General features: G+C 42.8%; 1 protein-coding gene across 1 annotated transcript; it reads left to right on the top strand.

The window, feature by feature from the left end:
* The first annotated feature begins 147,628 nt into the window (after positions 1-147,628).
* LOC126336458 (uncharacterized) lies at positions 147,629-544,678 on the top strand. The gene is made up of 13 exons (XM_050000166.1): positions 147,629-147,869; positions 149,791-149,836; positions 475,445-475,546; positions 483,731-483,859; positions 498,914-499,064; positions 510,627-510,802; positions 513,455-513,557; positions 518,124-518,312; positions 523,699-523,932; positions 528,466-528,787; positions 531,362-533,213; positions 538,293-538,440; positions 543,524-544,678. The coding sequence occupies exons 1-13, from the start codon at positions 147,816-147,818 to the stop codon at positions 543,621-543,623; spliced, it is 3,606 nt and encodes a 1,201-aa protein (XP_049856123.1). The 5' UTR covers positions 147,629-147,815; the 3' UTR covers positions 543,624-544,678.
* Positions 544,679-576,716: the final 32,038 nt, after the last annotated feature.

Below are 576,716 nucleotides of genomic sequence, written 5' to 3'. Positions count from 1 at the left end.
AACGATTTTGTTCACGAAAACGAAATTTAAAAAATCGCCTTTTCGAGATCGTGTGCGGAGTGGAGCTATAAAATTTCGTTGTAGTTTATAACATGCATCTGATGAATCAAATTGTTTCATATATGGTGGTATAGTCTGAAAATATGGTGGCGGGAGCCTTTAATCTCCGTCTACTGTTGTTAAGGATTCGATCGCAGATAAATACTTGTGACAAGCTAGAGTATAAAGACGATTGCTGCTAGTTTCATTCGCAGTAACGTACGTTGTGCTCTTACATACCTGTCTGACCACATTCTCGGAAATCGCTATGTTTCCCGAAAAAAATGGTGAATTATTTGTGGCAAAAAGTATTATAAATGTCACTGTCAGTTGTTTCACGCTGCTACGTGTAAATTACAACGAATATTTCAGAGAAATGCTTACCTTTGAGGTTTAACGAAAGTCTCAGAATGTGTTGCAAACACGAAGAGAAAAAAAAAAAATACTTTCGCTTCCAGCGGTATACGAACCTACGCCCTATGCTGCGGCAGTTCGTAGCATTATCAACTTCGCTACTACAACTCGCATGCTGTCAGCGCTTCTTTAAGGTAATTCGATTCTAGAGAGGCGCAGGCTTACTCCGTTGCCGAATGATGCGGGCGTAAGTCGTAAATGCATGAAATTTTGAAAGGTTTCCTCTATCAGACTACACAAAATTCCTTTGCATTGTTACTTAAAAGTTTTAAACGCGTTTCGATAATTATAAGTAAACCATTTGTAGAACAGAGTATGTGAAGGCACAGTAATTTCAGCTAACACTCACGTAACATACTTAAGCAGAGCTGATGTCTTGATATTTAATGATTTTTAAACTCTTACTTGCACAAAAATAACAGGTATTTTGAGAGAATATTGACCTAAAACGTTTGTTTTTCATGGATGTTGCAATCATTCACAGTAACAACCTAACCTAACCATATTTCCAACAAAGGAAAATAGTATATTATGAACTCACTTTCCAACCAGACGCATCTGGTGGTGATTCTTTAGTAACACAATCACTAAATCGAAAGCTAAAACCACTAAATATGTTTAAAATAACAAATTACAGGCGTAAATAAACCACAGCTAACTGACAGGGCCATGCCGAAATCCAAAACCTCTCGGTACAGTAGTCGAAAAATCGGTGGAAGGACCGTTCGGTAACAGGTCTCTGAAGCTTACTGAATAGGAAATTCGGATAAAGAACCGAAAATGACGTCACTACCGAGAATAACCTACTGCACCGATCAGTATGAATGATATAGAATACGGCACCAGGACTGCGGGAGATTCACATTCAGATGTTGCAGGACCTATCCCTTGATGGCCAGCACTTTAAGCACTTTTTCCTTCATATGTATAATCGCGTCAGGACAGAAGGCTTGTTTCCCAGACGTTGGCGTGAAGCCACTGTAATCACTATACCAAAGCCAGGTAACGACAGACATCTTCTTCAGCTACCATCTCATCTCCCTCGCCAGCAGTGTCTGCAAGTTGATGGAATGCATGATCAATAATTACAATTGGATGGTACGGTGTCTTGAGTCTCGTAATTTGCTAACAAACGTACAATGTGGATTTTGTAAGTACTGCTGTGCAGTTAATCTCGTCACCCTGTCAACCCATATTATGAATGATTTTCCTCGGATATGGCAGACTCCAGCTACGTTTTTGATTTCGAGAAGGCTTGTGATATCTCCTGGAGGATGGGCATCCTCCACAGAATGCAGACATGGGACTTACGAGGCCACCTGTCCCATTTTATTTGGGCGTTTCAAAAGCCCATGTTTTCAAGGTATGTAGGGGTTTAGCATTGTTGAATACTTTTATTCATGGGAACAGGTGTCTCAGAACTCTGTGCTGAGCGTAGCCCTAAATACCATAGCAATTAATCCCATCATGGACTGCCACCCATCAGGCATCTCAGACTGCCTTTTCGTCCATTTATTGCAGGTCTCAATGGAATTATTTGCTTGAGCAACGACCTCAAGGATGTCTAGACTGTCTATACTCGTGGAGCATCGATAACGTCTTCCACTGAATAAACTGTCTGTTTGAACTCTTGGTGGCATACAGAGTTTCTTCCACCATCCTTACATTTCAGTCCTGTTCTCTTCCGTTTGGCAAAACCACGAAATTCTTGGGGCTCACGCTCTATAGGAAACACTGTAGCTCTTCCTACATGTTTTATCTGGCAGCACATTGCACTCCATCTCTAAATATACTATGTGTTTTAAAGGGTACTTCATGGGGAATGGATCAGGAAATCCTCCTCCGTTTATACTAATCCCTTGTCCGATCTAGTCCCAGGGGCCTTCATCTGGAAGTTCGCAGGTGGCATCTGTGGGACACAAGACTGAGTTTGACATTATTTCCACTTACTTGTGTCAGACCCCTCCTGTTTTCTTTTCTATGGGCCTCCCTTGGCTAACTTTTCTTTTTTAATCCCAACGGTATTACGTTTCGAGATCTGAGGGTGTCTTTCTATTTCCTATCTCTCTCACCCAAGCCCTGCTGGGTTTGATGCTGAACCCTAGCCCTAGGTTGTGGGTAACGTCCCCAAAGGCAGCTGTGGCAGAGAAGGAGGACTTTGGTATGCCGCGTATGCTTTCCAGAAGGGGCAACGGATCTGGAATACTGTAGACGCCAGAAGGGTCAGCCTAATCAAGTCGGAAACTCCTGCAACCCACTCAACTCCACATGCACTGAGCCATCACTCCTGTGGAAACAGTTGTTTAGGTCGAGAGAAAGACATTATTCAATAAGTCCCAGGAGAGCCTGTGTAGAGGACACTCCACCTGCGCCTGCAGAGGCATGGATAACAACACAGGGAGTCGCATTACTGATTTTAAGCCTTACGTTGAGCGACATTTGTGTGGGCGCCAGGAGTTATTTTCGTTGGTGGGATAGTCCACTGCAGCTAACTGACTGGTTATCGCCCGCCTCAAGATGGGTAGCCACCAGTCAGTGAAATACTAGTTCGTCCCCCACCTTGCACTTCTATGGATGTATGGAGGAGCAAGCATGTTGCAGTTCTTGATACAAGGAGTGTTACTGACGCACATAGGAAAAACAATAGCAAAGTAGCTCATATGAACAAGACCAACAATTGAGTAACATGATTTGGCACCTGGACTGTCAGAACTATGTTATCCGGACACTCCTGCAGATGCTGCACCTGTAGACAGAGAATTTCTGCGTCTTCACGTTGATGTGGTTGCATTGCACGAAACTCGTATCGCAGGGTAAGGCAGTCTGTGTAAAGAAAATTACACCTTTTTTTGAAAAAGGAGAGAAATTGGAGAAAGATGTGAGCATGGAGTTGGCTTTACAATACGAAACAGTTTTCTGAGCTGCTGTGAACGATCAAAATCCTTATCTGAACAATTAACAACTTTCAGATTAAGGATAATATAAGGCCCTGTCACAATAATCTAAGCACGTGGTCCCACTATGAAAGCGCCACCTGAAGTCAAATACAAGTTTTAAGGAGATCTGCAGAAATTCTTGGAGGATGTTCTTGGATCAGATAAACTTATGTTACTGGCAGACTACAATACCAGGATTAGGAATACCTGGTGTAACTGGTCTGACTGCATTGGCCCACATGGGACTGGAAATACGAACGTGAATGGTCAGCGACTGCTGGAATTTTGCACCTCTCTTTCTCTCTGCATCACTATCACTTACTTCCGGAACAGAGGCGTGGACGAAATAACATGGGAACAACCACGTTTAGGCCATTGGCATCACTTCGACTTCATCATAACCAGAAGATGTGACTACATCACGACTGTAACACCCATACATATCACAGTGCTGACTGTGATACTGATCAGTCTTTAGTTAAGACAAAATCACAGTTTACACTAAAGAAGATTTACTCATCTGAGAGCGTTTCTCGAAGAGTGAAGACAAACACCATAGCCATCGAAGATGATGCGCTATATAAATTGTTCACTGAAATACAACTGAATCCTGAGCAATTGATAATGGCACAGAGCGCCGAAATTATGTGGCATCTAGCTAAAGAAAATGTTGTGAAAACTGCCATTAGAACATTTCAGAAGCAGGGTACGACTCAGAGAGACTGGTTTTCTGAATGTGAAAGAAACGTAACGCTCATATACAGGTTATGAATAATCTTAAAGACCAACTAGCAATAGCTGATTATAAGGCCTGCAAAGCAGATCTGCATCGAGTTTCTCGCCATTGGGCAAACATATATAGGACCAGCCTTCGCAAACCTTTTCAGATCTGATAAGACAAAGGAAATTACCATGGCATATATCAAGACATCTAAGCGGCCATTGGACCAACAAGCAAGATGTACACTGCAATGAAAGATGCTTATGGCGACCAATCAACGATAAAAGCCAGCAGCTAGATAGATATGCGGCACTATGCTAACTTACACACAGAAGAAGTCAACATTTTTTCAGAAGCTCTGGGTACTTCTCCAACTTACCCCTTTGCGTCTGAGCTTGATGACCCTCCTGGTGTCAAAGAATTAAAACTTGCACTTAAAAGTCTGAAGCTAGGCCCTGATAATGTACCATCTGAAATCATCAAACCTTCGCCGATATATCAAATGCTACTACAGTGCTGGGAAGAAGGAACAATATCTCAAGACAATCAAGATGCAAATATAGTAACAATCAATAAGGGAAAAGGTGACAGGGGAGACTATAACAACTATAGAGGAATATCTCTCTTGAGCATTGCTGGATAGGTGTATGTGAGGATAGTCCTGAACAGACTAGAAACTTTCGCTGCTCGGATCCACCCTGAGTAACAGTGTGGATTTCGAGCTGGCAGGTCCACAAATGGCATGATATTCACCTTGCCCCAGTTACAAGAAAAGTTCCATAAAGAGTGCCATTATACGTGACACTGTCAGTAGGGAGGGACTTTACAGCATACTGGAAAAAATTGGATGTCCACAAACTTTGTTGTCCTCAATAGGATCTCTTCATGACAATATGCATGGCTTTCTAATCTCTGATGGTAGTGTAGCTAAGCTATTCAATATGAGCTGTGATGTAAGACAACGCTGTGTGTTGGCGCCTACACGTTTCGAAATTTTCTTCTCGGCTCTGGTCCAAGTGGGTTTTGAGAATTGCCGTGTCGGGTACATCTGCTCACTAGAGAGGATGGAAGACCTTCCAACGTCAGTTTTCTGAAGATTAAGATAAAGCGCTACAGGACAATCGCTCGTGAATTCCTATATACTGATGACACTGCAGTTATTGTGAACTCTGTAGAAGAGCTGCAAGAGCTAGTAACAAGAAGTAGTCATGCATGCCACGTATTCTCAGTGAGAGTTAACAGCAGTAACACCTTAATTATGGTTAACACACCGTATATCACATTAGATGGAACTACTCAGCAGGTAGTGGGAAACTTCTGCTATCTTGAATCCACTATAGGATCAAACAAGTATGTTAACAAGGAGATTGATGCTCGAATTGGAAGAATTGTGACAACTTTTGGCAAGCTCTCTACAAGTGTTCGGATAAACAACAAACTTCCTTTGAAGACCAAAATTATTGTGTAACAAACTTGCGTCCTCAGCATCGTTAGTAGGCATCGGAAACATGCACTGATTATTCCAAATAAGAATCTTTCCTTAATGCTTTCCATATGCAGTTCCTGAAATCCATCCTCAAAGTAACGTGGAAGGGCCGAGTGACGTACGAAATAGTACTATCAAAAACTAACTGTAGCATCATTTCAGCTATCTTGAAACAGAGACGACTCTGCTGGCTGGGACACGTCTGCCGTATGGATCCTGAGAGATTACCACGTGAGGTGATGCTTGGAGAGAATTCTACAGCCAAGGAACTTCTGTATTGAGGTTCCAGGAGTCCTGTAAACGGGATATGGAGAGCTTTGGTATCAAGTGGGAGGCGCAAGCTAGCTGGAGGCCAGAGTGGTCGTCTGGAATGTTGAAGTACGATGAAGGCTTATTAGACATATTAAGGCAGAAAAAGCTTCCCAATGCTACCACTGCTCCTGCCTCATGAGCTAGATATATTCTACTTGTGATAAATGTGGCAAGAGATGCCGTGCTGCCATTGGCTTGATGAGCCATATGAAAGAATGTAACTCATGACCACATAGGCACTGTAATAGTCATCTACCAAGATGCTGTAGACTATATATGTATATAAATGGGCTATTGCTGTCTCGTTTACTCATCTGCACGATCGTCTGTTTTACACCATCTCAGCACAATCCACCATCGAGGCTTACTTTTGGCCTCTGGAGCTATCTACACTAGCACAGTTAAGGTAGCTACCAAACTACCACTGTCATACTGGCGTGATATTCTCCTCAACAGCGACGTGTGTTGTCTGTCCTATAAGCTATCCACCCTACACATTTAATTTTGATGAATCTCTTGACTGCCAATATGGGTTAAGCGAATATTTTTTGCCTCCCAAAGCTCACTTTTGTATACTGCTTTGGAAACTTATCTTAGACTGCCTGAATGTTCCAATGGGTGAGAAATCTTCACCACCATCCCTTCATGGAGAGGTGCACCATCATCTTGGACTTAATTCGCTTCCTAATGACACTACTCTAGATTCGACTAATCGCTGTAACTTCTTCGAACTCTGAACTTGGAGACAGCACTTTCATCTACACTGATGTCCCTTTCACCTACCATGCCGTTGTATGCACCTTTGTCACTGGTAATAAACATTTTAGATACTGACTTCCAGAATAGTGCTCAATTTTTCTGCAGAGCTTCCCGCCTTCCATCTCGCAACCTAGTGCAACCTGTGGCACAGGCTTCTAAGTTGTGTAATATGTTCTGATTCACTTAGTGCCCTCCAGAGCCTCTGTGTACAACATACATACCACTCTCTGGTACAACAAATCCAAGAATGCTTCCATTCACTCGCTGATGATGGATACAAGGTGATGTTCATATGGGTCCCTGGTCATGTTGGAGTGTCGGGGAAGGAGATGCCTATGCTGCTGCCAAGGCTGCAGTCCAGCTGTCTAGGCCTTTTAGCTGTTCTGTCCCTTTAGTTGTGTATGTTGCAGCACATAAGAACATTTTGTCCCTGTGTCATGAACACTGCTCTTCTCTATATGGGAACAATCTGCAGGAAATTAGACGACTCTCAACGGCTTGGACGACTTTCTGTCACCCCTCTCATCACGATGAAATGCTTATGGCTAAGCTACGTGTTGGGCACTGGTGTTTCACTCACTGTCATTTGTTATGTGGAGACCCCACACCACTGTGTCCTTACTGCAGCCGACCATTGATAGTGCCCCATTTTCTGACCCATGGCGACTGTATAACTGTTTACATTTTAATGTCTGTTCACCATCTGACTTATCAGATATTTTAGCAGTTACAGAATGAGCTGCAGATTGCATTGTACTGTTATGTGTAATAGTAATACGGCAAAGAAAATTTAATTTTCAACTGTTTCATTAATCTTTTCGAAGGGGAACTTCTTAGCTATCCTTCTACTTTAGTCAATTAGGTTTTGAGTATAATCAACTTCAAATTTATTCGGTAACTGGCCACTTTAAGTGAGTATGCAGGCTCTTATGACCTCAGCTGTTTTGCGCCCTATTTCGCCAACGAAACAAAACCGATGGTTCAAGCTGTTTTGAGATACAACACACATGTTGAAAAGTCATTCAGCAGGCCAGTAGAGAAGATGTGAAGGCAAACTTCAAGAAATTGGGCTGTCTTAAGTGCAAAAACATCTTTTCCCTGACGAAGCCTTCAGTTAAAGTTAGCTAAGACAACACTGTTCAAAGTTGTGCATGAAAGATTAAGGAGGGCTGCCTAAAAAGGTCAGGCTAGACCAGAAATAAAACAGCCTGATCGTCCTAAGCATACAAATTCCTCCAGTTTAGCACATAATAAAATTGATAACAATCCAAATTTTTTGAATGAGTACTGTTTTCAGATAAAGCAACATTCTATACAGATGACTGTATTAATCATCACAGCTGCATATAAAGGGTTCAGAACAAACTAACATTAGTAGTACATGTAGGACAAAGAGAATTGCTGAGTGAAATTTCCATAACTCAAACCAAATATATAATTTCCCAGTCCCCCCCCCCTCCAAGCTAAAGATCTCATTTCACACATTTCCAAAAACTTAATTTTACCTAAATACAGTGGAAAAAAAATCACAAAGAAAGTTGGGCTATTTAAAAAAACTTAGAAAATTATAGCAAAGAAAATAGCAACTTAAATAATAGAAAAATATAAAATCTGTAAAATTTATCCAGTTGAACTGGTTGATGCTCATTTACTTTCAGACCTTAATAAAAATAAAAATTTACAGGTTTATCTAATTAATCGTCATCAAAGCTTTAGCATATCAGTCTGGAAAAGTGATTTATATTTTTCATCTAAAAGATATAAATTTTTTTCCAAATTTAATTGGTACAAATTCAGCTTTTTTTAAATGCTTTAAGATTTATATTTCTTAAGCTCTGTTAATTTACTGAACACTTCTGAATAACCATTAGTATAGTTGTTAAGTTCACTTAAGATTGTCAGGGTTACCATTCACAGACATGTTTATTTACAAAGAAAAATATTTAAAGAATGAAAAAAAATTTATATCATATCCAAACACTTCGAAATCGTTTGGAAAGATAATAATTTTTTGATGAACTTAAGTTTTCGATAATATTCTCTCTAGTCTTACGAAAATATTTCAAAAGGAAATGAAAACAAGAAGTTACAATTTACTTAATTTTCTTCTAAATTTCATTTCCTTTATTAACAAAAAATTTTCAGTGAGTATTCAGTAGAATTAAATTCTTTTTACCATATATAATAACATATGCAATAGTATCGTTTGGAATATTTGCATTAAGGGATGCACCTCATTTCATTGTTGTCCTTTGAGTAGTTAAAACATTTATTCTTCTGGTGATATTAATTACAAAATTGGAGAAGTCTGAGTAAAATTGAAATGTCTTTCATTTACATCATTATTTAATTTAGTTATTTTTTTATAATCTCCAAAAGAATTTTTGTAATTCAATATGCTCAAATAAAGAAGAATCAAGTAATTGATTAATGTAGGTTGATTCTTACAAAGAAGAAAACAGCAACCAGCCACTATTAATACTGCTATTTATTTAAGTAAATAGCGCCGTAACCGTTTTCGAACTGAAAAGTTCATCTTCAGATGGCTGTTCACAATATTTATAAGACGCACTTTACATAATTATCAGTTTTTGACATTTACGCTTCTACTGCAGCGAAATATTGTGAACAGCCGACTGAAGATGAACTTTTCAGTTCGAAACCGGTTACGGCGCTATTTACTTAAATAAATACCAGTGTTAATAGTGGCTGGTTGCTGTTTTCTTAATTCTAAGACTCAACCTACATTAATTGTTACAGCCACAGCCTCACCATGTCAGTTTTAGACAAAATAGCTTTACGTAATTGATTATTCTTTCAATTAGTTTGGAGAACAACGAAATAAAGTAAGACATATCAAATTCTGTAGAATTTCAATAATTAGTAATATCAAATACAAAATTTCTTTTTCCCTGTAAACCAGCAAATTCGATAGTTTGAAGTTTGAAGAGAGAAACTGGAATTTTAGGATTTTTAAGTATTTCTTGCTCTAATTGAAGTGGAAGTTTTGGTTCATATTTAATAGCAGGAACACAAATTTGCGTACTTCTAACAACATTTTACCTTCTTTAGGAAGAATACAAGTATCATTATCTCTAGTCATACAAAGAATTAAATCTTCTTGAACTTTTCTAGAACTCCAAGTAAAAATAACAGTTAAATCACCTTCAAACATAATTTCTTATAATCTTGAAAAATATTCACCAATTAATTCTAAAGGATAAAGAATTTCAAACTGCTTATTTTTAATTTATCCATTATTAAGAATGTGTCCTTCCATTTTTACAAAATTCGAAATGGAAGCAATTAAATTCATAAGAGTTGAAGAAGAAACAAAAGAATGTTCAGTTCTAGAAAAAAATGTTATTTCCTTTTCTATAGTAATAATATCAAACAATTTTAAAGCATGATTATCAGTTAGTTCCATATTTGATTCACCATCTTATGCAGAAAAATCAGTTACATGTGTTTTAATACCATCAAAAATCATACAAACTTGCGAAAATAGGATGAACCTAAATATCACAAATATTAATTTCCTTGTTGGGAAATTTTGTATTAATATTTGTTTTTTGATTAACAAGAATAAGTAAAATAGATAACTATCGATTTGGTTTAGTGAGGAACAAATTCTATTATTCTCTACTGTTACATTAGCACCATTATAGTCAATTAAAATATCATACTCATAAGTTATAGTAGTACTGAAAATTGGATTTCTATCAGACAATTTCGTTCATAATTTATTGGACCACCAAATTCATAAATAGGCTTACATGAAGCAGTAGTATCAGTTACTTGATGAAGTTGATCATTATGTTTAACAAACATCAGCCAAATTAAAATTTATATTCATTAGTTTGAAGGTAACAATTTTAGGAATGTCTTTAACAACACTTTTCCATTAGGCTCAATAATTTGATAATAAAATTATAAAAAGTTTGCAATATTATTTCCTTTTATATCTATTATTACTTACAATAACAATGCCAATTAAAATTTTATCTGTATAATATAAATATTTGGATTCTTTGAATGAAAAATTTTTCTAAAATTTTTCAAGCAATTGATTACTCAGTTGAAGTGATGTACTCATTTATATAAGTAAAAATCATGTAAATAAATGACAGATTGGAAATCATCAATAAGAAAGCCAAAAAGATAACTTGAAAACCAAACATGGTTTAATTTTACCAAATTCAATTCGATGTGCAATTATAAGATAGGTGGTGATTGAAACTTTTATTAATTTAAAGAATAATGTAGTTAATATTGGAATTAAGGTAAGTTTGGTTTTATGACAATAGATATAACAAGAGAAAATCATAAAGATAAATTACAAGAAACGATTAAGAACTTTTTAAATCTAGGAATTAAACATTGAAGATGAAAACGAATGGGGATATTTTTAGTTTCCCAATTTGTATCATCTTGCTATTAATGTATGACAACATTAAACATAAATCATAAACATAAACATAAAACATAACAATTGAAAGAAAATGCAAAATATAAAGTGTTGAATGTAAATGTAAAACAAAACAAGGTGAACATACAAGTAAAACATTAAATGTCGAATATTAATGATAAACTAAATTTTAACCATAAAGTGAAAAACGATTATCAGTAATTTATTCTTAATAACTGTCAACAAAACAAGATCCAGAAATTGTTAAAAAGTCCACACAAAATTAAAAATCAAGATAATGACTAAAAAGAGAGTTTGAGAATGGGAAAACGACCAAGAACAGCAAATGAAAAATGTAAGGAAGAAGATCAACTAGTTATCGATTTACTTGACAATATATACCAAGAAATGGAAGGATAACGTGAAAAAGTTTTTAATGCAATAGTAGAAATTAGAGAAGTAGAGTAACAAATGGTTCCTTATATTTGACATTATTGAGAAGAATTTAAAAATACTACCACAATTAAAGGTTATGAAATTAACAATTGAGATTATTATTAAGTGAATCAGTAAAATAAATTATGAAATTAAAAGACACAGCTGTTAAAAGTGAATATAAATGAAAGAATTTTAGAATTTGACAGTAACAGCGAACATCCCTTTTCTGTGATTAGGAATATCTCAATTAAAACATAAACTGGAATAAATTTGGGACTTTTATAATTAAGAGTGCTATAATCATATGTTGCTCCTCAATATTTAATGTTAAACAATAATGATCTCTTACTTTCTTTTTCTCCAAATTCAAATTGGTTTTCACAAATATGACAAAATTTTGTATTTTCAAAATTGATTATATCTTATTTAGTCAAGTTCATTGCAACATGTTGCTAATACATTCTAATATTTTCTTTTGAGTCTTTTTTTAACACTTCAATGAATTTTCGTGCTGCATATTTACCTGTATAAGTAACAGCATTTTCATATTCACCATTAAAACAGTTAACATAATAACTGAGTGAAATTGGTGAATCTGTTATTTGTTAATATAAGAATTTTCAGAATTTGGATGACAGGTTTGAATATTTTTAATAAACATTCGAAATTTGCATATATTACAAAAGGAAATCATAATGAAAGATTATATATTTCGATTCACTTTTTGGCCTTTATGTGGCGAATCTATGTTTACTTCTGTATGTTCTTTAAAGTCGTTTTCGTGAACATAACACTTTATTCTGAATAAAAGTGTCTTGAAAATCAAACACAAAGGCAAATTTGAAGTTCATGTTTAGTTGTTTGTTACTAATGAATCTAGATAAATCTTTTATCATATAGTAGTATGAATTATTTAGCTTCTGAATTAAAATAATATTCACATGTTGTTTATTTTATGTATGACACAGGGGATATATAACTTTACCTTCCTGATTAAACATTAATTGTAATATTTGATTTCTTTTCAAATTGAAACTGTAAGACTAATTTTGTGTATTTCAAAGGTTTCATTTAATTATAATCCAACAGTTTAATAATTATTATGTCCTTGTAAATGAACATTAGTTTGATGTAAGGCTGACTTTATTGCCCAAAGAAAACATTTTTGATATGCACTTTCTACATTAATAACTGCTGTTTTACCTTTAGAAAGCTTTGGTAAATCGATATGAGAAGAACCAGTACTTGGATTGAGTCTGTTTACCTTCACTCTAAATTATGTATATAAAATAATGACCAACCAGATTTTTCCTTTGCATTCCTTTCATTTCAGTCAACAGTCTATTTGTGATTTTGATAATAATCGTATAAATATATAGTTCTTAATAAACCTGATGAGTTGTTTTAAAATTAAAATCTTGTTTTTCATCTTCTCTTTTAAAATTACAATAAAATTACATGTTAACTTTAATTGTTATTCTTTGAATTACAATATTCTTTAATTTGGTGACTATTTCTTTCTTAATTTGAATAAAAATTCTTGTTGTTCTACAAGATTATCAGTATTATTAATTGCATATGTTATTATTTTTCATGTGAGAGCTGAAGACATTTCGTATATTCTCTTTGTTTTCTCTGAAAAAATCTATATCGTCTAAAAAATTGAACCCCGACTAATTTTTATGAAATTTTTTAAATTAATTTCGTGATATTTATCAACTACAAGTTTTGAAAAGAATCCCCATTATCGTTGTTACTAATTTTTACCTCATATCTAAATATAAGATCGACTAATTATAACTTCTTAAGATTAGAATAGTTTTTTATAATTATTATTTTACAGGTATGATGAAGTTCTCATAAAGATTTTTTACACATATCGTTATCATTATTAATTTTAACTTTAGCTACTTTGAGTAGATCAATTAATTGACTATTTCTGAATTTAGAATAATTTTTATTTTGTGATTAGCAGAATTGATAAGGTTCTTTCAAAGCCTATTTATTCAATTCATTATCATTATCATTGTTATTAGTATTGTCAACAGGGTCCATAATAAGATCCATTAATTGGCAATTTTGAAGTACATGAATATTATTCAATTTTTCTATTTTAGCATTTGATGATTTTTTTTTAGATTTAGATTTGAATTCAGTCTCCTTTATTTCTGTATTCATTTCTTTCTTATTAAAATAAACAAGACCACAAAAAATGTCTTGTCTAGTAACATTTGAGTAATTATTTTCTTTAGAATAATTTTCTAAATCTTATAAACTCAATCCATATTTTCCCTTACAATAATTTTCTAAGCCCTTAAAGAGCTGAGCTTCCTTCATCATTTTTTTCCAAATTTTTTATAGAGAAGGCAATTTAATTTTTTATTTAAAGATTTTGAGTTAAATGTACATTTGAGATTTTAGGTTTGGATGTTCTCATTTATAAAGAATAAAATTTATTAGGTTTGAAGGTTTTTAAAATAGATGAGAAAGAGATTTTTTCAGTATAGACAAATGAGTCGATAGTTCATATTTGTAATGAATAAAATTAATTAGATTTTTAAATTAGAAAGTGGCAATTTGGCTTTTTGATATAGGCAAGAGATTTTTTAAAAATCTTGTATTTCATTTTATATATTTTAAGATTACTTTTGCTATTATTTCTATTTTGTAAATAGCTCAGCTTTCTTCTTCATTTCTTTTCCCATCATATTTAATTTTTCAATATGAGGAAAATTATACTTTTTTACTTGAGGAACTGGGAAATTATATCTTCGGTTGGCGTTCTCGAAATTTGACACAGAAATGCTGTTTGTCCTATAATTGGCATAGACATACTACTAACATTGTACACAATCATGTCTGTGATTCTCCAAAAGTATATGTGTGGTGTAGATTACGTATCACCAAGTTACCGGACCTTTCTTTTTATGCTGAAAGAATATTTATGGACAGAACTTATCTTCATATGCTTCAGCTCTTCATGTTTACTGAAATCACAGATGCTGGACAACAAACTGCTCAATGTGTCATTTTCATGTAATATTAGGCTCTGCCTCATTGCTCTCTTAAAATACACATCACACTGAACTACCAATTTCCAAATGGTTGGCTAGGCAAGGATGTGCCCGTTCCCTGGCTTTCCAGGACTGTACATAAAAAACACTGTCCATGGAAAAAAGGCGTCTGTGGAAGAGAATTTCAACAGCCATCACTACTGCAGTACCAGAAATGCTACAAAACAAATACCATAAACTCGAGTACCATTTGATATCTGCAGAGAAGTAAGTGGACCTCACATCGAAAGTTACTAAGGTGTGAAAAACTTCGTTCTTCTCTATTCAGTTTGACATTTCAATAGTTTCATTATCTTCAACAGTTTTGCTGTAGCATTTGTCCAGAGTCCTAGCACTCTTTTTGTAACACCCTGTATAGGGACAGCAGCAAGAAGAAAATACAACACTCAACACTTAACAATGCCCAAGGAGCGCTTGGTCGAAAGTTTGTGAGTTATCACACACTTCATGCCAATGGAAGCTTGAGAGAATTTATCAGTATATGTCACCACAAATCTAATTATTCACACATTTAGAATAATCAGAGAAAAAGGGGAGAAACATTAGAAAAATTTATTTGAGATCCAAAAAATGTGATATACGATTTGCATTGATAATCACTCTACGAAATTTATACACTCCTGGAAACTGAAATAAGAACACCGTGAATTCATTGTCCCAGGAAGGGGAAACTTTATTGACACATTCCTGGGGTCAGATACATCACATGATCACACTGACAGAACCACAGGCACATAGACACAGGCAACAGAGCATGCACGATGTTGGCACTAGTACAGTGTATATCCACCTTTCGCAGCAATGCAGGCTGCTATTCTCCCATGGGGACGATCGTAGAGACGCTGGATGTAGTCCTGTGGAACGGCTTGCCATGCCATTTCCACCTGGCGCCTCAGCTGGACCAGCGTTCGTGCTGGACGTGCTGACCGCGTGAGACGATGCTTCATCCAGTCCCAAACATGCTCAATGGGGGACAGATCCGGAGATCTTGCTGGCCAGGGTAGTTGACTTACACCTACTAGAGCACGTTGGGTGGCACGGGATACATGCGGACGTGCATTGTCCTGTTGGAACAGCAAGTTCACTTGCCGGTCCAGGAATGGTAGAACGATGGGTTCGATGACGGTTTGGATGTACCGTGCACTATTCAGTGTCCCCTCGGCGATCACCAGAGGTGTACGGCCAGTGTAGGAGATCGCTCCCCACACCATGATGCCGGGTGTTGGCCTTGTGTGCCTCAGTCGTATGCAGTCCTGATTGTGGCGCTCACCTGCACGGCGCCAAACACGCATACGACCATCATTGGCACCAAGGCAGAAACGACTCTCATCGCTGAAGACGACACGTCTCCATTCGTCCCTCCATTCACGCCTGTCGCGACACCACTGGAGGCGGGCTGCACGATGTTGGGGCGTGAGCGGAAGACGGCCTAACGGTGTGTGGGACCGTAGCCCAGCTTCATGGAGACGGTTGCGAATGGTCCTCGCCGATACCCCAGGAGCAACAGTGTCCCTAATTTGCTGGGAAGTGGCGGTGCGGTCCTCTATGGCACTGCGTAGGATCCTACGGTCTTGGCGTGCATCCGTGCGTCGCTGCGGTCCGGTCCCAGGTCGACGGGCACGTGCACCTTCCGCCAACCACTGGCGACAACATCGATGTACTGTGGAGATCTCACGCCCCACGTGTTTAGCAATTCGGCGGTACGTCCACCCAGCCTCCCGCATGCCCACTATATGCCCACGCTCAAAGTCCGTCAACTGCACATACGGTTCACGTCTACGCTGTCGCGGCATGCTGCCAGTGTTAAAGACTGCGATGGAGCTCCGTATGCCACGGCAAACTGGCTGCCACTGACGGCGGCGGTGCACAAATGCTGCGCAGCTAGCGCCATTCGACGGCCAACACCGCGGTTCCTGGTGTGTCCGCTGTGCCGTGCGTGTGATCATTGCTTGTACAGCCCTCTCGCAGTGTCCGGAGCAAGTATGGTGGGTCTGACACACCGGTGTCAATGTGTTCTTTTTTCCATTTCCAGGAGTGTATGACTGAAGTTCTGTCCATTTTCTGAACGCCATTAGTAACTTATTGTTGTAGGTTTTGCAGAGTGCTGTACCAATATGCAATTCGAAATATAAAATCATGCAATGACAAGTCAGACACAAATCAAAATAAAATGAAAATTATAAAAACTTTGAAAATGCATGTGCAATTAGCTCTCATGACAGTAATTTATAGTGAAATGAAATAATAATGGTACAAACTACTCTATAAGATAACTGTATAGGAACTTTATGGTAATTAACTGTTCTTTTACTGGCGAAAGACACTAAAAAGACCAGCCTTGTTACTCACTCTCTGTTCTAGTCTCAGAGCTAAGGCACACTAAGGAGGCCATCTCGCATTGTAATCCCCGAATTTTGAATAACATATGTTAATTTATGCTGATTGTGCATTTTTGTTTCATATGCATAGTGACCTTCATGCAGAAGTAAATATATTATTTGTAAGGTTTACAGCACACAGGATAAACAACGAGAACAGTCGAACAATCGACCATTCTTGGCAAACATTTTCCGTAAGAATAATTTCATTATGATTTCATTGCATTCCATCATCAATAGACACTTTGAAAGACTCAGACCATAATTATTAAGGAAAAGAAAGAGAATATATTAACTTATGAAACATTAAGGTAAGAATTAAGAACATTCAGTTCAATTCTGACATTTGTTGCCTCTCAGCAAAACATAGAATATTACATTTAAAAAAGGGAAATAATCTCTTTAGTTCAAAGGTTTCTTTTAATTAAATTTCGCTACATAAAGATATCCTGCAGCAATGTTTTAATACGGGAACACGAAATACAATCCCTGAGATTATGTTTAAGTTTTTTGTCACTATAAAAGCTCCATGTGACATCAGTTTTAACAACATGTAAAAGCGCTTTGCGAAATCCTAAACCAAAAAGGTAGTGGGCTATGTGCTATTTAATAATTAAAGCTCAGAGATATGTTTTATGAAAGGATAGATTCCAGTCTGCCATTTTATCATGATTCTTCCTTGTCTCCAATCCACCAAATAAGTGCTCTGTTCATGCACTAGCTCAGTACAGTTAGGCGGTAAGATCTTCTTACTCTCTTTTCATCACATTCTTTCTTTACCCCATAAGTATACTTGAGACTGCGTACGGTACAGTGCAATGGTATATGATGTGGGATGTAGACAATTTCCTCTTCCATTTTTATCATGGGATGAGTTAGGGTTCTTGGTCTAGTCTGGCACATGACACACTTCGAATGTCAATGTAAAAAGTCAGAGACTGAAAGATGAAATGGGTCAATTAAGCCCTAAGAAAATTCCAGGAAATTACTCACATGGAAAGACTTGTCCCCAAGTTATTCAACAACACTCATCACTTAATTTCAATCAAAAAGATATATTTATTATAATCATTCAGTTAATTAAAAATTGATTAAAGATTACTTTATGCAATTTATTAACTCTGAAATTGCTTTAGAAATCTCAATACTATATAGTGTGGCCCCAATTAATATATCAAAATAAAGGTACACACGTTGGACAAAGGTCAGAAGAAAACTGTACATTAAATTTTTCTTTCACAAAAAACAAATGAAATTTATGTACCACAGAGAACCAGGCCTTGAAGCACAATTAAATGAGTAAAAAGTTGCACTCTTTCTTCAAAATTAGTCTCAGTCATGTTGGCAATACAAACCCAAAAGAAAAAAAATTACAATATTTGAATCCAGAGTTCAGAAGATCAGCTTCATTCTCCACAGACGTAGCTTTCAAGCACAAATAGAAGGCACCAAAAATCAGTTATGCCCATCAGCCAACTCGCAGCCATAGGGCATGAGCAAAAGGATAGTGAATACTGCATAGTGTACTCAGCCTCCACTGCCTGCTCAGCTATCACCAGTGTGCAGCACACCTAAAAGCGCACACCTCCTAGTGAAGGGTCTCGTCAGGCTCTATGCTTTCGCCTCACTACTACTATGCGAACTGTAGCCTCACTTAGATACATCGGAGCGTCGCCTAGCCTCAAGGCACAGCAGAGAACCAAAGATAAGCAAGTAGCGATGGATCGATTCGAAACAAAGGAGCAACTGCTCAAAAAATTGGAACAGTGGGGCGGCCAAACAATGTTACATGTAGTATTCCTAACAGACAAAAACTAATAAAGAATAAAATCAAAGCTTTGGCGACGTGGTGCCTTAGAAGAATTCTGAAAATTAAGTAGACTGGTAAGGTAAGAAATGAGGAAGTTCTTCACAGAATTGATGAGGAGAAATGAACATATGTGAGACACTGAAAAGAAGGGAGAAAGGAACGACCTATGTTAAGATATCTAGGTTTAACTTCCATGATACTTGAGGGAGTTGTAGACAGTAATAACTGTGGGTAAAACAAAGACTGGAATTTATCCGACAAGTTATGGAAGACTTTGGAATCAGCATCATGGTTTGTTGGTGCATTTGGGGTATAAAGGGACCGAACTACAGAGTCATCAGTCCCTCGGGCATCAAGGTGGCTGAAGGCACTCCTTCGGATATTTCAGCCAAGAATGCTACACGATATTTATTGTTTCAAGAATACATACAAACGGTACAAGCCAGCTCGACTTTTCATTTTTCAAAGATAAACAAGTCTCCCCAAAATTCCAAGTCACTTGTTTACGGAACTTGGCGAAAGGGGTTGGATCTAACAGCGATAGCGAAACTCGTTCTGCAGCTGTCAAAGCCACCATATTGCTGAACCATATGTAAGACTTTTGAAAAATAACTTATAGAAGACGCGCGCATCTAGCGCAAAGAGGGGGAACAAAATCTAACAAATTTTTCTATTTGCATAAGAACGGTGTTTTACATTTTATAGGTAGTTTGACAACACATGAACCTGTGTTTGGTGTATGCCACCTTTAGGTATGAACTGTATGTATTTCGTATAAATTCAGTTAGTTTACTAATAAGCCTGGTTAAATATTGCTCTTATTTTTAGGTTTTAATATAAATTTTCTTTTGTATTGTTATAGAATCTGAAGATGGTCATTGTATGGCCGAAACTGGTTATGACTGTGTCAGAAGAATGTGACTGCGTCTATAAATAAACAAAAAATTCTTACAAATTAAATATCGTTAATTGTAAAAGCTTTCACAAGTTTGCACAAAACTCCCCCAGGCCACACATTATACCACATAACGAACACTCTGATTATAGGGTGATACGGGAAACATCTCAAACAAGAAAACGAGCATACACGTAACAAAAAACAAAATGTTTTCAGAAGCCTTTAACCCAGCCTGAGCTCGGGATTTTACTACACATTGGCAATAAGTACAATAATGAAATATTTTCATAAATAAGAAAACTTTGAAACCGAAATTTTAATGAATTGCACACGTCCTTAGTTAAAGGCGCTGCAGATTTATTCATTGGCAGATACTTTACTTGAGAGAACAGTGCGTGACTGTCCGATAGCAAACAAGCTTCCATCACAGTTCCACAGCCCATTATCTCGTAGTATCGTTAAATGCATTTTACTTCATACAATACGACTTCTTTGTCCTTCTCATCTACTTTATGGCATTGTGAATTGAAAAATTTGGAGTTAAAAAGAAAATCTCTGTCTGTCATGCATTGTTACCATTTCAGTAAAACTTCTGTGCTCGAGAATATGAGTTATCATTCCGTACTATGTGTCTCAATCTACGCATATCTCTACAAAAGCTGTTGTTCTCTTCTAGATAAGATAATGAAATAAACTAAACTCAATCAGAATAGGCTTTGGAAGGCCCAACGGTACCGACCGTCAACCGTGCCACCTTCAGCCCACAGGCGTCACTGGATGCGGCTACTGAGGAGTATGTGATCAGCACGCTGCTCCCCTGGCCGTATGTCAGTTTACCAGACCGGAGCCGCTACTTCTCAAGTAGATCCTCACTTTGCCTCACAAGGACTGAGTGCACCCCTCTATTTCTCTAGATGGGGTTCTGTTATAACTCAATGCAGTTTAAAAGGAATCTTCCCTGCAATTATGACACTACTTTCTCATTTGATACAGATTAGAGTCACACTGAACAACATTTCAACATCCAACTTAAAGAGTGTAAGATAATTCTTATAAAATGCTTGTTTCTAATTACGAACACAGAATGCTATCTCAGGTATGCGAGAATGGCAGGGAAAAAGGGCTTGAGGGCACTTGGAAAGTCAAGGCCAACAGATTCATTCACCCAAGGGAAAAAAAAAAGAAACCCTCAATTACGATTGCTGGGTGCCAGTATGCTTTACAGTCAAGCCTTATCAGTGCGAAATTTGGTTTCTATTTCTCCAAATGAAGACAGCACCTTTCAACAGGTGTAAAGAGAAACGGAAATGTTGCCATTTATTTGCGTGTGCATTTCTACCTGTGTTTGTGTTTTCATGCACTCATACGCTTTGCCTACGGTAAAGAGCACGAATATAAAACCAATATTCCACCCGCTACGCACTCTCAAACGTATGTGTACTGGCTACATCGGTCTCTCTCTCTCTCTCTCTCTCTCTCTCTCTCTCTCTCTCTCTCTCTCACACACACACACACACACTCTTCCTCTCGTTCTCACACACCACACACACACAGTGCGTTTCATTCACATCGCATACTCTCAGCCGGCACGGCTGACAGAAAACAAACAAAGCACAAAAACAAGTGGACGTCAACAACCGCACGACAAACTTGTAACGTGTAACAAGCATGCATTTGGAAGGTTGTGTTTAACAAGTGAATTTCCGAAAGTTTCCCTCCATGCGAATATGTACCGAAAAAAAACCAAAAAAAACCAGTGTATTCTGTCAGAGAACTCGTTATAACCGTACGAAAGTAAGAACTCAACGAAGACTTGAATACCTTCAGAATGTTAATTCGTCATTGTGGACACCACAGACGTAAAATATATCTTAAGAATCAATCACGTACGATTTACAATTTACAAAAAGTGAACTATAGAAACAGAAGGTATCTCGGATAATTTTTATCAGATTCTCTTTACTGCAGATCAAAGCAAAAGTACTTCAGTATTCCAGTTCGTAGTCTCTGTACTAACAAGTAGGATTATTTATATTGCCTACACTCCGAAAACTTTTTATTTACTTTTTATTTTCGAGTTTTCTCATTTTTATCCATTGTATCTTTTAAATAACTTTATTTCTACTTTTCTTGTTTTTTATCTAATTATTAATAAACATGTGTAGTTCTCGATAGTGCATTCTGAGTATGATTCTTTGGTCGGCGTTATATCCTTGCACTTTTTCCCGCCTTATGCGCCCCAACCATTTGCCATTTTCATATGTGAAGCACCTTTTTCTGGATAACTATCATACCGCTAAGTTACATTCACACCACTGAGTTCACGTTTCGTGACGGTAATGTAATCTGTCTTTTTATACAGCTAAATACTCGATAACTGCTTAAAAAGCTACGAAGTAGTAGTCTTCACAAATATAGCTAAAATGGAGAGGTAGCAAGTATGGAAGAATTGCGAGAATGATATAAGTAATCTGAGTTTACGCTGGCACGGCCAGAAGTAAAAACGTATCAAGGCTTTTACAGGATGCATCCCCACGTACTGGTCTGGCTGCATCCTCATTGTGCGAATGGGGTTAAGAAAAGAATTTGGTTCAAATGGCTCTGAGCACTATGGGAAGTAACATCCACGGTCATCAGTCCCCTAGAACTACTTAAACCTAACTAACCTAAAGACAGCACACAATACCCAGTCATCAAGAGGCAGAGAAAATCCCTGACCCCGCCGGGAATCGAGCCCGGGAACCCGGGCGCGGGAAGCGAGAACGCTACCGCACGACCACGAGCTGCGGACAAAAGAATATGGACCAAATCCTTTTGGGCTACTCGAAAACGACGATACGACTCACTTTCTGCAATGTCTGTTCACTATCCGTTGCCGTTTGTCGAGTTATACTGCTATTCTTGAAAGACTTGAGAAAGCGTCACCTTTCGTATACCTTTTAATTAGAAGACCAGATAAACTTGTAATAGGATTTCACTGGTATTTTATGTTGATATTTATGTACGATGTCTTAAATCATATGGAGAGTTTGCTCTATAATATATTAAATCCTTTTATTTAATGATAACTGTTTAATGCCTGCCCAGATGCCGACCAAAAATTGCAAGCTGAAAACAGTTTATTTGCTAATGTATACCCAGCTTCTGTTAGTGTCGATCTACCGACGGTGGCAGTTGCATGAGAAAACCATTTAATGAACAAGTAAGCAGTACTGATTTCACGATGCTTAGAGTCAGTGAGTTGCATTGTACTCCACAACACTCTGCTATGCGGAAACAGCTTATACTTCTGAGGTGTCTGAAATTCAAAAATAGTTCAAATGGCTCTGAGCACTATGGGACTTAACATTTGAGGTCACCAGTCCCCTAGACTTAGAACTAATTAAACCCAGCTAACCTAAGGACATCACACACATCCATGCCCGAGGCCGGATTCGAACCTTCGACTGTAGCAGCAGCGCAGTTCCTGACTGAAGTGCCTAGAGCCCCTCGGCCACAGCGGCCTGCTGTCTGCAATTCGTTAATTAAAAATATAACTGTACATCTTATGCATTTATTCTTTATTTACGAGAAATTGTTTCGTAACTCCCATCAAAATAGACAGAGCACATTAAGCGCACTCTCGACGTGAACAGACTGCAAGAAAAGAGATGACTACCTCAATTTCATCTTTGAGTAATCAATGATTCACAAATGCATTCGCATATTGTAAAATATAATGTGAATCAAAGCTACAGACTGAAGCGTATTGCGTGATGTTCTGCTGAACGAATATCTTGAAACTTGTGAAGTGCCGTACACATCTTGTTTTAGTTTCACTTGAATTCGCTATTATTTGCATTTTATGACAAACTGTCATTAACTTTTGCTCTAGGCGAACGTTGGCGTAGTTGGAGGTGGAAAGAGAAGCTAAGCTCCAGTGAAAAGCAATTTGAAAGATTGCGCAAGGGTACAGGGTGATTCGGTAAAACGTTTACAAGTTGACGTGGCATATTGGGCATACAACAAGTATACGTAACCACGTAGGAATCGGGGTCGCAAACAACACGAGAGGGTGCTACGGTCAAGAGAGGGCGTTGCTGTACAAACACGACCGACGCTATTCACGCCGTGGAAGCGATGGGAGTAACACGGCTAATTACACGTACCACGAAATGCCTGAGGTGCATTTGATATGTGGCGTTGCCAACTGCAGTGGACGAAAAGCCCTACGACCGTACTGTGCAAAGCATCCCTATAGAAGGTTGCCGTGCCACACGTTATTCACCACCCGATTGCACGAAACCGGCTTCTTCCATGTGCACAAGCTGGATGCTGGTCCCCCACATGCGCGTAGCTACCGCAGTATCAGCCGTATCAGTGATACGGGGCACCTGTGTTAATAAAAATTCTGATACAACTGTGTTATTAAAAATTCGTAAAATGTTTTCCACGATCTCACTCAAGGTGAACGCTTAGGTCTTAGGCCGTGCCTTAGACGCTTAATTAACCGGACGTCCAAAAGTTGGCAACATTGAACATCTCAGATTTCCCACGGCGCACGTCAGCACACAACAATAATTGCGGTATTTCTCCTTTCCAGCTCAATGAAAACAACATATACACGTGTATTTCAATCTGTGCACGTGGTTCATGGCGTTCAAACGTCGTAAATCGAGTCATTATTTCATCGTTAACAAGTTTAATTGTGAAAGAAATGAGTGAAAGAAAGAGGGATTACCCGAGTGGAGCCAGGAACAGAAGAGAGAAACAGAAAGGGAGGAAGTTAAACAAATTGTCCTACATTTCTTCATTTTTTCAGCAATGAGATTCTATGAGTGATTTATTTTCAGTGGTAAGTACTAAAAACTTAATCTATCTCCGCGCAAAAAAATAGTTCTTGTTTATAATGTAGGTGGCGTTATGTAGCGTTTTACGCTATGTAACGTGGAACTCATAAGTATCATTACACGTCGTCGCGGAAGTGTACAAGAAACATAATTTTATTTGGAATATGGTAACAAATCATAGGATCAGATTAAGGGTGCGCATGCTATGCGTGTCGCTCGAGAGCATCGGCGTGTTAAAAGTGTCATCTAGGTCTATCGTTTAGTCGAACAAATTGTATTAGGTAAATACATGCGAGCAGCGGTTTCGCTGGATTTGTACACGCGCAGTACGCACCTTTGTAAGGAAATACATTCCATAATTTTATATACACAAGTTCTCCCATATTAGGTGTATGTACATGGACTAATTTTACTCGCTTCGTAAAGAGTGTACTAATTAAATTTTTTATCGTACACACTTAACAAGCTGGTGATACATTACATATGTTTTCAACAGTGAGCTATATCAGGAAGAGATCTCTTGCAGCCCACACATCTGGCATGGAAAGGGCTATGAAAAAAAATAAAGTGAATAATATGAAAAAGAAATGATAGTCGGAAGGACTGACTCAGATTTTATTAAATGCACATTTAATAAAATAAAATTTTAGTCACTATAGTACGTCATTACGATTTAACTATTTAACCTCATTGGCTCGAAATCGTTCAAGGCGAACTCATCGTTAAAGCGAAAAAAAAAAAAATTGTCCGGGCAGTAAATTTGATCGGTTAACGCTAATTCCGGTTAAGGCAAATTAAAAAACTTTTCAGTCCCAAGCTTAATTGAAATTCATTCCAATGTTGCAGTTATTTTTTTCCGAAATGAATGCAAGAAATGTAACTACAGAGCTAACAACCTATTGCTGTCTCGTTTATAACGTATCGTAGGTCGACAGTCGCGATTATCAGCGTGTGCAGTACATATAACCAGAGATTATAAAAGTATATTTTACAGATTTTTGCTCTTCACGCGTAATAAAAACAAAAGAAGAGCTGACACCTCCGGCAGAAAAAAAAAAGGTTCCTTGGTGAGGGAATCGGGTCGATGGATAATTCGTTATAAGTAAGGATGATAATCGACTTTTTCGAGTAAGGTTGATCAATCTGTGAATTATAAGTTAGACGATAACGTCTGAATCAGCGATGTAAATTCTAGGTTGGTATGTTCGATGTGTTGATTTTGCTGGTTACATACTGCCAAAGATCATGAATTTCGTCTTAGAGCTGCTGCTACTTTTTGTTACTTGATGCGCCTTGGAAACCATCATAGGTCAATATGTATACAAAGTACTTATTACAACATTCATTTGCCGCGAATGAAGAATATGAAAAAACAGCTCACCAAAGAAAAGAAAGGCACATTTTATATATAAAAAAGAACAGGAACACTGCAATAGACGTACATTAGTAACACTTTGCAAAAGCGGAACGTGAACGAACATATACACTAAATTCACAGCGGATTACGAATTGGAAGAGCACAAATAACGAGAGATCAGTCAACGCACATTGCAGTTTTGCACCTACTGCAAATTGATATTCGCGTGGAATGTTTTCGCAAACAAATCGCTAGCACTCTTCGCAACACACAGACCAGTCACTGCTACTCTAATCGGTGCCTGTGAAGCGACGAATTTGTTTATATATCGTTTTAAAATAAGTATACTACTTTCAGTCTCAGATGCGGACTTGGTCCACTCGGTTCTAACAAAATCTTCTCTCGGAGGTGCCGAAACGCCGTTTCGGCGTGTTTCGGCCAAAATTAAGTCCTGTACCCCACTATTTTGACGAGCCCTCTATGTTCGGAAGGCATCTCGCCCGTGACGCCTAGAACATTTCATGCTGCTTTGAAACTTCAGCCAATCTGTGCAGTGATCATTTGTGTTGCGCTGCAGTATTAGTTACACCGTGTATGCTGTATTGTTATTATCGCTTTGTTGAGCGCTAAGTTGAATTTTTAATATTACTGGATGGGCGAGGAAAGTTTTCCTGGCACATTATCTATTACTGTTTGAATGCCTCAAAGGCAGGTAACGGCATTGTATAATATATGTAAATTGAAGATGGAGAGAGGAAGAAAGGAAAAGAAAGGCGGCGACGAGTAAAAAAGTGTACCGGGCCGAAATTAGAACCCAATCTACTGCATACTAGGCAGAGGGCTATTAACCCCCTGAGCGAACACACTGAGCTACCGTGCAGACTACGCCATCTAGGACACATACTGCAGCTGCACGGACTGTCTCCTCTCGCCTCATGGCCGCTCCACATTCCCATCGAGCACCGTCTATCCGCAACCTCTCTCCATTTCTTCCATATTCGCTCTTCTGAGATTCCCACAGGAGGCCCGACATAATGGTGCATTCGCACTGAAGAAGGTGGCTTCATTGTCCAGATACGCCTATCAAATTATATGAATGTGTGTGTGTGTGTGGTATCTGTTATTTTGGATCGAGAGAAACCGACAACAATAGTTCAGGTATACAGTACCTGTCGACGTCGCAAGCTGAAGATGAAGAGTTAGAGAAAGTACATGAGGATATTGAAAGGGTAGTGCAGTACATAAAAGGAGATGAAATTCTAATAGTCATGGGGACTGGAGTGCAGTTGTAGGGGAAGGAATGGAAGAAAAGGCTACAGGAGAATGTGGGCTTGGGACAAAATGAGAGAGAAGAAAAATTAATTGAGTTCTGTAATAAATATGAGATAGTAATTGCGTATACTGTGTTAAACATTTACAAGAGGAAGAGGTGTTCTTGGAAAAGACCGGATGATACGGGAAGATTTCAGTTAGACTACATCGTAGCTAGACAGATTCCAAAATCAGATACTGGACTGTAAGGCTCAGATCACAATGTAGTACAGATGAAGAGTAGGCTGAAGTTCGGGAGATTCGTAAGGAAGAATGACTATGCAAAGAGATGGGATACAGAAGTCCTAAAGGTTGACGAACTACTCTTGAAGTTTCCTAAGGCTATATATACAGTAATAAGGAATAGCTCAGTAGGCAGTAAAGTTGAAGAAGAATGAACATCTCTAAAAAGGGCAGTCACTGAACTTGGTACAAAGAAGGTAAACATGAAGAAACCATAGGTAGCATAAGATATAAATCAGGTGACCGATAGAAGAAGGAAATACAGAAACGTTTAAAGAAATTCAGGAATACACGTACACAAGTCGCTGAAGAATGAAATAAATAGGAAATGCAGGAAGGCTAAGACGAAATGCCTGCATGAAAAACGTGAATAAAATGAAAAAGAAGTGATAGTCGGAAGGACTGACTCAGTGTACAGGAAACCAAAAAGAACCTTCGCTGACATTAAAACATTCTGGTAAACATTAAGAGGGGAACTGAATTCCACTGTTAAATGCAGAGGAGGGAGCGGATAGGTGGAAAGAGGACACTGAAGACCTCTAGGAGGGAGAGGATTTGGCTCTGAGCACTATGGAACATCTATGGTCATCAGTCCCCTAGAACTTAGAATTACTTAAACCTAACTAACCTAAGGATAACACACAACACCCAGCCATCACGAGGCGGAGAAAATCCCCGACCCCACCGGGAATCGAACCCGGGAATCCGGGCGGGCGAAGCGAGAACGCTACCGCACGACCACGAGATGCGGGCGGAGAGGACTTGTCAGATTGGATAGAAGAACAAACAGGAATCGATTTACAAGAGGTAGGGGATCCAGTACTAGGACCAGAATTTAAAAGAGCTTTTGAGGACTTAAGATCAAATAAGGCAGAAGGATAGGTAACATTCCATAAAATACAACACTGTGTTGCATATGGCAACAAAACGGCTCATCACGTTGGTGTGTACAGTGTACGAGTCTGGCAACATACCATCTAACTTTCTGAAAAATATCGTCCACACAATTCAAAAGACTGTAAGAGCTGACAAATGCGAGAGTTATTGCACAAGCAGCTTATCAACTCGTGCGTCCGAGATGCTGATAATCAGAATGGCAAAGAAAATTTAGAATGTGCTAGATTACGATCAGTTTGGCTTCAAAAAATGTACGAGAGAGGCAATTCTGACGTTGCGGTTGATAATGCTAGGAAGACTGAAGAAAAATCAAGATACATTCTTAGGGTTTGCCGACCTGGAAAAGTCGTTCGAAAGTGTAGAATGGTGCAAAGTTTTCGGTATTCTAAGAAAAATAGGGGTAGCTATATGGAGAGACGGGTAATATGCAATATGTACAAAAGCCAATAGGGTATAATAAAGAGCGGACGACTAAGAACGAAATTCTCGGATTAAAAGGGTGTAAAACATTGATGTAGTCTTTCGACCCTACTGTTCAGTGTACACATCGAAGAAGCATTGATGAAAATAAAAGAAAGGTTCAAGAGTGGAATGAAAATTTAAGATGAAAGGATATTAATGGTACGATTCTCTGATGACATTGCTATCCTGAGTGAAAGTGAAGAATAAGTACACGATATGTTGATAGGAATGAACAATCTAATGGGTATAGGATATGGATTGAGAACAAATCGAAGAAAGACGAAAGTAATGAGAAGTAGCAGAAATGTGAACAGCGAGAAACTTAATATCAGGATTGATGGTGACGAACTACATGAAGTTAAGGAATTCTGCTACCTAGGCGTCTAGCGGTTCTAGGCGCTCAGTCCGAAACCGCGCGACTGCTACGGTCGCAGGTTCGAATCCTGCCTCGGGCATGGATGTGTGTGATGTCCTTAGGTTAGTTAGGTTGAAGTAGTTCTAGGGGACTGATGACCACAGATGTTAAGTCCCATAGTGCTCAGAGCCATCTGAACCATTTGCTACCTAGGCAGCAAAATAACCAATGACGAATGGAGCAAGGAAGACATCGAAAACAATCACTGGCAGAAAGGGCATTCCTGGCCAAAAGAAGTCTATTAGTGTCACACATAGGCCTTAATTTGGAGAAAAAGTTTCTGAGGATGTACGCCTGCAACACAGTGTTGTATGGTAGTAAAACATGGACTTTGGGAAAACCGGAACAGAAGAGAATCGAGGCATTTGCGATGTGGTGCTACGGGAGAATGTTGAAAATTTGGTGGACTGAGAAGATAAGGAATGAGGAGGTTCGGCGGAGGAAAGGAATATGTGGAAAACACTGACATGAAGAAGGAACAGGATGACAGTGCATCTGTTAAGGAATCAGGAAATGACTTCCATGGTACTAGAGGGAGCTGTAGAGGGCAAAAACGACAAAGGAAGACAGAGATTTTAATATATTCAGCAAATAATTGGGGGCGTAGGTTGCAGGTGCTACTTTGAAATGAAGAGGTTGGCATAAGAGAGGAATTTGACTGATGAGTCCCCCCCGCCACAAAAAAAAAAAAAGGATCTCCCGAAGCGACCTGATGATCACACGTATCTCGTATTCCTGCGAGAAGTTCTGCCTGGCATGCTGAATGATGTTGCCATGCCTGCTCGTAGGTGCAATTGAATTCAGCGCGGTGTAGGCCCCGCACACTTCAGCAAAGTGAACGCACTTCTGCAGGCAAACTTCTCTGGTTGGTGGATTGGTCGAGGCGGGCCAGTCGCTTGGCCGCCCGATCTGTCCCGAACCCTTTTTTTCTGTGTGGGTATCTGAAGGGCCTCGTTTATGAGACACCTGTTACATTATCGATATACATTATCGATATACATTATTGATATACACCATGTATCTTTCAGAGAGGGCGCCGTTCAATGCAGGGTCAATAACAGGCTTGTCACGATGCAGTTGGGCAGATTTTGAGCATCTAATGGCCATCCATTTGTAGCAGGAGACTAAATAATTTAGTAGCCTCGGAGGGCGTTTGCAACCCCCTGGTTTCCATATGATTATTCATCCTTGTTATGTAACCAACATGCCATGGGAGTTCGTAAAACTTTTCTTGAATCATCTTGTACATAGACAATGGTAAACAGCGAGGATGATGCGAACTCTATAGATAACCTTACTGTCCCTAAAAGCCTGCTTTTTGCGAGACAGATGTGGATTGACATACAGCACACAATCCTTTTCAGTTTTAGTTACTGTAAGTCATTAGGTTATTTTTACACGTAAGACGTTTGAATTCAAGAATGCCATTATAATGAAACGATCCTTAATGAAAGAGGAATGTTGACAGGGACGTGGCTGATGTTCTGCGCCTCAAGAACTATAGCGGATTGGAGATAATCCGTGCCATTTTCGGATCAGCAGAGGAAACAACCCCTGAGTAGAAACTGGACTGACATCTAAGGCAACAAAACGAATTTAGGAGTGTGACTAAGGATTTAGTATCAAGAATAGCATTATAATACTACTGTGATATTAAATAGGCAGTGAGAAACACTGAGGTACAAAGAATAAACAGAAAAAAAAACAAAAAAGTCATTATTTCTTCCTTCAATAAGTGCAGCATATTGTCTATAGCAACTACAATTCTAGATCTGTTGGTTCTATTTTTTAATTAGGCTGATAATATTTGTTCCTCCAGCTGTCTGGCTAAAGCGTTTTCATGCTGATAATACTTTCGGCATACTGTCTACGTAATACCATCATTCGTTGTTCCTAAGACCCAGATGTTTTGCTACCATCATACGATCTGTTTCTCATTCATCCAGATCTTTTGTCACGTGAAACTGACTTCAGTAAAAATATTTTTGCAGATGAATTCCGATTTTGTCCTTGAAATTGACTGTTGTATGTTTACATGTGGCCATCGCATCACACCTATTGTCATGAAAATTTCTTCCCTGCACTTCAAAATTATGAACATTATATTTCTTTGCGTACATCACAAGGTCCCTAGGTATAAATAGCTACGCTGCCCTTTATTTAATTATAACTATAGATGAAAACTATGTATCTGCGAGATTAAATGAGTGTGTTTCTTGTATTCGGGTTGTCTATGATGTCATTCTTCTGTTCTGAATGCTGCGTTATAATTATACAGGGATTGTAATAATACACATTTAACGAGTCGAATTGGAATCTGAGCATCACTTAAGTACTTCTATGATTATTGCTTTATCTGATTAGAGATTTTGTCCCGAGACTCAACAGTGTACAAGAGCATGGAAAATTAAGCAAAACTGTAAATTGCTCCATTATAACATACTCTTCTATACTTTAACGGAACACCTCTGCTTTTGGGTATGCAACAGGATAGAAGAAGCACCTCTACCCTTGGTGCAATAACAATTCCACCTGGCATGGACTCGACAAGTTGTTGGAAGTGAAACTTCTTTATTTAAATGAGTGTGTCTGTACTTAGATTGCAGAATGACTGAGAAGATGAAACTTCTACGCCATTTGATTCTGAAGCAGCTGAGTAAAACTGAACGTACTGATCCTACTTTCTCTTTACTTTTTCTTATCATGTCAGCACTGACCCACAATATTCTAGCGCAACGCAATCTGACTGCTCAGAAAAATTGCAACCTGAATTTAAATAATTAATTCAAAAGAATGGCCCTGACTAAAAAGAAATTTTACCAATAACTTATAAATTTAATTAAGCAGTTACCTCACAAAAGTCTTTATTACGTGAACTACAGCAACACAGCGAGCCTCATTACTGCCAGCTAAATAAAAGATTCCAACTATTAAAGCCACTAACTACTTATAGGCATTTAGTTAGCAAAGGAAAGATTTTGTTGCAAACCAAATAATGTATATTTTTACCTTAATAATGTGATATACAGTTCAGACACGACTATAAATCCAGTAAAGGTATATAATCATGAATAACTTTCAATCTCCAAGACGGATACTTCCAGATCGTTGGCCTACGCTAGCACTTCAGACCTCTACCCTCCTTCTCACATCTAACATTCACCACTGCTGGCTGTTCACTTCCAACTGCCCAACAGTACTTCCGTCACTGCTGACGACTAACATCCAACTGCCCAACAACACTGGCGATTAACTTCCAACAACGAGTCAAACCAGTCACAGAGTCTCTTACAAAGAAAGCGCAGTCAGAGCAGAGATTCAATGCAAAGCGTTACACAGCGCTGCCAATGCAGAAGCAGTCCACTTACAGAAGTAAGTGCAGAAACGTGGAGCCAGCTGCCACTAAAGAGATACGTAATAGCGAAAGTGTTACGGTTGCCGGATTTTGCGCAAGAGCTGACCTCTCGATTATGTCTTATAAATGTTCGACGGGAGTCATGTCGGGCGATCTGGGTGGCAAATCATTCGCTCAAATTGTCAGAATGTTCTTCAGACCAAACGCGAACAATTGGGGCCCAGCGACAAGGCGCATTGTCGTCCATAAAAATACCATTGTGGTTTGGTAACATTTAGTCAATGAATGGCTGCAAATGGACTCCAAGCAGCCGTACATAACAATTTCGAGGCAATGATTCGCTTCATTTGGACCAGAGGACCCAGTCCACTCCACATAAATACAGCCTACACGGTTACGGAGTCACCACTATCGCGCACAGTGCCTTGTTAAAACTTGGGTCCATGATTTCGTGTAGTTTGCGCCAGACTCGGATCTTGCCATGAGCTGTTAGCAACTGACATCGGGGATCATGTGGCCAGGCCACTGTTTTCCAACGTCTAGTGTGCAACCGATGTGGTCATGAGACAAGGAGAGGCGCTGCAAGCAACATCGTGCTTTTAGCAACAGCACTCGCGCCATAGACCATTAAGGTCAAATTTCGGGGCACTGTCCCAAGAGATACGTTCATTGTATATCCCTGCTAACTAAATGGTATCTGTTTTCTCGGTCAGAAATAAAGCAGTACGTGTTTCAGTATTTCTTTTTTGGTAATTTAACCCATACTGGGGCAAAGTAGTTTTCCTAAAAAAGTAAATCATTATTAAAGAACTACTGAAGTATTTTTAAAGCTATATCTATGAAAACTGGTATTTGAATTGTCGGTTGGAAATTAAAAAAATGGGTGCTTCAGTATTTTTGAAAATCCAACCCCTAACGGACTGTTGTTTAAGGTATTTCATGATGATAGCATTTTTAAAGCAAAATCTATGAAATTTTAAATCTGGATTCTTGACTGGAAACAAAAAAAGTTTTTTTTATATATTTATGTCCACATATTGCAGCTTCAAACGTGGCAAACTCAATACACACGAGGTATGAATTAAAAACGTCTTCAGTCACAATTTTTCGTGTTTTATTCAGTACACGATGCATTTCGGACCCTGTGGGGCCATCTTAAGGAGTAATTCGTCTTAATACATGATTTATTTGTTCTCTTGAATGAGATGAAATGCATATTCCTGTCACGAAAAGGTTTGATGTCAGGTTACGAACTTCGTAAGTCAGGCGGAAAATGCGTATGAAATAGTGGAAAAGATAAAAAGTGTAAACTTACCAAGTAACCCAAAAAAGCGTTTTAACGTTTTAGTAACAGTGTAAGTTTTTTCCTCCATCGTTTCCAAGCATATCACTTCATCCAAGAGGCACATTCGCAAGCACATGTTTGTAAACATTTTTCAAAGGCTCAACCGCTTTGAAACAACAGTCATTGAACAACATATGTTGGTAATGAAACATGTCATCAACAGTCTGTAAAACAATTTGGTATTATTACATAATGAAGCCAATGGTAGGACCCTAAATCTATTAGAACACCTGGAGATACACCTCCATAAAATCAAGAAACCAGAATCGATGTTAAATGAACAAATAGATTTCGCAAGCCAAAGCTATTTCAGTAATTTTAAAGATCTGTTATTATTTCCTTCATATGTCAATTGTTTCCTGCTTATGTCAATTGTTTGATAATTATATCTTTAGTATTGTGAAAAATTCATCTTTTATCACACAATGTACAAAAACATCTGAAAAATGGTTCAAATGGCTCTGAGCACTATGGGACTTAACAGCTGAGGTGATCAGTCCCCTAGAACTTAGAACTACTTAAACCTAACCAACCTAAGGACTCCACACACATCCACGCCCGAGGCAGGATTCGAACCTGCGACCGTAGCGGTCGCGCGGTTCCAGACTGAAGCGCCTAGAAATGCTCGGCCGCACCGGCCGGCCTCCACGTTTGACTTACGAAGTCACCAAACCTTTTCGTGACAGGAATTTGCATTTCATCTCATTCAAGAGAACAAATAAATCATGTATTAAAACGAATTACATCTGAAGGAGGACACGCAGGGTCCGAAATGAATCGTATACTGAATAAAACACGTAAAACTGTGACTGAAGGCGTTTTTTAATTCTTACCTCGAGTGTAAAGAAAAAATGGTTTCACAATTGTGGAAATGGAACCCCTAAGGGGGTGATGAAAGTTTCTATGGAAATATTTGATTATACAAGCATTTTTGAAGGTAAATGTATGAAAATTTGTATCTGGCTTCTCTGTTATATATATATATATATATATATATATATATATTTAAATACGGATTTCTCTGGCTTTGGATACGCAGCCCCTAAGGTGGTGAAATGTTTTATGAAAATATTTCACTGTGAAAACATTTTAAAGCAATATTTATGACAATTGGTATTTGGCTTCTCAGGTAAGAAATTAAATCATTAAATGGATGAAATATGGCAATACTGATTCACTAACTCATAATCGCTCAGTCCAAATCGCTAAGGAAAGAAATTTGAAATTTGGAGAGGGTGTTTAACTGATACAGTAGGTGTCGAAATTACACTCCCAAGGGGCTGAAACGGAGGATACGAGGTTTTTTTTGAATAATTTATCATTATTAAGGCAATTTTGAAGCTAGAACTCTAAAACTGATATCCAGTTTTTCAGCCAGAAATAAAAGAATTACCTGTTTCAGAATTTTTGGAAATTCAGCCACTAAGGGGATAAAATTTAAAAAAACATTTTGTTACATTAACAAAAAATTTTAAGTTGAATCTTTGAAAATTCGTATTTTATTTCTCAGTTGGATATAGAAAGATACGTGTTAGGGACAATATCACTACAACAACGCAAAAGCATAATTAACAAAAGCTTTTAACTCCATCTACATCAACCGCTTTTTGTCCACAAGTACGTGAGGCAAAGACTATGCTTCTATGACCTCATCTAGCATGAAAAGTTCGAAGGTGATACAGTTTACGAACAACATAAAAATTCGTTTAAAGAAAATGTAGTATACGCGAGCGAAGCTCTGGACGCTAAGCTGGTTTGTCATAAGCGTTTAGGGAAACAATGGAAAATCTCAGCTAGGGTAGACAGACATAGAACCACTGTCTTTCCAAGTGCCGTAATTTCTGCAGCAAAATTGTGGCTGTTACACAAATTCGAATTTTCATAAAACTCGAAGATAGTCACAAGTACGTGGGAACGAAGTGTGCATCATCGGTGTTACTTCCAGCTGCCCCCTTTATTATTGGCTGCAGAGCGTACGTCATCCCCTTCAAGTGCAGCCGGCAGGGTATCGCCGTACAAGCGCCAGCTGGCGTGACAGCTTGTATAGCGAAGAAGTCGAGTGACAAATGAAGCCATTAGGCTTATGAAGTAGCGCAGCGGGCGTTGGATGTTGGCCGTGCAAATATTTGGCGGCGAAAGGAGATTCTCGATCGAGCGTTTTCGTGTGTCGTCGGATGACGTCGGCCCATCCGCGCTAAGAGCGCACACGATCAAGTTGCGCTCTGGAGAGTTAACTCCTGTGTGATGTCAGGCTTCCCTTCTATCACACTTCCCAAATCAGAAATTCAATTTGGAAATTCTAGCCAGCGACCTGTGGATATCTCACTGCACTCGTATTCCCACTGTATCCGTATTCAGATTTAGTAAATATCTGTAACGAAAGGGTGAAATATCAGTAGTGCACAATGAAACTGAACAATATTAACCGCAACCATTAGGTAGATATCTATAATTAATCCCTTCAAATAGTTTTCTACACGCTGCGATTTCACAAAATAATAACCGATTAAGTATTTTAGTCACTTTAATTTTAAACAACATTACGCATTTCAGGGGTCATGCCATCATCAGGTGGATTAAGACATTCATCATTGAGTTTTCCTGTGACAAACAGATGTGTCTTCTATTTAACACACATATATGTGTCTAGAAGGAAGCTTTCATGAAGATTCGGGATACTGCCGTGGCATAATTATTTGCTTCTAAAATCTGTGGTTGGCATATTGTGAGAACAGAGATCGAACAAAACACTGCAAATGACTTTTCTGTTGCTAGATGCTTCATACCGAGACCACGACAGTTAGAGGTAACCATCGTTTTTTAGTAGGTTTGAATGGGAATGAAGATTCGTAAATAGATTTTTCAGATATCTTCAAGATGTCATTGGGTCCGTCATATGGTCAGTTTCCACGCCACTTAAAGTAAATTCTGATACCTGGTATTCCCCAGCTGTATACAAATTTTTACATGTACTGTATTTAAAGTAATTTGTAAGCCTTGTTTGCATATATGCAATGGATGTTTTTTTTAAATCCAAGACCGGTTTATATTCTTCCTTAATGGCAGTCGTCTTCACCAAATACTCCAGTTTGTGTTTTGCTTATACTTTGGCTTCTTCCATTTTCAGTTTTCTTTTGCACGTACATGACACATTAACTGTCCTTAACTGTGTAATTTCTTAGATAGGAAATGGTTTAAGTCTGTTCGATACATGTTCCTCTTTATTCACACTTGGGTAATAAAAAGGAATGTAAAGAATCATAATCTGGAAATGTCTACATTTGACAGTATTGTAGAAAGCAATAGCCTGAATTGAGAAAGATATGTTTCTCTAGCTCTGTATAACACCTATTAATGATACTTACGCCATCCTTGCAGGAGTCTGCATTAATAATTTCCACATACTTTACAGGGAGATAATTAAAAGTATAGGTGGATGTAACGTAATTTAGAATCTTTTCTTGGTTTTGATTGTCAGTAAGATGACTTGTAGACCAGTCAGCTTTCATTTATCTTTATTACCCACCAGTATACAGACTGTAAAACATTGTCAAACACTAAATAGCAACTACTCTATAGTTTACAACACATTCAAGATACTGGAATAAAGTACAGTGGAGCACACTGTAAATACTGTCTGTTGGCATTTAACAGACATAGACACTATTCCATTAGTCAAACACACACTGTATTCTGTAGCTGTAAATTGTAGGTTCCAGATAGGTCACACCATGCTCTTTAGCCAAGGAAGGTGTAGAAGTTTCCCATAGATACACATCATGGCGCTTAATAGAATTCATAAGATGGTTACTGATTTCATTTTATATTGCTGGTACTTTATAGAATTGATAAGATGGTTACTGATGTCTTTTTTATGCCTGGCCTTACAGTTTGACATATAAATTTGATATAAATTTGTTGTATATCTTTATTCTAGAACTGGAGTGGAGTTTCTGCAATAGACCAGTCAGCTCATCCCAGAGAATTTACCATGTAGGTAACGCTGAAAAACACCACGCATTTTGTGCTCTAACAGTACAGACCTAGACTTCTGTAACTGCTCTTGACGATCCACATGTACAACCCTGCCCTCTCCCTGAGAGCAACTGGATACACGTACAGTCCATATCTCCACGTGAAAATTTCAACACGTCAACAATTTTCGACATTTCTAAGATCTGGCTGCCTAAGCACATGTACTTATGTTAGCATAGTCTCCCTGATGTCACCACATGTCGTGAGAAGGGGGAGGGGTGAGGGAACTGCATTCATGTGACGTCATGGAGATTGTACTTAGATGTCTAGCATGTATTAGCAAGATCTTTATATATTTCGATAAATAATAGCGATTATTTTTGGTTTCTTTAAAGTGCTACTCCACTTTTAATTCAAAGACTCAATTTCCATCCACTGTCAGGGATCAAACTTTCTTCTGTATGGATATTGGTCCAAACACATCACCACTTCTAAGACTCACAGTCGTACAGTAAGCCTTTCACTTGCTGGGTGCAATTATTTTCGCTATAATCTGTCCTGAAGAAGATGAGTGACGGTGTCACACGTGGAAATTAGACTTTGGCACCTAATTTGAAGATCCATGTTGCAAAAATGGAACTACGCTCTTTCTTCGGGCATCGAGTGGGGCACAAAGAACAACATGGCCGACACTTTGGTAAATATGAATAGGGTGTTTCATTTAAAATGCTCTGTAAAATACTGGGCTGTTATTGAGAGGTGCAACTGTAAGTGTGTTGGCTTATAAGCTCTCTAATTGAAATGTTTGGTTTGTCACCAAGTGTTTTAACTTGTCGGTGTCTGACCCCTGTAGCTGAGTGGTGCCGGTACGGTAGCTCAGCGTGTTCGGTCAGAGGGTTAGCTGCCCTCTGTAATTAAAAAAAAACTGAGTTAATCGATCAACAACGAACTCGAACGGGTATCTTACGACGTCCGCCCCGAGCAGATAAACGAACGAAAGCGAACGAAATGAGATAAAAAAAACCGTCACGGTAGCTCAGCGTGTTCGGTCAGAGGTTTTAGCTACCCTCCGAACGGATCAACGAACAACTCTAACGGGTTTCATCGGACGTCCGCCACGAACATATTCAACGAACAATATAGAACAACAAAAAAAAGTGGTCTGCGCGACAGAATTTCAATCCTAAGGTCTCAGGTTCGATTCTCGGCTGCGTCCGAGTTTTTCTCCGCTAACGGACTGGATGTTGTTCAGTCCTAATTATTATCATTTCATCCCTATCCCCACGCGCAAGTCGACGAAGTGGCGACAAATAGAAAGACTTGCATCCGGGCCGGCCGCGGTGGTCTCGCGGTTAAGGCGCTCAGTCCGGAGCCGCGCGACTGCTACGGTCGCAGGTTCGAATCCTGCCTCGGGCATGGATGTGTGTGATGTCCTTAGGTTAGTTAGGTTTAAGAAGTTCTAAGTTCTAGGGGACTGATGACCACAGATGTTAAGTCCCATAGTGCTCAGAGCCATTTGAACCATTTGAACTTGCATCCGCGAACAGTCTACCCGACTGGAGCCCCTAGTCATACACGACGCGTCGCTTATAAGGCAGTGTCGATAAACTGAACCATGTGCGATTTTTACTGTTATAGAACAAATATTAACGTATTTTGACAAATAATCCTGACAATTTAACCTGTAAACAACGTTGTGGCATTTAGTTTCAGGGTCCACTCATGAGATGCAAAAATCGAAGAATAGTCGTCATCTAGTGCACCGGTACCTTGGCCGGTGTGTTATGCCAGTAGTGTCAATAAAGTGAACCAAATGTGTCTTGCTCTGCTACAGAAAAATTAATACAGTCACTTTAGATGTGCAAATAATATTGTGGCACTTTTTTGAGAGGATTTTGTGCCTTGCACCAAAGTGGATGCAAAGATCGAACTATGATTGTGCCTGGGCATCAAGTTTGATATAGAGAACTAGACGACCAGCTCTAGCGGGTACATAAAAATTGGCTGTTAGCTGTCTCGTTTTTAATGACTGATAAAATACTACTATAAAACCATCAGAGCAAAATATGTGTGATATTTACAGGGGCGGCTCGAAGTACAGATTTGATAATAACCTATATTTTTGCGAATAAAAAGGCTTGGGTAAGACTAAAACCCACAAGAGCCTAGAGAAGCTTGGGTTTATCGTTAACTTGTCAGTAAGAAGTGACTTAAAGTTTTTTTAAAAAAGAAAAGACGGGAGAAACCTTGCATAAACACTTACTCAGGTGTAAAAAATTGTGCACATACTCCAAGAATATGGTGTCAAAATAGCACATTAGGAAATACTAAATGTCAAGTGTCAGATGAAACAGTAAGTAACAACATAAAAAAAAAGAAATGTTACTAAAGAAGTTACGAAAGGAGATAACTCACAATGAACAAAGTAACGAGGAATATCTTGGCTGAATTCATGTTACGAACTGAATACAAGTTTGTAAATAAGGAAGTCGTGCACATATGCTAGAAGAACAACATTGTTTTAGAAACAGTACAAGTAACTGAGGAAGGATGAGAATTTAGATTACCGACTTATGTTTTTATAGGTTATGAAATGACATATGACAAGCTAAAACTGAAAAAGAGTACTGGAATCTAAAGAAATGGGGCTTCCAGCACAGCTGATTATGGCAGTTCAATAATTATACAAAAATAATAAAATGAGGATTCCTACTGTAAGGAATGCGACAGAAGAAGGCCAGTATCAATCAGGGAGGCAGATGAAATTTCATACTGACCTACACCTCTTTCAGTGTTTGTTCTGACAATATCATCCATAAATGCTTGCTTAAGAAATGATCGAGACGTTGCTGTGGAACCATACAACGTGAATTACAACGTAACGTACGGAAAGAAACACTAATTACGTTTTATAAAGCAGTGGTGTGATCATGGCCTCTCATGAAATGATAGCCGTTTCTAAGAAGCACAGTCAGAAAGTACGCAATGAAGCAAAAAACAGCGAATTTGGTAGCTGCCATTCCAAGGAAGAACGCAAACTAAAAGCCACGGAGTGAGCAAAATGGCTGGAGAAGCAAAAAGTATTATTTAAAAGCAATCAACACTTTAGATGTAAGTTTCATGGTAGGCTATATAACGTTATTAAACGCAACAAGCGTTTTTCGGATGGCGAGTTTATTAAGCAGTGCGTGGTAGACTGTCCAAGCGTACTGTGTGCTGATGTTAGAAGCTCAATAGAGTGGCGGATTAGTCTCAAGTAGTGACGAACTCTCGAAACAGTTGAAGGCTGTGAGCAGATTTTTTGTTTGGCTTTAATGGCAGTTGATGACAGCACAGATAACGAAGACAATGCACAATCATCGTCCTTTATCCCTTACATTACTGAAAATTTCGTCATCAGAATGGAAGTCTTGGCCTAGAATCAAAGAAAGAACTCTTTGAATGTACCGTTAATTGTATTAAGTGGTTTGTCCTGGAACATAGTGCCAAGTGTTATAACAAATGGGAACAGAGCTCACAATGGAAAATTGTAGGTTTTTTAAGTTATTAAAAAAAAGTGTGGCGAACACAATCAGAGCAAAGGCTCTCCGCTATCGACGTCCAAATGTTTCCTTCAGGTTGTGGATGCACAGTAAGACGACGAACTTTATTGTAAGGCTGTTCAGCCTGGGGAAAGTATTAAAAAGAAACAAGGATTTGTAGAGCGAAATCCTACTGTTTCTGCCCACGAAGAAAATATCTCATGATAGTGATACAAAACTAGTATGTGTGGAGTGGAAATATGAGATAATGTTTGCAGCTGATATATTTGAGAAAAAGAATGGGCAAATGAACTAAACGTGACATAGCAGGGGATGGAGTTGTTCACACATCGAAGCGTTTAAAATCGTTTAAAGCAAAACTAGGTCTATTTGCGAGGCAAGCGAGTGAAGGCAAGTTTTGTCATTAGGAAAACTGAGCTTCAGTTCAATTCGCTCTCTTATCCCGTTCCTGCCGGTACCGAGCACCAGAGGATCTGCAGCTCAAACTTATTGGCTACCAGTTAGATCATACTGTGAAGGAAATGTTTAACACTGAGATATTAGTTGACTACCAAAATCTTTGTCTGCTGAAATATTAGCGTTTATGAAGAAATTTGCTGGGAAAGTGTTCGTCGTATTTGGATCTACATATATCTGCGAGCCAAGTTTTTCTTGCCTGAAATTCAGCAAGAGTACATGTAGATGCTCTTCATGAGACATTAAGTTATAGTCCGCCATGAGAATCTCAAGAAGCAATCTAACTTCTAATTACAACAAAAAAATGTAGGAAACCGTGAGAGGGTATATTTGTTTATTTATAGTCATTCTAAAAGGAAATGTGCTTGTAGTTATAGAAGATATGAAATAAACACAATAAAGAAACTGAATAAAAGAGCCAATACTTTATTTCTACATGTACATGTACATGGATACTCTGCAAATCACATTTAAGTGCGTGGTAGAGGGTTCATCGAACCACCTTCACCATTCTCTATTATTCCAATCTCGTGCAGCACGCGGAAAGAATGAACGCCTGTATCTTTCCGTAGGAGCTCTGAGTTCCCTTATTTTATCGTGCTGATCGTTCCCCCCTACGTAGGTCGCGTCAACAAAATATTTTCGCATTCGGAGGAGAAAGTTGATTATTGGAATTTCGGTAAAACGCCTTTCTTTTTATGATTTCCAGCTCAAATCCTGTATCATTTCTGTGACACTCTCTCCCATATTTCGCGATAACACAAAACGTGCTGCCTTTCTTTGAACTTTTTCGATGTACTCCGTCAGTCCTATCTGGTAAGGATCCCACACCGCGCAGCAGTATTCTAAAAGAGGACGGACAAGAGTAGTGTAGGCAATCTCCTTAGTAGGTCTGATACATTTTTATTTTATTTATCTTTGTTGATTTTTATGGTACACTTTATTCCTTTTGTGAGATGCAAAGCTAACTAATGAAAGCAATCATTTTAAAAAGAGCTACCCTCTGCTAACCTCCACTTCCACAACGTGGCCGGGAGCCAAAGCAGTTGCTCACCCCCGTGATGATAACCTTGACTTTGTTGTGTGTGCCAGCAAATGGAGGACTCTAACAACAGATCAGTTACGACAAACTGAATCAACAGAGATTAGGGTATCTAAAGCTGCAGTACTATAAGGGACAGTGAAATGAAAACGAGACACATGGGAAAAAGTAATAAAGTGTTTATTATTTCAAAAGTAATCGCCTTAACTGTTAATACATTTATCTCAGTGCTAGGCAGTGCCTCCATGGAACAATGTTTGCGGCTCCCTACGGAACCATAATTCTATAGAGGCACGCTCCTCCTTAGCGGAAGAAATCGACTGCCACGATTGTCTTCTTTCAGGGCTCCAAAAATATAGAAATCGCATGGGGAGACGTCGGGCTATATGGAAAATACGTTAGGGCTTCCCAGCGAACTTCTGTACTGTAGTCGCAACAAAAGGCACTCCACCTCCGGGAAAGTAGTAGTGACCTTTCTCTATGACTGCAAAGTTCCGCTGCTCATTGACTTTCTGGAACACGGCGCCACAATTAACGTTCTGCGGTACGTTCTTTTACACTGTAATGACCGCCCAAATGTTTCTAGGCTTGTTTCGAGTATGCAGCAGATGTCTCCCTGCTGAGCCCTTACACATCCGCCATGCAGTCCCTATCTCTCCCGATGTGATTTCCATATGTTTGTAGCCCTGAAGATAGACATTCGTGACCGTCGATTTGCTTCGAAGAAGTGCACGCCTGCGTACAACCATGATTCCGTAGGCAACGGCAAACATTTTTCAATGAAGACACTGACCGCTTTGTCTACCATTGGGGTAACGTAGTAACAGTGATCTTGATTATTTTTGAAATACAAGGTGTACAACTTTGCTTCCGCCGTTTGCCGGTAGGTGGCGACAACGGTAAGTAGCGGTCGAAAGAAACGTATCGCAGACGTCAGGCAGTTAGCTTGGACCTCGGTCAACATAACCTCATTAAAACATTAGTCAATTTGTGTCAGCATCATAAAGCTGTTCTTGATTGAAAATGTCAGTTTTCGAGCCTAATTCTCGTCATTTGCGGGAGGTGTTACTGTTTTGTTTCAATATGAAGAAAACAGCAGATGAATCTCATCGAATACTCTTAAGTGAATATGGTAAGGACGCTGTTAGTGAAAGAAAGTGTCGTGAGTGGTTTCAACGCTTCAGAGCGGTGATTTTAACGTCTTAGATCGCCATAGTGGTGGAAGAGTGAATGTTTTCGAAGATGCAAAACTGGAGACATTGCTGAGTGAAGACTAGCGTCAAACTCAAGAAGAGATGGCACGATTAGTCGAGGTAACACAGAAAGCTATTTCAAAACGTCTCAAGGCTAGGGATTCAGAAATAAGGAACTTGGGTCCCGTGTGACCTGAAACCAAGAGACGTTGAAAGGCGTTTGTGTGTTTGTGAACAGTTGGTTCAGAGGCAAAAACGGAAGAAAACGAAGGGATTTATGCATCGCATTGTGGCCGGGGACGAAAAATGGGTTCATTACGATAACCCTAAACGCAAAAAATCATGGGGATATCCCGGTCATGCTTCTACGTCGACGGCCAAAACGAATATTCACGGCTCCAAGATCATGCTCTGCATTTGGTGGCACCAGTACGGCGTCGTGTACTATGAGGTGTTAAAACCGAGTGAAAGAATCACAGGTGCTCGTTATCGAACTTAATTAATGCGTTTGAGCAGAGCATTAAAAGACAAAGGGCCGCAACACAGCGAGAGGCGCGATAAAGTGATTTTGCAGCACGACAACGCTCGACCCCACGTTGCAAAAGAGATCAAAACGTATTTGGAAACGTTAAATGGGAAGTCCTACCACACCCGCCGTATTATCCTGACATTGCTCTCTCTGACTGTAACCTGTTTAGATCAATGGCGCATGGCCCGGCTGACCAACACTTCTGATCTCATGAAGAAGTCACAAGTTGGATCGATTCGTGGATCGCTTCAAAAGGTGAACAATTTTTTCGACTCGGGATTCGTACACTGAGAAAGTAGTGGCCACCAATTTTCATTAAAGTCTCAAGGAAGCAAAGTTGTACACTTTGTAATAAACAGTTTACTGTCTCGTTTTCATTTGACTATCACCTATATATACACTTGTTTAAAAAGGAATATTGAAATTTCGAACGCATATATTTATTAAACTACAAGACACACAACTATGAAACTTGGGAAACATATTTCAGAATGTCTCAAGTTTAGATTACAGATGTTCAATAGTCCTCCACCAGCGATACAAAATATATCAGATCGATACTCGAATTTCTCCCATATGTGGGTAAGCATGTCCATCGTCTTTGATGTTGGGGGAGTAGGGATCCGCTTCTTATACTTTACTATGTTCTATTCTGATGTTGGATGCATAAACGTTGTCTTTACTGAAACCAGACAGGAAGAAGCCACAGGGCGTCATACCTGTTGACCTTGGAGGCCAGCTGGGAAAAGCTTGTGGCCTGCTGTCCGACGGCCAATACAGCGGCTCGTAAGAGTTACATTGCGATATTCAAGCACTCGGTAACTCCATTGAAGGGGTAGTCCGTCTTTTCGAAAAGTGAAGCTGTCTTCGTTCAGCCTTCGAAACAACCAGTTCAGTTACATAGCAAGATACTGCACACCAATAACCGTATGTCCATCAAAAGAAGAAAGAGCCGTAACCAGATACATGGGATACAACACAAAAAAACATCTAATTTGGGTGAATCTTATATTTACATGTTCAGTGTGTGCATGTGGGTTCCGTAGGCCCCAAATTCGAACACTGTATTTGTTTACTTTCCCACTAAGGAGGAAAGTCGCTTCATCACTCAACACGATGCGTTACTCGAAATTACAATTATTGCCAGTAGCCTGTTGAAACTCATCAGGAAATGCTACACGTTTGCGTTTGTCGTCAAGACGTAGAGCCTGTAACAGCTTTAACTTGTACAGTTCCATAGCCCACCAATGTCCCGAAACATGTCAAATTGTTGTTATAGGCAGTTGTAACTCTCGACTGGCAAGACGACATGATTGTTTAGGACTACGTTGGAAAGCTGATTGACTATGTGCGACATTCTCGTCGGAAACACGAAGACTAACAAGACTTTTTTCTTTACATACACATCCTGTCTCTGCAACCCGCCGTTACCATCCACGAATGTCCATTCGTTTAGAGGATCAGTTTGGAAATTCAATTTGCACTTTAATCACCGAATTACACTTCGCGAATTCTAGAACACAAAATTATTTCTTCTGTTGCGTAGCCATTTTGCAACAAGTAACGGTAACCGAGCTGACTGAATACGACCGACATCTAGTGGCAATGAGTGCAGTAGTGGAAATCGGTGTAAAGGCAGGGTTCCTACGAAAGTAATATATAGTGTCTACAAAATTAATGTACAATGTCTGAAGCGTTATTGTATCGAATTTACAATGAAAGTAATAGATACATTATAAAACTTCAACAATCATGGCAAAATCACGCAGTTTCTTCTATAACACGAGTAACTAAATAAGTCGTTCGGATTTCCTAGGTGGAAACTGGTGTAAATGCACTCACTGTCCTGTTGTGTTATTGCTTTGTTAGAACTTTTTACAACTTCCATTCTTCATAATTCTCGTTTCGCTCTTTTCAGTTCACATACTGCGTCAAATAGCCTCCCAGTGCGATAAACAGGCTTCGCAAGTATTTCCCAAAGGTTTTCTATGGGTTCAAATCCAGGCTATGTGCAGGCCACTGCAAGACATCGTTATTTTTATCTTAAAATCATTTTCTGTTGTGCAGAAACCTGCACAATTGCATTATCTTATTGAAACATTAGACTTTCGTCCCCTTGGACTTCATACATTCTAATTAAATTCTGTCTCTAGCATCTGTGTATAAAGTAGAGTTCATTCTAGCGTTCACCCAATCCATGCGAGGCTTACTTTTAGTGCAGCGTTCTGCACAAATCATAACGCATCCACGACTAAAATTTCTGTTCATTCTTACATGTTGTTCTGTTCTCAGATCATGCCAATGATACTGAAATATATTCCGCCCATCTAAATTAAACTTCTTCTCAACATTGAAAATCACCTAATCCGATTCTCAAATCCAAGACATATGTTTCTTCAGCAAACTAAAATCTAGCCAGTTTATGTTTGGATGTTAAAACAGGTTTCTACAGACGTTTCTTTAATGCAATACGTTTCCATTTGACAAAATTTTTCGTATGTGTCTGGCAGTAATTGGAAACTGTAAATCAGCAACAGTTTAGAAACGTAACAATTTGTCGCCCTTGTTTTGCGCTAAAGTAACCGTTTCGGTACCTCAGATAATTTTCTAATTTTCCCATATTTTCCGTTCTGTCCATAATGTACACCGAATCTTACCAGGTTATACATCATGTACTTGAGAGGTTCAACTTCTTGGTGACTTCACGATTAGAGTGTTCCATTTCCTTCTACCTGCCGATTTTTTCATTTTCATTGCATGATAACTGCTTTCCGCGTGGCTGTGTCACAATAATAGTTTATGTAACTATTACACACTGCCACTAATAGTGTCTGTTTGCTACCTGCGGGAAAGGCATGTGCACGTACAGTAACATCGCACAGAGCGACTGGCTTTATACCGAGTTCCACCCTCTACCACCCGAATCGCTGATGTCTGGTTATATAATGTACTACTGAGATCAAATGTGATACCATTTGACTACTTTTGTCAGTATACTGGATCTCCTACTGTTGCATATACAGCGTACGCAACTGGTCCAGACCGAGAGAGGTGGAGAAGTGGTTAGCGCACTGGACTCGCATTCGGGAGAACGGGTCAAACCCGCACTAGGCCACTGTAATACTTCTGGCTTATTCAGCTGAATAAGCCAGGCTCCAGGAAGCTATTCCCAGGGCAGTGGAGATGCAAGAAGCACAGAGATGACGCAATGTGGTACCGATGACAGATGTTAGATTCGGTACCATTCCTGTGAGAAAGACCGGCTGCATGATGCTGCTCCTCTGTGATTGGCTGCTGTGTTCGGCGGTACGGCGTAAAATCGTTAAAATTTAGTTCCTATTATTAATTAAATCTGTCATCCAAATTACTTCATTTTTTTAAATAAACATCTCTCAACAGCTAGCTACCAATCAGTCATTTCAAAATTATTAAAATCAAAGTATTACTAAAACAAAAGACTGACGATATTACTGCCGATGCACTTCGATGACGTTCGGGTCACGCCTTGCTGGCTTGGTGCTCGAAGTGTCTCGGGCAGTCCGGCTCTCCAGTTCTGACCGTTCCAATAAACAGACATGTTGTCTGTTATTGCAGTATTTGTTTCACGCATTTTTATTTACTACATTTCCGACCGTCGCTAGGTACAGACATGTTGTCTGTAATAGTAGTATTTGATTCATGTAATTTTATTCTCCTCTTCTGACGGTTCCAGTAGACAGACATGTTGTCTGTGGCAGGATGTATTTCATGTTATTTTAACCAGATATAATGTGTTCAATATGTTGTGATCAAGAATAGTTTCTCGTGTCTATATCAATAAAAACGCGAGTGGCATCCCAAATGAGTTATAGTTTATTCGTAGCAGCAGTTCCTTGCGCAGTTAATTTCAGCCTCAAGAAATAGAATCCATGACCTGCGTGCTGTTTTCTGCGCTGGGGACATCATCATCATGAAGACAGGAGGTTATTGAAGTGTACAAGAACTTATTTATTTCACACAGGGCAGTGGAAACAACTAGGCACCTCACGTGTGCTGCATGCACAGTACAAATCTGCTCAGTGACACGTCATCTGCAGTAATGCAGAGGAGGTAAAGAAGGATGAAAGTATTAACACTACCTCGCTTCCACACCTTTTTATTTTTTTTTTCCGTGCCATTCTGATTTACGTTCTCCGTGATTTCCCTAAATCGCTTTAGGCAAATGCCCAGATGGTTCCTTCAAAAAGCCACGGCCGACTTTCTTCCGTAATACGAAGGGACCGATGACCTGCTATTTGGTCCCTTCCCCCAAATCAAACATCCAGTCAACCGACAGTGATAATTTTACTACAAATATCCACGTCTTTATACCGATTTTCTCTGCTGTATAAATTAGACAGTGTACTCGTTCCTCCAACAACCGAGCTGTTGCGCATCGATCGACACATCTGACAACGTAATACTTTGTAATTGGTATATTATTTTTGAAACATCCTGTACAACCGAAGAGGAATGAGAAACGTTTTACGTTCCGTAAAGACATGGCATGGGCACTTTTGTAGCGGAACTGGCCACAAGGCCTAATCCTTGCAGATAATGGTGATTATCTCCGAGCAGAAAGACGTAAAGTGAAAAGAATAGATAAAGTACTGAAGGAGAATGTTTGTGCGTGGTCGTGTCGGCGATACGTGATAGCAGTGAGAGGAGACACACACACAGGGCGAAACCGCAGCGACGAAAGCCGGCCTCGCGGAAGAGCGATAGCATCGGGAGCGTCGGGAGACCGAGGCGTAAAAATAACAAGCGCATGCGCAGATAGCGACGCGCCCGTGGATACGGGTCTGTCGAGTCTCTTCCTGGAACGCTGGAAACGCGCAGTGGCTGTAATGCACTCGCTATCCCCTCACCCCCCCTCCCAATCCAACCCCCCCTCCCCCTCCGTCGCCAAACCCAACCAACCGCGCCATCCCGTGGCAGTCCTGACGACTGCTGAAGGAGGGCACATCTCCCAGCTGTATCATCCACTCCGCAAAACTCGCCGGAGCGCCCACAGCTTATATTCCACTTTCGTCTGCCCGCCCTCCGAAAGGAAAATAGGATTCGCACAGATTATTATCCAGCCAAAGGCTTGCGTCTCCACGAGGCCCCCCTCACCGCGCCCTTTCGCTGGATATCCATCCGAGTAACCTCCAAACCGTCATCTCCGGAAGAAATTCCAGAAGCGGAGGCGCTGGCGCGGGAGAGAGAGAAAGCGTGTTAAGTGAAGAGCCACCGTGACAACTGATGCCCGCAGTGTAAGCTATGAGGGTGCGTTGTCACCGCATTCGACCGTACTCGGCAGTACCTTCTTCGTATTTCTGCCCGTTTCCTGAACGTGTTTCCACCTGCTTCTCACTACACCGCTCTTGCCGCGGGACGATCATTTTTACATTTTGTTAAAAGGTTATATTACAAAGGAATGCGCGATATGGGGTACATCTCCATTTAACTATATTCAATAAAACCAGGCTTCAGATAGTAAAGTTTAAAGCCCACATATTTATGCCAACCCACTTTTACTTAGAGTCCACAGCCAAAGTAAACTTAGTGAAGGATAACACAATACTTTTTTCCACCTAGGACTAATACCAGCGGAGAAATGCGTCTATCACAGGACAAAGAGGGCTAATATGCTACTGTTTCAAAGAATCTGAAAAAGGGTGTGTACCGGCTGTATTAATATTAATTCTCACGATCTATAAAAATTTGGCCAAAATTTTGGCATGCGAACATATTCAAGCTCTTTTTTATCACGCAGACGACACCTCACTCCCACGAGCTCGCCTAACCGTTGCACGCTAACAAACATTAGTTGCCCTCTCCTAATTGCTCATTCTCACTCACCCATCTGTCTCTTTGTGTATACGTGACAGTGAGTTCTGTTTCACAGCCACAGCCTCCTTCGTTCTCTCGTACTACTACTTTCTTCTCTAAATGTAACAACTTCATTCGTGCTCTCTCTCTTACTCCTACTATCTCATTCATATCTTACCACTGCTGCTGTCACTTCTGTCGCTATCACTCTCTTTTTCGTTGTGACTGTCATAGCCTCTGTCTCTCATTATCACTGGCTCTGTCGCACTTCCACTTTCTCTGCATGTTTACTCCTCTCCCGCTGGCATTGTCTCCTTCTATCTCTTCCTAGCACTGTTGTACCACTGTCAAGAATGCTCCAATGTCACTAAGTCCCTGTCTTATTCTAACATTGCCATTGTGTCCTGCACTCCTTCTACAGGATGTTTCTGTAAGAGCGTGCAAAAATTTAACAGGGCGTAGAGGATGCTCCACTGAACAATTTGAGGTAGGGAACCTGGGGACGGAGAAGCCATCTCTAGGAGATACCTGGAACAAAATCACACTACTGTGTACTTTTTTAGTTACTTATTTCAGGTCATCAGACTTTTGACTGGTTTGATTCTGGTCCGCCACGAATTTCTCTCCTCTTCATCTCTGAGTAGCAATTGCAACCTGCGTCCTCAGTTATTATCTGGATTTTCAATATTCCAATCCCTGCCTTCCTCTACAGCTTTCGCTCTCTACAACTCCCTCATCTCTTAAAAGACGTCCTACCATCCTTTTCCTTGTCAGTTTTTTCCACATATTCCTCTCCAATCCGATTCTGCACAGCACTTCCTTATTCATTACTTTACCAGTCCACCTCATTTTCTACATTCGCCTGCAGCATCACATCTCAAATGCTTCGATTCTCTTCTGTTCCGGTTTTTCCAGAGGCCAAGTTTCACTACCATACAATGCTGTACTACAGACGCATATGCTCAGAAAATTCTTCTGGAATTAAGATCTATGTTTGATACTAGCAGACTTGTCTTGGCCAGGAATGCCCTCTTTGGCAGTGCTAGTCTGCTTTTGATGTCCTCCTTGCTCCGTCCTTGCCTTGGTGGCAAAATACTTCATCTACTTCGTGACCATTAATCCTGATGCTAAGTTTCTCGCTGTTCTCATTCCTGCTACTTCTCATTACTTTCGTCTTCCTTCGATTTAACTTCAGTCCATATTCTGTACTCGTTAGATTGTTTATTACGTTCAGCAGATCATGCAACACTTCTTCACTTTCACTCAAGATAGCAGTGTTATCAGCGAATCGTATGATTGATATCCTTTCACCTTCAATATTAATTCCACTCCTGAGCTCTTTATTTATTTCCATAATTGTTTCTTCGATGTACAGATTGAACAGTAGGGGAAAAGATAACATTCCTGTCCTACACATTTTTTAAACCGAGCACTTCGTTTTTGGTCTTCCACTCTTATTATTCCTTCTTGGCTTTTGTACATATTATACATTACCCGTCTCTCCCTGTAGCTTAGCCCTATTTTTTCTGAAATATACTTGCTTCACACAGTCGAAGAGAACGATTGTACGTGATGAAATCTCAAAAAGTTGTAAGCGAAAATTCCGAAGAAAATATCAGCAGACGATATTGTCATTTTGACATCCATATATCGATATATCGGGAGAAGGACATCGCCGATAAATATCGTTACCTTTTGTAAAAAATATCTATATACCAATATTTTGTCGACAGCCCTAGTAAATACGAGAAATTAGAAAAAAATGTTCAAATGTGTGTGAAATCTTATGGGACTTAACTGCTAAGGTTATCAGTTCCTTGCTTACACACTACTTAATCTAAAATTATCCTAAGAAGAATCACCCATGCCCGAGGGAGGACTCGAACCTCCTCCGGGACCAGCGGCACAGTCCGCTCAGCTAATCCTGCGCGGAGAAAAATTAGATAGAAGAGTCGCAACATCTGTAACATAGTATCTGTTATCCTAAAACAGGAATTTAATGCATAATAAAAGAAAGTGAACATGTCAGATTTAATTAATGTCCACGAGAAGTAGCACTGTGAGCGAAAGCCGTAGCTGAATTGTTGACGCTATTGAAACAAAGCGAACGCCGACTCTCATCGATCTCCGGAGTAAAAGAGCAGATAGACTTCGCGGGAACAGCAGCTGCGAACTGTTAGACATTTGCAATTGCTACCGTAGTTCCTATTACCAGAGCGGCCTAAGAATACAACGGCAACTATGTTAGCCCATTACGACAAAATTCCGATTTTTATCTTCAATTGTGACTTAGAGAATAAACATCTACATACATACGTCAGAAGTCACTATGCAGTGAATGGTGGTGGTACTGCGTGCAAATGTTGAGACCTCCTCCCTAGTTCCATTGGAATATGCAACGAGAAGACTCTGAAACTTCCTGGCAGATTAAAACTGTTTGCCCGACCGAGACTCGAACTCGGGAGCTTTGCCTTTCGCGGGCAAGTGCTCTACCATCTGAGCTACCGAAGCATGACTCACGCCCGGTACTCACAGATTTACTACTGCCAGTATCTAGTCTCCTACGTTCCAAACTTTACAGAAGCTCTCCTGCGAAACTTGCAGAACTAGCACTCCTGAAAGAAAGGATATTGCGGAGACATGGCTTAGCCACACCCTGGGGGATGTTTCCAGAATGAGATTTTCACTCTGCAGCGGAGTGTGCGCTGATATGAAACTTCCTGGCAGATTAAAACTGTGTGCCCGACCGAGACTCGAACTCGGGAACTTTGCATTTTGCGGGCAAGTGCTCTACCAACTGAGCTACCGAAGTTTTATATCAGCGCACACTCCGCTGCAGAGTGAAAATCTCATTCTGGAAACATCCCCCAGGCTGTGGCTAAGCCATGTCTCCGCAATATCCTTTCTTTCAGGAGTGCTAGTTCTGCAAGTTTCGCAGAAGAGCTTCTGTAAAGTTTGGAAGGTAGGAGACGGATACTGGTAGAAGTAAAGCTGTGAGTAGCGGACGTGAGTCGTGCTTCGGTAGCTCAGTTGGCAGAGCACTTGCCCGCGAAAGGCAAAGGTCCCGAGTTCGAGTCTCGGCCGGGCACACAGTTTTAATCTGCCAGGAAGTTTCATAACAGCGCACACTCCGCTGCAGAGTGAAAATCTCATTCTGGAAACATCCCCCAGGCTACTCTTCTCCACATTTACTCAGTATGGTATCGAGAAAACAACGTTCCTGTCTTCCCGAAGTTTCCAGCTGAGTTCCCCGACCATCTTCATGTAACTTTTATATGGGCTACACCGAAGTGTTAAGAACCTGACAGCGATATTCTGAATTTGTCCGATCTTTGATGTCGTGCCTACTTGCTAAGGACTCCTGGAGAACTGGCTTGCTGCAGGTGATCTCGCTTCGAGATATCGTGTACTCTCTCAGACCCCTCCCCACTAATTGAAGTGTTCCATTTGCTTTTTTTTTCTTTTCTTTTCTTTTACATGTTCGTCCCATTCATATGGCTTCGTACCGAGCGAGGTGTTTATCACACAGGACTCGCATTCGGGAGGACGATTGTTCAAACCCGCGTAAGCCATTAAGATTTAGGTTTTCCGTAATTTCTCTAAATCACTCCAGGCAAACGCGTTGATGGTTCTTTGAAAGGGCATGGTTGATTTCTTTCCCCATCCTTGACACAAATCCACACTTCCCTCTCTTATGACCTCGATGTCGACGGGACGTTAAATCCAATCTTCCCTCCTTCCTTGATATGGCTTTGTAGTACAACCCCTAAAAACGTGAAAGATGTGACGAGGTCCAAATGTTAACCACTAATGATATAATTTTAAATTGTTAGGCTCTTTCATATACGAAGTTTGGACTTTTACAGCTGTAGTAACTTTGTATTTACACAACTACAGGATATAAATGATAACTGTTTACACTATACCGCAGTGATTGAATGGAGTCGAAAGGATAGGAATGGTCTATGAAGGCGGAAACAGCCTCAAATTGGGCTACGAACTGACCTGCCAGTCAAGGAATATTTTAGGGACTTGGTTTAAAAAAATTTTATTTCAAAAGCTCCATGAAATCTTTACTTCTCCCAGAGTATCTTACGCTGAACTTACGTGACACAAGTCGCCTGTCTTGCAATACCGAGACGGTTCTGTCCAGTTAAACCGCTGACAAGAGACGCCCTGAGCCCTCTGCTGAAACAGCTAGCGAATTCAAGCCATTGGTTTTTGCCAATAGCGTGCGTGGGATACAGGTCACGTGCGTGGACGCTGGAGTGTTCTGCGGCGCGGAACACAGTTGCCTCTCTCTCTCGCTCTTGTAATCCAGACCTCGAACAGAACAGAGCCTCTGGCTCTGCTTTTCATTACCGGCCACCAACGTAATTTAACATGAACCGGTTCCCCTTCCGTTGCTCATTTCAGTTCATTGTTCGACCTCCTAGACTGGCCTAAACCTGCTAACTTCCGACCCTAGGCGCACCCGTTATACACCATACATTGAAATATATCCTCTTTATTGTACCTAATTTCCTGTTTTGTCGTTTAAAGGCTGCCCTGGATGCCCACTCTCTAATCCTGACCGCTCGACCTCGTGCACACTGTCGTCAACGAGGCATATGTAACAGCCTTCTCCCTCCTTCCCTGCCCTTGTACATTAATATTGGTGACCAGAAGTGGGGTCACATACATTAACCGTACAGTATACCCTCAAAATTGGAATATTGCATACGTCCCCCCAGTCTAAGCAAACGGAGAAAATCGGTTGGTTCTTTTTGCATTCGATGTGGTCGAGGGTGCACCTTAAGGAGCTCGTGGAGACACCATTTAGTTCATGGGCGTTTCCTTAGGAAGAACGGAAAACATGGTTTTTGGGTACCAAGGCAGAGTCGCGGATTCCAAGACGGCTATGCTTAGAATATGACTGAAATGTTTAAGATACATTCCTAAGAATGCGACCTCCAACAGCCTTGCAAATGTTCTTGATATCTTAACCGTTTCCGCGACACAGAGGTTCAAGATTACCGGATTTGTACACTTGTTCACGGAAAATACGAACTAAAATCCGGTATGATACTAAATCTAAATAATAAATAACCGCAGTAAATTGCTCAAATTTTAACGGTCTAGGCAGTGATCTACAAGTGACATCTTGTTTCCAAAAATCTTTACTCGTTATCGAGAAACACCCCAAAAACATGGTTTTCGTATACCGAAAACGAACCGCGGATTCCAATATGGCTATGCGCAGCAAATGGCTGTAATTTCTACAATATATTCCTAAGACCCCTGTCTCCAGCAGTCTTCAAAACTTTCGTGACATCTTCATACGTTACTGAGATACACAGTTTGAAAAGTAATATACTTGTACTGTAAAATACACAGGTAAAATCCGAGGTGAGGCGAAAACGTAGTTCCTGAAGTGACGTAGCAAGGAAAAATATGCTGTAAAGTGTCTCCATTGGCATCAGGGTGGTTCTGTAAACCCCATGTTTTTGCAGTGCTGAAGCACAAGCGGTTTTTGGGCATGTAAAATACACTTTCAGGTGTAAAATTATATAGTTTTGCGTTTTTTCAATTTTACGTTAGTAGACTATGAAAATCTTACTCATTCATAAAGTTATTTGGATATGAGAGACCTTCTCTGCTGTAGCGGGGAAAAGAAAAGAATCAGTGGGAAAATAAGGAAAATAATCTTATTGGAGCACAAAAAAGGCGAGTATTGTCCTGTTTATTAAGTTATTGACTGGAAAGTGAGGCACCAGCTGTCTTATTCCACTTTCCTCAGTACTTTTAAAAAGCTTTCCAAAACGTTTGGCATGCGGAAATAACTGCTTGTTTTTATGGCGAGAGAGAAGGAGACAGTAGCATTTGGAAAGTGAAGGAAAAGTAATAAATACTCGCAGGTGGTGGAGATCGGTTGTAAAGGGGACAATGGCAATGCGTGAGGAAAAAAGAGAAGTAGAAATTGGAAGTGGGTGAGTGACAATGAGGTAGACAGAGATAATGAGAATAGACAGCAGCGGTGATAAGGAATGAATGAAACTGTAGCAGTAAGATAGACTAACAGGGAAACAGTGACGGTGAGAATAGATTATTAGTAGGACAGGGCGGAGAAGACCTTGGGACAATGATAGTTAGGGAGACACAAAGAGATAACGACATTCACTTGGCGTGAATTAGTGACTGAGAATGAGCAGGTGGGACTGGACGGGTGTGAGCGACTTAAAAACAGAGATGAGTTTGTGGAGTGAGAGGTGAGTGGCATGTTAAAAAGAGTGCGAATAGGTTCGCATGCCAAAATTTTGCAAAAATTTTTAAAAGTGCTGAGGAGGCAGTTGCTACCCCACATTTCAGATGGAGTCTTAAAAAGTGGAGCATATTGGCCTTTATTGTGCTTCGATAGAAGCATTGTCCCGCTGGTTAGTTTTGCACAATTTTTACAAAAATATTCTCTCTTTAATTGCCCTCACGGGAAAGTATACATTAATAAACCTAGTGAAAAATGTGACCAAGTCTGCGGCTTAGGTGAGCGAAAGAATGATGAAAATACCACGTGGTATTCATGCGCTGTAGATTATACCGGGATCAGAATAACAAAGTGATTGACAGCTACGTGTTTACAAAACAGGCAGCAGAACAACAAACAACCAGGAAACTAGCTGGGTGGCGCCTTTTGTTCTGTTCATCGCTGCTGATTCTTTTTTATAATATGCAAAATAATGTCTCCAGCAAGGCAGCTCAATATCGTAGATCAACGGAAAACTTACTGCTTTTGCTGCCTCAGTCTAATTTGGCTGACGTGTAACAGCCAACCACCAACATCGATCCCTTCAGTGTTAGTCACTTTGTTATTCTGATCCAGGTCTAGATGGCTTTTGTAGTCAATTTTAAACCGTTTCCCCGCGTCATATATCAAATTGTTCATCTTGACTTCCCTATTTACGTCGTCAAAAACTATCGTTTACGCCCTCTTTATGTAAAAAAGCGCTAATATCATCTCAGCGAACATTACCAGTATTACTAAGCTGTTACGCGAAATAGAAAGTCACAGCACAAATACAAAAGACAATAAGATTTTTTATTGAGATAATCTATCATCATCCTCTTCCAAGGATTAGGTGTTATAGTCACTTGTTCCACTCTTCATCGTCCATCACTTCTTACGAGGGATACCTAGAATTCTCTTTCCAGTTGAACAATAATTCAAATAATTCAGTATTTTTTGGCACTCTAATTGCTGTCATTCTATCAATAAGACCCTTCCTTTTCATTCTGTTTTCATGTGCCTTACCATGAATTGAAAAGATGTCTCAATCTGATATTGTTTCATTCCTTTCTTTTATCCATTTTATTACAGTTCCTTACATAGCTCGTGAACTTAGTCTCTGCTGCTTTTATAAGTGACTAGCAAACCCGGCAACACTTCATAGCTTCTAAACATGAGAATCAGATGTACGTCCCCCTCTCTCTGTCGATCTGCTCAACCAAGATCATCCTGCAGACACTTATTTAAAGAGCTAGAGACTTTCACTGTAGCCGTGGTCTAGGGACAGCCGGCACGGTGACTCAGCGTGTTCGGTCAGAGAGTCGCTTGGCCTCTGTAATAAAAAAACTGAGTGGAAGGATCGACCACCGAACTTGAACACGATGACTTGCGACGTCCGCAACGACCAAACACAACCATCAATAACGAACAAAATTTAAAAAAAAGGGGGGGTAGCGTCTTTGATTCATAATAAAAACGTCTTCGGTCCTGGGTTCGATCCCCGCCACTGCCTAAATTTTGATAAATAATCAGCATTGGCGGCCGAAGACATCCGGCATAAGAAGTCAGCCTCATTCTGCCAACGGCCTTGTCAAAGAGGGCGGAGGAGCGGATAGAGGTTCAGGGCACTCTCTTGTCCTAGGGGTGGGAAATTGCCCCTAAAGGCGGAAGAATCAGCAGTGATCAACGACATGAGGATGCAGAAGGCAATCGAAACCACTGCATTAAAGACACGTAACGTGTATCCACAGGACATGTGGCCTGCAGTTGAAGAAGTGTCATGATGATCTCTCCATTGGCAAAAGATTCCGGAATAGTCCCCCATTCGGATCTCCGGGAGGGGACTGCCAAGGGAGAGGTTACCATGAGAAAAAGATTGAATAATCAACGAAAGGATAACGTTCTAAGAGTCGGGGCGTGGAATGTCAGAAGCTTAAACGTGGTACGGAAACTAGAAAATCTGAAAAGGGAAATGCAAAGGCTCAATCTAGATATAGTAGCGGTCAGTGAAATGAAGTGGGGGGCAGACAAAGATTTCTGGTCAGATGAGTATCGGGTAATATCAACAGCAGCAGAAAATGGTACAACAGATGTAGGATTCGTTATGAATAGGAAGGTAGGGCAGAGGGTGTGTTACTGTGAACAGTTCAGTGACCGGGTTGTTCTAATCAGAATCGACAGCAGACCAACACCGACAACGATACTTCAGGTATACATGCCGACGTCGCAAGCTGAAGATGAACAGATAGAGAAAGTGTATGAGGATATTGAAAGGGTAATGCAGTATGTAAAGGGGGACGAAAATCTAATAGTCATGGGCGACTGGAATGCAGTTGTAGGGGAAGGAGTAGAAGGAAACGTTACAGGAGAATATGGTCTTGGCACAAGGAATGAAAGAGGAGAAAGACTAATTGAGTTCTGTAACAAGTTTCAGCTAGTAATAGCGAATACCCTGTTCAAGAATCACAAGAGGAGGCGGTATACTTGGAAAAGACCGGGAGATACGGGAAGATTGCAATTAGATAACATCATGGTAAGACAGAGATTCCGAAATCAGATATTGGATTGTAAGGCGTACCCAGGAGCATATATAGACTCAGATCACAATATAGTAGTGATGAAGAGTAGGCTGAAGTTCAAATCGTTAGTCAGGAAGAATCAATACGCAAAGAAGTGGGATACGGAAGTTCTAAGGAATGAAGAGATACGTTTGAAGTTCTCTAACGCTATAGATACAGTAATAAGGAATAGCGCAGTAGGCAGTACAGTTGAAGAGGAATGGACATCTCTAAAAAGGGCCATCACAGAAGTTGGGAAGGAAAACATAGGTACAAAGAAGGTAACTGCGACGAAACCATGGGTAACAGAAGAAATACTTCAGTTAATTGATGAAAGGAGGAAGTACAAACATGTTCCGGGAAAATCAGGAATACAGAAATACAAGTCGCTGAGGAATGAAATAAATAGGAAATGCAGGGAAGCTAAGACAAAACGGCTGCAGGAAAAATGTGAAGACATCGAAAAAGATTTGATTCTCGGAAGGACAGACTCAGCATACAGGAAAGTCAGAACAACCTTTGGTGACATTAAAAGCAACGGTGGTAACATTAAGAGTGCAACGGGAATTCCAATGTTAAATGCAGAGGAGAGAGCAGATAGGTGGAAAGAATACATTGAAAGCCTGTATGAGGGTGAAGATTTGTCTGATGTGATAGAAGAAGAAACAGGAGTCGATTTAGAAGAGATAGGGGATCCAGTATTAGAATCGGAATTTAAAAGAGCTTTGGAGGACTTACGGTCAAATAAGGCAGAAGGGATAGATAACATTTCATCAGAATTTCTAAAATCATTAGGGGAAGAGACAACAAAACGACTATTCACGTTGGTGTGTAGAATATATGAGTCTGGCGACATACCATCTGACTTTCGGAAAAGCATCATCCACACAATTCCGAAGACGACAAGAGCTGACAAGTGCGAGAATTATCGTACAATCAGCTTAACAGCTCAGACATCGAAGCTGCTTACAAGAATAATATACAGAAGAATGGAAAAGAAAATTGAGAATGCGCTAGGTGACGATCAGTTTGGCTTTAGGAAAAGTAAAGGCACGAGAGAGGCAATTCTGACGTTACGGCTAATAATGGAAGCAAGGCTAAAGAAAAATCGAGACACGTTCATAGGATTTGTCGACCTGGAAAAAGCGTTCGACAATATAAAATGGTGCAAGCTGTTCAAGATTCTGAAAAAAAAGTAGGGGTAAGCTGTAGGGAGAGACGGGTCATATACAATATGTACAACAACCAAGAGGGAACAATAAGAGTGGACGATCAAGAACGAAGTGCTCGTATTAAGAAGGATATAAGACAAGGCTGTAGCCTTTCGCCCCTACTCTTCAATCTGTTCATCAAGAAAGCAATGATGGAAATAAAAGAAAGGTTCAGGAGTGGAATTAAAATAGAAGGTGAAAGGATATCAATGATATGATTCGCTGATGACATTGCTATCCTGAGTGAAAGTGAAGAAGAACGGAATGAACAGTCTAATGAGTACACAGTATGGTTTGAGAGTAAATCGGAGAAAGACGACGGTAATGAGAAGTAGTAGAAATGAGAACAGCGAGAAACTTAACATCAGGATTGATGATCACGAAGTCAATGAAGTTAAGGAATTCTGCTACCTAGGCAGTAAAATAACCAATGACGGACGGAGTAAGGAGGACATCAAAAGCAGACTCGCTATGGCAAAAAAGGCATTTCTGGCCAAGAGAAGTCTACTAATATCAAATACCGGCCTTAATTTGAGGAAGAAGTTTCTGAGGATGTACGTATGGAGTACAGCATTGTATGGTAGTGAAACATGGACTGTGGGAAAACCGGAACAGAAGAGAATCATTTGAGATGTCGTGCTATAGACGAATGTTGAAAATTAGGTGGACTGATAAGGTAATGAATGAGGAGGTTCTACGCAGAATCAGAGAGGAAAGGAATCTGTGGAAAACACTGATAAGGAGAAGGGACAGGATGATAGGACATCTGCTAAGAAATGAGGGAATGACTTCCATGGTACTAGAAGGAACTGTAGAGGGTAAAAACTGTAGAGGAAAACAGAGATTGGAATACGTCAAGCAAATAATTGAGGACGTAGGTTGCAAGTGCTACTCTGAGATGAACAGGTTAGCACAGGAAAGGAATTCTTGGCGGGCCGCATCAAACCAGTCAGTAGACTGATGACCAAATATATTAACTTATGAAATTTGTTATTAAGAATCCGAATGAATTCAAAAGCAATAGCAGTGTACATGGCTACAACACTAGAAGAAAGGATGATATTCACCACTCAAGGTTAAATCTAACTTTGGGTCAGAAAGGGGTAATGTACGCTACCACAAAAGTCTTTGGTCACTTACCTAATATCACCAAAAGTGTGACAGCCATATAGCAGGAAATTAAAAGAATTTCTTAATGGCAACTCCTTCTACTCATTAGATGAATTTTTGGGTATAGTGAGTGGGTAATTTCCCCTACCGCACCAAAAAAATTAAAAATATTAGGTGTCATGTAATACTTTGTGTAATGTAATATCTTATATAGACATCTTTTATTAACCTGACACGTTCAACATCATTACGGAGTGTCGTATTCATGATCTATGTAACAAGTACTGATCTAAACTAATCTAAACCTCTTCCCCCTCTCTGGTCATCTTTCCCTCCTTCTCCCCCCTCTCTCCGTCCATATCTTCCTCCCCCTACCTCTCTCGCTATTTCCCCCTCCCATATTCTCCTTCCCCCTCTCTACTCTATAACCGTTTCCTTCCCTCTTCCACCGTCTCTCTAACCTGAAGTATTGTTCATTGTTATTACAAACGAAACCTTCATTGGTAGTTGATGTCTCTTAAAAATGAATGGGAAAATGGTTGGGATCATTGGTATATGGGATATGAGGGACACCTTCCTAGCTATTGGACACTTGAGGATAGCAGCTTCAACAAAAGTATATTACATAGCATGAATCTGCAAAAGAGTAGGACTGCACTGTTCCAGACGATTCGGATTCCATAGCAGCATTCTGATAATAAGCCAATAAACCATATGAACTACTTTCCTATTTTTTGTTAAAACCAACTGTGAGAAAACAGATAAGAAAGGACACTGTGGTGTATAAATTTTTATTTACAATTATGTTCAGTCATAAAGCGTCGACTGCACATCGACCAGCGCAGTGCCGCGAAACGGCATCAACAGGGCATTGACCCAAGGGCAGTGGAAAGAGCGGGCAGCGCCACACCTCCATGAAGACGTGGTTCAGTTCCCCCTATCAATGCTGACTTAACCTACAGCACATGGGCTGTCGCTCCCAGTTCGTTCGCAGACTTCGAGAGCATCAGAACTAAGTAGTAGGAAGATGATACTTAGCCTGCGTTCTGCGAGTAGTAATAGTGTGTAAAAGTAACTGTATGTAGGAGGCACAGGAACCACATCAAACCACCTCACAACTAGAAGTTAAGTAATGTTTCTTTCCTGTTTAAAAATAAAGCTCTTATTAATCTGCAAGTGTTATGTACAGATAATTTTTGGATTCCTGCCGCTGCCCATCTAGACTTGCCACCTTCCTTGTCTGCGTCGGTGCTGACTCCCACAGTATCCGACAGAACAAGTCATATTTAAAGAGGAAGAATGTATAGAGAAACCATGTGTCTCATGATTTAAATACCTTGCTGTCATAGTTAAAACTGACTGTGAACAAGCTAACGAAACCGCACAATTTCACAGGCAGCACAGCATTTTCGTTCTCGATCATGTTTAACAAAAAAAACCTATTTATTGTAGAATGAAGAAATTTCTCCCATATCAGTATGAATTTTTGTTAGAGCATCGTGTAAAAAACTGAATTACATTAGCCAAGCACTGTTATAAATATTTACTAACAATGTAATTTATTGTATATTATATACCGGGCGGTAAAAAGTCAGTATACATTTTAAAATTTAATAAACCACTGATTAATGTAGATACAGAGGTAAAAATTGACACACATGCTTGAAATGACGTGAGGTTTTATTAGAACAAAAAAAAAGTATTGCTAGACGCGTGCAAGATCTCTTGCGCGCGTCGTTTGGTGATGATCGTGTGTTCAGCTGCCACTTTCATCGTCCTTGGACTCCCAGGTCCCCAGACCACAGTCCGTGCGATTATTGGCTTTGGGGTTACCTGAAATCGCAAGTGTATCGTGATCGACCGACATCTCTAGGTATGCTGAAAGACAATATCCGAGGCCAATGCCTCACCATAACTTCGGACATGCTTTACACTGCTGTTCACAACATTGTTCCTCGACTACAGCTATTGTTGAGGAATGATGGTGGACATATTGAGCATTTCCTGTAAAGAACATCATCTTTGCTTTGTCTTACTTTGTTATGATAATTATTGCTATTCTGATCAGATGAAGAGCCATCTGTCGGGACATTTTTTTAACTTTTGTATTTCTTTGGCTCTAATAAAACCTCATGTCATTTCAACCGTGTGTGTCAATTTGTACCTCTCTATCTACATTATTCCGTGATTTATTCAGTTTTCAAATTTATACTGTCTTTTTCATCACCAGCTATATTTATCTGTCACTAGGTCTACAACTTTATTTCCGCCGTTTCTACTCGAAGTTCGAGATTTTATTGTGAAAAACGTACAAAAAATTTACGATTCAAATTATTGGCCATCGTTGGCTACTTTCTCCTAGCTTTAGGGAAGCACACGAATCCCGCAGTGTATAAACTGGGCATCTTTTGAGGGGAGCCATAGCTCGATCCAATTTCGCACTGCGCAGGTGCTAGTCAGCTAGGTCGTGTGTCATAGATCGAGAAAGACGGCAATCAGAGGTAGAAATATCTGGGGAATACAGCGGGTGGAGTAGTACTTCCCATTTCTACGTTTCCAAGTATGTTTTGACGGGATTTTCGACATCGGGTCGTGCACTGTCATGCTGCAAAACCATTTTTTCATGTCTATCGCTGTAGTGTGGCCGCTTGTCTTTCAGTGCTCGGCTCAGACACATCAATTGCTTTCGATAAATATTTCCTGTGATTGTTCCCGTCGGTTTCAGTAGCATCGAAAGCTTTCTCCGTTTCACAGACATGCCAGTCTTCAACGTCAAAATCACCATTCTTGAAGCATGGAAACCATTTTCTGCGAAGTTCTGTCACTAACAGGCGTCTCATCATAGGTGTTACCCAGCTTTCTATGAGCCTCAGACGCAGATTTCTTCATATCAAAGCATAAAATTAAAACCTCCAGCAGGTGATGCAACTGGGTTCACAAGTTGACATATTCAGCCGAGAATAACTCTATGGTGCAATCAAATATCGACTGGTATTTTGATGGCGTTATGTTCTCAAATGCCTAAGCTTACTGTATGACAATTATGACGAACGACTTGCACCACTACTTTCCACTACTGCCATCTATTGCAAAACGTCGGAAGCAAAGTTGTAGACCTAATATATTACATATCGAAAATTATAGAGCTTGTGTCCATCGAAATGTTTATTAAATTACTGTGTAAAAATTTGCAGTAAATCGGTTAAGAACATTTCAATATTTGTGCTACGTTTATCCTTGGGGACTATATATTATATGTATACATATGTTTATAAGTGACATATATTAACAATCATATAGCCTATGTCTGTTCAAATGTTAAGTAGAGTATCAAAATTTGAAATAAATCGATTAAGAGCTTTTCGAGTTATTTTTTAATATCGTTTCCTTTTATACAATATGTATATATTTATATACCATACATATTTAATAAATATGTAGCCTATGTACGTCCGAACGTAGTCGAGAAAAATTTAAACTAAATCAGTCAAGAACTTTACCGAGATTTTTTTGTAAAACGGTCCCACTTTATATTTTCATACATACATTTATACATCAGATATGTTGAAAACATATACAGCTTACAGCTCTCTCATCATTCATTAGAATATCACGTAAATATTTGAAGTAAATCACTCAAGAACTTTCCAAGTTGTTTGCTAACAACGTTTGTTCTTTGTATATTAAGACTATCGTGTAAAAATGTGAGGTAAATTAGTCAAGAAATTTGCGAGACTTTTGGTAACAAAAACAGTGGCTTATCTTACTTGTATGAGGTAGTATATTATACTTTTATTATTTTGTTGTTGTTCATGAGCTGACTCAGTAGACAAGGGTAGGTGTTTCTTTACTTATTTTTCTTTCCAGATTTCTTTAGTTGTTCCGCAGATAGCTAGAAATTTGTTAACCCTTCCTAAATGTCTTTGTCATAGTTAAAACTAATATCACAAACTAGATAACTAAAGTGGGATACTTGTTAAAAATTTTCTCATTTGTTGTTGTTTTCGGCCAGACTGGAATCTTTTCTTTGAAAGTCTTAGGTCGTATTTGAAGATGTGTTTAAAATGTAGTCCAATAGTCTGACTTTACAGAGTTTATTTCCCACTTGTCATGCTTTTATAGGTCGTCACGACAGCTATCGTCGTGTCGTAACCTTCACACAGCGATCACAAGGCAAGACATTCGCGTTGAAACTTGAATAACTTGTGGCGCGGGATTTTCCGCACTAGTGAAAGGACTGCAGGAGGTTAATTTGCATGCTTCCATGTCAGATCGCTTTCCGTTGCTTTTTCTCAAGGGTCTTACTGCACAGCAGTGCTACCCGCACGAACTACGAGAAACATTTTTTCCTAAATTCAGTCTGCTTTAATAATTCTGGATGAACATGTACCAAAGAAACAAATCATTTTTGTAACATAAATGCAGGTTTTTGCATTAATGGTACCAATCCATGTTTTCGTGAGCCGCTTTAGCGCGGTAGTAACTGGATCACCATGACGCTGCAGGTACTGTTTATACTCAGCACACATAAAAAGTTAATTACAGTTTCATGTTTCATGTGTGGTGCGTATTTTTTCTCATTGCTCATTAGTTAAATTGCTGCAGTCTCTTCATCAGTCTGTGATTATGCTGTTGCTACTAGAGAAACACTAACATGTAAAACAAATTTTCCTGTTTTTCTCGAGTAGAAAATGGTATAGTTACGAAGCTAACATACTTATGCTTTTAAACTATCTCCAGAAGCAAAGAGAATGGCAGCACCAATTCAGGAAAAGTTACAAGAAACTCATGCAAATATATTTCAAAATTTTCTTTAACATTAAAAGCAATCATATCTTATATAAAACTCATTTATTACTTCTTCTGTTCTTACTGGTGGAAAATAACACCTTCGCTCTCGCTGGTATTTGCATCAAATTTAAATCTTTAATCCATGACTTACATGCTTGAACGACACAGCCATCTGTAGCTCAAATAAATTACAATTGCAGCAAGTTCCTTATTCCGACTAATTTTGCCAGCTGTAGCCTAAACAAAAATAGCAACAATTCCCTTATTGTGACCAAGATATTCGCTAGGTTTCCCTTGATTACCCAGCAAATAATGGAATGGGTTATCCATTTCCTTTCAGGAGTTGAGGCCTACAATGATCTATTGTTCGACCTAGTTATGAGATTGAAAGTAACAAACAATAAGCCAAATGCACATTTTTGCATCTGGAGTAAGTCCTCTACTCTAAACTTTCACCAGCACTGACGATTACATGGCTCACAATAGCTTGACATATTTTTGGCTGAGAAAGTGTTATCACAGCAACAAATTATGATTGCTTCATTCCCTCCGTTCTAACCAAGGTTTCCGGGAGGTTATACTAGAAACGTAGGAGATGGAAATTCGCTTCACAGGTATTCCAATCTTGCATCGAACCGTACTCCAATACCCTTCGCTGTAACGTACCTGAAAATGTTCGAATTCTCCAATATGCTCTAAAACTGACTCTTGACTCACTTGGGGAGTGGTTGTAAAGACCTGAGATCGTTGCTTTCATCACTCTGTTATCCTTTTCTCTTACAGTCAACTCGTTGCTCAAAACATGCGGCCTTCTACAAAAATTGTAGATGTAGTCTAGTGCAACTTACAGATACAAAACAACAATGTATGTCTCTACCCTAGTCACGCAAAATTATGATGTATATGTCTCGTTCTTATGCTATTCTCGTTCTCTGCAGTTTATATTAAAATTATGATAATCACACTACGTGGTATAACTTGTTAACTAAGGACCTGATGCGAAAAAAATAGCCCTGTTGTGCCTGACAAATGTAATATTGACAACGAGTACAGATTTAAGCCGACGTCGTCATTACTGATAAAATATTGTTCGCACTTCCACTAAAACCTGACCTTGGCATTATTGTAACCTTTCCTTTCTCTTTTATGGAGTGACAGACTAAAATGCATGGAGTGAGTTTCATTTAGAGTATGAATATTTGTTTCATGCAAAAGTATTCTCTTCTAAAGTGCCTATCTGTTAGAATGTTTTTTTTTTAGAATAAACATAACTTACGGCATATTTTCGGCTAATTGTGGATTCATCATTTTCTTAGGAATATTCATGCAATGTATTATTTTACTTGTGTAATGCTATTACTTCGTCAGCAGCTGATATCCTGTCTAAAACGTGCCACAACTATTCTGTGAATGCTAATGACGCGAAGTACACCGCAGTGAATTTCAGCCTTCTGTGCTCAACCCGAGACTGGTAACTAACGAAATCGGTTGTCTATTCCCTATTGCAGTCGAATAATTTCCGTAAGGTCTTGTTAAATATAAAGAAGCAAGATGAAAGATTGTTCTTCCTTGGTTTATAACCTTCTACAGTCACTCAACGATGTCACTTTCCCGTACTCTGCAATTTACATTTAAATTGTGATAATCACACTATGTAGTACTAAACAATGTCACTGTAGTACTAAACTGTGTAACCGAGTTCTATTTACGATGACGCAGTTTTGAAGAGTATTCTTCCTTCATTCCGCATGGCGCAATGGCTTACATAGCACGGATAGACCTTTGCATGTATCTGAATGTTTGACAGTATTGTTCCGGATCTCATTCTTGGTACATGGTACACCAGTGTCTTACAAACCATACTGTCCCAACTGTACTTGATGTTATCTGCAGTTGCATCTGAAGAAGATGTTAACTAGACTTTTATGTAGACTGTATGGTTATTACCATTGTTCCTTTTTTGTAGTTTCCGTTCCTTGAAGTGCTTCTCACTTATTTTATTCCAGTGGCGAAGTAAAGCTATTTGGGTAAAGTAGCGACCGGGAAACTTAACTACATTTATGCTTTGTAGACATTAACGTTCTATTACGCGTTACTGTTACTGAGGCCTCCAGTCCGAAGACTGTTTTCATACAGCAGCTTTCCACATTCTACATCTACAGCTATATACATACTCGGCAAGCCACCGTACGGGGGATGGGACATGGTATCCTGTAACACCGCTAGGCATTTTATTTCCAGTTCCACTTCCAAACAGAGCGAGGGAAAGACTAATCTTGGTGATCCTGAAGTAAAATGTATGTTGGAGATAACAGAATCGATCTAAAATCACCTTCAAATGCCAGCTCCCTAATTTTTTTCATGAATGTTCCTCGAAAAGAATGTCGCCTTCCCTCCAAGGATTCCCAGTTGCGTTGCTGAAGTATTTCCATAGCTTGCTTGTTGTTCGCATTTACCGGTAACAAATCTAGCAACCCGCCTCTGATTTTCCTCGATGTCTAACTTTAATCCGATCCCAAATGCTCGAGAAGTACTGAAGAATAGGTCGTACTAGGGTCCAAGATGCGGTCTCCTTTACAAAAACGGTTCAAATGGCTCTGAGCACTATGGGACTTAACTGCTGTGGTCATCAGTCCCCTATAACTTAGAACTACTTAAACCTAACTAAACTAAGGACATCACACACATCCATGCCCGAGGCAGGATTCGAACCTGCGACAGCAGCGGTTACATGGTTCCAGTCTGTAGTGCCTAGAACCTCACGGCCACAACGGCCGGCGTCTTCTTTACAGATGAATCCCACTTTGCCAGAATTCTTCCAATAAACCGAAATCGACCATTCGCCTTCCCTTCCACAATATACACGTGATCGTTCCATTCCATATCACTTTGCAGTGTTACACCCAGATATTTAAACGATGTGGCTGTGTGAAGCAGGACACTATTAATGCTGTAGTCGAACATTACAGGTTTGTTTTTGCTACTCACCTCAATTAACTTACTTTTTCTACATTTGGAGCTAACTGTCAGTCATCACACCAACTACAAATTTTGTCTAAGTCTTCTTCGGCCTCCTACAGTCACTCAACGATGTCACTTTCCCGTGCAGCAAACCATCATCAGCAACCAATCGCAGAATGCAGCCCACTCTGTCCATCAGATCTTTTATATGTATGGAAGATAACAGCGGTCCTAACAAACCTCCCTAGGCTGCGCTTGACGATACCCTTCTCTCTGATGAACACTCACCATCGGAGACAACGTGCTGCGTACTATTAATTAAGAAGAGCAACTCACGTATCTGAGAACCTATTCCATATGTCATACCTTACTTAACAGTCTTCAGCGGGGCATCGTGTCAGAACCTTTTCGTAAATCTAGAAATATGGTATCGACCTGTTGCTCTTCGTCCATGGTTCGCAGTGTATCATTTGAGAAAAGGACAATCTGAGTTTCTTAGGAGCAATGCTTTCTCAAACCGGACAGGAGCTTCTCCATCTCATACGAAGCGTATTATATTCGACTCAGAACTTGTTCAAGAATTCTGCGCGAAACCTATGTTCAGTATATTGGTCTGCAATTTTGTGGGTCCGTTCTTTTACCTTTTCTACATAAGGACTCACCTGTGCTTTCTGTCAGTCGCTTGGGACTTCGTTCCGGTGCAAAAAATGCAAGCTAAATAAGGTGCCAATACTGTATAGGACTCTTTGTAATACAATACTCGACTCCATTCAGACCTGGCAAGTTATTTGTTTTCAACTCTTGCAGTTATTTTCTACGCCACTGAGACTTATTAGTGCGTTTTCCATGCGGGAGTCTGTGCGATTGTCAAACGACTATTCCTTGTGATTGATTTGCTAAACGCGGAATTTAAAGCTTCGGCATTCCTTTCTATCTTCTGCTGCCACACCGCACTGGTCAACTAACGACTGGGTGGGGGGGCTTAGAACCGCATCAGTCTACACTGTGCATATCTCTCCATCTCTATTGACCTACTGTAAACCAGCGCATATTACACTGAGATGACAAAAGTCATGGAATATCGATAAGTATGTATACAGATGGCGGTTGTTTCGCATACACAAGATATGAAAGGGCAGTGCATTGGCGGAATTGTCATTTGTCGTCAGGTTCCCAACGTGATTATGGCCTCACGAATGGAATTAACAAACTAGGAAACAGGAATGGTGGTCGAAGCTAGACACAGTGGAAATTCCGTTCCTAAAGTTGTTAGGGAATTCAATATTAAGCGAACCCACTGGCAAGAGTGTGCTGAGAACACCGCATTTCAGGCATTACCTCTCGCCGCGGAGAACGATGTGGCTGACTGGCTTCACTTAACGACCCAGAGCAGCGGCATTTGCGCAGAATTGTCAGTACTTACAGACACGCAGTACTGCCTGAAATAACAGCAGAAATCAGTGTGGGACGTACGAAGTACGACGAACCTATGCGCTAGAAAAGTGCGGCGAAATTCGGCATTAAGGGGCTACGGCAGCGAACGACAGCCGTGAGTATCTTTGCTAACTACATGACATCGCCTGTAGTGCCTGGGCTCTTGATCATATTGGTTGGATCCTAGACGTATCGAAAACCATGGCCTGGTCAGATGAGGCCCGATCTCTGTTGGTAAGAACTGATGATAGGGTTCGAGTGCGGCGCAGACCCAATGCAACCATGGACCCAAGTTGTCAACAAGGCAGTGTGCAATCTTGTGGTGGCTCAACAGTTGTACTGGGCTCTGTTTACATGGAATGAACTGGATCCTCTGATCCAAATGACTTGATCATTAACTAGAGGTGGCTATGATCGGTTTCTTACAGACCATTTGCAGCCGTCCATGAATTTCGTGTTCACAAACAAGGATGGAATTTTTATTGACGCCAATGAGCCGAGTCACCAGTCCATAAAGTATTTGCGAATGGTTTGAAGAAGATTCTGTACAGTTCGAGCGAATGATCTGGTCAACCAGATAGCCCTACATGAATCCCAGTGAACATTTATGTGTTATAATATCGAGGCCAATATTTTCGCAATTATGGACAGCTATAGAAGCAATATGGATCAATATTTTTTCAGATGACTTCAAACTACTTGTTGAGCCATGCCACGTCGAGTTGCTACACTATTCCTGGCAAAAGGTGGTCCGACAGGGTATTAGAAGAAATCCCATGAATTTTGTCCACTCATTCTAAATTAATGACAGTATAATAATTTACCAAAATATATAACCTTATACCAAGACTCAGTCTCTAGTTTTATTTTATTTATTACTTGGTTATTTGCTTACACAGGAGCGCTCCAGAGTGGGGCTACAATTACGGAACTAGCAGCGAAGAATGAAATAATTTAAAAAACAATTGTGCGATTGTGGAGCTATAATTTCCAGAAAAACAGCTTCCAAGCAGCATGTTTTGTGGCTCGAATCAGAGAAGGGGCCTCCTACTTGTTGTGGGGCGGCGGCAGTGGCGCACCCTCGGAGGCACAGCCAGGCAGCACGAATCAAGCGGTGGGCTGATTTCCCCTAGGGTAGCCGCCACCAGACGTCCAGGGCGATCCCCGTATCTGTGCAGGAGGCTGCGTGGGGTGCCTCGCAGAGCAGGGGTGGAGATAATTCTGTCTGTGCCAGATACTGAGGCGCCAAGCAGCCCCGGGACACTCGCACAGTGGGTGGGATGAGCGCCCCGCGCATTTAACTGTTACCGCAGATGGGTGGGGACTGCAAGCGGGATGCTGACGACAATTTTGAATCTTTTCTGTTCCTTTAAGAAGGAGAAGGGGATGAACATATTCCATTTATACATCCACAGAAAGGTGGTCGCAAAGAATTTCTCGGCAACGGTTGCTACCACATAATAAGGTTCCCATGCCTTACATTCGCGTATGGAGCACAGGAAGCCTGATTGCTGGCTTAAATGCCTCCACTCGCGCGCTATGAAACGCGTAAAGGTACCTTGTAACATTACTGACGCTGTGTTCATCTGAAACCTCCCTGGTTTCCAATGCAATTAAAAAAAGGACTATGAATGTAGGTTCCCACTGGCTTATATACTGTTCGTGAAAAGCCTCCGGGTTTCCAGCCGAGCAGCAGCGTTAAAATACGGTGACGTTACGACGAGTTCCATGTTCATCACCTTCTGTCGATGTGTCGAATATGCGGATACAGTGATATTTACACTAGTGGAGTGCCCCTTCAAGTGGCTAGGGGCTTCCGTGTACTGTCCAACAGGCCGGCGGGGAGGGAGGCGAAGCTGCAGTGGTGGGGGTAGCGGATGCTCCGTTCGCACCTCTGTGTGGGCATTCCAGCCACGTCTGGTCGAGCAATCGTTGCACTGCCTCTAACCCCGGATTCCATGTCGCACTTAGTTGATATCTTTGGTCTCTGTTGACGGGATTGTTGTGAACGCATGTTTCAATAAATTCCATTATGACGCTGTCACAACAGCAGCTTGCTCGGCAAAGAACCTTGTTGTTTTGGAAGTTAAACGTGTGGTATTCCTTGAGGCTATGCTCTGTTATCACTGAATTTCCTGTGTGTACAAGACGCAAGTGCCTGATGTGCTCCTCTTAGCGCTTCTAAATACAGCGCTGCGTTTGCCGAATGTACTGTTGGGCACCTTCGCAGGCAATGCTGTGTATTCTCGGTACGTTCATTTTTAGTGGATCTTTTGCAGAACCAAGTCACTCTTTAGTCTTCGGCGTGGGTGGGAAGACGGTTTTTATGTTGGATCTTTCTAGTAGCCTCACAATTTTGCCTGAGAGCGGTTCCAGGTATGGAAGATAATGGGTCTTTTTTCTTCTATTTCTTCTTCTTCCACTTCCAGATTTCCACCATCTTGTCTCTTCTTGAATTCCCTACTAAGCTGCGCTTCACTATACCCATTTCTACTTTCCTTCTGTAACTGAATAACAAAGAATCCGCCAGGTCCAGTTGGAATCCCAGTTCAGCACTGGCCTTTTACTGAACGTCCAGGGATTTAGAAAGCACTGCTCGTACCGAACTAAGCTTGCCATTTTCTCACATGATATCCTTTGAACTATGGATGAAAGGCAACAGGAATATTCCATGTTCCTAGATTTCCCGAAAACATTCGAACAGTGCCCCAGTGCAGATTCTATAAGAAGGTCCGAGAAAACGAATACTGTTCCTAGTTATGTGAATAGCTCGAAGACTTGTTACGTAATAGGCCGCAGCACGTTATCCTCGATGGCAAGTGTTCATCACAAACAAGCATATCGTTAGGAATGCTCCAGATAAGTGTGACTGGATCGCTCTTATTCTCTCTGTTTTAATATCTCTACTGGATGGTTCAGAGACGATGTTACAAACTTTCTAGGATGATAGAGGTGAACAAATGTATCAGTTTGAGGTAATGACCCTTGTCTGGAAAGGACCAAGTCGAAAAGTATAAGCGAATATCGTTCTGGCATCCATGATAGTGTACCTCTTCTGCTGCCAGCTCTCTGCCTTTTCGGAGGAGATACCATGGATGAAAGCAAAACAAAAAATATCCAATAAAGTTGGGCTCTCAACTGTATACATTAAGTGCTATGAACACTTGTTCATCTTAGCTGGCCGGCCGGGGTGGCCGAGCGGTTCTAGGCGCTACAGTCTGGAACCGCGCGACCGCTACGGTCGCAGGTTCGAATCCTGCCTAGGCAATGGATGAGTGTGATGTCCTTAGGTTAGTTAGGTTTAAGTAGTTCTAAGTTCTAGGGGACTGATGACCTCAGAAGTTAAGTCCCATAGTGCTCAGAGCCATTTGAACCAATTTGAATCATCATAGATATCTTCAATTGAACAGATACTCATAACTCTTAAGATATTCACTTTAGAGCCCACATTTGCTGGACATTTTTTGGTTTTTCGGCCAATATTTCCTCCTCCCAAAAGATGGAAAGCAATCAAAGAGCTCCACTTTCAGAGGACTTTCGACTCGGTCATTTCCGGACTACGGTTCTTTAACTCACAACTGAAACATTAACCGTTCCCCACCATCTCTGAAAGTTTACGATGTTATCTCCGAATCACCCTGTATACATAAATGTTTTGGCGGAAAGGGTGCGCTGCAATATGGAACGGATTGGGTATGACGCTATGGTGTACGTGTCGTCGTTGATTGACTGTCGGAGGATACAAAATTACTAGAACAAAATTTCATGTGATGAATGGCAGTTTGGTCTAAAAGTAATGCCGATGAGTGGGAAAAACGATCCTGTAATATTCTAATACAGCAATGGTGACGAGATGTTGACACAGCGACTGGAAATGAAACGAGCGCGTAAAGACGGTAGAAGCAAAGACGGATAGTCAGCTTCAGTATATTGGGATAATTTCAGAAAAAATGTAGCTCCTCTATAAAGGGGATCGCATATAAAACACTAGAAAAACGATAGTGCGATCCATTCTTGAGTACTACCAGGATGTTTGAGATCCCTACCTGGTTGGATTAAAGGAAGACTTCGAAGCAGTATGGGAGCGAGCTGCTGTACTTTTTTCCACTTACGTTCTATCAAGAACCGAGTATTACAGAGATGGTTCGTGAACTGAAATGGGAATCACATGAGGGTAGACGACGACGTTTTCTCGAAAGAATATTGAGTTAATTTAATGAATCGGTATTTGAAGCTAACAACAGAACGACAACATCTACTTCGCGTAAGGACCACGAAGGTAAGCCTAGAGAGATTAGGGCTTATACGGAATCATATACACAGTCGTTTATCCCTCGTTCCATTTGCGAGTGGAACAGGAAGGGGAATGACTCGTGGTAATGCAAGGTGTACACGGCCGTTCACCACAGTGTGACCTGCAGAAAATGTACATAGATGTAGTTGTAGATCGCTGTTGAAATATTCGATCCAGGAAGTTACGAATATGTAAACCACAGTATGGTGGTGCTGCATCCTGCTGGAATATCGCATTTATCTGAAGGGGAAGAAGTTGAGGAACAGTACATTGCTCAAGCATATCCAGATAAACTTTTCCTGTTACTAGAATGATATTTTCACTCTGCAGCGGAGTGTGCGCTGATATGAAACTTCCTGGCACATTAAAACTGTGTGCCGGACCGAGACTCTAACGCGGGACCTTTGCCTTTCGCGGGCAAGTGTTGCTGTTACTGTTAGCCCTATGGAGGAAAATGGTTCGGTTATGTTGCCGTTCATCAGCGCACACCACACATTCATTTTTTTATGTCACTGCCATGTTATCGAGAACCGTGGGGAATTTCGGATCCTGCCTAGTAACCTTCCCACGTTTGTGGAAGGTTGTTTCGTCAGATTTCCTAGATAGCTAGTGTTTTTCCTGATCCAGCTCATCATGTCAATTGCAAATTTGTGGGGAAGCTGCTGGTCGTTTCGTTTCAATGTTCGTACAATTTGAACTTTGTAAGTGTGCAAGCGAAATAGTGTATGCAGCACCTTGTGAACTGTTGCGCGTGGGATGTTAAGTTCTTGTGATGCTCGGCGACTGACTTTGATTGGCTTCTTTGGAAGATCTGATCTGCTCTGCCACTTTGTCAGCCGTGTAGCGTCTCCTAGAGCTTGCCTGTCTGTATGCAATGCCAGTGAATAGCAACCTTAATCCTCTTAATGTCTGTTGGATTCCTTTGAAATTGACATCGGAAAGTTATTCGGACAGCAGTGGGTGATTTCGTTTAGGCCGAGCATTGGGCTGTACTGAGTTGTAGTTATTTCTGGTAATTATTTAGCATTTGAAATTAAACAAAAGAAGAAGAAAATTAAAATGAAAGCTTTTTGATTTTCTTTACATGATATCGCAAACCGAATACAACAGTGCCTCACAGTGTTATTTTTTTTTTTTAAACTGCATTTGGAATAAGGCACATTTCATATGAACATCTTATTACTTGGAGTACATGTAGACGCTTTCTGTTGAACCTGCAGCTTGCAAAAGTGAGTATTCTGACATACTTAAAGCAGAACATTTTTATATATGTTTCTTCTAGTCATGAAGACGTTCTGTACCAATGAACAATAATTGAATCGGCATCATCGCATCACAAGAAAGAAGAATAGAAAATGTGCGCTCACTGACTGACAAAAAAAAATATAATCACCCAGAAAACACAGTTTGATATCAATATAAGCGTATGTAAGTGAACCGAACAGTGTCAGATGTCGATTGATCAATGTAAAGAACACGTAAATACCACATCCTCGTGCGACGCAGCTATATCGGCACCTGACAGAGTTTGAAAAGAGCCTCATTTTGGTTCTCCATTTGACATTCTGGTCCAGTCATGCAACACTGACAATTTCTCTGAGAACTGGTTTCTAAATTGTTAACGTTTATAAATATAATTTGTGAGAACATTTATCGTGGAAACCAGCGCTCTGGCAAAAAATAATTTAAAAATTGACACAAATAGTCTCGACCGCAAAAAGCATTGGCAGCGATAGCTCGTCCTGTTTGCGACTTGACGTTTCTGATGGAGTCATCACATCTTCAGTACCTATTGCTCAAACTTTGTAAGTAGGCTGTCGTCGTATAGTTGGCATTTTCTTCATGTATCCCCGGTGTATGTCCACCAGCATTTTCGTGACGATCTACTCTTAACTAAAACAACTCCGTGACTATTCGTGTTGTTATTCTTTGTATACATTCAGTATAAGTTCATTATACAGTTTGATACTATGAACAGTTCAGTGATAGGGTTGTAATCAGGATCGAATACAAATAAACACCGACAAAAATAGGTCAGGTATTTATGCCTACGCCGCAAGCAGAAGATGAATAAATGATCTATATGAGGATATCCAAAGGGTAATTCAGTACGTAAAGGGAGATGAAAGATGTAAGCTATCTCCTTTGTAGAGTGACTACGTACTTCCCCATATCCTACCACTGAAGTCTGCCACAAGCTGCACTTTAGATTGAAAACTAAGCATCTCTTAGATGACGAGCAGTTTGGCTCTCGGAAAGATGAGGGCACTAGAGATGCATTCCTGATGTTGCTCTTAGTAATAGAAGGAGGAGTCAAGACATGTTCATAGGATCTGTCGATATGGAAAAGCGTCCAGCAACGTAAAATGGTGCAAAGTGTTAAAAAGACTGAGAAAAGTGACAGTAAAGTCTAGGGACAGATGGGTAATACACCATCTGTACAAGAACCAAGATGGACGATAACAATGGATGACTAAGAACGAAGTGCTCAGATTGAAAAGTGTGTAAGACAGTGATGTAGTCTTTCGCACCTTCTGTTCAACTATAAACCGAAGAAACAATCATGTAAATAAAAGTTAGGTTCAAGAGTGGAATTAAAATCTAGAGTGAAGTGTCATCAGAGATATGATTAGCCGCTGATGCAGCTATCCTCAGTAAAAGTGGAGAAGATTTACAAGATCTGCTGAATGGAATGAATAGTGTAATGGGTTCAGAATATGTGCTGAGGGTAAATCGAAGGAAGACAAAAGTAATAAGAAGTATGAAAAATGAGAATAGAGAGAAACTTAACATCAAAACTGGCGGTCACGAAGTAGACGAAATTAAATTCTGCTACATTGGTAGCAACATAACAGATGACAAATGAAGCAAGGATGATGTAAGAAGCAAGTTACCACAGGCAAGGAGGCATTCCTGGCCAAGAGAAATTTGCTAGTATGAAACATCGGACCCAGTATTAGGAAGGATGTACGTTTGGAGCACAGCATTGTATGTTAGAGACTCATGGACTGTGGGGAAACTTGAGCAGAAGGGAATCGAAGCGTTGGCGATATGGTGCTTCAGTACGATACTGAAAATTAGGAGTGATAAGATTAAAACTAGGAGGAGCTTCTCAGCTGATTCGGCGAAGTGAGAAGCATATGGGAAACACTATCAGGATGAAGGGACAGGATAATAAGAAATATGATAACACATCAGGGAATAACTTTCAAGGCCCTATATAGACCTGTAGAGCGTAAAACCTATAGGGGAAGACAGAGACTGGAACACATTCTGCAAATAATTGAAGTAGTACGCTGCAAGTGTTAGTGAGTTGAACAGTCTGGCAGAGGAGAGGAATTCGTGACGAGCGGCATCGAACCGAAGACTGATTGGGAAAAAAATAAAAATAAAAAAGAAAGACCCTCATCAGTTATGTAAGGCAGGAACTGAACTTAATAATCAGACGAGATTTAAATCGAAAATTGGTCACTGGATAAATGATAGGCATACGAGAATGTACATGTAAACTGAAATACCTTGGGAAACTAAAATCTTCTTGGAGATTAAGGTCTCTTTGCAGTCTAAAATTTTCTTGAATAGTAAACTGTTGACTAAAGCTACCTGACCACGCCTCTAGGCCTGGATGAAATTGAATTGTCACTGATGACTGCTCTTCACTAAATTAAAATGTCCTCAAGACTGTAAACTCTACAGATTATTTAGACATCAAGCCCATCAGTGTTTTATTCTCGGTGTATTATTATTTTGAAATGATCTCAAGTGTTCAAATGGATGACGTCGCCCAGTGGTGTACAGAATGGCACCATCAACGAACAGTCTAATATTGTTGCTGATCCTGTCTGATAAACCATGTATATGTATTAAGAACATTAGAGGTCCTTGTAGTGATGACTCAGTTGTCGTGTAGCGTCGTGTTGTCATGGTAACGGTGACAGGGGCAAGGGAGATCGTGCAACATGGAAATTTTCAAATTAACTCAAATCATTGCCTCAAAATGCAATGATATAGCTTGAAAACAGAAGCTATGTAGATGGCACATGCAAACAAGACGATTTCGCGTCCTATGCGCCGCTGTCTTTTTAAGCTCCGGTGACGTGTGTGATGGCGAAACTTGTTATCTGTTCAAATCAACTGAAATGTAACGAAGATTGGAATCTCTACAACTCATTGTTCCAATAATGCCATATGATTCTACTTTAATAGAAATAGGCAAGTTTAGCCATTTCCATTGTGAGCATCCTCTGAAGGCGCTCTAAAGAAACGCAAAAGATCAAATGCTAGAACTCCGTAAGATCCCTTCCGGCAACGCAATTTTGCGGCCGATCTGCCCTTTTGGCAGCGAAGGCGCCTCATGTTTCGCATTGCCGGAAGCGGCCGGCCTGTTACATGGTAGCTATCGGTCGCTCCCAAAGTTTCACTCCCGCCTTGAAACGCCGGAGGACATACCGAGGTCAAAGCGCCACGTACCAGTGTAGGACGGGAGGTGAAAGGGCCCGGGCGGAAGAATAAATTCGGGGAGAGACCTGGAAGAGGGGGCCGATAACAATTTATGACTAATAAACGTTGCGGTGATGATTTACTTCACACCTTATGCATTTTTATTACGTCCTCACCGCATTGTTTTTACCGAAGCGGAAAATACGGGTCGCGTCCGGGCCATCCGGTCTCTGGGGTGCTTCTGTTACGGCTGCCAGGCCAGCAGACAAAAACAGAGCGCTGCACCTCACCGACCCTGAGGGAGACCGCTTGTGCTGTTCAAAACAGAAATACAACACATTGGCAGTTTATGTGGAATCTGAGCGGTACAATACCGAAATCTGTGCCACGGAAATACGGTGCTCAGAAATTATTAAACGGTATGTATAGAATCAAGACAAAATAAACGACTCTCCACGAACGAATTACCCGAAAGTGACAGATATCGGTGAATGTGATGTACACTACTGGCCATCAAAATTGCTACACCAAGAAGAAAAGCAGATGATAAACAGGCATTCATTGGACAAATATATTATACGAGAACTGACATGTAATTACATTTGCACGCATATTGGGTGCATAGATCCTGAGAAATCAGTACCCAGAATAATATCGGCCTCGATACGCCTTTGCATTGAGGCAAACAGAGCTTGGATGGTGTGTACAAGTACAGCTACCCATGAAGCTTCAACATGATACCACAGGTCATCAAGAGTAGTGACTGGCGTATTGTGACGAGCTAGTTGCTCGGCCACCATTGACCAGACGTTTTCAGTTGGTGAGAGATCGGGAGAATGTGCTGGCAAGGGCAGCACTCGAACATTTCCTGTATCCAGAAAGGCCCGAACAGGACCTACAACATGCGGTCGTGCATTATCTTGCTGAAATGTAGGGTTTCGCAGGGATCAAATGAGGGGTAGAGACACGGGTCATAACACATCTGAAATGTAACGTCCACTGTTTAAAGTGCCGTCAATGCGAACGAGAGGTGACCGAGACGTGTAACCAATGGCAACCCATACCATCACGCCAGGTGATATGCCAGTATGGTTATGACGAATACACGCTTCCAATGTGCGTTCACTGCGATGTCGCCATACACGGATGCGACCATCATGATGCTGTAAACAGATCCTGGATTCATCGGAAAAAATGACGTTTTGCAATTCGGTCACCCAGGTTCGTCGTTGAGTACACTATCGCAGGCGCTCCTGTCTGTGATGCAGCGTCAAGGGTAACCCCAGCGATGGTCTCCTAGCTGATAGTCCATGCTGCTGCAAACGTCATCGAACTGTTCGTGCAGATCGTTGTTGTCTTGCAAACGTCCCCATCTGTTGACTCAGGGTTCGAGACGTGGCTGCACGATCCGTTACAGTCATGCGGATTAGATGCCTGTCATCTGGTCTGCTACTGATACGAGGCCGTTGGGATCCAGCACGTTGTTTAATACTACCCTCCTGAACCCACCGATTCGATATTCTGCTAACAGTCATTGGATTTCGGCCAACGCGAGCAGCAAAGTCGCGATACGATTAGCCGCAATCGCGATAGGCTACAATCCGACCTTTATCAAAGTCGGAAACGTGATGGTACGCATTTCTCCTCCTTACACGAGGCATCACAACAACGTTTCACCAGGCAACGCCCGTCAACTGCTGTTTGGGTATGAGAAATCGGTTGAAAACTTTCCTGCTGTCTGCACTTTGCAGGTGTCGCCACCGGCGCCAACCTTGTGTGAATGCTCTGAAAAGCTAATCATTTGCATATCACACAATCTTCTTCCTGACCGTTAAATTTCGCGTCTGTACTACGTCATCTTACTGGTGTAGCAATTGTAATGGCCAGTAGTGTATATGTACAGACAAATGATTACATTTTCATAGAAATTGTATTTGTTAAAGAGAACGAGCTTCACAAATTGAGGAAATCAATAAAACGTTGGTCCCCATCTGGTCCTTACTGAAACAGTTATTCGGCTTGGCATAGACTGACATAGTTTTTGTTGGTAGGAGGCCCTGCCCGTAATGCTCCAAACGCTTTCAACTGGGGAGAGATCCAGCCACCTTGCTGGTCAAGGTAGTGTTTCGTAAGAACGAAGAAAGGCAGTAAAAAGTCTTTCCGTGTGCTGGCCGGCTTTATCTTGCTGAAATGTAAGTCCAGGATGCCTTCCCATGAATGTTAATGAAACAAGGTTTAGAATGTCGTCGACTTACTGCTGTACTTTAAGGCTGGCTGGGATGAAAACCAGGGATCCCTGCTATGAAAAGCAATGGCACCCTAGACCATCACCTCTGGTGACAGGTCGGTATCCCACTGCAGTTCGAAGTGTCTTCAGACGCTTCTTCGGCCTAGAATCTCACGGACTGGAGTAGAATTATCTTCAGTGGTGAGTTCAGCTTCGAAATGAGTCTCAAAGACCAGCGTAGTTGTGTTTGGAGACGCCTCAAACAGCAGTGTGATACCAGCATGACTGTCGCCACCCATCTGGCCCTACAACTAGGAGTGACTGAATTGACGTTTCTTTTTATAGCGGTATCCCTTTGCTTGCCATCCACGACACCTTTACAGCGCAGCGGTTTGTCGGTGAAATTCTATGTCCTGTTTTACTTTCCTTCGTGGCAAGCCATCCTAGGCTTACATTTCAGAAAAATAATGCCTGATCTCACAAAGCGGCAGTTTCTACTACTTGTTATCGTGCTCATACACTGGCCATCACGGTCGACTTATCTCTTCCCAGCTGAGGGAGTTTGGAGAATTATGGGCAGGGTCCTCCAGCCAGATTGGAATTTTGACGCTCTAACTGGACAGTTGGACAAAATTTGGCACAATATCCCTCAGGAGGACATCCAAGAACTCTTTCAGTCTATGCCAGGCCGAATAATTGTTTGCCTAATTGTCAGAGGTGGACCAACGCGTTATTGACTTGTTCTGTTTGCGAAGCTATTTTTCCTGCATAAATACTCCAGTTCTTCTGATATTGTACTAACTTGTTTGTCTACACATGTGCACTAGTGACCATTAAAATTGCTACACCAAGAAGAAATTCAGATGATAAACGGGACAAATATGTTATACTAGAACTGACATTTTCACGCAATTTAGGGGCATAGATCCTGAAAATCAGTACCCAGAACAACCATCTCTGGCCGTAATAACGGCCTCGATACGCCTGGGCATTGAGTCAAACAGAGCTTGGATAGCGTATACAGGTAAAGCTGCCCATGCAGCTTCAAAATGATGCCACAGTTCAACAAGAGTAGTGACTGATGTATTGTGACGAGCCAGCATCTTCTTCCTGTCGGTTAAATTTCGCGTCTGTAGCGCGTCATCTTCGTGGTGTAACAATTTTAATGGCCAGTAGTGTGTTTGTAATTTGTATTTCCTGTCTATCACACTGTAAATAAATGTAGCCAACGCCGCATCGTGCACTGAGTAAACGAAGCAAATATCTCGGTAATTTCCTAAAACGAGGTAATATATACTCCTGGAAATGGAAAAAAGAACACATTGACACCGGTGTGTCAGACCCACCATACTTGCTCCGGACACTGCGAGAGGGCTGTACAAGCAATGATCACACACACGGCACAGCGGACACACCAGGAACCGCGGTGTCGGCCGTCGAATGGCGCTAGCTGCGCAGCATTTGTGCACCGCCGCCGTCAGTGTCAGCCAGTTTGCCGTAGGGGACCGCACCGCCACTTCCCAGCAAATTAGGGACACTGTTGCTCCTGGGGTATCGGCGAGGACCATTCGCAACCGTCTCCAAGAAGCTGGGCTACAGTCCCGCACACCGTTAGGCCGTCTTCCGCTCACGCCCCAACATCGTGCAGCCCGCCTCCAGTGGTGTCGCGACAGGCGTGAATGGAGGGACGAATGGAGACGTGTCGTCTTCAGCGATGAGAGTCGCTTCTGCCTTGGTGCCAATGATGGTCGTATGCGTGTTTGGCGCCGTGCAGGTGAGCGCCACAATCAGGACTGCATACGACCGAGGCACACAGGGCCAACACCCGGCATCATGGTGTGGGGAGCGATCTCCTACACTGGCCGTACACCTCTGGTGATCGTCGAGGGGACACTGAATAGTGCACGGTACATCCAAACCGTCATCGAACCCATCTACCATTCCTAGACCGGCAAGGGAATTTGCTGTTCCAACAGGACAATGCACGTCCGCATGTATCCCGTGCCACCCAACGTGCTCTAGAAGGTGTAAGTCACCCACTCTGGCCAGCAAGATCTCCAGATCTGTCCCCCACTGAGCATGTTTGGGACTGGATGAAGCGTCGTCTCACGCGGTCTGCACGTCCAGCACGAACGCTGGTCCAACTGAGGCGCCAGGTGGAAATGGCATGGCAAGCCGTTCCACAGGACTACACCCAGCATCTCTACGATCGTCTCCATGGGAGAATAGCAGCCTGCATTGCTGCGAAAGGTGGATATATACTGTACTAGTGCCGACATTGTGCATGCTCTGTTGCCTGTGTCTATGTGCCTTTGGTTCTGTCAGTGTGATCATGTGATGTATCTGACCCCAGGAATGTGTCAATAAAGTTTCCCCTTCCTGGGACAAAGAATTCACGGTGTTCTTATTTCAATTTCCAGGAGTGTATACGAGGAAACGAAGAATGTGCTTCGTAAACGATGCAGAAGGGTGTGTCGCTGCTCTTCTTATGCTTCACCATCAAGGTACGTCCTCACGTATATTTTATGTTATTCCACCGATAATTTGACATGTTCTTGTCCGCTCAGTCAATGCGTACCTTCTCCTACCTGATGATGATCCAGCTGCGCGGAAGATCGCCTAGGGCACTCCCTAAGTATTAGAAAAATATTGTCCATATTTTGAGTTACGTACAATCTTACAATGACCTTCATATACGTAGTTCCAAATGTCCAGTACATCTTTAGGTCCATCGTGAAATAAGTATTGTATCGTATGCCCACGGACCCAAGTGACTGCGTTGGTTTTGGTGCGCGGGAAATGCTATTAATCTGGAAACAGTAGAAGCCGAGGTGTGATGTGTTCCGGAGTCAGCAGCAGAAAATACGACAAAATTTGTCGCACCAAGCGCCATACGTGTTCTGCCACGCCACATGTGAGACGGTGCTCGTCCGTGTCCGGTACTCCGCGGTCTGCACATAGAGGCGAGTCCGCCATATTTATGTTGTGGAGGCGTGATCGGGCGATTTGGTTACCGTTGACTGTGATGTACCATGCGGATCGCACGTCTGTATCCAATGTAGCTGTGTGTATCGTCCGCCACACCACCTTCCAACTAATCTGAGGTTTTTTGAGCTCCATGATGTTTGGTGGACGCCCCTGCTGTAGGACGCGATGTATATCCAGCGCCGACAATCTTTCCGCGTGGTGGTGCCACAGCTTGATGTGTCAGCTGACAAAAGGGACCACCGCTTTGTCGTGGACATGGACTAGGCCAAGCCTCCCCTTTCTGGAGTAAGGGTCAGAGACTCATAACTGACTTTGAAGAGCATGGCTGTAGTGACGGAGGCTCCAAATACCGCTAATAGACGTCGTGCCATCAGTAACGGTATTGGAAGGACACGCGCTATGTGTGGAAGGCGCGATCTGAGGTACACGAGGTGTGTCCTTTGAAGAATGTCGCGGGTCCGCAGACGAAGATTGGAGATATGGCCCCGAATTTGTTGTGATTAGGGGCCGCAGTCGTCGTAGGTCGTCGTGAATATTCCGAGACACTTGACAGTGTCACTAAGCTGCAGAGGGTCGACACACGCTGGAGTCAACCCGCCTCCTAAGACCATGGTGACTGATTTGGTGACTTTGACAGCTGCCGGAAGCCACACCGTATGTGGTAATCCATTTTTGTGCGCCGGTTACATCGTCGAGATTGCGAAACACGAGAATCAGGTCGTCTGCATATGCTGTGCACCAAAATGTGGCGTCACGTATGGTGAGCCCGTTGAGGCGTTGTGGGAGTCCACAGAGGAGCGGTTCCAGTGCCACATCGTAGAGTAAGGTCGACAGGGGCAGACTTGACGCACTGATCTGAAAAAAGGGAGGGATTGCGTGAGACGCCCGTTAACGAGCACCTTGGAGGGCGCAACTCGAAAGAGGCGCATCACGACGTCTGAGGATTGCTGTGGGTACTGCATTTGTTGGAGAGCGGACGTTAGGTACGTATGATCCACTCGATCGAAAGCTTGGCGAAAATCTAGTGATGCCAACGCTCCCAGGATGCGGCGTGCCCTCGCTAGGGCTATAATGTCACGGTATCGACACAGCGCTGTGTGGATGTTCTTGATACCCCCTGGGGGAGCCTGATCTGATGAGATGACGTGAGGCAGTGTCAGTCGTATACGGTTTGCTAATAGTCTGGTGAATATCTTTATGTCTCAGTTGACGAGTGTTAGCGGGAGGTATTCGAGCCCCGCCTTTAGGTTTGTGAACCAGTATAACCCTCTGCGAAGGCCACAGGGAGCGGCACCGCGGGAGACATGAGCTCCCGACATACGTCTGTCTATTTGGGAGCCAGTAAATACTTGAAAGTTTTATAAAAGTTACAGGGAGCCCGTCGGGGCCAGGAGACTTGTTCGCCGCTCCTTTACCTATCGCGTCGAGAATTTCGTCCTCCGTAATGTCGTTCAATAATTCAGTTTGTAAATTCTGTGGGACAGTGCCGTAAACCAGTCGTGAGACTCCTGTCACCGTCATCGGGTCGGAACATTGAGCAGAATAAATTCGTGCGTAATGGACGAAGAAGGCTGCACCGATGTCGCTTTGTGTGCTATGGTGACGACCGTCCTCAGCGGTGACGGCCTGTATCAGCGCCCGTCTTCGCAGTTTACGATCTCGAATGACGTTGTACACTTTGGGTCGCCCCGCTGCGGGTCTGTCATGTGTTCGCGCTCGGACGATTGTCCCTTAGAGATGTCGACTCATATAGGCTACGATCTGTGTCTTCGCATGCTGTACTGTCATCCGTCGTTCCGACGTGGGTGGCAAGGGGGCACATCCGCCTACAAGAAAAATCGAGGGTCTGCCGCCTCCGAGCAGCGATATCACGACCATACGTAATAAAGATTCTTGGAGCAATTTAACGACCAACTGATGGATGTAGGGTCGGGAGGCGGCAATCCGGACAAGTGAGATGAGCAAGGTTTAATTTCCAGGGATGTCGGCTGCGCCACACCCGTTGGCGACGAAGGGTGATGGCACATTTATAGACCTCATGAAAAGAAAAGTCGACTGGCCACACCTCCATGTCGCTCACTGTTGCTGCGAGAGAACGGGAGACGTAAATCCTATAAATACGAGTAACTCGTGAAATGGGTGTATCCTGGTCGATTTCATCGGACATGTTCCCATGTAAAACTTACTGGCCGATTAAAACTGTGTGCCGGAGCGAGACTCGAACTCGGGATCTTTACCTTTCGCGGGCAAGTGCTCTACCAACCGAGCTACCCAAGCATGACCCGCACCCCGTCCTCAAAGCTTTACTTCTGCCCATACCTCGTCTCCTACCTTCCAAACTTTACAGAAGCTCTCCTGCGAACCTTGCAGGACTGCTAGTTCTGCAAGGTTCGCAGGAGAGCTTCTGTAAAGTTTGGAAGGTAGGAGACGAGGTACTGGCAGAACTAAAGCTGTGAGGACGGGGTGCGAGTCATGCTTGGGTAGCTCAGTTGGTAGAGAACTTGCCCGCGAAAGGCAAAGGTCCCGAGTTCGAGTCTCGCTCCGGCAAACAGTTTTAATCTGCCAGGAAGTTTCATATCAGCGCACACTCCGCTGCAGAGTGAAAATCTCATTCTGGAAACATCCCCCAGGCTGTGGCTAAGCCATGTCTCCGCATATCCTTTCTTTCGTGAGTGCTAGTTCTGCAAGGTTCGCAGGAGAGCTTCTGTAAAGTTTGGAAGGTAGGAGACGAGGTACTGGCAGAAGTAAAGCTGTGAGGACGGGGAGTGAGTCGTGCTTGGGTAGCTCAGTTGGTAGAGCACTTGCCCGCGAAAGGCAAAGGTCCCAAGTTCGAGTCTCGCTCCGGCACACAGTTTTAATCTGCCAGGAAGTTTCATGTCAGCGCAGACTCCGCTGCAGAGTGAAAATCTCATTCTGGAATGTTCCCATGTACTTACCAGCCGGAGATCACTGTTGAGTGTTCCAACTTCGGGGCAAGGTGAATGGCGTGGCAACTGATCTTTAGGTGCTTCGGTGATATCGGAATCGCCCCCTAATACGAAGTCATCGTGCCTGCCCTGAAAAAGCGGTGCTACTCCTTGTGCGAAGAAGAGCGTTCGGTCGCGACGGCAATTCGTTCCGGAAGGGGCATACACATTGATAAACTGGACGTCTAGAACCGTTACGGCTATTCCTCTTGCTTGGGGGAGATATCGTACTTCGTCCGCCTCGGAGTCGTCCCTGAGGAGAACTGCGACTCCACTGTTAGTTGGCGAGGCGTGGGACACATGAGGCGTATAACCAAACATACCCGGGTAATCGGCGACGAAGACTTCTTGGAGAAAGACAATGCTGTATTGAGCATATCTTGGAGAAGCGGTAACTTCGTACGTTCCCCAATGGTGTTAATGTTGATTGTCGCTAAGCGATAGGTCTATAGATAATCTCCTGCAATGTGGGCCGCCGTCAGCGTCGCCGTAAAAGTTGGGGCTTGTAATCTGCTGGCCGCGTCCGCGACGTCATCTGTTGATACTCGGGAGGGACCGAGGTGTGGGAGGAGAGGCCCCTCTCTTCATCCACCACAGTGGGCGTAGAATCGTGTTCAATGTCATCCGCCCAAGGTCCGTAAGTTAACGGTAGCTGCGGTAGAACACTTGTGAGCTGAGTGACCAAGGGTGAGTCCTCAGTTGTTTCTGGTTGTGTACCAGTGGCGGGCGCTGTGCTTGTGATCTGTTTGCCAGAGAGAGCAGAGACCGGTGTGTCGAAATCAGAGAAAGCGATCGGCGAGGCCGATCCTGCTTCATCCATTTTCCTCGTTTCGTTGGCTGTCCGGTGATCAACTGGAGAAGACGTCCGCTGGAGGCAATCATCTAAGGGTGTGCGACGTCGCTTTTGATGTTTACTCGGTGACCTTTGTTTGCGGACGTGGACTTCTGTGTCCGAAAGAGTGTGTGGTTCCCACATCGCATCCCCCTCAGGGAGAAAAGTAGAGATCGGTACAACACTATCGTCCGAATCTCCTTTGGTCGCATTCGGGAGGACAACGGTTCAATCCCGCGTCCGGCCATCCTAAGTTTTCCGTGATTTCCCTAAATCGCTTCAGGCAAATGCCGGGATGGTTCCTTAGAAAGGGCACGGCCAATTTCCTTCCCCATCCTTCCCTAATCCGAACTTGTGCTCCGTCTCTAATAACCTCGTTGTCGACGGGACGTTAAACAGTAATCTCCTCTTCCTCCTCTTCTCCTTCTGGAGTCGATGGGCTGTTTTCTGCAATCTCTGCGGACGCCGTAATGGTGTCAGTCAATGCAAGACTTGCGACGGCTGTGCATTCTGACGCTTCCTGTCTGCGAAGACGGTCGATCTTGTCACCCCTGCGTAATTGAGGGGGAGGGCCGTGAGCGTAGGAGGTAGTGCCGCGTCATCTAGTGGAATATGTGTAACACGACGTTGAATACACGCCGAGATTATATGGCCCTCCTGGCCGCAACCAGAACAAGTACGAGGCTGTCCATCGTATATTACGATTGCGCGACATACATCTATGACTAAGTAGGATTCAATTTGGACTTGTCGGAGGACCTGGTATATCTCGAAGGTGTTCCAGTTTCTAGCCACGTGGCTAATTACCGTCCCATACGATTGGAAAGCCGCTATAACTACGTCCGGCGGCTCTTCGAACGGGAGTTCGAAAACTCATAATGTGCGTAATCCTAGTCCTGCATGGTCAACGGAACCGCCCCGATGTGACCATCGGAGTGTTTGAACGTAAGACTGATCGCATATCTGCTCACAACAGCGTGACATAACTCGCCATCGATCATCTTGATGTAAACGTCGCTACTTGTGATGGCTAGGTGGATACTGATGGTGTGCTGTGGTGGTATCCGAACTTCGTCACTGATGAATCGTTCGATTTCAAAGGCTCGTGGTCTTGCGTGGTCGGGCTGGAAACTGATCTTGATGGTAGCTTTTCTGTACGAATGAGCCATAGCGACTCGATGTCAACGGACGCGAGTACCAGCTGCGTTGATGAAGTAAACAAACTAAACGCGCTCGCTACTCTGCAGACGGGACGTAAACAAGAGTCCTCGCCGCTCAACTGCCGAAAGCGGGCGCTCTTCTAGACTATGGGTTTAAATATTTCAGCGTAAAATTGCAAAGCGATATCAAATGGATTGTGGTAGAGAAGGCGAGTGATCGAGTTCGGCATATTTAAACAATGTTGGGAAAGTGCGGTTCATCTGTAAAGGGGACGGCGTACAGAACACTGGTGCGACCTATTCTTGAGTACTGCTCGAGTGTTTGGGATCCTTACCAGGTCGGACTGAAGGAAGACTTCGAAGCAATTCAGATCCAGGTTGCTATATTTTTTACCGGTGGGTTCGAACAACACGTAAGTGTTACGGACATGTTTCGGGTACACAAACGGGAATTCCTTGAGGGAAGGCGACGTTATCTTCGCGAAACACTATTGAAGAGATTTTAAAGAGCCGTCAATTGAAGCTTACTGCCGAACGAGTCAACTGCCGCCAACATCCTGGTTGACACAGAATAACGGAAATATCTGAAATGAGTAGTGGCAGCCATGAGTAGGTGTTAGCACTGCGGGCTCGTGACAGAGAGTAATCAGTCCGCCGTTTCAGTAATCATGGATCAGTGCAACGGACAACAGTGTGCGTTAGTTATAAAAATGTTTTATAAAAACAATAGTAGTTTGGTAGAGGAAGTTTCGACGTTTCTATGATTTAGGACGTTATTATGTCGCTCCGTCGAAACACGCGATAAAGTGTTAGATTAATAGTTTTGAGAGAAGAAATCAGCAAGACGACCAAGAAGTGTGCTTTCTTCAGCGAACATTGATGTTGTGCACGAGTCTGTCTTAAGGAGCCACGGTGCTCAATTCCGAAGTAAGCAGTAGTGGTTGCAATGTCCCGGGATAGTGTTTGCAGGATTCTTCATCTTGGTTTAAAATTTCATCTGTACAAACTGGAGATGGTGCAACAATTGAAGGACAACGATTACCGGTTACGATTAGGATTCTGTCAACAAATGATAACAAAAATAAACAATGTAGATGAATTTCCAAACAAGTTGTGAATGTCAGATGAGGCAAATTTTCATCTCACACGTTATGTGAATAAACAGAACTGCCGTTAGTGGGCAAACACAAATCCTGACATTCATAAGCGCCCTTTACACACTATAAGTGACAGTGTGGTGTGGTGTTTCGTCACATGCTATTATCGGACCTACATTTTCGCAGATGAACAGGGAAACACAACAACCTTCAATGCCAATAGTTACGTGGAGGTATTACAAACTTTCGTTACACCTGCACTGAACAACTTTGCAAAAAAAATGTTCAATTGTTTGTGAAATCTTATGGGACTTAACTGCTAAGATCATCAGTCCCTGAGCTTACACGCCACTTAACCTAAATTATCCTAAGGACAAACACACACACACCCATTCACAAGGGAGGACTCGAACCTCCCCCAGGGCCAACTGCACAGTCTATGACTGCAGCGCCTTGGACCGCTCGGCTAACCCCGCGCGGAAACAACTTTCCAAACGTTCAGGAAGCCTGGTTTCAACAGGACGGAGCGACATCACACACTGCATGGCAGACAATGGCATATGTGCGAGAATTATTTGGCAACCGTGTGATCTCATGATTCGGTACATTCTCTGGCCCCCTAGATCGCCAGATTTATCCGTTTGTGATTTTTTTCTTGTGGGGCTACCTCAAGAGCAAAATGTACACGACTCAACCAAGAACCCTGAATGAGTTAAAACCTGGAATTAGGATGCAATTCACAGCATCCCAGCTGAGATGTTGCAGCGATCAGTGAGGAATCTCAACAGCAGATTTCACGAATGTATTCGTGCAGGAGGATGCCATCTAAAGGACATAATTTCTAAAAAATGATAAATGCCGTCAATGTTTCGTTAATGGACAAGTTGTAGGGTTGTAGTTACTACGAGTTTAATTTCTTTTCTTTATTAATTCAAGTTTTATTGGACTGTGGAAATGTTCCTGTTTTTATGTGTCACTCCGTATATCGCGCGCAAGGATCATGAAGTTTTCCTCGATCTTTTGCGGGTGGAACAGGAAAGAAAATGACAAGTATTGGTACAGGATACCCTCCGTCACGAACCGTACGGTGGCTTGCGGAGTATTTATGTAGGTGTAGATGTAGAATAGCACGAAGTGGGTCGCCGAGCATAACGTCCCCATCCGATGGACGGGTCGCCATCAACAGCATCGCATGTGCTTTCTTTACGAGATCCTGCGAAGGGGTTTAGTATTTGATGCAGGACACTGGCGCAGACTGTTGATCAGGGACTTCATCCCGCCATCCTTCCTATCCCCTCTGCCGTAAAGCCAAAGGGAAATTGTCAGCAGCACACAGCGTACCCGGATGGCCACTCATCCAAGTACTGGCCACGTCCGCTGGTGTTTAACTTCGACAATGTGACGAGAATGTGTATTCATCACAGCACGCCCGTTGACGGAATGCAGTGTAGCAGAGTAGTTTCTGTGCGCACACTGCAACGATTTTAAGGGTGAAGTACAGCTTTGTAAGTACGTGAAGTTCTGCGTCAGACAAGGGAAAACGAAAACGTACTATGACATGCTTCGCCAAGGATATGGAAATACACTGATAAGCCAAAAATTATGACCACTGTGCACCGCGGCGATGGATGCCCCCCGGTGGCGTTGCAGGCACGTGACGCTGTAAGAAAAGGATGTAAGTGGAGCTGACACGGACGGGGGATTATCCCAGGAAAGATACTGGCTGCAAGTGGCGAAATCCATTGAGATAAGCGACTTTGACAAAGGGCAAATTATTATTACACAGAGCCTGTGAACGAGTATTTCGGAAACGGCGAAGTTGGTCGAATGTTAACGTGCTGCTGTCTTGAGCATCTACGGAAGGAGGTAAAAGGATAGTGAAACCACCAGTAGGCGCCAAATGGCTTGTCTGCTCTATAAAGTGGGGATAGGTGGTAATCTGTGGCATGTATGCCCAAAGAGCTCCATGCTAGTGCATACACCAGTGTTTCAGACCACACCGTTCATCGTACATAGTCGAACATGGAGCTCTGCAGCAGACCACCCCATCGTGTGCACATGTTAACCCAACATCACACACATTTCATTACGATTGCTGTGTGCACAGGACTATCGGGATTCGACCGTCTATCAATGGAAACGTTTCGGCTCTTCGGCTGAATCACGTTTTTGCTACTCCGGATCGATGGTCGTCTCACAAATGCCACCATCGACGTGAACGGTGGCTTGAAATGTGCAGGGCGACATGGACACAGGCTGGTAGACTGGTAGCAGCAGTATTATGCATGTCTTTTGCATAGACATCTAAAGCCACGTACCTCCACAATCTACCAACAAACTGTCGGATCCCTCATACACAGTATCAGAGATGCATTCAGCTCCAAAAACGGGCTAAAAAGCTATTAAGCAGGTGGTCAGAATGGTTTGGTTCATTAGTGTATATCTTAGTGGGAAAACTATGTGTGTGAGTGTCTGTTTGTGTATTTGTGTGTGTGTATAAGTGTCACATATGCTTCCATGATGGTCGGGACATTGTTAAATACGAATTAGGTTGGCCAGTCACGTTGAGTGCTGATGATAGCTTCGAGAAAACTTGACAACTCTTGGCAGTCCGAACGTTTTCACAGAACTCACGAGTGTCGCATGAGAGAGCGTATAAAATTGTAACCTATGTTTACGCTGCACGACCTGCCTTCTGAACAAAAAGTACGCTTTGTATGGATGTGAAAAGACTACGTCTACGTAACAGATAGTGACAGCACCTTTACTTAACGTATCGCCACAAGCGACAGCTCATGGCACCTTGAGTACAACCCAGAATCGAAGAGACTGAACATCATGTCATGTGTCCTAAAGGTCACATAAATTCTAAACAAATAGGCACAAGAAGGTACACATCAAAACACTGCTGGTTACCCCACTGATTCTGGAAATACGGTTCATAAAGAATACCTGCTAGAAGGGATGTGGCATCCGAGTTTCTGATACACTGCATGAACTCATGCAGATGGTTTTGCTCCATAATCCCCCCTACCCACCACATCTTGTCCTTGCCGGTTATTTCCTTTCCTCTTCTTGGAAAAAAACCACTGGAAAGGACAACGGTCCCTAGACTCTAGTAACAGCAAACACAGTGTGAACGCTGAATTCAGCTTGTTGCGATACATTGTGCTCGCTCAAGATATGTTAGGTCTCTACCCACGTTATCAGAAGTGCATCATAATTTATTGATCCCAAGTTGTAAACGTGGAAAATCCTGTGTAATGGTGATGCGTAACTTATCCACAGAACGGGAAAGTGTCAGTGAATCTACTGCTGCATGTATTGATACGTGACCATTTTTACCAAAACTGCGAAGCATCATAATTCAACTCCATTAAGGTGATAAACCCATCCAACCTAAATCAATTTCCATCGAGAAAAGAAAGTAGCAATATTAATACATTTACCGTCTGTGATAGCTATATCTAAAGGTGAAAATTCTAAATTAATGTCATCTTCTGGAGGATTGCTTAAATGAGTAGTTGATAGTCTTATTGAATGCATGATGAGTGAAGCCTAGGGTCAAGACCAGTGGCAGGCCATTATTCGTGAGGGGGTCATGGGTCGTTTTCAAAAAGCATGTGCCGCCACTGCCAGGAGATGCGAGGGGCGAAGTAGGAAACCGCTAAGCCCAATGTAATGCGTGTGAGCAGAGCTCGACAGACTGGCGCCATCTACATTCTCTCAGAGATCATGAGTGTTTGCGTACCAAGTGGCAGGAGGTCATTGAGTACTAACGTGACTAGTCCACCGGTGGCAGCTGCGTGTCGCGACTCTTCCAGAGCAAACTAACAGCGACAGAGCATGCATAATTGTTAAGGACTACAGGTGACCCGTATTCTGGGAAATGCTGGGCAAGGGAGAGTTTAGAGGTAAGATCCATGACGTGGAAAGAGAAGGGGCCATCCCATACTTTTGCGCTTGGGTGTGTAGCATCACCAGCCATCAGGCTGGCCCTAAACTGAGGTTGTCGACTCTTGCTTAGAAACAGTAAGACCCGCTGCAATTGACCAAGTTCTGGAGTGGGGGAACGGAGATCAGTTGTACATGTGTGGTGGAGGTCTGATTGACTGGAACACGAAATAGGACAGATAGCGGGTGGCAGCTGCTGCTTCTGAACTCCAGTGATCGAAATTCTTGCCATTGGTTAACTGTATTAAAATGAGTGTTGGACAGAGACTGCTTCCTTATTATAACGTATCTTACTGGTCACCTCTCGGAAGAGTCGATGTCATAGGTGATCAAGGCACACTCTAGCGCAATGTACAGAACACCTTGGTCACTGGACGTGAGACAGGGACTTCGATTCCTGTCTCTGAGAGAGAGAGAGAGAGAGAGAGAGAGAGAGAGAGAGAGAGAGAGAGAGAGAGCAGCCATCAATGCAGGACAGATAACCTAACAGTGTCGCAGCCTTCACAGCAACTACTCGCTATCACTCGTAACTCTAAGTATGGTGAGCAAAGGCAGCCCTTGGAAACTGAGTTGTAGAAGGCACGCGAAGACTTCAGATTAATGTTAGAACTTTCACTTATAAATTTTATGTATACTTCCTAGCAATCACAGGCTCGACATGCCTTCAATCAAGACAATAGGTGCAAAGTGATTCTTCTGTTGTTCTTCCCTTCCTTCTTTATCAATCACTGTGAAGTTTCCATGAACTTAGTTGCTTCCCCAAATGTTGTACACGTTCTAACTTTTCTTTGCAGATCCATTATCCGACCTTTGCCATGGTCTTGAAACTTTAATTCAGTTGTAACCTATGCTGATATGTTATGAACGTAACTGTTCGCTTTAGTGGTGCAATTTTGTGTTTAACTTGAAGTCTATAAGGACTTGTACTAAACAGGGCTTTATAGAGACCATTGCTTCATTCAGTACTTTGAGGAACTCCCTGTTCTTATCTTGATGTGTGTTGACCCCCCCCCCCCCCCCCATGTTCATATATGTTAAAGCCACCCCTGTAAATTAATTCACGTCATTAACTTATCCATTGCGCGACACGTGTAATTAAATTCACATGATCCTACTGGGGGTCACCTGCTTGTTGGTAAGGTCGCCCTCTGCAGGCCATAATTACATTCACAGGGCTATGTCGGTCACTCAGCCGTAACCTCACCGTATGTGCATCAGTGTAGAGCAACTTTTACTAGAATATACAGACAGTTGTTCCTCTAACTGTGTAGTAAGTTGTGACGTTAACATGCGTTATTTGATTCCCAGATCGGCGTATTCTGCGATAGTTCTCCATGTGAAGAAAACAGTACTGACACATCTCACTTATAAAAGACGCAAATACGTTTATGTTGGGGTTCTCACATATAATCTTAACCTATGGAAACGTGGGAGGTGGAGGATCTTGTAAGGAATAATCGTTCTCTAAAATTACCTATTTTTTATAGATATAACCGATATCAGGGATACTATCAGGTTAAAATTATCTCAGTTGTTTCATTAAAAGATTTGATATTATTTCATATACGATGTATTATATTTCAGGCTAAAATGTATAAAAAAGAAATTAATGTATTACAGTCGATATGTACTAACATAATTTAAAATTCGTATTATTAATTGCAAAATCTAATTACTAAATTTATTTCCACAGTCAGTTATAAAATAATGCTACATCTTGGGGGTGATTCTTCTGTTGCAAAGAAAGTTTGTAAACTCTTTTGCTTTGTAAACTCTTAGGAATAATGTGCATAATGTAAGGAGTGCTGGGCATGCCTCTGATGGAAGTAGATTTTTTTTTAACTTGTCAACAACAATGTAATTTTTGGTGTGATAAAAGTGAAAATTGTAAAGTCGGTGTGATTTAGAAGGATGGGATAAAAATAAAAAGATGTTTATAACAACAGACAAATCTTCATCAGTTATTTTGTGCAACAAGAACCTGCACCGTAAAACCAAAATTTTCTGCAGCAAGAACGCACTCCTAGGCACAAAATGATTTTGAGCCAACAACAACGTCGACAACGAGATAATCAAGATAAGTAAATAAGTTCTTCTTTTGTAGTTTTCAAAATTTGTGCAAGGAATGAGAGGATTAATGGTGATGTGTCGGAGGGTAAGATTACAATGTTTAAATCTAGATATGATCATAAAATTCTCACTGAAATTACATCTCTTTACGACGACATATCCCTTGTAGTAACCCAAGCAATCGGTTCAGCAGAATCTTCCTGACTGCTGATATCGGTCGCTGCCACTGCGTGAACAGGGTTTTGCTGAGTCCACAGGAATTTTTGAAAATATTTGAGAACTGATTTTTCATTTATTCCGGCCCCCGAAAGTGTCATTCTTCTTCATAACAGATGGAATTTTTGTAGGGAAGTTCTTTGCTCCAGATTCGTTCCGACATCTCAGGAGTCACAGAAAATTTAATGTTAGCAGGTATGTAATGGTGCGTATTCCAGATAGATAATTACAATCGTGCGGTCAGATAATTACAGTCTTGCGGCAACTAATTATTTTGGGTTGACGAAATATTCATACTTAAATAAATGTAGGTAATATCGAAACCGGCATACCATACAAGCAGCGCAAAAAATGTTTTGCACTACCTGCCTTTCTGAGAAAGTGTGTGGACTTAGATATAAGGGAAGCCCAGAGAATTGAGGAATATACCTTATCCATTATTTTTGGAAGGATTATTGGAGAAATGAGAGATCATAATATAAAATTTGAAATTAATTTTAAAGGCCCAGATCGCAAGACACGTTTATTAAAAGGTGACTGGTTTCGATCATCAGATGATCATTTTCAGACCTACCACAATGATGGACAATGGCTGTGCATGGACCAGGAACCGCTGAATGGCGAAAATCAATTGCTCGCAGTATCGACATTCAGGGTTCATTCTCCATATAAAGTCACTGTCCATCAATCTGGTAGGTCTGAAGATGATCATATGATGATCGAAACGCCGGCTTGTGTGGCCGAGCGGTTCTAGGCGCTTCAGTCTGGAACCGCGCGACCGCACGGTCGCAGGTTCGAATGTTGCCTCGGGCATGAATATGTGTGATGCCCTTAGTTTAGTTAGGTTTAAGTAGTTCTAAGTTCTAGGGGACTGATGACCTCAGATGTTAAGTTCTATAGTGCTCAGATCAATTTTTGGTGATCGAAACCGGTTACCTTTCACTAAACGCGCCTTGCGATCAAGACTTTTGCAATTAATTTCAAACCTAATGCAACGTAAGATAAGTTTTCTGTTAAACAGAAACGAGAAAAATTAGCAAAGGCAGTCTGTTGAAAAGTTCAGATCAACGAAACCAAAATGTGCTGCTAGATAACACTATTAATTACGTGTTACTGCACCCTGTCGTACACTATCTGACAAAAAATATTCGGACACCCTATGTAATGCGGAATCGACTGCTATATGTCACGTGAGGCCGCACCGCCAATATAAAATAAGGCGCGAAGAGTATTGCGTTGCCCACAGAGCAGCAGTAACAACAGAATCAATGGGTCAGAAGGGCTCAGTGATTTCTAATGTGCGCTTGTTATTGGACGTCACTTAAATCGAAAGACTTGCACCCTTCTGAAGCTGCATAAGTCGACTGTTGGTGCTATAATTATGAAGTGGAAACGGAAAGAAGCAACCACAGGTTAACCAAGATCACGCTGATTTCATATGCAGATGGACAGGGACCATCGGGCATTGCCGATGATGATGAGGTCAAATACTCCGAGGAGCGTAGGGGACGGTGCGGGAGACCCGCACCGCTGTACTAGACAAGGTCCTAGTGGAGGTGGTTTGCCATTGCCTTCCTCCAACCGTATTGGGGATGAATGATGATGGGTCGTGCGGTAGCGTTCTCGCTTCCCGCGTCCGGGTTCCCGGGTTCGATTCCCGGCGGGGTAGGGGATTTTCTCTGCCTCGTGATGACTGGGTGTTGTATGATGTCCTTAGGTTAGTTAGGTTTAAGTAATTATAAGTTCTGGGGAACTGATGACCATAGATGTTAAGTTCCAAAGTGCTCAGAGCCATTTGAACCATTTTGAACCATGAATGATGATGATGAAGACGACACAACAAGACCCAGTCATCACGAGGGGCGAATCGAACCCGGAACTCCGTGCGCGGTAAGCGAGAACGCTACCGCAAGACCACGAATTGCTTCATGTCGACCACCTCCACTAGCACCTTACCTAGTACAGCGGTGCGGGTCTGCCGCATCGGCCACTACGCTCCTTGGAGTGTGGGACCTCATCATCAGAATTGCTGAGGATGCTGTAAAAAAAAATCGCAAGAAATCAGCTGGAGTAATCACGCTCGTGAGCTACAAAGTGCTACTAGGAGTCCAGCTACAGCAATGAGTGTGAAGTAAGTTAAAAGTAATGGAGTAGAATGGTCGAGCAGCTCCTCATATTCCATACATTGCTGTAATCAGTGCTACGCAACACTTGAGGTGGTGAAAAGAGTGACACCACTGGGCATTGGATGACAGAAAATGAGTGGTTTGGGATGATGAATGACGCTGTACTTGGTGGCAATCCGATGAAAGGATTTGGGTATGGCGAATGCTTGGGGAACATTACCTGTCGTCATATGTATTGAAGTACAGAGGATGTTAAGCAGTAGGTGGTTTCCATGGTTAGGATGTGGTCCCATCGCTTAATAAAACACTAACCGGAGACGGATATGAATAATACATAGACTAGCACAGTTCGGAGACGATGATTGCTTGTATCATCATTACAATGCACACTGCCATAAAGCAGCATCTGTGAGGCAATGATTTATAGACTACAAAATTCGTAAAATGGACTGACCTTCCCGAAGTCCCGACCTGAACCCCCTAGAACACCATTGGGATGAGTTGGAATGTTGGCTTCAGGCCTCAGCAATCATCATCATTATCTTTCCTGGTTTCGGTTCTTGAGGAAGAACGGACTACCAGTTCTACGTAGATATTCACACACCTCAATAAAAGTGCCCCGTGAGAGTTCAAGGCATCATAAAGACGAACAGTCGACACAAGATGTTGTCCACAAGATTGAAGAGACGTAGCTTCTCAAGCCTGTCTTCTCTTCGTGTCTTCTATGGCTGCAAGTTTCAACTAGTTACAAGCATCCTCTATCAGGGTCATGTCAGTAGATACCACAGCATTTCCCTTCGGTTGATTCCAGCCTCCTGAGGGAATATTTTCGGGAGAAGGGGAAGATGAGGTTGTGGATTATTGAAAAATGAACCCATCACCAAAATGTTGATCATAGGGCTGGACAATAGAGTGGAGGGGCCATTTCCCATACTGTACAGTCCTCAAATTACTCTCGATTGCAATGGGTCGCACTTCAAAACATCATTTCTTTCACTCGTCAGTCTTCTGGCTGGTTTTATGTCTTTCTCTAGTATCACGAAAGCTGTTATCAACTGTTTTTACATACACCGAAAAACCAAAGAAATGGTACCCCTCCCTAACATCGTTTAGGACCCCCGCGAACACGCAGAAGTGCCGCAACACGACGTGGCATGGACTCGACTAATGTCAGAAGCAGTGCTGGACGGAATTCACACCATGAATCCTGCAGAGCTGTCCTCAAATTGATAAGAGTACGAAGGGCCGGACACCTCTTCTGAACAGCACTTGGCAAAAAATTCCAGATGCTCAGTAATGTTCACGTCTGGGGAGTTCGGTGGCCAGCGTAAGTGTTTAAACTCAGAAGAGTGTTCCTGGAGTCACTCTGAAACAATTCTGGACGTGACGAGTGTCGCATTGCCATACTGGAATATCCCAAGTCTATCGGAATGCACAATGGACATGAATGGATGCAGAAGATCAGGCAGGATGCTTACGTACGTGTCACCTGTCAGGGGTTCCATATCACTCCAAGCGCTCAAGCCCCACACCATGACAGGGCCTCTATCAGCTTGAACAGCCCCTGCTGACATGCAGGGTCCATGGAGTCATGAGGTTGTCTCCATACCCGTACACGTCCGTCCGCTCGATACAATTTGAAACGAGACTCGTCCGATCTGGCAAAATGTTTCGTCATCAGCAGTCCAATGTCGTTGTTGACGGGCCGATGCTAGGCGTCATCTAGGGTACACGGATGGGTCTTCGGCTACTAAAGTCCATATAGATTATGTTTCGTTGAATAGTTCGCACGCTGCCACTTGTTGATGGCCCAGCATTGAATTCTGCAGCAATTTAAGGAAGGGTTCCACTTCTGTCACGTTGATAAATTTTCAGTCCTCGTTGGTCCCGTTGTAGCAGGATCTTTTTCCGGCCCCAGCGATAACGGAGTTTGATGTTTTACCGGATTCCTGATATTTACGGTACACTCGTGTAATGGTCGTCCGAGAAAATACCCACCTCATCGCTACCTCGAAGACGCTGTGTCCCATCGCTCTTGCGCCAACTACAACACCTGGTTCAAACTCAATTTAATCTTAATAACCTGCCACTGTAGCAGCAGTTACCGAACTAACAACTGCCCTAGACACTTTTTGCCTTATATAGGCGTTGCCGACCGCAGCGCCGTATTCTACCTGTTTACATATCTCTATATTTGAATACGCATGCCTATAGCAGTTTCTTTGCGCTCCAGTTTATGTCCTGTCAGCGTGTCCCTTCTTCTTGTCAGTGTTTTCTATGCATTCCTTTCCTCCCCAATTCTCCAGAGAACCTCCTCGTTCCTTACCTTATCAGTGCACCTAATTTTCAACATTCTTCTGTAGCTCAGTACCTTAAATGCTTCGATTCTCTCATGTTCCAAATTTTCCTATAAGCCATGTTTCACTACCATGCATTGCTACGCTCCATTTTCAGAAATTCCTCCCTCAAATTAACGGCTATGTTTGATACCACTAGGCATCTTTTGACTAGGAAGGCCCTTTTTGCCACTACGACTCTGAATTTTATGCCCTCCTTGCTCCGGCAGAGTTCCTTCACGTCGTCTGCTTCGTGATCCCCAATTCTGACGTTCTCTTTTCTGCTGCTTGTCGTTATTTTCCTCTTTTTTCGATTACTCTAAAACCATATTCTGAACACAAAAGCCTGTTCATTTCATTCGACATTTCCTGAAATTCGCCTTCACTTTCACTGGGGATACCAACGTCATCAGCGAATCGCATCATTCATACCCATTCACGATGAATTCTAATTCCACTCCTTAATTTGACTGAACAGTAGGGGCGGAAGACTGCATCACTGTCTTACAGCCTTTTTATCCAGAGCAATTCGTTGTTAGTCTTCTAGTCTTGGTTCTCCTACGTATTGTATATTACCCGTCTTTACCTAAAACTTATTCTTATTTTTCTAACAATTCCGAACATCCTGGACTATTTTACATTGTCGAACTCTTTTTCCAGACCAACAAATGCAAACAATCCCTCTTCTTGATAAGCAAAGACTAAAAAAGGATCTTTGAACCTTAAAGCTGATTACATATATACTGAGCAGCGAAGTAGGCTAACAATAAATCACACAGTTTAAAGGTACTTTATCAAATGACTATCAAAACAGGACAAGGACTATTTACGTTCAAAATCAGGAGCAATAGGATCATAACCCAGGGCCAAACGTTTAACAAATCCTCATTTTATTACAAAGACTAGAGTACAAATAATAATCAAGCGACATTGAAGCATATGACAAAATTAAATTCTGATCCATCTTGATTACAAGAAAACGGGCGCAACCAATACCTTTAACATACTGCCTCAGGCACGCAACATAAAATACATTTTTAGAACCTCTAGTCTTCCAAAACGGAGGAGATAACTTATAACGCCGCGGTACAAACAACTTTCTTTCCAAGCCTGTAATCAAAACCTACCCAAATGTTCATGCTAGCCTCCACTAGAAAGAAATCTTAAAATAATTTTAAATATTTTAAGTAAAATGATGCAAGAAAGATGACAGCAACAACATTCAAAAAAAATACAGAGACGACTGTGCAGTAGAAACCAACTTAAAGACGGCTAGAAAATATTTGGACGTGATATAAGTAGTGAGAATCTGTTTCACCAGACAGGTATTAAAAACGGAAACAAATACATAATAAAATAGTTATTAAAAGGGAATAACTTTTAACCAAAATTAATCATGCTAAACATGACGTAGCATTCTCGTATATTTTTTAAAAGGAAAAAAAAAGCCACAAGAGCAGCCGCTGAAATACTCCTGGAACGGTAAAATGTCGTTCTTTTAGTTCTAGAGGGTCTGTCCTGATAGCTGAGTGGTCAGCGTGACGGATTGCCGTCCTACGGGCGTGGGTTCGATTACCGACTGAGTCGGAGATTTTATCCGCTCAGGGACTGGCTGTAGTGTTGTCTTCATCATCATTTCATCCACATCTGGCGCGCAGGTCTTCTAATGTGGCATCGAATGTAATAAGACCTGCACCAAGGCGGTCGGACCTCCCCGCAAGGGGCTTCCCGGCCAATGACAACGAACGCTCATTTCAGTTCTATAGGACTGCAATGACAGATGCTCGTCATGAATAATCGAGCCACGAAGTATAACTTAAGTGACCCTAGCAAATTTGTTTCCCATCGGTCATGAAGCCATGGTGAAATCAAAAAAGAGGACTAGCCTAACTGCGCAGCATCTGTTCTCAGGCTAACACTGGTACAGAATAGTTAACTCGGCGGAACAGAATGCTTACTTCCGCACAGTGTCACGAGCTCAGACCTAAAGTCTAAGCCGGCAGGATAACAAGCTTCTCACTATGAAGACTACTCGGCAAAAAGTCAACGCAAGTTCACTAGCAGACAGCTAATGTGTTTCAATCACTCATGAACTTGCTCACAGTATCCCTTTGCTATCACTGAGCAGTCTGCCAGCAGAGTTCTATCAGTCTCACTGGCCCTCCTGAGCACAGACTGCCACGAGATGTTCCGTGTCTTTTCTCTCCTAGCCAGCGCTCGCTACACCTGCCATTAACGACGAAGCAGCCCTCGCACGCAAGCAGGAATCTCTCTGCAATCGATACCGACCGTCTCACATCCTATGAACGTATATTTTTCTTCAGTCTTGCTTCCGTTATCAACTGCAGCGTTGTAACTGCCTCTCTGGTGCCTTTACCATTCCAGAAACCAAAATGATCGTAATCTAACAGCTCCTCAGTTTTCTTTTCCAATGTTCGCTATATAATTCTTCTCGGCAGCTTTTATGCATGAGCTGTTAAGCTGATAGTGTGATAAATCCCGCACTTTTAGGCTCACGCAGTCTTCAGTCTTGTGCGGATGATGATTTCCAAAAGTCAGATAGTATGTTGAAAGTCTCGTACAATCTACACACCATCGTGATTAGTCGTTAGGTTCCCACTTCCTCCAATAATTTTAGAAATTCCAATGGAGTTTTATTTATCACTTCTGCCCTTTTTGATCTTAAGTAGTCAAAAGGTCGTTCAGATTCCGATTACAATACTGGATCACCTGTTATCGCTTTTATATCGACTCGTATTTCTTCTTCTCTCACGTCATCATCGCTAAAGAATTCGTAGAGGCCTTCAATGTACTCTTTCCAACTATCTGCTCCCTCCTCTGCGTTTAACAGTGGAATCCCATTGCACTCTTGACGTTACTGCCCTTGTTGTTTTGAGTTGTCTGTATTTTTTGGTTTATTCACGTTTTTCAACCAGCCATTTCGCCTTAGCTTCACTGCACTTCGTATTTATTTCATTTCCAAGTGACATGTATTTCTGTATACCTGAATTTCCCTGCACTTTTTGTACTTCCTTTTTCCGTCGATCAACTGAAATATTTCTTGTGTTACTCATGATTTCTTCGCAGTTACCTTCCTTGTACCTATGATTTCTTTCCAGCTTCTGCGACTGCTCTTTCTAGAGATGTCCGTTCCTCTTTAAATGAGCTGTCTACTGAGCTATACCTTATCACCGTATGTATAGCTTCAGAGAACTTCAAGTGTGTTTGTAAGACTTCCGCATCCCGCTTCTTGCGCACTGGTTTTCCTTGGCTAGTTGTTCAAATGTGAGTGAAATCTTATGGGACTTAACTACTAAGGTCATCAGGCCCTAAACTTAAACACTGCTTAGCCTAAATTATCCTAAGGACAAAGACGCACACCAATGCCCGAGGGAGGACTTGAACCTCCGCCGGGACAAGCCGCACAGTCTCTTACACTTTAGCCTGGTGTTCATCTTTGCTAAATAGTGATTTGCTCCTGAGTACACCTTTATATGCAATACTTGATATCAGAATCTCTGCCTACCGTAATCTAACTGAAGTCTTACGGTATTTCCCTGCCTTTTCCGAGTATATTTCGTCCTGTTTTGTTTCGAGAAGAGAGTATTCGGTATTAGCTGAAATCTACAGCAGAACTCAGTATTTCTCCGCTCTCATTCCTGCTACCCAGCCCACATTCTTCCGTAACTCCTTATTGTATTTATTCCCCCAGAACCGCATTTCAGTTTCCTATGACTACTAGACATTCATCTTCCTTTACTTACTGAATCACCCGTTCAATATCCTCATGTACTTTCTCTACCTCTCCATCTTCTGCTTGTGACGTCGGCATAAATACCTGAACTATCGTTGTCGATATTGGTTTGTTGTCTGTTCTTATGGCAGCAGGAAGACATGATATCGGCCTCAGTAATTGACCCACCTGTCGGCGGAACTCGTGAGACTAGAGGCCTCAGGCATGCATTGTTACGTGGCCTCCTGTATTCGTCAGTGAAGAAATACGGCACCACTGATCTGGATTGCCATTACAGGTGTCTCCCCCTTCTTCGGGCACCAAGGTGCTGGAGTATTGTACTATTCTTCGTAATGGACGCCTAGAAGTCAAACAGAGTGTGTGTAGGCCTTTACGTACTACACTCCTGGAAATTGAAATAAGAACACCGTGAATTCATTGTCCCAGGAAGGGGAAACTTTATTGACACAATCCTGGGGTCAGATACATCACATGATCACACTGACAGAACCACAGGCACATAGACACAGCCAACAGAGCATGCACAATGTCGGCACTAGTACAGTGCATATCCACCTTTCGCAACAATGCAGGCTGCTATTCTCCCATGGAGACGATCGTAGAGATGCTGGATGTAGTCCTGTGGAACGGCTTGCCATGCCATTTCCACCTGGCGCCTCAGTTGGACCAGCGTTCGTGTTGGACGTGCAGACCGCGTGAGACGACGCTTCATGCAGTCCCAAACATGCTCAATGGGGTACAGATCTGGAGATCTTGCTGGCCAGGGTAGTTGGCTTACACCTTCTAGAGCACGTTGGGTGGCACGGGATACATGCGGACGTGCATTGTCCTGTTGGAACAGCAAGTTCCCTTGCCGGTCTAGGAATGGTAGAACGATGGGTTCGATGACGGTTTGGATGTACCGTGCACTATTCAGTGTCCCCTCGACGATCACCAGAGGTGTACGGCCAGTGTAGGAGATCGCTCCCCACACCATGACGCCGGGTGTTGGCCCTGTGTGCCTCGGTCGTATGCAGTCCTGATTGTGGCGCTCACCTGCACGGCAACATACACGCATACGACCATCATTGGCACCAAGGCAGAAGCGACTCTCATCGCTGAAGACGACACGTCTCCATTCGTCCCTCCATTCACGCCTGTCGCTACACCACTGGAGGCGGGCTGCACGGTGTTGGGGCGTGAGCGGAAGACGGCCTAACGGTGTGCGGGACCGTAGCCCAGATTCATGGAGTCGGTTGCGAATGGTCCTCGCCGATACCCCAGGAGCAACAGTGTCCCTTATTTGCTGGGAAGTGGCGGTGCGGTCCCCTACGGCACTGCGTAGGATCCTACGGTCTTGGCGTGCATCCGTGCGTCGCTGCGGTCCGGTTCCAGGTCGACGGGCACGTGCACCTTCCGCCGACCACTGGCGACAACATCGATGTACTGTGGAGACCTCACGCCCCACGTGTTGAGAAATTCGGCGGTACGTCCACCCGACCTCCCGCATGCCCACTATACGCCCTCGCTCAAAGTCCGTCAACTGCACATACGGTTCACGTCCACGCTGTCGCGGCATGCTACCAGTGTTAAAAACTGCGATGGAGCTCCGTATGCCACGGCAAACTGGCTGACACTGACGGCGGCGGTGCACAAATGCTGCGCAGCTAGCGCCATTCGACGGCCAACACCGCGGTTCCTGGTGTGTCGGCTGTGCCGTGCGTGTGATCATTGCTTGTACAGCCCTCTCGCAGTGTCCGGAGCAAGTATGGTGGGTCTGACACACCGGTGTCAATGTGTTCTTTTTTCCATTTCCAGGAGTGTATCTGCTTCGGCACAGTTCTTCTAGTTGCCGCCAAAAATGTAGCACACAGCTCTGTAGCAGTCTCCTCGGGATACCTACAAGTCATAATGAGTAGGCAGCAACCACCTGTTGTTACATACTACGACGTGGATTTTCACTGTTTATCGTCTCACGATGCGAGGTGCCGGGGCTAGCAGTGTATTTAACACTAAATTCTTCTAGAATCTTCGTATATAAATGATGCTCTAATCCCCCCCTTATTCTAACTCCGAGTTCTGCTGTTGCACATGGATTAAAAAGAAACGCGAACTGACTGTAATCGACCCTGCAAGAGGAGTAGAAAAGAGTTTGGCACCTGCAATAATTTAATTTGATAAATAAGTTAAATAAAGGAAAGTTTCATTAATGTAGTGAGAAATGAAAGGTTTGCTCTACCGATTAACAGAATGAAAGTTCTGTAACAATTTGATTTATTATGACTAAACTCAAAATAATAAACAAAACACATGAAACATTTACAACAAATTGGATACTCAAATAAATGCTGTGAAGGTGAAGTTGCCCATAAACTAGATTGTGACATTTATGACGAAGTGGTATGTGGAGCCAATTCCTTGCAACTCACATCTTAAGAGAAACACACAGACAACCCAACATTAATTGCTGCTACAGTAGTGTGAACTAAGACAATGAACTCCCAAGACTGAACAAAGTTAGAAAAGACGAACAGGCGCACTCTGCTGAGCTCTGATTATCACCTAGCAAAGTTCCCTAAGCTGCCGGTGCTGCAGACATACATTACCAAGCTGTCTTCTTAACTGCAAGAACATGATCTGGTGTACTGGAGGCGATGGCTGGTTGCTTCGACGTCCTGTCGTGGTGATGATAATGTTGCGAGTATAGCCTGAAACAAATTATCCTGGTCTGGTTGCTCCAGACTAAAGACTTCCTAGCAATACAAATGCGCCTCTGAGGGAGACGAAGAAGGCTCGCCACACAATCACTGACGGTACAGTGATTGATTTTAACAAGCGAAGTCACACAGTAACTCCAATACAGTCAACTTCAGCCAAAACTGCTCAAGACAGACAACATAGGCCTCTTGTACGCAAAACGCTCAATTGCCAACTGTACTCGGAAAGTTACGTTGAAGTCGGAACTTCGGCAACTTCGTCAAACAGTTACAATTAAATAAAAGTACATTAGACAGCCAATGGATCACAGGCTGTCCAGAGCAGCGAGACCTCAGACTTGTAACCTACTCGGACCGAATGGCGAGAGCCGACTCCCACAAGAGTACCCGTACAAACCGAACACAGAACATTCCCGCCCCCACGACAGTGGCCGTTATTAAAGTTGCAATCAGCAACTCTAAAACCGGCAGAGAATTCCACTCTATTGCCGAAGCACTACCATTCCACCAATGGAGATTCTTGGCGCCAATTTCTGCGCCGATTTTCTACGTCACGGAGCTATTCCCTGAGCAAGCCAATCACAGTTACGATTTTGCAGAATACGCGGGAATTTGCCCGCCCAGACTGCCTGGGAACACAAGTCATTCCCACGCCTCGCTGGTAGCCCGCCAGAAAGTATTTTCGCTAAGTTTCTGCGAAGTAACGGAATCTCTAGCCCAGCCGCTCCTTCAGGCCCCTGTGGGCGTGTCTCCGCCGCTATTATGACAATGTCGGCGTCTGGAAAGTATTCACTCAACTCCCTCACACCCGTCGGCTTAACCCTTTCAAGATCAGCAGAGCCCGCCTGTCACCAGACCACCCGGGTGACGAGAGACGCTGCGTGTGAACACCGCGTGTGAAGGAATATCAACTTTTCACTGCATGCAATTAGAGAGGGAAATCGAATTACTCAGAGTAAGACAGAAATATGAGAGGGGGCTTCTGCCACCTCTCAACAATAGCGTTTGCATATTGTAATGGTGTTGCTATAGTGTTCGTCAATTCGGGGTAACTTTCCTCGCAGACAAATCTTCTTGCGTTACAATGACAATGAGCACACAGTCTAAGCTGGTAATTGTACTTCAAGGAGCAATCTGCATTGTCCCGTACCCGACTGGAGACACAGCTCCTTAGAACTGCTCTGAGAATACAGGATTTTGTCCTCTGCATTGGAATTCCCACTGATATCAAACTTAAGGCAGATTAAAACTGTGTGTTGGACCGGAAGTTGAACCATGGACTACGACCCGTCCTCAGAACTTTTCTTTCGCCAGCACATCTCACTTCTAGGAACTATGATGGAAGTAAAGCTGTGAGGTCGGGTCCTGTGTCGTGCTTGTGTAGCTCAGTCGGTAGACCACTTGTCGTCGAAAGACAAATGTCCGGGGTTCATGTCCAGCACAAAGTTTTAAGCTGTCAGAATTTTAAGGAAGGATTAGTTTTGCGTGCATTACACACGTTTCAGGTTGAATGCACGTTTTTTTTTATGTCAAAAGAGCATTGAGGAAGGGGTTTCCCGTCAAAAATTCTGAAACCGCGCAACGTAAGCATTTTTTCCCATAGGATACAGATCTGGAGATCGTTCAGTGCCGAATGTGGCCGCAAGAAATTATAGAAAGGAGATCAATATGTTGAATAAATTAACTGTTAAGTGCCATCAGTGACAGGTTGTAATCTCTGAAGGACAGTACGTCAACATTTATGTGATAGACTGGGCTACGAAGCACAATGAAAAACATTAGGTTGCGCTAAGTACTAGCACAAAAGGTACATTACTTACTGTCGCGTTTTTCAGCTCTTTTAGAGTTTCAGGTTAACTTCGAAACTACTCCCTTCCCAGTTACGCATTGTCTGCTGCAACTTTGAAAAATAGTTGTGCAAAATAACGTCTCATTCAACATTATAAACTTAACAGTTTATAAGCCATTTCTAGCAAACACAACTGACGTATTTTATACTAGAGGGTAAGGAAAGCGGTAAAAATTTAATTTTAAGTAACTTCAATACTCATCTATTCCCGACTATCTTTGTAGAAAAACAGCTTGATGACCAGAGGTAATTAGGGTTGAAATTTGCGAGAATCGACTCATTATGTTGTTTGTTATTTCCAATTTACTTTCTTTCCTGCCTTTGTTGATTTTAAGATGTATTTTTTCAGAATAGCAATCATTTAAAACAAAGTCAAATTTTTCTACACATCAGAAAAATTTTAAACAATTCACAATCCTTCACCAAACAATGCTGCAAAGTCACTGCAAGGGACAATAGGAACAAAGCTGTAACTGTAGAGGCAAAGAGTTATGTTCCAGCGCACATTTAAGCGACAAAAGACGTACACACAGTGCGATTAACGAACTGTTGTCTACAAACTGCTTACAAAGAAGTAAGAAACTGAGGGCTGTGATATGGCACACATTCTCCAATATTTGTGACTCATGTATTCTCGCTAGAACATTCTGGATACCTCCGCTGTCATTTTAATTTTTTTCGTGACATCAGAGTTTCTTGTTACTGCAAATTCAACATAATATTATGTTTTTTCTGTGTGGAAAAATCGAAGACCAAAAGTAGTTACAAGAGAAATGTTAAATAATTACGAATTAGAGACCGACGTTTCCAGAGTGGGACGCCTACGAGACTTTGTTTACATTTTGCAGTAAACTGATGTTGAGTAAGAACATTTTCGTGAAGCTAACTACATCTGGGTAATTAAAAGGTAATTGTTTAACTAATGAATAATAAATTGTCTGGAGCTACCGAAATAAAATTTTATGATTTTTGTACTTCTCCGTCAATTGAACAAATTAGATGATGAAAAGTGACACTGTTTTCGAGAAATATTTACCTTCGAAGTTATGTCCCTACTCATATCACTGTGTTTTAAAGTAGAAATCGTATGATGAGCAACATCCTGGGATGTTATGCTTACACATTGTAACTGACAATAATATTCTCGTTAATCACAAATGAGTAAGAAAAATGTTACAACCAGAAATGCTTCAATGTATCATGTGCTTCGTCGGTAATACCGAGTCCTTCATTGACAACAAAAATAACATCAAAAACTTGAAAACCAAAATCGGTATCGATAAACTCATTTTATCTAACTTGCCAAAATTCCGGTTTTTTACAACTTCTCTGCTGTGTCAGAATCTAGAGTAAAATTTTGTATAAAATACGAAAGCTACAAAAATAAAACTGAATATGTGTGACACTAACGCACGCTGAAATGATTTCTCGTACATCCTTCTTGAGAAGTGTTTGTGTCTTGACCAACAGATTTTCCGGTTTATTCTGAACTGTGCGACGTCTCTGGTATCTTCCCCGGCAAAAATGTCATTTTAAGAATGGAGATTATGTGAATATCTGCTTTTATTTTCTTGGGACTACAGTGCGAAAGCTTTTCACAGTACAGTAACCAGTTTCACCAGCCAGTGCCCATTTCGGACTTTCAGTGCATTTTGCAAACTGGGACGTAATGCAACTTTACCGTTTCGTCGTCAGTATAAATATCTTATGTGGACGATGCAACGGAAACGGTGCATCACCGTGTGCAGCATGTGTCTTTGAGATGACAAATGGCTAGCCGAAACCAGTTACGGTTTTGTGATATACTTCTGAGACTTTTTCTTTTCCACGAGTCGTCCCCCCCCCCCCCCCCCCCCCCCCTACTGCGCCAACCTTTCCACCTCAGAGTGAATCTTGCACCCATCGTTCTCTTTTTTATGTTGGACGTATTCTAACTTCTGTCTTCCCCTATAGTTACTACCCGTGCAGCTCCCTCAAGTACTATTGAAGTTATTCCTTGATGTTTTAACACATGTCTTAAAACGCAGTCTGTTCTTCTTGTTAATGTTTTCTCTCTCCTCCCTCATCCTGAGGATAACGTCCTCATCTCTCATCAGTCCACCTAATTTTCAACATACACTCCTGGAAATGGAAAAAAGAACACGTTGACACCGGTGTGTCAGACCCACCATACTTGCTCCGGACACTGCGAGAGGGCTGTACAAGCAATGATCACACGCACGGCACAGCGGACACACCAGGAACCGCGGTGTTGGCCGTCGAATGGCGCTAGCTGTGCAGCATTTGTGCACCGACGCCGTCAGTGTCAGCCAGTTTGCCGAGGCATACGGAGCTCCATCGCAGTCTTTAACACTGGTAGCATGCCGCGACAGCATGGACGTGAACCGTATGTGCAGTTGACGGACTTTGAGCGAGGGCGTATAGTGGGCATGCGGGAGGCCGGGTGGACGTACCACCAAATTGCTCAACACGTGGGGCGTGAGGTCTCCACAGTACATCGATGTTGTCGCCAGTGGTCGGCGGAAGGTGCACGTGCCCGTCGACCTGGGACCGGACCGCAGCGACGCACGGATGCACGCCAAGACCGTAGGATCCTACGCAGTGCCGTAGCGGACCGCACCGCCACTTCCCAGCAAATTAGGGACACTGTTGCTCCTGGGGTATCGGCGAGGACCATTCGCAACCGTCTCCATGAAGCTGGGCTACGGTCCCGCACACCGTTAGGCCGTCTTCCGCTCACGCCCCAACATCGTGCAGCCCGCCTCCAGTGGTGTCGCGATAGGCGTGAATGGAGGGACGAATGGAGACGTGTCGTCTTCAGCGATGAGAGTCGCTTCTGCCTTGGTGCCAATGATGGTCGTATGCGTGTTTGGCGCCGTGCAGGTGAGCGCCACAATCAGGACTGCATACGACCGAGGCACACAGGGCCAACACCCGGCATCATGGTGTGGGGAGCGATCTCCTACACTGGCCGTACACCTCTGGTGATCGTCGAGGGGACACTGAATAGTGCACGGTACATCCAAACCGTCATCGAACCCATCGTTCTACCATTCCTAGACCGGCAAGGGAACTTGCTGTTCCAACAGGACAATGCACGTCCGCATGTATCCCGTGCCACCCAACGTGCTCTAGAAGGTGTAAGTCAACTAACCTGGCCAGCAAGATCTCCGGATCTGTCCCGCATTGAGCATGTTTGGGACTGGATGAAGCGTCGTCTCACGCCGTCTGCACGTCCAGCACGAACGCTGGTCCAACTGAGGCGCCAGGTGGAAATGGCATGGCAAGCCGTTCCACAGGACTACATCCAGCATCTCTACGATCGTCTCCATGGGAGAATAGAAGCCTGCATTGCTGCGAAAGGTGGATATACACTGTACTAGTGCCGACGTTGTGCATGCTCTGTTGCCTGTGTCTATGTGCCTGTGGTTCTGTCAGTGTGATCAAGTGATGTATCTGACCCCAGGAATGTGTCAATAAAGTTTCCCCTTCCTGGGACAATGAATTCACGGTGTTCTTATTTCAATTTCCAGGAGTATATTTTATAAAGTAATTCCTTTTCGTAAATTTTAGGTTGAAATATAACATACTGTGTATAGCATTACATGAAAGTTTTCAGAAAAGCAATTGAGATAATATTGATCTGTCCAAAATTCGAAAAATATTTCTGGTATCGACAACTGCTGTTGAGGAAAGGTAATGCTAGAGGAGGCTGTCCCGCTACAGTGGCTACAGTACAGAGTAGTCAGTATCGTCGTGGTGTTAAAAAAATTTTCAAATGTGTGTGAATTCCTAAGGGAGAAAATTGGTGAGTTCATCGGTCCCTACACTTACACACTACTTTAACTTAACGCTAAGGACAACACTAACACCCAATCCCGAGGGAGAACTCGAACCTCCGGCATAAGGGGCCGAAAGATTAGCGACATGGCGCTTCTACCCGCAAGACCATTCCGCGCGGCTCGTCTTAATGCAGACGTACGTTTCTCCACAGAGGATGTAGCTCAGTACTGCCCCCCAGACTTACGTCCATTGTGAACAGATAAAGTTTTTAGCTCTATCAGCGTTTCCCAAGGACTTGTGCTTGGATTTCAACGAAGAAGCATTGTGCAGAATTTGAGTATAATAATAATTATATTCTCAGTGATTGTATTCTCTCAGTTCTTTTGATATCTGTCTAAGATCCCACTCACCGTCCCAAAAGAACGTTGTACTGTTGGCGATGAGGTTTTCTTGGTCATTTCAGTTTCAATCACTTAGTATCCTTCTTCTGAAGGCTATACAGAAAAATATACCACAAATAACGGAAAGTTAGATACGAGTATAAAATTTAAAAACTAAATGTTTATAAACTTTTTTTAAATTTTAAAAATAAAAAAAATTATTCGTATTTATAATTATCGTATTATTTGCGAGTGTCAAAAATAAGATACATGCAGCGTATTGGTGCGGTCTTAAAGAAATAACAAGAACAATAAGTAACACAATATTGTATTCTTTAATATAAAAAGAAAATTGCTTACATATTGTTCATGGTCCCTGTACAATAATGGTATAAGGAAAACAATCAGCAAGTGTAGACATCAAGCGAGATCTGAAGCTAATCAGCTAATGATATGTGTATCTTGAATTGGTCTCAGGGTGGGAGTAAAAGTACGATAAAATAATAAAACAAAACATTACACAACTGTATTTGCCTTAAGTCTTGAACAAAGATGTAAGTACGCATAAACAGCATAATAAGTAATATATAAAAATCTAATGATTAAAAAGTTAATACAACCAACAAGTGACGCTATGAGCAGAAACTTTGAGATCTAATCTCCCAAACAGTTGTACTGAGGTCAGTAGCGTGCTTGCAGGGAACTTGTCGGAGAAAAAGTGCGAAGCGCATCATGGGGCTGGAAACTGAAACTCGAGCAAGTGGAGAGACAATTCTCAATCATTAGCAGATATTAAGTGTCAGAAAGTAACTGTAAAGAGAAAGAGACGTGGGCAAAGTTGTATAGTTCTATTATAGTGAAACAACTAGTAGTGGAATATATGCAGGTCGCACGTACGATTCGTCAAAGAATAGTAACTTGCGGCATTCCTACAAACTTTATGGTTTTAAGTCACACAGCTGAACTGGTGTAGAGATGTCCATGGCGTGGTAGCAGGAAATACCGCAGCGCAAACAGCGCGCGATGTGCACCAACTGACGAGAAGCTATAGTTGGCGTAAATAAAGAAACAGTTCCTAGTCGGTAGCTAAAATAAGGAGTAAAAAATAACTATAGGTCTATCGTTGTATACTTCTGTTACAGTAGAATAACTAGTACAGAGATCTATGCAAAGTCATAAAAACGCTTCGTGAATTAAATATAGCTAGCGACATTCACATTAGTTCTGGCATGGTGTCCGCACTTGTTGTTTTATTTCCGTATACCAGTATCGTACAGTCACTAAGAACCACATGTAAGCATTTCCGAGCTCTCTTTGCATTGAAAAATTCACTATTGTATTATTTTGTTTTGTATTTTTGTAGAACCACAGAAATATGCTGCAAACAACATTTATTTTTGACACTCACAAATAACGGGACAATCATAAAATGTTTATTTGACAACACAAACGGTTGTCAATCCAAGGTCACTAAAACAACAAAATTTTTAAAAGGTTACATAACTAGTTTTGACACAGTGAGTCGTCATTTTCAAATGTAATCACAAACCAGGAAAATTGCATTAATAATTGCAACCACGATTCTTTCAAATATTATGAAAAATACACTAAAACCATTAAACAGAAGCAATGGTACCAGAAACTGGTCACAAGACGCCATGAAAAATTTTGGTTGATCAGTGATTTCACTCCTTAGTGCAGTGTAGGTGAAAACTATATCGGGATGCTCGTGTCTTAACCAATGCACTTTCGCTGGCTCTCTTTGCTTTGTTTTATTACTCGCGTAACAACTAATATATGAGATTAATATATGTTGCTACGAAAAGAGCCCCGAAATACTTTTTTGGGATACTGTGGTGTGACTTTCTTTGGATCATTAATTTTCAACAAAACAAATTATATCACGTTCTTATCGTTCTGGATCTAGGTTTTTATTAAAGGAACATTTGTTCATTACTGTAACTCGTCATTAAGTTCAACATATCTTCCTGACTTTACAGTTATTGAAAAGGTTACTGAAAATTATTTCGTTATCAATACTGACGTTACAGTACGCAATGATTGTTCAACATCAAAATTTTGAAGTTCATTTTGTTAACAGTAAAACACCAATAAGTACCACGACTAACACGAGAATATGAGACTATTATCATAGAAAAAGATGTTTTTACTATAATGTTTGCCAGACCAGAACTACGCACAGCAAGATTTCTTTTATGTTATGAAGGTAAATTGTCCTTTTGCACTGTTAATAATGTATTATCAGCAGCCCGCGTCAACCTGTCCGCTTCTTTGCGGTATGATTGGTTTCATTTAATGCAGTTTGAATGCGCCGCGGCAGCGGCTCGTTCATTCGTAGCGCAGCTCTGCACCACGAATAATATTTGAATAACTGAAAATTTCTTAAAAGGATGGGATAAAGTACCAGGCAAGCTTATTACAAATCATAATGCAAGTTTTCACTAAGTAACTCTATTCAAAACATTTAAACAGATTAAATTATTAAACACCTTTACAAAGCGTACGTAATGGCGGACGTCTCTCAATCTTGACAAAAGAATGCTACACAAGCGTACAATATGACGTCACAGGCTCGTCCTACTCACGTAACTCCAAATAGACGACAGAGACATTAATGTTCGGTCACTACTATTTATACTTGTCACATATTCTCATCTTTGCTTGATGTTTAATAAGTATCGTCTGTGGCGGTTTCAGCACACGCCGACACAGATATTATCTTTAAAAAAAAAAATCAGTACATAATTCTATAGAAGAACAAAAAATGGCCCATAATAGTTGTCCAACAATTACAATCATCCAGTTCAATATTCTTTTCTCCTTTTTTTACCACATATAATATGTGTTTTGCAATGAGACGTTACAGCACCAAAGAGCCCAGTAATACAGTACTACAGAGCAGCAGTATGTAACTTCATTACAAAAAGTCCCTAGCTAAAATATTTTGTCTCTTAATATTTTCTGTATGTAGCATGCACGGAAAACAAGCGATGTGAACCCTTTGTGAAAAGAGAACGAAACCTTTCCGGATAAACGGGAAAAAACATATATTCGTGCACTAAGTTGCACTGCCTCAGGGTTAGGGCCTGATGTGATTAACAGGATCATCAAAATAACGTTTGCATACTCCAGGAACGCAGAGATTGAAGCAGCACGACTCCTGCTGCAGTTGAGTCATCATGCGCCTTGCAAATAAAACCGTCAGCATGAGTCTGGCATTCTTATCGTGCAGAGCTTCAAGTGCCCAGAAGTTGGCGTTCGCCGATGCTGGGAGAACAAATGTCACTTCAGTACATTCACCAGTGCGCGCGGTTCGCCTCGCATGGCACGGCAGAATCTCGGGCCAGCAACATTCGGAAATGCCACTTCATCTGTCATACGCCCTCGACCGCGAACGATGTGGAAGCTGTAGAGCTGCTCTTCAGTTCTTCTTATTTCCGTCGAGGACCACTGTTTCCGGCTCAGTTTCCACAAAAAAGGAAGGAGAGAGGAGACGGGAGCGAGAGAGTTTCATTCCCGCTTTCGCCGTCGAAGGGCGCGTGCGGAAACATCTTTTTTTCTTGCTTGTAGGTCACAGCATTCGTTCACGTAGCGGTCGAGAAGTTGCAACTAGTTTTGTTTTCTACGGTTTTGAAGAAAATCCTGCAAAAAAGTTATAAGAAATTATTTCGGAAAATCTTCGATTTACTTCATTGTAGTTAGACGCAGTAGAAGATACATTTCAGTAAACCCTGAATTCAGGAAATACCTCGTCTTCCCTTTCCCAATTTAGGTCAAAGCTGTTTCGACATCCTTATATTTTACTCTTTGCTTCAAAGCATAAAAATATAATGCGCTGTGTCTCTTGTGCCTCACGTGTTTGCTCTTTACTCCAATAGAAGCTCACAAAATTTCTCATCGACATGAATACAGCTGCAGTTGTATTATGCTACGCATATCACTCGCACCTTACATCCTCATACAAACCACTAATGCGTATCAGCAGCGGTAGTAAAATAGTAATCGAAAGAGTAAATTGTGGTAGTTGCCTAAAATGCAGCGAGAGTTGTGTAATAATTTATAATTATTAGTGTTGTCAATTTTTTAGTTACATAACGCAAACTGTTAACGGACGTAATTGATATGTGGGATTTATTACGAATATAGACTGTTTTTGGGATTATTGCTGTGTTGCTCTTGTCAAACGAAATGCAGCATGTTATACTCGGTGGAGAGAAATCCATAGTCAGAGAAGCAGTTTAAGTTGTGGCCAATGGAAGTGCGATAGGAACTGTGTATAATATCTGTGGGATGTGTTGTAATTAATGGCGTAAACGGATGCAGTTGGAAGTCCACAATACTAGAAACAACTATTCCCATTTAACAAGGGCACTAAAACGCATAGCTTAAGAACTATGAGCATTTGTTATATACCCTTGTCCATCTTAGATACTGTGAAACAAATCTCTTCTACTGTTAGCTCTATGCTTCCCACATAGGAGCAGATAGTATGGACAAAAAAAACTGTAGTAATATTCAGTCATATCTAGATAAAATAACAGTCTGACACAAGGACTGACACCTAACACTTAATTCAGTGAAATGCGATGTTATGATTTGTCATGCATGTGATTAATGATATCACATTATACCCGATTATGGTACGTTTCTGAGCAAAACTGGTTATTTAAAAAAGTTAAAACAGCGGTGTGGAAACCAAGAGTTTTCAAAGGTGTCATGTTGTATAATCACACACACACAAACAAACAAACACACACACACATATATATATGGTGTTACAAAAAGGTACTGCCAAACTTTCAGGAAACATTCCTCACACACAAATAAAGAAATTGTGTTATGTGGACATGTGTCAAGAAACGCTTAATTTACATGTTAGAGCTCATTTTAGTTTCGTGAGTATGTACTGTACTTCCTCGATTTACTGCCAGTTGGCCCAATTGAAGGAAGGTAATGTTGACTTCGGTGCTTGTGTTGACATGCGACTCATTGCTCTACAGTACTAGCATCAATCACATCAGTACGTAGCATCAACAGGTTAGTATTCATCACGAACGTGGTTTTGCTGTCAGTGCAATGTTTACAAATGCTGAGCTGGCAGATGTCCATTTGATGTATGGATTAGCACGGGGCAATAGCCGTGGCGCGCTACGTTTGTATCGAGACAAATTTCCAGAACGAAGGTGTCCCGACAGGAAGACGTTCGAAGCAATTGATCGGCGTCTTAGGGAGCACGGAATATTCCAGCCTATGACTCACCACTGGGGAAGACCTAGAACGACGAGGACACATGCAATGGACGAGGCAATTCTTCGTGCAGTTGACGATAACCCTAATGTCAGCGTCAGAGAAGTTCTGCTGTACAAGGTAACGTTGACCACGTCACTGTATGGAGAGTGTTACGGGAGAACCAGTTGTTTCCGTACCATGTACAGCGTGTGCAGGCGCTATCAGCAGCTGATTGACCTCACGGGTACACTTCTGCGAATGGTTCATCCAACAATGTGTCAATCCTCATTTCAGTGCAAATGTTCTGTTTACGGATGAGGCTTCATTCCAGCGTGATCAAATTGTAAATTTTCACAATCAACATGTGTGGGCTGACGAGAATCCGCACGCAGTTGTGCAATCACGTCATCAGCACAGATTTTCTGTGAGCGTTTGGGCAGGCATTGTTGGTGATGTCTTGATTGGGTCCCATGTTCTTCCACCTACGCTCAATGGAGCACGTTATCATGATTTCATGCGGGATCCTCTACCTGTGCTGCTAGAACATGTGCCTTTACAAGTACGACACAACATGTGGTTCAGGCACGATGGAGCTTCTGCACATTTCAGTCGAAGTGTTCGTACGCTTCTCAACAACAGATTCGGTGACCGATGGATTGGTAAAGGCGGACCAATTCCATGGCCTCCACGCTCTCCTGACCTCAACCACTGACTGCAAAAACACATTCGTGATGAACACTAACCTGTTGATACTACGTACTGATGTGATTGATGCTAGTACTGTAGAGCAATGAGTCGCATATCAACACAAGCACCGAAGTCAACATTACCTTCCTTCAATTGGGCCAACTGGCGGTAAATCGAGGAAGTACAGTACATACTCACGAAACTAAAATGAGCTCTAACATGGAAATTAAGCGTTTCCGGACACATATCGACATAACATATTTTCTTTCTTATTGTGTGAGGAATGTTTCCTGAAAGTTTAGCCGTACCTTTTTGTAATTTTTTTGACTGCACAGTTGATTTCATAACTGAGTCATTTACAGCTCCTGGAATTAACTATGTGATCGATTCACCGTTAAGAATCACTGCTAGATTAAATATGCCTAACAGTCTGAATTAATGGTTTAAGGCCTGCGGCTCTAGTTGCAAAACTTAAGTTTTTAGCCAAAAACGTTAATCACGATAGAGAGTACACTAATCAAAACTATGAGTGATTCTCGCTTTATTCCAAAAGTTTCTAAGCACGAAAAAATGAAGACAAAGTATGACATGATATTATTTGAAGCACAATTAAACCTTGACAAAAGTAAAGTCGAGATAATATAGATAATGGCTTTCAAAGTTAGTTGGTGTATAGGGGGTATGCTAACATCATCTCCCTTTCCTAATGAATTTAACGCAACTTCCTGAGCATCAGTAACGGTGACTATGTTGCTGGAAAGAGAACTGAAGTTATCCATGAACTGTGACAGTATTTTCAAACATGGGAAGGCTGAACCCTAAATGATGTTGTATCTCAGAGTTCCATTTACCCTAACATGCCAGTCCTGCAAGTTGCTCTCACTGTAATCACCGATGCAATGGGAGCAGACCGCTGATGGCACAGCCAGCTGCCATCAAATGCACACTTTGGAGTCTCCCACCAGACACCTGTGACACATCAAATCCGATCAGCTTGTTTTCTACCCCTCTGTTCTCAAACACTAGGCCATACTAATATTACACTACTGCTACCAATCAACGAGGATTTTTAACTGTTCCCGAAGTTTTCTCTGGCTATGGGAAAAGAATTAAGGTGAGAAAAAGAAACAGTTTCGTTGCCTAGTGATAGGCCTGTCCCATTGTATTTTAGGACGGCCACGAGATGTTTATCTCGCAAAATGTTCTTCTTACACATTCCCTATAGCTGCCGTCTGCGTAACCAAATTCTTTATTGCTGCAGACCTAAAGCTTTCAGTGCACCTTTCTCTAACGCGGCACAGGCCATAGAAAGTACCATTCCATAAGTAGACTTCCCTTTTTGTGTGTTTTTCCGCCTCGGCTCATATTTTCTCAGAGTCACTGGCTCGCACCTGTGGGTGCCACTACTCAATGTTCGATTCTCTGCTTTACAATAGACGATGCATACAGCCCCCATCTCCTTTCACCTGGCCAGCCAATCGCTAATTTTCAGAATATTTTCTCCCCTATGTGCGAGGTTCTGTTCATTTGTGTTTCTCTCTAAATGTCCTGTCCCAGCATCGCAAAGCTTGAATGTTGTCCCAAAGAAGTCATCATAACAACATGAACAAGCTCAGTTGTAGGGCCGTAAAGAAACGGCAAAGCATCAATAGCACACTGACCAGCGCAGCGTCGCGAAACGGCAGCAAGAATGCGCTGGCCTGAGCACCAATGGAAAGAGAGAACAGCACCCATCACTGGTCGGCACGAGTTCTCTCGCAGGCTTCGAGAGCATCAGTACTGAGTCTAGAAATACGATAGCCCGCGTTTTGCGACTAGCAATAGGGGCTAAAATACGCAAGCAGGAGGCGCAGGAAGTCACATCATAAAGAGGAGTTGTGTTCCTTTTCTTTCTAGAAATAGAGTGATCTATTAATCTACAACTGTTATGGACAGAAAATTTTGTAATCCAGCAATCGGCCATCGCAACTTCTCACCTTGTTGGTGTCCTTGCTGAGTCCCAAAGCAGCCGACATAACATTCACAATCATTATTAAAACTTTATTCAACAGAAAAAACTGAATTTGCGTGGTCTGCTTAAGTGTAATTACCTATCAAACTGGATAAAACTGACGAACTGAAACAGCTTGACACTTTCTATGGCTACCCTTTCTTTGCCTCTTTCCTGCCCTGCATTTCTCTCGTGTTCAAAACTGACTCCCTCTCTCTTCAGTGGTATGGAGAAGTTCTCGCTAAAAATTTGATCTTTGTGGCTCGGTGTTTCACGACAATGACTCTCTCTGCTTAGGTTCGAAAGTTTGAAATCGCCCTCACACAACTGCCCTGTCTCGTTCAGAGTAACATTACCTATTAGGGATTGATACGACGTTTCCGTTAACATCAGTAAAACCAAACCAGCGCACCCTCTCCTTCTGGGCCTTTTCGTCCTGTGCTGCCATGATGCGTGAATTCTCAACTAACCACACAGTCACCCAACTACAGTCACGCTTGGAGTAATGAATGAAGGAACTTAAATGAAATAAAACACGTAACATGTCCCACTTCCCTTCCAGGAATCCTTAGTGCAAGCTTTCCAAGGCAGGAATTAGCATGGTAGACTTTGTATGGCGCCACCAGCGCGACTCACATGCACTAAAAAAATTTACAGTTTCAGAAAAATTGGATGATTTATTCAAGAGAAAGGGATTCACAAACTGAGCAAGTCAGTAACGTGTTGATTCACCTCTGGTCCTTACCCAAACAGTTATTCGGCTCGGCACTGATTGGTGGAATTGTTGGGTGTCCTCCTGAGGGATATCGTGCCAAACTCTATCCAATTGGCGCAATAGATTACCAAAATCTTGAGCTGGCTGAAGGGCCCAGCCTGTAAGTCTCCAAACGTTCTCAATTTGGGAGAGACCCGACGATCTTGCTGGTCAAAGTAACGTTTTGCAGGCACGAAGACAAGCAGTAGAAACTGTCGCTATGTGCGGGTGGGCATTATCTCGCTAAAATTTAAGCCCAGGACAGCTTATCACGATGGGCAACAAAATGCGGCATAGTATATAGTCGACATAATGCTGTGCTGTAAGGGAGCGCAGATGACACCCAAAGGGTCCTGTTAAGAAAAGAATTGGCACTCCAGACCATTACTCCTGGCTGTCGGGCCATATGGTGGACTACAGTCATGATCTTATCTCACAGCTGTCCAGAGCGTCTCCAGACTCGTCTTCAGCCTGGAATCTCATTCACTGGAGTAGAATTGTCTTTAGTGGTGAGTTCTTCTTTGAACTGAGCCACAATGACCAGCAAAGACGTGTGTGGGAATGCCTTGGACAGTGGTGGGATGTCATCCTGGCTGTCGCCCGCTATATATGCCGGGAGCCACGAGTGATGGTCTAGGCTGCCGTTTCTTTTCAAAGCGTTACATTTCAACAAGGTAATGCCCGACTAAATACAGCGGGAGTTCCTAATGCTTGCCTTCATGCCTGCCCTACCTTGGACAGCAAGGTCCTCTGATCTCTCCCCAACTGAGAACCTTTAGCACATTATGAGTAGGGCTCTCCAACTGTCTTGAGATTTTGGACAGAATTTTGCACGATGTTCGTCAAAAGTGCATCCAACAAGGGTATCAATCAAGCCAAGAAGAATAACTGCTTGTGTAAGGGCCAGAGGCGGACCAATATGACACCGACTTGCTCTATTTGGCCTTTCCACAGGGGTAACACCACTTTCCCTCAGATCACTGAAGCTACGTGCTGTCGGTGTTGGCTAGCAATTGGGTGGGTCACCGTCTCTGACCGTTAAGTGCTGCTGGCAAGTGTGGTGCACTCAGCCCTTGTGAGACCGATTGAGGAGTGGCGGCTGACAACAGCCACGAGAATGGTTTGCTGACCACATGGCCCTCCATACCACATCTTGCGACGCGTAACAACTGAGGATGACACGGCGGTCGGTCGGTACCGCCGGGGCCTCCGAGGCCTGCTCGGACGTATTCAGTTTTAGGCTGTATGATACGTTTCGTCAGTTCGTATGAAACGATATAACAGTTATGTTTCAAAGGGATACTTCGCATCTATATGCAAGCGTTAGCCATTTCACTTCTTTCAGGATCTCCATGTCGCTCTCCAAATGGTCAAACAAACTTGTGACCATTCGTGCTTGGAACGTGGTATTTGCGTCCTGTAATAAGCCAGGAAGGAGGAGGGTCATAATTATCTAACATACACAGCTTGCGTTAAACAATGTTTATTACCTTGCACAAATTAATACAATAAACGAGATGAATTTAAAAACCTCACACGAGCACAATAAAATTTTTCTTAAACCCCTCTTAAAATCTGCATAACAAATGCATAGAACATTAACAAAATTTCTGTTGTTGAAAATGCTTGATAAAATAAAAACTTGCCAAAGTGTGAACCCGAAAGACTATACTGTATAATGTTTTCTCTTTTGCAATGTAAATTCATAGCAAGGTATAACGTTAAAGCATTACAAAAGGAACATAAGTAACAATAAAAGCAACTTCTAAAACTTCAGCGCTCGTAAATGAAGACATCGGGCCCATTAAGTTCTGACTAAAGAATAATCCAGTTGATACCAGTACATGGAGGCACTAGTTAAAATAGCAAACCATTAATAAAAAAACAGCACTTCAGTGTCTAAACATTCCCTGAAAATATTCGCACATGAAACTCTCCTTTATAAAAACTACACATCGCAACCAGCACACAAGGTACCAATATAATAAACAAATGGCTGATAAGGGAATATAGAATGAATAAGGCGGCGCCTCTAGCAATCTTATCAGGCTGTAATTAGAGTGAAATCCAGTTTCACAGGTTTAAATTCATATTTCGGGCGAAAGGTGCATTTGCCAAAGTGCCGGAGGAACGATCTACAAAACTTAGCGACTTGAAAGAGCCAGGAACGAGGAGAACAGCAATACTCAACTTACGGGCGAGATCGAGTCAGAAGGCCAGCTACATGGAGCCCGGTCTAACGAAACACGGTTCCACAGGCAACGGCCAAGTCGTCAGGCCCTGGTGCCAGGCCCCACCGTACCGTACGAAATGCACTGCGCTCCGCACAACTGAAGCATAAATCAATTACAACAGCCCACTTGCTATTTCACATTCATTTTACATAAAAGAACAAAGGATAATACCAAACAGGAAGGCTCGATAAATATTATTTTTAACTCAACACTTAAGAATTCATTTAAACACTACAATATAAAAGTACGTAAGATTTTACCTTGAAACGTGATAGTAACAGCTGGGTATTGTTTTAAACGGGCAAGAGCCCACCAGAACTACACTTTCATGAAATCTGATGTAGTTTTACGAGACAGTATAGTACTTCGCTACGTGTAAACTAAGATGCAAATTTTGGTACTTAAATACTAAGGTTACAACAACCTTAGATATACAAACAATAATGAGCATCTCACCGGTCTTCCGTACATATAGCTGCAAATCCTTCATCTAGTGGTAGGAAAGAAAGATGGAAAGCGCAAGCCCCGTTATCATGCCACGTGCGACGTACCTTTGACATATCAGACTCGTGATTAAATTGACTATGAAGACAACATTAGTTAACCATTAACAAAGATAAATAACACACAACTGAACCTATTTAAATCAAACACACATCATATGCCCAGGCGAACGGTTAAAGCCAAGCGACACCCCGGCAAGCTCTTCTTCTCAAAATGCACTGCGTGGCGAGAAAAGCCAAACACCACGTCTCATGTCGGAAGCCAAACCTTTCCGTCGTCTCCGGCCGCAGCAGTCAAGTAATACCAAGCGCAATGAACATGCACACCAAGTAAGGACCAAACTCCTGACCCCGTTGCAACCGCAACCGACAGAACACACAATGCGTGCTGCTACCTCGACGCTGCAGCCTTACACAGCCGAACCAGAGATGAACAGTCCGCAGCTCGTGGTCTCGCGTTCGCGTTCTCGCTTCCCGTGTATGGGGTCGCTGGTTCGATTCCCGGCGGGGTCAGGGAATTTCGCGTAGAGATGAATGGCTGTCTGTGTTGCCCTCATGATTTCATCATCATTCAGGAAAGGGGCGAGTTTGGACTAAGCAAAGCTTGGGAATTCGTACGGACGCTGATTACCGCGCAGTTGAGCGCCCCACAAACCAAACATCATCATCATGCGAGATGAACAACTGACTCGCTGCCAGCCAAAGCGATATCGATGGTAAAGATGACACTACAAGACAGGAGTTCTGGCGCCAGCCGCGCGGCGTATCGGTACTGTCGTCGAAGTATACGTTCAATATCCATTATTAGACATATTTGGTATGAGTCCAACAAATTTCAACAATATTGTAAGAAGGGCTGCACAAGTCTTAAATGAGCGCATGTAAACTGACTGAATTTTCCTAGTATCAATGAAACAAAGTCTGCCACATACGAGTGAGCCTCTTTGATCGTTCCATTTCATATCACTACCAACTGTTAATCCATGTCTTTACATGAATTAGCCGAATTAAATTGTGGCTCATTGGTACTGTAGTCATAGTACAGGCTACTACACAGAAGCGAAAAAGAAATTGGTATAGGTATGCGTATTCTAATGAAGAGATATTTAAAAAGGCCTTCAGCGTGGCCTATGTAAGATAACAAGTGTGTGACGCAGTTCTTAGATCAGTTACTGCTGCTATAATGGCATTCGTGTACCCCTGATGACTCAACGACATAAAGCATTAAATCTCACCTGAGCCCATCAACACTGTCGTTAGGCTGTTGATGATTGGAAACATATTCCTAATCGGACCAGCCTCGTTTGAAATTGTATCGATCGGCAGGATGTGTACGGTTATGGAGACAACCTCATGAATCCATGGACCCCGCATGTCAACAGGGGTCTGTTCAAGCTGGTGGAGACTCTGTAATAGTGTGGGGAGTGTGCAGTTGGAGTGATGTGGGACCCCTGATACGTCTAGATACTACTCTGACAAGTAACACGTACGTAAGCATCCTGTCTGATCACCTGCATCCATTTATATCCATTGTGCATTCCGACGGACTTGGGCAATTCCAGCAGGACAATACGGCACCCCACACGTCCAGAACTGCTATAGAGTGCCTCCAGGAACACTCTTCTGAGTTTAAACAATTGCGCTGGCCACCAGACTCCCCAGACATGAACGATATTGAGCATATCTGGGACGCCTTGAAACGTGATGTTCAGAAGACATCTCTACCCCCTTGTACTTAAGGATTAGTGGACAGCCCGGCCGGATTCATTGTTTCAATTCTCTCCAGCACTACTTCAGACATTAGTCGAGTCTACGCCATGTCGCGTTGCTCGCACGAGCCCTAAACGATATTAGGCAGGTGTACCAGTTTCTTTGCCTCTTCAGTGTAGTTTATTTTCATTTTGCGAAGCGCTAAATTTTTCATTTATGGACATTTTAAACTAGTTGTGGATCGTTTCGCTACTTTGTAATCTTATCAAGAACTGACTAATTTTGCAGCTTTTTTAGAGACAACGCTGAATTACAGAACACTGTGTCACCTGTGAACAGTCTGGCGTTACTAAAATACTGCCTGCAATGTTATTTATAGGCCACATGCATAGCAACTGTCCCACACGTCAGCATAGGAGACGTCTGAAACAACTTCTTTAGCTGTCGATGACCCTACTTGCTACGTTTTGCCTACTCAGAAACCCTCAACACAGTCACGAATTTCGCTTGTTAAGCCATACGATCGCACTTTTTATTAGAAGCGTATGTGACGTACCGAGTAAAATATTTGGCGGCAGTTAAGAACTACGCAAACACACCTCGCGCGTGACGGAGAAGCCACGGCCACCTCATGTCAAGGTGCGTTGACGTCAAAGCAAGCGATAATTGCATAACTTACTCTAGCTAACATATTCCGATCTCAGACTCCCGAAAACACAGCCAACATCGATTCTGAAAACATCGATTACGTGAGGCCGGACTGGCGCTTTTCTCACATCGTTATTGGCAACATTTCTGCCCTCTTGAGAGTGGAGCTAAAATACTAATACAGGCAGAACATTTGTACTTGCCTGGTGTGCTGTCACTTGTGCGTTCAAACTTTGAAACCTACTGAACCGTGATTTTTTTTAAAGAATATTCTTAAGAATTTATTTTATTTACTAGCGATTCATCAAGAACATTAACACATTTAATCACACTTGTAAGCATCGAAGTAGTTGCCAGGGAGTAACTGATGAAATCATAAGCAAATTTCTTTTAACTAATGGGAATTTTATTCACTTTAACAGAGCCTAAAAGTATTTTTTCAAAGAAACAGATTTAAAATTATAATCAGAAAGCACCCTCAAAATATCAAGTTACATTTTATTAAGAGGCATAAAGAATAAATATTGACAGAATGAGCTTTCGGGCTGAAAGTCTTGCCGCTCCCTTTTGACACGACCGTAGTCACGACCGCTAACAACAAACTCTGAAAGACTACACTGGTGCAAACCTGCAACACACCAGATTACTTTAAACTAAAAATTGTTACAACTCACACAAACACATAAACTATGCATCCCGTAGGAGGAATGGAGATGGTACAAAACACTCACATTAAAAAATTACTTGCCGCCGAAAGTGCAACTTGTTTTTAAATGAACTCTTACGGTGGAAGGGTGGCAACCTTATGTACTAAAATGACCATTTAAATAAAAACCCTTGAAATGCAGTCTTACATGAAATGTACAAACATGCTCTGCATTACACATATACCGCCTCTCAAGATGATAGGAAAGATAAAAACACATTTCAGGAATTCGGCCGTTACATTCAAGCAATAAATTCGCTAACACCGAATGCGACAATGATGACAGAGGCAGCTATTAACGTATGACAGATTTGACAGGGATATTACTGAACAACGCGAATCAGAGGTTGCTCTAAGCCGCCCCTACTCCACAAGGGAAAAACGGACCACCCAATTCATAAATAACCACTTTCCCGCGGGTGGGCAAACGGAGAAGAATGGTGGGACGACCCCAAAACATAGCGGCTAGTGACCTCATCAAGAAAACAAGTAGAATTTAACAAGTAAATGAAACAACAAGTCTCCAATCACTTAACTTCTAATAAACTGCGATTTCTGGCGAAGACGTGGCGCAGCACCCCCAACGCTCTGCCAAACCGTCCGCTGCCAGCCGCTTCATCGGACGCAGGAAGGTGCGCCGATCTCCCGTCTCACGGCGTCGCAGCTCGCAACGGCCAGCCCGATGACGTGTTTGACTCCTGTTGCTCTCGTGTCGACGGCGTAGCCACTACCCCTCGCTGTACTGCGCGGCCCATTGGACTCACGTGGCGGCCTCACGTGTGCCAACGCTCAAAGCGGACAAGTTATCTTGTGTCTCAGTACGCGACCGACCAACCGCTCGATCCAACCGCCAATGACCGTTGCCAGAGCAACTCGAGCAGACTGGCGGTCTAACGCGCAGACTCATATGTAGGAACCGGGCGACCACTAGCTGAGTTCTGTTACTCGCGTAGTGGCAAGACTCTCATTTGCCGGCTTTATAGCTTGATACAAACGACAGACATACTAGCACCCTGACGACAGACAAACTGCCGCACCAATACGAACGAGAGACAGACCAATAACTGGTGACGCGAGACTGACCCAGACTTACTCCGACTGACTAACCACCACTGGCGAGCTCATAGCGCCCCATAAATGCACATGAACAGGCAACCTTTCCCCTTTCCCACCAGAGGGAGACACCAAAGCTGCGATTGCCACAGCGGCGCCACCGCCAGAAACGGAGGGCGACTGCTCCACACAACGCGCTGCGGCGCGCTCTTCAAAACAGCAGTTTTTTTCTACGGCTCAATCTTATTTTCTTGATCCTTAGCTTTCAAGAAGTTATGTGAGAAAAGCGCTAGTCCAGCTTCACGTAATCGATGTTTGCAGAATCGATGTTGGTTGTCTCTTCGGGAGTTTCAGATCGGAATATGTTAGCCAGAGTAAGTTATGCAATTATCGCTTGCTTTGACGTCAACGCACCTTGACATGAGGTGGCCGTGCCTTCTCCGTCACGCGCGACATTTGTTTGTGGAGCCGGCTGTGTAACGTCAGGCCGCGAGCTGGAAGTGCTTTCTCCACCTGCGCCAGCTGCGACCTGCACTGACGCACGGCCCCGCGGAGCCAGTAGGGGAGTCGCTGACTGTACCGCGCACTGGCCAGTAGAGGCAGCGAGTTGTGGTCGCTCCTCTCGCTAATCGGACGCCTCGGGCAGGAGGTGTTCGGGTCGCTGCCAGCTACAGCGCCCCATCAGCCAATGAATAAGTGGAAATCTGTGTAATGCACGTCAGCGCCAGTGAGAACAGAACTTTCCAGGTGACTGGTGCTGAACTGAGCGTACAGATTGCAACAAAATAACTAAGGCGGGTTTTTGCACTGGGGCCGGCAGCCAAGGCTAATAGCATTCCCGTCAGAAGGAGCGCATATTGGAGTCCACTTTCGGTACACAGTTTTAATTTACGTCATACTTAATGCTCTTTAGCATGCACAAAATATAACAACGTGGAAAGCAGCGTCACAGAAACATCGTCATAATCTTATCCTCATCGTTATTATATTAGCCACTTGGTATCTACCTCAGATAAAACCCACAAATAGCACTGTGACTCTCAGCTACATCCTACAGCAGAGGGAAAACGCTCCTATCGGAGCACGAAAAGTGTGAATATGTAGCAAAAAAAGATTTGAATGTGTTCTAGTTTATGTAACTCTAACTGAAAAGCAGCCTCATTCTACATTCCCAAGCAACTTTAAAAAAATTCCGATAGATTTTAACACGAAAACTTATTCGCACTCTTTTTAACATGTAGCTCACCTCATACTCCCACACGCTCCCCTGACTGTAACTCACACTTCTGGTCCATCGGTGTAAGGCGCTCTTTCCCATCCACACCCTGTTGCCTGAACCGTAAAATTACTACTGGTTCACCAAAGGTTATTAATCTCAATCAAGATACAAAATGTAATGTGGAAGCAGGTGCCAAGGAATAAACGGTGAAATTACACACAATTTTTAATAACACTCTTTATTCAAATTTGGTGCAAGACTTCAAATAAGTTACAATTTACCATAGGAAAGGACTTTTAAATTATTAAATCATTATAAAAAATTTCACGCCAGTAAAAGGGAAGAACAGGCAAGCAATTTAACGTATACAACGCGATGCTGTATAATATTTCAAGCTCAGCTAAATTACAGGTGAATTTTATTCCATTCATTAAATGGCGCAGAATCTAACTTGTCTGCAACATATAAAGACAATCTAGTTTACAAAAGTTCTCAAAATAGATAAACCAAAACGCATGATTGACGCACACGGGGGCGAGAGGACACCCACAGTTAATAACATTAACATTTCCAAAATATATATAAAAAAAAACAAATTTTACAAATTTCTGCTAATTAACGTACGGCAAACACACACGCTCGTCAGGTAGGATCTGCCAACTTTTACAACATTCTCCTTTCAAGGCAACAATTTCTACCCGTAATGAAATGACAAACTTTTGCATGCAAGAAATCACACTAATAACCAACTACCTGTATAAAACGCATAAGCACGTTGAGTAAAAGCCTTAAAAGGTATTGAATTGGAAAAACGCACAACAGTTTTTGCTGACTAGAAGCAATATAAAATATCCACTACGGCGTACATTAACAACCTTGCTTGATTATAGCCCAATATACGTAAACACAAATTTACGTTAACTTACATCTTCCAGATGAGCAGGAATTCGTGATGCAATAGACTAGTTCTTACCACGAGGCAAAAGGAATTTTTCTTCTTTCTTAGAGTACCCTTCACAGGCCTAGTAATACTAGTTATGCCAGGCGAGAGAATGTATCAGGTCTTCGTGCCTTCCATTTTAAACAGTACGGTCAATGGTGCCTTAGACTTTCACAGACATGGCAGAGCCTAACAGTCGAATAAACCCGTAGGTAAATTGGGAGGGGAAAGAAGCAATCCGAACCACAGATTTACTCTGACTCCCCCCACCCCCCTTTCGTCCTCGAAGGGGAAAAAAAAAGGACCACCCTTTCTAATATTACCACCTTCCCGCGGGTGGGGACGAGAATGAATGGTGGGACCCCCCCCCCAAAAAAAAAAAAAAAAATACGGCTGGTATAATTAACAGGTAAATTGAATTCAATTAAACTTTATAAAATCGGTTAACAATTAATAATCAACTTCTGGTGCGTTACGATTCCCAGGACTGAACCAACGCACCATCTCCAGATGCTCTGCGGAGCCGCCCGCTGCCAGCCGTTTCAACGGACGCAGGAAGGCGCGCCGATTTTCAGAACCTCCTCGCCGGTCGACAGCACGCGGCCGAACTGCAGACTAGGCCCTTTGTGGACCCACGCTCAGGAAGATTCCTTTCGCGACGAGCAGTTAACGCCCCATACTACAGAGCCGCTACTCGCGTCGCTTACGCTGATGCCGCGGTCTGCGTGCTGTCCCTCTAGCACCGGCAGAGAAGTCGCTTCTTGATGCAGCGACTGCCAACTCTCCACGAGAGCCCATACAGCCACTTCTTAAACCCACGCGAACAGCCCACTTTTCCCCCTTCCCGATAGAGGGAGACACCGAAGCCATCAATTGCGACAAAGGCGCCACCACCATAAAACGGAGGGCGCCTGCTTCACGCTACGCGCAGCGGCGCGCTTTTCAAAGCTAACTTTACTACGACTCATTGCTGCTTTTCAATCACTCACTGTCTCCTTGTCTCTCTCTGTAATTGTCTGCTTTGTTACAGCCACAGTCTCCTCACACAACCACTGTCTTTCTCTTGCTTTCTCTTACTACTAATAATTCATTCCTTTCTTCCTACTGGTGTCCCCTCTTACAGCCACAATCTCTCACTTACTCATTATCACTGCCCTATACTCTATCATTGTCACTGGCTGTCACACACTTCCCCTTTCTCTTTATTCCTCACTACCCACCCCTGTCACTGTCTCCTTCACTCTTTTGCTAGCACTGTTCTGTCACTGGCAACTATGTCCCACTGCCACTGTGTCCCTCTCTCCATCTTGCACTGCCATTGTCTCCTTCGCTCTTTCTAGAACACAACCACTATCTTCCAACACTTATTACTTTTCTGTCTCTTTCCTACTGCCACTGTATTCTTCCCTCTCAGCATAAAAAAAGAGCGAATATTTTTCGGGAAAATTTTCAGAGCCGCTGTGACAAGTGGTACGCCACTTTTCAGTTTCTGTCTTTTAAATAGACAGGAACATATTCACGTTTTTTTAGTGCTCCGATAGGATAATTTTTCCGCTGTTTCCTTTATTTTAGCTGCTGCAGCAGAGCATGTAACTCGTTTGAAAAGAAATGTAGTGATCGGTGAAACTGAAATAACGCAGAAATAATTTTAGAGCCCAGACCGAATTTTCCGTGAAAAAAAAAATGACTTGTATGTGCTTCATTACTACAACATGAGGTTCCCAGACGACGACGTAACGGTTCACTTTATAAACTACGTTTTCCCCCTCACACCGAATTTCATGTGCGTATTTTACGTATACAATTAGGAAACTCTGAATCTCTGTATCTCGAAAACGGATAACGATATGAAGAAAATTTTCAAGTGCGTTTGAGACCGCGATCTTAGGAAAACGTAAAAATTACACCCATTTTCTGTGCATAGCCTTGTCGGATTCTGCGGCTGGGCTTTGGTACCCAAAACGCAAGGTTTTGTGGTGTTTCTCGATAGCGCAGACTTTTTAAAACGGGAAGATAACTGTTCTAGGTAAATGACTAGCGGTTATTTCTTATTTCGATTTCGTCTCGTACCAGATTTTACGTGTAGAAGTAGTGTAACTTTGAATCTATGTATCTTGTATATGGATAAAAACACCAAGAATATTTTCAAGGTTGCTGGAGATCGGGATCTTAGGACGACACCATAAAAATTTCAACCATTTGCAATGGATAACCGTCTTGGAATCTTTGGCTGGGTTTGGGTCCACTGTGGACGGCGAAAATATAGTAGAAAAATTCTTTACCTGTTGTTTTCCGAGGAACTGTCCATGAAGTAATGGCACATCCATAAGACTCATCAAGCCCACTGTAGCACATATCAGACGTAAAAATAAACAAACGATGTGCTTCACTTGACTAAGCAAGAGGAACCGTGCAGTTTTAAAACTTTGACGTTGTACTGTAGGATAGTTACAGTAAGACGATCCTTCCGAGTATACTGCAAGTAGTCTGTTTATATGTGTGTATGCTGGCATCGAGATAGACTGCATAGCGCTGTGCACCCTCTGTAAGAGACTCTCTGTCGCTGGTCGGACTCGCAGTTGGAGTGTATAGCCAACAGCGATGGAAGTTGGAATATTATAGTTAGCAGTGATGGAGGTTAGAGGTATGAAGTGATAGCGCGAGAGGACGGTCTGGACGTGTCCGTCATAGAGATTTAAAATAATTGACGATTATATAATTTTTGGAACTGGTTGACACGGACGATATATATTTTTTGAACTGTATGTCACGTTATTGAGGTAAAATTTGCTGAGTCTCTGCTGTGCAACAAATCTTTCCTTTGCTAGCCACATGCCTGTTATTAGTTAGAGCCTACAATAGTCAGAATCTTTTTATTTAGCTGGCTGCAATGCTGCTTGATGTATCGCTGTAGTTCGTGTAATGATGATTTTTTTGTGAGGTAAGTGTCTCATGAAATATATAGATTATTGTTAGGATTTCTTCTAATTCAGGGCCATCCTTTTGTGTTAATTATTTTCTGTCAGATTGCGTTGCACTTGTATATTGTGGGTAATAAATGAATAAGTCTGAGTTGTATTTGTCAGGAAAAATTCTGTAGGTCAGAAATGAAATGATAAAGACAAGCAAAGAGACAGTACTTCGATTTCACTCAGCAGTTTCAGAATTACATAAATTTAGAAGTTTCATCTTCTTAGTTATTTCAGTTTAAGTAAAAATATAATGAAGAAGTTTTAATACAAGTGGTTCCTAGCCCAAGGGCTAGCCAAAACTCTTGCCCCCACCATTTTAACACAGACAGAATCCGAGAAAGTCCGTGCCTGGCGTTTTGAAACATACTACGTATGCATGCTGCCGCATGCATACCGATTCATTCATGTCACTCCTGCAGTGTTCCTAAATGTGTTCTATCCACTATCAATTAAGTCGTCGCGTCCTTGGCCTCTTTATCATTTGTTCCACTGGCTTTCATTTCATTTTCATTCAGGTCAAAATTCGCCTTCCGCTTGAGTCTGTTCCCTGATCCGTATGTTTCTCTTCTCCGTAACTCTTAGATTTGCTTGGTTTCCGCGTTAAATATACATATCTCACTGTCTGTGTGATAGTAGTCAATATTATATTCTCATCCTCCTGTTATACTGTTACTGAGACATTTCTCTAGATCACTAGAAATATAGCATGGCCAAAATCAAAGAACCAGGTGTGACGCGAACCACATCAATATATTCAGTGGACGGACAAAACACAGAATGAAGAGCTCTAATGAGGATGTCTCATGAGATGTCCGTAGCTGTTTATCATGGTACTGGGAGGACTAATACGTAAGAAAATCGGTCTGAATAGTAACGATACCCTGATCGATATCCTTGCCAGTGACCTACGCATCAGCAGGCACTAGCTGGAGAAACTTAGCTTCTAGAACTTTCTGCAGTCTCCCGACTTTTCCGGTGGGCAGGCATTATCATGTTGCGGGAACAGTGTGAGTTCGTAGGGAACCCACGTAGCAGTAGTGTGGCATACTAAGCCGAATGTACATGTAACGAAAGAGTCCCGAGTTAGAAATGCGTTAAGTTTAATTACAAAGTGTTTAGTAGCGCAGTGAGAGATATATTTCGTTGAAATAGGAATGTTGACCCGGCCGTGGTTTCTTGGGAGTGAATGACTTAAGAATTAAGTTAATCAAAATGAGTGAGTGCGGCGTCTTTAGATCTGTGTTCCATTGTTTACAGATGAATAAAAAGTTAAAGGCCGTCATCTTTTACTTCAGAAGAACCTTACCAGTTTATGATTAATTTTGTGGTAAACAACTGCAGTTACGCCAAGTACAGTTAGGCTACAGTTCAGTTTTCTTTGTCATCGTGGGTGAAGTAAGTCTCTTGGCCTATAGTTCCATAGCCAACGATCAGGATGAGATCTCTTAAAATTACGCGAGTAGGAGCTTGCAGTAGACAACAAGATACGAAACGAATAGCTGCTGTAATGAGTATGTCTCTCAAGAAATCCAGGAATTTGAATAAACTGTATCTCCAACTGTGACTTCTAAATGAGTACAGGAAATCAAAATCGAAAGACGTTCAGATAATGGTGAAAGGAATGGTAAGTGTAGGACACACCGTATACATAAGAAGAAACTGTGGTTAGGCCCAGAGGCCAACACGATGCTGACTAATCGACGTGCCATTCCATCCGACATGGCGTCGTTCTGACGCGGTATAGAGGTACATGGCCTCAACGTATCGCTGTTCTGGTTGTTGTGTGATATCCAAACCTTGGGGCATCGACTTCTTATTCGTGTGGCTCCTCAGATGGCTTCATGTGCTTGAGTGCACCCATTTCCGGTCTTTCAGCAAACGAAAAATCACCGGCTCTTAAGTGTTACCCATTTTCTGGACGTAAGGTATCGATTGCCTTATTTTATCAATAATAAGTGGTCTCGTTCAGTCATTTTAATTGTACTTAACAGACAGGCCGGAATAGATAGCTCGAGTAGCTCCAGTACTGACGATGAAACCAGTGACATTGACAATCCAGACATAGCACAAACACGCAAAACATACATAACATAAAACATGTAAAATATTCACAACTAATTACGTGAACATTAATCAAATATTCCAATTTATTTCTTACTATCAATGAATCTAATTAAAAGTAGAAGTAATTACAATAGTTCGTGGAGAGATATTGTTCTAGAATCCACGTTAAACCTCTATGACCTCTATGACCTCTATGAAACAAAATCACCTTCCGTGCTTTTGTATTTATATTGAGAATTTTACTTTTAGAAATTCACCTATAACTTTGTTAAAACCATAAATGTTTTGAATTTTTGTGAACAGTTATTTTATATGAGTAGGTGAGAGTGAATGAGTGTGCCTGAGTGAATGAAAGAGGGACATTCGCCATTCTTTGCAAGTGTATAAAATCTAGGTTGGAACTCGCAAGTGTTCAGACGATGTAACCGTGGGAACAGAGTCGCCAGTGGTTCCCCATCTTAGTGAATGTCGGATGTCCAAGAGTGTATGGTATTGTACAAGCAGCCAGAACGTTCGCGAGTATTTAAATAATTTCTGGAAATAAAGTAAAGTCTAGTTTTCCTTTCGGTTTGTTAAATTATACAGTAAATTTTGTGTAACAAGAAATCATGACGTAAATGATTCAGAAGTCATGACTGGTGCGTGCTAGATTTTGGCGCGAGGCGCACCCAAAGAGTTAATTCTGATTGGCTGTGTGATGTGTGAGCCAATGAGATGCGAGGACGGTTAGGAGACTAGGAGAGGGAGTCGCGAGTGGATGAGGAGTCGCGAAGGAACTGTGATCGAGAAGAGACATGCTTGATGTGTCCTCGCGAATAATGTGTAAAATGAAGTCATAAAACGGCTTCATCGGTTTGAGTGTGGATAGAATTGTGAACTGAACTTTCTTCAAACGTAGATTAGCGGGCTGATGATCAGGCTTAAAGACAATAAAGAGCTTAAATAGAATTACCAACTTCGCGTTCTCGTTTGAGTAAACAATTACTACCATTCCAATAACTCAATTTATTTAGGAAGATTGCTCATAGATTGTATTTCAGCAAACATGTATCGCGGCCTCCGGTGAGCGGCTATTAAATTGCAGTTTCTTCAACACTGCTTTTCTGCAATTTTTCCAGTAGCTGCTATCAGGAGAGGCGAGTGCAGCAACTACCTAAGAAACGAGGTAGGTGGATTTTCTGGCTCTTATCGCGCAGTTTCCTTTCCCTGAAAGAGAATCCACCTACCTCGTTTCTTAGGTAGTTGCTGCACTCGCCTCTCCTGATAGCAGCTACTGGAAAAATTGCAGAAAAGCAGTGTTGAAGAAACTGCAATTTAATAGCCGCTCACCGGAGGCCGCGATACATGTTTGCTGAAATACAATCTATGAGCAATCTTCCTAAATAAATTGAGTTATTGGAATGGTAGTAATTGTTTACTCAAACGAGAACGCGAAGTTGGTAATTCTATTTAAGCTCTTTATTGTCTTTAAACCTGATCATCAGCCCGCTAATCTACGTTTGAAGGAAGTTCAGTTCACAATTCTATCCACACTCAAACCCCGCCAGAATTAGCTTTCAAAGTTACGGAATTTACTTAACTGCAACACAGACGATTTTCTAACATACACGTTTGCAGTCGATGTTCAATAATAGTTCGTTTTTTAACGTTAATGCTCGCCATAAGCACTTAGTAAAAGTTTACGAAGTACCGCCACGCTTTTAATTATTAAAGTTACTCGCGTCTTTCGCGGAACGAAAAGTCACAACTCGCTCAAACTCACACTACGCGTTACTGGACTCTTCCAGTCTCAAATCGCACAGTACCGAACCGATGAAGCCGTTTTATGACTTCATTTTACACATTATTCGCGAGGACACATCAAGCATGTCTCTTCTCGATCACAGTTCCTTCGCGACTCCTCATCCACTCGCGACTCACTCTCCTAGTCTGCTAACCGTCCTCGCATCTCATTGGCTCACACATCACACAGCCAATCAGAATTAACTCTTTGGGTGCGCCTCGCGCCAAAATCTAGCACGCACCAGTCATGACTTCTGAATCATTTACGTCATGATTTCTTGTTACACAAAATTTACTGTATAATTTAACAAACCGAAAGGAAAACTAGACTTTACTTTATTTCCAGAAATTATTTAAATACTCGCGAACGTTCTGGCTGCTTATACAATACCATACACTCTTGGACATCCGACATTCACTAAGATGGGGAACCACTGGCTACTCTGTTCCCACGGTTACATCGTCTGAACACTTGCGAGTTCCAACCTAGATTTTATACACTTGCAAAGAATGGCGAATGTCCCTCTTTCATTCACTCAGGCACACTCATTCACTCTCACCTACTCATATAAAATAACTGTTCACAAAAATTCAAAACATTTATGGTTTTAACAAAGTTATAGGTGAATTTCTAAAAGTAAAATTCTCAAAATAAATACAAAAGCACGGAAGGTGATTTTGTTTCATAGTTGGATGGTCACTGAAGGTGATCTATACATAATGGTATTTATTTAGACTCGAAAATTGTAGAAATTTGCGTTTTCTGTAAGATTTTTCTAATTTCCAAAATATGCAGGTTTCAAAGCTCAAATTTGGATGACTTATTTTTATTCATAACAGAAACTAGTATATTAACTTTTAATTTCCTCAGGTTCCTCAGTTAGAAGTTATTAAAGATGAAAGTTCCACGTTATACACGCGGCTAGTTAGCGCACAGGTCTTACATTCTCACGGTACAGACATGCCATATGGTCGTGACGTCAGACGAACGGACACCGGTAATCTGCCCGCTACAGCACATATGCTAATCTGATGGCTACTTTACAGTCTGTCTACATTTCACAGTAAATATTTGATAGAAAACTGTGCGCTCGCACTAGTTGCGACGCCACACCCAACATTGTTAAGTAGTTACGTAAATGAACACATCATTGTAAATGTAATAATATGAATGTACATAAATTTAGCATAAAGCAAGGTAAACAGTGTAAATAGACAACAGGAATAGATCATGCATATTATGCAATTATACAAAACTAACGGGTCTACTCAAAAATGTCTAGTTTTATTCAACGAAAATGTTTTTACAAGATTAATCATAGGTTAGCGGTGGCTTGTTATTTCTCTTCCAGCTTAGCAGGAAGAATATATAACTTAATTAAATTGAGGCAGGATATTAGTCCAATGCCATGCATAATTTGTTTACTAACTAATCTAGTAATAGCAGTTGTTATGTGACCTAATGAACATCAACTCACAGAGGACTCAAACCTCTAACACACACACACCGACATGGATTACATCCGCATGAACTGAAAAAAATCGATTTTTCCCTACGAAAGATGTTCGTGTATGTCGTACTAAAATGGGTTGCACCACATCTGGAGGCTGCACTTGCAGTTCAGTACCAAGATCCCCTCTCCATGTGGTGTTGATGAAGGGATATCTATATCTACTCTTTCCTGTCTTCATTTGTTCTCTTCTTAAGTTATACCATAAATTTATAATTTCCTTGTTCAAGATTCATGTACTTTTCTTTAAAAAATAAGTGTAAGTGCTGTAAGTAAATAGAACATAACACCTAAAGTGCAGACAAAAGAACTGCACGCAGCCCCAACTCCACATTCTATAGGCAACGGTGCCAACGGCCTCAACTGCGTAGCACAATTTTGCAGCACTGTGGTGGCCGTTGGCTCTGTCTAAGAGGTCTGTGTGGATCGCTAAGGTCTGGATAGAGTGGTAAGATGGCAGGCTCTAGTAGTCATTATGCAAGTTGGAAAAAAATGCGGATTTTATTTAACACAAATCAGCAATGCGTTTTCAGAGATTGTTCCCATAATCAGGCTGTCAACTCTCAACACATAGCGGTTAATACATTCCTGACATGGTGGATCTGGCAGCGTTCTGCAAAATATGGTAACTGAAGAGAACTTCACAAGGGAAGGAAGCTAAAAGAGCATTTTATTGTATGATCGGTTTCGAAAGAGCTGAGCTGATCCGATGATGACAGCATAGCTCTGTGGAAACCAGTCATGCAGTAAAATGCTTTTTTAGCGATCTTGGCTTCTGAAGTTTTCTTCAGGTACCATATATACAATTGAAACAGGCTGCAGATGAGTTGCTGCAAATTCGTTGCTAGCGTTTTAGTACGAGGACTGTTTTATTTTTAAACTCCAGTCGGTCTCGAAATTAAAATCACAATGGAAATCCGATGAAGCTTTTCGCATGCCTGTATGTGTTGTCCAATGTCTCTAGTATGCATCGATCGTTTCACGTCACCCTTTTCAGTTTAGATTGCACAGTGAGGACGTAAAGACGTCTAGACCAACAGTGTCTCCCGCCAAGTGCGAAGCGTGTGTTAGCATTCGATTTCTTCATGATGAAGGGTTGATGTACAACCGCTCGCTCGACGAAAGATCCGCACAAAAAGTATGGGAAGCTCCACAGGTCACACCAGTATTGAAGAACGATAAAGGGAGTAATCCACTAAATTACAGGTGCATATCATTATCGCTGATGTGCAGCAGGATTTTAGAGCGTATGTCACGTTCAAAAATTATGAATCATCTCTAAAAGAACCGTCTATTGACACACAGTCAACAAGGATTTAGAAAATATCGTTCTTGTGAAACACAACAAGTTTTTACAACGAATTTAAAATTTTTTCCGTATTCCTAGATTTCCAGAAAGCTTTTGACACCGTACCTCACAAGCGGGTTGTAATTGAACTGAGTCCTTATGAAATATTGTCTCATGTGACTAGATTCATGAGTTCCTGTCAGAGACGTTACAGTTAGTAGTAACTGGCGGAAAGTCATCGAGTACAATAAAAGTTATTTCTGGCGTTCTCCGAGGTATAGTTACAGGACCTGTGCTGTTCCTTACCAACACAAACGATTGAGGAGACATTCTGAGCAGCCATCTTAGGTTGCTTGTAGATGACCTTACCGTTTATCGACTAGTAAAGTCATCAGAAGATCAAGGCAAATTGCAAAACGATTTAGAAAATATATCTGTACGGTACGAAACTTGGCAATTGCCCCGAATAATGAAAAGTGCGAGGTTATCCACATAAGTACTAAAATGAATCCATTGAACTTAGGTTACAGGATAAATCAGTAAAACCTAAATGCCATAAATTGAACAGAATAGCTAGGAATTATAATTATGAACTAGTTAAATTGAAAAGAACACATAAAAAAGTGTTGTGGGGAAGGCGAACCAAAGACTGCGTTTTATTGGCAGAGCACTTAGAAGATACAACAGATCTACTAAAGAGACTGCGTACACTGTACATGTCGGTCTCCTTTTGGAGTACTGCTGCGCGGTGTGGAATCCTTGCCAGAGAGGGTTAACGGTGTATATTGAGAGACTTCAAAATAGAGTAGCACGTTTTCTTTTACAGAAAAATAGGGGAAAGGGTGTCATGGGCAAGATACAGGATTTGGGGTGGACACCATTGAATTAAAGGCGTTTCTCGTTACAGCGGAAGCTTCTCACGAAATTTCAATAACCAACTTTCTCCTCGGAATGTGAAAATATTTTGTGGACGTAGACCTACATTGGGAGGACCGATCATCGTAAGAAAATTTACTCCTTTTCCCTCGCGCTGTTCGAGAGTGGGATAATAGAGAATTATAGTGAAGGTGGTCCACTCTGCGAGGCGCTAAAGTGTAACGTAACTGTCTCGCGTGACACCAAAGTACAGCAGTGGTGCAGGAACTTTGAAGGAAGACTTACAGATTTCCATGTTGTGCAGGCGGTCAGGGAAGGAAACGAGTAGCATCCGATGATCTTGTTCAGCGAGGGGATCAGGCGTTTCGAGAAAATCGTATACGTAAGGCACCTCAGAACAAGCTAACAAAAATGGTGTCAACTTTTATCTCTTTTCCCACATGAAAAACTGGATATGAGGACAGAATTTTGGCACAACGAGTTGCAGACCAGCGTAGAGAAATGGCCGAAGGCGCAGGCGGCTGCCGTGTATGACGACGGCAGTGGAAAGTTGGTACAACACTACATCAAATGTTTAAGTCGGAGTGGCGATTATGCAGAAAACCAGATGGAAAGTGTAGCTAAATATTGCAAATAAAACAGTTTTCTTCTTCACCGTGGTTTTCGTTTCGCAAGTGATCGTATCTTGGAAGAAAAATGGTCCCCGTATTTTAAGCATATGAGTTCAGTGTCGACAGTTCTATGGAGAAAGTAGTGTCTCTCGAAAAGTATTGATTTGTGTACGATTAGAGTGACTGAATGCTATCAATTACACAGGCCAACGATGGAATTTTTTTCCTGAAAATACCTTATTCTTATGTTTTTTAGGCTGGGAAATACAAATAAGATACTTAAAAAACTGTATCATCCACCATTTCTTCACATTTTACAGATAAATTTATTTGCTGCCAAGAAAGGTAGATTTATTTTTGTGTTAACAGATGGTGTTTTGTTTACTGTCAACCTAACCTCACTTTCCCGTTTCCTGTACATGTGCTCAGTACAATGTCTAATCGTGATTGTAAAAACTTTGCTGACAGTTGTTGTCATTTTTGTGGTGAGTTTGTGGTTAAAAAACACGAAAGAAACATTACAGACTTTTTGAAAAAGGTTTATCTATCACACTTTGGATCTAAACTTGGTGATCAAGATAACTTTTGGGCGCCACGTAGGGTATGTTATGTGTGTGTTAAGATCTGAGAAAATTGCCCAACAAGGAAAAAAAATCCTTAAGATTTTCTGTTCCTATGATATGGAGTGAGCCAAGAAATCATTCCGATTATTGCTACTTTTACATTATTGATATTGCTGGTCATAATTCGAAAAACAATAAGGTAATATTAGCGCACACTCCGCTGCAGAGTGAAAATCTCATTCGGGAAACATCCCCCATGGTGTGGCTAAGCCATGTTTCCGCAATATCCTTTCTTTCAGGAGTGCTAGCTATGCATGGTTTGCAGGAGAGGTTCTGTAAACTTTGGAAGGTAGGAGACGAGATACTGGCAGAAGCAAAGCTGTGAGGACCGGGCGTGAGTCGTGGTTCGGTAGTTCAGATGGTATAGCACTTGCCCGCGAAGGGCAAAAGTCCCGAGTTCGAGTCTCGGTCGGGCACACAGTTTTCATCTGCCAGGAAGTTTCAAGAAGGTAATAAGCTACCCTAACCTTCCATCCGCCATCCGACCATGCGCTTGGTGTAGATTTACCGGTTCCTGAACCACCAGACGATTTAAATCCTATTCCAACAGAAGTATTTTCTGATGTACAATCTGATTTTGATGAGCCAGATGATGATGAATTCCATTATAATACAGAAAGTATAGAGCCCAAATGGTTTACTCACACTGAGCTTAACGGTTTGGTTAGGGATGTGGGATTAACGAAAGAAAAAGCTGTATTGCTTGGCTCTAGACTAAAAAAAAAAAAGAATTATGGCCAGTTGGAACCAGCATATACACGTATAGAAAGAGAGAGCAGCAATTTTCCAAGCTTTTTCAACAAGAAGGTGATTTACTGTACTGCTCAGACATTCCCAGTCTGATGAATAAGTTTAGTAATGAATACAAAAAGGATGATTGGAGGCTGTTTATTGATTCATCCAAAAATACACTCCTGGAAATTGAAATAAGAACACCGTGAATTCATTGTCCCAGGAAGGGGAAACTTTATTGACACATTCCTGGGGTCAGACTGACAGAACCACAGGCACATAGACACAGGCAACAGAGCATGCACAATGTCGGCACTAGTACAGTGTATATCCACCTTTCGCAGCAATGCAGGCTGCTATTCTCCCATGGAGACGATCGTAGAGATGCTGGATGTAGTCCTGTGGAACGGCTTTCCATGCCATTTCCACCTGGCGCCTCAGTTGGACCAGCGTTCGTGCTGGACTTGCAGACCGCGTGAGACGACGCTTCATCCAGTCACAAACATGCTCAATGGGGGACAGATCCGGAGATCTTGCTGGCCAGGGTAGTTGGCTTACACCTTCTAGAGCACGTTGGGTGGCACGGGATACATGCGAACGTGCATTGTGCTGTTGGAACAGCAAGTTCCCCTTGCCGGTCTAGGAATGGTAGAACGATGGGTTCGATGACGGTTTGGATGTACCGTGCACTATTCAGTGTCCCCTCGACGATCACCAGAGGTGTACGGCCAGTGTAGGAGATCGCTCCCCACACCATGATGCCGGGTGTTGGCCCTGTGTGCCTCAGTCGTATGCAGTCCTGATTGTGGCGCTCACCTGCACGGCGCCAAACACGCATACGACCATCATTGGCACCAAGGCAGAAGCGACTCTCATCGCTGAAGACGACACGTCTCCATTCGTCCCTCCATTCACGCCTGTCGCGACACCACTGGAGGCGGGCTGCACGATGTTGGGGCGTGAGCGGAAGACGGCCTAACGGTGTGCGGGACCGTAGCCCAGCTTCATGGAGACGGTTGCGAATGGTTCTCGTCGATACCCCAGGAGCAACAGTGTCCCTAATTTGCTGAGATGTGGCGGTGCGGTCCCCTACGGCACTGCGTAGGATCCTACGGTCTTGGCGTGCATCCGTGCGTCGCTGCGGTCCGGTCCCAGGTCGACGGGCACGTGCACCTTCCGCCGACCACTGGTGACAACATCGATGTACTGTGGAGACCTCACGCCTCACGTGTTGAGCAATTCGGCGGTATGTCCACCCGGCCTCCCGCATGCCCACTATACGCCCTCGCTCAAAGTCCGTCAACTGCACATATGGTTCACGTCCACGCTGTCGCTGCATGCTACCAGTGTTAAAGACTGCGATGGAACTCCGTATGCCACGGCAAACTGGCTGACACTGACGGCGGCGGTGCACAAATGCTGCGCAGCTAGCGCCATTCGACGGCCAACACCGCGGTTCCTGGTGTGACCGCTGTGCCGTGCGTGTGATCATTGCTTGTACAGCCCTCTCGCAGTGTCCGGAGCAAGTATGGTGGGTCTGACATACCGGTGTCAATGTGTTCTTTTTTCCATTTCCAGGAGTGTAGTTTAAAGGCTGTTTTATTACACAATGGTAACATGTATGCATCTATACCTGTTCGATTCGATTTCCGGCGGGGTCAGGGATTTTCTCTGACTGGGTGTTATCTAGGTTTAAGTAGTTCAAAGTTCTAGTGGACTGATGACCATAGATGTTAAGTTCCATAGTGCCCAGAGCCAATTGAACCATTTGAGCCATACCTGTTGGACATTATGTTCATATGAAAGAAAGCTATGAAAATCTAGAAATAATGAAAAATAAAATAGGCTATTCTGTTCATGGTTGGATGATATGTGGCGATCTAAAAGTAACATGCATGTTCCTTGGTCAGCAAGGTGGCTTTACCAAAGTTCCACGTTTCTTGTGTGAATGGGATAGTAGGGCTAGGGATCAACACAGGTGCAGAGAGAAATGGCCTGTGAGGGAGTCTTTAAAACCTGGTGAGAAGAACATTCTACGCAAAAACCTTGTAGATCCAAAAAACGTACTCCTACCACCTCTACATATAAAGTGAGGCCAAGTGAAACAGTTTGTAGAGGCCCATGTTTTAAGTACCTCTGCCAAAAGTTTCAACACCCTTCAGAATCTAAACTAAAAGAAGGCGTCTTTGTCGGACCTGACATTTTAGAAAACTGATGTTTGATGTTAACTTTGAATCCACAATTACCTTCAGTGAGACAAATATATGGGTATCATTCAATCAAGTTCTTACAAAGTTCTTAGGACATGAAAAAAAAAAAACAGAATATGTTTCTATTATAGCTACAATTTAAAGAAGTTTAAAACTTTGGGATGTTTAATGAGCCTGAAAGTTCAATTTTTGAAGTCACCTTGATTATTTCCCGGACAATACGCGAGATGTTAGTGAGGAGCAAGGAGACCGTTTTCGCCAGGACATTAAAGTGATGGGAAAACGCTACCAAGGCCGCTGGTACGCCAACATGATGGGGGACTACTGTTGGTCACTTCACAGTGAAGTTCAGCGAGCGACTTACCGTAGGAAAGTCTACACAAGAAGTTTCAAAGAAAAAGGAGGAAGAAAATACAAACCAATTCCAGCTGACAAGTGAAACCTCTATTAAGACGTATAATGGTTTTAAGTAGCTTACTGTAAATACAAACCGTGCTTATGTTGTAACAAAGCGTTTCATTAATTTTCCTGTTTACCGTATTTATACTATATAGTAAAAAGTATATTGCTCGAAAACTATAGGCAACACAGAAAAAGTCAGACTATATTTTGATTCAGCTTATAAAAATCTATAAAGATGAGCTATCAAAGTCACAAAAGTTTTTCAAAAAATTTTGCGTTGACCTGTGTTATTATTGATCACTGGCAGTACCACGAATTGAACCTGGGTCCTCCAAGTGCCATTTAGACGAACAGAGATATAAAATAGGTGGAAAACAGTGCAGCTTCACGTATGTCATATCGATAGAAAGTACTACATTAGAAATCACAATGAAAGATTGACAGATTACAGCCAGCCCCAACGGTCTGCAGTGACGAAAACTGTACCCAATGACTCGCAAAACTGATAAACCAGTGTGGTTAAATTAGGAATACATCATTTTATAGATGAAATCCCATACATTATTTTAAGACAAAGAAAAAAATACTTTTTTTCTTCGATAAACCGATTCCACATCCTCTTTAAACTATTATCGATGTCCCATATATTCACACCTTGACAACACAGTATCTGACAGAATGAACGCGTTTACTCTGTGCAAGTTTCTTTGATTAATTGTGTCAAGCTGGTCGTGTAGCCCACAACAACTTTCGCCTGTGCGAAGCGACACTTGCAGGCGCGGAAAGAAGCCGGGAGTAGGGAAGCCGTGCAGCGACGCTTGCCGAAAGCAACACGCGCTGCTTAAGCTCGTAGGAGTTTAGGACCTCGCCGAGAGATGGCCGCTCAGTCGTAGCAGAGGGCGCCGAAGTCGCCTTGGTGCGCGGCGCGCGCGTTTCGTCGGGTGGAAGCGGTAGTCTTGCGGTGCGTCTGGCCCGTGACGCCAGGTGCTGATGTAGCGCGAAGTATCAGTGAGTGCGTCCCAGTGCGTGTGGTGGAACCACGAGCGTGGTGTGCCTTCCGGCGTGTACAGTATACCGTGCCTGACTATTTCGGCTTGCAGTCATGGATAACAGCACCATCATCGAAGGCACCGTTAAGTTCCGCGACGGCAAAAAGGTAAATACTATAAAATAGTTTCGGTTTTGTTCAAATGTCTATTTCAGTTCGCCAGAAGATAAAATCTCTTCTGGTCTAGTGGCACCATGGAGTAGAGTTAAGTGATATTTTTGGTACAAGTAATGTTCTAAAAGACAAACCTAGACAAGTGAAATCGAACAGTTCTCAGTAGAGCTATTAATTACATTCATTCTTTTATTGCAGTGACAGAGATAGGGCAACTACACTACATGAAATCGTTGTAGTGTTTACTGTAAAATTATCGTGGACGTATATTCTCGATCTGCAGGCACTACCCAATATTTGTTACGTATTATCACAAGTTATTTGTAATGCTTGAGGGAAAATAGCTCTGCTACAGTTTATGATTTGACATATTATTTAAATAATAAACAGGTCTGCTTACACAATAAACAAAATTCTTCTGCTGGGTACACTCTGTGACAACTGTTCGAGACAAGCTGAATTTATGCGCTGAACCAGACTCGGAGTTAGTATCATCAGTGCTGCTCTGTCGTAAAGGGGACACAAGCTTCAGTAAAAGGTAAAAGTTGTTAAAGATGTCTAGTATGGATAATTGTTGATCCGAATTTTACGTCTATCATTGTTTGGTTATCTTCTAGACCATAGGGGAGAGGGGGGGGGGGGGGGGGGGAGCTCAAAATATATTATTCAGAATTCGAGGTGCAGCCGGGATACTGGATACGGTTACGCTATTGTTACGTATATAGATTTGAACTACCACTGAGTTAGTGCGTATTTGTCATGCTGTACATGTAAGACCAGTCATAAAATCTGGAAACAAATCTACAGAATTGTCAATTGCTTTAGTGGGTCGAAGATACGCCTTGAATTGCATCTTCGAGTCAGCAGTTTTTTTTTTTTTTTAAAGACAATAAAAAGAAAAGTCTCCTTTTACACTTCAGTCATACTAACTTCTCTAAATTTGATAAACTGAGGACGATTTGCATGGGTTTAGGGTTTATGATAGCAATGCAGAATACCATTAGAAGTGTAACTGCAAAATTTGTTGGAAGAAGAACAAACTCATTTTTGAGTCGGGGAAGAGCTAGCGAATGATCAGTCAAGGGGAAAGATTTCCGATTATACCATAGGCGTCCGCAAGACCAGGGGAAGGTGAGGAGGGTGGGGGGGGGGGGGGGGGGAGGGGCTCAAGATGGGACACTTGATCCATCCGCCCCCTCTCCCGGAATCTGGAGCGCGGAGCTTTTATTCATTGCAGAAATCTCCTAAAACTTCTGAATGAGAGTGAATAAACAGCAATTCTCTGGGATTAATGTTTTTTATGTCACCTATAAAATTTAGTTCTTGTGGCATGGCATGTATCGAAACTGACCAGCTCATATATATATATATATATATATATATATATATATATATATATAAAAAGTATAATTAGAGTCTTGCCGCCCCTGCCCCCTTCTTGCGTCAGCTGGAAATATCGGCCAGCACTCAAGTCTATTTTTCATTTTATTCTATTCATTTTTTTATTTTTATTATTATTATTATTATTATTATTTGCGACTTGCCACGAATTTCTCTCCTGTGCCAACGTTTTCATCTCAGAGTCGCAGTTTGCTGGATGTCTCGCTATCTTTCTCTTCGTTTTCGGTTTCTAACCTTTGCAGCTCCCTCTAGTACCATAGGAGTTATCCCTGATGTCTTAACAGACGTCCTATCATCCTGTACCTTCTTCCTGTCACTATTTTCCAAATATTCCTTTCCTCGACGATTCTATGGGCAAGCTTCCCATTCCCCACCTGATCAATCGACCTAATTTGGGTTATACTGTCGCAAAATAAAATTTCGTTTCCTTGTTCTACACACTCATAAAATTGAGAGTAAAATGCGTCTTTAAACAAGAAATATTTCCGTGACAAAGCAATGTTTTCTGTTGCAGTGGAAATCCCGGTGGTGCGTAATGAGGAAACTTTCACCAGTGGCAGGTGAGTTTTATTTTTTAACCTCTCCGCTTGCAGAATTGCGTTCTCTGTGTGGTAGTCTCACTGTTTTCACGTTGCTGTCTGGCTCAGGAGAATTTTACGACCCTCCATACGGTGAGAGGGGAAGAGCCTCCAGGCCCTGCGCGTCTCCTGGGATAAGGACACATCTCTCCCTGTTCAACATTTCCTTGGGCCCTTTTCTGCGACTCGCGCCATAAGGATTGCGTCATGTAATTATTGTATCTCCTTTTGCTAATGAGCGTTGTCGTTTTCTGACCTACAGAATCGTTTCACGCTGGAAGTGGGACTGATTTTGTAAATAGACCTGCTTCAGAGCCTACTAGCACATATTTCACGAGGAACGAGTAGACAGTATGTTAGCTTGTAGTGTGTCTGGCATGTACCCTGTGGAAAAGGTAGGCAGACTCTCAGGGACGTCGTTGCCTCGACTGTTCCTGGTGCCCTTCGGGCGTAAGAAAATCGGCTTAATCTCTGCAGACTTGTAGTCAAGTGATTTCAGCTTCACGCTTTCCTACTCACATACTACGTGGACTGCTATCCCAATAATAGACGTAATTGATTATGGCAATGTAATACAATCTGACAAGGAAACTCAGCCGTTGATAGTTGTACCAAAACATGACTAGTGTGTCTACAGACTTTCTCTCTCTCTCTAGTATGTGTATAGACTTTATCTCTCTCTCTCTCTCTCTCTCTCTCTCTCTCTATATATATATATATATATATATATATATATATATATATATATATATATATATGCCTCGGAAGACCTAACGGTACCGACCGTCCGCCATGTCATCCTCGCCCGATCGGCGTCAGTGGGTGGAGATATGGAGGAACATGTGGTTATCACGCCGTTCAATATTTGTGAGCCGAGCCGCTACTCCTGTCAAGTAGCTCCTCAAATGACCTCACAAGGGCTGAGAGCACCCCGCTTGGAAACAACGCTCAGCAGATCTGGGACGGTCACCCGCCCATGTCCTACCCAAGCCCGACACCGCTTAACTTTGGTGATCTAGCGAGAACCAGTGTTACCATTGCGGCAAGGCCATTGGTGTACACATTTCTACCGTTCCAATTTTGCTTACACGAACAGAAAAATAACTATGATGAGGCCAAATATTGAAAATTGAGAAGAAAATGGTAGGTTCTCAAGGCTGAAACAAGTAATCCAAAAAGAACTGTTTATGCACCGTCTAAGGAGGACGGATAGGGTGGCCTAAGGAGGAAGTACGGTATCGGACGGATAGGACGAGCAGCAGTATACGAATGTTTGCTGAAGACGCTGCACGAGACAGTGACGTCTTTTAAGTTACTGTAGGAGAATACGTGATTGCTTGGACAGATTTGGCATGACAAATGGCACCTCTATGTGTAGAGAAAATTAAATTCATGCAGATGTATCTAAAAAGTTTAATATAATGTGAGGGACTGCAGAATTATAGTCTTTCCAGCAACATACTGTAGAGCTCGTGTAACGACCGCTAAACAAGTATTTTTACCGTCGCCCCATTTGTGAGCGGGACAGGTCACGCACAGTGATTTGCGGAGTGCGTATGATTTGTTACAGATGAACACCACAGTTGCTTGCCCGTTTAAGGCGATAAGACTTCGAGTTGATGATGGCTTTATTGTTCCTAATTATATCTTTATATCTTCTCGTTTATCATGCGGTGAGCAAAGTAAATATCTTATTTACTCACCTTAGTCGTGTTGAGTGATATGTATAGCCCCGCCGCATAAATTCTGGTTCAAATCTACTTACAATGGATCATTTCGAGAGCTTCGGAGGAGAATTCTTATAGACTATGCCAGACAACAAAGGGCCGCAGTCTCTAAGACGCTGTAAACTTTCCCATTACGTAATCGATCGTGGTCATGCCCCGATTGAGGCTTTCACAATGTCGGTACTAAGTCTATCCAGAACGGAGACATCATTTTGTAAATAAAATACTGGATCAGTAACTTTGTTTAAATGTTAAACAAAGTCACACTGAATTGCTTGATGTACCTCCAAGCCGGAGAACAACTTCCTTCTGTATAAAGTTCTTTCGCGTGGGATTTCTAGTCGGCTAGTCTTAGCCAGAGTCACAACGATAAGGGCCAAGTCAGTTTTTTACTCGCAGGAACACAGGAAATCAGTTGGAGCCGGTAATACCTTCCATCTGGAGCTATAAACAACACTTTATTCGCAAACCTCCTTCACCCGTCGTGTTCAGACCATATGAACCTACAGCAAAAAGTTCGCGGTTATTCTGAACACTGACAGATAGTTTTTTTCTTCCCAGCAACAATCACTTTAGAGGATTGTGTCACCTACGGGAGATTTTACTTGCACTGTCAATATCAAACGACACGTATGTTAATATAGCAGAAACGCTTAAAGCAAAAGCCGAGGAGTTGAGAAGCAATAAAAGGGTGTAGCATTACAATTGGTTAAGTAGATTTTCTATTCATATAGTACTGATTTATTTTTAACTTAATTACTTTCCATATGCCCCTGTAATTGCTAAAATAGCTGCTTCTGTCCAAAGCTAATCTGCGAGACCTTTCCATTCCACCTTTGAAGGTATCACTTGTTGATGACACTGAGGACCGTAGCGTGACTCGTAACGCAAACAGCCAGAGGTGAAACGCCCACTGTTTTGCGTTTGTTATGTAAACCTTTTGCTATAATAATAAGCATTTACAGATAAAACAGTTCTAAAGTGTTTTATTTCCCCCAGCAAAAAATTCAATTTGGCATGACGCATGCCAAATGGCTCTGAGCACTATGGGACTTAACATCTAAGGTCATCAGTCCCCTAGAACTTAGAACTACTTAAACCTAACTAACCTAAGGATATCATACAACACCCAGTCACCACGAGGCAGAGAAAATCCCCGACCCCACAGTGAATCGAACCCGGGAGCCCGGGCGCATGACGCATGTCGGTCATGTCTGAGAGAAACTAATATTCTTACTATGGGAAAAGTTGGGAATGTCAGATATTAAATTTCAGTTGACTCCGAAGGGTAATCAGCATTTACTGATGTTGAACGAGAAAGGGTGGGGGGATGGGGGGAGGGTGTTAGAAGTCGGTCGTGACATTGCTAAAAGAACATAAGGTAGTTTAGGAACACAAACGGATACCTCAGTCGGAAAGACAACAATGGACTGGACCGCATTTCCTGTAGGATGTCGATCCACTGCCTTGCCCTCGGTGTCACTTCGCTCGCATTGCCTGAGAATAAGTGTACGTCATTCCGATGGAGGTGCCGCACCTTGTATTTTCCGCAAGTCAGAGACAAAATTTCGATTCGAAATGCAGTTTATGCAGTGACGAGAAATTTTTAGCTTTATGTGAAAAGAGTTAGCGCAGCAAATGATTGCTTGGCAAAATACGTGTTACAGCTCTACAGTTTGAAACATTGGTCCTTTGCGTGAGGCAGTAAGGCGCCGGAAACAGGTGTTCAAAGTGAAAGGAGACCGTCGTCTCTAAACTAGATGTTAGGCAGAAAAGAATAACTTCGTAAAGCTGTGTTTAAGTTACTCGGTCGCACAGTAAACTGTAAATCTTTGAAAGTAATGGAATACTAAGCAGTGCACTTGCAGTGGCCGAGCAGTTCTAGGCGTTTCAGTCTGGAACCGCGCGACTGCTATGGTCGCAGGTTCGAATCCTGCCTTGAGCATGGATGTGTGTGATGCCCTTAGGCTAGTTAGGTTTAAGTAGTTCTAACATAGGGGACTGATGACCTCAGATGTTAAGTCCCATAGTGCTCAGAGCAGCTATGGCGTCTTTCTCTTTAAATAGCGTTTTCGGCGGGTGAAGTTGCCACATTTTACCACTGTGAAGACGATCAATGATCGAAAAATTTGCACACTTGCTGTGTGTAACACATTTTGTCTTTTAATCGACACGTGAATTCAATTTAATTAATAACCTTAACTGATCTTTGAGTTGCTAATGTTGTTGGTGATATAACTTGGATACCTTTAAAATTATCGTAATCTCTATGACTCGAGTTCATGAATTTTTGGCCAGCCTATGGCACTAGCGTTCATTACCTGAGACATATAGGAATTACAAAATGTTTGTCTTCAATAGCGTATCCAGTGACGACAGGGCCACGTAAAAGATCCAAAGGTTCTTGATATCGAATACTTCCATCCGGTTAGCGATATTTTTTTTTTTTTTCAGGCGACTGTCAACAGCATCGATATATTTGGAAAAATGCACAGTAAACACTACACTGTCTTACAATATATTTACTCACAAAATGTTTCGATCATTGATCGTCTTCACAGTGGTAAAATGTTGTGGCAACTTCACCCGCCGTACACACTATTTAAAGAGAAAAGACGCCATAGCTGACTTGCAAACGTCAGAAAAAAATACTTCACGCCGTAATACCCGCTTAAGCAAGCAGAAAACGTTAAGAAATGAAACCATGTAACAGCAGTAAGTGCGCAGCACTATTCCCCAGGCAATATTTTTCAACTGTCAAAATTATCAGTGATAGACTCCGGTTGTGAATAAATATATTGTAAGACAATTACCATGCATTTCTCCGATACCTTTTTATTCGATACTCGTCAGTTGATACTTTCACTCGTATAAGTGTTTTATAGCAGGTATTGTATCGAATGATCCCAGTAATTATTTATTACATTTTTATTATTTACACAAAATTTTAGCCGGCCGGTGTGGCCGCGCGGTTCTAGGCGCTACAGTCTGGAGCCTAGCGACCGCTACGGTTGCAGGTTCAAATCCTGCCTCGGGCATGCATGTGTGTGATGTCCTTAGGTTAGTTAGGTTTAATTAGTTCTAAGTTCTAGGCGATTGATGACCTCAGAAGTGAAGTCGCATAGTGCTCAGAGCCATTTGAGCCATTTTTTTGAACAAAATTTTGCCGCATGACTCTTTCTACAATTCAACGACCGAGAACCTAAGGTCTACATCTACATCTGCATTTATACCCCGCAAGCCACCCAACGGTGTGTGGCGGAGGGCACTTTACATGCCACTGTCATTACGTCAACAACAGAAGGAGCGATGCGCATTTGTGCATTGTTGTTTGAAACTGTTAAGTGCAATAATTATTGACTCAGCATACAGAATGGCGCGTACTAAATGCGTAACTTTGCAGTATTTCGATAAACCTCAAGATATCAATAATTTTCTTTCGATTTTTTATAAGTATGATATTTGTCTTACGATAACACTCATGAGTAAAATATTGATTCTTTTCGTTCTACACCGCGTCCCTAAGTGATGGGCAAGGGAAATTGGAGGCACCACCCCCCCCCCCCCCTCACCCCCTTTCTATCCAGAAAACTTTCGCAAACTGAACTGAAAGCCAAAAATGTAATGCATGTTGACTAGTAGCAACTGTGCTGCTCCGAGGTATCTTTTTCCGTCGTGAAATCTCAAACTTATTCCGTCATTCATCGCAAAACTAAGCCGAATCTCGCCCTCCCGCCAGCTCAGTCGTTTTGCAGTTTATGCTTAGAAAGTGATGTAACGTAAGCAGCACTCCCGTATAGGCCTTAGGCTGCGTTCACTGTGGCACCGACAGCGATCGTCGAACGCCGTCTCCAAGAGTCGTGCCGGCCTCGGTGGTCTCGCGGTTAAGGCGCTCAGTCCGGAATCGCGCGACTGCTACGGTCGCAGGTTCGAATCCTGCCTTGGGCGTGGATGTGTCTGATGTCCTTAGGTTAGTTAGGTTTAAGTAGTTCTAAGTTCTAGGGGACTTATGACCACAGACGTTAAGTCCCATAGTGCTCAGAGCCATTTGAACAATTTCCAGAAGTCGTACGATAACATCGGGCGACAGCTTAGTCACAGTGTATACGATATCGTCAATTTTTGGTGAGCCAAAGAGATTAGCTTAGGTCAGAATTTATTGTACGTACGAAGTAGGTCGGATTTTAACCTCTTAGTGAGGGATGGATACCACGACGCCTCTGTGCTTGGAGACGAGGGCTGCGTTGGGACTTTTGCTAATAAAAAGATGACGAATATCATACCTGTCTCGAAAAGAACGTCGCGAATACTGTATACTTTCCCCAGTTATTGGAATAACCAGACATGTGTACGAATATATGAGGTGACGAAAGAAATGTATATTGTATATACGTGTTGACATTGAGAAACAAGATCACAAACACTCTGTTCTGCCGTATTTATTTGGAGTTGTGTAGACGTAAGTCAATTAACATTCAGTGAATGTCATTCAGCAAACGTATGAAAGACAAGTATAGAGTTTAGAATAAGATGTTCTGAACCCTGAAGACCTGAAAATGGAAACTTGTGCACCACTTTCCGACCCGCTTCATATAAAAGAATCACCACCCTACTGACATAGGAACACTAGTAACGGTAATAGTAATTTGTAGATATTTACTACCCATCTACCACAATCCAAAAATGGTCCAGTATAGGAGCTGCAAGCATAAGATACGACACTCTTCTCACTTGAAAAACTGTTCCTTGAGGCTAGAATTTACGCCTAACATTTTCCATAAAAATTTTGTCTGCTTGTGGTTTCCAGTAAACCTGTGATTCAATCCATACATTGCGTGATATATCCCGACTATGGTATTTTCATCCTCAGGACTCTACAAACTGACTCTTTTCTTGGACTAAACTCATCATCTTCTCATAGCCTATAAAAGATTTGACAAAAAAAGCAAACTGAGTTGTATTTCACCGAGTTCACCGATTGTCGTCCGAAGTCTGTACGTTAGGACGGTGAGATCAGCTGCAGTGTGACAGCGCACTTAATGGCGTACTGATTTGTAAAGATCGGTCCCTGACCGGAATCTACAGATATCGGTGCCATTGAGCCAGCAGGCTTACCCTGTTCCGACTGGCCGACTGCTACACACAAGGCAGCATGAGGAACGATCGGTGTCGTGGGACATGTGAGCAGCATGTCGCGAACCTCTCGAAGTGTTATTGTACGAGTATCTCCATGAATGCTGTTGATGCTGCTGCTTCTTTATTCAAGCAGCTCCTCGTTTGACCTCACGGGGCTGAGTGGACTCTACCTCATAAAAATCCGAAGATGTACTGGGAATCGAACCCGGTTCCTTCCATACGGAAGAGAGGCACGTTAATCATTCGGCTACGAAAGCGGTCGTACAAAAGTGACGAGTGTAATGTAAATATGATTTTGGAAAACACTCTTTCACCAATGAAGGTCTGTGTCATATTTTGCCAAAAAATTCGTACATATAAACCTTCTACGTTTCGTTAAACTCAAGTAAAACTCCCTGGTAACGGAGGAACAATCTCCCGAAAGGAGCAGCTGAAGGGTGAATGAAATTGTTTACAGTGATTTGTGTGTTACAGGCGGTAGTCATAAGTGCCACGGTAAGGTCTGTCCTACAAATTTCGCATTCAAACTTTTGTGCTGTCCTATTTAAGGTACTGTAATTACGTTACACATCTATCGTTGACTCGTGCAGGTTTGCACAAAGTGCATATTTGATGGCGCTACTTCTGTTTGAAGTAGTCTCAATAGATGAGTACACTTCAGTGATTACTCTGCGATCTGTAACATGTACGGTATCATTTACTCTCACGTAGGCATCGTAGCCACTAGAGACAAAGATCGGTTCCGATTGTACAAGAATGATTCTTTTGAAGCAGTCATCCGGTCATTAACCCCAAGTGATGTTAGATGGAATTATCGTTGTAGATAACCAGAGGGAGATCTGAAACCCGCTGTCAGTCAATATAAACTCCTTAATACAGAAAGAAAATGTTTACTTGGTTAATGCTGTAGCGGTGATTCGACCACTTTTGTTGTTTCCTGACTCTTCACGACTTCAGCATTTTTCACAATGAGAAGCGAGGTGACCATTAACTAGTGTCCTCCAGTTCAGTTAGTGAACGCGAGTTGTTAGTATTTTTATTATTTCTTGTGGATCAATGGCGAGGTGCAAGTCTGTCAGCTAGACGCCACTTCGGCGACTTGTGTTTTCTTAATACCTAGATCAGTTATCCATCTGGGGAAACGAGACCTACAGTTTAATGTGAGATCTTGACCACGTGTCGTTCCTACTGATTCCCCACATCCCAAGGAGGTGAAGGCTAGATTAAAAACAGTCTGAAAGATTTTCGTGGCCCTAAAGAGATTCGAACGCGCGACCTCTCGGTTTCCTAGCATGTGCTTCCACTAGATCACCAGGTGCTTAGAAGCCTGTTATTCTTTTTTCCAAAACATCGAAGGTCGATATTTTGTGTTTAACATCGACGTTACGTTGTTTCAAACACTTCAGTAACGATGTGTCTAATTTCACAATGTCCATACTTTCTAGATGTCGATAGTCACTGGACACAACTAGATCCGATCATTCAGGTATTGGGTCGGAGTCCCGTGCTCCACTTCAAGTACGAATTTATGTGACAATCTGCAAACCAGCGTAAATGTAACTCGGTAGCGCTTCTTTGAAAAACTAAGATTACTGCTAAATGCAGAGAGCAAAACCTTGAGGTAGAACCAGAATTCGCCCAAACTGATTTAAGCGGTAGAAAACATTTTCCTGTTACTTGGACTGATGTTTAAAGCTTAGCATGTCATGAAATGGAACAAACACGTAAGACAGGTTGCAAGAAAGGTGAATGGTGTATTTTGATTTGTTTGGAGATTTATTGGAAAGTGTAGCTCATCTTTACAAGAGACGGCGCACAGCTTACTAGTGCGACCTATTCTTGAGTACTGTTCGAGCATTTGAATTCCCGTCCAGGTCAGACTAAAGGAAAACATTGTAGCAATTCATAGGCAAGTTGTTAGATTCCTTTCCAGAAGGTCCGATCATCGCGCGAGTATTACGGAAATGCTATTTGAACTCAGGTGGGGATCCCTGGTAGGAAGAAAACGCTCTTTCCACAAAACACTATTAGGAACTTTAGAGAACCTGCATTTTTGACAACCGGCCGAAGTGGCCGGGCGGTTCTAGGCGCTTCAGTATAGAACCGAGCGACCGCTACGGTCGCATCTTTGAATCCTGCCTTGGGCATGGATGTGTGTGATGTGCTTAGGTTTAAGTAGTACTAAGTTGTAGGGGACTGCTGACCTCAGCTGTGCTCAGAGCCATTTTTTTGCATTTTCGACAGACTGCAGAAGCATCCTCCTGCCACCAATATACACCTCTCTTAAGGAATGCAAAGATAAGATAGACTGGGGCTCGTAAGGAAGCATATAAATAGACGTTTTTCCCTCGCTCCTTTTGCGAATGGAACAGGAAAGCGAATGACCAGCAGTAGTACAAGGCACAATCTACCATGCCATGTTGACGGAGTATTGTGCTAACTGATTCACTCTTGGATTTGTTGACACATCCCGACTTGTGCTGCGCTCTAGAGAAGTGTCTTAATTGCCTGCCTCTCCCGCCGGAGGTTCGAGCCCTCCCTCGGGCATGGATGTGTCTGTTGTTCTTAGCATAAGTTAATGTAAGTTAGTTTAAGTAGTGTGTAAGTCAAGGGACCGATGACGTCAGCAGTTTGGTCCTTTAGGAATTCACACACATATAATTACCTACTTCATTCTTAGTTAGGGCGTTACTGACAGAGTTTCGCGTGAAATGATATAGTTTTATATCAGAAATGCTCCTGGAACAGTACTGGGCGTTTACTGTGATGTAAGTTGAAAAAAAAATTTCGTGAATCGATTGTTATCGTCGCAACGCAAATGCAGAGCTTAACTGGAAAGTCTTGTGGTCTACAAAATTTTAATTTCACCTATTAAATGAAAAGCGAAAAGTAGTTGTAGTAACACAAGAAGGTCAACTGTTGTACAACTTTTTCCTGTTACAAAGCTAATCATTGTTATCGGTCATATGTAATCTGTACTTTTTCCCCGAAGACACTTACGTTTCCTAATGACAATTAGTGTGTTTCCTGGACGCAGTTAAAACTTTCTATCAGTCATTCTTTTACCCCATACTTGCCTGTAAATGCTCTTATTTTTGTCTAAGCTATGCTCCGAGATAACAGAAAGTGTTGAGCCACGTAACGTTCTTCGCAATTTTCTGTCCGTTTTGAGACTTTTTCTTGCGAAGTTTGGATAACTCTTATCGTTTGTTATCGCCGCACGCGTGTACGAAGATTTCCCCAGAAAAAAACGTTGCTTTCTGCGACGTATTTTGCTTATGCAATTGACGTTTTGTGTGTAGTTAGTCTGTTTGTTCATGTCACCATCATATTCCTCGTCCCATACATAGAATGCTTCCAAATTGCTTTCTCCACCACATCATCCAGTAATGTTCGTCTGATCCTCATAAAGAAATGTTCCGCCAAGTTCGGTGGAGATGGAATTCTAGTTTGTTTAGAGGAGAACACTGGCAGTTATTGGCCGCGAGGAACAGTACAATTTACTTCCACAGTAGACCGAACGTATTCAAACTACATAAATGAGACTGTTTTTACACTGGCGCTGATAATTATAATAGGCATTTATTTCAATATCGTTCTTGTTTCCTAATAAATTCACAGTATCAACGGACTGCATCACTTTTCTGCCAGCATTCTAGCACTGGTACTTCTGCTTCTACGAGGGCGTGCTGAAGAGTAATGCCTCCGAACTTTTTATGTGAAAACTCTTAAAGATTTTTAAATAAAATCAACGTTATAAACATCCTACGTTTTTATTCTTCACGTGCACATATTTCTAGACCTCTGCCTCTAGCGAGCTCTGAATTGTAGCGCGTACAATAGCGGTGTGTAACGTAACTATGTCGGTGAGTGAGAAACAGCATGTTGTAATCGAGTTTCGAATTCGAAAATTTCGCCCGCACATGCAACACCGTCTTCTCCACCATGACAATGCCAGACAACATAGGAGCGATGCGATGTCTACAACAATCCGGCGCGTTGGATTCACCTTTATCGATCATCCTCCACACACATTTCTCCCAGCGAGAGACCAGTTTGTTGATACCATCGCTGTAGACTGTGACTTTTCTGACGGAGCCACGACCTCATCTCTGCCTGCACTGCTTCATTACAATCAAAGTGAAGTGCTCGAATGAGTTCTTTCAGTTTTGGAAACAGATGAATGTCGGGTGGGGTTATGTTCTGACACAGTTCGTGGTTAAAACTGGCTTTGTTATACGTATGCGTTGGAGAGTCTATTCAGTACTGATACGCGTTAAGAAGGGGAAGAACATGGGCTGAGGCATGAATATGAGGGAGACGTGCTTGGGTAATTCGTGCTGCGGTGTTTGCCATAATGCCAGGGTGGCGCAGTGGTTAGCGCATTTGCCTCGTGAGCCGGACACCAGACCTCGAACCCCGCCCTTGGTGCAAATTTGAATTCATTTCTTCGACGTGTCTTCACTTCATACTATTGATAAAGTTTAGAGAATCGACATTTGCGAATGATCGCAGAACAAATCTACTCCTGCCAACATGTCTCACACAAGGACCATGAAGATAAGATAAGAGAAATTAGGTTTGTGTGGAGGTATATAGGCAGTCGTTTTTACCTCGCTCCGCGTAAAGAAGAACGGGAAGGGAAACAGTATCAGATGTTAATCCAACATACGTAAACAGGACAATATCAATGTGTAAATATTTCTGGCCTATTGACTGTGTGAATTTGTAATTTTATGTTCATTTTTTGCTTGAACATAATCCCATAATCTGAAGAGGTCAAAGACAATCAATAAGTAATGTGATCGTATCATGGATGGACTTGCGTATTGTAATTCCTTAATTTGAACAGGTATACCTGAAGATAAGTCTAGAAAGTTGGAGATCTAAATCATTAGAATATAACTGAAGATCGTTCAGTTGCAGTCTGAGGCATAATCATTCTTACTCGCAAACCGTCATTTACCACTGCATTCCCACAGTTCCGTCAATGATGGGGAGTTTAAATATTCATGAAACTAGTTTAACATCCCGTTTCCTGGCCGTCACCGTGCGCTCTTCCTACAGCTATTGTCTATAACAGGGTCAGATTCTGGGGGGGGGGGGGGGGAGGCTTTCTACATCCTAGAGCTGGGGGCCTAAATTACTGGCTTATGGAGAGAGAGATTTTCTCCATGACGGCCGGTGTTTCCGACATCAGTAGCAGACAAGTTCTTGGCGTCCTGGCAAAAGGAAGCACCTTACAAGAAGCGCTGTAAGCAGGGAAAGGAAGTGGTCAGTGGGAATGCGTACATTCTGCTCCTGATTATATCTGGAATGCCTAAAGGTTGAATTACTTAGTGGAGGAATTTGAGGGCTCACAAAAATGATACAGTTTGACCGACAACCGTTGTGCGATTGAGGACTACTGTGTGGAACGGAGTTTGTGTTTTCAGGTGTTATTATTTCGGATGGTGTGAGTTTTTGATTCTTTGCGATCAACGAGGCACCTAAGAGCGTAGTGTGGCCCAAGTGGCTAGCTGGGCATTGGTGTTTTAGTGAACGAGACTGGCTTGGCTAGGGTTAATTCGTACCAATGAATTACATTGGTTTCCATGCAAATTTGCGAGGTAGTTTCAGAGTGGAACCTTTAAATGAATAATTTCCTGTTGTCTGTAAACTGTATTCCTATTTTTTGGTTGTGGTAATTATCGGTGAGAGGTGCTGGTGGGTAGCTGGAGGCGGTGAATGAGGTGTTAGAACTGAACATAATCCAGTCCAGCGGTTGGATATCGGAGTGTTTCCCGAAGGCATATAGCTATAGGGCTTTTTTGAATTTGCAAGAAGTTTAATCCTATCTCGAGCGTCAAAGCCTGACGACCATTGTTTATACTGATTTTACGTGTGTAACAGTGTAAGGAATTAATCTTGGTTCTGATAAACGTTTCCGATTAATGCAGGGAACAGTATGTCGCTTAGTGCGTCTCGCGCTGGGTGACCAGTCGTACTCTAAAAAGAATAAAATGCTCCTTTCATCTACATCTCGTTGTTCTGTTGTTACTTCCCCTTTATTTACACATGTACTCTTTTTTTCACCTCCCATTCTCGTATCATCGAAAATGCTTTGTATTTAAAGTTGACGGCACTTCATGCTTAGTTTTTTTGACAGAACTTATTAAACTTACGCACAGCCGACTCCACGCTCACCTACTACTGGATATTAACGCTTCGTTCTTACGATCCCGTATGCCGTGATTATACTGACGAAAGAAATTTAGCATATTGTGCGATATTGCGACATATTGAGTTGATAATACGTGTGCCGATAAATGTAGGCCTTTGTTAAATTAGTTACCATTTGCTACTTGTGTGATTATCTTCATTAACTCCTTGTCATCAGTCCTGTGGGCTGTCTATGATCAATTAGTGAGAAAGTACTCGACCAGTTCAGTGCAAAAAGTGCACCCCCCCACAATACCTCCGCTTCCTGCTGACCTTGAACCTTGTGTACTGCTGTAGCCAACGAAAACTTGATTGCGAATTGAAGCTGCTTAAAATAAATGGGTAAATCGGATGGGGTCATTGTTGTATGGAGTAGGAGAGATCTTTCAAGCTGCTGGATCTATGAAGATGAAAGTATTTCATACAGTTTTAATCTGTAAATGTAGGCTTACCAGGTTTCACACAATACAGGTTCAGTAGTAGTGTACTAATCACAAGGCGGTAAGAGATACATAAAAAAAAGCCGGTGTGGCCGAGCGGTTGTAGGCGCTTCAGTCTGGAACCGCTGGAGACCGCTGCGACCGCAGGTTCGAATCCTGCCTCGGGCATGGATATCTGTGATGTCCTTCGGTTAGGTACGTTTAAGTAGTTCTAAGTTCTAGGGGACTGATGACTTCAGATGTTAAGTCGCATAGTGCTCAGAGCCATTTAAACCATTTGGAAAAAAAAGAAAAAGAAAATGTATAGCCTACGTCCGTCTGAATTCCTGTTAAAGTAAAAGTATCATACACACTCCTGGAAATGGAAAAAAGAACACATTGACACCGGTGTGTCAGACCCACCATACTTGCTCCGGACACTGCGAGAGGGCTGTACAAGCAACGATCACACGCACGGCACAGTGGACACACCAGGAACCGCGGTGTTGCCCGTCGAATGGCGCTAGCTGCGCAGCATTTGTGCACCGCCGCCGTCAGTGTCAGCCAGTTTGCCGTGGCATACGGAGCTCCATCGCGGTCTTTAACACTGGTAGCATGCCGCGACAGCGTGGACGTGAACCGTATGTGCAGTTGACGGACTTTGAGCGAGGGCGTATAGTGGGCATGCGGGAGGCCAGGTGGACGTACCGCCGAATTGCTCAACACGTGGGGCGTGAGGTCTCCACAGTACATCGATGTTGTCGCCCGTGGTCGGCGGAAGGTGCACGTGCCCGTCGACCTGGGACCGGACCGCAGCGACGCACGGATGCACGCCAAGACCGTAGGATCCTACGCAGTGCCGTAGGGGACCGCACCGCCACTTCCCAGCAAATTAGGGACACTGTTGCTCCTGGGGTATCGGCGAGGACCATTCCCAACCGTCTCCATGAAGCTGGGCTACGGTCCCGCACACCGTTACGCCGTCTTCCGCTCACGCCCCAACATCGTGCAGCCCGCCTCCAGTGGTGTCGCGACAGGCGTGAATGGAGGGACGAATGGAGACGTGTTCTTCAGCGATGAAAGTCGCTTCTGCCTTGGTGCCAATGATGGTCGTATACGTGTTTGGCGCCGTGCAGGTGAGCGCCACAATCAGGACTGCATACAACCGAGGCACACAGGGCCAACACCCGGCATCATGGTATGGGGAGCGATCTCCTACACTGGCCGTACACCTCTGGTGATCGTCGAGGGGACACTGAATAGTGCACGGTACATCCAAACCGTCATCGAACCCATCGTTCTACCATTCCTAGACCGGCAAGGGAACTTGCTGTTCCAACAGGACAATGCACGTCCGCATGTATCCCGTGCCACCCAACGTGCTCTAGAAGGTGTAAGTCAACTACCCTGGCCAGCAAGATCTCTGGATCTGTCCCCCATTGAGCATGTTTGGGACTGGATGAAGCGTCGTCTCACGCGGTCTGCACGTCCAGCACGAACGCTGGTACAACTGAGGCGCCAGGTGGAAATGGCATGGCAAGCCGTTCCACAGGACTACATCCAGCATCTCTACGATCGTCTCCATGGGAGAATAGCAGCCTGCATTGCTGCGAAAGGTGGCTATACACTGTACTAGTGCCGACATTGTGCATGCTCTGTTGCGTGTGTCTATGTGCCTGTGGTTCTGTCAGTGTGATCATGTGATGTATCTGACCCCAGGAATGTGTCAATAAAGTTTCCCCTTCCTAGGACAATGAATTCACGGTGTTCTTATTTCAATTTCCAGGAGTGTATAATTCTGTGTGCCTCCGCACGTTTATCAGAGTATCGTTTAAAATTTTGAAGTAAATCGGTCATGAAATTTTAAAGAATTTGTGATAACAACTTTAAACAGGGAGTTGCCGTTATCAGAGAACGCCAATGTTAAATTAATGTATTTTTTAAAAATATTTAGGCATTTGAGTTGTAGTCTTTTAGAGAGAAAAACTGAGGGACATCCGTGTCTCACACATCGCAAAGTGTGCGAGGATTCTGGTCGTGACACCGTCGAAGCTCCGAGACGAGGACGAAAAGAATGTTTCACGGTTACGCGGAGATAAAAAGATTTGCACAGGTTAGGCCAGCTGCGTCAAACCAGCCATCTGACAGAAGGAATCAAGAGGAAAGATCGATAACAGTGCAGGCACTGCAGCTTAGCAGGGGAAGGGCTGACTGACGCCTCGGGTTAACATAACGGACCCCGCCGCTGCTGCGCCGGCGGGACGAGAGACACAGCAGTAAAGCCTTTACAGCTCGCGAGGAATGCAGAGGACGCGAGCGCCGCGCGCTGCCCGGCAGGCCGTGACGGACACGAGGAGGCGGACAATGGACAGCGTGACAGGGCGCAGCAGTCCCGCCCTCCCTCAGACCCTCTGCCGGCTGGCAGCTGCGCTGTTGTGGCCTGCCCTGGACCGCCTTCTGCAAGCGGGGCGCTGCGGCCGTCCTCCGCCAAGGTCGCCGCTGAGCCGGGCACAGCGGCTGCGGCCCGCGCTGTCTTGTAACGACCTCCGGCTACAGCGAGACTGCTGACACCTGCCTGCAGCAGGCGCGCCGTCGCTCTGCTACTGTCTGGTCGTCTCGGTCATAATGGACCACCTCTCGGGATGAGCCGGAGCTCCACTGCCAAGGCCAATCTCTCCCTCCACCCATGCTCCACCCGACAAAAGCTACCTTTCTGCAATTGTTTCTACACATATTTAGGACATTTTGTAATCTGTAGGGAGGTTTAATAAGAATGACTACTTAAATTACTACTTAAATGACGTATAAAGTCGAAACATATTGCAAACAACAAATTAAATATGCAGTAAAGAAGCTAGCTGGGTATCTAGCGTTGCCTGGGTATGTATTTATTCCAATTTTATATAAGTCCTTCTCTTCCTCTCCCCTCTCTTTGTCCATCTCTTTCTTCATCCTTTTCTCTGTCCATCTCCTCCACCTCCTCTCACCGCCTGCTCGTGCCACTCGCCATCTCCTCCTCCGTCATCTGCTTCTCCCCCTTCCCCAATTACATGTTTTCTTCCTTTTTCTCCTCCTCTCTCTGTCTATCTCTTCCTTTCCCTCTCTCCGTCAATCTCCTCCAGCGAGCGAGATGGCGCCGTGGTTAGCACACTGGACTCGCATTCGGGAGGACGACGGTTCAATCCCGGCTCCAGCCATCCTGATTTAGGTTTTCCGTGATTTCCCTAAATCATTTCAGGCAAATGCCGGGATGGTTCCTTTGAAAGGGCACGGCTGATATCCTTCCCAATCATTCCCTAACCCGTGCTTGCGCTCCGTCTCTAATGACTTCGTTGTCGACGGGTCGTTAAACACCAACCAACACCACCATCTACCTCCTCCTCCCCGTCTCTCTGTTCACCACCTCTCCTCCCTCTCTCTGCCTATTCCTTCCCCCAATCTGTGCCCGTCTCTTCCTACCCATTATCACGCTTACCCCAATAAACCGCTGGTGCTCCTTACCCCCACAATTTCTAACTATCTGTCGGGCTTGGCTAGCACTTGGATGGGTCTCTGTCCGGATCTGCCGAGTACTGTAGGCAAGTGAGGTGCACTCAGCCCTTGTGAGACCAACTGAGGAGCTACTTGATCGAGAAGTAGAGGCACCTGTCACGAAACTGACAACGGCCGGTAGAGCGGTGTGCTGCCCACATGCCCCCCGTGTCCGCATCCGGCAACGCCTTAGAGCTGAGGATGACACGGCGGCGAGTCGGCACCGTTGGTCCTTCAACGCCTGCTCGAATATTGTTTTTAGAAGTCATCATAAGTTCAAAATGAATTGCAAAATGATTTAGACAAGATGCCTCCATGATGCAGAAAGCGGCATTTGATGCTAAACAACAAGAAACGTGAGGGCATCCACATTAATGCTAAAAAAAGCAAAAAAAAGGTGAACTTCTGTTACACAACAAATAAAACAAATAGAACGGTTTTCATGTAAATTCCTGGCGAATAAAATTACGAGCAACCATTACATAGAAAATGTTATGCGTTTCAGGACAACATTCCGAAGATGCATCAAGTCTACTAAAGAGAGTGGCTACACTACACTTGTTCATCCTCTTCTCGAATAATGCTGCTCTGTAAGGGATCTTTACTAGATAGGATGGACGGGGATATAAATAGTTCAAGAAATGGATGATTGTTTTGTATTATCACGATATATAGGGGTTGGATTGTTTGGGGAAAGAGACCAAACTGCGAGGTCATCGGTCTCATAGGATTAGGGAAGGACGGGGAAGGAAGTCGGCCGTGCCCTTTCAAAGGAACCATACCTGCATTTGCCTGGAACGATTTAGGGAAATCACGGAAAACCTAAATCAAGATGGCCAGATGCGGGATTGAACCGTCGTCCTCCCGAATGCGAGTCCAGTGTATTATCACAATATATATATATATATATATATATATATATATATATATATATATATATATATATACGATATATATCACGGCTTTGATAGGCGACTTGTGGTGGAAATTATTAAAGCGTAGGCACTCTCGTTTCACGAAATTTCAGTCACCGGGTTTCTCGGAATTATAATATATTCTGGTGACTCCCACTTACATACGGGGGCATGCCTATCCCAATAGAATAAGAGAAATAAGAGTTAGGTTGGAAAGATGGAAAGACAGGTATTCATTTACCCACGTGTTGTTATAGAGTGAAACGGTCGAGAAATATTCTGGAAGTCATTCTATTGACCACTCTGCCAAAGAAGTGTGGTTCAAATGGTTCTAATGGCTCTAAGCACTGCGAGACTTAACAGTCTCCTAGACTTAGAACTATTTAAACCTAACTAACCTAAGGACATCACACACATCCATGCCCGAGGCAGGATTTGAACCTGCGACCGTATTAGCAGCGCGACTGCGGACTGAAGCGCTTAGAACCGAAGAAGTGTGAATTGCAAAGCAGACATCTTGATGTGGATACGGGTAGCCCATCTACTTCTTTGCGATATGCAGCTCTCGGTCTAACAGCTGAGACTGTACACTGTTTGAAGAGGCCTCGGGTGAAATTCCAATTGAGTCCAGTCTAAATCGGATTATAAGTTAATGCCGCGCAGCCATCAACACTCGTCGTACGTCACCCGGAGGCGAACTCGGTGGCGCTTGAATAGCAGAGGTGGCCGTAAAATGAAATTATTTGTCCCCCGGCGGCGTGTAATACGGCCTGTTGGGGGTGAGCGGCGCCCGCTGCGCCTTTATGGGGGGAGGAAGCACGGTGGGTTGCTATTGTTTACGGCGCGCGCGTTGTAGCGGGCGCCGCCCGCCACCTGAGATAAATGCGTGCGCACGCACGTGTGTGTGTGTGTGTGTGTGTGTGTGTGTGTGTGTGTGTGTGTGTGTGTGTGTGTGCGCGCGTGCGTGTGGCAGCTGGGCGGGGCGGCGAATTCACGGAGGAGAGCGGCGGTGTTTGTGGTCGCGGAGGCCCCAGCCGCCGCCCTTTGCCCTTCGCCCTGGCGCAGCTGCGGCAGGCGGCCTCGGCAGAACAAGCGCGCGAGCAAGCAGCTGCCTGTTGGCGAAGCGTCGATACGGGCCACGGGCGGGGGACCGCGGCAAACAAGCGCCCACGCGACGCTGCGCGGCCGGCGGAAGTATTGGGTGTCTGTCTGCAAGCAGGCGCCTCTTCCAGAGGCCGCCGACACCCGGCACGGGGGCGCCGCTTCCCCTTACTGTCCCGCACTAAAAACAGACTAATGGGACTATTTTATTTTATTCGCTGTCATTTACAAATGAGCTACCACCTAGTGACTGACAGATGGTGTTGTCACTATATTACACTGGACATTGTTGGGCAGGCAACGGCCACCCGCCGGAGTGGATACACCGGTTCCCGTGAGATCACCGAAGTTAAGCGCTGTCGGGCTTCGTCAGGTGACGATAAGGGGCCGCCATCCGCTGTTGTTATTTTTCGGGGTGCACTCAGCCTCGTGATGCCGCTTGAGGAGTTACTCGGCCGGACAGTAGCGGCTTCGGTCAAGAACACCACCATATCGAGCGGAAGAGCGGTGTGCTCACCCCACGCCCCTCCTATCCGCATCCTCCACAGGATGACACGGTGGTCGGATGGTCCCGGTAGGCCACTCGTGGCCTGAAGACCGATTGCTTTTTACGTTGTTGGGCACCACATAGGAAAGAAAAGAATGGTACAAATGGCTGGTTCAAAAATGGTTCAAATGGCTCTGAACACTATGAGACTTAACATTTGAGGTCATCAGTCCCCTAGAACTTAGAACTGCTTATACGTAACTAACCTAAGGACATCGCACACATCCATGCCCGAGGCAGAATTCGAACCTACGACCGTAGCAGTCGCGCAGTTCCAGACTGAAGCGCCTAGAACCGCTCGACCACTGCGGCCGGCACCACATAGGATGCACACATGGGCAGAACAGCTCGCCAAGGCGTCTCTCAGCTCCGTGCAGCAGCCTCCAGATGACCCTCAGGAACCCAAATGGAGTCGCCTTCGGGATGCACGCGGTGTGTCTAGCTTCCACCTTTCTCTGTGTACCCATAACCACAGAGGTGCTGGTCGCTCCACGCTACTCGTACAATACACGAGGAACGAAATGTAAGTCATGCAATTTGCCAAAAAAAAAAAAATTGTTTTATGTAGATGAGGCAAAGCTCACACTTCTCACATAAAAAAAATAAAAACCACTGTTTCAGGATTCGCGTGTGTTCTCTGCTATACAGTCTCTCGCATTCGAGTTAGAGGAAACTATTCGGTAAAGAAATTACTTTTGTGCATCTTGTACCCACAACTCACAGCTTGATAATGAACTTTTCTTTTCGTTATTGTCATAACCATTGTGACACTTGAAAGTAATGGAAATGCCGTGTGGCTAGGGCCTCCCTTCGGGTAGACCGTTCGCCTGGTGCAAGTCTTTCGAGTTTACACTACTTCGGCGACTTGCATGTCGATGGGAATGAAATGATGATAAGGACAACACAACAACCAGTCCCTGAGCGGAGAAAATCTCCGACCCAGCGGGGAATTGGACCCGGGCCGGTAGGTATGACATTCCGTCGCGCTGACCACTACCAGGGGCGGACTTCAAAGTAATGAAACCATCACACACATTTTGAAAAGTTAAGAGCGTAAAATGTTGTCATTGGCCGGTTTACGTTTGGTTCATTTTATGCCATACATTAGAGCGTGCGGAATATAGCTAACATTTCGAAATTGTTTATAGTGGTGCAAGGAGAGTCCTACCTCTTTCCAGTCTCGAGAAAATATGTGAGATTTTCCTCGACGAGGTTGGCACCCATGTGCTACAGGAGGAGCTACTGCCGCCTCCTATGTGGAGTGTGCAGCTGCCTCGTGTTTTCCTCCGTCGTCCACTAACGATACGTACTGGAACTGCAAATTAAAGAAAAACTTAACGAAATGAAACGACACTGGAAATCATCAGCTCATGACGATAACTGTATGTTCTGTCATTCTATGTTGCCTGTAACATGTATTATTCTGTTCACGTTATTATATTATTGAATTATGTATGTACTACACTTGAAAACTAACAAATCAAAATCCAGCCCGACAAAAAGGAGAAGTCCTGCACATTTCCTAGTTTATATGAAAATATATCGCTATATGAAATACTGTATTGTTTTGAAAGATAGCCTGCTCATTAGTTTTATATTTTTTATATTGTAGATCTGACTGACACCAGTCATCGTCGAAGGACTTTATATTAAGATCAGAGACTGGGAGAAAAAAACATTTAGCAAAAAGTATTTACGTTTACAGAGAGAAAAAAAGCTGACATTATGTGTACAGAAGTACGCAAGCAGATAAACGTGTTTTAATGAAAATTATATGAATAGTGATAAAGTCAAAATTATTGGATGAGAAAATTAATTTTCATTGTTATATGGCGCTTAGCAAGAAAACAAGATACAAAAGATGAAGCAGAAAAGCGCTATTTACTGCGTTGTACACATTGCCTAATGTGTTTACAAGTATATATTTTCTCGAGCAAGTAAATGTATATGTTCTGAAATGTTTCGATGATGATATTTCTATTCTTTCAGTTCTGAGGAGAATGAGCAATTTGGCAAACGGCCCTTAACCAGAACTCCCACTATGAATTCTGCTTTTCTCATTAATAAACCGTATTGCCACTGCTTGTTCTTACATTTCTCGTAGAAAGGAAACCTCATTTTCAGCATTCAGTTGACAGACCGCACAGTAAAAACGATAGTGGCCGACCGGTTCTAGGCGCTACAATCTGGAACCGCGCAACCGCTACGGTCGCAGGTTCGAATCTTGCCTCGGACGAGGATGTGTGTGCTGTCCTTAGGTTAGTTAGGTTTAAGTAGTTCTAAGTTCTAGGGGACTGATGACCTCAGAAGTTAAGTCCCATAGTGCCCAGAGCCATTTGAACCATTTGAAAAACGATAGTCCCTTATAAGATCACTTTCAGCATTCAGATTCCAAACTCCACAGCTCTCACAAAACCGGTAATTTTGGCGCTGACGTGTAAGCTACAACGACCACTCGAAACAAACTTGACTCAGCATGCAAATAAAACGCCAGGGGCGCTGCAGTAGACGCACTTGTCTCGGGTAGTCCATTGAGATAAGAAAGTCGATCGTGCTAGAGGGACTTAAGTGATCTCTCAGTGATAGCCGTTTTCAGCCGCTACTCGTACGTAGCATCGCCGTATATCCCGAGCGCCAAGCATAGCGCCTCCACTGACGTAGTGCCGAAAGCTTCCTCCCTCACCCCCCCCCCCCCCCCCACCCGATTGCTGCGGAAGCACGTTTCTCTGTCCACGCTTTGCTACCAAGTTATTAGACACGGTACATTGTACTCGTAGATGTGACGATAAACTGGCTGTCACGAAGACAGCACAGTAACAGTTCTTATAGTAAGTCATGGTTAATCTGCAGTTCACTGTGCTGCAACGGCCAAATATGTGCAGTAACTTGCGTGCCACGTCTGTAACAGTTTTGAAAATCAAAACCTCTGCGTTTTCAGACATTTCAACCAGAAAGTTATGAAACTTCCTGGCAGATTAAAACAGTGTGCCGTGTCGAGACTCGAACCTCTGACCTTTACCTTTCGCGGGCAAGTGTTCTACCAACTGAGCTACCCAAGCATGACTCACGCGCCGTCCTCACAGCTTTATTTCCCCCAGTACCCCGTCTCCTACCTTCCAAACCCATGTCCCCGCAATATCCTTTCTTTCAGGAGTGCTAGTCCTTCATGTTTCGCAGGAGAGCTTCTGTAAAATTTGGAAGGTAGGAGACGAGGTACTGGCGGAAGTAAAGCTGTGAGGACGGGGCGCGAGTCGTGCTTGGGTAGCTCAGTTGGTAGAACACTTGCCTGCAAAAGGCAAAGGTCCCGACTTCGAGTCTCGGTCCGGCACACAGTTTTAATCTGCCAGGAAGTTTCATATCAGCGCACACTCCGCTGCAGAGTGAAAATCTTATTCTGCAGAAAGTTGTGATTCTTTTTATAATACACCGGCGCGGGTTGAATTACAGTGTTTGGTCGAGAACACCCAATAACAAACGAGCACATCAACGGCTGGGAAAAAAAGAAACATTTCGTATCGCAGTCCAAAGTAAAAGTCCGTCATCAGAGCGTGGCAACGTCCAATATCGATGACTGGATCGGAGACAAACGAAAGTGGAGGAGGCTTAGATACACGGTCGGAACTTCATGAAATGAACTACATCTCGTCGAGGAAATCACAATGATTGATTGTTTAGAACATAATTATCGGTACGCTTTTATCTCTAACAAAATGACTGGTTTCGACCGCAACACGTTGACAATGTGGTTTACGCGGTGAAGTGATTGAACCACAGCCTGTATTTTATGGCCTGCGAATGACCGATGCCGAGCAAAACCTGTCATTTCGGTATGAATAAATGTGATTCTATCGGATAATAAAATTATTTCCTCGGCCGGGAGTGTCTGTCAAAGTACTGTTATTATAATTATTATTATACTATGTCTTTAATTCTCCACGGAAAATTAGGATACCAGCAGGTATTACGTACTTAATAAGTTTTAAAATACATAAAAATAGGCGATTATATATTTTGTCGTTTTAACATACAGTTTTACAGGTTTTTTTTGTGGTCTTCAGTCCGAAGTCTGGTTTGATGCAGCTCTCCATGCTGCACGATCCTGTACGAGCCTCTTCATCTCCAAATAACCACTACAGCCTACATGCTTAAGTTGTGACACAGATTTATTAATTCAGTATCTCCTTATTAGTTACGTGATCTACCCATCTAATCTTCAACATTCTTATACAGTGCCATATTTAGAAATCTCTTATTCTTTCTTATCTAAACTATTTCTTATCCACGTTCCATTTCGATGCATGGCCACACTCCAGACAAATACTTTCTGAAAATACTTCCTAACCCTTAAATCTGTATCGGCTGATAATTGCAATTAAAATGATCGAAAAATAGCAATATTTTATGATTTTTAAAACTTTTTAGATGATTTCACACTTCAATAATAATATAGTCATTACCGATGATGTTCATGATGGAGGTAGAATGATAAGTCCAAGGGGTCATGTGGAACCGCAGGTAACGATTAAGGGTCATTGAGAGAGGCGGAGGTGTGTGGGAGGATGATGTGAGGTGGAACGTTGTGATTTCGTCGTTGACTGGTAGGAGCTGACTGAAATTATAGTGGGACAAGATAGATAAGCCATGAATGGGAGGTGGGATATGGATGTAGTGCTGCGCAAGGTACCTGCTTTGGTGATTAGTGGATAGGATAGTGAGTGCCGGGACTGCGTTATGCGGCTAATGTATTGGGTCCTTAGATGCTCCTCGAAGACGACGGATGGCGAGCCAGAGTGCATGTTTATTGCAAGATTTCAAGGGATTTATAGAATTTAGGAGAGGCAGAGATCGAGGCAGTTATAGTTGAGAATAACGTTACAAGGATGCAAAACTCCGAGGTGTACTCTGTTAATCGGTTTCGGGCTTTGCGTTGGATGATAAATACGTGTCCATTACTCATTAGTTTTCAGTCCTAAATGCTTTAATGTATTAGGCAAAGTTGGTTGTAGATGGCGAAATAGAAATCTGGACGAAGGGAACGTCGAATGGTGCATCCAAAGATGATGGTTCGGCTTTTTTACATGAAGCTCTAAAAGACCTACTCCTCCGGGTCAGGAGATTCAAACGTCGTTGGAGGGAGGCATGTTAGAAATGGGAGGGGACGAGGCGGGGAGAGGGGATTGTGTATTCAGCATTTTACAGGAGGTAGGTAGAGGTGGCGGTTTATAAATGTCAGGGTGTTGAGGACGCAGTGAAGGAAGGCTCGGACAGAGCCCTGAGACATACCTGCAGTAGGATGAATGACCAAGGAGAAGTTGTGGACTGTCGAAGGCTGTATAAGGGCAGATATAGGCCGCTGGTCTCTGGGTAGAGGCGCTATAACTCTAACGGCACCCAGCGACCAGCTCCTGGAGGTGTGAGATGTATGCAGTGCCGCTCTGATGACCGGACTATCAATGTTCCGTCATAATCGTTAAGTGAGCTGGATACAGCAGTTTTGAAGAGCTGATGTACTCTTGTAAGGAGCAATTTCTTTCCTCAGCGCATCAGCAATGGACATCCCATAGTCCTAATGGCTAAAATCGACAGGAAACTTACGTTTAAAATACTACTTGGTGCCGGCTGAAAAGCTGTCAGTAGCACATTTCTGTAAAAGTGTAGCCCTTTTATACGAACGATTTCACTACGACGATCCTTTACAGAAACTTCCGTGTCACGAGAAGCATATTGTCAGTGATTTCTGCTGTGAAAATGAAGTTGACTTTTCTTACAAAAAGTTGAGTACAGTAACGCCAAGTTGCACGTTATCAGTATAATGGTATTCTATAGTTCACATGATCAGCCGATGTGGGTGGTGTACCATTGTCGAGTGGTTAATCATAATATGTACGTCTGTCATTCAAGTATGCAACTGTTGTCGGTATAGACTCGTACGGGAACGATATTTAAAATCATCAACGATTTAAAAGCACTGGTGTCCTAGTGACGTACGTACGTGAACATAAAAACTCAAATCGTGTAGCACATTACTCTCCAGCGGCTGATATGACACTTGAAATCGACGCACGAAGAGCAATGTTCTGTGCGATATACCACTAACTGCGTTTACACGCGAAGTCGTTGACACAGTCATCTGATCGAGTGAAATAAATGACTGTGCTTGCCGGCCGATGTGGCCGAGCGGTTCTAGGCGCTACAGTCTGGAACCTCGCGACCGTTACGGTCGCGGGTTCTGCTTCGGGCATGGATGTGTGTGGTGTTCTTAGGTTAGTTAGGTTTAAGTAGTTCTAAGTTCTAGGGGACTGATGACCTGAGAAGTTAACTCTCATAGTACTCAGAGCCATTTGAACCATTTTTTTGACTCTGCTCATGATGCAACCGAGATGGAAAATAGAAATGTCTTTTAATAACTGTGTGACCTGTGGCGCACGATATGAAAATACTTATTGTGACATCATTAAGGAACTAGCAATGATAGTAAAGTTTAATTACGAGCAAAACCCACTTCATTATTAATGTTCTTGCCGAAGGTGTCTGGTAAACACTCTTGGAATCTGAAACTGAAAGATTAGAGAAAATGTCATCCAAACATTACAAGACATCATCATCAACTGCGTGAGAAAATAAATTCGTACAAACTCGTCAAACAATACTTACATTAAACTGCAGTGTATAGCGCCTTTTTACTTTACCGTTTGTGTCTTGTTTTCTTTTCAGGGCTAGATAACAACCGAAACTATTTTTCTCCTTCAATAGACAAGGTTTCTCTCTTTTGAAACAATTTTCATTTCAATTTTTGTCTGTTTTTACTTTTTTATCTGTGCGCAAAGCAAGTTTTTTGTTTGTAACGAACTGCGAAGCCCAAATATTTTTGGTTTCTGCTTTGGGCGCACACTCGAACGAAAAATATCAAATCCTCGTTCAACCTTTGCAGCGTTTCACGAAAAGGGAAACAACAAATAAAATAAAAATTAGAAAGACAGAAAACGTGCTACTGTAACATGACGAGCTGAAGATGAAGCCCACCACTGTTTCTAAACTTGCACTGTCTCCAATATGTTCAGCATTTCAGAGTTCTACACTCGACACATTTAAATTGTTCATTAACGTCACTGACTCATCCTCGTCATAGTTGGCGCCTGTTTTACATAGGGGCACATAGGAACACATGACATGCACACGCTGCCAGTTGTTGAATTTGAGCAGATAGTCGCTCTGTGTAACAGACTAACGAGTTCATTCGCTAGCGCCGTCTGTAGGTCAGTGAGCTAACAATGCTGCGTTGTAGCTGTATATCTATGGACGAGTCAACATACGAGGGGCGTTTGAAAACTCGGTGCAAAAATAAAAACTACTTACGTGTTTGGGGTAAACCTTTTTTATTTTTCGACATAGTCTCCTTTTACACTTATAGACTTCGTCCAACGCTGTTCTAATTTGGAATTGTCCAAGTCTGCAATATAGCTTTTAGTTGCTGCAATCACCTCCTTTTTTGTCCCATCAGCCATTTCTTCAAACTGGGGAACAGATAGTAGTCGAAGGGAGCCAAGTCTGGAGAATAGGGGAAAGGGGCTGTGAAACGAGTTGAAATCCTATTTCCATTAATTTTGCGAACATAACTGCTGAAGGGTGTGCTGGTGCATTGTCGTGATGAAAAATGACTTCTTTGCCGTCTGCTCTGCTGTCTTCAGGTACGTACGTGTAATTTCTGCTTCCCTTTATGTCGTCTATCACCTTGTATCTCCTTCTTCTTCTCAGTGTCCTGCCAAAACTAGTCCTTCCAAAACGTCTGTTAGCAAGCACTCCCGTCTCAACGAAAGTTCCTCACATCTCTTTTTCCTTTGTCTTGCAACCTGCAGCAGTCTGATGAAGACGATGAAAATTGTCTTTGTATTTACTGCTTGAAACGGTACAACCATTCAGAAATAAATTGAGAATGAGTCCAGTGCATTAGATGTGAAAGGTGTACTCGTGGCGATTTTGCGATAGAAAACACTTTTTTGTTTGTGTGCATAAATTGCAATTCGTACAGTGACGAGGAACCTGCCTTTAAATACCATTCAAACTTCTATGCGGGCCACTTTGTGCTAACAGATGGACCTCCGCCAAAATATTTGTTTACTGCCAGTAATTTCATTTTATTTTATCGTGTCGTTAATTGGTGCAAATATGACTGTGATTTTGTTTCCTACCAATCAAGCATGTCTTAAAAATTCCAATAGCGTGTTTTGTTTATTCATTATTGTGTTCTGTGATCTGTGTAGACGAGTCCCAATAGATGTGTAAACTTGCCTCATACGCGGGGCACGTTTACGCACGTTTAGCTGTGAAGAAATAATTTTAAATTATTTTGCGCTCTAAAATACAATCTTGAGTTACAAATATATACATCAACTTATATAATAAGCATCTTATAAGACTGAAAAATTTTAAACACTACAAATCTATAAAAAAATTAAAAAGTCGAAAAAGAAATCCACGTTAGTTTCGTTATGCTCTACTGTTGACGTGGCCTTACTGAGCGATTTTTTAGAGATAAGAGGAGATGAGGTCTTTCAGCAAGGCAATGCTCCTTCGCACAAAGCTGGAGATGGCAGAGTTATCTGCAAGGCCACAAACAAGAAGTCATGTTGCATGAGTGGACGAACTTTTCGACTTAGAAGGTCGATTACAGCACGCTGTTTCTCAAGCACCGATGTAGTTGCGTTAAACACCGCCACGTTACAAGCTACACTTCGCAGCTCCCTAGTACCACAGTGCTTCAAATACGTAGATACCAAGATGTAAAATCTTAATAACATTGATTTTATTTAAAATCCTGTAAGAGTTTTCGCCTAAAAATGTCGAAGGAATTCATTTCCAGCACAGCCTTATGTATAGGGACCACTGTGTGCTTTCACCAGGAAAATGGCGGCCAGACTCATGGGGTGTCAATTTCCGAAATTCGTGTAGCTCTTATCTCGGAGCTATAACTCGTTCATCCCTATACATACTGTAAGGTGGTCATGTCGTTTTGGCTGTTGTATGTGATCGATGTGGACGTCAGGACAGAGCAAGTTACCCATACTGTTAAGCAATCTTTGGTCTTGTCAGGGCACAGTCTTTGCCTCTGCGCACTCTGATACATTCTTATTTGAAGTGTGGTAGTTGACTGACGTATCTGGTAGTGCCGTGTGGACTTGTAATTGTGTCTATTAGATGAAGAAAGAACAACAAGGACGATGGCTGCATTGAAAACTCAAAGGAATATATATTTTGTATAATGTCATTATTTTTGGAGGGAAGAAGTTTGAGGCAAGACTGCAGAATTGCGCAGCTAGAAATGATTATTCTCAGCTAGTTAGCTTTTTCAGAGCTGAGAGAAAAACCACCCCACTTCCCTGAGTCATGGATTTATACATTAATTGATTATGCTGATTGTTCTTTTCAGACATTCTATTAACTTTGTACCCCTTTTAAATCACTGTTTACTTTGTTCAGCCCAACGTTGTCTATGAAGATCACGAGAAGTTTCACTCAGCCTTTTCGAATATATGTTTCACTCTAAAATCGTTGTCTTGGAATATCATTTATAGGAATAGTTACTCTCCCCACCCCACTGTTTATCATTACGCATTACCACATGCAACAGTTCGAATATGAATTCAGAAACAAAAATCTAGTTTAACCGCAGCCTACTTGCTGTTTGCTGTTGTGTTTTCGAGAAATGTGCAACAATGTTGTCAAGACGCGAGGTAAGTGGAAATATCAATTAGGACCAGATAACTGTTTTACTTCCGTTGCGCATTTAACACAAAGTAAAGCTGCATTCAGATCGGTTACAGTTCAGTTCATATTAGGTTCTGTAAATTTGTGCTAAATTTTAGACAGAAACGAGTATAGAGAGCAACTTACGATATATTCAATCATGTGATTAGCTGTTGACAATTTTGAGTCATTCGGAACAAACTGCAAGATCAGTTAAACGAAAACTAGACAGACAAAATATTTGCACTTGGGTAACACTTTATAATGCACTATTTACGTTTTCTATTGTCGCCCAGCAGAACTTAAAAAAATTAACTGATAAACCCAGAGTATTCAAATCAAAGTTGAAAGTTTGTGTTGTGGCACACTCCTTGTGTTCTGTACAAGAATTCCACGCGGTAGGAGAACTTTTCTCTGGAATTTCTCCCAATATTTTTGTATTTTATAAATTTTTTGAGAAGATAACATAAAAATTGATGAAATAAGGAAAGAACTAGGATACAGCCAATAACTAAAAATAATCCAAAAATAAACGAAAAATATATAACCAAAAATACGCTTGACGCCTTTGTAAGGGTAGACCAAATGTGGCTCGAGTTCAAAGAAATAATATCGACAGCAATTAAGAGATTTATAGCAAACAAATTAAACAATGGAGCTGATCCACCATGGTACAAAAAAACAGGTCGGAACGCTGTTGCACAAACAACTAAAAAAGTATGCCAATTTAGAACACAAAATTCTGAAGGTTGGAGAACTTTTACAGAAGCTAGAAATTTAGCGCAGACATCAATGCGAGATGCTTATAGCAATTTCCACAGCGAAACTTTGTCTCGTAACCTGGTAGAAACTCCAAAGACATTCTGTTCGTATGTAAAGTATGTTAGCGACAAGACACAATCAGTGCCTTCTCTGCGCTACAGCCGGCCGTCGTGGCCGAGCGGTTCTAGGCGCTACAGTCTGGAACCGCTATGGTCACAGGTTCGAATCCTGCGGGCATGGATGTGTGTGATGTCCTTAGGTTAGTTAGGTTTAAGTAGTTCTAAGTTCTAGGGGACTGATGACCTTAGATGTTAAGTCCCATAGTGCTCAGAGGCATTTGAACCATTTGAATCTGCGCTACAGCAATGGAAGTACCAACGATGACAGTGCTGCCAAAGCAGAATTACAAAACACAGCTTTCCAAAATTCCTTCACCAATGAATATGAAGCAAATATTCCAGAATTCGAATAAAGAACAACTACCAACATGAGTAATGCAGAAGTAAATCTCCTCGGAGTAGTGAAGAAACTTCAACTTCTACTTACTTAATAAAAACAATTTGTCCGTCCCAGATTGTACACCAATTAAGTTCCTATCAGAGTATGCAGATGCAATAGCTCCATACTTAACATCATATTCAACCACTCACTCGACGAAATATCCGTACACAAAGGCTGGGACGTCGCACGGGTCTCCCTTATTTAAGAAAGACGGTAGGAGTAATCCACCAAATTACAGGCCTGGATTTTGGAAATATACTGTGTTCGGACATTATAAATTATCTCGAAGAGAACGGTCTATTGACACATAGTCAAGGCGGATTTAGAAAACATCGGTCTTGTGAAACATAACCACCTGTTTATTCACACGATGTGCTGAGTGTTATCGACAAGGGATTTCAAATTGATTCTATGTTTCTAGATTTCCAGAAGCCTTTTGACACCGAACCTCACAAGTAGCTTGTACTCAAATTGCGTGCTTATGGAATATCGTCTCAGTTACGCGACTGGATTCGTGACGTCCTAACAGAGAAATCACATTTCGTAGTAACTGACGGAGTCATCGAGTAAAACAGAAGTGATTTCTGGCGTTCCCCAAGGCATTGTTATAGGCCCTCTGCCGTTCCTTGTCTATATAAACGATTTAAGAGACAATCTGAGCAGCAGTCCTAGATTGTTTACAGATGACGCTGTCGTTTACCACCTAGTAAAGTCATCAGAAGATCAAAACAAATCGCAAAACGTTTAAGAAAAGGTATCTGAATGGTGCGAAAACTGGTATTTGACTCTAAATAATGAAAAGTGTGGCGTCATCCACATGAGGTCTAAAAGGAATCCATAAACCTTCCGTTACACGATTAATCAATGAAGCCTAGAGGCCGTTAATTCAAAAGAAGAATTGCAATTGACAACAACTTAAATTGGAAAGAACGCATGTATAATGTTGTTGGGAAGGAGACCCAAAACGACGTTTTATTAGCAGAACACTTTGAAGGTGCAACACAGACTGCCTACACGACGCTTGATGGTCCTCTTTTGGAGTACCGAGGCGCGGTGTATGATCTTTACGAGATAGGATTAACGGAGTCGCCGGCCACTGTGGCCGAACAGTTCTAGGCGCTTCAGTCCGGAACCGCGCTGCTGCTACGGTCGTAGGCTCGAATCCTGCCTTGGGCATAGATGTGTGTGATGTCCTTAGGTTAGGTAGGTTTAAGTAGTTCTAAGTGTAGGCGACTGATGACCTCAGATGTTAAGCCCCTTAGTGCTGAGAGCCATTTGAACCATTTGAATTAACGGAGTACATCGAGAAAGTTCAAAGAAAGACGGCATGTTTTGTATTAACGAAAAATAGTGGAGAGAGTGTCACGGACATGATGCAGGGTTTCGGGTGGACATCATTAAAAATGGTTCAAATGGCTCTGAGCGCAATGGGACTTAACATCTGAGATCATCAGTCCCAAAGAACTTAGAACTACTTAAACCTAACTAACCTATGGACATCACATACATCCTTGCCCGAGGCAGGATTCGAACCTGGGACCGTAGCGGTAGCGCTGTTCCAGACAGAAGCGCCTAGAACCGCTCAGCCACACCGCACGGCGACATCATTAAAACAAAGGCTTTCTCGTTGCGGCGGAATCTTCTCACGAAATTTCAGTCACCAACTTTCTATTCCGAACGCGAAAATATTTTGTTGGCGCCGACCTATACAGGGAGTGACGATCATCATAATAAAATAAAGACGGAAAGACATAGGTTTCGCTTTTCCCGTGTTGAGAGTGGAATAATAGAGAATTATTGTAAAGGTCGTTCGGTGAATCCTCTGCCAGGCCTTGCAGATGTAGATGTAGCAGTAGTCGGGAAAGTGTTGCTTATGTCACCTCAGAGACTCCCTCGACAGGCGAGGAAATACAATCTCAATGCAAGAAGAAGTCGGAGAAGAAGAGATGGTGAGACCAGAACAATCCATAAGGCCTAATCCAGGAAGAAGAAGAGGGTTAATACTGTAAATCATTTCTTTATAAATTTTCTATTTGGTTTTCTGTAAACTGCCTCATTCACGACCAAGTAGCTCTGGCTCTTGGTGCCTGGAAGAGAAATAAGTGAAATGTGAATAGATAGTTTCAACAATCGAAGGCGACGGCAACATCTAATTTGAGGCAACATCTGATTTGACTAGGAGCGCCAGCCACGAAAAATGTGTTAGTTATTGATTAGTGGATGCATGCAGTGACGATGAGACTGATTAGAGACGGGAATACTGGCTTACTCGATCTTTCTGAATGACGATAACGCAGAAGAAAACGCTAGCGTTCTGCGTGTGCATTAATCTTGACGTCACAAAGCCGGTGGAGAACATTATTTCGCCACTTCATTTATTTTCGTGCAGAAGAGAAAGGAGCTGGTAGATAGCGAGGTGTTCGGATGCCTTACGGAACAAGCGGCAGAAACCTGGTGGATGGATTGCCTGTGTGGATACATTATTCTGCGCAGAGAGCCAGTGACGTCAGCGGTATTTATCTTGGCGGGCCACAGGTGGCCGCGCTGCGCTGGCGTTCGTGTTCCCGGAACGCGGCAGCTGGCGTGCCGAGTGCAGTCCCCTCCGTGCCGCCTTCCGGAAATGCTGACTCCCGAAAGAGACCGCTACCAGCTGTCAGCCGTCGTCCCGAGAGGCCAGCTAAAAAACGCCGAACAGCCAGTCACCGTTATCACAAAACTGCAATGATACGACGACGTGCTGCAAATGAGGCACTGTAAGATAAAATTAAAAAAGCTTTAGGGTCAAAGAAACTGTGGTGAAGTGGCCGCGTCCTGGTCTTAACTCGCAGGCGAACAGATTTCCAAAAGTCTGGCTCAATACTCTGCCCGCCTTCATTATAGTCCGCGCCGTAGGGAAGTTGGCAACGCCAACTGCGGTGTAAAGTAGCGCCTCTTGCGGATGTTATGAGAACTACTGTCAAAAACCGACAGAAGAGTAGCGCCTCTATCGGTAAATGCTCAAAGGTGCAGAAAGCTGGCTGCGGTTATGATCTATGGGTTAGGCCGGTATTACACTATCAAATTCCTTTGTCAAAGATTTGATCAAAGATGTGATCAAATATTCCGTCAAATATATTTGACAAAGATCTTTGACGTAGCGCTAGAAGGGATATTACACTGTCAACACATTTTTCGTCAAAGTTCATGATGGCTGACAACAACATGTTATTAACCGATGCAGTTGCATGTACCACAATGCACTGAGTGCACATGCGGAAGAGAAGCGGGGGAAAAAAAGGAAACATACCTGGGCGAAGCCGTGGGTTTTACGACGACACGATAAAAGCATTCAACAAACTTGTTACGTGAGCTTGTAGTGGAGGACGTCAAGTCGTACATCAGTTACTTGAGGATGGATGAGCATACATATCTGTAAGTGCTCAGTGAAGTGTATCCTTATATCACAAAGCACAATATTCACTTAAGAACTGCTACATCTGCAGAAGACAGGCTCACTGTAACACTACGATTCCTTGCCACAGGAGAGGGATAGGTTAGCTTAGGTCAGGTCAGGTCTCCAATCTTCTTAATCTATTTTTGTTTTCAGGATGCCTCACGTTGTAAAGCCCCTCATCAGTTTCATACATGTCTATTAAGTTTGTAGTTGTTGGCACACATCAATTGCATTTACCGGCAATGTTTACAAAAACACTAAAGACGACAGAACGCTGCAGCGATGCTAGCGCTCCAAGTGGTAACATGTCACATTGCAGTGAACAGAAGACAAGCGACTTCTTTGATCAAATCTACAACAAGGCCCTAGATTTGATCAAATATTGGACGACGTTTGACAAAGTTCCCTATTACACCATCAAAGATCTTCGACAAAGATTTTTGACAAAGACATTTGACAAAGAAATTTGATAGTGTAATACCGGCCTTAGCCCGAGGTACAAGTTAGTTTGGAAGTTTAGTTTGGTTGCGAGATTGCGAAGCCAACAAACGTGAGTGGAAGGAAACTGGCTTTGATAACGATCCGTAGCGTAGCCTGAGGTGTACAATAGAGTGGGCGAAAGTAACTGGCACTGCTGTTGCCAGCTTTCAACTGTGAAGCGCAAACGGCTGCAGGCGAAAACAGCAGTCGTGTAAAGAGCTGCAGAAATACTATAATCGTTGCCATAGTGACGTATAACGAACCACATTAGGTGATTGGTTGAGAGAGACGAGCGAAGCAGCAATGAAAGCCACTGCAGCCATCGGGGATCCTCTTTCGCCGGCTGTCGGTTAGGTTGGGATGTGGCAGCTAGGTCGTTTATTCGTAGAAGTCGCATTTTAAAATGGTCCTTTCAAAAGGTCTGCTGAGTATTTCCCGAGTGACCAATTTCCGTGATTGTTTTATATAACAACATTCTACGCAATTATATTTCATTCTGCTGCCTCACATTTTCATTATGACGTTTCTGGAGCGTTGGTTTCTCACTGGATCCGCCATAGTTTTTAATCAGTCAATGGCCGTTCGGAAATGCTGTCCCTATTTCGCATTCAGTGGTAACTTCTTACTTACACTTCAGTACCCTACGTATGACGCTAATATATACCAATCTATTCTTCAATTTTACTTTCTGTTCTGACAGTGAAGATACGGGAAAGCGGACTAACTTCACAAATATGTGACTAGGTGGAATATATCACATATCCAAGTACTTCAAATAAACGAGAGTGCCATTATGACTAGCTCCTACAGATGCTGAGTTAAATAAATTCACTGGCAACGCGATCTGCGGTAAGTCGTAGCGCCTCTTGCGGATTTTGTCACAAACCGACGGAAGCATACCTCGATCGGTAAATGTGCGAAAGTGAAGAAAGTGTTTCAGTCTATATGACCATCTTCAGGCACTTCATCTTCGACTTCTTTTCGTATTGCTATTTCCCGTTTCTCTATGGGGGTCGGCATGATTATATCGAGTTTTTCAGTGTGTGTGCTATTTCGTAACCGGATGCTCTTCCTGACGTCTCTCCGGAATTGTAACTGTGTATTCCATCTGTCTACGTGTAGGTAGATTTCATGTCCAAATGCGACAATGTGGTCTAAGTGTTTGCGTAGCCGAGCATGAGGAGGGATATGGTTAAAGAAAAAAATGTTCAAATGTGTGTGAAATCTTATGGGACTTAACTGCTAAGATCATCAGTCCCTAAGCTTACACACTACTTAAACTAAATTATCCTAAGGACAAACACACACACCCATGCTCGAGGAAGGACTCGAGCCTTCCCGCGGGCCGAGCCGCACAGTCCACGACTGCAGCACCCAAGACCGCTCGGCTAATCCCGCGCGGCGAGCTACATGGTTACCAGCACACTCTTTACATACATGTAAGAGAAAAACCGTCTTAAAACCACATCATGAGTTAACAGGCTGTGGACTGTGATTGAAACTATTCAATAATGTTTCTTTCCCATCTGCAGAGGAAACATTCTGAGATGAAACAGTGACAAGTGCATAAGAAGCTCAAAGAGCCCCGAATTTGTAGAGGAAGTACGAATTGTTATAGAAGTCACCGAATGAATGTGATTCTCGATAACAAGTAATGTAGCTGCACAAGTTATCTCTCTTTGTGCAAATCAAGAGTGATGTCAACTGTCAGAGACAATGAAGTACTTTCAGTTTTACAGGATGAATGGAGTGCTCTCTGTACAGCTTGTAATTTTATGCATCGACCCTAACTTTCCAGCACAGAAGTACCGGATGGTTATTATTAATGTGCAGCTATTGACGGAGCTCTAGTGTGGGCTGTAATTAGCATACAACAGCAAAACGTGTTACACATGCTACTGCGTTCAATCGGGGTCGATTTATGATGGAGAACAAATTAGTTTCATTTGTGCCCACCCTGTACAAATCTTGCTCCGTATACTGTTCGTATGACGGTGTGACATCCATGCTGGCATTTGACACGCGGTAAAATGAGTGAACAGTATGGCTATGAAGACAGACTGTGCTGTTAGTGAAATGTTTCATGTGAACTGCAGTAATTACATTGTTGTATTAAGAGGTCTGAGGGAAGACCCGATGGTTTAAAGATGGTGATGGCGAAATTCGAAAATAGGGGTGAGTTTCGTGTGGCACCTAGAAGAGGAAGGCATTGCATCCCGGTGGAAGTTATTGACGAGTTTGCTGTTGCTGTAAGTTACCGTGCAGCACTTGCCTTAGGTAGAGTTAGTTCTCGTGCAGTCTCTCAAGAATTGTCCACACCCTGATCGACAGTATGGAACCATACAAGAGCCAGACGGTGCAGCAACTGAAACCTCATGATTCGCAGCAAAATTCTCTATTTGCTATTCGGTTTCTAGCACTGATCGAAGTTGATGACATGTGGCCAGGCAATATTATGTGGACTGACGAAGCACATGTTACACTAGAGGGTGCAGTGAATACACAGAACTGGCGAGTTGGAGTACTGTTAAACATTAGCGCCATTGCACTCGCCTTAAGTGACGGTGTGGTGTGGATTCACGAACATCTGTATTATCGGTCCGTTCTTCTTTGAAGAGAATACGTCTCCTTGTAAACCAAGCGATTCCTGCTCTGGAACAGCGCAAGTGTGTGGGGAAACTACTGTTTCTATGTAAAAAGAGACAATATCTCATTTCGCTTTACCAGTGAATGGTCTGCTTAATGCAACCTTCGATGCACGTATTATCTCTAGAAATCATCTGATATGAATCCATGTGACATTTGGCTCTGAAGCACAGTATACAGGAATACGTTGTTCAGATTCCACCGCAACTACTGCGAGCAATTAAAGGATGAAGCATCTCGCCGGTGTCTGCGGAGATTATACTGAACAAATGGTGTAAGTGGGTTTTAATAATAAAATCGACGTTATGCCTTTCTCACTTGTCTGACATTTTCTACCCATGTACCGTGTCTAATCCATTACATATGGAAACCTTTTTATACGTATTTCGTACATTCACAGCGTGAGTTTTATACAAGATGTCCAGAATTGGAATTAATATTTTTCCAGCAAAAATCGGTTCCGCATGGACGCATTAGCGTATCTACCAAGTTTTGCTGTCATACGCTAATTACAGACCACACTATGCCTCTGTGAGCAAGGCCACTTTAATGATAACCACCCGGTAAATACCTGTGATGAGTCAACGCAGGCTTTGACGATATTCTTTATGATACACAAGCAGGGTATCCTGGGCTGTGTGTTCTCATTAGGAACAGACGAAACTTGCAGAGCATCTGAATGAAGCGCGGCAAGATGACGCTTGTTCTCACTGTACAGGCTGTTTAAAAAAGAATTACTAGCAGTAAAATTTTATTTTGAATAAAGTACACATGTTAAAGGCATAAACGAAGAGTATAATTACAAAATAATTTATAACGTGTTTGTGGATTGAAGCATTCTGTGTAATCCCTGTAAAGAGATTCTTCGAACTGGTCCTGAAATCCTTAATACAGAGGGGTGCTCATTGCTTTGGAACAATGAAACGACATATAAACAATAAAGAGTAGCCTCGTACTAATTTTTAGATAATCTAAGTAGTGTAATACAACTATGTGCCATCGGTATTTCTGTATGGAGCTTTTCTTGTAGCAAAAATATAAAATCTGCTTTTCTTGTGCACAGGCGCCGTGTCTCAAATTGTTAGCAACACAGTCATACGTCTACATCTATACTCCGCAAGCCACCCAACGGTGTGTGGCGGAGGGTACTTTGCGCCCCACTATCATTACCTCCCTTTCCTGTTCCAGTCGCGTATGGTTCGCGGGAAGAACGACTGCCGGAAAGCCTCCATGCGCGCTCGAATCTCTCTAATTTTACATTCATGATCTCCTCTGGAAGTATAAGTAGGGGGAAGCAATATATTCCATACCTCATCCAGAAACGCACCCTCGCGAAACCTGGACAGCAAGCTACACAGCGATGCAGAGCGCCTCTCTTGCAGTCTCCCATTTGAATTTGCTAAACATCTTCGTAAAACTATCACGCTTACCAAATAACCACGTGCCGAAACGCGCCACTCTTCTTTGGATCTTCTCTATCTCCTCTGTCAACCCAACCTGGTACGAATCCCACACTGATGAGCAATACTCAGGTACAGGTCGAACGAGTGTTTTGTAAGCCACCTCCTTTGTTGACGGACTCCATTTTCTAAGGACTCTCATATTGTTTTGTGACGTCACAGTAAGTCACAGGAGAATATCATCTCGACAGAAATTCAAAACTCTTTATACGAAACATTCACTTGGCGGAATGAATGACGCCTTGTTCTTATCCACACCTACCGGCAGGCTATCTCGAGTAATTTGGAGGTAAGAATACTATAGCCTTAGTATTTGTGGTACGTCACGGTACGCAGTACAGTGGATATAAGAATAACGTTGAGTGGCTATGTCAAGAGGTACGGACGTATAATACACTCCTGGAAATTGAAATAAGAACACCGTGGATTCATTGTCCCAGGAAGGGGAAACTTTATTGACACATTCCTGGGGTCAGATACATCACATGATCACACTGACAAAACCACAGGCACATAGACACAGGCAACAGAGCATGCACGATGTCGGCACTAGTACAGTGTATATCCACCTTTCGCAGCAATGCAGGCTGCCATTCTCCGATGGAGACGATCGTAGAGATGCTGGATGTAGTCCTGTGGAACGGCTTGCCATGCCATTTCCACCTGGCGCCTCAGTTGGACCAGCGTTCGTGCTGGACGTGCAGACCGCGTGAGACGACGCTTCATCCAGTCCCAAACATGCTCAATGGGGGACAGATCCGGAGATCTTGCTGCCCAGGGTAGTTGACTTACACCTTCTAGAGCACGTTGCGTGGCACGGTATACATGCGGACGTGCGTTGTCCTGTTGGAACAGCAAGTTCTCTTGCCGGTCTAGGAATGGTAGAACGATGGGTGCGATGACGGTTTGGATGTACCGTGCACTATTCAGTGTCCCTCCGACGATCACCAGAGGTTTACGGCCAGTGTAGGAGATCGCTCCCCACACCATGATGCCAGGTGTTGGCCCTGTGTGCCTCGGTCGTATGCAGTCCTGATTGTGGCGCTCATATGCACGGCGCCAAACACGCATACGACCATCATTGGCACCAAGGCAGAAGCGACTCTCATCGCTGAAGACGACACGTCTCCATTCGTCCCTCCATTCACGCCTGTCGCGACACCACTGGAGGCGGGCTGCACGATGTTGGGGCGTGAGTGGAAGACGGCCTAACGGTGTGCGGGACCGTAGCCCAGCTTCATGGAGACGGTTGCGAATGGTCCTCGCCGATACCCCAGGAGCAACAGTGTCCCTAATTTGCTGGGAAGTGGCGGTGCGGTCCCCTACGGCACTGCGTAGGATCCTACGGTCTTGGCGTGCATCCGTGCGTCGCTGCGGTCCACGTGCACGTGCACCTTCCGCCGACCACTGGCGACAACATCGATGTACTGTGGAGACCTCACGCCCCACGTGTTGAGCAATTCAGCGGTACGTCCACCCGGCCTCCCGCATGCCCACTATACGCCCTCGCTCAAAGTCCGTCAACTGCACATACGGTTCACGTCCACGGTGTCGCGGCATGCTACCAGTGTTAAAGACTACGATGGAGCTCCGTATGCCACGGCAAACTGGCTGACACTGACGGCGGCGGTGCACAAATGCTGCGCAGCTAGCGCCATTCGACGGCCAACACTGCGGTTCCTGGTGTGTCCGCTGTGCCGTGCGTGTGATGATTGCTTGTACAGCCCTCTCGCAGTGTCCGGAGCAAGTATGGTGGGTCTGACACACCGGTGTCAATGTGTTCTTTTTTCCATTTCCAGGAGTGTAGGATGTGAAATAGAAAGATTTCGATTTATGGACCGAATACAAGATAATATGCTTCCTGGAGGGAGATGACGTAAAAACTTACGCTGTTGTTGGGTACTGTTGATAAAACTCGTCGATATGAGGCAGTTTCGGAGGCGCCGAGAGATCTTACGTGAGTGTATCCTAGGGATGGCGTACTTTTTACGAAACACTGTTGGACGGGTTTAAACAACAATTATTTGGGATAGAGATCCCACTGCGTCTATCGTATATCTCACTGGAAGACCACGAGATTAAGACAGACCTAAGGGAAAGTCGGCAGCATACAGTTTCTGAGTAGATGCCAATGTCTCGCGTTAAAAGCCGAATATCTACATTTGCGCATAACGTTAGGACGTAATGCAGTTTTGACAATGATCGATCCGTCGGTTCTGGATGTTAAAAGTTCGTGGAGCCGTCAAAGCTTGGTTTCACAAACGCCATATCTCCCACTCCATCTTCATCTGTAGATACACTAATATGACGTTGAACAATCACTCATTATTCTCGTCCAGCGCTGTCCCATTTCACGACTACAGTGTGGTGGAAGGCAGCAGCGAGGTACTAATGCTTAAAATTTTAGGTTAATCCGAATTTTCAGTAATCTGATCATTATTTTTACTTCTCATTACGAACGGAGCGAAACGTCGGAACGGGAAAAGTTTTGACAGCTCTTCATGACCCGATGAATTTATAAACTTCCGTCGCTGCCTGTGGTTTTCCCATAACTAGCTTTTTATGTGTACTTATTTCTGTGTAGTTGTTAACATTCAGCAGCTGAATTATTTCCGTGCGTCGGCGCTCAGTGTGGAAGGTTCGAATCCTGACGCCTTCTCTCGGCATTACTTGACCAGGATAGAGAGAGAGAGAGAGAGAGAGAGAGAGAGAGAGAGAGAGAGAGAGAGAGAGAGAGATAGAGAGAGAGACAACTTACCGAAACAATAACAGTGTGCCAATGTTCAGGGTTTAACCAAAAATCTCTCCAGTGTGTCACCATTATCCGCTTATGTTCGCTGATCTTGATCTTGATGGCGGAGATATTCGAGATGAGAAGGCTATTTATCGGTACTGGGTTTCATCCCCTCTCTACCTTTCATTTACAAAAGTATTCATAATACTTTGGAGAAACCCTAAAGGGAGTCCGCTCAGTGCCTTACAATATACGGCTACTACAGTTTGGCATGACGATCATTCAAAGATAAGGGTAATAAGAGCTCGTACTGAGGCGCTCAGACAGTCGTTTTTCCCTCGCGCTATCCGCTTGTGGAACAGAGAGGGGGATTTGACTTTGGCGCGCATTGCGCCCTCCGCCACACCCCGCTTGGTGACTAGCGGAGTATATATGTAGATTTAGACTGAACCAAGAGGAACAATGGTTCAATAACAAAAATATCAAAATGTCTACAAAATAATGTATGACAATGGAGCTATGCTCCACATTTCGAAGACTGGTTTGATGTACCTTTTCACGCTAGTCTATCCTGTTCACGCCTCTTCATCTCCGCATAACTACTGCAACACACATCCATTTGGAACTGCTTACTTTATTTAAGCCTTGTTATTCCTCTAAAATTTTAGCTCCCCCTTTCCCCCTTCCCCCCCCCCCCCCCCCTCTTCCCCATACTTTTCTCCATTACCTAACCGACGATTTCTTGATGATTTAGGATGTGTGTTATCTACTGATCCATTCTTTTACTTCAGTTGTGCCAAAAATTTATTTTCTCTCCATTCCTATACAGTACCTCCTAATTAATTTTCCTGGCTGTCCATCTGGTGTTCAGACTTCTTCTGTAGCACTAAATTTCGAAAGCTTCTATTTTCTTCTAAGTAAAGAGTGTTTCTCCAGAACTGTGTGGACTGTGAATAGAGCCTTATCGAATACTGAGGCACAGACATTTATCTAACTGTTAATTTACGATATTTTGAGAAATAAAAAAATGACAATTCTGGCGTTGTACGAAACCACCAAAGCACTCTCATACGAACACACAAGCCCATTCTGATATCTTAACGTTCTGTTCAGACAAAGAAGTGGCTCCATTTATCTACGTATTCATCTTACGTGTCACTAGTATTGCCTCAGGGACTTTTACCTCTACATAGACCTTGCAGAAACCAAAGATTTTGCCTATTTTGCGGTACCTGCTCCCAGACGTCCGCGTAGCGTCTTCTCAGATACCGTACTCGAGAAAATCGGACTTGTCTTTAGTCTTGGAATACCCACTGAATGATAACATTGCCTAGAAACAACGTTGGGTCTAGATTCCTATTCGCCAATATCAGGCGAAATCAACTTCGCAATCTCAAGTACTGCTTTTATCTTCATCCTTCTTAGCTAACACAGTACTATCCCTGACAGTTGCCGCACATCTACATCAGCTTTAGTTCTAACTTTGGCACTAATGGATAGCCATTTCACCATCTTGTTATCGCGGAAGTCTTAAAGCACACACTTGCATAAAAATTACATGACATTTATTAAGATGTATGGTGTTGTACGCCCCTAAAAGTGACAGCCAGAATTTTGGAATGCATAGTAATTTTATATTTTTCACAACAGTCGACGACAGTCCTTGGGATTCAAGGTAAATTGATGCGTTGGACACAGACGGCTGGGTCTTCTGATTACAACACGAAGCGGTAAATTAAAGACAGTAAGACGAACTGACAACGAACTTGGTTTGAAGTTCAGAAATGGGAGACGGATATCCCAAAGTATTGGTCACAATAACAACTACGCATTGAGGCGATGGTATCGACACTGGTAGTAAGCATATGAAGTCATCGGTGGATATATTCTACTGGTTACCCAATGAGACGTAACTTGAAGAACACTTTCAAAAAAAAAGTGTGGAAATATCTGACTAGCTTGCACGAAATATGACGCAAACGGAAGTTGTTGCACACGGGTAAGTTTGTCTCTGTGGTTGTGGTTGTCGGTGAATACGGTGACAACAATACAGTGTGTTTTAAAAAGATTCATCTGATTGCACAAAACTGTTTCTCCTACATGGAAGAAAATAGAAAAACCGCTGATGCTGCTAATGGGAACTTTATTAAGTCCACGATTACTTTCGCCCTTTATAGTCAGGCGATTTCAAGTGGATCTCAAACTGCCATTGTCAATACATAATTTAATGGCTACGTAAATACTCTCCTGGAAATTGAAATAAGAACACCGTGAATTCATTGTCCCAGGAAGGGGAAACTTTATTGACACATTCCTGGGGTCAGATACATCACATGATCACACTGACAGAACCACAGGCACAAAGACACAGGCAACGGAGCATGCACAATGTCGACACTAGTACAGTGTATATCCACCTTTCGCAGCAATGCAGGCTGCTATTCTCCCATGGAGACGATCGTAGAGATGCTGGATGTAGTCCTGTGAAACGGCTTGCCATGCCATTTCCACCTGGCGCCTCAGTTGGACCAGCGTTCGTGCTGGACGTGCAGACCGCGTGAGACGACGCTTCATCCAGTCCCAAACATGCTCAATGGGGGACAGATCCGGAGATCTTGCTGCCCAGGGTAGTTGACTTACAGCTTCTAGAGCACGTTGGGTGGCACGGGATACATGCGGACGTGCATTGTCCTGTTGGAACAGCAAGTTCCCTTGCCGGTCTAGGAATGGTAGAACGATGGGTTCGATGACGGTTTGGATGTACCCTGCACTATTCAGTGTCCCCTCAACGATCACCAGAGGTGTACGGCCAGTGTAGGAGATCGCTCCCCACACCATGATGCCAGGTGTTGGCCCTGTGTGCCTCGGTCGTATGCAGTCCTGATTGTGGCGCTCACCTGAACGGCGCCAAACACGCATACGACCATCATTGGCACCAAGGCAGAAGCGACTCTCATCGCTGAAGACGACACGTCTCCATTCGTCCCTCCATTCACGCCTGTCGCGACACCACTGGAGGCGGGCTGCACGATGTTGGGGCGTGAGCGGAAGACGGCTTAACGGTGTGCGGGACCGTAGCCCAACTTCATGGAGACGGTTGCGAATGGTCCTCGCCGATACCCCAGGAGCAACAGTGTCCCCAATTTGCTGGGAAGTGGCGGTGCGGTCCCCTACGGCACTGCGTAGGATCCTATGGGCTTGGCGTGCATCCGTGCGTCGCTGCGGTCCGGTCCCAGGTCGACGGGCACGTGCACCTTCCACCGACCACTGGCGACAACATCGATGTACTGTGGAGACCTCACGCCCCACGTGTTGAGCAATTCGGCGGTACGTCCACCCGGCCTCCCGCATGCCCACTATACGCCCTCGCTCAAAGTCCGTGAACTGCACATACGGATCACGTCCACGCTGCGATGGAGCTCCGTATGCCACGGCAAACTGGCTGACACTGACGGCGGCGGTGCACAAATGCTGCGCAGCTAGCGCCATTCGACGGCCAACACCGCGGTTCCTGGTGTGTCCGCTGTGCCGTGCGTGTGATCATTGCTTGTACAGCCCTCTCGCAGTGTCCGGAGCAAGTATGGTGGATCTGACACACCGGTGTCAATGTGTTCTTTTTTCATTTCCAGGAGTGTATTTTACTTTCTCTACTTATATTTCGCATATCCGAGCCCTGCTTCTAATTTCCTATTACGTAAAATAATTGTATATCCATCGTATTACATATTAACAAATGCAGTTTCAGTTCCACCTGAAAAAGACGTGATGTGAAGCTCTAAAATATTCTTAGAATTAATGAAGTATATTATTAAGAACTGCAGTGGCTTTTCATTAACTAATTATCCGAAATAGTTGGAAGGGGAGACACTGACAAATCTCACACAATTAAGGGATCTTGCAGGGCAATGGTGCAATACTAGCTCTGTACTCCCCTCAAGGTCCTTGTGAATGATTTAACTTTTCTTTGTCAAACTCGATCTGTCTAGCAACACATTTGTCAAACAAGGTAATACATGTACCACCAAAGTCTGTCAATGTAACCTCACTTTTGATGCAGGCACTGTTCGTGTATGCTGTATTTTGACACTAATGCGAGCTGCTACAAATTCCAATGAAGCGTTGCTCACATTGGCTTTGGCAGTCCAAGGAAAAATATAAACACGAAATAATACTTATGCGTCACACAGAGGTTTGCTCTTGAAATTTTGAGAGAGTGCCTTCTGGGGAGAGTCGGACAACATATTACTCCCGTCCACATATATCTCGCGAAATGACCACGGCGAAAAATTTCGATGGCTAATAGAAGGCTTACTGACAATCGCTCTTCCCACGCGCCATTCGCGAGTGGTTCAGGGAAAGGGGGGGGGGGGAATCAATTAGTGCTTCCGGTACTACCCGCCGTCACATACCGACAGGAGGCTTGTGGTGTATTGATGTAGATGTACATTGTCAAAAATTTGCAAAATTATCCGAAAATACACTACTGTCCATTAAAATTGCTACGCCAAGAAGAATTGCAGATGAAATGAAATGAAATGTCGTGTGACGAGGGCCTCCCGTCGGGTAGACCGATCGCCTGGTGCAAGTCTTTCGGTTTGATAAACGGGTATCCATTGGACAAATATATTATACTAGAACTGACATGTGATTACGTTTTCACGCAATTTGGGTGCATAGCTCCTCAGAAATCAGTACCCAGAACAACCACCTCTGGCCATAATAACGGCCTTGATACGCCTGGGCGTTGAGTCAAACAGAGCTTGGATGGCGTGTACAAGTACAGCTGCTCATGCAGTTTCAACACGATACCACAATTCATCAAGAGTAGTGACTGGCTTATTGTGACGAGACAGTTGCTCGGCCACCATTGACCAGACGTTTTCAGTTAGTGAGAGATCTGGAGAATGTGCTGGCCAGGGCAGCACTCGAACATTTTCTGTATCCAGGAAGGCCCGTACAGGACCTGCAACATGCGTTCGTGTATAATCCTGCTGAAATATAGGGTTTCGCAGGGATCGAATGAAGGGTAGAGCCACGGGTCGTAACACATCTGAAATGTATCGTCCACTGTTCAAAGTGCCGTCAGTGCGAACAAGAGGTGACCGAGACGTGTAACCACTGGCACCCCATACCATTACGCCGGGTGATACGCCAGTATGGCGATGACGAATACGCACTTCCAATACGCGTTCACCGCGCTGTCGTCAAACACGGATGCGACCGTCATGTTGCAGTAAATAAAACCTGGATTCATCCGAAAAAATGACGTTTTGCCATTCGTGCTCCCAAGTTCGTCGTTGAATAGACCATCGCAGGCGCTCCTGTCGGTGATGCAGCGTCAAGGGTAACCGCAGCGATTATCTCCGAGCTGAGAGTCCATGCTGCTGCAAACGTCGTCGAACTGTTCGTGCAGATGGTTGTTGTCTTGCAAACGTCCCCATCTGTTGACTCAGGGATCGAGACATGGCTGCACGATCCGTTGCAGCCATTCGGATAAGATGCCTGTCATCTCGACTGCTAGTGATACGAGGCCGTTGGGATCCAGCACGGCTTTCCGTGTTACCCTCCTGAACCCATCGACTCCATATTCTGCTAACAGTCACTGGATCTCGACCAACGAGAGCATAAATGTCGCGATACAAAAAGCCTCAATCGCGATAGGCTACAATCCGACCTTTATCAAAGTTGGAAACGTGGTGCTACGCATTTCTCCTCCCTACACGAGGCATCACAACAACGTTTCACCGGGCAACGCCGGTCAACTGCTGTTTGTGTATGAGACATGGGTTGGAAACTTTCCTCATGTCAGCACGTTGTAGGTGTCTCCACCGGCGCCGACCTTGTGTGAATGCCCTGAAATTAATAATTTGCATATCACAGCAACTTCTTCCTGTCCGATAAATTTCGCGTCTGTAGCACGTCATCTTCGTGGTGTAGCAATGTTAATGGCCAATAGTGTAGCTGACAAGTGTATTATCATCGTTTCTGAAGTGTCCTAGAAGTATAATAAATGCCTGATCTCACCTCTTCTCGTGTGTTTGTGTGAAGCCGCCCCCATCTTATTTATTCTTCTCTTTCCAGCGTCTGGGCAAGACCATCCACGCTAGTAATTTTTTGTGATCCATTCAAAATTTAGGAATATGTGTACAATTGCGCACGTCTGAGTTGTTGCAGTCGCTATTCCCTTGTCGGGTATCCTAGGCGCAAACTAGCGTGCCGTTAACAAGGCTTTCTTGAATATGTATACAGCGGCTACACGACAGCCGTACAGGTTCACTGGGCAGCCGGAGAAGTGTGACGCTACCTTCTGGCGCCAAGATAAACTTTTAGTTTCGGTGTTTAAGTTAAAATTAATCTTACATTCCCGTTTTCATTTACCTAGGAGATAATTATAACCTTGCGAAAACGTATGATCTCTTTTCAAAGACACTGTAAACTTCTAAATGCGTTTGTGGAAAGTACTTCTGTTCGTGGGTGTCGACGGTTCTGTCTCAAGCTTGAGTTCCCCCTCTGTGTGCTTCCCTCGTGTTTCCCTTTCCCCCTGGTCTACCTGCATTTTCCCATCCGGCTCGGTGTTTTCGCGAAAATTACTACGACTGTCAGTTCCGCTGGGAGTTAATTAGCTTCAAACGTCACGCCACGGATTACGTAAAATGCACCGCACCTCGCGAATGGCATCCCGCGTAAGTGAGAGTTGCGCAAAACTTTTGTCGCGCTGTCACTTGCACGACAAAAGGCGCCGCCCGCAGCACAAATGTTCGTTCCGTGTGGCGTGGCGTCAACAGTAATGGCCACGTGGATTGCATGCAAAGCGTGCCAGCGAACCCGCTGTTTGTTCTCTCTTTTCTGTATTGCTATATCCTGCCCGCCTATAGAATCCGGGCGGCACTTTCAGCTTCTGCCGTTAAAAACAAGAGTGAACGTGTCACAGGAACGGGGGCTCTCGTGCCGTTTCAATGCGATAAGCGCCCTCGGTCCGCACTGTCGCGTCTTCATGTCTAGCTTTTTATCGTAATAGGCTGTGCTTGTCGGCTTTAAATCACAGAAAACATTGACTGTCATGCGTAACTGAAAAGTAAGGGGCAAAGCAATCGTGCTTCATATTTGACTGTAACGTTGAGAATCGTTAACTGTAGCATGATAATGACATCCGTACTCTGCAAAGTACTTTATAAAACTGCACAGCAGAGTGTGCCACATATTAAAATTTGCATTCGTGCTATTAACGAAGCGAGCTTCTAAAGTGACCGACCTATTTCTGTGCCTCTTAAGTCTCACAAATTTTCTTCAGCTAATTATAAGGTCCTTCACACGTAACTGATCACTTAAGATCACAAAATAGTCAAATTTACTTGTTTAGTTCATTTGAATATGATTTAAACACAGGATGATCAGCTTCCAGACAGTAACTTTGACAGTTAGTACCACTCAGGTCAGCAACTCATGTGTCACAGACAGCTAATAGTAATCTTACTCACTGAATGATAGGAGATAACTGAATAAATGAATCAACGCTTTGGCTAACATACATATGGTACTGATTAAAAGCTCACGCCCGACTGACTGAAACCTTAAGTGTCGGATGCTAGCCAACGAGGAACCAACATGGATATTTACATGTTGCCTACCGGATACGCCTCACTATGACTTTATGCCTAACGCCTGTACTCTGCATAATAAAAACCATAAAACAAATCGTTAAAGAATCCACAATGAAAGAAAACATAGTGTTGCACGTAATCAGCGCCCTCTGTTATCGCTAACGCCAGAATTCCGCATAGACGAGAAGTGATTGGAGGAACGTGAACTTGACACGCACCATGTTAAATGTCAACAAATATATGTCCAGGTGCCTTTGATCATAGTGTACTATCTTTGGTCTGAGACAGCTTTTCTACGGGGTCCTTTCGTTATCTGGCCTTTTAAGATTTTCTTATCTTATACTTGCTCACGTAAGTTAAAGCCGTACTGCACCACTAGATCACCATTGCTTCTAACTATTTGTTTTTCAATTTATGCGTAGTACACCATTCATGCAGCTCTGTGATTCAAGCATATGATATGAGGAAAATCTGTCCCAATTGAATCATTTGGTATCAGAAATAAAATGTTGACTTTTTTTCTGCCTATGATCTCTGTCCGCGGCAGACTAGAGAGTAGCCTTTCCGTAAAGAAAAACGGAAAGTTTTTATTGTACTGACACTCTACGAAAACCGTCATAGGCACAACTGGTACCAACTCTTCATTACTTCCGAGTTTTTCTTACTTCAGCTAAAAAGGCTACTTCGTCTGCGAGTCATATTATCTGTGAAAATGTCTGATCTTCGCTGTGGAGAATGGAAATGATCAAGGATGAATGTCAAAGTTCCTCGGTTATAATATTTGACTGCAGATTGGAGTAAGTGCTTGGTTTCGGTTTATGATGGCCATCTTCAGATTACTGTGCTCAACAATTCTAGCTTATATGCACATTAAAACCGAGACTGCATTCAATTAATACTGGTACTAGACGCTGGTGAGCGTCTTCTATGTGCTTAAATCTGATAGCGTAGATTTACGTCAAAATATTGTTACGCGTATAGATATCAAGCTAATCGTCATCGAATGGGAACAGTCCCCGTTTACAGTATCTATACTGAAATACTGTCATGGAGAACGTTAGAATCTTTCCGCTCTCTTTGCACGTCGGGTCTTTGTATGGAGTTTCCTTCGTTTCGCAACAAGAATTCCCCTTCTTGGTTTCCCGCTTGATTTGTATGTATTACACTTTCCCGGTGTGTCTTTTCAGTATACCTCAATAATCTTAAAAATTTCCATTTAATTTCCCTCAAATGGGCTTCGTTTGGACCCATGACTATTCGCGAAGTAGTTAGCGTATCGCTTTCATATATATATCCTCCAATTCTTGTTTTTTTGTACTGGACTCACATTCGGGACAATGATGGTTGAAATGCACGTCCGATCACCCACATTTAGGTTTCCTGTAATTTCTTTACATCGGTGCAGGCACATTACGGTTGATTTGAAAAGGCACAACAGATTTACTTCCCTGTCCTTGAAACAATCCGATCTTGTGCTCCGTCTGTAATGACCTCGTTGTCGAGGGGATGTGAAATTTTAAACTTTCTTGCTTCGTGTTTTTTTCGATGGCGGTGATTTTCTTTTCGATTAATGTCTTCAAAAATCTTCTTTCACTTTCATGTCTCATTCAATCAACTGGATACCCGTAAAAGATCGTTTTCATTTTCTGATGGCTATATGTAGTGCGTCAGTTACTTTCTCTCAGAAATTTTATTTGCCTTATCCCATATTTTTTCAATTATTCGAGCTTTTGACATTCAACTGGTTGCAAATTCCCTTGTTGTGTAACTGTATTGTATGTTATCTGTTAAAGGTATAAATCTCTTGTTCCGAAGATCTTTAGGGACTGGCCATTTCCTACGCCTTTAGAATGTTCGAATTTCACCCTCGTTCGATAAGCTTAAACTCAGCTGCTACGCTAGGCTCTGGTATTATGCGAGCTGTACACAGCTGTTCGCGAATGACACACTCGTTTTCTTTCATATGTGTGTTGCAACAAATCCCATTGATGTGTTGGATACTGAGCCGATATTTCTGTGCCGTTCGTTCACGTCGTGGAATTACCTGTGCCCTTCATATCAGGTTCTCAGTTGCCTCTGATACATGAAAGACCATCAGTTAGCTAGGCAATTAATCAGATTATGCCCACTGTGTCAAAATGGCTTCCGAATGGCCACGGGGAAAAACAGGTCTTTTCACTTCAATATTCGTGCTCTCCCAGCTGTTCACAAAGGGCTGCGAGTAATCCGATACGATTTGCATTTGGTCAATTGGCTGCGCGTTTACTTGCGTGCATTAACAAGCATTACGTAGGCTACCGAACTGCTGTCCAACAGCTCGCCCATAGGAATATTTTCATGGTAATGCTTCGATTATTCATCGGTTTTTAAATTTTAACTCCAACTTTATCTTAAACTGTATGATGTATAACTACCAGCAACATACCGTTAAAGACTCCAGGCCTACTTTATACAGTTAGCTTTAGCTGTTCATTCTGTCTTTCGCTTTTTCTTTTCTCTTGTGTGGCGAGAAACGTTAGGTATTAGTCAGCTACTACGTGCTTTCCCTAGTAGTTTTGTTGCTTTGTTAGAAAATGTGTCGCAAATTAGTCCAGGTTTTGGAGAAATTTGCGCAATGTATTTCCGCTTCAGAAATTCCATTATTTGTTCTGCTTTGTCCTCTATTATTTAACATTAAACAGCACTTCAAGCATATTCACTTGAACCTTTCTGGAGCTAGGACATAAAGGTACCTGATAAAGGCATTCGTGACAGGAAAAAAACTAAAACTAAAAGTAAATACAGGCTTTTCATAAAAACAGAAGATAAATGTTAAACTAACTTAGTATCGACATTACGATAATTAAGAGACGGAACATAAGAACTGACTGGGAAAGGGTGGGGTAGGAAAACAGAAATAACTTTGTTTAAGGAATCATCTCAGCATTTGTCCAAAGTGATTTATGGGGAACATAGGAAGCCTGAAGCAGGATGACGGGGCAGGGATTCAAACACTCGAGTTCGAAATCTCAACCACTACGCCACCTCACTCGGTTGTAACCGAGAAACTGAGAAATCAGTAGAGTGAAGGAAGGGAAAAAAAATCAGGACTGTAAGAAATGCAGGAAGAAACCGGCCGATAACACGCATAATGAGCAACTGTTTGATGTCGTTCACAGTTGGCCTGATTCGTGGAGTAAGGAATAGGAAATAAGAGGGAGGTGGTTGAGAGAAAGGGAGACAGAGAGAAAAAGGGCGGTTGGGGGGGGGGGGGATGACGTCTCGGCATAGGTCTGACAAAAAAACCGACTACTTCTGCGAAACGCCTCGTCCGCTCTTGACAAATGTCTGCTCCATAACATGCCCTAAGGAAAAACTCGGGGAAAGTGAATATGCAGTTGGCCACCTGAGAATAACGCGCTTTTCGCACAAAAGCGCGCTGCGAGACCGTACCGTTGAGACAGTACAAAACATGGCCTCGCTGTTGCATCGCGGAAGCCTCATAAATATGTAATTCGTGCCTTGTGCTAGGGTTTTTGTTACACAGTTTCATGTTCTGAGATAGAAGAGAAAAGGATGCTTCTTGAGACTCGGTATCAGATAAACGCAACTCTACAACAAAATACGTAAAATTGCAGTTATTACATCATACCATTTGACGGTTTCAGATTTATCCTCGGCTTGACCTTTCAGCGAATGAAATACTGGTACTCGCTTGTAACGTAACACGTTTGAAAATGACTGCACAGTGTAATATTAACTATACATTTGATATTTTCATTCGTTTTGCTGGTGGGTACAATAACACAAGTTAATTCTATTATACCATTCGTAATCAGAGGTAAGACAATATTTGTTTTAATTTAGCTCACGAACGGCTAGCTTTAAAAACAAGGGTGATACGGGAGGCAGCAAAACATACGTCATTACAATGTATGCCTTCTCTACGATAGTGAGAGATCTGTGTAATGTTGTCGCATTAATTAGCGTTCGCCTGATGAAAATGAAGTAATGATGCTCACCTTTTTATGATTCCATTAGTTCTTTGACGACTAATTCCCTTCGTGACGAAGACAATTTGAGTTAATGTCGAAAAGTGACATTTTTGTGGAGAATCAACGCGAAAAATGCATGAACAACATTTAACACAATACGCGAGGACAAGATGGTTATGGAAATTTACAATTTCAGCAGCGTTCATAGTCGTGTAAAATTCTCGCCTTTGATTATCAGCTTAATTTCCAGTACCACTATTGTACTTTCAACCGTTGAGTCATTATGAAGTGGAATACGACTAATCCTGCAGTCGAAATTGCAATCTTCGTGATTAGGATTCAATTTGTACAACTCAACGATAATGAAAGTGAAACCCAAGAAAAGAAATAAGGATAAATGTCCACAAAACAGTGATATTACTATCTTTGCTGTTTGGGGTTGGAATTTAGACACTTTCGTATGTGTGCCCGTTCAAGATTATAAATGCCGGTGGTGCGAACTGATGCCAGTTAAGGATTAAAAATACTTATGGACGGAAAGTTCCGATGGATGGCCACGGTTCGTTCGTTATGTACGGGTTTGTGCTGCGATAATTTTCTGTGGATAATATACATGAACATAAAAATATTTCGAAGTGGGTTTTGCATAGGATGCAGTGAAATTTTCATGATAGAAGTTATGACGGAACAAATCGGTAATAATTGAAAATGACTTCACTAGGGAAACTGCAATAAAGGGATTAAAGGGCGTTTGGTGTTCAGTCAGTTGTGGGACAGTTTAATCCTTCAGTTATTGTTTGTATTTTAGAAAATTGTGTACTTTCCTCTGTTTTTAGTGACTAACATTCTTCAGCTGCTAGAGGACAGGTTAGTGCAATCAGTCTCACCAGTTACTTACGTTAATACAAGCTAAGAGGAAAAAACGACGCACGACGCGCCAAGATGGAGTTATACAAACTGGTCACAAATTGATATTCATGCAGTTTTTTTTTTTTTTTTTTTTTTTTTTTTTTTTTTTTTTTTTTTTTTTTTTATCAACCGTCTTCTGACTGGTTTGATGCTGCCCCCTAAGAATTCCTCTCATGTGCCAATCTTTTCATCTAAAACTAACACTTGCAGCCTACGTCCTCAATTATCTGTTGGATGTAGTCCAATCTCTGTCTTCTTCTTTTTGCCCTGTGCAGCTCCCTCTAGTACCATGGAAGTCATTCCCTGATATCCTAATACAAGCCCTATCATCCTGTCCCTTCTCCTTATCACTGTTTACCACATATTCGTTTCCTTTCCGATTCTGCACAAAACCTCTTCATTCCTTACCTTTATCAGCCCACCTAATTTTCAACATTCGTCTGTAGCACTATATTTCAAATGCTTCGATTCTATTCTGTTCCCCTCTTCTCACCGTTCATGTTTCACTACCATACAATACTGTACTCCAAACGTATGTTCTTAGAATTTTCTTCCTCGAATTAAGGCCTATGTTTGACACTAGTAGACTTCTCTTGGACAGGAAAGCACTTTTTACAGTGCTAGTCTCCTTTTGAAGTTCTTCTTGCTCCGTCCGTCATAGGTTATTTTGCTGCCTAGGTAGCAGATCTTAACGTCATCTCTTTCGCGACCATCAATTCTGATGTTAAGTTTCTCACAGCTCTCACTTCTGCTGCTGCTCGTTACTTCCGCCTTTCATCGATTTACTCTCATTTCATATTCTGTGCCCGTTAGACTGGTCATTCCATTCAGCAGATCATGTAATTCTTCTTCACTTTCATTGGGGATAGCAATGTCATCAACGAATGGTATCACAGACATCCTTTCAGCTTTTCTTATATTTCCATCATTGTTTCTTCAAAAATGGTTCAAATGCCTCTGAGCACTATGGAACTTATCATCTGAGGTCATCAGTCCCGTAGAACTTAGAACTACTTAAACCTAACTAACCTAAGGACATCACACACATCCACGCCCGATGCAGGATTCGAACCTGCGACCGTAGCGGTCGCGCGGTTCCTGACTGTAGCGCCTAGAACCGCTTGGTCACCCCGGCCGGCATTGTTTCTTCGACGTACATATTGAGCAGTAGAGGCGAAAGACTACATCCCTTTCTTACTCCCTTTTTAATGCGAGTGCTTTGTTCTTGGTCGTCCACTCCTTTTTATTCCCTCTTGGTTTTTGTGTACATAATGCATAGCACCCAACTCTCCCTCTAGCTTACCCATGTTTTTCTCAGAATTTCGAAAATCTTGCGCCACTGTACATTGTCGAACGCTTTTTCTAGGTCGAGAAATCGTATGAATGTGTCTTGACTTTGCTTTGGTCTTGCTTCCTTTCTCAACCCGCAATGGAAGAATTGTCTCTCTAGTGCCTAAAGCCAAACTGATTGTCTCCTAACATCCATAAAGGTATCGATGTAAGAAACAAAATTGCAAACTGCGCAGCTGACAATGATAACAGAAGGGGGACATGTCGATATCAGGGCATAAAGTCTATGCGAATTTCATTCCGTGTACTCGGACGTTAACAATAGACATAGATGTCGGCATTTGAGACCGATGTCACTATTCGATGACGTTGGCAGGAATGAGAGAACCATGGCTGAATACAGCGTCAAGAAGGAAGCGATCGACCTAGAGAGGTAACAGAACATTAGGACCGAGCAGTCGCCAGAGAGGCGCTCAGAGCCCCGGATTGACCATTATCACCGATCCGTTGCGCAACTGGCTTGTGTTGCAGGGTAATCTGTATTGAGAAATTACTGTTAAGAAAAAAATCGATACATTGCGCATTTTCTGAGTTAATTAACAGTGAAGTTGGCGAATCAGACCGTAGCGCGCATAAATTCAAGTAGCAATATCAGTTGTCCCCGTAGCGCAGATGACAGAACACGAGGCTGCTCGGCTATTGCTTCGTTTTCGATCATTACTACCGTCCCATATGCAATTTTTGTATCGCTTTCTTGTTGGGTACGAAGAACGCGTTTGGCGATATCGTCTCCAGCGGGGCCACTGGAATTTGTGCGCGCAACAGCCTTATTGGCTAACATCAAATTAACTCGGAAAGGCGCAAGATACAGAATTTTTTCTTCGACAATTATTATTTTTCAGCTCAAACGTACCCTTTAACGTCTCCACAGCTTTTTCAGACTGTTTGTGAACACCCTGTAGTCGTATGGAACTAAGGTCTTTTTCCTTCAGTACTGCTGCTGGCTCTACGAACCAATGTGTGTAATGCTCCCGCTACCGGCGAGACCACTTCACATGGGCGTTGCATTGTTGTCTTGCAGATCGAGAAGTGTAGTACAGATTAATATGCTGAGTGATTATGGCCGCGCGACGGGAATTAACAGACTGTGAAAAGGGAATGGTAGTTGGAGCTAGAGGCATAGGACATTCCATTTCGGAAATCGTTACCGATTTCAATATCCGGGATCCACAGCGTCAACAGATTGGCGAGATTACCAACTTTCACACACTACCTCTCACTGCGGATAACGCAGTGGCCGACCGCCTTTACTTTATGACCGAGAGCTGCGTAGAGTTGTCGGTGCTAACACACAAGCAACACTGCGTGAAGTAATTATAGAAATCATTGTGGGACGTACGGCGAAGGACAGTGCTCTGAAAGTTAGTGTTAATTTGCTATGGCAGCAAAGAACGACGTTTATTGCCTCTGCTGACAGCACGAAATGGCCTGCAGCGTCTCTCCTCGGCTAGCGACCACATCTGTTGGATCCTAGACGACTGGAAAACCGTGGCCTGGTAACATGAATCCAGATTTTAGTTCGTGAGAGCTGACGGTAAGGTTCGAGTGTAGTGCAAACCTCACGAATCCATGGACTGAAGTTTTAACGAGGCGCTGTGCAAGGTTGGTGGCTTCATCTATATCTACATCTACATGGATACTCTGCAAATCATATTTAACTACCTGGCAGAGGGTTCATCGGACCACCTTCATAACAATTCTTTACTATTCCAATTTGGTACAGCGCTTGGAAAAAACGAACACCTATATCTTTCGAGTGAGCTGTGATTTCCCGTATTTTATTATGGTGATCGTTTATCCCGATGTAGGTCGGCGTCAACGAAATAATTTCGCATTCGGAGGAGAAAGTTGGTGATTGAAATTTTCTGAGAAGATTCCGCCGTAACGAGAAACGCCTATGTTTTAATGATGTCCATACAAAATCCTCTATCATTTCATAAAGCTCTGTGCCCTATTTCACGATAATACAAAACTTGGCGCCCTTCTTTGAACTTTCCCGATGTACACCGTCAGTTCTATCGGGTAAGGATCCTACATCGTGCAGCAGTATTCTGAAATAGGACGAACAAACGTAGTGTAGGGTGTCTCATTAGTCGGCTCTGAGCACTATAGGACTTAACATCTGAGGTCATCAGTCCCCTAGAAGTTAGAACTACTTAAACCTAACCAACCTAAGGACATCACACACATCCATGCCCGAGGCAGGATCCGAACCTGCAACCGTAGCGGTCACGTGGTTCCAGATCGATGCGCCTAGAACCGCTCGGTCACACCGGCCGGCCGTCTCATTAGTAGATATGATACATTTTCTAAGTGCCCTGCCAATGAAATGGTGTCTTTGGTTAGCCATTCCCGCAACATTTTCTATATGTTCCTTCAAATTTAAGTTGTTCGTAATTGTAATCCCTAGGTATTCAGTTGCATGTAGGGGATATTCTGATTGATTTATCGTGTAACCGAAGTTTAACGGACTCCTTTTAGTACTCATGTGGATGACCTCACACTTTTCGTTATTTAGGGTCAATTGCACATTTTTACGCTATACAGATATCTTTTCTAAATCGTTTTGGAATTTGTTTTGATCTTCTGAAGACTTTTCTAGTCGATAAACGACAGCGTCATCTGCAAACAATGTAAGACGGCTGCTCACATTGACTCCTAAATCATTTACATAGATAAGGAGCAGCCTATAACACTACCTTGGAGAACGCAAAAATCGCTTCTGTTTTTCTCGATGATATTACAATGAACTGTGACTTCTCTGACAGGAAATCACGAATTCAGTCACAGAATCAGTATGCAATCCCTTGTCAATAGTACCAACACTTGGTGTCTCACAATACCGATGTTTTCTAAATCCGTGTTTACTGTGTGTAATAGACCGTTTCCATCGACGTAATTCATAATGTTCGAACACAATATTTGTTCCAAAGTCCTGCTACATGTCGACGTTAATGATATGGGCCTGTAATTTAGTGGATTATTACTACTACTTTCTTGAATACTGGTGTGACCTGTGCAACATTCCAGGCTTTGGGCACGGATCTTTCGTCTAGCAGACGGTTGTAGATGATTGTTAAGTATGGAGCTACGGTGTCAGCATACTCTGATGTTGGCTGTGTTTACTTGGAATAGACTGGGTCACTGACTGGAAATGGCTATATTCGGCTACTTATAGACCATTTGCAGCCATTCATGGACATCATGTTCCTGAACAACCATGGAATTTTTGTGGATTACAGTGTGCCGTGTCAGCGGGTCACAACTTTTGGCGATTGGTTTGAAGAACGTTCTGGGCAGTTCGAGCGAATGATTTGGTCACGCACTACAGCAGACGTTATTCCCGTGCAACATTTATGGGACATAATTGAGATGACAGTTCGTGCACAAAGCCGTGCTCCGGCGACACGTTTACAGTTATGGACGGCTATGGAGGAAGCACGGCTCGACATTTCGGCAGAGGACTTCCGACTGAGCTACGTCGACTTGCTGCCCTACGCCGGGCAAAAGGAAGTCCGACACGATAGTTCATTACTGGTGATTAAAACTGCTACACCACGAAGATGACGTGCTACAGACGCGAAATTTAACCGACAGGAATGAGATGCTGTGCTATGCAAATGATTAGCTTTTCAGAGCATTCACACAACGTGCTGACATGAGGAAAGTTTCCAACCGATTCCTCATACACAAACAGCGGTTGACCGGAATTTCTTGGTGAAACATTGTTGTGATGCCTCGTGTAGGGAGGAGAAATGCGTACCATCCCGTTTCCGACTTTGATAAAGGTCGGATTGTAGCCTATCGCAATTGCGGTTTATCGTATCGCGACATTGCTGCTCGCGTTGGTCGAAATCCAATGACTGTTAGCAGAATATGGAATTGGTGAGCTCAGGAGGGTAATACGGAACGCCATGCCGGATTCCAACGGCCTCGTATCACTAGCAGTCGAGATGACAGGCATCTTATCCGCATGACTGAAACGGGTCGTGCAGCCACGGCTCGATCCCTGAGTCAACAGATGGGGACGTTTGCAAGACAATAACCATCTGCACGAACAGTTCGGTGACGTTTGCAGCAGCATGAACTAGTAGCTCGGAGAGCATGGCTGCGGTTACCCTTGACGCTGCGTCACAGACAGGAGCGCCTGCAATGGTGTACTCAACGACGAAGCTGAGTGCACGAATGGCAAAACGTCATTTTTTGGATCAATCCAGGTTCTGTTTACATCATCATCATGGTCGCATCCGTGTTTGGCGAAATCGCAGTGGACGCACATGGGTAGCGTGTATTCGTCATCACCATACTGGCGTATCACCCGGCGTGATTGTATGTGGTGGCATTGGTTACACGTCTCGGTCACCTCTTGTTCGCATTGACGGCACTTTGACACTGGACGTTACATTTCAGATGTGTTACGACCCGCGGCTGTACCCTTCATTCGATCCCTGCGGAACTCTACATTTCAACAGGATAATGCACGACCGCATGTTGCTGGTCCTTTCCGGACCTTTATGGATACAGAAAATGTTCGACTGCTGCCCTGGGCAGGTCATTCTCCAGATCTGTCATCAATTGAAAACGTCTGGCCAATGGTGGCCGAGCAACTGGCTCGTCACAATAGGCCAGTCACTACTCTTGATGAACTTTGGCATCGTGATTAAGCTGCATGGGCGGCTGTTCCTGTACACGCCATCCAAGCTCTGTTTGACTCAATGCCCAGGCGGATCAAGGCCGTTATTACGGCCAGAGGTGGTTGTTATGGGCACTGATTTGTTAGGATCTATGCACCCATATTGCGTGAAAACGTAATCACATGTAAGTTGTAGTATATTTTCCCGATGAATTCCCGTTTATCATCTACATTTCTTCTTGTTGTAGCAATTTTAATGGCCAGTAGTGTATGTATACATAATTTTGATGCCTTCCAAACGGATAAAATATTATCGATTTCGTTCAGCTAGCTTTTTAGAAATACAAGAAGATTAAAAAGTGGCAGAAAAACATGTCAGTTCTAGTATATTTGTCGAATGAACACCCCTTTATCATCTGCATTCCTTCTTGGCGTAGCAATTTTAATGGCCATTAGTGTATTAGGTATCCCGTGATCTTTGTCATCTCAGTGTATGTCTAGAAAGAAATTCTCCGAGAAGCAAACAGCAACGGCCGCTGAGGAGGTGCCGCTGTGACCTTTCGCGCCTGCCTGCCTACGCTTCCGGTTGAGCATCCAGGTGCGAACATGGCGGTAATGACATTGGGGGGTTGGGTAGCGCCCGCGCATGGGGAGGTGCAGTGGAAGAGGGGGGGGGGATAAGGGGCACCACCTAGCCCCAGAGAGCGGGGAGTACAATGAGCGGCTACTGCTGCACAGCAGTTGGCCGAGTCATGAAGCGCTGGCAGAACAGAGAAACGCGCAGCTGACACGACTGCCCGCGCCTGCTGCCCCGTCACGCTCGACGGCGGAAAGTCTGGCCCGCATTCATTTTTATTGTGGGAGACGGGAGCGGATAATGACACGGCCGGGGCGGGTCTCTTATATCGCCGCGACTCTCCTGTGCGCAGAAAGGAGCGGATGTTCGCCGGCGCCAGTTTGCATCACAATGTTTCCTCGCCTATCCCAATCTGCAGCCAGCTGCTTCCGGCCACAGCATTCTGTAGCGCTACTCTCCTTTCACAAATGGATCTTCTGACACCTTTCGCGAGTACTTTTCGTTTAAATGTTTTCTTTTTCCTCCTTCCGCTTTTTCACTTCTCTGTTTGGCCCTTCCCTACCTCTTCCTGCATTGTTCAGAAAAGGCTCTGAGCACTATGGGACTTAACAGCTGAGGTCATCAGTCCGCTAGAACTTAGAACTGCTTAAACCTAACTAACCTAAGGACATCACACACATCCGTGCCCGAGACAGGATTCGAACCTGCTACCGTAGCGGTCGCGTGGTTCCAGACTGAAGCACCTAGAACCGCTACATTGTGCTAATCTCTTCTTCATTCGACTACAACAGACACCTCCGATAATCTGTTACACATACAGTTGACTGTAGAGAGCCAATTGTGAGAGCCCTGTACGTTTTATCATCATTTGTTTATTTTTTTGATGATTCTGCATTTTCAGTTGCGGAGACATTGGTGGGAGGGCTTCAGATCAGAGAAGAAAAAAGGAAAAACTCCGTGGTATTCCATTATGAATTTAAAACATAAGCAGCAGAAATTTTTTCAATTAGTTTCCTTTAATTTTCGGCTGTGGTCACACACTTTTTGTTAGCATATTACCGGTTTTGTTCTATAATGACCATCATCAGATGTGCAGCAAAAAAAAAAAAAAAAAAAAAAAAAAAAAAGATAAAAAATTTAAGTACACTCGCAGATTGTCTACATCTGAAAAACAATAAATAGACCATAATGAAAAGCACTACTGGCATATATATGCATTTGTGCGCTTTAAGTATCAAGTGGCATAGCTGTTTTATAAAAACACAGTCCTAATGTACTGCAGCTGTAGTGTCATCGTCAAATGTTAAATGCAAAATCAGCAGCAGCATCGTCAAATATATATAAATAACATCACATGCACGAGTCATGTTGTCAGCAGCACTACTGTTCAAAACAAGCTGCCGTACAGTAGCCACAAGAAGTTTGTGTTGGAAGTTCACCAGATGTCTCTAATGTAGGGATGGACTAGTTTCCAATTATTAATTGAACAGTGTAAAATAAAGGGAGATACAATAGTTGAAGTCTGTAATGATCTTATAACATATAAAAGGCATTACAGTAATAAAAGGCGATGAAATAGAACACGACAAAAGTCAGATTGTTAAAAAGAGGAAGAGTTAAGAGAAAGTAGCTGACATTTGGTCAAGTGCCAATATTCTAGATAATGACACAAGTAATAAACACCTTCGACACTGCACATAATAATATTAAAAAACTGTGAAACAAATCGCTAAAGAAGCCACAATGAAAGAAAATATAGTGCTGCACGTAATCAGCGCCCTCTGTTAGAGCTAACGCCAGAACTACGCATAGGCGAGAAATGATTGGAGGAACGTGACCGCCAGAGGGCTCCTTGTACCCTGCGGCACTCCGTTCCAAGTAAAGAATGATAAAATCCCGTAACAGTGCATGACCAACAATATCTAGTTATTGCAGTATATGAAATGAACAGAGAAGGAACAAGAAAATACTAGAGTCATGCGTAAAACGTACGAAAACGAATTTTTCTTCAATTGCTGCTTTATTTTTATGGGCGGCTCCCTAATTCTTTATTGCTGGTATGCTTTGTACTGACTGTTGAGGTTACCAGGAGGTCATCTCCACCCAAAACAGTCACGCGCACCCTACCGCGTGGAAATTTGCCTTTTGTTTCCTTTTAGTTTTTTAAATGCAACATTTATACACTGATTAGCAAAAATATACATCAAAGCGTCGGAAGGCTTTAACAAGCTACTGACATCCAGTAGCCTTTCGCTTTCCAATGTCACTTCGTTCAACCTAAGTGTTGCAGTCTAGCTGTGTTGTTGTGTTCAGTTGTAGTATGTAGGATGCCATGTGAACTACGTTTACAGTTATCGATAACTAAATCTAATACATGCAACCATGTACAGGTTTATGGTGGTAACATAACAACGTCGCTGTGTAAGAAACAGTGTGCTGTAAAGGAGTCTTGAATTCCAACACCCGGCATCATGGTGTGGGAATTCAAGATTTCTTCCTCACACGGAGCACCTTCACCTGCGGCATGACCAGACTACATACGAGCGCTGCCATATCTTCAGCGATCCGACGCCTTGAGTTCACCGTCATCAGTCATCCTCCATACTGCCCTGACAAGACCCCATCCGATTTTAATCTGTTTCCAAACGCAAAGAACACCTTCGAGGACCTCACTTTGGCAGTGATGAAGCGTTGGAAGCAGAGGTGAGGTTTTGGCTGCGTCAACGAAAACATTCTACAGCGACGGTATCAACGAACTGGTCTTTGGGAGTAGTGTGTTCGTCACCAGAGACTATGTTGAGACATAAATATGTTGACATGAAGAATAAAGATGTAGAATGTCAACAACGTTTGTTTTATTTAAAAAACTTTAAGGATTTTCGTATAAGAAGTTCGGAGGCATTACTTTTCAGGCACGCCTTCAGTGAATGTTCGTCTCTGTCTAGGTTTATGGTGACACTTGGTTACTATAACCGGCCGCTTTCTATACCTAGTTTGTTACCTATTTGGCCGAACGCTGTGCCCGTGCGGTTCTAGGCGCTTCAGTCTGAAACTGAGCGACCGCTACGTTCCTGGTTCGAATCCTGCCTCGGGCATGGATGTGTGTGATGTCCTTAGGTTAGCTAGGTTTAAGTAGTTCTAAGTTCTAGGGTACTAATGACCTCAGATGTTAAGTCTCACAGTGCTCAGAGCCATTTGAACTATTTTTCTATCTATTTACTTAGTATTTGTTTGTCAGTCAGTAAATGTCACGTCTTCAACTCCCGCCCGTTCATCGTACTCGGTCTCACTGCTGTGTATTTCATTGTTCACAAAATTGTCTTGTTTTCAAATATTCATTGTGTAGTGCTGCAGGGAAGATGTCGTTTAGCGTATTTAGTGTATTCCATGCGCTTTCATTGCATACTATAATGTTATGGTGTCTCATTTTAGTGACCTTCTTTGTTGTCCTATGGGTCTGTTACTGTTTGCAGGTCAGGACGATGTGTTCTGGAGTGGCGAGACTGTCACTCAAGTCCTAATTTCTCCTAACGTGCGAATTCCTAGCATTTTACCTCAAAATCACCTCTTCCCATAAGGCTAGACCATGTGTCAAAAGAACATTGGCCAGTAATACCTGTCGTAGCTCACGATCTTTCATCTTTGCTTACGAAAACATTTTTTGTTATGTATACTTGAACAGGAAGGTGTTAACGCAGGGCGTTCATCAAAGGTAACTGCTACGTTATGGGCTCAGCCAACGCAGCAATTTTCAAACATCAAGGGGCCAGAGAGGATGGTATTTCCAGTAGTGTGGTGTGTCCTGGGAAGAATTCATCACTTGCGCTACTACCTACATTTGTTTGAACACCATGTAAGTGGGTCATCATCACCCGCATTTCCGAAACGCTTGTTTACATGCTGTTGTGCTCGAGATGTGGGCTGACTGTATTGGCGGAAGAAATGGCAAATCCTGTTGTGTCGACATTACCGTACAGGTAAGCCCCGATGAGACTGATGCCGAATTCTTGACTATTCAAAGTTGTTGTTGTTGTTGTCTTCAGTCCTGAGACTGGTTTGATGCAGCTCTCCATGCTACTCTATCCTGTGCAAGCTGCTTCATCTCCCAGTACCTACTGCAACCTACATCCTTCTGAATCTGCTTAGTGTACTCATCTCTCGGTCTCCCTCTACGATTTTTACCCTCCACGCTGCCCTCCAATGCTAAATTTGTGATCCCTTGATGCCTCAAAACATGTCCTACCAACCGATCCCTTCTTCTAGTCAAGTTGTGCCACAAACTTCTCTTCTCCCCAGTCCTATTCAATACCTCCTCATTAGTTACGTGATCTACCCATCTAATCTTCAGCATTCTTCTGTAGCACCACATTTCGAAAGCTTCTATTCTCTTCTTGTCCAAACTAGTTATCGTCCATGTTTCACTTCTATACATGGCTACACTCCAAACAAATACTTTCAGAAACGACTTCCTGATACATAAATCTATATTCGATGTTAACAAATTTCTCTTCTTCAGAAACGCTTTCCTTGCCATTGCCAGTCTACATTTTATATCCTCTCTACTTCGACCAACATCAGTTATTTTACTTCCTAAATAGCAAAACTCCTTTACTACTTTAAGTGTCTCATTTCCTAGTCTAATTCCCTCAGCATCACCCGATTTAATTTGACTACATTCCATTATCCTCGTTTTGCTTTTGTTAATGTTCATTTTATATCCTCCTTTCAAGACACTGTCCATTCCGTTCAACTGCTCTTCCAAGTCCTTTGCCGTCTCTGACAGAATTACAATGTCATCGGCGAACCTCAAAGTTTTTACTTCGTCTCCATGAATTTTAATACCTACTGCAAATTTTTCTTTTCTTTCCTTTACTGCTTGCTCAATATACAGATTGAATAACATCGGGGATAGGCTACAAGCCTGTCTCACTCCTTTCCCAACCACTGCTTCCCTTTCACGCCCCTCGACTCTTATGACTGCCATCTGGTTTCTGTACAAATTATAAATAGCCTTTCGCTCCCGGTATTTTACCCCTGCCACCTTTAGAATTTGAAAAAGAGTATTCCAGTCAACATTGTCAAAAGCTTTCTCTAAGTCTACAAATGCTAGAAACGTAGGTTTGCCTTTTCTTAATCTTTCTTCTAAGATAAGTCGTAAGGTCAGTATTGCCTCATGTGTTCCAACATTTCGACGGAATCCAAACTGATCCTCCCCGAGGTCTGCATCTACCAGTTTTTCCATTCGTCTGTAAAGAATTCGCGTTAGTATTTTGCAGCCGTGGCTTATTAAACTGATAGTTCGGTAATTTTCACATCTGTCAGCACCTGCTTTCTTTGGGATTGGAATTATTATATTCTTCTTGAAGTCTGAGGGTATTTCGCCTGTCTCATACATCTTGCTCACCAGCTGGTAGAGTTTTGTCAGGACTGGTTGTCCCAAGGCCGTCAGTAGTTCTAATGGAATGTTGTCTACTCCGGGGGCCTTGTTTCGACTCAGGTCTTTCAGTGCTCTGTCAAACTCTTCACGCAGTATCGTATCTCCCATTTCGTCTTCATCTACATCCTCTTCCATTTCCATAATATTGTCCTCAAGTACATCGCCCTTGTATAAACCTTCTATATACTCCTTCCACCTTTCTGCCTTCCCTTCTTTGCTTAGAACTGGGCTGCCATCTGAGCTCTTGATATTCATACACGTGGTTCTCCTTTCTCCAAAGGTCTCTTTAATTTTCCTGTAGGCAGTATCTATCTTACCCCTAGTGAGATAAGCTTCTACATCCTTACATTTGTCCTCTAGCCATCCCTGCTTAGCCATTTTGCACTTCCTGTCCATCTCATTTTTGAGACGTTTGTATTCCTTTTTGCCTGCTTCATTTACTGCATTTTTAAATTTTCTCCTTTCATCAATTAAATTCAATATTTCTTCTGTTATCCAAGGACTTCTAGCAGCCCTCGTCTTTGTACCTACTTTATCCTCTGCTGCCTTCACTACTACATCCCTCAGAGCTACCCATTCTTCTTCTACTGTATTTCTTTCCCCTATTCCTGTCAATTGTTCCCTTATGCTCTCCCTGAAACTCTGTACAACGTCTGGTTCTTTCAGTTTATCCAGGTCCCATCTCCTTAATTTCCCACATTTTTGCAGTTTCTTCAGATTTAATCTACAGGTCATAACCAATAGATTGTGGTCAGAGTCCCCATCTGACCCTGGAAATGTCTTACAACTTAAAACCTGGTTCCTAAATCTCTGTCTTACCATTATATAATCTATCTGATACCTTTTAGTATCTCCAGGGTTCTTCCACGTATACAACCTTCTTTCATGATTCTTAAACCAAGTGTTAGCTATGATTAAGTTGTGCTCTGTGCAAAATTCTACTAGGCGGCTTCCTCTTTCATTTCTTAGCCCCAATCCATATTCACCTATTATGTTTCCTTCTCTCCCTTTTCCTACACTCGAATTCCAGTCACCCATGACTATTAAATTTTCGTCTCCCTTCACTATCTGAATAATTTCTTTTATTTCATCGTACATTTCTTCAATTTCTTCATCATCTGCAGAGCTAGTTGGCATATAAACTTGTACTACTGTAGTAGGTGTGGGCTTCGTATCTATCTTGGCCACAATAATGCGTTCACTATGCTGTTTGTAGTAGCCTACCCGCATTCCTATTTTCCTATTCATTATTAAACCTACTCCTGCATTACCCCTATTTGATTTTGAGTTTATAACCCTGTAGTCACCTGACCAGAAGTCTTGGACCTCCTGCCACCGAACTTCACTAATTCCCACTATATCTAACTTTAACCTATCCATTTCCCTTTTTAAATTTTCTAACCTACCTGCCCGATTAAGGGATCTGACATTCCACGCTCCGATCCGTAGAACGCCAGTTTTCTTTCTCCTGATAACGACATCCTCCTGAGTAGTCCCCGCCCGGAGATCCGAATGGGGGACTATTTTACCTCCGGAATATTTTACCCAAGAGGATGCCATCATCATTTAATCATACAGTAAAGCTGCATGTCCTCGGGAAAAATTACGGCTGTAGTTTGCCCTTGCTTTCAGCCGTTCGCAGTACCAGCACAGCAAGGCCGTTTTGGTTAATGTTGCAAGGCCAGATCAGTCAATCATCCAGACTGTTGCCCCTGCAACTACTGAAAAGGCTGCTGCCCCTCTTCAGGAACCACACGTTTGTCTGGCCTCTCAACAGATACCCCTCCGTCAAAGTATATATAAAATTATAAAATATTTTGTTTGTAGGCAAAACCAGTCTGATGCTGCTGTAGAAGAACTGAAAGTTTGACGTAGAAATGCACGCACAGTTTTTGCAGACGTGAACTCCGTATGTGATACGTATGCTGGTACGGTAAAAACATAAGGGTTGCCCTACTTAATCTTATAAAGTATTTTCACAGTTGCTTTAGACGTGCCAATGCCTAATTTGGTTGGGCGGAATTCTTATTAGAGACGCCATAAAATGTCGCTTTTTCACACACTGCTACATATACCGTAACATACTGTAAGTATAACACTCTTTGACGTGCTCTGGCTTCACAATTTCTAAGGGTTGGGAATTAGCTAATTGCTAATTAATGCAACAGTGTTTCTTTCAAAATAGAACAACGGTCCATTCAGGAAAATGATTCCTTTTAGGACATTTTCCTTTTATGCCAGCCAGTAAGCTCGCCTAAACAACTATCAGCCGCAGCTGATGACCCGATATAGAACAGTATGTTTACTTTGTAGAAAAAAATATCATGCACATGCATCTTCCTGCAGGTGATGTCTCATTAATGAAACCACGTGTCAAAAGCCTGAATAACCCTCTGCGAGGTTGGTGGAAGAGAGTCGATGGTGATCTGGAAGGTACCGTCAGGAATGTGGAGCCATGATGACTCCAGTGTCATGGTCAGCTGAGCTAGATTTCTAGGTTATGGATACATGACGAGAACAGCCCGATCGATGTGGTCTCACAAATTATCGACTGGGCTTATACCGGGGAGTTTCGGGGCCAGGCGAGTGCGGTAAATTCATCTTGGTGCTCTTCGAACAACCGGTCTACACTGAGAGCTGTTTGAAACGCTGCGTTGTGCCTGCTGGTAGATGTCATCACAGAGAGAAAAAAAGCAAGTACTTCAAGGACGGAAGTCCTACCTAAGAAAAGAAGCTAACTTGAGTTGAGCCATTGTGGCTTCCAGAATGACGACATAACCTGGGGAATGCGACGAAAATATTTCCCACACCATAACGTTCCCTCCACCGGTCTCGACCCTTTCGACGTTGTTGCAAGGTGTTTCTTTCAATCCGATACAGCATAAGACTAACTGAGTTCTGTAACAAGCTTCAGCTAGTAATAGCGAATACCCTGTTCAAGAATCACAAGAGGAGGAGGTATACTTGGAAAAGGAAGGGAGATACGGGAATATTTCAATTAGATTACATCATGGTCAGACAGAGATCCCGAAATCAGATACTGGATTGTAAGGCGTACCCAGGAGCAGATATAGTCTCAGATCACAATACAGTAGTGATGAAGAGTAGGCTGAAGTTCAAGACATTAGGAGGAATCAATACGCTAAGAACTGGGATACGGAAGTTCTAAAGAATGACGAGATACGTTTGAAGTTCTCTAACGCTATAGATACAGCAATAAGGAATAGCGCACTAGGCAACACAGTTGAAGAGGAATGGACGTCTCTAAAAAGAGCCATCACAGAAGTTGGGAAAGAAAACATACGTATAAAGAAGGTAGCTGCGAAGAAACCATGGGTAACAGAAGAAATTGATGAAAGGAGGAAGTACAAACATGTTCCGGGAAAATCAGGAATACAGAACTACAAGTCGCTGAGGAATGAAATAAACAGGAAGTGCAGGGAAGCTAAGACGAAATGGCTGCAGGAAAAATGTGAAGACATCGAAGAAAATATGATTGTCGCAAGGACAGACTCAGCATACAGGAAAGTGAAAACAACCTTTGGTGACATTAAAAGCAACGGCAGTAACATTAAGAGTGCAACGGGAATTCCACTGTTAAATGCAGAGGAGAGAGCAGATAGGTGGAAAGAATACATTGAAAGCCTCTATGAGGGTGAAGATTTGTCTGATGTGATAGAAGAAGGAACAGGAGTAGATTTAGAAGAGATAGGGGATCCAGTACTAGAATCGGAATTTAAAAGAGCTTTGGAGGACTTACGGTCAAATAAGGCAGAAGGGATAGATAACATTCCATCAGAATTTCTAAAATCACGAGGGGAAGTGGCAACAAAACGACTATTCACGTTGGTGTGTAGAATATATGAGTCTGGCGACATACCATCTGACTTTCGGAAAAGCATCATCCACACAATTCCGAAGACTGCAAGAGCTGACAAGTGCGAGAATTATCGCACAATCAGCTTAACAGCTCATGCATCGAAGCTGCTTACAAGAATAATATACAGAAGAATGGAAAAGAAAATTGAGAATGCGCTAGGTGACGATCAGTTTGGCTTTAGGAAAAGTAGAGGCACGAGAGAGGCTATTCTGACGTTACGGCTCATAATAGAAGCAAGGCTAAAGAAAAATCAAGACACGTTCATAGGATCTGTCGACCTGGAAAAAGCGTTCGACAATATAAAATGGTGCAAGCTGTTCGAGATTCTGAAAAAAGTAGGTGTAAGCTATAGGGAGAGACGGGTCATATACAATATGTACAACAACCAAAAGGGAATAATAAGAGTGGGCGATCAAGAACGAAGTGCTAGTATTAAGAAGGGTGTAAGACAAGGCTGTAGCCTTTCGCCCCTACTCTTCAATCTGTACATCGAGGAAGCAATGATGGAAATAAAAGAAAGGTTCAGGAGTGGAATTAAAATACAAGGTGAAAGGATATCAATGATACGATTCGCTGATGACATTGCTATCCTGAGTGAAAGTGAAGAAGAATGAAATGATCTGCTGAACGGAATGAACAGTCTAATGAGTACACAGTATGGTTTGAGAGTAAATCGGAGAAAGACGAACGTAATGAGAAGTAGTAGAAATGAGAACAGCGAGAAACTTAACATCAGGATTGATGGTCACGAAGTCAATGAAGTTAAGGAATTCTGCTACCTAGGCAGTAAAATAACCAATGACGGACGTAGTAAGGAGGACATCAAAAGCAGACTCGCTATGGCAAAAAAGGCACTTCTGGCCAAGAGAAGTCTACTAATATCAAATACCGGCCTTAATTTGAGGAAGAAATTTCTGAGGATGTACGTCTGGAGTACAGCATTGTATGGTAGTGAAACATGGACTGTGGGAAAACCGGAACAGAAGAGAATCGAAGCATTTGAGATGTGGTGCTATAGACGAATGTTGAAAATTAGGTGGACTGATAAAGTAAGGAATGAGGAGGTTCTAAGCAGAATCGGAGAGGAAAGGAATATGTGGAAAACACTGACAAGGAGAAAGGACAGGATGATAGGACATCTGCTAAGACATGAGGGAATGACTTCCATGGTACTAGAGGGAGCTGTAGAGGGCAAACACTGTAGAGGAAGACAGAGATTGGAATACGTCAAGCAAATAATTGAGGACGTAGGTTGCAAGTGCTACTCTGAGATGAAGAGGTTAGCACAGGAAAGGAATTCGTGGCGGGCCGCATCAAACCAGTCAGTTTCTAACTTTCGTCGCCGATGACCCGAAGTCAGCATCGGTGAATGAAGCAAGCACCTGCTGCTGAGGCCCATAAACCGATACGTTAGCTGAAAGGTCATTGAGGAGACATTGATGGTAGCACCCCGGTTCATGTGGGTGCTCGGTAGCGTAATTGTTGCGCGTCCATTCGTCCGCACACATCGCCTCAGGCGTCGTATGTCCATCTCATACACTGCCTGTCATGCACCACAGCTACCTCGGCGACGGTTTTGGATAGCACCATTTTACCATGCATGATATACTTTAACCACAGCGGCACTCGAACTACTTAAAAAACTTAGCCTTGCCGGAAATACTTCCACTCTTGGCCCGAAAGTCAATGGTATGCCCTTTTGGACGTCAGATATGTTGTTTCGTTTCCGTATTATGTCGAAGACGGCGCTGTTTCCCGCGTCCTCTCACATGGTTTACATACCCTTCATGGCTAGTGTTGCATACTGCGTTGTTGTTGTTGTGGTGTTCAATCCTGAGACTGGTTTGATGCAGCTCCCCATGCTACTCTATCCTGTGCAAGCTTCTTCATCTCCCAGTACTTACTGCAACCTACATCTTTCTGAATCTGCTCAGTGTATTCATGTCTTGGTCTCCCTCTACGATTTTTACCCTCCACGCTGCCCTCCAACGCTAAATTTGTGATCCCTTGATGCATCAGAACATGTCCTACCAACCGGTCCCTTCTTCTTGTCAAGTTGTGCCACAAACTCCTCTTCTCCGCAATTCTATTCAATACATCCTCATTAGTTACGTGATCTACCCATCTAATCTTGAGCATTTTTCTGTAGCACCACATTTCGAAAGCTTCTGTTCTCTTCTTGTCCAAACTATTTATCGTCCATGTTTCACCTCCATACATGACTACACTCCATGCAAATACTTTCAGAAACGACTTCCTGACCATTAAATCTATTCTCGATGTTAACAAATTTCTCTTCTTCAGAAACGCTTTCCTTGCCATTTGCCAGTCTACATTTTATGTCCTCTCTACTTCGACCATCATCAGTTATTTTACTCCCTAAATAGCAAAACTCCTTTACTACTTTAAGTGTCTCACTTCCTAATCTAATTCCCTCAGCATCACCCGATTTAATTCGACTACGTTCCATTATCCTCGTTTTGCGTTTGTTGATGTCCATCTTATATCCTCCTTTGAAGGCACTGTCCATTCCGTTCAACTGCTCTTCCAAGTCCTTTGCTGTCTCTGACAGAATTACAACGTCATCGGTAAACCTCAAAGTTTTTATTTCTTCTCCATGGATTTTAATACCTACTCCGAATTTTTCTTTTGTTTCCTTTACTGCTTGCTCAATATACAGATTGAATAACATCGGGGAGAGACCACAACCCTGTCTCACTACCTTCCCAACCACTGCTTCCCTTTCATCTCCCTCAACTCTTATAACTGCCATCTGGTTTCTATACAAATTGTAAATAGCCTTTCGCTCCCTGTATTTTACCCCTGCTACCTTTAGAATTTGAAAGAGAGTATTCCAGTCAACATTGTCAAAAACTTTCTCTAAGTCTACAAATGCTAGAAACTCATGTTTGCCTTTCCTTAATCTTTCTTCTAAGATAAGTCGTAGGGTCAGTATTGCCTCACGTGTTCCAATATTTCTACGGAATCTTCCCCAGTGTTGGCTTTTACTAGTTTTTCCATTCGTCTGTAAAGAATTCGCGTTAGTATTTTGCAGCTGTGGCTTATTAAACTGATTGTTCGGTAATTTTCACATCTGTCAACAACTGCTTTCTTTGGGATTGGAATTGTTATATTCTTGAATGAGATTTTCACTCTGCAGGAGAGTGTGAGACGGATAATGGCAGAAGTAAAACTGTGAGTACCGGACGTGAGTTCTGCTTCGGTAGCTCAGTTGGTAGAGCACTTGCCCGCGAAAGGCAAAGGTCCCGAGTTCGAGTCTCGGTCGGGCACAGAGTTTTAATCTGCCAGGAAGTTTCATGTTATATTCTTCTTGAAGTCTGAGGGTATTTTGCCTGTCTCATACATCTTGCTCACCAGATGGTAGAGCTTTGTCAGGACTGGCTCTCCCAAGGCTATCAGTAGTTCTAATGGAATGTTGTCTACTCCGGGGGCCTTCTTTCGACTCAGGTCTTTCAGTGCTCTGTCAAACTCTTCACGCAGTATCGTATCTCCCATTTCATCTTCGTCTACATTCTCTTCCATTTCCAGAATATTGTCCTCAAGTACGTCGCCCTTCTATGTGATCAGTTAGTGCGTGTTGACGTTGAACCTAGCCAGTGGTTACAGCTATGTGGGCGGACAGTGTACTCTTCGAGTTGATGGTATTTCTGTTTTTCTGACACTTTTTAATCTTCTTGTATTTCTAAAAAGCTAGCTGAATTAAATCGATAACATTTTATCCGCCTGGAAGACAAGAGAATTAGGAATACAGATTTCTACCTCAGGGCACAGGCGCTCAGATGATTCCTTACTTTTTACTATGTAATTATTATTCTGTTTTTATTTACACTCTTTCGTCAGTCTTCTTTAACAGTAGTGACGTAGAAGTAATTGTACTCTTTTTTCTCACTGCACTTGTTTTCTTTCGTTTATTCCTACACCAATAGCGACTTCATTGAGTTTGTTGCTATTATGGTCGTTCGCGGCTAATACGTTAAGCGATTTATCACCGAAAATTTCAGCACCACAGAGGAGTAAAAGGCAGCAAGGAATGGGGACGGCATGTGTATTGAATAAGCGATGAGTGTAATTTGTTACTCGCCGTCCTGCCGCCACTGTCGATTGTTCCGCCGGCTACTGTTTATGACAACCAGCTGTTCCGCGGTGGTCAAACGGTGGGCTGGCCACCTTTATTGTTCCTGACGTTACACACAGCGAATGGGGGGGAGCACGTCCATTTTGCAAGTTTGGCTGCTGCTACAGAGAGAGGGGACGATCTAGTTATTCCGCCTGCAGTAGGCACAGGGAGGGGGAATGAATAATTGCCATCTGTGAGCAGCAGGTTCGCAGTACCGTGGCATATGGTCGGAATTTGGAGCGCTTGTGAGCCACATACGGTGCCTGGGTGGAGGATGGAGGGGGTAAAAATGACGGGTCGAGGTGTGCCACGGTGAGGGCGGGGGGGGGGGGGGGGAGGGGGGAGGAGAGAACGACCAGAGCCTGCCACGCTTTGTCGGTAGATGAGGGGAGCCAGTCTTTTGTCTTCGCGTAATCGATATGCGCGTCCTCGTTAATGCCTTGCGCCCTCACGGTGGCACAGCACACGCAAATGCCTCTGGGCGTTCACACGGCTTCGAGCACTGTGCGTGCGAACTCGGAGCTGTGCCGCTCCTTTTTTTCTGCCATTTTTCGGACAGCAGGGTCTGGGTGCGTGGGTGGGGCAGTACGGAACGAACTCGGCGCGCAGGATTTCGATTAACGTCTGCCGGATGCTGACGACATGGCGCTGTACGGTCGAGTGAGCCTGTGCAAGCGTTACGTTCGGATTTCTCTGGCGGAATCGTGAGCGGGTGGTGGGTAGGGATGTGGCAATGGGGAGGGGGTTAGGGGAGGCGTTGTGTGGCAATTTTTGGACAGTTTGACTTTGCAGTGGCGTCGGGGAAGCTGCTGAATGGAGGACACCACATTGTCCGTGATGGCGTTACACTGTGGCCGGTTGGAACAGTAATGAAGCATTGTGAGCGTGGAAATTGACTGAGCAATGCTTTGTCGCCAGCTGGCGGTGGCAGTGGATGTGACATGGGTGGAGCCTATTTACCTAAACACCTCTCAGTGATGTTGCCTTAACAGTTATTACTGGGTACAGTAATACTGGCTGTCTCATGAGCCCGCAGATGAGTTTTTTAGTGAACAAACGGATGAAAATGAATTATGAGGTAAACTGGGAGACAAAAAATATGAGGGACTCAGAAAACAAGGTTGGCTGCCGATTTAACTTCGTACCCGTGCACAATAGCAGCAAGTATGTAAATGATTAGAGCTGTAATTTTCTGTGACAGGTAGAACGGCCACCAGAGAGCGTAAGGTTTTTGTTCTTTTTTTGTCTTTGGCATTAGTCACGTGGCCACAGAACTGGGTCAACTTAATGGTGCAGTTTGTACTGATACGTGTTTGCTTATCACCTGTTTGTTTAACTTTAAATCTAAATGGAGTGGAAGGGCTGACCCAGTAAAGTAAACATTTCAATTCCAGTGGGTTTATTAGCTAGCCAAAATAATGACATGGAATTTGACAGGCGCCACTCGGGCAAGATTGTTTAAGAGACTTACATTACATAAAATCATAAGCTTGTTAATAAATCATCTCCCATAAACAATGAGAACCGCCAGTCAGGTAAAATATTTAAGAAACTGTCGTTACATAAACAAATTAATAACTCATCTTCCACAATCTCCCACCAAAATTGGAAGAACCCACTAAGGCTGAATTTAATCATAACTTTAACAAACAACTCTAGTTAAGACACATTATTTAAGACCCTTTCAATTTCAACTATAACATTACACGTAAAATAACAGTGGACACACAGTCTTAAATTTAACACGAATAGTTAAAACATATTTATTAAACTTAAGCTGGGCAATTTCGCAAGGTGTACCCGAAATTATTCAAATGCCCATTGACTTGTAAGATGGACGTTTAGGGCATAGAAATTTACAACTGTGTACAATCAATCAAAATTGATTGATTGATTATAAGTAAACCAATCGCTGCTATGTTCACGCAACTATGTTGTCTAAAAATTTGTACAATGATAAATGTGCAACAACAGAAGCAAGGTGCAAGCTAGTGAGGGCGAAGTTTCACCACGAACGGTTGAACCGACTGAGAGAAGTAATACTTACCTTCGAACCAAGACGTGGCTCGATTTGCAACCCCACGTCGAGTAGGCCACCGAGATGTGAACCCAGCAAACTCTACCGAAGAGGAACACACGAGCTCAGACGAAGTCCACCGCCCGTAAGCCAAACTTGTAATCTAAAAGGAAGCTCTGCGTTTCGGTTGCCCGTTGCCTCAGCTCATTGAAACGCAGACCACAGCCGATAACAGGAGGCTAAAAACTTTTCTTAACATTTTAAAGATTGACCAGTAAATTAACACTATAAAATCAAGGCTAAACAACAACTAATTTCACTCACAAGTCCTTTCTTTAAGTGAAACAGTACCTGATAAACAAATACTAAGAGTGGGAAAAGAGCTGGCTCACGAGAAACGACACTCACTAGAACTTCAATGACACACTTATTGGCCACCTTAAGTAGGCCGGCAAAGCTCAAGACGGTAACGTTTAGAAATATAAAAACTCAGATTGCTCGCAGAGGACATACTGACATGGATTACCCGATGTCGTAAGCAAATTAAAGACTTGCTAATAATAGTTAATGAACTAACATTCAGCAAATACACCAATATTATATGGAGGCAGAGCACACCCTTAGTAAGAGGCATCAAATGAAATCGAACAAGCATCACATCATGCGTCCGGCAACGTCTTACTGTACCAAGAGCGATCTCAATCACAGTTAACTAAGCGCTCTTAGGAATTAGAGTACTTAACTGGGTATCTTGATGCTGGGGCGGTTTTGTGAAGATGTCAGACCATCACTTCGTAAGACCATAACAGCGTGTCCCTCCAAAGAAGCGGGCACAGCCGGCCGCAGTGGCCATGCGGTTCTAGGCGCTACAGTCTGGAACTTCGCAACCGCTACGGTCGCAGGTTCGAATCCTGCCTCGAGCATGGATGTGTGTGATGTCCTTAGGTTCGTTAGGTTTAAGTAGTTCTAAGTTCTAGGGGACTGATGACCAAAGCAGTTAAGTGCCATAGTGCTCAGAGACATTTGAACCATTTTTGAAGCGGGCACATCCACAGCTCACGAGATTGCCGGAGAGTGCACAGTGCTGGCCAACTCACGCCGCCTTCAGTATAACCACGTGACAACCGCCGCCCGGCTTCAGGCACGCAGTCTTCGCTTCTGTCCGCCTGCCAATCGCCGACTCGCGCACCGCCGCGTTCCGTTCTCAAAGCCTCCTGTCCTCTTACTCTGCTCGCGGTCGGCGCTCCCTTATATCTCGAGCCGGCGCAAGCCCAAAGACAAACCCCTGAACTAGGAAATCGACCGTGCTCATGTCAGGGATACTTCTGGCACCAGCGTCGCCACGACTCGTGCGCATTCACACATTCAACATATTCCATATATTCTCACTCTGGGTCCTTTGTGTCTTACTTGATATCCGCTTCCTGCAGAAACTGGGTGATGCTGACATGGTCCTTTGTGGACAGCTGTCAAAACGGATCCGTCACAAATGTAGGCCGGGGAATTCCTGCTCTGATCAAGGCCTTTAGAAACTTGCGGCGTTGGCTGTCACAGCGTGAATACTCTATTATCATGTGGCTGAGGTCTATAATCACAGAAGGGTGGACTGCACTGTGCGGAGAAGGCTGAACTTCCATCCTACAATTATATGAAGGATAGCAGCCGTAACCGAGCCTGATGAACGTTAGAGTAGTGGTAAGATGCTTTATACCGGAGAACCAGGATTTTTGCGGAATACTCGGATTAATTGTCGCATAATGTCTTCTTTTTGACTGTTGTGAGATCTCCCGCGCCTGTAACCATTCTTGATGGGCTTTTTTTCTTTGGGCCAGCAACAAAATCCGTATGTTGAAGGCAACTGTAGAAAATTTGGTTATCAATCACATTTTGTTTCGCCAGGTGGTTTTCCATAAGATATCAGTGTGTCACTTGATCCTTAATAATTGGACACATTTATTTTTGGTTTCCCACAGATACAATAACTTAATTACAAGCTTGTAAGCTTAGGGACTGATGACCTTAGCAGTTAAGTCCCATTAGATTTCACACACATTTGAACATTTGAACGAATTCCAGTCAGAGGCATCAGAACGTTTTTCGCTTGTAATTTTCGACTTGTTCGCTTCCAGCACAGGGGCTCTTTCCACAAATTGATACATTTATCCTTCTCCATCATCCTAGAAAGTTTATGACATCCTTACGCAATCAACCAATATATACGTACATTTACAGTAGCCGGCACCTTCAACTTTAACGCTTTCTAGCGTCGTTGGATGACTTTTCCGAACATGGGTTCCAACGTAAAACTTGATCTACTGAATTCCTTCTACAACCTCTAGAAATGAGTAACATGCATTGCGAAATACTCTGTGTACATCGTAGTGGATGTCCTTCCAAGTCGCACAACAGGGACCATGGTATCATCTCTTAACAGCAGCTCTCAGCAACCTTAATCACTCAGCAATCACAAATCGCTCTGTCCTAAACGCCCTCTGGGGTGAACCAGTTTCGACCTTCTTCCTTATTACTTGAATTTTCGCACATATTTATTCGGTATACAGGACATAAAATACCGTCCGAGCCCTGCGATCATTTTTATGTTAATAATTGGCAACCTATGTTGTACAATCGCAGTAAAGTCATGATACGTTCAATTGACTCTTTTATTAGAACATGTTACGCGTTTCAGGATTGCATCAATCTTCAGACATAACAAACTTCAGTTCCTTCCCAACCAACCAGGCGTACAGCGTTGATAACTCAAAGAAAGTGTCGAATAACATATAACTGCGACACAAGCATGTCTGAAGGTGGTTGTAATCCCGAAACGCGTAACATGTTTTAATAAAAGAATCCATTGAACATCTCATGAGTTGAAACTTCCTGGCAGATTAAAACTGTGTGCCCGACCGAGACTCGAACTTGGGACCTTTGCCTTTCGCGGACAAGTGCTTTACCATCTGAGCTGCCGAAGCACGACTCACGCCCGCTCCTCACAGCTTTACTTCTACCAGTATCTCGTCTCCTGTGTCTCACGAGTTTATGGCGATTGTACAGCATTGGTTGCCAATTATTAACATATTTCTTCTACATGTCCCTCTTAGTCATACCACAGTGCCAGTCTCTCTTTCTGCTAGTGAATTCATCTTCATTGTCACGCTCTGCTACGTAGCCCTTATATTTTCTTGTGGGGCGGAAGTGGGTGGGAGAGAAACTGTTGAGCTACAGACGGAACGTCAGCAAGAGTTTACTGCTGCAAAATTCAAGCTCTCCCATTCTGGCTTCTGGCAAGTGAGGCAGTGGCGCGGCGGGCAGTTCCGCCCTAATCCCTCAGCGACCGTGCCCCCAGGCATCCAGAGGGTGATTTTGGCGTGTGTGCGTGTGCGTGTGTGTGTGTGTGTGTGTGTGTGCGTGTGCGTGTGTGTGTGTGTGTGTGTGTGTGTGTGTGCACGCACGCGCGTGTTTACTCGCGTGTGGGCGGCGCGGCGCCCGGTCCGCATGCCGCCGACTGATCAACCCGGCCACGCGTCCGTTTGTTCCACGCGCTGCCCATCAAAGGGACGCGCAAAAATAACCGCCCACTCGGTTTCCGTAGCTCTTTCTGGCCCCCCGCGCTGCCTGCTCTGCTCGTTTGCCGTCTGCGCGCTGGCCGTCGCGTACGCCGATGGGACGCGGCGTGCAGAAGTGGAGGGAAGGCGGGGGGAAGAAGGGGGAAAAACAAGTCGGTGTGAATCGGTCGCAGAGGGCCGCTTAGTTCCACGCGATCGAGTCCTTTCAGTGGGGAAAACCATTTCAGGTTAGGGAAGGAAAACGCGCCCGCAAAGGACGACCTCCGCGAAAGTGTCTCCTACATCATTTCCGAACGGCGGAGAAAAATATGTTTTTTCACGCCTTGGGTGACAGGTCTTTCACTTGAGCAGTTTTGATCGTGTTTACAGCACCGCGTACGGGTCATTCGAATCACCTGTCTGATTACTTACGCCGATGGAAGAAAGAAGACCGGCCATAAAATTTCCTTTAAAGTACATACGAGTCCTCTATAAAACTTCGCTGTTTTTCTCCAATCTCTCGTCGTATTTACATTTCAGAAGAGTTGCCCTACTGAGACTACCATTTGCACGCCCATTCAGAAGATGTTACATGAATTCAGTAACGAAATAGCACCGGTTCCGACCTATCTAAGGCATTTGACTGTGCAGATAAACACAGATAAACTGAGGTTCATGGACCTAGCCAACCAGTGGATAATGTCAAACGTAAGGAAAAGAATGCAGAAAGTTGTACTTAGTAATACAAGAAGTGCAATCAGGGGAGATTCCACTAAATGGGGATAAATCACATAAACTACTGGCCATTAAAATTGCAACACCAAGAAGAAATGCAGATGATAAACGGGTATTCATTCGACAAATGTATTATACTAGAACCGACATGTGATTACATTTTCACGCAATTTGGGTGCATAGATCCTGAGACATCAGTACCCAGAACAACCACCTCTGGCCGTAATAACGGCCTTATACGCCTGGGCAATGAGTCAAACAGAGCTTGGATGGTGTGTGCAGGTACAGCTGCCCATGCAGCTTCAACACGATACCACAGGTCATCAAGAGTACTGACTGGCGTATTGTGACGAGCCAGTTGATCGGCAACCATTGACCAGACGTTTCCAATTGGTGAGAGATCTGGAGAATGTTCTGGCCAGGGCAGCAGTTGAACATTTTCGGTATCCAGAGAGACCTGTGCAGGATCTGCAACATGCGGTCGCGCATTATCCTGCTGAAATGTAGGGTTTCTTAGGGATCGAATGAAGGGTAAAGCCACGGGTCGTAACACATCTGAAATGTAACGTCCACTGTTCAAATTGCCGTCAGCGCGAACAAGAGGTGACCGAGACGTGTAACCACTGGCACCCCTTACCATCATGCCGGGTGATACGCCAGTATGGCGGTGACGAATACACGATTCCAATGTGCGTTCACCGCGATGTCGCTAAACACGGATGCGACCATCATGATGCTGTAAACAAAACCTGGATTCATCCGAAAAAATGACGTTTTGCCATTCGTGCACCCAGGTACGTCGTTGAGTACACCATCGCAGGCGCTCCTGTCTGTGATGCAGCGTCAAGGGTAACCACAGCCATGGTCTCCGAGATTATGGTCCATGCTGCTGCAAACGTCGTCGAACTGTTCGTGCACATGGCTATTGTCTTGCAAACGTCCTCATTCGTTGACTCAGGAAGTGAGACGTGGCTGCACGATTCGTTACAGCCATGCGGATAAGATGACTGTCATCTCGACTGCTAGTGATACGGGGCCGTTGAGATCCAGCACGGCGTTCCGTATTACCCTCCTGAACCCACCGATTCCATATTAGGCTAACAGTCATTGGATCTCGACCAACGAGAGCATCAAGTTCGCGATACGATAAACCGCAATTGCGATAGGCTATAATCCGACCTTTATCAAAGTCGGAAACGTGATGGTACGCATTTCTCCTCCTTACACGAGGCATCACAACAACGTTTCACCAGGCAACGCCGGTATACTGATGTTTGTGTGTGAGAAATCTATTTTAAACTTTCCTCACGTCAGCACGTTTTAGGTTTCGCCACCGTCGCCAACCTTGGGTGAATGCCCTGAGAAGCTAATCGTTTGTATATCACATCATCTTCTTCCTGTCGGTTAAATTTCGCAACTGTAGCACGTCATTTTCGTGGTGTAGCAATTTTAATGACCAGTACTGTATATGGTTATTTGCGTTAAATAAAATCCATAGGTCGATCCACTACAATTCCACAAAGCCTCTTGTCTAATGCAGCGAAGATCTGCATGGTACTTATGTGCTGACTAACGACATCACTTGAAGATTCCAGCCAGGCGGTACTATTAGAACTTCAGTGTCTCATTCTGATGTAGCAAGGTACAACGACATTCTTTACGTGTTCCGCTACTCCACTACAAATTAAGACAGTTACGTGTTGCCTGAGGTAGCAAAGACAAGGAAGTGGGGCACTGCTTTTATAACCACGTGCCATTTACCAGGCGCATATTCTATTTCTTGTAGGAAAAGTGTGCTCTTTTGATTTCACCGTACAATGCATAAGGGCTAAGTTCTTCTGTTTAGTTACATTAGGTTTTTTTTTAATGGGTGTTTGTATTAAATATCCTCGTGATTGAAAGAAAAGCCTTAAGCGGAATATGGGAATATGGCAGCGCAGCGACTCATTGAGAGATGATTGAGAAAAGCGAAATGTAAATGTGAACTACAATTACTTTAGTTTTTTCAACATGTTCGGCGAAATCCACACAGTATAAGCGTCTTTCCACTTTACTTCTATCTGTTGACTCGTTACTACTACTCCTATGGAGTATCATCTCAATTCTGCGTTGGATTCGTGATATCCTGTCAAAAAAGTCACAATTCGTAGTGACGGGAAGTCATCGAATGAAACAGAAGTAATATCTGGCTTGCCCTAAAGAAGTGTTATAGACTCTCTACCCTTTCCTAATCTATATAACCAAATTAGAAGACAATATGAGCAGTCCTCTTGGATTGTTTGCGGAAGGTGCTGCCATTTGCCGTCTTGTGGAGTAATCAGATGATCAAAACCAGTTGCAAAATGCCTTAGACAAGATATTTGTATGGTGCGAAAAGTGTCAACTTACTTTAAATAAAGAAATATGTGACGTCGCCCACATGAGTATCAAAAGGAGTAAAGGAGTCCTCTAGATTTCGGTTACACTATAAATCACGCAAATGTAATGGCTGTAAATTCAACTAAATACTTAGGGATTATGATTGCGAATAACTTAAGCTGGAACGATCACAAAGATAATGTCGTGGAGAGAACAAACGAAAGACCACGATTTACTGGCAGATACTTAAACGATGCAGTAGATCCACTGAAGAGAATGCTTACATTACGCTTGTCCTCCCTCTTCTGAAGTACAGCTAAGCGGTATGAGATACTTGTCAGATAGGACTGACGAAGGACACAGAAAAAGTTTAAAGATCAGTAGCTCATTTTGTATCGGTGCGAAATGTGGGAGAGAGTGCCATAGATATGATACGCGAATTGGGGTGGCAACATTACAACAAGGCGTTTTTCGTTGCGGCAGTATCTTCTAATGAAATTTCAGTCACCCACTTTCTCCTCAGAAGTGAACATATTTCGTCGGCAACCACTTGCATAGGGAGAAATGATCATCATAATGAACCAAGAGAGCTTGCATGGTCAGGTTTAAGTCTTCGTTTCTTCCGCGCGCTGTTCGAGAATGAAACGGTGCAGAAATAGCTTGAAGGTGGTTCGATGATCCCTCTGCCAGGCACTTAATTGTGAACTGCGAAATTATTATACAAATGTAAATGTAGAGACTGTTATCTGCCATTTATAACAAGTCGGCTTGCGGATTATTGATGTAGACATAGATAGGCGATGTAACGGAAATCTTCACAACTCAGACAAACATTCTACATAATCCTCTGTTATTACACGCAAAGCTTTCTATTTGACACCATAGTTTCCCATTAAGTTATTTTTCTCTCGAAGGAAAAAAGAAATATGCACTACTGTCCACAAATCTCCATTGTGCTCAACACAAATTCGTTTAAATCCCCCAGTGAATTCGTCACTTCGTTTTTTGAGTAATGTTTGCGTTTAATTAAAATTTATACGCGTACCAGACGGCCTGTGTTTACTTTTATCCGTTTCGCGGGTGTTACCCGCGCCGCCGAGCGCGTAATGAAATTTAGGACACGTGTGATTTGTTGCAGTGGCAAATATGTTCGAGCGACTGAAATTCCCCGTCTTCAGACCATCTGGGTAGCTTAAAGCGCGGTAGTACGTGACCAGTGATGCAAATACAAGGTCTGTGTTCGCGGCTGTGGGCGACTGACTGTTGGCTGTTTATGCACTGTACGTGTTTGGTCCTACTCGTTACATCTGGCGTTTATAAACCCGCCAGCACCCAGTTAACAGTTCGATGCGTAACCATTTATAACTATGTCTGGGTTTATGCAATACAACTGCGCTAAACAACGGGTATTCTGTTGAGCAGTTCGCAGTGGGCGTGTTATTCGTTCGGAAGTCTGTCGCTGCAAATATGATGTTTGTCTTGCGGATCGTTTTCACCATTCGCAAATTTTAATCGTGCGGTAGACGTGTTATGTAGTCTAACTGTGATATTTTATGTAGCATTTATTAACAAATCTGTCAACAGTTGCATTACGTATCTCCCTTTGGGAGCTAGTTTCGAAGAGCTAATTGATTTTCAATCCTGGTGTGCTGAGGTTGCACTCAAAGTGCCTGATCTTAAAAATTAACATCAAAATGGCAATACCGTAATAGAACGTTCGCAGAATCCACATGTGCCTCTTAGCAAATGAGACTTGAGTTGCTAAGAGGCACATGTGAGTCTGAAAATGAACCAGCTGGTTCGAAATATGTTGCTAAATATATGTGCTGTAACTGTTGATACATCCGTGAGTAAAACCTTAGTGAAATATTTAAAAAATGTGGCTGCTTCCCTGCCAACAAAATGTTGAAACTATAAAACTATGTGTGATAGTGGGAATAAATAAATACGATGATGCCCTATATCTCCGAGAAAGGTATTCAGTAGTTGAAGCACTAGACTCTAGTATACCGCATGGTATATCACTAACAAATTTGTTTCGAAAATTACCACAGAGCAGTTTTACCGCGACCAGACACAAGTATAGCGCATACAACGTTGCCAAGTGAGAACAATAGTACGACACCATTTCCCAGCCAACTCAAAATTACTAACCGAAACCCAAGTTGTCGTAAACCAACGTAAACAGTTCAGTCAGTCTTCTTTTCGTGTAGCGCTTTCACGTTTCTCGACAAGGTCGGTGTTGTTATATCTGTTTTGGCAGTTTTAGTGGTTTGCTGACCGGATGTCCCTGAAGCCGCTACTCCACCCAACATCCCCATTTCCCTCGGCAAGGAATTTATGTATCCTATCCGTCTGCGTCTAGTGTAGATCACATTGTCAAATGCGATAACGTCTTCTAAGTGTTTGCGAAAAATCTGTCAGGTACCAGCCCAGTATTTACCTAATGAGAAGTTAAAAACCGCCTAAAAATCATATCCAGATTGACCAGCTGAAAAGCACTTGCCGCTAATCCGCAAGGACAATGTGATCTGGGGTTGCTCTTGTCTCTTTGTCCCGGAAGCAGACGCGTCACCGCGCCCAGCTATTCGGAAAGACATCAACACTCCAAGCAGTAGCTAAAGAAAAGTCCAACTTCTTATCCCACAGAAGTGTGGTTCGAATCCCCTGAGATCATCTAGTAGTAATTTTCGACCAATAAAAGTTATATATTTGACGTCAGTTTTATGTATTAATTTCCCAGTTTTTTTCAGTATTTTGGGTTCGGCGGGCCGTCACGTAACACTCTGCATTTCAGAGTCCACGTCCTCTGTTATCGTTAGAAGTACTACAATCCCTGCCTTGTGCTACAGCTTTTATCCTCTACAGCTCCCTTCATTGCCGTCAAAGTTCTGAGTAGCTATCATTTGGTTAAGAAAGCGAGCAGGACTAGGTCTATTGAGCTTTTGAGGTATGTAAGGTTCTCGTTGGGTAGGATTTTGGAGGTGGGTCGGACAAGTAAACTGACTTGCTGGTAAGGTTCAAAGTAGTGTTATTACACAGTACCGGGTAGCCAGGAAGTGGTTCCTACCATCCTTTACCGAAGAATGTTTTATTGTTCTTATCCTCGTCGACTTGCGGATAGCCTCACTTGTTGTCTTATCACTTCATCTAATTTTAAACATCGTTTTACAACACAATATCTTAAACTCTCCGAGGCTCTCCTTTTCGATATTCCCACAGTTCATGACTGATTTCCATACCGTGCTATGCTATGAAATTTCATCCTAAATTAGCGGCAATACTTGAAACTATTAATGTTATTTCGACAAGGATTGACCTCTTGATCTGTGCAGATCTGCTTTTTTATGTCCTCCGCGCTTCCAAAGAAGCAGAATTTCTTAACTTCGTAGTCCCCATGTTAAGTTGGTCACTTGTCTCATTTCTCCTACTTCTAATTGCTTTTGTTCTTTCACAGTTTACTCTCAATCCATATTTTGCAGTCATTAGACTTTTTATTCCTTTCAACGAGTTCTGAAGCTCTTCTCCACGTTGAGGATTGCAATGTCATAATCGCATTTCATCATTGATAACCTTTCAGCCTCACCTTAATCCTACTCATAACATTTATTCTATTTCTGTCATTACTTGTTCGTTGTATACATTCTAACATTCTGCGTGGTGTCTGTTTGTTCTATATCGTGTCTCCCTACCACTTTAGTGATTTGACTAGTTTGAACCTGGAACCTGTTGCTGGTAAGGAGACGTCAGACCACACATTACATGCAGAATTCAGAAGAGTTCAGTGAGACTAGCGATGATATAGCCAAATACTTAATGATCTCAGCGTCAGCTTCACTGCACTCCCTGTAAAAGAATCTTAATACTACCTAGATTTAATGGAAGGGGTTCAAGGCTTTCCTATTTATAGTTAGCTTGTAAAATAACGTCGAAAAAGCAGTTAAGTTTACCACTGGAAGTTTTATTTTGCTCGCAAAACATTGTTTATAAATTGCACTATTGATAAAAGGAAATGTTTTAATACAGGACGGTAAAAACCAACTGCGTTCAACAAAAATGTGAACGAATATTCCCTGAATGCGTTTACAAGTTCTACAATGGATCGAAGGATGACCTATGCCATCTCATATGTATAATCTAGGTTTAAATTAAGTTTCACAAAAGACAATTATCTTTAATTAGTTATCTAACTTGTCGTAAATTACAGTGATGATTGGCTTCTCAGTACCTATATAACACAAAAATCATCACATTTCAGATTTTTACTTCAAGTGGCAAATGTGAACACCATGAGCTTTAATTTACGATCGACACTAGTATTACGCAAAAAGGGGGTGTAGCAGATGAGACTTTGCAGTTCTGAGTGAGGCTTTATGCGCTGTTATGCAGCATCGCAAGCTTTCATTACCTTGTCGGTGTTCGTCAGGGGGCGGCGGGCAGCACAGCTCCGCTCACCTCGCTGTCTCGGAAACAACTCTCTCCTAACTTCTCATTACTACAATTTACCGAAGTTGGTTTAAAAAACACTATCTGGCTGTGTTTTCATCTGACCAATCATGGTCTCAATGTTAACCTTAAGCTCTGCCAACAAAAATTCTGTCTATCCAATGAGAAACGTTATACTTTTCGTGGTGTGGCAATGTTTTTAAAGTTTGCAACGTAAAAGAGACACGTAAAAGTCCCACACTAAAACTTGCTGCTGGGGTTGTCCTGGTGGTTAGCTGGCGACATTGGTGTCTAGTTCGTCCTTTATCGTAGGGCCTTCTAGCTCAACACGGTTCTGCTCTCGGCTTCTTTTCTCGTTTCTTCCCTCGGAACTGCGTCTTTCTCACCGTGGGATAGTATGACATGCATTTAGGCATTCTTGTGTTAGTCTGTTGTATTCCATTTGCTCACTCGTTACTGGTATTACTTTGGTTAATTTAATGTCACTATTTATTCGTAGTATGTGACATACTACTGGATTTGCTTATCATGTCAGGGTTTTCATGGAAGGTGTTGGATTTTCCTGACACCTTGCAACATTTAGCAGCAGCTCCAAATTATTGATTTCCTGTCTGCTTCGTTTTTAATCCAAGCACTTGTTCCGTTTTTGTGTCACCGTCAGAAACACAACATCATGAAGATCCAGTCGGCAGCGAAATTAGTCTATGCCGTGAGAAACGCCTCTCCAGAATGACTGAAACATCGATTGTTTTATTATTTTGGCGTTTTACGAATTTACAAGGAAAGGTAAAGGCACCAGAGAGGCAGTTCTGACGTTGCGGTTGATAATGGGAGCAAGTCTAAAGAAAAATCAAGATACTTTCATAGGATTTGTGGACTTGAAAAGATCGTTCGACAATGTAAAATGTTGCAAGATGTTCGAAACTGTGAGAAAAATAGCGGACATCAAAAGTACACTAGCACTGGCGAAAAAGGGCATTCCTGGCCAAGAGAAGTTTGCTAGTATCAAACATAGTCCTTAATTCGAGGAAGAATTTTCTGAAAACGTACATTAGTAGTACAGTATTGTATGGTAGTGAAACATGAACAGTGGGGAAAGCGGAACAGAAGAGAATCGATGCATTTGAAATATTATCCTACAGACGAATGTTGAGAATTACGTGGGCTGATAAAGGTAAGGAATGAGGTGGTCTTGTGCAGAACCGGAGATGAATGGAATATGTTAAAAAGACTAACTAGGATAACGGACAGGATGATAGGAGATTTTTAAGACATCAGGAACTGATTTTCGTGGTACCAGAGGGCGCTGTAGAGGGCAAAAACCGTGAAGGAAGACAGAGACTGGAATATATGAAATCCAGCAAGTAATTGAGGACGTAGGTTGCAAGTGATACTCTTGAGATGAAGAGGTTGGCACAGGAGAGGAATTCGTGGTGGGACGCGTCAAACCAGTCAGAAGGCTGATGATTCAAAAATGAGAGGGAAAAAGAACATGAAGATGTCTCAGTGCATTCGGACGGATTTCACTAGAATGAAAGTAATTCTTTCGCAGTGAATTTCTGCGTTGCCCCACCTGACCCGCAAAATAATTACATCAACGGATCCTGTAATGTGTGTCTTCGGATAGTCGCGCGCTTTAGCACTTCGCTTCAGAGATTGAAGGTGACCCCCGGATCGAATCCGCCCGGCGGAATAACTGCTTCGGCTGGTGTGCCTGCTAGTCTTGAGGCTTTTAGGTGGTTTCCCACATCCGACTAGCTGAATACCAGGCTGGTACCAACGCCCCGTCTCGCTTATACGTTTGCAGTCTTTCACATGGGATGTGGGACGCAGGCAGATGTACACCAATTCCTTTACGAGCTGCGAGGAGGGGTGGGGAGGAAAGGCATCCGGTCAGCAGGTACCACAGACAATAAATAGCATAGCAATACACGGCAGGAAAAAGGAGAAAAAGATCCTGTAGTATCTAAATGCCTCCCTCCGTCAGTTACGTTTTTAAACCTGTGCTCTTCCCGTGCTAAGTGTGGTTTCAAGGCAACACGCAGTTCCCTCATTAAGGTTCTACATACAGAGTAACATCGTATTCACTTACTGCCTAGGCATAAGCGGCGCGTGTGAACCCCTAGCAGCCCGCACTGTGCAAAGCTGCACAGACCGTTTCGCTGGCGATGCTACTTATCTGGCGCGCGTGGCGGCAATAACAATTGTTTTACGGCGGAGGTAAAGCGTTTTATGGGGGCGGCGTGAAGGCGCGCGCCTTTATGAGCGCAGCCGATGCCGTAGCCCGCCGTGGCAGCATCGACACCGACATCGACGTCGGCGGCGGGGGTCTCCCGCAGCGGTCGCGGGGCTTCGGCGTTCTGCCCAAAACCCGACCTGCGACGAAGCCAGATCCGCGGGCCGCGATAACGTTTCATGGGCTGCGCCATCCGAGGCGACCGTATAAACACGGCTATGGCTGTGGGAATGGCGGTTCAGGGTATCGCAGGCAAAGCTGTAGCTTATCTCCGAAAGCGTCTCCAATGCAAAGTACTCCTGCGACTGCTAGGAGTGACGTGCACGCGTGTAGGCGAGTGGCAGTGCGATGCGTAGCTGCGTGAGACACGACGTTGTCGATCGTAATTTTTGTTGAAGTATTTGAGCTGTCGGCAATGCCATTTCAGGTGTGAATATGTATATTGATGTCTTCCGAAACTAGGGGATGTGCTTTTGAGTATTCTTTGCACTGCTGGCTCGAACACTGATACACAGTCTGAGGGGTGGGAAAAATAAAACACTCCCGTAAAATAATTCATGCCTCTTTAAACAGGCTACCCAACATACATCGCCTGCCCGTATGTGGATGGCGTAATCTGGGCTTCCTATATTAAGGTCCATGAATTATTTTTGGGTGAGCTATTTTACCCATCCTGTACCTCTATAACATACAAATTACAAATGGTTCAAATGGCTCTGAGCACTATGGGGCTCAACTGCTGTGGTTATCAGTCCCCTAGAACTTAGAACTACTTAAACCTAACTAACCTAAGGACATCACACACATCCATGCCCGAGGCAGGATTCGAACCTGCGACCGTAGCAGTCGCACGGTTCCGGACTGCGCGCCTAGAACCGCGAGACCACCGCGGCCGGCTACAAATCACAGTGAACTGCATTTCAAAGGGTGTATGCCATCATAGTACCAGTTATTAGGGCCTCATCCCGTTTCATTCGCTTATGGAGTCTAAGAAGAAAGTTTGATTTTAAGCCCTTGTGCATGCTACAATTAGTGTAACCTTATCTTCGCGATTCCTGCCGGAGCAGCACCCCGGGAACCGCAGCATATTTTTCGAATCCTCACTTAAAGCTGGTTGTTGCAGCATACAGTTTTCGTTTATCTTTGGACATCTGTCAGTGCAGCTTCTCAGCATCTCCATGACTCTCTCCCATTGACCAATCACGTGATTGTTGTACTGCCCTTCTTTGTGTGTAGGGCAACAAACCTCTAGGGAGATGGGGCACTTCATAAGGACTGAGACTTACACAGGAAACCATGGCACAAAAGTCGACGTACGCCGCTAGGTGGTGCTGTACACGAGAGAACTGGAGAGAAACGTGAGGATTTGCTCATTCCAGCGCTAGTCAGCATACGAGGAACTTGGAACGGTATCCGAGCTGTGCAATATGCACGTAATGTATAAAATTCTGAGTGCCATGAACGAGGCGCTTGACAACCATGAATTATCGTTCTGGAACGAGCTCTTCATGGCTTGATTATAGATGTTCCAGCAGTGTGTGATTCTAAAATGATGAGATTCCTGCTCATTTTGGACTGGCGTTTGAACAGGTCATTCTCCCATGGATGGACTGGACGTGGTGGCCCGGTTCCCTGGCACCTAGGCTCACAGGATTTGTCGATCCCTGAATTATTTCTGTGAGGAGACATGAAATCTGCCATGTATTGCGATCCTGTGGAGTCTGAAATGGATCTCTGTACAAGAATCGTCCGCGCAGCTGCTACAACAAAAGGAACTCACGGTGGGTGTGTTCGAACGTGTCCGGTAGTCAATGCTCAATCGATGTCAGTCGTACGTGGCATCCGATGGTACAAACTTTGAGCGTCTGTTACAATAATCGAGCTGTGTTTATATCGTACGGCATGTATACTCATTTAAATGTTTCAAATGAATGTTCCGAGATTAGACCTCTGCTAGCACTTTACTCGAGACGTTTGTGCCCATTGGTTGCTATGCAATTTTAAATCCTTATGGCGTGCTCCACCTTCCATAGAAGTATGTCGCAACATTTCTTGGACACTCAGGCCAATATTGAGTACTTGAGCAGTATTTTAGAATGGTTTCCAAGGGTGTTTTCTCAGTCATCTCTTTTGAGGCCTGTTTACATTTTCCTTGTATCTTGCTAAAGGACTGAAGCCTTCCATCTGCTTGAATTATTTCTTTCCATTTGATACGGAGTAAATGTTACGGAGGGATACCAGAAAAAAGTTGCAGATCAGGTAGCGAAACATCCAGATCACAAGATGAAGAAAGACTGGCAACAGACGACAAAAGGAATCATCATGAAACAATACTTTCCATCTGTGGACCAGATTACCGACCTCTAATCTAATCTAATCTAATCTAAAATCTATATTAACTAGACTTAAGGCTTACTGCCGTAGATTCCACCTAACCAACGATGCCATGTGCCCATCTGCTGTTCTTTACCAAACTGTGGTCCAAATGTCACTGCAGTGTACAACTTGGACAGGCAAACAAACATCCTATTGCATAGTTTATTCAGACAGAACGACAGGGTGACGCATGAAAATATTGCTCAAATCCAGGATTTTTTTTTCGCCATACTGAAATGTAGCAGAGAAATACGGTTTCCTGCAAAGAATAAAGCATACATTGACGATTTTATTGGTATTCTTTTATTGAAAAATATTAATATCTTCACTTTGTAATTGGTATTTTCTCGAGGCAGCTCTGAAATTAGGTAGATGTACAGTTGTCGCTGTAACACCGGTTGTGGTTACCTGAAACGTGAAATTAACATATCACTCTGATCCTTGCGGATGTAATTTTAGTTCATCGGAGAGATTTTCAAAAAATTATAGGTATTTGAAAAAAATGGCCATTTGTAGACCCCTCTTTTTTGGCCGGAAAAATTAGTAAATATCAACATGAAAAAAAATAATCGATGAACTGAAGAGAATCTGTTTGCTTCAAGGGAGACCAAAAGTCATTAAAATCGGATGATAATTATAACGTGAGTGACGACAACCATGTCTATAAACTTGGTTTTGAGAAAAGCGTATTTAATGTTCGACAGATATATATCACATAGAAAAGGGATAAACTGTGAAACTTACGGGATATCATCGATGCCTGTTCCTCATATCTATCGGCCCGGCCAGTGGATTGCCACTTTCTGCTTCTTGTGCTACTGATTTTCGTCCTCAAAGCCCTTTTCGTCGCTAAGTGCATCCCCGCTGGCGACTCTAACTCCACACTATCGGCGCATTTCATTGCCAGTTTTGATTTGAAGGGAATTGCCACGTGTATTAAAGCAGTATGACCTACATTCAATGGACATAAGGCCAAATCTGAGGCAATGTCGACAGTTTCGCTTCGGCTGTTTGGTATTTTTAGAGCGTATCTCCAAATTTAACTTTCGTTCTCATTTTGAGTGAAAGCGCTCAAACAAACCTCCAGCAAATTACCTTTACTCAAATCGGTATAAATAGGGGTGATGGTGTATATAACGACTTGTGGCAATGGCGTTTTGTGTTTATAACTTTCCAATTCACAGTCTGCTGTAGCTTCAAAAGCTCATAGAATAGTTACTTTCTGAAGTTCGCGCATAATATTTTGGGGGAATAACTCTTCAATGTACATACACCAGAATTTTTTCGAGTTTTTTCTACCATCAGCCTCTCGTCCCTCCTTAATGAAGATCGGAAAATGGCCAACTAGCAGAATGAATTGGTACTTCCCATTTTAAAAGTATTCCGCAAATTCTGTAATTTAATTGAAATTTCAAAAGGGATTAATTTCGATTACCAGCTCCGAAACGAGATCTTTACTAATTTTAAGTCGCATACATCGTAAGAGAAATTATGCAATATTCAAATATATTTTTGTGTGTACAACAAAAGTCGTAATTAAGTAAAGGAGCGTGTTAATAATAATAATCGCAATTTGTTAGACTTACGTACGTGTATGAGTTGACCAATTTCATTTATGATTCAGTGATACTGTAGTCAAAGGGCCACACGTTTATTCGTAAAGTAAAGTGCACAGTTCTACATCTCTGAGTATTAAAGCAAGTTGCCGATCTTTACACCACTTTAAAATCTTATCAAGATCATCACTATAGATAAATGCGTCATCTGCGAAAAATGCAGAGGTTACGATTAATATTATCTCCAAGGTCATAAATGTACAACGTGAACAACAATGGTCTCTGCACACTTCCCTGCTACAGACCAGAAGATGCTTATAGACATGTTGACGACTCTTTTTCGAAGATAACATTTTACGTGTTCCCTAACAAGAAACCATTAATTCAGATTCCGCTTGATACTCCGTACTATCTCACTTTCGATAACAAGCGTAGTTATGGTGCACAGTCTAACGCATTTCGGAAGTCTATTAGTTCCATGAAATTACCATACAACTTGCCAGAATCCCGATGTGTTGCCAGACTGCAATTCAGTTTACGGCACAAACTGTGCGGCTCCACCTCTTTCTGACATGTTTGCCACTTTCATACGTCTGACAGTTTGATCAAAACAACAGCCCACTGAGAAATTCAAGTAGAGTGATCTTGGCTTATGGTTTAGAAGCTCAGCATCTACTTACTACTCCGTCCACCACGCTGTTTTTTGATTAACTGCCTGTACAGCCATCTATTAGTCTCTCAGGTACACTTCATATGCAAGAGGTGGACGTAAATGTGGAAAACTAAAAACATAACATATTACCATGTCCAATACGGTGTAGGAAAACCATTGACATTCAAAACAGCTGCCACGCTGTACTAGCCGAGCGGTCTAAAGACGCTGCAGTCATGGACTGTGCGGCTGATCCCGGCGGAGGTTCGAGTCCTCCCTCGGGCATGGATGTGTGTGTGTTCTTAGGATAATTTAGGTTAAGTAGTGTGTAAGCTTAGGGACTGATTACCTCAGCAGTTAAGTACCATAAGATTTCACACACATTTTTTGAACAAAACAGCTTCCAGTCGTCTCGGAATGGTTAAATAATGATCGTGTATGGTTTTCAAGGTAATCTTAAATCATTGTTTCTGCAAAACAGTGGTAAGTTCGGGTAACGATTATGAAGTTGGAAGCGATTACGCACCCTTCTCTCCAAGACTGACTACAAAGAATAGTACTGAGACCTGGGGAGCGTGGTGGCCAGAGAAGGTGCAACAGTTCACTGGTCCTGGACGCTGGGAGCTGTATGAACAGGGCCCTGTCGTTTTGGAACAAGCATCACTAATGGGGAAGAAGCATGTACCATAGGATAGACCCTATCAGCCAATGTGTCACATAACTTTTGGCAGTAACGTGACCTTGCGGAAAAACCGTGGGGCCAATGGAATGCCATGATATGGCTCCCCAAATCATCTCTGAACGCCAGCCATGTTTCGCTCTTGAGACGTAAATACGGCCAGAAGTTTGGAACCAGTGCGATAAAAGACTTACACGACAAATGAATGTCTTCCATTGCTCCATAGTCCACGTTTTATGGCTTTGGCACCACCATATCCTGTCACGGGTATTTGCGTGAATGGCTACGAAATTCTAGTTCGCCCTGCAATTTCCTACTTACGGAGCCGACTTCGTGTTGTGTTGGTGCTGACAAAGTTCGCGAGTGCGACATTCATTTCCGCTTTGAGTTTTGCAGCCGTTGTTCTCTTATGTTTTGTCACAGTTCTTTTCAACGGCCGTCCGTCATGATCACTGAAGACAGACTTTCGTCAGCGTTGTGATATAGAGGATGACAATTTTCCGCTTTCCATGTACGTATATGCGGTATAAGTACGGTTCGTCGAGAAACACCAAACACTTCGGCTCCTTTGCTTATGGAAGCAACGACCACTGACAACCAACAATTCGCCCACGTTCTAATTGATTTAGCTCCGACATAATGCGCTATACACAAAACTGTTTCGACAACGACTGCCACTTGCCGCGTATTGACAACATTGCGTAGGTGTCAAATACACTCCTGGAAATGGAAAAAAGAACACATTGACACCGGTGTGTCAAACCAACCATACTTGCTCCGGACACAGCGAGAGGGCTGTACAAGCAATGATCACACGCACGGCACAGCGGACACACCAGGAACCGCGCTGTTGGCTGTCGAATGGCGCTAGCTGCGCAGCATTTGTGCACCGCCGCCGTCAGTGTCAGCCAGTTTGCCGTGGCATACGGAGCTCCATCGCAGTCTTTAACACTGGTAGCATGTCGCGACAGCGTGGACGTGAACCGTATGTGCAGTTGACGGACTTTGAGCGAGGGCGTATAGTGGGCATGCGGGAGGCCGGGTGGACATGCCGCCGAATTGCTCAACAAGTGGGGCGTCAGGTCCCCACAGTACATCGATGTTGTCGCCAGTGGTCGGCGGAAGGTGCACGTGCCCGTCGACCTGTGACCGGACCGCAGCGACGCACGGATGCACGTAAAGACCGTAGGATCCTACGCAGTGCCGTAGGGGACCGCATCGCCACTTTCCAGCAAATTAGGGACACTGTTGCTCCTGGGGTATCGGCGAGGACCATTCGCAAACGTCTCCATGAAACTGGGCTACGGTCCCGCACACCGTTAGGCCGTCTTCTGCTCACGCCCCAACATCGTACAGCCCGCCTCCAGTGGTGTCGCGACAGGCGTGAATGGAGGGACGAATGGAGACGTGTCGTCTTCAGAGATGAGAGTCGCTTCTGCCTTGGTGCCATGATGGTCGTATGCGTGTTTGGCGCCGTGCAGGTGAACGCCACAATCAGGACTGCATACGACCGAGACACACAGGGCCAACACCCGGCATCATGGTGTGGGGATCGATCTCCTACACTGGCCGTACACCTCTGGTGATCGTCGAGGGGACACTGAATAGTGCACGGTACATCCAAACCGTCATCGAACCCATCGTTCTACCATTCCTAGACCGGCAAGGGAACTTGCTGTTCCAACAGGACAATGCACGTCCGCATGTATCCCGTGCCACCCAACGTGCTCTAGAAGGTGTAAGTCAACTACCCTGGCCAGCAAGATCTCCGGATCTGTCCCCCATTGAGCATGTTTGGGACTGGATGAAGCGTCGTCTCACGCGGTCTGCACGTCCAGCACGAACGCTGGTCCAACTGAGGCGCCAGGTGGAAATGGCATGGCAAGCCGTTCCACAGGACTACATCCAGCATCTCTACGATCGTCTCCATGGGAGAATAGCAGCCTGCATTGCTGCGAAAGGTGGATATACACTGTACTAGTGCCGGCATTGTGCATGCTCTGTTGCCTGTGTCTATGTGCCTGTGGTTCTGTCAGTGTGATCATGTGATGTATCTGACCCCAGGAATGTGTCAATAAAGTTTCCCCTTCCTGGGACAATGAATTCACGGTGTTCTTATTTCAATTTCCAGGAGTGTACTACAGCGCAAACTGTAATCTTGGTACCATCTGCATTTATATTCAAGCATGCCTTTCTCACGGTACGTCTTACGTCGATGCTACTGCACTTAAATCATGTGCATGTGTTCGTCACTTCTACATCTCTGTCTATACTCGGCGCGCCATCAATCCGTGTGATGTAGAGGATACTTGTGATATCAGTATTATTTACCGCCTTTCCTGTTTTAATAGTGAAACATTGCCGGTGAGCCTCTCTATGCACCACAATGCCTCTGATAGCCCCACCATGTTGTCTGATATATATGGAAAGAAGAAACAAACTGAGTCTTTTTGGAACACAAGCCCTCAAAATATTAACAGTATATCTCACGGAATACAATCTTTTATCTTGTTGCGTCAACCACTGAACAATGGTAAGCAACTTCGTGAAACTGACCACACTTCTTTCGGTTCTTTTTCTGTTTAACCTACATTGTAAGGGTTCTAGCCCGACGAGAATACTTAAGACTCGAACGAGTGTTGTCGGTATTCCAGCTGCTAGTGCCCACTGGAACTCCTACCAGAAGTGGAGCCCCTGTACATTTTGCGAAGGCGTACCCAGCAGCACCTGCAGGGACTCGTCTCGCAGAGTCACGCCAGCTGCGAGAATTCCGGACGTGCCGTCTCGGGCCAGGGCTCGCCGTGAATGCCGTCTCCAGGTTACGCAGCTGGCGGAACAGGTTTTGCAACAGCTCACGCCAATTAAGCCGTCATCCCGCACTGGACAGGGAAATTCGCTCATTACGTCTTGCTGTGCAGACATGTGGGTGGCGGCAGAACTGAGAAATCACACGTCGATGCAGTCCCTGTGTCGTAACAACCGTAGCGCAGCGCAGCTGCTCTTGAATTTACACTGAGTGATTGACGTAATACAGGCGACTCTCTATGATTCGCTGCCCACGGTACCTAACAAGAAATATGAATAATTGAGAGTTCGGTATAACAGAAGTTTAACTGACCACAGTGGAATCAGAAAAAAGTCGAAGAAAGTTAAGAAATGGTGCTATTAAAATTTATTTCTTTACGAAGAGAAGCAGAAAATTATTACTGATACGAAAGTTAATTTTCAATAACTAAATTATTTTTTTACACTTTCAAACGAAAAAAAAAACTGTAAGACAAAGTCATTTTCGTCCGCAGCTCGTGGTCGTGCGGTAGCGTTCTCGCTTCCCATGCCCGGGTTCCCGGGTTCGATTCCCGGCGGGGTCAGGAATTTTCTCTGCCTCCTGATGACTGGGTGTTGTGTGATGTCCTTAGGTTAGTTAGGTTTAAGTAGTTCTAAGTTCTAGGGGACTGATGACCATAGATGTTAAGTCTCATAGTGCTCAGAGCCAAAGTCATTTTCATTTGGTTTTAGGATTCCATACCTCAATCGGTAAAACATCTTTTCCTTTGCAACCGATAGAAGTCTTTCTTTCACTTGCGCCTTTATCCCACGGTTTCGCAGGGTCGGGGCATGGTTAGGATCGGATTTGGCAAGGTTAATGTTAAAATGTTAAGGGGTGGCCGGATGCCCTACCTGCCGCCCCCCCCCCCCCTCCGGGACGTAATTACGGTACCCTGTCTGTGTCTAGTGTAATCGTAATCCATGGGACAGTGTGAACAAGTTCAGATGCCTGCGAGTCGTGAAACTGAGGCGGGACTTGGGAACCATTCCGGTATTCACCTAAAGGGATGTGGAAAACCGCCTTAAAAGCACATCCAGGCTGGCTGGCACACCGGCCCTCGTCGTTAATCAGATGGGCGGATAAGAAACAGGGCCAGCTTGCCTACCCGAATCCAGGAAGCAGTGCGTTAGCGCTCACGGCTACCATGGCGGTTTGCAGCCGATAGACGTATTAAGATAAAATTTATGTCACTTCTACGGTGCTTTGGCGGAGTGAAAAATTTAAGCTTTTAAGTCAATACAATCAGAAGATTGTTATTGATGTGGTCTTCAGTTCTGAGACTGGATTGCTCCTGCTCTCCATGCTACTCTATCCTGTGCAAGCTTCTTCATCTCCCAGTAACTACTACAACCTACACCCTTCTGAATCTGCTTAGTGTATTCATCTCTTGGTCTCCCTCTACGATTTTTACCCTCCACGCTGCCCTCCAATACTAAATTGGTGATCCCTTGATACCTCAGAACATGTCCTACCAACCGATCCCTTCTTCTAGTCAAGTTGTGCCACAAATTTCTCTTCTCCCCAGTCCTATTCAATACCTCCTCATTAGTTATGTGATCTACCCATCTAATCTTCAGCATTCTTGTGTAGCACCACATTTCGAAAGCTTCTATTCTCTTCCTGTCCAAACTATGTATCGCCCATGTTTCACTTCCATACATCGCTACACTCCATACAAATACTTTCAGAAACGACTTCCTGACACTGAAATCTATACTCGATGTTAACAAATTTCTCTTCTTCAGAAACGCTTTCCTTGCCATTGCCAGTCTACATTTTATATCCTCTCTACTTCGACCACCATCAGTTATTTTGCTCCCCAAAAAGCAAAACTCCTTTACTACTTTAAGTGTCTCATTTCCTAATCGAACTCCCTCAGCATCACCCGACTTAATTCGACTACATTCCATTATCCTCGTTTTGCTTTTGTTGATGTTCGTCTTATATTCTCCTTTCAAGACACTATCCATTCCGTTCAACTGCTCTTCCAAGTCCTTTGCTGTCTCTGACAGTGTCTGGCGTAGTAATCTAATGGTAAAGTGCGTGCTGGAATCTCCGAAGTCTGGCCCGGACTTTTCAGCCTTCGTTTTAACCTAGCCTTGACCTCTTAGCGATGTGATGAATCGCTGGAAACAACAACCAGTTCGGATATTACGTTAAATTGTAGGTCTCTTTTTCCCGGTTGGATAATGGGGTAAGTTAGGGACACATAAGCCATCGAAGTGGCATCCAGTAGAAAGAATTGTACAAGGCTAACGTGGCATGGCTGTTGGAAACTTTCTACCTGCATCCACTGGAAAGCCTCCGGGATGAGTTAGAACAGTCCAGACTCCGGTGACAGACCCTCGCGTTCGACACCACTTCTTTCCCTGGCCTCGGACCTTGAGGAAGAATTTCGGGAGTACAGCCGGTAGTCGTAAATTTCACACCATCACATTTCGACTGGACACCAGCCAACTTCTAAATATCGTGACGAAGTTTACGACGACCGGCTGCAATCGCGAAATCTCCTCGAATATCTAATTAGCCGTGAAAATATTACATCTCACAAGAATTATGTCCCCTGCTGAGTTCAAACCGTCATAAAGTTGAAGGGTATACACACTGCATTTTAATATCCACTAACAGGTGTCCGTATACTTTTGATCATATAGGGAATGTAGGACATTTCATTTTAGTGATCTGGGTCGCAATTTTGCTCTTCGGTTTTCCTATCTAAGTTAAGTAACATGCAGAAGCGTGGATAGGGCCATAATCAGAAAAAAAGTCTCAATGCCTTTTTTACAGTGTCGACCCAGTATTATTCTCGTTGCTCCACAGAATCCTGAGGTGATATGGTTTTTATTCCTGATGTACATAATTAAATGCTGCGCCAGTTAAGGTTTCCCATTTTCATGTGCAATTATTTACAGTGGTGCAGTATGTAATGTCTGGGTGTGTGTTGTTCTGCTTCTCTTCCAACGTAAGTAGTTGAGCTATAAAATGGGAATAAATTTCTGAAACATATTGTGCCATACCTTGAGAAACGTAACTGGTGCATTATTCTATTGTGTAAATTATTTATGACACAGTTCCAGACTTTCGAGAAACATCGATTATGACGAATGGGATTGAGCTTTTTATTTCTTTTTTTCAGTGTCATAGTTGCAACAGTGTCTAACGCAGCACAGTATGCCAGTTTACTGTTCTCGTTTCTAATCTTTCAGAACAACAGCCTTGTATTAGTGGGCATAGTTAATAATATTTAAGTATATTTACAGCCTTAGTGTGACCCGCCATCGTACTTCTGCAGACATTCCTTGCCTGAAAATTTCGTGATTCAGAAATACTGGAGTTCCTGCTTTTCTGCCTTTCAAAGATCCACTTTTTGATTTACGTAGTTTTTCAAAAACGACAGTTGCTGGATATCAAAGTATTAGCACTACATTTAAGCTACTTTAATACCTTTCCCGGAGCACCATGAAGGATACAAGGTGGATAGTGCTCTGCGTCGGTTGCCCTTAACTATACTGGCCACAGTAGGACTGCAGTCTGGCAACTGCAGTTTTGAAGCAGCGCATAAATCACTACGTGATCTTTTTGATCGAGAGGTAATCCGTACGTTTTCAATATTCATGGGAGCAATTCGGTCCGCTTGCCAGGTCACACACAATATTTCGTTCGGAGGTTTTCCCGTATTCATCGAACTATCGCGACCACTGGAGCGGGAAGGCGGGTTTTCGCCATTTAGCTCGGCTCCAGTGACTCCAATTGCGCACATGAATATTGCCCACCTACTTGGTGCAGTAATTTTGCCTTTGTCGCAGTATTTCTCTCTCTCTCTCTCTCTCTCTCTCTCTCTTGCTCTTTTTCTCCGTAGTTTTGCCAGTTCGCGTGTTCATTTTCGAGCACGCAGGACCGCTCTCCGGAGCGGATATTTGCGCCTGTGCAGCCGCCCGAGAATGGCCAACTGCCCTGCTGTTCCCTTTTGTTTTCCTTTCTTTTTTTGTTTCTCCCCGCGAAAAACAATTGGCGACCACCGGTAGCCCCCTGGCTAAGCGTCTCCCTCTAACTATAATGCAGCGGCCCGAATCTGAAAAAGAAATAAGTGTTTCGCTCGAGTTTCCCCTCCAATATTGTCATCGTAAGCGAACTGCCGTAACCAATTTTACATCACTTGATTGACGTTGTTCAGAGATTTGTTACAACCACGGATGCCCATTCGCAATAGGATTTTTATAATCCATACATATTATTGAAATGGACGTATGTATGTGCACGTGTATGATCCACATCTCCTCCAAAACCACTGAACCGATTTCAACCAAACTTGGTACACATATCGGTTACAGTCCGGCAACGATCGCTATCGCAGTAAAAACCACCTACTTTTAGCAGTTCAGGAGATATGGCGTCATAAATAGCAAGATCCGTGAAAAAATGCCGCATCGTGAATGAAGTTTTAATCTTTTTTTTCTTTACTAGTAAGGCACTCCTACAGTCGAGTCTTCAGGAAATATCTGACTCCCGGCAGCGCTTTTGACAGCTTTCAACTGCGGAATGCAAACCGCTGTAGGAGAAAACAATAGCTGTATGTAGAGCTATAAAGAGACGTTGCCATGAAGACGTTTACAAAACCGCGTTAAAGTCACGCGAATCATTTGCGCCCAGTGTACAGAAACTGTAAGGGATACTGTACTTATAAAATTGTACACTTTGCTGCACGAATGTTTCACAATTTCAAAGGTATTTTCATAAAGGTATGGAAATGAGAATTTTCATTATCACATTATAAAACAGTTAATTTTCTAGCACTACTAAACAACCAACCGAATTTAATTTTTTTTTTTTTTTTTTTTTTTTTTTTTTTTTTTTTTTTTTTAGGTTTACTCGACGACTAGTTTCGGTTCGCGACCCATTTTCAAATCATCGTGCTGGATAGTCAAAACGACATTTCCAAAAATGCAAAACCATGTCAAAATGTGTACGTATTATGAAGTGCAAATGGACAGTTACAGCACATACAGAAGTTGCTGATCTGCAATTAGTCCAGCTTGCTGGAAGTTCGAAGTTCAGTTTTTGTTCTCGTTTCTGATACAAAATTGTCAAAATGAATCTTCTTCTTTGGCTAGTGCCTTTGTCCTGCATTCTGATCAAAGTCGGCATGGTTAAGTCGGATTTGGAATTGTTAATTTTAAGCGGTGGCCAAATGCCCTTCGCGCGGTCACCTTTTACCCTCCGGGACGGAATGATTGACCCTAACTGTCTGCGTCTAGTGTAAACCATGACATAGTGCGAATGTGTTATAAAGGCCTGCGAGGCGTGTAACTAAGGCGGGACGTGAGGACCAGCCCAGTATTCACCTAGTGGGATGTGGAAAACCACCTGAAGCTACATCCAGGCTCGCTGGCACACCGGCCCTCTTCGTTAATCCGCCAGGCGGATTCGATCTGGGACTGGCTCGCCTACCCGAATCTAGGAAGCAGCGCTTTCGCGCTCTCGGCTAACCTGGGGAGTCAAAATTGTCAAAATGAATATCCAGGCAATACCGTGTTGTTTTAATTTTTATGGTACATTAAGTTCACTATTGAAATATCTCTTCCAAAGCAGTCCGACTAAACTTCCACATATTCTCAAGAAAATCGAGTTCGAAGTCTTCCGACGGCATTTAACACGCTAAAATAAGGTAAATATTTTTCGACAAGCAGTGTGGTGCATGGTGTAGAGCCAGTCAACAACAAAGGTGCAAGTTCTACTAACATATTCGTGAAGGGCAGAATACAGAAGGCCCACGAGGCCGATAATCCCAAGACTCGTTTCGAACAAAACTTTTTCCATTCAGTTCGAATACCTACATCATTTAAATATAAAATTCATCAAATGTATGCTAATTAGCACACCTCACAGTAATTTTTTATGAAAAATACATGTCTCCTTATTTATAATAATATATTGCCTAAAAAAATACAGTTTATATTCCAAACAAAAGTTCTTAATTACCGATCCTGCATAAAATATTGTTAGTCGAGACTATATAATTAAAACAAAGCTCAAATTAATTTTTTTCTTCCTTTTTGTATTTTATGATTTACGTAAATGTTTATAGAACAGGCACCTTTGCTTAAAAATTGGAATCTGCCAAGGTTCTAAACCAGGCCCCTATGGAGCGAGAAAGCACTTGGCCACCGAGCCACATTCTATGTTGAAAAACATCTGCGGTAGTTCAGCATATTAAACTTGGTCGCAGAACTTCAATGTCGATTTTCTCGAGAAATTATGAGAGTTGCATTGAACTACTTTGGGAGAGGTATATTTGAGTTCACATACCATAAATATAAATAATTACAAGAATCTGTTTGCTGTGTGGTACCCTCGTCTGTACTAAATGTGGAAGGATTCTTTTTGATGAGAAGTCGTGGTGATTAAAATTTCTTGTCAATCCCAGAACTTGGTGCTGTTACACTAAGGAAAATAGACACTTTTACGACATGATGTCCCAGTTCCATGTTTATACGCTTCTCGGAGTTGTTGATTCACATAATTGGTACTAATGAAACTCTCAATCCGTCTGAAACTCATGTCTGTCATCAACATCAATGTGGTGTGCCCCTTACAGTCTCGAATAGACTCTATTTACGTTGTATCATGGAAACTGCCTGTAAATGTGATCTTGATGAATTTCTTGGCTTGTCTGAAGTACATGCCCTATCAGTTCTTGAAGATTTCTGGCTCAAGCCTGGTATAAAAGTATAGGTCTTCACATCGCATGCCAGACGTTCAGGCAGCCAAGAGTTCAGGCTGTCAGCTGAGGCTCTGGGCACGCCAGCCAAGGATTGGTGCGTGCCAGTCAAGGGATTGGGCATACCAGCCAAGGGTCGGGGATACCATCCAAGGGCCGGTAAATTCCTCAAGTCGTTTCTGATGTAAGATACGATGTGAGATGTTGCATTATCCTGCTGGAGTGTGCCGTTTGGTATCCAAGTCAGCAATCACTAAATAAGTCTTGTTATCGTATTTACTGGTTCCACAAACAATGATGTCAGAAGTTGGAGGCATATGGTTCTTGACAAAAGCTGCTTCAATTTACCTTTAACCTGGTTTACCGTGGAGGCATTGGCGTCGATCTGATCACCACAAACACAAGTGATATTTACCGCTGAAGATCACAGAACTCCACTCATTGTCCCAGTTGACTGGCTCTACACCATTCACGTCTCTGTATCTGGTATGGCAACTCCAGATCTCACGCTAGCATCTAGCAATTTGTTCTCGGACATTCGTGATGACTCTTAGTCTGTCACCTCTGCCAAGGCTTCATCTGTTGTCAGCCATCTATTCGTGAGCGCCCGTCGAGCACTCCTACAATATTCCCGTGGTTTTGTCCTTTTGGAAGTCCCCGAACTTATTCTTCTCGCTACACAGCTGTCCTGTGTCCAAATCGTACCCAATCTTCGTTGATCCATTATGGATCGTGGGACGACGGCTGGCATGAACTTCTTGATACATGAATTTACCAACAGCTGTATGATTTGTAGAAGTTTATTTTATTTTATGAACTTCTGTGTGCTGCTACCAGTTTCGGCATTACATTGATGTCATCTTCAGGCCCCACTCGTCATAGTCGTAAAATCGCTACACACGAGAGGAGCCATATAACAGGAGCCGTGAATCAATCGTCCTGCAACAGTTCTTGGTGGCCAGACGACATAGACTGCGAGTCTGTGTCTGTTAAGTAGTGTGTAAGCTTAGGGACTGATGACCTTAGCAGTTAAGTCCCATAAGATTTCACACACATTTGAACATTTTTTTGATAATAAATGAAGAGGTTCTCCGCAGAATAGGCGAGTACCAGAGCACTGTGGGAATGCTAAGGAGATACAGAGGGTTACACCTGTAGCGTAAGATCCAGATTGGAATATATCCAACAAATAATGGAAAACGTGGGTGCAAGTCGTTGTCTGAGGCGAAGAGACGTGATAATTCCCCACGGCTTCTTACAGTCCTGTGGGGTGAGGAATTCAGTGTGTACCAGGATTGCAGGCATGTACATGCAAAGAAACAAAAAATTAATTACGTAGTATTTTCTCAAGGTGACAAATCTTAATGACTTTGTCTCGTAGTCATTTTTTTTTTTCGCTCAGTGGATGAATATAACAGGTTAATGTAAGTGATAGTATTGGTGCGACGTACGCTTCGCCAAGCGTTGTACGTTGTTTTGCTTCCTGGCGTAGACTGCCGATTAACAATCTGTATACGTTAAAAGTTATGAATTCCTGTAAATAATCCTTTATTAATGAAGGCCGCAAAAATTATTTATAATCATAATCAACAGATATTATGATTATAAACAACTTTTGCGACCTTCACTACGTTACTTTTGCCATACTTAATCTGAAGATAGCTAGTAGTTTTAGCCCTAACGAGATGCCAAGAATATAAATTATTTTTGCGATCTTGATTACTAAAGGATTGTTTATAAACTACAACACTCTACGTTAGCTTGCGGAGTGTATTCGTAAATGTGGTCAGTAGAGGTTTACGTTGCTCAGCGGCAGAGCTGAAACCTCTCAAAATATCAGCGCACAAGCGCCAGCACGCGAGGGCAACCTCGCTCCATTGCACTTCTCCAACCCCCCACCCCTCTCCCTTGCCCTTCCTAGCGGACCCACCAACTCAGCAAGAGAACGTGATTTCAGGTGTCGGTACAGGAAAATGTTGACCTTGGCCTGGATTTGCTTGCGTACGGTGTAAGGGTCGCCCCAGCGGAGCCCGGAACGCAAACAGCGGCTGGGCTGGCTGCAGCGGCGGTCCCGCCTACACACACACACACACACACACACACACACACACACACACACGGCTAGCGGCAGCTGTTTGCCCAGTACGCTGCGGCCCAGCCCGCTCTCCCGTATCGGGGCCAGAGTGTTATCTGGCGGCTATGCACAGCCCATCTACCCGCTAGCTGGCCCGTAACTAACTGTGCCAGCCGCGCGATAACTTATCCCGCAGAAGCTAAGCCTTAACCCTCATAAGGCAATGCTTCGCACGAATCTCGTGCATCCTTCTAAGGACTTACTTTGGATCGGATCCATCGACGAAAGGTCAGTCTAAATTAAATTTGATGATTTTTCCTTGGTTGGAGAGCACAGCCATAACAGAATGTTTCAAAGAATATTATTGCCACCGTTTGACTGTAAGTTTTATTATTTATTTATTTCACTACGTCGATTTCGGCTGTAGAGCCGTTTCCTAGTGCAAAGTGAAAGACCTCGCTAATTATCACAAATGTCAGAATGACAGCCACAAAATTTACTAAACGTAAGTGGGCACATGTACCAGTCGAGCATAAGATCTGAGTGCGAATTAAAAACAGGCATTAAGATTAGCATGTGTCTGCTGTGCGTAATGTTAGTGGTGATCCCTGTTTTTAATTTGCAATCACAGTGGGAGGTCGCGAAGTTGGGATCACGGATTTACTTCAAACTTTGTACACCTTAAGTAGGCCATTAAATCAACATGATGTGCAAGTAATAAGGTGCACTAATTAGGCAATTCCGAGAAAATCGCAGCACAGATTTTACGAGTTTATTATGTATCAGACGTATCTGTGTGAAGGTCCGGACGGTAAAAATCATTGTGACCAAGTGGGAAGGGATTGCGTATAGCAAGACGGTCGTACATGAGGCGACGTTACGAATCCTACCAACACTTATTTTTTAGTCTATATTTTTTCTTGGTCACATTACTTAATTTGTGTGACATTGAAGAAGTAATATAATGAAAAATACCCATGCGTATTTTCTTGAAGTTGCAGTGAATTTCATATGTTATTTCTATATTTATCATTTTTAAATGGTTCAAATGGCTCTAAGCACTATAGGACTTAACATTTCAGGTCATCAGTCCCCTAGACTTAGAACTACTTAAACCTAACTAACGTAAGGACATCACACACATCCATGCCCGAGATAGGATTCGAACCTGCTACCGTAGAAGCAGCGCAGTTCCGGACCGAAGCGCCTAGAACCGCTCGGTCAGCGTGGACGGCTATCATTTTTAATTAAATTTTAAAGGACGAGGGACAGGTTTGGAAAGCCCAAGTCTAACTTCGATAAATAATGTTCACAGTTTCTAAAGCAAACCACACCTCCTTGACATTTTGAAATATTTCGTCTTCTTCCGAAAGTATAGATTAAAACTTAAGTTTGAGGGGAGTAGAACCTTCGCTTCATAAACGTTACATCCATGAAACTCGGACACTGACTACTTGCCTACCATGAACTCTAACGTTCTGTTCCTACTCACAGATATATAACACACATAACAGAGCGTAAAACTTCTCTCGCGATTTTCTCTGATTTGCCAGAGCAGTGCACCTTACTAGTTACACATCATGTTTTTGTAATGGCCTACAAAAGGTGTACAAGGTTCGAAGAAGATCTGTGATCCCAACGTCGTGGCCTCCTTTGTACTGCTGTAGCTGTTGGTGTTTTATTGTCAAGGCCTTTCCTTGTTAGTAGCGCTGCTTGCTTGGCGGTTGAACTTTCGGTGTAAGTGCTGCTCTGAGGTTCTGGCACAGTGGGAGAAGTCGTGGCGGGCGTCATCTGATCTGTCAAATGATAGGTGACCCAATGAAGGCACTAAAAGCACTCCGTCTTCAGGCCACAAGTGGCCCATCGGGACCATCCGACCGCCGTGTCATCCTCAGATGAGGATGCGGATAGGAGGGGCGTGTGGTCAGAACACCGCTCTCCTGGTCGTTATGATGGTTTTCTTTGACCGGAGCCGTTGCTAGTCAGTCGAGTAGCTCCTCAATTGGCATCACGAGGCTGAGTGCACCCACCCAATGAAGGAGACTAGTTCAAAACATTCGAAACGACAGCTTCCTCGGTACGGTTCCCCTAGATTTAGAACTACTTGAACCCAACTAACGTAAGGATGTCACACACATTCATGCCCGAGGCGGGATTCGAACCTGCGACCGTAGCAGCAACTCGGTTCCTGACTGAAGCGCCTAGAACCACTCGGCCACAGCTGCCGGCCACGGTTCGGATGAAACCTTTAGAAGTCGGTAGTCCTCGAGCAATGAGTGTTTTGTTTCCGGACGCAGGCAACATCGGCCAACTAACAATACAGTACCTTTGTGTTCCGTAGCCTTTGCTAAGTGATTATCGTGCTGTGTGAAAGCAGTAAACGTACGTGTGCTTGTTCCCGCTCCCCTTCCGAACTACCACTCTACCTGTGTCTGTCGGTATGTTGGGGGGATCTTGTTTCTTCTGTTCCCCGGATAACCCCCCCTCAACCCCTCCTCCCCCTGAAAGACATCAGAGCATCTTGAACAAGCTTTGGAACATAAGAGTCCTCCCAAACCACAGAATCCTGTATAATGCACATACATAATCGCGCGGCTATAGGATTCAAGTGCAGATCAGCAGGTACTGTTTAGTCATTGTTAACTGATGACTCCCTAGTTACCTTGATACGACGGCACTGTCCTTACATAGCGACGCTGGCGATCGCGACGTCATATATGCCGAGAGGCTATACTATCACCATGTAAAGGAATGTTTTCGTTCCGCTTCAACCTCGCGATAAGTGCGCAGCTGCAAGCCTCTGAGGGTATCATGTATAGATTTAATTTGTACAACATTTTCGCGAAATCATGTCATACTGCTAATAGGGGTGTCATCAGTCTTAATTCTACTTTTATTTTCTGGGGCGAGTTGTGCCAATGATAATTATTATGGTATTATTTTCTAGATCGAGTTACGCTAATGATAATTCTTTCACCACAGAGCATGCTGGAACGCCTGTAATTTTTCTTCTGGTGCTTCCGTAAAGCGATCACAGTTAACCCTACTTAGGAACACCAAGTATCGTCCCTACCGTACCAATAGACAACGGCAAAACAGGAAATAGCCGGAAATAAGGCGCCATTGGGCGTCAGAAGTACACTCTACAAGTTCTACTGCTACGGCTATTTTCATCTGTAGCAATGCTTTTGCCTTGTTCTGAAATGTTATTTTAACGATTTAACGAACTGTTCTGTAATCTTAAATTTTATGTACATTTTACCTAGATATTAATAGGAAATTAGTATAATTTAGGATTTTTGAAAAATTAAGACCATCTTATAGAGGACGTGCGCATCTAGCGCAAAGAGAGTGAAAAAAATGTGTGTGAAATCTTATGGGACTTAACTGGAAAGGTCATCAGTCCCTAAGCTTACACACTACTTAACCTAAATTATCCTAAGGGCAAACAAACACGCCCATGCCCGAGGGAGGACTCGAACCTCCTCCGGAACCAGCCGCATAGTCCACGACTGCAGCACCCTAAACCGCTCGGCTAATCCCGCGCGGCCAAAGAGAGTGAACAGAATCTAAAAAGTTTTTATATCTTTATAAGACCGGTATTTTACATTTTATAGCTAGTTTGACAACGCATGGACCTGTGTTCAGTATGTGCCGCCTTTAGGTATGAGCTAAATGTATTTCGCATAAATTCAGTTATATCACTAATAAGCGTGGTTAAATATTGCACTTATTTTTGAGTTTTAATATAAATTTTCTTTTGTATTGTTTTAGCAACTGAAGATGTTCATTGTTTGTCATTAACATGTGATTGTGTCTATAAATAAACAAAAAAAACTTTTTTACAAAAGAATCAATCACGCACTCCTTAGACAAAATGTTTTTCCAAGAACTTCAATTTTTATGATCGCCGGGCATTCTGAATCCTTCTAGGAACGTAACAACCCGGAATAACCGATAGAAATGTATAGAAGAAGCTACACGGGCATCTTGGAAGATAAACAACGTATTTCTCGCGAACACAGGCTTAATTTGTCGTATGTTTGTAATCATTTAGTGTGAAGAAGACAGTGCAGTAAGAAGTAAAACTGAAACCAATGCTTACATATTGAAGAATGGAATGCGATTGTATTCGTTGTAAATGAAAACAGAACATCCTCCGGTACGTATTTTGCATAAACTGATCTACAAGTGTTTCAAGTCGGGAACAACTCAGCTAAAGAAACATAGTTGAAAGAAATCCCATATTGACACAGCTCCTTCAGAATTACATACAATAGTAAAAAGAAATAGTATAACAGCAACGTTTTTTCCAATGTGTGCTGAAGATATGGGCCTTTTAATACAGTTTCCGGTGAAGGTTTTAAAGAACTAGGCCAAGAATTAATTTATCTAGATGCAAATTATCAAGAAGTCAGCGTATCAGATGCTGCGCCCCATCCTAGTGTCAGATTTCAGACATCACCAATGAGCGGTCATTCTCAGTTATTCACATACCTGCAGACCGGACATCAGACATAGAGCGAGTACGTGACCGATCCATGTGGGGCCAGACACAAATGGCTCGGTCATCCATGTAGCAACCGAGCCGTAAACGGCCAAAGATCGAAGGCTACAACATTCTAGCCACCTAACTCCCAAGACGTGAACCATATCGAACATATCTGCGATGGCTTGCAACGGGCTGTTCAGAAGGGATCTCCACCACATCTCTTCCCCCCGTCCCCCCCCTCCGTACTCTTACGGAATTATGGACAGCCATGCAGGATTCATGACGTCAGTTCCCTCCAGCACTACTTTAGACATTAGTCAAGTCCATGCCACGTCTTGATGCGGCTCTTGTGCGTGATCGCGGGGACTCTACACGATATTAGGTAGGTGTACTAGTTTCTTTGGCTCTTCAGTGCAGATGGGTGACTGTACTTGTAGTGTGAGTGCGATCAGAACAAGAAGACACTTGTATACGTACATACATACATACATTACCAGCGGTCGCAGGTCCTGCCGACCACGCGCTGCTTCCACAATCTTCCTGCATTCCTTTCTAATTTGTGCTCGGCCCCTCCAGGTTTCTTCAGTCTCTAGGGGCTGCTAGATACTGGGCCAGATCGTCTATCCATCGCTTCCTTGGTCGTCCTATGAGCCATCTGGTGTTTGGTTTCCCTCGAATGCTTTCTTCGCCTGTCTTTCTTCTGGCATGTGGGTTGTATGGCCTGCCCACTGGATTCTTTTGCTCTTCAGCTTCTCTAGTATTGTTGGTTGTTGCACCAAGAGGTAGATTTCCTCATTCCTCCTTCATCTCCAATCTTCTTAATCTAAGAATGGTCCCCTTATCCTCCTGATCACTTCCGTTTCAAATATTAATAGTTTTTCCTTTTCGCTTTTTTTCACGCTCCGCGTTTTTCAACTGTACGTGTTTGCTGGGCATATTACTGTGTTATACACTACTGGCCATTAACATTGCTACGCCACGAAGATGACGTGCTACAGACACGAAATTTAACCGACAGGAAGAAGATGCTGTGATAGGCAAATGATTAGTTTTTCAGAGCATTCACACAAAGTTGGCGCCGGTGGCGACACCTACAACGTGCTGACATGAGGAAAGTTTCCAACCGATTTCTCATACACAAGCAGCAGTTGACCGGCGTTGCGTGGTGAAATGTTGTTGTGATGCCTCGTGAAAGGAGGAGAAATGCGTACCATCACTTTGATAAAGGTCGGATTGTAGCCTATCGCGATTGCGGTTTATCGTATCGCGACATTGCTGCTAGCGTTGGTCTAGATCCAATGACTGTTGGCAGTATATGGAATCTGTGGGTTCAGGAGGGTAGTACCGAACGCCGTGCTGGATCCCAACGGCCCCGTATCATTAGCACTCGAAATGACAGGCATCTAATCCGCATGGTTGTAACGGATCGTGCAGCCACGTCTCGATCCCTGAGTCAACAGATGGGGACGTTTGCAAGACAACAACCATCTGCACGAACAGTTCGACGACGTTTGCAGCAGCATGGAATATCAGCTCGGAGACCATGGCTGCGGTTACCCTTGACGCTGCATCACAGACAGCAGCGCCTGCGACGGTGTACTCGACGACGAACCTGGTTGCACGAATGGCAAAACGTCATTTTTTCGGAGGAATCCAGGTTCTGTTTACAGCATCATGATGATCGCATCCGTGTTTGGCGACATTGCGGGGAGCGCACATTGGAAGTATGTATTCGTCATCGGCATACTGGCGTATCACTCGGCGTGATGGTGTGGAGTGCCATTGGTTACACGTCTCGGTCACCTCTTGTTCGAATTGACGGCACTTTGAACAGTGGACGTTACATTTCAGATGTGTTACGAACCGTGGCTGTACCCTTCGTTCGATCCCTGCGAAACCCTACATTTCAGCAGGATAATGTACGCCCTCATGTTGCGGGTCCTGTACGGGACTTTCTGGATGCAGAAAATGGTCGACTGCTGGCCTGGCCAGCACATTCTCCAAATCTCTCAGAAATTGAAAACGTCTGGTGAATGGTGGCCGAGCAACTGGCTCGTCACTACTCTTGATGCACTGTGGTATCGTGTTGGAGCTGCATGGGCAGCTGTACGTGTACACGTCGTCCAAGCTCTGACGCAATGCCTAGGTGTATCAAGGCCGTTATTGCGGTCAGAGGGGGTTGTTCTGGCTAATTATTTCTTAGGATCTATGGATCCAAAGTGCGTGAAAATGTAATCACATATCAGTTGTAGTATAATGTATTTGCCCAACGAATACCCGTTTATCATCTGCATTTCTTCTTGGTGTAGCAATTTTAATGGCCAGTAGTGTAGATTTTCGTCTTAGTATTCGCTGATATAGATTCTGAGCTGAGCGTCTCTATGAGGGAATACACGCATTTTATCCCCACTGCAATTGTTTCCTTGATACAAGAACGTGGAACAAGAATTTAAAGTTACATAAATTTTATTGTACTAACGTGTTCACGTACTGCAACTTCTACATCATTATTAGCGCATGAACCTTGGGAGTGAGTTCACACTCCAAAACTGGCTGCTTATGAAAGTCCGACGCCTAATTTTCCAACTAGCCAGGCTCTAGCAACTAACAATCAAGTATGAATCAATAAGCAGTACGGGATTGCTGCTTACACCCTCATCTGATAGCGTTGTCCGACCCATTAGTGTGCTTTTGTATTGATTTCATGTTTCAGTTAAGTGTCCTTGACGTTGCTTAATTACACAATAATTTGAAATAAATATTTTGAGGGTTTACCTGGACCCAGTCTGCTAGTTTGTAATTAATTAATGAAATAAAATTATGCGAGTGCCAATACCTGTGATTCAGTGCTACGGCCACCTCCCCGTAAACTGCGTTAAATGAAATTCGTTGCGTAACTTCCTCCAGCATTTGGATTCTAGGCAGCGGTCAGTCAGTCAGTAGGCGTAGTTGATCCAGATCTAGCTTTATGGCTCTCAGGTACATCCACACGGTAAATATTAACCCCCTTCACACACACACACACACACACACACACACACACACACACCAAACGCCAAAAACAATTTTTTTTTCAGCTTCCGTGCACAATGCGGAGAGAGGCATCGCGCGATAGAGTTGCGCCTCTGTACGGGCTGGCATCTCGTCATTCAATGTCGTCGCCTGCCTTCCCCGTGTTCTTCCGGCAGCGGGAGCATTTGCTCGTCCTGTATAGCAATATCGCGGAAATTCGCCACTAAAGGAGGAAATATAGCAACGTTATTGGCGGCGCCACGGCGGCCCCGCCTCGGGGCGGGCTTATTTCCGAGCACCGGTGGCGGAGGAACCAAGGAACCACTCAGTTTGCCCGCAGGGAGGATTCCTTTCAGGGCCACGCGTTCGGCGCCCGTGGGCCGATGTCATTGTGCGAGCGCTCGGCTTTGGCTCGCTTCAAGAAGGACCAGGTTAGCCGCGGATGGCGTGGGGTTGTACGTCGAGGGTGGAGGGGGCGGTGGGGGGGGGGGAGGGAGGGTTGATGCCAGACGGCCAGTCGCCGGGTTTCGGCCGCGCCGCTCATGAATAAATTTACCTGCCAGCGGAGCTCGTGTCTCGGGCAAAAGACGTGCGGCGCACGTCGGTTAGTGGTGACCGCCACCTGGACGAGGGGCTGTCCGAGGCTGGCAGTATGTTGCACCCCTCCAGCACTTCCGACGTTGTTGCTAATAATACACGAGCACGGGGGCAGGTGGCGAATAATTCAGCGGCTAGCCGTCACCTGGCATGAAGCTGGCCGTCGAGAGGGAATTTTTTCCCCCTCAGAGACACAGCTATGGGAGTCGGTGCTGTGAGAGTCGGTATCAGGCAAAGGGCGCACGCAGCGCTGCGCACACCAAAGCCATCGGCACGCGGACCGTGCATCCGAGCGTTGAGCGTGCCGAGTTGCTGACGTCATACCGTGCGTGGAATAGCACGTTCGGGAGTCTTTCCGAACGTGCAGAGCAATATCTGGCATGTCAGATATTCTGAGCGTGCGTCTGAGCGTCGACCGATGTGGTGGCACAACGCCACCTACGTCACACGCACGCCGTCTCCCTTCAGTACAGAGGTGTGAGGCATTGGCATTCATCTCAAGCCTATACGTATATTTGCCGTTTCTGAGCACCAGCAAATTGAGAATCACTGGAAAACCCGTTGGTAACTGTGTGATTCGTTCCAATACAATAATGAGAAACATCATATTCGTGGCAAAAGAATTATTGTAACTTGCGTATTATGAGAGTAGGCTACTTGAAGGCAGCGATACACTGAAGATCCACTGAAAATGCATTGTTCTTGGTACAATTTTTTGTAATTATATTGCAATGAGTAACATATCTACGATTAAGATTTTCAACAAGAGCTAGTACATTATGATCAGATACAGGGGCTGTGTTATTGGTTCAGCGTTAAGTGTAGCGACACTGACCTGTGTTGTTTGTTGGGGCGGTGTTTCGCGTCTTCACACTTCCAAATTTTTTTTCCCTAACACTCGCGTTGTATTAGGTTTTGGTACTTTATTATTAGTTTAGTATAAGTACATACCATAATATCTGGTGTTATGTAAATATAAGTTCACCTTTTTTTTTTGAGGGGTGGCTTTATTCCATTGGCTTAATATACTGGACACCTTGCGCTACTTGCATAAAGATATTTTGCTCCTTATTCTTTTACGCTTCGTAATTCACATGTTGCAAAGATTCTGCTGCTGGGCAGGAACACTGATCCAGTAAGACTGACCTTGGGGTTTTACTAAAATACTAAAATGTAGGTATGACGAAATAATGTTTATCTTATGCAGAGAAGTATTCCAAATTTTTACAGCACTATTTGTAATGGCACTTTTATAGGCCTGTGTCCTTATTGATTGGACATGGTGTTTTCCTTTTCGCGCACGATGGAGGAAATGTGCGTTTTAATGGAGCTAACGTGGGAATTTTACCAGCGCCCGCTGAGCAAACAGTGTGATTTTCGAACTAGAAACATCGCTCCACTGCCACTGGAGTGCGTTGCGATCGCGTATACCACGTCGGGGCCCACGTACCGTGTGCACAAGTCGCGTCGTTCCTGAGCGTTCAGCAGCACGTTGAACTTGGCACGCTCAGCGTTAACGTTCGGCAGCACGGTGCGTGTGCCGACGGCTTAAGCGATGCGAGGCTGTGAGGCAGCAAGAAAAGACTTTTCCTCTCTGTGCTACGAAGCTGCTGATACATCATCGAATTCCAATACTACTACAGTGCATGCTGGTTCAGAAAGATTCGTCTCCTTGTACCGTATTCATACTCCGCAACTCACCGTGTGGTGTGTGGCGAAAGGAACCTTGCATCACTAGTAGCTATTTCCTTTCTTGTTCCTCTCGAAAATGGAGCGAGGGGAATGCGACTTTCTATATGCCACCCCCCCCCCCCCTTTTTTTCTTTTCTTCCATCAGTCTTCTGACTGGTTCATGCGGCTCTACACAATTTCCTCTCCTGTGCTACGTTTTCAATCATTTGCCGGATGTATTCCAATCTCTGTCTTTCTCTAACGTTTTTGCCCTCTACAGTCATTCCCTCATGTCTTAGCAGATGTCCTGTCATCCTGACCCTTCTCCTTATCAGTGTTTTCCACATATTCCTCTCTTCTCCGATTCTGCGCAGAACCTCCTTCATTCCTTCCCTTATGAGGTCCACCTAATTTTCAACATTTGTCTGTAGTACCACATCTTAAATGCTTCGATCTTCTTCTGTTCCGATCTTCCCACAGTCCATGTTTCACCACCATACAATGCTATACTCCAGACGTACATTCTCAGAAATTTCTTCCTCAAATTAGGGCTGGTATTTGATATTAGTAGACTTCTCTTGGCCAGGAATGCACTTTTTACAATTGCTAGGCTGCTTTTGATGTCCTCCGTGCTCCGTCCGTCATTGGTTATTTTACTACCTCCCTCGTGTCTTTACCTTTCCTAAAGCCAAACCGATCGTCATCTAGCCCTTCTTCTATTTTCTTTTCCATTCTTCTGTATATTATTCTTGTGAGCAACTTGGATGCATGAGCAATTAAGGTGATTGTGTGATACTTCTCGCACTTGTCAGCTCTTGCCGTCTTCGGAATTGTGTGAATGATGCTTTTCCGAAAGGCAGATGGTATGTCGCCAGAAACAAATATTCTACCCACCAACGTGAATAGTGGTTTTGTTGCCACTTCCCCCAATGATTTTAGAATTTCTGATGGAATGTTATCAATCCCTGATCCCTTATCTGAACTTAAGCCCTCCAAAGCTCTTTTAAAATCTGATTCTAGTACTGCATCCCCTATCTCTTCTAAATCGACTCCTGATTCTTCTTCTATCACATCAGATAAATTTTTATCCTCATAGAGGCTTTCACTGTATTCTTTTCACCTATCCGCTCTCTCCTCTGCATTTAACAGTGGAAATCCAGTTGCACTCTTAATGTTATCATCCTTGCTTTTAATATCACCGAACGTTGTTTTGACTGTCCTGTGTGCTGAGTCTGCCCATCCAACGATCATTTCTTTTTCGATGTCTTCACATTTTTCCTGCAGCCATTTCATCTTAGCTTCCCTGAACTTCCTGTTTATTTCATTCCACAGTGACTTGTATTTTTCTATTCCTGAGTTTCCCAGAGTATTTTTGCACTTCCTCCTTTCAGCGATCAATTGATGTATTTCTTCTGTTACCCACGGTTTTTTTGCAGTTACCTTCTTTGTACCTATGTTTTCCTTCCCAAGTTTTGCCATGGCCCTTTTTAGAGACGTCCATTCCTCTTCAAATGTACAGCCTGCTGAGATATTCCTTGTTGCTGTATCTATAGCCTTAGAGAACTGGAACCGTTTCTCGTCATTGCTTAGTACTTCCGTATCCCACTTCTATGCGTATTGATTGTTCCTGACTAATGTTTTAAACTTACGCCTACTCTTCGTCACTACTATATTGTGATCTGAGTCTATGTCTGCTACTGGGTACGCCTTACAATCCAGTATCTGATTTTAGAATCTCTGTCTGACCATGACATAATCTAACTTAAATCTTCCCGTACCATCCTCTCTTTTTCCAAGTATACTTCCGACACTAGTGATTGTTGGACAGAGTATTCGCTATGACTAGCTGAAACTTGCTACAGAACTCAATTAGTCTTGATCCTCTCTCATTCCTTGTCCCAACCCCATATTCTCCTGTAACCTTTTCTTCTACTCCTTCCCCTATAGTTGCATCCCATGACTATTAGATTTTCATATCCCTTTACACACTCTATTACCCAACAGTATCCTCATAAACTTTCTCTATCTCTTCATCTTCAGCTTCTTATCAGAATCGACAGCAAACCAACACCGACAACGCATGCTCACGTCGGAATGTATATCTGAACTATGGTTGTGTTGGTTTGCTGTCGATTCTGATAAGAACAACCCTATCACTGAACTGTCCACAGTAACACACTCTCTGCCCTATCTTTCCTATTCATAACGAATCCTACTCCCGTTATACCATTTTCTGCTGCTGTTGATATTAATCTATACTCATCTGGCCAGAAATCCTTGTCTTCTTTCCACTTCACTGCACTGACCTCTACTATATCTATACTGAGCCTTAGCATTTCCCTTTTCAGATTTCTAGTTTCCCTACCATGTTCAAGCTTCTGACATTCCACGCCTAGACTCGTAGGACTTTATCTTTCCGTTGATTATTCAATCTCTTTTTCTCATGGTAACCTCCCCTTTGGCTGCCCCCCCCCCCCCCCTCCCGCAGATCCGAATGGGATACTATTCGGGAATGTTTTGACAAACAGATCATCGTGACACTTCTTCAATTGCAAGCCACATGTCTTGTGGCTATTTACGTGTCTTTAATGCAGTGGTTTCCATTGCCTTCTGCATCCTCATGCCCTTGGTCATTGCTGATTCTTCCGCGATTAGGGGCATTTTCCCACTAGCTGGACAAGAGAGTACCCTGAACCTCTGTCCGTTTCTCCGTCCTCTTTGACTAGACCGTCGGCAGAATGAGGCGTGACTCCTTGTGTTGGAAGTCATCGGCCGCCAATGCTGATTATTAATCAAAATTTAAACAGCGGTGGGATTCGAACCCGGGACCGAAAAAATGGTTCAAATGGCTCTGTGCACTATGGGACTCAACTGCTGTGGTCATTAGTCCCCTAGAACTTAGAACTACTTAAACCTAACTAACCTAAGGACATCACACTCATCCATGCCCGAGGCAGGATTCGAACCTACGACCGTAGGAACCCAGGACCGAAGACGAATTGATTATGAATCAAAGACCCTATTCCTGGACCACCGGTGAGTTCCGTAAGAATCCAAATTCCTCTTTGAATTTTAGTGGTCCTTATGCGAAATGTTCGTTAGCGGCGGTTATATCATTCTTCTGTCAGATTGAAATACCGATTCTCTAAAAACATTTTCAGTAGTGTTCCTCAGTTCCTACTTCAGTACCAGAAGAACCGCCGTAGTACTTGTGTCTTGTTCGACCTTACCAGTAACAAAAAACTAGTAGCCGCCCTCTGTATTGTTTCTATGCTTCCCTTTAATTTGACCTAGACTGGATGCCAGACAATGAAACAGTACTCAAGAGAAGGTCGCACTGGTGTTCTATACGTAGTATCCTTCACAGAAGAGCCACACTTCCCCAAAATTGTACCTTGAACCAAAGTCGATCATTCGGCTTGCCTACTACAATCCTTAAATGCTCGTTCCATTTGATAGCTCTTCGCAACGTTACGCCTAGATGTTTAACTGACGTGAATGTGCCAAGCGGCACACTTTTAACGCTGCATCTGAGTGTTATTAGATTGTTTTTCTTACTTATCTGCATTAAATTACATTTTTATACATTTAGAGCAAGCTGCCAGTCGTCATACCCAATAGAAATATTATTTTAGTCATATTGTATCTCAACGACGATACCTACCCGTACATCACAGCATAATCAGGAGACAGCTGCAGATTGCTGCTCAGCTCTCCATCAGATGTTTTGTGTATACAAAGAATAGTAACAGTCTTAACACACTTCCCTAGAACATACCTGACGATACCCTTGTTCCTGGTGAACACACCGCCGTCCAGGACATTCTGTTGCATATGAAGTCTTCGAGCCACTCCCATGTCTGGGAACCTATTCCGAATGCTCGTAGCTTGGCCGTGGGGCACCATCAAACGGTTTCTGCAAATACAGAATTACGGAATCTGCCTGTTGCCCTTCACGTGAGAAAAGGGCAAGCTAAGTAGCTAACGAACTTTTCCTAAAACGGTGTTGATTTGTGGACAAAAGATTGCCCGTGACAAGTAAATTTACTATATTTGAATTGAGAATATGTTCATTAATTCTGCAGCAAACTGATGTTGAGGATATTGGTCTGTAATTTTGTGGGTCCGTTCTTTTACCCTTCTTATATAGTGCATCCACATCCACCATTTTCCAACCGCTTGCTGCTTTGCGCTGAGCGATAAATTCACAATAAATGCTAAGTAAGGAGCCAGTGTCGTAGAGTACGCTTTGTGAAACTGAACTAGGCTTCCATTCGGACTTGGTGACTTATTTGTTTGCCAAATCTTTCAAGTAATTTTCTATGCCAGGAATGCCTATTTCTATGTTCTCCATGCTGGAGTCCATCTAATGGCTGGAAGGAGTTTAACAAAATGTTAATAAAAGTATTAAGACGCAACAACAGAAAATTAAAAATAATAATCCCTTAGAATGCAGTTAAAGAACGCATACAGAAACCAAAAACGAAACCTACTCTATTGCAGTTCTATCTTTGATGTAAAAAGAAAAACAAAGGAAAAAGCACTATGAGGGATTACAGCAGCATAATCACAGCTTGTATCTGCATACACGTAATATCGGATCGTTCTGCAAATAAAATCTTTGTTCTTTTATACCTAAGTTAAAAATTACCTCAAGCTTCTACATTCATCCAGATGATATTTTCTTGGCACTCGTTTTGAAACACCCACTAATTTACTCACCTCTATTTAATACTGTAATTATGAGATATATACAATGCAAAGAATCATAGATTCGTCTATTTGATATTTTGTAGAACCTAAACTAGCCTTACATTCAGGCAAACGTTTCGTATGCACATTATACATTTTCCGTCCCTTTTTTATGAAAGTAGTGTAATAATATCTAAAAATATTCAGCAGACGTAACATAAAGACAAGAAAACATGTGTTGTACTAGTAAAACCTCACTGTTCGTTATATTTTTGTTGACATAAATTTTTAAAAAAATTGTTTTAATTAACTGAATTGTGTTGTTAAAGAAGAAAATCTTTTTCTTTTTAGAACAGACTTAAATATTTTCTTACTCCGGTGCTATGGTTAATAACTTACGCAATCCAAGGAACAGAGGCTGAACGATCTCATCGGATTTTTAAAAACGTTTCTCACATATATCTTTCACTGTCCATTGAATGTATATTGCATCAATGAATAACTCATAGGACTCTGAGAGCATATTTGTGAATGTAGATTTAAACTGAAAGGTTATTAGTGTACTTCTGAGTATAACAAATCTTCTCTCTGTTTCAGGTAAGCAAGCAGAACCTGGAAGACATTTTTGTAAGTAATGCAATCATTGTCATCTTCAGGCACAGATCTTGAATCATATGCTTTTAGTATTACATACCTCAGTTCTTTAGGCGCGGCTTATGCACCTTCTACCTACTAAAGTGTGCGGGACAAGTGGTTAAGTCTCACAGCTCTGTCATGTATAATGAAGAATTGTCTGAAAAATACTTCACAAATATTGAGTCACGCTTTGATAAGATTTCATAGCGATGCAGAGATTATCAGCTTCCTGTAAATGTTCAGAAATATAAAATTTTGGACTTCACGAGAGGAAAACAACACGAATCGATCAATTTATACAAATACCTGAGCGTAATCTTTCGTGGGGATATTATTTTAGTTATTTGTGTATTCGAGTCAGACTATGGCAAAGCCATGTCTCCGACATATCCTTTCTTCCAGTATTGCAAGTCCCGTAATGTAGCCAGGATTATTCCTATGAAACTTGGAAGACAGATGAGGTACTAGCAGAATTACAGCTGTGAGGGCGGGTCGTGAGTCGTTCTAAGGTCATGAGTCATACTTGGATAGTTCAGCCGGTGGGCACTTGTGTCCGTGAAAGGCAAAGATTCCAGGTACAAGTCCCAATCCTGTACACAGTTTCAATTTGCTAGCATGTTTCAGTAAAAATACATGGTAATTACCATTCATCATCATCAGTGTTCTGCCAAAAGGCAGGTTTTCACATGGTAGTTCTCCAGGCTGTCCGATCTTCTGCCACCCTCTTCAGGTATGCATAATTTCCTCTTCCATTTATGTCGTCTATCATCTTGTATCTCCTTCTTCCTCTCAGCCTTCTCCCAGAAACCAACCCTTCCATAGCATATGCTAGCAAGCACTCCCTTCTCAGTGAATGTCCCAACCAGTTCTTTTTCCTTTCTCTTGCAAACTTCAGCAGACATCTTTCACCAACCCTTTCCAATACTCTTTCATTACTCACTCTTTGCATCCAGCTTATTCTCTCCGTTGTCCTCCACATCCACATATAAAATTCTTCTAACCTTTTTTCATCCTCTCGTCTCAGCGTCCATGTTTCTGCCCCATATAGTGCCACACTCCGGACAAAACATTTTCCAAGCCTTTTCCTTAGACCATTATTTAATTTTCCACATAAGAGTCTCCTCTTTCTGTTGAATGCCTCCTTCGCTATGGCAATTCGAGTTTTCACCTCCTGGTGACATCTCAAGTCTTCAGTTACAGATATTTAAATGCACTTAGTAGGCTAATGGTAGATTGTCCTATTTCAATATTGGACAGTCTGCGTCTTGTACTGATGACCATAGTCTTTCTTTTTCCTGTGTTTATTTGCATCCCATATTCCACACAAGCTTTATTCAGATCTTTCAGCATGTTATTCAATGTTCGCTCACTTTCTGCATCTAATACCACGTCATCAGCAAATATCATAGATTCTATTCTCTTTCCACCAATACATATTCCTCTTTTTCCATCTAAGCCTTTTGAAATAATCAATAACCTCTTCAAGTTGTAATTACCATTAGAAGCAAATAAAAGAAAGAATTCTCAGGTTACACTACGGTTGACCAGAGCCTTGCAACTTCAGTTCTGCACAGAGACCTTTTTCTGTGCAAGTTGCAGGGCATGGATAGGAATCCATGGTCTGTGGTTCTCCGAAGCCACAGGGAAATGTCATTTCTGCAGATTACTCCTGGAGCGTCCTGCTCCAAAAAGAAATCGGCTGAGTGGCCTCCACACAATCTAATCCTGTTCATAACCAGGTGGTAGTGTTTCCGGAAGGAGAGCCTAGGTAGAGTTATCCTCAAGTCGAGAAACCACAATTGTTTCCCTGTTGTAGCTGCTGCTGTTGGTATTGAGGAAACTTCATCTGGACCTGAACCTGGAAAATGATTATTTAATGTGAAATTAGTGAAAAACAGTGTAGATTGCAATGGTTACTTTATTTAAAATGGCCGGTTTCGGTTTAGTCTTAGGCCATATTCACAATAACGCCATTAGCTGGAGTTTACGATGTCCAAGACCGTCACTAGCCCTCAGTCGGTGAAACTGCTTCATCACTATCAAAGTGAAGTCCTTGAGGATTTTCTTTATATTTTGGAAAAAGATGAAAATCGGATAGCTCCAAGTCTTGACTGTAAGAAGGATGATCGAGGACAGCGAACCCATGGCGTCGGATTGTTGCAGATGTCAGTGCGCTCGTGTGTGGTCTGGCAATGTATTGCTGAGCCAGAGGATACTCCACGTGTGGACGAACTCTTCGAATTCGAGATTTTAGTTTTCTCTAGTTTTCTGAGGATGTAGCAGTACCTTGCCGAATTTTTAGTGTCCTTACGCATGAATTCCCAGTGCACAACACACTGAACATCCCAAAACACTGTGAGCCTGACTTTACCTGCTGATGGCGTGATCCAGAACATTTTTGCCGTCAGTGATCCTTTGTGGCCCAACTGCTTTTATGCCTTTGTTTTCGGGGTCAAAATGGTGAACCCAGCTTCCATCACCTGTCAAAATGCCGTTAAGGAACTCATCACCTTCATGCTCGAAAAGCAAAAGAAACTGTCAACAGTTATACTGTCTCCTCTATCAGGACGAAGTTACGAGGCACCCACCGTGCACAATGTTGTGCAGCGATGGCCAGTACGCGCTCTTGTGATATGCCACACTTATCTTAGAGCTGTTTCAGTGTTGTTAGAAGATTTCCACTATTTCTCTGTTTCCGATGAGTTTCCTCAACTGCCGTACGTGATCGTCCACTCCGGGCTCTGCCACATATTTTGGGGGTTAGCTCCACCGTTCCCTGCATTACGAGTACGAAAAACCCAACATCAAAAAGTATGGATGTGTATACAGTCATTTATTCTTCTATGGTTTTTGTGGTGTGCGTACTGTAAGACTTTCGGTACACACACCATCAGATTATTTGAGAATATGTCTCGTGGTCTTATCGTGGTGTGCTCATCTTCTGCCGTTAGGTCAGACGATAGAAATGCCACTTGCACGATTAGAGTAGCAGATTGACGGTGACCAACTTTAAACACAAATTGATTAATTTTCACACACATTTATTAAAATAATAAAAAGCATAGACATTACGTAACTTGATTCTGGATGCTGCTTACAACTGACAATTTGAAGTTCCTTTCGTCTTGGTATGTTAATCTTATTCTCACATATCTCTGATACTTGACAAAGTGTCTATACATTTATCTTCATGGCTATGTACAGGAATGTGATAATCTTCTTAGGTGCAGACTGAAACTTGACTATAGACTGGTATAGACTGGTGCAGACAAATGCAGACAGACTAATTGGAGGTCTGTACACTCGTTGTAATACCGTGTACGTTCAGGTATCACTACGCGAGGGTGATCCTTGAGGAGAAAAGGTTCTACATTAGCAGCAATCTCATTGGCTGCGTTACATATCAATACGGCGAAAGCAGAATTTGGTCCGTCTCTAAGGCAGCGCCATCTCGTAGTGCGGAGACGGACGAGCACTGCGCGTGTGCCGTTGTGCTTAGTAGGGCGCGCTCTAGTGGGGAAGTTGTGTACGCGCTGACTACGCGGAACTATGTACACAAAAGTTTTCAATTGGAGGCTTCTTTTTGTGGTGTCAGAAACTCCATTAAAGCACGCTGTTTTTCACGCACCTACGTAGTTAAGTTACACAGTGCTATGTTACACGTTGAAATCCGGAGCCCATTAGCGGCAGAGGGTTGTAACTTGCGTCAGCGAAGCGGAAAAGTGGACCGAGTATAAGCACGACAGTATTGAGAAACGAATAAAAAGTTCGTAGGCATTCCTTTTCAGTACGCTTCCTTGTGGTAGGCCATTTCTTTGGCGTCTCCGTCAGACTCGCTAGCTCTGTTAGTCCACCTAAAATGTCCACAGTAAAACAGATGGTAGATTTCCTTTGGGTGAATTGACGCTGAGGACTAACCACGTGGCAGTTTCCCAGGTGCTGCACATGTGGTGTCGTAGACAGTTACTCGCATTATACGAACTATAGGAAGGGAAAAGAATCTGAACGCACTGTGGCGAGCTTAGGCATCGCAGATGTGGGGCTGCGGCGACAGAGTCCACAAACAGAGCGCCCGACGCGCTCCTCTGTTATCTAATCTGGCGATTGACACCCGGATCGCCGCGTCTGTTTGCCCACCTCTTGTGCCGAACGCGCTGCTGCAATAACGACGGCGCAGCTAGCTAGAACCGAGCCTCTCTCTCCCGTCCCCCATCCCCCAGCGTCTCCCCTCCCCCCCAACTCCCCCCCAGCAGTCAACCTCACGTATTGTGCCCAGATACGGCGCCCGCTCTCGCCGTGCCGGAAGCCCAGCGCCGTACGATTCTGATTCTCCCTGGCAGGGCGCACCATGGCGAGCCTTTCCGGGTGGATTAGTTAGCAGCTGACGTGGAATGGCAATGGCATACCTGTCGCAAACTGTGTCACTCGTTCGCAAAGTATCAATGCTCATTGACTGGAGCTTTTGCAAACTAAGACATACATTACGTTGTTTTATTTCTTTAGTCACATGAATATTTCGCCTCACCGTAACTGATTTCAACTAGCTAGCGTTCAGATAGCAGAGAAAAAGAGGACACACCATTGTAGCACCTACAGGATGACAATTTTTGAATTGCATGAAAGAAATGTAAAGGAGAGCTTCTATTAAGTTTGGAATGTAGGAGACGAGGTACTGGCAGAAGTGAAACTGTGAGGACGGAGCGTGAGTCGTGGTTGGGTAGCTCAGTCGGTAGAACACTTGCCCGCGAAAGGCAAAGGTCCCGAGTTCGAGTCTCGGTCCGGCACACAGATTTAACCTGACAGTAAGTTTCGTATCAGCGCACACTCCGCTGCAGAGTGAAAATATCATTCTGGAAACATCCCCCAGGCCGTGGCTAAGCCATGTCTCCGCAATATCCTTTCTTTTAGGAGTGCTAGTTCTGCAAGGTTCGCAGGAGAGCGTCTTTAAAGTTTGGAAGGTAGGAGACGAGGTACTGGCAGAAGTGAAGCCGTGAGGACGGGGCGTGGGTCGTGCTTGGGTAGCTCAGTTGGTAGAGCACTTGCCCGCGAAAGGCAAAGGTCCCGAGTTCGAGTCTCGGTCAGGCACACAGTTTTAATCTGCCAGGTAGTTTCATATCAGCACACACTCCGCTGCAGAATGAAAATCTCATTCTGAAATTTAAATTAGTTACAAACTACGGCGTGCACACACCTTATTCAACATGTAAACGTCACTAAAACAATTCGAATTTATGTTATGACATGTTCAGTACGTCTGCCATCATTGGTGATGAAGTGGCGCAGACGAATAGTAAAATTCTGCATGACCTGCTGAGGTGTCGGAACACGGATGCTGTCGATGACCTCCTGAATGGCTGTTTTCAGCTCAGCAATGTTTTGGTACTATTGCTGTACACTTTGTCTCTAATAGTGCCCCACAGAAAGGAGTCATACGTTCAGATCCATAGAATGTGGCAGCCCGTCGCCAGTGTCCTCTGGGTACCCCAAAGCCGCAGTACGGTCCCCTAGTGCTCCTCCAGGACATCTAACACTCTTCTGCTTCCATGGGGTCGACCTACGTCTTGCATGAACCACATCCTGTCGAAATCAGGGTCACTTTGGATAATGGGGATGAAATCATCTTCCAAAACCTGCGCCTACGGTTAGGTAATCACCGTGCCAACAAGGAATGTTGTTGTTGTTGTGGTCTTCAGCCCTGAGACTGGTTTGATGCAGCTCTCCATGCTACTCTATCATGTGCAAGCTTCTTCATCTCCCAGTACCTACTCAACCTACATCCTTCTGAATCTGCTTAGTGTATTCATTTCTAACAAGGAATATTATTTCGTTACTGTACACTGCACACCACGCAGTCAGCCGTTGAGGGTGACTTCTCAATGGCGAAATGCGGATTCTCAGTCCCTCAAATGCGCCAATTTTGCTTATTGACAAACCCATCCAAATGAAAGTGGACTTCGTCGTTAAAACAAAACATACTAATTCCTACCATGCTTCGCGGCCAACCGTGCAGTTTGAACGTCCTAACGCAAACCGTTCAGAAGTTATGGCTATTTTATTTCGTAGAGTTGTCTCACACGGTATGAAATATACTAGCAAGAAGAACACAAGACAGTTAGATTTTTGTTTTTCAAAATTACACCGGGAGACTTCGAGGTGATGTAGAAGGGGTGTTGAGGAGCAAAACGAGTATAGGATCCCGTGTCAGGGGGCGTCATCCAACGGGGCTGCAGAGCGTCGAAGTTTCAGGTGCTGGCCCGTGTATATGGGTGTATAATTGGGGTGATTCCGTGATTATGTTACTAACTTTCAGGGTTTATGAAGAAGGATAAGAGTATCCATTTGAGGTAAGGATCCAGAAACGAACGAGTCGAAAGTTACAAGCGAAAATATTTCTGATACCTCTGGCAGTGTAATACATGTACAGGTACGGATGCTGCTGAAACTGGAGGGTAGGCAATTTCCAGAGGCGGTAGTATTGAGAAGAACAAGAAAAAAAAGTCTAGTAAAAGTTTGCTCTAAAAAACCTAAGGGGCTATAAGGACTTCGATACTGTGAAACACATCTCATCTATCGAACGAGTGTTCAAAGCTCATAGGGTGTGATTTTAGAGCCCATGTTTACTACACACTTTCTCTTGTTTTCGTCCATGCTACCACCTCCGAAAGTTGCCTACCCTACCGTCTTATCAACAACAGTGCCGGTACATGTATTCCATTGTAAGAGGTATTAGAAAGCTTTTCGCTTATATCTTTCGTCTCGTTCGTTTACGGACCGATTTTCCTTACCACAAATTGATACATTTAATTCTTCTCCATCATCTCTGAAAGTCTGCAATATCATCAAGGAATCACCTCTTATATACGTACACATACAGGCGCCGGCGCCCTTTAGCGTCGTTAGATGACGTTTCCCGGCCATGGATCCTATCCTTATTTAGCTCCTCAAGACACCTTGAAGATCCCCTCGAAGTTTGTTGCAGTAATTCTGAGCACAGAAAATATCTTGACTGACTGGCTTATCATCACCCAGTTCCAACCGATAAGGGTAGAAACTTGAAATGTGGACAGGGTATGGTTTTTATATTGTAGCCATGGGTAAGAATGCACTGTTTGAAATTGGTTCAAATGTGTGTGAAATCTTATGGGACTTAACTGCTAAGGTCATCAGTCCCTAAGCATCACACTACTTAACCTAAATTATCCTAAGGACGAACACGCACACCCATGCCCAAGGGAGGACTCGAACCTCCACCGGGACCAGCCGCACAGTCCACGACTGCAGCGCCCAAGACCGCTCGGCTACTCACGCGCGGCGTTTGAAATTTCATTCCTAAGGGCGTGACATAGGAATAGAAGGCTTTTTGAGAATATGTCGCTATTAATGCGTTTTTGAAGGTAGAACTACGAAAATTAGCATTCGGTTCCTCAGTGAAAATTAAAAAAAAAAATTTCTGCGTTTTTTGAAATTCGACCACTGACGACATAAAATAGTGGGTGAAAATATTTTTTTTCAATAAATCATTATTAAAGAACTACTAAGTATTTTTAAAGCTATATCTGTGAAAATTGGTATTTCACTTCTCGGTTAGAAATTAAAAAAAAAAACGTGTTTCAGTGTTTTTGAGAATTCAACCCCCTAAGGGAGTGAAATAATGGATGAAAAATTTTATGAAATTGTTTAATTATTAAATCATTTTCAAAGCTAAATCTATGAAAATTTGTATTTGGAATCTCGGTTACAAATGAAAAAATAGTGCATGTGTCTTGAAATTCAACGCCTAAGGGACTGAAATAAGGGACGAATGCTTTTGAGAAAATATTTTATTATATATAAAAAAGAAACCTATGAAAATTGATATTATAGTTCTTGGTTATTTACAAACAAATGTGTGTCAAGGGATGAAAGATCAATGGAAGTATCGTTACAAAAGCCAAAATTTACGGTTAACAAAAACCTTGGACACCAGATTCGAGAATAGTTTTTGATCAGAAGTACATTCGGGAAAGAACATGCTTCTATAGCATTAACTAGAGTGAAAAATTTAGAAGGTGCTGCAGTTTGTGAGCAAACATCAAAATTCAACGAAGGAAAAACAAATACTCTGTGCAGACCATGTAGTCTACGCGAACGAAGCACAGGGCGCTAATTTAGTTTTGTATATTTATGATACGCAAGGCAGGAATTTAAATACCAATAAATAGGTCAATGACGTGCTCATTAGTGATTACGTGAACACTGATGGGGAAGACGACCGCTCATGGCTTCGCTGAACCACCTCATCCTTGGTCCAAAGGTGTTAAGGCAATGATTACGGACGGGTATTTGACCTTTGATCCTATTGAATACGTCTAGTGTCTTAGCGACTACGCCATTTCACAGTTTTCAGAGCCATCCAGGCAAACTTTATGTTATTTGCGATTGTATGTCAGTATCTCAGCCAACCTTGTGCCTTTTACATGGGTACAAAAGTAAGCAGAAGTCCTTCGCGAGTAATCACTTAACTGTGGGATTTTAACACTTTTCTAACACTTCTAAGTATAGATTCGTCTAAACACTTCCGGTTATATTACCATACACGTTTTCAGTACTTTCAGCGAGAATTCGGTGGAACTTTCCGCTGTAGATGTTAACTAAAAGTCTGAGTAGCAGAGATGTTGAATTACGTTTTATTAAAGTCCTAGAGGTTTCCGCCATAATAGTCCGTTAAGACAAGCGTATTTTTTCTTTCACGATGGGTCCGATATTTTTCGAGATCAGCTTAATTCTCCCTTACGACAATTAATTCTTTCCAGGAAACGTCTTCATATTTCCTGTTAAAAATTTAGAGTTAATGATCAAATAAATGATTGTGTATTTTCCAACTTTTCGTAACATGATGTATTTTCCTTTAGCTACATTTGTGTGTATTACAGCCGGCCGCGGTGGTCTCGCGGTTTTAGGCGCGCAATCCGGAACCGTGCGACTGTTACGGTCGCAGGTTCGAATCCTGGCTCGGGCAGGGATGTGTGTGATATCGTTAGGTTAGTTAAGTTTAAGTAGTTCTAAGTTCTAGGGGACTGATAACCAAAGCAGTTGAGTCCCATAGTGCTCAGAGCCATTTGAACCATTTTGTGTATTGCAGCTGACTTCATTCAAAATCATTAATTTTTGTTAGTAATTTACCCCGAGCTGCCACAACGAAAGTAATTATACGTTTCATCTTTCCAAAATAAACATATGGCTTACGAATTTGTAGCTAGAGCTAGCATTCCGAAATGAAAACAATGATGGCTCTTTGCGCGTTGCAAGACTGTTGAACGTTAGCGGAGTGTGCGGAGAGACTGCCAAGGTCGGTACTGATACGAGTACCTGGCCATAGCAGGCTATCAAAGCTGCGATAGCGTTCATGGAACTGCCGTCTCCGAGAATAAAGCACGTATGTGTGTCTGCACGTCAGTGACCGGCGACATTTTACCGTATCGGCTCTCTTCAGTTAAATTATGAGGAGAAATTTGTTTGTTCTGTTTTAACTTGACTGTCCTTTTAGTATGTTTGTATATGATTTATTGTTCTAAGCCCTATGACACTAGTAAATATTGCCACCTTGCAAGAAAAATCACTGATGACAGTGATTATAATTTTGAAACACAATACTTGACTGTAAATTATCTTACTGCGTCCTATTTAAAAAAAAAAAGAAAAAAAAGAAACCACACCATCGTCACAGGCCTTGAAGCCCCAATATCGCTCTCCCGGCTGTCGTCAGTTTTCGTGACCGATGCGGCTACTTCCCAGTCAACTAGCTCCTCAATTGGCCTCACAAGGGCTGCGTGCTTCCGCTTCCTTAAAGCACTCGGCAGACCCAGATGGTGAACCATCTAAGTGCTAGCTAGCCATGCTAGAAACTTTGGTAATCTGACGGGAACCGGTGTTACCAATGTGGCAAAGCCGTTGGGACTGTGTCCTAATAATGACGTTTGGTCGTGTGACCTAGGGCCTCCCGTGGGGTAGACCGTTCGACGTTAGACAGACCATAACAAACTTTTGACACTTACATGATATGAACGGAAAATCGTTACTGCTCGAATTTTAAAAAGCAGTGCAGCAGCAAACAGGCTGAAAAAAACCTTGACCAAGCGCAGTGCAATGAACGGCAGCCATGCTAAGCGAATCATGCGTTAAGCTTAGAGTAACTATGTTCAACTAAGTGTGATGCGGTGACACACGATTACAAGGTAAAACATTAGTAAGGGGACGGTGAAAGAAACTGAACGATATACAAAAACGTATAATGAAACTCCTTTTTTTTCTATTAGAACTATTTGTACAAAATTCACTTCTTATAAAAAACTATTACTATACCATGTAATTCGTTAATGAAATGGAGAAGAAGTGGTGAATCTGTAGTTTTGAGTCCAAGCCAGGTGAGAACACAATTTTGCTTAATCTAGTCACGACAGTCAAGCTAACTGACCCGACTCACAGCATAGAAGCTATTATGCTACGTTGACCTTGAGCCTTTGTGTTTTTTAAGAGGCGGGGAGGGGGGGGGGGGCAGAGGATTTCGCTCTGTTTACTTGTCGGTTAGTGACGGATTGTTACCTAGATCCTGTAGTGGGGCGAGATGAAGAGCACAAGAGGGACCAGGACTCACTCCCTAGCTGCTTTTGTGTTTTCTTTGTGCGGTGAGGCTTGGTTGGGTTCCAGGTGGTATATTTTGTTTGCGTGGCCGGGTGTGGTTTAGTGTATGGATTTCGCAGTATTTATTTATTCTCTTTGCTTGCGGTGTATGGTGTCCTCAGTATGTGTGTTATTTCCTGTTGAGCATGAGACGGTGTGTGTATGGAGTGTGTGTGGAGCAGGGGGGGGGGGGGTGGGGAGGGGGAGATTGCAAACGTGCGTTCGTGGATTCGTTTGTCTGTCTGTGTGTGTACGTTTGTGAGGGAGAGTGGGACTTTACGGGACGTATTACTTGTCTGGCATAAGGTGTCTGTGTTCATGAGCGCAGTCGAAGAGACGGTTACCTGACATAGGAAGGTACAAATGGTTCAAATGGCTCTGAGCACTATGGTACTTAACTTCTGAGGTCATCAGTCCCCTAAGACTTATAACTACTCAAACCTAACTAACCTAAGGAGCTAACCTAAGGACGTCACACACATCCAAGCCCGAGGCAGGATTCGAACCTGCGACCGTAGCGGTCGCTCGGTTCCAGACTGAAGCGCCTAGAACCGCTCGGCCACAACGGCCGGCACATAGGAAGGTAATCAGGTAATCACAAGTTGCGTAGGAGGGGGAATGTATAGATGAGCAGCGGTCTGACATTCCTAGTGATCGCTGACGCCTGGGGACGCATGGCTCTTACTCATGATTTGATTACTCGGTGAGGAGTTGGTTAAGGTTCACGCAACGCTGAGTAATCACCGCCTGGGTCCGTCGTATACGGGCCTCAATAAGCCAGTGAGTATTCTACCGCTTTTTGCCGTAATCATTTGGTAACTATTTCTGTAATTAGGTGTTGAATCATTACCTGCCACATCAGAAATGGATTTTAAACTTCGGACTATTCATGGCTGTTTTGTTGTGAGTAAACGGTTTCTCCCTACTGCGGCAGTGTCAGTCACAGAGGATGAGACGAAACGCATTCCGGCGCAAACTTCAAGACAGGAATCGACTAAAAGCTACAATCACCGGACGGGAGTTCATATTCGGTAGAATATAGGAAAGGATGGATTCTTCCACCAGCTGCTGAAGTCAGATCCCAAGAACAAATAAAGTATGTTTCTATCTGCACCCTGCGATACAGAAGTTGTTTTAAAAAATGCATAAATTTTCTTTTTTTTGCTGTTTTCGGTTCTGAATCGGCAGCAAAGCAGGAAAATTATCACAGATGTAACACATGTCATACATGCTTTAACATAAGTTACCATAAGGAATGACAACTGCTAAGAGAACATAAAGTCAAAAATTGGGACATGATTAAAATGTGATGTCACTTGACACATGGACGAGTGAATCATTTGTCGTTGTGTCAATGTGCCATCATATTTTAATCTTGTCACCGTTTTTGATTTTATGTTATCTTGACTATTATGATTTCCTGTGGTAACTTATGTTCAAGCATGTATGACATGTGATAAATCTGCAGGAATTTTCCTGTCCTTGATGATGGTTCTGAATTTAAACCGGCAGCAAAACAAAATAACATTGCTACAGACAGTAGACTGTTATGCACTTTAAAAATTTGTACTTGCTGTTGACCACCGCCTGAGGAAGCTGTAAATATGTTGCGTGCGAGAGTTCGGTTGGAAAAAAGAAAAAGTTCTCCACTGTCGCGTGAACACTTCTACTACTGTCTATTCTTTGTGCAAATAAGCAGATTATTTTCATTCCTTGCCTTGGATGAAGCATACTTTGAGCCTTTTCCCTGTACTTTTCTAATGAATCGATGTGCTTGCCATTTTATTTAACAACGATTCAGGCTCAAATTTCTATTTCTCTCAGAATTTCGAACTTCTTGCACCATTTGTTACTGTCGAACACATTGTCCAGGTTGACAAATCGCATGAAAGTGTTTTGATTTTTCTTTAGTCTTGCTTCCATTATGAACCACAACGTCAGAATTGCCTCTCTGGTGCCTTTACCTTTCCTAAAGCCAAACTGATCGTCCTCTAACACATTGTCAATTCTCTTTTCCATTCTTATGTATATTACTGATAAACGAAATACTCTCCGTCTCCACACATTTTGGAAGGTCCGCCTCTTATGACATCGGTCATTTCGGCATTACATTGTGGTGTCCACATTCTTTTGATCGGATTGTGTATGAGCAAAAGTATCAATTGTAAAATATCGATGAAAAAAGTATACGAAAGTATTCCATATCAAGAAGTACCCATACTTTTTCCGGGTCACTACTCTCGCAACAGAACGTCTTCGGTTACCTTTTCCGTTTTGTCTGTACGGCACTTTCGAGACTGTGTAGTAGGATGGTCTTTGCGGCTAGCGGGAAATTCCAGCGCGCACGGTGCGTTCTCGGACAAAATAGTTCTCTGCGAGCAAGGTGCAGGGAGCAGACGAGCATCGCTGCAGGCAGTGGCGGCGGTCGCGGCGAGGGAAGGCCGCTTTGTGCGTGGGGACGTACCTGCGGCCGCCGTCCTGCGTGCTGCTCTTTGTGCACGCACACTCACACGAAGACAGCGCGCCCGACAATGGCCGCCATTGTGGGACCCTGGCGGGCCGCCTTTGCCTGCCTGCGGCTGCGGAAGAGAGAGCACCCCCATTGTTGCCGGGGATGTTTTAATTACCACCTGCGGCGCGCCCGCCGACCGAGTAATTGACGAGCGGTCTGTCCGACAGATGGCGTGCGGGTGGTTCGATTGCTACTGCGAGGTAGTCACGAACACGGCGCCACCCGAGCGAGGGAAATGCGTTTCGAGCTTGCGTGTTGGAGGCAAGTCCAAGCTGTTTCGTTCTCCAGATTTCAATTGGACTCTGCCCTAATAATATAGGGCCCCTAGCAGCCGTAATCTTCCGTGAAACATTCTTCCTCCTCCTCCCTAGGGTCTTCCTGCTTTTCCAGAGTTCACAGTTCCGACCATGGCGCGTCACTCGCCCCTGCTGAGCGGAATCAACGGTCTCAATACCTGCAGTGTCTGCTTAGGCCGTTGACATAGTGGACTGCCTATATAACAGTCTGTAGCAGTTCAGCGAAGCTGACCATACCAGAGTTTCTCTGTACTGACATCTCTTTTTGTCATTCAAATCCAATATGTCAGCTAGAAAATCTAAATAGGGAAATGTAAAGGCTCAATCTAGAGATAGGGAGAGTCAGTGAGGTGAAGTGGAAAGAAGACATGGATTTCTGGTCAGATGAGTATAGTGTAATATCAACAGCAGCAGAAAATGAGAGTAGGATATGTTATGAATAGGAACGTAGGGCAGAGAGTGTGTTACTGTGAAGAGTTCAAAGGTAGGATAGTTCTCATTAAAATCGACAGCAAACGAACACAGACAACGATAGCCAGGCACACATGCCGACGTCGCAAGCTGAAGGTGAAGAAATAGAGAAAGTACGTGAGGATAGTGAAAGAATAATACAGTACGTAAAGGGAGATGAAAATGTCATAGTCATGGGGGACAGGAATGCGGTTGTAGGGGGAGGAGTAGAAGAAAGGCTTACGGGAGAATTAGGAATGAGAGAGGAGAAAGACCAATTGAGTTCTGCAAAAAATTTGAACCAGTAATAGCGAATATGCTGTTTGAGAATTAGAAGAGGAGGAGGTATACTTGTAAAAGGCCGGGAGACACGGGAAGATTTCAGTTAGATTACATCACGGTTCACAGTCAGACTGAGATCCCGAAATAAGATTCTGGATAGTAAGGCAGAAGGGTGTTCGGAAAAAAAAAAATGTGCCAATTGAAGACAGGTCACGCCGTTTTCAAAGCAAACATTACCAAACACTCTTTAATAAATTTAGCCAAGCCACGAAAATCTAAAGTTGCATGTCTGACAAGGCTCTTGAAAAACTCGGCATCTTAAGAAAAGTCCTTACTCCGTCTCGTACGTTTTGTTGTAACACCGTTAGTATTCATGGAACACCACGGAACCGATCTCAACAGATGTCTCTCTATCTCGGTATCGTCCTAGGGATGTGCCGTTCCGATTAAGGGGCGGAAGTTGTATACGAAAGAAGCGGAACTGGTAGCATCATCCATCCAGCCAATTCAGGTTGTCGGTTTTTCATGTGACTCGCTTCTAAGGAATGATGGAACAGTAGATCTGATAAAACAGCTTCTGATTTCCTCTCTATTCATCCCCACTAGAGGCTACTGCCCCACCTCTAACGAACTCGAAGTCATCGAAACATTTAGCTGTAACATAGCCTCTTTCACACTAGTGCCACCATATTTAAAATATGTTCTTCGAAAAACGAATTGTCAATTTGTGGAGGCTTCTAGCCGCCACATCTCCAGCAAGTCTTTCCATTACGCTACGAAAGAGCTATTTAAATGACGTCTCCTTACAGAAAGAATGCCAGCAAAGGATTTTTTCCGCTACGGACGTCTTGTTGGCTGTTCAAGAATCTCGGTAATTGGCCCTCACAGCCTTAGCGTCTTCGTTCCTCGGTCCTCAAGAGCACTTATTATTATGGCCCCTCTCGCGTGAAGAGTTTATTTAGCCTAGTAATAACCCACTTGAAACGCGGAACGACTCAGAGAGGTGTATTGCACTTCTTTGGTGAGCGGTGATGAAACGGAATAGTAGCGTTAAGAAATAAAGAATTCTTTTGGTATGGCACATTCTACAAAAGCAGAACAAAGGCTGATATTCTAAACAAGTTCTATTCTGCACTACTTTCACACAGGGTGACTTTTCGAAGTGTGCAGAAAATTTTATGAAATGCAGATTATACCGAAGCTGAATCGAAAATTTATGTGCTAATTCACAAATATACCGCTTTATAATAGACACACGGCCGACATTGCAACAATGCAAATAAATAGCTTTTACAGTCAAAGGCTGACTACGATATTATTTACAAAAGGGCATTCTGTTATAGCCAACTAACTGGGAACAGCGAAACTAGTCGGCTCTTCGTATGCACAGTATGTCCCAGTTTTTATTATTATTCCTGTGAACGTTTTTATAATATCTTTGGCATGTGATGTTCCTGGTCAGATGAAAGAGAGGGTCTTAAGGCCCTAATCTGGATAGGCTACGTAAGGAATAACTAAAGAAAGAAATTCACCTGATGTGAACCTTATAGAACACAGTTGGAACGCTCTCGGGCGATAGCTCCCCGAGTACAGATCATAGTAATTTAACAGCATTGCGTGACCTGTGCGTAGACATGTGGTACCATACTTTTCCGGTAGACTACCAAGGACTTACATATACTGCCGACATTAGGTATCGACACTGCAGGCTGGATTTTAAGGTTAATAAACAAATAAATTCTTTGTCCTGGCTCACATTGTTACTCCGCAAGTGCTCGCCCGATTCACGCCTTATTAGTGCTGAAGACGAACGGCTACCCACGCCTTACCGCCGAGAAAGAAGACAACCCTTTGCAACAATAATGCTACAAGATAGGCTCTTGTCCCCATAAAAGACGAATCTGAGCGAAAACGAGCAGATAAAATAATAATTTATAGCAGGATAAATGAAGAATAGGAATATTTTATGTGACATTTTTATGTAACATTGTCTGCTCCTTCCACCCTGTTGATTTGCATGTGGACTCCGAGATTTCGCAGAGAAGTAAGTGTACTTGTTACCCGTTTGTCAGGCTGTATAGCCGTTCGTTAGCCCGCAATTGACATTAATGTTCAGGGCTTACGGATAAATCATAGAGCAACTCATTTGCAATTCTAATGAACCTGGCGCCAGCTCAGTGGAATCTCGCCAAGGCGGCCATGTCTTACTACGTAACACATTCCGGCGTCTGAAAACGTTTCGATCAGGCCCATGGTAAACTGTTTTACGCTTAAAAGATAACAGCTTCTTGTTATTATCAAGCTGAAGCGTTTTACGAACAAAATTTTGAGTACAAGCTTCAGTTTAATTGTTTGGTTATATTTACGAAAGCTCGCTATGATTTGGAATATGTCAATAAGTTTACAAACATTATACATTTTTAAGTGAAAATATGGCTTCATAATGAATGTTTACAGAATTGTATTTTTACTTTTGCCTTAAAACAGAGATATTAAACAGCAGAAATAGAGGACAGCTAACCACGTGCAAAAAATAGTGGTTTTCAAATAACCCTGACCACTGATTTGACGAATCTAAAGCTGTTTTCTCCAGAAGGACAGACAAACTTCACATTAGCAATTCACTTAGTAAAAGCTGTCTTCACATGTCATTTATCGGCAACTGTCCTTATGTACATATGTAAAAATGAGGACCCCTAGAATCAAGGGCTTGTCACATCAGTAGAAACAATCACTTCGAATAACAGACCATGCTACTAGCTACATGCCGATTAAACTGATATTAAACAAATGAAACTGAACCACACTAACGAACTGTTTGTTCATAAATTCTGTGGACTAATCAATCAGAAGTGATTTCACTTTGCTTTTATACCTGTTTCCAATATCTGGTCAAATACTTATAATGCTGCATACTTTACTCTTTGCTGTGGAACAGTAATTAAAGTTACAGATATCTCGCCCGGCTAGCCGCGCGGTCTAACGGGCTACTTCCCGAGCGGGAAGCCGTGTCGGTCCCCGGCACGAATCAAACCGGCGGGTTAGTGTCGGGTCCGGTGTGCCGTCCAGTCTGTGGATGGTTTTTAAGGCGGTTTTCCTTCTGTCTCGGCGAATGCAGGCTGGTTTCACTTATTCCGCCTCTGTTACACTGTGTCGGCGATTGCTGCGCAAACACCGTTTCCACGTGCGCATACACCATAATTACTCTACCATACAAACATTTAGTGTTACACTCGTCTGGTATGAGACGTTTCCGGGGGCTCCACTTGGGGCCGAACCGTACAATAACACTGGGTTCGGTGTGGGGCAGCGGTGGAGTGGGTGGACTGCTACGGCCTGTTGTGCGGTTGTGAACTAGTTAGTGCTACGGCGGGACGAAGCCTTTCCGTCGTTTGTAGGTCCTCGGTTTAATAAACAATATCCCTGCTTTACTACAATACATCACAATACAATACACAAGATGTAGATTACAGGAAACATTTTCTTGTGTTTTATCTCTGAATGGTACGCTGAAGAAAGGTACCTTTTTTCTGTAGCAAGGTATACCCCAATGGATAAGATAAGCCACGTTGGGAAAATTTGTATTTCTTCCCGTATAATTCCACTTTTCCTCCGGGAAGTAAGTTGCGCTTCCGCTAAGTTTAAGAAACTGTGTGAGTGAGTTAGAGCTGTAGTGTCATGCCTGAGTTACCGATGACAATGAGAAAGAATGAAAGGCGATAGAGACAACAGACAGTCTCCTATGCTCGAACTATGCTAAGGGGGAACCTAATTTACATCCTCAACCGACGGACGCGGATGTGTCATCATTTACAGTGTTACATGCACTCACCTTCACGAAACTCTGTCGATATCTTTCGAATTAAAGACTGGATATGGAGTACTTTGCCATAATCTCGCCTCCTGCCGACCAAATACTGGCGACAAAAATTTGAACTCCTATCAGGATGTTTACTGACTACTTCCGGGTGCATTACGAGAGATGGGAATACGACATGCATCTACCAACATAGTCGAACATGATTGTTTTGAAGTCCATGTGTTACGGTGGGGAGAGGTATTGAAGTGCATGTGTTACGGTGTGGAGAGGTATAATGTCGCATTGGCGAATTGACCTCGAAATGTTTGAAACTACACTACCAGTCAACGGTACTGCGGCGTTGTACCCCTTCCTCATGTGCATCTCTTCAGGGCTGTATTCTATACTGACTTTACTGTGAGGCTTCTATACTTCAATCGGTAAATTTTTGGAGCCGTTTGACTGTTAAGACCCCTTTATCTCAGAAACGGATAGAGGTATCGATTTGAAGTTTATGCCAAATACTGAGTTTTTCCCCCTGACGGTGTAAAAAATTTAAGCTTCTAAGTCAATGTCGTCAAACGATACTATCATTTATGTCAGATAATTTGATACTCGTAAACTCATTCACCAAAACTCATAGATAAACTATACATGTGCCTGGGGTCCACCGGTAAACCGTGTGCCTGGAAACCATCAGGTCACGGGATCGACTCTCTACCGGACCACGGATTTTTGAGTCCCTCACCTTTCTACGACGTGAGAACAACACGAGTTTCGAATTCCACGTTAAATTATTGGTCCCTTTTCCACGATTGAATGACGAGAATACTTTTAAAGAAACGCAAGTAGCGCCGAAGAGGCGTCCAATTTTTAGACTTGCACCAGGCTACTTAGCCACACTAAGTTATTATTGCTACTGTTATTATCTGTATAGGTAATTTTGTACGGAATCCTCAGGGCACAAGGTTTTTAACTTTATACAAGAAAGCCTTCCATCAACGATTGTTCCTAAGAAACTGGAATGGTCGACTTCGTAGACAGTTTGATTACCTTCGGAGAGTAAAATTTCACTTTTGCAACAGTTGCTCTGTCAAAAACTGTATACATTGCGTTTTGCTGCAGTTAAGCGTTATCCTGTTCTCTGAATACCGAGTACTGATATTATTGATCACTTTGTTAGATGTGTCATTTATATTGCGTTCCATGTCTTCCACAGTGATACTTGTGTCATCTGCAAAGACAACAGTTTTTGAGCCATTTGTTTCGTTTAGCGGCAACTCATTCATACATATCAAGAAGGCCAATAAGATCTGGCCGCTGTCGCCGAGCGGTTCTAGGCCCTTCAGTCCAGAACCGCGCTACTGCTACGGTCGCAGGTTCGATTCCTGCCTGCATGGATGTGTGTGATGTCTTTAGGTTGGTTAGGTTTAAGTAGTTGTAAGTCTAGGAGACTGATGACCTCAGATGTTCCATAGTGCTTAGAGCCATAGTTCGACAGCTTGTGCAATGTTTAGGCTGTCCGCTTGAAGAATGTCCAGGACTCTACATACCTCTGACAGTTATTGAGGGAGATGATTGTCATCTTTTTAATACGTAACATTATCCAAGGTATCGCTAATCTTCTTCAGAATGATCTGTGTCAATTTTTACGTATTTAGAACAAATTTGTCGAAACACTGGGTTAATGTTTTGAATAAATTAATCGTAAGAATTTAAAGTGAAGTTCTTAATGGTCAGTACCAAAAAATCCAAAAAATTCCAATTTAATCCAGTGGGTTGTGTTTCTTTTCCAAATATCCGGGTTTTTATATACCCTGCTTACTCCTTAATGGTATAACAGTTGATTCATCTTAACATGTTTGTTGTAGTTGCACGGATGTCTTAGAACAGCTGTTTCATTCTCTACGCCAGTGGAAATATAGGAAGATGTGGCAAAAAAATGGCTCTGAGCACTATGGGACTCGACTGCTGTGGTCATCAGTCCCCTAGAACTTAGAACTACTTAAACCTAACTAACCTAAGGACATCACACACATCCATGCCCGAGGCAGGATTCGAATCTGCGACCGTAGCAGCAGCGCGGCTCCGGACTGGAGCGCCTAGAACCGCACGACCACCGCGGCCGGCGAAGATGTGGCACTACAGTTCTAGAAGCAGGATGTAAGAACGCGGTGATGAGGCAGTCGTTTCTGCAAACTGGAGACGCCTGGGGACACGAAAAACAGATTGCTGGACCCGGCTTGCCGCTGGCGAGGGCTAAACTTGTTAGCGGCCATGTTAATCAGGAGGTAAACAGGAGCACAGCGGGAAGGCCGCGGCGTTTCCCGAGCAGCCTCCTGCCATTCCCCTGCCGCTAACTGCTGGCGCAAAGGCGGAAGGCCACGGAGAACGGTCAGGTGTGCGCCTTCGCTGCAGGCCTACATAACATGTAGTCACAGGAACCCTGGTGTCCTTTGCTCGGGTAACTATCAATAATCCGCAACTACAACACAATGAAAGGGTGGTTGTGCAGACTGTAGATCCTGTTCTGCCGTACCAAAATACACATGCCTGCACAGCAGTGGGTTCTTCGGTTTGCTCCCGAAGGAGCATGTAAAATATTAGTTCACTTTATTGCAACAAAGGTGAGTGTCCATCGGAGGCGAGGCTATCATCTGGAGTGCCCCAGGGAAGTGTGGTAGGTCCGCTGTTGTTTTCTATCTACATAAATGCGGCTGTTTGCTGATGATGCTGTGGTGTACGGGAAGGTGTCGTCGTTGAGTGACTGTAGGAAGATACAAGATGACTTGGACAGGATTTGTGATTGGTGTAAAGAATGGCAGCTAACTCTAAATATAGATAAATTTAAATTAATGCTGATGAATAGGAAAAAGAATCCTGTAATGTTTGAATACTCCATTAGTAGTGTAGCGCTTGACACAGTCACGACGATTAAATATTTGGGCGTAACAATGCAGAGCGATATGAAGTGGGACAAGCATGTAATGGCAGTTGTGGGGAAGGCGAATAGTCGTCTTCGGTTCATTGGTAGAATTTTGGCAAGATGTGGTTCATCTGTAAAGGAGACCGCTTATAAAACACTAATATGACCTATTCTTGAGTACTGCTAGAGCATTTGGGATCCATATTAGGTCAGATTGAGGGAGGACATAGGAGCAATTCAGAGGCGGGCTGCTAGATTTGTTACTGGTAGGTTTGATCATCACGCGAGTGTTACGGAAATGCTTCAGGAACTCGGGCGGGAGTCTCTAGAGGAAGGGAGGCGTTCCTTTCGTCAATAGCTACTGAGGAAATTTAGAGAACCAGCATTTGAGGCTGACTGCAGTACAATTGTACTACCGCCAGTTTACATTTCGCGGAAAGACCACAAAGATAAAATAACAGAGATTAGGGCTCGTACACAGCCATATAGGCAGTCATTTTTCCCACGTACTGTTTGGGAGTGGAACAGGGAGACAAGATGCTAGTTGTGGCAGTTAGGTGGAAGCAGCAGTATTTCTTGACTTCCGATAAGCACTTGACTCGGCACCACACATTGTTTGTTAACAAAATGGGTTTTATTGGGGTATTATGACTCCCTGTATTGAGGATATCTCGGTAGGGAGGACGCAGCGTGTTATCCTGCAATGACAGCAGAACTAAAAACATTGGGAAGTGCAGAACAGAGATTACACGATTGACAGACAGATGGCTGCGTAGTTGCCGGGAGATCATGCAGGCCCCAAAATGAATGCCATAAATGAAAAATAATAATATTAGCAACAAGGACCGTCTTTGCGTATTCCTAGAAACTCAATCTAAATACTACGATAAAACTTGGTCCTCAGACGTATCTTTTACCCGCAGCTTACCATATTTTCAAGGAGCGAAGGTTAACGATAGTAAATGCTGTGAGTTTATATCCCTTATACGCCCTTCACAGACTAGCGTAACAAGGCTATTTCGTTGGAAGTAACGTTCCCTGTCTGGGTAGTTTACATTTACCCTTACATATTCTCAGCAATAAAGTGCAGTTGCAAATTAGTATTTACATTACGGCAACGTTGCTCCGGGGGACTTGGTGCATTCCATTTAAACGAGTTTGAAACTGCGGCGTACTTACGTGTATGTCCCGTAATTTAGCAAACGTATCGTCATGTTTAGTTATGAGATGGTTTTGTCTAACGAAATATTGTTGGAATGGGTCAAATCAGAGTAGCACTAGCGGTCGCAAGTCGCTCACCGTCATCTGACAAGCGGTTAACTTAGTAATGATCAGTCGCAGTGTGGAATTACAAGCATTACTGTACGAAATACGTTCAGTTTCCGATTGTTAGTTGCGTATAGCGGGTGTTCTACATTGGTTCACGTTTTCATAGCCACTGTTCATGAGCGCGAACATTCCCCACTACTGAGGACCCTTATCGCGAACCTGCGGTTAGTCTCTGCCGTGTGATAATAATGGAAAAGAAGTGTAAAGTTCTGATAGACGTCGATCTGCTTAGATTTAGAAAAGGAAAAGACACCAGAGAGGCAGTTCTGACGTTGCGCTTGATAATGGAAGAAAGATTTAAGAAAAATCGACAGGCTCGTAGGACTTGTCAACCTGGAAAAAGCGTTAGACTCTGTAAAATGGCGCAAAATGTTCGAAATCCTCAGGAAAATATTTAATCTGGTTATAAGCAGTGTGTACGGAAATCAAGAGGGCAAAACAGGGATGGATTAAAATGTGTGTCAGACTGGTATGGAGCCTTTCGCCCATCCTTGAAAGGAAGATGTCGAAGATATTCAGTCTATACATTGAATAAGCATTGATGGAAATCAAAGAAAGTTGAGGGCTGGGATTACAATTTAGGGGGAAAGATAATATTCACTAACGTCTCTGCTGTCCTCAGTGAAGGTAAAGAACAATTACAGAACTTGTCTAATGGGATGAACATTCTAATGAGCACACACTGTACACGAAGTAATGCGGGGCAGAAGAAATAAAATCAGCAAAAATTTAACATCAAGATTGGGAGGAATTTTCTTGCCTTAGTAGCAAAATAACCCATGGAGACGAAGCAAAGAGGCCATATAGCACTGGAAAAAGGGCATTCCAGGCCAAATCAAGGCTCCTGTATCAAACATCAAACATTTGAGGAAGAAATCTCTGAGAATGTACATCTGGAGCAAAACATTGTATGGAAGTGAATAGTAAGGAACTGTCAGAAGGCTGCAAAAGATAAAAATCGAGGCTTTTCAGATATGATGATATAAAAAGATGTTGAAAATTAGGTGGAGTGATATTAAAATGACGTGGTATCGTGCAGATTGACGAGGAATGGAAAATGTGAAAAACATTGTGAATAAGAAGGAGGGAGCTGTAGAGAGTGAAAACCGAAGGAGAAGACAAAGATTGGAAGATAATCCACAAATAATTGAGGAAGTTTCGTGGAAATGTACCCCGAGATGAGGAGGTTGGCACAGGCCATAAATTACTGGCGGGTCGCATTTAACCAGTCAGATCGGCTACTTCTCTAGCCTTAATGCCTTACAAAACTACCTCTCACATTTAGATCCCAGAATCACTGACGATTAACTTCGTTTCAGTCTCCATATATTTGTGCTTAATGCGCTACGGAAGTCAAGCAATACTGCAACTACTCGACTGCCTTGATTCATAGCTTGCAAGATACATGTGGGACAAGTGCGAGTTGAGTCTCACCTGACAGATATTTTAGTAATCCAACAGATAGATGTGAACGATATTTGAGAGTGGTTCTGTAAATCGTTTCGGATATCCTTCCTGTAGAGGGGTGTAACCAGTGTTTTCTTCCAACTAAGGGCACAGTTTTTTGACCAAGGCACCTACGGTATGTTATGGTTAGATACATTCTGTATGGAATGTGATAGTGATCTTGTCGGATCCAGAAGACTTGTACATTTTATCGGTTTCACCTTTTTCTCAAAGCCACTAACACTAATCAATATATCTGGGTATATATCGAATAAGCCAGAGCGTACTTCTACACGGTGGGACTAGTTATGTAGAATTATATTATTCTTGAGGAATCAAGTTGGGGAGATCGCTAGCATTTCTTTTTATTGCTATAACCGATTTCGACAGATCAATGCTGTCATCATCGGATTTTGTAACATTATCCGATGATGACAGCGTAGATCTGTCGAAACCGGTCATAGCAATAAAAAGAAATGCTAGTGATCTTGGCTAAGTTGAGTCTTCAAGAATAATATAACTTCCAGATCGCCCCCAAACTGAAGCGATGTCAGACATATGTTGTGTTGAATTAGAGTCCTCTTACATGGAGTAAAAGAAAGGTTGAGGAGTGGAATTACAATTCTTGGTGGAAAGATATCAATGATATGATTTGCTGACGGCACTGCTGCTCTCAGTGAAAGTGAAGAAGAATTACGTAATCTGCTGAATGGAATGAACAGTCTAATGTGTGCAGAATAGGGATTAAGAGTAGAGGGAAGAAAACTGAAAGTAATGAGAAATAGCAGGAATGGGAACAGCGAGAAACTTAACATGAGAACTGGTGACAATGGAGTAGATGAAGTTAAGCAAAACAACCAAGGAGGACATCAAAAGTAGACTAGATCTGGCAAAAAGGAAAGTCTATTAGTATCAAACATACACCTCAATTCGAGCAAGAAATTTCTGAAAATGTACGGTTGTAGCACAGCATTTTATGGTAAGAAACGTGTGGAAAACGCTGACGAAAAGAAGGAACAGAATGATTGGGCATCTAGTAGACATCAAGGAATAACTTCCTCTGTTCTAGAGGAAGGTGTAGAGCGTAAAACTTTAGAGGAAGACAGAGATTGGAATACATTCACCAAATAATTGAGGACTTAGATTCAAAGCTCTGCTCTGAGTTAAAGAGGTTGGCACAGATGACTAAAAAAAGAAAAAAAAAATGGTCTGTTGGGTTGCACAGAATTATGGTTACGCGCTACCAGAATTATGGCTCTGCAGTTTGGAATACTGCGTAAATGAGGTAGTAAATGGCAGTGTAAGAGAGAAAATAGGGGCCGTCCATTTTTCTTTCTTTTAATTTTTTGTTTGGTTGATTGTTTTGCACATCATTCGGTGTTAGTTTATTGTGTGTTTTATATCCTTATATAACTTAAACTGCATTTTATAAGCACTAAAAATTTGTCGTTCGCGTAACTTCGGCACTTTTATGTAACGAAAGCAGTCACTTCTGATGCAAGTACAGTTTACGTATAGAAACATAACAATTGTGTATATGATTCCTTCTGTTATTTTGTGCACTCGGTAGAACGTTCTTCATCAGGATCAAAGACAAGAGTTACACGTTATTATTGAAAAATACGTAACTTTCTATGTATAACAGAAACATGTTCTGTATAAGTTCGACAAGGTATTGTAGCGGTGTTCGATATATTTTTGTTTTCTAGTTTTGTTTCTTTTACTTTTTGTTGAGAGTATTACGTTTTTTAGCATTGTATGATAAATCTGTGCTGTTATCTTTACTTTTTACTACAACATTCCTCTGTTTCACATTAAAAATCAATAATTTTCAAATAAAACATGAATGTAACACTGACAATTTCAGTTTTGCTATAATCACTGTTTAGTCTTAACTATGTAAAACAAAAATGTTCCCTAGGTTACCCAGCCCTTTATTTGTTAACCACATCCGCATTTCAGAGGAATCTGCTAAGATACTGTTTGCATACATGAAGAAAGCAATCCTTATAGGGTAACGCCTGATTGCTATGCAACTCCATACACACAGGTAAGGCGGATACTGTTTAAATTGACCAAAGCTACTAGCAAAACTACTGCAATCTTCGCTTCCGGTAGTCTACGGTAGCTTTACAAATCTGCAGAGAAGAGACTAGCCGCACCGAAACACTGTTCGGATTGAAAGCACAAAAAAGACAGTGGTTTTGAGAGAGCAGAGAGCGTGCGAAGCGGCAGCGCGCCCAGTCCAGAAAGCAGAGTCAGCGCTGCTGACTCGTTGGCGGTCCAGCGGCCGAACAGCGCACACCTGCCGCTGCCCGTGGGCGGTGAGTAGCAGAGAGCGGGCAGCAGGTCGCGTGCCGCCACACAGCACCTGCCACAAGGGGCAGCTGCGCGAGCCGACCGGCTCCCTGCAGAGCCGGCAGGTGCAGCGGCCGCTCCTTCCACCACAGATTTCTCCTGGCCGGCCCTCGCCTTGCCAAGGACATCGGGCTATCTGTGGCTGATGCCACGCGGAATGGTTTTCCCCTGCACAGATAAAACAGCTATCTGATTGCCACTTAGTTTTTGTATACACCGAGATGACAAAGGGTATGGATACTGAAGCATCCTCTTAGAAAAATTTATGAATCACTGTGCTGATAAACCTCTTACGTTACTTTATTTCCAAACAGCTGAGCAGAACTGAACGTACTCAGACATTTCTCTCTTTACTTATTCTGATCATCACTAAACAGACACACAATATGTTTAGAACAACGCAATCCGACTTTAAATATTCCCTACAAAAGGATGGCCCTGGCTAACAATAACCTATACCTTTCATGAATCATTTACCTCACAAAAATCTACGTTACACGAACGACTGCAATACAGCGAGCGCCAATACTGCCAGCTAAATAAAAGATTCTAACTACTGAAGGCACTAACTACTGATAGGCATAGTTAGCAAATGAAAAATTTTGACAGAGAACAAACAGTGTATTTACCTTAATAGAGTTCAAAAGTAATTATATGATGACTTTTGAATATTATTAAGGTAAATAAATTGTTTGTTCTCTCTCAAAATCTTTCGCGTGCTAACTATGCCTATCAGTAGTTAGTGCCTTCAGTAGTTAGAATCTTTTATTTAGCTGGCAGTACAGGCGCTCGCTGTATTGCAGTAGTTCGAGCAACGTAGATTTTTGTGAGGTAAGTGATTCATGAAAGGTTCATGGTATACAGTGGTACAAATTTACTCTTTCTGATGGACACACGTCCAGATCGTCCGCTCTCGAAATTCTGCCATCTCTCTCCCCACATCCACCACTGCTGGCGGCTCACCTTCAACTGCGCAACGCTGCACGCTGTTCACATGTAACTGTCCAACACTACAGTAGCGAATATTCCAACCAGCCACAGACTGCACACAGCACAGCCAGTGATTTTCATGCAGACCGCTACGTGACGTCACCAACATAAAAACCTAAACAGCCTACTTACAGTACCTCCAAGTATCGTGTCGGACCTCTTTTTTCCCGATGTTGTGGAATAACTCGACGTGGCACGGACTCAACGAGTCGTTGAAAGTCCCCTACAAAAATACTAAGCCAAGAAATACAGTCATCCGTAGATGCGAAAGTGTTGCCGGTGCGGGATGTCGCCTACGAACTGACCTCTCAGTTGGGCCACGTAAATGTTTGGTGGGGTTCATGTCGGGCGGTCTGGGTGGCCAGATCATTCCTTCGAATTGTCCAGAAAGTTGTTCAAACCAATCGAGAACAGTTGTGGCCCAGTGACATGGCACAGTGTCATTCATAACATGAAGTCCATAAATAGCTGCAGATGCTTATCAATTAGCCGAACGTAACCATTTTGACTCAATGATCGGTTGAGTTGCATAAGAGGAGTCTGTCCATACCATGTAAACACAGTGCACATCGTTATGGAACCACCACAAGTTTCCGCAGTGCCTTCTTGACCACTTGGGTTCTGAGCCGTACAAGGGCCTTACCATCAGTTATTACTAACTGAAATCGGGTTTCGTCTGAGCAGGCTATAGCTATCCAGTCGTCTAGCGTCCAATCGATATTGTTGCGAGCCCAGGAGACGCACTTCAGGCGATGTCGTGCTTTTAGCAAAGGCACTCGCGTCGGTCGAGTGCTGCTGTAGCCCATTAACACCAAATTTCGCTGCCCTATCCCAACGGATAAGTTCGCCGTACGTCACACGTTGATTTCTGTGGTAATTTCACGCAGTGTTGCCTGTTCATTAGTACTGACAACATTTCACAAACGATGCTGCTTTCGGTCGTTAAGTGAAGGCCATCGGCCACTGCGGTGTCCGTGCTGAGAGATAATGCCTGAAATTTAGTATTCTCTGAACGCTCTTGACACTGTGGATGTCGGAATGCTGAATCTCCTAATGATTTCCGAACCTGAATGTCCCACGCCTCATGCTCCGACTACCATTGCACGTTCAAAGTCTGTTAATTCCCGTCGGAGAGCTTTTCACATGAATCACCTTAGTACGAATGGCAGCTCTGAGCCATTGTACTGCCATTTCATACTTTGTGTACGCTATATTACCGCCATCTGTATATGTACATGTCTCTATGACTTTTGTCACCTCAGTAAATAAAATATCTATTTTTACCAGGTTCAGTTCCATAGGAAAACGGTTGTTCCTAGCGAACGATTGCCGTATGCTTCACTGCTTGAAATATCTCTTCGACTGGTAGCTATTTCCGCTAAAAACATACGAAGGGCTTTCAAGATATTGTCAGTAGTCAGTTGAAGGCGATGTAGAGAACTGCTGGAGATAAACATATTCAAGTCTAGAGGTCGGATGTCGTAACATTTCCTGAAAGTATCTGGAGGAATACTGATGCTTGTTTTTCGAGTTTTGAGAGGTTTAACCCCATCTCCCGGGCCACAGCGACACTCATTTGCCGGCCGGAGTGGCCGTGTGGTTCTAGGCGCTACAGTCTGGCACCGCGAGACCGCTACAGTCGCAGGTTAAAACCTGCCTCGGGCATGGATGTGTGTGATGTTCTTAGGTAAGTTAGGTTTAAGTAGTTCTAAGTTCTAGGGCACTGATGACCTCAGAAGTTGAGTCCCATAGTGCTCAGAGCCATTTGAACCATTTTTTGACACTCATTTGTAGTGACTGATAGTACAGCAGAACAGAGAATTAAACAAACGTCTTACTATTCATCTTCGTCAGCACTGAACATTAAGATAACGCAAAGTTCCTACGAGGGGTATTCAATAAGGAATGCAATTTTTTCCTTCATTTTCTTAGCAAATTGGTTTCATTCAGGATTCCCAAACATCACATTATTCTCCACTCTTTTGTTTACAAAACACTTTTTCAATATCAGCTCCTTTCAATCCGATAGCCTAACGCCATCTTACTGGGCCTCCATGCCCGTATGGTATCACACTACTTGTCGACGCCTGAACCAACGCCATGCTCCATCAGTAACCTCCCCGCCATTCACGTACTGCCTCCCGCAGAGTGCATCCGTCATTAGGCCAAAGAGAGGGAAGTGGGAAGCTGTGAGACCCGGGCTGGGCCGGCCAGAGTGGCCGTGCGGTTTTAGGCGCTACAGTCTGGAGCCGAGCGACCGCTACGGTCGCAGGTTCGAATCCTGCCTTGGGCAGGGAAGGTATCAAGGAAATCAAAAAATTGTTTGGGAATACACCGATAACATGTTTCTTAGGAACTAGATGCCAAATAGGAATTTCAGGAACTATGAACCTTCCTGGCAGATTAAGAGTGAGTGCCGGACAGATACTCGAACTCGGGACCTTTGCCTTTTTCAGGCAAGGGCTCTACCATCTAAGATACCCAAGCAAGTCTCACAACCCCTCCTCACAGCCTCAGTTCTGCCAGTATCTCGTCTCCTACCTTCCAAACTTCACAGAAGCTCTTCTGCGAACCTTGCAGAACTAGCACTTCTGGAAGGAAGGACATGCGGAGACATGGCTTAGCCACAGCCTGGGGCATGTTTCCAGAATGATATTTTTACCCTGCAGTGGAGAGTGCGCTGATACAAAACTTCCTGGCACATTAAAACTGTGAGGACGGGTAGTGAATCGTGCTTGGGTGGCTCGGATGGTGGAGCACTATCCGGTGAAAGGCAAAGTCCTGAGTTCGAGTCTCGGTCCGCCACACAGTTTTAATCTGCCTGGAAGTCTCATATCAGTGCACACTCCGTTGCAGAGTGAAAATCTCTTTTTACAACCTGTGCTTCCTTTTAAATGAACATTCATGTATAATTAAATAAAGACCTCCTTCCTTAGGTAACCTTAACAATAGTCGTCAGCAAATTATTGAAAATGTTCGTAACTATGAAACACATAACACATTTTACATTAAAAGCCATTTTTTATTTAATAATGTTAGGTGTTATGTTAACGCTATGTGCCCTTATCATGTCCTCTTCCTTTCAGAAACCCTGAGCTAGTCGGTTTATTAAGATTTATTGCGCAACAATATTTACAACACATTGGCCCAGAGTACGTAGCTAATGCCAGTCCTTCGACTTTCCTTCCACTCAGTTTTAGCTCCATTACACTACATTAACGTCTTACCAAAGAAGACCGTGCCAACAGCCTTACCGCAGTGGTAACAGCATCTGTTTACTGAAGCGCTGTCAGACTTAGCTAGCACTGGGATGGTTGAGCGTCCGGGTTTGCCGAGTGTTGTCGGCAAGGGTTCAAGTGGCTCTGAGCACTATGGGACTCAACTGCTGTGGTCATCAGTCCCCTAGAACTTAGAACTACTTAAACCTAACTAACTAAAGGACATCACATAAATCCATGCCCGAGGCAGGATTCGAACCTGCGACCGTAGCAGTCACACGGTTCCAGACTGCGCGCCTAGAACCGCGAGACCACCGCGGCCGGCTTGTCGGCGAGGGAGTGGGAAGGCTGCTCTCAACCGTTGTACTGCTTGATTTAGAAGTAGCGGGTCCGGTTACGAAAACCGAGAATGGCCGGGAGTCTGATGTGCTGACCACATGCCTCTCCATACTTCTGTCTGCATTCAGTGACGCCTATCGGCTGACGATGATATGGTGGTCGGCCGTTACCCTTGGGCCTAACGAGGCCTGTTCTGTCGGAGTTCACTTCAGTGAAAACTTCAGCACTGAGTCGTAGTTGCCTATTTATCTCCGAAGTTGTTGCGCACAATTGGAGACGAAACGTTCGTAATTAATTATATACATAGCCTACTGCCTTTCAGCGCAGAAGAATTAACGTGTGATCTGAGTAATTTGTCACAGTATGTCGCCAGGTGATGTATTGTTTCCTTATATAAAACAACCTAAGCGGAACCGTGACATCTTTTCACACTTTTTAAGTGTAAGCGCCGGAAATATCCAGTTTGATTGTAGAGTAATGTAAAGCATCGTTGCTAATTGTGCAGTGGTTAGCACTGCCTGTAAACTGAGGGGACACCGATTCGATTTCCGGCCGTTTCGGAAATATCCCTGCCTTAGGAGCTGGACGCTTGTGGTGTGATAGTCTTACCTTCATTACAAAGATGCATAAGTTTTAGATTAGGTCCTTAGTACTTTTTATGGGGCCAGTCATCTTTGCAGTTTTTTACTGGTATTTATTATTTTATAGGCTTTAATTCTTGACCTAATCGCTTTTTTTTTTCAAGCATTATATGTACTTCAGTTGATGTTGATATTTCTTAATGCTTCTGGCATGCGCTTTTACTGTAACAAATCCTGTTGTTATAGCAGTTTTTTCTTTGAGTTCCATTTGCATCTTGCATAGTCCGCTGCTTTGACATGAGATGTTTCCTGTGTAAGCCGTCGTGTTTGTTGATTTCCTTGGTTTTGCCTGTGGCTTTCTTTTCGAGTCGGTATTTGGTCCACTATGTTTTTTTTTTTTTGTACGGAGTGCTCATCTCTCGTACATGTGCCGTTACCTTCGGCTGCTCATTACTATTTTCGTCGCTTTTAACTTCACCTTAGTTTTTCTCTTTTGTTCGGGTGGGGAGTTCCTCAGGCCGTCTTACTTCAGAGCAGTTTGTAATCACATTACACAGTCCCCGTTACGTTGGTAGACGGGACACACTGCCGCTTTCTACGAGTAATTGTTATGTGGCTGACGTTTAGTTGCTTCATTACGGAAACTTGAATACTGTTTCATCTGTCGAAGTTAAGCCAGTTTATATGCAGTCAATGACACCACAGTGTTAGCTTGGCTTCGGCTGGCTTTCCGTAAGTGTAACTATTTACGGCTCAGTTTTCGCGTTACTCTGTAGACCCCAGACTCCCGTATTCTCTCTAATCCGGCTATATTTGGGTTTATTTATACTCTGGACCCAGGACGAGCCTTACAACATACGTAATGAAATGGAACTACGATGTTATTTATCATATGGCTACCAGTTTCGGTTCTTTAGTGCACCATCTTCAGGCCTTAACTGACGCTGAAGGGGTTAACTCACATCGTATACACAATTCATTAGTTTGCAATATCTATAAACTGGTTTTCGCAGACTACCTGTAACAACAGTGTAGTGTCTCCAACAATCAACTACACTTTGATGGATGGAGTCGCATTATCGTTGTTACGGGTAGTCTGCGGAAATCAGTTCATAGATGTTGACCACTGATGTATCGGGTACATGTTTGGAGTTAACCTCCTCAGTACCGATTAAGGCCTAAAGATGATGCACTAAAGAACCGAAACTGGTAGCCGTATAATAAATAACATCGTAAGAACGGCTGTAGGTGTTCTACGAGTATTTTATTACACAAGTGAACGGCCGAATTCCGTCAAACCTTCAATCAGAAGGAAGGGCATACAAAAACGCAACATATGATTGAGTTGGATTGGGAAGATTTGAAAATGGTATTAGCGTGGTCACTTTTCCATATTCCCTCTGATGAGCTACTTATGGCAGACATGCTGCCTTTCAACTTAACTGTGATACGCACATTTTGTGCTGGTTTTAGGTTCATCTATGTGTTACACGTTTTTGACCTTATTTGCTTTCATGCTACTGATAGCCTTTCATGATTCTTATTTTTCAGACAAAAGGTTTCATTTTCAGTTTACAGTTGAACATGAAGATAGGACTGCGTACCTGAAACCGTTTCGTGGATGTCCTACTAAGAGAAATTTATATAACAGAAATGTTGTGGCGACTTAAATGGGAATCCGTGAAAGAAGCGGACGAAACTCTCTTTCGGATACATTTAGAGAACCTATATTCGACCCATCGTACGGTAGCCAACGTGTATCTAGCATAGGGATCATGATAATTTGGAACCGTACAAAGTCATATGGTCAATAATTTTTGGTTGGTTGATTGAATTGGGGTAGGGGACTAAACAGTGAGGTCATCGGTCCCAACGGCTTAGGGAAGGATGAGGAAGAAGAGGCAGTGCTGTTTCGAAGGAACAATCCCCGAATTTGCTTGAAGCGATTTAGGGAAATCGCCTAAACCCTGAATTAGGATATCCGGACGCGGGTTTGAACCGTTGTCCTCTTGAATACGAGTCCATTGTGCTAACCACTGCGCCATCTCACTCCATTTTTCCATCACTGAATGCACGGACGGAACAGGAAAGGAAATTGAAAATACTGGTGGAATGTGCGCACCACCATGAATTGCTCAGTGATTTGAGGGGAATATATTGAACGGACAGTATGTGTAAGACAGCAGTGGGTTGTCAGACTGTAAGAGAGACGCTGCATATTAGGCATTTACCTCATTAGGGATGGCTGATGTGAGAGGTTGCTGACCAGTGTTGAATACAATGATTTTTATACATATGTATTGATGCCCTTGCCAGTAGTGCTAGTGGACATCTTTAGGTGAATTAGTAGTCGTTTCTCGTAGTGTTGGATGATTACAAGACGTCCGATACATTAGGGACGCGGTGACCTGTAATGCGTAGCGGCTGTCGGAGGGGGAACACTGTGTGGGTTGGAAGGTTGGAAGGGGGGGAGGGTAGCGGCAGTAGTGGAGCCGTGGTGGGAGGAGTGGGTTCAGGGAGGGAGGGGGGGGGGGAGGGGTTGAGCCCCGCGCCCTGCGACCCCGACATGGCGCGCTTTATTAGCGAGCGGGCGAGCATATTGATTTGCCTGATATTGGCGATCCCCGGTGACGTTTATTGCCGGCAAGATTGCCCGCAGGACAATCGGACGGCACTCACTCAGGGCCGCTGGGGAACGCGAGTTGCTCCAAGACAAGACGGAGTGCGCGGCCGTCCGTGCTGTCGGCCGCTAATGAAACTGCCCTCCCGACTGCCGTTCGCAGCAATTTGTGAATCCTCTCAACGAGGACAAGTGTCGGCAGACGTCTGCGTGTTAAGCGACGAAGGGAATGGGGACCATGGTTAGTGGGCATCCACACTCACAGATATAGAGCCAGAGACACACAGTGGCTAGTGCGTCTCTCCGACTTTTCACCACACAAGTGCTCAGGACGTGCACCGTTTTTGAGGTGACAGATGTGAATATGAGTGTGTAGCGCACCGAAGTCTTTGTCAGGAATTGCCTGGAAGGACAAGACAACGGCCCACTTTGCAAATTGCTTCACTGTATTGCCTATCTGTAGGAAGCAGATGATTGGTCTACACTCTACGTGTCATGACACACCTGCCCCGTAGTGCAACTACGCCGCGGCACCTATTACGGTGGATTTTATTTTATTTATTTATTTAGCGTATGGCTCATAACATCACAGTAAAAATTACAGAAACAACACGATTTAAAAAAAATCACATATGTATAAACAGAACAATAAATAACAGTTTGTATATAAGGACACCACCAATTGTAAATTTACACTCACAGCAGAGCAATCAGAAGCAGACGTTCAGCTTAGATAATATACAGTCGATTGCCTCTTGGGTCACCATTAGGAAATCCTGTGGGTCACCCTCATATGCCCTTAGTGGGCATTCCTGCACGATGTGTTTGACCGTCTGTCTCTCAGCGCCACAGTCGCAAGCGGCCGAAGTAAGTTTACCCCATCTGTGCAAGGAGTCGGCGCATCTCCCACAGTTGGTTCTGATGCGATTAAGAGTTGACCAAACTTTCCGAGGGCAATCAAATCTTTTTGATGCACGGCATACTGTGGCAGTTTACTGCTGTTCTGCTATCCCATTCCTCTTTCCATCCGTCATTTGTTTTAAAGTTGGTTTGGTGCAGCGCCTGTGCGGTCTTTGGTGGAGGATGTCTAGACCGGGGTCGGTAGAAACTTGGAGAGATGCTGCGTCCATTCATACTTGTCATTTTTCAGTATTTCTTGTAGTTTTTGTGGGAAATCCTAAACGGATTTTCATAAATAATACTCTATGTACAGTTGAGGTCTTCAGATCGAATAATGGGTCCCATGCTCATGGTAGTCTATCCCATGCAAATCACTTCACTTGTGCACAAATACTGCAATTTATATCTGAAGCTAGGTACTGTACTGAAATCTTGTTCTCCCTGTACTGTTTTAACCCCCCACACATTCCAGCAAACAGACTTTTTTTATGCCTCAGGATGTTTCCTGTCAACTCACTCCTTCTATTACTCAAGTTGATTCCTTTTCTCCCCAGTTTGATGTAGTACGTCTTCATTAGTTAACAGCACTACCAAATTTCAGTATTCTTTTGTAGTGTCACATTTCAGTCGCTTCTATTCTCTTTCTTGCCTGTGCAGTTAATCATCCAAGTCCAGCATCTCTAGAGCTCTATGCTCCCGACAAATATTAATTTACTTTCGGTGTTAACAAATGCTTCTTTCTCGGTAATGCTTTCCTTGCTATTGTCAGTCTTCATTTTATACCGTCTCTCACCCGGTCATCATCACTTATTTTGTACCTAAATAACAAAACTCATACAATGTGAATCATCTGCCTGTACCGACGTATTGTGTGCAGTCCAGAACACCTTCAAAAACCATGTGCGAGCTTTTGATATCCTATCACCTACTATGTGGAAATTATTTATCCTAAAGAAAAATTAACGGGATTTTACTGTAGAAAATTTAACGTAGTTAAATTTTGTACTGGGATGCGTATTAGACGGGACCACAATTTTCGAGTTAATCAACAAAAACGATTTTCATGGTTACTTTTGTACGTTTTTCGTGAATAATTCGAGAACAATTGCCTCCAGCGAAAACGTAAACCAGCACAAAAAAAAAAAAAAAAAAACTATACCGAGCGAGGTGGCGCAGTGGTTAGACACTGGACTCGCATTCGGGAGGACGACGGTTCAATCCCGCGTCCGGCCATCCTGATTTAGGTTTTCCGTGATTTCCCTACATTACTCCAGGCAAATGCTGGGGTGGTTCCTTTGAAAGGGCACGGCCGACTTCCTTCCCCATCCTTCCCTAATCCGTTGAGACCGATGACCTCGCTGTCTGGTTTCCTTCCCCAAAAAACAACCCCTCAACAAAAAAACTCCTCTTTTTCTTTAGGGTTAACAGCTTGCGCATACTGAATGGGATAATATGAAAATCTTGCACATGATATTTGAAGGTAATGCGGATTGCATAAAACTCATCGGTAGGGGCAGCTGAATCACCCTGGATACTGTTCCTATTGTCCCATTTTCAGTATAATTCCATCAGCATCGCCTGATTAAATAATTTCTCACAGAAACGTTGCATACCAATCAGCTATCTCCCTCTGAAATGTGCAAGTTCATGTAATTTATCGTATCTATCTGTGCCCATAGTTTGGTTCTCTTGGCTGTTGTGACCACCATTGCTGCCTACCGTTAACTAAGGTAAAGAGATTTTGCCTCTCCAGATGGAGGGTCAGTCTTTCTATAACCCATCCAAACGGGTTGTGGTCAGGGCATACTATGCAGGCTTAAGGAGTAGTGACTGCCCTGTTGCGCTAGGTGTATTCCCAGCACCTGTTGGAAATGAACTTACGGAACGTCCTGGCATGAAACAGCACTGCGCAGATAAATGCTATTAGTGGAAGCAGGAAATAGCTATTAAAAGTAACTACGTCCTTCTTCTCGTGGTCCCCAGTTGGCCAGAAGGTTCGTGATGAATTCTTTTGGTGGGGCGTTCCATTTCTAAAAAGGGCGATTGACAGCTATTGGATGGTCGTTGGTACACGTGTCCGTGCTTCAGTAAACCTCCCCGACCTATCCCACACGTATTCGATAGGAATTGACACGGGCGAACGGGCGGACCAAACCGTTCGCCGAGTATCCTAGCGTTCCAGGAGCACCTACATCAGCGCAGATCGATACGATCGCGCATTCTCATGCTTAAAAATGAAATCAGGTGTCGAATGCACCCCTGAAGAGGCACACATGGAGCAAGAGTACATAGCCTCAATAACAATGGTCGGTGGGTGTACTGTGTTCAGAGATTTGAAGGTCGACATTGTGCTTCGTCAAACCCAACACCTGGATCACCAAAACTTTCATCTTCGACAATGCTGGCCATATCGTCATATGGAGAGATGTGGAAATACTTACTCCGCCCAGAAATATTGCTGAACGTGATGGTTTTGTTGGTGAAGGTGGTAAGGTAAAAGATATGAATACGTTCAGGCCAGACATTGATACATATATACTTGACGCCATTAAATGGCAGATAAACTGCTTTTGTACTGTAGAATACTCTACCATTTATAAAGATATGTTAATGAAGTGGAAGTCGGTCACAGTCTGCAGGTGTATTTACCATGTTACTAGTTTTGTGTTTGGATTATTTGACTGTGCAATGCTCACTGTATGTGCTTTGTTAAAAAATAAAATATTATTGTGTCTCATAACCTGAGCATACGTAACGTATGTCCTAACTTAACTGGCCCATCAATGCCTAGACCAAACCGATAATAACAGAAACATGAAATTTGGGGAGGGTACTGATCTTATACTGTAGGTGTCGTTAATAAGGGATTTTTTGACAGTCCACCTCTAACGGGTGAAACAGGGGATGAAATTTTTTTGAAAATGTCTCACTATTAAGCCAATTTTGAAGCTAGACCTACAAAATTGTTATTTGATTTCTCGCTCAGAAATAAAGAAATACGTGTTTCAGCATTTTTGGAAATTTAACCACTATGGGGGTGAAATGGTGGCTGAAATTTTTTTGGAAAATTAAAATTACTAAAGAACTACTGAAGTATTTTTAAAGCTACATATATGAGAACCGGTATATGACCTATTGGTTAAAAATAACAAAATAAGTGTTTGAGTGTTTTTGGAAATTTGGCACATATGGAGGTGCAGTAGGGGATGAAAGTTTTTATGGGACTGTTTCAGTACACAACCATTTTAGAAGCTAAATTTATGAAAATTTTACTAGGCTTCTTTGTTGGAAATAAAAATTAACCATATCACTCTTTTTACAAAATGAGCCCCTAAGGAGTAAAATGAGTTTGGAAATGAAACCCTTAAGGGGATGAAACAGGGCCAGACTGATTCATTGACCCATCACCGACCAGTCCAAACCCCTAAGGATAGAAACTTGAAATTTGGAGAGTGTGATGATGTTGTACTACAGACATTGTTTAAGAAGGGATTGTTTGAAACCCTATTTTAAGGATCTTTTTCCTTCAAACGACCATTGTGTTAATTCTCAAAATATTTACTTCGGCTATCGGGACACACAGGCGGGTCAATAAAATAAAATTGATGTCAGTTATTGGTACATCAGCCTAAGACAGATGTTTAGGGGATGTTATACAGACACTATACCAAATGCTCTGCAAATGGGTGTTTAAGACGATATACCAGGAGATCCCATGATATAAAAGCACTATATTATCATTCCGTGTGTAATTTAAATTGTTTTTCGAGAACAACTCCCACACTGGAGGATTACAATGTAATAAGAGCTCTTTATCATGGCAGCAAACAAAGAATGTCGACTCCCAAACCCGAAACGTGTATAGCGCACAAAACTTTTGTTTTATGTAACGGCGGCGATTTGCAGCCGATAATTAATGCATGCTGGCCGCGGGTTACTATTGATTGAACGCTTACAGCTGCAGAGGGAAAGCTTAAATTTAGATATCGTACGCGTGGCTATCATGCCACTAGCGGCAGCCAACAGAGCAGCCGCACAAACACTTCCCACGCAGCAGACAATGCTGCTGTGTCTGCAGCTGAAATAATGTTTTTTCGCCAAATTATAGGGCTTTTGTTTCGCGTGTATGTTGTTATCCGTTCGTTTCATTCTGCGCCGCCGTTTAAAGAAGAGTGATAAACTGAAATGATGTAATAATTAATACCGGCATTGTGCGTAACGAAATTTATGCAGTATAATTTTAGTTTCTGTTGCGAATCTGGCTGATTTCATTGGAAAGGTTCAGTGCACGCGCGACAAAAAAAGAAAGAAAAGGTTAGCAAAATACAAAGGACACCTCTGCGACCGCATTTTGCAGTCCCATTAATTCACGCACGAGTTTTTAAGTTTTAGGGTCTATACCTAATCTTTCCTCTGCGTATATCATTTTGGTGTATAATTTGTTGTTGAAGTAATAACTCCATATTCTAGAGATTACGCAGCATATAATTGTATTTCCATGTATAGTTTCCACTCTCGACTTGTTCTTCCAAGCGCAGTCCAGAAGAACACCAAATTTTTGGTCGTTTCTGGAAAACTCCACGTATGATTCACGTTATGTTCTTATGTTAAGATTCTCATTCTACTTCTCTTTCTGTGTTTTCTGTTTTAATTGTTGTAGATTACGTGTGTAACTCTTTCACCAAAGTCTGAGCAGCATAAATATCGTAGTACTATCTCTCTCCCCTTTCGTCTCGTTATTTTTTTACGGCGCTTGAAGTTGTTTGGAAGGAATAGCAGATACTGAGGCACAGTTTTCCAATTTTTAACGACATTCTTACTTCGATAAGATTACGTGTGAAGAATGATGGGACGTCAGGTGCGACACATGACCACTGATAACGTAACTTACGTCATCGCCCTGCCTCAGATATAACTCGAGGTGAGGTGACGTAACATTAAAGCTAAAATGTAAAATGGTGGATAGATAACGGAAAAAAAAATGTTTAACGAAAACTCACACACCCGATTGTAGGTTATCAGTCCAACATTTCAGTCGAGTTGCTCTCAGACGACATTGATGCCGACCATATACGCTGGTCGTTCAACAGCCCCACAATTTTTTTGCTCAGAACTAATTTATTCTTAAGAAAATTTAGTGACAGTATCAGTTAACATTTCTTTTGTATCTACTGGTCTTCTACATAGTCTCCATCACATTCCATCGCCTTACGTCATCATTGTGCAAGATATTCGCAGCTGGTAATAGCTCGCATCATCTTCAAAGTGTCTCTCACGTAGAGAGTCCTTAAGTGGCCGGAACAGATGGAAATCCGAGTGCGCCATGTCTGGACTGTAGTACTGATGAGGCAAAGATGCCCAAACCAGTCTGGCGCTGTGTTCCTTTGTTCTGAGACGGGGTGTGGAGGCATCCATTGTCCTGTTGAAACCAGATTTCTGTTGGATTCTTGAGATGGACATCATGACTTTGGAGGCAGAGAGAGCTTTCTAGAATTACTTCTTTTTTCAGACTGCGCTATTTCAGTGACTCTTTTTGTGTTTGCGGCTCAGAGTGATACACTCTATATTGGTCCGAGATTGATCCAGCAACTCAGGTGAAAAGTCTAAACACACACACACACATACACACACACATACACACACACACACACACACACACGTCCATTGCTCAGAGATAGCTCTAGAGCCAATTGAGATATGACGAATCACGGGTCCTTTTTCTGCAGTCAGCAATTCAATTACAGCACGTTGCTTGTAACGAGTGTCTCGCATAGACGCCATTCTGATCGTTCACTACGGCTCAGCGATCTGAATTGTTCCAAACTTCGCACACGTATAGCAGAATAAACATAAAATTTGATTTTACATTATGTATATTTTCAGAAGAAAAACAGGCACCACACCCCCCAGGGTAGCCGAGAGCGCTAACGCGCTGCTTCCTGACTCGGGTAGGTCCGCCAGGCCAAGATCGAATCCGCCTGGCGGATTAACGACGACGGCCGGTGTGCTAGCCAGCCGGGATGTGGTTTTTAGGCGGTTTTCCACATCAAACTAGGTGAATATCGGGCTGGTCTCCACGTCCCGCTTCAGTTAAACGACTCGATGACATTTGAAACACATTCACATTCTTTCCCGATTTACATTAGACGCAGACAGCTGGGGTACATTAATTCCGTCCTGGAGGGTATGGTGTGGCGGCAAGAAGGGCATCTGGCCACCCCTTACAATTCACCACGCCAAATCCGTACTTAACCCTGCCGACCTTGCACATAATGCGGGATACAGCAACAAAAGAAAGAAAAGAAGCAATTTTCGAAATGGGACGGCAATCGATAGATGTGATGTGCACGTACAGACAGACAAATGATCACATTAAAAAAAAACTGGAATCATTTATTCAAGAACCGGCCGCTGTGGGCGAGCGGTTCTAGGCTCTTCAGTCCGGAACCGCGCGACTGCTGCAGTCGGAAGCTGGAATCCTGCCTCAGGCATGGATGTGTGTGATGTCCTTAGGTTAATTATGTTTAAGTAGTTCTACGTTCTAGGGGACTGATGACCTCAGATGTTAAGCCCCATAGTGCTCAGAGCCATTTGAACTATTTATTCAAGGGGAAAAGCCTTAGAAATGGTTATCCCGCTATTACCCTGAGCATTTCCAGACACGTCTTCACTTGTAATCGGGGCTCAGTTGGAAGTGGTACCCATCACTGAAAGAAATTCTGCTCCAGTCAATGATATTCCAGGCCGAAGGCGTCTGAAGACACCCCGGATAGCGGTAGGTTACCAGCCTGACTGTCGATCACCTTACTGCCCGACAACTAGAATGATGTCCTGGGGTGCCATTTCTATCCATAGAAGGACCATTTCGTTTATCGTTCGCTGCGCCGTTACAGCACAGCGGTAAGTCGACGGTATTCTATGCTCTTTATGGCAAGCCATCCCGAGCTTACATTTCAGCAAGATAATGGCCTTTCAGACAAGGCGAGAGTTTCTACTTGTCTTCGTGCTTGCCAAACGCTATCTTGGCTAGCAAGGTCGCCAGATCTGTCCCCAATTGAGAACGTCTGGAGGATTATGGGCAGGGCGCTCCAGCGTGCTCGGGATTTTGACGATCTAACGAGCCAGTTGGGCTGGATTTATCACAATATCCCTCAGGGCGACATCCAGCAATTCTGTCAATGAATGCCGAGCCGTCTAACTTCTTCCATAAGGGACCGAAATGGACCACCGCGTTACTGACTTGTTAAATTTGTGAAGCTCTTTCTCTCTTTTTGTCGTAGAGTGTATTAACGGCTGTGTAAAAAGATTTGGGGTGTTATTAATTCTACGACCTTCATAGAATGCAGCTGCCCAACAACGTATGTGCGTTTTGGTTGTAACGGTTAATCAGCGTTCAATGGGTATCGTGAATGACATCAGGCAGTGGTGATTAGGTGCATAACAGCACCATACCATATGAATCACTACACGATTGGGGTAGGGTGACACACTCTTCTTAGTACTATAATCCTGTCTCGTACGTGACAAGAACAGGGTTCAAAGCACCGTCCAGCGGTGTAATAAAGCGGGTTTTACAAACGCCGCACCTGAAACACTACAAGAGGATTCCGGGAAGCATACAGCAACAGGAAAAATTTTCCATTTATCTTGATCTCAACCGAACACAAGAGTTACGCCTTCATATTCAAATTTTATCCTTATTTGCAGTTTTTTATTTTATTTTATTTTTGCCCCTGGACTAATGCAAGGTTTCTTTTCCTCTTTTCACTGCATGAAATTAAAAAAAAAAGACAGAATCATCTTTCTCACTTTAAGATGTAAGTAAGCAGTGGAGAGCAGTAATCTAACAGAAGGTATTCGAGAAACGAGTGCCAATTCTGCAGAGTCGCCAGTTATTTTCGTGAATTTTGTGGTTGAAAGGAATGTGCTGTCTGAAAAACAAAATATTTGGTATTGAAGAATTCCTGAAGAAAACTATTGAGAATGACATCATTTAGTGTCGTACGCTGCTGTTAAATGTATTCTTAAGGAAGAGACGTTTCTCCGGCGCAGCTTGCGTGAATAAGAAGATTGCACTGGAGCACAGTGATGTCAAAAGAGGAGGGTAATATCATAAAGATGACTGTATATGGAGAAAAAACGGTTATCGCTATATCTTTAAAAGAAATATTGCCGGCTTATATCATTATTTGCCACGAAAATATCAATATATAGCTATTTTATCAACAGCCCTAGTACATGGTATACAAAATTTAGATGATGACCTAGTCGAACAGCACATTTTATTTGTAACATTTTAGAGACTTATATGTGCAGATTGACGCAACCCTCGTCATACTATACAGGACCAAACATATAAACGAGTACGATATTACACTTCACGTCATACTATGGTATAAAGGACCAAACATATAAACGAATACGATATTACACTTCACGTTTACTGTCTCAGCAGGAGTTAACGACTTGCTTACCGATACAAAAATATAACTTCTTTTCTGTGACGTCCGTAAGTTTTTAAAGGTAATTTGCCTTTCTTCAGTGGTGCATAGCGCTCTCCCGAAGTTTATCACGCAGATCAAATACTGCTGCCAGCTTTCGTGTTGATCACCATCTTACATACGAGGGTGAGTCAAATGAAAACCTTAAATTTGTAATAACAAATTGATATTTAGCGTCGTTATCCTGTAAGTTGGTAAGCGTGCTACAAGCAGCATGCAGAATGGCCTGTAGGTGGCAGCATAGCGCAGATGTACACATACCGTCGCAGTACCAGCATAAAGATGGCCGCCCCACTTATGACTTGCACCAGGGAAGAACAGCATTCTTTTATTCGGTTTTTGCGTAGTGATGGTGTGAAACGTATTGAAATTCATCGACGAATGATGGTTCAGTACGGTGATGCATGTTTATCACAGCAGCAAGTCTACGAATGGAGTATGAAGTTCGCAAATCGGGTGACTTCAGTGGAAGATGCTACTCGTCCAGGTCAGGCACGAGTTGTGACTCCACAGAACATTGCAGCAGTTGAAGCAATAGTGAAGGAAAACCGCCGAGTGACACTGAATGACATTGCAGCATGTTTAAGGATTTGTCATGTATCAGCACACCACATTGTGCATGATGTGCTCCAGTTTCACAAAGTATCTGCAAGATGTGTGCCACGGCAGCTGACTCCTGAAATGAGAGAACGACGTGTTGGTGCTTGTGAAGAACTTCTTCGGCGCATTGAACGAGAAGGTGATGGCTTCCTCGCAAGAATCTTTACTGGGGGCGAAACCTGAGTTCACTTCCACCAAATGGAAACGAAGAGAGGGAGGAAGAAGTTTCGAACAAAACCATCAGCGTGAGCTGACTCTCTTTTGGGACGAAAAAGGCGTCATTTTGGAGAATTACAAGGCTAAGGGAACACTGACACCAGAGAATCATACACAGATCTCCAAAAAAATCATCTGCGGCCTACAATCAAATGGAAGCGACGTGGATTGCTGTCAGCAGGTGTCCTTTTGCAACATGACAATGCAAGGCCCCACGCTACCCGTACAACAGTTGCAACAATCGCAGACCTGCATTTTGAGTGTCTTCCTCATCCACCATACACACCAGACCTTGCCCCAAGTGATTTCCATATTTTTGGACCACTCAGAGACGCACTGGGAGGAAAGAAGTTCCGTTCTGATGACGTGGTACGCCACGCGGTGCATGAGTGGTTGCGCGGACTACCAAAAGAATTTATTTCTAAAGGAATTTATGCACTTTGTACGCGCTGGAGGACTTACATTGAGCATGGAGGAGATTATGTTGAAAAATGATACAGCTTTGTACCGCTTCTGCACAATAAATAATATTTTAAAAAATATTTAAGGTTTTCATTTGACTCATCCTCGTATAAATCCTTTTTATACTGGCGCTAACTTAGGCGATGGTAGAACAGAAGTGCATATTCTATCGGCTGGGGATCCCCAGTTTGGGACGGAACTATTTGATCACCTTCTGTTGTGGTGATCGTGGAAAGAAGTGATGACCATTCTGTGTCAGGTAGCTAAACCGACACTGTGCGGCAGCGAGGATGCCTGAATACTCCAACGTAGAAACGCCTTACAATAAATTCTTCCGCCAAGGGACCTTCGCCGCCTCAAGGGAAACGCCTTTTTGCAGTGCCATTTCCAACAGAGATACTCTCGAGATCAACATTTATTACGTATCATTACGTCCGTTCTCAGCGACTGCGCAACCAGACACCTCCGCTCCTTGTGTTCCCATTGCGCCACTGTTAACAGCCGCTCCGCAGATATAATTACATTAATTAACGCGGCCGTTATTAAAATCTTTCAAAGGCCATCTCCCCGGTTAAGCCGTTCGTAATTGCTACTCTCTGTTGCGCAGGACGCTCAGCGCCGAGCGGGGCAGTTAATTGATTAATTAATAAGGGAACATCGTGTCCGGTACGGAGAGAGGGCAACTGTTCATGCAGGGGTCGCTCAGTCATCTCTAGCTCCGCTTTCGCGGAAATAATGACGGTCTTCGCTCTTTTCCCCACTGGGTGCTAGCACAGACGTCGGCCGTCTCGAATTCCTTTTGCGCGCGAGGGAATACCCGGTCCGTCCCGGGCGCACACTCTTTATTTTACTCCTCTTTGTGCGCGCCTTTGCGCATGCGCGCCCGTCCCTAGGGCTCGCGTTGCACGTTCCCTCTTTATTCCGCCGTAACGCGATACCCTTCACGCTCGAGCGAGCCAAACGGAGCCAGCCGTGTGCCCGGGTCTGTTCCTGTCTGTTCTGGCCGCGACTGCTGTTGTAAAAACCAGAGGGCCGACCTCCGCTAAACGTTCTCCGCGTATGTCGTGGCCCGCGCAGCTGTCTGCCGTGCTCGTACAGTGTCGTGTCTAATGGCCGAGGCCCGGTGGCTGCGCTGAAAGCGTGTAATGAACTACATGGAGGGGGGGGGGGGGGGGGGGACATGTCTTATATATCTCTTGGTGACAGAGAGGACGGTGACACACATGGGCGCTTCAGAAAGTGGAGGGACCATCGTTTGCGTCAGTTGCGATTTAGTGAGGCGGCATAGTGAACACAACAGTACTTGCATTTGGAAGGACCAATGCACCATTCAGCGACCCGCATTTAGTTTTTCCGCGTCTCCTCCGAATCTATTAAGCCATACGTCGGGATGGTTCCCTCGTAAAGGCCATGACGGAGTTCCTTCTAGCGTTTGCGCTGTCACTAATGACCACATCATCGAAAAACTTAGAACCCTAGTCGTATTTCGTTTCTTCCCACTTTTTTGAGCCATGCAATTTGTAGACAGTTGCGATTTCTGTAACCTACAGCAAAGGACTTGGAAGAGCAGTTGAACGGAATGGACATTGTCTTGAAAGGAGGATATAAGACGAACATCAACAAAAGCAAAACGAGGATAATGGAACGTAGTGGAATTAAGTCTGGTGATTCTGAGGGAATTAGATTAGTGAAGGTGTTTTGCTATTTGGGGAGCAAAATAACTGATGATGGTCGAAGTAGAGAGGATACAAAATGTAGACTGGCAATGGCAAGGAAACCTTTTCTGAAGAAGAGAAATTTGTTAACATCGAGTTTAGATTTCAGTGCCAGGAAGTCGTTTCTGAAAGTATTTGTGAGGAGTGTAGCCATGTATGGAAGTGAAACATGGACGATAAATAGTTTGGAAGAGAAGAGAATAGAAGCTTTCGAAATGTGGTGCTACACAAGAATGCTGAAGATTAGATGGGTAGATCACATAACTAATGAGGAGGTAATGAATAGAATTGGGGAGAAGAGGAGATTGTGGCACAACTTGACAAGAAGAAGGGGCCGGTTGGTAGTATTTGTTCTGAGGCATCAAGGGATCACAAATTTAGCATTGGAGGGCTGCGTGGAGGGTAAAAATCGTAGAGGGAGACCAAGAGATGAATGCACTAAGCAGGTTCAGAAGGATGTAGGTTGCAGTAAGTACTGGGAGATGAAAAAGCTTGCACAGGATAGGGTTGCATGAAGAGCTGGATCAAAACAGTCTCAGGACTGAAGACCACAACAACAACAACAACACAATAAAGAGAGCCGGATCATATCGATACCTGATGAGAACGGTCAAAAGTCGAGTTGCTGCACCACGATGCGATGACCTTCACTGCGGCCCGATAGAGGGAGAGAGAAGTCTTGCTCACCGGATCCTGCGCTAGAGTTGTTGTCTGGTACGCCCCCTCGTGTGCAAGAGTACAGAGGTGTCACGTATTGCCATGGGTGCGTTGTACCGGCAGTTTATCGGCGTATGACGCACCGTCAGGAACGATATTGTCGATCAGTATCGTCCGCAGCTAGTGATCTAGTAGCTTGGTTGCTCCCCATGGATCACGGGGTCTCGGGTTCGATTCCCGGACGGGTTGGGAGTTTCCTCTGACCGGGACTGGGTGTTCATGTTGTCATCATCATTTCATCCAAGTCATCATCATTCGCGACATTGGCAAAATTTGACTGAAAAATATTGGGACTTCGTACGAACCCTGATGAGCGCCCCACAAACGAAACATCATCGTCATCATCATCATCATCATCATCATCAACATCATCATCATCATCAAGCAGTATCTGCGGGTCACTTGTGGCGTCTCTTGTGTTGGAGATTTCTGCTATGCCAACTTTAAACGTGACTGCTGGTTGCTGAGGTAGATTGATTGGCGGTTTACGCCCATCTGATCTGCCCAGCAGCACTGTTTTGAATGTGGTGAGGCTTCATTCGTTAAGCTGAGCTTGTGCGTCTTGTTCCGTGGAAACCCGATTTGGTTGTGCTGTCCTTGGCCGCGCTTAAGTATTTCTGTTGAAAATTATTTTAAGTGGCTTTTCTTGTGGTGAACCATTTGGTATTCTAAATCGTATCTCGAGGTCTAGGGACTGATGTTTCATAAACTGGCGATATTTCTGTCTCCGGATTAGTAAGTCCAATGCACTGCGAAGTACAAATGGCTCTGAGCACTATGGGACTTAACATCTCAGGTCATCAGTTCCCTAGAACTACTTAAACCTAACTAACCTTAGGACATCACACACATCCACGCCCGAGGCAGGATTCGAACCTGCGATAGTATTGCAAAGTACAGCTAGGCAACTAAATATTCTAGGCTCGAATTCCATGTTTTGATGTCAGCTGGGTGGTTGCATTTCTTATGCATTCAAGTGTAGTGCACGTGTGTAACTCTCCATTTTGTATGTGGCCCGTTCTGACTAGTGATATTCCTAACTTGGAAAGGTCACACACAACCTGTACAGACCCAAGCTTATTCTGTTTGTTGATAGGTGCCTTTGCTACAAAGGAGCTGATCGTTAATTATTATTTGTTTTGACACTTGCCAGTCTTGTTTAAAGCTGTAATTGAAGGGTGTTACTTTATCCTTTTGTTGGTTTTAAAACTGCTTTTCTAGTATCATGTATTGACTGATATCGCCCCATGATGCATCAAGGTTGCTAACAGGGAGAGTTTCCGCCTGACGCCGATAGCGATCCCGCAGTTCTAGCGGACCCAGTGGTGTGTATCTGCTGAGCCACAACTCCATTGTCTTTGTACCATGAGCGCCCTCTGCCGCTGCAACATAGGATGGCTGGCGACAGCCGTTCAGCTCACTTGCACTTGGTGACACTGCACGCTGACACCATCGCTCGTGCTCCATTCATACTGGTAATGAGATGCCTGGACTCTGTTTCTTGCTACATTATTTCTAACGAGACTTTGTACACTTGGGGAAATAAAAGCTAAGTAATTCGTCTGTTTGTTGCATTACGTTGTTCTCTAATTTTCTACAACGACACTTGCCACACGACTCTGTAGCCCACCTCTCCTTACCACAGTGCACAAAGTTGTACACAACAGCTTTCATAATTCTTCCACTTTTAAACACGGCTGTTTCTCGGCAACCATATATTGGTTTCAACATAGGATTATTCAGCCAACTGGTTGCAAATAACTGTTTCGTGCACTTACCTAGGTTTCGACATCTTCTAGGGATATTTTCAACAGAATGACATTTTGAGAAAGCGTAAAATTACATTGCGGGAAAGCAATAATCAGAATTAAGAGCAAGCCAAAAATGAAATAAAGCACGTTCCAGCTTTTGGCACGTGTTTAATTCCATTTTTGACTTGAGCATATTTGCTCTTAATCCAGATCACTGCTTTCTCGCAATGTAATTTTACGGTTTCTCTAAATTTCGTTCTGATGAAGACATCCTTAGAAGGTGTCGAAATTTCGATTGACGGTTGCCTTATTTCAACTATTTTAAATTAACTGCAATATGCCTTTTAAGCGACTGTGCCAAACTTCCTTTATTGAGACCTCAGGAAAACCGAAGTACTTATTGTATTGAAATCATTCTCTGCTCGAAACAAGTACCTACTTCTCCCCTGCTCAATGCAGTTGTTACTGTGGCAAATATCCTGTATCATTTGATAAGTAGCCACTTTACACCGTTACGGTATTTACTGACCATCATACTTTAAAATAACTTTAATCACCGTTCGTTGTATCTGGGAAAATGTAAGGTTAGCAAGAAAATATCATTTCCTATAAACCCTTTATGCTCGTCAGGTAGCGTTTGTAACCATCAGAGTCAGTACCTGGCACCAGGGGGTTTTGTTTCTCACTAGTCCTCCTAGATGGAATGTGACTGAAGCGCACATGATGGCCAGTATTTTCCGAGACCTGTGGCAGGTCAACTTCAGAATGTCCTTCCAGGAGACACCACCTTATAAAACCACTGTAAGTGGGAGTAGGAAATCACGAATGAAAAAGGTATACATTCTGCTCCTCATTCTGATAGTTAGAATCAGTTAACGCTAAATAATTTCTTGTAATGTTTTAGGGACCCGCCGAAACAGAGCGGTCCTGGAACACGTCAGCCTTGTGGAACAGAGGTGGTATTTTCGTAACGTACTTCAGAACTGATCCTTCATTTTCAACCGACTTATTTCTTGCAGTATGGAAAACCGAGAGATTCCAAAATTGCGTTCCCGCGCTGGTGTCGATATTCGTTTTCCTACCCGCGGATCACCACTTCATACGACTTACAGTGAGCTGAAAAAGTGCTCGTCTAGAAGGTAATCCAATTTAAAAAGTAAGTCTGTGGCACGTGAAAAGAAGCGAATACTAAGTCCGAGGAGCCTATCCTGTGGAAAGTACCTCAGCATTGTTACTCAATTAATAGGAAAAAAATATAACGATGACAAGGTTAACGAAATAGGAAATTTCATACGAAAGCTACTTTATAAATTACTCGTCCACTCTAGAAGCTGAAAAACTTGTTCAAATTACTAAAATTAATATTGAGTTGTGTTTCCCCTAGCAATTATTTCTGCTTGCAGTCGTTTGAACTTAGAGCTGACCGTTTGCTTTCACAGTGGATAGAATTTACTCACATTCTTCTTGAAAAGCTCGTTACAAGTCTTCCTTTGTAGAAATTTGTCTTCTTCCGATGTTCTCTTCCAGCTCTTTCCAAAGATGTTCAGAGGATTAATATCAGGACTCTGGGAAGGAGTGTATCTTACAGCACCGCGTCCTCGCATTTCTAGCCGTATGCTTCGGTTCGTTGTCTTGTTGAAAGATTTACTTTTTTGGCAGTGATATTTAGATTTTGCTGGCCGGAGTGACCTAGCGGTTCTAGGCGCTTCAGTCTGGAACCGCGCGAGCGCTACGGTCGCAGGTTCGAATCGTGCCTCGGGCATGGATGTGTGTGATGTCCTTAGGTTAGTTAGATTTAAGTATTTCTACGTTCTAGGGGACTGATTACCTCAGGAGTTAAGACCCAGTATGCTCAGAGCCATTTGAACCATTTAAATTTTCCCTTAATATACTGATATACATTTTGTGATCCGTTGAACCGCCTGTAAAATATAGTTTCCCAACACCTGCAGCACTCGTACACCACAACACCATCAGGATGTGTTTTTCATACGCCACACCATTCGCCTGTCATCCGACCCGAGTACATTATATTTACTTTCATCAGAAAATATAACTGTGTTGCAGAAGCCATTGTTCTGGAATCTATGGTCCTGGGAAAAATGAAGACGTTTCTTCCGATTATGTTGAAACAAAATTTCCTACGCTACTCGGCCATTACGTCTGTATTTCTTGCAGGTATGAGTATTTCTGTCTGTGATTGGATATATCTTTTTTCCCTACCCACCTAAGGAGTGCTGATATTAGAATTTTTCTCGCTTACACTCACGAGAAACTTCAAGTTATCATCGGTCAGTGAGCGAGGGCGTGAGGTCCATGGCTGGTTTCTCAATGCTTTAGTTATAAAAAGCGATATGTTATCAAGTGGCTCTGAGCACTATGGGACTTAACATCTGAGGTCATCAGTCCCCTAGAAGGTTGAACTACTTAAATCTAGCTAACCTAAAGACATCACACACATCCATGCCCGAGGCAGGATTCGAACCTGCGACCGTCGTAGTCGCGCGGTTCCGGACTGAGCGCCTAGAACCGCTAGACCACCGCGGCCGGCTATCAACTGAACCTTTGTTTTTGGTCTCCCTACTAAATTAACAATCTCGTAATAAGATGTGCACTGATTATGTAAGTGACACACTACGTCCCCTGTTGCAAAGTGCACAGTCCTGGCGCCGCTCAAAACCACAAGTGACAGGCTGTGGTTGCGAACGGTTGATTCTAGATAGTGCCGTAGGTTGAAGGTTCATTCCTGGGCGCGAATTTTATTCATAAGGCGGACGAGTACTTCATTAAGTAGCTTCTGCATGAACTATCAGGGTTTGCTAACATCGTTATCGCCATGAATGTATTTAGTTCCTAGTTTTTCGATAGTAACAATTTATAGAACCACTTCCCGCAGGACTGCCCCTTACAGCTAGACGAATATCTTTTTGGCCTCACCGTAGAGTCCTACTTTTCACCAGCCTTACCTCCAAGATATCGTTTTTGATAATGCTACTCTGTCGCAGTTGCTTTTTGTGCTCCTTTCTTTGTAGTTGCTAATCCTAACACACACACTGTAAGGTGGCGTGCTCTCCTGACCTTCATTTCTTACATATTCCGACCTCACCATCGTATTCTGCATATCAAGACGTTTCATTCGAGCCCAAATTCGATAGGGTAGAGTTAATTTTACATATTTCCATTTAATCGATATGCAAATCTAATAAATAAATCGCAAGTGCGCACTGAGATTAAAAAGTCGAGGCGTACACAAACATTCAAGACACGATGGCCACAGGAGTTTTTGTTCGGCGGAGGCAACCAGCTTGCTGGAAAGTCCGTAGGAGGGTGAGTTAGCACACAGCTGTGCCGGCTGGCCCACCACCCAGGGACCAAAACAGTTTTTTTGGCAGAGAAAAGGGATAATGGTCTGCGTGTTCACCTTAAAAGCAAAACCTGCCGTATCGTTTGGGAGAGCCCCAGCATATGCATTTTTTGACGGACCTAGTGTGCAGTTTCAGAGTTCTGACAGGTGCACAGTAAATGCCAAACGCAGATGCTATATATATTTCCGGATTGGTCGGCTTAAATGGGGCGCCGTTCTCCCGTTTGTATGAGTAACGCTAACTGGCGGACTATTTCTGACGTAATGAGCAGGAGGAGTGAGGGGAAGACAGTAGACGATATACCCTTTCGGTTTTTACGTGGAGAGGAGTTGTTCCGGGGACACTCTTGAAGCGGGAAAACATATCAGGAGCGAGTGCGCACGTGCGTGTATGCAGAGAGCAAGGAACAAAGTCTGTACTGCACTGAGAGAGCACCTCTGTCACTAGCGAATCGTAGTGATACTCTATATTGAGTTGCTCGTGATTAAGCATTTGTTCACTGTGTTGGCTGCAACACTTTTTGTGCGGTGTGAACACAGAATATTAGTTAGTGCGTGCAACCAAACATTGAGTGGCATCAAGATGGACTACTTATCCGACCAGTGTACCACGCCAATAGTTAGACTAAGGGCAGATAGGAGTCCTTGACTTCATGAAGGCGTAGTGAGAGTTCGATTGGCGAAGGTCAATCCAGATAGAAAGAGATTGTTTTGTTATTTTTCAGTGGCAAACGACGCAGGCAGCACTCACAGTATTGTGCGCTACAGCATAGGCGAGCCCCATCTTTCTTCCATTAGAAAGAACATACTTCATGCAAGTCACTCTATTACATTTCTCATGCGACAGCCTCGGCCGTGCCCGCATCTCGTGGTCGTGCGGTAGCGTTCTCGCTTCCCACGCCCGTGTTCCCGGGTTCGATTCCAGGCGGTGTCAGGTATTTTCTTTGCCTCGTGATGGCTGGGTGTTGTGTGACGTCCTTAGGTGAGTAAGGTTTAAGTAGTCCTAAGTTCTAGGGGACTGATGACCATAGATGTTAAGTCCCATAGTGCTCAGAGCCATTTGAACCTTTTTTTTTTTATCCTCGACCGTACTTAGAAAAATTCAATCGGATAATTATTCAAGTTGAGCAGGCACGGCTCTCAGCGATTCTGCTGAGTAAGTAACATTCTTAAAGAAAATGGGTAAAAGAGCTTTCCCACACTTTGTATATAAATTTCATTAACAGGATTCCTATCCATAAGAGGTAACCTCCTATTCCGAAAAGAAACTTGAAATTTGTGTATCAGTTTTTAAATAAAAGTTTCACTTGATTTTCTCAGATTTTACAATAAATAATATTTTCCCTTTTGTTTAATGTTTTTCTCACACTGACATGCAATACTCCAGTACCCAAGTATTCCACTAGTTACGTAAGAAAATAGAATATTTTTTGTGTCTTTTCCTATCAGCGGACGACTCCAGAAGATATTTGTTGCTGAAAGTTTTTCAGGCATTTTTGCTACGTTAGGAACGTCTGTCTGACTTCTGTAGTAGTGTGGGGAGGAAATTACTTCTTGCAGGAGCCAAAGGATACTTGTCAGCTCAATCCGTTGCGCAACTCGCCAACATAGCATACACACACACACACACTACTATACATTTTTATAAAAAGACAACAGAAATTTCGCAGAGAAAAACTGGAAATAATAACTACGGAGAAATAGTTTCCGCCCTTAATAATCCTGGGAAGAACAAGTGGTATTTCTCAGGAATGGAATTTCCACAGCTGGTTACGTGGAGGCTCTGCACTTGCGGCGAGGATTAACGGTGGAAGTACTGCCGCAATGGCGCCCGGTGCGACGTGTTAGAGCCGCGCTGGGAAGTCGAGTGTTGCCCCACCGATAGCGCGGTGCGCTATCTGCGTACAAACAAAAGCCTTTAAGGCAGCAGATAACCTGTGACGAGCGCTGGCCGCGTTACACGTGGTGCACGGAAAATGTCGCCTGCTATCCGCGCGCGTATAACGCCCTTTCCGCAAAGAAAGGACCGCAACGGAAGTTTAACTCACTTTTGACAGACCTGCTGAGAAAACATTGGCCGTGAGGCGGACAGCCTTTATCTAAATGTCACTAAACGTCATGCAGTCGTGCCTGAAACAAACCGGAAAGGGTAAATTTCTTCACGCATAGTGCTGCATTCCTCTATATACGGCGTTGTCATAATAGTGGAATTGCACAGTCTGCAGCACTCGTCCTTACATCGTGAATTTATTTGTTAACCACAATACTTTTTCGTGTCAATGAAATAAAGTCATATTGTCCCAAACATAAAATGTTCAATATTACGATAACCCAAGTTTGAGGATCCCCGTTGACATTGTAATTCTGTCAGAGACAGCAAAGGAGTTGGAAGAGCAGCTGAACAGAATGGACAGTGTATTGAAAGGAGGATATAAGATGAACATCAACAAAAGCAAAACGAGGGTAATGGATTGTAGTCGAATTAACTCGGGTGATGCTGAGGGAATTAGATTAGGAAATGAGACACTTCAAGCAGTAAAGGAGTTTTGCTATTTGGGGAGCAAAGTAACTGATGATGGTCGAAGTAGAGAGGATATAAAATGTAGACTGGCAATGGCTAGGAAAGAGTTTCTGAAGAAGAGAAATTTGTTAACATCGAGTATAGATTTAAGTGTCAGGAAGTCTTTTCTGAAAGTATTTGTATGGAGTGTAGCCATGTATGTAAGTGAAACGTGGACGATAAATAGTTTGGACGAGAAGAGAATAGAAGCTTTCGAAATGTGGTGCTACACAAGAATGCTGAAGATTAGATGGCTAGATCACATAACTAACGAGGAAGTATTGAATAGGATTGGGGAGAAGAGAAGTTTGTGGCACAACTTGACAAGAAGAAGGGACCGGTTGGTAAGACATGTTCTGAGGCATCAAGGGGTCACAAATTTAGCATTGGAGGGCAGCGTGGACTGTAAAAATCGTAGAGGGAGACCAAGAGATGAATACACTAAGCAGATTCAGAAGGATGTAGGTTGCAGTAGTTACTCAAATATAAAGAAACTTTCACAGGATAGAGTAGCATGGAGAGCTGCATCAAAATCAGTCTCTGGACTGGGGACCACAACAACAACAACAACAACAACAACAACAACAAGTTCCTATTTGAATGTGATTCATAAACTGAGCTCCTGAAAAATCCACATTTATGTCAATGGTATAAAACAGCAGTAATGCGTCTAATATTCTTACGATATGCATACATGATAAAAATGATGTTTACTTTCGATAGTCATTGCAAGTCTCTATAGTTTTAAACTGGCAAAAATTTAGAACCGATGTGGCCACAAAAGGATGCAGTCTGCTAAATAAATTCAGTCTTAAGGCGCTAGAGTTAAACTGGTATTACTCATTTTTATATTTTTCTTTTAGTTTTGGCCTGAAGGCGATACGGTCAGGTCAAATACTTAAGACGCTTCAGTTAATAATTCTGCTGTGAATTTCGTCTTTGCACGAGGAATTTTTGCCTTATTAATCAAGACCGATAAGATACGAATTTGTGTTACGTAATAGCCGTATTGTACCTTAGAGCGCGAAGTCGCGCAGACTGGAATACGTCTGATAGAAAGTGACCGAATTCAGAGTGGAGTACGGTCTGAGAGAAGAGGAGGGGGAGGTGGATGAGGAGGAGAAGAACATTAGCTTTTAACGCCCTGTCGATAACGAGGTCAACAGAGACGAACCGCAAGCACTGATTGGGGAAGAACAGAGAAAGAAAGCGGCCGTGCCGTTTCGAAGGAACCATCCCGGCAGTTGACGGAAACCTAAATCAGGATGGCCGGAAGCGGGTTAAAACCGTCATTCTCCGGAATGCGAGCCCAGTCTGCTAAACAACGCGCTACTCCGCTCGGTCTGACAGAAGAGGCTAACATGGCAACTAAGGGGCGCCATTTGAGACAACAGAGAAAGGGGCAATTCAGGAGTAATAACAGTGTAAATGCATCCAAGGCGTCATCAAGAGAGAGAGAGAGAGAGCGATTTACGGAAATGTTTTAAGGAAAGATCGAACAAAAGTCTTTCTGGTCACATTGGATATATTTCGCCTAAGAGACTCTGTCAAAACAAAGTTTTCTCACTTTATGTTGTATATTTTATCGCGAAGTACGTTGTGACAGTACCCATAAAGAAAGATGTCTACTATCTTTCGAAGAACCAGGTCTACGCATCTGAAACTCCCACGAAGCGCACTAATCGTGCTGTTACCTTCACTGGAATGAGAACCGACATGTGCTATTTATGAAGGCTTCAATGAAAATTTTGATTTCTTCAGTTAATCCAGGGATCAAGTGCACATGATCGAATACAAGTTGCTGAAGGCCAATCATCCATCAATATGTTGCAAATGATGATTTTAGTATCCTTGAAAAAAGTGAGAAACAAAGGAACGGAAAGAGAGAGAGAGAGAGAGAGAGAGAGAGAGAGAGAGAGAGAGAGAGAGTAAGTTGCCCCCCACCCCCATCCCTCCTAAGACATTACCAGAATCGTATAAGATATTGCAATTCTCTTCTCACAAAAATCTATTGAGGAAATATCATTGCTAAATGACTTATGACCTCTTCTCACAAATCCATTAAAAGACAGAAATATCGGTATGAAAATTCACTTTTGCACCGGAACTATAGTAATTTCTGCTACCGTTATCGTCATTCCATAACAGACGAATTCAAAGGCGTTTCACTTTTCAAAATCAGATTAGTAGGTGACAAATCCACTTTGCGACCAAAAAACCTAAGAGTGTCCTGTGTTAAACAAAGCTTACAATTTCTTAGAGTTTCTTGCCACTTTCGAGACTCCTACTCTTTATGTTAGGCACTGTGTTCAAAAGTTACCTGAAAAATTGGGAAATTAATCACGCAAACGCTTTCAGTAGAATTTAAATATGAGAGTTGGGTGCCATGACTCTCACAAACACTCAGTTTATCCCTCTTCTCTATCTTCACCCGCCACCCCGTAGATTCTCACTCGAATCCTACTTCTAGCAGATGGCCAATACTACATACGACCTTATACCTGAACTACATTATTCAACGTGCCCGTCTTTTTTTTTTCTTCCAAAGAAGCTGATAGCTTAGGTGTTGGGTCGCTTGCAACAACCATCAAACGAAATGAGTGCCACTTTGGCTCAAAGATGGTTGATGAAGCCGTGGCGAGATTTGCATAGCAAATATCGGTAATTTGTTGACTGAATGGCCTGTAGGAGACTGGGTAAGCAACTGTGTCACCGGGTAATGAGAAACTTAGCTCGCTTCTCCAGAGATCATTTGCTACCTGATCCCTCTTTCACAGATCACCTGCCAATTCCCGTGCACTTGAGGAAGCCCTCTCTTCTCCGCAGCGGAGCTGCCAATTTGCTGACGAAGTCAGATCCGCTCGTTTGCGTGCCCGGTGCTCGATATTCGCCCCGGCCGCATCCGCGGGCGGTCGTTTGCTCTGGCAGGTGTGAGCTGGTCGTGTGGTGGGGAGGTGGCAGGGGGGGGCGGAGCTTTCCCGGAAGGACAGACACTCACACACCCGCACACCCACAGCCCACCCGGCTGGGTCGTCAAAGCGCGCCTCTTTCCCACGAATTCGCGCCTCCCGACGGCTCTCCGCTTTCGCTAACATCCTCGGCCGATGGCACATAATTTCCGCCTCGCAAGGAATGCGCGAGAGCAGAGCAATGTAGGAAACAGGTAAAAAGGTAAAAGTCTCATATACTGGTCGAAACTGGCTCTCTCTTCTGGCGATATTACAACAAGTAGTTAATGTTATTATATTGATTGAAAAGTATCTAATGATTTGGCAATGTCTTCAGACTCTTTATTTGATGTATGTATGACTGTACGATTTCGGCCTTATGCCATTTCTAAGTATCTGAAACGTGAGCATTCTACAATGGATGCATTACTAATGAGTTTAACGTAGGAGCAAGTCATATGCCAAAATCTTCTAGGAATATAACTTACTTTATGAACGGTTCTTCAATGGTATATTATGCCATGCACATCTTTGCTCCTACAACTGTATGTAATTGTCATAAAAGAAAATGGAGGTAGTTTCTTTTTCATTTTAGAACCTCATTATTTCTGAGCAGTTTTTGCAAAGCTCTTATATATATGGTTGACGTTTTCAATATAGCTCAGTTACCGAATTTCTGTAAAATAATTATAATCTTCTTAGTCTCAGTACGTTAAAAACATCGAGCTTTGCAGTTACTGCTCGAAAATAATGTGCCCCTAAAATAATGAAAAATCATTTCTAATTCATTTTATGACAATTATATACAATCATGGGAGCAAGGACGTACATGGCACAGTACACAACTAAAAATCGTCCATATCGTAAGTTAAAATTCTCTTAGTGTATCTTGGGATATGAGATTTTCCTATATTAAATTTATGAGTGATACAAATATATCCAGTATATAATGCTTTCTTCCTAGATAACTGAAAATGACCTAAGGCCGAAATTGTACAACCATTCATCAATTAAAGAGAATGCTAGCTGAAGGCATCACGAAATCATTTAAAAAAGTTCATTGCAGTCACAAACCTTATCGCAATGAAGATTATAGAAATAAGATTAAGGTTACCCACTACGGATATTTAAGAAGCCATTGCTGTTTATTCAGTATAAATATAGAAAACTGCAACGTCACTTTTTTGAAATAATTACTTATTCCATAAACCTGTTTTAGAACCGTTTTAGGCTCATCTTCAGATGGCACTCTGGATGTTACATGACTATTCCAAAGCGCAATGTTGAGAGCTGACTTTGTGACAGTATGGCGGCTTTGTAATTAACAGCTATGTGCCAACTTCCGTTGAAATTGGCAGTTGTTAACGCTTACTTTTCACAGAATACGTATTTACTTACCGACTGTTACAACTTTACAACTGGGCACATACTGGATGTTGGCCAAGATCCGTAATTGTCGATAAATAGATACATATCCACTGAAAAGTGAGTGATGCGTTACCAACCGATAGTGATAGAGCTCTTTTAATAACAAAGACGCCCGTACTGTCACAGAGCCGTCGCCGCGCATCATGGTTTTTGAAGTAGTCCTAAGCACCATCGTAAGATGATCCTGAAGAGGATCGAAAACTGTTTCATTGATTAAATAACTATTTCAAAAAAGTGACTGGCTTCAGTTTTCTATATTTACGCTGATCAGCCAGAACATTATGACCACTGACCTACAATCGATATAAACCCGTCCAGACGACAGCAGCGTCACCTGGCGGGGAATGACTGCTAATCAGACATGCGCACGATGCATGTAGGATCAGTGAGTTTGCTGTCAGCGTGTAGAGTGGGGAAAGCGCGCGATCTATCTACATTTGATGAAGGGCAGCTACTAATGGTCCGGGGACTCGGTGCGAGCAGTTTTGGAACTGCACTACTTGTCGTGTTCGAGCAATGCTGTGGTGAGTGTCTTCAACAAGTGGCGAAACGGAAGGCGAAACCACGGCCAGACGACGTGGAGTTGGCCGGCCACTCCTCATTACACATGTAGGTCGTCGTAAGCTGAGCAGACCGGTAAACCAGGACAGGCGGCGAACTGTGCTGGAAATAACGACAGACCTTAATGCTGGACAGAGAACAAGTGTGTCTGAATATAGTTGTAAGGTGTCAGGCAAATCTAACACCTTCCATGAAAACCCGGACATGATAAGCAAATCCAGTAGTATGTCACATAGCTATGAATAAATCGTGACATTAAATTAACCAAAGTAATACGAGTAACTAGTGAGCTAGTGGAATACCACAGACTAACACAAGAATGCCTAAATGCATGTCGTACATTCTCACCGTGAGACAGACGCAGTTCCGAGGGGAGAAACGAGAACAGAAGCCGAGAGCAGAACCGTGTTAAGCTAGAAGGCCCTGCGATAAGGGACGGACTGGACACCCACGTCGCCAGCTAACCACTAGGGCCAAACCACCTGCAGGTTTTAGCGTGAGACTTTTTCGTGTCTCTGTTATGTCAAGGACCACCCCCCACCCCATGTTAAAAGCTAGAGCCCTCCAGAAAAACAGTATAGATCTTACAATAACACAAAAAGCGCCACTACCACCCGCAAGTTTTAGCGTGAGACTTTTTCGCGTGTCTGTTACATTATGACCACCCCCCACCCCATGTTAAAAGATAGAGCCTCACAGAAGAACAGTATAGATCTTACGATAACGCTAAAAGGACCACACCAGCTGCAGGTTTTAGCGTGAGACTTTTTCGCGTCTCTGTTGTTGCAAACTTTAAAAACATTGCCCCACCACGAAAAGTATAACGTTTCTCATTGGATAGACAGAATTTTTGTAGGCGGAGCTTAAGGTTGACATTAAGACCCTGATTGGTCAGATGAAAACACAGCCAGATAGTTTTTTTTAAACCAACTTCGGTAAATTGTAGTAAGGAGAAGTTAGGAGAGAGTTGCTTCCGAGATGGTGAGGTGAGCGGAGCTCTGCTGCCCGCCGCTGCCCTGACGCTGCCTAAACACCGACAAGGTAATGAACGCACGCGATGCCGCATGACAGCGCATAAAGCTTCACTCAAAACTGCAGAAGTCTCATCTGTTACACGTCCTTTTTGCGTAATACTAGTGTCGATCGTCAATTAAAGCTCATGGTGTTCACATTTGCCACTTGAAGTAAAAATCTGAAACGCGATGATTTTTCTGTTATATAGTTATTGAGAAGCCACCTCAGCCACTGTAACTTACAACAAGTTAGATAAGTAATTAAAGATAATTGAGGGTCACTGTAGACCATTTTGATAGTTTTCTCTTTTGTGAAACTTAATTTAAACCTAGATTATAGATGTGATATGGCATCGGCCATCCTTCGATCCATTGTAGAACTTTGAAACCCATTCAGGGAATATTCGTTCACATTTTTGTTGAACGCAGTTGGTGTTTACCACCCTGTATTAAAACATTTCCTTTTATCAATAGTGCAATTTATAAATGATGTTTTGTGAGTAGAATAAAATTTCCAATGGTAAACGTAACTGCTTTTTTGACGTTATTTTACCAGCTAACAAAAAATAGGAAAGCCTTGAACCGCTTCCACTAAATTTAGTTAGTATTAAGATTCTTTTACAGGGAGTGCAGTGGAGCTGTCGCTGAGATCATTAAGTATTTGGTTATGTCATCGCTAGTCTCACTGAAGTCTTCTTAATTCTACATGTCATGTGTGGTCTGGCGTCTCCATACCAGCAACAGGCCCAGGTTCAAACTAGTCAATTTCCTAAAAAAAACACGCTCAGAGCGTCGTTGAGCGAAAGTGGTAGGGAGACACGATATAGAACAAACAGACACCACCATGAATGTTTAGACAGTGCAGCGAACACTCCTAATGATGAGCCTCCGCAGCCGACGACCCATGCATGTGCCAACGTTAACACCACGATATCGGCAACTAACACTGGACGTTTGCGCCGTGGCAGAACAGTTTGCAGTTGGCAGTTTGCATTGTCTGATGAATCCTAATACCTTCTCCAGCACGCAGAAGGGAGGGCGCGAATCCGTCGTCATCCAGGCGAACAGCTTTTTGACACCTATAATGCGGGACGGAGAAAAGCTGGCGTGGCTCCATTATGCACTGGGAGCATTCACTTGGACATCTACGGGTCCAGTGGAGTTCGTGCAAGGCACCATTACTGCCAAGAAGTATCGTACCCTGGTTGCAGACCACGTACATCCCGTCATAACGATCATATTTCCCTTTCCAGGAACGCAGTGGTGAGTTCCAATTGACGAGCTGGCCCTCCAACTCGCCAGATGTGAACCCGATCGAACACGTCTGGGATGTGATGGCGTCAGATCTCATCGCCAACTCCCTCTGGCGACCTACCAAGACCTCACTGCTTCCATGCCAGACGCGTCGCCGCTGTTGTCCGTGTCAAAGATGGACATACTAGCTATTAGGCAGGTGGTCATAATGTTCTGGCTAATGAATGTTGAATAGAAAATAAAATTAGGAAAAACCGGTACTAGGTACGCGATATGATGTTTTCCCGGCGTATTTATACGTTGTAGAAATCTCGGGTGTCCGCAAGGGTCTCGTCTTACGGTGTCCGCGATGTTTCGGCAAACAGATTTGATGCCATCTGCAAGTCGTTTCTCATGTCTGCTGCCCTGCTCGCGTTGGCATACTGTGACCTTTGACCGTTACCCCGATATCACTACACTTCTGTAGCTATCGGCACAGCTATCGTGGTGAGTGGTGGTGGAGGCGGTGACACATCGCTGTGAACTGTGTTCTCCAGCGTCCGCCTTATCCCCGTCGGCTGCGGGCCGCTGTGTATACACTTTGCTTTTTCACGGCTCAGTGCAGGCTGCTTTGTAAATTAGACGATCCCGAATTGTAATTTCAATGGCTTCTTTAATGGCACAGTCTCAGAAGGAGGAAGATGGCCTAAGTACACTACTGTCCATTAAAATTGCTACACCAAGAAGAAATGCAGATGATAAACGGGTATTCATTGGACAAATATATTATACCAGAACTGACGTGTGATTACATTTTCACGCAATTTAGGTGCATAGATCCTGAGAAATCAGTACCCAGAACAACCACCTCTGGCCGTTATAACAGCCTTGATACGCCTGGGCATTGAGTCAAACAGAGCTTGGAAGGCGTGTACAGGTACAGCTGCCCATGCAGCTTCAACACGATACCGCAGTTCATCAAGACTAGTGGCTGGCGTATTGTGACGAGCCAGTTGTTCGGTCACCATTGACCAGACGATTTCAATTGCTGAGAGATCTGGAGAATGTGCTGGACGTGGCAGCAGTCGAACATTTTCTGTATCCAGGAAGGCCCGTACAGGACCTGCAACATGCGAACGTGTATTATCCTGCTGAAATGTAGGGTTTCGCAGGGATCGAATGAAGTGTACAGCTACTGTTCGTAACACATCTGAAATGTAACGTCCATTGTTCAAAGTGCCGTCAATGCGAACAAGAAGTGACCGAGACGTGTAAGCAATGGCACCCCATACCACCATGCCGGGTGATACGCCAGTATGGCGATGACGAATACACGCTTCCAGTGTGCGTTCACCGTGATGTCCCCAAACATTGATGCGACCATCATGATGCTGTAAACATAACCTGGATTCATCCGGAAAAAGTGTCGTTTTGCCATTCGTGCACACAGGTTTGACGTTGAGTACATCACCGCAGGCGCTCCTGTTTTTGATGCTGCGTCAAAGGTAACCGCAGCCATGGTCTCCGAGCTGATAGTCCATGCTGCTGCAAACGTCATCGAACTGTTCGTGCAGATCGTTGTTGTCATGCAAACGTCCCCAACTGTTGACTCAGGGATCGAGACCTGGCTGCACGATCCTTTACAGCCATGCGGATAAGATGCCTGTCATCTCGACTGCTAGTGATACGAGGCCTTTGGGATCCAGCGCGACGTTCCGTATTACTCTCCTGAACCCATCGATTCCATATTCTGCTAACAGTCATTGGATCTCGACCAACATGAGCAGAAATGTCGCCATACGATAAACCGCAATCGCGAGAGGCTACAATCCGACCTTTATAAAAGTCGAAAGCGTGATGGTACGCATTTCTCCTCCTTACACGAGGCATCACAACAACGTCTCACCAGGCAACGCTGGTCAACTGCTGTTTGTGTATGAGAAATCGGTTGGAAACTTTCCCTATGTCAGCACGTTGTAGTTGTCGTCACCAGCGCCAACCTTGTGTGAGGGCTCTGAAAAGCTTATCATTTGCATATCACAGCGTCTTCTACCTGTGGGTTAAATTTCTCATGTGTAGCACGTCATCTTCGTGGTGTAGTAGGAATTTTAATGGCCAGTAGTGTATCTTAGTTTCGTTGCAATCATAGAATGACTATTTTGCATACAGTTGTCGGCCGCAACAGGTGTCTCTCTTCTATTATGCTTATAGGCTTCCAACTATATGCCTTGCCCATTGGCAGTAGATTCGGGAGACTTCTAGGTTTTTCTGGAGGTATTACCTTCCAACGTTTTGCATGCTAGTGATTTGTCCTCCCCTTTTGGACCTTGTCGTCGTCTAGGTAAAACCTGTTCAACCGCACGCCTTATCTGCTTGCCGCCGTATCCCTTCCTTTGGAATGTTGTCCCCAGGTGCTTCAGGTCAGTTGGATGGCTGGTCGCAGATGGATCGAGTCCTGTGAACAGGTTTGCTTAAGACACCTTGACACTAGGAGTTATGGTGACTGCTGGAGGCGATTAGATACAGATCAGTGCGTGTAGGTTTTCTGTACACACTGTTTCCCAGCTTGCCAATTGGTTTGCGTTTAGTCAGTACCTTAAGAAACGGAAGGACGCCAGCCTGTTCCATCTCAATTGTACGCTGTATGTTGGGATGAATCGAGGTGTGGCGAAGGAGAAATTCACCTAAGTTGTCCCATCCATGTAATAACCAACCGACGAACGATAAGAACAGGATCGTTTTAGTTGAGCCTTCTGCTCCAAATCTTTCTTGAACAAATTCGCCACGAACCCGACATAGGACAATGCAAGGCGACGCCGTCCTTTTGTTTATAGTTATTTCATTCTAATAAGATGTAAGTTGAGGTGAGCACAAACTCGAAAATTTTCAATCATTAAATTTTTTTGGGTTTGTTGCCGCATTGTCAATAAGTTGTTTGAACAAAAACACCTTGAAGATGGTCACGTGCAACAGTGACCGAAACGTCAGAAACCCGAAAATTTTTATTGACTGTGACAATAGACGCAGAAGCCTACGGTCCTGTGCTTGATGATTTTCATCTGCTTGGTCTCGAACCTCGAGGAGCTATTTTGTGCTACACATATGGAAAAGGACACTACGCCCTTACGAAGCGATTTCGGGGGACACCCGACGATTTAGAAACCAATATTAGGATAGATCGCTTAACTTTTGCAGACGACCTGGCCATTCTGTGTGAGGCCGTTCAAACAGAAAAAGATAAATATAAATTCTTAAAAATACGGCACAAGGAGTAGGCTCCAGATATCTTCTGGAAAAAACGTAGCTATGAACAACGTGGTACCCACGATTCAAACAATTAAATACGGGAAAAATCAAGAGTTTCTCAATTCATGTATTTGATCGAAATCTGCCAGGAAAATTGTTTGGGAAAGACTGGCTACGGAATTCAGTGACACAGAATAGAGCCAACTTTCAGGCTTACAAAAGGCGTCCATAAAAAATAAAAGAGATTTCAAAATACATCAAAGTGAGACACTACAATAGTCACCAAAGCAGAGTGTCTTTATGGGGCTGAAACACTGGATTAAACAGAAAGAGAGGGAGTGAAGAAATCCAAAAGAGAGTACAACACATACTCAGAATAATATGAGGTCCCAATTATACTAAGGAAGGGACTTCAGACTAAGAGAACATAAATAATTGATTAGTGTATTCGGATGTGAGGAAACGTAGTCTAAAATTCTGTGGGCATGTTTAAAGAATGTAACCAAATAGAATGAATAGACAGTTTGAAGAATTCTACGTAGCTTACAGTATGGCTAGAACTGAAACAATGAAATGAATCGGTGCAAGACCTGACTGAAGCAGGAATAACAGCAATTTGCTATACCAAATAGAAAATTTGTTAGGCGGAAGATTCTCGACTGGAGAGTTGTTGGAGTGGCAGAAAAACGCAAGATGACACGAATAACGGCCTGATGAGTGGAAAAGATCCCATTTACAATGATTAAAAACAAATATGAAAACGCCTCTTGTACATCGCCTGCGTTACGTTACATTGCATGGTCCAGCAGGGCGAGAACGTGAACAACGATACCAAATGAATTATGTCGACCTCAGCTCTTAAACTATACAAACTCGCACCAAACATTCAAAATCAGCGATAAACCGGACAAAAATATCAGAACTAATGAGCAGCGCCAACATAACATATCTCGGCGAGTGTGCCACCGTAAGTTTTCGTATTTTTCGTTTTGTGTATGAAAACTTTCGATACAGACGCAGTGAGAAAGGTGTGCAGAACTGTGGGAACAGCTAGAGCCAGCAAAGAATTACACCAAGGAGTATAAATACGACGGAAAATAGAACAACAGTCAGTTGCTTTCTGTACGATGACGATGGTGGACGTTGTCGAAATCACATATTTAATCGAGAATCAACATGACGGCCGCACCACCAACATTTAATACATAATATCCACTAATGTCCCTTTCGGGACAAGTTTTCAAAAAACAATTATTCTTTGAGCAAAAAATATTTTTTTTTCCCTAGCTGCTTGACAGGAGTCATGCTTTCAAGCCACAATATGGATAACAACTGACAAACTTGTGCTGTCAGATCATGACCATTCATGCAGCTTCAGGTGAGTAATCACAGCGTAATCAAATACACTGGTCTTTAGGCCTTGGATAACCAACAGCAGCTGTAAAATCTTTTATGAAATAAAATGAGACCCGCTGAAGATGCCACATTGATATCTAAACATGTTGTATGTTGTTAAACAAGTGAAACAATGGAAAACTTTGTGTTTTCCAAAGGTGGTGTTTTAAAAAACAAAATTTTTATAAAACCTTCCTCTTAAAAAGTGTTAATTTTGCACTGTTAAGTATGATGTAATTACAAAATTAGTTTCGAATGAGGTATCTCAATCTGTGTACTTACGGTGTAATGAAATGTTATTGTCATCAGCAACAACAGCTATTAAATGTTTATTATTGCTTGAAGGCCTGCTCTGGACTTTCCCCTAATTAGTTCTTCCGCTAGACTTATCCAGATTGCTCCTGCATGTTTTATAATGTCATTTTCCCATCTACCACTAGGCCATTGTCTCTAACTTTTCTTATCTCTTACACTACAGAAAAATACTTCTTTCATTTACCATTGTTTCACCTGACTAAATGTTCCACCCATCACCATTTCATTTTCATGACGGTCATAATTACGCATCCGTTCCGGTTTGTTGCCCGGCTTATTTGCTTTTTTCCTGTTTGTCCTGGTAATCTTCTCAATTGTCGTAGAGTAGCTTACAGTTTTTCAACGGTTTTACACATATCGCACCATGCACATGACCCGAACTGGAGTCACATTGTCCATTTGGGCGTGATAATATACGTATCAGTAACACTGCACTGGGCTGCGAGCTCCAGAGAATAACTCACCTTGCTACGAACACACGATAAAGATGGCCTCTAAAAAAAGTACGACCTATGCGCACCTAACAATACCTGGCGTTATCCTCAAGAGAGCAAACCGCGGTTCTCTTATTGGATTAATAAACTTTTATCTGTCGTCCAAAATAAGACCGATATCGAGACAGAAGCCGCATTTTGATATTTAGGAAAAGTGTAGTGAATAACAGTGGTGTTTCATGGCAAGATTAAGTGGATAGCGTCTGAGTTACACCTGAACGGATCAGATGTAATTTCTGTTTGGTCGTACGTAAGTGGCGCCGTCCCAAATAATTTATTATTGTTATCATCATTTTGTGGGAATCATTAGGACAATGTCTGTAGGTACAGTGGAAAGAAATTTTACTGCAGCTTGGTTACTCAGATCCCGTGCCAGTATTTTTATTGCCATCCGGCTCAGTTATCTCAGTGACACGTAAGAAATATCCCGTCTGTAATAAATATGTACTGCACTACCTGGGGCAACCAAGAAGGCAAAATAAATAATGAGCAGCACCTAGATCCCTTGAGTTTATTCCTGTTAATTCTGAAGATAATTTTGGTGTGGTAGCAGTGTTTTGCAGTAAGCTTATACTCGTTTAACGTAATAAATCCACTGAGATTTGGCGTCACGGCGTGTTATGTTGTAGTTCTGTAAAAAGTGGATAGAACAAAAATTACATTAACCTCTGAGTACGCATGCTATCAAATTTGTACTTGCCTGTCTTTGATATGATGGTTTAAGTTTCACATTCTACATATTGCTGGATGATGTACGGCAAGAAGCAGATATTTTTATTTAAATATCTTCAACATTTCGCGGCCCTGTCAGCAACTGTACAAATATTAATTTTAATTTTAGTAATGAACAGCCTCAGTTGCACCGTTTACCTAGAATTTACCTAGGTTTCAGTAGGTATAACCCAACTTTACTAGTAAATTCAAGGTCAGGAGTTCACTTCTTGTCCCAACAACAAACTATCATACAGTTTAAGCGTAGGCGCAAAGTACTATGTCCGCCAAGGCGGGCCTCATGACGCTACGGCCAGTTCCAGTACAGCATCCGTGGCTGCCGCATAGCAGTCGTGAAGTGGGGCCGAGGCAGTGCCAGATAAGTTTTACAGTCTGACGATAATTTATGGATATTTTTAGTTTTAGCTTGACGATGTCCACTATGGACAAACCATAGATACAGTTCTTCTGAATAAGGTTGGGTTATCCCGACTGTAACCTAGATAAATTCTAGGTAAACGGTGCAACTGAGGCTGTTCATTATTAAAATTAAGATCTTTTTATGATTATATTTAGATTTAAATATTCTTAAATATCCATCTTTTGCTATTGATAATGTCTACATTACACCATTGAAATATTCTTATTCTTATGGGCACCAGGACATACGATGTTTGGGAGAACAAAATCGTGAATGTAGGAACCGAAGGAGCCTAAACACTTATTACTGATGCATAACTTGGAGTATCCCTAGAGTGGCCACTCTGTTGACAAGCATGACTGTAAGTAATTGGGGGAAGATTTAGTTGGAAGGGTAGGAAACCCAACTAACGAAACATTACTGCTTGTAAGTGGGGAAGGATGCAGTTGGAAGTGTAGGAAAACCACCTGTGCTTGGTAAAACGTACTACCCATTTTTAGCGTAGTTGCTTTCAGCCACAAAGACACAGTTTACTCTTCACTTACCTCTGGTGCATGGATTCCTAATGCTGTGTCAGCTACTGTGGGAGTCAGCAAGGACACCAAGAAGAAAGGAAGAAGTTGCGATGGCCACTGGCAGGAATCCAAAATGATCTGAGCCGAACAGTGGTAGATTAATAGATCATTTTATATCAAAAAAGGAAAGGAACATAACCAATAGTGAAGTGGCTACCTGTGCTTTCTCAGCCTCCTGCATGCAGTTACATTGACACACTACGGGTACCTGCAGAACGCAGACTAAGTATCATCTTTCCATTACTCAGTACTGAGGCTCTCGAAGACTGCCACCAAACTTAGTCGACCACCGATGGGCGGCTGGTTAAATCACAGTTGACAGGTGGCTGCCCGCTCTTCCCATTGGACGCAGGTCAGCGCTTCTTTGACGCCTTTTCGCGACGCTGCGCTGGTCGGTGTGCAGTCGGTTCCACTATGGTGAAAGCATCGACCAATTTGAAGTGTTTGTGGTGTATGTCTACCTATGTAGCTTGTTTTAGGCTAGTGAATCCACTTTGTATGTGAGAAGGCAGTACAATATTTTGCTTCGGAGATCCTTCTGTTTATGACGATGATAGAAAATAAGGAAAACGCCAAAGAATTTCTGTTCATGTTCTCATCTTATCAGAATAACTTTTAAGTAACGAGTGCACTTTTTGTTTCTATCTCTACAGTTTCTAATGGGAGAAGCATGAACTTTCTTCTTTTGAATAAACTTAAATCTTCTTCTGTATTCATTCATTTCCATTTCTTCTTTATTTATTAGCTTTCATTTTTCGAACATGAATTTCATACATTTTTATAACCTTTAAATAATAATTCAGTACTAAGGGTTGCTGATGTCAATGCATTCGCTTGTGCTTCGTACTCACAACAAATGAAGTTTTGTCGTTAGTACCATATGTTAATACAGTAGTGCGGAATATCGTTTTTAATGTAATGAAATAGCTTTTTCTGTTTGTTACAGGTAAGCAGCTGAATAGTTCAGAGATACAAACGTAAGTAGTTTGAATATTGTTGACTTTAGAATCCCTACTTTCTACTACGAAAACTGGTCTTGTGGTGATACATACGTTATTGGACTTCGGCTTTTGTATAACAGAGCCATTTATATGTATTTTGTTTCCCCATAATAGTCTAAAACAAACTTAAATCTAGCAGCAACACGTCTTTAAAACATGTATTCGCAGTAATCCAAATAGAAAAATCAAGGAACTGTGGGCTGTCAGCTTTGGATATTGAGCTTTCAGCTCTCTCTGGAGCATTTAATTTCAGATGAATACGTAATCAAACCTAGCCTGAAGTTTCTTTGTAATCACTGGAGGTGACCAATAGCTAAAGATAAAACTCCCTGGCAGATTAAATCTGATTAAAGCTGTGAGGACGGGTCGTGAGTCGTGCTTGGGTAGCTCTGTTGGAATTAGACAAAATACCTCTCGCATCCTACTAGAAAATACCCTTCCCCCCTTCATTTCATCGTGTTTTTGTGGGATGGCGCATACACGTTACTCCCGTATAGTATAGTTTTTTCACATTTTAGATGGAGGTGGTTGCGTATAGTTAGGAAAGCAACGCCTGAAGAGATCAGAGTTCATTTTTGTTTGGCAGAGACACAAGTGGCGGTGCCCCGAGGGATGGCTATGATTTTGTTTTATTTTACTTTTCAGTTTAAAAATTAAAAAAATAAAGAAAAGCGGTTCTAAGAATTTAAATAAAAAAGGAAACAAAAAAGTTGGCAGAGCACTTTCCCGAAAAGGCAAAGGTCCCGAGTTCGAGTCTCGGTCCGGCAAATAGTTTTGATCTGCCAGGAAGTTTCATATCAGCGCACCCTCCGCTGCAGAGTGAAAATCACATTCTCGAAGCTGAGAGATATTTGTGGTAAATGCACAAGCTCTACAACCATTTTGATGATGGTTTCATCATTTTTACGTTTCTGTGATATGTTGGCTCTCACTTAGGTCACAAATGATGCATCCTAAAAATTTAAGTGTGTTGAAGAGCGCTCGTACAAATACACCCACACAGATTGGAGGGAGAAACAAATGCAGGTCCAGAATGAGAGGAATGTAATTATACTATTGTAGTAACGATTTGGTTTCTGATGAAGAGTTACAAGTTTGAAGTAATTATTATTATTTTCCCACCATTTTACAAATCATCATTCCATTAAGAATAGAAAAATTGCAATCAAATCTTAGATTTTTGGTGGAAACCCTCTTTCTTCCAGAACTGATGATTTGTACTTTGTGGTAGTCTTCTGTTATTTGTTCCCCGTCGGCACTCACATCTAAGATATTTCGGGAGAGCTGAAAATGTCTTTGTAACTGGTATGATTTCAGAAGTGTCACGTATGTAGCAAGACAGACTTTCATGATAAGGCAAATTATATCTTTCCGAAGTGTAATTAAATTGACTTTAAACGGTGAACGTTTTATGCAAACCGATACCAGAGCCTCTCAAAACAGAATTTGTAGATTAATCTGAGGACCAGTTTGGTTACTGCGTGAAGTAGAAAGTCTTTAATATGACTACCTACGCTCGTAGGATTGGTTTAGCATAATTATCATAATTTACAAGAAATTACCTGCATAGCAAGATTTCGAAAGTGTACTGTGATACACGAGAAATGTTTATTTTTTAATATGGTTACTCAAGTTCATTTTTTACCCACTAGCAACGTGATTCTTATTATATATCCTGAGCGGCAAAGAGTTAACGTAAAATATCCAGGCGTGTGTGAACAGTCTTCGCTTATTATCTCATCAGCTACAATCTTAAGATAAAAAGGCGATTATTCTTCTCTCAAGACCAAGCACAGATATATTCACCTAAATGGCATGCTTGTAACAACTGATTAATTATAATGCTCTTAAAATTTTGCTATTTGAGCTAATTTCATGACTATAACTCGGGGCAGCGATTCTTAGTCATTATACATAACACAAAAGTTATTGCTAGAAGAAGCAACGTGGAACATATAGAAATAATTTTTTTTTTGTGGAATAGCTTCAGTACTTTTATAATCACTTTTGTAATGTGCATCTTTCTGTCAGATTAAAACTGTGTGCCGGACACGAACACGGAAACCTGCACGTATCGGTTTGTGTATCGTGCCTGGAGACAGCTCACTTAGCCTGCGTATGCCAAGGTCCGGTTCGAGTCCCATTGTAGCAAAAAGTTTAATCTCTCAGGAAGTTTCAAAACAGCGCACACTTCGATGCAGAGTAATTCATTCTGGATCTCGCTTGTCATTAGCAATTATCTGCCATTTGAACTGTCTATGTTATTTGAAGCTGTATGGGCACTGCTGTGCGAAAATGCCATTATTTGTCAGCACCTTTAATTCAGGAAGGAGGTGATAAAATATTTTAATATTGCTGATTGGTTTACACCTTTCTGTGCATCAGTATGGTCAAGTCGACCGCGAATTCAGAGACGCGCCACTAGATTAGTGAAAGGTTGCTAAAGTGCATGATGTCGTTGATGTTACCGTTGTGGTCTTCATTCCGAAGATTGGTTTGCTGCAACTCTTCATACTAATCTGTTCTGTGCAAGCTTCTTCATCTCTGGAAACTACAGCAACCTTCCTGTATTTGAACCTGCTTACTGTATTCATGTCTAAATTTTTCCTCTACAACTTTTACAACGACAACATTTTCACCCATTACTAAGTTGACATTGTGTTCATTGCCAAGAACGTGTCCTATCAACTTCTCCCTTCTTTTACTCCAGTTATATCATATGTTCTTTTTTCTCCAGTTCATTTCAGTACCTCTTCATCTGGTTTTCGATCTACTCGTTTAATCTACAGAATTCCGCAATAGCACACCATTTAAAAAGCTATTCTCTTTTTTCTGGACTGCTTATCGCCATGTTTCGCTTCCACAGAATACCATACTCCAGTCAGTTACCTCCATAAAGGCTTCCTAGCACATATGGTGATATTAGATTTTTAAATCAGAAATGCTTTTCATGCTATTGTCATTCTGCGTCTTATATCCTCTCTATTCCACCCGTCATCAGTTATTTTGATGCCCAAATAGCAAAACTAGTCAGGTATTTTCAGTGTCTCAGTTCGTAATCTAATGCTATCATCACCTATTTAAATCTGACTACATTCCATTAACCCTGTTTCATTTTTGTTATGTTGTCATTCCATTTCAGGACACTATCCATTCAGTTCAGCTGCTCGTCCAAACTGTCTCAGAAAAAATGAAATTGTCAGTTTTTCTTCCTTCAACTATTTACATTCAGTATCAATCTGACATTATTGGTATTTGGATGAAAATAGCTTTTCTAAACGTTTTACTGTTTTATTTCCTAACTTAATGATCATTTTATTGGGTACGTGCCACATGTAATCATCAGTATCCTTATGCGTCTCATCAATTTCAGAAAGATGTCAAACTTACAAAAATTTTAATAATACAAATCTATGTATTTTGTAGATAGTAATTCTTACCTTTTGTGTGACAAAGTAATCTACGTATAACAAATATTGTGTTGATAACCATTAATTCTCTGGGCAATTGCAAGTTTTTAGTATCATGTATAAGATTTAATTCTTATTGCATGAAACGTCTCGACATTATCCAGTTCATTTATGTAAGAAATGGCAATTTAAGAGTAATGAGCATCCTGAATAAATTTCTTTGGGTCCCCCTAATAAAGTGTAAGCGATGATATAATGTAACAGTTCCAAGAAAACCAACGTTGATCTTACAGAACTTGCAACGAAGGTAGACTTAGCATCAGCTCTACTACATTCATATTATGCCTCATACAGATATATATATTTTATACGCTGTTTTGTCGAAAATAGAACTAGCGAGACCATGGCAGTGTAGAAATCGTGGTTAACTCTGAGAATAATTGGAGAGCAGCGCGCTTCGTTACAGGATCATTTAGTAATCGCGAAAGCGTTAAGGGGATGATAGACAAAACTCCAGTGGAAGACTCTGCAGGAGAGACACTCAGTAGCTCGGTACGGGCTTTCGTTAAAGTTTCGAGAACATACCTTCACCGAAGAGTCAAGCAGTATATTGCTCCCTCCTACGTACATCTCGCGAAGAGACCATGAGGATAAAATCAGAGAGATTAGAGCCCACACAGAAGCATACCAACAATCCTTCTTTCTACGAACAATACGACACTGGAATAAAAGGGAGAACCGATAGAGGTACTCAAGGTACCCTCCGCCACACACCGTCAGGTGCCTTGCGGAGTATGGATGTAGATGTAGAATTTTTGTTTCGCTTTTGTCTTTTAAAATATTTAAAATGTCTAATTACTTGATCTTTTTAAATGACTAGATAGCGGCAGTCTTACTGATGGTGTTCGGTTTGTGTAATGATAACCGGTGTTTGGAGCTGCTCTGTAGTACCAAAACACAGCCACCGTGAAACACGAAAATGTGTGATATAGACAGTTATCTTTTATTCTTATACAAAAAAAGATCGCTCAAGATCTCACGTGTTGCCTATTTTTATTTTTTATTTTTATAATGAAGTGCTGTACATTTGTCTATGTTATACTTAATAAGTAATTACAATTTCGGAAAAATAGGATGATGTATTCAAGAAAAAGAGCTTTACAAATCGAGCAAGTCAATAACTTGTTAGTCCACCCGTGGCCCTTATGCAAGAAGTTATTCTGCTTTGCACTGACTAGTAGAGTTGTTGTACATCCTCCTTAGGGATATCGCGCAAGTTATGTCCAATTGCAGTATTAGATCATCAGAATACAGAGCTTGTTGGAGGACCCTTTTCATTATGCTTCAAACGCCTTTAATTGGGGAGAGATCCGACGACCTTGATGGCCAGGGTAAGATTTGGCAACCACGAAGAAATTCAGTAGAAACTGTCGGTAGAAACGGAACCGTTATAGGATCGCTTTGCCACCACTCTTCCTGACTATCTATCCGTCAGTCCGACTGTTTTTCTCAGGAACGGGTAGACGCAGTCTTAGAAGCTGAAATTTATGTCAGATACTAAGGTCTAAAGTGGTCATGGCGGTGTAATAAACTTAAGTGTCTATGTCAATGCAGCCAAAAGATATGTCCATTTATGTCATATTCTGAAACTCTAGAACTTACTCATCAGAACGTATAGGGCACCTCCTGTTGGCCTAGAATCTTGAATATTGACAGGAAGCAAGGTTTCACAGTACGTGTAAAGTAAAATGACCGGAAAGTGTTAATCTGTAATTACATCACATTAGTTCAAATGGCTCTGAGCACTATGGGACTTAACATCTATGGTCATCAGTCCTCTAGAATTTAGAACTACTTAAACCTAACTAACCAAAGGACATCACACAACACCCAGTCATCACGATGTCATTAGTTATCCGACTGTCTGCCTGCCTGCTAACACCTCTTTTTCTCAAGTATAAAATCGAAATTTATCTCACATACTAAGGCCTGTAGACCCTCGACGATATAAAAACTTCGCGTTGACCCAGAAACATGAAATTTGGCAAGAAGCAAGGTTCCTTTGTGCAAGTAAAGGAAAAATATTCCGGAAATTGTCAATTTGTAATAATAACATACAATTATTTGTTTCATTTGTTTTCTGACTGCCTGTCTCTCCGTATGTTAAAATTCCTTTTTCTTCGAACGGGTCGACGGATCAAGTCCCTATGCAAAATTTGAGGTTGTATATCAATGCAGTCAAAAGACACAGACACCTTCCCAGAATCGATATCAATAGCTGGCATATATCGTCGAGATTCTCGGTTTCCGGGATGGATGAATTAACTATATACATAATTAACATTGTACGGAACCCTCCCACTCGTATTCATCCATATTTTGTTTTAGTTTTTTGTGGGATTTAATAATGTATACGCCACATGTTACAGGAATAGAACAGGGAGTAGCTGATGTTTTGTGGAAGAGGCTCTTTGTGTAGGGAATCTCTCCTGTCGACCGACTTGCATGTGCGTGACTGAACCGCAACATTCTGGCAGTCGTCAGTGGAACGTATGCGAACTGCCCGTCGAAAACCGAGGGCGCTAAAAGCATAAGAATGCATCGCCGAGCACACTGACAGGTATTTCTCTCCCCTGACTCCCCGTTCCTGATGTACGCTAAGCTCCTTCTACCCCCCACGCACCTCCTAGTACTTACCAGGGCACTCCACAAAAGGGCTGCCAACCCTCCCCTATCCCCCGGATTATTCATTTCGCTTTCATCGCGCATGCCTTATCCAGCTTGTAGGCCTTCATTCACCACGACCTGCTGTTGCCAGCCTAATCCACCACTCATGTTTCTCCCTATTGTCTCCCTCGCCTCTTCCATACCATCCACCCTTCCTTTTTTCCAGTACCCGCCCTTCTTTCCCGTACCTATAGACTTTCGCGGTGGCCAACAGTTTCTCTCCGTTTGCTTTCACTAATTGATTTACGCTTTTCGTGTCATTAATTGTATCTCTTCTCTTAAACTAGACAAAGATCTCTCACTGATAGCACAGAGAAATAATAATCAAATTATTCATAAAATGTTATGTACTAAATAATTTCCACTGGAACTGTATGCTACCGTCTGTAAATGAACTTAGGCCTGAAATTACACTACTGGTCATTAAAATTGCTACAACACGAAGATGACGTGCTACAGACGCGAAATTTAACCGAGAGGGAGAAGATGCTGTGATATGCAAATGATTAGCTTTTCAGAGCATTCATAGTAGGTTGGCGCCGGTTGCGATACGAGGAAAGTTCTGAGACCGTGGCTACGGTTACCCTTGACGCCGCATCACAAACAGGTACCACCCGGCGTGGTGGTATGGGGTGCCATTGGTTACACGTCGCATCCGTGTTTGGGGACATCACGGTGAACGCACACTGGAAGCGTGTATTCGTCATCGCCATACTGGCGTACCACCCGGCGTGGTGGTATGGGGTGCCATTGGTTACACGTCTCGGTCACCTCTTGTTCGCATTGACGCCACTTTGAACAATGGACGTTACATTTCAGATGTGTTACGAACCGTGGCTGTACATTTCATTCGATCCCTGCGAAACCGTTCATTTCAGCAGGATAATACACGACCGCATGTTGCAGGTCCTGTGCGGGCCTTTCTGGATACAGAAAATGTTCGACTGCTGCCCTGTCCAGCACATTCTCCAGATCTCTCAGCAATTGAAATCGTCTGGTCAATGGTGGCCGAGCAACTGGCTCGTCACAATACGCCAGTCCCTACTCTTGATGCACTGTGGTACCGTGTAGAAGCTGCATGGGCAGCTGTACAGTACACGACTTCCAAGCTCTGTTTGACTCAATGCCCAGGCGTATCAAGGCCGTTATTACGGCCAGAGATGGTTGTTCTGGGTACTGATTTCTCAGGATCTATGCACCCAAATTGCGTGAAAATGTAATCACACGTTAGTTCTAGTATAACATATTTGTCCAATGAATGCCCGGTTACCATCTGCATTTCTTCTTGATGTTGCAATTTTAATGGCCAGTAGTTGATTTGATGGAAAAGTGACTAGATGCAACATCTCATCGTAGAACAAAGCTATCTCTCAGAGCTCAATCTGAATGTCCTTTCAGGTGCAAGTGGGCGCCAGATTATGACTCGCAGCTGGGACTTAAGCTTTTGGCGGGAAAGTGCTCTGCTGAGTGAGCTATCCTAGCGTGGATAGCGACCCTCCCTCATAACTTTACTTCCGCCAGTACCCCTCCCCTAGCTTCCGAACTTAACAGAAGTTTTCCTTTACAGAAGTTGACCTGCATACATTGTGGGACTTGCAGTCCTGGAAGAAAGTAATGCCACACCGAGTTTCTGCTCTAGGCCGGGAAAAAGTATTTCCGACACGATATTAGGAAGCGTTCCTTCTCTTTTGTCAACTCAGTGTATCTATAAGATGCAGGTAGTGAGATCCACCTGTTGTGCAAATGAATGCTATTTCTAAATGTCCACACAGGTTTTAGACCTTTGTGCCGTCAACTGTAGATACTTTTATTCAGTTCTTATTATCTGTAAAGGGCAGTCAAATTAAAAGCAGATACATGGAAAAAGGTAAGTAGACCGTTTGTTATTTCAAAATTAATCGCCGTAACTGTTATTACATTTATCCCACTTTAAGATAAGACAGTCAATGCCTTCGTGGAAAACTGCAGTTGCCTACGGAGCCAGGATTGTACCCAGAAGTGCACCTCATCGTTCGAAGCTAATCGACTGCCACGAAAGTCTTTCTTCAGGCTCCAAAGATATTCAGGATGTGTAAGGGCTTCCCAGCGAAACTTCTGCAGCGTCTTCGAAAGAACTTCGGCAACACGTGGGCCTACAAAGTTTACATATTTCTTTTCGTCTGTCTAGTTTTCATTGGAACTGCCCCTTATTCATTGCTTGGTTCTGTAGGATCCTCTTCACACAGACACACAGTGGCAAGCAACATAAACTTTCTGTTTTGTGATGTGCCATAATATAACAAGAGGAGTTACTCAGAAACCTGTATCGTGTTTCTCTGTTCATATTCATATCAGAGCAGCATACAGATGACAGATACTTCGAAAGTAAACTTTGTAAACGGCAAGTTATACAAGATATATGACGATGTCAAGAGCAATGCAGAAAATAAGAACTGAGTAAAAGTACCCACTGATGATGGCACAACGGTGCTGAAACGTATTTGGGCATTTATAAACAACAGTTACTTGGATCCCAGGAATACTTGACCTCCCATAGTTTAGTCGGCAAACACGACTGTTAGTACGTTCCCCGGCGGGGGGTGGCCGAATGTTTCTAGGCGCTACAGTCTGGAATTGCGCGACTTCTACGGTCGCAGGTTCAAATCCTGCCTCGGGCATGGATGTGTGTGATGTCCTTGGTTAGTTAGGTCTAAGTAGATCTAAGTTCTAGGGGATTGATGACCTCAGAAGTTAAGTCCCATAGTGCTCAGAGCCATTTGAACCATTTGTTAGTACATTCAAATGGCTCAACTTCCGAGGTCATCAGTCCCCTAGAACTTGGAACTACTTAAGCCTAACTAACCTAAGGACATCACATACATCCATATCATGATAAAAACTCACGATAAGTCAACAGAAGCACCCTCTCTCCCAGCTGCAATAATATTGTGTTCGAATAATAAACATCGTGTGTTAGATGAAGATCAGTTTGGATTTTGGAAAGATAAAGGCACCAGAGTGGCAATTCTGACGTTGCAGTGGATAATGGAAGAAAGACCAAAGAAAAATCAAGACACGTTCATATTATTTTTCAACCTGGAAAAAGCGTTCGACAGTGTCAAATAATACATGATGTTCGAAGGTGTCACAAAAATGGGGGTAAAATGCCGGGAGAGATGGGTAAAATACAATGTATACAAGAGCCAAGAGGGAATAATAAGAGTGGACGACGAAGAACGAAGTGCTCGAATTAAAAAGGATGTAAGACAGGGATGTAATCTTTCACCCCTGTAAGCCGAAGAACCAATGAAGGAAATAAAGGCTTCAGGAGTGGGATCAAAATTCAAGGTGAAAGGATATCAATCTTACGATTCGCTGATTGTTATCCTGAGTGAAAGTGAAGAAGAATTACATGACCTGCTGAATTGAATTAACAGTGTGATGAGTTACAGAATGTGGTTTGACAGTAAATCGAATAAAGACGAAAGTGATGAGAGGTAGCAGAAATGAGAACAGCGAAAAACTTAACATCAGGATTGATGAAGTTAAGGAATTTTGCTACCCAGGAAAATAACCAATGGCGGACGGAGCAAAGAGGTCATCAAAAGCATACTAGATCTGGCGAAAAGGACATTCCTGGCCAAGTGAAGTCCACCAGTATCAAACATAGATCTTACTTTGAGGAAAACATTTGTGAGAATGTACGTTTGGGGCACAGCGTAGTATGGTACTGAAACATGGGCTGTGGGAAAACCGGAACAGAAGAGAATCGAAGCATTTGAGATGTGGTGTTTTTGACGAATGTTGAAAATTAGGTGGACTGACAAGGTAAGGAATGAGGATGTTCTGTACAGAATCGGAGAGAAGGGGAATGCGTGGGAAACACAGACAAGGAGAAGGGACAGGATGATAGGACATCTGTTAAGACATCAAAGGCTCTGAGCACTATGGGACTTAACATCTGAGGTTATCAGTCCCCTCGAACTTAGAACTACGTAAACATAACTAACCTAAGGACATCACACGCATCCATGCCCGAGGGAGGATTCGAATGTGCGACCGTAGCGGTCACGCGGTTCCAGACTGAAGCGCCTAGAATCGCTCGGCCACACCGTCCGGCTGTAAAGACATCAATGAATGGCTTCCGTGTTACCAGAGGGAGGTGTAGAGCGTAAAAACTGTAGAGGAAGGCATAGATTGGAATAAATCCAACAAGTAACATAGGACCTAGGTTGGAAGTGCTACTGTGAGATGAAGTGGTTGGTGCAGGAGGTAATTCGTGGCGGGCTTGAGATGTTTATATTTTCCCACCTCCGCGTTGCAAATGTTTTGAATGAAACGCCCAGTCGATGCGTTGTTGTTTTCACGTCAATTCCACCAACATTGAGAGTTGTCTAGTTCTCGGGGTTTTGTAAGATTCCTGGATTCATGCCTCGTCGCTGTGCAGCCTATGAAAAGGTTTGCGGAAGACTCCCAAATAAATTCCAAAATACAGTGCAGTTTTAATACCAATATATTTCCAGGACACTGGTGTCCGAGCCTGGTGAACTGTACGGGTCACATAAGATGTACCCAAAGTTGACATCAAACGACACAGAGTTCACAACAATCGACAAACGAGTGAGCCTACAATACATTTGCTCGCAACCGTAGCCAAAAAAGGAGTGCCCCAAGGCGCCTGCGTGACCTCTATTTATACTTTCGTTAACAATTACCTACAATGAAAATTACAATTTTGTGTAAAATCACAATTAAAAGTTAAACCTAATATCAGCTGTTGCCAAAAATTTACAAACTCAGTGCTGAACAAGGTGAACTTATTATCAACTTAGTTACGAGTTAATATAACATTTTCTGACTAAATATGTTGCAGGTAACAATTAAATTTCTAAATTTGTTTATAACAAATCAACTAGTGCCTGAATTTAGTGCTAACATATATCGGAGATTCAATTAACATGCTTTTTTTATATGTTCTATTTAATTTGCGGTAGTAATTTTATACTGATAGGTTTACTGGTACATCCTGACCATGTGCTACATTTCTTTCGATTAGTTACAGTATTAATTTCACATTTATATTATATTTCTCACACAAGAACAATGTTAATCAGCAAAGCATCGTTTTCGAATTATATTTATACTGAAATAGTGGTTATTTTTGTATGTAATTTGGAAACAGGTCACTTTACAATTGAAGAATTAGGACTGGTGTTTATCTTTAATGCTCTCCTAGGGGTTCTGATAGATAGCAATGAGATACAGTAATATTTCATGCTGCATAAACCAGTCAGAAGACGGGGGACTAAAAGAACATACATTGGAAGCCCCTCTAGAGGAGCAGAAGCAAAACTTGGCGACGCATCTCCACTTTTCCCAGGGGCTGTATTCATGAACAGTTCCTGGGTTCGCACCTGACAACAGAGACACGGTACAGGAAAAATTCGGCAGGGGCGCTGCAGTAGACTCACTTGCCAGAACTAGTCGATGGAGAAATGAAAGTCGCTTGCGTTATAGGCCTTAACGCGGCCGGAATGGCCTTCTTATAACGGTGTTTACGGTGCGCCGCCGTGGGCTGTGGCGCAGACGAGCGACGTCAAAGTGCGGCTCAAAAGAGGTCAGGGGGGCCGTGCGACCGGCGGACAATGCACCCAGCGGGAGGCGCAAGGTTCACCGCGCCGCTCCGCGCCGTGCCAGGTCGGTCCCAACTGGAGCGTCGGCGGCGATGAACGCGCTTCCTAGGCGATACAGCGGCCGGGCAGTCCGAGCGGCCGGCGCGGGCGCACACGAAATATCCATTAAGTTTTATGTCTGCGCGCTCCGTTAACCGCGAAAATTACGTTTCAAACGAGGCAATTAATCCTCTATCGATTATCCGATTACGTCATGTAGGGTAAACGCACAGGTCGTGTGTAAGCGTACGAGGATGTAGGGCGTAAAACCCTGCGTGCAAGGCCAGTATTCGGATAGCGGTCGAAGCTTATGTGCATCCGTGTAGTCCCTCAGGGCTGACAGACAACGAAGCGAAAAATCTGACGTGTAATGCTTGCGATCAGAAAATGTATAATGAAGGGGATAGATAGCCAGGCGATACGTTCGATGTGATCCCGTGGGGTGCTGCCAAGTGCTCTAAATAGAAGGAGTTAACCTCGCTAACGTACTACAGTGTTTTACTTCATTTGTTACTGCGCCCTGTGAATTTGAGGAGTCCTCCACTAACGAAGGGTCCCCGAGTTTGTTGATATTTCGCACGACTATAGTACATTAGTAAATGTAAAGGCTGCTGAAGCGAATGCTGCTCTAGTACGATAACCTTCTCAAACGGTTGCAAGCAACAGAGATTCAAGTTTTTGCGACAATTTTGAGTGCCATGTGGGAGAGCTAGACGTCGACCAGCGGGATGCATAATCGGCTGAAGTATCAGACTAGAAGTCTGTTCATACTTCGTTACTGTCTCGTAATATTTTTCTAAACTTGTACACTACAAAAATCAGTTTTCTTCAGAAAACTGTAATAATAATAATAAATGTGGTACATTTATGGCGAGGTATATTAAGAAATCGTGATGAAATAATTTTGCCAGTTGAGACTTAGTCGTGACAAAGTTCAGTGATCCGGAAAAGAGTTTCTGTCTCAATTCTATTTGCCGCCAAAATCTTATATAGCACCGAGCGAGGGGGCGCAGTGGTTAGACACTGGACTCGCATTCGGGAGGACGACGGTTCATTCCCGCGTCCAGCCATCCTGATTTAAGTTTTCCGTGATTTCCCTAAATCACTCCAGGCAAATGCCGGGATGGTTCCTCTGAAAGGGCACGGCCGACTTTCTTCCCCATCCTTCCCTAATCCAATGATGCCGATGACCTCGCTGTCTGGTCTCCTTCCCCAAAACAACCCAACCCTCTTATATAGCAACTAATAATGACCATCTTCAAGACTGGAGTGCAAACTGTTTTTCTACCCCATCTATCCAATAACTTGTAAGTGTGGACCTGTTAGAAAATAATAAGTAAGAAGAGCTTCGTCGCTTCAAGCAAAATCACGACTACCATATGTAACACACTTGTACAGGAATCACCTGCTAACAGTGCGTACACCCGACACGTCTCTCCAAATATGTTACACAGGCTGTTTTAGCTGCTCTTACCTATGGGTTTTATGCAACCTGCAATGCTTTCTGGAGCCACGCGTGTGACTTTCGTGTTGTCTCGGTCGCTACACATAAACTATTAGTCTGACAGAAAAAAAGAGAAGGAACTATTCGTAGGAAATTTAATGTGTTTAAATTTTGTACTGGGATGCTAGGAAACAGGCCTGAAGGCACTTTTGTGTGTTTTTCTTGAACAACTCGAAAACTGGAGCCTGTAGTGAAAACGTATCCCACAACAAAGTTTAACTACACTAATTTCCAGCAAAAATGTCCTGTTCATTTTTTCTGTAGGACTAGTAGTTAGCACATAGTGAGTGAGAGAGTATGAAAATCTTACATCTGGTTTTTGAAGGCGTTGCATATTGCATAAGACCAATAATGAGCGGCAACTGAATCACCATATATATGCTCTTATTCTTAAGGTATGTCGTAGCTGGCTGAAGCCATGATTCGATGTTATATTCCACAGAATTTCCAAATTTCAGGTATGTTGATTGCTAAGATTCGCTTGCTATTCGAAATAGTCGCATAACTTTTACGTAAATAAGTTCACGTTTTAGCGCAACAGTCGAGGATCCATAGGATATCTGAGTGTCCCTGTAACCAGGAGCTTATTTATACAACCCCGTGAACACGTGTATTATTATCTTGGACCACGTGAGGATCCACAGCATGCCCATATGAAGCGTAAAGAAATAGGAGAAAGGGCAATACGTAGTCACTAGGAATGCTGAAGGAAACATGCTGATTCATGTTCATAGCGACATGAATGAGTGGGTCCAACTCAAGGTACGAAAAGTTCTCCAAAACTTCACTGAGCTATCTCTGGCTCGAACTATACCCCCTGCATCTCAAACATCTCATTGCGTGTTAGTACACTCCATGCCATGTATTATTTGTAAAGAGGAAAAATAGCGTCTCATCACAATGCACTAGTCTGGTATGCTCATGTCCACTTCCTCTGTTTGGCCAAATGAAGACATGCAGCTGTGTGTGCCGCTGAGAGGAATGGTCTTTTTTGAGGCACTCTACCTCAAGATACATCGTTAGTTTGTTGGTTATATGTTCCATATATCATCTAAGCGACTCTGTTATCGAAATGATGCGGAATGAGTAAATTTATAGGATAACTATACATTATTGGTGTTAACATTATTTAATACTTTACTTTTTTTTAGACCTACTCATGCAACTTCTCTGCAAATATAGATTTTTGCTTCTTTTTCTTACTGGCGAACAGTTTTTAAATACAAATTCGTCAATGGAATAGAAGCAGTTGTTAAGGATTTAGATTATGTTTAAAACTGGCTTTGTTACCTGTCGGACATTTTATGGTATTGGGCAAAACACCAAAAATTTTCGTTGCTGCATACTGAATTCCCTTGTGAGTAAGCGACAGCTTTTCTTATGGATAGTAAGCGGCATTTTTCCCTCTAAAAGTCTAGGTATGAACATTACTACTCTTATCAAACTGTGAGGGATTATTTATGACGAATTTCATTTCTGAATATATGCGTCATGACGTTGCAAATATAATTCATGGCTCCTTGAAGAGTTAGCTACATGACATCTGTAGGTGAACAGGACATATTATTCTATCTGCCTTGTGCAAGCTATACGTTCTTCCTAAGTGATGAATTATCCCTTAAAACTATTCCATAAGACATTATTGAGTTAAAATGTGCAAAATATGTTAGGACGTTAACTCGTTTGTCTCCAAGGTTAGCAATTATTTGAAGAACTCAGTAACATGATTCTTCCAGGTGAAATTTTCACCAATACGCACACTTAAAAATTTGGAGCATTCTACACTATTGACTGCTGGTGATGCACTACCCCAGTTTCTCATGTAATTCTACTTGTACAAAATTGAACGAGACCTAGTGCGATTTTTCAAAATTTAGTGCGGGTACATTTTCGGAGAAGTACATTTTCTGAGAACCTCTGTATAATTCTTTGGAAGATATCATTTAAAGTCTCCTCTGTTACTTTGTCTTTAGAAAGATTTATTATAACACTAGTGTCGCGTGCAAAAAGTTCCAATTCTACTCATTGAATGTTAAGTGAAAGTTCATTCACGGAGTAATTCAGCTGCCCCTACCTATGGGCTCTGTGCAACCCACATTGCTTTCAAAAAATTTATGCGTGATTTTCATATTCTCTCTCTCTCTCTCTATGAACTAACTATTAGACCCACAGAAAAACGGACAGGGCTTTTTTGTATGACATTTAATTAAGTTATATATTTTTTTTACTAAGATACGGTTTTCTAGTTACACAAGAAAAACGCGTTTGGAGGTTACTTTTCTACGTGTTTATTGAATAATTCGAAAACTACTGCCTCTAGCGAAAACAGATCTCAGTTCAGAACTTGACTACATTAAATTTCCTACCGACAGGTGTTGTTAACTTGTTTTGTCGGACTAATACTTCACACATAGCGAGAGAGAGAATATGAAACTCTTGCTCGTGGTTGTTGGAGGCGCTGTGTGTTGCATAAAACCCATATGTAGGAGCAGATAAACTACCCTATACAGGGAACAGGAGCGGTAGTAGATATTACTCAAAAATCTTCCTCGAAAGCCGCTAGTGCTACTTACCAGGGTTATTAGCAAATATATTTTACTGCTGTACTAGCTGGACACATGGAATATAGCTCGCGTTATCCCAATACCCAAGCCTGGGAAAGATCATTCGAAACCAGTAAACCATCGCCCGATAAGCTTGTGGCCTACGGTGGGGAATGTGCTGGAGCGAATTCTCCTCAACAGGATCACCGCTCAGATGGAACAACATCAACTTCATATTGCCAAAACAGTTTGGTTTCCACCCAAAGTTGGCTGCGGAAATTCAGCTCATCTACTCACTGAATTTACTCAGTTTAATTTTAACAGGTCCAGCTCTGCTCTCGGTGTCTTCATAGACATAGAAAAAGCGTACGATAAGGTATGGCGCCTTAAATTGTTGGAGAAGCTTCTCACCAGTACGTCATTTCAGGACTGGTATATGCAGATTTTGGAGAGCTTCCTACACGACAGAGAAGTCTTCGTTCAGCTTGAAGGAAAGAAGTCTGGCACGGAAAATCCCGTCTCTGGCATCCGCCAGGGCTTTGTCTTGTCGCCGTTACTTTTTAATATTTATATTACCGACGTGCCACTGAAACGCAACGTGTCCCCGGATCTTTATGCCGATGACGCGGATTTCTTAGACATGGGTCGTATTATACCGCAGCTGACTGTCCGCATGCAGCTACTATTGGATCGACTTGAAGTATGGCTTTCTACAAGAAAATAACCATTAAGGCAATCAAAACTGCAGTAGTCATATTTACGAAGAAACGGCAGATACTGGACATGAGCTTAATGATCAACGAATACAGGATACCTTGGAAAACTCACACTAAATACTTTCGTGTATGGCTAGACAAGGGACTTACTTTCAAAACACATGCTGCGGAGAAGAAAAAGACAACACAGCCTTCTATATGGCAGTGCTGCATGAGGGACGACCTGCAACTCTAATATTAAAGAACTTCAGACTATCTTGAACAAATGTCTTAAATCGTGTTTAGGTCTCCCACGGGGGCAAGTACACGAGCGATTCACAGGACTCTTCACGAAAAATACGTTAGTGAAAAGATAAAAGATCACGCAGACACTATCTTCCAGCGAATAGACACCTTACGACATGTTGGCCGGTAACTAGAACACGTAGGCACCGTCAAACCACGTCCATGGCATAGATACAATGTCCCCCGACAGCTGATGGACAGTTAACACAAGAATCTGCTCTGGCCTACGTTCACCGAGATATTCAGCTATTTTCAACCTTAGTACAGTTCAGCGGTCAACCCATTTGAATTTACGATCCCAGAGGTGGAAGCGGTGTATTATCCCTTCCTGCTTGAATGCAAAAGCATAAATGGTGAAGCTTCAATATTCTGCTATGAATCTATTACTACCCTTAAGCTGTGCCTCTGCAGATAGTGCCCCGGAACTTTAAATAGTACTGATAAGCAGAGTGGTCCATTGCTGGTTGACCTCGGACATAACTGTGAATAGCTAGCACGAGACTGTGATTTTTCGTTGTCGATGCCACATACTTAACATCTCAGAATCTTAATCACAGCGTTTAATGACCATGACATGTTGCTGGTATTGCGAACAGAAACAAGTACTTTCATTATCAACAGATATACACTCAATTTTCTAATGGCGTTTCGCGTAACTATATCTAGCAATAAGAAATGAGTCAGCAACACCGTTTTTCTTTCAAAAATTCATGACTCATCACAAAGTTTTATATTCCACCACAAAACATTAAAAATGGGAAGAACAGTGCAACTAAACTGCGGTAAAAATGGGCCCATTAGATTAAACGTAAAGCTGTTATCAACCCCAATGTTGGTTTTACCATCACAGTGCTTTAATAGGCATGATCGTACTATGTACGGAATGCTGTTGCCTTCCTCAGAGGTACTCAGCCAGCCAATTATAGAGCGACTTTGTATGTTTCACATTAACGGACATTTTCAGAGGTAAAATAAATGATAAAAATCCTAGGACTGACTTGGAGCCACATCCAAGATTTTTGAATCCGCAGTCTGACACTTAACCACTGACCCACATTAGATGAAATTTTAGTAGTAAAATTTAAAATATTTCTCTTCTACCAATCACACGAGTGCCCTGCAAAGAAGCGTTGATAAAATCCTGGATGTAGCGTTGGTAACTGTTCTGCAAATGCTCTTTGAATGTATAATGTACCATAATCCGTAAATATCTGCACAGTATCAGGTATTGAACGAAGTGTTTCGGAAGTCTGGATTAGATTGGGTTATATTAAATAGCGTACACTGTGAACATTAATAAAACCGACAAACAGCAGGGACGGATTCCTGATTGGAAAAGGAAGAAAAAGTTCCCATGAACATGTGCCCGGGAATGGATGGTGTGCGCGCAACGATAACAAAATTGGTTCAAATGGCTCTGAGCACTATGGGACTTAACATCTATGGCCATCAGTCCCCTAGCACTTAGAACTACTTAAACCTAACTAACCTAAGGACATCACACAACACCCAGTCATCACGAGGCAGGGAAAATCCCTGACCCCGCCGGGAATCGAACCCGGGCACGGGAAGCGAGAACGCTACCGCACGACCCAACGACAACAACTCGTCCTCGAACACAGTACAGAGTTGCATCGTATCCTCGTCACAACAGATGTTCAAAGTGGTTTCCAGGTGATATGGATACTAGCCGTTGCCATTCAGAATACACGTAATCGTATTTTGGCTTACGAAATGTTGTCAGGCCACTTGCCTCGAGCTTGTGCTAAGGTTCGTCTCAATATCCTCTAGAATAGGATCCTCCAAATGTAGTGTACGCACAGCACGCCGCCTCCCTGCACGATCGTCTGTCTGAAAGGACCAATGACCACACGAACACTCAAAAAGGGTTTGGAATATTGTGTGATATGGTTGGTGTCTCTGAGTACTTGTTCTGATGTAGTCGTGCTGCCCCTTGATCGTTTCCCTGTGCTTGGCCGTAAATAAACACCATCTCGCCTCGTTCCCTACATGAATAAGGCACCATTCTGCTGCTTACAGTACGCTCCGCCAACCGCACAGTCTGCAGCACTCAAGGAAAACATGGCACGTGGTCAGAGGAACTTTCAACGCCATCTACAGTGGCAATGATGCATTTCTGGACACATGTTCGTAGGACCTTTTTTCCTCGATTTCCGGTCAGGAACCCGTCCCTGCAATTTGTCGGTTTCTTTAATGTTCAACCTGTATAATACTAATATATGATTGTTTAAACCAACAACACTAAAGAGGGAGGTGTTTTATTGTTACTAAATTATCGTAAATTTTATTACTGCATTTTTATTCAAAGCAACTCATAATGTATGGTTTATGCACTAGTTAATTATAATTATAAGGTATCCAATGGTGTGTTACATAGAATACAAGTAGAAAATGACCTGTTTCACGCCCTATACTAACAATGCCGCATTGGCGGATACCACCGAATTGGCGCCAACTGCCATCGTACATTTTACGAGGGTTTAGGCATCAAGATTTAAGAATGTTCTTCATTGTAACCGTCGTGAGATACTGCTCTGGTCGTGCTGGACTACATCTTTGTAGCGGATGTCGCTTGTTTTGTTGACGCGCGTCAAGCAGAACGTGAACTGGTGAGCCTAACTCAATGACGCAGCTCTAGCATTTCCGTCGCACCTATCACCCGATCTACTGACATTCCTATTTTCACATTACCTGCATCATGTACCCGCAACCTGTGTCCTATAGCCCCGATAGCTGTAGAAAACTCGCTTAGCGGCCTGCACGCTCTTTCCAACTGTTCGAAGTCACCACACCCTCATATGTTTTTCAAAAGCTGTTGTTAACGTTAAATGTGACCCAAAGATTATAAAGCCTACTTCCCTGCGATCCGATAGAATTGCAGTTTTCACACGGCGGCTCAAAAATGGAAGGCAAAATGTGATATTTTCTGTCGAATTTTACAAAAAATCGAATCCCGAGTGTTTTTAGTATCGTAGATCGAATATTGTGCTCAATCGTATATTGTGTTCTCCTTTAAAATAACACAAATTTCAATTTATTTAAATAGCTTTCTACAATTTCACTTAACTCGTTTGGTTGCGTATTGTATTTAAACAATTTTAGCATACCTAGTAGAAAAATTACAAATACATTGGGGAGACTTGGTTTCTTAGAGGTAAACAGAACGAAAGGACAGAATAAAACGATACGGGACGGCTTAAAACCGATATTTTGTTGTGAAACCACATTCGTATTATGAGATGGGTGGATCTGACACTTGCATCACGAGTTTAGCAAAACAAATTTGATACTCGAACTGACTTCCCGTAAGAATAATCAGATAACATGGCAACAAATCAATTTCTTTTTCGTACAAAACCTCACTTTTGAGTACTGACATAATTTTTAAGTATCTTTTACGTTTATTTCGAGAAGAACTGCAATTCTGAATATTTGCAACCTGTGCTGTACACTTCGCCCACCCCCCCTCCTCCCCCCCTTTGACCTTCTGCTCACCCCCGTGCGCCACCCCCCACCCCTCAATGCCCCGTTAAAAAAAATGCCTGGTCGTCGCCATCCTTTCCCCTTTTTCGAGTTAGAGAACCTCCAGATGCTTACCATCTGTCAGAGCTCTAGGTCTACCACTAATTATACAGTCGGGGGTTACTTCAGTTGACTGTAGAGAAACCTATTTGGAAACCAATATAGGTCAAGCACAACATTGGATGCTTATGGTTGTATGAGAGTCAATTCACTGGCACACAGCTAAAAATAGGTTACGGGGTGCATGTTCAGTATCTTATCTGCTTTATTGTACTAATTAGGGGACAGTTGGAAGCGGCTCACGTAACGGCGATCGGTAACACGTGGTCGCTAAATACATGCATGCAGGTGACGCCAGCTATTAGAGGCAGACGTCTGTGTCAACAGGTGCCCGGCAAGCTGACGTACTGTATACCAAACACTGTTGAAACAGGCCTCGCCATCCACACACCACAACTCGATAATTACTCCGCTGCACTTCCTTCTTAACTACCTTTTCAGAAACTATACGCAAGCGCCGGCTGACGTATCAAGAGAAGCTAGCAGTAGGTTGTTTACATATTTGCTCTCCTACTCCGTTATTTATGACGGTATTGCGTTCCTGTTGTGTTTACAGAGCAGGGCAAGCACTACAGCATGTTCAGTGCGCTATCTCGGTGCTAGACAACTTGTTGTCTGGACCAGAGACACGAAGAGGCAAAATATTTCATATTTCTCTCAAGACGAGACATTTTTAATCAGTCATTTGATAATTTTTACGTCTTTCGAACACTTTGGCACTGCCCTCCGCTTACATCTTTTGTACGCTGACACCTGCTAATCTAGCGGTGTGAAAAATATGTTTCAATGCGGCAAACGGTAAAATTATCAGTTACCTGATTTACTTCTACTTACTCGTGTTGGTAGCTTATCGTTATAGACTCCGTTTTGGTCTCAATGAATGGCAGCCAATCGAACATAGGGCAGTATTTTCAGAAGCAGCTTTGTGATTGCTTCATTCTTTGGATGCACAATCATGTGGTACATGGCACCAAGAGTTGCTTATGAAGGTTGTGTAAGAAATACCAGTTATTGATAACCGTGCCGGCATTGGAAGCACTTTTCGGTTTTGCAGTACATGAAGATATAACTCCTTCCTAACGGAAGTGAAATCACATACGTAAAATGGTAGGTGTACATCTCAGCAAGTTATTTAACAATGCCAGCACTATCTTTATAGAGAATTCATCTTTTTTTGTGTTAGTGTGACAGATATCAATACGTATGTTTCAGGTCTCACTGCATTGGAAAACACGTAATTTACAGTATGTCTAATAATTAATAAGATTTTTAACAGGATTGTACAGTCAGTCTTCCTACTTTAACTGTGCTCATTATTTTGACCAGATTAAATATATTCATTTTTACCTTGTAAGATGATAGTTTCATTATCACATGTTAAGTGACCATCAATAATTTAATTTTGGACCTATAGCTGGCACCAGAGAATCTAATCGACTCATCGTTTATGAGTAGAGAACATCTCTGGAAAAGATATATATATATATATATATATAAGAACGTACGCCACTTTGGTCTGACCACGTGCTTTGTTTACTTATTACCTACTATGTGAGTAAGATGCTTTCCTGATTCCATGGTTTTGATGCAGTTGGATCTTGGTATCATCTGGATACAAGTTGCCATGATCTGACACATGTCCTGTAATTGAGGTCATCTTGTAAGTGCATATTATGTAACGAATAATGTATAGATGTTTCTTTTTGCGACCACTGTGCCCAATTGTGGTATTTTATGGCTGTTCGTAGATAGGATGGTATGTTATCTGAGCGAAACTGTTTGTAAAAAAGCGACATTCACCTAGTGTTCAAATAAGGACATTCTAAAGAATGCATTAGGAGCATATTACATAGTATGTTTCAGCGAATGAAATCTAGCTAACATACTGAGTTTTTCTTTAGACGTGGCTGGGACGTCTCTGTCACCAATCTCTGGAAAATTGATCTGTCGTCGCACACTCATTTGCGATCGCCCTGCTCCAGCCATAAAACCAGAGGGAATATCCACAACACTCCTGATGTCTCATGTTGTTGTTGTTGTCTTCAGTCCTGAGACTGGTTTGATGCAGTTCTCCATGCTACTCTATCCTGTGCAAGCTGCTTCATCTCCCAGTACCTACTGCAACCTACATCCTTCTGAATCTGCTTAGTGTACTCATCTCTCGGTCTCCCTCTACGATTTTTACCCTCCACGCTGCCCTCCAATGCTAAATTTGTGATCCGTTGATGCCTCAAAACATGTCCTACCAACCGATCCCTTCTTCTAGTCAAGTTGTGCCACAAACTTCTCTTCTCCCCAATCCTATTCAATACCTCCTCATTAGTTACGTGATCTATCCACCTTATCTTCAGTATTCTTCTGTAGCACCACATTTCGAAAGCTTCTATTCTCTTCTTGTCCAAACTAGTTATCGTCCATGTTTCACTTCCATACATGGCTACACTCCAAACAAATACTTTCAGAAACGACTTACTGATACATAAATCTATATTCGATGTTAACAAATTTCTCTTCTTCAGAAAAGCTTTCCTTGCCATTGCCAGTCTACATTTTATATCCTCTCTACTTCGACCATCATCAGTTATTTTACTTCCTAAATAGCAAAACTCCTTTACTACTTTAAGTGTCTCATTTCCTAGTCTAATTCCCTCAGCATCACCCGATTTAATTTGACTACATTCCATTATCCTCGTTTTGCTTTTGTTAATGTTCATCTTATATCCTCCTTTCAAGACACTGTCCATTCCGTTCAACTGCTCTTCCAAGTCCTTTGCCGTCTCTGACAGAATTACAATGTCATCGGCGAACCTCAAAGTTTTTACTTCGTCTCCAAATTTTTCTTTTGTTTCCTTTACTGCTTGCTCAATATACAGATTGAATAACATCGGGGAGAGGCTACAACCCTGTCTCACTCCTTTCCCAACCACTGCTTCCCTTTCATGCCCCTCGACTCTTATGACTGCCATCTGGTTTCTGTACAAATTATAAATAGCCTTTCGCTCCCTGTATTTTACCCCTGCCACCTTTAGAATTTGAAAAAGAGTATTCCAGTCAACATTGTCAAAAGCTTTCTCTAAGTCTACAAATGCTAGAAACGTAGGTTTGCCTTTTCTTAATCTTTCTTCTAAGATAAGTCGTAAGGTCAGTATTGCCTCACGTGTTCCAACATTTCGACGGAATCCAAACTGATTCTCCCCGAGGTCTGCATCTACCAGTTTTTCCATTCGTCTGTAAAGAATTCGCGTTAGTATTTTGCAGCCGTGGCTTATTAAACTGATAGTTCGGTAATTTTCACATCTGTCAGCACCTGCTTTCTTTGGGATTGGAATTATTATATTCTTCTTGAAGTCTGAGGGTATTTCGCCTGTCACATACATCTTGCTCACCAGCTGGTAGAGTTTTCTCATGACTGGCTCTCCCAAGGCCGTCAGTAGTTCTAATGGAATGTTGTCTACTCCGGGGGCCTTGTTTCGACTCAGGTCTTTCAGTGCTCTGTCAAACTCTTCACGCAGTATCGTATCTCCCATTTCGTCTTCATCTACATCCTCTTCTATTTCCATAATATTGTCCTCAAGTACATCGCCCTTGTATAAGCCTTCTATATACTCCTTCCATCTTTCTGCCTTCCCTTCTTTGCTTAGAACTGGGTGCCATCTGAGCTCTTGATATTCATACACGTGGTTCTCTTCTCTCCAAAGGTCTCTTTAATTTTCCTGTAGGCAGTATCTATCTTACCCCTAGTGAGATAAGCTTCTACATCCTTACATTTGTCCTCTAGCCATCCCTGTTTAGCCATTTTGCACTTCTTGTCGATCTCATTTTTGAGACGTTTGTATTCCTTTTTGCCTGCTTCATTTACTGCATTTTTATATTTTCTCCTTTCATCAATTAAATTCAATATTTCTTCTGTTACCCAAGGATTTCTAGCAGCCCTCGTCTTTGTACCTACTTTATCCTCTGCTGCCTTCACTACTACATCCCTCAGAGCTACCCATTCTTCTTCTACTGTATTTCTTTCCCCTATTCCTGTCAATTGTTCCCTTATGCTCTCCCTGAAACTCTGTACAACGTCTGGTTCTTTCAGTTTATCCAGGTCCCATCTCCTTAATTTCCCACATTTTTGCAGTTTCTTCAGTTTTAATCTACAGGTCATAACCAATAGATTGTGGTCCGAGTCCACATCTGCCCCTGGAAATGTCTTACAACTTAAAACCTGGTTCCTAAATCTCTGTCTCATGACAGTCTGAAATACTGAAATGAGATTTTGGAAAGTAATAGCACTCAAAGAGGAGAGTATTTTGCGATGTGATTATTAAACAAAACTTTATTATCTAAAGTGTTTTTCCACTAACTACAGACTTTTTAGATGAAAGAAAGCCATTTTTAAGGGTCTTGCATAGTTGGTGAATAGAGAAATGTAATGGATTTTGGAATAATGTCAGTGAAGACATTACACATTTATTTTGTACCAAGAATGTGCTTACTCATAAGCTACCGACGTTACTTTTCCTCAGTTCCTCACTTAACAATCTTGATAAACCGCTTTTTCAGAATTATTTTGCAACTGCATCTGCACAACATGTTAAAGAGGCGAGACTGTGTAAACTCTACTGTGCTTTGGCAAAAGAATAACATGGAAACCAGAGAAATGTGAAGGTTTTACTCAAAATTCACCCCCCCCCCCCCCCCCCATGATGCTTCTCTGAAAGTTACAAATGGTTAACAAGCCAGGCACAACTAAATTGCTGCATTTTTAGCGAAATTCTTTTTAGATAGTAACCAAAGCAGAGGTGACATTAGATCTTTTGAATGACTTCCATGCAAGTGTGGGTGTGCAGGACTCCCACTTTATAGAAAACGTGAGCATAGGCTACAGTTTAGAACGGCATTTCCCCTCCAGCGCTCAGCGTTTGCCCTAGAGCGCCTGCCAGTAACTCCCACCACCACTGCGCATCTAGCGGCCGCGGCATTCTGCACACACTAATAATGACTTGAAAGTTGTGGTTATCGTGATCAGATCAGTGAACAACTATTAAATTTCATCCCGTTGAAGTGTTCGGTGAATTTGCTACTCACAGTGAATCCCTCATCTTTGGCATAACCGCCGACCCCTACCATGGCTATCATGTTGTCCGGGCAGTTCACTGATTTCCGAAACGTTATAAGGCAGTGGGATCTGCCATTTCTCTGCACCGCCGAGCAAATGTTATGTTACTAAAACGTGATATTCTCGTTCTTCTTCACGATGTAAGAAGATATTTCTGTGAATGTTTAGCACTTCCTGTGTACTCTTCCCAATAATATACAGTCTTCCTCTGCCAAAATTAACAGTTTTTAGATCGATCACTGCATTGTTCTTTTACTGTCTCTGCTACCACTGTCAAGTTGCACCGCACGTCTCCTATAATAGCAAATGTTCCCCGCAGCGAACCGGAACCCGCGTCGCAATACTGCTCTCGTCTAGGGGAAACTGTAGCACCCACCGACTTCAAACAAACTGTAAAAATAAATTCAAACCTTTCCGAAACTACTTCTTGCATATATCCGCGGCGAGAGTGCAAGGGAAAAAGTTTATTGTTTACTTCATTTCGAATGCTGGTTTGCCAAAAATTGCGCAACTTAGATGACATTTTGATTTATTACTTCACTCGGCACTGTTGGCTAGAAAGCCTGCACACGTTATCGATAAGTACTGCTGAATCCAGCAATAAAATTGTGTTATTATAGTTTAGAAAATATGGCGTGATAAATATTAAGTAGGGCGAAAAGCCTAAATATTTTTATATTTCAAGAGCACAAAATGTCCATTGAACTAAAAGAGGTGTGGGAAGGCAGTACTTGTATTTCTCTATTATGCACAGTTCTTAAATTATACAACACAACAACTCCAGTTTTTTAACGTTCTGACGTGCACCGCCACACGCCTAGGAAAACATTTCACGCAATGTCTTGGAGCCCGCACCGGACAGCGAAAAACCCAAGCGTATTCCGCAGCACGTTGCGGTAAACTTCCGCAACTAGGAAAACTTAGTTTTACAGTTACATAGAACTTGCTTCTGTCTCTTCGGCAAACAGCCGCTAGACCTTGGAAACCGATCATCTATTTTACCTCTTACGAGTGGAAGAGCTCCTTTAAGCTATCTTAGTGTTCCATCACAGATGCTGATCTATTCCGCATAGCATACTGGATCGAAATAAGCCACCTCAAGAACGAGTCCATTCTTGCAAAGTTGAGACGGCACTCCTGTAACAAATGTGACCTGCACCTGGAATACACTACGTTTTGTTGTTCTTGCATCAGCTTATGTGATCGATAATGACAGGTCCGTACACAGATTACGAGATATGTCAACTGCAGGAGCACGAGGTAACGTAAAGCTGCTTTGAGGATCAAAGGTAATGTTGACAAATTTTACGTAATGCCTGGATAGAAAATACCTGTTAGCTGAAGTTCTTTGCGCGTACCACATAAGCAAAGAATGATTGCCAAACAATGGTATCGTTGGTACGGCACTGATCCATTCTTGCAGAGACAAACAAGATAAATCTGCCGGAAGTGGCGTTATATGCAAAGAGCAACATACAGCTATTTTTAAGCCCTTTTTTTACCATTACGATATATACACGTCACACGCGAAACATTCTATTTTGCCGATCAACATTTTCCGCCGTATAAAATTGGCACTTTCATGGACGCCTTTTAGTCGAGAAATCTATCATCTGCGTTGAAGAGAAATGCTGTTTGATTCTCATTCAAGCAAAATGAATATACTGCTATATATTAGCGTTTCTCCAGACCCTAGATTTATGTGAAAGTATCCGTCAAAGGTGTAATTATTATTATTATTATTATTATTATTATTATTATTATTATTATTATCCTAAAAAGGTGTGCCGGCCGGAGTGGGCGAGCGGTTCTAGGCGCTACAGTCTGGAACCGCGCGACCGGTATGGTTGCAGGTTCGAATCCTGCCTCGGGCATGGATGTGTGTGATGTCCTTAGGTTAGTTAGATTTAAGTAGTTCTAAGTTCTAGGGGATTGATGACCTCAGAAGTTAAGTCCCATAGTGCTCAGAGCCATTTAAAAAGGTGAGTTTATAGAGAATTATACAAACAGGTCATTAAGATTTTACATTGATTAAGAAGTGATGACTCAGTTGCAATTAATTTACCCGAGAATATGAAATCAGATGACGATCACGAAGAACAAACTAAAAGCAAGGAATCCGAGCTGAGAAATTTAAAATATGTTTGATATGCAGATAAGGAAATTATTAGAACATTTGTATTTCAGTAACTGTCAGTAATAAAAAAACTCTAGTTTGCGGAGCACCTTAAACATGCAAATGAATCCATATTGAGAGATCGCACGTTTCTGGAGAAGAAACCAAGTATTTGCGTGCTTTGTTTGGAAGCAAGTATTTTCAGACCTCACAAAACAGTACGTCGGAATAAAATCCAATACATGGAAAAACATGCAGTGATCTCGAGGTGACTGCGTCAAAATGTAGCCATTTACTTTATCTAAAAGCACGGTATTTAACCACCAAGGCGTTATACTGATCCGGGTAAACAGACCAGCAAGAGCGATGGCTGGTGAGATTCTTTATGTACTTCGCTTGTCACTGCATCGGATAACGAAATGCCAAAATTTCTGAGTGCTTTCTAGACTATTCCACTGTAGCATTAAAGACTTTTTGCAAGCATCTCTTGGTGCTGTGAGGAGTTTGAAACATTTAACGTCGAACCATCATGTCATTATTATCGCTTTTCTCACTTTCAGATTTCAAATTCAGTGTAACCCTTCTAACTGCACAAAGCCAAAGATTAAGTTCTTATGAAGACACTTTGAACGAAAGCTGTATATCATCTTCTTGCGAAAAGTATTTCGTATGTGAACTTCACAAGATTTTATAGCTGAAACTAGCTGTTTGCCGTTGCTAAGATATAGTCAGTCATACGATGACACCCAGGGGTGCTATCGTACTTGGTTAGAAGGAGGAACTTACTAAAGTTTAGAAGAGTTGGAGAGAAATAGGGGCACGCTGGCCCTTTGAGTCAGTCCCTGAAGCGTACTCGGATATCTTTTACTGTACAGTTTATCCTGCTTGAGAGTCGTGTGAGCTCTTCTCCTAGCCCCAAATATGAGTACAGAATTTCATTGCATGGCGTCTGTTTTCTATTCAGACCAGTACTGAGACTGAGAGAGGAGAATAAGCACCACAAATGGATCACTTCGCGTGTGAAAACATGACAGTATTTATTGAAATACAGGAATCTCTACTGTTGCTATAGGATTGCCTCTATCACGAAAAATGTAATGGAATTGAAAAGTAGATTTTTACACCACTCAATGTATCTCATCAGTAGCTCAAAGCCAAAACTACCGAAAGAGTGAAATTGGACTTAATCTGGCTGCGGGAAGCCACAATTTCAGACACGTTTCTCGGAAACCTCACATACGAGAGCAGAATTTCAATTTCACTGGACCCTTAAAATGGGCAATAGCCTGGACAGAAAAACTCCGAAAAGAGGAAATTTGCAATGCGATTCTTTGAATTTCGATAGGAAAGTAACGATATTTGATATGTGACGCACTGATGTGACGGAGACCAACGGCCCCTTTAGAAGTTAACGCCTGACACACTACTAGCTTCCACGACCTTCAGCTTTTGTTAGCACCATGTTTCGTGGCAGCATGCCAAGACGTTAGTGTGAACCTTTTGAGGTCAGAAAACATCTCGTGGTCAGCAACACGGGTAGGCACAGACTCCTGTCACGTAGAGTAACCGTGCAGGAGACAATGGCTGATACAGCAATCGGGTGCATTCCTTCGAGGTGACTGCACTCACGGATGTACACGGAAAGCTGTTTTTAAACCATAAACAATGTAACTCTTTGCCTGCCGTCAACAGCCGACGTTTTCTCTTACAATATACGACCCACAGATTCGGCAATGCTCACTTGATGCTCTTGTAATTTCTCCCCCCTCCCCCCTCCCACACACATACGAAACCTCTCACAAATATGAGTTATACGAGTAAATATCGTTTTTAAGCATATAAAATTAAGCAACTAAACACATAGAAATAGTTGATGCATCACAAAGGATGAAAAAATGAAAATAATGTTAGCTCCTTGATTCAACAACCAAAACTGAAACAGTAATCCATTCTCTTTTTTTGCCAGCACCACACTTTTCTACATCTACATCGATACTCTGCAAACCACACTCAAGTGCCTGGTAGAGGGTTCATCGAACCACCTGTATTACTCCAGTCTCGAACAGCGCGCAGAAGAAACGAACACTTATATCTTATGTGCGAGCTCGCACTTCCCTAATTTTTTATTATGGTGATCGTCTCTCCCTATGTAAGTCGGCGTCAACAAAATATTTTCGCATTCGGAGGACAAAGTTGGTGATTGAAATTTCGTGAGAAGATTCCGCCGCAACGAAAAACGCCTGTGTTTTAATGCTGTCCATCCCAAATCCTCTATCATGTCCGTGACACTCTCTACCCTATTTCACGGTAATATAAAACGTGCTGCTCTTCTTTGAACTTGCTCGATGTGCTCTGTTGATCGTATCTGGTAAGGATCCCAGAATGCGCATCTACATCTACATCTACATCTACATCCATACTCCGCAGGCCACCTGACGGTGTGTGGCGGAGGGTACCCTGAGTACCTCTGTCGGTTCTCCCTTCTATTCCAGTCTCGTATTGTACGTGGAAAGAAGGATTGTCGGTATGCTTCTGTGTGGGCTCTAATCTCTCTGATTTTATCTTCATGGTCTCTTCGCGAGATATACGTAGGAGGGAGCAATATACTGCTTGACTCTTCGGTGAAGGTATGTTCTCGAAACTTTAACAAAAGCCCGTACCGAGCTACTGAGCGTCTCTCCTGCAGAGTCTTCCACTGGAGTTTATCTATCATCTCCGTAACGCTTTCGCAATTACTAAATGACCCTGTAACGAAGCGCGCTGCTCTCCGTTGGATCTTCTCTATCTCTTCTATCAACCATACCTGGTGCGGATCCCACACTGCTGAGCAGTATTCAAGCATTGGGCGAACAAGCGTACTGTAACCTACTTCCTTTGTTGTCGGATTGCATTTCCTTAGGATTCTTCCAATGAATCTCAGTCTGGCATCTGCTTTACCGACGATCAACTTTATATGATCATTCAATTTTAAATCACTCCTAATGAGTACTCCCAGATAATTTATGGAATTAACTGCTTCCAGTTGCTGACCTGCTATTTTGTAGCTAAATGATAAGGGACCTATCTTTCGCAGCACTACTCCAAAACAGGACGGATAACCGTAGTGTAGGCAGTCTCTTTCGTAGATCTGTTACATTTTGTAAGTGTTCTGCCAATAAAATGTGGTCTTTAGTTTGCCCTACACACAACATTTTCTACGTGTTCTTTCCAATCTAAATTGTTGGTAATTGTAATGCCTAAGTATTTAGCTGAATTTATAGTCTTGAGATTTCACTGATTTATCGTGTAACCGTAGTTCAACGGATTCCTTTTAGCACTTATGTGGATGCCCTCACACTTTTCATTAATTAGTGTCAATCACCAATTTTCGTATCATTCAGATATCTTTTATCGCACTTGCAGAAGAATTAGTGAGTAGCTGCTTGTCTGGTTAGGAAATTAGCTTACACATAATCTAGCTTTTCTTTACGAAGCTATATTTAATGATACTACTAGCTCAGCACCAGCTGCTTCGCTCGAGTAGACTGTATGGTGTGTCTAGACTATTTTCTTTAGATGAATTTTTATGGTGTTCGGAAATTGCACACCTTCTAAACCTTTCATGCTAATTAAGGCTACACAGGCATGTACTTTTCAGAATGTACTTCAGATCAAGAAGCAGTTTCCGCACCTGAGGTCCAAGGTTTGTGTTAATCATGTCTTTTGCTCTCTTGTGGTGGTACTTCCATCAAAATTTTCAAACCCTTAACACCTATTTCTTCATATCTAACCGAGAAGTGAAATACTAGTCATCATAGAATCAGCTTCAAAATTATTTAACGTAATGAAATATTTTACTAAAATCTTTCACCGCCTATTACACTGACATACGGGTTCAATTTCCAAATACACGTGATAGCCAGAGAGTAGACTACGTTCAAAATCTCTGAGCTCTCCTAACCGACACATTTTGCTTTTACTTCTTCTCTGCTGACAACACAAGACTAACTGACCCCTTTTATACTGGCTGGGTCTCGTGACATCTAGTGGTCCGTTTTGCAGTGTATACCTGTGTCCGGATACTTTTGTGTACCGTCTGCCGTGTCAGTCGCTTCGCGTTATCGAGCGTACCAAAAACAAGTAGAATTTCTTCCCTTTGTCGAGGTTCTTTCAGTGGACCAGACAACTAGTTCGAACTGTCGAAGATCGAATTAACGTAAGTCGACTTTATTTATGCAGCTGAAAATAGGCTTCTATCAGATACCGGCTCTTCAACAATAACAGTATTACCATAACAGTCTTAGAACTATCTGTTAATCGACATTAAACTACTGAAATTCTGATTTAGGTTGTTCTTGGGGTCTGCTGGTTCCTTTTAAAATCATGGCTGATTTCCTCTCCCATCCTTGATGTTTCCATGGTTACACTACGTCTCCAGCAGTAACATCTTTATCTTCCTACTACCCCTATTCTATTTTGAAACCAGCCCTACCCTGAATTCCCGTCGTTCTTGAAACCTAATTAAAAATCTCTGTCATTCCGTCGCTATCTCGAAAAGTCAAGTGGAGTCCCATCAGCGGACACTTTACTGATATGTTTCGAAATGCTCGTGACCCGCTTCTGTAATCAGAACATCGGCGCTCTGCTTTCATCCAGTGGTACAGCGTGAACTGTTGGTCCTTATCACTCTGGGCAACGACCTACCATTCCGTTCAGCTTTCCTGCAGGAGCATTGTCGAAATTTATACACTAAGCCTTTAAAGAGCCCCTTCGAGAGAATTTTCATTGCTAAAAGCACATTTGATCCAGAATGTAAAATTAGAGAGGAAGTGCAACTATCACTCAGTTTTCAGTTATTCGCTGCTGAATGTGTGCTGTCCATTGCGATGTGAAGCGCACCCGAGTACATCGTTGCTCAAAGATCTGTCGGTGAAACAAAATTTGTATTACATTCAAATCTGTTCACGCATCATTAACCTATAACTACCAGTTTCATTGGAAACGTTTCTGTACGTAATAAATTATTGTTCTAGATAGGATTCCATCCCACCATTTTGATTTATGACCCCATGAAAATGATGCTGGCTTTCGTCCGCGGACCGATAGCCTATTCCTTCCCTTCTGCGTGTGTACCACCCCCCCCCCCCCTCCTCCCTTTAATTGGACGCTATCAACGGGGAACGAAGCATAAAAAAGGCAAAAAAAGCCTCTTGTATAACGCCCATAATTTGTTATTATGGCATTTTTACCCGTCCTACACGAGCATCATCAGACCTGTAAAAATTAGAGTATTTGTCAACAGGAACGTGTGATAAAATTAACTACAGAACGTCAGCTTACGATGTAGTAGCATACAATAGATACAATGATAGCATCATATTGCCAGTGAAAATTTAAACGCAACCAAACATACCGTAGTAGAAAATCATAGCATGAGCATATCTGACACAAGAAGGCTAATGAAATACGATGGAGGAATTGGAAGTACTTACTAAAAAGAAAAGAAACCGCCAAAATGTATTACGTGAACGGAGTGAGTTCAAATTGAATGGATTTTTCACGATGTTACTGGACTGTCGAAGCATATGTGATAACTTCCACCGCTGCGCTTCCGTCATACACCTTAGGAAAGAGCCTATATGAATATTAAAGATAGAACGCACAACACTTTGCGTATGACTATGGTACCGAATTGTACTTTTAATTTCCTAAGATGTTACCACCGCGACAACGAATATAACTTATTAAGTCGAAAACTACTGCTAGACGCAAGAAGCCGCACTCCTTAGTGCGCCGCTTCTGGGATTCAGGGAGCCTCACCGACCTCGGATCAACTCCGCCAAGGGAATTAAGGACGAGGCTGGTGTGTCGACCATGCTGGATGTGGTTTTTAGGCAGTCTACAGTTATTTTGCTGACTACGTGAAGATAGGGGATAAAAGACAAGAAGAAGAAATAAAAGAAACTGACTACTAGTGATTAATTTCATATGACGTTCTGTTGCTAAATACTCTCACAGATTTGGCGATCTCCACGACGGACGAACGAAACCTCTTAAATCTTCAATCAAACTGTATGCGACTTTTTGCTGCTTTATCTGAAATATTATTCACAACGGTCACTATGCCTGCGGCAGGTGATGCCTGTGTTTGCTAAATGTTGTAGCATATATACATTTTATCACCAATTAAGGTTTTATTTCGATTTACATGGGACACAATCGTGTTTGCAATGTAAATCATACTTGCTAGTTAATGAAATGGCTGTGAGAAACAAACTTGAATCTTTGCTTTTGCAGATGTGGCTGAATGATTTCAGAATGATTTTCAGTGAGTTGCTTATACAGACACACACTACGCCACACAAATGAATTACCCGGTAGTCACAACTTCTTTAACACCATGAATTTGCGTTCTCTGAGGTCATCCAGAAACTTATTTATTCTTCTTCATTACGATAATTTTCGGCACTGACACGCCGCCTTATTAGTTTGTCGGAAAAACCATTGCGAGAACTGTACTGATCACTGTCGGAGCTGATGTACAGTGTAACAGGTATTGAACTGTATGAAATAAAATTGTCGTAACTACTGAACGGCTTGCGTTAGGACGTTCAAACTGCACGGTTGGCCGGGGACATGATGGGAATTTGTATGCACAGTATGGTTCGGTTTAGCGACGAAGCCCACTTTTATTTACATGGGCTAGTAAATAAGCAAAATTGGCCCATTTGAGGGACTGAGAATCCGCATTTTGCACTCGAGAAGTCTCTTCACCCTCAACGGGTGACTGTGAGGTGTGCAATGTCCAGTTACGGAATAATTGGTTCGGTATTCCTCGATTGCACGGTGACTACGGAACGGTACGTGAATGTTTTGGAAGGTGACTTCATTTCCATTATACAAGCCCACTTTTATTTACATGGGCTAGTAAATAAGCAAAATTGGCCCATTTGAGGGACTGAGAATCCGCATTTTGCACTCGAGAAGTCTCTTCACCCTCAACGGGTGACTGTGAGGTGTGCAATGTCCAGTTACGGAATAATTGGTTCGGTATTCCTCGATTGCACGGTGACTACGGAACGGTACGTGAATGTTTTGGAAGGTGACTTCATTTCCATTATACAAAGTTCAAATGGCTCTGAGCACTATGGGACCTAACATCTGTGGTCATCAGTCCCCTAGAACTTAGACCTACTTAAACCTAAGTAACCTAAGGACATCACACACGTCCATACCCGAGGCAGGATTCGAACCTGCGACCGTAGCAGTCGCGCGGTTACGGACTGAGCGCCTTAACCGCGAGACCACATCGGCCGGCATTATACAAAGCGTCCCTGGTTTCGACAAGATATGGTTCATGCAAGACGGAGCTCGACCCTATAGAAGCAGGAGAGTGATGTCCTGTAGGAGCACTTTGAGGACCGCATTCTGGCTCTGGGGTACCCAGAGGCCACTGGTATAGCCCTCGATTGTTCGCCACATTCTCCGGATGTGAAAATATGTGACTCCTTTTTGTGGACCTATATTAAAGACAAGGTGTACAGCAATAACCTCAAAACGATTGCTGTGCTGAAAGCGGCTGTTCAGGAGGTCATCGACAGTATCGATGTTCCGACACTTCAGCGTGTCATGCGGAATATAGCCATTCGTCTGCACCACATCATGGTTAATGATGGAGAGCATATCGAACATGTCATAACCTAAATCGGAATATCCGTAGTGACGTTTACATGTTGAATAAAGTGTGTGCAACCCGTAGTTTGTAACCAATTTAAGTTTTTTTTCTATAGTTCAATAATTGTCAGCCTGTATGTCTTTCGTTATATCCTCGTATCAAGAACGCTTCACAAAGCCGCCCCGTGGGTGAAGGAATCGTCAGAGGACTCGTTGAAAATATTACTTTCGAAACAAATAAAAATAATTCAAAGGAATAAAACAGAAAAGAAGACGTGACCCCCGAAATATTCAATGTCAGGGGCAGCAGACTTACTTTGCCAAGCGTACCTATGGTGTTGATATTTCCTGTATTAAATAAAAAAACTTTTTCCAAGTTTCTGTGTTATGAGATCGATACTAATGTATACTGCGTCGTGGTTTTACTTACCTTGGCATTATTTCGAGAGAAAATTTCATAATTCAGTTGACGATCATTACAACATCGCACACTATTTCAGAATTACTTAAACATCATAAAAGGGGAAAATAAGCAAAGGTAGTGGATGCTGTTGAAAAGACTGGGTAGCATTGTGATGCTTAATTATCGAATTTTAATCAATGTGTTCAGTGAACTAAACTAAGTGACCTTAAATTTTTAAGAATACTGACAGAAAGTCAATTTTCCAATTCCTTTTTCTTTCTCATTGTGATTTGTTAACTGATCCTGTCGATAATTTGCACACAGAAGCTTTACACCACGCGATTGGACTGAACGGAAATCGCTCTGCGAACTGAATTTGCACGCCTGTATGCGAGTCACGGACACAGTAGCAAATTTCTGCAGCTCTGATTTCGAATGTTAATTTCTACGGGAACAGTCAATTACCGATAAAAGTTTACTGTGAAACAACTGAATCTGATAAACATCTGTAATTAAATTACGAATTTAATTAAACAGCAGGTAATGCTGCCATCGGGACACATCGTAACTCTACCTAACAAAAAAAGGGAGTGAGAGAGAGAGAGGGGTGGGGGGGGGGAACATACATATTTGTCCTCATTGCTCGTTGCTAACCTCTCCCTTTAACGGATCAGTGACACGCTATTTTCGCGAAAGTTTCTTAACTTTTAGTGACCAAATGTGTCGGATGAGTCATGTGCCGATGTACTATCAAATAAGCTAACCATCAATGTGAAATCGTCTTAGTTTAAGTTCTGACATAGAAGCAATCCTCGGAAGCTTTTCTACAATTTGCGGTTCTTTCTATTTTTTTACTGCGTGGGGTGTATAATAGCGTACATCCTTGTCACCGCAGGCTATCCCAGTCAAACCCTTTTGGGTTTGTCACCGCGTCACAATATATCAGAACTACCAACGCTTCGGCAGCTATTGCAGGTAGCTTTAATCAGGTTAACACCCTTCGAGCATCTATAGAGTATGGACCATGCCCATATGTTCTCCATTCTATTGATGTTAACGTTAACTGTTTCGTATGCTCCTAGTTGACAAGTTCGTCTTCAAATAAGAAGTGCTCTATATCCTCTCTTTAAAAATATTTCTATCCATCACAGTGTGCTCTGTCACGCTACTCAGTTTAGATCTTGAAGCACTTCTCTGTGTCATCTAGTTTGATTGTTGAGTGAATAAACGTAAATCTTTTCCGGTTTTCTCCTCCTCTTAAACTTAGAGCATCCGTAAATATTTCATTGATTAAATAGCAAACCCATTTGCTTAAGAAAGTATTTATTGCCACAACTTGTTCAGGTACTTAGGTTTTTTCCAGTGATCATTTAGTTACCATGACAAGAAATGATGTAAGTTGGAAATGAGTATGAATGAAACCGACTGTGTCAATATTTACGTTCTTATGCAACTTGAGATGCTCATATGCAGACCTGTAACAGCGTATCATTTGAAAATAAATGAAATTTTTTTCCGGAATAGCTATTTCGGATCGACGTGACAACAATTTGTGACTCCAAAATACCTAAGTCACTTTCTTGCTTGCTGCCTCCGACTACATGGGAAGTAGTATCCCAGGACTTAGCTTTGCAATTCCAGTACTGATTGTGTTTCTTAGCTCGACAAGTTCCACAGTAAGTTGAAAGTGGAACGGATTGTAACGAAGCCTCATAAGGAAGATCGATAGCTAGCAAAGGTCGGACGGATGTGGCCACGCAACTGTCACGGAATGGACAATTCACCAAGCTGTCGGAGAGCTACCTGCTTTCAAACGGTAATGAAGTGATCCTACGACATGTTACCGAGACAGACGGCGCACTAGTTAACACAGTGGACCAATGATCTCTCTGTAAATTGGATGTTGACCTCCGGTGTCAAAACGTACCGGCCAAAGATCCTGGTACTTCGGCTCTTAACCAACTAAAATATTTCTGCCAAGAAGTGACAGCGCTCACATAAGCCTCTTACATTGCAAGTTACAGATTTCAGGAGCTGCGCTAGATTTGACTGTTTCAAGACAAGTGCAACAATCGGATTATAATACTAATGTATCGTTTCGAAACCATTCTGTCATCCGGCCTTTGATAGGATGATCAGAAAACTGATTTTGCTTCATTCCAATTATGTTTTATGCACACTTTTCATGAGATGCATCAGAAAATAATAAACTATGCGCTATTATATACATATCGTAAAATCAATGTTATAAACAATATAGGTGCCTCTTGAACAAAGCTGACATTGTTTCCTCACATATGGCACTACTGATAAATATGATATGTGAACAAAGCAAGTTCTTATTAAATGTCGTTATGGTCTTCAGTCCGAAAACTGCTTGCAGGTTTTGCCACAGGTTTCCTTGCTCCCCTATTCTACTCAGTGCCTCCTCATTTCTTACATGATCTACTCATTTAATGTAAGCATTGTTTTGTAGCACCAACTTCTCTTCTTCTTTGCACTTTTCAACGTCCACGTTTCACTCCCATACAAGGCTACTCTCCGGAAAAATATCTTCAGAAAAGACCGTAATACTTCATATTCGATGTTAACACTTTTTTCTATTTCAGAAACGCTTTTCTTGCCATTGCCTGTCTTCATTGTATATTCTCTGTACCTCGGTCATCAAGAGTCATTCTGCTGTCCAAATAGCTAAACTCATCCACTACATTTAGTCTGTCGTTTCTTGATCCCGTCAGCATCGCCTGATCTAATTCAGCTACATTCGTCGCCATTGGCTTGCGTTTGTTGATGTTCTTGTTATACCTCCTTTCAAGGCGCTGTGCATTCCATTCTGCTGCTTTTTCAAGTCTTTTTCTGTTTCTGACGGAATGACAATGTCATTGGCAAACCTCAAAGATTTTATTTCTTCTCTCTGAGCTTTAATCTCTTCTCCAAATTTTTATGTGGCTTCCTTTACTGCTTCGTCAATGTGTGGATTGTATAACGTGGGACATAGGCTACAAGTTTGTCTCACTCCATTCCTTTCATACCCCTTGACTCTTGTGACTTGGTTGATACATTGCTTACTAGCGTTTTTGCTGCCAATAAATTTCACAGAGACACATACTACAAATGCGACAGTTGTTACCACCAGTACCGAGTTTCCTGGAAAATTGTCTGCACACCGGACGATACATGTGGTCTATTTTGGCAACAAAGCCATATCTAAAACACATGAAACTTCCTGACAGATGAAAACTGTGTGCCGGACCGAGACTCGAACTCAGGACCTTTGCCTTTCGCAGGCAGGTGCTCTACCATTCCGCTGCAGAGTGAAAATCTCATTCTGGAATCTATAACACATGTCTGGGGAACAGTGTGCGAAATATGTCAATTAACAGCAGGGCACACAAAGTAAAGACATAAACCACACGAAAGTTCCTGGAGCACCAAAATCTCCGTTACCAATTTGCAGAAACAAAACCACGAGGCAGATTGTAAAATTTCCAGCATACCTCAAGGAAGCAATTACTCTGTTTGGAATGTATCTTCTAATGAAGTATTAGAATAGCCTGCTAATGTAACAGTTACTTCACTTACTGTTATAGTCATGGCCTAAGATGTATCGTCTGAAACTGGTAAATTACAGTTAATCACGCTGTGAACGATCGAAAATTTCCTCCCAGCTACAATATGCGGACGGTGCAAAGCAAGCATGCGGAAATTATTTGCTTACAGACTAGAACTCTACATCCAGGTAGATGTCAGTTTAGCGGATTAGGAAGTAGTTAGGTTCGAATTCGCGTCCGACCACCCAGTATTAGATTTTGCATGGTTCCCCCACCATGGTTGAGGCAGATGCTGGTAGGGCTCCCTCTTATAAGACACAACTGATTTCATTCCCTGTCCATCATCGTAACGGTACCTGCATCCAGACTGCTAACAAAAATAGTACACAGAAGAATGGAAAAGAAAATTGAGGGTGTGTTAGATGACGATCAATTTGGCTTTATGAACGGTAAAGGCACTAGAGAGGCAGTCCTGGCATTGCGTTTGATAATGGAAGCAAGATTGAAGAAAAATCAAGACACTTTCATAAGCTTTGTCGACCTGAAAAAAGCGTTCAGTAGTGTCAAATGGTACAAGAAGTTCGGAATCCTGAAAAAAATAGGAGTAAGGCTATAGGGAAAGACGGGTAATATACAATAGGTACAAGAACTAAGAGGGAACAATAAGAGTGGAAGAAAAGTATGAAGTGCTCGAATTAAGAAGGCTTAAGACAGCTATGTAGTCTCTCTTCCCTACTGTTCAATCTATACATCGAAGAAACAATGATGGAAATAAAAGAAAGGATCAGGAGTGGAGTTAAAAATCAAAGTGAAAGCATATTAATGATACGATTCGCTAATGTCACTGATATCTTAACCGAAATTGAAGAAGAATTACAGGATATGTTGAATGGAATGAAAGGAGACTGAAAGCAAATCGAAGAAAGACGAAAGTAATGAGAAGAAATGAGAACAGCGAGAAACTTAACATCAGGATCGATAGTCACGAAGTAGATGAAGTTAAGGAATTGCATTACCCAAGCAGCAAAGTAACCAATGACAGACGGAGTAAGGAAAACATCAAAAGCATACTGGCAATAAGGGCATTCCTCACCGTGAGACGTCTGTGAGTATCAAACATATGCCTTTATTTGAGGAGGAAGAAATTTTTGAGAACGTGTGTTTGGAGCCCAGTACAGGGTCGAAGCATTTCAGCTGAGGTGCTACAGAAGACTGTTGAATATTAGATGGACTGATAAGGTAAGGAAAGACTATATTCTCTGCAGACTCGGTGGGGGAAGAAATATATGAAAACACTGACAAGAAGAAGGGACGCATTAATAGGACGTGTACTAAGACGAAACGGCACGTCAACTGGTAACGCGCTTTACAGTTTTGGGCAAACGTCAAAATGTCACGGAGATGTCTCTTGAAATTCTAACGGTATATGGTTTAAATAATGCCAGCTCTAGTGAAACGGTGAAAACGGTTTGACCAAGGGTGCTTATTGGGAGGTCCAGATTTGTGCCAATGATTTTCGCCTTCCGGCAAGCTGAAAGAACATGTCAGGGAGAAAGGAGGGGGGGGGGGGGGGGGGGGGGAGGAATTTTCGAACTATCAAGAAGTTCATACAGCAGTGCTCAAATGCGTCTGTGACCAATGAACGGATCTGTATCTTCGAGAAAATAAATTATTGGTAGAACATTCCAATTGCTGCTTAGACAGACTTTTTGACTGTGTTGAAAAAAATGTCAATTTATCTGCGTTATTTTTACGTATAGTACAGCATTCAATAAAAGTTACTTGGCTCGCATTAACAATATGTAATTTACTTTTAGAGGTAAAGTAGAGCTTGAATTGCAAGTACTTTTGTTCAAAAGATATTTTTATGGTAACTGACATGTGCGATGCCTGTGGTACTAAATGTGTCCACCTAGCAATGACTAAACATGTTTATTTATCAAATACTGTTTGCACATCTATTCTCATGTGAACTGACAAGAAAGATAAGGTAAGCCAGTTCTTGAAATAGGACAATACTTTTGGTGCCTGAAGGCCAATTAGACTGTCTGTGAGTGTAAGTTCACTAAACACACAATTTATAAACTCAACTTTCTGTAGGACAGCCAAAGATAAAACTGAATGAACAAAATTTTAAGCCAGCAGCAATATCGTCGAAGTCCAGCATGAAGCCAATTGATAATCTAACACGAGTAGATTTACAAGTCCACTAGTCTGCCATGAAGATAGAGTCCTCATCTTCCTCAGCGAGGAGGCCATGAACACTCTCACGTTCACAGCTGGCAGCTCCTGCGGTCGCTAAGTCAGATGTGAACAGCAGTGACTTCATAGAGATGGCCCTCGAGTGAGAATGCTGATTGATGGACTCCTGGTGGAATCAGTGCCAGGCCCAGAGAAATCACTCCGAGCAAACTGGTCAGCGCCGAGGTGGAAGGGTAAAGCCGGGTCTATTTTCGATCACGTGTCTTGTGGAAGAGAATAGTTCCTTGTGGCTCGTGGCGTTTGGGTCACCTGCTGGTGGATGCTAGGAGCATAGTCGTCTGTTTTCCAGAAAATTGTCGCCTGTGTGTTAGAAATCTTCAGAGCAACGATATGATGTTGTTTGCTGACAGTGCAGTAACGACAAGCTTTAAGCTTCTGTATGAAGGATGCTGTCAGCTCCGTTTTCTTCAGTGTCACTGTGTTTCTCTGATTTTGCTGTCAGCTTGTTCACCAATTCATTTCACTCTCCCATAGTGCTTGAATGTAAATTTTTTACTAACTAAAAATGTCTGGCCCCTTTTGCCATACGTGATTGATACTTTGTGTAATTTACCTACTTGTCTGAATGTTATATAAAAGGCCGGCCGGAGTGGCCGAGCCGTTAAAGGCGCTACAGTCTGGAACCGCACGACCGCTACGGTCACAGGTTCGAATCCTGCCTCGGGCATGGATGTGTGTGATTTCCTTAGGTTAGTTAGGTTTAAGTAGTTCTAAGTTACAGGGGACTGATAGCCCATGCAGTTAAGTCCCTTAGTGCTCAGAGCCATTTGAACATTTTTTTTGTTATATAAAATGTTCGCTTGCTTGGCCTCTTGTTTGCTACCATAAAAATTAGGCATCGGGGGAAATTTTTAGCAGCATTACCAGGAAACTTATTCGTGAGGTACACATATTCCTGTTGATAAAATTCTTCTGGTCTGTTGACCAAATTGTCAATGCATAAAATTGTCAGGCGTTTCGGCTACTGTTGCAAGTGACCTTGCTGAGGGGTCTTGTGCTCCGCTGTTGTAAATCCATAACTATGTGTCCAGTCACCTACTGTTCGAAATAAGCCAATTAATGAATGTGCTACGGTGAAAGGAGATCTCTGATTCAACATTTTAGGAGAATCAGTGGGTTTATTATCCCCTGAGCTCACGAAAGATGTCCCTACGTCGATCGAAGTCCACTGAGAGTAAAAGAACACTCACAGAATTCACATGATTTCTAAAATTATATGTTGTCTTGCAAGGTTCGGTTTGGTCGCCGCAAAGAAAAGCATGCTGTTCCATACTTACATACAGCGTAATAATAAACATTGAATAAATACTTCGCCCTCGTCTTCGCACCAACGTGGGCTGCGTCCTGACTCGTATTTGTTCACCCAACTAGTTCACCCCATTAGCAGATAAGTACCTACAGCCCTCTTCTGCATGTGCGAAACCCCACCCCTCTACCTAGCCAATAGCCAGGAGACTTCCCCGCCTCACTTGAGCTCTTAGATCCAGCAGAGGTGGTAAGATTCCTTATATCTCAGTGGTGTCGGTATCTGTACCCTAATAACTGTTCTCAAAATTTTATTTATATTTAATCGTATGGCTAGGGCCCCACGTCGGGCAGACCGTTCTGTGGGTGCCGGTCTTCCAATTTCATGCCACTTCGGCGGCCTGCAGTCGGTCAGGATGATAGGATGATGATGAGGACAGCACAACACTCATTTTCTGGGCTGAGAAAATTCCTCGACCCAGCCGGGAATCGAACCCGGTCCTAGAGGATAGACAATCTGTCAGGCTGACCATTCAGCTGCCGGGAGCGGACATTCTCAAAATGATATCTAACATAATCTAGAGTAAAATTTGCACTCTACAGCGGAGTATGCGCTGATATGAAACTTCTTGGCAGATTAAAACTGTGTGCCGGACCGAGACTGGAACTCGGGACCTTTGCCTTTCGCGGGCAAGTCCTCTGCCAACTGAGCTACCCAAGCACGACCCACGCCCCGTCCTCACAGATTCACTTCTGCCAGTACCTGCCTCCTATCTTCCAAACTTTACGGAAGCTGTCCTGCAAACCTTGCAGAACTAGCACTCCTGAAAGAAATGATGGCTTAGCCACAGCCTTGGGGGATGTTTCAGGAGAGTTTCTGTAAAGTGTGGAAAGTAGGAGACGAGATACTAGCAGAAGTAAAGCTGTGAGGACGGGGCGTGAGTCGTGCTTGGGTAGCTCAGTTGGTAGAGCACTTGCCCGCGAAAGGCATAGGTCCCGAGTTCGAGTCTCGGTCCGGCACACAGTTTTAATCTGCTAGGAAGTTTTATGTCTAACATAAATTTTCAGCAGCTTACTTTTTTGGCACACTGCAGTTCTCATCTCGGACGCCAGCTACGAGGTACGTAAACTCAGGCTGACGTTGCCAGATGCCGCTGTTAGACCTGAAGTGCAAGTTGCGGAATTCGTAAGGGATTAGAGAACCCTTCCTCGAGCTTTTCTGATTGATTCGCGTCTGACCACTTTCACCCCTTTCGTTCCTCTTCGCGTGAACTCTCTCTCTCTCTCTCTCTCTCTCTCTCTCTCTCTCTCTCTCTCTCTCTCTCTCTCTCTCACACACACACACACACACACACACACAAACACACACATACACACACACACATACGAATACACAGCCACATAATCGCCACGTCGTTATCCCAAAAAGAGTACACACACATTGCTCTCTCTCTCTCTCTCTCTCTCTCTCTCTCTCTCTTTGTCTCTCCCTCAGTGAATATTGGCAGGAATAGCGGGCTCTGGGCAGTTAATTAACGCCGATATCCGCGGTGGCAGGTGACCAGCAGTGTGATTAACACGCACACAAGCGCAGGTACGACCGGCGGGCAGGCCAGGAGACGGCGCAGCTGGGCTCGCCACGTGCCACGGGCCCCGCAATCAAATTTTCACGTGGTCAGCACCGTTAAGACGTGACGTACGCCCGCGCCGTCATCACAGTGCCTGAATATTCATGCGACCAAGGCGGAGGCGCAAGCGCGACCCGCACAGCGCGTTGCACCGTTGTGTGGCGATGGGGCGCTTTCTTGGACAAAAAGCTGGCTTCAACCTGCAGGTGAGATTAAGTCCTTGTGCATCGGCTTCTGGGAATCCACTCTACCTGTCCTCGCAATGAATACTCTTTTATCGTTATTTTCTTGTTACTGAGGATATGTCAGTGCTTGAGGAACTATTCACATCTTGTGTTAAGGTTCAAATGGCTCTGAGCAGTTTGGGACTTAACATCTGAGGTCATCAGTCCGCTAGAGTTAGAACTACTTAAACCTAACTAACCAAAGGACAGCACACACATCCATGCCCGAAGCAGGATTCGAACTTGCGACTGTAGCCGCAGCGCGGTTCCGGAATGAAGCGCCTAGAACCGCCCGGTCACAACGGTCGGTTTGTGTTAAGGGATGATGCGAAGAATAAAGGGGATTAGCACTTTTGGACGTAGAGGTTTTACAGACCAGTATGCAGCAACATGTTTGAAACTCTGTGAAGACTGTGATTTATTCCCAAAGATACAGAAGTGACCTGCAATATCATAAAAAAATCGAAGTTTGAACTGTAAAAGTGGAAGAGAAAGAGGAAGGAAGGAGGATTAACCTCCCATTGTCGACGATGTCTTTAGATTCTAGCCACAGGCTCGATTTGGAGAAGAAACTGGATCGTGTCCTTCTCAGTGGAACCATCCTGGTATTTATCTTGAACGTTTTAACAAACTGCGACGATCAAGAAAGATGTTTGTCCGATGTAAGAACAGGGTCAAATCACATTAATGTAACACTGCATATGTTAGACGTCAATAACCACTCACCGACGGTAGATGGCAGCAGTAGCAGCGGAAGACATACAAAGCATGTGGGGAAAATTTGGAAATTTGTGGGCCGGCCGGTGTGGCCGAGAGGTTATAGGTGCTTCAGTCTGAAACTGCGCGACTGCTACGGTCACAGGCTCGAATCCTGTCTCGGGCATGTATGTGTGTGATGTCCTTAGGTTAGTTAGGTTTAAGTAGTTCTAAGTTATAGGAGACTGATGACCTCAGATGTTACGTCCATAGTGCTCAGAGCAATTTTTTTAAATTTGTGGTAAGCACTATGGGACTAAACTGCTGAGGTTATCGGTCCCTAAGCTGACGCTACTTAATATAACTTACGTCAAGGACAACACATATACCCATGTCCGAGGAAGGACTCGAGCCTCCGACGGGCGGGCGGCCGAAGTTGGAACCATTTCCGAAATGGCTAAATCTGTAAACTATTTGCTTGCTGCTATGGTTAAGGTATGCCGTGCATGGTAAAACTGTGCCATCCAAAACTGGCGCCGAAGCAACTGTGGTTCACCACGGACCATCGATGACAGGAATGAACTACTCTTGCGGAGATGTGTACCGGCGAATAGACGTGCAATTATTGAGGAACTGACCGACCAGATGAACGAAGGAGGCTACCAACAGTGTTTCCTCAGCGACCGTTCAGCGATCGTTTCTGCGTATGGGCCTCCTCAGTTCTTGCACCCATGCTGACTGCGGTTCATCGGCGATGAAGGTTGGACTTTGTACGCCAATACCGCAAATGGACGTGCGGCCCTTTCAGGTGAACCACGTTTTAAGCTCCATCGGACAGATGGCCGTAGGCGTGTAATGCGTGAAACACAAACATCATTCAACTATTGTCGGAAGGGTTCCAGACCAAGGAAGGGAGCGTTGTGGCCTGCCGAATGCTTTTGTGGATTCCCTGGCTGTCCTCGTCATTCTGGAAGGCATAGTGGATCAACACAAGTATGCATCTCTCCTTGGGGACCCTGTCCACCCCTTCATGCTGTTTGTTTTTCGTCAGCACGAGGGCATCTACCAGAGGGACGTGTCACGCAGCTCTCATTGTACGTGCATGGTTCAGAGAGCACCATAGTAAGTTTATGTAGTCCGTCGGCCACCAAATTTCGCTGTTTTAAATCAGACCTAGAATCTGTGTGACCACCTCAATCGGACTGTTCGTGCCATGGGTATTCAACAGAGAAATATAGCCAAGCTGGGTATGACACTAGGTCGGCATGCCTCCAAGTTCATGTCGATACCTTCCAGAAACTCACTAACTCTCTTCCAGCACGCTTCCAGTGGTCTGAGCTGCAAAGAGCGAACCGGCCGATGCGGCCGAGCGGTTCTAGGTGCTTCAGTCCGGAACCGCGCTGCTGCAACGGACGCAGGTTCGAATCTGGCGTGGATGTGTGTGATGTCCTTAGGTTGGTTAGGCCCTTAGTACTTAGAGCCATTTGAACCATTTTTTGCAGAAGGTGATTACTCAACCTTTTGACAAGTCATCACGTTAATTTGCCTGGACAGTGTAGAAGACTGATTTCACACTGAATTTCACCTTGTAAGTCGTGTGTTGTGTGTGTGTGTGTGTGTGTGTGTGTGTGTGTGTGTGTGTGTGTGTGTGTGCGTGTGACAGAGAGAGAGAGAGAGAGAGAGAGAGAGAGAGAGAGAGAGAGAGAGAGGGGGGGGGGAGAGAGAGAGAGAGAGAGAGAGAGAAACTATTTCATAAGTGATTGATGAGTGTGGAAGGAAAAGTGCAAACGGTTAATCTACTATTAGCAAGGTTCAAAGACAGTTTAGCTCATGTGACAAAAACTAATAGAGACTGTAAAGCACTATTGAATGTAATGTACAGCATTATTAAAACAGTTTACTTCCTGTGAATAAGGAAAAGTGAAACGGAAGTGATAGAGGGCAGTGAAGAGTGTAATAAAGACTTACTGTGGAGCAGAATTGGGGAAGTGAAGGTAAAATGCGCAATTAGTCGTCTAACAGCAACTTAGCGTCTGCAGTCGACCTCCGCAGACATGCTGCATATCAACGCTGCGTCACGAGATATTGCAGTCCGGCCAAGGCTCGACCAACGTTTCCTGGTGTTGGTTGGCGCCACAGCTGCGCATCCTGCTACAGGGGACCGAGTAAAGTCCGGATACCTGCTGGGAACCTACGAAGCATCAACGACGCTAGTGAAACATTATTAGTTGCACGCCAGATCCAGGGTTGCACGTCCAGGCGAGGTTTAGCGACCCCAGTACAGCGCCGGGTTGCCGGAGAGAAGCCGTGGCCATAAATAGCCTAGGGCGGAGTGGTCTCGGGCTGGCTGCTGGTGTGTGTCGGCTCCGAATTCTACAATGACCCTTAATGACCCATCGACGATGTGCCTGGTGTCTGTAATGGTGTGGTCTGTTGATCTCCTTCCTACCTCGTGTAGGTTTCTGCTTAGGAAAATGGATCGCAACAAGCTCTGTTGCTGGCCTCCGCAATGAACAATCAACTTTCTGAGGAGAATAACCACAGCCAGAAACATTGTGAGTAACAATAACAACATTCGAAAATTCAGTACCCATTCAAATTATCGTTATAATTATAACAATTGCAAATTGAAGAATGATGAGGTGTTTCCAGAAACCGCGTAGCTGTATGAAAATGCCTTATTCGCAACTATCGGTTTCGCGTCAGAAGAGACTCATTTTCCGGTTTGCAATAGTGTTATTTTATTTTAGTTTTTACGTGTTTCAAGTGTTCAAATGTGTGTGAAGTCTTATGGGACTTAACTGCTAAGGTCATCTGTCCCTAAATTTACACACTACTTAACCAAAATTATCCTAAGGACAAACAGACTCACCCATGCCCGAGGGAGGACTCGAATCTCCGCCGGGGCCAGCCGCACAGTCCATGACTGCAGCGCCTGAGACCGCTCGGCTAATCCCATGCGGCTTTTACGTGTTTCACTCGCCTCACAAGAATTGGCCGGACTTTCATAGACCTTTGTTCTTGTGAGCCAGTATCCCTTTAGGATGAAAGTGAAGGAGAGGGCCTCACAGTTGAGAATGTTTAGGTTCTGCTTTCCAGTTCCAGCATTCACCTGATGATGAAGAGAAGCCTCCTGGAAACCTTGTTGGAAACCTAAATTTGTGGACTGTGTTGTCCATTATCCTATTCAGTAATTCAAAAAATGTGTATATATGCACGTATATTAGATGAGTGTGTGTGTGTGTGTGTATGTGTTTGTGTGTGTGTGTGTGTGTGTGTGTGTGTTTCGCAGTGTATATGGGACAACCAAATTCAGTAGAAGGACCTTACTTATGGAGAAACACATATGACGAGCATTTCACCATAGTTTGCTCTTACACATTCACAAAACCAATCAATTCCTCGTTTCGTGTGGATTGCTCGTGCCACGTGATGATACTTCCGGACGTTCGTAGGGCGGTTTCGATTATACTGTTGTCCTTTATTATATTTCACCCACAAACCATCCAGTTTAGAGGAAGCAACAGCCAATAGAAAAGCTGTTACACTCGCCTAAATGACACAGTGGAGTTCAGCCACGTATGTTCACACCACTACACGGCTGAAGTTCGGTAAATTCCTTCTTATCACGATTTCTGTCTCGCATTTTTCTATCAGTTCGACGCTGTAAATCGAATTACTAGAATCCGCAGCTGCAATACTAAGCGCATTCACTAACTCACGGCGTTAAAACGCGGTAAAATATTCTGATTGCAAAAACCGCAAAATAAATAAAAGTATTTATAGCAACAATTAATGGTGCTGTTAATTATTTTCGTGCATCGGCTTGTTTCAGCGTGTAGTTACCGTTATTCGTGGGAATGTTTACATAAATAATTCAGCAAACTGGATGAATAAACCACCGCACCTCACGCATTTGTTTTTAGGATGAAATGGCCTGCGGCCGCGCGTGGCTTTTTGTTGCAGTTATAAGGGTCTCTCATTTTAATTAAACGTGAATGAAAAGATAAACGCAGAGGGCGTTGCCCGGCATTTAATTTACAGCAACTTTCTTCACAGGTGTGTTTGTACGACTACTATAAAACCACCCCAATAAAAGTAGAGGTAAGATGTGTCACTTCTAGCAAATTCCGTTTCATCATGCCATTTTATCCGCGTTAAGCCTTCGATTTTCACACAACGGACACCTCTTTGTAACATATTTGTCTCTCCCTCTCCTTTTATATGTACCAGAGATGCGAAGGAACATTCCACCTACACTCTTTCGTACGTGCGTTAATCTCTCTTCTCTTGTCGTTATGAGACTTATTTTACGTCGTAGCCTGACACTAATAAATTTCCTTGAGACGGAAAAGTTTCTGTCCACAATAATACAGTACGGATTTAGAAAGCATCGCTCTTGCGAAACTCAGCTTGCCCTTTTCTCGCGCGACAGTCTGCGAACGATGGATGAAGGGCAAGAGGCAGATTCCATATACCTAGACTTCCGGCAACCATTTGACCCAGAGCCTCAATGCAGACTGTTAACGAAAGTCAGAGCTTACGTAATAGGTTCGGAGATATGAGAGCGGTTCCAAGGCTTTTTGAGCAATAAAATTCACTACCTCCTCCTGGAAGGCGAGTGAGCGTTCATCATGGCCAAGGCTATCATGTGGAGTGCCCCAGGGAAGCGTGATAGTACCGCTATTATTCTCTGTATGCATAAATTATCTGACGAACTGGGTGAGCAGTAATCTGCGGCTGTTTGATGAAGAGAATGCAGTGTACGACAGTGTGTCATCGTTGAGTGACTGTAGGAGGGTACGGTATGACAGACAGAATTTCACTTTGGTGTGGCGAATAGCAGATTGCTTGCAATGTAGAAAAATGCAAGCCAATGCGGGATCGTTCAGTGTTAGAATAAGTTACAATATTACTGGTACGCTGTTTGATAAAATTACATCAATTAAATATCTAGACGTAACATTGGAAAGCGATATGAAATAGAAGGATCACATAAGATCAGTTACAGTGAATGCCAATGTCGTCTTCGGGGTACTGGAGGATTAAAGGAAACTATAGTTCATTTGTAAAATAAACACATATAGAAAGGATAGTTATGCAACTTATTATTGAGTATTGCTTGAATGTTTGGATCTCCAATAGATCGAATTAAAGGAAGACACAGAAGCAATTCAGAGGCGTGCTTCTACCAACATGTTTAATAAACGAAGGTAGGGGACAAGGTACTAGCAGAGGTAAAGCTGTGAGGACGGAGAGCGAGTCATGCTTGGGTAGCTCAGATGGTAGAGCACTTGCCCGCGAAAGGCACAGGTCCCGAGATCAAGTCTTGGTCCGGCACACAGTTTTAATCTGCCAGGAAGTTTCATATCAGAGCACACTCTGATGCAGAGTGAAAATCTCATTCTGGTAACATCCCCCAGGCTGTGGCTAAACTATGTCTCCGCAATATCAATTCTTCTAGGAGTGATAGTTCTGCAAGGTTCGCAGGAGAGCTTCTGTAAAGTTCGGAAGGTAGGAGACAAAGTACTGCAGAAGTAAAGCTGTGAGGACGGGGCGTGAGTCGTGTTTGGGCAGCTCAGAGGGTAGAGCGCTAGCCCGCGAAAGGCTCAGGTCCCGAGTTCGATTCTCGGTCCGGCACATAGTTTTAATCTGACAGGAAGTTTCATGTTTAATAAACATACGAGTATTACAAAATTCTCCGTAAACTCAGATGGGAAACTGTGGATGAAAACAACGTTCCTTGGGTGTGGTACCATTGAGAATGTACCGAGCGAGGTGGCGCAGTGGTTAGCACACTGGACTTGCATTCGGGAGGACGACGGTTCAATCCCGTCTCCGGCCATCCTGATTTAGGTTTTCCGTGATTTCCCTAAATCGTTTCAGGCCAATGCCGGGATGGTTCCTTTGAAAGGGCACGGCCGATTTCCTTCCCAATCCTTCCCTAACCCGAGCTTTCGCTCCGTCTCTAATGATCTCGTTGTCGACGGGACGTTAAACACTAACCACCGCCAACCACCACCATTGAGAATGTATAGAGATCCGGCATTTGCGACTGACTGCAGAACGATCTTACCACCACCTACGTACATATCGCGTAAGGACCGCGAAGACAAAAGAAATCAGGTCTTGTGCGGAGGCATGTAGACCGTGGTTTTGCCTGGTTCCATTTGCAACTGGAAAATGAAAGTGAATAACTAGCAGTGGTAAACAGTAACCCCCGCCGTGCACCGTATGGTTTCTGGCGCGGTATGTATGTTGATGTAGATAGAGACACAGGCCAGGTAGGTCATTGCCGCTAATCACGTAGCATGCGGAAACCAAGAGAGACGCCAAATGGAAGGTCAAAAACTGCGGTAGGGAGTAACCCTTACGACCCTGCAGGTAAAACGAACTTACATCAGTACCTATGAATAGACCTAGTAGCTTACTAATTCAAGTCTTGTTGCCAAGAGATTACCACAATTGTTTGTTACGAGAAAATAGGATAATTTTTTATTCCGCCCATCTCAGTTACATTGATATAAAATTCTGCTGCGGTGGTTCCCGATTTCCGGTTGACACGCCCATTCTCAAACTGCACACTTTGCTATTAACTATAATTATTCATAAAATATGCCGCCAAAAGGCACGAACAGCTTCTGTACAGCAAATTATACCGTGGGCAGCAAGTACCTTGATTGATCTTAGCCTGTGTAACGGTTGCAGCAGGCTACTACTAAACTAAACTCAGTCTGAATAGGTCTCGGAGGACCCTAACGGCACCGACCGACCGTCGTGTCATCGTAAGCTGCAGGCGTCACTGTATGCGTATACGAAGGGGCGTGTGGTCACCATGCTGCTCTTCCGGCCGGTATCAGTTTCGTCACTAGAGCCGCTACTTCTCAGTCAAGTAGATCCTCAATTTGCTTTACGAGGCGTGAGAGCACCCTGCTTGCCAACACCGCTGGACAGACCAGACGGTCACCCATCCAAGTACTAGCGAAGTCCGACAGCGCTTAACTTCGGTGATCTGATGAGAACCGGGTGTTATCACTGCAGCAAGGCCGTTGGCGTAACAGTCACATTCTCAAATGTGAGTGACGATGCTTGTTTCCCACTGTATACTTTGGTGTACAGAAGCTGTTAGTATCTTTTGGCTCCATGTTATATGAATAATCACTTAATAGCAAAAGTGTTATGGTTTGAGAATGGGCCCGTCAGCCTGAAACCGATAACCAGTGCAGTAGAATTCTGTACCAGTGTAAACCGAGCTTGGTGGCACAGTGGTAGCACGCTGGACACGCATTCGGAAGGACGAAGGTTCAATCCCGCGTCCGGCTATCCTGATTTAGGTTTTCCGTGATTTCCCTAAATCGCTCCATGCAAATGCTGGGACGGTTCCTTTGAAAGTACAAGGCCGACTTCCTTCCCTAATCCGATGAGACCGATGACCTCGCTGTTTGGTCTCTTCCCCGAAACAATCTAATCCAAATGTACCAGTGTAGCTGAGACGGACTGAAACTTAGTACCGGCTGAAACCTGGTACTGTCCTAAAGAGCAATACATAGTCACACATGAGTTCCATCTCTAGGGCCGACAGGTAACATTTGTTTGGAGAATAGGCTTGCAGAGTCTTCAATAGCAAGGTACGAACTCCAGAACCGTCAGCTGGGCGGGTGGTATTTCCTGGGAAGTTCCAGTCACCATCCTCATGTGACGTGTTAGTTGCAAACTCTAGAACGGAACAGAGTGCTGCACAAATCATATCGTTGACACTCGTCGATTCTGTCCCCATAGCACTGGAGCGAAGACTTGGCGCCAGGTATGTTAGGATTATTAATATAAAAACTTATTAATACAACATTTCTTTCAAACGGACTAAAAAGTATAAAATAATCTGTCCTAGCCGCATACAGATAGTTCCGAAAATTTTTGCTTACGAATTTTTAATAGCAGAGGCCATATCTGTAAAATTTAAAGCGAAAACCGTGGAGCGCATGCACTAGGTAATTGATGCATGAATAGTTTACGCGAGTGACTAACAATTTTATTGTACTGCAAATGATATGAATTGTTGTTTGTGATTTTTCTCAACAATAACTACTCCCAACACTCCTTACTAATATCTGTTGCATGAGCGCTATATTCTTCGTTTTAAATTTTACAAGTACTGTCATAGTCACGCAAAATTCACAAGCACAAATTTTTAAGACCATCATTAAGGATTCAAGAGTCTATATGGAGCTATGAGAAATTACTTTATATCTTTCGGTCCGTTTTGAAAACTTGCGACATTAAAAAGCTTTTTACTTAAATAATTATTTTCTGATTTGTAGTGCTGAGTTTTCACATTTATTTCAGTTTCTCTTCACCTGTGTCAACAAATATATTCCTGCCCTCCCACGTATATGTCACGAAAGGTCGTGAAGGTAACAATTAGAGAGATTTAAGCTTACAGGCTGGCTTACTAGTACAGTGAACCAATGTTGTATTGTCATCCACTTCCGACATCAGCTCTCTAGCTCATGGGGAAATTCGATTGAAACCAGTTGCAAAATCTGTACCGAACAGAAAAACGAAGTACCCTCCACCACTCATCTGACACGAAAGCGAGTTAATGTTGCATTGTCATCCAGTTATGACCTACGTTGAAAGTTTCAAGTTTCTAGCTCATCGGAAAGTTACTTTAAAATCAACTATAAAATCTGATCTGAACAAACAAGACAACGACCTAACAAAAACGTGTTGAAAAAAACAAAACTATTCTAGTTTGCTTTGGTTATTGGTTCTTTAAACTTTTCTTATAGTATTGTTAGCTTTGAGACATCCCCTTTTAAGATCTCTCGACATGTCGGAGGATCTCTCGTGGTGATTCTAACCACTATTTACAAATGTAGTATCGCGCTTCGCCATACTGAGACTCCCAAACAGTGGCACAGAAAAATCTGGTAGTATCAGATTCTTGTTCGCTGCCTCACCTGTATTGCCTTTACGATATCTGCCGATCCTCCCTGTTATTAAAAGTCAGCCGTTTTTCCTTCCTATTTTGAGCTTTACATGTTTCTTCCTCACCGTGGCACTTCATACTGCACGAGTAGGTTCTTATCGATGAAACAGACTTCAGCAGCATATCACTAATTCCTTGTTAAAAAGGATAAAAATTTCCTACTGCTAATAGGGAATACGATTAATGTTCAACGTCCCGTCGACAATGAAGTCATTAGCGACGGAGCACAAACTTGGATTAGGATAGGATGGAGACGAAAAGCGTTCTTGCCCTTACGATGGAAGCATCCCGGCATTTGCCTTAACCGATTTAGGGAAATCACGGAAGAATATGAATCAGGATTGGTGAACGCGGATGTGAACCGTCGTCGTCCCGAGTGCGAGTCAAGTGTGGTAATCACTGTGCTAAACCACTTGGTCTGCTGCTGATTACATATAAAGGAAGTAGTTATTCTGTCTAACTCGTGGTGTATGAGTGTCATTACGAAACTACCTCGGTGTGTTGCCCTCATTTTGTTCAACTCATTCGAGTTCTTGGTGTGTTCAGAGTACAAAGCTGCATTTTCAGTACCCCTCACTTTCATGTCGCTGCCCATTCTGTCTATACAGCAAATTAATTTAATCTTTATCTTTGTGCTTCTACGTCCTTACTATAACTGCATAAGCAGTTTCACTTTCCCTATTGACTCTTTACCGATTCATTTTTATATATTTAAATTTTGGCATCCATTGCCTTCGCTTCCAGGTTTTTGTCTCTCTCTTTTTTTTTTTTGTCTGTGTGTGTGTGTGTGTGTGTGTGTGTGTGTGTGTGTGTGTGTGTAATCAGCCAGAATACAGCACAAACCATCAAAGCGTCGCGTAGGTTACATTTGCCGGCCGGTGTGACCGAGGGGTTCTAGGCGCTACGGTCTGGAACCGCGCGACCGCTAAGGTCGGATGTTCGAATCCTGCCTCGGGCATGGATGTGTGTGATGTCCTTAGGTTAGTTAGATTTAAGTAGTTCTAAGTTCTAGGGGACTGATGACCTCAGCAGTTAATTCCCATAGTGCTCAGAGCCATTTGAACCATTTTTAGGTTACGTCTCTTTTTTTTTCTCGTGATATGCTTATGGTCTTTGGAGAACACTGTATCATTTCACGTGATACATTCACCTTATCTCTGTAACTCGTTGAAACTGCAGTGAAACGGGGACATCACCCTCATGCTGAAATAACTTTATTCAAACGAGCACATGTCACTATCTACCGCCCCCCCCCCCCCCTCCCTCCTGCGTAGCCACTCATTGACAGACTGGTGAAACCCATGACTAATTTAGCGGCTGTGCGTGTAGTGATGGTGGCCGAGTAATTTGGAAAAGCGAGTACGAAATGTACCACCACAAAATAGCGGGGCATGCAAAGAGCATACTATAGTAGTACATCAAGCGATATTCTGCGTGACGTCACGACACACACGCACATCCAGTGACGTCAGCACGCGGTGCGTAGCGGGCCACGCCCGACGAGTACATAGCCTCTCTCTCCGGTAGCCCGCGAGAGCCGCCCCGGAGCGGACGTGCCCGCCCTGTAGTTTCTAGCGGGTCGGCGGTGCGGACAATCGATGGGAGATTCACGGCATTTGTTACTTGCTTGTGCCTTTTTTTGTTTACCTCGGTAGTCCAAAGCTTTTTGCGCGGTATCGATGAGAGGTACGCACCAGCAGTCTGTGCGAATAGAGCACAGCCACGACAAAGCGGCCGGTTTTTGTAGCGGCAGATGTTTATTGCGCGAAGTTCCCAGGTCGCCGATTCAAAAGAGAGTAACCGATAGGGTGTGGAGAGGAGCAGCACGTATGCATTTACGTGTGAACCTCTCTCGTGTTCGCTAAATCTCTCAGTGCCGCACATAATGAGTAAATTCACTGTAGAGAGGTAAAATTCCGCGTTCTTTACGTGTACATCTCGGCACTACACATCATTGTGAATACGTGGCGGATGGTACCTCCCATTTTACCTCACATTACGGTTTCATTTCCGGTCCATTCGTGTATGGAGCACGAGTGGTATGACTACTTAAATACCCCTGTATACGCTGTAATTAATAAATTTTATTTCCGCGGATAACTGCGCGAGCCTATACGCAACGTGTTGTACAGTGTTTTTCTTTTTTTCCCCTCCAGACTATCCGAGTTAATGAGGACTCGTACATGCATGGATAACTGAAAGAATAATCCAAAACATACACATTTAAAACCGGAAAATGCTATTCACTCTAATTCACTCTACGTACAAATCAGGCTACATGTCACATTACTTAACGCTTTAATCCCCGGAAAACTGGTGTGCAAAAGCTGACGACAAAAGTAGCTTTCGCATAATGTATCACTGTCAAGTAACATATCTTGATGAGATTTTGACCATAGACAGAAAGAACTGCTACAGTACTGTACATGAGATAACTCAAATAGATGCACAATAACACGAACAGAAATGATGCTTCCATTAATGGACAATAATTACAGAATGTTTCAAATGCCTCTTAGCAATATGGGACTTTACATCTGAGGTCATCAGTCCCCTAGAACTACTTAAATCTACCTAACCTATGGATATCACACACATCCATGCCCGAGGCAGGATTCGAACCTGCGACCGTAGCGGTCGCGCGGTTCCAGACTGAAGCGCCTAGAACCGCTCGGCCACACCGGCCGGCACAATAATTACACTGAAGTCTACTGGACAATACAAGACGCGGGACATGTTTCTGAATAGGGTTGTGATCACCACGGACGACGGTGCATGCTCCGTAACATGTTCCTGTGCTAGTCATGTAGTTGGTAATGGGTTCGTAGGTCGTTCCATTCCTCCACCAGTGCGGTTGACCATTGCTGGATGAACATTGGAGTATGTGGACGTTCTGCAAGACGTCTCCTCGACTCATCTCAAAAATCCTCGTTGAGAAATAAGCCGGGGAAACGCCAGGGCAGTCTGTTCACCCAATATCCTCGCGTTCCAGGAGCTCCTCCATCTGCGTTCTTCGATGGGGTTGCTCCTGGTCACCCATAAAACTGGAGATAAAATTTCTTGGCAGATTAAAACTGTGTACCGCGCCGAGACTCCAACTCGGAACCTCTGCTTTTCGTGGGTAAGTGCTCTACCGACTGAGCTACCCAAGCACGACTCACGATCCGTCGTCACAACTTTACTTCCGCCAGTAATCGCGTCTCCTACCTTCCTAACTTCGCAGAAGCTTCCCTGCGTACCTTGAAAACCTAGAACTCTTGGAAGAAAGGATATTGCGAATAGATAGCTTAGCCACAGCCTGGGGGTTGTCTCCAGAATGAAATTTTCACTCTGCAGCGGAGTGTGTGCTGATACGAAACATCCAGGCAGATTTAAAACTGTGCTCCTGGAACCTTCGTCTATTGCAGGTAATTAATCTCAGCGCACACTCCGCTGCAGAGTGAGAATTTCGTCCTGGAAAAGCCAAGTAGTTGTACACGTACACAATAGCAAGGAGAGATGGGCTGCAGAGTGGTGCTGCAACTGCCGTCGTGGGAAAGCGGGACAGGACCAGAAATGATTATAAAGAAGTTAATGCAGTAAACAGAAGATTTACGTAAGTTGTATTTCTTAACATGCATGGAGACTCTTTACAAAAATGCAGCAGGAAATAGAGTCATAGCGTCATGTAGTGAAGAGGCTCCAAGCGCGAGAGGGCTGTGTGTGGCTGCCACCGGCTGACCGATATTGCGGCAGCAGAGGGCGCTCGTAGTACGGAGCTGCTGGAGGCATGGCTCAGCGGGCACGCACCAATTGGTTCAAAGGATTCCACGTGACTGCTTTCGGCGTCTGACGGAAACTCTTAATTCCATTGCCATCTTTGACATCCAGTGAGTGTACCGTGTTCAGAGATCTGGAGATCAGTATTCGCATGCAACATCATGCCTCTCCTCACCATAACACCTGGATCATCAAAACGATCATGGTCGACTGTGCTGGTCGTACCCTCGTATGGTGTGAGAGTGGAAATAAACAATGCATTCAGGAACATTCTCGGACATGATCTTTTAAGTGGTCCAGATGTTATAATATGGGGAAGCATAATATTGCATAGGTGTACTAACATGGTGCACTTAGGGTCAAGGTCATTGTGACACTGTACTCCTTCCCCATGTAGTATTTTGAGTGGTACATTAGCCCCGACATCACTTTCATGGATGCCAATGCGCGACCGCATCAAACAGCAGAGACGGAAGAGGATTTCAAACGAGGATGTATCTGGCGAATGCGCTGCACTGTCCAATCCCTCGACTAAAATCCCATAGAGCACGTGCTTTGGCGAGCAGTTGTCAGCAGTGCTGATGGAGGACTTCAACCCCCTACGACATGAGCTCCTTACCTACCATATGGCCAGCATTAGACCACATTGTAGAGCATGCACTGCCGGCTGTGGTGATCACAAACCCTTTCAAGAGCTATATCCCGCTTTTGTAACGTCCAGAGGACCATCGTGAATCGCGGTGACTCCAATATAATTATTGTCTTTGAATGAGAGTGTCTCATTGTGTATGTATTTCAGTTACGTTCTGTACTGCACTGTAGCAGTTCTTTCTATGTGTCTGCCAAGTTTCATCGAGCTATGTTACTTGGTAGTGTTTCACCACTCGAAAGTTACTTTCGTCCTTACGTTTCAGTCTAGTGTAGCATATCCCTAGATTCCTCACTTAACACGGATTTTTTGAACCTTGTAAGTTGGTTTTATCAGGTGTGTTGACATTTAACTTCAATCGTCTGCCAGTTAAGACGCCGACCTGTGGGTTAAATAAATTTGTTGCCGTTTATGCTGTCTGTCTTTGTATACATTTAATATCTCCAGTTAGTCCTGTTTAGTTTGGGCCTTGTACGCTTGAGCGAAATCTAGGATGGGCTGGACGAGTTTTACCTAAGCCTACTTTTGTAGACTGATTGCATTTTCCTAGTGTACAAGACGTTTATCGAAGTCTTCGCCCGGCTGCGCCTACGACTGAGCCTAAGTTATTATATTTCGTATGTCCACAAAATTTTCACTGATACTCGTTGCAATTCATTGTTTTTTTAATCGTAGGTCGTTACATTATTTTCCATTTTGTCAAGCTCAAAATATTGCATGTCTGAACATTTAAAACTGGTTACTGATATTTGCACCAATCTCAGATCTTATCAAAACCTGACTGAATATGTGAGCAGTTTTAGACAGACAATGTCATGTGCAAAAAGTTTGCGGTGGCTCATAATACTGACAACCGGGTCATTCATATACATGAACAGAAACCGTCCCAATGCATCACCATGGGTGCGCCTGACGTTACTGCTACATATGTCAATGATTCTCCATCCAAGATACGTTGCTGTGACTTCCCTCCTAGCAATCTTCAACCCAGTTAAAAATTTTACTCGTTGGTGTGGTACTGAGTCAAATGCTTTTCGGAGGTGAGGAAATACTGCATGTACCTCAATGCTTCGGTCTACCGCTTTCACGATATGCGAGAAAAGCATGATTTTGGTTTCTCATTTATGTTGTTTTCAGAATCCATGGTGGATAGCATGGATTGTGCTCGAGATACTTCAATGCGTTTGAGCTCAGAATATGTAATAAGCTTCTAGAGCAGTTGGATGTCAACGGTGTTAGATGGTAGCTTTGTGAGTCACTTCCGCAACCCTTACTGTGGACTGGTGTGACTTGTGTTTCCACCAAGTACTGAGAGCGGTTTATTGTTCTATGGAATTGTGGTGGTTGAAAGAGGGCCTAGGTCAGCCGCAAATCCTCTATAGAAGATTATAGGCGTTACACATGGCCCTGGAGCTTTGCTCAGTTTTAGCTGTTTCATCTGTTTCTCAATGACAGTGACACACAATTGTAGTGATACGAGAATTATACTGGGACACTGCTCCTGGACCTTCCTCCGTAAAGCAACATTTGAGTCCTATTCTTTCACTTTTGTGATGAATTAGGAATTTGTCGCACATTACGATTTGCCGTAACTTGAAATATTGGCCCTCGAAACTAATGTTAATGCAGTAGGATATACGCGCTTCATTACCTTTGTCGTTATTTGCTTCTGAATTCATACAACTTTTGCACAAAATATCTCGTCGAATCCATTCATCACTTCCATATTCAACCTATTAAATGGCCATAGTGTCCAGCCAGCTGTTTGGTTCCGTATCCGTAAGACATTCCACACCCCACGACAATACAATCTCGGCCCAGAGTAAGTAGAGTTCTCACTGTCGCGCTAGCGAACAGCGGAAGTAGCCTCTTCGTCACGTTCCACGGTAGCTCTGTATGTGAAGTTTCCCGAGAGTCTCCAATCATGACGCTTTTCAAAAAATGTAAATGATGGTTGTGAAGGATGAAATGGATAATTGCATTTCATTCCGTCTGACTGTCTTACGGAATGACACGCGTGAGACCACGGCACTAATTTCCATTGTAAGAAGTTATGCCCCTAAGGAAGAGAAAGTGAATTCTACCGGCAAGCACTAGAGCTTCTGAAAAAAGTAGTGGGTTCGTTGCAACATTCTCCGTGTAGTTGTCCGTAAGTCTCAAAGCAATTTCCATTTAATGCAATAGGCTTCAGGAATGTTTTTTCACTGTTCACGGACACATGATTGGATCCATTTTTCATGAGCTCCCCGGAATCACATTGTATGATAACTGAAAATCCTGTCCAGAAAAGAGATCATTTCCTCTAGCCGTACGGAAATGAAGAGAGTTTCATCACAGAGTCGGGAATACTCACTACGTAGATGACAAACAAAACATGAACAAAGCGAAAATGAGAGTGAGGAGAGCAATGTGAGAAGGATTCAGTGACTCTGAAATTAAAATTTTGTCATCCGCTCTGAGTGAAAACCCAAAGAGGTTATGTTCTTAAGTAAATTCAGTAAGCCTCTATTCATTCACTTAGTGACCATACTGGCACCGAAACGAAAAATAACAGGGAGAAGGCCGAAATACTGGATGCGGTCTTCGGAAAATGTTTTACCGCGGGAGATTGTAACACGGTCCATCCTTTCCGTCATCGCACGAACATCAAAACGGCAGATAATGAGATAACCGATGGTGAAACAGTGAACCAAGTACAGCACAATTTCTTAGTAGTGGAAAACATCATTACTCGGTGAGATACCTATAGGATTCAACAAAGTTTATGTGAAAGCATTTGCTCCCCTCTATCAGCAGCTTATCGTGGATCAATGAAGCAACGAAGAGTACCTAGCGACTGGGAAAGTGCGTGTCATTTCATTTTCTTAGGAAGGTCGTAAGACGTAGGCACGTATTCATAGGCCTATGTCGGTGACGTCAATCTGTTGTGGACTTACGGAACATTGTTTAATGCTCGAAAATTATAACGGTTTTGGAGAACGAAAATCTCCTCTAAAAAAATCACCATGCATTCCGCAGACAAAGCTGTTGCGAATCTCAGCTCGCTCTACAGAGCAGTGGACAACGGCGGTCAGATAGATAACGTTTCCTTGATTTCAGTATGGCATTTGACAGGTGCTTCACTCGTATTTAGTGGAAAAATAACGAAGTCACTGAGTATCGGGACTGGATTCAAGACTTCCTTTTAGATAGAACTCAACTCGTCGCTCTTAACGGAACAAAATACACAGATAAGATAATTTCGGGAGTAACCGAATAAGGTGAGATAGGACCGCTACTGGTTACAATGCATATAAGTGATCTAATAGAAAGTGTCGGAAGCTCTTTAAGACGGTTGCACTTGTCTGTAATGAAATATCAACGCCAGAAGACAAAATGTATTTGCAGAATGAACTGCAGAAATTTCATGAATGGTGCAGACTCTGGCAATTGATCCTGAACTTAAATAAGTGTAACGTTTGTCACATACATAGGAAAAGAAATCCACTACTGTACAACCACACTACCGACGAAAAATTTCTGGAAACAGGATCTACCGTAACTAGCCAGAGGGACCTTAAGTGGAACAACAACAAAAAACAAATAGTAGGAAAAGCATATATCAGACTAAGATTCATAGGAAGAATTTTAAGGGTATGTAGCTCATTCACGAAGGAAGTGACTTGCAAGGTGCTTGTTTGACAGAGTGAGGATTATTGTTCGCAAACATGGGACCCTTACGAGGTAGGACTGATAGAAGAGATAGAGAGGATCCAACGAAGATCAGCATTTTTCATCACGAGTTTGTTTAGTCGGTGCGACAGCGTTGCAGAAAAGCTCAACAGACTCCAGTGGCAGACTTTACAAGAGTGGCGTTGTGCATCACGGAGAAGTATACTATTGAAATTTCGGGTGAACACTTTCCGGGAACGTATGGCTTCCTCTCACATACTTCTTGCAAAATGACCAAGACGAGAAAATTCGAGGTAATACAGAGGCTTACCGGCAGTCACTCTTTCTACGCCCCATTTGCAAATGGAACAGGAAAAGTGGGGAGGGGAGGGGGTGATCAGTTAGTGATACCAGAAGTACCCTACGTGACATACCGATAGGCAGATTGTGGATTATGATGCAAATGGAAAACGTACGTGAGAATAACGCAGAATTCTGTCCGTATTACTTGCTAGTTGTACTGTAGCGCATTGATAACTCATGCTAGGGCGCAATTCTTTTGGAATTTTACATGAAATGGAGATCACTCTAACAGCTAAAATCACAAATTTCACCTATCGTTAGTGTCTCTTTGGTGTGTTGGCTTCCTCAAAAGTTTAACCAATTACCAGAAATAATTACTTCTTATAAGAAACTTCCTGAAATTCGCTGTAGTACGGAGCGACTTCGACAGAACGAAGAAGGTTTTGCGATAATTTATTACTTATATATATATATATATATATATATATATATATATATATATATATATATATATATATCATTAGAGTCCACAGACACAGAGCGGAAACTCGTATTGGATAATGATAGAGCAAGTAATAGAACATGGTCGTTTCAACCGTACCGCTATTTATGATATTGCAGTGCCTGTGTTATTCTGATTACGATGCAAAGTTCCTTTGGACATGCAGGAACAGGCACTGCGGCTACTATAGCCATTATAAAATACGTTGAATGTATTCGAACTTGCGAATGACAACCATCAGCTGTAGAATGGAATGAAGACAATGAAAATTTGTGCCGGACGTGGACTCGAACCCGAATTTCCCGATTATCGATAGCGGTCGCCTTTCCATTTGACTAAGCGTGCACCACTCACGGTCAAATCAAAACTTCCAAATGTGGTCAACCATGCGTCTACTACCTGTACTCAAACATCCATTATGCATATTCCCGTACAGGTCACACATCATTCTTGAAAGTTCCTTGCCCGGTATCGGAAGATAAATACGATTTTGTTGGACTGTGCTATTCTGAAAACGATGCAAAGTTACTTTGGACATGAATGGACGTGGTGCTCCTTGACGGTCAAGCCATCGCCAAGCCGTGACGCCAAAACGTAAGAGGTCCCACCCACAGCGGGCGAATCTGTTGTCTTGTCGCCATACACTGCCGTATCCTCGTATTCCACACTTCTCGTTTAATGCACATACGAAAACAAACATCCGCGCCCTGTGTATGTTCCGCGACTTACTCCCTACTTAATGTTATTCTGCCACCATTAATGTAAACGGCATGTAACACTTCAAAGTGATAATTACCCGACTATATTCATTCAGTGAAAATGAGAGAACTTAGCGAATTCCAACAAACTTCACATACAGTTTAAACCTTTAAGAAAATTTTTCTCGTGATACATCCAAGCAGTCACGAAAGGGAAAAAGTTTATCGTTTACTACATATTCGCTGTTCATGCAGTAAACCTTCAACACAGATATGACGCTTTAATTTATTACTTCTTCACTATTAACTCTGTTCACAACACATTTAGCAGAGAATATCCACATAACGACTGAACGTACTGGGAAAAATTATATCATTATACGATATATCGTTCAAACTATAAAAGGCCATAAACACTTAGACGCGTGGAATGTAGCTTTGCTTGAAATGCAGCGCAAATCACCCATGCTATAATCATCAAGTGTTTGATAATGAGAGCAATTAATGACATTTACAAACTTTGTACCTAAATTCAAACCTTTCGTTAACTGTTTCTCGGTTACTCGCCTATCACCAAACTAACTCATTTGTAAAGTAATCAGAAGATAGAAGCGGTTTTATACGTGGGAGTTCAATTCCTTACAGTATCGGGGATTTACTGTTATTATACAATACACCTGAGAGCCGAGACCCGCCTGATTCGGGCCACATGCGCCTCTCCTTCCGCAGATTGACGACCACTGCTTTAGGAGAATTACGGGAAGCCCATCTTCAGGCCGGACAAAAAGCCCCGATCCCATTGCAACCTGAAACTGACTACAACACAGAGCAGTGCACGTCAAGCGTGAAGTTGCGAATCACGCAGTCTACTGCGAATAGTTTGAGTTGTAACACGACGTCCTGCGGCTGCACGAAAAGCATTATTCAACATGGCGACGTTGCTGTCAGGATTCCTCCGAGCCATAACCCTTAGGTAGCGGTCACCCACTGCAGTAGTAGTCCTTGGGCGGCCTGAGCGAGGCATGTTGTCATTGAGAGTTCCTGTCCCTCTGTATATCCTCCATGTCCGAACAACATCGATTTGGTTCACTGTGAGACGCCTTAGCAACCGGCCGAGGTGGCCGAGCGGTTATAGGCGCTACAGTCCGGAGCTGCACGACCGCTACGGTCGCAGATTCGAATTCTGCCTCGGGTATGGATGTTTGTGATGTTCTTAGGTTATTTAGGTTTAAGTAGTTCTAAGTTCTAGGGGACTGATGACCTCAGAAGTTAAGTCCCATAGTGCTCAGAGCCATTTTTGAACTCCTCGACATACCCCTTGTTGAGAGTCCTTCCTCGCACCAAGTAACAATTCGGACGCGATGGAACTTCGGTACTTACCGTCTACGCATGGTTGAACACAGACAACACTACCCGTGTACCTCCTTTCTTGTGAAATAACTGGAATTAATCGGCTGTCGGACCCCCCTCCGTCTAATATTCGCTGCTCTTGCATGATTTTTTACATCTTTTGAACGGGTATAGTGCCATCTCTGAACAGTCAAAGAGACTGTGTCTGTGATACAATATCCACAGTCAACGTCTATCTTCAGCAGTGCTGGGAACTTGGGTGAAGCAAAACTTTTTTTGATCTGTGTAAAATGAGGGGTGGCCTCTCGATACTACGATGTCTGTACATCTTTCCACCCTGGTTTCGCCGCGTGCGGAGTGCACTCACCACAGAGCTTCTCGAACACCAGACAAGTCATGCGGTATCCAAAATGTTCGTGCTGAGCCTCCGGCCATCTTATTCTGTCCTCGGTCAAAATCAAAGAACGTGGCTTCTGCATTATTACACACGGACAGCACGCTCACTCGTACCACATTCACCGTGCGTGGGTGACTAGCAGTCATTTGTCGCCTGGGCGGGTTTTTGTCGATAGTAGATCTGTGTTTATAATGTTATGGCTGATCGGTGCTTGCAGGGCTTGACCAGAAATGAAAGTGACAGAAGTGGTATCTTCAGATGCCCAAGCGTTTACAGAAAGAGGATCTTTTGGAGCTGGTCCGATGACGCATGAGCCTTTTCGTTAGTATAGATTACCTCAGCCGAATGAGTACTGAACGGCAACCCGTGGGTCGTCGTGTCGAGTCCCGATACGGAAAACTTTTCTTCTTATTTTCATATTTTACGTTTGTTACATTGCAGGAAATGGAAATAATGTTCGTTATATATCGTATTTATCGATATTTTCATACAAGGCAAGAAAAGGAAAGGCAAAGAAAAATATAGGAATGTTGTCATTATTCACAAAAATATGGTTAACTTAGAATAACCTGATTGATTATCTCTCTCCTGTTAATTTACTTGTGGGGAGGACTAACAGATCCACAATTACATCACGAGATTTTTCAAGGTGTACAAAGACTGCAATCGTGCAGTATTAAACTGATCCCCCCCATATGCACCGCTAGTGCAAACCTGCAGTTTCATGTAAAGAACTTGATCAAAGAGCTCCAAAAAGTTCATATCTCGTCAAGAGATGAAAATAAATCACATTCCATTGCCATTAATTGGTGAAACGGTACTGTTCTTGTGTTTTGTCCCTACACTGTGAGATGAGAGACAATCATTTATGAATGTAAACCGTGCTTGCAGAAACCTGAAAACCGCATGTAAATGTTAAACTACGGTTCTTATAAACTGTGCAACATGCAAAGAAAATTACTATTTCCCCTCTTTTTATGATGCATATTACCACAGCACTTGTAAAACATGAACAGTCAAATAATGGAAGTTTCTGCTTTTATAAGCGAACTTCTCTTTTAGTTCTCACAGTTTTTTCTGGGAATCTATTTGTAGTCCCCAGCTTTCGTTTACCTTTCATTTTCATTCGTTTTTTTAAATATTAATAAATACAATATACAGGGTGATTCAGCTGCCACTAACGATATCGTTTTATGCAACCCACAATGTTATATTTGGCCTTCAAAAATCATGCTCGAAATTGTAATATTCTTTCTCTTGCAACACGTGAAATTTTCGCATTCTCTCGCACGCTATGAACAAACTTTTAGTCCTACAGCAAAAGAACGTTTTCGTAGTAAATTTAATGTAATAATGAAATGGCACACGTTTAGCTAAAGATCGTAGTTTTGAGTTACTCAAGAAAAACGTATAAAACTCACGTGCAAATGCATCCGAACTCCCACACTCAGCCCCCTCTGGTCAGAACTCCTAGCATTTCTACCTTTCAGTTTCTACCACTGAACAGAAATTAGCGACTGCACGAATTATTTCCAACATCTGACCGTTTTCGGTCTTCATTGGCAGGTCTTATTACGCCACAGACTCATTCGAGGACTTACAAATTGTGAAATTGACGTTTGTGTAAACTTTACCTAATAATTTTGCGAATTTTAGCAACATAAATAAGCAATTACATTGTTGTATTCCTCACGGCCTCTGAGTAAGTAACTACTGTGCCTGTAAATGTTAGGTTTGGATCGAACTGTCATCTTAATTTGTTCTAGCATCACGCTTACAAAAGTCATTTTTCTATCATTACCCTCACGGTCACGTTTAAATTAATAATACTAGCGAAGTAGCCGACTCTGTTGCGTGACGTAAAAGCCCAAGCAACAGAGACCAGAAGAGATCGAATATTGAGAACAGTTAGCGCACTTGGAAATATTTGTATAGTGATGGGAAAGAGTACCATGAATTAATACTATTTTTCTTGAATAGCTCTAAAACCTTAGCCTCCAGCAGAAAACGTATCCCAATACAAAATTTAATAACATTTTATTTTCTATGAAAGCGTTCTGTTGATTTTTCTGTAGTACTAATGGTTTACGCGTAGCGGGCAAGAGAATATAAAAATCTCGCGCGTGGTTTTCGAAGACCAGATAATAGCACTGCAGGTTGCATAAAACGACATCGGTAGGGGCAGCTGACCCTCCCTGTATCGAAACTCTATTATTTGTTTATTTGCAATGCAAGTAACTTAAACATTGAAAATAAAAAAGAAAAATATCTGTCTGTAACTATTCGAGCCCACAACCCGGGGCTTACCGTTCTGTACTCTCTCCGCTGCGTCAGCTGCTTCCTGGAAACTACACTAACATAAATGCTCATCCGATGCTCACCAAAAATGTTACTTGTAGCTTTCCGTTCCTCAATCTGTAAAAGTGGAACCCATACAGGAACACTTTATTGTCTGTCTCTCTTTGTGCGACTGTTAGAAACCTTTTTCTGAGAAACGTATCTAGTTCAAATTTAGTCACATATTAATAACTATGATCCCTTGACAGTGTAAAAACTGTAAGATTCCAAGTCAGTCCGAAATTGTTAATTTGTAATTATATCATACGGAAAAAATATTTCTTTCGTCATTTGTTACACTACTTCAAACTTGAAAGCCGAATTTCGACACATCAGTCATTTATAATGGTAATTATGAAACATCGAATGATCCACTGTCATCTAAGGTGTCAAGAGAAAAATAGCATAAATAAAAACCACCTAAGATCAGCTATACATCTCCAGTGTATAAGAAGAAGCTAATCGTTTTGAAAAAAAACGCGACATGAAAGGAACGATATTACATGTAACGTAAAAACAGCTAACGATGTTATATTACTTTTCTCATCATTGTTACGAACCTTTATATTAATACCATTACTTACTTATGTACTGATAGAGCACATGATGACGGCGGTATGCCGAAGTGCAATCATTGTGAATGATTTATAAAATAAAAACCACTTAAAGAGCAATGTAGCTGACTAATATTCGTATTGCTTATGTCATTATAAGACATATTTTGCACCGCGGGCCTGAAAGAAAAAAAATTATGAAATTGAAACTTTCTCAAAAGCCTGGAACCAATGTATTGCCAGTATCATTGTCGATAACAAGCAAAAATCTCAATATCCTCGATTCCCGGAATGGATGAACTGTCGATGTACATAACTAAGTTTCTACAGAACCCTCAGTGTACGTGTCTTCCTCGCACCTGGCTAGTTTTTTATTGTTAAACCCTTGACCACCTGGATCTCCTTCTTTTGTCACTTTCGTTTCTGGCCAAGCACAAATTGTAAACTATGAATTTATATGGAATCTTTTATGACCAGTAGGCACGGTCCCCTTCTCACAAGGGAACCTCCCCATCGCACCCCCCTCAGATTTAGTTATAAGTTGGCAAAGTGGATGGGCCTTGAAAAACTGAACACAGATCAGTCGAGAAAACAGGAAGAAGTTGTGTGTAACTTTGAAAAAAATAAGCAAAATATACAAACTGAGTAGTCCATGCGCAAGATAGGCAACAAAAAGTATAATGTGAGCTCAGCAGCGCCGTGGTCCTATGGTTAGCGTGAGCAGCTGCGGAACGAGAGGTCCTTGGTTCAAGTCTTTCCTCGAGTGAAAAGTTTATTTTCTTTACTTTCGCAAAGTCATGATCTGCCCGTTCGTTCATTGGCGTCTCTGTTCACTGTAATAAGTTTAGTTTCTGTGTGTTTTGCGACCGCACGGCAAAACCGTGCGATTGGTAGACGAAAGGACGTGCCTCTCCAATGGGAACCGGAAACATTTGATCGCAAAGTCATAGGTCAACCGCTTCCTCCACAGGAAAACACATCTGATATATTCTATACGACACTGGTGACGGCATGTGCGTCACATGACAGGAATATGTTGTCGACCCACCTAAGTTGTACACTTGGCGAATGAGTAAAAAGATTCTTCTACCTTGCTCGATTTAGGTTTTCTTGTGGATGTGATAATCACTCGCAAAAAAGTGATGAAAACATAAGAGTTTGTCACACAAACTGCAACAAATGAATGCAACAGTTTCACAGTCGCTCTGTCGAAACATATGTTTTTAACGTTTTCAAATTTTTCCGTGTGTAGACTGTCAAATCCTGCATATGTCCAAACAAGTCTGAACATGTCCTGGAATTTTGGAGAGCTAAGTTGATTGTATAAAATAATTAAACTTTTCACTCGAGGGAAGACTTGAACCAAGGACCTCTCATTCAACATCTGCTCACGCTAACCACAGGACCACGGCGTTGCTGAGCGTACATTATCCTTTTTGGCGCATGGACTAGTCAGTTTGTATATTTTGCTTATTTTTTTCATAGTTCCACACAACTTCTTCCTGTTTTCTCGATTGATCTGTGTTCAGTTTTTCAAGGCCTCCCCACTGTGCCAACTTATAACTAAATCTGAGGAGGGTGCGATGGGGAGGTTCCCTTGTCAGTGAGTGACGAAATCAGCTACTGCGACGTCATGTTTGTGTGGACGGCTGTCGGACCGAGGGGAGCGTACATGCCCGTAATACGACTTTGGTGAACGCAGACCGCAGAGGAAGTTCGGCAGCAGAGGCAGTGAGAACCGGCCGAGGAGAGGCGCCGCGGGGGCCTTAGTATTGCAGATCCATACCGGGCGGACGGGCACCCCGTGTGTGTGTGTGTGTGTGTGTGTGTGTGTGTTTGGACCCCGGCGTGTATCTGGGCGGCTGTTTGCCGATGGGCTCTGCTGGCAGCGCGATTGCGGGAGGCGCGCCGTTGGCGCTTGTAGAGAGGTGTCAGCCGGGACCGGATGCGGCGAGAGACTTGGCACAGTGGGGGCGGCGCCCACAACTCGCGGAGCGTACCGCCACAGTTGCAGCACACACACACACACACACACACACACATACACGGTCAGGTGCACGGCTGTACCCCGCCTATTGACTGCGAGCGCCGTTGTGTGTTGGCCGGCAGTTGATTGACGCAGTTAATTCGTCAGGAAGCTGCGCTTCCGGCGGGCGACCGCTGTAAGCGCCGCCGACACCAGATGGTGTTGGCGGCGGCGGTCACTGTGCGTGCGGCGCGGCTTGCGTGTGTTTTACGGGCGGCAGGATACAAAAAAGAGAGAAAAGGGGGAAAAAGAGAGAGGGATGCGGCGAGACAGAAAGAGGTGAGCTCTCTCGCAAATTGAAACTGGCCGCCTCGCGTTTCGCGCTGATTTACGGCGGGAATCGTCTCCTCCCTCCCACACCCTCCCCCGGCTCCCCCAAGATTTTTTCTTTTTTTTTTTCTTTTTTCTTGTCTCCCGCCCTCAGCTAGACTTGCGGTGATAAACTTTTGAAGGACTCGCGCCGAAACTGGTCGATGCTCTCCTACGTAGCGCGAAGTCGTAAAACGCTCCTTTCCCTCCCGTCTCCTTCTGCGTTTGTCCTTTAGGTAGAAATTCATGACAGAACTGCGCGCCACGGCGCTTTCCGATTTACGGACGAAATTTTTACAATCGTCCCTACATCCGCCGATAAAGTCGTCTTCCGCGAGAGGAGTCTCCACCTCTTTGCACGATACGGGGCTACACGAGCCGCTGCCCTGTTCTCCTTGATACGCGGACCACCGATGAACACCGCGACAAGGAACACCTTTCAGCTTTCAGTTGGGAAATGTTGAGGTCTCTGTTTACTGTTTTACGACAACAGGTCCTCGTTTAGAGGTGTTGTCCAAAATAGGACTGCCTTGAGAGAGGGCACTTTTTTTTTTTTTTTTTACTCTCCTAACCTTCTGAATGTTTTACGATGAGCAACTTTGACCTCGGGACCGCGTCATCATTAAGTTTATTTTATGCTTTCTCCTCTGTGGGTCCTAAACTACGAATGAAACAGAAATCGACAACTGTAAATTGTTTCTCCAAACTGAAACGTTGCAACTGCTATAAATATCCGATTGTCGTATTAGTGGCCGTAATAATAAATGAATGGTGAATCCGCTCTGCAAATACAACCAGCGCACACTCCACGCAGGATTTGTCAATGCAAACCAGTCGCTTTCGTTGCTTCCTGTTGTCTAGAAAAAAGAGATGCATTCAGTAGTTTCTAAAATGTGTGGATCTCAGACGATGACGGGCTTGAACATATGTGTGAAAAAAAGTCATCCCAATTGCAAACCGTCAATTTAAAAAGTTCTTAGCGATATTTCGAATAAAACAAAATACAGTTCATATCTTCGCCGATGGGCAACGATGTTCTTTTCTCTGTATTCACATACGTAAATATCAAGCATTATATTAAGTGATATATTATGTGTAAATACATACAAAGCCCATAGTAAATCAAACAAGATCATACTGAAACAACAGGGCAAAAGGTAACACGTAGAATTAGTAGAAATGATGCCATATAGCTCTTATGGTTGTTTATTTCGCGCATTACACCATTGTCAAGCATAAATAAGTGGTGTCATCAAAAATAACATCAATTGCCTCCATTGTTGTAAAGTGGGACTTTCCCCAAACAAAGTTACCATTAATTATAACTTATGTCTTCGTCATGACATGGTACCAATACTTTATACTTGACAATTGCGTAACGTCAAAATTGCTATAACAAAATGAAGGTCCCACATCAATAGGCTTCTTGCGACGCCCCTTTAACAATTCATACAGGCTACGGGCTCATTTTATAAAAAAAGTTAAGCACAATACAATGATGAACGTTAGTTCTCGTGCGCAACATTTCCAATTCATAATCCAAGACCTTTTGTGGGAATAGGTTTCATACTGATTTAGATAAAATTTGTAATTGAAGTGATCAATGACAGATAGCTCTAACTGAGGAAATGTGAGTTATTGTGAATGAGTAGCAAAAAAGGAAACCCGTAATGTTCGGATGCAGTATTAATAATGCCCTGTTTGAAACAATCATGTTCTTTAAATAGCTCGGGGTAAAGATGCAAAGTTATATGAAATGGAAGGATCAAGTGAGGATTGTGGTAGGGAAAGCGAGTTTGTCAACTTCGCTCCTTCCCACAGAAATTGTACGGGCCAAATACTTTGTTTTCCCTTTTTTGTTTGGCCATGAGTCTACTGACTGTGACTGGTTTGATGCGGCCCGCCACGAATTCCTTTCCTGTGCTAACCTCTTCATCTCAGAGTAGCACTTGCAACCTACGTCCTCAATTATTTGCTTGACGTATTCCAATCTCTGTGTTCCTCTACAGTTTTTGCCCTCTACAGCTCCCTCTAGTACCATGGAACTCAAGTTTCTCGCTGTTCTCCTTTCTACTACTTCTCATTACCTTCGCCTTTCTCCGATTTACTCTCAAACCATACTGTGTACTCATTAGACTGTTCATTCCGTTCAGCAGATCATTTAATTCTTCTTCACTTTCCCTCAGGATAGCAATGTCATCAGCGAATCGTATCATTGATACCCTTTCACCTTGTATTTTAATTCCACTCCTGAACTTTTCTTTTATTTCCATCATTGCTTCCTCGATGTACAGATTGAAGAGTAGGGGCGAAAGGCTACAGCCTTGTCTTACACCCTTCTTAATACGAGCACTTCGTTCTTGATCGTCAACTCTTATTATTCCCTCTTGGTTGTTGTACACATTGTATATAACACGTCTCTCCCTATAGCTTTCCCCTACTTTTTTCAGAATCTCAAACAGCTTGCACCATTTTATGTTGTCGAACGCTTTTTCCAAGTCGACAAATCCTATTAACGTGTCTTGATTTTTCTTTAGCCTTGCTTCCATTATTAGCCGTAACGTCAGAATTGCCTCTCTCGTGCCTTTACTTTTCCTAAAGCCAAACTGATCGTCACCTAACGCATTCTCAATTTTCTTTTCCATTCTTCTGTATATTATTCTTGTAAGCAGCTTCGATGCATGAGCTGTTCAGCTGATTGTGCGATAATTCTCGCACTTGTCAGCTCTTGCCGTCTTCGGAATTGTGTGGATGATGCTTTTCCGAAAGTCAGATGGTTTGTCGCCAGACTCATATATTCTACACACCAACGTGAATAGTCGTTTTGTTGCCACTTCCCCTAATGATTTTATAAATTCTGATGGAATGTTATCTATCCCTTCTGCCTTATTTGACCGCAAGTCCTCCAAAGCTCTTTTAAATTCCGATTCTAATACTGGATCCCCTATCTCTTCTAAATGGACCCCTGTTTCTTCTTCTATCACATCAGACAAATCTTCACCCTCATAGAGGCTTTCAATGTATTCTTTCCACCTATCTGCTCTCTCCTCTGCATTTAACAGTGGAATTCCCATGGCACTCTTAATGTTACCAGCGTTGCTTTTAATGTCACCAAAGGTTGTTTTGACTTTCCTGTATGCTGACTCTGTCCTTCCGACAAACATATCTTTTTCGATGTCTTCACATTTTTGCTGCAGCCATTTCGTTTTAGCTTCCCTGCGCTTCCTATTTATTTCATTCCCCAGCGACTTGTAGTTATGTATTCCTGATTTTCCCGGAACATGTTCGTACTTCCTCCTTTCATCAATCAACTGAAGTATTTCTTCTGTTACCCATGGTTTCTTCGCAGCTACCTTCTTTGTACCTATGTTTTCCTTCCCAACTTCTGTGATGGCCCTTTTTAGAGACGTCCATTCCTCTTCAACTGTGTTGCCTACTGCGCCATTCCTTATTGCTGTATCTATAGCGTTAGAGAACTTCAAACGTAACTCGTCATTCCTTAGAACTTCCGTATCCCACTTCTTAGCGTATTGATTCTTCCTGACTAATGTCTCGTTCAAGCTTCTGACATTCCACGCCCCGACTCGTAGAACATTATCCTTTCAATGATTATTCAATCTTTTTGTCATGGTAACCTCCCCCTTGGCAGCCCCCTCCCGGAGATCCGATTGGGGGACTATTCCGGAATCTTTTGCCAATGGAGAGATCATCATGACACTTCTTCAACTGCAGGCCACATGTCCTGTGGATACACGTTACGTGTCCTTAATTCAGTGGTTTCCATTGCCTTCTGCATCCTCATGTCGTTGATCATTGCTGATTCTTCCCACCCGTAGGACAAGAGTGCCCATAACCTCTATCGGCTCCTCCGCCCTCTTTGACAAGGTCGTTGGCAGTATGAGGCTGAGTTCTTATGCCGGAAGTCTTCGGCCGCCAATGCTGATTATTTATCAAAACTTAGGCAGTGGCAAGGATCGAACCCGGGACCGAAGACATTTTGATTATGAACCGAAGACGCTACCCCTAGACCACGAGTACACATTTGTTTTCCCTATAATCAGCCAAATTGATTCTAACTTAACTAACATTTAGTCCATTGTTCTTTGCTGTGCCACAAACAATGCTTATTGCATCAAGCATCTCGACAGGCTTCGAGTTACTACATTGTGCTGCCGGATCGAGAAGATTAGCTGCAAGATGGATAGAAGACACAACGAATGCCTTCCCAGCTTGGAATTTAGATAAGATTGATTTTTATTGTGCTGACTGCAGAGGAGAGGACCGTAGTTTCTCAGTGAGAACTTCTACTAACTTATTGAAGTCTGTGGCTATTTTGCGAACTTGAGGCTCATTTAACACTAGAGCTGTAATCAAATGAACAATTCGGCTCATGACATGTATCGTTTTCTCAACTCTTGCCCAGAAAGCATCATCACCCAGAACTCTCTTCTTTATTTCAGGCTGCATCTATAACTGCGCCTTTTTGTTTGCAACTAGGTTTTGTAAGAAAACTTTATTTGACTGCAACCTTTCAAGACAAAAAATATGGCTCCTTCATATTGTCCATCCTGGGAACTTCAGTGAAATCATATATGTGAATTCTTTTTCACCTGATATTTCATCAAACACTGCTCGTAAAATGTAGCTGTGCTTTACCGTTTTGACAATCTCTATTGCATTTTCCAAGAACGTTTTGATTATTTGGTAGCCTAAAATATCTGAGCACAACAACTTTAATAGGCACACAAGGGAACAATGTGAGGGAACTTATCCTTTAGCATTTCAGTGCAGCGTCTTCGGCATCGATCATTTGTTATTAGATCTTTCTTGTGCTAGTGTTCAAATGGTTCAAATGGCTCTGAGCATTATGGGACTTAACATCTGAGGTCATCAATCCCCTAGACCTTAGAACTACTTAAGCAGACTGAAGCGCCTAGAACCGCTCGGCCACAACGGCAGCGCCTTGAGCTAGTGTTCTTGTTTTATCTTCACAGCAGTTCCGTCATACGAAAGTATATAGAAGAGAGCAGAACAGAAAACTATAGTCTGGCTCAAATGTCACTACATCTGACAGTTTGACAGTTTTTTTTCCAGGGAAAACATTTAAACGTTTAGGAATACATTTATGATCAAGAAACATATGCCATCTGTTTAATATATTCAGTAATAAACATTCTTCAATAATATTCAGAGATTGACACATGCTATGAAGTGTGTTACATTACAAAGTGATGAACAAAGGACAATCTTTCTCTTTATTATTTTGTTCTGGCTTATCAGTACACAGCTGTTAAAAGCTGTGTGTGTGTGTGTGGGGGGGGGGGGGGGGGGCTATATGAGTGTGAGAGAGACGGAGAGTGAAGAGTAGAACTGGTAAAACACTGTCACTGTTACCCATAACATACAGGTATATACTAGACACGTTATGAGAACTTGAGAAAACGGTAAACCCAACGATAAGTTTGAAAAGGAGATTAAAGAGCAGGGAGAAGAAATAAAAGCTTTGAGGATTGCCGATGAAAAAGTAATTCCGTCATAGACAACAAAGGACTCCTAAGAAACAGTTGAACGGAAAGGATTATGTGTTGAAAAGGGGTTAGAACATGTACACCGAAAGGAGTAAAACAAGGATAATAGAACGCATTCAAATTAAATAAGTTGCTTCTGATAGAACCAGATTAGGAAAATAAACAATAAAAGAAGTCGATGACTTTTGCTGTTTGGGCGGCAATATGGTGATGACCAAAATCGAGACAATATAAAATGCAAACTGGTAATAGGTACAAAAGCGTTTCTGAAAAAGACACATTTGTTAAATCCAGTATAAATTTAAATGATAGAAAGCCTTTTTCTGAAGATATTTGTACGGAGTGTAGCTTTATACGGAAGTGGATTGCGGAATATGAGCACTTCAAACAAGAAGAGAATAGATGCTTTTGAAATGTGGTGCACAATTTAATTAAAGGAATGCTGTATCAAGGTATCACCAACTTGGCAATGGAAAGAAATGTGTGGGGTAAACATTTCACGGCAAATTTAATGAACGTACCAGTAATTTACTTGCAGAAGAAGCTCGTACAGGGGTGCAACACGCCAATTTGTATTATTCCCAAGGCTCAGTGCTTGAGTAAGGGACTTATTACGTCTTTGTATGTCTGCTTTAGCCCGAGACATAACCGAGCACTTCCTGGATTCTGTACGATTACTCTAATGAAAGGAGAAGCGTATGAATTCCGTTTATCAGCTATTATTATTGTGACAACATAAGGATATAAATTTAAAAAACCCCTTGTATTCAACTGCAACAACTTTTAGGATCAGTCTTTCGATACTATGTGCAATAAGCATTGCACAGATGGTGCACGAGCATGTATAAATTCAGGGATTACCACCACTGGTCTGACGAGTAAACAGAACTTGTAGTGAAACAACTTATATCAACAGGGATTCGTTTCCGCACGCTGATGCATTACGGGATTAAGATAACACGATCACCCTTATCATCAGTGGCAACTGTGACCTCGTGTAGGAGAGAAACATCTCCAGATGCTTTACATATCACAGTCTTCAGCTTTTCGCTGCTTGCTGATCAGACTCCTAAATTTTTATCATTATCTAGTTTCTTACTTACAAGGAAGAATTTGGCAATTGTCCTAATACGTTAGCTCGCCTAACTAAATTCCCCTTTTTCGTGATTCTTAGTTCTATCACGCATCATGCCTCTGATTGTTTCATTATATGGATGGTTTGTAAATATGTGTTTAACTACTCCTAAACGCTAGAAGTGGCATCGACTCCAGTTTCAGGCAAACTGAGATTTTACTTTTGACTACGATTGAGTTTCATTCTTTTTTATCCTCGTTCAGCTTCTACTAGTACACAAAGTTTTTATTAATCGTCTATATCTTGTTTTCAGTGTACTGGTTTTATGTTGTTTTTCTACTAATTTAATTAATTTTCTGCACCAGTTCCACATTTGTGTTACTTATCTCGTCATGCCCTCAAAATATGAATCAGAGATTGTCGACTCACTTGTGGAACAATCGGACTTACAATCCGCCTGACTGATGTGTCGAGTGATCATATCAGTCACTGCAGGCAAATGGCAGAATGGTTCTTCATACAGACCTCGATGTACATGAGACAGTGAACTGATGTTCCTTCTTTACTCAGAGTAGATAGACAGAAACAAAAAGTAAAACCTCCCCTCCTTCGGGCAGCAGTGCCTGTGTTTCGGAACTCTCCCCGGCCCCGTGTAATAAAGCTGTAAGCAGTACCAAGCTTTTCGGGTACACTCGTCACACTTGGTCCTTCTTCCAGTTTCCCGATGATTCTTACCCTTTGAAGTCATCTAAATTTTTCTGGGCTATTTTGTAACGGAGAACACCGCCATAGTGCACCATAACTAGTCGCTGGTTGACAAGACTGTCTTTTCTCGTTCCTTCAACTGTCTCGTGTTGCGTGGCCAGCCCCATTGGGCGCTGTATTCACTATGACTGCACTCCGTCTGACGTCCAGCTTTCTGGGCACGATTGGGATACATCTGGAAACATGCTTCTGTAGTTTTATTCATTTCTACCGAGTACTTAATATTTACTGTTACTTAACCTGTGTCGTCCTCAAGTTTTGCAGAGAAGTGTGAGCGGATAAGGATAGCAGGATAGACAGGTGAAAGAAAACAAACATTCGGATGAAAAAAGCGTGGATAGTGTTGGCGATGTGATACTAATTTACTGTTGGACAGTCGCAAAATAGCTGGAATATGCTTTGAGAGGAACTATACCGTCAATAACACACTAAAGTTTAATATCTCCTTGAATGAGGAATGGTTTTTGATAAGTCGCAGGATACGGGTAGGTTTTTGCAGAACTGTATGTTTGAAATCGAGAAGGCGATGGAGAAAGTTTCAGTGTTACGCATAGGTAGTCAGTTCCGAAGGGCGTACCCGATCTGACATTGCAGATGTTGACTGATGATAGGTGTTACATTTGTGTGGAGGAGTAACATAGACTAAGAATTCATTGAACAAAAAAGTTTGTGAAAATCTTAATGATGTGTTACAATGTTGATACCTATACTAAATACTTATACAGACACAATTTCCTCTGTGTGACTGAAGAGCTAACGCTGAACGCTTTGGCATGTGTGTCTTTCCTTCAAGGTGCAGCTATCTAGTTGATGCTCAAGTAGGAAGCGCTTAGCAATAAGCAAAGTGAGGCGTTAACTATTTTATATATCAAGGCGAGCAGTGTAGCACTTGTTAATCACCAGAAGCACACTTTGTCTGCTCTCAGAACTTCCGGTCGTGAAACAAGGTTCACGTGCACTTTGCACAACCTACCATGTAAAACTCATGCATGGTGTTAACAGCTGTTATAGGTCGCATAGTAACCGAGAGGCCCCGCCAGCTAAACACTTGCGTCGGTTGTGTTTACATCTGTGCCCCCGCTAACACTGCATAATGGACGCAGTTAACACAGCGGGGATGAATGAAAGTGGTCCGCTTAGTAGCGGAGAGTGCATCGAATTCAATTGTTGGAGGCGGATTAAAACCGGACGGTGTACCGTTAGCGCGGACCACAGGGCCAGTATGCTGTGGCCCTCAAGTCGGACCACGCTGTGTACAGCGAGTACATACACCGGCATTTGTTTAACACGAGACAACTAAAAAAAAATATCTCGAAAACAACGCATCGCACAAAAAGATGTTGTAGGTGAAAGGCTAACATTAGTAAAGCTGACCTCTGTGCTGCAAATGGACATCTCCTAACCACCCTTTCTGCGCGGTCGCTGGCAGTTTCCTATTTTCAAATGGAAACCTGCCATTTTTATTGCATATTCGTATTCTACGCCAAAAGGACACTTAAGGTTTACGTCCACCATTGTTATAAATTCGTGGTAGATGGCGCAGTAATCGACAAATATCGAATGTGTCTGGGTTTGCAATTAAGAATAGACGCATTTGATCCTACATTTCATTTACGATGCAAACGTAAACTTTGTATTCTAACGATTGATACTTACGTTCGAAGTTAGTGTTGAAAATTTGATAGTACAGTACCATATGGTTACCCGTTTCAGTGTCTGGTTAGAAACTGCGTTTAGGGTGATCCACGAACAACGAAGCGGATGTATCGGTTTTCTGTTTCCATCGGGGTGTTTAATGTCGGTGAGCGCCTTTGCCTCTCATAAATAGGGTGCTTGATTTCGGTAAGTACCTACGGCAGCTGCACCAGTCGCTATCACTTCAGAATATATTACCTTGTTACAATGGTCATTTTGTAGCTCACTTATACATGTGCCCCAACTTCATCAGTGTGGTTTGTCACATTGTATTTTAGCAGTTGCTCTCTTTAGATTATGTTCAGAGTTTAATTCTGGCTTATTTCTCTGTAAACATGTGCTTGGATTTTCTCTCTTGTCACTTAATCTAATTATTTTTTTCACATCGTAATCCTTTATCACTATGTCTTTCAAATAAGAAATCAAAGCGACAAATTTTAAACATTCTAGGTATTTCAGCATCGTTGGTTTTGCTGGAGTAATGCTGATGAGCTAAACACCAAAACTGCCGCCTAATGACAGAGTAAAACTCCTGAAACTAATTGAATAATTAAATTTTAGTTACTGTGTTGTGATTTTTATTTATAGATCAGGCGAAGCTGCTCAATATCGCTTTATTTGTTGCGCCGGCAAAACTATACTCAGTAACACACTGTAACCGCCACTGCAGTAACAGCCGATCTGCAGCCGCAGGCGTTTGCACCGGGACAGCGAAAAACTGGTAGGGAAGCAGCTTTTTTGTACCTCCCACACAGTCGGCCACGACCTGGGTGTGCAAGGACATGCCGGACGCGGTTTTTCACACTCGGCTGGGAAAACCTTCATTGCTCCTGTACCTCTGTTACGCAACATCCTACCTTTGAGCACCTGGACGCGCAGGTGGTAACGCGCGAAAGCGTTCCCTGTTCCTGCAGCGGTATTTCAAAGAGAATCGAGGAAAAGTGTCTAATAAAATATTTGATACCAGATAAAACACTCACTCACTTAACCTTTGTCTCAAAAGATAATAATATGGAAGATGCACAGGTGGTTATTCAGTTGGCAAACTGCCTTGGGAATATGAAAGGAAAAAGTTGGATTGCAGTAAAGTCGGATTTGAATGATTAATACCTATTGCGCAAATCGTATGAACGAAAGTAACTTCCGTATGATGTGTCACTGCCAGCTAACATAGCTTGATGCAACTTGGACCGTACAATGACAGAACCGTTGCAGTAAAGCACAGCCCACTGCTTGAATACTGCTCACCGGCGTGGGATCCGTACCAGATAGGGTTGATAGAAGAGATAGAGAAGATCCAACGGAGAACAGAGCGCTTCGTTACAGGATCGTTTAGTAAGCGCGAAAGCTTTACGGAGGTGATAGATAAACTCCAGTGGAAGACTCTGCAGGAGAGACGCTCAGTAGCTCGGTACGGGCTTGTGTTGAAGTTTCTAGAACATACCTTCACCGAGGAGTCAAGCAATATATTGCACCCTCCTACTTACATCTTGCTAAGAGAGGATAAAATCAGAGAGATTAGAGCCCACACAGAGCCATACCGACAGTCTTTCTTTCCACGAACAATACGAGACTGGGATAGAAGGGAGAACAGATAGAGGTACTCAAGGTACCTTCCGCCACACACCGGAGTATGGATGTAGGATGTAGGTGTAGATGTAGATGTAGATGTAGAAGATAACTGAAAGAAAAATCCAGTGAGACGAACAGAAATGACACTTTTATTGAATGACAATAATTACATTGAAGTCACTGCGATTTAGACAGTCAATTGGACAGTACAGAAGATGTAACATCGTTCTTAATAGGACGTAGACACATAACTGACAGCAGTCCATGCTGTTCAACGTGCTCCCATTCTGTCCACTAGGCTCGTGGTAGGGCGTTCTATTTCTCTACCAGCGCGGCTGACGACTGCGTTCCTTGGTGTGTGTGGACGTGCTGCGATACGCCTCCCCAATGCATCCCACACCTGCGCGATGAGGTCTGAGTCAGGAGAACGGGCAGTCCTGTCCATTCATAGAATATCTTCTCGTTACAAATGGTCCTTCATCTACGCAGTTGGAAGTCGGGCGCATTGTCAGCCATAAAAAGTGAAGCTAGGGCCAAATACTCCCCTCAAAAGACCCACATCAGAAAGGGGTACAGTGTCACAATATCGTTGACCGGTGAGTGTACCGTGCACAAAGATTTAGAGGCAAGTACGCCCATGCACAATTATACCCCTTACCATAACATATGGGCCACGAAGACGGCCACGGTGGACAGTATTCGTGGGCGCATTACGTATTCCTACCTCTCGGCATATGAGGGCACGTCTAGCATCAACGTGATCGTTTTATACGTCCAGTTGTTACGGTGTGGGGAGGTATTACGTTGTTCGGACGTCCAAATCTTTGAACACCACATATTCGCGGGTCCACAGTATTGTGATTTTGCACTCCCTATCTGTCTGCATCTTTAGAGGGGTGCTTTCGGGGGCGCGACTTTATTTTTAGGGGTGACAATGCGTGATCGCATCGAACTGCACAGGTGCAGGAGATTTCGGAACCAAAGAATATCGGCAAATGGGTTGGCCTTCCGGTTACCCCAACTCATATCGCACCGATTACGTGCAGGATGCTTTGGGAATACATATTACAGCGTAGATACATGCACAAACGACCATCCAGCAATTGACAACCACTGTGGTCGAGGGATGAAACCCCCTTCCACAGGAAATCCTTATCAACCTTATGGCGAACGTGGGGCCGCGTTGCAGAGCATGGATGACCGTTCGTGGTGACCTCACATCCTATTAAGAACCAATTCCTGCCTTTTGCAATGTCCAGTGGAAGATCATTAATCGCGGTGGGGACCATCATTAATAGCGGTGACTTCAGTGGAACTATTGTCTTTGAGTAAGTATTTTCTGCTCGTCTCAGTGCGTAGATCTTTTATTTACCCTCTGTACTATACTGTAACAGATGTTTCTGTGTATGGTCCAAGTTTTATAGAGCTATGTTTCACACCAGTCACACATCATTGGAAGGTAACTTCCGTTTCTCACATCACTGCAATACACTTGTCTTATAGTCAGTCTTCAGGTAGTAAAGAGTAAGTAATGTGACATGTAGCCTGATTTATAAGCATAGTGAGTAGCAGTTGCCAGTTCTAAATGTGTGTGCCGGCCGTTGTGGCCGAACGGTTCTAGGCGCTTCAGTCTGGAACCACGTGACCGCTACGGTCGCAGGTTCTAATCCTGCCTCGGGCATGGATGTGTGCGATGTCCTTAGGTTAGTTACGTTTAAGTAGTTCTACGTTCTAGGGGACTGATGACCTCAGATATTAAGTCCCATAGTGCTCAGTGCCATTTGAACCATTTTATTAAGTATGTGTGTTTTGAATTATTCATTTCTTTCGGTTATTCGTGCAGACTCATGTGCCCATTAACTCGGATAATCGACAGCTTGCTGCATCACCCAAAAAAATCTTCGATATGATGACGAAATAGTCGAAACCAGTTGTCAAAATCAAAACACCTGACTTAGCGCAACACATACTGACGTTTATTGCGTATTTGTCTTTAAAGGAGAAGCGGAGAGGGCGATGCACTGAAACTTCGGAATGCTACGTGTTGGCGGTTACCTTTTATGGTGAGTTCAATATCAACCAGGATATCGGGTGCAAACATATCTACACTGAGGTGACAATGGTTATGGGATACCTCCTAATATCGTGTCGGTTCTCCTTTTTCCTGACGTAGTGCAGCAACTCGACGTGGCATGGACTCAACAAGTTGCTGGAATTCCCCTGCAGAAAAATGGATCCATTATGCCTCTATAGCCAACAATAATTGGAGAACTGTTGCCGGTACAGTAGTTTGCGCACGAATTGACCTCTCGATTACGTCCAATAAATGTTCGATGCGATTCACGTCGGGCAATCTGGGTGGCCAAGTCATTTGCTAGAATTGACCAGAATGTTGTGCAAACCAGTCGCGAACAGATGTTGCCCACTGATATGGCGCACTGTCATCCATAAAAATTATATCGTTGTTCGGGAACAATAATGGCTGAAAATGGTCTCCAAGTAGCCGAACATTCAGAGGATCCAGTAAGTTCCATGTAAACACAGCCAACACCATTATGGAGCCACCACCACCTTCCGCAGTGATTTGTTGACAACTTGGGTCCATGGCTTCGTGGAGTCTGAACCACGCTCAAACACTACCATTATCTCTTACCAACTGAAATCAGGACTCATCTGAGTGGGCCAAGGTTTTCCAGTCGTCTAGATTCCAAACTGATATGGTCACGAGCCCAGAAAAGAGGCAGAAGGCGATGTCGTGCTGTTAGCGAAGACACTCACGTCGGTCGTCTGCTGCCATAGCCCATTAATGCCAGATTTCGCCGCTCTGTCCTAACGGATAAGTTCATCCTACGTCGCACACTGATATCTCCGGATATTGCATGCAGAGTCGCTTGCCTGTTAGCACTGACAACTCTACGCAAACGCCGCTACTCTCGCTCGTTAAGTGAAGGCCGCCAGCCACTGCATTATGGGGGTGAGAAGTAAAACTTGAAGTTTCGTATTCTCGGCGCACTCTTGACACTGTGCATCTCGGAATATGGTTAGCAGGTTAATTTTGGGGCAGGGCTATAGTGCAAGGCGCCTTAGAGCTTTAGTTACGTGGGTCAGGTTGGATGAATTGCCTAAAGTGGTAGGCTGCTTTTGATCTATAATTATTGTTTCATTTTTACAGGAATGGTGGTAAGGTACCACTACCACTGGTTACACTGGGAAATGAAGTTGTCCAAATGTACGTGGATATTTGGGATGACTGTAGAATAGTATGGATCACGAGAAAGGTGATCTGGTCAGAAAACTGGAGTAGGAATGAATGGTTTTTGGGACGTTGACTGTATGCATGAGATAAAGATCCTTTGGAGTGAAGGGGTGAGAATCCTCGCAGTAGCAGAATTATCGAGAGATTTATCTTAGCCGGTTCGTGGATTACAGCTGAGAGCAACAGAGGCCAGCGGAGGCATTAATTCATTTACGATGGCACTCAGGCTGCCGCTTCTGCAGAATGGGTATTGCGTCAAGACCATAACGACGTAAATGTCTTTTATGTCCTTCTTCTTGAACGTGTGCTACTGACGCTGTTTGGCGAAGAGTGGCATAATACAGCAGTAAAGATAACCGGGAAAGGACGCGGACACTCGGTTCCCGCTAGGAGAGTGATAATTTATAAGACCGGAGGTTGTACGCTCGCGCCACGACCGGCGCTACGTGGGTGAACAGTTAAGCGGATGTGAAATAAGAATTACAGCCCATCCACTGCCTTGGGGCACACAAGAAGCTAAGCACGTCAATATTCATTACGATGAGTGGCCTGATTTGTGCCTACAGTCTACGCATAAGATGAAACTGACCTGTTTCCAACATCTGTAAATGACTGTTAGCTATGAGAATTGCCAACCTGATAATAGCTTCAGATAGTCCGATGCCGTTTCTTCTTCCCGGTTCAAAAAAACGCAAATATTTAATGTACGAAAACTAAAAACCCGGGGTTTAATTTTGAAAAATATGGCTTAAACGTCGCAAATGACAATTCCCTCATTCTTTTTACTAGTACATGCTATCCAGCTTCGTTTGCGGCAGCAAACCAGAAACTAATCGGCGTCAAAGAAATAATAATGACAATAAAACCATGAATACATGGAAGACACCTGGAAATTGACTGATGATGCCTACGTAATTTGTTCATACTCGTTTAATGCTCTCTAGATGCCTACAAGACTGGTCGGGGGTCCTCGAGCTGTAGAAACTGGGCGTTGTGGGCATTTATGTTCGCGCCTTACTCCAAACATCAATTAGACACAGTGTTCTGTAGACTGGAACGCCAAGAAGACTGTATGTTTATAAATGGTTCAAATGGCTCTGAGCACTGTGGGACTTAACACCTTAGGACATCAGTCCCAACCATGAATCTGTTAGCAGCACTCTGTAATAAAAAAAACTGAGTTAACCGATCAGCAGCGAACTTAAACGGGCGTCTCGCGACGTCCGCCCCGAGCAGATACAACGAACAAACACAAACAAAATGAGATTTAAAAAAAAGGGGTAGCGTCTTTGATTCATAATCAAAACGTCTTCGGTCCCGGGTTCGATCCCCGCCACTACCTAAATTTTGATAAATAATGAGCATTGGCGGCCGAAAACTTCCGGCATAAGAAGTCAGCCTCATTCTGCCAACGGCCTTGTCAAAGAGGGCGGAGGAGCGGATAGAGGTTCAGGGCACTCTCCTGTCCTAGGGGTGGGAAATTTCCCCTAAAGGCGGAAGAATCAGCAGTGATCAACGACATGAGGATGCAGAAGGCAATGGAAACCACTGCATTAAAGACACGTAACGTGTATCCACAGGACATGTGGTCTGTAGTTGAAGAAGTGTCATGATGATCTCTCCATTGGCAAAAGATTCCGGAATAGTCCCCAATTCGGATCTCCGGGAGGGGACTACCAAGGGGGAGGTTACCATGAGAAAAAGATGGAATAATAAACGAAAGGATAATGTTCTACGAGTCGGGGCGTGAAATGTCAGAAGCTCTGAAATGTCAGAAGAAACTAGAAAATCTGAAAAGGGAAATGCAAAGGCTCAATGTAGATATAGTAGGGGTCAGTGAAGTGAAGTGAAAGGAAGGGAACAATTTCTGGTCAGATGAGTATCGGGTAATATCAACAGCAGCAGAAAATGGTTTAACAGGTGTAGGATTCGTTATGAATAGGAAGGTAGGGCAGAGGGTCTGTTACTGTGAACAGTTCAGTGACCGGGTTGTTCTAATCAGAATCGACAGCAGACCAACACCGACAACGATAGTTCAGGTATACATGCCGACGTCGCAAGCTGAAGATGAACAGATAGAGAAAGTGTATGAGGATATTGAAAGGGTAATGCAGTATGTAAAGGGGGACGAAAATCTAATAGTCATGGGCGACTGGAATGCAGTTGTAAGGGAAGGAGTAGAAGAAAAGGTTACAGGAGAATATGGGCTTGGGACAAGGAATGAAAGAGGAGAAAGACTAATTGAGTTCTGCAACAAGTTTCAGCTAGTAATAGCGAATACCCTGTTCAAGAATCACAAAAGGGGGAGATAGACTTGGAAAAGGCCGGGAGATAAGAGAAGATTTCAATTAGATTACATCATGGTCAGACAGAGATTCCGAAATCAGATGCTGGATTGTAAGGCGTACCCAGGAGCAGATATAGACTCAGATCACAATATAGTAGTGATGACGAGTAGGTTGAAGTTCAAGACATTAGTCAGGAAGAATCAATACGCTAAGAAGTGGGATACGGAAGTTCTAAGGAATAACGAGATACGTTTGAAGTTCTCTAACGCTATAGATACAGCAATAAGGACTAGCGCAGTAGGATACACAGTTGAAGAGGAATGGACGTCTCTAAAAAGGACCATCACAGAAGTTGGAAAGGAAACATAGGTACAAAGAAGGTAGCTGCGAAGAAACCATGGGTAACAGAAGAAATACTTCAGTTGATTGATGAAAGGAGGAAGTACGAACATGTTCCGGGAAAATCAGGAATACATAACTACAAGTCGCTGGGGAATGAAATAAATAGGAAGTGCAGGGAAGCTAAAACGAAATGGCTGCAGCAAAAATGTGAAGACATCGAAAAAGATATGTTTGTCGGAAGGACAGGGTCAGCATACAGGAAAGTCAAAACAACCTTTGGTGACATTAAAAGCAACGGTGGTAACATTAAGAGTGCAACGGGAATTCCACTGTTAAATGCAGAGGAGAGAGCAGATAGGTGGAAAGAATACATTGAAAGCCTCTAGGAGGGTGAAGATTTGTCTCATGTGATAGAAGAAGAAACAGGGGTCCATTTAGAAGAGATAGGGGATCCAGTATTAGAATCGGAATTTAAAAGATCTTTGGAGGACTTACGGTCAAATAAGGCAGATAAAGGAAGCAAGGCTGAAGAAAACTCAAGACACGTTCATAGGATTTGTCGACCTGGAAAAAGCGTTCGACAACATAAAATGGTGCAAGCTGTTTGAGATTCTGAAAAAAGTAGGGGTAAGCTATAGGGAGAGATGTGTTATATACAATGTGTACAACAACCAAGAGGGGTTAATAAGAGTTGACGATCAAGAACGAAGTGCTCGTATTAAGAAGGTTGTAAGACAAGGCTGTAGCCTTTCGCCCCTACTCTTCAATCTGTACATCGAGGAAGCAATGATGGAAATAAAAGAAAGGTTCAGGAGTGGAATTAAAATACAAGGTGAAAGGATATCAATGATACGATTCGCTGGTGACATTGCTATCCTGAGTGATAGTGAAGGAGAATTAAATGATCTGCTGAACGGAATGAACAGTCTAATGAGTACACAGTATGGTTTGAGAGTAAATCGGAGAAAGGCGAAGGTAATGAGAAGTAGTAGAAAGGAGAACAGCGAGAAACTTAACATCAGGATTGATGGTCACGAAGTCGATGAAGTTAAGGAATTCTGCTACCTAGGCAGTAGAATAACCAATGACGGACGGAGCAAGGAGGACATCAAAAGCAGACTCGCTATGGCAAAAAAGGCATTTCTGGCCAAGAGAAGTCTACTAATATCAAATACCGGCCTTAATTTGAGGAAGAAATTTCTGAGGATGTACGTCTGGAGTACAGCATTGTATGGTAGTGAAACATGGACTGTGGGAAAACCGGAACAGAAGAGAATCGAAGCATTTGAGATGTGGTGCTATAGACGAATGTTGAAAATTGGGTGGACTGATAAGGTAAAGAATGAGGAGGTTCTACGCAGAATCGGAGAGGAAAGGAATATGTGGATAACACTGATGAGGAGAAGGGACAGGATGACAGGACATCTGCTAAGACATGAGGGAATGACTTCATTGGTACTAGAGGGAGCTGTAGAGGGCAAAAACTGTAGAGGAAGACAGAGATTGGAATACGTCAAGCAAATAATTGAGGACGTAGGTTGCAAGTGCTACTCTAAGATGAAGAGGTTAGCACAGGGGAGGAATTCGTGGCGGGCCGCATCAAACCAGTCAGTTGACTGATGACCCCCCCCCCCCCCCCCCAAAAAAAAAAAATGGAAAAGAAATTACGTAATAAGATAAAACTTCTAACCACGAGCGTTTTTCATAGTTATAAAACCATCATGCGTCGCATCCTGACTTATCCCCTTATGTAGCCTGGACTTCCGGTCTTCCCAAGTTTTATCCCCATCATTTCTGCACGCAACTACTATGTCCCATCCACATTCTGTACCAGCTCTTAAAGTCCCCACATTACCTCGTCTTCTAGAACACCATCTCTGCTGCGGCCCCCTCAGTGTGTCCCTGTTTACTTCCATCAATAGACACTCAATGTCCTTCTTCAAAGTAAGTTTTAATCAGCTACTCCTCCCACATCATGAACTCATTTTTGAAATTTACCTGCCTAACCACCGCAACGCACTCTAACTGAAGGCTTCAACGCACCGTTTCTGGCATCGCGCTCGTCTCATAACACACACATCCTATCTGTCTTCCTTCTCGTACAGACATCCCACATACTTTTCCGTTTAACATCCTCTCCAACACTACCCATGTCCCAATCCTTATCCATAGCGAAAAGCAACTCCTGTGATTTCATCCTCATAGTGGTAAGAATACAAATTACCATTTTAATGACAGAGATCAAATGCCTAAACTTCTTCAGTTACTTCATACTAAACCTAAAATTATGTAACATAATGGCTGAAGAACGGAAATCAGGCCTAATGAAATGAGAATATAATTGCAAAAGAAAGGCGCCTTCTGAAATCTCAGTTCTGTAGACAGCACCTTATTGGAAATTTTACATTACTAGTAATAAATAAAATTAATAGATAAAGCCGAAGAACACCAGAAATAAGATCCACTGATTCAATAAGACTGATAAGTTGGTTTTTATGAAGATACTTTGTGGTCCGAAGATTGGTTTCATGCAGCACTCCATATTACTCTCTCCTGTGTAAGTCTCATTTCGGAATAGCCACTGGGTCATGCACGCATCTCAACATGTTACTGCATTGATTGGAAGGTGTCAAGGTCTCCCTCTGCAATATTTATCAAATGATTCAAATGGCTCTGAGCACTATGGGACTTAACTTCTGAGGTCATCAGTCCTCTAGAACGTAGAACTACTTAAACCTAACTAACCTAAGGACATCACACACATCCATGCCCGAGGTAGGATTCGAACCTGCGACCGTAACGGTCGCGCGGCTCCAGACTGTAGCGCCTAGAACTGCTCGGCCACTTAGGCCGGTGCAATATTTATCACCCGCCCTCCCCTCCATTACCAATCTGATTATTTCAAGCATGAGGATACATCCTATCAATCTTTCTCATCTTTTAGTGATGTTGTGTCCCAGATTCATTTTTTCCCCAACTTTATTCAGTACCTTCTAATTAGTAATTCGGCATACCCAACTAACCTTCAGTATTCTTGTGTAGACGATATTCCTAAAGCTTTTATTCTAGCCTTGTCTGAAATGTTTAGCTTCCGTATAAGGCTACACTCCAGATAAATCATAGAATACTTCCTAACACTGAAGTACATATTAGATATGAAAAATTTCTCCTTTTCAGAGACGCTTTTCTATCTTTATCTCTATGCTTCGGCCATCATCAGATATTTTTGTGCTCAAATAGAAAAAACTAATTGACTACTGTGGCTGACTGTTTCCTACTCTAATTTCCTCAACATCGCCTGACTTCATTCTATTACATTTTATTTATGTTGTTTTACTTTTATGGGTGTTCATCTCATATCCTCTTGTCAAGGCACAATCCATACCATTCAGATCTATTCCAAATCCTTTCCAATCTGTGACGGAATTATCGTATCATCAACAAACTTGAAAGTTTTTATTTCTTTTCACTGATCTGTGATTCTCTTTCCAAATTTTTACTTACTCCCATTTAATGCTTGCGCTGTGTACATATCTGAAGAAGAGAAAATTGTTAACATCGAGTACAGATTTAAGTGTCAGGAAGTTTCTAAAAGTATTTGTATGGAGTGTAGCCATGTATGGAAGTGAAACATGGACGATAAATATAATGGACAAGACGAGAATAGAATCTTTCGAAATGTGGCGCTACAGAAGAATGCTGAAGATTAGATGGGTAGATCACATAACTATTGAGGAAGTATTGAACAGGATTGGGGAGAAGAGAAATTTGTGGCACAACTTGACTATAAGAAGGGATCGGTTGGTAGGACATGTTCTGAGGCATCAAGGGATCACCAGTTTAGTATTGGAGGGCAGCGTGGAGGGTAAAAATCGTAGAGGGACGCCAAGAAGCCGGCCGGTGTAGCCGTGCGGTTCTGGGCGCTTCAGTCTGGAACAGCGTGACCGTTACGGTCGCAAGTTCGAATCCTGCTTCGGGCATGGATGTGTGTGATGTCCTTAGGTTAGTTAGGTTTAAGTAGTTCTAAGTTCTAGGGGACTGATGACCACTGATGTTAAGTCCCATAGTGCTCAGAGCCATTTTTTTGAGACCAAGAGATGAATACGCTGAGCAGATTCAGACGGATGTAGGTTGCAGTAGGTACTGGGAGACGAAGAAGCTTGCACAGGATAGAGTAGCATGGAGAGCTGCATCAAACCAGTCTCACGACTGATGACCACAACAACAACAACTGTGTATATATTGAATAAAATCGAGAATAAGCTAAAAGTGTCTCTCTTTTCTCAACGAGTGCTTTATTTTTATGTCACTGGATTCTTATAATTGCAGTCTCGTTGCTGTACAAGCTGTAAATAACATTTCGCTCCTTGTTTTTTATGCCTGCTATCTTCAGTCTTTACAGTCGTTTCTTGAAAAGTCTAGAAACAGCTGTAAAGAAAATCGTTCAGCTACATCTACGTAAGTATATGTTCGCGAATGATTTACCGAAGTCTGGGGTTATCAAGGAACTGCGAGTATAGCGATGAAGTACTGAGGATTTTCGGCTGTATACCTACCAGAACTACCCTCGGCACCGCCAGTTGTGCCTCGCGCGGGGCGTGTCGCAGATCGCGGAAATGACGGCCCACGAGCCAGCCCGCCCCGCTGGGCTCTGCCCGTAAGTAACCCGGGTAAACAGCGATAAACATGCCGCGCCGCAGGTTTACGGGCCCGGCGAGCGGCAGGCGAGCTTGCTTTACGGCGGGGGACACGCGGTCCGCCAGCGCAGTTTTACGGCGTTCGGCAAAGTATTGAAAAGTGCTGGGCGACAGCTAACTCACGCGGGTGTCCCCAGCATTTAGGACTGTCAAAATATTTCGCACTGTTGGCAGGGTCATCGGTAAAGGGGGATCAAAAATAAAAGTGATCATTGATTCTGGGATACGGCACATAAAGCAGCCGTCTTTGTCTGGTCAGAGAGTGAGCAGTAGAGGAGCGACGGAGGTGGAGAGAAAGTAGGTGGGGAGGACATTCGAAAGTTCACTTTTATGTGTAGCCGCACCCTTCAAGTGAATTAATGGTTCAAATGGCTCTGAGAACTATGGGATTTAACATCTGTGGTCATCAAGCCCCTAGAAACTGCTTAAACCTAACTAACCTAAGGACATCACACATATCCATGCCCGAGGCAGCATTCGAACCTGCGACCGTAGCGGTCGCGCGGTTCCAGACTGAAGCGCCTAGAACCGCTCGGCCGCCAGCGGCCGGCAAGTGAATTAATCTGCGATTTTTAATGGAGAGGTTGCAGGTTGCGTAACGGGGCTTAGGGAGAATACGGAGAGTGGAACAGGAAATGAGCAGTACGAACATTTCCAGTTTCGCCAGCCAGAATCTGAAGTTATTAAAATTTCGTATGACATTTGTTAAGACAGATCTGACCTTGCGAAATAGTTTCTCAGGTAATTACATGGCTAGCTACGAAACAAAATGGTAGCAAGACTTGTTAAGTAATGGAATCCAGCATGCTTTCCTGAACGGCGGGTGTTCTTCGGACACAATGGCGTCTTTAGGAGAGCCGCAGGGAAGTTTGAAAGGTCCTTTGTTATTGCCGGTATACATAAACGCTCTGACGAATATGGTGACCAGCAATCTGCAGGTGTTTATCAACAGGTCGAATTAAAGGAAGACATCGAATGAATTAAGAGACGTGCTGTTAGGTTCGCTACCTCCCATATATACGCGAGCATTACAGAAATGCTCCGTGAACTCCAATGGGAATCCTTGGAAAAGGACTATAATCTTTCTGACAGAGATAAATAGATAGTGTAGAGAATAAGCATTATTTTGCAACAGACTGCAGGAACATCCTTCTACCACTGACGTATAACGGGTGATCAAAAGATTCCCGTTCGAAGGTCATACAGTCCATAATCGGCAGTCCAGTCAGGCAAAATAGTTGAGGGCGTTGAGGCAATCATCCCACCGACGCCACACGTTGAATATATCCTTTTCTAAAACGCCGCGTCCTGCTGCGTGAAGAAGTCTATAATCGCTTGCTGCACATCCCCGTTCGACAGGAATGTCGACCCTTCAAGACCCAAAGCGTGATAATCGCTTGGGAAGAGGTCAGGACGACAGGGCGGGTGCTCGAGTTTCTCCCACTTGGATTACGACATTAGCGATATGGGGATGTGCGTTATCATCAAACAGCAGTACACCTTGTTGCAGACGTTTCGCCTTAAATGCACTCCGTAGTTGCCCCAGCGTTGCGCAGCACCTTTCTACAGTGATGGAGACACCAGGTTCCATGTAATTTATAAGTAATGGGTCCCGGTAATCAGAGAATATGGCGGGCATCACCTTCCCTGCATGTAGCTAGCTCTTGAACCTCTTTCGACAGACACGCTACCCACATCCATTCTTGCATCTCCGTTGGATGTCTAACACCGTATGTCCTTCGGCAGCCGAGAGAAGAGTAGCAAGACGTTAGCCCTCTTTGGACGCATTTCTTAATAACGTCTCAATAGTTCACATTTCCACTGTTAACGCACGCACGTAGGAAAGACACAAATGCCACACTAATGCCTTCCCTACACGTCTGTGTCTGTATAGCTACACTGGAGTCGCACTCTACCTTACACACACGCTGCAACAAAGCCCGAAAATGGAAACTTTTTGATCGCTTCTTATGTATCCCGCGCAAGAACAGTGAAGAGAAAGTAAGAGAAACAGGGTTCGTACCGAAGCTTATAGACAGTGGTTTTTCACCATTTCGTGTTCTATGCCCTTTTTTAACAGTCTGTTAAAACAGACTGTTAATAAACATACCTGTACAGTATAAAAATCATGCTGAAGTTCAATAACAATCAGTAGCACATGGTAAACTTCACCATGCATCATACGGTGGCTTGCAGAGCACATCTGTAAGTATAAGTAGAACTGGAAAAACAATAATGAATTGTTCTGGAGTACATAAAGCCAAATGCAAGACATGTTATTCCTAGGTTAGGTATTATTAATTCACATTCCGTCATTTTTATTTTCTAACTGCTGTCCAATGCGTTTTGTTGCTACAATTACAGTTTCAAGGACATTAAGGATATCTGACATATATGCCCTTACACATGCTTCTTTTTTTCACTCGCGTTTCGTCTTCTGCACTGATGAAAAACTTCCACATTTGCACTTACATTTGGGAACTATTTAACATAGTTATTTCAGTATGTAGTACTGTAACAAATGTGTCGAATAGCTTCAAAATGTTAACTGCAAGTGTGGAAGTTTATACCAAAGCAGAAGACGAAACTCATGTGATTTAATGAAAGCGAAGAACTGAAACAGATGACAGCACAGTCATTGAAAATGGAGCTTTTGCTCCGAAACGCCGTGGTCAGCAATTAGGAAATAACATTTATGACTGATGACGGAATATTACTAATTCATACCCCTAACGTAGAAGTTAGTCATGGACAGCCCACGACTTAACATGTGTTAGTAGTGTTATACCAGTCAGGTATAATTTTATATGTCGCATACTTCCGATAACAGACATCTGACAAACTGAACACATACAATACTTCATTATTAAAAGGTTTTTATTTAACATCTTGATGACACCTTGGTAAGGATAACAAATAAGAAAAATACGTGGTGGAGAAAACCTTAAATAATTATGTATAATGCAATATAGTCTTATTCGTGAAATTGCCGGAACAGTTTCTGCTCTTGTTTAGACACAAGTGAACGTTGGCATAAGGCCAACATCTCTTACTTTCTCGATTCTTTTTCGTTGCTTGCGGAGTGCCTCTGCCATTCTGAGTTTGAATTCTAATAGATAACTTCATTTATTACGTGGCGTATTGAAATTGACACAGGCCCTCTGTGCAGATGGTACACGACGTTTGAACTGTCCATGTGTGTTTCGTAAGAAAGACGAGAACAGCAGATCGCTGTAAAAGTACCCGAAACGTTCAGGAAATGGCAGCACATGTCAGAGGCATTAGTAGCGTCGTGTAGAATCTGTACCTACATTCACTGGCGCTCAAAAACAGTCAACCTCCCATTTATTAGCGTCCTTTTGGTACGACGTGGAGTCATGGCAGTCGAAATTATCGTATCATCAGCAAACTTGAAAGTTTTTATTTCTTGTCACTAATCTGTGATTCTCTTCCCAAATTTTTCTTACTTCCATTTCATGCTTGCGCTGTGTACATTTCTGAAGAAGAGAAATTTGTTAACATCGAGTATAGATTTAAGTGTCCGGAAGTCGTTTCTGAAAGTATTTGTATGGAGTGTAGCCATGTATGGAAGTGAAACATGGACAATAAATAGTTTGGACAAGAAGAGAATAGAAGCTTTCGAAATGTGGTGCTACAGAAGAATGTTGAAGATTAGGTGGGTAGATCACATAACTAATGAGGAGGTATTGAATAGGATTGGAGAGAAAAGTTTGTGACACAACTTGACTAGAAGAAGGCATCGGTTGGTAGGACATGTCCTGAGGCATCAAGGGATCACAAAGTTAGCATTGGAGGGCAGCGTGGAGGGTAAAAATCGTAGAGGGAGACCAAGAGGTGAATACATTAAGCAGATTCAAAAGGATGTAGGTTGCAGTAGGTATTGGGAGATGAAGAAGCTTGTACAGGATAGATTAGCATGGAGAGCTGCATCAAACCAGCCTCAGGACTGAAGACCACAACAACAACAAACCCCCCCCCCCCCCATTCTTAACAGTGCATTCAGTTATACTCCTTCGTCCGTTCGCATCTTCCTAATTATAGGAGCAAGAATCGAAAAATCTCGGGTGTGCTTTGGAACCATCGAGACGTATCCCGATGATTGGAAGTGGAATTTGATGGAAAACATCGAGTAGTACCGTAGCGAAACAACACGCAAACCTCAAAAAGGCTAGAAGATGAGAACGAGAAAGAGGAGGGGAGACATAAGGATTGAAAGACATGAGGTGTCCATTTTAAGTCGTCATTGAGATTGGGGCCACTGCAGACAGAACTCTATATTGGACTGTACAAGTAAGAACGGTGAACTGACCATAGTGGTACTGAAAAAACCGTCTCGAACATTTTATTTGCTGTATTCTACAGTCAAACCATTACTTTGTCAAATGACTACCTGTTTTGGTAACAAATATGAAAATCAGGTCATCTCCTGGCGTGCAATCTTTAGAATCGCTTACCCAAGCAGGTAAGTCACGAAGTGGGTGTACTGCTATACCTCCTTACCTAAGTAACTGGGGCAACTACGGTCAAGATGATGACCTGATGATGGTACTTGGCACCTAAATCTCCATTTACTTGAAAAAATAAAAGTACAACTATAGAGTAATTATAAATAGAATCCTGATAGTGCTGATCATTGTTCCAACCGGTAGTATGTTGTGAGTACGCATGTCCACATTGTCTTGGACTTGGTAAGCTATGGAGGACTAGTCACGGTGGTCGAACTTGAATGTGAGCTGGCTCCCCTAGTTTTGGATCTCGGAAGCACATCTCTCTGCTTACCAATTAAGTGAAGTACAAAATAAAAAAAGGGTAAAAAGATGAAGAATAAAATGAGGAGTGATAAAAGGAAGAGTGTGTGTTTTAAGAGAAAGTACGATTGGTGTGTGGATAAGGAATAAAAATAGAAAAAGAGATCCGGAAAACATGAAATAAGATAAAGAGAGAAGAAATAAGAGCAGTATAATGAGCAGCTACAAGAAGAGAGCGTATGACTTGTGAGGAGTACCGAGACTGGCAAGAGAATAGATGAAAATCTAGGAAAGTGATTACTGGTTGAGGAAGAAGAGAAAGGAGTAGAAAAATGAAAATGCGAGAAGGAGGAGGGATGAGAGTGAAAATATGAATGAGGAAGATTAGGAGAAATAAATATGTAGGGCTACACATGATGGAAACAAACTTTACCACCAGGATTTTACTCAGCTCGATGCAGGCAGCGACGTACACATTTAAGATATAATGCTTATTCTTACTCAATTAAGGCAGCTAACCACTCACTAAAAAATTTCTAAGTAAGATTTACTTTTGCTCTGTTTACGTGACCTGGTTACTGCGACCTCCAGAGGATTCGTCTGAGCCGCAGATTCCCGGCGGCCACCCCTTCTGTCTGGCGGCTGGGTGAAAGCGCCACCGGAGGCGGCTCGTAAAGCACGCCGGCCGCATTAACGCGGCGCTGGCGGCCGCTGCACGTCCGGCTCGCTCCAGCAGGCCAAAAATCTGCATTATTAAACTGCAGATTAAATGTGTAGCTGCGCGTATATTATCTCGTTTTCATTAGCACACCGCCGCCGCGGACACAAGTTACTGGGCGCGCCCGCCGCAGCGCCCTCCTGATGCTCCGCTCCCAACTGGCAGTTCTGCGTCTGCTTCCCGCAGAATCTGCTGTGCGCGCGGTAGAGATTAAGCCATCAGCAACTATGCTAACGTTGTAGATTTTACTCTACTGCAAATCGATGAAGATGGCTTATATTGTGACGCGTTGTCATAAATGAATAGGGCACTCTAAACAGATGATAAATTACGTGATTATTACGCGCGTAAAATTTACTGTTAGAAAGAACACCTATCTTTTGTTATATACCTTCTTCTCCGCTGTACATTGGTAGTACCAGGATAATACTTGCGATGCAATCACTGATAAATAAAAACTGTTTCTCTTAGCACTGTTCAAAGACAAAGTTCACAAATATATGCAAAGATCTGCAGATTATTTGAAGAGTCAAACTAGTTGTCTCTAGCACTGTTGTCGCCGGGCACGGCGCTCTTCTCGCTGCTTACTGTGGACTAGGCGTTGACTGGAATAGGCTGGCGTAGAACTTAACCTAGTTCCGTGTATAGGTCTATTTCAAGACTGGTCGCCGACCGTGGCGCGGAGAACTTCTATCTACGTATCCTGCTACTTCAAATCATCGATGTAACCGGCGATACTCCGATGCCAAGGAGCATCTTTGTGGTGTCGATAGCAGTCGCCAGCACTACACCTACCACGTACACCGCAGTTTCCATACGGGCTTAGTGCAACATTTATCAGCCAAACATTAATGGTGTCGATGTTATGCCACTTACAAATATTCTGAGATTTTCATGAGCACTTGGTGACTTATTGGCTGTTGGCTTTTGGCTCAGGATCTTCGACCGATGATTGCTTAACGATTTTCCTGACGTTGGGCCAGAACGAGTGGCTGGCATTTTTCGAGGCTCACTCTCCATTGCTTATGACTGTTTACACTACCAGCGTTGACGAAGCCAGCTACTCGTGATGTGAAAACTTCAGGAAAATCGTTAAATACATGCCGGCTAAATATTCCCAGTCGCAAGCCAACAGGTATTACGTTATGCTACATGGATGGCCTCACTAGGCTCAGAATGCATATACAACTCACGATCTGTAGGTGATTTGGGGCTATATAGGATAGGAAATTTAGCAAACAAAGCTGCCACCTCCGGCAGAAACTTTTATTTTACTCTGGCTAGGCACCGAGTCGAACCGAACTTAGATGACAGATATGTGTTCATCATTCCATTTTTGTTTAACTCCTTGCCAGATTTGCGTGGGGATCATGTACGGACTAAGAGACGAGCAGCTCATCCTTTGGTACATTCTACCTGTGAGCAGTGTTCATCATCGCCATATAGCGGGCTGTTCCTCTCCTCTCCGACACTCATCATGGAGTTTGAATGGTCTGACGATTATCGTACCACGATTGAAAACCAGTAACCTGATTAATAAATTTTCACAGTTTTAGCAACTTACATACGATTCTGTTACATTAAAAAACTTTTACACATGCAACTGTCCAGCGACTGACCTCCCAGCTGAGCTATGGGGCTACCAACAGTGTCTCCTCAACGACCCTTCAGCGAAAGCTGCTGCGTATGTGTCCCCGCAGCAGGCGTCTGCTTCTTGCACCTATGCTGACTGTTGCTCATGGGTGACGAAGGGTGGAGTTTGCACACCAGTAATGCAACTGGTCGTCCACAGTGTGGCGTCCGGTATCCTTTTTAGATGAATCACGTTTAATGCTCCCTCGAACTGATGGCCGTAGACGTGTGTGGCGTGTGACGTCTGAAAGCAAAGGGTCGTGGCCGGAGGAGGGCCTATATGGTCTGGGAAATGTTTTCATTGTAGTCTGTAGGTGATCTCGTCATTCTGGAGGGTGCAATGAATCAACACAATTGTGAATCTGCCCTTGGGGACCATGTACACCGCCGCTCCGAGTTGCCGCGCGGTTTGAGGCTTCATGCCACTGTTTGCACGGCCCCTTCCACGTGCTTGGGTGTGTGCGTTATTCTTAGCATAAGTTAGTTTAAGAAGTCTGTAAGTCTAGGGACTGATGACCTATGCAGTTTGGTCCCTCAGGAAAAAAAAAGAAAGAAACGGAAACATTTCCATCCTCGTTTGTTATTCCTCGGCCCGAAGGCATCTACCAGCGGGAAAAAGCAACGTGTCACATAGCTAGTGTACGTGAGTAGTTCGAAGAGCATCCAAATGACTTGTTCATACTCCCTTGGCAAAAGGCTTCCCGAATTCAAACCCAATCGGGAGAATGTGGGACAACCTCAATCGGGCTGTTCGCACCATGGATCCTCAACCGAGAAATCTAGCGCTGGATTCGGAACCTTCCCGAACCTCACTGACTCTTTTTACACTGGCCTCATCTTCACAGTGTTCGTTATTGTGCTGACATTTGGCAGCATTCAGGAATATGAATCGTTAGTCGGTTCTTGCTTTAGTAATTACTACAAACTGTTCGAGAGGATGATACGTACGAGAGTTTCTAGGAATTACGGAATGCATACTCAAATCAGACAAAACAATAACTTTCATAAGGAAACGTCCGGAACTCAAGGAAAGACAGAATTCACGATACGAACAACAGGTAAACTCGCAGGGGTACCCGCTGCTAAATGTGGTTATTTAGGTTTCCGACAGTTGGGCACATTACTTTGATTGGGCAATATGGAAGCTGCAACAATGGTTGCTTTGCTGACAGTGCTTGTCTTTCCAGTCGTTGTCGGGTTGTCAGTGTGAATATTGATGATGTTGCAGAGAAGCCCAGTTTTTTGAGCCCGGTACGTGGCATTTATGTAAAATCCTGCACATGCGAGTGAGCAATCGGTCTGTACTCTCGGGTGCTAGTCGCGTGCGGCCGTTCAGAACCCACATTCTTCTTAACCCACCGATTCCCTACTCGCATGGCATTCGTGAGATCCAGATCAACACGTGCACCGATATCACGGAACTATTAACAGCAGTCTCGTAGGCTTCAATTGCGACATGTGCTTCTTCTTCTTACAGGAGGCATAACAACATCTTCTGAGAAACAGTTTACATTTAAATATGATCTCTGCACGTTAAATCGCTGGATATTCTTATTTGTGTACAGAATGTGGAAGCATTTTTCCTGCCTACTTTGAGCGATTGCGCTGAAAACTAGATCACTTGTATATCCAAATATGTAGCATATTTCACGCCAATTTTAGTTTGTTCCGTGCAGCTTTGATCGTGCCGCAAATTTCAGTGGTCACCCGTGTAGCACACCACGTTGGAGAAATCGGTAGAGTCATGAATTGAAAAAAGGATGGAGGAAAGATGGGGCTTCATCGTCGCGTCAGCGGTGACGTCGTTATAGAAGGAACATACGTTCGGATTGGGGAAGAATAGGGGAGGAAATCGGTCCTGATCTTTCCGAAACAATCATTTCACCGTTTACCTAAAGGAATTTGGAGGAACCGTGGAAAACGTAATTCTGGATGGCATGACTATGATTTGAAACGCCATCAGTCCTCTTGCGAGACCCATGTGCTAATTGCTGCTCCACTTCTCTGGATTACTGGGTTTAAACCAGGGATATTCATTATACCGTTCATTGATTGCCTCAGAGGACGTTCCATATCAGCTTTCGCTTCTGAATGAGGTACAGGTCTTTACTTGATTGCAGTTTCCTGATGTATTGCAGCAGAGTGTTGATCAGTTGTAAGGTATGAGACAACGGACCTAGGGTTCGATCCCTAGTCGGCCATAGGATTTTTATCTGTCACGTCTCTTTTGACTTGTGGAAATGTTGGTGTGGAAAATGGAAAGTGCTCCGGAGTTCACGTTAAACTGTACAGGGGCCAGACAAAAATATGGAAACAGGTTGAGAAGTCCATGGTTAGGCATAAGTGCAGATACACAATGTAGAAAAGAACAGTAATCGATTACGAAATCCGTCGTTTTATGACAACAGTTTCAGATTTCGACTACTACATAGCTGTCTTCAGTGTATATAACAACATGTGACATTAGCACGAAGTGTCACGTGGTAAAAAATATTGATGAAGAGCTGTTCATGTTAGACCCCTTATGTTCTACATAAGCCAAAAGCCTGAGATAGAAGTCTTTGCTTGGGGGCTGGTGTGGGTGAAACAGCATACAGTTTGTTGATTATGGCTATGTGCCACTCACGTAGTACTCGTTTGTGGTTTCCTCGAGAACTGTTTAACATCTGTCTAGCCCGCTTTAAATCTAAGAACACCAGCATTTCACATCGTTTTTATAGCTTTTAGCCTTTTAATTTGGCACAGAAGTTCGTCGTTGCTTTACTGGGCTAAATCATACAAGAATAAGCCGAATTATATGGATGGAATTTGGACTAGATTGTAAAACTGTTGCTACACGAAGGAAGTTCTTAGTTTCTTGCTCGCTTCGTTCAGCTACACAGTTATAATAAAATGAGTTTGCTAATTGCCCTAATGTTTCTTCTGTGAATTGCTATTCTCTTCAAGTACAGTAGAATGTCTTAATTGGAGGACATATTTATTGTGTAATGGAAGCGCTGCGTAGTACAGTGAGAAACTTTTGTAATGAACTCGCCCTTACATCATTCTGAGGTGATCTTACTTAACACGTTACTGATAACAGGAGATTAATATGAAAGATTAAGCCTTTAAGCAGAGATTTGCGGACATACGATCCAGTATCGCCTTAATCTGAAACGAACCCCTCCCCCGTCCCCCTCCATAGCTCCTCTCTTTTCTCCCTTCCTCCGTCACATTACGCAATGACTTTGAATCTTTTCCCATGTATTGCGTGGGAACGCTTGTTTGAATTAATTAATACGTTCTGTCAGCGAACAGCGTAACGAACGTCTTCTTATCGGCTTCTATAAGAGAGGAACCGACCCTTCTCTCAACAGTTAATGCCGAGACTGGACACATAAATCTTAGTCTTATCTCGCGGGATTTATCATCCACTCGTTAAATGAGAAAGCCCTAATTTAGTTATCGTTGACCTCGTATGTCTCAAGCAGAGATAAATAACAGCAGCAGAAAAACACTGACCATTATGTTGTCCCGAACGTTATTAGTTCCATCACAAAAACATTTCGTGTGAGTGATGTCAACTTACTTGTTACGTCCTGTAGACATTCTTTCAGTCCCGTACTGTGAAGGCGTTGTAATTCGATCCGTCCCTCAGTTACCTTACTGTGAGAATACACAGCGCTGGTTAAGGCCCACGTGCTTGGAGTGTCAAATTGAGAGGAGCATTTGGGGCGCTCATGTGAAAATTTTTTGTATGGATTGTATCATAAGTGGTTATGCTGTAATGTTAATAATTTGCTTATCCAAGCAAAATAGTTCCAGTAAAAATTGGTCCACAAACGAGCTGTTTGCGAGATAATATGTGTCTACGAGCCAGCACTGACTTCAGTATCAAATATTGCATTAGTCAGTATAAATGTAACTTTAATTAGGTTCTTTAAATCCGTGTTAGGCAAAACACAATTTATTTCTTTTTATTCATCCAGACATATTTTGAAACCTGTCCGTGTTTTTCTGTGGGTTAAATTCCTTTCTTTGAGGCGTAATATTAAATTTCATGATCGTTTATCTGTTTTAGGCCAAAAAATTTAAAATATGCATTTTGTTTTGTTTTGGTTCAGCTACTCACCTGAAAATTACATATTTAGTAAAAATGCCGCTTTCAGAAGGGCATTTTTGTGCGTTTTTTTCTCGTTTTGGCAGCACTGAAAAGTAAACATTTCGATTAAATCTCCGTGTCAGCGAGCTTAAATTTTGCCCGAATCCTGCCGTTACACGAAATGCAAAACTACTTCAGCGGAATACATGTCTCAATTTTTGCTCCGTAAATCCCTCTCACAGTACTTCATCAATAGAATATTTTAAATTCGTAACACACAGATTTGGGTTTTTCGGTTGCATACATAAGGAACTTTGATCTTTGTTCATAAAAAATTTCAGATGCTTTGAACGAGAAAGTTTCTGAAATTAAACAACTTTCTAGAAAGTTTTCTTCACATGTAAAATAGAGCTTACGTAGTTAAACTGTGTCTTATTTTCAACATGTCAGTACAAAAATACATGGCTTTTTTGTATTTCTGTCCCATTTTTACCTATAGAATGTAAAATCTATAAGATGTAGACATAAATAGTTGTATTATTAAACTCAAATAACAAAAATTTTGTATTTTATTACTTTTTATTCAGTTTAATACCTATCACGTTTTTGTTGAAAACAGAGCAACACAGTGGGTATAGTTCGTTAGCTTCCACTAAAATATTTTAAAGCTCGCAGGAATTACATTCAGTGGACACTGTTTCTGCCTGTAATGTTTGGCACTGGAATAAGACTAAGAACTTTATTTCTCTTGCCGATTTTTGTCTATGTACTAACTTTAATCAGCGGAAAAACCAGCGGTCACTAAATTTAGATTTATTTTTAAATGTCTTATTTAAAGGCAACTAATGTCTCAGGGGGAGAAGGGAGAAGCGCCAAGTTAAATGTCACTTGTATTGAGAAACGTTCTCGAACCGGCCCTGGAAATATATGAATGTGGTGGAAATGATGGTATTCCGTCACAAAGTGTGGGATTCATTTGGGTCCCTTTCACGACATCGTATCGTATAATTCACTTATCATCTGATGACGATAATGAAAGCTGGCTGAAAAGAAGGAAAGAAATTGAGTTGGGGGTAATTTGGGTGTTGACAAAATCTTTTGTCTCGAATGAAAAACAGCCCACAATTGCACTAATTATGTTTATTCTAAACCTTAACCATGGTTTCTGCTATAATAATATAGCCTTCTTCAGAAATCCTAAAAACTGATCAAAATAACATCTAGACCAGAAATACAAGCTATACAGAAATTACTAAAATTACGTACGTCATAACATATTACTTACATAAGCTTTTAAAAATGAAAAACGTCTTAGCCCAAAGGCTGCGTCAAGATCAATAAAATAACTTCAACAGACGTAAGCCTGTTTCGATCGTAAGTAAAACTACATATGGCACCGTATATCCTCCGCCACTACCACTGTTATACTCAAAGTTTCTTTTTTTTTTTAATATTGAGTCTATATGATGGCCTTTAACAACAGGCGACATGACGTTGTCCACTGGAAACGATCATCACATCGATTCGTTGCCTGAGTCTAATACTTAACCCATATTTCGTCTAGTGACTTACGTAACGACTCAGTGATTCCTTTGAATACAGCTTTTCTATAGAAGTGTTATTCTTTATCAGTGGTTACCATCGACACAGTTTGAATCAGAGCTGCAATATTTTCTTTTCTTTAAGTTTACAAGGAAAATCAGAAAGGGAACATTTGACAAAATTTCCGGTTTTTTTCACCCACCTATACCAGTGAAAGAATTTCCAGGAGAACTCCTGATGAAATTTATAGCCTTTCGTTGGAGTACATTCAACAAAATATTTGCCGAGCGGAGTAGCAGTGCGGTGAAGGCGATGTGCAGCATCCAATACTGTTTAGTGGCGTTTGTCCTAGATACAGTAGAAATCATACACTGGTTAGGTTTCTGCTTAATATGGTTGATAAAGACATACTGAGAATTGTAACCCACTATTTCCCTGTACGAAGGGATTCCTTTCTGTTCTGTGACAGGAACTTGGCCCCGTTAAATGGCCCATCAGGAAGAGTGGCGGTATTTTTGCGGTGGAAGAAAACTGTGAGCTTATGAAAAAGAGCAGTCTGGCTTTACGTCTCTCCATCAAAGTAGATTACACAGCAAGTAATGATATTCCTAAGGAAAATGAAATTACTTATAAATTCCCCACTTTGAAGCATATTGAATATAAATCAGACATGGAAGGGAAGACTGTTTGTTGCATATAAGCATACAGACGGACTAGTCAGACACACACATTCTCTTAAATGCTCCAATATTCCTCCGACACTGTCTCATGAGAGAGCATACAACACTGGCAGTGGTCGAATATTGATAAAAGAAGTAAAGGATCTGCAAAACCTTGAACAACACTTGCGAAAAGGACACATGTAAAAGGCTACATATAATTTACAATAACTGCCTGACCTGATATGTCACGTGTTGCAGCAGTTTTCCTGTTAGTATTGTGACAAAACATGACAGCAAAACTGTAGAAAATTTCATGTGAAAACTTGGTGTTTCAGACTATCTGCCAAGTTTCCTGTGTCTACTGAACAGTTTTACTTTTGTTAGATAGGACCTTTCTGCATATTACGCAAGGTGTGTTGCTAACTTTGATTAATAAGTATGCCGAGAAACTTTATGAACTGAATGACTAATTATAAGCGTGTTTCATATAACACTTTTGGCCAAGCAATATGCAGGTATCCTCTGGCAGCTATCTTAACTTATAGAGTTGACATCTTTGAAGAAAAAAATTTAAAACTAGCATTATGCAAAGTTAAAAATGAAGTACAAGATTCTGGAAAGAAATATGTAACAAAAGTGAAAATTTTCAGTTCACACAAAAAATTCCATAGAGAGTTCAAAAGACGAAGTTTATACACGGAACCTTTCTGCAGCCTTGTAATCTCAGTTTGCCACAATACTAAGAAGAAAACTGCTCCAACATGTGATATATCAGGCAATTATTGCGCATCGTATATATTTTACAAGTGCCGTTTCCGCAGTAAACTTGTGAGCAATCTTATTTTGTCGCCTGGTGATGAAGACAGTAGCAATAACCACCATAAGAATGAGAATGAATTTTAATTTTCGGTACTTTTGAGCCAAGAATGTCTCTTACATGAATGAGCATTAATTGACAACAACAAAAAAAGAGACGTTGTTGAAGAATCAACAGGCAACTACGTTTTAATCTATAATGTCCTGGCCAAGTTAATCAGTTATGGCATTGGTAAGAACTGCGGGGGATGTCAGACAAATTAAAAATTCGGATTACCTACAGGTACAGCTCTGTTAGTTTGCAAAGATGTACCTCAAAAGAACATATCAAACCAACTACGAGAATGTGATAGCTGGATGTTAAACGGTATGTGTATGGGGCTTTTGTTTGGATTTTTATGAAAGAAGTGACAGAATGGGAGTATGGACAATTGTATGAAAATACTGTAAAGCTTAAAGCTTATAGACTGTGTTCAAAGCCTCAAGTCCCACAGAAGGGTAAAATAGCAAAGGAGAAAGGTAACTAGAAAAAGAAAACTGATAGACTTTAATGAGAAACGATGAACTTGCTCAGCTTCATAGAATGACGGAAAACGAAAACTAAATGGAAGAATTGGAAAGTATTTCGTGTGTGTGTGTGTGTGTGTGTGTGTGTGTGTGTGTGTGTGTGTGTGTGTGTGTGTTTGTTTGTTTGTTTGTTCAGTTATTGAGAGAGGAACGACAGGCTCAACTTGACAGAACTGCTACAAACGTGAAAAAAAGTTGAAGATAGGAGCGAGGGAGAGAGAGAGAGAGATAGGGAGAGAGGCGGGGAGGTAAATTAAGTCAATCGGGCTGTTATGAATCAGTTCTGGCGAGGCCTCGAACTCAGTTTATTTTATTTACTGTGACGACAGAAGGAAGTTGTAGTCCATAAGTAGTAAGCGGAGCACATAAAGAGTTTCGTTCCGTCTTTTAACTTTGGTGATACGGACCAGAGTCATATTGCCGCGGCTCGAGAAGTTTGGATATAGTGGCGGTGCCAGGAAGGGACTTCTTGTGGGTTTGCTTTACGGTCTCCACTTAGGACGGGTTCGCGGACGGTCGCGGAAGGGCGCTCAATAAATCGCCTTTATTCCTTCCTTTCGGTGAACACGCCGGACGACGTAAATTCTTCGCATCCGTAAACTACTGTGAACCGTCGCACACGCCTGCATTCGCCAATGGCTAACACCTTCGGAGGTTAAGGTGTAAACTGAGCTACGTTAGACTAGTTTGTTTGTTGTTTAATGTCCACATGTAGGCACACTCGTACCACTTCTGTTGACAGCTTGCTGTGCGAAATGCAATGGGTAGACTGCAGAGATGCATCACTTCTGTTGAGAAGCCTTTGGAGTTGTCATCACGCAGAAGTACAGTAGCCTGCACACACAGACACACACACACACACACACACACACACACACGCGCGCGCGCGCGCGCGCGCGCGCGCGCGCGCATATACGCGCACGGGCGCGTTCGCACGAGTTGCTAACGGAGAGTACGTCGTGCCAATATTCATTAGCTTCTACTTATTCTATTTATTCACGTGCGATGCTAGAGAAGAATGTGTGTCTGCATGTCACTGCGTCTCTTATCTTAGTCTCATAATTCTTTCCGAAGATATGCGATGTAGACAGTAGACTACCCTGCAGTCAACCTTGACAACCGATGCTCTAGATTTACACGGTGGGATTTCACACGAACAATGTCGTCCTTTCTATATACGACTCGCATTTGTGTTTCATAGGTATCCCTGTGGCACGTGCATATGGTCCTGCTGACCTGTTACATCACTAGCTGCATCACTTTGAGTACGGCTTCCATCAGGAGTGCTGGGTATGCACCCGAAACAATGGACCAGTAGTGTTCAATAGGTCGTACCATTCTCTGTCATTCCTTCACAGATACCAAGGAATTGGTGGATACTTCGTTAAAATCGCCTAGATTAACAACAAAACGGTCTCGTTTATCTTTGTAAGTTTGGAGATACAAGTTTCGCACGCTTTATTGTACACGGTGAAGCGAAATTCGCGCACTCGAGTTTCGTAGCGTGACTCCTCACATGCCAGCGATTAAAAAATATCTGTCACAAAATTTCGTCTGGCGAGTACATCCGGCAGAAAAAGGACGTTAAAGAGTGGCAATCTGGCAACACTGTAACCACATGTACAGTAACTACCTCTGTAAAGAGAGCTGTTACCGCTGTATAGTTGGTGCACTGAATAGCATTTTGGGTTTGCATGCAGGAGGTCGACGGTTCGATCCTGGAGTCAAGCACATGTTTTTTATTTGGTGAATGTAGTCCAGGTGGTACGGTATCTGGCATCTTATTGTCAACAGCGATTGCAGCGGGTCCTCTGGAAACATTTGAACTTATGTTCTACAATCATAGATTTGTAAGATTGGTCAGTTTTGAAAGAAGCCGTTTCCACGTCGTGGCCTCGAATTTAGTCGTAACACTTCATCTACTAGATGCTAAACCTGTTTTCTTTGTACTTTCCTCTAATGTTCACATAGATTACTACCAACTATTATTCTTACCTCGCTCAGGTCCATTGCAGTTGGTTAGGGCCTTACATTATCAGTAGGACTAGCAACATGCTTTGCAAATAATGTCCAAGCTCGGTTACCATTTCTATGTATTATCACCATGGTCCCATTAATTGTTTCAACGGTCTTTTTCTTATTTGTCTAACCACATATCTGCTGTGTTCAGCATTACAAAATGTTGTAAATTTAGGACACATGTGACGTAAGAGACGGTGCATATTACACTATGAAATGTCAGAATGAAATTAGCAAATAAAAAAAATATGCTCCCCAACCCAGGATTGAACCCTCGAACTACTGCATGCTAACCTAAAACTCTACCCACTGCACCCACATCACAAGTAAAATGTGATGTCAGAGATAGTTACCGTCCATGTGGATACAGTGTTGCCAGATTGTCACTCTAAGTCCTTTTTGTGGCAGATGTACTCGCCGGACGAAATTTTGTGACAGATATTTCTTTATCGCTGGCATGTGAGGAGTCGCGCCGCGGAGCGCGAGCACGTGAATTTCTCTTCCCGCTGTATACACGAAGAGGCGATCATTCTATCGACTTTCTGGGAATGTTAAGTAACTGTTAGCAATTGACTGCTGTATGTGTTCGTAGAAATACTGCCTCGGTTTTTATATATAAGAGAGGTTCCTTGCTTTTACGTGCCTGGATATGATACGACGAATAGCAGCACTCAGCACTCTCCATAGAGTTCGCAGAATTATTAACATACGTACGATTTGTGTGGAGGCATTAGCTTTCATATCTCCACGGTTACAATTATGTTACAGCAGTCTTTTATTGCACTTGTACATACCGTTGTATGGCTTAAATAATTAAGACACGAAGCTTACAGTGCATTTGCTCATATTTTCGTTTTGCTCATATCTAAGCTTTTTCCTAGTATGCATTGTTTCAAACACGTATTTTTCACGTATCTGCATTTTCTGCGTATCTGTGTTATTGTAGTACGTACGTTCTTCCCATATTTGAGTTTTCCTCGTATCTGCGCTTTTGTCATATTTTTATTTGTCCTGTATTTGTGTTTTCTCATGGTTGCATCATTACAATAGTTGTGTTTTGCCATGTCTGTATTTTTTGCATATCTGTGTGTGATGAGCATATTTCCGTTATTGTCAGATTTGAGTTTTCCCTTATTTTCACTTCCTTCATATTTTACTTTTTCCTATATATGAATTTTACCTATTCAATGTGTTTCGCATGACTGCGTTATTGCTATAACTGCTTGTTTCCCATATCTGCATTGTTTAACCTGTCAGTGTTATTTCTTTCTCCATAACTCCATTTTTCTCATATCTACATTTTCCCGTTATTTGTGTTTTTCATGTATCTGTTTTTCCCGTATTTCCTTTTCGCATATTTTCCCAATTTTTTTCGTTTTTCACTTTTTAGTGTTTTGCGGTTTCTGAGTTTTCCCAAAACTGCGTTTTTCCCCCGTCTGCATTTTTCTCATATTTACGTGTTTCCCACATTTGCGGTTTTTTTTTGTTGAGTTGTGTATTAACCTTAGAGACATGACGCCATTTTACTAGTTTAGGTTAGGTTAGAGACTGAAGTAGTAGTATTTATCTTCTACATCTACATCATTAAAAACAGAGACACGTTCAGATTAAAGCAGAAACAGGAAGTTTGTTTGACCTTTACGACGTCTGCTAAAATAATTTTCGAAAATGACGTGAAATTTAGATCAGGATTGCGAAATGGACGTTAGTAGTTCCTTCACATACAAGCTCACTGTCTGAACAACTCTGTCAGGCTTGGTTGTCTCTGTCGTTGTAGCTGTATTGCTTAGGAGAGTTCTGTCGTCCGTGTACCAGAAAGAAACAAAAAAAGTACACGCCTTCCATAATGAAAACGGGTTTATTGTGAGGAAAGAATGAGTTTTAGGAAAATCTTTGACGAATTACGGTGAACCCTGAATCTGCTGGGAAGTCGTTAAAATAACATCAGTTTTAGCAGTTGAAACTGAAGTTTTCTTAGTGCAACACACTGCCATTCTGGTGTATCGTTTTATTTGTTTTTCGTCACAACTGGTAAGTGGTCCGTTAGGTACAGTTCTGCAAGAAATACTTGTTCTCGTAAGGTTAAGTTCGAACAACCTACTATTCTTTAAGTAGAAGAGCAAATACGTTCTTGAGACGGTTTGTACTGCACGCATAGAAACCGCTACCCCGCAGCAACACGCAGTAACGATAATCCAAAATAACAAATAAATGTATTTTAATTCAACTAAGGCCTGCAAGTGCGGCAGATTGTTGGCGTTCAGAAAGAAATGTTTTGACTGCCAGCCTCTTTGCAGCTAAGTTATTGAAATGGGAGGCAAGCACAAAATTTGCGACCTACACTGAAAGATTGAACTGAATGACAAACAGTCAAAACCACAATGGAGACGTGAAGGAATTGGAAAGGCAGTACGTTTAAAGCAACCGTGTTAATGTCATTAACTTGTACAGAAGAAAGACAGTGCACTCGTATTAGGAAATAACGATTTTTTTTCAGTGTGAAGAGTAAAGATATTAGACTGGTAGGGCTTCAGCGTGTATTTACTTCACCATCACCTGCTGCATGCTGTTAGCAGACAACGTGTCAGTCCTTCCGTAGGATTTTACCACCATCTCTTGCTCCGTTTATATGTCTACCGCGGAAATGAAATTCCAGCAATAATGCTCCGTGTGTCATCGGGAATCTCAGGTTCTGGAAAATTTGTATTTGCTTTACACGGAATTCCAACTGTGCTACATGTTTTCGAAAATAAAAATAAAATTGTGTGTCACCCCACTGAATAACTGGGATTATAGCTTGACCTCAAATGCAGCACACACTGATGCTACAGTGTTGCGTCATCAGTAAAAATTGCCGAGTTACATCCATGTTCGAAGTTCACGTTAAGCTGAAGGTCTAACAGGCTATGTAAACCTGTTCAGAGGTCAGCGAAACGTAACAGCAAGTCACCTCCCATAGGACCATGGCTAGTAAAGCACTGTGGTGTTCAAACCAATCTTCGGGTTGATGACTGGGGATAGGGGACTAGCAGGAATTCTGCCATTACCATCCCTGAGCTTGGATTATACGCCGACGAGTAACACTGCTATGTCTGACTAGAGAAGTACATTCGCAGAGTAGTTTGTCTAGCTATCAATAGTTTTGCGTCTTCAACGGGTGGCCATTAGCAGTCTCCCAAGCCCTCGTTCCTCTGTACTCTGGAGAGTTTTGAGACACAACCCACAACATTGACACACAGTCTAATGATCTCCTCTTATCCGTGTCCTTGCTAGATACTAGCGGTGTAATTTACCTGAATGAATAATGTTGTTATTATTGTTGTGGTCTTCAGTCCTGAGACTGGTTTGATGCAGCTCTCCATGCTACTCTATCCTGTGCAAGCTTCTTCATCTCCCAGTACCCACTGTAGCCTGCATCCTTCTGATATCTGCTTAGTCTATTCATCTCCTGGTCTCCCTCTTCGATTTTTACCCTCCACGCTGCCCTCCAATACTAAATTGGTGATCCCTCGATGTCTCAGAACATGTCCTACCAACCGATCCCTTCTTCTAGTCAAGTTGTGCCACAAGCTCCTCTTCTCCCCAATACCTCCTCATCAGTTATGTGATCTACCCATATAATCTTCAGCATTCTTCTGTAGCACCACATTTCGAAAGCTTCTATTCTCTTCTTGTCTAAACTGTTTATCATCCACGTTTCACTTCCATACATGGCTACACTCCATACAAATACTTTCAGAAACGACTTCCTGACACTTAAATCAATACTCGATGTTGACAAATTTCTCTTCTTCAGAAACGCTTTCCTTGCCATTGCCAGTCTACATTTTATATCCTCTCTACTTCGACCAACATCAGTTATTTTGCTCCCCAAATAGCAAAACTCCTTCACTACTTTAAGTGTCTCATTTCCTAATCTAATTCCCTCAGAATCACCCAACTTAATTCCACTACATTTCATTATTCTCGTTTTGCTTTTGTTGATGTTCATCTCATATCCCCTTTTTGTATTTTGCAGCTGTGACTTATTAAACTGATTGTTCGGTAATTTTCACAAATGGAAACATCTGCTTTCTTTGGGATTGGAATTATTATATTCTTCTTGAAGTCTGAGGGTATTTCGCCTGTCTCATACATCTTGCTCACCGGATGGTAGAGTTTTGTCAGGATTGGCTCTCCCAAGGCCGTCAGTAGTTCTAATGGAATGATGTCTACTCCCGGTTCCTTGTTTCGACTCAGGTCTTTCAGTGCTCTGTCATACTCTTCCGGTAGTATCATATCTCCCATTTCATCTTCATCTACATCCTCTTCCGTGGATGGAGTATATAGAGGGTTTATGGAAATGGAATGAATAATATTCGATCCAATAGTCTCGAATAGAGTGCCATCACAAAAGTATCCTCACCTCAACAGCATGAATGCCGTTATAGAAAGCTAGCCTGATTTTCTGTTGTAACTGTGCAGATCCAACTAGGAGGTTATGGGGAAATAAATGCTAAATTTTACTGTAAAAAAGTCCAGAATAGTAACTAAAAGTGATAGATGCGATAAGAAATACAGTGGAAAAACTTTACCGTATCTGCGAGTGGGAAATCTAGTAGAGAGGCGGTATAATATTGGGAATCATAAAGCACTTGTGAAAATTTCGCCCGCCGACAGGTAGAGTGGTGTGCCAGGGCATATCGGACACTGGACGCAGCTTGCCATCAATTCGTAAAGTGGGTGCATCAAGGACGGCAGGCGCCCTCAGTGCGCAGGACCGTGCCTGACGGCGGGGTTACGTGAAACATGCCGCGGCCCGCCTATCCCATGCATTATCCAGCGGCTGTCTGCGTAGCGCCGATCACAGCGCAACTCCAGTAGCTGGCCGGAAGGCCCGCTGACAACCCCTGCTGTTGCTGCCGGGCACTGGCGTTTCACGTCCCGTGCGGAGCGGCCACTGTGCGTTCCCTCTACGTTATACTTCGTTTCTACTGTAGAACATCCAGGACGCTAACGGCATTGTTCCTCAAGTTTCTAATTAAATTGCATGCTTGTTAAGCATCGTCTCAGTTGTGCGAGTTGACTCGTGATTCCGTTTGAGAACCATCACAGTTCGTAGTAAGTTATCATAAGTTGGAAACTAATTGCAAAATGATTCACGGTGCAAAAATGACGACCCAGAACAGTATGGGATCCTCCATATATAATTTAAAAAAGTTTGTTAAATTTTGGTACTGACTATTCAACTACAATTACAACATAAACCGACACTCTAACACAGCAAATGATGTGAGTAAGACGAACCAAAGAAGATCCAACGATTCTATTAAAGAGGCTGCCTCCATTAAACTTGTCTGTCCTCTTATGAAGTATTTATGCGCGGCATGGGCTTCTTACCATGAAGGCCTCGAAAAAAGTTACAACAAGGGAAGTTCTATGTTATCTTGGATTAGGGAAGACAGTGTAACGGAGTTGATAATGTAGTTGAGTTGGCAGTCATTAAAACAAAGGAGATGTTTTCAAACGAAAACTATTTCCTCGTATTGCAATAATATTTCGTTGACTCCCACTGGATTTTTTTTCCAACCTTCAAATTGGTTTGATGCAGCGTGTCACGAATTCCTCTGCTGTGTCAACATCCATCTCCGAGCAGCTCTTGCACCTTTTTCCCTCAATCATTTGTTGGATGTATTCCAATTCTAGTACCATGAAATTTATTCTCTGATGTCTAAAACATGTCCTATCGTCCTGTTTCTTCCGCTTGTCAGTGTTTTCCTTTCTTCGCCTAGTCTGAGGAGATGGTCCTCATTACTTGCCTTATCTGTCCACCTAATTTTCAATATTCTTCTTTAGCATCGCTTCTCAAACGCCTTGATTCTCTTCTGAACAGAAGACCCGCGTAGATAGGGGGGAATGACCGTCGTAGTAAAGTAAGTGTGATATAGGTGTTCAGTTTTTCACGTACTATTCGGAAGTGGAACGGTCGATAAATAGTATGAAAGTGGTTCTGTGAGCTCTCTGCTGAGAAGACTTAGAATACATGTAGAGTCAGAAATTCTGTTTTTGTGTTATTCTCTATGTTCGTCAAATGATTACTAATTTTTGAAAGACGATCCACAGATTTTCGAACTGTCATCTTTTTCAGATCGTTATTTGGTTTCTCACCATTCTTCTACTGGTTTCTTGCTGTCCTCCATCTTTTCTTAATTTCTGCTACATTTTCCATGTGCACTTACCTGTTGGACCCAACAAATTTTTATACACTTTATTTGCATAGGGTAATTCTGGTCTGGCTGTACTGCAGCAGTTTTTGCGGACTGGTGCACCTTTCCTGGATGCTCTACCAGATGTCAAATTAAGCTATCCCTTCATCTGGTAAGAGACTGAAGTTGATTTATTTCGTCACCGTTTGTTACTAGTACCTTATATTTCGTACTGGTGCCTAGCGGAGAGAATACAAGCCTGGCGGAATTCCGCATCTTCGTGACCGAGATGCCTTTCTCGCAGGCAGCATGCCATTCCAGAGTCGAAGAATTCGCCAAATACGAAAGCAGCTTTAGATCTACACAAAATGGATGAGACAAGATTCTTGTTGTTCTCAGTGTACACAGGGCGGAAAAAAAAGTGTCACATATTCCTTCAGGAGGTAGTGTTGGTCAAAAGTAGAGGACACATTCTTGTAACGATGTATCCGGAAACCAATACCTGTTGACGTATGGGTCAATCCGTCCTGTCATTCTCATCGATCTTTTAACTTAGAAGCAGACCCTACAGGCTGTTCTGGACGTGGTTACCACGCATCCTTCAGTCCTCCTTCGCAGTGAATCACGCACTGTTTATTTACCTCATTTCGGATTGAGTCTCATGTGTTGTTTACGAACTACTGCAAGATCGATGGATTGGACACACACCAATGACTTTAAACGTTGCCATAGCCAGAAAGCGAACGGATTCACATCCGCTGAACCGGGACGTTACGCTACTGAGCCTCGACGCCCAGCCGGCCGCCCATGAAACGTAGCGGTGACACGACCCGTACAAAATGGGGTGGTGCACCGCCGGCGTAAAGCACTCGTTGTCTTCGGGCCACCATCAAACATGCGCAGCAGTAAAACGGTTTGCACCATCGAATACTATACATTACTCGTCACAAATAAAACTGCCCATTTCACAACAGGTACTGGTTTCCGGACATACAGTTACTGGAGCTTTTGTTCTAGTTTTCATTAGTATTACCTTTTGATGAATGCTATTAGGCAGAGGGGCACAAAACTTCGTTGCAATGACAGTACTCATAACTCATGTATCAATCAAGATATTGAAGCAAGTACTTTATAAATGAAACAACAAAGTATTTCTTTCTGCAAAAAGTGAAAACTCTTTAAAAGAGGAGTTCAGTGGTTTAACACTTGTCAATTTTGGCTTTAAAGTTTTCGAAAAATATACGAGAAATTACTGAAGGTTGAAAGGCAAAAAACAAGAAACCGGAAATTACGGTGCGAATACCGCCAAGAGGTGTTCTCGTTCCAGACTCCGTCGTTATATGCAGCACGGAAATGTATGCTACTAGCCCTAATTTATACGGGTTAGATACACGTCAGTTACGTTTTTTGTAAGCTGGATTGTAGCCTATCGGAATGTTCTTGGGAAAACTAATTCAAGTATTTGTACTTACCTACGTTCAAATGAAAAGCTTTTATGCAAACAAGTAAACAAACAAATAACTTGATACAACTGCGGAGTTCAGCTCTAGCTGGTTCTGTTTACATCGCAAATAGTTGATTCCGCTCTCCTAGCCCTTCAGTATTAGCATAGTCCGCCCCCGATAGCTGAGTCGTCAGGGCGACAGAATGTCAATCCTTAGGGCCTGGGTTTGATTCCCAGCTTAGTCGGACGTTTTCCCTGCTCAGGGACTAGATGTTGTGTTGTCCTAATCATCATCATTTCATTCCCATCGACGTGCAAGTCGCCGAAGTGGCGTCAATCGAAGACTTCCACCCGGCGAACGATCTACCCGAAGGGAGGCCCTAATCGCACGTCGTTTATTTAGTATTAGCACTTTTATTGGATACTACCTCAAAAACCCGGCATTGTCCGGATATTAATTTTGCCAATTTTCCGCTAGAAACGAAAAAAAAATTAGCTGTGTTTGTAGCGTAATGTTGGAAAAAATTTATTTATATATGTTCGTGAAAACCCCCTTTGAAATTATGGAAGAGTCGTGCAAAGAAATATTCATAATATACAAATGTATAAATAAACTATCTAAACTAAGAAACATAGTTTCCATAAGCTGGGTGCAGATGTTTGGCGCGTCTGCAGGTATAGTTTTCACCAGTTTGCGCCTCGCAGTTGAAAGCTGTCAAAAGCACTGCCAGGTGTCAAGGACTTCCTTGCGTTGACTCGACTGTAAGTGTCTTAGTAAAGTACCGTGCTAAAGTTCTGTAGGTGCATTTGGCGACATATGTGGATACTTACTCTAAGAGAAATTTATTTAGAATAGAGTTAGTAGCACAAAAGTAATAAACTTAAAGTCATGCATGAAGCGGCAGTTTTTGACACATCTCATTGATTATAACTTTATATTTTCTGAATGGTGGTATGTATGTGGAACTTAACCCCAGAGAGATTGTTGCCTGACAGTGAGGAATAAGTGTACATCCGTTTCAGAAATACGAATAGATTTTTGCGAAAAATTTCATTGCCGATATTAATAAGCGTTATGTCGCTGCACTTGTGTTTCTACATCTTTGGAGTGTCATTAAAAGTACACCGTTTCATTTCAGGAAACCCCACTTGCGTCAGTGTCTAATTTGACACAAGTGTTAAGAGAATTATATGTACGACAAAAGTCTTGTTTACCTTCACATACTACCAAATGCCAAAAACTTCGTTTCCATATACTGAACTTTTCGCGAAATAAAAGAGTTGTACGTTTTGCGCAACATGTTCTAGCACATAACGTCCGTTGGTCAGTGTGTTTGTTCGAGGATGATGCTGTTGTTTTACGAATAGGTAACTGGAGGATGCAGTCATCCTGACTACATATGCTGAATATGTACTGAAAAAATGTTCAAGTTACCAGTCATTTCTATCATCAAATAAAGAGCGAAAGCTGGAACTATTGAAAGTTCTTGAAATCAACGGCCACTCAGCATACAGTTCATAATTAAGCTTAACCTGTCTGAATAAGCTTAGTAGTTCTTTGTTCTTATATCTACAGCTTCCGATTACTCTTAAATTACTTTATATTCTGCTGTTTTAAGGTGTGAAGTTAGCTACAAAATGTAGGCATTTACTCGTTTACAGACTGTAATTTTGTAGTACCACAGCCGGCTGCTGTGTCCGAGCGGTTCTAGGTGCTTCGAATCGGAACTGCACTGCTGCTACGGTCGCAGGTTCGAATCCTGCTCCGGCATCGATGTGTGTGATGTCCTTAGATTAGTTAGGTTTAAATAATTCTAAGTCTATGGGACTGATGACCTCAAATGTTAAGTCCCATAGTACTTACAGCCATTTGAACTCTTTGTTGTGCCATAGTCTGAACCTAAAACTTATTTTGGCTTGCCAACTTATCGTCTCCACCTCTTCGTTTCCGCTTATTCATTCTTAGCTGTATCGTTTTCCATTTGATTTGTTTAAATAGCAGCTACACTGCACGGAACTAAATGTTGTGACGCAACAGGTTTCGGCTCATATTCTCTATTCTCTAATTACAGAAGTTAGCTATCGCAGTAGAACTCATATTGGTAAGACCATTTGTGATCTGATATGCCACGATTGAATGAGTTTTACTCTGTAAATTTTTTGAATCACATTTCGTAAATAATATCGTTACTGAGAATTTTCAAGCACCTTGATATCGTCTTCGACGGGGATAGATGTCATCTGGCGACGGTCTTGTGAGCTGAAAACCATTTCACGGAAATATTAAGGTTCTAGAACTTCCACAGTTTATGTTCTGTTGCTGAATGTTCCAGACACTTTATACTTTATCTAACAAAAGTACAAAGTTGTGCCTTGGAAACGTTTACTGCTCTCATTTGTTACCGCAAAGGTCATAAACGCCACTATTGTCCCGGTCCGTTACCGCGTCGTCGGGCGTATGAACAATAGCCGCTGATGTCTGTCCTGGAATTTTCAGTACCCAGAATCCTGTTGAAATTTTGAACGAAACCCATTTCCGTACGGCAATAAAAATTACAGAAAGAACACCACGAATACCAGCGCCTCAGTCAGATGAATGTAGTGGTAATAATCTTGCGAAGATAATTCGAAAAGAAAGATTATTTCGCGTAAACTGTAGACAGACGGTGATAAATTTTTCTTCGTGCTGAGTCAGACCATCGTCATTCATACGGGTCAGGCGCTTAGTGCAACCTTTGGAAGTAATAAGCGTAGTCATTGCAAGCCCTGCCGGATTCGGGTATTGCGGGTGGAAAATGATACCGTGCAGCCCTCGTCGTTGAATTGCCGTACTTTACGGACGCTGCCAGTGGCCGAAATCGATGCTTAGCGTTTCAAAGTGGGCAAACAAGCTCATGTTAGTGAAAAGAGCAAAATCATTAAACAGAATCAACGTTTCTCGGGGTGAGAAGTGTACGATCAGTGTCCGCAAGGGTAGTGTACATTATTACACGAAGATGTAATTGAATCAGGGGGTGAACGCTATGTATTAGGTATTATTTAAGATCCTCTGGAGGTACGAAAAATACATTCGGAGCAACTATGCGGTGAAAAAAATGGAAACATACGGTACTGGTTTGTATTTCCATGTTAGCTCTTCGGTGGCGCAAGTGACAGTGCACAGTCTGTGAGAAGTTACTTGTTGGAAACTGCCGATAAAGGTATTGTGCTACGCAGCAAGAATTAGGATTCCCTTGGGTGTGGTGAAATTTGAAGTTCGATTATGTGACTTTTGCAACTTCTCATTGAGGTGTAGTTAATTTCTTGACAGACTGAAATACTCGGTAGTGAAACCACTCTATAAAACGGGTACAAGAGACAACGTAGGCAACTGCCATTCATTTTCTAGCTCACCAGTACTTTCAAAATGTTTTAAGAAAGCCTTGTGTAGGGGAGTATACATAATTTGCTGTCATACTCTCAGTTTGACTTTAACATGATCTTCCTTTAACATTTGGAATCATTGGTTGCAGATATATGAAAACAACGAAGAAGAAAGAAATGGACAAACGCGAGCGAAGATAATATACCTGCAGCTGTTGATAAAAGATTGATGAAAGTAACAATAAATAATAAAATAACGTGGGGACTTCTTTCTCAGTTTCAGTCATGTAAAATCACCTCATTCACTAGACAATAAATAAAGAAACAACCGAAAAAAGTAGTTAAATTTAATAATATTGTGTTGTCAGACGAAAGAGAATGTCCTAATAGCTCCATTTACGAGTAAGAAAAGTCGGTTTTTTTGATGTTTTTAAACACAGTAACGAGCTGTCAAATGTGCATTGAACTGAATTACCATCCGTACTTGTTAAATCGAACTAGGGAATAGAAGTTCTCCCACCACTAATATCGGTATTGTGTAAATCGAAGCTACCCTGTAATCAGCGACGAATTCACTGCACACTACCGCGCTGCTTGTAATCGAGAGGATTTCCATGTAAATGTGAAAGTGAAAGCAGGTGCTCGATGATCTGACGTGGAATGTAATCAAGGACAATGGGATGGACACGACGGCGGCAGATAATCTTCTTCATTTGGTGCTCTCCGTTCACGGTGGGCAGGTGAGCGGTGTTGCATGTAAACAGGAGACCGTTGCGGACACAGTGGACACGCCTGGTCAGCTTGCTGGAATTCCAATATCTGCAGCCTGATCTGCTTGCGGGCCGCAGCTGCTACTTGTAACGTCACTTTGTTGTTAACTTGAAACTGCATTTCATCTTCACTACAAACCACTGTCACACGGTCAATTATCATTTCTGATTACCTCATAATAGTTGCCATGGAAAATTAAGAGCAAGGCAGTTCGTCATGTCTCATCGTATAAGATGAAGTATTATCTTTACTGTCCACGTTTCGGCCATATTGGATCCTATGTACGACAAAGATCATTTTCCTGTTTTTGTTGTAGCATTTCTTGCGGCCGTATTACTGTCTTTCTCTCAGAAAGGACTCATTTTTTCTTACCGTCAGACCAAGTTATTCTGGTCAGGCAAGCTCTTCAGTCGTCTACCTAAAAATGTTTCTTTCTATTATATCACATTCGTATCCTTGTTTCCATCAGGTGTTATTTTACTCCAACGATAAATTTTTGTGTTTCAGTTACAGCTGTACTTCTTTCGTAGAATTTCACATCTCTAGTGAGTCTAACTGCTTCCATTCTTTCAATATGCCCAATAATTTTTTGCCTTGTTTTTTTTTTTTATATACGAATAAGTGTTGGTATACTTTTCAGTATCCTTATTTGCTCTTAGTCTGTTTATTACATCTTTACTACAGTTTGTGTAAGAAATTTAGCTGAATATGTGTGGCGGCCGGAGTGTCCGAGCGGTTCTAGGCGCTACAGTCTAGAACCGCGCGACCGCTACGGTCGCAGGTTCGAATCCTGACTCGGGCATGGATGTGCGTGATGTCCTTAGGTTAGTTAGGTTTAAGTTGTTCTATGTTCTAGGGGACTGATGACCTCAGAAGTTAAGTCCCATAGTGCTCAGAGCCATTTTTTGAATATGTGTGTTCTTTGACTTGATTCATTAGAAAACATCCTTCTAACTGGCTATTTATATACGTTTATTATTCTAGATGTGTACTGTGCACGAAAACTTGTGTCTAATGGTTAGTACGTGTGGAATGTGAACAAGAAAACTTAAAGACAACTATACAGCGCAGAACTTCGTTCATCTGAAACATTATGAACAACTGGCTTGGCACACAGAGAAAAACGCATCTGGAAATGGTAAAGGGCGTCGTGCAAAATACAAATAAAAGAAAATCACGACTGATAAGCAGGAAATGTACAAACAAGTGTGTTCTTGCTTTTGGATTTCTTCACTACTCTCTTTGTGTTTAAAATGAATCTTTCAGAACGCATGAAAGCACTCGACTTTATGTGATTTAGTGTCTCTCTTTTCTGTATTTTCGGTTGTTTTTGTTGTAGATGTTTTATGTAAGTTCAGAGGTTGTTTCTGTTATATGGGAATGAATTATGTAACCGGTCTTTATCTGGCCAGTCTCCTCAATTGTTTCGCCAGAATATATGAAGTGAAAAAAATCTCTCGACTTTTTCGTTTTATTTGTCGGAAGTTCGGGCACGAGACTGATGTTCCACATGCACGTTTCTTTAAATTATACCTCGAGGCCTACCATTACCACAATTTATTTAAGAACTGCCATTTTTATTTATTTAGTTTTTTGATGTTGGGATGACTTCATATAGAACTGGCAGGTCGTCTGGAGCCTATGGTAAATTAGTTCTTTCTAGTAAGATTAGTTCGTCAGTTGTAATCTCTGTCATCACTTCTGGATTATAACGGCAATACCGCCCATATTGACGTGAGGCAATCACCCACATCGCGCTCTAAACGGTGATTTGTCTATATGTTCTGACACATCTGCAGCTGCACCACGGAGCATGTCACGAATCGAAACTTGAAGCGCTGCTCTATCCGCTCAAGCTGACTGCTGTAAAGCTAATTTGTGGAAAAAAAAAATCGCAAGCGACTGGTTGCAGTTGCGTGCGAGGTTTTATTCCTAAGTATCTCCGTGGTTTCAGAAGGTGACTGCATGAACAGTACGAGACGTACAGCAAATAGACACATCTCAGTGAGAAGAACAGCACTCCAAGCTTTTAACTCCAACTGCAACTGCCCAATGTGGCCACCGCCGGGTGCGCAGCAGACGTCAAAGTCTGTGCGCGCAATTCGTTGAAGTCAGTGCTGCTGCTACGACAGCAGTAAACATTGTAACTCTGTGCTTTGGGTTGCCTGTCTTTAGGCGTGAACTAATTCCATACGATAATACGAGGGCTGTTCGGGAAATAAGGAACGAGAGCTCGCGAAATGAAAACCTACAACCTGCAGCTACTTATCTCCATAGTCGCCGATCCGACTTAAACGTTTGTCGTAGCGTTGTACTAACTTTCCAATACCCTCGCTATAGAAGGCAACTACCAGTGCTTTCCGCCAATTCACTAAGCTGGCCTACAGCTCGTTGGCTGTGCCAAAATCTTGTCTTCATAGCCAGCGGTTCATGTGAGCAGAGATGAGACTCAGAGACAATAACGGGCTGTATTGTGGGTAGTCAAACTTTTCCAATTGAAAACAATGCAGTAGGATCTTCTTTGCCCCTGCCGAATGCGGCTTAGAATTTTCTTGAAGAAGAAAACACACGACGACAGTTGTGTAATGTTGGCTGCATAGCTTCAGGCGAAATTACTCACCAGGCCCTCGCACATGGCGGGAGACACTATTGTTCTATGTATCTTTATATGTTCCTCTGTACTCAGAAGTAAAAAGAACGACGTAACGCTATAGACGGCCTATAGACACTGCCCAAGACACACCTGCAAAACTTCATCAGATTGTCACTGTGGTTTCCATTTCGCGACCGATCGTTCCTTACTTTCCGAGTAACCGTCGTACAAAGTAGATAATTTGTCTGCATGCCTTGATACAATTGTAACCACACCATGTCGCATATTAAGAATCGAAACTTTGATAGATACTGTGTCCGCTGCTGTGCGCCACTTTTCTGTATGTCTTGTGGTTTTTGCACAGACTTCTTTTGAAACCGGGTGGCACTTACAAAAAACCCTGTAATTATATTGAACACTCTAAATATTGGGTTGGCGTACAAGATCGTAGCGTTTTTCCGTAAGTTCAATAAACACAACAGATACTCATAACTTAAGCCATGAATAAAATATTCTCCTCTACAGTTTACAATAGTCTGCCAACGCTGCGGGTACTTTTCGATTCCGCGAAACATCTGGTTTTGAGGCGAAGAAAGGAAGTTCCTTGAAGGTTGCTCGATAGAGAGTGAAAGAGAAGAAAAACGATCCTTATCAAACCACGAAGGTCTTTCTGAACGTGGAGTGTCATTGATGCCAAAACTAACCTTCCATAAACGAGAAAACCATTTTCTCCCCGAGCTCTGTCTATTGCCATTATCCCCATGCAAGGCATAAATATTGCTGGCTGTCTCATCTGCCGTTACCTCTCCTTTTTTTTTTTTTTTTGAGTCATTAATCTTCCGTCCGGTTTCATGCGACCAACAACGAATTCTCTCCTGAGAAACCTTTCAATTTCAGAGAAGCAACCGACGTCCTCAGTTATTTGCTAGATTTATTCCAATCTATGTCTTCCCCTTCAATTTTTACCCTCTACGGTTCCCTCTAGTTCAAAGGATGTTATTTCATTATGCCTTCGCACTTGTTCTATCATTTTCCTCTTCTTCTTCTTATTTTTTTCATGTATTTATTTCCTCGCCGATTCTCCAGAGAACCTCCTCATTTCTTATCAGTACACCTAATTTTCAACATTCTTCTGGAGTGCCACATTTCAAAAGCTTTTATTTTCTTCTCTTCCGTTTTATCACAGTTCATGTCTCACTACCATACAATGCAGTGGTCTAAACGCACATTCTCAGAAATTTCTTCCTCAAATTATGTCCTAAATCACTCCGTCTTCAGGCCACAAGTGGCCCATCGGGATCACCCGACCGCCGTGTCATCCTCAGATGAGGATGCGGATAGGACCGCTCTCCTTGTCGTTATGATGGTTTTCTTTGACCGGAGCCGCTACTATTCGGTCGAGTAGCTCCTCAATTGGCATCACGAGGCTGAGTGCACCCCGAAAAATGGCAACAGCGCATGGCGGCTGGATGGTCACCAATCCAAGCGCCGGACACATCCGACAATGCTTAACTTCGGTGATCTCACGGGAACCGGTGTATCCACTGCGGGAAGGCCGTTGCTAAATTATGTCCTACGTTTGATACTAATAGACTTCTCTTGGCCAAGAATGCCCTGTTTCCCTGTACTAGTCTGCTTTTTATGTCCTAATTGCTTCGTCCGTCATGGGTTAGTTTGCTGCTTAGGTAGAAGAATTCCGTAATTTCATCTATTTCATGATTATCTACCCTGACGGTAAGTTCCTCGCTGCTCTCATATCTGCTACTTCACTTTCGTCTTTCTTCGATTTACATACTTTGTAGTAGACTGTACATTCCATTTAGCAGATTCTGTAATTGTTCTTCATTTTCACTGAGGATAGCTGTGAGGCCCTGCCCACTCGTCTCGTATAGCTTGCCTAAGGGATGGTGCTTTCTCAGCTTTAATGGTTTTTATTAAAATAAAGTAGATTTACAATAACTTTGGTTTACAATGTCGTGTCGCAAGCTATTGACGACTTCAAATAATCAATGTCTTTCGCTACATGCAAGTGCATGGAAGTAATGGATATGGATCTCAATTAACAGCTCTTCTAGTCCGTATCTACAAATAATCAATGTCTTTCACTATATAGAAGCCCATGCAAGTAATTAAGTAATGGATATGGATCACACGTAATAGCTCTTCTAGTCCGGGTCTATTAGTGTCCGTCTTCTACTGTCCGGCCGAAGCGCCGGCCTTTGTGGCCGAGCGGTTCTAGGCGCTTAAGTCCGGAACCGCGCTACTCCTACGATCGCAGGATCCTGCCTCTGGCGTGGATGTGTGTGATATCCTTATGTTAGTTGGGTTTAAGTAGTTCCAAGTTCTAGGGGACTGGTGACCTCAGATGTTAAGTCCCTTAGGGCTCAGAGCCATTTGAACGATTTTGAACCGGCCGAGGCTGGCAGGATCGGCGCTTATCTTCTCTTCCTGTAGCGGCCGCTCCTGTCTTGGGGCGGCCAGGGTAGTTATCGAACTGTTGACTCACATCGTCTCACAGCCTTCTCTGCTCTTGGGTTCTTCACCTTCGTGCAGTCTCTTGTCGTTACGCCGGAACAATAGCAATGTCACAGTAAGGGCGAAAGACTACATCTCTGTCTTGTTGTTGTTGTTGTGGTCTTCAGTCCTGAGACTGGTCTGATGCAACTCTCCATGCTAATCTATCATGTGCAAGCTCCTTCATCTCCCAGTACCTACTGCAACCTACATCCTTCTGAATCTGCTTAGAGTATGCATCTCTTGGTCTCCCTCTACGATTTTTACCCTCCACGCTGCCCTCCAATGCTAAATTTGTGATCCCTTGATGCCTCAGAACATGTCCTACCAACCGATCCCTTCTACTAGTCAAGTTGTGCCACAAACTTCTCCCCAATCCTATTCAATACCTCCTCATTAGTTACGTGATCCACCCATCTAATCTTCAACATTCTTCTGTAGTACCACATTTCGAAAGCTTCTATTTTCTTCTTGTCCAAACTATTTATTGTCCATGTTTCACTTCAATACATGGCTACACTCCATACAAATACTTTCAGAAATGACTTCCTAACACCTAAATCTATACTCGGTGTTAACAAATTTCCCTGTCTTTCACCATTTTAATATCAGCGCAAGTTTTCGGTCGCCAACTGTTATTCTTCCGTCTTGGGTCTTGTACATATCGCATGTCACCCATCTTTTCCTAGAGCTGACGTCTATTTTTCTCAGAATATAGTACATCTTGCACCATTTCACATTGTCGATAGCTTGTAACAGGTCACGAATTAGTATGAACGTATCTCGATTTTCATTTACTCGCGCTGCCAGTATCAGCCCCAACTTTACAACTGCATCTCTGCTGCCTTTACCCTTCCTAACGCCAAATTGGTCGTCCCCCCTCTATTGAACTCAAACAGAAGAATATATCGGAAATATTTCGATTTCTCAACTTGGCACTCCTTTTTCTAGGCCCACAGCTCGATTCGCTACCTCCAAATGAAAAAATGACCATACGTAAACTCCAATAGCAACAGTGAACTACATATAAAATGACAATCAATACATAAATTCATAGCAACTGTAATGTCAACATGCAAAACAAAAGCGCACCGAACTTGTGCACCAACCTAATACTTCCTAAACGGTCGCAGAAGTATTGCCTAATACTCTGGGAAGAGTTATATACACTACTGGCCCTTAAAATTGGTACACCAAGAAGAAATGCAGATGATACACGGGTATTCATTGGACAAATATATTATACTAGAACTGACATGTGTTTACATTTTCACGCAATTTGGGTGCATAGATCCTGAGAAAGCAGTACCCAGAACAACCACCTCTAGCCGTAATAACGGCCTTGATACGCCTGGGCATTGAGTCAAACAGAGCTTGGATGGCGTGTACAGGTACAGCTGCCCATGTAGCTTCAACACGATACCACAGTTCATCAAGAGTAGTGACTGGCGTATTGTGACGAGCCAGTTCCTCGGCCACCATTGACCAGACGTTTGCAATTGGTGAGACATCTGGAGAATGTGCTGGCCAGAGCAGCAGTTGAACATTTTCTGTATCCAGAAAGGCCCGTACAGGACCTGCAGCATGCGGTCGTGCATTATCCTGCTGAAAAGTAGGGTTTCGCAGGGTTCGAATTAAGTGAAGAGCCACGGGTCGTAACGTACCTCAAATGTAACGTCGACTGTTCAAAGAGCCGTCAATGCGAACAAGAGATGATCGAGACGTGTAACCAATTGCACCCGATACCATCACACCGGGTGATACGCCAGTATGGCGATGACGAATACACGCTTCCAATGTACGTTCACCGCGATGTCGCCAAACACGGATGCGACCATCATGATGCTGTAAACAGGACCTGGATTCATCCGAAAAAATGACTTTTTGCCCTTCGTGCACCCAGGTTCGTCGTTGAGTACACCATCGCAGGCGCTCCTGTCTGTAATGCAGCGTCAAGGGTAACCGCAGCCAAGGTCTCCGACCTTATAGTCTATACTGCTGCAGACGTAGTCAAACTGTTCGTGCAGATGGTTGTTGTCTTGGAAACGTCCCCATCTGTTGACTCAGGGATCGAGACGTGGCTGCACGATCCTTTACAGCCATGCGGATAAGACGCCTGTCATCTCGACCGCTAGTGATACGAGGCAATTGGCATCCAGCACAGCGTTCGGTATTACCCTCCTGAACCCACCGATTCCATTTTCTGCTAACAGTCATTGGATTTCGACCAACGCGAGCAGCAATGACGCGATAGGCTACAATCCGACCTTTATCGAAGTCGGAAACGTGACGGTACGCATTTCTCGTCCTTACACGAGGCATCACAACAACGTTTCACCAGGCAACGCCGGTCAATTGCTGTTTGTGTATGAGAAATCGGTTTGAAACTTTCCTCGTGTCAGCACGTTGTGTGAATGTTCTGAAAAGCTAATCATTTGCATATCACAGCATCCTCTTCCTGTCGGTCAAATTTCGCTTCTGTAGCACGTCATCTTCCTGGTGCAGCAATTTTAATGGCCAGTAGTGTACGTAACTAGGGTGAGGGGCTGCGGCAGAAGCGTCCAGTGAGCGTTGTTTCCCTCGTCCTCCGGTGCTCACTTTTCCGCGGGTCGGGCCGGTGTCCCCAGCTCAGCTCAGGAGGATGACAGGCAAGAGCCCTGTCCGTTGCCTGCTCCTTCCAGCAGCGCCGCCTGTCGTCTCCTCTTATACTGCTGTACGTGTGGGACGGCTACCGGCTCCTGCGGTAGCCACCTGTTGCTCCCCTTCTTTTTCTCGTAACAGCTCGCTGTCTCGGCCTGAGTTATCGCCCAGTTCTTCGCAGCACGCTCTGTTTTCATCTCCACGCCTGTTGCTAACTCGTTCTCTGTATCTTTCGATCAACACTGCAAAGTAGGAACTTCGATCACTTCGGAGAGAGGCCTCTTCTCGCGTATTTGTCGACAACCAGCAGGGACGACCGACAGCTTTTTCTTTATTCTTTCCTCACAAGACACCCTCGTCTTTACTGTCGTGCCTCAGCAGTACCTCTGGTACAGTCGTGCTCAAAAGTATCCGAACGACCTGAACTGCATTTCGCCTGATTCGCATGCAATCGGCATAACACGGCTGCCTAACAGGTCCTCTACTCGTTCATTGGTACAGTCGTTTTACTATTGAAAATGCTTCCAACATGTCACCACTAGAAAACAGTGGTCAGTAACTCAAGATATAAAGTAATACTACGATGCTACAAATATCAGGGAACACCTTATCAAAGATCAGACCGTCCTTACGGCTTGTAAGCTCACATTTATTACAATAAATGACATACCTGAAATGTTACCACTCTCATTATTACGTCAGGTAGTTAACGCAAGTAGTAAGTTCATCGTATTCATGATTTCCACTTCACAGTAACATACAGTACTTATCATGTAACACAAAACGATATTAAAATTTAAGTTATCCACGAGCAGCTAGTTGAGAATATGTATGAACTTTAAGTGACACGACGAACCGTCTCGTTTTGCATATGGATTCAAACCCAGGTCAGGCAAACTAAGCAAAGATTGCGAGACTGACGCAAGCTAACAGTCATTCCTGATTAGACATACAGACAGTATCAGTTAGCAAATATCAACTTTAAATTACATAACGCAAACATTTTTAACGGACGCGAATTCCTACCCAGCATCTATTGTCCCTGTTAACGAACTACGAGAGATGTTAAATATTGCTTCTTTACAAGTAACTTACATGAAAGGCCGTGAGGCAAAGCTTTGTGTTGGACAGGGATTCGAACCCAGAACCTAATCAGATTGATATCGAAGCACAACCAACCGTGACATATCGGATTTCCTTGGCAGTAGCTAGATGCTTTAACTGAAATGTCGAGACGAAACATTATTTTTTTCCTTTCCAGGACTCCAATCCGGCACCTAACGCTGTTATGTTCTAGAGAAAACGAACGTTAAATATGGGCTTGTTGCACCAGCAGCGACCTCTGAGCATGTTTGAACTAGAAATATTATGTCGAAGAGTTCAGTGCTCACTGGGAAGCCCCGCACATATCGTTGTTGACTACACTCAAAGAAAGGGTTTGAATCCATATGCAAAATGAGACAGTTCGTCGTGTCACTTGAAGTTCATACGTATTCTCAACTATCTGCTCGTGGGTGACTTAAATTTTAATGTCGTTTTGTGTTACATAATAAGTACTGTATGTTAGTTTGAAGAGGAAATCATGAATACGACGAACTTACTACGTGCATTACCTACCTGAGGTAATATGAGAGTGGTAACATTTCAGGTATGTCACTTATTGTGATAAATATGAGCTTACAAGCCTTAAGGGCAGTTTTATCTGTGATAAGGTGTTCCCTGATATTTGTAGAATCGTGGTATTACTTTACATCTTGAGTAACTGCAATACAGAGCAGTGTTTTCTAGTGGTGACTTGGCGAAACCATTTTCAATATTGAAACGACTGTACCAAGAAGCGATTAGAGGACCTGCTAGACAGCCGTGTTATGCCGGTTGCATGCGAATCAGGCTAAATGTAATCCAGGTCGTTCGGATACTTTTGAGTTTGACTGCACATACCGAATTCATCTAGATAATATGTCTCTAAAATCCCATCACACATGTTAAGGCTTAGTAGGAGTGAGAAGTTCGTTGGCAGAAGTATGAATGGAATCTCAAGCCTAGAAGCATGTAAAATTATGTATTCCACTCATCCCAGACAGTCGCGTGAAAGAGCGACTGCGGTCGAATAACTAGCTAATGTAATGACAGTGTCATCAGCTTTGAAAACGTGTACGCAGGCTACACTGAGGTGAGAAACGTTATGGAATACCTCTTAACATCGGGTCGGACCTCCTTTTGCCCGGAGTAATGCAGCAACTCGACATGGTATCGACTCAGCATGTCCCCTCCTTCTACAGCCAGCCATAATTGCCAAAGGGTTGCCGGCGCAGGATTTTCCTCTTGAGTATGTTCAATAAATTTGCGATTCATCTCAGGCGATCTGAGTGATCAAATGATTCGCTGGAATTGCCCAGAATATTCTTCAAACCAATCGCGAACAGTTGTGGCCCTGTGATATGGCACACTGCCACCCATAAAATCTACATCGGTGTTTGGTAACATGAATTCCTTGAATGGCTGCAGATGGTCTGCAAGCAGGCAAACAACCATTTCTAGTCGAAGATCGGCACAGTTGGATTAGAGGACCCAGTCCATTCCATGTAAAAACAGTCCACACCATCATGGAGCTGGCACAGTGCCTTGTTGACAACTTGGGTCCATGGCTTCTTGGGATCTGCGCCATGCCACACTCGAACCCTACCATCAGCTCTTATGAACTACAATTGGGACTCATCTGATCAGGCCATATTTTTACAGTTATCTAGGGTCTAACCGATGTCGTCACAAGCCGAGGACAGACGCTGCAGGCGATGTCGTGCTATTAGCAAAGGCACTAGCGTCGGTTTTCTGCCGACATAGCCCATTAACACCTGGTTTTGCCGCACTGTCTTAACGTATATGTTCGTCGTATTTCCCATATTGATTTCACCATTTATTTCACTTAGTGTTGATTGATTGTTAGAACTGACAACTGCACGCAAACGCCGGTGTTCTCGGTCGTTCAGTGGAGGCCGTCGGCTACTGCGTTATCCACGGTGATAGGTGCTTTCGGCACACTCTTCAGACTGCAAGTCTCAGAATGGTGAATTCGCTAACGATTTATGAAATACAATGCTCCGTGCGTGCAGCTTCAAGTGCTATTCCGCATTCGTAGTGTATGAACTCGTATCGTGCGGCCATAATAACGTCGAAAACTTTTTCACATGAATCCCCTGAGTGAAAATGACAGTTCCGTCAGTGCACTGCCCTTTTCACAATACATATAAATGACCTAGTAGATAGTGTCGGAAGTTCCATGCGGCTTTTCGCGGATGATGCTGTAGTATACAAAGAAGTTGCAGCATTAGAAAATTGTAACGAAATGGAGGAAGATCTGCAGCGGATGTGCACTTGGTGCAGGGAGTGGCAACTGACCCTTAACACAGACAAATGTAATGTACTGCGAATACATAGAAAGAAGGATCCTTTGTATGATTATATGATAGCGGAACAAACACTGATAGCAGTTACTTCTGTAAAATGTCTGGGAGTATGCCCGCGTAACGATTTGAAGTGGAATGATCGCATAACATTAATTGTTGGTAAGGCGGGTGCCAGGTTGAGATTCATTGGGAGAGTCCTTAGAAAATGTAGTCCATCAACAAAGGAGGTGGCTTATAAAACACTCGTTCGACCTATACTTGAGTATTGCTCGTCAGTATGGGATCCGTACCAGATCGGGTTGACGGAGGAGATAGAGAAGATCCAAAGAAGAGCGGGTTATTTGGTAAAAGTGATAGCGTTACGGAGATGTTTTAGCAAACTCAAGTGTCAGACTCTGCAAGAGGGGCGCTCTGCATCGCCGTGTAGCTTGCTCGCCAGGTTTCGAGAGGGTGCGTTTCTGGATGAGGTATCTAATATATTGCTTCCCCCTACTTATACCTCCCGAGGAGATCACGAATGTAAAATTAGAGAGATTCGAGCGCGCACGGAGGCTTTCAGACAGTCGTTCTTCCCGCGAACCATACGCGGCTGGAACAGAAAAGGGAGGTAACGACAGTGGCACGTAAAGTGCCCTCCGCCACACACCGTTGGGTGGCTTGCGGAGTATAAATGTAGATGTAGATGTAGATATATTTTGTGTAAGCGATTCTATCGCCATCTGTATGTCTGATTATCAGAATCCCGTGACTTTTGTGATCCACCGTAAAGCATCAGTGTAAGACTCATTTACGTTGATATAAATACTGTACGCTCGTGTGTTCGTCTTGTGTTAGCTACTGTTGCATCTACATCTACGCTACGTTAGCCTCCATATGCTATGTAGTGAAGGGTACTTCTGCTGACACTATCGTTCCCTCCTGTCCCTTGTCTCTCCCCTGCCCCCCTCCCCTTGTCCTCCCAAACCACCACCTCTCACCAGGCTGCCACACTTCCCTGTTCACTTCTTGCATGGTGTCTGAGAAGAATACTGTCGGTAAACTTCCGTGCGATTTAGAATTTCTTTGATTTTATCCGTATGATCATTTAGCGAAATTTATGTGAAAGAAATAATATGTTGCGTCATACGACTTCCAACGCACGCTCTCGGAATATTAGCAGCATATCTCGTGTGATGAAACATTGGTCTCTCTTGTAGCTTGACCCACTGGAATTGGGACAGCGTCGCCGTTGTACTATCGCGTTTGGTAATAGTGCAGTAACCATATTGGTTACTTGATCAAAATTCACAGACAGAAAAACATATCAGCACCAAGAAGTTGTGCGACACGATGTATAGTTGGTAGACGTGTTTATACGTCTGAAATACGATGTCTATTCAGATTTTGCTCGCGAGCGTTAGTTACCTATGAGACTGGACGTGGTGTGTTAGTTAAGTGGGCCTTTAAGGCGATGAAAACGCCGTTATCGACACATCACTGAGTTTGAACGAGGTCATGTGATAGGGGTCGGAGAAGCTGAATGTTCCTTCTGTGATATTACAGAAAGACGTAGAAGGCATGCAGCGGCTGTACACGATTGCTGCCAGCTATGGGCCCATGAATGTACGGTCGCAAGAAGACTGAGCTCTGAACGGCCACGTGGCACTACCGAGAGTGAAGACCACCGTTCTCGGCCTATGACTGGCGCATCGTACTGTATCTTCAGCAGCATTATGAGCAGCAGCTGGCACCACGGTGACACAACGGTTAAAAATCGGTTACATCGACGACATCTTCGAACCAATAGCTCTGTAGCGTGCATTGCACTGACCGTAAGCCACCGCTATTTGCTCCTTTAGTGGTGTCAAGCGAGAGCTCAAGAGAGGGCACTGTGGAGCTTCCTGGTGAAAGCTGGTTTTGCGTTGGTGCCAGTGAAGGGCGTGTGTTACTTAAAAGGAGGCGATATGAGCGCCAGCAAAAAACCAGTCTGAATGCTAGACACCCTGGAGTTACGGTCCGGAGTGCGATTTCGTATGGCAGCAGGAACACTCTCGTGGTTATCCCACGCACTGTGACAGCAAATTTTTACGTCAGTCTGGTAATTCGACCTGTTGTGCCACTTATGAACAGCATTACAGGGGGTGTTTTCCAAAAGGATAACGCTCGACCACATACCGCTGTTGTAGTCAACATGCTCTATAGAGTGTCGACATGTTGGCTTGTCCAGTTCGATAACCAAATATGTCTCCTATCGAACACAACTCGACCGTCATCCACAAGCAGCATTACCCGCTCCTGTATTGACCGACCAAGTGCTTTTGCGTGGAGGTCCATCCCACAAACCGACATTCGGCACCTGTACAACACAGTGCAGGCACGTTTTCATGCTCGCATTCAACGTTTTGGGCGTTATACCGGTATTTAATGTGCCAGCATTCCACACTTTCAACGGCTTACCTCGCGCTTACATTAACCTTATATCTTGCAATGTTAATCACATAAATATGTTAATTACCCAAACGTATTCGCGATGTATCAATACGATTGCTCTTTCACGTGCAGGCGAGAAAGAGAAAAAACTTAAAAAACGCGCTAGTTCCTGCAGCCCAGAAACTGTTACTCACAGTCCTTGAGAGTTCCCTTTAGAAATAGTACCTGTTCGCTATCTATAACGTAACTTTGAGATTATTACCTTGCTGCGCAATAAAAATGTGATCTTTTTTTTTGTTTCAGACTGCCTACACCTGCAGCTGTACCGGGACAGCAAAGAACGCTACAAGCAGGGACACACCAAAGCGTCGCTTTCCCTACAACACTTCCTCGCCATCGAAACTGGTGAGTCACTCAATGCTCTACTACACTGACGTAACTCAACGAACCCAACCAAATGAATAGAGCTTTATCATGATCCTCGGGACAGCAAATAACGTTCCGTCTGTTTTTACTTGAACGTTCGACGTGAGATGAGAAATCGTCACTACTGCAGGAAACTGATTGCACCATATTTCTATGAGTTCCGCATATTACAATTTCTTTTCATATTTTTGACGATGCAAACATTTCTAGAGACGTATTTTTTGATTGACAGCATTTCTAGTCATAAAAATGTGGCTCAATGCTACGACATGTCTCAACGCCTTATAAACTGCTGGCGACAATCTCCAGCTTCGACGACTTGTCTAGCGTAGCGCTAATAAATTATACAGTCTGTTTCAGAAGTGACGGTCAATATTTAGCGACTGTAACAGGAATGATCATTCGAGATAAAAAAGTCAACATGGGCTCTAAAGCGCATACCTTAAGACCTGTGAGTAAGTCTTGATCTTCGTACTATCAAACAAAAATCCTCTACTTCAAGCTCTTTGCTCTCCATATTTTGGAAATACGCAGTATAGACCAAAACAAGAAAAAATTTCCAGTAAAAATCTGCTCTAAAAGGCGTACATTCAGAGCTCTGAGCACTTGTTCATCTTCGCTTCTTTGAAACACAACTGTCATAACTTTTAAGATATGCATTTTAAGCACATATTTACTGGACATTTTTTCTTGTTTTGGCGCATACAACGATTTTCCAAAATATGGAGAGCAAAGAGCTTGCAGTAGAAGAGATTTGTTTCACAATATCGAAGATCAAGAATTGCTCACAGCTCTTAAGGTATGTGATTTAGAGCCAAAGTTTACTTGATATTTTTTCTTCGAATGATCATTCCTGTCAAATCATTGAATACTGACCAGCACTTATGAAACATCCTGTATATTCGAATCAACCTTTTGGTGAAAACCATTTCAGAATCCTTATTCCTGTAGATACACAGACAGAAAAACTGGGCAGAGGACTTTAATTAACAACATATATACAGGGTGTTCCACAGTTCATGTTAAACACTCGTATAAGTTGTAGAGGTGACTCATTAGATCAAGTTTTACATTGTAACACATGTCCTAAAAGTCATCCAACGACGCTACAGAACGTGAAAGATGTAGGCGCCGGTGCCTATAGGTCTTTCTATACACAGGGTGATTCCACGATTATATTGCAAACTTTCCACGGTAACCGAGCAGGATAGATATATTAATTTGATGTAAGAGCCCCCCTACCGGAATCGAACAAATCGAAAGTTGTAAACCAAAACTGTTCTGATACTTCTGACAGTGAAATACATGTACTGGTACTGTTGTTGCTAAGATTGTAAGGTAGCCAACTTTCGGAGGTGGTACTAGTTACCAAAACAAGAAACAAATGTATAGTAAACTGGAGCTGTAAAATGTATGTGTTAACAGCTATGGACAGTCGCTCAATGGAGGAGATGCGTTGCACAGAAACGAAGACTAAAAGGTGCTCCTCATAGCTCAGGTATACATTTTAGAGCCAATGTTTACTAAACTTTTCTTCCTTGTTTTGGTCCATACTACCACCTCTTATAATTGTCTACCCTATAATCTTAGTAACAACAATACCAGTACATGTATTCCATTGTCAGAGCTATCAGAATCGTTTATGTTTAAAACTATCGACTCCTTCGTTTCCGGTACGCTAACCCTTGCCTCATATTGATACATTTATCCTGCTTCGCCATTCTAGAAAGTTTGTAACATCATCAGGGAATTGCCCTTATCCAAATGTATAAAGGCACCGGCCCCTGTAACTTTGTCCCTGTGTAGCGTCGTTGGATGATGTTCCCCCATATGAGTTCCTATGTAAAACTGGATGAGCCCCCTCTACTCTCTATAGAATTGTGAAACACCCTAAATGTGCGAAACAACCAATCGAAAACTTGTCGTCTCCGTTTCTGTTTTCCTTTTGCTTGCATTTTGTGTGCCTCAAGATTCTGTAGAGAAGGAATCAACTGCTGGGTCATTCAAATAGGGTAAGTAGTTCATTCACACATTAAATTTCGGGAGATGTAGAGAGTGAGAGAATCAATAAAAAGTATTGTGCCTTTAACTTATTTCTGTTTTATTTTTTATTTTTTGTAAATTCTTCATTCGCTTGGCACAGTCGTGCTGGAGTAATGATTTCTTCAATCTAAAGGTGCAAAGAAATGTCCAGTCTCTGTTTATCAGCACATCAAATTAGTAACAACATGAAGCAGGAATGTATTTTCTCTTCAGAATTCTTTTATGCCATATTTTGTGATTTTTACAAATTAACACACATCTTTACAAGAACAGCTAACTTACACTATGACACCTTACAACAAGAATTCCTGTACAACTACATCACAACTGCCTCCAGCCAAAACGTAATACACGTTCCTGGCGAACACAGACACAGATGTATCAGTTTCAGTACAAATACATATTTATATGATCAATATAATCGATGTCCTTTACCAAAAACTAACTGTTTGATTAATACATCACGAAAGCAGAAAGAAATACCATCTTCTGCTCAGTTCGTCTTTTTAACAATTATTCAAAACTCTGAGTATAATATTAAACCAAAATGTTCTCGATTTTGCAACTGAAGAAAACTGTGAAGTACGTTAGAAAAAACAAAAATAATTATGTTCCTCTTGAAATTGTTAATATTATGTCACCATTGTGCTTTATCAGTGTGGATTTACATTTTAAAAAATCCAAATTCTTTAACAGACTGCTGATTTACATTTTGGCGTTGTTGAATGGTAATTTTAAACATTAGTGGCCACATTTTGAGAAATTTGCAACGGTAACAGAAGTATGCAAGACTTGCATCTCTGTGCATCACAGCAACTTTATTGAAAAGCAGTCTGAAACTATTCGTAGTACAGCAGAAAATCAATTTAACGCATCCGTTTGGAATAATGGCACGTTTTTGGGGAAGGGCAACCAAGTACTTGTCAGTGAAACACTTCATGACGCAAGAGCATCCCTATGGCAATGAAGGCAATCAACCTCTTCTCAGGTGGCGAAAGTTGCAGAAACCAACAGAAGGTGTGCTTCGTGCCAGGACAAAAAAACATTCTGGATGCGCAGTACTTGCAACGTGCCACTGTATTCTGAAAAAAAAAAAACAAAGACTGTTTTCAGAATTTTTATTTTGATATTTTCTGTGTGTTTTAAGTAGCTTCCTTTAAATTTTGTCGTATAAAATAATAACGCATTCATTATGACTTCATTAGTAAATATCTTTCTTTAACCGAACAATAGGCGGTCTGAACAGCATTCTGAAGCAAAAAGGGTATCACCAGATTTTTAAGAAATGCGTTGCAGAGAAGTTACAAAATATGTTTTACCACTAATTATAGGGTATAACCAGAAAAATACGCGAAGTTCGATTATGGCAAAAGTCACAAACTTCTTGCAACAGAAGTCACAAGAGAGCCATTTTCTCCGTGCTGCAAGGAGTCGAGAGAGATACGGGATTTGCACTCAGCTCTGGTTGGAGACTGGTACTTGAACCGAGGAACTGTGTTTACTTTTCATTCTGTACGTGAAGGAGTAGAGAGAGCTGTTTGCTATGCGGCTCATTATAGAATCGGCGTTCTTTTCGGCCAGTTGCCAGAGAAGCTGCTAGTGGGGCAGAAGATTCTCAATTAGGAATAAATGCGAGAGGATTACCAGTTCCTGCATTTGCCCACTAACCAAGGACAACCTCCTAATTAGGACTAAATGAGAGGGTAAAGGATGGCATACGAGTGTTCTCATGAGAGATGCTGCAAGCCTATTATTTTTTAAAATATCTGTTGTAACAGTCTCAGCGGAGAATTAGAATTTTTTTCTTAAAAAAAAGAGAAGGAATAGGCGTGTGTCCTGTGTCATATGTCGCAAAGGAAACAAAGACACTGCGAGTGACGTTTCGTAGTCACAGGGTTGGCGGCGGTGTATTCTCTGGTGCAGAGATCATCATTTCTTCGTCAGTTAAGAGTTATTTTTCTGACGAATAACATGGAGTATATTGTCGAAAGGTCGGATTTTCGTAGAGATAATAACTCGACAAGTGCACCGAGACTGTTTAATAGACTTCATGATTAGACAAGAAGGAAACAGTTTCAAGTTGTCCTTAAAACTGTGAATTCGTTGTGGATCCTTTTCTACGTCCAATACGCAGATAAAGTCTAGGGAGCCATCTCGCTATCACTGCACGCAGAGAACTTTGACTTTACTAAGAAAACTGGTATGACAAAGTTTCAGTTGTAATTCGAACCGTTTGTCCCAGTTTTTACAGAAATTTGCGACATTTGACTGTTAGTTGTTTCTTTATTTTACATAATCATGATTTCAGCTTTGTAGCCATCTGAAATGCATGTTGAAACGTTCAAAAATGTCTGATCTTTCTGCGACATGTCATCGTCGCAAAAGCATATTTCTGGTCTTGTAGACCAGTCGTCATACTACAGGATATGAGTACATATCGAAGATTCAAATATGGCTGACATTGTGTACGATGCGAAACCACTAACGTACAGTGTGATGTATTTAACAGCTACTGTATTCCCGTGACCTGCATTCATTACTTATGTTCATCAATTTAAGTGACCTTTTTCGAAACTTTCCGATGAGGCTTTGGTTATTTGATTTCACAGCTATGCAAAAAACAAAAAAAAAAAAAAAAAAAAAAAACAGAAAGCGACGAATCTCTGGTTGGTTTTTCCTCTTCTTCAGGATGTGAGAAAGCTGGGAGCAGAGGCCTTAGTAACAGTATCGTGTTAACCGGCACCTCTGCTGAAGCAGGTTGCGCGGACACGCTAATTCCGTGGAGTGCTACTTCAGTAGAATGCTTAGCGCATGCGTTAAAAGTGGGTAGCCGTTTGTATTGGCAGTAAGAACTAAACATGACGGTACCGATGGCATTTCCAGTATTCTGGAGTTGCCGAGTTGCCAGAACGTTCTTCACTGGTGCAGTGAACATTCTTTAAAACAGTGCTCATCCCACAATTATCACAACAATTGTTCGTCCGCTGCCGCCTAAAGGACTCTTCCAGAGATCTCCGCATAACACTATCTTCTGCGTTATTCATCCAAGTCTAAACTCCAGTGCGGTAGCATAAGTGACTGAGGCCGAATGTCCAAAGGATTCCCGCTACAAAAATGACAGAAGACTGAAGTCGCGTGACATCAGTGGCATTAGAGACGGAAGGAAATATGAATAAGGAAATCGGCAGCGTCCTTTTCAAAGAAACCATTCCGAAATTTGCCGTGAGCGATTTAGAGAAACCACAGAAAACCTAAATCTGGGTGGCCGGACGGGGATTTGAAACGTCGACCTTCCGAATATTAGTCCATAACAAGCAGACTGTTGCCCACCCCAACATAACGCACCATAGAGAAGGGAGAAAGACAGATGTATGAGCGTATGCTGTGATGCCTAATCGAGAGTCAGGCTATGTTGACGCTGCGTTTGCCTGACTGTATTAAATGACAACAGTCTTTCACAAAACCACTATACGAATGCACTCTCGACGACATTTGCTCTATGACGGGCTGGGCAGGATTTTGATTTGTGGGGAGGGGGGGGGGGGGCATGGAGCAGGGACCTGGCCGTTAGGAAATGTGAATGTAAGGAAAGCAAGTTCAGTTAACAGATATTAAAGTTAATGGCAAGAACAATACCAACATCTCTGTTGGAAAATGGTTTAAAAGCGTCTACTTGCATGTGTGGTGCGCGTTTGCTTCGTTTTGGAGTCGTATTTCCTTGCGTACTATTAGGCAAGCTGGTTCACCGCGGGAAAAAGGAAAGCGGAAAAAATAGAGAAGTGTGAAGATGGTGATCTACATAGTTTCGTCTCGTTTGAGTACAGAACCGGCAACGTTCATACAATTGAGTGAAAGCGTCAAAAATGTCCTTCTTTGGAATGTTGTTCGACTCGTGCGTGACATTTGCAATTGTCGGTTATGTCACCAAAGCGTTGATCCTTCATGTGAATTTCTGCATTATTATGGCAGTTTCTTAATGATAACATGAATTCTCATCACGGTGCCGATTCTTTCCAGGAAAGAATTGTCCTCACTTTGCGTTTCAGTCAGGTCATGGGAAGAATCCACGGGTAGCTTGTTTTCTTTTGGGAGTCAAGGTGTGTGGACGAAAGTTGTACACACTCTTCTCTTCTTCAAAACATTTCGTCTCCTGCTGGAGTCTGGGACAACAGCTGTTATATTGGACCATTGGCATCCGCAAAACTACTTCTTATGTGTGGTGGAGCATATGGGGTCAGCGATAACATATAAATAAAACCAATTAACACACCTGATGTTGTTACAGTTACTACATACCAGGTGATTCAGCTGCTCCTACCCATGGGTTTTAGGCAACCCGCATTGCCTTCAAATACAATGCAGAAGACTTTCATATACTCTCAGTCGTTACGTGCAAACTGTCAGTCCTGCAGGAAAAAGGAACAGGACCTTCAGTTGGAAGGACCACATAGATAATATTGTCGGGAAGGCGAGCCAAAGGTTGCGTTTCATTGGCAGGACACTTAGAAGATGCAACAAGTCCACTAAAGAGACAGCTTACACTACACTCGTTCGTCCTCTGTTAGAATATTGCTGCGCGGTGTGGGATCCTTACCAGGTGGGATTGACGGAGGACATCGAAAGGGTGCAAAAAAGGGCAGCTCGTTTTGTATTATCGCGTTATAGGGGAGAGAGTGTGGCAGATATGATACACGAGTTGAGATGGAAGTCATTACAGCATAGACGTTTTTCGTCGCGGCGAGACCTTTTCACGAAATTTCAGTCACCAACTCTCTCTTCCGAATGCGAAAATATTTTGTTGAGCCCAACCTACATAGGTAGGAATGATCATCAAAATAAAATAAGAGAAATCAGAGCTCGAACAGAAAGGTTTAGGTGTTCGTTTTTCCCGCGTGCTGTTCGGGAGTGGAATAGTAGAGAGATAGTATGATTGTGGTTCGATGAACCCTCTGCCAAGCACTTAAATGTGAATTGCAGAGTAGTCATGTAGATGTAGATGTAGATGTAGATGTAGATGTAGACCTTGTTGTAAAAAATTTAATGTAGTTAAATTTTCTTCCGTTAACACTAAAGGTCGTAGTTTCCTAATTATTCAAGAGAAACATACGAAAGTGCTCTTCAAAGGCGTCTTCCTTGAATAACTTCAACAAAAACGTGTCTCAATAAAAAAAATAACTGCATTAAATTTCGAGCGGAAGGGACCTGTTCATTTTTTCTGTAAGACTTATAGTTTGCACTTAGACTTACAGTTTGCACTTAGTGATCGAGAGAACACGTAAATTTTGCGCGTGGTGGCGTTTCAGGTTACATAAAACCCATAGGTAGTGCCAGCTGAATCACCTTGTATATTTTCCAGGGTGTCTTGATCACTTTAGAGACGTTGGCCCATACCGATTTGTGACACAACATCGTTGAGACACTACGGCCACACACACACACACACACACACACACACACACACGCACACTCTTATACACACTAATTAACACTGTCTCTTCACAACTGACTGGTTGAATGTACAGCTCTTGTTTACAGTTGTTAGTTCAAGCTGCCACCATAGTAATGCGCTGCCGCCGCTTATTTGCCGTGGATAAATCAGTCTCGGAAACGGATTTACGCCATCTTGCATACTTGTTACATTAATTAAATAGTGAAAGGGAAGATTACTTCACCACCAACTAATCGATGACCCTCCATACAGGCAGGCTATCAGTGGTGTCCGTTGGCACGGAGAAATTAAATGGATTACGTGGCGTAAAACGATTTAGTTTAATGATTTTCTAATTAATTGGCAATCAGGTCTGTGATTACTGTCAAAGAACTCGGAATTTTTTCAGGCAACTGGAATGTGTGATTGAAATCGCGAAATTAATTTTACTCGTCTCTCCTTCTTTATGCTGGGGACTGGACTACGCAGTCTTTGTGGCTTCGCCACGTGCGTTGTTTGCCTTCAAAAATCTCTGCAGTACAATGTACAAGATATTGTGAAAATATGTCTGTTGTAGAATGGTGCATGGTATCAGTGTTTGGGGGTTCAGTATTCTGTGTAGTAGCTGTAAAAGAGTGTGACTGAACAGCTCCGTGACGGTCGAATGATGTGTGGTTGTGTGGTTTTCCTAGGTTTCACACTAGACAAGGAGTCCAACACAATAGCCATCATCTGCCAGGACGTGACGGTCATCCTGGCATTCGACACTCGAGAGCGGCAAATGCAGTGGCAGGTGAAGATATCAAACAATCTAGGCGAAGGTAAGAAGCAGCCACAGTACTATAACTTCAGAAGGAAAGCAGTGTTACTTAAATGACACATAGATATTCTATTGCCATACAGTGTCTCCATACATTTTTTACTGTAAGTGCAATCTTATGTACTGAACAAGAATCGCAATGTTTTATTATTGTGCATAATTTAACGCAATTTAATTTACATTCATTTTTGACATGGTTGAAACAACAGTTACTTCAAATCGATTTAAAGGATGAATCAGGAGGGAAGGTACATTATCTGAGGGGTTATAGTATTAATGATTCTGAACAAAAAAGTCGTATGAACATATATCCTCTTCTTAACAGTCTTCGAGGAAAGTAATGGAACAGGAAAAATGAAGGGGATAGTAAACGAAACATTGTGATCTAACGTTTTGTTTAATTCCTACGGATATTTTTGTTTCGTCGTTACAACTACAAGAAGATGCATGTATTTCTTCAGTGCGGAATGGCATCATCAGCGGTCTGTAATTAAAGACGATTCCTTTTTTAGATTGAAAAGCAGTTCGTTAACAATATTTTGGTTTTCACTTTTACTTTTACAACAGTTAGTTGGTATTTACTTTTACTTTCACAAAATATTATTAAAGAACTGTTTTTCGATCTAAAAACTAATCAAATTGTGAATCTCTTCAGTTACAGACCACTGATGATGCTTTCATTCAACAAAGTGAAACGTAACTGGTGAGAAGAAGATGCGTTTTCTTTTAGTTGAAATGACGAAACAAAAACACCTTTAGGAATTGTAAAGCAGCAACAGACAGTATGTGCTCACAAATGAAGAATTTTATTTAACTGTGTGTATTTCCTCAGAAAAGACATTCAAAAAGTCCATCGTCAACTACAATGGATTTTGCAGCTATTTTAGACAGCTGCTGTGTTGCTGATTCGTATGGTCCTTTACTTGAGCACACACAGATAATGCAAGCGAGAAGTTCCTGCTTCACGTCCACTCTGCAGATGTAGACTTCACTCTTAAGCCAACTACACAAACAGTAATCTAATGGCATAAGATCGGGTGACCTCGATGGCCAAAAAATGACTCTGCAGCGACCGGAATATGAAGCAGCTTCTTCATTCTTAAAGCACATACGACGCTGTGTTGCCAAAGGAATATTCTCCAAGTATTCTGGTAATACATTTTGAAGGAAATGAAGACACCGTACTCCATACAAGTAAATGGATGAGCTGATCATCAATACTATCGCAATACACGTCCATGGAGAAAACAAATTGAAAATTAGTCTCCAAAGTAGCGTGCAGATTTTCATCTGCGCTCACGTGGGAGTTGTGCTTGTTATTGTGGCCATTGCGGGCAAATATTAACTTATCACTGAACAGAATACATGGAATACAGCGTTCATTGGCAAAGATCCACTTAAACAATTCCATTCGTTTGGTATCACCTCCTACATGCAGATGTTGCGCAATCTACCGATCATGCGGATGCAGATCCTGTTAGTGTACTGTGTCCATAACCTTCATTGGTGGAACATCAAGCTGTACAGCAATTCTTCTGAAGCTGGTAGTTGGTCTACGTCCTTTCGTTTCAAGAATGTTCTCATCTACAGTAAGGTCTTGTTGGACACAATGTTCAGGTACAACACGTACCCTGGGAAGCGTTCCACCGCACACGATCTGTTACACACGCTGCTAAATACCCTGCTATGCGGAATTCTGCGATAAGGAAATCGTATTCGGGAACAACGGGCTTGGAATTCCCATTGCAAAACCGACAGACAAAGGTCATGTCACCATACTCCATATGTGTGACGACCAGTGGCATTTTCTTTGCACTGTCCCGTACTGGTTTGACTGTACACGGAACAACACTGTAGTACACTGGTGCAACCACTGTAGCACTGAGACGTGAGGTAAGCAACGTGTAGTCCTACACTTACAGCTCTCGTCGCACCGCCGTAAGCAACTGAAGTGTGCATTGAAATGGTCAGTAAAGACAACACTGTGTAGCCTTATGTCACTTTGTTTCCATTCACATGTGAGTGCTGGTGAAGAAGGACATGCGACTGACACCAATGATTTTCAAACAGCTTTGTGTCGGATACGGTTAAGAAAAGGGCAGATGTTCATTTGAATTTTCTTGTTCAGTATCACCAGTACTATGTCCGCCCCGATAGCTGAGTGGTATTCTCGCTTCGCGCGTCGGGCGACTAGGTCGTGCTCTTAGTTCCGCCTCTACCGTAGCGCAGCGTGTTTTCCTCCTGTCAGTTTAGTGCCGTGTTGGTCTCCGTGCGCGTCGCATCGCTGGTTGTCGGCTGGTGTTTGGTGTTCGTGCCGCCCTTCCTGTCGCGGCGTCGTCTCTCGCCGTGATGTCCACCATGGTTCCCACGAAAGTTCCGCGTACAGGTACAGTCAGTTTTACCTTTGACAAATCCACGCGTCACGTCCAGCCCGGTTCTTTGGAGATACATGACTGGTTAGTCGATACAGTTAAGGTCACTACTGATCAGGTGCATACCGCATATTTCGACAGCGAATTATATGTGTTTTTTGTTAAGTTTCTTGACCCGCTCCAGGTTGATAGGCTACATTCTCGTCATGGTTCTCAGGTACCCTTTACGCACCGTGATGGTTCCGCTAGTATGGTTCTCTTGGCAAATGCAGAAGTGATATATACGAATGTTCGGGTATTTAACATTCCGCCCGAGGTTGACGACTCTTTTCTGAAGTCCGTTTTGCTTCCTTATGGGGACGTACGCCATATTCGAAAGGAACGCTGGTCTGCTCAGCACCGCTTACAGGTATATAGTGGTATTCGGTCGGTGGAAATGGTGGTCAAAAAACCTATTCCTTCTCACCTACAGGTATGTGGTTATAGGGTCCATATCACGTACAGTGGCCAGGAAGGAACATGTTATTATTGTAATGAAACTGGTCATTTCCGTACTAATTGTCCGCGGCGTGTGGTGGTATTAAAACCTACATACGAACAGCGTAAAAAATTTACTTTAGCTGATCTTCTCCCGCAAGGATCTCGGACTGAATCGCTCACTGTTACTGAGGGACGCAGTGATCCGTTGCCCGACAACGGCCGTGATTTTCCTCCGTTGTCCTTGAGTAGGGATGTTGCTGCCCTTAATTCCGATGTTCCCGCGCTGATTTCTCACAACAAGCGTCGGCGAACACAGGATGATGCGGCTGATGAATCTTCCTTATTGGCTCGCCCTTCCGATGGGCCTCCGGTAAAGGACTCTCTTTCTCAGTCGGAAATCGTGGATGAGGAAGCCACAGGTGCTATCACGCCTTTGCAGAAGCTCCCTGACACCTTATCTGACGTTGTTCCTGCTACCGCGGCAGCCTCTTCGGAGACGCCCGTGACGGAACCTGCTTCTGGTTGCCACGTGTCTTCTCCGGTGCTCTCTGACACTTCTCCTATTGACTCTGTTTCGCATCCCCCTTCTGGAATTTCTGTCGCCCCCTCTGGGTCACAGCCTCCTCCCATCAAACAACTGATTGATTCTCCAGAGCCAGTGGATCCCGTTGTTATTCACCAACTGTCCCACCGTGAACCCATGTCTGCGGACGAGTGGGATGTAGAGGCCTCTCTCTCGCAATCTGACACGGAATGTCTACATGATGCTCCTACGCAGCCGAACGCTGCAGCGTCGGCACCGCGGAGCCGCAGTCGAATCCGTAAACAGCCACGGAGAGCCGCGTCACGGCCGAAGAAAAAGCAGTGGGAAGATGAGGGTTCTGTTTCGTAGTTTTTCTCTCTGTGGTTCAGCGCTTGTTTCTGGTATGATTACTTGTATGCTGCTCCGTCAGCTGACGGCTCTCTACCGATCTTTGTTTTTCTTTCTAGGTTGAAGTTCCATGCAAGCATATACATTTCTTACTCTGAATATTAACAGAATATGTTCTGAGCTTCGGCTCGCCGCTTTGCGACAGTTTATCTATCAGTCTGGGGCAGATGTTGTTTTTTTTACAGGAAGTCCTATTCGACCAGTTTTCCATTCCTGGGTTCTCGACGTTTTTTAATGTCGCTTCCGAACTTTCTACGGGCACTGCCTTGTTTTATAGAGAAGGCATTCCGTTGATGAATTTCGAAGTACTCGACAGTGGAAGGGGGATCGGGTGCACGTTTTATGATCTCAGTTTACTCCTTCTTTATGCCCCTTCTGGTTCGGGTTGTACTACCGCACGCTCGAGTTTCTATAAAGAAGAAGTCATTTACCTGCTTCGTAAATCCCCGACAAAGATAATTTTAGGTGGGGACTTCAATTGTGTTCTACGGCCGGTAGATCAGTCTCCTAATTTTAATTTCAGTAAAGAACTCGACGACCTTGTGCGCTCCTTGCACCTGCGTGACGTGTGGGTTTCTCGCTATCCTACACTTGTGCGACATACCTACTTTACTCCCACGTCTAGCAGTCGCCTCGATCGCTTTTACCTTTCCGATTCCTTGTGTGGGCAACTTCTGGCTCTTGATGTGATACCAGCCTGTTTTACTGATCATTGCGCTGTAGCCGTTACGTTTAATTACGAGCGACAACCGGTAAAATTGTTTCGTCCTCCTTGGATGCTCAATATCGCGTATTTGCAAGATACCTCCCTTGGTATCGTCCTGGAGGACATTTGGACTCGTTGTTCTCGTACTATGGACCGGTACCCGTCTATCGTGGCATGGTGGACACTGTATGCAAAACCACACATCCGTAGGGCTCTCATGCGTTTTGGGGCTGCGAAGGTGGCAGAAGATCGACGAACGCAAGAATTTTACTATTCTGTCTTACGTCAACTGTACGATAGTGCTACGCATGCTCCCCTCCGGGTTACTGATATACAGCGCATCAAAGCCAAATTGCTGCAGCTCAAACGCATTCAAATGGAGGGCCTGCGGACGAGGTCTCAACCACGTTCCCTTCTACAAGAGGAACTGACGTCACTCTACCATCTAGTCCGTTTACGGTCGCGCCGGAAACGTGGGTGCCTTGCCTCCCTCACAACCACTGACGGCCGCGTGTTCACCTCTCACCGTGACATTTCTGACTTCGTTTACACCTATTTTACTGATCTGTACGATACTCATGTCCCGGCGGAAACCTCTCTTGACGACTTTACCTCCTTGCTGCCTCGCGTCGTCACTCCTCAATTAAACGACGCCTTTCTGCGTCCCTTTCAGAAGGATGACATATATGATGTTGTTGCAGGATCGCAGTCCCGCAAGTCGCCTGGATTAGATGGTATTCCTAAGGAGTTCTATGTTCAATTTTGGCCGCTCATTGGTGACAACGTCAATGGTAAATGAAGTGATGCGGGGAGTCTCACTTCCTGCTCCTTTTCAGGAAGGCAGAATGGTCCTCCTCCCGAAATCCACAGGTCGACCTGCAATTGATTCCCTCCGTCCTATTACTCTCCTTAACTTTGATTATAAACTTGTCGCTCGAGCAATTAATATCCGTCTCTCTAAGCTGCTCGATACCATTATTGCCGCCCACCAAAGCTGTGTGCCTGGACGCACGATACTGACTTCCGTTCTCGAATGTCGCGATATAATCTCGGTGGCGGCTGCCGCTAATATCCCAGGGGCTTTGCTTTTTCTTGATTTCCAAAAAGCGTTCGATCGCGTCAGCCATGATTTTTTATCGAGAGTGCTCACCGCTGTCGGCTTTAATAATGATGCTCGACAAGTCTTAACTAATCTTTTTACCGGTATCAGTGTCTCGGTGATTGTGAACGGTCACCCTACCCCCCGGATATCGATCAGACGGGGGTTACCCCAGGGAAGCCCCTTATCCATGTCACTTTTTGTTCTATCCTTAGAGCCCTTACTTCGCCATCTCACCATGCACTTACGTGGCTGGAATATATTGGGGGAAATTTTTGCAGTCCGTGCATACGCCGATGACGTCATGGTTTTAGTACGACATGCCGAGGATATACCGCGGCTTAAGGATACCTTGGATTCATTTTGTGGTCTTGCTGGTGCTCGCATTAATGATCGCAAATGCACGTTCCTGCCGTTGAGAGGCTTTGATCATGTCGTCATTCCTTGGGCGACGGTTGTCGATCGCCATAAGACCTTGGGGATCATAGTGGATCGTAATCCGATCAAAATGGCGGCACTAAATTGGCGTGAGGTTACGAGTCGTGTTCACGGGGCGATCCTTGAACATGACCGCCGTTCCCTTAGCCTCCTTCACAAGGCACGGGTTTTAGAGACCTATATCTTCAGTAAAATATACTACGTTGCGCAGGTCTTCCCGCTTCCCGCGATGATGGCCCGCAGGCTGAAACAGCTGTCTAGTCGATTTCTGTGGCGCCGCCATGTCTTCCGTGTCCGGTATGAAGTTGTGGCCAGGCCTCGGAAGCTTGGAGGATTGGGTCTTTCAGATATCAAAGTGAAGACGTCCATCTTATTTGCCCGCCGCAATGTTTTAACCTGTACGCGGGCTCCGCATTCAGTCACCTCTCGTTTACTTTCCCGCCTCCGGCCGGCCAGTCTGACCCCTCCTGTTGATGTTGGACGGATTAATCCTAAATTGCGGCACATTCGTGAATACTTTGTACTTGTCGGTATTCTGGGTGCTGATATACTTTCTATGACGCATATTACTACCAACATGCTACAAATCCGTTGGGGTACAGCATGTTTCCCTTCTTCTGTTGAACTTGCTTCCCCGTCAACGTCATGGAAAACGGTCTGGTCTCATCTTAGTCTTCCCATTTTGCCGATGGAGATTGTTTCAACGTGGTATAAGGTCATTTACCGTCTGATACCTACTGGTGATCGTCTTTTTCGTATTGGCCTTCGTCCGACTGATCAGTGTGAGGAATGTCATCAAACTGACACCTTACTTCACAGGCTAGTTGCTTGCGGACGGGATCATTGGCTCTGGGTCCGCCGTCAATTAGCTTTTCTTACTAGAGGGTCTGAAACCGCATTCCCAGACGACATCTTCTTACATCCGGACATCTCTTATTTTCCTCAGACGAAAACGAACACGATTGTCTGGCTCTTGGGTTACTATGTCCATTACGTCATTGAAGGCGGTAATGACCCAGATCCCCGCGTTTTTCACCATTATTTGTCAACTGCGCATTGGAAATGGCAGCGGTTACCACAATACCGAACGCTTTTTGCGAATATGCTTTTTCTTGTGTTTAACCGTCAAGGGGTTGGTTAAGTTCCCCTGTGATTCCTGTTTCTTCCCTGAGCTCGAGTCCCCTCCCTTGTTGTATTTTTTCGTAATTTTTTTTTTCTCTCTCTCTTTTGCATGTATATATATACACCCAAAATTCATACGGGTGGGGTAACGGGTTGGTCTTCCCCTTCAGAAGAAATGTTTTATTTGTGTTTCACCTAATTTGTTGATTTTCTTTTTGCAGCTAATATTAAATGATGATTTGACCATGGTTGTCTGAATTCTCGTGAAATATACCAAGTCAATCTGATAATAAACAGTAAAAACAAAAAAAAAAAAAGTGGTCAGTGTGACGGATTGCCGTCCTACGGGCCCGGGTTCGATTCCCGTCTGGGTAGGGAATTTTCTTCTTTCAGGGACTGGTTGTTGTGCTGTCTTCATCATCATTTCATCCACATCTGGCGCGCAGGTCTTCTAATGTGGCGTCGAATGTAATAAGACCTGCACCAAGGCGGCCGGACCTGCCCCGCAAGGGGCTTCCCGGCCAATGACAACGAACGCTCATTTCCATTTACCAATGCTATGAATCCTGAAAGCAGGTACCTTTCGTCCAGACTAACTACACATATAGAGGCGTCATGCACAGTCCGAAAAACTTGTAAGGATATGGCAAGATAGGTTCTGCTGCGCCTCTTCGGAATTAATTAGCACTGAATGTAGCCAATTAGGCCAAATTTAAGCTGCCCACCATGGATGGTGTCGCCAAACGTTTCCTGTATTTGGATTCCTAAAACCGAACAAGAGAGCGATACAAAAATTAGACATGGCACGGTAGCAAGCATCGAACCAGAACCAAAGACTGAGCAGTATCGTGCGCTATCATCTACCCTATGAGAACAACTGACAATAACTGTATCTGGCGTGCCGCTTCAATTTTCGTACACAGCTACCTGTTCGGCTAACTACAACAATAATTAACTCGGAAACGGTTCAACATGTCGAATTTTTTTCTTAACAAATATTTCTCAGCACAGTCTACCTTACGACACCATTACAAGCTTTTGAGGATGTTTTTGATCACCCTGTATACTGGATATACGCTCTTAAGCAGTTGAATTAGACATAGATGCTATTCGAAAGAGGTCGCTCTTGCCGACCTTTTTACAGCCATCATCGTAAATAGTCGAGCTAAGAGTGAACTTTTTTCTCCGAATCATTTCTCATCTGGCTGGTTTGGTGTGACCCATCACTACTTCTTCCCCCTGCTAACTCCTTCATCTCTCTCCTCAATTATTTATTGGATCTATCCCAATCACAGTCTTCTCATACACTTTTTGGCCACTATAGCTGCCACTACTACCATGAAAATTATTCCCTAATGTCCTTAACACACGCCCCATCATCCTGTCCCTTCTTTCTACGATTTTGCAGAGAACATTATTTCATACGTTCTTAGACACCATAGTACTCAGATTCATTCTATAAACGCTTAGAGTCACTTCTTCTGTGGTTTCTGCCACAGTCGTTGAATGACGTCTTTACAATTCTGTGCTCCATATATTTTCAGTAATTTATTCCTCACTTGGAGGCCTCTTTTGGATACCAGTAGACTTCTCTTGGTCATAAATGCCATCTTTGTCCGTCATTCGTTATTTTTCTTATAAGGTAGAAGAATTCCTTCATTTCGTCAACTTCGTGATGTTAGCTTTACCGCTAGTTTCATTTCTACTTCTCATTACTGTCTTATTCCAACGGTTTACTCTAAGTCCGTATTCTGTGCTCATTCTGTTTTCTTTTCGCTTAGTATGTCGTGTGATTCTTCCTTTGTTTCATTGAAAATAGCAATATCACCAGCGTCACTTATGATTCATAACCTTTCATCTTGAACTGTAATACCAATCCTCAAACTTTTTTCTTCAATGTAGAGACTGAGCTGTAGAGTAGAAACACTGCAATTCTATCTTACACCTTTTTTGATCCGAATATTTCGTTCTTGGTCTTCCATACCTAATGTTCGTTCTTGATTCTCATACATATTGTACAGTACCCGACGTTCCCTATACCTTACGTTTTTTCCTCATAATTTCGAACGTCTTGCACCATCTAGCATTATAGAGGACTTTTTCTAGGTCGACTAATCCTACGCACGACTCTTGATTTTTTCCAAAGTGTTGCTTTCATTACCAAGCGTATCGTCAGTACTGCCTCTCTAGTACATAACGGGTGGAATCATGGCATTTGATCTCGGTCAAATAGTAAGAGGGCACTCCATTCGCCAGGGTCATTGAGTCAATGAGATTTTTATTTGCCGCCGAATTAAGTGTCTGCTATGAGTACCTGAGTTCGGGATAAATTTCCGCCTTCGGAATCAACTGTGAAATATCAAAGGATACAGAGAAAAGTGTATTAATGAAGCGAATGCTAATGTTATGCAACATTTGTCCGAAAACTTTTTTGAAAACTAGGTTTTTAGTAATGTAACGATGTAGAGCTCTGGTAACTTTCTCCTTCCCTAGACATGTTCTTAGGCTTGTTGAAATATTTAGATTCCTCTGTCGTTACATAACTTAGGCGTTCTGTCCTAGACTAACAAAATTCTTTTGCGCTAGCCACACTTGCCCTTTCTTTTTATAAGTTTAGTCCTTTTTGCTTATATCATTTCTGTTACGCAATATTGATTATCTGCCCTCAAACCATTTCACCATCTTCAATAATTTATATACTGTATGTACACCTACTACACTGCGAACCAAGATCTGACTTGACCCACGCGCTTGACTAGTTGATGAAAGCGCGCAACCATGCTGAACGCATATGGAGAGGAAAATGCTAATGACCACTGTTAAAACATGACTGACACACGGTCGCGTAGCCTGTAAGTCATAATGGAAACAAAGGGGACAAACTTTTGTTATGTACCTTTGTTGTGACCGACGATGGGAACGTCCTCGAGAAATTTCCACATCAAAATGCAGCTCTCAACCTACATCTACCTTTAAACTCGGCACTCAACTTGTAATGCATGGCAGAGGGCTTCTTCCTGTTCCATCAACGTATGCAGCGCAGAAAGAACGATCCCTTAAATACCTCTGTGCACGATATAACAGGTTTATTCTTGTCGCCGCTTCGAGAGTGATACCAAGGGGGGATTTGGTGTAGTCCTAGAATCGTCACTTAGTGCTGTTCCTGAAACTTCACAAGCACGCTTTATCGAAACAGTTTGCGTCTGTCTTCAGGTGCTTCCCAGTTCATTTTCTTCAGCATTGCTGTTACACTATGCCACGGCTCAAACAAACCTTTGACCATTCGTGTTTCCTTTCCATGTATACGTTCTATATCAGTGTTAGTTGTATTTGGTATCGGTGCTACACACCTGAGCAATGTTCTAGGTTGAACTGCACAAGTGCTTTGCACTCAATCTCTATTTACACAATATTCGACCATAAACCAAAGTCTGTCATTTGATTTACCTTATGAAACGTCTCTTTGAACAATTATACAAGATTGTGCTTAAACTGACGCACAATAATTTTAGCGCAATGCAATCTGACTTTCAAAAATCCCTACAAAAGAATGGCCCTGACTAACATTAATCTATACGTTTCACAAATCACTTACCTCACAAAAATTTTCGTTACTCAAACTACTTCAATACAGCGAACGCCAGTACTGCTAGCTAAATAAAACATTTAAACTACTGAAGGCACTAACTACTGATAGGCATAGTTAGCAAATGAAAAATTTTGTTAGAGAACAAACAATGTATTTATCTTAATAGTGTTCAAAAGTCATTTTATATATTCATGACATCCCTTCTTACAAATGTACTGTTTCTGATGGACACACGTCCAGATTAACCGCTCTCAAAAATCCGACATCTCACTTCCCCACATCCATCACTGCATGCGGCTCACCTCCAACGGCGCAACGCTACGCGCTGTTCACATCCATCTGCCCAACGCTACAATGGCAAGTGTTACAACAATGCCAACCATCACAGACTGCACACAGCATAGCCAGTGATCATACAGAGCGCTACGTGGCGTTACCAATAAAAAAACCTACACGGCCTACTTACAACCTACCATTAAGCATATTTGATCGTTCCATTTCACATCCCTAGAAATTTTGACACCCAAGTCTTTGTAAGAGTTGATGGATTCCAGTTACGACTCGTGGATATTGATGTCACGGGAGACTTTGAAACCCAAACTTTTTGCTTTTCTGAACATTTAAAGCAATTTGCCAATTTCTGCACTGTTTCGAAATTGTATCAAGATCCGACTGAATATTTGTACAGCTTTTCTCCGACACTTTTTCACTATAGGTGGCTGCATCCGCGGCGAGAGGCCTCAGGCTCTATTAATATTGTCTAAAAGGTAATTAATTTACAATACGAACAGCAAGGATCCCAACACACTTCTAGGGCGCACAATTGAAATTACTTATACATCTGTCAATGGCTCCATTCTAAAGATAACGTGCTTCGTCGTCCATACAAAGAAATTCAAAACCCAATCACAAATTGGCTTGACGCCCCCGTACGCAGGTGTGTTGCTTACAAGTTTTGACACTTTTTCTGAATTCATACTGCACCTCCTTACTGTCTTCTTCCATGGCTTTCAGTATGTCTTGTGAGAGAAATGCGACTTTGTGGTCTTATGATCAATATTGTCGGAATACGTGCTCGTTGCTCGTTGGCATGGAGAAGCTCACTATGTTTGAATTTAGAAAATGATGGTCTTATTTCCAAACTGACCCATCTCCACTTAAGACCAATATCCAGTTTTTGGACATAGAATGTTGTCTAAATGTTCTTTCATCATGCTGCTTGGCATTTATTTTCGGTGTGTCATTAAACTTTTTCAATATGGCATCATCCCCAGCTCGTGGTCTCGCGGTCGCGTTCTCACTTCGCGAGCGCGGGGTCCTGGGTTCGATTCCCGGCAGAGTCAGTGATTTTCACCTGCCTCGAGATGACTGGGTGTTTGTGTGTCCTCATCATTTCATCATCATTCATGCAAGTGGCATAATTGGACTGAGAAAAGGTTGTGAATTTGTATGGGCGCTTATAACCGAGCAGTTGAGCGCCCAACAATCCAAACATCATCATCATCGTTAAAATGGTATCGGTAAATAAGTGTTATTTCCCAAAGTTTCATACCTCCTTTACTTCCTTATTTTATGTCCCATTTTTGCACAGTCAATATAGACACTTGAGAATGATACACGCGAGTTATAAGTAAGAATGTTATTCTGATTTGCTTGCGAAGTGTAAGTCCACAATGTTGAAACGAGACAAAAAGTGGTCGTGTCTTGTTGTTAACGTAAGAGTCAGTCAGTAGAGGCCTTAAGCATGGAAAATTTTATGTTGTGAACGAGATTTTAATAAAATCAGCGATAACTGATCTACAGGCATTTTATAACAAAATGTTTACTCTTTAGGTTGTATCGTGTTCCGAACAAATAATGATTTATTAATTCTTTCCTAAATACAGTAGATTACTTCATGTTTGAGAGTGTGTAAATGTTACTGAATTAAAAAATGTTAAGTGATTTTTATGCCGAACGACTTAACTCCAAAACCGGAAGTACTTCCTATGGAATAGGATCTGTCTGTCTGTTGCGTCTGTACTTAAAACATGAAAGTGGTGCTACGTGTCAAAAACTGCCCAGAAAGAACAGTTACGTTATTTATAATTTGTTTACCTAAAATTTTAATTTATTGGAGAAAAGTCGCTTTGGAAATACGCTGTTTATATGTTCTACTGTTCTGTACCCGACTGATGCAAAGGATACGTAAACGTGGGTGGCCTGTGATGTGTTGTAAATTCTGGGGATAGTTTTTTGCTCGGGTATTATGTTGTATTATGATTAAAATATAGACTACCTCAACCGCTAGTTTGGAAGAGATTCTGATAGGAATTCCACCGGGCGATGGAATTTTTTATAGTTTTAGAAATATCAGTTGCTTCACAACGCCACCAATATCTATAATATGACTCAACTTTGCGGTGGTGCGAGAATTAAACTGCACTAGTACTCTCGGAGTCTCCTTTGTAAGGAAACATTTGAAAAAGGCGTTAGGCATTTAAGCTTTTGCTCCGTCTCCCCAGTTTCAGTTCCTGTATCGTCCATCAGTGGCTGGAAACTAACTTTGGTACCAAACTGGCAACCTTTACATTTAACTAAAATATCCTTTTGCTTTGTTAGAGATGTTTCGATACTATCTTCCAAGGTAGTCTTTGTAGACTACACGCATTGCCCTCTTGGCAACCAAACGCGTTTTGTTCAGGGTCATTCTATGTATAACTCTATGGTTTATGCTTGGTTTTACACGTACTGTGCTGTAACCTCTGTTTCTTCAAAAGTGTTTTAACGCTGAACGTATACTATGTAGGGACCCTCCTTTAATGAGCTGTTCTGCTCGGCACACATCTCTCAAGTTTATGGACAATTATTCCTCTACATTATCCTCCCCAACACTAAATGCTTTACTTTACTGGCCATTCAAATTGCTACATCAAGAAGAAATGCAGATGATAAACGGGTATTCATTGGTCAAATATATTATACTAGAACTGACACGTGATTACATTTTCACGCAATTTGGGTGCATACATCCTGAGAAATCAGTACCCAGAAGAACCACCTATGACCGTAATAACGGCTTTGATACGCCTGAGCATTGAGTCAAGCAGAGCTTGGATGGCGTGTACAGTTACAGCTGCCCATGCAGCTTCAACACGAAACCACAGTTCATCAAGAGTAGTGATGGGCATATTGTGATGAGCCACTAGCTCGGCCACCATTGACCAGACGTTTTCAGTTGGTGAGAGATCTGGAGAATGTGCTGACCAAGGCAGCATTCGAACATTTTCTGTATCCATAAAGGGCTGTGCAGGACCTGCAACATGCGATCGCATTATCCTGCTGAGATATAGAGGTTCGCAGGGATCGAATGAATGGTAGAGTCACGGGTCGTAACACTTCTGAAATGTAACGTCCACTGTTCATAGTGCGTCAATGCGAACAAGAGGGGACCGAGACGTGTAACCAATGGCGCCACATACCATCACGCCGGGTGATACGCCAGTATGGCAATGACGAATACATGCTACCAATGTGCGCTCACCGCGATGCCGCCAAACACGGATGCGACCATCATGAAGCTGTAAACAGAACCTGAATTCATCCGAAAAAATGACGTTTTGCCATTCACGCACCCAGGTTCGTCGTTGAGTACACCATCGCAGGCGGTCTTGTCTGTGATGCTGCGTCAAGCGTAACCGCAGCCATGGTCTCCGAGATGATAGTCCATGCTGCTGCAAACGTCGTCGAACTGTTCGCGCAGATGGTCGTTGTCTTGCAAACTTCCCCATCTGTTGACTCAGGGATCGAGACGTGGCTGCACGATCGGTTACAGCCGTGCGGATAAGATGCCTGTCATCCCGACTGCTAGTGACACGACGCTGTTGGGATCCAGCACGGCGTTCCTTATTACTCTCCTGATCCCACCGATTCCATATTCTGCTAACAGTCATTGGATTTCGAACAACGCGAGCAGCAATGTCGCGATACGATAGAGCGCAATCGCGATAGGCAACAATCCGACCTTTATCAAAGTCGGAAACGTGGTGGCACGCACTTCTCCACCTTGCACGAGGCATCACAACAGCGTTTCACCAGGCAACGCCGGTCAACTGCTGTTTGCGTATGAGAATTCCGTTGGAAACTTCCCTTGTGTCAGCACGTTCTGAAAAGCTAATCATTTGCATATCACAGCATCTTCTTCCTGTCGGTTAAATTTCGCGTCTGTAGTACGTCATCTGCGTGGTGTAGTTATTTTAATGGCCTGTAGTGTATATCCGTCATTGAGGTGAGACATATTGCGGTTAATACGATTTTCCCTGTGTTGGGCTGTCTTCAGACGTCCAGTTCCTGATCCAGATAACGTCGGCTCCTCCGCGCGCCAAGATAGCTGCTGGACCAGCGAGGCTGCACGTGAAGGAGCAGCGCTTCTGCCTTACCTCCGGCGTGCCACCCAGGCTGCTGGGCTTCTGGGACATCAGCCAGCTCAGGTGAGTGAGCTCAACACTATTCTGTTGTCTGTGTTACATCAAGGCAGCCTGCTGTATGGGATGCGTTTTTGTATTATCAAAGCCGGCCGCTGTGGCCGAGCGGGTCTAGGCGATTCAGACCGGAACCGCGCTACTGCTGCGGTCGCGGGTTTGAATCCTGCCCTTTTTTTATTTATATAGATATCAATGTGCGAACAGTCATAGTTAATCAATCCTGGAAAAAAAACAGAATGAAGACACCATCGAAGATGGTAAACATAAATAACGTGAAAATAAAGCTACCACTTCGTAGTTAGGCTTCCCAGCGACTGCGCCCACTGATAAAGATAGTTCAATGTATGATCGTTTGCAGTTCGTTCTGACCTCATCTACCACTGCCCGGAACATTCACACGGCAGGCTGTGATGGGCACTCCATAGGTAGTTTGCGAAGCATTGTCGATATCTGGTATGCCCGGAAATAGCATGATGTCTTTCTTGCAAATAGAACCATAAGTCAAGTAAATTCTTGTGTCCATCACGATAGAGGTAATGGACCGCATGTCCACGTATCCAAGTGACAGAGTTGGTCCGAGTCTTGGAGTAAAATGTCTCATTCGTAAACAATAACGTGCGTGCAGATATATGCTTCGGGCTAACTCGCAAGAGATAAGCCAGCATCTGCCACACTAGGTGCCAAACCGGTTCGCCTCTCCACAGCTGAGGCGGTGCTCGACAGAATCTACTGTGTTACAACCCACACAATTGGGAGATTCTGCCATGTGGATATTGTAGAGACGTTCTTGTGTCACCAGCTTGCCATTAACGACTGCGTACCATTTGGAAACAGTATCGGAATCAAGCATGGCATCGTGTACAGTCTTCCAACCACGCGCCACCGTACGTCAGGATATTTTAGTTCGACCACATTTACGGGGCGGCGTTGCAGCATGTCGTGATATAGGCGTCGAGTCGTGGCCATTTGTGGTGTCGTGAGCGCTACACTGCAATAACTTTGTTATAAATAGAAACGTCCTATATCAAAGAGGGGTGCTGGGATGTCCTGTAGTGGCACCGGCGCTCTTAGTGAAGCAGGTCGTAGCGCCGTCAGAAGCAAACTCGTGAGGCTTGTAGGACAATGGTGCAGCAGACATGTGAGCTAACATAGAGGGCAATGGCCCTATCATCGATGTTAACTAGGCCGAGACCACCTTTTTACTTGGGGAGGGTAAGAGATACGTATCTGACCTTCAGTAACATACCAGCAGTGACGAAGTATCCCAGCGCTGCCACAATGCTACGAGCCAAGGGGTTCGGAATGGGTAGCGGTTGGGCGACATGCGGTATGCGGGACGCAAGTTATACATTGGCATAATACGCCCGCTGAACGATGTGCCATTTGAAACAGTTTTTGTATTATTAAAATTTATTTTCCTCTACTTTCAGTTTTTGTCTTTTCACACAATTTGTTACTATTACTGCTCCTATTGATGACTAGTTCTCGGTTATGGCATGGCTTAGCCCATGAACCTTGAACCTGTCTCTTTTTCTGGTACAGCTTTCTGTCATCACCTATTTTCTTTCACAGTGAGTATTCATTTTATAGTATATCTTCCTACTTAAATTCGAATGTACTATCACAGCACTGCATTTTAGTCGTGTTCACATTCATCTTTTCCGGGTTCCCCGTGTACTTTGATATTATACAACGCTGAATGAGAATCGTTTCATAAAATTTTTCTCGATTTCTCAGAAACGTATGTTATGTTACTGACAGAGGTGTTGGTGACCATCTTGAGCAATCTTCTGTCTTGTAGAGGTACTAAAAAGTGTCCTATACTACTACAGGATATAGTATTATTTAAACCTAGAAAATGATTATTTAAATAAAACAGAATTATATAACACTTTTTGGAAACGGACAAGAAAGTACAAAATAATTCCTAACCCCATACAGTCCTGACAGCATTCTTGGACATAACTGATGCATGAGTATTTCACCTTTACTATTATGCACTACATGATGCCGAACTTTTTCGTTTTAAACTCTACAAGTATTTTCATAGCCATTTAAAATGTCTGAAGCATAAATTTTCGGGACTAGCTTCATGGATTCACGACTCTGTTTGGGGTTACGAGAAGTTATTTTATACTTTAACTCAGATTTAAAAATGTGTTGTATTAGAAATATTTTCATTTCAATAATTATTTTCTCCTTTTTAGTCACGTGTATGTCAAATTTTTCAGTCGATCTAAAATGTTTTGGTGAGACGACTATTTAGGCATTTGGTAAATATCAGGATTATTTCAGTCTCTCTTCACTTGAGTCACCCAATATATTGCTTCCTCCTACGATTACCTCACGAAAAGACGTCTAAGGTAAAATGAGAGAGAATCGAGTTCACACGGAGACTTACCAGCAACCGTTGTTACCACGAAACTCTCGCAAGTGGACGGATAAGAGGGAAATAGCACTCGTACAGGAAGTACCCTTCGCCACAACCCAGACACGAAAGAGGGTTAATTTTGCATTGTCATAGAGTTCTGAGCAACGTGAAAATTTAAAGTATCTAACCCAGCAAAAAGTGATAGTGGTACTTTCCGCCACAGACCAGAGAAGCAAGAGGGTCAATATAGGACTGTCATTCAGTTCTGGGCTATGGTGAAAGTTGCAAGCCTGTAGCTCACCAGAAAATGGTAGCATTAAACAAAGTGCCTTTCACCACACACCAGACAAGAATGCGAGTTAGTATTGCATTGTCTTCCATTTATGAGCTATGTAGAAAGTTTCAAGTCTGTGGTTCATCGGGAAGTTCAGCTGACTGCCATACAGGAGACCCAGGTTCAGTTCCCGGTAGCGGTTAGGATTTTTCATTGGTGGATGTTCTGGTAAAGCCAACTAAGAAGCTGCTCGATCGATTAGCGGGGGTTGGAAGGTCAACCAACCCAGCAACGAACGGGAGAGCGTTGCGCTGATCACACGCTCCTCCTTAGCACATCCGCTGACGCATTTGGCAGAGGAAGACACGGCGATCGGAGTGGTCCAACTGGCACGTCAGGACCTAAAGTGGGATTTTTCCTATGTAATTACCGACTGAATTAAAAAATTTAAATTGCTTTCATAATCTACTCGTTAGGAGGTAAATGTTACGTTAAAGGTTTAACACGCTAAGACAAGGATTACGGCTGTAAACTGGGTATATGTTTTGTGGAAGCGTAACTCTCGGCGCGCAAATTAATCATACTACACTCACCTAGTATTTGAGAGCGAGAGCACTTAGCGATTTCTAACAAACTTTACACATAATTTCAAAGCTTCTCAAAAATTTCCTTTCTGGCACCATTCGCGAAATAATAATAATAATAATAATAAAGTTTATAAAAATGTTTCAAATGCCTCTGAGCACTATGGGACTTAACATCTGAGGTCATCTGCCCCCTAGAACTTAGAACTACTTAAACCTAACTAACCTATGCTCGAGGCAGTATTCGAACCTGCGACCGTAGCGATCGCGCGGTTCCAGACTGAAGCGCCTAGAACCGGCCGGCGTTTATCACTTACCACATTTTCGCTGTTCATGCAGTAATATATCAGTATTAGGTGCGACGTATAATTTTAGTTATCATTAAATAACTTACTTTTTATTACTTAATCATTACTAACTCTACTCGCAACCCATTTTGCAAATCTCTGTATGTCCATCTTTTCAGAGATGCTTGCTGAACCTCGGAGTTAAGTACAGAATTTCAGATCCAACACCTGTCAGTTGTCTAAATTTCCAAATTGTTATTTTATTGGGGGACCAGTTTCGGGAATATATTGCGCCATCTTCAGGAGCCCTGACCGACGTGTAAAATGATTCCTATCTCGCCTGACGACTCTGGTGATATTTGAAGTGGTCGTTGTCTCAAAAATCTACAGATACCAGGCTTTGAATGCTGACGACTTTTTTGACCGTAACGGGGGCTGGAATCTTCCTACACGTCTTTCAGGGTCATGAAGAGGGCGTAATATATTGGCCGAAACTGGTAGCGCAATAAAATAACAGTCTGGAAATCTAGACAGCTGACAAGTATTTTATTTGCAGTATCCACATATAAGGCTGAGTGTATCTGCAAAATTATGTCAATGTACGATACATAGTTCAGGTGAAATGGCGTCATAAACATTGAGATGCGTCAAACACGTGGTTTATGCTTGGGAGTTCGATTCTTTAAAGTATCGAGGATGCAGGTTACTGTTGGATTCTAGGACAGAAACGTGAAGACTCGCTGTTCATAGCTCGCATTTTATTTACAGAACTGTCTGATCAGTAGAAAAAAATGAACTAAAACAATGCTGACAAGCGGGCACGTGCGAATCGCCGAGCGATCATGCGGGCATAAAATCGTACAGATTACCAGTCGGTTGAATATCATTGAATATGCAAGAAATTACCCGCATTCGTGGTCAGCGGATGAGGTTATGACGACGGACCACCACACCATTTTCTGCGTTCTGTGTGGCACTAAATGACACCAACTTTTAACGGGCGGTGGAGAGTAGTCGAGGAGCATGACCAGCAACTGTTCAACTGAACTTAATCGCTTTGTTTACTGGCGATGTGGGCCAAGGTAGTACTGTATTCAACACCAATAAAGAAGTCCATTTTTTTTTACACCAGCATGCGTCCCTTGCAATCACTAGTACATGGAATGTGCGTGTGGAATATTTTGTCCGGGAGTTCCCTTTCGGAGACTTCAGATACCTGGTGCAAGTCTTGTCATTTGAGAGCACGCCGGCAACTTGTATCTCGATGACTATGAAATGATGATGATGACAACATAATACCCAGTTCCCGAGCGGAAAAATCCTCCAACCGGACCATGAATCGAAAGCGGGCTTCTCGAATTGCATTCAACCACGCTGACCACTCAACGACATCCGGTGACAACCAGCTGCGTTCGCCACAAGTCAGTGACGGAGAGCTGTTTTGAGCTCCTATGAGACTAAGTAACACAGTTATTTAACTTACTGATCGTAAAATCAACATTTTATTCGTATATCCTTCATGCAGCAATAACTCTCAAGCTGTAAACCCCGATTCTTTAAAGACTCGAAGTTACATGTGTAGAAAAGCTTCAAATTCTCTGTTTTAAGAAAAGCTAGTTATTCACGCAAAGTAGCGTTTATGATGTCATATCCTCTGAACTATATGTCCTACGGCGTTGTAATTGTGGCCGGCCGGTGTGGCCGTACAGTTCTAGGCGCTTCAGTTTGGACCCGCGCTACCGTTACGGTCGCAGGTTCGAATCCTGCATCGGGCATGGATGTGTGTGATGTCCTTGGGTTAGTTAGGTTTACTTAGTTCTAAGTTCTAGGGGACTGATGACCTCAGATGTTAAGTCCCATAGTGCTCAGGGCCATTTGGACCATTATAATTGTGGAGGACTGATGACCTCAGATGTTAAGTCCCATAGTGCTCAGGGCCATTTGAACCATTATAATTGTGGAGATGCATTCAGTGGTGTATGCGGACACTGTTTGGAATGTGTGTTGCGAATAGAGTTTGTAATAAACAAAACTCGTGTTTGATGCTAAAGTTTCACTGGAAGGACAACGAAAATGTGGTAAGTGATAAAAGCTATTCCTTTTATTATTTTGAGGCGGGAGTCAGTTAGGAAAAGTTTCATAAAGGTTTGAAATTATGTGTAAAGTTTTTTAGAAGTAGTTAAGTGCTCTCATTCCAAATACAGGATGAATATAGTCTCAGTAATTTGGACACAGTTACCTCAAGACAGATACACAGATTCTAGCTGTCATGTTTCTTGCTGTGTTAAACCTTTAACGTATTACTATACCTTTTAATTTGTAGCTTATGACAGCATTTTAAATGTTTAAATTTGGCCAATAGTTCCATGAAATACTGATAAATGAAATTTGCTACTGGTAGTCTGTAGATAGGCAACCCGCAACTCGCTCTGTGAACGATGAACTAGGATAGTTTGTCAGTAATAACTTTCCACTATCGATCGGGAATAGTCTGTGAAATCAGCTTTACGTAGTACAATGGAATAGGGTAAAAACAGTGGACGTGGTAGTAAAACTTACAATTTATCCCTTACTTGTAATTCAGGATGTACCTATATGTAAACAATTTATTACCTTGCCAGTAGCGAAGTGAATACGACGTTTCATGCTTCCGGAATATATTGACACTATGCTAAAAATACCTACAATATTACTGCTACCAATATCAGTAGTAAAATATGTTTGGAGGTATTTTTAAATGCCACTAAATCATTTGAGTTAAAGACGTCTTGTTATTTTGAGCTGCTCTAAAAGACCAGGAATGCTACGCGTTGATACGTATTACCGGTTAAAAGCAATGACCTAAGGGAAAATGGAATCGTCAGAGAGTTTACGTAATACAGTGGCATACGGCCGCGTGTTAATTTATCCATTTACGTCCTTTAGGTACGCCGGTAGTTTATTTTCAGCCACGCATGGCGTTCGAATCACTCACGTGCTCTACCTCTTTATTCTGCGACATTTTGTGCTGGCAGACAATCTGATTGGAATTAATCGCATCGTGCTGTCTGGCATCCAGGCCGCTTCCAGCGACTATTGCGCTGCCAGTTACCAGAAACGATTCAATTAAGTTCGACAAAGTGTCGGCAGTAAACAAGGCGACCGTTTTAATTTAAAATAATCTCTGCTGGCGGATCTCTCTAAGCGGCTGTACGACAGAAATACTACGAGAAGTTCTTTAACGTCATAAAAATGTGAAAAAATTCGGATCATCCTTTTTTGAGATTATACACTTGTTGCTAAAGATTACTGTATTAGTGTTTCGCATTTGTGTCTATCAGAGATAATTCTTTAATTCTCATCACAATAAAATGCTCCATGTGTTATATTTACTGTAGAATCATTTTCTCTTATTACGCATGTATTTTTATGCCTGCATATATACTGTGAGTCGCCTAATTCGTGCTTAAATGCCAACTACATTTCTTCTTAGAGTTTTCTCCTTCGCTCAATTTCCGGTACTGTTTATCTCAAATTTCTTTCTCGTTCCGTCCTTTATTTACCGGTTTTAACACTTCGACTGCTATTAGAAACTTTTATAATACTACGTAAGCGTACTACGAGATTCATCCACAAAATTGGCATAACTAAATAAAAACTGAAGGCGTCAGAACAATACTTTGTAAATAAAATAACTATCGTTGTACTCGTCATGGCTGCCAAGGCACTTAGTGTAACGTGGGACCAGTTTTTCATTTCTCATTTTTTAATCATCTACCGCCAAAGATTTGAGTCAGAATATCACTGATTGTAAGAGATCTTTATTGTTTGCAAACTATTTTACACCATAAAGTTCCTTCAGTTTCATGAATAAATGAAAATAACTTGGTGCCACGTAAGACGTCGAACTTCTTGCTGTGTTCGAGCTGATGGCGTAATGACTGATGGCCTCCCACTCCGATGTTCGTCGTGTAGACTAGCTCTTCCCAGATCTAGCGTAATGCACCGTTTCCTCATTGAGGACTCATTCATTACGCTATCACCATAGACATTCTTCATTTCCGTGTAAAATACAAGGGTAATCCCATAAGTAAGGTCTCCTATTTTTTTTATTAGAACAGAACTGTTTGTGTGGCAGTTGGTCACACTGTTATGAAGAGTGCGTCATGTAGTGTGTCTAAACATGTGCATGCTGCGCTGAGGCGCTCAGTCTTGGATTGGCAGCCGTTGAGAATGGAGCTCACGTTGGATGTTACCGCCAAGTGCGAATTGCTCACAGTTATTCGGTTTTTGTAAGCAAATGACACTACGCCGACTCAAATCCATCGCCAATTGACGGAAGTGTATGGTGAGTCGTGCGTGGATGTCAAAAATGTTCGTAAGTGGTGTAGAGAGTTTAGGCTGGTCGAAACGAAATTCACGACGAATAAAGGAGCGGGAGACCGTCAATTTCTGAGGAGACAGTATTGAAGGTTGAACAAAGCATGCGTGAAGATCGGCGGATCACCCTGGATGATCTCTGCACGTTGGTTCCTGAGGTTTTCCGAAGCACCACTTACAGAATTTTAACAGAAACATTGAACTACTGGAAGGTATGCACAAGGTGGGTGCCACGCATGCTGACTGAGGACCACATACGGCAACAACTTGATGCTTGCTGCGCATTTCATCACCGCCTTGTAGCCGAACAGGACAACTTTCTGGACTCAATAGTCACGGGTGGCGAAACATGGGCATACCACACTACACCTGAGAAAGAAGAGGTTCATGACTTCCTGGACGACCTGGCGGCGAGCTGGTATGAGATGGGCATACAAAAACTGCCACAGCGTCTACAAAAATTCGTCGACAAAAATGGTGATTATGTCGAAACATAGCTAAATGTTTAAGCTGTAAACTGATGTAAGGCATTGTAGAAATAAACAGGTCTACGTACTTATAAAAAAAAACAGGAGGCCTTACTTTTGGGATTACCCTCGCATGAAAGGACGCACATTTCGTGCATTCAGCAAACGAATGACACCGCACACTTCGCATTTGGCGGGTTTTTGGTGGGTTCCGACCTTTCGAAATGTTACCGAACAAAGACACGTGGCCTCTCTGCAACAAAACTCGGTTCACACTGAGACTGGGGAAGGCTTTCGATCACGGTGGTAGGAAATCGGCGTCGGTCTTGGGGTGAAATCGGCCTTTACTTTCTCGCCAACAAGCGTATGTTTCAAATGGTTCCAGATTATAATTTGCAAGTTTTATGATGTTTCCTTTTACTGATTTCGAAAACTTCCTCTCGACAAAATTAGATTTCTGTTCATGAAATACGATTAATTTACGTAAGACGGTATGTGTTCTTCAGCAAGCTGTTAAACTCGTAATTCTAACATATTTCTGTAAGACCATATTTCAGATAATCCAATTTATTCTCTTCTAGTAATTATCATGATTTAAATAACGAAAACTTCACCAGTAACATATTTTTTGCTGCTTCGCACAACGCGTTTCGATAATTTACTCTCATTTTCAAGTGCAGTTGTGCGTTTGTTACATTAATAAGTTTGGTGACTTTTGCAAGTGTGCTTTTGTTTCTCTCCTGCGTCTTAGACTGAGATCGGAAAATCATACATAATGAGTTTTTGAGAGATTTTTAAACGCTAATGTTAGAAATGGTATTTTGTTTGTTTACTTATAGTAAGTAAACAAGTATTTTGTTTGTTTACTTTCAGTAAGTAAACAAACAAAATACTTTTTATAAGATTACCATTTAACAAACCATGAAAAATTCATGTTCCCGACTTTCCGATTGCAGCATAACTTCTAAAAGACGCAAGATTGCCAGAAAAGCGCACAGACAAAGAATACAAGTCGTCTTTGTCCGCCGGTGTGAACTGCGTCGCTCGGTGTATCCTACACACCTGGACACTGCTATGCACAATGAACATCTTAGAGTGAGGATCTAAATTAGGTGGTATACAGGGTGAGATCAGATGATGGCTAGTTTCAAGTTAGGAAAGATTAAGGCTACCTAGAGACATTTCTGATGTTTTCATGGGATCTGTCGACGTTGTAAAATTGTGCAAGATTTTCGAAATTCTGAGAAAAATAAGAATAAGCTATAGGGAAAGAAGAGTAATATACATTATGTAAAGAACCAAGAGGGAACAAAAAAAATTCAAGAAGGAAATTCTGGGGTTTAAGACGCTGTAAGACAGCGATGTAGTCTTTCGCCCGTGCTTTTCAATCTATACACCGAAGAAACAATGACGGAAATAAAAGGAAAGTTGAAGAGTTGAATTAAAATTCAGGGTGAAAGGATGTCAATAATAAAATTCGTCGATGACATTATTATCCTTAGTCAAAGTGAAGAAGTGTTACAGGAGGTGTTGAATGGAATGAAAAATCTAATGAGTACTGAATATGGACTGAGAGTAAATGGGAGAATAGCGAAAATAATGAGAAGTAACAGAAATGAGAACATCAGGATTGGTGATCCTGAAGTGGAAGTAGCCAAGGAATTCTGTCACCTAGGCAGCAAAATTACTCGTGACGGATGGAGCATGGTGGACAAAAAAGCAGATTACCACTGACAAGAAGGGTACTCTTGGCAAAGAGAAGTCTACTGGTATCAAACACAGGTCTTAATCTAAGGAATAAATGTGTCAGAATGTGCGATTGGACAGCTGCGTTGTGTGGCAGTGAGACATGGACTGTGGGAAAACCGGAACAGAGTAGTGTCGAAGCATTTGAGATGTAGTGCTACAGAAGAATGTTGCAGATTAGGTGGACTAATAAGGTAAGGAATGAAGGCGTTCTCCGCAGAATCGGCGAGGAAAGGAATATATGGAAAACACTGATAAGAAGATGGGTCGGGATGTTAGGATGTCTGGTAAGACATCATGGAATAACTTCCATGATATTAGTGGGAGCTTTAAACGGTAAAAACTGTAGAGGAAGACAGAGTTTGAGCTACAGGCAGTGAATAATTGAGGATGTTGGTTGCAAGTGCTACTCTGAGGTGAAGAGATTAAAAATGTGCGTGAAATCTTATGGGGCTTAACTGCAAAAGTCATCAGTCCTCAAACTTACACACACTACTTAACCTAAATTATCTTAAGGACAAACACACACACCCATGCCCGAGGGAGGACTCGAACCTCCGCCGGGACCAGCCGCACAGTCCAGGCCTGCTGCGCCCCAGACCGCTCGACTAAACCTCCGCGGCCATGAAGAAATTGGCACAAAAGATGAATTCCGAGTTAATTGCCGTTGAAGTTAGCCAACCAGGCAGTTGAGCACAGAAACTGAAGCGGACCTCCAAAGACAGTATCACTAAACGTATTCTTCGTTTCGTTTTCTAAAACCGGACAATATGAACGAAGAGTTAGCGTCGTGTAAACCACAGACTTACAGACTCCGGTTATTTAATACTGGCTACTGTTATGTCTCTAAACGAGATTGGACTGCAGGCCGCTGTGGCCGAGTGGTTCTAGATGCTTCAGTCGGAACCACGCGGTTGCTACGATCGTAGTTTCGAATCCTGCCTCGGGCATGGATACGTGTGATGTCCTTAGGTTAGTAAGGCTTACGTAGATCTAATTCTACTTTATGTGACGTAGCATGTGAAAATTGCTGGATTTGGACGGGCTACTCCTGTAACTGAAATATCAGATCTGAAGATGGTTCTGAATGAACCGAAACCGGTCATATGAATAAAAAATTTGCAATCAAGACGGTTTTTAAGTAACGTTATAAAATCACTGATTGCTGTTATCCCATAAGACATTATGTCTGTTTTTGCTAAGTCTAGGGGACTGATGACCTCAGATGTTAAATCCCATACTGCTTAGAGCCATTTGAACCATTTGAGATTGGACTCGTCCCAATTTACGTTGGTCATGCTACCTGAAGAGTGTATAGTGGAACACCGAAACTGGTTCTATAAACAAATTAAATGCAAAAGAGACGACTGCAGATGTCTTAATTTTCATTTTATGTTGGCGCTGAGGTTCACCGTAATACACGATTAATCCAGTCACTTACGTTTCCCTTAACGAATAAGTTTATTTATTTTTATTGCAGGCGCTATGGCGTGGTGGAGGGCAGGTTCGTGTTTGAGGGTGGCTCCCGCTGCGGGAAAGGCGAGGGAGTGCACGTGTGCGTCACGGACCAGGGCGACGAGATCACCAGGACCTTCCAGATGGCGGCCCAGGGCAAGGTGGCAGTCAGGAGGCGACCCGTCACCAGGAACATGTCCAGTAAGTAACACGTTGCCCGTTGTACTGTAGTGTAGTTGGGATGCCTGTCATTTCTCTGCTGTTAGTAACACGAAGTTCATCTATATCTACATCCATACTCCGCAAGCCACCTGACGGTGTGTGGCGGAGGGTACCCTGAGTACCTCTATCGGTTCTCCCTTCTATTCCAGTCTCGTATTGTACGTGGAAAGAAGGATTGTCGGTATGGTTCTGTGTGGGCTCTAATCTCTCTGATTTTATCCTCATGCTCTCTTCACGAGATATACGTAGGAGGGAGCAGTATACTGCTTGACTCTTCGGTGAAGGTATGTTCTCGAAACTTTAACAAAAGCCCGTACCGGGCTACTGAGCGTCTCTCCTGCAGAGTCTTCCACTGGAGTTTATCTATCATCTCCGTAACGCTTTCGCGATTACTAAATGATCCTGTAACGAAGCGCACTGCTCATCGTTGGATATTCTCTATATCTTCTATCAACACTATCTGGTACGGATCCCACACTGCTGAGCGGTATTCAAGCAGTGGGCGAACAAGCGTACTGTAACCTACTTCCTTTGTTGTCGGATTGCATTTCCTTAGGATTCTTCCAATGAATCTCAGTCTGGCATCTGCTTTACCGACGATCAACTTTATATGATCATTCCATTTTAAATCACTCCTAATGCGTACTCCCAGATAATTTATGGAATTAACTGCTTCCAGTTGCTGACCTGCTATTTTGTAGCTAAATAATAAGGGACCTATCTTTCTATATATTCGCATCACATTACATTGTGATTCAATTGCCATTCCGTGCACCATGCGTCAATTCGCTGCAGATCCTCCTGCATTTCAGTACAATTTTCCATTGTTGCAACCTCTCGATACACCACAGCATCATCTGCAAAAAGTCTCAGTTAACTTCCGATGCCATCCAACAGGTCATTTATGTATATTGTGAATAGCAACGGTCCTATGACACTCCTCTGCGGCACACCTGAAATCACTTCGGAAGACTTCTCTCCATTGAGAATGTCATGCTGCGTTCTGTTATCTAGGAACTCCTCAATCCAAAAACAAGTTCGTGGTATATAATCCATTTGAAGCACAAAATTAGACTACTGGCTTTCTGGAATCGTGACAACTAACTTCATGAACGAGACATAAAATTCTTTGGGCCAGTCTGTATCGGTCATAATAGTCATAGAAATCCTTGTCACGTTTTCTGCGCGTTCTTCAACATCCACTTTTAAAATTGAAGAAAATAGCCAAGATCGTATTTATTACTATTTATCCCTGATGACCGTTTTCAACAGCTAAGATTGTCATTTTCTTCTTCTTCTTCGCGTATGGATCACTTAGGACCACGCGTAATCAACATTTGTTGGCCCTCCTTTTCGCCCACTAATCCTTCATAAACAACGAATGGGCTAGCTTTCGTTGCGTAGACCATGTATGTCGGTTAGTTTTTCTCTCTTCGTCCTCAAAACCCCGTGTGTTTGTGATTTTTCTGATTTCATTTCTATCATGTAGATTTGCAGACCCTAATTCTCTCAGGTCTTTTCCCGTCTGTTTGTACTAGTTCGGTCTTGTATGGATTTTGTGCGTTAACCTGTTTGAATCCATTCTTTCTAAATGCCCCATGAGTTGGATTCTTCTCATGCGCATTGTGTCTGTTATTTTGGAGGTATTTTTATATCTTTCTGCATTGGGCTTTGGATAATGCTCACGGTCTTTAGTTCTTGGTCCTAGGATTTTCCTCATTATTTTACGTTGTTTCACTTCTAATTCCTCCTTTAGTGTTCTGTGTTGAAGGTTTGGTGTCTCAGATGCGTAGAGAGCTTCGGGTTTATTTACTGTCGTGTAGTGTTGTATTTTGCAGTTCCACGAGAGACTCTTTTAGTTGTAAATGCTTTTTGTTGATTGAAACGTCGCCTCCATTTTCTAGACTCTTGATCTGACGGATTTCTTTTCATTACACTTTTCTGCAATCCATTCACCTACATATTTAAATTATTTTACTCGAGAGATGTAGTTATTACTAATTTTGAGATCAGAAGGTGCATCTTTGATGTCAGTCAAAAATTTTGTTTTTTTTAAATGAAATTTGTAATCCTATTTTTTCTGCCTGCTCTTGTAATAATTCTAGCTGTTTCTGTGCATCGGTAATATCTTGTGCGATCTGTACCATGTCATCAGCAAATTCTAAACAGTCTAATTCTTTGCTCTTACGTCATCTTCTGATTTTTTAAAAAACTTGTTGTTATTTGCCCTGTTCCATTATGACAGTATCACATATGCCATGGTGGCATTGAAGTGGGTAGCATGTACCACATTCCACAAAGATTTGTAAACACGTAGAAATAGGTTTGTCACACATGAAAACAATATTATGATAAACCTGTCTGTATATTTTACAGACCTCTGTGAAATGTGCTACGTACTTTTCATGTCATAATGGAACTGTACTGCGGGAGCCAGAGCCGTTTATCAACATACAAACATCTGGCAGTAGTGTATGTACTATATCTGACATATTTGACAGGTATGTGTCTGAGAAAAACTCCGAAATTGCACCTTTATACCACATTTTGATTGATTTATCTGTTTGTGACAGCAATACCTGCATGCAATCAGGGAATTACCGCCGATTTTCATTTCGTTTTCCTGTGCAGTGATGGACAGTCCCCGGCGGCAGATGCTACCCCGAACATCCGAGGTCTCTTCCGTTCTGGCAACACCGGCTCTGTCTGATCTATGCTCAGACGACTTATGCAGGTACGTGATGTTTCTTTCCTTTCAAGTTTATTATTAACCACTGCGAAAGTAGTGTTTACTACAGTTCTGCTTTTAATTGAAAAAAAAAAAAACTTCACGACTCATACGGGCCATTCATAAATGCCTGTGGGGTTGCAGAAAACCACTGTGCGAAAAATACAAGATATACAGGAAAGTGACAGATATCAGCATCTCCCCAGGTTTCGATTAATGCACGATGATGTATTGCACTAGGAGGCAGGTATGACAAAACACTTGTACAAATCGTACACGTAATAGTGCAATCAAATTAATTCCCACCACTGATAGGCAATCCAGTGAAGAGATTTCCAGAATATTTTTGTATGTCCATCCTTTTAGCAGGCCTGTTGATGGTTGGAGTGCTGACATATTATCTGCGAATCCAGTAATGCTGCCAACTGATGGGTTATGCATGGGGTCGTATCAACCTGTAATGCATCAAAACAACCTGAAGGTGACACAATGAAGCGTCGAAACTGGTAGCTACAAAATAAAATAAAATCGTAAGGAAGGCTGTAGGTGATTTTATTTTTTGTCACGATTTCCGGAGTGGGCTACAGTCGCACGTTCCCAGGCAATATGCCTCAGCTATTTCAGTGAATTTGCAGTATCATAAATGCTGCCCATACTCAGCAACTGTAACGAAAGTTAAAATTTGGAGAGATGCTGATACGTGTCTTTATACCGAATGTGCTGCAGTTTTCGCAGCCATCTTAAGAAACTCTGGAGATACTCATGAGTAATGATGTATAAATAAGATGGTTGCCTAGAAAGTATGCATCACATTTTTTTCTTCAACAATTCTTTATTGAACATAATGAGAATTAGACAGACGAAAGAGTGGTGTTTTATTTATACAACCTATTTTTCCCGTTCTAGGCCTTCATCTAGCGCGAAACAAGGGTGTGTATGCCCTGTCGGTACCAATTCTTGTCCTGGTGGCGGAACCAGTGCTTCACTGTTTGAATCACCTCCTCATCGTCCTCAAAATGTCTTCCACGAATGGCATCCTTTAATGGCCGAAACAAGTGGAAGTCCGAGGAGGCTAGGTCAGGGCTGTCAGGTGTGACAGACATGGATGGTCTCCCTCTGCAAATCGTGGAGATCCGTCAACCGCCTTCTGATGAACTCACCTTCCATGTCCAACGACTAACTATACTTCTGTCGACAGCAGGTGCTCCATACACTTTGCACAAGAGTTTGTGAATATTCCCCACACTCTCTTTCTCTGCAGTGAGAAATTTAATGAAGGCACGTTGCTTGTGACGTACGTCACCTGCGGACGCCATTTCCAAACTGTTCCGCAGCTACGCTATCTGTCGGAAGTGACGGAAACTTGGCGCGCTCACTTACGAGAGTTCAAATAACACATACGTAACGTTTCGTACTCGTAGCGTCGTTTTCGGCTGGGGAAAAAGAATGCGGTGCACTACTTTCTTGGAAACCCTCGTATTTACATACTATGATGATTGTTGTAATTGTTTATCAGTAATTTGTGTGCACATGATAAGTTCGTAACAAAAATACAGAGTGATTCAAAATGAGTGGAACAAAAAGAAAGTATTCCTCTAACTACAGTAACGTCTTTATTGGAGAAATATGTTTATTTAATATACATACGTATCATATACATAATATACATATACATATGGGCACATTAATAGACAGATGGAGTGAAAGTATAACTTTCACAGTTCCTATGGACGCACACAGATGTTCGATGTGTGCTCAATTTGCGAAATGGCTTATGTCTGTCCGGTTGTGCGTTTCCTAACAGACCCATTCTAACGTAGCCCAATCAGTGAAGTTAATTACATCATCCACACCGACTATCCAGCGCTATAGCTGCTGTAAGTGCTGCGGAAATGGGCATCTGTAAACGGTTTCATTTACACATCCCCAAGGGCAAAGAACTCCATTGGTGTAAGGTCAGGCGAACTAGGGGGATCACAATATGAACGGTACGTCATTCCGCCCAGCATGACCATTTTATCACTGCGGGAGGCGTTCGTTGAGGTTATTACATACGAGGTTATGCCAAAGTGGCGCGGCTCCGACCTACTGCAAAATGAAGTCGGGTACCTCTTCTGTCAAACAGAGAGATAGCGTATCGTGATAGGTTGTCCCTGAAGCGATAGATTCCGCGCAAAAGAAATGACCGAGGGGTATGTGGATATAAATTGCGCAGAAAACATTCAGCTTCGGAAAATCACGTTCCAGAGAGGCATGCGAGCTTTCCGTAGCCAGTTTTCTGAAATTATGCTTGTTGGGTTTGCCATTTTAGTGAAACTTGACTTCGTCAAAGAACGCAAGTCCATCTGCGAAACCATCTACAGGGTGTTTCAAAAATGACCGGTATATTTGAAACGACAGTAGAAACTAAACGAGCAGCGATAGAAATACACCGTTTCTTGCAATATGCTTGGGACAACAGTACATTTTCAGGCAGACAAACTTTCGAAATTACAGTAGTTACAATTGACAACAACACATGGCGCTGCGGTCTGGGAAACTCTATAGTACGATATTTTCCACATATCCACCATGCATAGCAATAATATGGCGTAGTCTCTGAATTAAATTACCCGAAACCTTTGACAACGTGTCTGGCGGAATGGCTTCACATGCAGATGAGATGTACTGCTTCAGCTGTTCAATTGTTTCTGGATTCTGGCGGTACACCTGGTCTTTCAAGTGTCCCCACAGCAAGAAGTCACAGGGGTTCATGTCTGGCGAATAGGGAGGCCAATCCACGCCGCCTCCTGTATGTTTCGGATAGCCCAAAGCAATCACACGATCATCGAAATATTCATTCAGGAAATTAAAGACCATCTTGCATAAACCACGAGGTGTTTGCAGTGTCGTCTAAGGCAGTTTGTACAGCCACAAATTCACGATGAATGTCCAGATAGCGTGATGCAGTAATCGCTTCGGATCTGAAAAATGGGCCAATGATTCCTTTGGAAGAAATGGCGGCCCAGACCAGCACTTTTTGAGGATGCAGGGATGATGGGACTGCAACATGAGGCTTTTCGGTTCCCCATATGCGCCAGTTCTGTTTATTGACGAAGCCGTCCAGGTAAAAATAAGCTTCGTCAGTAAACCAAATGCTGCCCACATGCATATTTCCGTCATCAATCCTGTGCACTATATCGTGCAGCAATGGTAGCGGCGCTGAGGGGTTGCCGCGTTTAAATTCTGTATGGATAGAGGTGTAAACTCTGGCGCATGAGACGATACGTGGACATTGGCGTCATTTGGACTGCAGCTGCAACACAGCGAACGCAAAACCCGAGGCCGCAGTTGGATCACCTGCTGCACTAGCTGCGCGTTGCCCTCTGTGGTTGCCGTAAGCGGTCGCCTTACCTTTCCAGCACGTTCATCCGTCACATTTCCAGTCTGTTGAAATTTTTCAAACAGATCCTTTATTGTATCGCTTTTCGGTCCTTTGGTTACATTAAACCTCCGTTGAAAACTTCGTCTTGATGCAACAACACTGTGTTCTAGGCGGTGGAATTCCAACACCAGAAAAATCCTCTGTTCTAAGGAATAAACCATGTTGTCCACAGCACACTTGCACGTTGTGAACAGCACACGCTTACAGCAGAAAGACAACGTACAGAATGGCGCACTCACAGACTGCGTTGTCTTCTATATCTTTCACATCACTTGCAGCGCCATCTGTTGTTGAAAATTGTAACTACTGTAATTTCGAAAGTTTGTCCGCCGGAAAATGTACTGTTGTCCCAAGCATATTGTAACAAACGGTGTATTTCTATCGCTGCTCGTTTAGTTTTTATTGCCGTTTCAAATATACCGGTCATTTTTTAAACACCCTGTATGTCCGTTTTGGATTATCAGCTGGTTTTAGCGACTGCAACAGTTCAGTTCTATAATCCTGGAACTGCAGATGCTTGCAGAGCACATGCCACGCTGTTGATTGCAGCTCATTCACTTCTCTGTTGGCACGACCTGTAGATTTTCTGGGACCTCTTTCGTAGATCGTACGAAGATTTTCCACCACTTCATTGTCGACAGTTTGCCATGCGGTGGTTTGCTTCTTGGATATATATCCTGTCTCCCCGAATTGTTTGGCACATCCAGCAGTGTTGTGGCAGAGAGGTGCCACTTCACCAGACTTCGTCGAAAATTTCTGTGAACAGCGATTGTAGCTGATTTGTCGCATATTGTATGTAACCGTTTTGAATAATAAGACGGGCGGTGAACAACAACGGCCGTTTTCCATTGGTTCATTTTTGCCAACCTACCCTGTGAGAGTTAACCTTTTGAGTCGTATTGTGTAAAGTATGTCTGTCATTGCTTTAGTCACAGGAATACTTTCCTTTTGTACAATTCATCATGAATCAGCCTGCGTAATAATGTCCACGTAAACTGCCACAGGTGGCACCGTACAGGGACGTAACCCAAAGTAAATGTGAACAGTCTGAAGAAATACCATACGTAGACAGACGCACACGTGTACAGATGCAGTTTCAACGCAGCACCTTACGCGAGAAAATACGGTGCGTTTGGCTGGTTGTCCAGGTTGCACCGCGACGGCAGCTCCCCCTACTGGCTGTCCACCGAGTCTTCCGGCGGGGCGCGCAACTCTGACCTGGACAGCAACTACGGCTGCGGCGACACGTCGTCGGTGAGCGACCACTACGATCAGTCGGCCATGTCGGGCGGCGGCGGCTGGCACGGCTCCAGCGGGCCCGGCGGTGCCCTGGAGAGGTGAGTCAGCCAGCGTCCAGCGTCGCGCGGGTAGCCGCGCTCTCCTTGCACCGAACGAGGTTTTCCCGGCTGTGAAGCAAAGCTATCCTCGACACGAAGGTTGATTTGAAGGCAGCAGTGCTTTACTAGGCATGGCCCTACTGATTTTCACCCCACAATGGTCGTAACATTTGCGCACCCCTGCCGTACGAATGACACCGCCCCTACCGCAAAGCCTTTATAAATTACTAGCTTATCCTTGGGCTCTTTAGTCATCGTCATCACATTCAGAAGCTGTTCTGCATTTGTGACAGGTTCCTGACTCCATTAATGTCTCCGTCTGATCCTGTTCCTCTGTTCTTCCCATTTTCTTCTCTCCTCCCACTGTACCTGCGGTAGCTGCTTTTAGAATCGCCTATTCTGGCTGAATATGCCCCACCTAATCTTCTTTCATTTGCTTAACCAGCAGTTTTTTGTTTCAAGTACTTTATTGTTCCTCATGTATCCGATCATTTTCTTCATTCTCCTCCCCACTGACATCTGGAGTATTTCAAATTTGTCTGTTTCTCTCTCTGTCAATGACCAACTTCCATAGCTATTCAGAAAAACGCTCGACAAAAAGCATTCAGACAAACTTTTTCTTAACAAATTATTTTTTTATACTTCAAAATAAGTACAACATAGACATTCACCTGTGACATAAATTGCTGACACGTATTATAGCGGTAGAGATTTACAGAAGAAAGAGTTAATTTACATTCAAGATAATTCTTGAAATACTGAAAAGTTTTTTAGTGAAGCAGAAAGAACTAAACATATTGTGTTCTTCTAACGTCAGTAAGTAATGAGCTATCTATGAAATTGAGTGGAAAGAATGGTAATAATTTTTTTTTTGTAATTTTAGAGCTTTCTAATTGAACATTTTGTTATTTCTGTGATAAAGTTTTTCACTTTCCACCGAAAAAAGAGGCAGTGAAATACAAGAAATCATCTAATTTTATAGTGACATTTTAAACATGAGAAAGTGTTTTTACTGCGTAATTGTATGTTCCATCTGCAAATAAACTTACCATTAAGTACTTAAACTTTAGAAAATTTACGATTAAAGTTGTTGGAAACTGATAAACAGGCTGATAATTTTTATATGTATAATTGAAATGAGAAAACACACTTTCCTGTGGTTCGAAAGAGAAACACTCTATTAATAATGTTATGTATAATTCCGACAGTTGTTCAGTGTATGTACTGACATCGAAATTTTTTAACGTGAACTTAGCAAAATCTTTCAGAGCACATCCTGAATCTATTGACTTGTACGTATCTTTTTCAGTTGCTAAAGCTGACAATTCACTCAATCGTTTTTGTGAATGTATTCACATAATGTATGTCTTTACCAGCCCGAATATTGACAAACTTGTTTCACCTCTAGCTGCATATACAGCTAACAGCAGAAGTTGTAGGCGTATAAAACTATTGCAAAAACTGTCAATGAAATAGCTTTTTGTAATATAAGGTTTTGAGCTTTGTAGACAACTTCCAGCAGCAAGTATGGTCGGTATATCAAAATTCCATCGTTTAATTCCTTTCTGTTGGTGTCACCTCCATCACCAGCAGTTGGCACAGCCTCAAGAACCAGGCATGCAGCTTTCGGGTCGTTACCATCCCGCGACTGCAGATCATTAATACAGTACTGAATCAGTGGCAGCTCATAAAATGACACACTCGCATTTCACTCGCAAATGTTTATCGGAACATCTTTGCTTTTCATACCGTATACTTTCACCCCTGTCACTTTTCGCTGCTAATTACAATACACTGTGTATACAAACTTGCACTTGTGGGCATCTGGCTCCCCTCTCCGCTTGGCGCTCCCAAGCATCCATTTGTCCCGCTTGGACCTTAAATCTCTCCTCACAGTTGTACGGATAGGTCATGCCTGTGTCCTTGTGCTACGTTCCTGAAGGAAAACCATTACTGAAGGTCACATGTTGATAACTCACGACTGTGTGCGTTACTCATGAGTTGGCGCAGGAGACCTAACCGTTGTCTCCATACTGAACCTACTTTTTTCATTTTTGTCACTGCAGCTGCAAGCACAAACATAGGACGTGATGAGAAATAGATGGCTAGACTTCATGCAGCACGAGTCAGTGGTGACTGGAACTACTGTCATTCAGTGACACCATCAGTACTGAATTTACACGAATCTGAATTTAGGAGGAAGGCTGTAATGATGAAACAGTCAACATATAATTTTCACTTGGAAGTAGAACAAAAAAATGTAATGAAGGTAAATGGCCAATAGTAAGTCCCTGCTCCCTCCGATGCTGAAGACAAGTCCTAGTGATGTTGTTGACAGACATTCGTGGCTACCTCAGTCGGCTTTGGATAGCAAATGGCATAGCATTGTATGTAGTTAAGTCTCTAATCGAGATACTGATTGAAGAACTGTGAGTACATTTGGCGCCTGTCTCAGAGATCGACTGAAGACTGCATTGAAATTGCATTGTGTTCTTCCTAAATTCCTAGGCCGGATATAGATACTAGACGAGATACTTGTGATAACATGCCTTGCGGCAGCAAAGAGATCAACAGAGCTGTCGACCTCTGGTAGCACAAGGGCTGCCACCCGGTGGCCCACTGAGCATATGTTGTTAAAGACTTGTTGCTCACTGGTGTAACCCCAACTGGCTAGGCCGCTTGTATATTACAGACATGGGAAGGACTTCAGCTCTGCTGGGCAAACGACCCATACACCACACCTATTGCCCATGAGAAAGATGAGAGGATGGTGCCCATCTCAAAGACTCAGGAAGATTGCGGCCGCTCGTATAATTGGTGACCCATGAGACTGTGGGTGACGTCCATTGGCGTGGGAGCTACAAACAGAGACCCAGAGAATACTCATCGCCAACAGATCTGGGACAAAACGTTCAGGTGGCAGCAGAGCTAACAGAGGCGCTGGAGGCAGAAAAAGTTTTGTGGGCAAAACACTAGCTGTGCGATGGTTAGGGAGCAATGAGAATCCATCCAGGTTAAACAATGCAGAACAGTTTTATTGAAAAAGTGCAACCAAATTAATCTTCTGCTGGAGAAAATGTAATCACTACATTAGTTTGTGAAAGTTGGTGCTTGGCACTGAATTTAGACCAGTTTGAACTTAGGCTGAAGGCTAGAATGATGTAAGAGTCATAACTCGATATTCACTTGGAAGTATAAAAAGAAAAGATCAACGACCAGTACCAAGTTCCTGGTCATCTCCGGTGCAGAGGCCAACTCCTTCTTATGGTAGTGAACAGACAGTGGCGGCTCCCTCGTAGTCGGTGGCTGGCGAGTAGCATAGAGTCATGCACAGTGAAGATTTCAATCGAGACTGAAGAATCGCAGGTGCTGTCTGCATCTGGCTCAGAGCTCGACAGAAGACTAGCTTGGAGCATCTGCACGAACAGTTCGACGACGTTTTGCTGCAGCATGGACTATAAGGTCCGAGACCATGGCTGCGGATACCCTTGACGCAACATCACAGACAGGAGCGCCTGCGATGGTGTACTCAACGACGAACCTGGGTGCACGAATGGCAAAACGTCATTTTTTCGGATGAATCCAGGTTCTGTTTACAGCATCATGATGGCCGCATCTGTGTTTGGTGATATCGCGGTGAACGCATATTGGAAGCGTGTATTCGTCATCGCCATACAGGCGTATCACCAGGCGAATGGTGTGGCGTTCCATTGGTTACGCGTCTCGGTCACCTCTTGTTCGCATTGACGGCACTTTGAACAGTGGACGTTACATTTCAGATGTGTTACGACCCGTGGTTCTGCCCTTAATTCGATCCCTGCGAAACCCTACATTTCAGCAGGATAATGCACGACGGCATGTTGCAGGTGCTGTACGGGCCTTTATGGACACAGAAAATGTTCGACTGTTGCCCTGGCCAGCACGTTCTCCAGATCTCTCACCAATTGAAAACGTCTGGTCAATGGTGCCCGAGCAACTGGCTCGTCACAATACACCAGTCACTACTCTTGATGAACTGTGGCATCGTATTGAAGCTGCATGGGCAGCTGTACCTGTACACGCCATCCAAGCTCTGTTTGACTCAATGCCCAGGCGTGTCAAGGCCGTTATTACGGCTAGAGGTGGTTGTTCTGGGTACTGATTTCTCAGGATCTATGCTCCCAAATTGCGTGAAAATGTAATCACATGTCAGTTTTAGTATATTTGTCCATTGAAAACCCATTTATCATCTGCATTTCTTCTTAGTATAGCAATTTTAATGGCCAGTAGTGGACATTATACTAGAGTGTGACATTTCAAATGCTTTGGTTCTCTTCTGTGCAGGTTTCTCCAAAGTTTGTGTTTCACTTCCATGCAATGAACTGTGCATTTTCAGAAACTACTCCATCGAATTAAGGCCATTAATTGATTGTAGTAAGCTTCTATTGAGCAGGTATGTCCCATTTCCTGTGCTAGTGTACTTTTTGTGTCCTTGATTCGTGCATCATGTGTTACCTTGCTTCCAAGGTAGCAGAATTCCTTACGTTTGTTTACTTCGTGATGTTACTGATGTCATTTGTGCTATAATTTGTGCTACTGTACCTTTCTTTCGACTTCCTTCCGTTTCAGTTCATAGAGTGTTCTCATTTGAATGTTCATTGTGTGCTACAACTCCAACAATTCTCCTTCGCTTTTACCTGGGATAGCAATGTCATCAGTTTTATAGTTAATATTCTTTCACATCATCATCATCATCATCATCATTTAAGACTGATTATGCCTTTAAGCGTTCAGTGTGCAGTATAGTCTCCTTTATAAAATTCCTCCATGATCCCCTATTCAGTGCTAACATTGGTGCCTCTTCTGATGTTAAGCCTATTACTTCAAAATCATTCTTAACCGAATCTACTGCTGAAACCATGAGTCTCTTGGGTAACCTTGCTTCTCCCATGCTTGTAACATGGCCCCACCATCTAAGCCTGTTCGCCCTGACTGCTACATCTATAGAGTTCATTCTCAGTTTTTCTTTGATTTCCTGATTGCGGACACCCTCCTGCCATTGTTCCCATTTACCTGCAATCATCCTAGATACTTTCATATCCGTAACCTCAGCCTTATTGATAAGGTAACCTGAATCCACCCAGTTTTCACTCCCATACAACAAAGAGAGTAGATCGTAGCTGAGCAGTCTACGATCTGCTCTCTTCTGCAAGAAGGAAGTCAGTACCAAGACTAATTTTTGTCTCTGCCTCTTCGACGTTCAGACTGAATAGTAGTGGAGGAAGCCCGGATGCCTGCCTTGTAATCTTTTTAATCCGAGCATTTCTTTCTTGGTCTTCCGTTCTTATTGTTCCCTGTATGTTGTTTGGGGCTTTGGTGAAAGACTGGTGTTGTGGTGCCGTGGCAGGTGCGTGAGCTGCATGAGCAAGCTGGGCGCGCTGTCGCGCTCGTCGACGGCGGGCACGTGCACGCCGCTGACGCCGGGCCCGCCTGGAGCTGGAACGGCCGCGTGCTGGCTGCACGACGCCCAGCAGACGGCCGCGGGCCAGCAGGGCCGCGACGCGCGCTCCAGCGCCGCCTCCCTGGCCTCCTCGCACGGCAGCGACGGCCCGCGCTCCTCCCAGGAGGCGCCCTGCTTCTGGTAAGGCTCCTACAAGGCTGGCTGGACGCAATACACGCGGCACATACGAAAGAGGCAAATACTGATACAAAGAATTTCACGTGGAAGTACTTCACCCAAGGCTGGTCAACAGCATTCACCTTTTCATTTCAGACAGAAACAAGTTTATCATAACCATCCATAAAACAACAATTTCATTAACAATTAATCGATTAAAAGAAGTTTACTTTAAGCCGTCAGTTAATACCGATCTCAAGACTATGTAATGTGACTCAGTTAATAACATCAAGGTAGAGATTAGCAGGTTGGCTAATGCTCAGAATTAAAGAGTACATTAAATGTTTTTCTTAAAAATATTGTGTTCATTTACCACAGTTAGCCAGCCCCTTAAGCGCAAATAGTTGACTAAAAAGTTGCACTCTTTAAGAAAATTAACTGGATCAAAATTACAAGGATGATCAACATTTTATCTATAATATTCTCTTAGAGAAATAAGGATGTGAACAGTTTACATTTAAAAGAAGACTATGCCCGTAGAACTATAAGTCAACACAGTAACGGACCACATGAAAGGACATCAAACGATGAAATTAGCAATTGTCTGGAACAAACAAAAGTAAGTCGGCAGGCTTTCGCCCATACGAGCGTTTTATGTAAGTCTGCATGCTTTCGTGGCCGTTGTCACTCAAGTTAAAATCTTCTGGGTTATTAGGCCTCGTCATGTTTCTTCTAAAATGTTCGACGTTTCGACCACTCTTTTGGGATCTTCCTCAGGATCTTTTGGTGTCCACTACTGCTGGAACACTGCCAGAGACGAGTGTCGCGTCCACTTATAAAGGGCGAATTTACTGGCGTTCGTGCTGGAGAAATGATAGTATTGGTTAAAATACATGTGGCTACCATTGGTAGGCCATAGTCATAGGCTAACACAGAAGAAGGGGCGTTGGTAGCTCATATCCTGTGGATACCATTGGCGGTCATCGTCATCGGATAGAAAGGCACTGTTCCACACTTATGCTTTAGCCAGGCTCATCCAAGAATTGCGCGCGGTGGGCCCGCCTTCGCCCCGCGGGCGCAAAGCAGTGTAGTTCAGCGCCCCGTCCGCGACCGTGTGTCGCTAATGTCACCTTAGGAGCGAGAGAGAGAGAGAGAGAGAGAGAGAGAGAGAGAGAGAGAGAGAGAGAGCTGCAGAGCGAGTGAGAACGCACAGAACTGCTCTGCGTTGGACTGTCCCGCGGTCAGATCTAACGTAAACAAACTATTCTATTTTAGAATTAATTTTATGTAAGGGATATAGAGTCTCATTCTTACTGTTAGTAGTTATAAGTAAGTATTTTTTGTTATACTTCGTGCTACAATTTTTTGTATAGCTTTTCAGAGTTTAGAAATCGCATCCTTACGTAATAATTTTCACTGACCAAGTCTGAAAGCTTATTAAAATAGAATTAAGGCTATAATGCTCTTTAAGTCTTACAGTCAACATTCATAAAGAAGACAATTAACATTTTACACGTTTTTCTTTTTCGAGGAAACGATTTTGTCTACGCTTGGTACAAGAATCCGTGAGACTGCTAACCTCAGAGAATTGGTAAAATTTTTATACCCAAGGAATGAACAGTTCTTAGTTTTAGCAAGCTTTAAAAAAAGAGAGGAAAAGAGCTCACAAATATACTTGGAACGCAACATTTTTTATTTTATGCCTTCTTGGCTGTTGAATGGTTTTTAGCGATTAAAACAGATTGCCCTTTAGTACTCTCAAAATGAGGAAATTCTATTACACTAAATATTAAAGGCTCACGTCCTGTTTCCACCCCCAATGAACATCAACTTTGCCTTGTAGGTTTTCAACTGTTCCATTTTATTACATAGGTATTTTAGTTCAATTAACAGCCTTCAGATTTGTGCGATTTATCGTGTAACCGAAATGTAATTAATGGATTTATTTTAGTTCGCCTGTAGATGACCTCACACTTTTCATTATTTAGTATCACTTGCCAGTTTTCGCACCATACAGAAATCTTGTCTAAATAATATCACAGACAGTTCCTTGAGGAACGCCAAAGAATTCTGTTTTACTCGACGACCTTCCATTCCTACGAACGCTAACGAAAGCCTTCAGGAACTCTAGAAACGTGGATTCAATTTGAGGTCCCCTGTCGACAGCGCTCATTACTTGATGAGAACGGAACATACACTGAGATACAAAAGTCTTGGGTTAGCGGTATGCACACTTACAGATGGCAGTTGTATCACGTGGACAAGGTGTAAAATGATAGCGCATTTCTACTCCGGTGATATATGTGAAAACGTGTCCAACGTGATTATGGCCGCACGATGGGAATTAACAGACTTTGAATGTGAAATGGTAGTTGGTGCTACACGCGTGGGACATTCCATTTCGCAATTTGTTAGGGAATTCAGTATTCAGATATTCACAGTGTCAAGAGTGTGCCGAGAATACCAGATTTCAGGCATTACCTCTCACCACAGACAAGGCATTGGCCGACGGCCATCGCTTAATGACAAGAGCAACGAAGTTTGCGTAGAGTTGTCGCTGCTAACAGACAAGCGACACTGCGCGGAACAACCCCGGAAAATGTGGGACATATGACGAACGTATCCGCTAGGACAGTCCTGCGAAATTAGGCGTTAATGGGCTATGGTGGCAGATGAGCGACTCGATTGTCTATGCTAACAGCGTAAATTCGTCTGCAGCGCCTGTCGTGGGCTCGTTGCCACATCGGCTGCACCCTGAACGACTGCTCTGGTCCTATGAGTCCTGGTCTCAGTTGGTAAGTGCTGATGGCGAGCTTTCAGTGTGGCGCAGACACATGAAGCTATCGACCAAAGTCACTGGACAAGTCATGACGGTGTGGAATGTATTTACGTGGAATGGACTGTGTCCTGAAACAATGGAACAAGCACGGGAGCAAATCCTTGAACTAAAGAAACAAGCAGATAAAATATATCTTCACATCTCCTTTGAAAAAGCGAAGATATTGACAAACATCAAGCATACCTCGAAGTTCAAGAACAGGAGATTGAAATAGTAAAAGAATTCAAATATCTCGGAGAATGGATTAGTTGGAGTGCTGTGGAGAGCAAAGCAATGGAGTCCAGAAAAAATAAACTTTAATTGGCCTTCCAACTAACAAAAAATACATACAACAAAAATCCCTTTCATGGAGGTCCAAAATTACACATTACAAGACAATGATTAAGCCAGAAGCACTGTAAGCAGCAGAAACACTTAACATGAATTTCAAAGGCCAAATGGAGAAACTTGAGCTAAAGGATAGAAAAAGTTTAAGAAAAATCATTGGGCAATAATTATGTATAAGATTATACACATCATAAATGAAACTCTCTACAAGAAAATTGAAAGACTTTCAGATTCTATGCGAAAAAGGAGAATACATTTTTATGGCCATATTCTCAGAATGAATTCCAACAGATTAACTAAACAAATATTTGAATTCTTCCGTAACCGCAAAACGAAACCCAATTGGTTTAAAGAAACTGAGAAAGACCTAGTAGAATTAAAGATTTCAGAAAATTCACTTATTGATTGAACAGCTAAATTAATTACTAAACATGAAAACTTAAGGTTCAAAGACAAATCCACACAGAAGTCCAAACCCTTCATCTCGGTAGAAGAGAGGAGAAGAAGATCAGAAAGAATGAAGAAGTACTGGGCCCTAAGAAAAGAACAACGCTCAAATAAATGATTGATCCAGCGTACCCCAAAGAGGGTGAAACGAAAGAACAAGAAAGGACTGTGTCCTCTGGTTCCACTAAGCCGATAATTGACTGGAAATGGTTATTTTAGGCTACTTGTAAACCGTTTTCTGCCTTTCATGGGCTTCATATTCTCAGACAACGATGGTACTGTTAGGCGTGATAGTGTGCCATATCGTTGTGCCACTACTGTTCATGACTGGTTCGAATAACATTTTAGAGAGTTCGAGTGAACGATTTGGCCACCCAGATCGCTCGACATATATCGCATCGAGCATTTATGGGAAATAATCGAGAGGTATGTTTGTGCACAAAATCTTGCAACGGCAACGCTTTCGCAATTATGGACGGCTATGGAGGGAGCATGGTTCAATATTTATGCAAGCGGACTTCCTACGGCTTCTTGAGTCAATACCAAGTCGAGTTGCTGCACTGCGGTGGGCAGACGGAGGTGCGACACGAATCAGGAGGTATCTGATGACTTTGTCACCTGAGTGGAGAGCTACTTGTTTCTCACAAGCGATATTTTCTGAATCCATTTTAATATTGTGTCAATGTACCAGTTTCCTTGAGGTAATTCGTAGTACAGTCACAACACCTCAGCATGGATTAGTGCAGCCTTGTTGCACCCTGAATTTGACTAATTGCGGCATACTACTTTACTGCTGAGCGGGCAGTTCTGTGTGTACCAGGACTGCAAAAATTAATTAAGGAACTTAATTTTTTAGAGGTGATAATTTTAACATTCTGAACAGCAAACATACATTCATCGTGAGTGCCAGGAGGAGAGGGAGTGAGCCAGCGGTGTGCCCGCAGGTACGACCGCCCACGGCTGGGCACGCCGCCGCCAGTGCTGCCCCCCAAGAGCCCGGCGCGCGCCGCCCCCGCGGCGTCGCCCTGCCGGCCCCCCAAGCCGGCGCTGACGCCACAGCGGAAGCCTCCGCCGCCGGCTCTGCCCCTGCCGCTGCCCCTGGCGCTTCCACTGGGGCGTCCGACCGCCTGCCAGAACCCGGCCTGCGACTGCGCGTGCACGCGGTACGCCACCGCCTACCGCCGCCTGACCTCTACTGACTCCGCCACCTCGCCCTACGACAATTACGACGTGCCCAAGCCGATACTCGGGCATCTAGCTGTCAAGGTACTTATCTTCATACCACACTTCTTGTTTGTTGCTGACGTAGGCAGCTTTTTTTTTTTTCCTCATCAGTCTGACACTTTAAGCGACCCGTTACGAATTCGTCTCCTGTGGCAACCTTTTCATCTCAGAGTAGCAATTGCCACCTACATCGTCAGTTATTTGTTGGAAGTATCCCAATCTCTGGGTTGCTCTGCAGGTATACCCTCTACATCTTCCTCTACTACCATAGAATTATCCCTGATGTCGTATTATCCTGTCCCTTCTACTTGTCAGTGTTTACCATCTATTCCTTTCCTCGTGGACTCTGCGAAGGTGTTCCACATTCCTTACCGTATCAGTGCATCTAATTTTCAACATTCTTCTTTTGCACCCCATCTCAAAAGCTTCGATTTTTTTCTGTTCCTTTTTTTCCGACAGCCCGTGTTTTACTTAATGTGAGACAAATGGTCCACAAATATCGGGAAAACCTCAAACGTGGGTGAAAAATGTTGAACATGTGATGGCGCCAATTGACGTACCTCACCGCACGTGCATCAGTTGAGCCTATCAGTCTGTCACACCTGATCATACCAAACAGTTCAATTATTTACATCGTTGTGGCCCTGTGACTACGTGCGCAACTTTACCGCGTGTTGTAGGCAAAATATTTTTATTGTTTTGAACAGTTATGTGCTTAAATTGATGTAACGATTATCGTTTAATTTACCAGTCTCGCGGACTCCTCTAGTTTACTGCAAAGTACAGTATAACAAAAATTTACCGTACTGCGTCACAAGTAAATGAGTATAAGGTTCCGAATTTCGTCGTTACTAGTATATGACCTATGTTTTCTTTACCAAATAATGTCAGTAAACAAAACAAGAAGGAACATCAAGAAAGGAACACAAAATACGAACAGCTTATGCATGGTTATAGCGATGATTGTAATTTTGTACTTTCTACGTTTACAACACACCATATTTACAAAAGGCGTTCGAAATTTTCTCTGCTGTGCAGCGATGTGGAGCACTGCCCTGACCGGGGAGAGCAGTATGTGCAAGTCTAACCCCTGCACGTGCGACGAGGTATGTCATCAAGTGATGTCATTTCTTCAGTACGGTACTTGTCATCCGCTTATGGGGTACATCCCGACATTTGCGACCTCCTGTTTCTTATATTAAACTACTTATCGCAGCAATGTCTACGTCGCTCAGGGTGTTATTAAACTTTAAGGAGAATCACCCTTTATATATGGTGGTTCCGTGACATTCTCACAAATTTTCATTGATGACGGACAAGGGTTAGGAACCGTGGTCCGAAAGCGACCGACTCGAAAATAAACAAAAATTGTTCTGGTACCTCTGAAAGCGGAATACTTGTAACGATACTGTTGTTACTACGATTTTGTGGGTAGGCAACTTTCAGAAGTACTAGTATGGACCAGGACAAGAAAATAATGTCTAGTAAATATGAAATGCTTACTTTGATAGCTATTAGCACTTGTTGATCTTCGATACCTTGAAAGAAATCTCTTCGACTGAACCAGTCCCCGTAGCTCTTAAAATATGCATTTTAGAGCCCTTATTTTCTCGAAAAGTTTTTCCTGTTTTATTCCATACTACGTTCTCCAAAATAAGGAAACCAAAGAGGTTGCAGTGGAAGAGATGTGTTCACAGTGCCGAAGATGAACAAATGCTCATAGCTCTTAAGGTATGAGTTTTAGAGCCCGTGTTACTGGACGTTTTTTCTTATTTTGGTCCATGCTATCATGTCTGTAACTTTCCTACTCTATAATCTCGGCATCAACAGTAACGGTACACGTGTTCAACTGTCACACGTATCGAAATGATTTTCACTTATAGCTTTCGGGACAGTCGATTCTAGACGAGGTTTCCTTTCCTCTAATTGATACGGTTATCCTACTCCATCTTCCCAAAAAAATTGTAAAATCATCGCGGAATCACTTTGTATACTGTCACGATAAATAAGGGTGGTTAACCTCGCTTAGAACCGTGAGATAAGTTTAAAACTCTTTCGCTAGTCAAAAACTGATCGTTAGCTAACTGATCTGCATTTTCCTTTTCCATTCTTCTGTATCTATGACTTGTAAGTAACTTTGAGGTATGGGATCTAAGATACGGAATTAATTTACTATCAAAAATTGTCGTGATCACAATTTATTTATTAGGGTGACCCGTTTCGACCACTACTGTGATCATTTTCAGACCAATGAGTAAAAACCTCCTTCTGATGGCTACTACTCCAGTTTTTGATAGAAAAATATTTGTAACACATTAATCACTGTTCACTCCCATAATGTATTCAAAAGTAATACGGAATTAAGTTTGACAGCACCTGTGCTTGTACATCATACGAGTATAAGTTTTCTACATGTTTCCCACTTCAGCCTCTGCCTTTCTTGATCAGTAACATTTCCCTTTACATACACTTACAAGATTCATTTACACAGAGAAAATAGAGACACATCCTTCCATGATCAAGAAGGATAGCTTCCCTCCAATTATTCCGTACAGCATCTAATCTTTTGCATAATTTTAATGTTTGCTTAAATGTTTCTACTTCGTTAATTTCCAGGACCAGATGAGCAACTTGAGACCAGCTGGACAAGGCGATGTTCCTGACGGGTACTACGACACGCCCAGGAGTCTCAGGGAACACCTGACGACTCCCACCATGGACGCTCAGTCCCCGTACGGAAATTACGACGTCCCAGCGTCCGCGCGGCCAGTGCAGAGGCCCTGCGGCTGTGGGATGAAGTACCCCAGAACTCCTGTGTCTGCGTCTGCGGACGGTCCAGTGGAGAGGCACTCCTGCCCCTGTCAGAGGATGATGGGCTGGGCCGAGAACCTGATGACGCTGCCCTACTGCAAGCGCGGCAACGGCGTCGAGAACACCACCATGCCCATCACCAAAGTGAGGCTGAGCGGCGAAGGCAAGATGCCGGTCGTCAGCCCCAATGGCGACATAGCCATCTACAACCCCAGCGACAGCGTCAAGAAGTTTGTGCGCAACGACTCTGCTCCGAGTCTGCCGCACCAGTTCCACCGCGACGGAAGCTCCTACGGACTGCCCGAGGAAAGGAGCGGCATTGCTGCCGGCGTCACCCTCGAAGTGTCTAAAGTTAACTCTCTCGATAGGAACATGAAACCAAAATTCAGGGATTACGCCAACCTGGCCTTTTCAGAGTCTTTAGAGTACTACGAGAACGCCAGAGACGTGCTTAATCGAGCAGGTATGGGACAGCAAGTAACAGATTTGGTGGATCAAGATGTTTCCCCGTCCATGCCACAGGAAAGAATAAACGTATGTGATAAGTGCAGGCATACGTGTCAGAACACTGAAGGTAAATCTCCAGGACAGAGTGATGAAGCTGAAACTGCAGTTCCTCCTGCAGAAGACAGTAACGCAGAAAGTGAAAACCTGGATGCTGACTACGTTTCAATGCAGTCAGTTGTGAAAGCTCTTTATAGAGACACAGAAAATACCGACCACGACCCTGCCAAAAGTGAAGAACATCTATTGGCAACAGCTGCAACGAATGAACATGAAATGAGTGGTGTGTCTCTTGTGGCGGCAAGTTCTCCACTAGGCAGCAGACAGACTGAGAAGTCCGCGAGTAGTCCCAACTTGGAAGAGGCAAAAAGCCTGCTCGAAGTGGCCGACATCTTGAAGCGACACGCGCCGCTGGACGAGCTGGACGCTTCCTCCCAAGTGGAGGACTCTAGAAAGCAGCAGTTCGCCAACAGGAAAAGGTCTAGTTCAGCCGATGCCTCCAGATTCATTGACGATGTTGAAGATGAACCCAGTTCCCTCGACGGCCCCGTGTCTCTCCCACAAGCAGGCAGCTGTGACAGTGTCATTCATTCTCAAGTGATGGTCGCTGATAACGTGGAATCAGTGTCCAATAAGGCAGTAGATGTTCAGCAGGAGACGTCACCTCATGTTCCAGAACCAAGCGCTGTCACCTCGACGTTACATGCAACTGAAGCCCGGATCGCGTGTATGCGGCGGTCCTCGAGCGTTCCTAGCCACAGAGCAGCTTCTGCGGTGAGCGGCAACAACCGCGATTCCTCCAGTTCCAACGATTCTGGCGTTTCCATCGCGTCACTTAGGCACCGAGGAGGTGATTTCGCCGAGTTTGAGCTGCCGTTGACCACCTCTATGTCGGCGAGACGGCACCATATGGCCATGCGCAGCAGTGGAAGCCACCAGCACCATCACCACCACTCACCCGTCTCGTCCGGAGTCAGCGGTGGTGGCCGGGGTTCGCCTTGTCTGCACTCTTCTCTGCCTCGCCGCTCCAAGTCTGTGGACCCGCTCAGAGACATCACCTTCCAGTTCACTGAGGTGTCAGACGATTCGCAGCAGCAGCAGGCCAAATGTTCCTCTGCTGAAGCTGAGGTGCCGGTCTGCCCAAAACGCAGAGGTGAGTCCACCCAAATGACTGTGTAAGTTATCTTTAAACTATTGTGGGAACGAAGAGATTCAAAGATCCATGTTCACATTTCATCTGTCCACGTTCTATAGCAACTGAAATACTTTTCCGTAAGTAGAAAGTGCCTTGACATGTTTGTTGGTCGGTAAAAGGTGTTTCTTTAATGTTTGCTACTGCACTGGCGTCACGTGGTTGGGAGTTTATTTATCCTGGCCAAAGATCTACGTATATATGAGGAAATTTCCTTCGTACCATCGTACCATCGTATGACGTAGCTAGTTAGGTGCACTGTCTTCGATTTATCACTCCAGATACATTTATGTAGCTTTACTCCGAATATGTGTCATGTTCGACCACATGATTTGGAATTATCGACCATTTCCATGTACAGTTTTGGCAGTGTTTGATTTGCCCAGGTCATTCTGATGCATGGGTAGACAACCATCAAATATGACACCTTCCTTCCACGACCATCTGAAGTTCTACATGAGTTGCCACACTCGCGGATCTTGCTCTTGAGCACCATTTTACTAGGATGATACGAGGACACTTCAGAATGGAAATACCTCGAGAAATGCAAGCTTGAGGGTAAATGGAGATACTAAGCTTGCGAGTTTCACTGTTGTTTTTGACCGCAAACAGGCTCTGTACAAAATGTCCTCAACATATTGAAGGGTCAATAGTTGTCAGAACAGTGTTCTGTGTAGTTGTGAGTTCATTATGTCGGAGCTCAGTAAATTTGAACGTGGACAGATGGTTGGTGTTGGTATGGAGGATACTTCCACAACCAAGGGAGCCGACGTTTCTGTAGATGTAAGGGGCACGTGTCGAAGATTATACCGCGAACAGGAAAAGCGGAGAAACATCGTACGCTGTGTCACAACGCGCAAGAAAGTGTGTACTAAGTGATCGTGACGAACGGACACTGAAGAATATTGTGACGACATACAAGAGTCCGACAGGTGCGAAAGTCATTGCACAACTGAATGTCGCACTTGCAAATCCCGGCGGCACCAGAACAACATGAAATGAGCTCCGTAAGCAGGGAATAGGAGAGCGAGCCCGGAAATCCAAAACCACTCGCCAGTGACGTAAATGCCCGTAACGAGAAAATGTGGTGTCAAAGCCTTATGGCTATGAAACAATGGCAGAAAATCATTCGGTCGGATGAGTGTTGTTGCATCCTGCTTTCTACTTCTGGAGGACTTTACGTCCCAAGAGTGAAGCATGATAAGGCTTCGGTGATGATTTGTGGAGCCGTATCTTTATACTGCATAGGCTTCCTCTGCGAGATCTAATTACTGCCAAGAATTATTTGACCATTCTGGCTGATCAGGTACATCCTATGGTAGAATAATTGTTCCACAATAGTAAGTCCTATTCTAAGATGTCAGGAGCCCTTTTCACGCAGCCGGTATCGGCCAGACTGTTTTTGTGAGCACGAGGAGTCTTGATTCTGCTAAGTACGAAAATGAGCTTGTATAATCAGTACAATTTATACGTTGTTTTACGTAACAGTTATTTTATGCTTGACTTGCTGACATACTACTGTTCATGAAATATCGTTGTATGATATCATACGATGTAAGATGGATTTGGTCAAGTCAGTGAGATGTACTGCAGAACATCTGATGATGGCAACGTAGTTTGCTGAAACCGGTCATCACAATAAATACGGTACAATAGCGATCTTGGCTGTCTGAAGCTGTACTTAGGTTCCTGTATTAAGTAACTTGACAATGTCAAGCGTATGTGGTGTACGACCCATGTCAACCACACAGAACCTGTACTTATCCATCCTGAGACGCTTGAAGCTGTTTGGAAGCTAGCGGTTTTCCTGCACCATATTATGAATGGTAATGTGTTGCGTTTTTGGCGTTACCTTATTTTTGACCCACCCTTGTAAGCTACACATGTCGTCTCAACGTTGAGACCGTTGCGCAACAAGACTGGCGTATTGGCAGAAGAGAGCAACTGAAAATATTCTCCTGAGCTGAAGTACGCGAGACCCTGAGATTCTTGTGGCGAAGACGTCTAAATTGAACACAGAGCTATCGTGAAATTATGACGTTGTTTGGACCAAATTCGGCACCACCTGTAGCTGTAACGATATGGTGCCAGCAATTTGACCAAGGCCGCACAGAAATGGTTGTTGTTGATAGGGTAGGAAAGCCATCGACTACAGACGAGTATGCCAGCTATGGTCAGAGCGAGGTGGCGCAGTGGCTAGCACACTGGACTCACATTTGAGAGGACGACGGTTCAAACCCGCATCCTGTCATCCTTATTTACGTTTCCCGTGGTTTCCTAAATCGCTTCAGGCAAATGCCGGGACGGTTCCTTTGAAAGGGCACGGACGGTTTCCTTCCCTATCCTTCCCTCATTTGACGGGACCTATGGCCTCGCTGTTTGGTCCTTTACTCCAAATCAACCAACCAACTAGGCAATGGAGGGATAACATAGGATGGGGAGGGCAAGATTCGTAGACGTCGAGGATGTTTACACTGCTGTCCTAGAGCGACCCAGTGACCGAGGAGCGCATGTCTAACGCCGAGGAAATGAATGAGTGGCATAACATGTGGTGCGACATTCAGTAACAGTTACTTGGCATGTGTTACTTATATTTCGAAGTACCCTTGCAGAATTTTTGCGATTGTCGTGGGCATAGCGATACAAAAAAAAAAAAAAAAAAAAAAAAAAAAAAAAAAAAAAAAAAAAAAAAAAGCAAAAAATGGAATTGATAGCGTCTAGTACTTTAAAAGAAGAATTCATGTGGTGCCTTATTTTGTTGCGTTGGATATTGGCTTCATTCAAAAACTTTGGTCCACTGTTAGCCTGCGTTACATGAGAAAATGAGAACATGATTGAAATGCTTGGTACCCAAAACCTTTAGGGTCAAAAGTGTGTATCTGGTGGAGTATTCTAAATTGAGTACTGCGAGGTAAGGAATTAATGGTCGAAAATTGAGTTTTTAATGACGTAAACAATTTACATGTTAAGAAACAATGTAAGATTATAGAAGTTTTTCAGAGTTACGGCATATATTACAATGGGACATACAACTGCGTCCCACTTTATGAAATATTCCTGTTCGCTGTTGCTCAACGAGACGGACGGCAGAAGCCTACAAATCTGTTTCCTTTCAGTATGTACCAGGATTTCATACGCCCACGACTACAGGTAGCCCCAAAGAAAAAAAATCCATCCTGGAAATTTGAAGGTGACTGCGTATTGTTTTTAAGGTAATCGTAAAAAGTCGGTACAAGAAGGTAAACAGGAACATACAGGGACATTCCAGATTCAACAGCTGGTACCACGAGATAAATTGACTATTGCGTCCCTACTTGAAAATGGTCCGCTGCTGTTTGCACAATTTTGAATTCAAAGGCTTTGTACTTTATGTATATTTATCGTACTCATTGCATACCTAACACATTATCAAACTATTTGGTAGCACATCAGAAGATCATTGTGTCAAAGTCACTCAATGAAAATTCCTGGACGTCTCAAAGTTTTTCGGTACATTTCCCTTTCTTTATGTGTACTGGGATGTAGCTGTGCAGAATTTTGTCCACTCAAAACTCGATATGAGAATTTTATCTTCCTTTCGTATCATTCGGTTCTCGTTTCATACTTTTCTACAGTTTAGGCTTTAAATCATGTATTTTATTAAGTCCGTTACTTCTTAAAATATCAGTTTCAACGTTTATTAGGTTTGAGGCATGATTTATAATTTATTGCTGAATACTGCAAGCTTATTGCTTTATTTTATTACCTCGTGAAAGCAATGCTGAACACGTGAGTTCTCAGTTCTCCCCGACGTATACTACGTTCAAATAACTTACGTCAATGCTACATGGTGACGTTGTCGACAATTGCCGGTTTTTTGGTCCAGTGAGCAACCTGTCATTTTCAAGTCAACACTGCAGCAAGTAAGCGCTCTGCGACTGAACTTAAAACCTCGGTTTGAAGAGCCGTTCCGGAAAGGCAACACACACACACACACACACACACAAATTGTAAACTAGCTCCATCACAAAACTAAAGAAGACTGACTCCAGAAGTTATCGATTGTGAAAAACAACGAATGAGGTAGCGTTAACTCTGCCCCTCTGTTTCTTGACAGGGGCATGAGCACAGTTCCTCCGTCTCTATTTGCAACGTCAGTTGCTAATTTAATCTCAACTGCTTCCTTAAGAACACTACACCAATAGCTGGAAGTACTTGTCAGACTCTCCGTGTTGCTACATACCATACGATTGGCGGTGCCAAGACAACGCCCTGCAATAGCAGATTTACTCGGCTGTTTTAAGCGTTTGTGACGCTTATGTTCAGTACATCGGTTCTCCAAGGTCCTGGTAGTCTGACCAATATATGACAGTACCCAACTGCATGGAATACGGTAGACACCCGTCTTACGCGAACACAGATCATCCTAAACGGAATCTAAAAGCACCCTAATCGTAAATGGGTGTCCTTTACCTCTGGAAGTGAGCGTGGTTTCCTGATGTGCACACGAAATTTCAAATACCTCCCCAAAGGAAGAAATCACAAGATCGCAACATCTGGGTGGTCAATTCACGTCACCATTGCGACAAGAAACCTCCTTGATAAAAAGTCCATTGTTGTAGTCGATGTGTGACAGGTTGCGGCATCCTGTTGCAAGCGAAACCTCTTCATTATCCACACTAACCAGCTCAGACCACAAAAACTTCTTGATATATGGCGATAGCGTTCGTCGACCATTAGTAATATGTTTCCGGTGCCATCATTGCGGTTTAGTTATAACTGAACTCTCCCATGAAAAGCGGGACAAACATCGAACGGAGTCTGACAGTCACGCCCCGACAACATTCCCTACATTTGAAATAAGTTTTCACAATGCATTATGCTGTTCTGTCGTGGAGGCTTCATTACTTTGTGGCTACGAAGGAAACAGATGAAAATCGTGTAATGTACAGTGCTGCCGACTTACTAGGACAGAAGTAACGGGTGTTTGATGAACTGTGTTCTTTGTGGGAAACCTTTTACAGCCTTCATAAACGACCTTGACAAACGGCTGTGTTGCAGGTTTCCAGAGCCCCGGTGGAGACAGCGCCATCGTGGTGCCGTACCCAGACTCCCGCTCGACCAGCAGCGGCACCTCAGACATGTCCGACTACATCGAGACGCTGTCCTTGTCCTCGCACGGGTCTTCCGATGTTCCTGATTCGATGAGGTGAGTGTGATTTAGCGATGTTTCCTCATGTTATGATCTCGTTTCCTTTCTCGGTGAGCTGAATAAACATGAAACTCTCAGGACGCCATCCGTGTGAGTTGGTCGAGATGGTGCGACATTTGAATGCCTGTCACTTCCTTCATCATCGCCGGAAGATGATGGGATGGTGCCAAAACGTTGCGCCTTGTTAATAAAGGGAATGTAGTTCATATATGAGTCTACAATCAGTATGAATGTTATGTGGATAAAGCCGTGTTGATCACTAAATACATTTCTTTATTCATTTTGCCGCTTCCGCTACAGACATAATCAGATATCAAAATAAGCTTACTAAGTGCGAAACGACATTCAGTGTCAACATTAAATGCTATTCCTAATCTAGGCGTTAACTTGGCTAGATGATGCCTCAATTAGGCACACGTTTTACGATTGACACTGAAACTTGATTTGCAAGTTCAAAGTTGCTTTTGATATCTGACGATGCCAATGACAGTAACTGTCCGCCCCTGGTAGCTGAGTGGTTAGCGCGACGAAATGTCGTACCTAACGGCCTGGGTTAGATTCCCGACTGTGTGGGAGATTTCCTCCGCTCAGGGACTGGGTATTGAGTTGCCCTTATCATCATCATTTCATCCCCATCGACACGCAAGTTGCCGAAGTGGCGGTAACTCGAAAGACTTGCACCAGGCGAACGGTCCACCCGACTGGGGGCCCTAGCCACACAGCATTTCCGTTTTGATGACAGCAGCTGCGTAATAAATAAAGAACTTTGTTCAACGGTCAAGACGGTTTTGATCACGAATATTTGCGCCATTTCGACGAGCAAAAAGTGAACTGAGAGACACTTATCGGGACGTCGCACAATTCTGACGAAATCTCTCGGCTGGAAACTGGAAATCATTATTTTACTTCTTCACGTTGTCTCTTCTTCATTTACGGGTAGACAGTAAGGTGCAGGTATGGCATTAGAGCAAGATCTCATGTAGCATGATCCGTAGGTAAATCCATCCATTCATTCCGCTGCCCTTCATCCAGCTAATGTTGGGTCGGGGGTGGTATGGTAATTTCTATAATTACGTAGGGAATCAAAGAGACAACTCAATTCGAGGAAAAATTTTGTGAAAACTAATGGCTGCAGAACAGCACTGTTTGGTAGTGAATCGTGGACAATGGACAAACCGGAACAAGAGAGAAGCGATTCAGACGTGGTGAAACAGAAGAACGTTTGAAACTAGTTGGATTAAGAAGGTAACGAATGAGGAGGTAATCCGCTGAATCGGCGAAGAGAGAAACATACGGAAAACACTGACAAGAAGAGGGGACAGGATCGTAGGGCATGTGTTAAAACATTACGATATAACTCCGTGGTATGAATGTAGATGTAGATGTAGATGTACTAGAGGGAGCTGTAGAGGGCAAAAACTATAGAGGAGGACAGAGATGAGAATACATCCAACAAGTGGTTGAGGACGTAGGGTACTAGTCTGAGATAAAAAAGTTGGTTCAGGAGAGGAAGATGAGGTGGGTCGCATCAAACCAGTCAGAAAACTGATGATTAAAAAAATAAAAGCACGTGGAACCAACCATATCTGTATATATGCTATTATTACGATGGGGTCGCCGCTCCTAAGCGCATTGTAAAGCTACTGTCATCTCATCCCAGGGATTAATCCGTGTACCTCTGCTGTCTGTATCTCATGGACATCATGTGGTTAAATGCAATAACGTCTTTGAAAGTGTCTGCGAATCATGTGACGGAGGCGGGACTTGCGAACCTGCCCGACATTCATCTCGTTGGATGTGGAAAACGGCCTAAGAACGACATCTAGGCTGGCTGGCACACCGACCCCTGTCGTTAACCAGCCGGTCGGAATCTCTCAAGGGCCGGCGCGCCCGTGTCTGTCCCGCTAGGCTGTCCGGGCGGATAATTCGCAGTTAAACAGCTCAGTGCACAGACCCAAAGTTTTTATATATTGCTGATTAACTGTAGGATGAAATGAAAGGATTTTTCAACAAATCAAGAGCGCAATGGACAGTAGATGGCAAGCACTGGAGCAATGAAATTGAAGGAGCAGGTGTGATAATATGGTAAAGGAACTATAGTGTGTCCATAAGACTTCAGAAGAGGAACTAGAACAACAGAGTCTGTTGCTTTCGTAGAAACACTAGTTGACCGGATAGATGACCTTCAGTAAGCAATAAATAACATGGACGTAAAATGGATGTGGGCGTTATACTGCTTGGAAGGGAATACATTTGCAACTTTGTCGCTTATCTAATCCGTTTGAATCTTGAATTTACCTAGGTATTGAATAAATCATGTCCTTTTTTTAGTGAAACGGTATACTTTTTTCCTGTCATTCGAAAGTTTGAAATTACGAGTCAGTGTCAGCGTTGACACTTTTTGCAAAAAATATCCAGTACATATCCTAAAATTCAAATGCGAGTCCGCGGGAACTCTGTCTGTCCACAGAGATTCAAAGTCGTCATCGCAGATGACTTTGCCTTCCTTTCGTCTTTAGCTGAGTTCAGTTTCATGTCAATGTACCTTACACCAATAAGATCTATTTCACTCACGTGGAATATTAATTATGAAAATTTTCTCGATCGGGCGGATGTGGCTCTTAATACTACTGTTGTGACCGAGCGAGGTGGCGCAGTGGTTAGCACACTGGACTCGCATTCGGGAGGACGACGGTTCAATCCCGCGTCCGCCCATCGTGATTTAGGTTTTCCGTGATTTCCCTAAATCTCCCCAGGCGAATGCCGGGATAGTTCCTTTGAAAGGGCACGGCCGACTTCCTTCCCCGTCCTTCCCTAAAACGATGAGACCGATGACCTCGCAGTTTGGTCTCTTCCCCTAAACAACCCAACCCCAACCCCCAACTACTGTTGTGATGTGATAACGTCTAAAACTTTGTCAACGCGTAGATGAGCAAGAAACAGATTGCTTCATGACTCCTTACTTTCGTCTTTGCAAGTTCATTGGAGTAGTGTACAATGAATAAAAAATCTATTTTGTCGGTTGATTTCTACCAATATGTCTTTGTTCTCGCACCCGGAGACGAGGGAGCGGTTATAAATGAGAGCATACGTGAGAATAATAGATGAGACAAGTATTTTTTTTAGAGAAAAACAGTGAAAAAGGAACTGTGTAGGGCGGGAGCATACTAATATACATATGTGCGATTACAGGGGTACTGAAGTAATTTTAAAGCTATTAAAAAGTACGAGAAATTCATGTTATGTAGCCGTACTTTTCCTATCTTTCTGAACCGATTTGTTTGTGATTTAACTGCGTATCAGTCGAAGTGCAGATATGCTTTATTTTTACCTAAATGTATTTGCATCATTACTGTTCTTAAACACACAGTGATCCAAATGCCAGTCAATTTTTGAAATTCAGTACCTCACAGAATAATCCAGGTAGAGAAGTAAAAATTGACACAATTGCTCGAAATTACATGGGGTTTTAATAAAAGAAAAGACCATCAGAAGGTGCTGCATATGATACAAAAGCGTTGATTTTTAGTAAAGACGATGTTCTTTATAACAAATGCTCAGCACGTCGGCCATCATTGCTCAACAATATCTGTAGTCAAAGGACAATATTTTGTACAACACTGTACAGCATGTCAGCAGGTATGGTGAGAAATTGACGTCTGATGCTGTGTTTTAGCATCCGTAATGAAATCGGTTGATGGCGGTAGACTTGCAACGAAGTAACTCCACAACCAAAAATCGCATGGATTAAGGTCTGGGGTGGCCAAGCATCTCGTACGAGACGGTTCAGCACGTGACCGTCACCATACAATGTGTGCAAGAGATGTTTCACACATGGGATGGAGCAGAATCGTACATAAAAATCGAACCTTTCAGCACTGTTTATCAGCCAGGCTAGGAATGATAAACCACCTTCACTCACTAGAGCTTATTTTATATACTTTTGTCACAACTCGCCACTTTTGTCCTCCTGTCCAGTATCGACTGTTTGCCAATTTTTGAACTTGTTTTGGGTTCCAATAAAGCCCCATGTCATTTCAGGCACGTATGTCAGGTTATACCTCTCTCCCTACTTTATCTCGTGGATTACCGCGTTTTCAAATGTGTACAAACTTTTGGGTCGCCTTGTACTTCCAAAATAAATATTTCACTAAACTACAGTATAGTGTGAGGAGCTATTCACAAATTCACTTGTCTAAGTCTACACAGCATCATTCACATTATCTGCTTTGTCTCAATAGTTCATCAGATGCAAGAAGCGAGCGGTGGTGTAGCTTATCCTACATAACGGTTTTGGAACTTGGGCCAAGGTTCTGACACAATACTGCCTGTATTGTCCAGGCATTGACACCAGCGGCACTGGAGATTATGAAGTGCACCTCCTCACAGTGGTGTAAAAAACAAAACATTAAAAGCACACCGATCACAGTGCGATAACTGTGTCGGAGTCTCGTGAGGTGAATATAGATAAGACTGCGGCTTAGGTAAAACACAAATACTTCCAAACAATAAGGAGAGACGTGGCAAAGTTAAAACAAAAGACCCAGTGCCATAGAGCTGTTGTGGGTATCGTGTGTCGACATCCATTTACCGTCTAATGTTTCTCTTCTGATTAAGGTGGAAGAAGGCGATATATGAAAAGGTTTTTGCTCAGTCCAAAGAGCGACGAAGATCTTCGCTTATGAGAAAAGAATAGTTGGTTCTAAAAGCATGAACAGTGTGCTTTTATTTGCATATTCGTTGTTTTGAAATAGCTTATTACATTATCATACATTCTTGCTCTAGAAAACACCGACATCCAATCAAACGAAGAATTTTACTCACGCACCTGTATGAAATTATAGTGATTTGAGTGAAGTTAGAATACTATGCATTCCATAAGTACTATTACAAATCATGTTGAAAAGCCACTTGAAACTGTGGCTGAATCGTTGGTTCGTCATTTTGTATTACGACTCGGTCCAGAACTCAAAAGAATTTTGTAGAATATAACAGTGTGATGTTACTGTAAGACTGACTTCTTGCATGTTATGCATTTACTGTATTAGTGGTAGTTACCAAATGCCTGATTTACTTACAGGTTCGGGCGGCTGGCTGTGACGACACTGAAGCCACGTTCTGGAAATGAATATCAGCTCATTGACAGGTCTGCCCTTGAAGGTGGGCCCAACGTGAAGTAGGAGGACTACTGAAGCTTACCACAGGGGACACAGGCGGAGGCCGTATCAGTTGACTGTTTCTACCGCTGTCTCTAACGTTCTGTAAATAAAAGCTCAAGCATTGCAAGTGTAAAAAGTGGATGACATCACTATTTGCCAAACTGTACACAGTGAAAATGGGCTCAATTCCTACAAAAATTTTAAAGCAACATATTTACCTTTCAGTAGCACAAAGGAAATATATGTAACTATAACACGTTTGAATCTTAGGCACCCAGCTATCACAAAGGTCTTCACTTCCGATCTTTGCAACTTAGACAGAGAAACAAGACCATGTAAAGGGAAACACAATGTTACATAGTCGCCAGACATCAGATTATTACTAATAACAAAGGCGTGGAGATAACAGCGTGTTTCCTTGACTTCCCTGCTTGCGACGTAACTTGCGTTTGAGACGTTCTCAAAGCACTGAATTACGGACTGTAAGTAAAAGTCGGTATGTTTTGAGCTTACTTGATCGATTCGTAAGGAAAAATGTTTTATCTGTAGGTACCCTTCCAGATGTACCTTACGTACTCTGTAATAAAAAAAAAAACAAATTTTCTATTACTTTTGTAACATACAAGCTTTTCTACAGACTTGTAAATTTGACTGAAGTTGCGGGACATGTTACGTATTTGAAAAAGAATTTGTGACTGATTATAAAGACGGCCAGGTTTTGTAAATAGTATGGAATTGGGTGCGAATGGTCAGAGACTTTCTGAAATATTTATTCTGCTAGTCAGGTTCTGTGATAGAGGATTTTCAGGACGGCGTAGAGTGCATTTATGAGAATATTACACATACGTTAATTTTAAGTCACAGTCCTTGGAATAATTATTTTTAAGAGTTGAAATTATTTAATTATTGTTTTAGCTTATTAAGTTCTTATTTAGAGTGTTCTGTGACTTAAACATCTTATCTGTGTATGTAATATAATTTACTTACCTTAAAGGAGACACTGCTGTATATGTAAAGAGCACTGTAACATACTGATTTGAAGAGATAAATATATGAAAAAATTGAAACTGAATTAACTGTCAGTTTTTATATTGTATCATTTTACATTCCTTTCATTGGTAAAGAAATTTTCTAAAGATCAGATTCTTCCCAACATCTTCATCAAGTATTCTTTATAATTATTGTTTTTAATTAAATACAGAACTAGAACTTTTCATTGCCATTGTTTTCTGTTTCTTTCATAATGGTACACTCAATGACTCCATCTTACAGCTATTGCCTCTGCATTCCAGAAACCATAGTTGCAAGACAGTTCTTCTATTTTGTAGTGAGATGCAAGAACCTGTTTTTGTGTACTCATTAATGCATTTATTTCACATCGGGAATTTAGAGATTTTATGCTCTCTCCTACATTTAACCAAACATTCGTACTGATACAACATTAAAATATACAAAGTAGGCAATCGGTACATAATATTATAGTAACAGTGACAATCATAGTTATAAGATAAACATATGGTGTTCCAGAAACGTCTTTTTAATTTCGTCATTAAAGTTCTGTTGAGTATGATCACTTAAATACAAACATAAGTGTATAACAGCATTACTGAAACAGAGAAAGAGGTGGAGAAATATATAACTGTATGCACACATACAGCCAGGATACTGAACTTGTCAGACTTTGCATTGCAGTTACTTTGCATTGATAGGTGTATGATATAAAAGGAGGTTGTGAAGGGGGGTATTGACACTGGTAACTAACCTAATTGTACGAATAAAACAGAAAGCATGAAAATCATATTGCCTGTCCCACTGCGTCCATACCAACTAAACAATGGAAGTACTGGCAGGCTCAAACACCAAATGTTAAACACATACCTTAGACAAGAATTCAGGTCTAGCTTGAGCTATCTGGAGGCTCCACAGAATTTGCTGTGTTAAACTAAATAGCAGTAGGAAAGACTTTCGAGAGACAGAGAATGGACTAATTTTTGAATTATTTAACGTAGGAATACTAAATTTTTGGAATGCATGTAGGCAAGAGAGAAATATCTTTCACGATGAGATAGTTTGTTCTTCTTATTTTAAATGCTAATCAAAAATTGGGTGTAGATTCGGTACATTTTTATGATAGTGTAATTGGATATCATTGAAGGGTATAGGAGGATCTGTTTCACGGAAGTGCTCGCTGACCAATTTCCACCGTGATATGATGGTGGACTGTGATATATTAGACTTTAGTTTAAGAACTTCTTCTATGCATAGTCTGATTCTGAACGAGGGTCGTCAGTCATGGTAAGAGCAGTGTTCTAAGAGCTTATATACAAATGGATGTCGTCAGCGTATGATAGTTACAAAAATGCACCACAGAGTAAATATCAGTAGTCTACAGCGAGTAAAGTTCTGCACCAATGACTGAACCCTGTGGGGGTCCTAAGAGTCGATAGTTCTCTTTGTTTATTATCCAGTGAGATGGTGCAGTGGTGAGCACAGTCGGCTTGTGTTCAGGAGGATGGCAGCTCAAATGCCTGTACAGACACTGTAATATTTGTGGCTGATTGGGTCATGCTGGAAATTTGGTATGGTGCAATATTGCATAAAGTAAACCACGGCCTCGCCTATTATGTCGTTATCACGCGCCGAATACTTAGGTGAACGACCGTCTCTCGTCTCCCATTGCCTGACCACAGCATTCCCTTATAAGGAAGTTTTGCCTTTCCTGGCCTCTGATTGCCTAAAAAGTCGGGAACTGAGATTACAGAACGGCTTAGCACCAGGTTGGTGATATCAATTGGGACAATGATGTCGCTCTAAGCAGGAGTTCGCATTCTGACAGATATATACACCATGTGACAGTGTGGTTTCGTTCAACTGGCATTTTACACAAGCATTACATTCTGACAGTGAAAAAAGGAGTAACACACATTGCCTCATGGCAGTAAAATACTGTGGCATCCCTGAAAAATACGGAATAATTCAGAAGATTCAGAGAATCCTAGACACTCATTACAGTCATGACATATGTGATTGCCAGCCGGGGTGGCCGAGCGGTTCTAGGCGCTACAGTCTGAAACCGCGCGACCGCTACGGCCGCAAGTTGGATTCCTGCCTCGGGCATAAATGTGTGTGGTTTCCTTAGGTTAGTTAGGGTTAAGTAGTTCTAAGTTCTAGGGGACTGATGACCTCAGAAGTTAAGTCCCATTGTGCTCAGAACCACTTGAACATATGTGATTACCGGACCTACTGACTGTATAAGATCTTCTGCGAGAGGGACACGTCTGTCACAAGACTCAAGGTGAGTGTGTAGAGCTTTAGACTTGCGTGCCTGAAATGTGCACATCCAAGAGTACCACCCGCGTCACCTGCCAACTTATTGCAATCAGTTCACACCGTCACCTTTCCTGAATTAATTTGGAGTGTGGATGTTGCAACATGTAGAAGAGTAACACAATTTATCTGCCTGATCATAAAACAGTACATGCTGATAGCGTGTGATACGTTTCCCTAAATCACTGAAAAAATATTCTGAGGTGATGACTTTGAAAAAGATCCCAAATCCGATCATATACTTTGTCTCAAATTTCCTCCTTACCGACGGGACATTAAACGCTAATGTCAAAGCCAGGGGTACATTATCACCTCAGTGCGACATTGCAGCAAATTCAGTTAGCTCTAGGATTTGGCAATGGTAACAATGCATTTCAGCTACCTGATTCTGCCTGAGGAACATATATTATAGTGCGGTGAGAGGGTGGATCTAATTGTTACCATATCCATGTATCACTTTCTTATATTTGTCCTAAAAATGAAAAAGTTGGATTAGAAATATTATAGTCATAATGAGGAGATATTTGTACAGTGGTGAATGTCAGTGGGACAATACAACTTGCTGCCTCTGGTAAAACCCAATTAAATGAAATTCTTTCTTATTTTAAAGTGACTGCTCCGAAACCCCCTCAGCAAGTACCATTCACCTGTGTTTTTACAACAATAGAGAGTTTCTTCTGCAAGCGACCAGAGGAAGAAACATAAGAGGTTCGTTTGTAACAACGACTAGTTAAATTCGAGCTCGGTATTCTGTACAATTAAGTGCTTTATCCAAACAACAGCTCCATGCGCGACGTGTCGGCCAGATAAGTCTACAGTGTCGTCTGTACAGCTAATGCTCGCACAGAATCTCAGCCAAACATAGAGGTCGCTACCAACATCTTGCTGAGTGTGTTTCTAGTGAAGTGAGGTTATACAACCGAGCACATGGAATTGTGTGAATTGCAGCTGGACAAGGTTGTTGGGAACAAACTTTGGATATATAGCGTCATTAAATGGTATACCGAATGGGCTTCTGGCTCACAGTTTATAAGCTTACAAGGAATCGGACTTTTTGATTCTATTTAGCACTCAAAAATCAACACCCAAAGCAGTTTGATGCATCTTCGGAAAACTGACAAGAAAATCGACTTTGAAGTTTCATCTTCAATACCTCAAGGTAAGCTCGACTTATCGACAGACAATGTTGCTCTGTGATAGAATGATCGTCTTCCATACGCACCATCGTAAAATTTTAGAGCAAAATGCGTATTTCATTAACATTTCTGTGAAGCATAAAATACATAATTTACTTCAAATTTAAACGTTCTTTATTAACACTTTTATAATAGAATTTATATTTACAAAGAAAATTGCATTTTAGTGCTATATGTGATGAGAAACGAGACATGTGTTTTCATATAAATGACCGTTATATATGTATTGATTTGCATACAGTTGTCATATTTTATACTTAAATGACACAGATATTTCAACTGAACAGAGAAATAAAAACGGAAAAATAATGAACGAAACAAGACTCGAACCAGCCATTACTAGTTCTTACCGCTGCTGATTATTTTCCTATCCTTATCTACTCTATGCTTGATGGAATTTCTCGTACAACATCCACTTTTGTTTAAACATTTGGGTCATCTTAGAATCGAGCCAGCCCCCCCCCCCCCCCCCCCCACCCTCCCCATGTTGGGCGAGCATTCTACCACAGACCAACAGTGCCTATCGAAACAGACATCTTGCTTTGGGACATTAAAGACACCACGAAAACTTTATATTTTCTTGTGAACTTCTCAGACTTGCATCTTATTGCTTTTCTGTTCGACATTTGAGTTTTGAACTGCCTGTGGCTAAAATACTGATATAAAAAAGATAACATCCGATTGCTGTATAGTCTCCTTGTTTACCGCGATAACCTTCTACTGCTCTTTCCAGCGCTCGGTTAACTATTCGTGAGGTGGAAGTCTTACTAACACATCTCTTCTGCTTGCATCTTCCACAGACTACTAACACCACACATTCTTCTCAGTTCTACTTCACGCAGTGCTTTATTTGTCTACATAATTATATTAGTCTGTAGCTCATAGATTGGAGCGCAGTTACTTTTGATTGCGAATCCTGGATTTAATTCACGCTGAGGCTGGGTGTTTGTGATGTCCTATCATTTCATGTCATCTTTATCGACATATGTCGCCAAAGTCACGTAAGAGTGAACTACTCTAGGTGGTCAGCCTACACAAGACGGGGTCTTCAAGCCAGCAATGGCACAATTTCACTTTATTACATTATTAACATTCATCATTATGTTAAATGTTTTTCATTCTCTACCCCTAATGGCAGAGCGATTTGTTGTGCTTTTTAGACACTGCACAGTCTGGTTCATTTCAGCCAAATACGAGGCCAACTGGTTGCAAGGAAGCTGGTAGTGAGTCCCATTTGGCACTATTTTGGAAAGGATTTGCAGTTGCAGTATTTGCCTTGTGACCAACTTACAGACTGGTGAGCAATGGGGATAAGTATTTTTCATTTAATTCTGGAACAAAACCAATACTGAGTGAAGAAAGGAAGGAAGGCTGAAAGATGGAAGGAATGTAAAGAAAGGCTATACGAGGGGAAAAGGAGACAGTGTTATAGAAAAGTAAGAGGGAGTAAATGAAGATGAGATTAGATATGTGATACTGCGAGAATAATTTGACAGAACGCTGAAAGACTTACACCGAACCGAAACCCTTGGTGTAGACGAATTCCCTCACAACCACTGATATTCTCGGGAGAGTATGTCGTGACTAAATGATTTCATGTAGCGTGCAAGATATAGGAGACAAGGGAAATACCTTCGGGCTTAGAAGAAGAATGTAATATCTGCAAATTCTAAGAGAGCAGGTTTAATTCTAAAATACTGCCACAAATAATTTACAGTAAAATGGAAAAAACTGGTAGTGCACGTTCTTGGCGGGTTTTAGTATATATTACGAATTTATTTTATTTATTTACTCGATCGGCATTTACAAGGCGAAATATTAAATTTGAACATTACAGCATTAAAAATGAGACATTCAGCTTTACCTAATTACATAATACAAAATTTTATACTATATGACTTATTTTTTTTTAGCCATTCAATGGCATTGTCCGTGAGATTATGTATATCCTCCAGTTCACCATTAAAACCATGCACAGTACACTCGATCAAGTGGGCCATTGATTGATTGAGTCCACATTCGCACTGAGGGTTGTTCGCGAGGCCCCATGTTGTCATCATCTCCCTGCATCTTCCGACACCCGTCCTCACACGGTTCAGCGTAGTCCACACTCTTCTGGGAAGCTTAAAGCCCTCTATTTGTATGCTTGGGTCAGTTACTAGTTTTTTGTTCTTTACTGCGCTTCTACTCCATAAACTTTTCCATTCATTTTCTGGGTCGAAGGGAAACACCTCTTCACCTATTTGCCATAGAGGTGACGTCGATCTCAGGCGGTTTTTTGGTGTCAGGTCCTGATGTATGGGTAGGTTTGGATTTGCCAGTATTTTGCTATATTCTCTTGACAGCAGCTGATTTCTTCTGATTTCAGGTGGTGCTATGTTGGACAGTACGGGTAGCCAATCTATAGGGGTAGGTTTAAGTGCTCCCGATATTATTCTCATTGTTTCTCTAAGCTCGATATCGATTTTTGATACATGCACACTTCTGGCTCGCACAGGTGCACAATACTCGGCCACGCTGTATACCAGTGCCAAGGCAGAAGTTCTCAAGGTATTTGCATCACATCCCCAAGTAGTTCCGGTGAGTTTAGCTAGAATGGCATTTCTAGTTTTCAGTTTTTGTTTTGTGTCCTCTAGATGGGCTCTGTACGTTAGGGATCGGTCGAGCTTCACTCCAAGGTACCGAGGATTGTCTTCATGTCTAATGGTCTGGTTATTCATGCAGATGTTCAGCTTTCTCTTGGCTGCTCTGTTATTGAGATGCATGTTTACACTTACTGTCTTGTCTGGATTTGGTTGGAGATGCCATTTGGTGTAGTATAGGTGCAGCAGGTTTAGGTCTTCGTTCAATTTCCGCTCTATTGTTTCAAAATATTTGCTTTGATAAGCTATTGCCATATCGTCCGCGTATATAAACTTACAGGACGCTGTTTCTGGGATATCCGCAGTGTACAAGTTAAACAATAAGGGGGCCAGTACCGAGCCCTGTGGGAGTCCGTTGTTGAGCGCTACGCATCTGCTGGTTCTGCCATTAAGAGTAACTCTAATATTTCTTCCAGTTAGAATGTTCTTCATAAGATTATAGGTCTGGCTGCTCTGAGTTTTTTCCATCAGTTTATAAAGTAGGCCATCCCTCCACACTGTATCGTATGCTGAGGTTAGATCCAAAAGGACAACGCCAGTTTTCTTCTTATCCTGATAACCCTTTTCGATAAATGTTGTGAGGGCAAGGACTTGATCACAACAATTTCTTTTATACCTAAAACCTGCTTGATCCTTTGGCAGGGAGGGTTCTATATATGGGGAGAGTCTGGTCATCAGAATTCTCTCAAATAATTTATATACAGTGCATAAAAGAGAAATTGGTCTAAAATGTTTGGGGTTTTCTCCAGTCTTCCCTGGTTTCAGGACAGCGACTACCTTGGCTTCTTTCCCTATAGAAGGTAGTTTGTTCTGCTTGATGCACTGAGAGAAGAGTTTTGCTAGCCAGTTTCTTCCTGCTGGTCCTAGATTTTTAAGGAATTCTGGTAGGATTCCATCTACTCCTGCTGCTTTGCCAGCTTTCACTCCTTTCAGTGCGTAATTGATCTCTTGAAAATCTACATCTTTTATCAGATCTGTGTTCTCTTGTTTGTTCTTCATTACCTCTTTTACCATATGATCGAAGTCCTTCTTTTCAGATGTTCTTAGATGGACTTTCGAGGTTTGTTTTATGTGCAGCGCTATCTGGGTGGGTGTCATTCTCGTCTGTGGTCTGTGTAGGGTTGTAGCTCCTCCCAGTCTTCTTAGCAGACTCCAGCTCTTGCGGCTAGAATGGGTGAAATCCATGCTCTCCATCGTTTCCATCCATCTACACCTAAGTTCTTCGTTCATTGTTTGAACTAGTTGTTCCGCGACCTCATAGTTTTCTGTCTCCTGGTATTCTTCCAATAATGATTCACACTCTCGCGTCCAGCACGTAGTGTATTCTTTCCTCGCACCGCGTGGGATGCTTTTCAGTGCAGATTTATATATCAGAGTAGTGAACCGCTCATAGTTCTCTGGTATAGGTGGAATACGGTTCACTGTTCTCTCTGTAAGCGTCCGAAATGTCTCCCAGTCAGCATGTTTTAGATTCCATCTTGGGATTGGAGGGCTTTGTATGACAGGAATTGACAGTCCCACTTCGACGATCACAGGTCGGTGTTGGCTTCTAGGGAACTTTGGTAATACCCTTCTTTGCGCTTGGAGCACGTCTCCTGTTGCTCCCGTTGTAACGAATGTCAGGTCAGGTGTTGTTTGTGATCCCCATGCTGCTGATGAAAAGGTCGCTCGGTCTTTTGGATCGTACAGGAGGTGGAGATCTCTTCCTTCAGCCCAGTTACTCAGTCTTTCGCCTTCTGTATTGCATTCTGAATAACCCCATTTAGTGTGATGCGAATTGAAATCGCCAGCATACACAGCTGGGTGTTCGGCCTTTGGCAGTATATCCAGTGGCCAGAGTTCAGATGGAGGTTTGTACACATTGAGGTCTTTCACTTTGATTCCTATGGCATGTTCCGGTTGTTCTAGGTCTGTATTCACATTTCCTGTAAGATTTTGTTGGACCAGGGTTGCTAGGCCATGTTTGTCATGTCCCTTATATTCAACCAAAGAAAAACCAGGGATTTTAAGTGTCGAAATCGTTTCCTTCGTCAGATGTGTTTCTTGTAAAAACACTACATTTACTCCTTCCCTTACTAAGATTTTTTCCAGGATTTCTCCTTTCGTCTTCGTGTATCCTTCTATATTGAGATGGCATATACATAATCTCTTAATGTCCCGCTTGTTCCCGCCGGGGCGGGCTCTCCTACTTCTCGTTCGCCTTTGCTTGGACCGGGAGGCACTTGTGCGTTCGGTCGCCGTTTTTGTGAGATTCTTCGCCGCAGCGTTGCCCAGGGTGCACCATCGAGGAGGTGATCTACACTTCGCACCCCATATTACGAAGAAATTAAGGGATATTCAAGGCTTTACTGACCTAATATTTTGTGTTAAAAAGTAAGTTAAAGAAAGGTAAAATTACTTTCATGCAATTGGATATTTTGCTGCCTATGTACTTTAACTTCATCAACTTTGTAATCATCAGTCATGAATGTGAATCTTCTCACTGTTCTAATTTCTACTACTTCTCATTATATTAGTTTTTCTTCGATTTACTCTCATTTCACCTTCTGTGTTCATTAGACCGCTGTTTCTATTCAACAGATCGTGCAATTCTTTTTCACATTCAATCAGAATAGAAATGTCATCAGCAAATATGTCACTGATACCCTTTCATCTTGAATTTTAAATCCACTCTTGAATCTTTCTTTCACTTGAGGCATCGCTTCTTCGTTGTATAAATTGAACAGCAGGGGGGAAAGACTGCACCCCTTTTTTCTCTCCCTCAATTTGTTTTTCTTGAGTCGTCAATCTGCTGACTAAGATGATGCGGCCCGCCATGAATTTCTCTCCTGTGTCAACCTCTTCATCTCAGAGTAGATCTGCAGCCTACGGCCTAAATTATTCGCTGGATGCATTCCAATATCTGTCTTGCCTTACAGCTTTACCCTCTACAGCTCCCTTTAGTACCATGGAAGTTTTTCCCTGATTTTTTGACATATGTATGCCATTCTGTCTCTTCCTCTTGTCAGTGGTTTCTGTATATTACTTTCCTCGTCGATTCCACGGGAAAGCTCCTCATTGTTTATCTTATCAGTTGACCTAATTTTCAATATTCTTCTGTCATACCACTTGTCAAATGCATTGTTTCTCTTCTATTCCGGTTTTCCACAGTCCATGTTTTATTGCCACACAACACTATGATCCAGAAGTACATTCGTAGAAATTTCTTCCATAAATTAGTATCAGACTTCTGTTGGCCATGAACGCCCTTTTCGCCAGAGCTTTTGATCTCCTCCTTGCTCCGTTCGTTAGGGCTATTTTACCACCTACGCTGCAGAATTCCTTAATTTCATCTGCTTCTTGATCACCAATCCTGATTATAGGTTTCTCGCTGATCTCATATATGCTACTTTTCGTTACTACTGTCTTTCTTTGATTTACTCTCAGTTTATATACTGTACTCATTAGACTGGTCATGCAAGTCAACACGTCCTGTAACTCTTCTTCCCTTTCACTCAGGATAACAATGTCATCAACAAATATTATCACTGATATCGTTTCACCCTTAATTTTAATCCAGTATTGAGTCTTTCCTTTACGTCCGCCATTGCTGCTTCGATGTATAGTCCAAACAGAAGCGGCGAAAGACTACACCACTACCTTACACCCATTTTCATTCGAGTACTTCGTTCTTGGTCTTCCACTCTTACTGTACCCTCTTGGCTCTTGTACATATAACTTACTCCTATTTTTCTCAGAATTTCGAACATCTTGCACTATTTTACATTGTCAGACGCATTTTCCATGTCAACATTTCATATGAAGGGGTCTTGATTCTTCTTTGGTGTTGCTTCCATTATCAACCGCAACTTTGGAACTGTGTCACTGGTGTTTTTACCTTTCCATTAGAGAAACGTCACAGCCAACCGGTTGCAGGTAATAGTTTAGTACACTGACCTAGGTTTAGACACCTCTAAAGAAGTCTTGATCAGACTGAAATTTTAAAATCCCTGTAAAATGATGCATAGAAAAATAAGTTTGACATAAACATTAACCAAGATGAAAAATGTCGAAGGATTACTTATGTAAATTTCTATTGCTAAAAGGAAATAGTCAAAGCTTACAACAGACGTACTCAAGTAGAAAATTAAAAGTTAAATACTTTCCTGCTTTTTTACACATACCTTGCAAGGATCAACAACAGACTGATCAGCCCAATGCCTTACACTGTTGCTACGAAAACAACACACAAGCTGCACCTTGTTTTTGTAGCACCAATGTACACCCCTTCTGCCTTATTCGATCTTAAGTCTTCCAAAGCTCTTTTAAATTCTGATTCTAATACTGCATCTCCTATCTCTCCAGCATAGACCCCCTTTTCTTCTCGTACCATATCATCGGACAAGTCTTCCTCCTCATAGTAGCCTTCAACGCTCTCTTTCCAGCTAGCCGTTGTCTTCTGTGAATTTAACAGTGGAATTCTCATTGAATTCTTAATGTTACCACAAAGGTTTCACCGAAAGTTGTTTTAACTTTTCTCTATCCTTCCAACAATCATTTCAATATTGATTTTTTCAGGATTTTCAACCTGGAATTGCCCCTTAGCTTCGCTACACTTCCTGTTTATTGCATTTCTGAACGCCTTAATTTCCTTGAACCTCTTTGTACTTCCTTCTTTCATCGATGAACTGAAGTGTTTCATCTGTTAAACATGTTTTATTCGCAGTTACTTTCTCAGTAGCTATGTTTCTGTTTCCAGTTTCTGTGGTTGTCCTTCATAGAAAAGTCCACTCCTCTTCAACTCAACTGCCTACTGAGCTATTCATTTTTGCACTATCTACAGCTTTGGAGAACTTCAAGGAAATATCTCTATTCCTTACTACTCACTTTTCTGCCCATTGACTCTTCCTGGCTACTCTCTTACATTTCAGCCTTCCCTTCATCACTGCTTAATTGTGAAGAGAGTCTGTATCTGCTCCTGGGTGGCCTTACAATCCAATATCTGATTCCGGAATCTCTGCCTGACCACTAGATAATCTAACTGAAATCTTCTCATATCGCACGGCTTTTCCATTTCCCCTCCTGTTATCCTTGTGTTTGTACGGAGTAAAGTTGAAGACTTGCTCGACATGTGCAGTGTACCTAAGAATTCATTACTGTGCCCATGATGTTATAACGCAGCTTTCCAGTTATTCCGGCAGCGAGTTACAGGGCGTGCGTCGAGAATCAAGTCTGCGCGCTAACTCCACTGTCAACTCTCGTCAATAATTAACCAGCCGACGTTGCCCACTCCGCCAACACAGAAGTGCCCTGCATTGGATCTAAGCTCCAACTGAACCTCATCTCCTCTGCGGTATACTCGTATTTGCTTCCGCCTCGTGGCATGAGCAGCACGTAGCTTTCCTGAGTGTTTCGTCTGCTCTTGATTTCCCTATGACAAGGTAAATATGAAAAGTTCTCAGTTTGCACCGAAAGGCTCATATATTTTATGTCACAAGTCTACTTACTTTTCGCCCTAATCCCCTGCAAGTGAACGCAGTTTGTTCAACATTTTTGTAGTGAGAAGATTCCATACTCGAAAAGTAGATGAAAGGCGACGCTAGTTCTATTCAGTAGGGTGGACTCGAGCTCACTTTATCACGTATTTAGCCATCGAGTTTGTGTAGAAGAACAGCACAGCACAGAGAACTATTTTCCTTATCTCCTTTAAATAAGCAGTGAGCAGGAAAATGCCCTTTTTTCATTTAAGAAAACCCTGGTGTTAACGTTTCCTATACATCAAATCGACCTTTTTCGTGCAGAACATCAGCTTCCATTCACTTTGTTGATGGGCGCAGAGATCGTCTCGCCATCTCGGTGTAAGTTTTCCATAGTGTCCTTGAATCGCTTAAGAAAATACTGGGAAGTTTCATTTCAAAAGCATATGGTCAGTTTCTTTCCCTGATCCTTTCGCAGTCATGATTCCGTGTGTAAGGATGTCATCGTTGAGGGGCCTTAAACCCAAATCTCCCTTCCTGTTTAGCTCATCTACACTAATGTGTAACACCTTGCTGTGCACATTCTTCTTATAAAACAGTTAGGTTAATTTCGAAGATGGTATGAGCATAACGCTGCCTATATCATTTAACTCTTGTAGAGGTCACAAGCAAACAGAGGTTATTGCAGTCATTGGTCACCCATATTCAGTACACAAATGGAATAGGTTGAGTAAGGTAATCCTTATAGTACAATTTCTGATTACATGTTAGATACGAAATGGATCCTGTAGCTGTCAGTGTACCTGACACCGATATGGTAATGCTAATAACCAGCAATACAAAATTTAACAGACCTTAAGGAGGACAAATCGCCAGTAAACAAGAGATAATTGCAACGAATATAGTAGAGATACTGCATTTAGAGTCACTCGGATACATAATTTAATGACTGTTTAACTGTGTGAAGTTAGGGAACAACATCCAACAGTCTTCTAAATTTAGAAGGTATAACCAGAAGTGACAATGTGGTCACATGACTGCAAATGTCAACACTAGGGTCTCTACAGTGTACAACAATCCTTGATAACCGCAAAGACCAGCTTTTTGTGGTGTGTCAAAACATCTCGCTGCGAAGTGCTAAACATCCCTCAGCTGCTAGAGAAAAAGACGAGACCAACTGAAAAAAAACTGCTTTATGGTTATTATTGGAAAATCTAATTAATCCTGTTGGCAACATAAATTACATAAAAAATGGTAACAAAACTTAAGCATTGTTACACCCATTACAAAACGGCATTGTATTATTATTATTATAACTATGGTGCTTAAAATATGTGATCAAGTGGACCGTCAGGAACAAATAGAAAGGGCATCTCTGTAATGCTAAATAAAGAAATTCGTCGTACAGAAAGCAGTTATCTACATGGAAAATTCTCCAAGTTTGTTTCTAAAAGACACGCTTTGATGGCAAAACTACAATGTCTCCTACATGGAACTATAACGTGAGAGAAAGGCCCATCTTGGAAAAAATTGGTAAGGAATAATTGGAAACCTTTTTGAGGAAATATAGAAACCCTTTGGCTAAACTATATAAAGGGAACTGGATAATATTAAAACGGATGTTCCAATGAACCAACAGCCTGGAACTCCTTAATAGCTTTGTGTAGACAACTACTATATTATTTATCTGGCTATAATACAAGAATGTGGTGAGACTTTTAACAAAAGGAGATGTATGATTACCTAACACTAAACTTTGAACATGGAATGGTAGTTTAAGATAGAGACATGGGACACTTCATTTCGGAAATCGATAGTAATTCACAGTGACGAGGGAGTCCCGAGAATACCAATTATCTTTCATCACAGACACCACAGTGGCCGACGGCCTTCACTTAATGACCGAGAGCAGAGTCCTGTACGTGAGTTGCGGTGCTAACACACAAGCAACAGTTCATGAAATAACAGCAGAAATCAACACGGGACGAAAGACGAACGTATCCGTCAGGACAGTGTCCAAAATTTGACGTTAATGCGCTATGGCAGCAGACGACCGGCGCGAGATCCTTTGCTAACGGCAGAGATCGCCTGCAGCTCATCTCCTGGGCTCGTGACCATATCGATTCGACCCTAGACGACTGACCTAGTCATATAGGTCCCGATTTTAGTATGAGCTGATGGTAGGATCACAGTTTGCGCGTAACCCACGAAGCCATGGACCCAGAGTGTCAACAAGGTAATGTACAAGCTGGTGGTGGCTCCATAATGGTGTGGGCTCTGCTTATGTGCAATAAACTGGATCTACTGATCTAAATTAAGCTGCCAATGACTATTCGGCTACTTGAAGGCTATTTGCAGCCATTCACGGGATTTTCATTCCCAAAAAAGATACAATGTTTTATTGATGTAAATCCGCCGTGTCACCGGGCCACAATCGTACACCGTTGATATGAATAACATTCTGGACAGACCCATCGAACATTTATGGGACATAATCGAGAGGTCAGCTCGTGCATGAAATACTGCACTGGCAACATTTTCTCAGTTATGGACGGCTATAGAGGCAGCATGGCTCAATGCTTCTGCAGTGGACTTACACCGACTTGTTGAACCCATGCCCCATCGAGTTGCTGCACTATTCCTGGTAAATGAGATCCGACAAGGTATTGGGAAGTATCCCATGACCTTTGTCACCTAACTGTATTTTCAGATTATAATTGATTTTGATGAATAAGTTATTGCACAGTTCTTAAGAGAAAGAACCTATCTACCAAGAAGAGATAAACCACTCCGTATTAAAAAGTTACTCCCTTAAATGCTTTTAATGTGTTATGCGTATGAAACAGAAAACTGTAATTGAAATGCAAAGCAGAAAAAAGAAAACTGCAGTATTTGGAGAAAATATTTCCATGAAGGAGAAATATGATCTACTACTAGTAAAATAGAAGGTCTTTTTAGATGTGGAATTACTTTGAAGATAACATTTGGAAAAATCTGGATGGAGCTGGGGAGTACTAGATATCTGTATTTACTGTAAATATCAGTGAAAAGTGGTCATATGTTGGAGTGTATGCAGACAATAATGGATCTGAGGACGTTATGAGTTAAAGATCACACGAGAAATCTGTTTATTAGTTCTATGCCCTTTTGGATCTCGTCGAAAATGGTGGTCACATTGTATCTCTATGAGGTATACTGGACACGTTGCGTCTAGCAGCAGAAAAACTGTTTGCAGATGTTTCGTAACTCTGCTTTAGCGGCACTGTCATCAAGAACATCTTCTTGTTATGAAACAGTGACAGTATTCATTGCCCTTGCCACTGGTGATCTTTACGTACAACGAGCATCTCTTTTGCTTTTCTGCCAGAATTCGAGATAAAGTTCCGTCGACGAAACTGTTACAAGCGTCTCGCATTGAAGTTTGTGCTGAATTTCGTGTTTCTGTAAACCTTCGCCAACTTGAGGATGTTGCGTTCTTTTAAATGTGGCATGCTTTTGTCATTGCTTCTGTAGGAGCGTTTCACCTGTTTTTTGTACCATGAGCGATCAGTACCATCTCTTATTAAATTATTTGGTATATATCTCTCAGTTACCGTCAATACTAGTTGTCTGAGTTTTAACTAGATCTGCTCTGCGCTTACACAGTCAGATTCGTATTAGTGAAAACTGTCTCTTAGGAAGGTATCAAGAGAACATTTATCTGCTTTTCTTCAGTAGATGCATTTTACGTTTACTGATGATGAGTTTGAATGTTACGGTTTCAGTCTAGCTACAACAACTTTGTGCTCACTAACCATTGTATCCGTCTTACTGCTCCCTATTTGATCACAGTTATTTGTTACTAACAGGAAAGTATGTTTTCGCAACAATTTACACTTTGAATCGGCTAATGAACTACTTGTTCGAAATAATTTTCTGAGGAGGCACTTAGAGCGACGTCGGACCACGTTTCATGCCTACCACCTACATTGAACATGTATTTTCGCCAACATATTGAAAGTAAATTGAGGTCATCATCAACTATATTTGTCTGTATGGGGTACCTGCATGAAATGTGTCTGAAGTTTTCATTGAATTGTTCAACAACTATATCATCTGTGTCCGGGGTCGGTAAAGGAAACCAGTTAATAATCTATTCTGTTGTCAAGTATAACCGCTACCCATACTAACTCACAGAAACTACCTACTTCAATTTCACTGCAGCAATAAACATTCCACCACAACAGTATTTACTCTGTAATCAGTCCTACCTGAACAAGATTTATCTATCCTGCAGCCTTCCAAACTGAATCTCTTCCTACACTTTCCCGAGCCCTTCTAACGAAAAACCCTCCCAGTTCTTTCCATTCAGCCCCTTCTACCTGCATAGCTGCTTAATCTGGTTGGCTCTGAGCACTATGGGACTTAATTTCTGAGGTCATCAGTCCCCTAGAACTTAGAACTACTTAAACCTAACTAACCTAAGGACATCACACACACCCATCCCCGAGGCAGGATTCGAAGCTGCGACCGTAGCGGTCGCGCGGTTCCAGTCTAAACGCCTAGAACCACTCGGCCACCCGGCCGGCAGCTGCTTAATCTGCCAGGAAGTTTCATATCATCGTGCACTCCACTGCAAGGTGATAATTCATTCTGCAAACAATCCCCCAGGCTGTTGCTAGGCCAGATGTCCACAATTTCCTTTCTTCCAGGGCACCTAGTCTTGCAGGATCCGCTGGAGAACCTCTGTCAAGTTTTGAGGGTAGAAGATGAGATAATAGAGGAAATACACTCCTGGAAATGGAAAAAAGAACGCATTGACACCGGTGTGTCAGACCCACCATACTTGCTCCGGACACTGCGAGAGGGCTGTACAAGCAATGACCACATGCACGGCACAGCGGACACACCAGGAACCGCGGTGTTGGCCGTCGAATGGCGCTAGCTGCGCAGCATTTGTGCACCGCCGCCGTCAGTGTCAACCAGTTTGCCATGGCATACGGAGCTCCATCGCAGTCTTTAACACTGGTAGCATGCCGCGACAGCGTGGACGTGAACCGTATGTACAGTTGACGGACTTTGAGCGAGGGCGTATCGTGGGCATGCGGGAGGCCGGGTGGACGTACCGCCGAATTGATAAACACGTGGGGCGTGAGGTCTCCACAGTACATCGATGTTGTCGCCAGTGGGCGGCGGAAGGTGCACGTGCCCGTCGACCTGGGATCGGACCGCAGCGACGCACGGATGCACGCCAAGACCGTAGGATCCTACGCAGTGCCGTAGGGGACCACACCGCCACTTCCCAGCAAATTAGGGACACTGTTGCTCCTGGGGTATCAGCGAGGACCATTCGCAACCGTCTCCATGAAGCTGGGCTACGGTCCCGCACACCGTTAGGCCGTCTTCCGCTCACGCCCCAACATCGTGCAGCCCGCCTCCAGTGGTGTCGCGACAGGCGTGAATAGAGGGACGAATGGAGACGTGTCGTCTTCAGCGATGAGAGTCGCTTCTGCCTTGGTGCCAATGATGGTCGTATGCGTGTTTGGCGCCGTGCAGGTGAGCGCCACAATCAGGACTGCATACGACCGAGGCACACAGGGCCAACACCCGGCATCATGGTGTAGGGAGCGATCTCCTACACTGGCCGTACACCTCTGGTGATCGTCGAGGGGACACTGAATAGTGCACGGTACATCCAAACCGTCATCGAACCCATCGTTCTACCATTCCTAGACCGGCAAGGGAACTTGCTGTTCCAACAGGACAATGCACGTCCGCATGTATCCCGTGCCACCCAACGTGCTCTAGAAGGTGTATGTCAACTACCCTGGCCAGCAAGATCTCCGGATCTGTCCCCCATTGAGCATGTTTGGGACTGGATGAAGCGTCGTCTCACGCGGTCTGCACGTCCAGCACGAACGCTGGTCCAACTGAGGCGCCGGGTGGAAATGGCATGGCAAGCCGTTCCACAGGACTACATCCAGCATCTCTATGATCGTCTCCATGGGAGAATAGCAGCCTGCATTGCTGCGAAAGGTGGATATACACTCTACTAGTGCCGACATTGTGCATGCTCTGTTGCCTGTGTCTATCTGCCTATGGTTCTGTCAGTGTGATTATGTGATGTATCTGACCCCAGGAATATGTCAATAAAGTTTCCCCTTCCTGGGACAATGAATTCACGGTGTTCTTATTTCAATTTCCAGGAGTGTATATTTGTGCGGACGAATCGTGAATCTTGCTTGGATAGCTCAGTCGGTAGCACAGTTGCCCACCGAAGGCAAAAGTCTAGGGTTTGTGTCCCAGTCCGATACATAGCATTAATCTGCCAGGGAGTTTCATATCAGAGCATTCCCCACTGCAGAGCGAGAATCATTCTGACAACCATCCTTCTTATTGTTGCTAAGCCTTGTCTCCGCAATGTCCTTTCCTCCAGAAGTGCTAGTCCTGCAAGTTCCGCCGGCGAACCTCTGGTGATGAGGTACTGGTGGAAGTATGGCTGTGGGTATGGGTCCCGAGTCGTGCTTGGATAGGTCATATAGTAGTACACTTCCCCAACAATGGTTCCAGGTTCCTGTCGTGGTATGACGCACAGTATTAATCTACCTGGAGGTTTCATATCTTATTTGTATTAATCTAATTAGTGGCTGGAAAAAGAGTTGAACACCAATACACACACACGCAGGCGCGCGCGTGCACACGAAATAGTGCAATTGGGATACGATTTTGGAACTGAATGAGTCAGTTCGTCGAACATTATACCCTTTTGTTGCATAGATCATCGCTCTTCCGAGTAAACAAGTAGCTTCTATAGCCGCAGTTGATCTGTATTCTGTTTTATCAACATAAGAGAAAGTAAAAATGGGTGTCACCTCCGTTAGATGGTAATGAAGTGGCATTTAAAGTCAACACACCTGTCTACAATCCACTTAATAATATTGAAACAATTCCACTTCCAGAATAATCCATTGTTTCAGTATGCACGAGTATATTGAGTGGCTCTGAAAGATAGCATTGTCTTCACGGATGTTTTTTTTCTGATCAGACATTTCGGTAAAGAAGAAGAAGAACTGAGCCTTCAAACTCGTTGTACATACTGTGGCTGTGTGATGGAATGTGAAACACTGCTAAATGCTAGAGAAATCGCCACACACCTGGTAGGATAACGAATAGGGAACAAATACACTTGTATAAACCCTTACACAAGAAAGCAATCTTTCTTTTGTGTTTGTGTGGAATAATTTTGAGAGCAGCCAGCTTAACTTTTAACATGTTATTTGAAATTAGATTGTAGTCATCTAACTCTTTTCCAACCAATATGTCGGTAAGGCAAACAAGGTATGCACTCAAATTGTAATATCTACCTGATATTTTTTCTGTAAACTATCTGCCTTATTCCCTCAACAGTTGCCTCTCTTTTGTCTTCCAATTCTTCTAGCCAGAACATTCGGCAATTTTAATTTTGCCTTTTATTTCCTGTATTACACAACGGTCAAAGGAATCCATATCTTCTTAGGTGAATATTGGCGATTCTTATCATCCACAATCTTGTGTAATTGCTTTATAGGACTTTACATCTTTTGCAAACGAACTATTATTAAATTAGTTTTTCCATCAGTTTTACATCTGCAAATGAATTATCTGTTGTAGCATGTGCAATACCCAGCCAACGACATGTAAATACAGTGTACCCACCATTTTAAGCAGATACAAATGGGCATAGAAATAATAAACACATGAGCACTTTCCATTGCTGTTCACAGTAAACATATTCCTTGTAATCCCCAGTCATATCCACATCTTTTCCTTATGCTGTGAATAAAACGACTTGTAAGCCTCACTTTCACATTTGAAATCGCTTGTACTTTTTCCAGTAGCAGTTTATCTTCTTTTCTCATGCCGCATGTTTTCGGTAAGTACTCCAATTTTAGTTTCTTTACTTCGACCTATCCCATTTTGAGTTTTCATTTTCGTACGTGTAATATGTATTTTTTAAATATAGGATAGCTTAACTCTTCTTGATACATTGGTTCTTTTTCTTAAGACCTGTGGAATAACGTTATTGATAGAAACCAATCCTAATTTGATAATGTCTATATTCGACGGTATTGTGGAAACAATGTCCTAGACTGAGAAAAATATGTTTCTCTTGTTGCAATGTAACACTCATGAATATTACTTATTTTGTCTTTATTGGAATCTATGTTAACAATCTTCAAATAGTTTACAGGTAAATGTTTAAAACAACAGACAGACAGAACACAGTTTGTAATCTTTTCTCATTGTTGGTTCTCCAGAACTCTGACTTACACACCAGTCACATTTGTGTGTTATTATTGCCTCAGTAAACAAATTGCAGAATACAGATAAATACAACATACAAGCTGTTTTGCAAGCTATCTAGGAATGTACACAACATAGAGATTATTGATACAGAGTACAGTGGAGCATGCTGTAAATACTGTTAATTGGCGTGGAATGTTCTCAGACGGTGTTCCATAGGGTCAAACACCCCATCCATTCCATAGTTATATACCGTAGCTTCTAGACTGGCAAAACCATGTTCTTCAGCCAAGGATGTGAAAATTCCTCATAGACGTATGTCACGGTACTTCATAAAATCGATAAAATTGTTTCCAATAACTTTGTTTTCTCCTGGGCTTGTTATTCGGCACATAAATTTGTTCCACGTTTTATTCTATAGTTGGAGCTCGTCCGAATTAAACAGTTTATTAAAACTCTATTTTCGTTGTTTACAATCACTCTGTCATTTCGTTTGTTGTCTCATTGCAATCAGAAGTCGTCGTTTGATGTTACGTGATCACATATGTATTTTTGTTAAAAATACCCGCAAAATACTGTGGTATACCCGGTCCATAAGGTAACAGTCGTCTTCATAAAGCTGTTGCAAATGTCAAGGCATATGCTCAATTAGAACATGAGCCACTTCCCCTTTATATAGTACAGCTACAGGACTTTTTTTTCACCTTGAGGTGCTTTCTTGACCATTTTTCGGTATTCCTATCGAATTAGTGTTCCCTCGTAAGAGAAATGGTAGCTCCCGTTGACATCACTTTTCCTTTTAGAATTGTTCTTCACAGTCCACTTGATCACATATTTTAACCACCATAACGTTCTCACAAAACAGTTCTGTAATGAGTGTAAGTCCATTTAATTTTTATTGTTGAGGAGCTTACTGTTTTCAGTCTAATTTATATTACCAATATCAGTAATAAGATTCAGTAGGTTCTTCAGTAATAACCACCAAACAAAACTTTCATCAGTTGGTCTCATCTTCTTCTTCAACAGCTGAGGGATGTAGAGCACTTAGGAGTGAGACATGCATAAAGGATTAATTAGTTTCTATTGTCAGTGTTTTTATAAGATCCAAGTTATTGACACTGATAATGTCATCACTTCCGGTAATTTCGTACCTTCAAAATTTAGAGGACTGATCGGTGGTGTCCCCCACTGCCCCCCAATTAAAAATTCTTTACGTTATGCATGTCTTGTATGAGGGCTGTTCGGAAGCTAAGATGCGATAAGTCGCGAAATGGAAACCAAAATGAAAATCCAAAATGTTACCTACACCTTCCAGCTGCTTCTCCATACAGTCGCCGTTCCGATTGAGATATTTGTCATAGCATTGTACCAACTTTCCAACACCCATGTCATGCGAGGCAGCCACCTGTACTTTCTGCCAATTCTCTACGGTGACCTGCAGTCTTATGTCTGTGCCAAAATGTTGTCTTCATAGGCAGCGGTTCATCTGAGCGGAGGCGGAAATCAGAGGGAGCCAGGTGCGGGCTATGTGGTGGGTGATCAAACACTTGCCATCGAAAATGCTGCAGAAAAGTCCACCGAGCCCTGCAATGTGCTGCCAAGAATTGTAGTGGAGAAGGAGATACATGACAGTTACGTTATGCACGCTACATTAAATCAGGTGAAATCTCTCACACGAACTCATACTTGGGGAGGCACACTATTTTATAGACAATTTACGTGCTCACTGTGTGTTCAGTAGTGAAAAGAGCGAAGTAATGCGATCGATGGGCATACTATAGACACTGTCCAACACACCTATGCACAGTTTCATCAGATTTTCAGTGTGGTTTCTGTTTCGCAGATCGATCGGATGTTGCTTTCCGAACAGCCCTCGTATGTTAGCCTAACACTAAATTCAGTGTCGCTACATGCGTCTAGTAAATTTGCTGCAGTTGTCTCCTGCTTATTTTCGGTTTGACCTTGTTAAACTCTGTTGGATCCTATGCTACGGCTTATTAACACCACGATAACGACGTCAGGTGCACTGAGAGTTATTGGACTAGGTATGAACCTAACAAGCAACCGGAAATTACATTGGACAGATTTCCTTACTCTACGTATTTCATTTGTTTATTAAAAATGGGGAGAAAATGACTGTGTCATAATCACCTTTATCTTACGATCCCTATGAGAGTTATACGGTTGTGGTAGTATTATGCACACACATCCTTCTTCGAATACAGATTATCGAAATGTACCTAACACAGTTTGACGAAAACTACGCTGTATTTTTTCCATGGAAGCCCATTTCAGTTCCCGAGTACTTACGTTACTTTTTTAATACAGCTGCATTGACCAATGCCTGAATTATCTGTATTATTTGTGAAAAAGGCGTTCATATATTTGACTGACCAAGACAGGGTTATGGAAAACAACACGTCTTTGTAGACCTTTGCTCTTAATGGTTCCGTACACCGGGGGCTAGGTGATGCATCGCCATTTTAGGCCTAAACTGCAACAAATTGCACCACATTGTTTCACCTACTAGATGATAAATAATGTTCTCGGTTACATATATGCATCAAGCAAATTTGTAAAAAATTTCCCCGTACATTACCATGTAGCAACAAAATTGTAGCAGTTGTTGTACATTATAATAATTCCATGGTAGAGTAATTCCGATGTCAACAGGTGGCTAGCATTATCATTTTTTTTTTATTTTGGCAGTTGTATACATTTGACTTGGTAGGACACAATGCTTGGTTTAGAGTGATATCTCACATAAAAAAATGACACGGAGCCATTTACTTTAACCAGTATATGAAATATTAAATTTCTTCCCCAAGCCGATGTTTCTGTGGTAGACAGCACTACTATGCATACAAAACACATGCAGGATTCTTGTTGTAATATACAGGTTTGATTACAGGAGAGAGTAACTATACGAAACACAAAATCCAGAATTGACAGATTTTCATTGTTCCCGCATAATTACCCTTCGCTAGCACTGGTGGACAGAAATGCAGAATTTATTTCGTCTTGATTTACACATGAAGTACATACTGACACACTTTTCAGGATGCGACTCTTGACGTGTACAGAAGCGGAGCTGGTGATATCAACGTACGACAGCAAGTTGACAGTAAGTTTACAAAAAATCTCTAAGTACTGGTACATTACATGTTTCTTATTCCCTCCAAGGTAAAAAAAAAAGATGTTCTAAGTTTGAACACCTTGGGATACTTTGAAATGAAAGAATTCGCACTTCTCAACATGGATTCCCCAATTCTTTCCCATATTCCAGGCTGTAGCCCAATAACGTCACACTACAAGAACACGCTGAGCAAGAAGGGTCTGGACATCAGCAACTGGCTAAGCACTTTCTTCCTTTTTTAAGTCATCAGCCTTCTGTCAGTGTTTTTCATATATTCCTCTCTTCGCCAATTCTGTGGATAACCTCCTCATTCCTTACCTTGACAATCTGCCTAATTTTCAACGTGCCTCCAGAACACCACAGCTCAAATGCTTTCATTCTCTTCTGTACCAGTTTTCACACAGTCCATGTTTTACTATCATACAGTAGTGTGCTCCACACGTACATTCTCAGTTTTCCTCAAATTAAGACCTATGATACTATCACACCTCCTTTGGCAAGGAATGGCCCTTTTGATAGTGCTGATTATTTACGTCCTTCTTCCTCCGTTCATCATGGACTATTTTGCTGCCTAGGTAACAGAATTCTTTAACTTCATCTACTTTGTGATCAGCAATTATGATGTTAAGTTTCTTACTATTCTCATTTCTGCTGCTTCTAATTACTGTCGCCTTCCTTAGATTTATTCTCAAACCATTGTCCGTACTCATCTGGCTGTTCAGTCGAATCAAAAAGTCTTGTAATTCTTCTTCACTTTCACTGAGTGATAACAATGTCATTAGTGAATCTTAACACTGATATCCTTTCACTTAATTTTTAATCCTACACCTCGCTCATTCTTTTATTTCCGTCATTGCTTATTCGATGTATAGATTGAACACGAGGGCCAAAAGATTACATATCTATCTTACACCCTTTTTAATCCGAGCGCTTCGTTCTTGCCCTTTCAGTCTTATGTTCTCTTTTGGTCCTTGTACACATTTAATACACTTGCATATTCTACATATGTTACCCGTCTTTCCACTATCAGCCGCAACGTCAGAACTGCCACCCGTTGACTTTGCCTTTCCTAAAGTCAAACTGATGGTCATCTAGCATATCCACAATTTTCTTTTCCATTCTTCCGTATATTATTGTCGTCAGCAACTTGGATGCATGAACTGTTTTGCACTTGTCGGCTCTTCCGATCTTTTTTCAGGTACCCCAGAAAATAAAAATCAAAGTGACTAGACAGAATGTCCCCCTAATCCTATCGTCCGGAAGTCCAGCTAAATCACTGCTGATTTTGACCACTGCGATTTATTAAATCGCTTTACGTTCGTCATCGACGTCGTACAGTATACACAATTACAATTTCGAAGTTTAGGTCATTTTGTGGTGGTTATGCTGCAGTCAGTAATGAACACTAAAATTAGACATAACACTGGAAAAATGCAGACGTGTTTTGCACTACTTTCTTGAAATAAACTAGATTTGTTGTTGAAAAAAATTACTTACGTGCTGAGAACACAGCCGTTGTCAACATTAGTAAACGGATTAAAAAGAACTGAGCCTACTTATATGAACATTCCTCACATACAGATATAGAGATTAATAAAGCACTCTTGACTAACTTAACATATACTTAACAGGTTGCAAAAAATCTCTTGAAACTTGGTTCGCGGTTTCAATTCGCTGCAGTAACTTAGATAGAACTGGTCAAAAACAGCCGGAAAACCGATTCAAAATATGTACATCATTTGCTAGGATATATTTAAAAAAACACGCAGACGTCTTGATATAAAACCTTTGGTAACATAAGCAAATGAACTCTTAGCTCTTAAACTTGCAGCGATGGAAAACGAGAAATATAACATACGTACATATGGTTTAACCAGGGACGAAAACCATATCGCTAGCTCCTGCAAAAATTCATGTACTAATAACACATTTATTGTAGCCAAATAACTAAACAAGTTTAGAAAATAGAAATATTACACATTGTACACTCATGCTCATAAATTAAGGATAATGCTGACAATGGTGAAACAACGTCCTGGTGGACGGCGTGCGGGTTTAAATCACCTCGGGGTATGACCATGCGGTGCATTTGACCTGCCGTCGTCGCACGGTGGCGCTGGCAGCAGTCCACATTCGCAGAGGTGTGTTGGTGCATGCCAGAGTACGGCGCAGCGAGTAAGTGTGCAGACGTTATCAGACGTGCTAATGGTGACTGTGTGTTGAAAAGGCTCAAGGAACACATATTGATTACAGTTATAAGGGGTAGAATACTAGGCCGACTGAAGGCTGGTCAAACACAGCAGGTCGTAGCACGGGCTCTCCGTGTGCCACAAAGTGTGATCTCAAGATTCTGGCAACGACAAGCAGGCAGGAAACGTGTCCAGGCTCTACAGTACGGGACGTCCACAGAGTACAACACCACAAGAAGGCCGATATCTTACCATCAGTGCCTGCAGGCGGCCACGAAGTACTGCAGGTAGCCCTGCTCGGTATCTTACCGCAGCCACTGAAACAATTGTCTCCAGACACACAGTCTACAGACGACTGAACAAACGTGATTAATTCGTCCGGAGACCTGCAAGGTGCATTCCACTCACAGCTAGTCACAGGAGAGCCCGTAAAGCCTGGTGTCAAGAAAACAGTACATGGTCATTTTAACAGTGGCCCCAGGTTATTTTCACGGTCGAGTCCAGGTATAGTCTGAACAGTGATTCTAGCTGCGTTTTCATCTGACGTGAACCAGGACCAGATACCAACACCCTAATGTCCTTGAAAGGGACCTTAATGGAGGTCGTGGTTTGATGGTGTGGGGCTGGCGGTTCTAGGCGGTTCAGTCTGGAGCCGCGTGGCCGCTACGGTCGCAGGTTTCAATCCTGCCTCGGCCATGGATGTGTGTGATGTCCTTAGGTTAGTTAGGTTTAAATAGTTCTAAGTTCTAGGCGACTGATGACATCAGATGTTAAGTCCCATAGTGCTCAGAGCCATTTGATAGTGTGGGGTGGGATTATGATTGGTGCATGTCTTTGACAGAGGAACTGTAACAGGTCAGGGTAGCTGGACGTCATTTTGCACCAGTATGTCCGCCTTTTCAGGGGTGCAATGGGTTCCACCTTCCTCCTGATGGACTATAACGCACAGCCCCACCTAACTGTCATCGTGGAGGAGCACCTTGAAACAGAAGATATCAGGCGAATGGAGTGGCCTGCCTGTTCTCCACACCTAAACCCCAACGAGCACGTCTGGGATGCTCTCGATCGAAGTATCGCTGCACGTCCTCAAACCGCTACGATACTTCAAGAGCTCCGACAGGTACTAGTGCAAGAATGGGAGGCTATACCCCCAGCAGCTACTCGACCACCTGATCCAGAGTGTGTCAACCCATTGTGCGGCCTGTGTACTTGTGCACGGTGATCATATATCATATTGATGTCGGGGTACATGCGCAGGAAACAGTGGCGTTTTGTAGCACATGTGTTTCTCTATGGTTTTCTCAACTTATCACGAATACCGTAGACTTACAGGTATGTGTCGTGTGTGTTCCCTATGTGCCTATGCTCATAGGGCCTGTTTTGTGTAGTGCCACTTTGTGTGGCACCACGTTCTCCAATTTTCCTTCATTTATGAGCATAAGTGTAGTTTGCGTAGTTACTTTTGGACCGTGTCCTTATAGTGCCGTATTCTATCTGGTAATGTCCGCATATTCAGGGACACAGTTTACATTCATGCGTTGTTGTGTTTTGTTCCTCATACTTTGTTGCATGTAACACGGGTACCTACGGGCTGCCATTCTGGCAATCACGTGTCTCATCTAGATGTTTTTCTTCGTCCATGTTCGGTCAGTCATGGCCATGGTGTCGTTAAATTGTGGACGTATGCCTTCCCTTTACTCCTTCAACATTCGTAGCAAGTTGATAACGCGGGTGCTGGGTAGCCTCTGGTTATGTGCGCAGTTCTTCAACACGGAAAGAACCCCTCGCCAGCAGATACATGAGTCTGGATCGTGTAGTCTTGGACACTCCAATCACTTTCTTTATTTGTTTCGCCATTATTCTTCCTAATGTTGTTAGGTTTCTCGTTGTGAGATGTGGTTCAGTGATTTCCATGAAATACGGGAGTACTGGGAAGATTTTTGCTCTGACTAGTGAGGCCGGTACGTAGGGGATGCTTATGCTAGATACAATGGAAATTTTCTAGCACCAAAATGTTTTCTTAATATTATTAATTCTTTAGCATGAATGAAACTCAATTGGGGAGAGTTTCAGGTATAAAGAAGCTGACGGAAAACAGCAGAGGAAGGTCCTTGAAACTCTATGAGGCTTCAACTCTTGTAAAGAAGAGTAGATAGTGAAAAGTTTCATAACATTACTAAATCTGTCTTTGCGTAAATATTTCCATATAGTGGAAAATATCTGAAGACAGGTTTGAGCTAAGTAGCTTCCTTTGTCTCCAGTCTCAATGTCATACTTACCGATACAATCAAAATTTAGGTGCAACATGGCAGCGTTTGGGTTCTTTCGGAACAGGAACAGAATACACTCAAGGTTAGCATCTTCGTTCGAAAACTTTTGTTAAGTGAATTGGTGCCTTTCACGTAGAAAAAAATAGTGATTGATTTTATCAGGAAAAGTCACGTAGAGTGGAATAGATCTGTCAAAGCGAGAGTGGTCTTGAAGCCTCTGTACAACCAGATAAAAGTAAGTACATCCAGCCACGTAAATAAGTAAAGACTCTAGAACGGAGACACGTAACGTTTCATCGATCAGTTCATAAGATAACTTCAGACCCAGTTACGCAATGGAAGTAAATTTTCGGATTTTTCGGTATAGCGTGTGTGGGTTGTCGACGAAGAAGGCAGTTTGCAAAGCCAGCGCGCTCAGTATTTTGTACTCCTACTTCAGCTGTACTGTATGTAGAAACAGGGTCAGCTCAGCATTTCCAATCACTGGATTATTGAGAGTGATACAAATCATTGAATTCTTTATTTCAGTTATTCAAAAACGAAATGGCATTATGCATTTCATCCACACTTTTTTTTTTTTTTAGTCATCAGCATCAGTCTGTTGACTGGTTTGATGCGGCCCGCCACGAATTCCTCCCCTGTGCTAACCTCTTCATCTCAGAGTAGCACTTGCAACCTACGTCCTCAATTATTTGCTTGACGTATTCCAATCTCTGTCTTCCTCTACAGTGCTAACCTCTTCATCTCAGAGTAGCACTTGCAACCTACGTCCTCAATTATTTGCTTGACGTATTCCAATCTCTGTCTTCCTCTACAGTTTTTGCCCTCGAGCACTTCTTTCTTGATCGTCCACTCTTATTATTCCCTCTTGGTTGTTGTACATATTGTATATGACCCGTCTCTCCCTATAGCTTACCCCTACTTTTTCCAGTATCTCGAACAGCTTGCACCATTTTATGTTGTCGAACGCTTTTTCCATGCCGACAAATCCTATGAACGTGTCTTGAGTTTTCTTCAGCCTTGCTTCCATTATTAGCCGTAACGTCAGAATTGCCTCTCTCGTGCCTTTACTTTTCCTAAAGCCAAATTGATCGTCACGTAGCACATTCTCAATTTTCTTTTCCATTCTTCTGTATATTATTCTTGTAAGCAACTTTGATTCATAAGCTGTTATCGGATTGTGCGATAATTCTGGCACTTGTCAGCTCTTGCCGTCTTCGGAATATCGTGGATGATGCTTTTTCGAAAGTCAGATGGTATGTTGCCAGGCTCATACATTCTACACACCGACCTGAATAGCCGTTTTGTTGCTAGTTCCCTCAATGAGTTTAGAAACTCTGATGGCATGTTATCCATCCCTTCTGCCTTATTTGATCTTATGTTCTCCAAAGCTCCATTTAAATTCTGATACTAATACTGGATCCCCTATCTCTTCTAAATCGACTCCTGTTTCTTCTTCTATCACATCAGACAAATCCTTTCCCCTCATAGAGGCCATCAATGTATTCTTTCCACTTACTCGCTCTCTCTCCTCTGCATTTAACAGTGGATTTCCGGCTGCACTCGTAATGTTACGACCGTTGCTTTACTAGCTGAAACTTGTTACAGAACTCAATTAGTCTTTCTCCTCTTTCATTCCTTGTCCCAAGCCCATGTACTCCTGTAACCTTTTCTTCTACTCCTTCCCCTACACCTGCATTCCAGTCGCCCATGACTATTAGATTTTCGTCTCCCTTTACATACTGCATTACCCTTTCAATATCCTCATACACTTTCTCTATCTGTTCATCTTCAGCTTGCGACGTCGGCATGTATACCTGAACTATCGTTGTCGGTGTTGGTCTGCTGTCGATCCTGATTAGAACAACCCGGTCACGGAACTGTTCACAGTAACACACCCTCTGCCCTACCTTCCTATTCATAACGAATCCTACAACTGTTATACCATTTTCTGCTGCTTTTGATATTACCCGATACTCATCTGACCAGAAATCCTTGTCTTCCTTCCACTTCACTTCACTGACGCCTACTATATCTAGATTGAGCCTTTGCATTTCCCTTTTCAGATTTTCTAGTTTCCCTACCACGTTCAAGCTTCTGACATTCCACGCCCCGACTCGTAGAACGTTATCCTTTCGTTGATTATTCAATCTTTTTCTCATGGTAACCCCCCCCCCCCCCCCTTGGCAGTCCCCTCCCGGAGATCCGAATGGGGGACTATTCCGGAATCTTTTGCCAATGGAGAGATCATCATGACACTTCTTCAACTACAGGCCACATGTCCTGTGGATACACGTTACGTGTCTTTAATGCAGTGGTTCCCATTGCCTTCCGTATCTTCATGTCGTTGATCATTGCTGATTCTTCTGCATTTCGGGGCAATTTCCCACCCCTAGGACAAGAGAGTGCCCTGAACCTCTATCCGCTCCTCCGCCCTCTTCGACAAGGCCGTTGGCAGAATGAATTATCGCACAATCTGTTTAACAGCTTATGAATCGAAGTTGCTTACAAGAATAATATACAGAAGAATGGGAAACAAAATTGAGGATATGCTAGATGAGGATCAGTGAAGGCACGAGAGAGGCAATTCTGATGTTGCGTTTAATAATAGAAGCAAACCTAAAAAAATAAAAACACATTCACAAGATATGTCGACCCGGGAAAAACGATCGACAATGTAAAATGGTTCAAGATGTTCGAAATTCTGAAAAAATTGGGGTAAGATGTAGGGAGACATGGGTCACATACAATACGTACAGCAACCAACAGGGAACAACAAGAGTGGACGACCAAGAAAGAAGTGCTCGTATTAAAAAGGGTGTTAGGCAAGGATGTAGAGTTTCGCCCCTACTGTTCAATCTGTATATCGAGGAAGCAATGTTGGAAATAAAAGAAAGGTTCTGGGGCGGTATTAAAATTCAAAGTGAAAGGATATCAATAATGCGATTCGCTAATGACATTGAAGAAGAATTAAATGATCTGCTGAACGGAATGAATAGTCTAATGAGTACAGAGCCTGAACTGAAATTACATCGAAGAAAGACGAAGGTAGTGAGAAGCAGTAGAAATATGGACAGAGAGAAACTTAACATCAGGACTGGTGGTCAAGAAGTAGATGAAGTTAAGGAATTCTGCTATGTAGGCAGTAAAATTAGCAATGACGGACGGAGCAAGGAGGGCATCAAAAGCAGACTAGCACGACAAAAAAGGTATTCCTGGTCAAGAGAAGTCTACTAATATCAAATGTCGGCCTTAATTTGAGGAAGAAATTTCTGCTAATGTACGTCTGGAGTACAGCATTGGATGGTAGTGAAACATGGACTGTGGGAAAACCGGAACAGCAGAGAATGAAAGCATTTGAGATGTGATGCTACCTACGAATGTTGAAAATTAGGTGGACTGATAAGGTAAGGGATGAAAAGGTTCTACGCAGAATCGGAGAGGAAAGGAATATGTGGAAATCACTGATAAGGAGAAGGGACAGGATGATAGGACATCTATTGAGACATGAGTACTAGAAGGAGCTGAAGAGGGCAAAAACTGTAGAGGAAGACATAGATTTGAATACATCCAGCAAATAATTGAGAACGCAGGTTGCAAGTGCAATTCTCAGATGAAGAGGTTGGCATAGGAGAGGAATTCGTGGGGGGCTGCATCAAACCAGTCAGAAGGTTGATGACAAAAACAAAAAAAGTCACACCAGGTATAATTAGCTTTTCGATTTGCACTCCCCCTCCCTGGGAGGGCCGTCGAAAAATACCACTGTGTGCGGACCTGTAACTAATGCCACTGATGTCTCCAGGCTGAGTGATTTGATGCTTACCGTTTCGTGAATACGATATATAACACAGACAATAATGTCGCTCTTAACAGTAGTATACGTTCGCAAACACGCATCAACTAACGCACCCAGCAATGCTTCCAAAATGCTACGTATGTACGGGTATGGGAACTAAATATACATTCTGATCTTTTTCTCTCCCCCTCTCTGTCCATCTCCTCCTCCCCTATCTCTCTCCACCTCCTCTTCCTCCTCTGTGTCCGTCTCCTCTTGCCCCCTCCTTTCTATATCCGTTATGGCTCCACCTCCCTCCCTCCCCCCCCCCCCCCACTCACTGTCCATTTCATTTTCCCCCATTTCGCTATTTATTGTTATAGCCAATGAAACCTTGATTGGAATTTTAAGTCATTTAAAATAAATGGGTAAATCGGTTGGGCTGATTTGCATACATGATATCGGAGACCTCTCGCACTGCTGGATCTGTGAGGATAGTAGCCTCGATGACAGTGTTTCCCATAATTTCGATCCGGAAATCGGTAGGATTGCAAAACCATGAGTGCAATATTCCTGATTTCCATGAAAACCGGCATCGAGGAAGACAACCAAAGAACACATAGTTGTGTGTAAAATTTTTGCCTCGATTTATGTACAGCATAACCAGAAAGAATAAATGGTGAACACTAACAAAACCGTCAAATTGCAGGAAAGGATTTCTGACTGGAAGTTGAGGATAAAAGGTGCGATGAACATGTGTCCGGGAGTGTCGTGTGTTCCTTGTGCGTTGCAGGCCGTGTGACTGACGCAGCGTACTATAAGCAACAGAATAGTCAGGTATTCATAACTGGAACAAGCCGA

This window comes from Schistocerca gregaria, chromosome 2 (genome assembly GCF_023897955.1).
Source record: "Schistocerca gregaria isolate iqSchGreg1 chromosome 2, iqSchGreg1.2, whole genome shotgun sequence".
NCBI classification, from domain to species: Eukaryota; Metazoa; Arthropoda; class Insecta; order Orthoptera; family Acrididae; genus Schistocerca; species Schistocerca gregaria.
This window is presented reverse-complemented; position numbering and strand designations above follow the sequence as displayed.

Coding starts and splice junctions, on each gene's coding strand:
- LOC126336458 (XM_050000166.1), top strand. CDS start 147,816: ATGGATAACAGCACCATCATCGAAGGCACCGTTAAGTTCCGCGACGGC. Junction 523,933..528,465: donor CAGGAGGCGCCCTGCTTCTG/GTAAGGCTCCTA, acceptor GTGTGCCCGCAG/GTACGACCGCCCACGGCTGG. Junction 528,788..531,361: donor TCGGGCATCTAGCTGTCAAG/GTACTTATCTTC, acceptor GTTAATTTCCAG/GACCAGATGAGCAACTTGAG.